The sequence below is a fragment of the Populus trichocarpa genome, chromosome 6 (assembly GCF_000002775.5).
Source record: "Populus trichocarpa isolate Nisqually-1 chromosome 6, P.trichocarpa_v4.1, whole genome shotgun sequence".
In the NCBI taxonomy this organism is placed as follows: domain Eukaryota; kingdom Viridiplantae; phylum Streptophyta; class Magnoliopsida; order Malpighiales; family Salicaceae; genus Populus; species Populus trichocarpa.
The window spans coordinates 26,166,421-26,626,190 of record NC_037290.2 but is presented as its reverse complement, the minus strand read 5'-3'; the positions used below and the strand labels follow the sequence as shown (position 1 = coordinate 26,626,190).

Sequence of the window (459,770 nt, the reverse complement as noted above, 5' to 3'; positions counted from 1 at the left end):
TGACACACAAAAATAGAGAAAAACAGAGAGAGAAAGAGCTAGAAAGAGTTAAGTTGAGTAGAGAGGAATTTTATTTTCCTTCTTGTTTTGTTGTTTGTATTATTTCTAAGCTTAATTAATACAAATCAGTAGCTCCGTGGAGTAGGTAAGTTACTGAACCATATAAACTGTATGTGTTTGATTTTTGGAATTTCCTAACATTAATTAGACTAAATCAAGTACTTAATCTCCTCCTCATTGTATAAGTTTGACACAACATTCTAGTTTCTTCCCCCAGTTATCCAAGAATATTAGTGAAGATGGACTAATCAAAGAATTCTAGTTTATGTTTGCTCTTGATTCCTTTGTTTACAACTCCTTCTGTCTCTTCTTGGGAGTCTATTAGATCACTTGAAGACGAAGGTTCGCTTCCTCTACAATTGAATGAATTTCACAAGCCTGATGATGTTTATATATGGTCTTCAGGAATATCACCTGGGCTATAATTAGCTGGTTTCCGCAACTCCTATACGATGAATGCTGTTGCTGATGATTTTTCGTTTTATCTGGGTTTCAACAAAACATCTTGCAGAATTTATTGTCTCTGATTTTGGAAGACATTAATTAAAGTGGAAGCATCTGAACTTGAGTACTTCTCTGTAATTATTGTCATGACATAGATCAATTCACTTTGTATGTCTGAAAACATATGCGCTCTCCATTCTTTATTAATTTTATTTTCACTCACTCAAAATTGAACATATTGGAAATCTGAATACATTTTCGGCAATTTCTGTTCCTGTTCTCTGCATTCCATTCCAAAGCATCCCATAAATAGTATCCCTAAATTTGCAAAACATGCCTATAAATTTAATCAACTTGACCGATTCATGGCATTGCCAAGCATGTGATAGTGAACTTAATTTGCTAGCTAGCTAGACCGTTCCATTAAAGTCATCTTAATTTACAGAACTTTGAGAAAGGCTCTCGATTGCTTAATTTTCCATAAGCTGAAACTAACGATCAAGAAGATTAAGCAATCTCTCTCAACCTCACCTCCCCCTTTATGTACCGGCATCAAGAATTTCCTATATTAATCCTTTCCTTTTGTCTGCATGTATTGATCCTTTCCTATTGTCTACAGCTAGGAAATCTAGCTATGAGATCATTGCATTGATGAATTTCCCTATAAAGAAATTAATGTGTCGGTTTTATAAAGGAAAGCATCAGCATCTCTTTTGATGACATTGTGGGTCCGTATTAACAATCAATGGCCTACCCGATGACTGATCTCGGTGAAAGAAAATAAAGCATCCTATGACAAAGGGAAGGTATCCATCGTTGTTTCACCATAATTGAAGCTCTATGAATAAAGTAAAGAAAAAAGATTATGCTTTGAAAGGTTTTCTAAACCAAAGCAAGGAACTACTAGTTGAGTGCAGACGAGTTAAGGGATTCAGAGATCATGAGAGTACATGTAGAAGAATCTCTAATATCTTGAGAGTTTGGGAAATTTTGGAATCTGTTTCTCTATTATAAATACATGATTTTACTTTCGATCTTCACAACCACGCAAGCCTTTTAGCATTCAATCCAAACCTCAGTCACTTTCAAACCAACAAAATCAAACACCATTCGTTTCATTTTTCTTGTCTTTTGTTCCCTCTTTGTTCTTTCCCACACACACCCTTTCAACTCACCGAGAACAAAAAATGGCTGAACGTGTACTCTTCAATATTGCGGAGGAAATAGTAAAGAAACTGGGTCCACTAGCTACCCAGGAGATTGCACTGTGGTGGGGTGTCAAGGATCAGCTAAGCAAGGTCAAGAGCACGGTTACCAGAATTAAGGGTGTCCTCCACGATGCTGAGGAGCAGGTGCAGAAACCACCCGCTCAACTTGAAGACTGGCTCGGGAAGCTGCAAGAAGCGGTCTATGATGCTGAAGATTTGCTCGATGATTTTTCAACAGAAGTTCAGCGAAAAAGATTGATGTCCCGAAATAAAATATCGAGGGAGGTACGTACATTCTTCTCAGGGTCAAACCAACTTGTGTATGGTTGGCAGATGGGTCATAAAGTTAAGGAACTTAGGCAGAGGCTAGATGAGATTGTTTCTGAGAGTGAAAAATTTCACTTTGAGGTTCGTTATGAGGAGAAAGCTTCTTTGACTATGATTAATAGAGAGGCAACTACCTCTTCTGAACCTGAGATATTTTTCGGGAGAGAGTATGAAAAAAAGAAAGTTATGAGCTTTCTGTTGAATCCCAACGATGAGATTGAGAGGGTTTCTGTCATCTCAATAGTTGGAATGGGCGGGTTGGGAAAGACCACATTTGCTCAGAGTATTTTCAATGATGAACAAGTTAATTTGCATTTTGGTCTGAAACTCTGGGTCAGTGTCTCGGGTGGTTTTGATGTCAAAAAGATACTCAAAGATGTATCTGATCAGTTAGAGAGTCTTGAAAAGAAACGTAAGGAAAAAATAGAAGAGAAAAAAATAGAAAATAGAAAATACCTGCTTGTATTAGATGACGTGTGGGATAGTAAGGATGGTGGAGATGGTGAAAAGTGGGATAGTTTGAGGCAGTCCTTACCACATGAGGAGGCTAGAGGAAACAAGATGATAATAACTACACGTTCAAATGCAATTGCAAAATTAACAAGCAATATACCACCTTTAGAGTTAAAAGGCCTTTCTGAAAAGGACTCCTGGTCTCTTTTCTCAAACAAGGCTTTTGGTCAAGGTCAAGAGTCAAATTACATAGACGAAAATATAAAAAAAGAGATTGTAGAGAGGTGTCAGGGAGTTGCTTTGGTCATAAAGGCAATTGCGAGGTTAATGTCTTTGAAAGATAGAGCCCAGTGGTTGTCCTTCATCAAACAAGAACTTCCAAATAGGGTCAAAGATGATAACATCATACATACCCTTAAGTTAAGCTACGATCCTCTTCCATCATATATGAAGCATTGCTTTGCATACTGTAGCTTATTCCCGAAAGGTCATGAGATAGATGTAAAATCATTGATTCGACTTTGGGTTGCACAAGGGTTTGTTAGCTCTTCGAATTTGGGTGAGTGCTTAGAAATTGTTGGTCTTAGGTGCTTTGAGAATTTATTGTGGAGGTCCTTCTTCCACGAAGTGAAAAAGGATAGATTGGGGAACATAGAAAGTTGCAAAATGCATGATTTTATGCATGATCTTGCAACCCATGTCGCTGGTTTTCAGAGCATCAAAGTGGAGCGTCTAGGAAATAGGATTAGTGAATTGACTCGGCACGTGTCATTTGACACGGAATTAGATTTGTCTTTGCCTTGTGCAAAACGTGTAAGAACACTTGTATTATTGGAAGGTGGCACATGGGATGAGGGGGCATGGGAGTCTATTTGTCGAGACTTTAGGCGTTTACGTGTGCTTGTTTTGAGTGATTTTGGAATGAAGGAAGTGTCACCTCTCATTGAAAAGATCAAGCACCTTAAATATCTTGATCTTTCGAATAATGAGATGGAGGCACTTCCTAATTCTATCACCAATCTGGTAAATTTGCAAGTGCTCAAGCTCAATGGTTGTGATAACCTTGAGGAACTACCTAGGGATATTGGCAAGCTGATCAATCTGAGGCATCTTGATGTTGGTTGCTCTCTTGATCATGATTTATGTGATAATTTTGAGTATATGCCTCGTGGGATTGGGAAATTAACTAGTCTACAGACATTGTCATGTTTTGTGGTTGCAAGAAATAGGAGTCCTAAATCTAATATGATAGGTGGATTGGATGAGTTGAGAATGTTAAATGAATTGAGAGGTAGGCTAGAAATAATAGTCAAAGGATATGAGGGTTCTTGTATATCAGAATTTGAAGGAGCTAAATTGATCGATAAAGAATATCTTCAGTCGTTGACCGTACAGTGGGACCCAGACTTGGATAGTGATTCAAATATTGATACACATGATAAAATATTGCAAAGCCTCCGGCCTAACTCGAATCTTCAAGAGTTGATAGTTAAAGGCTATGGAGGTATGAGGTTTCCAAGTTGGGTTTCAAATCTCTCAAATCTTGTAAGGATTCGTCTAGATGGTTGTAGAAGACTTGAGCATATCCCTCCGTTAGATGGAATCCTTTCTCTTGAAGAATTAGGTATTTGGGATTTGGATGATTTGGAGTACATAGATAGTGAGGGGGTTGGAGGAAAAGGAGTGTCGACGTTTTTCCAATCCTTAAAGATACTTGATATCTCTTTTTGTCCTAGACTGAAGGGATGGTGGAAGAGATGGAGTAGAGATGAGATGAATGATGATAGTGATGAGTCAACAATAGAAGAAGGGTTGAGAATGCTCTGTTTTCCACGTCTTTCTTCCTTGGGCATTCGATCTTGTCCAAATCTGACTTCAATGCCGTTGTTTCCAACTCTCGATAAAGGTCTTTATTTGTGGGAAACCAGTTCAATGCCATTACAGCAGACAATGAAGATGACATCACCAGTCTCTTCTTCTTCTTCTTCTTCATTTATCCGTCCTCTCTCCAAATTGAAGAATCTAGAGATGTATGCAATTGATGACATGGAATCTGTTCCAGAAGTAGGGCTGCAAAATCTCTCTTCTCTTCAATCGCTATCGATTAGGGGATGCTCAAGATTGAAGTCTCTGCCACTGCCTGATCAGGGGATGCATTCTCTTCAGAAATTAGATATCGCTGACTGCAGAGAATTGAAGTCGCTATCTGAATCTGAATCTCAAGGGATGATACCCTACCTTCCCTCTTTGCAAGAATTAAGAATCGATTACTGCAGCGAAGAGCTGAGGGGAAGAACAAGAGGATGAGGAAAGGAGAGCGAGGAGGAGTGGCCTAACATTAAACACATTCCAGATATTGTAATTGATAGGAATTACATTCAAAAGGAGGGTCGCTATGTAAAGGGTGAAGGATTGACATATCGTTGGTATGAAAGGTATTCAAAAGGAGTATTTTCACCGAACATACATAGAAACACTTACACGTGTGTGTATGAAAGGTATTTAAGCTCTCCTTTCCTTCCTTTATTTATTTTCTTTTATTTTTATTATTCCATACTCTCTCTCTTTAAGTCTTTATTAGGTGTATGAAAGGTAACGTTGTTCAGACACTAAACAAAATCACCTTTCACCAAAAATATATACATACGAAGATATTTAATCTCTTACTTCCTTCCTTCCTTAGTTTAATTTCTTTTATTTTTATTATTATTACTATCATTTTATAAAACTATGTATTGTTTATTTATTTAATTTGATGGTTAGAGCATTTTCACCGTGAGGCTACTATTCTTAAATATAAAGGTTTTTAACAGCTTCCTTCCTTCATTTAATTTCTCTGATTATTATTATTAATCCCTGCTCTTTCTCTATATTTATTTATTTATTTTATTATACACAAATCTCATCTGATAAAATTATTATATTTTTTCTATAAATATTGGTAATATTTTTTAATTAATTTAAGTTCCATTTGTTTTTTTTTTTTGTGTTTTTAAATATCAATATTAAAAATAAATTTTTAAAAATAAAAAAATATTATCTTAATATATTCTTAAATAAAAATTTGTTTTTAAAAAATAAAGCTCTTACATTGAAAGGGGTTCAGCCCTCGACAAAACGACAGATTACCCCATCTCTCTTCCCTACCTGCACAAAGTAAAGCCTTCTCCAATCACCTAATCTATCCTAATGTTTTTTTTTTAAGAAAAAACTGAAGGTTCTGCTTGTCTGAAACCAAAATTTCATGCTACTTTGGTTTCTGTTGAGACTAATGCAGCTTCTGTTTAACCTTTTGTTTTCGGCCCCCTTTTGACATCTTCTTTGTGCAGGTATGGTGGTTGGACTGGGTTTGATAAATCCGAAAAGGTAATCAATGCTGGGATCGTCATAGAGGATGGAACAAGCTGGATCGGGTACAGTACTGAAGCTATCTCTTACTGCCTTTTTGTTCTTGCTTTATGGAGTTTAGTCGATGAACATGTGTGTACAGAAACTAAATTCTATGCCTAAATAATAAATCTTGATCCTTCCTTCGTTTACTCTCTCTCTCTCTCTCTATTTATTTTGTATTAGACTAAGTCGACTTACGTTATTTCAAATCTTTAATTTTCTAAACAAGTAAAGGCCTCACTTTTTAAAATAATATCTTTAAATGAAATTATCTTAATTCAAAAACGTCAAGTGAAATAATTTAATGTTCTGCTATCTAAACAAGCAAAGGCTTCTCTTTTTTAAATAATTTATCCTTCTATCTACATGGTTGGAAAATCAAACAAATCGAGGGAGAATTGGAAAACATGACATTAATGTTATTTTATTTTTTATACTGGTAGTGAAGAAATGGTACTGTAGTTTTCAAGAGGGCCAATGAGCATTCTGACATGGTGAGATCTAACTTGTTGATTATACAATGGGGATGGAATCTATATTCTTCTTGATGGGCACTAGATCATCATTCAAGAAAGGAAGCGCTTAGTTTTCTCTCTAAGGTATGGTTTTCATGAATTTTGTATGTATATGAAGGTGTTCTTTTGCAGAGATTTCTTATTTAAGTTGGCAAGTTTTTGAGATATGGCTTGTTGTCAAACATTTGTGTGCAGGTTTCTCTTATTAGAAACAGACACAGAGCATCTTCTGACACTGTGGATTTGTTGTATTTTCCAGGGCAGCGACAAGCTTCGACGAGATCGCTTTTTTTTTTTTCTACAGGTCATGCGCTTCCATTTTCAGAATTCCAAAGTGCAGGTATTTTGATCTTAGGGGTGGTTAAGTATGTGCTACTGATAAGCATGTTTAAATTTATTGAACATAGATAAGTATAATAGTTTTCTACTTTTCCAAAGACCTTGTTGCTGCATGCATTTGACTTTCTGGTTTTCTTTCCAATTTCTATGAGCAATTTAGGGTCGAAGCATGTGAGTTTTATATGCATTAAGAGTTATCTTTCTGGTTTTCTTTCCAATTTCTATGAGCAATTTAGAGTCGAAGCATGTGAGTTTTATATGCATTAAGAGTATCCAATTACCCAAGTATTTTCTCTCTTTGAATTGAGTTTGATTTCATAATATAAAAATATGTTTGGTTACAATAGGCAAGTGATTTTCTGTTTTCACATGCTTCTGTCAAGTTGTCATTGACCTTTCTAGTGGTGTCCATTTTTTACTGAACTTTTAGAATTGAATCTTGGTTGCAGGAAATAGGTCAGAGGATATTGGATGCCGCTACAGATATTAGTTATATATTCACAGGGTGTAGTTCCGGTAACATTGAAGCAGTAAGCCGAGCTTCAAATCCTGAAGATGAAAAAACTGTTTGGAGAGTTGATGATATAATTAATCTTAAATTCTTGTTGTAGATGAATCAGGTTCTGCTCCTCTAAAACAGAATTTTCCTGCTCCTTTGGTCTCTTAAATTCTTTTTGGCCCCTTTTTGACATCTTTTTGGTGTAGATACAATGATTGGACTGGGGTTTGATAGAGTTAAAAAGGTAATCAATGATGATTTCATTATAGATGATGGAATAGGCTGGATCAGGTATAGTACAGAAGTTATCTTTCAATGCCTTTATGCTTTTGCTTAATGGGGTTTACTGAATGAACATGTGTACAGAAACTGAATTTTATGCTTAAAAAATAAATGTTGATCTTATTCAAATTTGCAAAAGTTCTTCATATGATACTTGTATTTACAGGGCTTTACAGGCCTGTGACAAACTTGACAGAAATCTGTTCACACTCCATACGTTGCATATACATTTCATTTGCAGAACCAAATTGCAGGTATTGATCTTACAGCTGGTAAATCTTGAAATATTGATAAGATGTCTGAAGTTGATGACCGATAACCATTATGTACATATGTTGTGTTTCCCTGTTTGTTGATCATGTGTATTTTCTCTGGTTGAAGCTGCAAAGTAAAACTTTGATTCAGTCTCAGATGGTAGAATCATCTGTGCACTCTTGTGTGGTATGGATCAACCAGACACCAGACACCAGACATCCACATCAAACCAGGTATTAGACTAAATCAACTTAAAGTTTTTCATATCTTCTACTTGTATTTGTTTGGAATAACTTCTAGTTTTCTTTCCCCAGTTCTCCAATCAATTGGTCCTTGACTGATTCCAACAATGCTCAAGCTTGCTGGTTGCATCAAACTTTACCCTTTAGCTCATGCACTTTCCCTCTCTTTCAAGTTTCATGTTGAGCAGGAGGAGTATTACCCTACAAGGTGTGAATTGTACCAAGTTTATGTTTGCTCTTAATGTCTCCCCTAAAGGTCAATAGATTATTAACTCTTGTATTTATGTTCTCTTTTGTATCTTGCAGGGAGTCTGCCAGATCCCTTGAAGATGAAGGTTTGAGATGCTCGACCGTTTTGATGAATTTCAGTCCAACCAAGCTTGACCATGATGTCTACAGTCTCAAGGGAGGTCTCCAGGGCTTTAACTGGCTTTTTGCAACTCGTTACATGGTGAAAGCAATTGGAAATTATTATTTTCTTTTTGTTTGTGTCTCAACAGAACATCTTGTAGGAATTAGGACTGAATATTCAGTGTTTCAATTATATTCACCATCATAATTTCCTCAAGATTGAGTAATTCTCATTTCTCAGATATGATATTCTCACCTTCCTCTTGTTTGCTGATGGAAAAGGAAAGAAATTTAACTGGGAGTTTCCCAATTTTATCCATTGGATGACCAAAACTAAGCCCCCCTTTGCCAGACATTTCAGTGTCACTCCTAGTCTGATGTACACATTCTTTTCTATGTTAAAAATCTGTCTCATCAGACCTGTAACCAAAAGAATGTCTCGGCCATTTCTTCTGTTGACAGACTAAAGCATACAGAAATTGTTTGGGCATCAGACCTGTAACCACTCAAGTCTAACAATATAGAAATATAAAAGAACAAAATTAGCTAACAAAAATGTTAACAGCAACCAGATTGATAACAGGGTCAGACTCTATAATTAGCAACCCCAAATGGTAGAATCATCAATGAACACTCCTGTGCGAAATTAATTGGTCAAATGGATATCAGACATCCACATCAGACCTAGTATAGGACTGCTTCAAGTGAAGTTCTTTTCAATGTCCTTGTCGCCGCTTGTGTTTGGCGTAACATTCTAGCTTTCTTTACCTCAGTTGTCCAAGCAATTTACTATTGATGAGCTGAATAGTTGGTACTTTACCGTCTGGAACAGTCTTCAAGCATCTGAGTTGTACTCTAAGCAGCTTCTTTCTCCTTGAAATTTCATTTTCTATTGTTTCCTTTCCCTTTATTAGGAGGGTAGGACTCAGTAGAAGTGCTACCCTAGTATCTTTGATTATAAAGAATAAACCAACCAGCTCAGGTAAGCATAATATATAAAGAAACTTGAAGATTGACTTCTCTGGAGTCCAATCATGTAAAAATCAATGATTGCTGCAACAAGAAGAGTTCATATAATAATAGATTACTCTATAGATCAAGGGGAAAATGCAACAATATTCAATCTCTTTAGTTAAGCTTGATTTTCGGCTAGCCTAAAAGCAGTAAGATTTATCATCACAATTGCCACTGTTCTTCATATAGGATCGCATTTTAAATAGTTGTCAACCATGACTTGGAACCTGAACCGGGTTTCACATCGAAAACATCCTCAATGTCGAGTAGGGCTTCCCCGTTGTCCAATTGTGTCAAGTTCTGAATTTGATTGCTTGGTGTGCGAGTTCCTTGTGTCAGAAACAGATTTGTTGCGTCTTATGATATTTTGAGTTTTATGCTGTTTTACAGGATTTTAATGAGCATTCTGATGAGATTTCTTGACACTATAGATTGCATACATTCCCTCAGACGAACTCCAAATCGCAGGTATTGATCTTAGAGCTGATAAATCTTGTGCTTCAAATTACATGTCTACAGTTGATGGAAGATAGGCGTTCTGTGCATATTTTTTGTTCTGATGTTGGTTGATTGTGTTTATTTTCCCAAGTTGAAGCTCAAAGAAATGTTTTTTTTTTCAGCATCAACTGGTAGAATCATGGGTGTCCTGTTACGTGTGGATACTAAGAGATTGTTTGAAAGTGTAATAATAACTGTTTTTTAAAGTATAATTTTTTTAGAAATGTATTAAAATAATATTTTTTTAATTTTTAAAAATCATTTTTAATATTAAATCATCAAAATAATCTAAAAAAAAATATATAATTAAATTTTTTTTTTTAAAGAAATTCCATTTAAAAAACCATGTCAGATATGACTTCATGGTGAAAACAAGATTGATTGCAATTAGAAAACGATTGCAAGAATATATTAAAAAGTAATATAAATTATATATTGATTTATAGATTTAATTTTTGAGTTGAGATGAATATTAAGAATATAAATAATAATAATAATTAATTACAAAGACCAACACTTGAATCTCATATCATTGAAAGAACTACAATTCAAGTTTTCTCCTGCATCCCAACAAATGGAAACAAGAAATTAACATCATTTTCTCACAACAAAAATTTATTAATATATTGGCATTCTCTTCAGTAATCCCTACCAAAACTATTCCCTCTGTAATACCTCAGCTGCAAAGAAACCTGCCTTTCGATTAACAGTTGCTGTCGAAAATTATTAATAAAAATCTCAGCCCTCTTATCAATATCTTCATCTGACGAGCCATAACTTCTAACCCTTTCAAATGTTCGAACTGGCTTGTACTTTTGATGATCTGATTCAACATCTTCAATTGCCCCATGCAATCCAATTCTATCATTAAAGCTCAACCTCCCTGTCCTTCTAGAGGAAGAAGAAGACGCAATGCTAAGAATAGAAGCCAATCGCCACTTTCTGAAATTGAAGCTAAGTAGAAAGTTTATTTTCTTGACTGCCCTCTTCAAAGGGCCGAAAGCTGACCACCTCTGCTTCCCCATTTTGAGTTCTGATTTCTTTTGTTGCTTAGAACTTATGAGTGAAGGAATTTATAGGAGGGTTCGGAAAGGAAGAAGATTGTGACGTAAGATACACGGTTATTACAAGGAAGCGTGTCTGTCAGTATGATTATGACTTTTGTTTGCTGCTACCACCGTGAGGAATTTCATGAGTTGGGTGACAGATAAATCACAGACGCACTATTTGCCTCGTTTGACCTAGATTTCTGAGAAAATTCTTTTTTCTCATTGGAGTGTCATTTCGGGATGTGAAAATGCTGTTAAAATGTCACCGGCGATTATGGTGGTTAATAATATAATTGTTTCTATTTTTTTTTTTATCTTCTTATAACATCTGTTATCTTATTCTTGCTAGCCAGGACACTTGCCATTATGGTGGTGGTTATACCCGGTTTATCCCGGTTACCCAACTTCAACTTGAATGAATTTCAGGTAAATTATACAAAATATTAACTCAATTATTTTTTAATTAAAAATAAAATAATATTATTTTAATTAAATCAATTTAAATGATTTAACTCAATGATTTATAAAGTGATCATTTTTTTCCGGTTCAAAAGAATAGATCTAACTTCTTGTATGGAATATAGTTGATATTTTCAAGGAAAATAAAATAAAAATCAACTTTTTTTTAAGTTCGTTGAGAGTATGATGATAATTGTTTTTTAAAATATTTTTTATTTTAAAATATATTAAAATAATATTTTTATGTTTTACAATTTATTTTTTATATCAGTATATCAAAATAAAAAAATATAAAAAAATTAATTTTAAACTAAAAAAAATTCAAAACTTTTAGAAACACATTCCGAACAAATTCTAACCCACCAAGTAAAAGAAAAAGGCCGAACTAATTACCTTGCAAGCAAACTACCCGAACCCATTCAATTGCAAAATTCCTTCCCTTATTCAGACAACTAAATAAATAAATTAATATTAATATATTATGTGCTCATGACGAGAATAATGATGGTGTTGGTGGAGGACAATCTGGATTTGGTGTCAGAAGTGATGAAGAGTGTGTTTGGTATTGTGGTAGCTGTTGTGGTTGTGGTTTGAAAAAAATTGTTTTATAAAAAGTACTTTTAATTGAAGTTAGTTTGAAAAAATAGGTGTTTGGTTAAACTGTGGTTGAAATTGAGGTCGAACAAAAAGTAGTTTAATATGTTTAATTAAGAATGCTTTTGAAATTGAGGTTATAAAATAATTTTAAAAAATATATATTAATATTGATGATTTTTAATTTAAATATTGTGAATTTAACTATTGTTATTACATCATGAAATAAATCATATTTAATATAAAATATTTTTTATTATTCCATAAAACCATCTACAATTCCATTACGTACAAAATACATCCGACTAGAACTACAGTTTCCATAATTTTTTTAGCGTATAATAAAATTAGATAAAATATTATCAGGTATAAAATTCACTCTAAACTAATTTTAAAAAAAATATTAAAAAACTTACAAAAAAAAAAAAACCGCAGTGCATGTGAACAGTGTACTAATGCACGCTGTTCATGTTAATTGCACTGTTTATTGAACAGTGCAATTACATGAACAATGCAAGAAAAGCAGCCTTCAGCTGCTTCTTTTAATCTCGCGTTTCAAACACAAAAATTGATGGGGCCCATGAACAGTAATCAATGATTTTTCCTTTACTAAACACTTAGCTCCTGTGTTTTACTTTAAACATAACTTTTAACGCGTAAACAAACGGTCTCGAAATGTAGGTGGTGGTGGAGATGGAAATATTGGATAGAAAAAGGCTGAATTATACCCTCCAATAATTAGAAATCCGAGACTTCTTTAATCAAAGAAAATGAGAGGAATTCAGTCGAGTAACAAATACAATTATGTATCAAAATTCTCACACCATCTTCTACCAAGAGTTCTTTCTTGCTCCAATGGCCGTTGTATAGGCACAACAAGTTTAAACAATTGTTCAGCTGTAAAAACTCCAACAGTTTTAGAGCCTGAGCTGTTAGTAGAACTGTTTAAATTACTATATTTTACAACAACAACCATTCTATACATCTTTTCTAAAATTAGATCAACCACATGGCCGATAGACGTCGTGGTTGTAACACAAGGTGGAGGGCTTCTCATCATTGTCATCAGGGGGGCATTCAACTGCAAAATATTTAAAACACCATCATCATGCATCCAAATAAGCATCAAGTGAGACTTGATAATGGTGGAATTTAACTAGGTGAGTCAACAAAGTTATAATCTGAAGTCACTGAGAAGGAAGAACGGTAAAGTACCTCGGTGCAGTCTTCACGATGCAATAGTCCCACACAGCTGCCCCAGTCATCTACAATAGGCACAACTTGATCCCAAAAGAAGCGCATAACCACTTTCTTCAAGTGGAGGGTACCAAGTAAAGGCTTAGCTGCTTTTAGTGGCATCATGATGCTCTCGATTGGTTCACTTGGTGATACCTGAACAGAGAGGTTGAACTCAAGATTGTCAGAGAGGTTCACGTGGTGATCTGTAGCTTGTAGATTGTCAAACATGACCTTAAGTTATCACAGGTGGAAAACTCTCAGTCGCATACTGGCATCTATCATCCATAAACGAGTTTATTAAAGAGTCCAACAAGAACCAAATATTTGCTACTAAGGGTATTCAATTGGGTCGCGTTCTTGGCAAGAGCCATTCATGTAAAAGAATCACCCGTGGTGGATCCAGTCTCAACATGTATCCATCTTGTGTTTTTTTCATTATCAGTCAATAGGAGATCCATACATGCTTCAAGAACATGGAATGCTGATAAATAAACTCACGTACCTGAGGAAGCAGATAAGGACTGAATATGGAATTGGTGAATCCCAACAAGACCTCTATGCGCATAGCAACCAACATTCCACAGGTAAATTGAGGGTTGGGAACAACTTTTGTAAGAAATAACAGCCATTACTTAAAAAGTCACATGTAACATTGCATAATTTCAAAATCCAAAATTCTAGGCTAAGTTGACAAAGCACTGAATAAGTTATGGAAATTCAGGTTCAATCAAGAAATGTCTGAAAGATGTTCTTAACACTGGTTTCCAAAAAGTCAACGTATCCACCAAACACTTGTAATGCTCTTAGCCAGTTGACAAGCAGTAAGAAATAACATTTCAGCTGACTCCAACATTGCATAATACAGAGCATCCAGTTAAACAGATTACTTGATATGAAACCTACATCAGGGGCGGCGCATAGTCGCTCTTCATTTCATTTAGTCATGAAAAGTAAATTGCAATTACATACCATGCCTCCTCGACTTGTCCATGGTATCCGTTTACATACACAAATCTTTCAGAGCCACATTAACCTGACAAAAGGATAACACATAAACATTGTAATGTTCAGTAATTTCCCAATCACATCCTAATCACAGAGAGTAGTACTACTTGGAAACAAGAGTAGCTTTATCATTTAAAGAAAATAAAAACACAAAGCAAGTACAATAGCACAGTTGTTTGTAGTACCTGGCCATCATTTAAAGCCGCCTCCATGAGAAGATGATCTGCTTCTTCTTGAAGAGCTAGAGAGATGGCTCCAGATGAATCTGGCCACAATCTCTTGTGCAGATTTTTTTACCATATTGTAATCTCCATTACAGCAGACAATGAAGATGACATCACCGGTCTCTTCTACTTCTTCTTCTTCAATTACCCGTCCTCTCTCCAAATTGAAGAGACTATATAGGTATTCAATTGATGACATGGAATCTCTTCCGGAAGTAGGGCTGCAAAATCTCTCTTCTCTTCAACAACTATGATGCGGAAGATTGAAGTCTCTGCCACTGCCTGATCAGGGGATGCATTCTCTTCAGAAATTACATATCAGTAACTGCAGAGTATTGAAGTCGCTATCTGAATCTGAATCTCAAGGGATGATACCCTACCTTCCCTCTTTGCAATTCTTAATAATCGGGAACTGCAGTGAAGAGGTGAGCGAAAGAACAAGAGGATGGGGAAAGGAGAGCGAGGAGGGGTGGCCTAACATTAAACACATTCCAGATATTGTAATTGATAGGAATTACATTCAGAAGGAGGGTCGCTATGTAAAGGGTGAAGGATTGAGATACTAACGAGTATAAGAGCACTTTCACCGAACATACATACTTTTTTTTTTTTTTTCATACATACATATATGAAAGGTATTTAACCTCTCCTTTTCTTTCTTTATTTTTATTTTTATTATTATTATTCCATACTCTCTCTTTATTTATTTATTTATTTATTAGATGGATGAACGTGTTTAATCTCTTCCTTCCTTCCTTCCTTCCTTCCTTAATTTAATTTCTTTTATTTTTATTATTATAACTATCATTCCATAAAACTATGTATTATTTATTTATTTAATTTATCATATTTGATGATTAGAGCTTTTTCACCATGCAGCTACTATTCTTAAATATAAAGGTTTTTAAACACGTCTTTCCTTCCTTTCTTTGTTATTATTATTATTCCCTACTCTTTCTCTTTGTTTAATTAAAGTCCTTTGTTTTTGTGGTTGGAAAGGGTTTATGTAAAAAGTTAATTTTTTTATTTTAAATTATTTTTTTTATTTTTAGATGTTAATATCAAAAATAAATCTTTAAAAATAAAAAAAATATTATTTCAATACATTTCAAAAAAAAAATAAAACTGTGGTTTTTGTTGAGAATAATGCAGCTTCTGTTTAACCTTTTGTTTTCGCCCCCTTTTGACATCTTTTTTGTGCAGGTATGGTGGCTGGACTGGGTTTGATAAATCCGAAAAGGTAATCAATGCTGGGATCGTCATAGGGGATGTTAAGAATCGGTTTCATCCTCTTCAACTTGGTAACAGGGCCCCATTGTCCATAGCAAAATGAAAACTTGAATGTTTATTTGATGTCTTTACGGATAGGCATGTAATACATATTCGCGTTAGCAGACACCTGAGCGTTGTCCAGGACTTAAAGCAGCTAGTTGCTTTCTTTGCAAGGCATGGAAAGTGTTGCAGAAAATGCCAATGGGAGCAACACTCTTTATGAATCTTAGCTACATGAATGTGACTCTGGGTTATGTTCTGTCATTCTCTCTGACAAGACCCAACTATATCCTACTCTTCGACCACTCTTACATGCAACTGAGACTAGTATAAACCTGAAGATTAGAGCAAAGACAGAAAGCTAAGATGGTAAGTTTTACAATCTCAGCATTTGTATGCAGAGTTCCAAACCAATCCATTGTGGCTGACATTGACTAACATTATGATAAAGAATGTGCTTGAGAAATAATTGATTTAAAAGCTCCTAAAACAGGCAATGCCACAATGTGTTACAATGGACTACAGACATGTTTCCACTTAATTAAGAAGACTATGCGTGTGTGTTCTAACTTGTTCTAAGATCCTTACAAGAAATTAACTCTACTGACCTGTTGGACAGCGACTGTCAGGAAATAATGTGAAAGGGGAGATTCTACCAGAGATTAATATCTTAGTTGCAAGTGATATTACATTTCAGATGACAGCCAGTTAATTATCTTTGATTACCATCAGGTTTAATCCCAAATAAACACATTATTAAAAAAACACATTATTAAAAGAAGAAATTGAAAAGAATTAAAATGAAGGGATAATAAAAACAAAGGGCCAAAAAGACTAGTTTTTTTTATTATATATAAAAAAACTGTGAAACACTATTACACTCCATAATGTTTTCTCCCTCGTGCTACGGTACCTTTGCCATACACTTTAGTTTTTTTTTAGAAACAGTAATAGTAATTGTAATGTAATTTGTAATATTAGTTTCAGAAAGAAACACGAAAACGAAACTTGCAAGGGTCATGGCCATAAGAAACCAAAGTTTCTAAAGGCAGGCACCTACGATGGGGTAGACCAGACTCGTACCACCGTCAAGTAAAGGGGAAATGGAGGATGCCACAAAGGTTAAGCATATGCATATGGCATGAACTACAAAAGCCACACAACACTGAAGTGCAGAGTGTATGCAATGCAGAAGAGCAGCGGCGCTGAACCAAAATTTGGGGAATGGATATTTCTTCAAATGACAGCCACCTTTAAAGCAACTGACTAGTCCATTGCCTGTTTTTTCAATGCATCTGGAGAACAACAAACTGAGTGGTCCATTACCAAAGTGCCTGACTGCCTTGCCGAAACTTACAGAATTGTAAGAAGCACTCTTCACCTGCTTAACTTTCTCTATACGCCATCTTTGATTACTTCTCCAGACTTTTGATTGCAATATGAAGTGAAATCAATCTGCTTTCATCCAATGAAGTCAGTAACTGTAAAAGGCCTTTGTGGAAGGTTCATACAGAATTACAACTCCTTTAGTGGGGAAATTAATACCTTAAGCATTGAGCTGCAAGGTAAGGCTTTAAGATTCAGCCTCAGATTGTTAAAATCATGAGAGTACATCAAACCTCTACATCACAACTGGTGTTAATTAGACTAAATCAAGTACTTAATCTCCTCCTCATTGTATAAGTTCGACACAGCATTCTAGTTTCTTCCCCCAGTTATACAAGAATTTTAGTGAAGATGGGCCAGATAAACAATCTTGATTCCTTTGTTTACCCCTTCTGTCTCTTCCAGGGAGTCTATTAGATTACTCGAAGATGAAGGTTTGCATCCTCTACAATTGAATGAATTTCACAAGCCTGATGATGTCTATATATGGTCTTCATGAGGAATTTCACCTGGGCTAGCTATAATTGGTTTCCATTGCAGATGTTTATTGTCTCTGATTTTAGAAGATATTAAAGTGGAAGGATCTGAACTTGAGCAATGCTCTGTAATTATTGCCATGACACAGACAAAAATATAATAATAACAATAATAAAATAAAATAACTTTGTGAATATTTTTGTATGTCTGAAAAGATTTGCGCTCTCCATTCTTTATTAATTTTATTTTCACTCATTCAAAATTGAACACACTGAAACGCCGAATACATTTTTGGCAATTTATGTTCCTGTTCTCTGCATTCCTTTCCAAATCATCCCATAAATTTACAAAACATGCACGTAAATTGAATTAATCTGACCGATTCATGCCATTGCCTAGCTTAAATGGAATACTAGTATTCCTTCCCCAAATTAATGAGTTTGGCTATTCATTTTGTTACGATTGTTGTTGCTGGTTATTTTGTTCCTTTTATTTCTATTTAAATTGTTGCGGAAAAAGCCCTAGAATCTCAAATCAATTGGCAAGTAAATAAATATAAAAAAAATAAACACAATCAATCATATAAAAACACACAAGAAACTTATGTGGTTTGGTAACTTAAGCCCACCCCACAAGTTAGATGATTAAGGAAATTCACTATGAGAAAGTATGAGATTACAAGATGTCATCCATAATTGCTCTCTTATCCAAGATCCTAAAGTAACTCAAAACTCACATTGTTATCTCTTTTCTCTAGCCACCAAAGTGTTGAGAATGAAGACAATATAAATAACCCTTAACCCTAAAATATGACTACCTTAGATTTTTATATATGGATTAAGTACAATCTAATGCTGAATCTCCACATTTTTATCTCCATAAATTTTTATATGTGTATTATTTTTCTCACTTGGGGGCTATAATTTAAGACAAACCCAACAAATCTCCATATTGGCTTAAATTAAGTCAACTTACAAAACTAGAACTCCTTTTTAATCTTCCCCACCAAGCATCTTTCAAGTACTACATGAGCCAATCAAGTTCAAGCAATGCTTGAATTTGATTGCAGAGATAGGCTTTCTCAACATATTTGCAGGGTTCTCCACTATATCAATATTCTTGACTAATACAACATCCTTGGACATAATATCTAGAATTAAGTGATACATGCCATTAATATGTTTGGTCCTTTCATGGTATATCTGATTTTTTGCTAGATGAATAGCACCATGACTATCACAATGTATAATAATTAACTCATGTGACAAACCAAGATTACCAACTAAATCTCTTAGCTATAAAGTTGCTTTTACTACCTTTGTCAATGCTATATACCTAGCCTCAGTTATAGACAAGGCAATAATGGATTGTAAAATTAATTTTCAACTAATGGCACACCTTGAGAAAGTGAAAACATAATATGTTAGTGATCTCTTCATGTTTAAATTTGTAGCATAATTTAAAACTATATAATCCTCAACAATATTTCTAGTGCCAATACTCTATCATATACCAAGCCAACATATATAGTACCCCTAAGATAATGGAGTACCCATTTCATGGCCTACTAGTGAATTTTATCAGGATTTCTCATAAACCTGTTGACCACACTAATAACATGTGAAATGTCTGGACAAGTGCAAACCATAACATACATAATGCTTTCAACTGCACCAACATATGAAACATCTGATATGTGCTCCTTCTTCTCCTTACTTTTAGATGATAAACTCGAAGATAACCTAAAATGGATTGTAAGTAAAGTACTCCCTAACTTCTAGTCTTGCATGTCAAAACACTTAAGTACCTTCTTAAGATACTTTCTTTGTGACAAGTATAACTTGCCAATGCTTCAATCTATATGTATTTTCATATCTAAAATCATTATGGTTGCACCGAAATCCTTCATCTCATACTCACCACTCAACCGATCCTTTAAACTGTTGATCTCAAATATGTTTTTAGATATTATAAACATGTCATCAACAGACAACAACAAGTACACAAATGAAATTTACGAGTGCTTTATGAAACACACACAAATGATCTATGGCTGGTGCATATAAATCCTCTCCTCCAGCTCACCATGTAGAAAGCTATTTTGACATCCAGCTGCTTAAGCTTTAAGTTAAACAATGTAATCATACTTGAACTTTTATTATTTGTTTCTACCTCTCACAATCAAGCCATATGCATGATCATTATTATTATGACTCTCTAACACTTTTTTTTCAACTTCCTAGAGTTTATGAAAGCTTTGTCATCTTTTGAATTAAGACTATCTCTTCTATACAACAAGGTATCAACAAAGTGATCATAAGATAAAGGTGATAACACAATAAAATCAAAGTTAGATCCTTAATTGAACCTTAACATCAACATTCTGCAAATTGATCGGTTATTGGAAACTTCAAAATATAATTCTGACTTTATTATCACAAACAAAATAAATTTATAATATGATTATGAAAACTAGGTCAAACCCAAGAGAAATTTTGTTTAATCTTCCTATAATATATTGAATTAAAAAAGAACAGGGGATTTGAAATACTCTGGCGGCTAGAACTCCAAAACAGCAAAGATTCCTTGAGTGTGATATCGATTGGTTTTCTTAAAATCAAAGCAAGGAACTATTGGTTGAGGGCGCAGATCAATTAATGGATCGATTTGGAGATCCAGAGAGACCACGTAGGTCCTTGATAGCTTGAGTGTTTGCAGAGTTTGGAATTTGTTCTAATTAACTACGAAATAATAAAAAGGAAAGCATCAGCATCTCTTTTGATGACATTGTTGGTCCGCATTAACAATCAATGGCCTACCCCATGACTGATCTCGGTGAAAGAAAATAAAGCATCCTATGACAAAGGGAAGGTATCCATCGTTGTTTCACCATAATTGAAGCTCTATGTATAAAGTAAAGAACAAAGATTATGCTTTGAACGGTTTTCTAAACCAAAGCAAGGAACTACTAGTTGAGTGCAGACGAGTTAAGGGATTCAGAGATCATGAGAGTACATGTAGAATCTCTAATATCTTTAGTGTTTTGGAAATTTTGGAATCTGTTGCTCTATTATAAATACATGATTTTACTTTTGATCTTCACAACAACGCAAGCCTTTTAGCATTCAATCGAAACCTCAATCACTTTCAAACCAACAAAATCAAACACCATTCGTTTCATTTTTCTTGTCTTTTGTTCCCTCTTTGTTCTTTCCCACACACACCCTTTCAACTCACCGAGAACTAAAAATGGCTGAACTTGTACTCTTCAATATTGCGGAGGAAATAGTAAAGAAACTGGGTCCACTAGCTACCCAGGAGATTGCACTGTGGTGGGGTGTCAAAGATCAGCTAAGCAAGCTCATGAGCACGGTTACCAGAATTAAGGGTGTCCTTCACGATGCTGAGGAGCAGGTGCAGAAACCACCCGCTCAACTTGAAGACTGGCTCGGGAAGCTGCAAGAAGCGGTCTATGATGCTGAAGATTTGCTGGATGATTTTTCAACAGAAGTGCAGCGAAAAAGATTGATGTCCCGAAATAAAATACCGAGGGAGGTACGTACATTCTTCTCAGGGTCAAACCAACTTGTGTATGGTTGGCAGATGGGTCATAAAGTTAAGGAACTTAGGCAGAGGCTAGATGAGATTGTTTCTGAGAGTGAAAAATTTCACTTTGAGGTTCGTTATGAGGAGAAAGCTTCTTTGACTATGATTAGAGAGGCAACTACCTCTTCTGAACCTGAGATATTTTTCGGGAGAGAAGATGAAAAAAAGAAAGTTATGAGCTTTCTGTTGAATCCCAACGATAAGATTGAGAGTGTTTCTGTCATCTCAATAGTTGGAATGGGCGGGTTGGGAAAGACCACATTTGCTCAGAGTATTTTCAATGATGAACAAGTTAATTTGCATTTTGGTCTGAAACTCTGGGTCAGTGTCTCGGGTGGTTTTGATGTCAAAAAGATACTCAAAGATGTATCAGAGGCTGCAGGTATTAGTCAAGTTTCTGATCAGTTAGAGAGTCTGAAAAATGAACTTAAGAAAAAAATAGAAAATAGAAAATACCTGCTTGTATTAGATGATGTGTGGGATAATAAGGATGGTCGAGATGGTGAAAAGTGGGATAGTTTGAAGCAGTCCTTACCACATGAGACTGATAGAGGAAACAAGATGATAATAACTACACGTTCTGATACAATTGCAAATTTAACAAGCAAAATACCACTTGCGTTAAAAGGCCTTTCTGAAAAGGACTCGTGGTCTCTTTTCTCGAACAAGGCTTTTGGTCCAGGTCAAGAGTCAAATTACATAGACGAAAAAATAAAAAAAGAGATTGTAGTGAGGTGTCAGGGAGTTCCTTTGGTCATAAAGGCAATTGCAAGGTTAATGTATTATAAAGATAGAGTCCAGTGGTTGTCCTTCATCAAACAAGAACTTCCAAATAGGGTCAAAGATGATAACATCATACATACCCTTAAGTTAAGCTACGATCCTCTTCCATCATATATGAAGCATTGCTTTGCATACTGTAGCTTATTCCCGAAAGGTCATGAAATAGATGTAAAATCATTGATTCGACTTTGGGTTGCACAAGGGTTTGTTAGCTCTTCGAATTTGGGTGAGTGCTTAGAAATTGTTGGTCTTAGGTGCTTTGAGAATTTATTGTGGAGGTCCTTCTTCCACGAAGTGAAAAAGGATAGATTGGGGAACATAGAAAGTTGCAAAATGCATGATTTTATGCATGATCTTGCAACCCATGTCGCTGGTTTTCAGAGCATCAAAGTGGAGCGTCTAGGAAATAGGATTAGTGAATTGACTCGGCACGTGTCATTTGACACGGAATTAGATTTGTCTTTGCCTAGTGCACAACGTCTAAGAACACTTGTATTATTGCAAGGTGGAAAATGGGATGAGGGGTCATGGGAGTCTATTTGTCGAGAGTTTAGGTGTTTACGTGTGCTTGTTTTGAGTGATTTTGTAATGAAGGAAGTGTCACCTCTCATTCAAAAGCTCAAGCATCTGAAATATCTTGATCTTTCGAATAATGAGATGGAGGCGCTTTCTAATTCTGTCACCAGTCTGGTAAATTTGCAAGTGCTCAAACTCAGTGGTTGTAGGAAACTTAAGAAACTACCTAGGGATATTGGCAAGCTGATCAATCTGAGGCATCTTGATGTTGGTTGCTATCTTGATCGTGATTTATGTGAGGATTTAGAGTATATGCCTCGTGGGATTGGGAAAATAACTAGTCTACAGACGTTGTCATGTTTTGTGGTTGCAAAAAAAAAGAGTGCTAAATCTGAGATGATAGGTGGATTGGATGAGTTGAAAATGTTAAATGAATTGAGAGGGAGCCTAGAAATAAGAGTAAAGGGATATGAGGGTGGTTCTTGTGTATCAGAATTTGAAGGAGCTAAATTGATCGATAAAGACTATCTCCAGTCGTTGACCGTATGGTGGGACCCAGAGCTGGATAGTGACTCAGATATTGATTTGTATGATAAAATGTTGCAAAGCCGCCAGCCAAACTCGAGTCTTCAAGAGTTGAGAGTTGAAGGCTATGGAGGTATGAGGTTTCCTAGTTGGGTTTCAAATCTCTCAAATCTTGTAAGGATTTTTGTAGACCGTTGTAGAAGACTTAAGCATATCCCTTCCTTAGATGGAATCCCTTCTCTTGAAGAATTAAGGATTGAGGGATTGGATGATTTGGAGTACATAGATAGTGAGGGGGTTGGAGGAAAAGGAGCGTCGATGTTTTTCCCATCCTTAAAGAGACTTGATATCTTTGATTGTGGTAGACTGAAGGGATGGTGGAAGAGATGGAGTAGAGATGAGATGAATGATGATAGTGATGAGTCAACAATAGAAGAAGGGTTGAGAATGCTCTGTTTTCCACGTCTTTCTTCCTTGGGCATTTCTTATTGTCCAAATCTGACTTCAATGCCGTTGTTTCCAACTCTCGATGAAGATCTTTATTTGGTCAACACTAGTTCAATGCCATTACAGCAGACAATGAAGATGACATCACCAGTCTCTTCTTCTTCTTCTTCTTCTTCATTTACCCGTCCTCTCTCCAAATTGAAGAGTCTATATATGCATTCAATTGATGACATGGAATCTCTTCCGGAAGTAGGGCTGCAAAATCTCTCTTCTCTTCAACAGCTATGGATTTGGGGATGCGGAAGATTGAAGTCTCTGCCACTGCCTGATCAGGGGATGCATTCTCTTCAGAAATTAGAAGTCATTTTATGCAGAGAATTGAAGTCGCTATCCGAATCTGAATCTCAAGGGATGATACCCTACCTTCCCTCTTTGCAATTCTTAAGAATCGATGGCTGCAGTGAAGAGCTGAGGGGAAGAACAAGAGGATGGGGAAAGGAGAGCGAGGAGGAGTGGCCTATCATTAAACACATTCCAGATATTGTAATTGATTGGAACTACATTCAAAAGGAGGGTCGCTATGTAAAGGGTGAAGGATTGGAATACAATCCTTTCTAAGGAGTATTTTCACAGAACATACAAACACTTACAGACGTGTGTGTATGAAAGGTATTTAAGCTCTCCTTTCCTTCCTTTATTTATTTTCTTTTATTTTTATTATTCCATACTCTCTCTCTTTAGGTCTTTATTAGGTGTATGAAAGGTAACGTTTTTCAGACACTAAACAAAATCACCTTTCACCAAAAATACATAAATAAACGAAGATATTTAATCTCTTACTTCCTTCCTTCCTTAGTTTAATTTCTTTTATTTTTATTATTATTACTATCATTTTATAAAACTATGTATTGTTTATTTATTTAATTTGATGGTTAGAGCATTTTCACCGTGAGGCTACTATTCTTAAATATAAAGGTTTTTAACAGCTTCCTTCCTTCATTTAATTTCTCTGATTATTATTATTAATCCCTGCTCTTTCTCTATATTTATTTATTTATTTTATTATACACAAATCTCATCTGATAAAATTATTAAATTATTTCTATAAATAGTGGTAATATTTTTTAATTAATTAAAGTTCCATTTGTTTTTTTTTGAGTTTTTAAATATTAATATTAAAAATAAATTTTTAAAAATAAAAAAAAATATTATGTTAATATATTCTTAAATAAAAATTGTTTTTAAAAAATAAAGCTAAAGGGGTTCAGCCCTCAACAAAACGACAGATTACCCCATCTCTCTTCCCTACCTGCACAAAGTAAAGCCTTCTCCAATCACCTAATCTATCCTAATGTTTTTAATAAAGCTAAAGGGGTTCTGCTTGTCTGAAACCAAAATTGCATGCTACTTTGGTTTCTGTTGAGACTAATGCAGCTTCTGTTTAACCTTTTCTTTTCGGCCCCCTTTTGACATCTTTTTTGTGCAGGTATGATGGTTGGACTGGGTTTGGTAAATCCGAAAACGTAATCAATGCTGGGATCGTCATAGAGGATGGAACAAGCTGGATCGGGTACAGTACTGAAGCTATCTCTTAATGCCTTTATGTTCTTGCTTTATGGAGTTTAGTCGATGAACATGTGTGTACAGAAACTAAATTTTATTCCTAAATAATAACACCTTGTTGCTGCATGCATTTGACATTCTGGTTTTCTTTCCAATTTCTATTTTGCTTTATGGAATTTAGTCGATGAACATGTGTGTACAGAAACTAAAGTCTATGCCTAAATAATAAATCTTGATCCTTCCTTTGTTTACTCTCTCTCTTTCTCTCTCTCTATTTGTTTTGTATTAGACTAAGTCGACTTCCATTATTTCAAATCTTTAATTTTCTAAACAGGTAAAGGCCTCACTTTTTAAAATAATATCTTTAAATGAAATTATCTTAATTCAAAAACGTCTAGTGAAATAATTTAATGTTCTGCTATCTAAACAAGCAAAGACTTCTCTTTTTCAAATAATTTATCCTTCTATCTTCATGGTTGGAAAATCAAACAAATCAAGGGAGAATTGGAAAACATGACATTTATGTTATTTTATTTTTTATACTAGTAGTGAAGAAATGGTACTGAAGTTTTTAAGAGGGCCAATGAGCATTCTGACATGGTGAAATCTAACTTGTTGATTATACAATGGGGATGGAATGTATGTTCTTCTTGATGGGCACTAGATCATCATTCAAGAAAGGAAGCGCTTAGTTTTCTCTCTAAGGTATGGTTTTCATGAGCTTTGTATACATATGAAGTTGTTCTTTTGAAGAGATTTCTTATTTAAGTTGGCAAGTTTTTGAGATATGGCTTGTTGTCAAACATTTGTGTGCAGGTTTTTCTTATTAGAAACAGATACAGAGCATCTTCTGATACTGTGGATTTGTTGTATTTTCCAGGGCAGTGACAAGCTTCGACGAGATCGTTTTTTTTTTTTTTTTACAGGTCACGCGTTTCCATTTTCAGAATTCCAAAGTGCGGGTATTTTGATCTTATGGGTGGTTAAGTATGTGCTACTGATAAGCATGTTTAAATTTATTGAACATAGATAAGTATAATAGTTTTCTACTTTTCCAAAGACCTTGTTGCTGCATGCATTTGACTTTCTGGTTTTCTTTTCAATTTCTATGAGCAATTTAGTGTCGAAGCATGTGAGTTTTATATGCATTAAGAGTATCCAATTACCCAAGTATTTTCTCTCTTTGAATTGAGTTTGATTTCATAATATAAAAATATGTTTGGTTACAATAGGCAAGTGATTTTCTGTTTTCACATGCTTCTGTCAAGTTGTCATTGACCTTTCTATTGGTGTCCATTTTTTACTGAACTTTTAGAATTGAATCTTGGTTGCAGGAAATAGGTCAGAGGATATTGGATGCCGCTACAGATATTAGTTATATATTCACAGGGTGTAGTTCCGGTAACATTGAAGCAGTAAGCCAAGCTTCAAATCCTGAAGATGAAAAAACTGTTTGGAGAGTTGATGATATAATTAATCTTAAATTCTTGTTGTAAATGAATCAGGTTCTGCTCCTCTAAAACAGAATTTTCCTGCTCCTTTGGTCTCTTAAATTCTTTTTGGCCCCTTTTTGACATCTTTTTGGTGTAGATACAATGATTGGACTGGGGTTTGATAGAGTTAAAAAGGTAATCAATGATGATTTCATTATAGATGATGGAATAGGCTGGATCAGGTATAGTACAGAAGTTATCTTTCAATGCCTTTATGCTTTTGCTTAATGGGGTTTACTGAATGAACATGTGTACAGAAACTGAATTTTATGCTTAAAAAATAAATGTTGATCTTATTCAAATTTGCAAAAGTTCTTCATATGATACTTGTATTTACAGGGCTTTACAGGCCTGTGACAAACTTGACAGAAATCTGTTCACACTCCATACGTTGCATATACATTTCATTTGCAGAACCAAATTGCAGGTATTGATCTTACAGCTGGTAAATCTTGAAATATTGATAAGATGTCTGAAGTTGATGACCGATAAACATTATGTACATATGTTGTGTTTCCCTGTTTGTTGATCATGTGTATTTTCTCTGGTTGAAGCTGCAAAGTAAAACTTTGATTCAGTCTCAGATGGTAGAATCATCTGTGCACTCTTGTGTGGTATGGATCAACCAGACACCAGACATCCACATCAAACCAGGTATTAGACTAAATCAACTTAAAGTTTTTCATATCTTCTACTTGTATTTGTTTGGAATAACTTCTAGTTTTCTTTCCCCAGTTCTCCAATCAATTGGTCCTTGACTGATTCCAACAATGCTCAAGCTTGCTGGTTGCATCAAACTTTACCCTTTAGCTCATGCACTTTCCCTCTCTTTCAAGTTTCATGTTGAGCAGGAGGAGTATTACCCTACAAGGTGTGAATTGTACCAAGTTTATGTTTGCTCTTAATGTCTCCCCTAAAGGTCAATAGATTATTAACTCTTGTATTTATGTTCTCGTTTGTATCTTGCAGGGAGCCTGCCAGATCCCTTGAAGATGAAGGTTTGAGATGCTCGACCGTTTTGATGAATTCCAGTCCAACCAAGCTTGACCATGATGTCTACAGTCTCAAGGGAGGTCTCCAGGGCTTTAACTGGCTTTTTGCAACTCGTTACATGGTGAAAGCAATTGGAAATTATTATTTTCTTTTTGTTTGTGTCTCAACAGAACATCTTGTAGGAATTAGGACTGAATATTCAGTGTTTCAATTATATTCACCATCATAATTTCCTCAAGATTGAGTAATTCTCATTTCTCAGATCTGATATTCTCACCTTCCTCTTGTTTGGACTGGGAGTTTCCCAATTTTATCCATTGGATGACCAAAACTAAGCCCCCCTTTGCCAGACATTTCAGTGTCACTCCTAGTCTGATGTACACATTCTTTTCTATGTTAAAAATCTGTCTCATCAGACCTGTAACCAAAAGAATGTCTCGGCCATTTCTTCTGTTAACAGACTAAAGCATACAGAAGTTGTTTGGGCATCAGACCTATAACCACTCAAGTCTAACAGTATAGAAATATAAAAGAACAAAATTAGCTAACAAAAATGTGAACAGCAACCAGATTGATAACAGGGCCAGACTCTATAATTAGCAACCCCAAATGGTAGAATCATCGATGAACACTCCTGTGCGAAATTAATTGGTCAAATGGATATCAGACATCCACATCAGACCTAGTATAGGACTGCTTCAAGTGAAGTTCTTTTCCATGTCCTTGTCGCCGCTTGTGTTTGGCGTAACATTCTATCTTTCTTTACCTCAGTTGTCCAAGCAATTTACTATTGATGAGCTGAATAGTTGGTACTTTACCGTCTGGAACAGTCTTCAAGCATCTGAGTTGTACTCTAAGCAGCTTCTTTCTCCTTGAAATTTCATTCTTTCTATTGTTTCCTTTCCCTTTATTAGGAGGGTAGGACTCAGTAGAAGTGCTACCCTAGTATCTTTGATTATAAAGAATAAACCAACCAGCTCAGGTAAGCATAATATATAAAGAAACTTGAAGATTGACTTCTCTGGAGTCCAATCATGTAAAAATCAATGATTGCTGCAACAAGAAGAGTTCATATAATAATAGATTACTCTATAGATCAAGGGGAAAATGCAACAATATTCAATCTCTTTAGTTAAGCTTGATTTTCGGCTAGCCTAAAAGCAGTAAGATTTATCATCACAATTGCCACTGTTCTTCATATAGGATCGCATTTTAAATAGTTGTCAACCATGACTTGGAACCTGAACCGGGTTTCACATCGATAACATCCTCAATGTCGAGTAGGGCTTCCCCGTTGTCCAATTGTGTCAAGTTCTGAATTTGATTGCTTGCCATGGACTTTGGTGTGCGAGTTCCTTGTGTCAGAAACAGATTTGTTGCGTCTTATGATATTTTGAGTTTTATGCTGTTTTACAGGCTTTTAATGAGCATTCTGATGAGATTTCTTGACACTATAGATTGCATACATTCCCTCAGACGAACTCCAAATCGCAGGTATTGATCTTAGAGCTGATAAATCTTGTGCCTCAAATAACATGTCTGCAGTTGATGGAAGATAGGCGTTCTATACATATTTTTTGTTCTGATTTTGGTTGATTGTGTTTATTGTTACCTAATCAATTAAATTTTTGAGTTGAGATGAATATTAAGGATATAAATTATAATAAAAATAATTATAAAGACCAGCACTTGAATCTCATATCATTGAAAGAACTACAATTCAAGTTTTCTCCTGCGTCCCAACAAATGGAAACAAGAAATTAATATCATTTTCTCACAACAAAAATTTATTAATATATTGGCATTCTCTTCAGTAATCCCTTCCAAAACTATTCCCTCTGTAATACCTCAGCTGCAAAGAAACCTGCCTTTCGATTAACAGTTGCTGTCGAAAATTATTAATAAAAATCTCAGCCCTCTTATCAATATCTTCATCTGACGAGCCATAACTTCTAACCCTTTCAAATGTTCGAACTGGCTTGTACTTTTGATGATCTGATTCAACATCTTCAATTGCCCCATGCAATCCAATTCTATCATTAAAGCTCAACCTCCCTGTCCTTCTAGAGGAAGAAGAAGACGCAATGCTAAGAATAGAAGCCAATCGCCACTTTCTGAAATTGAAGCTAAGTAGAAAGTTTATTTTCTTGACTGCCCTCTTCAAAGGGCCGAAAGCTGACCACCTCTGCTTCCCCATTTTGAGTTCTGATTTCTTTTGTTGCTTAGAACTTATGAGTGAAGGAATTTATAGGAGGGTCAGGACAAGTAGAAGATTGTGACGTAGGATACACGGTTATTACAAGGAAGCGTGTCTGTCAGTATACTTTGCTGCTACCACCGTGAGGAATTTCATGTCTTGGTGGGTGACAGGGGGGTTAGACTTGATAAATCACAGATGCACTATTTGCATCGTTTGACCTAGATTTCTGAGAAAATTCTTTTTTCTCATTGGAGTGTCATTTCGGGATGTGAAAATGCTGTTAAAATGTCACTGGCCACTTAATAATATAATTGTTTCTATTTTTTTTTTTATCTTCTTATAACATCTGTTATCTTATTCTTGCTAACTAAGTTTCAGGACACTTGCGATTATGGTGGTTAAACCCGGTTAAGCCCCGTCACCAACTTGAATGAATTTTAGTTAAGTTATACAAATTATTAACTCAATTAATTTTTTTAATTAAAAATTAAATAATATTATTTTAATTAAATCAATTTAAATAATTTAACTTAATGATTTATAAATTGATCATAACCTATTAAACCAAATATTTTTTTTTTCAGTTCAAAGGAATAGATCTAACTTCTTATATGGACTGTTTGGAATCGATTCTAACCCACCAAGTAAAAGAAAAAGACTGAACTAATTACCTTGCAAGCAAACTACCCGAACCCATTCACTTGCAAAATTCCTTCCCTTATTCAGACAACAATCAATTACTAAATAAATAAATTAATATTAATTTATTATAAGGTAGTAGTGTTCATGACGAGTATAATGATGGCGTTGGTGGAGGACAATGAGGTTTTGTGATGAAATGTAGGTGGTGGTGGTGATGGAAATATTGGATAGAAAAAGGCTGAATTATACCCTCCAATAATTAGAAATCCGAGACTTCTTTAATAAAAGAAAATGAGAAGAATCTTCTTGAATAGGATAATGCACAGGAATTCAGTCGAGTAACAAATACAATTATGTATCAAAATTCTCAAATACAATTATGTATCAAAATTCGCACACCATCTTCTACCAAGAGTTCTTTCTTGCTCCAATGGCCGTTGTACAGGCACAACAAGTTTAAACAATTGTTCAGTTGTAAAAACTCCAACAGTTTTAGAACCTGAGCTGTTAGTAGAGCTATTTAAATTACTATATTTTACAACAACAACCATTCTATACATCTTTTCTAAAATTAGATCAACCACATGGCCGATAGACGTCGTGGTTGTAACACAAGGTGGAGGGCTTCTCATCATTGTCATCAGGGGGGCATTCAACTGCAAAATATTTAAAACACCATCATCATGCATCCAAATAAGCATCATGTGAGACTTGATAATGGTGGAATTGAACTAGGTGAGTCAACAAAGTTATAATCTGAAGTCACTGAGAAGGAAGAACGGTACAGTACCTCGGTGCAGTCTTCACGATGCAATAGTCCCACACAGCTGCCCCAGTCATCTACAATAGGCACAACTTGATCCCAAAAGAAGCGCATAACCACTTTCTTCAAGTGGAGGGTACCAAGTAAAGGCTTAGCTGCTTTTAGTGGCATCATGATGCTCTCGATTGGTTCACTTGGTGATACCTGAACAGAGAGGTTGAACTCAAGTTTGTCAGAGAGGTTCACGTGGTGATCTGTAGCTTGTAGATTGTCAAACATGACCTTAAGTTATCACAGGTGGAAAACTCTCAGTCGCATACTGGCATCTATCATCCATAAACGAGTTTATTAAAGAGTCCAACAAGAACCAAATATTTGCTACTAAGGGTATTCAATTGGGTCGCGTACTTGGCAAGAGCCATTTATGTAGAAGAATCACCCGTGGTGGATCCAGTCTCAACATGTATCCATCTTGTGTTTTTTTCATTATCAGTCAATAGGAGATCCATACATGCTTCAAGAACATGGAATGCTGATAAATAAACTCACGTACCTGAGGAAGCAGATAAGGACTGAATATGGAATTGGTGAATCCCAACAAGGCCTCTATGCGCATAGCAACCTACATTCCACAGGTAAATTGAGGGTTGGGAACAACTTTTGTAAGAAATAACAGCCATTACTTAAAACGTCACATGTAACATTGCATAATTTCAAAATCCGAAATTCTAGGCTAAGTTGACAAAGCACTAAATAAGTTATGGAAATTTAGGTTCAATCAAGAAATGTCTGAAAGATGTTCTTAACACTGGTTTCCCAAAAAGTCAACGTATCCACCAAACACTTGTAATGCTCTGAGCCAGTTGACAAGCAGTAAGAAATAACATTTCAGCTGACTCCAACATTGCATAATACAGAGCATCCAGTTAAACAGATTACTTGATATGAAACCTAAATCAGGGGTGCATAGTCGCTCTTCATTTCATTTAGTCTTGAAAAGTAAATTGCAATTACATACCATGCCTCCTCGACTTGTCCATGGTATCCGTTTCCATTTTAGTACAACATTTGTGAGATTTTCCAAAGCCACATTAACCTGACAAAAGGATAACACACAAACATTGTAATGTTCAGTAATTTCTCAATCACATCAGCTAATCACAGAGAGTAGTGCTATTTGGAAACAAGAATAGCTTTATCATTTAAAGAAAATAAAAACACAAAGCAACTACAATAGCACAGTTGTTTGTAGTACCTGGCCATCATTTAAAGCTGCCTCCATGAGAAGATGATCTGCTTCTTCTTGAAGAGCTAGAGAGATGGCTCCAGATGAATCTGGCCACAATCGCTTGTGCAGATTTTTTACCATATTGTAATCTCCTTGACTGGCAAAAGCACGCATAAGGGAAAGATAGAGGTGAGGCTTTGGTCGAAGCTTTGGGTTCACACCAGCACGTTTTATTATTTCTCCAAATACACAGACGGCACCTAGATGTATCACAGCAAATATCTCATGAGTGCTTATAAGACTTTTGCTCTATTTATATATCAAGAATAATTTAGAACCATTGCTGGTGTAACACCCCTAAATTTGCATTGGCTATAATTGGTGATTTCTTTAGAATAATGCAAGATTAGAGAAAATTAGGGGACAAAAGTCAAAGAACTAAAGAAAAGAAGGTTCAAAATGCAATTACTAACTTAAGTAGGTGAAGTAGGATAAATTTTGCATGATTAAGTAGGTGAAGGAAGACATGTGTTAGCATTTCGTGCTTATCAGGTGTCAGTAGAGATGTGCTTTCCTTCAAAATTTTCAGAACCAACTACATCCTTTTCTTGAACTTAAGAGAGAGCTAAACACCATCCTATAAACTAAACACTACCAAACCATATATTCCAAGAACAAATTGTAAGGTATTAGGGCTTAAATTCATTAGAATTGTTAGAAAGAAAACCAAAGATAGATTGTGAGGTTATAAATGAAAGGAAAGTAAAGGAAAAAGTAGGGGGTAAAGGGCTAAAGCTTATGGTGAGTGATTAAATTAATAAGTATGCATAAATCCTATCGTTTTTGGATGCTTTTATGTATGAAGAATTTCTTTAAATGCTTGCTGGATTTTCAGAATATATATGTATAACCTTAGTTTTCAATGGAAACTTCATATGATGATTGCTAAATAAGAGTATGACCGTGAAAGATTGAAAGCATTATGTGTTTTTTAAAGTAAAAGATATGTTTTAGCCCAAATATTGTGTTGATATAATTGCACATGATATATGAAAAGAAGAAAGCTTGCTTTACATGAAATAGTGGCCACCTATATGCTACATATGCTACCATTGAGTAGTATATGGATATGAGATATGGACATTCAATTGTCATACATGTTTCCTTGTGCAAATATTATGTCGATATGATGTTAGGCATATATGTTGAAAACTTAGAAGTTTCCCATGCTTATTTCTTTAATAATTCACTGGGTTATCTCATTAGTAGTTGACAAATTATTTTCATAGAATCAAGATGAGGTTGAAAGAGGGCTCAAGAGATAGGCTACCAACCGAAGAGTCTTTGGAGTCCTAGCTTGAAGTTTAACTTAGTGATGCTATTGTATCTTTCATAGGTTAGCTTTTGAGTATGGGTCATTACACATGTAAATGCACGTGTAAACGTATCATGCATGGACTCTTTTAGTGTGTAATTGATCAATAGGATAGCTATGTGCAAAGATGTAAGATATAAGTGAATGATCAAGACAAGACAACAAGATGTCATATAAGTTTGTTTAATGGACAGCAGGTTGTGTATGCTTATAAATACATGTCTGGTAGGTAAATTTAATTGATTAGGTAGGTAACAATAAGAAGCAATTAGAGAGGTTGGTTTACTTAACTAACTTAAAGCACAATTCTAAAGTGAATATAATCAAAGATACTAAGATGCATTACCAAAGTAATTCGGAGAGGGGTGTGACAGCTAGCGTCAGAAGTGAAAGATGTAGAAGTTCAACTACACTTTGTGTAGCCTTCACCCATTAAAATGAATCAGATGGTACTATTCAGCATGAAAAAAAAAAACAGAAAGCACTTTTTTTAAAGAATACATGCATGCATATATGGTTAAATGCTTAAATATTACAAAATGCTGATATTAATTCAAATTTCAATTCCAATGCAGCTTATAACCTAAATTGATAAGCACTGCAGAACCCTGAGTAAAAATCCAAATGTGGCATACCATTCATGGAACCACAGTTTAGCAATGCATCAACCATTGCTGTGAATGCAGTTCGATCAATAACTAAATTCCGATGCATTTTCATTTCATAGACAATCTTCAGAACTGACAGGAGATCCTTGGCACCACCAAAGCCCTGCAGAGGAAAGGAAAGCAATAGAACAGCTAAACACAAATTTTTTAACTGCAATCTCTGACTCACACACAAGAAGATCAAGAGGCCACTTCAGCAGTAAAATAAGCACGCCATTTTGTTAAATGGTTTTTGAACACTTTGGTAAATATTCTAAATTCTCAAATTCGAATTTCCACAAACTCCTCATCACAAAATAAAGTATATATGCACAATTCACTGACCTGAAGTAATGTTGTGTAAGTGACAACATCCGGATAAAGCTTGTCACGACTAAAGTTTTGTGCTTTGTCCTGAAAAAGGTCAAGGGTTTAATAATTTAAGTAAACTAACGTAACTTCTTGTGCAACAACCTAATTTCTTGTATACAGAGGCTCTAAACTGGCCTTTCAAATGCATGCTTGTGACCTTCATTTCGTCAAAGAATTGCATTGCAGCATCCAATTTCCCAGCCTTCACACATGCAGATATCAGAGTATTATAGGTGAGCCTGTCAGGGGTTAATCCTAACTCCAATATTTCATCATGCACAGGCAAGGCATCTTGAGGACAGCCAGCACTTATATATCCCTGAAAGGTCAAAGAGAAAGATGTTTAAAATGATAACAAATACTAGATATTTGTTTATCAATGGAATGCCATAAAACCCAAAAGTACAGATCAGTGCTCAACCTTCATTAATAAGTTATATACCAAGATGGAAGGATTGCAGCTTTCATGAAGCAAATAACCATAGCGGGCTAGAAGACCCTTAGCTCGGCGTATATCTCCTGCACTACAGCAGTGCAAATGCAGCAATATAAATAAGCTCATGATTTTCAAAATATCAATAAATAAAAAAACCCCATGCTTGTAGTGAGACCACAATAAGTAAATAGATTTACTAAAACAAGCAACGAAAAGGCAATTTGTCCAAGATATTTCAAATTTGGGCTCGATGTCTTATCATGAAATGGTAATCCTAATCAAGCACAATCCAATCTATCCAGTTTATCAAGAAAAGCTCTTAACAGTTTCAAGTGCTGCCACTAAAGAACCTGGAAACAAAACAAAGCCCATAACTTCATCTCTTATTTTACAAACCTGCTGAAATTAGAGCATTTAAGAGACCAAATATCATCGGAGCCGACAACTTTGGACTTCCAACAGCTGTACCCATTTCCACTGATTCCAATATCTGAAATGCTTCATCAATTCTTCTAGCCACACCCAAACCCTATCGAACAATAATTAAAGTAATAGTCAAACTAATATGAAATCAAAAACAAAAGTTGCGAAAACAGAACACCCCATTTCAAATTCAAGTACCTTCAACAGAGTCCCATAAGAGACACCATCAACCCCACAACTTTCTGACTTGCACATTTCATCAAACACCTTAAGAGCAGACTCGGTATCCCCGCAATGCACACAAGCTTCCATCACCGCATTCATAACTATCGTATTTAACTTCCCATACCTTCTCTTAGCACTCTCGACTTCCTCAAAAATCTGTTCCAATTGTCTTCGTCTAGTGAGCTGAACTATACGAAAGGTAAGGCGTTTGAGACTATGATGAGGCTTGTGAAACCTACGACGAGTGGGTGTAGAGGAATAAGAGAAGGTGATTTTGAAAGTGGGTAATGGGTTTGATGATGGGAACTTAGTAGAATAGAGGGAGAGAAGATGATTTTGCATGGCATTGCTGGTGATGGTAGTAGTGAAAAAACCCATTAATGATCAGCCATGGAAATGAAGGTGGAGCTTAGAGAGGGAGAGGAGAGGGAAACAAGGATAACGGATAATGTGTGGGCAAAGATGGAAATTAATGGCGGGTAAATAAGTGGAAGACGCTAAAGTTGGTTAGGTTTGGAGATGGACTATTCATCTTGTAGTTACCCGGCCCGTGACCTGGGTTTTGGGCCGATACAGGGTCATGGACCGGGTCAGGTCTATGAACTTCAGTTACCAAAAATACCATAACCAACTTCAAAAAATTACACTCGAAATCCTTCTCCTCTTCCTCTATTATCTTCCTTCACTTATAAAGAACACAAGGGCTGGATCTGTTCGGGTCAGTCAAATACTCTCTCTCTATCTCTCACTGAATTCCACACGCTCTCTCTCTTTCTTCTAGTTGGATCTCACCTCATCGTTATACGGTTCGTTTTGCCTCTCGAATTCTTTCTCGATCTGTTTGGATTCCGAGAAAGTGATTCCATTTTCTCAGTACCCAAAGTTATTGCTCTTTTATCTGTTTTGAATTATCATTACTATCATCTATGGCTCTAATTGATTGATTTTTAGGTTTCGATGTGCTCACAATATAAGACGACGACTTTTTTATTGATTATTGCTTTGTATTTAGGATTCTGATCTGAGTTTAGACTGAGCAGATCTGAAATGCGTTTTTTTTTTAATTAATTTCTAGATCTAATTTTGATTATTTTTGAGTAATTTAGTTGATTAGCTGTTATTGTTTAATGTTTTTGGTTTTGGTTTTGGTTTTGGTTTTGGTTTTGGTACTAATTACAGATTTAGTTACATTTATGTGTTAATCGTGCTGGATCTGTAATTTAGGTAAAAATTTGGTTAGTGATTTGTGTGTGAATTTTGATGGAAAGTTGTAAGAATGTGGTGATTTGGGAACACTAGTGGAAATAGTTGGGAGTTTGTGAGAATTCGGTGGTGCTGAATTGTTTGAAGAGAAGGTTGAATTTGTTTTGTTTTGTTAAATTAGTGATCACATTGATTAGTGTTTACGATTTGAAGAATTTAAAATGAGAATGCTGTTAAATTTTAATGCCTAGTGCTGATTTGATTTTGCATCTAGTTGCAAATTTGGTGTCCTTCAAATCGGCATTATTATGTGAATGGAATGTGTTAAATCATGTGGTATCTGTAATGTAGGTAGAATAAGTTTGGTCACTGTGGTAATTCTAACTGAATTCGATGGAAATGGTAGGATGTTGTTAAGAATTTGAGTTGTGTCTGTTGGCTTAATATTATAAAATAGAGAGGCTAAATGTATATATCATGATATTTGTGGTATTTTTTTTTTAATCTTGTGCTTTGCTGAATAGAGATGAATTATTTATTTATTTAGTTGTTCTTACATTTTGTTTTTCACAGTCGGTGCTCTTTTTGCCTTTTCTTGCCTGTTTATCTTATATTGATTTCAGTTAACATGACTTTTTTGTATTACCAGGTATAAAAAAGAGATGGAGAAGTCTTGTACATTTCTTGTGCACTTTGATAAAGGGACCCCAGCTATAGCTACGGAGATCAAAGAGGCGCTTGAAGGCAGTGATGTGTCGGCTAAGATCGATGCCATGAAGAAGGCAATTAGTCTTCTATTAAATGGGGAAACCTTACCACAACTGTTTATCACCATAGTCAGATATGTCCTGCCGTCGGAAGACCACACAGTCCAGAAACTTTTGCTTCTGTATCTGGAGATTATTGACAAGAAGGATGCCAAGGGGACGGTGTTACCAGAGATGATTCTCATATGCCAAAATCTGAGGAACAATCTTCAGCACCCCAATGAATACATTCGTGGGGTGACATTGAGGTTTCTCTGTAGATTGAATGAGACAGAAATAATTGAACCACTTATCCCTTCAGTCCTTCAGAATCTAGAGCACCGACATCCATTCATTAGGAGGAATGCTATCTCAGCTGTGATGGCCATTTATAAGCTTCCTCATGGTGAGCAGCTTTTGGTTGATGCTCCAGAAATGATTGAGAAGGTTCTGTCAACAGAGCTAGATCAGTCAGCTAAGAGGAATGCTTTTCTCATGCTCTTTAATTGTGATCAAGATCGGGCCACTAATTACCTCTTGACCAATGTTGATAAGGTCTCTGAATGGGGTGAACTGCTGCAGATGGTTGTCTTAGAGTTGATTCGGAAGGTGTGCAGAACAAATCGAGGAGAGAAGGGAAAATACATTAAGATCATTATATCATTGCTGAACGCCCCTTCTAATGCAGTTATTTATGAGTGTGCTAGTACACTTGTTTCTTTGTCATCTGCACCTACTGCTATTAGAGCTGCTGCCAGCACCTATTGCCAGCTTCTAATTTCTCAGAGTGACAATAATGTGAAGCTTATAGTTCTTGATCGTCTGAATGAGCTCAAGTCTTCTCATAGAGAGATCATGGTTGACAGGATTATGGATGTGCTTAGGGCACTATCCAGCCCGAATCTAGACATTCAGAAAAAGACTCTAGATATTGCCCTTGATTTGATCACCCCAAGGAACATCACCGAGGTTGTTCTCATGTTGAAGAAGGAAGTTATGAAGACTCAAAATGGAGAGCTTGAGAAGAATGGTGAGTACAGGCAAATGCTCATCCAAGCCATCCATTCTTGTGCCATCAAGTTCCCAGAGGTGGCAAGCACAGTGGTTCATTTGTTGATGGATTTCCTGGGAGACAGTAATGTTGCTTCAGCTATTGATGTTGCCATATTTGTCCGGGAGATAATTGAGACAAATCCAAAACTTAGGGTTTCTATTATAACAAGACTGTTGGATACTTTCTACCAGATACGAGCTGCAAGGGTTTGCTCCTGTGCTCTTTGGATAATCGGCGAATATTGCCTGTCCCTTTCTGAAGTTGAAAGTGGCATTGCAACCATCAAGCAATGCCTGGGAGAATTACCATTTTATTCAGTTTCAGAAGAAGGGGAAGCACCTACCGATGCTTCTAAGAACTCTCAACAACCAAGTTCTGTTACAGTTTCTTCTAGAAGGCCTGCTATTCTTTCTGATGGGACTTACGCAACACAGAGTGCTGCTTCTGAAACTGCCTTTTCCCCGCCTACCATTGTTCAGGGGTCATTGGCTGCTGGGAACTTGAGATCCCTTCTTCTCACTGGTGATTTTTTCCTGGGAGCAGTTGTAGCATGCACTTTGACAAAGCTTGTTCTGAGATTGGAAGAGGTGCAGCCTTCTAAGGTTGAAGTAAACAAAGCATCCGCCCAGGCATTGTTGATCATGGTCTCTATGATACAACTTGGGCAGTCACCAGTTCTATCACACCCAATTGACGGCGACTCTTATGATAGGATTCTCTTGTGCATAAGATTACTATGCAGTACAGGTGATGAGGTCAGGAAGATATGGTTGCAGTCTTGCCGTCAGAGTTTTGTCAAAATGCTTTCAGAGAAACAGCTGAGGGAAACTGAGGAACTAAAGGCAAAGGCTCAGGTTTCTTATGCACAACCAGATGACCTTATTGATTTCTACCATTTGAAGAGCAGGAAGGTAAGAAAGATTTGCATTTTTTAGTTTTTGACTTGGGAGTTTGCTAAGAGCCGCTGCTAGTTTTGGTTATTAGTATTTGTTACTATCATTGATACATTCCTTGATAGTTGCTTATGGAAAAGTGATATTAATATTTGTTTTTGAGCTATGCTTCATTTCCCCCTTAAAACTCATGTAGCTGCATATTTTACATGATTTTTCTGATGCTGTGAACCAAGTCTCTTAAAAGTTGCTTGTTTACCCTTTCATTCTTTGAGAGTTGGATCTGCTTGATATTATTTAAGCGTCATTTTTTATTAGACTGATTCAGTTTTAGGCATTGGTATCATTTGCTAGCAAAGATTCAATGCCAGTGACCATTTCATGCTATGATGTTTTGTACTTCCAAGTTGATGTTTTCCGCATGTTTCAATGGTCAGGTCTCTTCATTTCATTTTTTTTGTTGAATATATAGGCAGTGCTTGATTTCAGATGCTGTTAATTGATATCACAGTGATTTTCAGTTGATTAGTAAAATTTTCACATTAAGTGTTCCTGGCTTCATCTAAATTACAGGGTATGAGTCAGCTGGAGTTGGAGGATGAAGTTCAAGATGATTTGAAAAGAGCAACAGGAGAGTTCATCAAGGATGGGGATGATGCAAATAAGCTTAACCGCATTCTTCAGCTCACAGGATTCAGCGACCCTGTTTATGCTGAAGCTTATGTGACAGTTCATCACTATGACATTGTACTTGATGTCACAGTGATCAACAGGACAAAAGACACTCTCCAGAATTTGTGCTTGGAACTTGCCACAATGGGTGACCTGAAACTGGTGGAGCGGCCCCAGAACTACATCCTAGCTCCCGAGTCTAGTAAGCAGATAAAGGCCAACATCAAGGTGTCCTCAACCGAGACTGGAGTGATTTTTGGAAATATTGTGTATGAGACATCCAACGTACTTGAGCGGACAGTTGTTGTCCTTAACGACATCCACATTGATATCATGGATTATATTTCTCCTGCAGTTTGTACAGATGCTGCTTTCAGAACAATGTGGGCAGAGTTTGAATGGGAAAACAAGGTACCATTGGCATTCCCTTTGACTTATTTATTTCTGTGATCTGTGTTGCATGCCTGCTGCAATGATGTAAGACTATTCAAATTTCATTTGACATGATCATGCAAGGATACAACCCTCACTTTTTTGAGTTACTGGGACATGAGTAACAATTTGCACAATAATATCCGAACTGCATCATTCCATTTATATATAATGATAGCCACTTGAATTGTGGTATGATGTAAAGCCATCATTCTTATCTGCACAAGCACTTGCATTTATGCAAAAGCTTTAGTTATTTGGATGTTTAATTCTCTGCTCTTATTTTTGTGGTGAGAAAATGGTTTCTTTGCTGGCCTCAATCTAAACTATCATCCCTTGCAAATTCCGTTGGTGCCTGGCAGTACTAGCCATTTCTTTGTTATTGACTTTGATGTCATCACCTGCCTGAATCCTGCTTAAGGGATTGTCTCTAGACTGGATGTTTCTGAATTCAATCTCCATTCTTCTACTCTGTTGTTAAATGGTTTCCTTATTCTTATTTCGGTTTCTGCACACTTCTCTTCTACATCAATTACTGGTGCATTTCGATATATAATAAATTCTAAAAATATTCTTGCTGATATCTTGTGTTTCAGGTCGCTGTGAACACAATAATTCAAAGTGAGAAGGATTTTCTGGATCATGTCATCAAGTCTACCAATATGAAGTGTCTTACAGCACCGTGAGTTATTTTGGTCTACGCACTCCACACATAACAATAATATAACAAACTCTTTGACTGGTCTGATGTCCTTCCATTGGTATTTGACACAAGTGCTTTTTTGGTCGTTGAATTTCAGGTCTGCACTAGACGGGGACTGCGGTTTCTTGGCTGCAAATTTATATGCAAAAAGCATTTTTGGTGAGGATGCGTTGGTTAATATCAGCATAGAAAAACAAGCTGATGGGAAGCTTAGTGGGTACATCCGGATACGGAGCAAGACCCAGGGAATTGCCCTCAGCCTAGGGGATAAGATCACTCTCAAGCAGAAGGGAGGCAGTTGATGTAGAAACTCAGCAACGTAGCCATCACAAGATTAGCCATACCCCACTTTGAACTGCAATTTTATATGTTTTGAGAATCAAATTACGAGGGTTGTTAATATTTTTATTTACAAATTCTTAAGAATTGATTTAGGTACTCTACATATTGGTCCTTGAATTTTGTTACTTGTACCTAGAAGTAGTCTTATTCTGGAAGTCGCATTTGTTGTGTTTGGAGGGCCATATTTCTAGGGTTGGACGTTGTTGGCAGTGGCAGAATCGAGGCCTTTTCATTTGCTTAAAGAGCATTCTTTCGTTTTGGTTATTAAGCTTGGTAATGTAGAATAGGCATCCTGCTTGGCGCTGCTTCATATTTTTGGCTTCAACATTTGGTGTTTAGGTCATGTTGAGCGAGCAGGAAGAAGACTTGTATTAGACATGGTGATGAACAATGATATTTGGAACCAAAATTTCCATTTCAGCAAAGAACTTTTCTGCGTTGGGTTTATGATCGGTATGATTATGTTTAAGTAAAATTTACTTGTTCATACTATATTATATTTTCTTATTTAACATGGTTTTATTGTCTGACCACTTGTAGCTTGTAAATTATCGAGAGAAAAAGTCCCCCACTCTCAAGCATGAGATGGATGGCACGTTGATTTGCTTCTCTTCTTAGGTTAAAGTAATGACTCGAAGACAATTATAAATTGGGGATTTCACCATTCTCAATTACAAGCTCTTTCTGCAAAGCAGTAGCTCTCTTAATCTTCACCTTTTTGAGGCCTTCATTAACCTCCTCTTCCTCTCTATCGCTTTCCATTGAATCCTATGACCAAAGTAACTTTCATTACCTGTGATTGTTTTCTCATCTTTTTATATTGTCTGCCTCTTCTCTGGTTATTCCACAATCTTCTCAAACCTATCAGGTGCTCTTCACTTTAATCAACTCCTTCGTAGTCTCTTTCTATGTTTCTTACCTCTTCTTTTCTTTCTAAATTGATTTTATGTTAATGTGTTTGTATATGCATGCAGAGCCTCCTTTATACAAAGAGAGTTGACAAACCAGCTTACTTTAATTAATTTTACAGAGACCAATTTACTATTAACTCGTTTTCAAAGTGAAATTGCACCCTTTCTTCTTGTCGAACTCTAGAGAAACACCTTCAAATGTGAAACATGGTACATCAATAGCAGATCAAACCTCCTTGCAGTGAACAAGTCAAGAACAATACAACAATGATTTCATGTGGAAGGAGCTTGGCTTTTAGAATTGAAAAAACTGCAGCAGAAAAACAGTGATGAGTACTTGTTAAAAGGGGATTAAGCTTAAATCCATTGCAGATATAATCTTATTTCAAGTTGGAAGAATTTTGGTGGGTTAATGTTACTATTACCGATCAATATTATTTCTAACTTTCTGTCAATCCTTGCATACGACTCTGATGGTCATTTATCAGGTTCCGCAACTCCCTGCGCCGAAATGCTGACAATTAGCATGAAGTTTTGCAGTTTTAAATATTTAAAACCACTGAATATTATCTCTTAACTATAAGTAATAAGTACATCCAGTTGGTTGGTTTGTTCATCAGAAACTACAATGAATGATTGATATATACCTTGCCTCGGAGTACTTTTGTATGAACTTGTTCAAGCTCCTTCCATGAAGTATCAAATCAACTTCATCCAATTTGATCTGCTTCAACTTTGGTGTGCTTTGGTTTTCATCTGAATCCACGATAGCAGCAAAGGTTTCCATTTTAGGACACTGACGAACCTCTACTTTTTCCAAGGATGGCCATTTGAAAGGCAAGCTATCCAAGCAAAAAGCAGCAAGGTTAGGAAGGTAGAGTAGTGAAAGCTCTACTAATTGAGGGAGCACCACAATATCAACCGTCACTCTGCCATCTTGTCGTTGCGGTTCCTTTGCAACAACTGTTTCCAGCTCATCACAACCTTTTACGAGCAGTTTTTTCAATTGGCAAAGACTTTGAGCAACAGAAGCATCGAAGAGAACTTTAAGTTTCTTGCAGTTTTGAATGTCTGCAATTTGAAGATTATGCAGGCGCAGTAGTCTAGTAGGGCCGTCCCATATGCACTTCATTGCTGGCAAATCACAAAGTGCAAGTTCTCTTAAATGGGACAGCATCTTTTTCTCCTCAAACGCAGGCTTTTCGATTTTGAGGTTGAATACATACTCCAGTGCTTCACATGAATCTACTGAAAGCTCTTCAAGTTCATCGAACCGTTGCAGCAGTTCAAGTGAAGCAAAGACACTAGACAGTTTCACGCACTTGAAAAACCTCATACTCTTGAGCTTCTGCAAAGACATGGACAATTCAGCAGGTAGTGCACCATGGCATAACCCTTTAAAGGATCCCAAACACTGAAGGTCTAGCTTTTCCAGGTGCATCAAACAAGTGTGTTGATGCTGCTCTATTACGGGTGGCATCTTCCATTCTTCACTGTCAATCAAGTACTCAAGGTCAACACAATCAGATACTTCCAGAGTTTTCAAGACAGCTAAGCCATCTCTATCTGCCAACTGGTAAGGGAAAATAGTCCTTAGCCCCTCAAAGGACGATAGTTTAAGATACTGCGTTCTCTTCAGTAATGGCTTGACACAGCCTAGTGAAGGAATCGCGAAAATTTCTTGGCATTGACCCAACCACAAACCTCAAGATAATTTGATTGCTTGTGATGGACAGAGCCGCGTATGGCTATTTTGAAAACCTCCAATTCAGGAAAACTGAAACCTTCAGGTATACATCCAAAATCAGGGACCTCCATCATTAAGGTGGTTAAGTGGGACAGTGATTTCAGCTCAGCTATGTGCTCTCTGGTGTATTTCATGAAAGAACTTGAGTACAGCTCTTCTAATCTGGACCACCTTGAGATGACATTTGGAGGAAATATGGCATTGAGTTTTTTTCTGCTATGATGGCAGTCTTCCAAATCAAGCAACCTTATATTTGTCAACTCCCCTATTTCCTGTGGTAGGTCTAGGAGCTTGCAATTTGCCAAGCTTAGAACCTCAAGCATTTTCATATTCCCAATAGCAGCTGGGGCAGCAATCCTGCAATTTTTAATGATTAATGTCCGAAGACTTGTTAGATAAGAAAATCCTGGTTCCAATTTCCTCGAAAAGTAAGGATCGCCTTTCGAGATAATATCACTCTGATCAAAAACTTTAAGGGCTGTCATCCCTTTGAAGACTCCATCTGGCATAGGCTGTTCAATACAATTGCCTTGCATCAACAATATCTGGAGGTCTGAGCAGTCCCAGGAAGCAGGGTATCCATTTATCTGATTGTACATTACTGATATCCCAGTGTAATGCTTCAAAGTTTCCGCATTTGGCCACTCCATCAACTTCACCCCAGCTTTCACGAAGTAAATATCAGATGCAATTGTTTTTGCTACATCACGGACAACATTGTTCATTTTGATGCATCCTGTTTCATTGCCTGCTAACAACAGACATGAATCTTTGAGATTTTTTGTGATAGAATGTGCTCGCCTCCTTGCCTCCTGTATAGTCAGAACATCTTTAAACATTTCCAGTCCAATCCCGTATCTCACTAGAACCTCTATACAGATGTTGTAATCCTCCGGAAATAAACAGCAAAGCAAGAACATTGACTTTGCTTCCCGATTTTTCAGGTGGTCATAGCTTAGCTTAAGGCACTTATACACGATTTCGTCCGTGCCCTCAATGTTGGAAGGCATTGGTTTCTGAAGTGCTAGAGCAGCTTCTTCCCATTCTTCCAGGGCTTTGTCTCTCATTGCCCTTCCCACATTAACAAGGGCTATGGGCAAACCCCCGCATTCTCCGCAGACCTTCTTTGCCACGGAATTCAATTCGGGAGAGTCGATAACCTCACCAGTATTCATCTTAAGCAAGCCCCATGATTCATTTTCAGATAAAGCATTTAGATGGATGATCTTCGAAGTCTCAATTCCTGTGGTCATAGAATTGCATACTAGTCTGCATCGTGTTGTGACCACAATCTTACGAACTTTACAATTCACATTTTCAGGATCTTGATGATCATCATCCCCAAATGGAATGCCTATGGCAGCAAGATCAAGGGCGTCCCAAATATCATCCAAGATAATAAGGATCTTATCCACATTCTTCAATCTAGCATGCAACCGACCGGCTCTTCCTTGTTCTCTTTTCTCGTCGAACTTGAAGCCCAACATATCTGCTATCTGCTGCTGGATGTTTTTCACTTCAACAGTACGTGACACTACAGCCATCACAACAGCATCGAAAAGCATATCTTCTTTAGCCCTTCTTTCAATTTCTTTGACTAAAGTCGTTTTACCGACACCAGCCATCCCATATATCCCGATAAAATTGATTATATTGCCCTCCAATGCCTCCATGATTTCCATTATAGCCAATCTAGTGCTCTCAAAAATAACAAAATCTTGAGACACTATTTCTGGGGGAGCTGCAGGCATGGAAACATTATCGAACTGCCCATCTACTTTTATCTTTGCGATTGCTGTTATTTTGTTTTCTGATTCTCTGCTTAGGCGACAGCGTGAAGCCAAATCAAGAAACCACCTCTTGTTTGGAACGGCATCATCTTCCAAAATTTTCCTAGCCTCCAAGATGACTCCATCAACTCTCGACATCCAGTTTCTAACCTCATTTTTTATTGTTTCACCCTTCGCTATTGCTGCGTCAACTGATCCCTGGACATCTTTTCTCACTTCCTCTAGTAGTTGAACTTGATCTTTGAGAGTCTCCATGTTGCTGTTGTAGTGAATTAAATATTCAAATTTTCGTCCGATTGGCTCAACCATGAACTCTCCAATCTTCCCAATGACGGAAATCACAATATCAACAGCCATCTCAGTATACGTATAGCGTCTGAGGTAAGATGATGAAGAAAAGTATAGTTAATGCCTGCACAATGCATGTCTCTGGATATCCTTACAGCAATGGCCTAGGTACAATTACTTATGCATCCAAAATAATGATAGCAATGACACAAATACAAATAGTAAAGATTTTGACGTGAAAATTGTTATGGATACATTGGAACAAATAGATAACCAAAGCCTATAAAAGAAAAATTACCGTCAAGACGTATCAAATACATAGCTTGACAAGAACAGTCATAATTTTAGATATTATAATTAGATCGGCTCAAATTTTACCGAATAATTCTACAAGCTCAGTTATGTAAGGAGTCAGCTGAAGACCTTTAAATTAGATCTAAAAAATGTTGTTTGTACTGTTTTTATTATTTCTCTAGTTAATTTTTGGTTTTTAATTACTTTTCCAACTTAGATTTGGATTTCTTTTGGTTAAGTCAGTTTTAACCTATATATAAATTGGTGTGTTATTTTTATCATTATTAGGTTCTTGAATTACAAACTTTTTAGAAAATATAGAGTTTTCTCTTTATTTTTATGCAAATTCATACTGTAATTTCAGAGCTTGAGAAACCTTGATTTTATCTACGCTATAAACTTCATATCGAATTTTTCAAAACATAATATGAAGATGATCACAACTGGAAATTGCAAAAAGAGCTCATCATCTTTCAAAGCTAACATCATATTTATCAACCTCCACTACTATAAGATGGAACTTCCTAGTAGCAAAAACGCTTGCCAGTTACAAAAAAGAATTTTAGACATGGAAATAAGAATTCATACTATTCATAACTTAGCAAAATCAAGCAAATTATGCAAATAACTACTAGATGGTGTGAATCAAGAACATACCTCTCTTTCTTTGAATAGCTTGCAATCAAAGGTGAAAGATGACTGAAACAGAAAATGCAGAAAAGAAAACAGTAGTAGTGAAATCACCATGTTGATCAGATGGAAGGGGAAAGTTATTCATTTCTTGTTTGATTTGCCTTGCACAATCTATAATACTTTTCTTCATTGAGGAAGTCGCAATATATTTCCCTTTTCCTCTAGCTATCAATTCTTTTTATTTCTTTATAGCATTTTATCAAAAAGTATCAGGATTGCTTAAAGTTTATGCTAACAGGCCCTTCAAACTATTCCTTGTCAGAAATGGTTATCGGAATGCTACTCACAGACGGTTTTGAAGGTAAGTAAAACTACTCCTTGTCAAAAACACATTAATTTTCACACTCCACGGCCTGTCAATATGGAGTTGCTTTTCCTACCCAACCAGTTGATATATTACAGCTGATGGGTCAGGAAACACGCAGAACTAGTTGGAATTTTTTGTCTGCTGAAATCTCAAGTGTTGATCACAGTGCCAAAAATTCCCATTTCAGTGATTAAAAGATACAAAGATATTACAAGAAGAAATGGAAAAAAAATGACAAAAAGTCTGGATTAGCGAGCAAAATAAGTCACCGGAAGCAACCCGTTAAAAACAACAGAGAACCTTATGTTTTATCAGATGAAACACGTTTATGCTCACCATATTAATGCAGTAATATCCTGATTGCCGATAATATAGAACAAATAGGAAAAACATAACATTAAATCATTTGAAGTATTCTATGCAGGGGGTTCTGAACAGTAGGATGCGGGTCCATTGCAATCGTACCATGTGTAAAGCCAAGCAAACACATTTATGGACCAAGTGTCAAATGACCAATCTGATAGAAAAACCCGTAACTTATTGATAGAGAAATCCATAACTTTCAATCCAACAATTAAATCATGCTCAAATTGTCTTGTTCAATAGTGGTGGCTATGGCAGCTTCACTGGCTCACATAAAAAAAAGTCTTCAAAAAATCCAAGAAGATAATGTTTGATTCAGTTTTATTATTTTCTTGTTTAATTTTCAGTCTAAATTTTGAATTTTATTTTTATATCTCCTATCTGCTTAGAAATTCTAATTTTCCTTCCATGTAAGGTCAGTTTGTTTAGAGATTATGATTTTCCTTCAATGTAAGGTCGGTTTTAAACCTTGTAAATTGTAATCCTTTCGGGAAAGATAGACAATTAGAGAAGAAATTATTCAATAATAAAACATTATTAGGGTTCTTGTTTATGCCCTTTTCAGAAATTGTCTTCCTTGATCTTTGAATCCTGATCAGACTAGGGTCGGCTGTGTTATATTCAAAGCACCAAAAGTAATGCCAGATGATATAAACACCTTAAAATCCGAAACGCAGTACATGGCGGTCTCCTTGCAGTGAAGAAGTAGAGGAACATAATAGTGATGTCTTGAGAGGATGAAGCTTGGCTTTAAGAATCGAAAGAACACTGCAGTACTAGAAAAATAATAATAATAACATCAATCATCAGCTCGCACTTACAAGGGGTTAAATCCAATGAAAATAATAGCAGAAAATATCAGTTCAAGATGCGAGATACCATGTCACACAAGTATGAATGAAGCAATCTAAATAATTAAAACTTCTTGTACACACTGTGTTTAAGGCCATGGAAAATCATGGATTCTTAAAATTGCAGAATACAATTAGGTAAATTAGCATGATATTGATTGTTGTCATGATTATGAAAAGGTAAAATGACAGGAACCTTGAGTACCCTTCTACGACTGCATTCATCAACTCCCTACTGTTAAGCATTATGTCAACACCATCCAGTTTGATCGGCTTAAGCATTGGGCTGCTCTGGATTCCACCTGAAATCACAGTAGCAGCAAAGTTCTTCACTTTGGGATAGGAAAGCCTGTAAGGTTGGGAAGTTAGAATGCTGAAATCTCTTTTAATTGAGGGAACACCAGATTATCAATGCCCCCTTCTCCTTCTTATCCTTGCAAGTCCTCTGTAACAACTCTGTGCATGTGTGATAGTTCAGTACTAGGACTTTTCCATATGTGCAGTTCTGGTAAATTACGTAGTACAACTTTTCTTAAGCGGGGAAGCATCTCATTCTCACGAACAGCATACTTTTCGGCTCTGAGGTTAGCGCTTCACATGATTTTACATCGAGTTCTTCAAGCTCATCGAACCTTTGCAGCAAGTTGAATGAATCAAAAACATTTGACAGTTTCTGACACTTGTAAATCATCAAATATTTGAGATTCTATAAAGGCAATGACATTTCAAGAGGCAGTGCACGATGGCATAAGCTAGCCTTTGAAGGTTTCCAAACTCTGAATTTCTAGTTTTTCCAGGTGCAACAAGCAATTTGCCCAGCTCAACGACGGGTTTCCAGTACTCTCCTCGAGAGATCTAGACCACCTCTATCTAACAATTAAGTTCAGAAGAACAATCCTTAAGCCCTTGAATGATGTAAAAGATGCATCATCCGTTCTCTTCAGCAATGGCTTGAAATAAGCTAGCGAGGGAATTGCGAGCATATTTTTTCACCGTTCAGATAATTTGTTCCTCCAAAAAAACGAACCCTACATATATTTTGAAACATTAATATATATCATATACGAGGTCTCATCTAACAAATAATTTTTTTCTTGGACGGTTCTTTGACTGTACCAGAGCCTTATTACTTATTAGTGACTATCCACTCTCTCGTTCTCTCTTATGATTAAAATTGATGGGCAAGCAAAATATGCTAAACCCAAGACCCACTGAAGACTAGCCGGGGAGAAGAAGGGATAGCCCAGCCGAAGCTCCCAGCCAAAGGCTAGACGGGGACAAGAAGCGGTAGCCCAGCCAAAGCCCCTTTACCCTAACCTAACCCAAGGCCACTCTAGTCTGTTGTAGCCCAGTCAATTCTCTCCCATGCACTTGAATTCTTATGAAAACATGTGCATCCTTTTCCCTGTTGTAGGCGCCACTCTAGTCTGTTGTAGGCGTTGTCTTACCCCCTCGATATGCATATCATTATTTGCGCATAGTAGGATAATTGTGCTGTGAAAAGTCATTCTTTAAAGTAGGTTTGTAGCCTCTATCATTGCTATGCTTTTGCAACCATATCCCCTTACTATCAAAAGTCTATCAATTTTGAGGATCACTAGGTCAAAAGGATACAACTTGGAACCAAAATAACAATCAAAAACACATATATATATCCCCCTTCTCTTTGTTATATATTATTTCCCTACTTTGATTTACTAAATTAGACATGAATGGTCACTTATTCCAATAGATCGTCGACCTCAAGCCTAGCACAAAGCCTAAAAAAAATAAAGTCTTTAAGGCTATATGCAACAAACAAAACAAAAAAACTCAAATCCAACCTTCAGTTCTTACAACTCTATCAAAAATGAACTTTACTTTTTTTTTTTCTAGGTTCAGATGATTTTCTTACACTGCCAGACAAAACACATGTAGCCTTAAAGTATTCATTCTAAATTTGCTTACATACATTTTTAAAGCAGTTAGACGGCACAGAGATTTCAAGTAAACTATGTTTTATATAGACCATTTGAAGATATCCAATGAGGAGGACATGTAAGAATAAAAGACATGTAAGAAAATATTTATGACTCCCTTCTTCTCTCTGACATCTATTTTTTTTTTAAAAAAAAATATATATATATATATATATATATATATATATATATATACACACACAATAGATTAGCGGATCAATAAGATAATCATTATTGATAATCATTCAAATTAAAATGTAAATTCAAATTAAACGCAAACAAAACCTGGATATGGCATTCAGTGGAAACGACTATTCTTTTGCCACTCACTTCGGATGTTTCTTCCACATTCTCCGCAAACCTCCTCTGCCACGGGTTTCAACGTGGGAGACTCGATGAGGTCACCAGCATTCGTTTTGAGCAAATCCCACTACTCATGTTCAAATAGGGCATCAAGTGGGATGATCGATCTTTGAAATCTCACCTCTGATAACCATGGCTTTGTCATGTTGTGAGGCTACAGTTTAGTCAAAACATCATCCAAGTTAATAAGGATCTTATCCACATTCGTCAATCTAGCATGCAACCGACCTGCTCTTCCTTGTTCACTGGCCTCTTGAGTTTGAAGCGCAGCACGCCTGCTATCTTCTGCTGAACACTTTATTGTTCTTCAATGCTTCTGTGAGTGCTTTCATGATACCCACTTTGGTACTTTCGAAAAGAACAAAGATCTTGAGATCACAGCACTATTCCTGGAGGATCAGGTGCAGGCTTGGAAACATTTTCAAACTTGCCGTCCTCTTTTAGTTTTGCAATTGCTACAAGTTTTCTATAAATTATCTTAATTATCAGATAATCGTCACTTTAATTAAAGGAAATAATTGTTCTACAGGTACATCACCCACATTCTATTCACCTGCAAAAGTTGCAATTGCTAACTTTTTAGCTATTAAAATTAAAATCTTATTTCACATTATATAAAAACAAAATTCATAAGTCTTTTCAATTCGGACTTCAATAATCTATTTTTAGATTTATTAAAAATAACCTTGATTTTAATGTGTAAAAACTAACTTAAGAATATAAAAAAGAAGTCCATGAAGAGTGGCATCATTTTTTATTTTATTTTTCAATGCATCATAAGAACACAATTATTATTCTTGAAGCACAACCAACGCACCTAACTAAACAAATGCTTTATTGGCATTAATTACCACTCTTCTTTAACATTATCCTTAATTTGAATTCTCAAAAAGAGTTTCCCTTGGGAACAATTTTCTCAAGGAATGTGATTGATATAATTAGGAATTATGACATGCATCATCCATACAACACGTGCTCCATTAAGAGATTCCACGAGGTTCAACTCTAACAGGTTATGTAAAATAATTATTTTAATTTAATTCAATTGATAAATAAATCAAATTCATATATTTGTATGAGATTAAATTTAATTTATTTTGTTTTTTATATTACTTTTATTATTTTCATTTTATTTCTTCAAAGATCTCTAAAAATAAGTATTATGAATAAGTTAGTTTTAACTCTAAATTTCTCTTTTTTGTGATTTTTTTTGTAGTATTTTTAAATATTAAATTCCATTTAAAATTCAATTCTTAACCCTCAAAATATTCCAAACATAAAATTTTATTAAAATATCTTAATTAAATTTAATTAAAAAGGTTCCAAGCATGCTCTTAAAGATGAGCTTGGAAGATGTAGTCTACGGGAGAGACATATGCAGCATTGAAAGCCTTAAAAAAGACATGCAAACAGGGGAATGGTTGTGAGCCTAATAGGTTTGCGTATCTTAGGTGAAAGGTCTATTTTTGAACCAGAAAATAACATATAGAGTATGATTCGGGATAAGACTTAGGCCTGTTCAGTGATGTATATAACTACACCAACCTGAATTTTTATCTTGACTATTATGCAATTTGTAGTTTGAACCCACCATCAACCGATAAGAACAGGGTTTTTTTTAATTTAATTTACCTTTTTTTCGTGTTCTTGCCAGACAGGATAAGAGCTTTGATTCTATCAAAGGTCTTGTGCTATGTGTGCAGGCAGTGGACAAGAGGTGGGGGAGGACAACGAAAAGCATACGAAGCACAATTTGTTTGACTTTGGTGCTCAATAATAACAGCATAGTGATAGATATTTTCATTTCTTGTAATCTTGTAATAGTTCGGCTCTGATAATAATAAGAACAAAAAAAGAAAAAAAAGGTGTAAGCTTTGTCGATTGGGTGAGCCCAAACAGGACAGTGGTTGTCCATTAATTTAGGACAACCTAACTACCATATGGATGAGGTCTGAACGAACTATCTTATCCTTTAGACCCTCACCAACAAACCATATTTTAGATCTTGTCCCGAAACCGAATTTCAATCTTGTGCACATTCTCATAAAGCTCAGCGACTAGGACACACCATTGTTCAAGGTCACGACCTTCCTTCAAGAAAGCTAATAAAACTCCACTCTCTCCTGTACTTCCACACAAATTATCAATGTCGATAGCTATATCTTTTGTGAACTTGTCTCTTTAAAAAATATCAATTTTTCTTGCCAATCATCTGCGTTGTCAATAGCACAATGAGACAAAATAATCAATAACTTATTTTACAGGTAACTTATATTGCAAAGGAAATTATTTTCCACAATTATTCCAAGCAACTCCATGTTTTTTTAGGCAAGCTCATGAGATCAAGGTGTATAAATACCTCAAATCACCAGGTAAATAAAAAAAAAAGGAATAGAACAATACAAGATCATAAACCACTAATAACAACTTACAATCCTTACACTCTTTATTCTCCTTCTCATTCATGTATATTATTTTTCTTTTACTAACCTCTATTCTGATAAAGAACTTGTTTTTGCATAAAATATCAAGTCCAAAGATAAATGTCATATTCACGCCTAGATACTTCAACCCAAGACACATCCATCGAAGATCAAATCTAATCTAAAGTTTTTATAATTTTATTAGTTGCAATGTCTATGAGAAATTATACAGAAGCTAGTTCATTCTCCTCATTCAAAACAAAAATCATGGCTGGAGACTTAAAAACATAAGTTCATTGGAGGGAAACTAACCTTCTTGTCGTAGGTACAACAGCTCATCAGGTCTCCAATAAATTACTCATAGTTAGTGTCCAACGATGTTGTTCTAGTTATATAGCAATTGTTTCACATTATCAATGGGAAACACAACACATTATCATCGATCTCCTAGCAGCCCTAGAGAATCCAAAAGGAACATTAAGGGATCCAGTCGTAGTCAGCTAACATTCGTTAAACTCATAACCACACCTGATTACCATGTGTATTGAGGCTTTTCCTTCCATCAAGCGAAAAGAATTCATGTAATATCAACCACTCTATGAAGAGTGGCTCAAACATACAAAACCCCGATAGATGTTTTTCTTTTCATAACAATAATGACCACAATACCAAGATCTATCATGCCCTAAAAAAGAGATAGATAGATTGATCGTTAGAGGTTACCTCCAATAATTTGTAATGAAGGAAATGGAACTCAAACAAAAAGTGAAGGAGGTTGATGTGTCCTATAATGAGTTACCTGAGATCATATGGGTTTCAGGGATCGTATTTCCACTTACATAAAAATAAATTTTAACTTTTCAATAACAAAATCAATATCGCCTCTCCAAGTTGTCTCCATATGTTTTTCTCCATGGTATTGCTCATATTCATATCTCCAACAAAAACCTTCATATCTCCAACAAAATCTTTATATCCCAAACAAAATATTCATGTCTTAAATGAAATCTCTATGTCTCCCAATAATTATCTCTATAAACATTAATCATGATAATTTCGTTATTGATCCTTCATTGTCATTGGCATAATTCTTATTTTGACACTATTTTCATGATCATAAAACATTTTTCATCTTAAGTGAAAATGGTCTTCATCCTAGAAGGAATAAACAAGTCAATTTCTTAGCATGCCAAAACTCTCATCTCTTATGCATGGCATGTTACCAAAAAGAGTCAGGGTATGCAAATAGAGAAACAAAATCTATGTGAAGGCAACATGATATATATAAGACAATAAGTGTTTTTCTTCTCTCCTTCTATTAGTTAAGTCTTTCAAACATAATTTTTTGAAAGACTTGAGGGGCAAATGAAAGTATAGTTAATAAAAAATGTGACAGCCTTGTTGTTTGGTTGTTCGTTTAAGACAGCCTTCCATCTGGACCATGCCTAAAAAGGCAATCATGTCTTTTAGGCCCTCAATAACAAACGGTATTATGAGCCTCATCCCAACCACCCTAGAAATGAATCTCAACCCCATGCAAATTCTCAGGAAGCTTAGCTACTAGCTGACACCACGATGTAAAGTTACGACCTCTAAGAAAGTTAATACAACACCACACTCTTATACTTACTTATGATCTATCAGTGTGGTGTCTATCTTACTCGTCAATAGCTATATCTCACTAACTTGTCTTCCTAATGGGAACCAACATTTCTCGCCAATCATCCGCGAGCACCAACCTTTCTCGTTAATGGTACAACGAGGCACAACAACCAACAACTTATTTTAGTGGTAATCTGCATTGTAAAGGAAATTATTCTCCATAATTACTTGTTGAAACTCCATGCTCTCTCAGATAAAATCATGTGACAAATGTATATAAATACCTCATGTGACTATATAAACAAATAAGTCGACAAAACAACACAAGATCACAAACCACAAATAACAATCACGACATACACTCCTTACACTTTCATTCTCTTTCTCTTTATGATACACTATTTTTCTCCTACACTTTACTAACTTAAATATTGGAGGGTCTTCTATTTTGATAGGAGACTTGTTTTGCAAAGAAAATCACTCGTGGCTTTACTTCGTCTTCCATGTTATCCCTTGTAAAAAACAATTTTTGTTGTAAGGCATGCCTTATACGACATATAGAAGAGAGAATTAAATCAAATTAAAAAATTAATTTAACATTACTAAATTGTGGGATGAAATTCCAAATAGTCAAGTTTTTGCCTCTATGATTAAATTAATGATGATTTTTCTTCTTTCAATTTTGCTTTATAGTTTCTTTAATCTCATATTGGAAGTTGAAGAGTTTGATTTAAATTGGAATCATTTTAAGTGTTAATTCTGATCAATCAAGTTCTTAATTGTCAACATTCATTATCTTCCTTTGTATTGATCAATTGTCTTTTAATTCAATTTGGTTCTAAATCTTTAAAATAAAAATAAAAAGTTAATTTGGTTGTTTTTAGCACAAAACCAAACCAAAAATAATCATATCATTTTTCTTCATTAAAACACTAACCAAATACAATTTAGTAATTCTTGAACCCATGAATTATGTTTTGAGGACACACGTATTTCACTCTGCAAAACCTTTTTCAACGATCCTTCCCACTAGAAGTTCAAAATTGGCTTACCAAATTACTTATCCATGGGAATACCATTTAAGGCACGTTCCTTTTATACAGGAGAACCTTCCAAATCTTGGTTAAGACAGGGACATTTCGAGCATGATACCCTCTTGCAATGAGTGCCCAAATAGCCCTACACGTCCACACGTATCAAGGCCTCATTGTAAGGCAATAAAAGAGTTGAATATCCCCACATGAATACTTGCCTGCGATAAGATCAACAACTTTGAAAAGATAAAGAAGATAAGATCATTCTATGATTTTTCTTTTCTTCTCCCATTTATTAACTCATGGCAGTTGTCACGCACACTTCATTAATTCATTTATTTAACAGCTTAATACAGAAAAATCCCCATAAAATGTTTTTTTAAGAGAATCAATTTGGACAGATCCTTCCTCTCCTACCATGCCATAAAGCTGGATGGATAAAGATAAAGTTGGCTACCTACAGGTCATCCAAATGGGTGAAAAGTCACTGTTATCCTTATCCAAAGGGCTCAAAATCCCAGTAGTGCAAGGTTAATTATGTCTTTAACAAGTCAAGCATCCAAGGGTGTCCATGACAAAAATTTATCCATCTTGCATTATCTTCTCCTATCGAAAAAATTAAAAAAAAAAATGCATTGAAGATATAGTTTTTTTATTAAAAACTTTGTAAATCGGAGAAGAAAACAAAATAAAGCTAAACTAAATTAAGGTAAAAATAAAATAAATTGTTGTTGGGGGTTATGCATCATCATCTTCTTCATCTTCTTGCAGATCTGAAAGGGAGAAGCAACTTTGAGACTTCATACCAAACTTAGCAAACCTCCTCTCGTGCAATTTTCTTGCTATGATGCCTTGTGTAAGTGCTTCACCAGATGGATTTTCCTTGTTTTCTTGATCTTGTGCTTGTGCTTGTGCTGCTCCTAATCTTGGGTCGTCGTCGTCATCATCATCATCATCTTCATGCAGAGCGAGGAGAGGCATGGATTTTGGATTTGACCAACTGTAAAAAGATTTCCTTGACCATTTATTTACCATTAAAATTCTCCTCCTTTTGTTAAATGGATTCTCTGGCTTCTCCAATTCCTTCACTGTGTTTACTGTATTCACTTCTGATAAATTTGTGAATGACTTTGATTTCCCTGAAAAATGATTCGATAATCCCCTCCTAAAATCAAGAAAAAAGAAAAATACCAAAATCAACTAAAATACCTCTAGAAAAATTACTATAAGCTGTAGCTAAATCAAGTTTTCTTGAAAATAAATAAAAAGAAAAATAAACCAAGAGATGGAGAATTATTAATTACTTATAGGAAAAAAAAAAAACACCAAAATCAACTAAAAAACCCCCAAAAATTACTTACTTGATAGGAAGAGCATCTTCTAAAGAATTCAAAGAGCCCAAAACGTTGTTCTTTTTCGAAGAAACGACACCATCTTCTTCGTCGTCGTCGTCGTCATCTTCTTCTTCACTGTCATCCGGAGCTCCGATTGACGAAGAACTCTCAGATAAATCATCCGTGTGTATACCCGACCCGCCCCGGCTCGAGATCGGACTCTCATCACCATCACCATCTTCCTCTTTCAAGAACAAGAACGGCGGGGCCACTCCCACCTGGTGCTTCTCCTGCGGTGGTGGAGGTACAACGAACGACGACCCATTTGAGGAAACATCGCCGCCGATGCTAAAAGTGGGTCCCACCAAAACCTCCATGAACTTTGTCGCTCTCACAGCTAATCACAAACTGTAAATGGCTAATGGATGGTGAAAGAAATGGGAAAGTGGGGATCTTTTTTTACCGTTTTAGCCTTCACCTCTCCTCCGTCGTCTTCTTCTCTAGTATTTGGTTTCAAGATGGGGTTTGCTACCATGAAAAGGTTAGCACAAGGTAAGAGATCGAGTGCAGGATAAGGTCGATAGGGTGAAGGTTAAGGAGAGAAAGAAAGATCACAAATTTATAAAAACAAGAGTGTTTCTAGAGATGGAAAGAGAGAGAGACAGATAAGGAGGAAGAGTGAGTGGATATATATGCACTCAAAATGTATGGATTTATGTCTATGTCTGTCAGGGAGTTAATATGTTTTTATTTGGTCCCTCTATTGTCAGTCTTGTTTCACTTTGATCATTAAACTAGTTTTTATTTTGATATTATTTATTCTTCAACTTTATTTTTGTAACTATTGTCTGCGTAGTTTTTTAACTCAGTCTAGCTCAATAACACAGGTCGATTTAGAAAATTCATGATACTAAATAAGACCTAGTCCAAGATTTAAGTTGAATTAAAAAAAAATATTTGATCTAATAAAACATGAATGATTTAATTAAGTTTTTAGTGTCCTGATTAATCTTATTAAAACTTAACCAGATTAATATTAAAAAGATTAAAAATACAAAATAATATCATTTAAATAAAAATAATTAATTTATTGATCTAGGTTATTTTTCAAGTTAGTCCACAAACTCATCTAACAACTATTATAATCGTATGTATACTTATATCAATTATTAATAGATAATTTTTGTAATTTTCACTTAACTTCAATGGCTACTCTTTTAGGATTTCATTTTATTTAAATTCTATAAAAGTTTTAATTGTTATTATACTTGAAATTTTCATTGGTTTTTTTTTTTTAGGATTGTTTATTTATTTTGGAGGATTGGATATAATCTAAAGAAAATGTAAAATATAACATAATATCAAAATACGGACTGGGTAGGATAGCAGGAGGATGCTATAAAGATAAAAAAAAATAATAATAATAATAATAAGATGAGGACCAAAGTGAGATGAAATTTAAGAATAGATGGATGGACGATGGACATTGGTATTCTATATATATGCGTATTTATATACGTACATACGGTGAAATATGTACGAACTACGAAGTATATGGTAGAGAAAGTAGGGATAGAAATGATAACATCCGCCGGCGTGGGCTTAGGTTCGACACGTTCTTGATGACGTGGCAAAGAGGACATGAAGGGAGACTGATCATAAATGACATCCATAAACCGCCATCTATTGTACCATAAGTTATTTTCTCTCTTTTTTATTTTGTATTTATTTTTGCTAGAAAGTAAGGAGTATCGACGTGGTCCTAAATTTGTTTCTTGAACAATCTTAATAATATATTTCGATATCATTCTAATATATTTCAAAAGTAACATTTTTCAGGATTAATTGTTATATTTGAAATTGAAAATTTTAAATAAAGAGCAAATCTCGTTTATTATTAAGACTATTTTTTAAGTAGTGTTTTAATATTATCTTGAGACAAAATAAATAAAAACAATAAAGAATGAAAAGTATTTAGTTATAGAGATAAAAATAAAAATAAAAATAAAAATTAATTTTTTATAATATTTTGGATTGGGTAACATTTTATTATTATCTTGAAAAAGAAAGTATTAGGTTGAATAGATAAAAATATAAATATAAACTAATTTTTTTTATAATAATTTTAAAGTAAATTTTTATATTTTTAAAACATAAAATATATAAGAGACATGTTCTTTGTATTTTTATTATTATTATCTTTTTTATCTTGATAGAATAATTAAACGCTACTTTAAAACACAAATATGGCATTCAAATTATCCATATCAATACGTTATGCATGGTAAAGAAAACTATATCTTGATAAATGATTCACCATACCTACAAAAAGTTATATTTTAAGAGAAGGATTAAGTTAGTAATCTTATATAGAGAAAAAATAATAAATATGCTAAAGAGTATTAAATTTTAAAAAGAAGATTATGTGTTCTTATTTTGGATATATGTGTCTTTGAACGTAAATTGTCAACTTTTTACCTAAATATTTCAAAGGGTATTTATAACTCATGAACCTTATCTTTTGCTTGAGTCACTGGGTTAGAGAGTTATTTTATCCTGATAACATCAATAAGTGACAAATGTCACTTATACAACTATTAATAAATGATAAATATATTTTATAGGCGTAGAGGAACCACACCAATCCATCCCGAACTTGGTGTGCATTAATAAGAAACAAATATTCATTACACAAATACTAATAAGGAAAAATAAGATTTGACTTAGGACACTCGTTTAGCCCATGAACATTTAGCCATGTTATTGGGTTCAAAATCGAGGACTAAGCCACTAGGGTTGGGCACATGCCTAATTGCTGAGCTCGAGTATGATACCCGAGCTAAAAAAGTTGTGTTGGACAAGAGTTCAACATTTAGGTTCAAACGCGTTTTCCAAACTCATAAAGCGCTTGATATGACCCAATAATTGCATCCATGATTATGTCCAAAACATGTTCTCAAAACCCATTATGAATTTGTGCCAAAAATAAATATCTTTTTAATAAGTATTAAAAATATCAATAAATCTTATTCCGTCATTAATATTTGACAAGCTTAATAAATCGACAAATAAATATGTGTATTGATTTGGGAAATATGCATGAGTACATTTAGTGTTTATAATAAATAAAATATAATAGCTTGGGCTTTCCACGATAAAATTTGCTCTCTCCTCCCATCATAGTCATCACATCTCTCATGACAACAAGATTTGAGTGGCTTTTTGTTTACGCGGTGCGATTACTTTTAAAATAAACTGCAACTTTTAAATGTTTGGTAACAAAGAACCATAATATACTATACATGTGGGGCCATTTAAAATTGCTTAAAACTGCAGGTTTGTGGAAAGCAGCTCTCTGCTTCTTTCCACAAACCTGCGAACACAGTGGAGAGTTTTCACTCTCCACTGTTCACTTAAGTGAACAGTGAAGTTCAACTCCACTGTTCACATGAACAGTGGAGTCATCCTCCACTGTTTCGGTTACTATTCCGTCGGAACAGGGTCCGGTCCAAAGCTAAAAATGCATTGAACCGAGTCTGACTCGGTAAAAAAAATTATTTTTTATTTTTATTTTTAATTGTATTTTATTCGAAAAATTAGAAGGAGATCATTTGATGACATAGCATTTGCAGAATTTGATCGCAATCCCAATTTTGTTCTTGCCGGGTCCGACCCAGTTAAAAAAAAAATCAGTTTTTATTTTTATTTTTAATTATGTTTTATTTGAAAAATTAGAAGGAGATCGTTTGATGACGTAGCATTTGCATAATTTGATCGCAATCCCAATTTTGTTCTTGTCGGGTCCGACCTAGTTAAAAAAATTCACTTTTTATTTTTATTTTTAATTGTGTTTTATTTGAAAAATTAGAAGGAGATCGTTTGATGACGTAGCATTTGGAGAATTTGATTGCAATCTCAATTTTGTTCTTGATGATATTTTTACCTGATATTGTTGCGCGCTTAAGAAACCATGGAAAATATAGTCCTTGTTGGATAGATTTCGTACGTGATGAAATTGCACATAGTTTAATGAAATAATAAAAAATATTTGATATCAATATTATTTATTTCATGATGTAATAATAGTAGTTAAATCTACAATATTTAAATTAAAAATCATCAATATATATATATATATATATATATATATATATATATATATATATATATATATTATTTATTTTATAACCTCAATTTAAAAAGCATTCTTTTAACCAAACACATTAAACTACTTTTTGTTCGACCTCAATTTCAATCACAGTTTTAACCAAACATATATTTTCCCAAACCAACCTCAACTAAAAGTACTTTTTATAAAAATAATTTTTTTCAAATCACAACCACAACAGCTACCACAATACCAAACACACTCATGTAGTAGCCATTTAACCCGTAATTTGCCATGGTAATGTTTTTTTTTTTTTTAAATATATTGGACATGCAAAGTGCTTCAATGTATTTTTTAATATTAAAAATTTTAAAGTATAAATTGAAAAGCATATACAAGCATTTAATAAAATAAATTGATAATTATTTATGTAAATAAATAAATAAAATCATTAACAATGACCAAAAGAAAAAATAAAAAAAATTAAGAGATGAATACATATTAAGATATTCAATCATACAAAATAAGACATTCACCACATTATATTCACTAAACTTATTTATTTAAATCAATAAAAGATAAATCTAAACTCTAAAAAACTCATGATCTAAAAGATAAACACAATAAAATTGACTGAATAAACTCACGCCGTAAAACAATTGCGCAAAGCCGAACACATTAGCAATATTATTTCAAAATAAATATTTTTATTTTGAAAGATAAACTTCATTTGTATAAAACAAAAACATAACTATAAATGAATTAGACTAATATCTTGAAAAAATCAAATACAGACAAAACAATTCTTAAAAAATGGCATGCAAAACTCGTGATTTGGATCGTGAGATCAGAATAAATTCATAAAAAAAATCAAAGATAATCACAAAATAAATATTTAAAAAACAAATACAGAATGAAAAGATTGTACAAAGCCGAATCCCCCAACAAGTCAAATGTCAAAAGATGAAATCATAAAAAATAAATTACAGAAAAACATCAAAAAAAATGAGGGCAAAAAAACAATTCATTAAAGGGAAAATAAAAATTTGATTTGGCTCATACTCTGCAGCAGGCTATAAATTTTTTTCTTAAGAAAAACAACTTGAGTATAAAAGCTATTTCAGTATTTGTTTTTACATAATAAAAATTATAAGTATAAATAAAAAATTCTATCTAAACATCTAATAATCATCTATGTAAATAAAAACAAATCATTAATAAAAGAGAAAGTAGAAAAATTGAGAGATGGACGTCGATCAAAATATTTTTTCTCGTAAAATAAGATATTTACCTGCTTGTGTCAACTGAATTTATTTATTAAAATCAATAAAAGATAATAGAAATAAAAACACATATGAAACCGGATGAATAAAATAAAAAACAATGCAAAACAAAATAAATAGCAATTAAAACAATTAGAATTAAATTCGACATAAAAATTAATTGATGTTTAGGGAAAATGAAATGAAATTATTTTTTTAGGGATGGAATTGAAAAGGACAAATCAATTAAGAAAGTAAATAAAAAAATAGCAATTAAAAGAATTATTAGGGATGGAATGGAAAAAAAAAACAAATCAATCAAGAAAATGAATCAAAACAAAACAAATAGCTATTAAAAGAATGAGGACCAAATTTGATTAAAAAAAATTAAAGAAATCAAATGACCATGGATGAAACCGAAAATAAAATAAAATTATAAATAATAAATGTAATTAAAACAATTTCAATTAAGATAATAGTGACCGAATCAAAAGAAAAAGGAAATTGAAGGGTTAATATAACTTTTTGCATGGCCAACTTGCAACCCGAAGAAGAAAGAGAAGTGAAAAAAAGGAAGAAAAGAAGAAAAGAAAAGCAAATTGACACCAAACCCGATCAAACTATCATACACACGCCACTTAGAAAGGAAGAGGATGCCAAGACGAATCAAATAATGCGGTGGAAGCACGATTAACACCATCGGAGTTAGCCGCAAGCGCCGCCCGAAGTCAACAGAGCGGTTGACGAGTGCGAGGCACTCGTCTGCAGCTTTATCTTTTTTATATATATAAAAAATGCTTTTAGGACTAAACAATAATAACAAAAAAACCATTATGAATTTACAACCAAACCCGTAAAATCAAGGCTAAAAAAATTAAACATTAAGGATAATAAGGTGGTTATATTATTGAACGAGAAATAAAATAACCATAAGATCCCTAGACCAAAGATTATGACTATTTATTTTTTAAAGTCAATGTCGTAATTGCATTATTAAAATCAATATAAAATTACTATAACGCTTTTATAACCATTAAAAATAACAAATAAATCAATAGAAAAAGATAATAATATCTCTATCCCAAGCTTTCAGAGCTATGAAATTCTAGTGTGCAACTTTACAGTAAAAGATGTCTTGGTTATATATATATATATATATATATATATATATATATATATATATATGTTAGAAATCTTACATGTAGGATGAAAGATAATCTTATCAATTAAACTAAATGTACGAGTATATAAGCTGACGCATGCACATATCTATTTCAACAAAAATAAAATTTGGGATATCCATGACATTATTTCTTTGTTAATTACAATAACAAGAAGTCCCTCGTAAAAATAAATTTACAATAAGTATAAACTTATGCACATCTTGGAGTATATTTTGTTTGCCTCGAAGTCACAATCACATATGGATTATGAAAACGAATGTAAGTATAAACTTAGAATATAAATTATATAATCACGTACATAGTCTTCGATGTAATTTTCAAGTTAAATTACTTCAAGATGTGTTTAATTTATTTTAAATTTTTTTGGTAGATAGTTTTTAGGACAAAGAGTTAAAGACATGAAAAGGTATCTAACATATCTACTCTTACGATGTTCAAGTTGGATCTAGTTTATGGCAATTTAAGGAAAATGATGTTTCTTTGTTAATTACAATTTCTTGTAGCTAGCAAGTTGACAATTAAAGCATTTGATATTATAAACGGTTTCATTTCTTCCCTTGAGAGGTGACAACAGTATAATAGCTAGCTAGCGATTGCTCTGTAAAAAATGCTTTAATTTTAATTGCTTAGCTGTGAAATTTAACTGTTAAATTGCATTAAATTTGAATTCTTTACAAGAAAGAATTGAGTCCTATGAAAATATATGTCAATTAATTGAAAGGTGTATTTTATTTGTATATTTTTATGTATGTGATTTAGCTCTTTTTACATAATAAATTACATGTTTTTTTATTTTTAATTAATGAAATTGAATATATACAAAATATTTAAAACTCATTCAGAATATAATTATTTGATTCCCATTGCTTAATAATGTTCTTCAGTATAAATTATTATTGCAATAAATGTTAATATTTTCTAAAAATTAATTATGTTTATAGTTTGTAAAAATCAAATCAATTCTCAAGACCCTCCTCCGGGTTCTAATAATATATATCAAGTAATTGAGGGAGGAGAGGAGCCAAAACTAACATATAATCTCATTTGATACGAATACCTCTTATCATTACGAAAATCTTTAATCAAATTAATGAATAAAAAAGAAAAAAAATCTTAAAAAAACAAGAAGAAGAAAGGTAAGTGGAAGAATCAAATTTCAAACTCAAGGCACAGTCAAAACGAGAACACCAATAATAGCAATCTTAATTAAAGGATTAGCCAACTCACAAATTGACTAATCCCCTTTGAAGTTTGAACGGAATCAAACAGTGAAAAAAGGGTAAGAACTATATAAAAACTGAATCATTGATGCGTGGGTTGCACCCATAATTTGTACGGCTCGAATATTCTTTAATGGATGATCCAGTTGTTAATACAAAATCATTTTGCTTATATTTTATGATAATGAAATGCCAATTTGCGCACAAAGAGAACTTAAGAAAGCATATTAGGTTCTACCTAGATTACTATATTTGTTTAAGCTTTAGGATCCTCACATGCCAATGAGCACCATTGGACAAGAAATGCCAATCAGGTTTTTGCTTATACATGGTGAACTTTTCTTCATGGTCTGACAGATATTCTAATATTAAAATCTTAACCCCATTCTTGTATTTGCTATGGAGTTATTAAATTAAATCTGATTTAAAATTTATATCATGAGTTAAGAGGGTTGATTTAGATAATCCAAAACGAGATTGTTTTAATATTTATTTTTAAGTTAAACTAGTATTGTTTTGATTTTTTTTAATTGTCAAATTGGATTTTAAATAGACTCATCATAACAATTATGTTTGACCTAATTAACTCTTATCTAATTTAATTTTAAACGTGATTATAAAGGCTAAGTTTTAGGTCAACAAATCATTAATTTTAATTATTAAAATAAAAATGCATTCATAATTATCATATGAAAATCAAATTTTAGAAAGAACGGAAAGAAATTTATCACGAATACATAATTGGAATATAGAAGATTCAGGTAAAACCCAATAACAAAGAAGATTTAGTGTAAAGATGTGGGATTGGCATAATGATCATAACCTTATGATTAAAAATTAGTAGTATGAATTATTTAATTAATCTTATTGGGGGAAATTAGGTCAATGCCAAGGATGACCAATGGGTTGCTCTACTCTTACTCCTAGCCATTTGAATACCTACCTTATCTCTTAAGATAATCTAATTAAAGAAAACTAGCTAGGCTATATCTCCGGTGCTCGAAAAAAACAATAGGGATCCATTGATTAAAAAACAATAATCAAAGGTGGGACCGGACAACTAAACCACTAAGCCATGTCTCTTTTTTCCACATCTTTTCTCTGTGGAAGATTATGTGTAGATTTCTGATTCCTTTTGTTGCGACTTAAATTTGATCATGTATGATGATTCTTTGTTTTTCTTTTTTAAAGTGGGCAGTGATGATTCAAAGTGCAAAGAGAAAATAAATTGGTGTAAATTTGACTTGGTAATGCCATCATGACCATCAAAGCTAAGATTTAATTTGCGTTGTTGTTGGGATTACTGATGGGATCGATGGGGTTCGAGCATGGCTATCTCCCGCTTGAAATCAATTCAGCAGCATTTCCGTCTACATGCATGAACACGATTTTGTTTCATTTCATCAGTTAATAAATATCAAGATCTTTATAGCTACTTATTTCATCAATTATCGTGCATATCACATCTAGGGTTTTTTTTTCCTTCCCTGAGAAGTGCCATACGTTCAAGTGATTTGTGCGACAGAGAGCACTGCCCTTTTCTCATGTTTACAAGTAGAGAAATATTCTTGGATCAACCTTTACTCCATGGGACCGGATTATGTCTAACCTTTGATCTGTTCTGAGGGACAAACTTCTTAAATTCACTAACAATCCACGCGAAAGACAGAGAAGAGCTTTCCAAGGATGAGAATCGAACCCTAACCTGATGCGTCAGATACAATCTTCTTATGACTTTGATACCGTTTAGTATTAATAAGCTTGCGTCAGAGCCAATCTTCTTATCTCTTTGATGCCGTTTAGGATTGTATTAGCTTTTTTTGTTTTTTATTCGTTTAGTTAATTAAATAGATTCTGCTTTTTACAATATATTTTATATATAATTGCATTTCAAATCTGGATTTTACAAAAATTAAAATAATTTATTTTTCATTCATGAAAACCTATTATCACTTACGAGGTTAGAACGTTCTATGAGATATATTAGTTAGGTTAGATCACATAAAGGTAATTAATGTAAGATAAAAAAAAAATATTATCACTGTAGGAATTGAGTTGACTATTACTATAAAATCAAACAATTATTATTTTCTCTTCATACAATAGTTTTCTTCTTCTGCGGCTGCTGTTTTTTGCGAGGAGCTAGCTCATCGTGATTATGAGACTTATTGGTATTTATCAAAGAAAACTCATCCATCATTCATCATTATTCAATTGGAAGAGAGTACTATAGTATATTTTTGCTTTTCACATCCGCAATGGCCAAACTCATAAGGTAGTGTGTGTGAGAAGAATTATCCAAATCTTCCATCCTTCTACGTGATTTAAATTCGAGAATAATTATCAAAACCGGATGGGACCAATAATTATCAAAATAATTTCCACCCTTGTATCCTTGTTACCAATAAAAATTAGGGTTCTTGAATGCTTAATAAAGATTAAACAAAAGTTTGGAATTACGGTGCATGGTACTTTTCAAAATAAATTTTTATTTGAAAATAATTTTTTTAATTTTTTTTAATTTTAATATTAGAGTATCACAACCATTAGAAAAAACTTTAAAAAATATTAATTTAATATTTTTTCAAGTAAAAGATACTTTTAAAAAACAATTAAAAGCATAAGCAAAAATAATTTTAAACACCCCATAAATCATGGATTTATGCAGCAGTTCCATACCAATGAATCAAATTTTAGAAAAGAAAAAAAAAAGTTGAAGGTTGGTGTATAAATGATGCTTATAATCCTACCTCATTTTTCCCTAGACTCAAAAAATCAAAACTCACACGTCTGCTTACAGGAAACTTGTGAAATCCAAACATGTGAACATTCCATTATCAATATTGCCATTATCGTGATTGACATCATTGTTTTTCATGCAAATTTCAACTTTTAAAGAAACAATAAAGTAGGGAAGGCAATATTTTTGTGGTTTGACATTTTTAAGTTAGGTGATTGACTTTTTGCTAGTACATAGAAAAATCTCATAAATAGAAGAACATTCTAGAAAATTTTCTACCCCGAGAAATTGCTGAACTTTCTACAAGAACATCATGCAAATACATACTTGGTAATATATATAGTATGAACTTGGAGAAAATTCGTTTGTTTTAGTTGATATATATCCAAGTTTGCTTTCTCTATTGACATTCGATTTGTATGAAAACCCAACATCCACGCAAGTCAACCAATATATCTTGCTCTGTTCATGAAAATATTTTTGGTGTCATAGCCTATGTAATCTTACTACGGTAGTAATTTCTTACAAGACAAGAAGAGATCAATCTTACTACGGTAGTAATTTCTTACAAGACAATGAACCAAAGATTTAAAATATTAAGATATTTTCAGATAAGGTGTTCGCTATCCATACATGAATGTGTATGCATGCTTGTAAGAAAAAAAAAAACTTTTGCTTGATTTTCTCTTTAAATATAAAATGATAACGTGAAAACAAAATCCAATTCTCAACGTAGTAAAGTTACAAAGTTGAATAAAAAACTTCTATATCTAAGTTATAAAACATTATCTAGCTTAACGATTTAACTAGAAGATTCATCAATTCAGGATTTAATTTAAATTTTATCATTAAAAAAATTGATTTTTTTTAAATAATGTCTTTTGAAGGGTTATTTTTTAAAAATGGAATTAATCTTGATAACTGATCACTCGACTTGTGGTCAGCTCTTGGATCGTCAAATCAACCACAAGTCGGGTCTCTTATAATTGTGCTTCAATAAATAGTAGCAGGCCGTTGACCTGCGCAAGGATACTAGCCCAGTTTAGATTTGTATACTTAATTATAATTAAGTTCACCTCAATATAAAGAGTAGATCTTTTAGATTTGTGAAAAAAACATGATGACGGGCTGAACAAATCCAACTCCCAATTCATGTTATGAACAAGTTACATAAAGGTATGTACTCATTCTACATATACATATACAATAGTTCAATTATAATTATCAATATCATTATAAATTATATTATAACTATAATTATAAACAAACTAAAAGATTTGGGTTTATTACTATTGATTTACTATGCTATACTGTACTCATATTTCATTGTTTTGACATGTGACAAACATATAAAATAAAAAAGCTGCGATAACAAGTGATTCTAAACAATTATGTATGGATATGTTCTAATTAGATGAGGATTTATCTTAAATAGATTACATAAATAACATAATTAATATATTTATAATCTATTTAAGATTTTATAAACCTTATAAGTGGACTTTATTATCATTACTTTTAAAAAAAATAAACTAATGAATTTAGAGTTAATTTCTATAATTCATTTTGCTCATAAAATTTCCATGTTCTTTGTATGTAGCTGTTTTTAGTCTGCGTCTGCATCACAATTCATCAACAAAGTATATATATTGAGAATGGATAAAATGATTGGTTTGATTTATAAGCACCGAGATCCAATAAAAAAATAAATTAAAATAGACTATTAGCCTCAACAACACATTCTATATTCGATGTCATCTAATCAAATTTATCTTTCGTTTTTTTAACTCAAAAGATTTAATGAAGTTTTGCATGACGAAGACGAACCTTTCCTAGAAACATGCTGCATGTGAACATCTTGTTTTATAACTGCATAAATGCTGGACCAGTTGATATCAGATTCCAATTTCAGAATACCTAAAGAAAGTGCACATCACGCTGTTCATATATGTTCAAGAAATAATTGTATAGGCTAAGCATTAAGGTGAGCTAAGCAAGTTTGAAATTGAAGATTAGAAGAGGTCATGGTCATGTTAACGTGTTTGAGTGAACTTCAATCCTTCTATTTCTGCATTAATTAAACACGCATTCTTTCATTATCACAAGCCTACCTTCACTGAGAAACTCCACCCTGCGTCCCTGCCGGCCCGCGAACGCACAAGGCGACACCAAGTGTCGTGACATAATTGTTGTCTTTCAAAAAACAGTGACCAATTTAGTTGAAAAAAATATGTGCTTAGACCAAATAAACGGAAATGTGAGGTCCCTTGTCACCTCAAAAGTCTTCCATTTCATAAAACATTGAAAAACGTTGGTGTGGAAGGACATAAAGAAACGGTTTCCTAAGAATTTATATACCTGAAAGAAGTCCTGATGATCACTTCACCTACCCCTTAAAAATCCTGATTCTTGAACCAAAACATCAGCGTGAAATTTTGATTTTCCTGATGAGATCAAGATTTGGTGTTCATCATGCAATCATTCTCCTCTTTAGCATTAATGGCTTTGTTAATGGAGGAGAGAATGAAGCAGACCAAGAAGCCTTGCTTGAATTCAAGACCAAGATCACCAGTGACCCTCTTGGCATCATGAACTTATGGAATACATCAGCTCAGTTTTGCCAGTGGTATGGTGTCAAATGTAGCCCTAAGCACCAAAGGGTTACTGTTTTGGACCTTAACTCACAGCTCCTTTAGGGGTCCATATCACCGCACCTTGGAAATCTCAGCTTTCTACAAGTCTTACATCTCTATAACAACAGCTTCAGCAGTGAAATTCCCCCGGATTTAGGCCGGTTGCGCAGGCTAAAGATGCTGCGGTTGCATAATAATTTGCTCAGTGGAGAAATTCCTCCCAATATTTCAAGTTGCTTGAACCTTATCAGCATCACACTTGGTCGCAACAACTTGATAGGCAGGATTCCATTGGAATTCAGTTCTTTATTGAACCTTCAATTACTGAATGTCGAGTTCAATGATCTGACAGGAGGAATCCCTTCATTTTTTGGCAACTATTCATCTCTGCAAGTGCTGAGCACAACCTTCAACAATTTTGGTGGAACACTCCCTGATACTCTTGGTCAACTAAAGAACTTGTATTACATTTCAATGGGTGCAAACTTCTTGACCGGTACCATCCCTTCATCACTATACAATCTTTCTTTTTTGAGTATTTTTTGCTTCCCACAAAACCAGCTTCAAGGGACTCTCCCCTCAGACTTGGGCAACGAATTTCCTTACCTTGTTGAGCTTAATGTTGGTGACAACCAAATTACTGGAAGCATTCCAATTTCGTTGTCCAATTCTTCATACCTGGAGAGACTTACTATCGCCATAAATGGATTTACCGGAAACGTGCCTTCGTTGGAGAAGATGCATAAACTTTGGTGGCTAAGCATCTCCACAAATCATCTTGGAACTGGGGAAGCTCGTGATTTGGATTTCTTGTCTACCGTTAGCAACGCAACTAGTTTGCAACTTATGGCTATAAACGTCAACAATTTTGGTGGGATGTTGCCTAGTGCCATCACCAACTTTACCAGCCTTAGCATAATGACCCTGGATTCTAATCGGATATTTGGGAGCATCCCAGCTGGTTTGGGAAATTTGGTTAACTTGGAGATGCTATATATGGGGAAAAACCAATTCACAGGTGATATTCCTGAAGAAATTGGAAAACTTCAGCAACTAAAGAAGTTGGGTCTTCAAGGAAACAAATTATCAGGTAACATTCCATCTTCTTTCGGAAACTTAACCCTGTTGACCCATCTCTACATGTATCAAAGCAGTTTAAAGGGTAGCATCCCACCAGAACTAGGCAAATGCCTAAACTTGTTGTTATTGAATCTCAGTCAAAACAACCTTACTGGTGCAATCCCAAAAGAAGTTTTGAGCATCCCATCCTTGACAATCTATATGGACCTATCACGAAACAACTTGATTGGTTCCCTTCCTACAGAAGTAGGAACTTTGACAAATCTTGGAATATTGGATATTTCGCATAACATGTTGTCTGGAGAAATTCCAGGCACTCTTGGCAGTTGTGTAAGATTGGAATCTTTGTTCATGCAAAACAACTTCTTTCAGGGTACTATCCCCTCATCTTTTATTTCATTGAGAGGTCTACAAGTTTTAAATCTGTCACACAACAACTTGACTGGAAGCATTCCAGATTTTTTCTTGGATTTTCGCGCGTTGGCTACCTTGAATCTTTCTTTCAATAATTTTGAGGGTTTGGTACCGACAGATGGAGTGTTTCGGAATTCGAGTGCAGTTTCAGTGGTTGGAAACAGTAAGCTATGTGGCGGCATTGCTGAGTTCCAGCTACTCGAATGCAATTTCAAAGGGACTAAAAAGGGGAGATTGACACTTGCAATGAAACTAGTCATTGCTGCTTCTGCACTTCTGTGTGCAGCATTGGTCCTAACTTCTCTGTTTCTCTTGTTCGTTAAAGAGGAAAAAAGTAGAACCCACTCCAACCTCTCCCGAGAACTCAGTTTTCCAAATGTCTTACCGTAGTCTCCTCAAAGCCACTGATGGGTTCTCCTTGACTAATTTGCTTGGTGTGGGTGGTTTTGGGTCTGTCTACAAAGGCATACTTGATAATGATGAAAAGCTTGTTGCAGTGAAGGTGCTAAACCTTCTAAACCCTAGAGCTTCCAAGAGCTTTAAAGCCGAATGTGAGGTCTTGAGGAATGTCAGGCATCGAAATCTTGTCAAGCTACTGACTGCATGCTCTGGCAGTGACTATCAAGGAAATGATTTCAAGGCTTTGGTTTATGAATTCATGGTTAATGGGAGCCTTGAGGAGTGGCTGCATCCGATAACTCCTGGAATCGATGAGGCACGTGAATCATCAAGGAGCTTGAACTTTGTTCAGAGACTTAACATTGCCATTGATATTTCTTGTGCTCTAGAGTATCTTCACCGTGGTTGCAGAACACCAATCGTTCACTGTGATCTCAAGCCAAGCAATGTTCTCCTCGACGATGAAATGATAGGACATGTAGGAGATTTTGGGCTGGCAAGGTTCTTTCCTGAAGCCACTAATAACCTATCCTTTAATCGGTCAAGCACCAATGGAGTAAGAGGAACTATTGGCTACACTGCTCCAGGTATATGCAACATCCTGCTCCTCTAGCAGCAGACCGTTTTACTTGTTTTAAACTATTGTGAGTTGTGACAAGTTATGCTATGTGCAATTGCAGAATATGGTATGGGAAATGAAGTGTCGACATCTGGTGATGTATTCAGTTATGGAATCCTGTTATTGGAGATGTTCTCAGGGAAGAGACCGACTGACGTAATCTTTGAAGACAGCTTGAACCTTCATACCTACATGAAAGCTGCTTTGCCGGGAAAAGTGGAAGAAATTTTGGATCCAATTCTTGTTCAGGAAATAAAAGGAGAAAGAAGCAGCAGTTATATGTGGAATAGCAAAGTGCAGGACTGCGTCGTTTCAGTATTTGAAGTAGGAATTGCTTGCTCTGCTGAATTGCCTAGCGAACGGATGGATATCAGTGAGGTTACTGCTGAGCTACAGGCGATTAAAGAAAAACTTCTTAGAAGTGAAGACATGGGGACACACGAAGTACAGGTAGTATTGCAGTCATGAAAATCATATCAGCAAGATATTATCATCGGTGGAAAATTATTTGTTTTTTTTATTATTATTTTATTTAGTTTAGGAGTTTGGTTAAAACTATAATTATTGATTGTATTTGTCTGTTGAGAGTCCGCCACAATGCCAAATATTTGGTTAGGTTTTTTCTGAGTTTTGTTTTGGTGAGTCCCATAAAAAATTGTACCAGAACGGGGGTTCAACAAAAGCACAAAAATAATGCTTTTCCCAAGCAGCAGCAGCTTTGAACCTCAATTTCTTCCACCACTGACCACAAATAATAAGACAAAAAAAAAAAGCTGTTGGAGGAAAATCAAACTTCCCCACCTCCCTGATTCCTCTAACAAAGCAGAGCACAAAGAGTCAGTTGCACAAGTGTCTGTTATTGATATCCGTACAATTTTTTTGTGGTTTAGAGTGTTGGACTGGGTTTGATAAAAATGAGGTTGTGAGTTTGGTTTGGTTTCTATGCTCACTAAACTTGACTGGATGATCCATTTTCTTGATGGGTTTCTCTTTTCTCGAATGGTTACTATAAGATTCGCATTGAAAATGAAGTGAGAGTATATAATGAAGGATGGGGGTGTAAAAATATTAGAAAGACTTAAAAGAAGAGAGAGAGATTCTTTTGAGACTGGGCACGAGGAGAACAAAGAGATTGAGAGGTAGGAGGTGATGTAATAATAAAAAATATTATTTATAAAATATTATTTATTTTATAATATAATAATAGGAGTTAAATTAATATTAATATTTATTTTTTATAATTATTTTATGATAAGATTATAGTATTGGTTTAAAGTGTTTTCGCTTAGAAATATAGTAAAATAATATTTTTTTATTTTATAAAAGTTATTTTTATATTAACACATAAAAACGATCCAAAAACATAAAATAAAAAAATAAATTTTTAAAAAAACAAAAATTTTCAAAATTTTTAGAAACGTAATTTTCACCGCATCCCCAAATGATTATCAAATATATTAAATAATTTTTTCTTCAACCTCAATTTTAACCAAACATATATATTATCAAACCAACCTTAACTAAAAATAATTTTTTTAAAATTATAATCATAAAAATTACCAAAAATACCAAATGCACTTAGTTTCCTTCCACGGTTCACCTAGCACTAACATCACCAGTTTTGTCACTCAGAGGCCTTCTAGCATAGGATTCTCCTGGCTGCCAGCTACAACAGCATTTTGTCCTTGTTGATTTGTTATTTCACTATAAATAAATAAATAAAGGGAAAAAAATGAAGATTTTGACAGGCGAAGTTACCAAAGGTGGAGGCAAGTTATCAGTAGCTCTCAACCACCAAAGCAGAAAGAACTTTAAAACATATTCCATCTGCCCCCAAGCACATATTGATAAAGGGAATCAAAGTGCTTTTTTGAGAATCAAACTCCATCCCGATCCCAAACCTTTGGTGATGTTGGTGCATCCAAAATTCAATGATTCAGATCTGATTCCTTCATTGTTTTCAAGTGCATCCTAAATACTTTTTGGTAAAGCAACAGAGACGAAAATCAACCTCCTGATGTTAAATTCCAGATTCTGGCCACCATTACCTAGCTTTCATTCTTTTCCTGTTTTAGGAAATATCTGTTCATCACACATCTGTGGCTTCAAGTCCATCATTCAAGACAGTTTACAAATCTTGATGAAGTTTTTTATTCAAGAAGTGCAGTTATAAGACGAACATAATAAGTTTCGATGATTCTACAGTGAGGATAGGAGATGGATACACAACGATAAAGAATGCTCAAACTTACCCTATAAGAAAGAAAAAGACACAAAAATGAAAGAAACATGAGAAAGTGAATTGAAAAAATATACTTTACAAAAAAAGAAGAGAGAGATCTTCTCTTTGCTCATTGTGTCTATCTCTCTTCTATGTTATAACTATTAGTAGTTATAGCTTGAGCATTATATAATTTTTCAAACATCAGTCCGTAGAAAATCTAGAAGAGCATGATGTGGAGACAAGAGGTGCAGGAAACGATGGCAAGCAGCTCACATGGTGGGAGCAACTTGATAGAAGAATCACAAGTTGTAAGTCATGAATCATGAATGTCTAAGGATAACTGTAATATAAATGCTTTCAAAGAGTCATTCATGAAAATCCGCGCATCAGCCTAAAAGGCAAGCCTACAAGGAGTGCACTTCCGAGTCAACCAATTCCTATGCTAGCATTGTCCAAATGAGATGGAACAACAAAAATTAACGGTAATAGTACTCAAAGCTAAAGCATCTTGGTAAGAGTACTCAAAGCTAAAGCATCTTGGTAATAGTACTCAAAGCTAAAGCATCTTCTCCTATTAAAATGGATCGAGGAAAGCATGAATCATATATTGACAAGATATTTAACAATGAAGAATTCTCTTACATTAGAAAATAAGACAAGCTAAATGAGCCAACATCTTATCGCTGTCAATATTTCTAGTACACTCAAAGGCAATGTTAACTTCTAAAACCAGCAATAAAAGACATTATCATCCATTAATCCCCCCACACAAACATCTATGCCATTTTCAGAATACAAGTGAATAATTTAATTCCTGCCAGACCTCTAATTGCTCTTCATATCAAAGAATTGTACACATATCTAGCAAATACATGGTTTCTACAGCCCACTAACTGAATAAATGAGAGTGAAAATGAATATAATATGACAATGTATACCTCAAAGTATTATCTACGATTTCAATAAGGAAGGCCCATCTTCGCTTTCATCGTAGTGTCTGGGGCTCCTCAAGATTGCTTTGCATTCAAACAGCTTATGAAAATTCGATCTCATTGAGAAAATTCAGACAATGTCTGAAAAAGTTTTGAAGAAGTTCCTTTGCTCATAAAAAATTCCTGAAATAGTCTCAGGTCCCTGTGGATACAAATATGTACAGTGCAAGAGCTGGCCGGTAACCAAAGGCGGGGCGATGCTTGAATTAATTACCTTTCAGCTTAACCAACATAAAGTAAATTAGATCAGGAAAATCACACTACTGCAGAGGTTGTCCGTCGAAGATCAGCAACACCATTGTTGAATTTGTCACTAAGCTGCCTGCCTTTGAAACTTGCATATCTTCCTGGCTTTGGCAGAAATAGCGAGCTCAACATTTGCTCCAAAGCCTGCACAGAGTATTTTGCATATTTATTTGAGCTTCCATCTTGCTCAACCAAAGGACCATAGTTCTGCATATAGCTCCGATAAATAGGCACAACTGCCTGCACAATCTGCTGGCATATCTTCTCCCTGAGATCTCTATCTGGCACAACCCAGCTAGACTGCTTCTTATACATTTCATCGAAAGCTTCGTTGAAAGTTTTCAGCCTTTTCTTGACAAGATCACGGGCAGTGGCACGCCCACCTGAGAACAGAATTAGGCCTTCCCGACTTAAATGACCTGGAAGCTTCCCCCAACTATCTCTCAAGAAGATTGTAGCGTAGTAGTCCTTGCACTGTTCATGCTCTTTGAACCAAGAATCTCCTAAGAGATCCCCAACTTTTGTTCCCTTCAAGTGCTTGTATAAATGGTAGTGATTGTTCATGGCAAAAAGGTTAGCTAGGATTGTGTCTTCGTAAGCCTTTGTCCATGTCTCCAGGTTGAGCTCAATGGCTTTAATTATGTTCAGAACCTCACCAACAAGAATCCTTTCCTGAAACTTCTCATGCTTCCAACTTCGATGAATGACCAGAACCTGGCTCAGGATAGGTTTATAATTATCCCCAAGCAGTTTATTACAGTACTCAGTAATGATGCTAACCAGTATCGGAACATTCCCATCTGGAGGAGGTGGAATCTGCCTCTGCAACTCCACCTGAACAAGAAGTTCCCAGAAAATCTCAGCTGCCCCATCAATCACCCTCCTAATGAGATCCCTTGTAAGGTTTTGGATTTCAATGCAGGCTGCTCCGCCAAAAAGCCTGTTAAAATCCAACCTTAATTTGTTCAGAGATGCAAATATATCCAACAATTTCAGAAGCTTTATTGGATCTTTCTTACTTTCTGTAACAGTCTTCCCAAATTGAAGGAAAGCGAGAATGCCAGCCTGAGCAGCTATTTTGGAAAAGCATCCCATCCAAACATCCAAGCCAAGCCTCTCAAAAACATCATTACAAAGTTTGTACTCCGCTTCAAACAGGTGCTTCACAGCAAACTCCAAATGCTTGCCCCACTGGGCTATATAACCTTCTATGCTCTGCACATCATTGAATTCAGCTATTGAGATCTCAAGGTAATCCAAATCCAGTGCCTGCAAACTAGCTCTAACATTCGAACTGCGAACTTCTACATATATTGATATGCACTTTTCAAGTCTATTATTAGTTCTCAACCTCCCAAGAATGGCTTGCAACTTGTGAATAACAGACACAGGTAATTGTGATGGTGCAATGACTGCCTGTTCACCAAGTGTTGAAGATGATGGCATTGGCAGCGGCACACTATGTTCTGTCAACAGCCGCCAAAACTCACCTTCCAATTTATCCAAAGCAGCATTTAAAAGCCCACCATCAAGATGAGCTCTTTCATCATCACTTTGCAATTCCCTAAGACCTTTCAATGACTTCTTCAAATTCAACAGATGCCGCTCATCTGCCATAACATTATCCTCCAAATACTCCACTATATCCTCCAACCACTGAATTGCCAATCCACAATTATCCCCCAGAAATCTCAAAGCCTCCTCAAGTCGCTTTATCACTGACAAATACCCAGGAAGATCATTCCTCGGATCTGATAGCAACGACTTCTCCAATCCATGAACAGCATCAAAAACCTTAAGCACAGCAGCTGCAGGGCCAATAGCACGGTTAATGTGGCCCCCAGCAGCTACAAGTGCTTCCTTGTCTGCACGAATGGGGCGCACTGCTGCCTCTAGAGAAGGCAATCTTTGTTTCATCTCATCTAAAATAGGTCCAGCTTTCTTAAGAGCAAGCCCTAAAGATTTCGACTTCTCTAAACTTAACTTCAATGACTTCCTTGCAGCAATCAAATTCTCAATCCTATCATCGCCTTTACCGTCACTCTTCACCGATTCAGCCATTACAACCCTAAACTCTCTAATCACACAACAAACCCCCCAAAAACCAAAGATTTTAGCTTCTGGCTCTCACAAATTAAGCTGAAAAGGCTATATTAAATCAAAGTTTTGAGCTTTTGGGTCTCCCTGCTTAAAAAAGCTAAAATCAGCGATCAAGATTTGATCTTTTTTGATCTTGTGATACTGGGTTCCTCAGATAATTAATTATTACTAACCAGGACTCATATAACAACAAATCTTCATGTCTACAATCTTTAACCAAACCTCACCAAATTCAGACCAAACTAAAAACTAACAAAGCAATCATCACAAGTAACTAACCAACCCTACTGAAGTTTTTTTTTTAAGGTAGATAGGAGAACGTAAGAGTGCAAGAAACTCACTTGATGAGATTTGCTTGGTTTTTTAAGCTTTGGAAGAGCGAGTTGACCCGGTGAGTCAGTGAATCTGATGAACTGGAGGGATTTTGGATTCAAAGAGAAAAGAAAACCCTAAATCTGAAGAGAGAGAGACGGGGTGAGAGAGAGACTTTACAGCTCCCTTTTTTGCAAGGTCTAGTAATGCCAAAGTGGTAGACAGTAAGGCAAAAAAAGCTTCTCTGTACTTTCTCACCCTCCCTCTCCCCTTCTCTGTTTGGACGACCTGTCGGTTACAGCCTGGCCGGCAAGGTCACATGTTTCTTTTTTTATGGGCATAGTAAGGTACTAACGTTAGGATTTTCATGTCGATGGCGTTTCATTATTGCGTTGCCGTATTTTAGTGGAGACAGAGAAGGATTATTTTTATATATTTTTTATTTCAAAGTATAAAAATATATATACTTTAAAAGGATTTTAGAGATAAATTTATTTATATTTAAATTTTTAATTAAAAATATTTTTGTCTTACTATACCTTTTATTTTAAAGTATAAAAACTCATTCCATAATTATTTTAAAAATACATTTACTTTATGTTTTCATTTTTTTCTTTAAACACTACTTTTATCTAAAATAATATATTTATTTTGTGTTTTTTAAGTTTTTTGAAGTTCAGAGAACTTAAATTATGATTTGCTAGGTAAAATCACTTTCCTTGAAAAAAAAAATTTTAAAAAAAAGTGTAATAAGTTAATATTTGATACTGTATAGGTTTTGAAATACAATTTTACTAAGTATGTAGAATTAATTGATGAAATAAAGCTCAATTATTTTAATTTCATGAATTATAATGCAAAGAATTACAACTACCATGATAATGTGGTGCTATTAAACAATAATCATTTTTATTTTTATATTTTATTTACCAGCCATAGTCAACTAAGCACAATTTCCAAAGGCGCTATGATTCACGTCGCCACATGATTTGATTTGACATGGAAATGGGTGCATGAATTTCTTGATAAAGATTATAGAATATTATACTTTCTAATTAATTGGCACAAATGGTGAGGTCGAGCTTGACTTTGCGAGACCGTTTGTCATTGTATTTGTAACTGTGTTTCATCAAATTTTAAATTTTTTTTTTTTACTAAAATTGAGTGCGGTTTGTACTTTTTGAATCGTTTTAATGTGCTGATATCAAAAATAATTTTTAAAAAATGAAAAAACATCATTGACATGTATTTCGGCACGAAAAGCTATTTGAAAAGCAACCGCTACCACACTGCCAAACACACTCTGCATCTGCGTGGTACTCTTGCTTGGAACTTTAGTTTAGGAAAGAAATTTCTTAGAGGGAACCAAATTAGATATGACTTTCGATCCATTATAAATGGTTTTAGCACTAGATGAAGTTTTTGTGCTATGGTGGGAGTTTAATCAAAAATTAATTCAAGCATTAAAAAAAATATATGTGAGCATTGTTAAATTCTTTGATAACAATGAAAAATCTAAAATAAGCTTATAAATGTGTTTAATAAAACTAATAGATTACCATATTTGTTAATAAATACTAAATAAATCATTAACGAGAAATAAAGATGGAATTTGAATGTTAAGTGATTGATGCAGATAAAGAAACATGATATCGCGACAATCATGCTATTTATTTTAATTATAAGTCAATATATTTTTAAAAAAATTAAAACAAAACAATATATTAACATAGTTCATTTGTTTTTTATTTATCTAGCTTTGCTTTGTGTCTTGGCCCTTTGCATAGGTTTCAAATCCAACCGTGTTGGAGTTGACTTAACGCGGCTCGTTTAACTAAGCAGATTTAAACACGACTCAGTTATCTCATTCAAACTATCACAGGAAAAAATCGAGAAAAAAAAAATTTATGGAGTGAAATGAAAAGACGACCTCATATTGGACAGACCTCAATCAACTTGGTTAACTTGTTCAATTCACAACCATAGGTTATGAACACGGTCACAATGGGCTAATCCAGTTTGGCCTTTCATCTTTTTCGTTTCCCTTCCCTTCCTTTACCACTGGTTGGGCCTTCATTGGACTCGGGTGAGATAAAATATGGGAATAAATTGAAGAGATATCAAATATTCAGGACTAAGTAAAAACATTGTTTGATAAGGCCTAAATAAAAAAAAATGATTGGGACGTGTAATGCAACGCCCACGTGCAAGGAAGCGCATCGTAGTTGAGCAGCACATTTTGGCTCTCAAGAATGGCGTGGCTTGAACAACCATTCTTCTTCATTTTCTTTTCTTTCCACATTTCTCTTTTCTCTCTTTCTTTTCGTGCTTGACTTGAAAGAAAAAAAAACCATTTTTTTGTCTTTTATAGTGTTCTTTGAGATAGCACACAATAAATCCTCCATACCATTTAATTTTTTCTTGTTAATTGTTAATATCCAAATAGTTTAAATATGTATTTAGTAGTGAGATGGCTGGTGTAATAAGGTTGAAAAATCATATTTGCCCAGCCTGATTTAGAAATTAATTCTAAAAAGGGTTTGAATCATAAGAGATTTTAGAATGACAAGGAAGTAACTACACATGTATTTTTTGAGCACCATAATTTTTTTTCTAGATCCCTGGGGTAATCATTTATATTAAAAAGATAAATTTTTTTTATATCGATACAAATAAAATTAAATAAGACTAAATAACTAAAAATCTAAATAAATTAAATAAGTATCATCATGTTTGATTCAACTAAAACCCCAACTAAGTTATTATCATATTTTATTCAACTAAAACCCCAACACCGTTCGTCAAATGAGACTAGGTTTAATAACTACATGAAAAACCATCAAATTAACTCTCTTTTTTTCATTCCAATTATAATTCCAATAATCATATTTGACTGCAATACCAGACAAATCGAGGTGCTATTGGTAGAGGATGAGAGACCCATGTACGAGCTGGCCCGTACAAACTCAAGTTTAGTCACAAGCCCTATTTCTAGGCCCACAAATAAAGTCCTTCCCTACTAAGCAATCCATTTGAGGGGCTGAGACTATATATATATATATATATATATATATAATTTTTTCACCGTCTTTGCCAGATCTTATGAGGTGCTGGCCGGTGACAAGCGTACTTGATTATTGTTATTAAAAATAAAAAAAATCAAAACAAATCAAAATTGAAAAAAGTTAAATGAAAAGATTAATATTGTTTTTGTCTAACAGAAACTTAATCATGATAATTTCTTAACATTGTTTTTTAAATTCTCGCATCTTTTTACAACTTAACCATTTTAAAAAAAATAATGAAAGATATTCGAGATATGAAAAATAATTTCTATTAAAATTTTGAACCATAACTATAATTTTACTTTAAAAAATTAGAGTTTATTATTGTCTCAAGTCAAAATAAATAGAGACAATTGGGACAGATATAATATATTTCTTTATCTTTTCTATTTGAAAAAAACACAAATCTATTCCATAATTATACAAACAAAATTATTTGAATTGACCAATGTGACATTGCACAAGTCGTTGGAGAATTTGTGTTCTCTTCATGTCTCTCTGTGAAGAAACTAACTTATAAGATGAGGAATTGCCTGATACTATAGATTATAGTAGGTTCAAAGCCCTTTTGGAGAAATTGGAGGATGCGCAGGCTGAGAGGCTACAGCTTCAGTCTGCAAACAATAAACTTAATTCTGAGCTGATTGAGTCAGATAAAAGATGTTGAGTAACTGAATAGAAGATGCCTTGATTCAAGTTCCATTCAAAGGCTAATTGAAGATGTCGAGGGTGAAGTGAAACTTGAAGATGTTGGGACGGACGCTGAGACAACACCCATTTCACGCCTGGAGTCATTGGTGTCTTTCCTTGTGCGCAATGCAAGATGTGAATCTTGATGATAGCAGCGTGGCGCATGAGCACAAGGAATTGCCCCAGAAGAAGATTACTAATGTTTTGCCTAAATTGTAGAACGTACAGGAGGTGGCTCAAAGCAGGGACACATTATTGGAGATAGAAAGGAATAAAGTAGAGGAGTTAACACGTCGAGTAGAAACTCTTGAGAGCGCTTTACGTGGAAAGAATCCCACTTAAATATGCTTGAAGGAGTTGAAGGTTTGGGACGTCCAAGTAACCCAGCCTCTGAAATTGTGGAAGTTAAACCTGTGGGGAGTCTTCCAATCTATCCTCTCACATGATGAAACTTAGTTGCTTAGTGATTCCAAGATGTTTGGTAACAAATCCTGACAAAGCAGAACTACGTTTTTCCATTTTTCCCCTGCTGTGTAATTAAGATTTTCTATCTAGTTGAAACAAGTAGAGCAATCTTAAAGGCTGCATCTTAAGATTTGCTTGCTTCTATGCTGGTAATAGTGTCAGGATAAGTTTGTCGAAAGTTTTGAGTTTGACACCTGCCAGTAATTTCTGTGTGTGTTTTGCAGTTCTAGATGAGCAAACTACTTATCCTAATTGCAATTCAAATTTGGAGTCAATAATGATCAAGTTGCTATTGTTATAGATGAGGATGCTGTTGGCCATAATAGGTTAGAGGATGAAGATGATGATAAAGGTAGTCCTTCAAGATGTTTTACACTTTGATTTTTTTTTTGTTTTAAAGCAGTTTGATTCTTATTTCGTTTTCCTCTTCTACCTCGGATCCTGGTTTCAAGTCGCTTACTACATCGAGAATTGTCCCAAAGTTTACAAGACCAGTGTCTGACATGATTGATGGTCTATGGTAGGATTATCTGCTTTATTCTCTGTTTTGATGCAAGCTTCTGGAACAAATCTTATATTTGCAATATTCCAGGGTTTCTTGTGACCGAGCACTACTGCATCGGTCTGCCTTGCGTCTTTGTATAATTTTCTTTTGGGCTATCTTGCATGCTGTTCTTGCAACTTTTGCTTCTTAAAGAAATGAAATCTACAAGGATTAGGTTTTTCCTTAATCTGACCAAGTAAACTTCTCTGGTTAGAAAGCTGGAAAGTGCTACTCATGCCTGTCATTTTCCTGACGTGCAGGTTCTGGTTTGGTTTAAAGGCTAGATGAACGCAAGCTCCTTCCAGGATTGTATCTCTGTCAGGTCTTCCAGCCTGCCTGTAGCGTAGATAATACTCTCTATATGTGGCCAGATTGATTCATTATTTAGCTCAACCAAGAAGCTGCGATTGCCATTTTACTTTTACAAATCGCAGATTCAGTCGATTGCATCTAACGAGAAGAAATTACCTTTACACAGAATATAGTTTTAGAATTCCCTTATCTGAACCCAACAACACCATCATCAGCACAGTGTTTCTCTATGAGTTCAAACTTCGTTCCTCTTTTTGAAAACTATACAAAAGCAGCAAAATTCTCTGTATGTTATCTGTAGTTTGTATATATTGGATCTCTTGACTCCATTTTTTTGCTAGCAAATGAGATGTATACATGTCTTCATATAATTTCAGTTGTCAACCCATTTTTGTTGCTGAGCAAGTTTCTTCTCAAGTAATTTTTTTCTATGCCGAACCTAATTTTTTTTCTGTGATTATTTGGTATCGTTTTTTTTATAAGCAAAATTTTCAAGAATCCAAATACAGTTAAATCTCTATAAATTAATACCCTTAAGACCATATTTAATCGAAATATTTTTAAAACTTTAGATTTAAATTGTATAAAAATAGAGGTTATTAATTTATTAAAATTATGCTGAAGTTTAGATCTAGCTTCGTGGATGTGGATGCATAATTTAGGGTTAGAAGATAGATTCGGAGAATCACTATATATATTTATTTGACAATAAAATATTAGATTACTAGAAAGTGATAAATATAGTACTAAAGATAAGATACCAACCAAATTAGCCATGGCCACAAAAAGCCCTCGATTTCTTTCCCATTGACATGCATGGACAAGAAAATAGGCTAGCTGCTGCTCATTTACTTGTGATTTGAAAAGGAGTTGACCCTGATCTTCATAATCCCTTCACATTCCCTTTAGGATTATCCTGAAACCTTTGAGCCCTAAAGTACTTCATTTCCACGCCCTTCGCCTCCCCACTAAGCAAAAGGTCAGCCAAAACCCTGCCCACAACTGGAGCCATCTTGAACCCATGACCCGAAAACCCACCACCAATCACCACATCCTTCCCAAACTCCCCGCCGAGAAAATCAAGCACAAAATCCTCATCTGGGGTCATTGAGTACATACATGACTGAGTAGCAACCGGTCCGCCATAATCAACCAAGCCTGAGAATCTCCCCTTGATCCATTCCTTCAGAGAATCCAATGAAATCCCAGCTGGATCCCATGGCCTCTTATCAGGGTCACAAGGGTACCCTCCGTTCACAGAAATCTTGATCAATCCTGGAAACTCCAACGACGGTGTGCCGAAAACGTAGGGCTCCCCGTAGCTTACAAACGTAGGAAAATCACTTCCAATGGCAAACTTCGCCTCATGCCCCTCCTTGATCCTCCAATAACACACTGTGGTCTCCAAGGCTTGTATAGGCAATTCAAGCCCACCAACCGTTTTAACTAACTTTCTTACCCAAGCCCCAGCAGTAATCACACATTTTTTACCCCAAAACTTTTCACCATCGGCAGTCTCCACATTTACCCCTCCTTTTACCTCGTCTTTCACAACGTTTTTCACCTCCATGTTGTCTCTCAAAACTGCACCCCTCTGGAATGCCAATGCTTGGAACATGGACACTGCCTTGGTGGGCTTTATAACCCCGCCAACATCAGTTAACACGCCAAACCAATCCTCCGGTAGGTTAATCAAGCCTGAGAATCGGTCGGACACTTGTTGCCGGTCTAAGACCCGATATGGGATGGACTTTTTTTCGCAGCTAGAGATAATCGAGAGAAGGCTCTTGTTATCCGAGGGGCTCATATCGAATTGCTGTGCTTTGAAATAAACCTTGTAGCCAATCTCTGATTGAGCCTGCTCCCAAATTTGTGAGGATTCCTTAACCATGTCGCAGTAGTAGTCTTCAGTGTAAGCTGCACGTAAAGTTCGTGACTCGCCATGTGAGGATCCACGGTGGTGCAAGAAATCAAATTGCTCTAGCAACAGAGTTTTTTGGCCTCTTTTTGCTAGTTGATAGGCAGTGGAACTGCCCATAATGCCGGCACCGACAACGATAACATCAAATTGGTGGCTGGAACATTCCATCTCTAGCTACTTCTCTTGTGGCAAGAACCAAGATTTTCAGAGGAGAGGTTTCCCTTGGTTAGGTAGGATCCGAGGAGGAAGTACTCCACCCAACTTGTTAGTTGTATTTATGCATAAAATTTCATGATATAATATATATATATATATATATATATATATATATTGCTAAACACAGCAGAGGCTGCATCACTGCTGACAATACTATCGCAAATTCTTGTGGTCTTCATTTTTTTTTAAAAAAAATCTAGTCGTTTCAATTTAATGAAGGAATCTTAAAGATTCTATCTCTAGTAAATCTTGTACTATTTGAAACTTTGTGATATAAATAAAGAATTTGTCAAAATCAATTCCTTCAGTAAATTGAAAAGACAAATTTTTTTTTTTAAAACAAATCAAGACCACAAGAATTTGCGATAGTGTTGTCAGCAATGATGCACTCTGCTGTCTTTAGCAATATATATATAGACATATATTTTTGGATGATCACATCATTAAAGATCCTATTAAATAATAACCTAAAAGGTATGGGGAATTCACTGTTCAACCACACTTAATGCACTGTGGATTACAACAGTAATCTACAGTGCATTTCTTTTTTTTTGTTTGCACTTTTCTTTTTTTTTCCCCTTGTTTTCTTTTTTTTTCTTTTTTTTGTGTTTTTTTTACTTTATTTTTTTGCACCTTTTTTTTCTTTTTTTGTCGTTTTTTTTTCCAAAATTATTTTTATTAATTTTACTTTTTTAATATTGAGCTGGTTAAAATTCGCTTTGTAATTTTTTTTCTTTAAAATAATGTGGATTGCTACGGTGTTTTTTCACATGGTTTTTCTATTTTTTTTTAATTTTCCAAAATTATAGTTGTTAATTTTATTTTTTTAATATTAAGCTAATTGAGAATTTAGTTTTGTAATTTTTTTTCTTTAAAACATTGTTGATTGCTACAATGTTTCTCCACATGATTTTTTTTTTGTTTTTGTTTTTTTATGATTTTATCCAAAATTATCTTTTTCGATTTTATTTTTTAATATTGAGGTGGTTAAAAATTACAGTTACAATATGTGAGGGAAGCACTGTAGCTTTCCTCACAAATTATTTTGGATTGTTACAGTGTTTTTTTCCGCATAGTTTTTTTTTTGTTTTTTTATGTTTTTTTTCTCAAATTGTCTTTGTCAATTTTATTTTTTAAATATAAAACTGGTTAAGAATTACAATTACAAGTAAATACAAGTAAGGCTAAATCATGTGTGGAAAACACTGTAACTTTCCTTACAAAACACTATGGATTGATACAATTTTTCCTCACATGGTTTTTTTCCAGTTTCTTTTTTGTTTTCTTTTTTTTTTGTAATGTTTTTTTCCAAAATTATCTTTGTCGATGTTATTTTTTTAATATTGAGCTGGTTAGAATTTAACTTTGTAATGAAGCTTAATCATGCGGGGAAAACACTGTAGCTTTCCTCACAAAACACTGTGGATTGCTATAATGTCTGTCCACATGGTTTTTTTTCTTATAATTTTTTTAAAATTATCTTTGTTAATTTTATTTTTTGCATATTGAGCTGGTTGAGAATTACAATTATAAGTCATTACAAATAAGGCTAAATCATATGGGGAAACACTGTAGTTTTCATCACAAAACATTGTGAATTGCTACAGTATTTTCCAACATGGTTTTTTTCCCTTGTTTTTTTGTGTTTTTTTGTGTTAAATTTTTTTTCTAAAATTATCTCTGTTAATTTTATTTTTTTAATATTGAGCTGATTGAGAATTTAGCTTTGTAATTTTTTTTCTTTAAAACACTGTGAATTGTTGCAGTGTTTTCCCACATGATTTTTTTATGATTTTTTCCAAAATTATCTTTGTCGATTTTTTTTAAATATTGAGTTGGTTAAGAATTATAATTACAATAAAACTAAATCATATGGGGAAAGCGTTGTTGCTTTCCTCACAAAACACTGTAGATTGCTACAATATTTTTCTAAATGGTTTTTTTATGATTTTTTCTAAAATTATCTTTGTCGATGTTATTGGGAAAAGCACTGTAGTTTTTCTCACAAAACATTGTCAATTGCTACAACGTTTTTCCTCATGAGTTTTTTTCCTTCCAAAATTAAAGTTGGTAGAGAATTTAGTTTTGTAAGTTTTTTTGCTTTTTATTAACAGAAAAGCTAAATCATGTAGCGAAAGCACTATATCTTTTCTTACAAAACACTGTGGATTGCTACAAATTATTTTGTTTAGTCTCTAAGTTTTTTATCACCAACATAATTTTTTTTCCGTCATGAAATATTGACTCTATTATACCTTTAGTTTCTATTACTTATCTAGCTCTGATTCACAATTATAAAACTATCAAGTAGATTTGTTTTATAAGTCTGCGGCAGCATGCGGGCATTTCATCTCGTATCTAATAAATCTTGTACTATTTGGAACTTTGTGATATAAATAAAGAATTTGTCAAAATCAATTCCTTCAAAAAATTGAAACGACAAGATTTTTTTTATGAAAAAAATAAAAACCACAAGAATTTGCAGTAGTGTAGTCAGCAGTGATGCAACCTCTGCTGTGTTTAGCAAGGTGATTGGTTAAGAGATGTAAATTATAGTTCGGTCCCTATCAATAAACAAATGTCTCACTTCAGCATCTACACGTCAAGTAGCTGATAAAATATAAATGATTTTTGATAAAAAAAAAAAAAAACAAAACTTATACCCCAAAGTTACTTGATAGTGGTGCAGCATTAAAATTTTAATTTATTATTTAATTTTTATATTATGTTATAATTTATGAAAGCATCTCAATCACTGTAGCTTTGATTGAATAAGTTAACAATACTTTATTGAGTGACGATAATAAAAAAACATAGCATATAATAATTGAGATTTGAATACCAAGTACTCCTGCAACAATGCGTGGATGCCTATTGTTCTTTAAAATTTAATGTTCGGTTACTTTTTTTATATAATAAAAAAATATATTTGTGTTTGGTTTTAAAAAATAAAAATAAAAATTTCTTTAAAATAATTTGGTAATAAATTTCTATACTCTTAAAACAAAAAATATAAAAATATATATCTTTTTTTTTTTCAGAGTAACTAAATACAATCTAAATATATTATTTCATCTTAAATTATTTTCACTTGTTTTCTATACTTAAGAAGGGAGACCACCTGCACAATTAACAGGGGATTTTTTTGAAATATGACTCAAACAAAACTAAAGAAAAATGAATTAAATAAATAAACAAGCGAAGCCAAGAACCTTTCCCAAAAACATCAAAGCCAGAAACACGCAGCAGCAGCAAAACAAAGGAGATTGAATAGCTAGGAATGAGTGAGCAATGAACTCTAAAGCCAAACATGGAAAAGACCACAGATTCTCGCAAGCAGCAGACACATCCATAGCCATAGCGATAGCCAAGAACACTGAAGGAAATTTGCTGGCAAGTATATATATATATATAGAAAAAAGAATAAGTGGAAATTGTTCAAATATAAATTATTGCTTATACTTCTATTAAACAGGCTATCACTGTGGATGAATAAGTTTATAGCCCTATCCCTCTAAATATCTTAACTCCTTCAATGTTCATAAAATCTTATTTTAACTAGTTAGTTTAGCTAAATTGAGTAGGAGTATGGATTCGTAACTCGATGGTACTTTTGCAAAAATAAGAGAGTTGAGGTCTTGTTCGAAACTCAGAGATATCACTACTTGTCTAATACTACTACTCTTCCCATCCCCTTCATCTGTGGAATTTGTTCACGAAAAGAAATTCCCGCATGTTTTTTTAGTTAATCATCATGCACCAGATAAGCTAAGATCATGCACCAGCTGCAATCAAAAGCTTGAATGGCTTGATTCTGTCACCGTCAATTAGCACCACTAATCTCTTTTGATAATGTCATGCAATCACACAAATGAGCTCGTTCAAATGTGCTTGGGATTTTGATATCTTCTGCGGTTTTGGTTTGGGAAAAAAAATAAATGTTACCATAATTTGAGATGGATTCCATGAATATTTTCCGAGTAAAAACATCTCTATCTACGAAGACAATCAGAGCCTAATCAGACAAAGAAAATGCTGAAACGCACCTTTTCCATATCACGCTATGTTATAAAGTCGAAGAAAATTAATCAAATGAAAATGACTCGATCTATTCACTAAGAAGCGGTAAAACTTTTTAGCAAGGCTTGCTCTTACTTTTCTGGAATGTAAAGAGGTAGTAAATTGATTCCTCTAGCATAATTCTGTCCAGATTCTTTGTACTTCCATCTTCACAAAACGTGAATCTTTGAAGTCCCTGTCTCTCTAAATTTTGGAACCAATAGGCTGCTCAGTGGATGCAAAGCAGCACTGACTCATCTTCCATCAAGGGATTATGACATGAAGGAATTGGGAGTGGTGTGACAAAGCCGTGCCAGGGTTCAAATATTGGCAGCCCATTAAAACATGTGGCCTTGGAACATGCTCAGAAGAGTTAGCTTTTCGATAAGGAGAAATTATTGCATTAACCGACCAAACCTTATCACTGCGAAGTGGCTAAATCGACCAAACCTTATCACTCTACATGAATTTGATCCGTGACAATAACAAACTTTATTATGTTATTAATTCAGAAAAGATTATGAAACAGGGGAGAATTGCAGGTTACAACAGCTTTAATGTTTCAAGTCTTCTTGTTGGGCTTGAATACATACTCAAGTATTGATTCTTTAATTGATAACGTTTCAGGGAATTCATTCTTCAGCTTTGTACCATCCAGCTCATTGTTGCTCCTTGGTGCTACTATCACCTTGGCCTGCTCTTCTAGATCAAAATTCATCCATTTGAATTCAGGGTCGATGTAGTCTCGGTACATTTCTAAGATCTCGTTGTGGCTTACCACTCCTGGATTGGTGAAGTTCCATATTCCTCTGCAATTTCTTTTTGCCATCTCGATTGAGATTGGCAGGAGCTCATCTAGCACTGTCATGCTATTTGGTATGTTTACCACTTTGTCGTAACGAGTGATCTTCGTTATGAAATTTCTTGGGTTGCTGAGATCGGATGATATTGGCATCCGGACTCGCAGCGTGCAAACGTTCTCATATTCTCTCAGCAGCTCCTCCACCTGCACATTTAACATTGCAAATGTTTAGAAAATTACCTGATATTTAAGCTTACATGGAAGAAGGGTTGTGTATTTGTTACCATGGCCTTGGTTTTGGAGTAGAAAGATCCTGTGAAATTCGGTTTATCCTCCTCTTTGAATCCAATTCCTGATCCTTCTTGATGATCTTGATCATATTCAAATATGCAGCCAGTTGCAAAATTCATCATCAAGAGATTATGCTCCTTGCAAACATCTGCTAAAGTCAATGTACCTACCACATTAGTCCTAATTGTTTCTACCTTGTGCGATTCGCACCAATCAACATTAGGCCTTCCAGTAACCCCAGCAGCATTGAACACATGGGTTGGATTTATGTTCTTTATATCCTTGAGAATTGACTTTCTATCTTCCAATCTTCCCTGACCATACTCAAATGCAATGCCCCCATCCTTACAAAGCTTCCCTAGCAACCCCCCTATCCAACCTGTCTTGCCATATATCAAGAACTTTAGTCCTGAACTGCCATCACTTTTACCAGCTTCCTTTGCATCACTTATGAGTCCCTTCTGAGAGAACCATGAATCATCATTGGATTGAGCAATCATACTCAAGCGTGGATGTGGGTGAAGAGCAGCAGATACATCATCCCACCAATCAGGATTCTTCGTGTACCATTCCATTGTCATCTTTAGCCCTTCCTCCCAAGGAGTACTTTCCTGCCACCCAAGCTTCTTGAGCTTTTGATCATCCAAGAAATATCGATGATCGTTGAAAGGCCTATCTTGAACATAGTTGATAGATTTTTCAGGATCCAATCCATACAGCTTACAGATATCCTCTGCCACATCGAGGACTCGCCTCTCCTTCTTGGTCCCTATATTATAAACATGTCCAATAGCTCCCTTGTGAAGTATCACATCAAATGCCTCTGCCACATCCTCGCAGTATAAAAAGCTTCTAACATTCGATCCATCACCATGAATCGGCAACTGCTCTCCTTTGAGAGCCAGGAGAATAAATTTGGGGATAAGCTTTTCAGGATACTGGTTAGGGCCATACACATTGTTGCCTCTAGTGGTAATGATAGGAAGGCCATAAGATCTATGATAAGCCATGACCAACATTTCAGCCCCTGCTTTCGTCGCAGAGTAAGGATTTGTAGGAAGAAGCTGAGAAGCCTCAGGATTGCCAATGTCTGTCTCCATATCAGTTTCACCATAAACTTCATCGGTACTAACATGAATGAACCTCTTGATTTTCTTTGTGACCTTACAGGCTTCAAGAAGCACATGAGTGCCATATATATTGTTGGTTGTGAATTCAAATGAATTCCCAAATGAATTATCCACATGAGTTTGAGCAGCAAAATGCATGATCGTATCAATATCCTCAGCAATCAACAGGTGATTTACAAGATCAGCACAAGCAATATCACCCTTAACAAACTTGAAATTCGGCGAGCCGCGACATGTAGCAAGGTTCTTGAGGTTGGAGCAGTAGTCTAGCTTGTCAAGGGCAACAATCTTGTAATCAGGATAGTCCTTGATCAATCTACGAATCACATGAGAGGCTATAAATCCGGCAGCACCGGTAATGAGGATCTTTCTCGGCGCATATGGAGCAGGATCAGAAGACATCCTTCTTGTCTCACTGCATCAATTTTTTCAGCACAGGACTTGAGAAATCTTGACAGAGTCACAAAACTAATTAGCTCAGCACAAGCATGGAATATTTTGCTTTCCTAAGCTCTTAAATCTGTCAGATCCATCACTTAAAAACACAATATTATCTTAAATGCATTGCTTTAAGACATCATGAAACGCACAATGCCATAAATTCAGAGGCAATTCAATCACCAAGGCGTGACCAAAACTGTCTACACGTTAAAGGAGTGCATTAATCAAGCCAGTACATCAGTATATTAATGTGACAGTTTCTTGCATCATACAGGATAATAACAATGGGAAAAGAACAATAATAAGAGAGGACACTTACAAGAGAAGTAGAAAGAGTTGCAGAGATGGTGTTCATGGAAGGGAAAGAAGAAGAAGATAGAAGCAGTAGTTAAAACGTAGGATTATTTTGAAGTAAAGTGGGGATCAAGGTGATGGGGTTGTTAGAGATTAAGTAGGTCTCTGACTCTATATTGGCCTTTAAAACACATTTCACGTGTTAATTTCTCCTTGCATTTAGTACTAGTAGTTGGGCCATATTTAGCAGCTTTCTAATCTTTTTTTTTTTTGTTAGATTAAACACTCTCAAGTTCGTGGCACTGCAACCTGTTGCACTCCTCCATCTCCATGCATACAAATGTATATGCTAACACACCTTCTCCTCTTAATGGATCTTAAAGTTACTCTTTAATGCTTTAGATTTAAGATTTCTATCGGGGGAGGTTTCAAGATTAAACTTTGACACAAAAATGGCCATTTAAAAAAATTTAAATACAAAAAAAATAAGTTTTTAGTCCATCTTCCTGTTTGGGCTGTAATCCCAGTTTAAAACCTGTTTGTTTTTGTGTTTTAAAAATATTTTAAAAAAATAAAAAAAAATATCTTTACTTCAAATTAATATTGTTTTAGTATTTTTAAATTATGTTGATGTGATGATGTTAAAAATAATTTTTAAAAATAAAAAATTATTATTTTAATATATTTTTTAAAAAAAATATTTTAAAAAATAATTGTAACCAAACTTTTAAAATAAAATTACGGATTGTTTATGGCTTGTCAGGATAAGATTTGCCTCTATTGAAGATCCTAATTCAAGAATTGTTAGCAGCAGTAAGTGTAATTACCCTAATATTAGTAAGTTAAAAAACTCAAAACTGTTAGTCTTTGTGAAGGTGATTTTGCATTTATCAAGAGTTTATAAATCCCATTAGTTCTTAATGATGTTGTAAATGACCTATTTTTTTACTTGGATTAAAAAGATAAAATTAGCTTCTTCTTTTTTAGGCCCAATTGCCCAAATGAGTTTGCTCTCTTGGATAGGCTCTACAGCAACAGGGCCCATAGATTTTCTGGGCTAAGTTTTACCTGAGCTTGATTTTTTTTTTAAAAAAATAAAAAATTAGGTTGGTAGCAGTGTTATAAGACCTGCAAGTAAAATTAGGTTAATGAGAAAATTTGATTCAGCATGCAGCATATAGCTGGTGGTTAAAAAGGAGTGGAGGTTCACTCTTGTCTTTCGAGCTTAAATGGTATTATGAATCTTTAACTATTCACATGGAATAATTAAGACCTTCGTTTGGTCCCTTTGATAGAGTACTTGTGTTTTTGTCTCTTAACCAACAGTCAGATGTATAGATTAAGACTATTTAAAAAATATATTTTATTTGCTTCAAATTATTTTTTTTAGTATTTTTAGATTATTTTAAAATGTTGATATTAAAAATAAGTTTTAAAATAAAAAATATTATATTGATGCATTCTCAAACAAAAAAACACTTTGAAAAATAATTGTTACTACACTCTCAATCCCTAATATGTTAAATCCAAACTTTATATTTAATAATGAGGTTGAAATAGTTAAATATAAGTTATCTAACCTTTGTTTAATAATTGGATAATTTTTTTCCAAAAAACAAATACAAGTTTTTCAAATGCATATTTTTTTAAAAAAAATCTTAATTATAAAGGAAAAGAAAACCTATTGATATATTTAACTAAATAAATCCAGAATTTTTTTTTAATAAATGCCAAAATTACCCCTAGGATTTCTAAATTGTCATTTCCACCGCTAGCCACTGCTCTTTCTCTTTTCCTTTCCCTTCTCCTTCTACTTCGTCTTCTGCATTCTCCACTGTTCGAAGAAGAAGAAGAATATCTCTGTGTGCATACTAACACATGTATTTCTCCATGAATTTTTTTTGTAAAAGATTCATCGTTACAATATCTGGATATAGAAATTCTTTGTTCTTACACCTCTTGTATAGACATATAATAATGTCTTCATTAGTATTTCTCGGATTAGATAGTGTATAATTGAACCTCATTACAATAATTTATCATCAGCAACCCTTAGAGTGAATCTTGATACATCAATGAATGAACATCCATTACTTATATCAAATCTATTTAAATAATGATGACAACATGTATTAATTAACTACATTAAAAATAAAATTGCAGAAATATTGGTTTAGCTCAAACATATTCAATACATCTTAATAGCACTCTTAATTCATTATCAATTATCTACATAAATTTAAATTTTTATTTATTTACCGAAAGTTTCAACTTGTAAATAAAATTGATAAGAAAATAAAATGGAACCATTAAATAAGTTATTATTTATTTTATCACAAAACATCTAAGTCAAAAATTCGACATAAGTTTCATCAATAAAAAAAAAATACAATTTTATAAAATCTAAAACAAACGCTAACATGTACATATCATAAATTCATATAACAAATTTGTACGAGAAAAAAACTATAAAATAAGTAAACAAATATTTTTATTAAAAAAACATCAAAATAGACTCCAATTATAATTATGAATAATTTTAATAACAATCATAGTAAATTGGATAAGATATTTAACTATCACTAATGATATCGATATTTAGAGATGACATTGCTTATTAATATTCATTTATGTTTCGAGTAAGACTGATAAAATCAAGGGATTAAACAGATATTTTCATAAGACTATCTTGACAACGACAAGGAGCTAGAAACACAAATTTAAAATCTTTTCGAAGCAACCAAAGAAGGAATAAGCATGTGCATGTGCACAAGGTTAAACACTAGTCTTCTAGGCGACAAAACCCAGCATTGGTGTTTAGATCTTGGTCGTATGTTCTCTTTGCCACGCCGGATTTTGATTTGTCGATTTGGGATGCAAAATCTCAATTGGCATATCATTACACGACTTGGAATATTGAGAAGTTAATATAAAAATGATTGCACATCAATACCAAGTACGTAAATGGTTTTGAATTATTGATTTAGATAATAAACATTTCAATATCTATGTTATTATTTTGAATTCAAATATATAAAAATGATAAATGTTCGGAAAGAATTTAAGGTTTAATGACCCTTCTAAAGAGGTGATTCTTTGATTTCATTCATTGAATGTTACCTTGTGCCTTCCTCGACTTCATCATGCATGCTTGTCTTTAACGATGAATGGAGGCTCCTTAATCTTGTTTGATCAACATCTTGTTGGTCAATGCCTATCTTTACTGTTTATACTGTATAAGGCTCCTTAATCTTGTTTGATCAACATCTTGTTGGTCAATGCCTATCTTTACTGTTTATACTGTATAACAAAACACAATTACTATGTTAATCAGATAATTAACGTGGGAGGTCAATGAGGTTAAAGAAGCAGCTTGCGTTCTTAAGTAATATTCATGTGAATTAATTATTTGTTTGTCTCATTGTATAACTAGATGTTAATAACAGTTTAAGAGTCATCAATTTAGTGGTTGTGACGCGTAAAAGTTATAGCCACTTGGTGTAAGAGGCTCTAATGAGGTTTTTGTTTCAAGGCAAGCTATAAGTGAAGGTGTGAACGAGTTGATGGCAGGAGAAAAGGGAAGGAGTGCAAGGGAGAGAGCAGAGAAGCCCTAGGCAGGGTGGCTAGGAGGGCGCGCGGTGCAAAATTGTGGGTCGTCTCATGATGCCCTAAGCAAGCTCATTGACAAACTCCGTGCATATTAGTTAGGAGATGCATGCTAAAGGGGACAAATTTGTGGTTGTTAGCTTCCCTTGCCGTTTGCCTTGCGTTTCCTTTACTTTCTCATAAGTTGTGCAAGTAAACTTACCTATCGTTTGTATGGACCTGATTTTAGGTTGTTGCCAAAAGTGCATGGAAAGCTCGGGGTAAAATATGAAGTCAAGCTAGCATAAATGCATGTTCATATAACCATTTCTAGAAAATTCTATGTAGTACATACTTTGGTGGGGCATTAGCCCTTTTAATGAAATCCAATCTTGAGATGTGAATAGTTGACATATATTGTTTTCTAGAAACAAAAATCGTCTCACGCACACTGAATCACATACACTAAATCGGCGTTTATTGCTTTCTATTTGTTTATTTGAAATTGCTTTCTAAATGGGTGGGTCATGAGAAGGTTAAAACTTGTCATCTCTCCATTTAGCCGAGCGTTAAGCTTAGATTTTACAAGTTGTCAAGCTCATTATTTTTTTAATTTAGCTAAGTAATGAGTCTAGATATTTATTAATGAATCAAATATATTTTATTTTAATAGAAAAAATATCAAAAAATATTTTATCAGTTGAAATAGAAAAACATTTTTTTAAAATGCATTTAAAATTCTTGTTTAACCATTTAATTAAAATCTGTATTAAACCAATATTTAGAACCAATTATAATAGTTTGAGAGCGTAATCTCCTATATATATAATAGCTTTAAAGATTGAATATTTGTCTTTTAGTACTAGGAAAAAGAGAAGAAAAGTCTTAGATCAATCTCGAAGACAGCAGGTCAACATGGCATTTCTCTGATTTGATGAGTTCTGAGTTGTTATTTAAAGGTTTTTTTTTTAAGTGTTTTAATATATTTTTTTTAAAAGAAAAAACGTTATTACAGTACAAAACCGACACCGACATAGTAATTAAAAATCGGGTTATAGCAAGTACGGGCTAATAATTTCAAGACAAGATCACATGAACTCTACAGTCTACACGGCCTTCCCAACTACCGAGGATAATAAAGAAGGCTTCTGATGGCATGGTCGTGGTACACTAAGAGATAAAAGGGGTATTTATAAAACGGTAAAAAAAATTATTTTTTTGTTTAAAAATATATAAAAATAATTTTTTTTATTTTTTAAAATTTATTTTTAATATAAATATATAAAAAATATAAAAAACTTTAAAACAAACAAAATTCAAAATTTCATGAAACAATGGTTGTATCACCTAGTCAAACACCTTAAAAATACATAAATAAATAAATGACCAATATAAACGTCAAGTTAGGCAATCTTAATTTATTCATCTAAAGAAAACCAAAATTATTGAGTTTGTTAACGCATCCAATATATACACGTCCCAGGAGGAAGAGTAGCCATTATATTTTTTTATTTATTTTATTGAACCTCAAATTTTATTATTTTGAAAGCAGCAATAGCAAAAATAATTAAGTCTGCTCATTGTGTACATTTATATATATAGGGAGGAATCACTTCGCAATTTATAGCATTAGAGGTGTAATTACCAATGTTTACTTAATTGATTTTTCTTAAGAATAAAGAGAGAAAAACATATTTAAATTTATAGTGCTTATTATGTTTTATTCATTTATTTATTTAAAATTACCCATTGAATCTAAATATACATGAGTCTAATAAATTATTAGACATGTTATTTCTGGACTGAGTCAAATATTGAGCATAAACCTTCCTTAATAAATTAGAGATATTTTATTATGTTTTTAAATATTTTTTAAAATTATATTAAATTAATATTTAGAACTAATTATTTTAAAACTAGGTAAAGGAGAAGAAAAGTCTGAGAACAACCTTGAAGACAGCGAATCAACATGGTATTTTTCTAGCTCGATGAGTTCTGGAGACTTTTTATAAGTATTTTTAAAAGATAAAAAATTATTTTTTATTTTTATATTGTTTTGATATGTTAATATAAAAATATATTACAAAAAAAATATAAAAAAATTTATTTCAGTATATTTTTAAATAAAAATATTTAAAAAAAAACAAATATTATACAATACTATCAACGTGAATAGGATTGGGTAATGTTTGTAGCAAGAATAGGTTAATAATTGCAAGACAAGATCACATGAACTCTACACAGCCTTCCCAACTACCGAGGACAATAAAGAAGCTTCTGATGGCATTATACAGCCTTCCCAACTACCGAGGACAATAAAGAAGCTTCTGATGGCATTACACTTGTGAGCATGTTTGGAAACACTCTCTAATATGAATTTTTAATTTTTTTTATTTAAAATTAATATTTTTTTTAATGATTTTATATTGTTTTGATAGGTTAACATTAAAAATATTTTTTAAAAAATAAAAAAATATTATTTTAATATTTTTATTTATGAAATTTCTGGTATTGATGCATGTTAGTCGTATTCCCATTTTTTCCCTCCACGTTGTTTATGCGTTCGTTTCCTATTTATGCGAGTACGTTAGCTATCGCGATCCAATATTGGACCTAGCAAATTTTATTTGTTTTAATCAAGAGAGTGGCAGCTTGTGTATCAATCGAGAGCAACCTTAAGAATGTCGACCAGATATTTATTCATAAAAATCTAATATTTTTCTAGTTTCTAAATCAAAGCTTTACCATAAAAAATAAAAAATATTACTTCTAATAAAAAATATACAGTGTCTCCGAGATTCTATGTACGCGGTAATATTTTTAAGAAAACAAGGACTTAATTAGTGATCAGGGAAGGTCCTGGGTTTTTAGAGATTATGCTGGATTTAATTATTAAATCAATTCATTAAACAATAAAAAATAACAAGAGACAAAGATCACGGCAACATTGCTCGATCGTGAACCTTTTTAATTAAAATATATAAAAATGACAAATGTTTGTAAAGAATTAATTAAAGAGGGACAGCGTGAAAAATCTTATACAAACGTCATTGATGAAGTAATTCTAATTAAGAAAATGATATAAATGGCATACCAAGAAATTAAAGGTAAGTACTCAAGCCTATTGGATTGGCTTGTATTCTATATTTAAGGTTCAATGACCCATCTAATGAGGTGATTCTTCGATTTCATTCATTGAATGTTACCTCAACTTCATCATGCGTGCTTGTCGGTCTTTAACAATTAATTAATGGAGGCTCCTTAATTAATCTTGTTTGATCAGCATCTTGGTGGTCAATGCTTGTTTAGATTGTCTAACAAAACACAATTACTATGTTAATCAGATAATTAAAAAAGCTTACATTCTTAACTATTCATGTGAATTATTTGTTTGTATCGTTAACTAGATGTTAGTAACAGTTTAAGACCCATTAAATTTAGTGGCTGCGACCTGTCAGGGTTAATATATATCAGTGTTATTTTTAAGAGTTATAATTAATTTGTAAAACCATAGTTTTTCTAAAAAGATCCTGAATATACCATTAATCAATCAATTAAGGTGTTGGCTTAAAATTAATGGGAAAAAAGCCGCACGAAGACCGAATTATGTTTTGATCCCTAAATTCTTGTGATTGTGTGATTAGGTCCTGATTAAGCCAACCAAAAATAAAACTCTCCTTTTAATACACTTTTGCCCTTAAAGTCCTAAGATAGGGATAATGAGGATCAAATATAATTCAGTCTTCTTCTTATTAATTTTGAGTCAACGGAAATGTTTGAGATTGTGATAATAATAATGGTTTAAAATGTTTTTTAATTAATAAATGCATTAAAATAAATGTTTTTTTATTTAAAAAAAATTATTTTTGACATCAGCACATCAAAATGATCTGAGAATATATATATAAAATTCATTTTAAGCAAAAAAAAAAATTTAAATTTAAAAAAAGGCCGTTTGCATTATATCCAGACACACCTTTAATCTATTGGATAATTATACATTCGATCGTCGGCTAATAATTCAATCAAGTGTATAAAATAGAGGTCTTGCATGGCACATTAATTAACTGATTAACATCGATCGTCATGGTGTTTTGTTATACAATGTAAACAAGCGTTGACCAACAAGATTAAGGAACCTCCAATATTCATTGTTAAAGACAAGCCTGCATGATGAAATTGAGGAAGCACATGGTAACATTTAATGAATAAAATCAAAGAATCTTACTTTTATGATCATGATGAAAAGACAAATATTTTGATGAAAAAGATGCCAAAAAAATACAACTAAAAAGATTTTATTATTTTAAACCACTGTTTCATCAAATTTTGTTTCTATTTTAAATTATTATATTTTCTTTATGTTTTTGAATTTTTTTTATTTATTGAAGTTAAAAATAAATTTAAAAAAAAAATTAATAATGCTACTGTATATTTTGAAAAACATTTTTAAATCATAACATTTTAAATCGTAACCATAATTATTTTTTAAAAAACCTGATCACCATTCCCTTTCAAATTAGTCACATTTATAAAATTATAATATATTTTAAATAAAAAACATTTTAAATCACAATCATAATTATTATTTAAAAAGGACTGATCAGTACCATTTCCTTTTAAATTAGTCACATAGATGAAATTACCAAAACCTTTGCCTTAAAACCAGTGTCATTACTTAAAAATCATATTAGTATAAGTATTAAATGTGTTTGACATTGCTGTCTCCCTAAAGAACCCTAAACACCATTCCCTTTCAAATTAGTCGCGTTGATGAAATTATCAAACCTTTGCCTTAAAACACCACAGTCGTTACTTAAAAATCATATATGAGCAGCCCACCTCCTCTGCCTTCTTGTGGACACTAATTTTTAATGAAGGCACTCTGGTAGTATATAATAATTCTTCTGTATCATGTCTTGTTCTACACGTATGTATGAACATTTTGTTTTTCCTATTCCGTGTAGCCAATATTAAACTATTTGTCTCGCTCAATATTAAATATAATTTTTTAATGTAAATTATTAAGATAACATGCTACTCAAATTTTTGGTGAATAAAAATAAATTAAAGGGAACGTGAAAAAACTTGTCTAGTTTATTTTTGTATTTTAAAAATATTTTTTAAAAAATTATTTTTTTAAAAAATTAATTTATTTTAATATTTTCATATCATTTTCATGTGCTAATATTAGAAATAATAACATAAAAAAATTTATCTAGGTGTTGTGATGTGGGAAAAAACCGTATACAGTAGACTTACAGTAGGCATATGCCGACAATTGCTAAACCCCCCTGTTTATTTTTTCCTTTATTATTATTAATATAGGTAATTGAACAGCTTATATATACATGAATGAATTAATTGTATAGAATTTAAAGTTAATAATTATGTAAAATTTTAGTAATCATAAAAAAAAAAAATTAAACTCGTGATTATTAAGGAATAAATTCAAGATCTGACCAGTTAAGCTACTTCTCTAATTTTTTTCTATTCATAAAAAATATTATTTATTTATCTGCCGTGATGATAATGGTAGAAAAATGAAGAGGAGGAGAAGGGTTTAAAGAACCTGTGAGAATCTAGAACATGTATATATATATATGCTGTGATGAACTCGTGTAATGTCATTCTCTTACTTTTTGAACAACATGAAACACACAACCATGTCTAATCTAGTGTTTCTTTTATGATGCAATGCACGATGTTTTTAAAAGTGTTTTATAGGTGAGAATATATTAAAATTATACATTTTTTTTTTAATTTTTTGTACTAGTACATTACAAATATAACAATATAATATTTTTTAAGTAGATAATAATTTCAAAAGCATTTGTAATTCAACAAGGACAGCGGAAAAACTATGTGAAGTGGTGGTCTTTTCTGAAATGATCAAAACTATGGATTGGTGTAAATAATATTTTTTTGTTGATTTTTTTTTTTAAAAAAATTATATTAAATTAATTTTTTTTTAATGTTTTTGAATTGTTTTGAATTTTAATATTGCTGTAAATTAATTTAATTCATCTTGTTCGAGATTGTCTTTACAGTTTACTAAACCTTGATAAATTAGCATGATTGACGCCTTGACGGATTAAGTGGCATAAATCCTTAACAATGTATTTAGAAGACCCTTATTTTGTTCTTAGTAATTCACGCTCTGATTGACTTTGCTTGGCAGTGGCCATTACTGAAATTGAATGTGACATGGTTCACGCATGGTTGTTAAACGTAACGTACGGTTTAGTTGTTTCTGACTTTTAAAAATTTTATATTTTTTTTTATTTTAAATTAATATTTTTTTATTTTAAAATTATTTTAATATGTTAACATAAAAATAATTTTTTAAAAATAAAAAAATATTATTTTAATATATTTTCATAATAAAAACACTTTAAAATTAATTTTTATCACACTCCTGAACACTTGATAGATTATCTAGAAAAAAATTAGGATGATATAAGTAAATTTTTTTGTTCAATTAAAAAATTATCAACTTAAAAAACTTTATTTGAAATTTTAATTTATATAAATTGATTTCTCTTCTAAACTCATCAATGCCAAAAAAAAAAATTACTGTTTTAATAAAAATAATTCACTTAGATAAATATGAATACAACATCAAGAAATTATCATGATTACATTATTTTATAATTAATAAACTGCTTCAAGTTGAGAAAATTAAAAAAAGAAGAGAAAAACTATTAGTAAAACCATTTTAGTTCAAAGATCAGACTTGGGTAAAAGTGTCCATCGAGATTGTTTCTTATATTATATTATTTTTCCATTACAATTGAGAGATTCAAATTCACGACTTGTGAGGCATTGCCTTCTCGAATCTATATATAAGCAACAATATTTTGCACCATCGAGGAACACACACAAGTTCGTTGATAAAGCAAATCAAGCCCCTAGAAACGCTAGAGAGAGCAAGGGTACTGATACCATGCCTTCCCCTTCGGCATCCCATGTTGTCATCTTCCCTTTCATGTCTCAAGGCCATACTCTTCCATTGCTAGACCTATCAAAAGCTCTTTCACTTCAACAAATCAAAGTGACCATCATCACCACCCCTTCAAATGCTAAATCAATAGCCAAGTGTGTTCCTAATCACCCTGACATCCATCTCAATGAAATTCCATTCCCCACTATTGAAGGCCTCCCTGAAGGTTGTGAAAACACATCTCAACTACCTTCAATGGAGTTCTTGCTTCCTTTTCTCCACGCCACCAAACAACTCCAAAAGCCCTTTGAAGAGGTACTGGAAACCATGATAAAATCCAACACCCCTCCTTTGTGTGTTATTTCGGATTTCTTTCTAGGCTTTACACTTGCTTCATGCCAAGCATTAGGTGTTCCTAGGCTAGTCTTTCATGGCATGAGTGCCTTATCAATGGCCATTATCAAATCATCTTGGGTAAATGCATCACAGATAAACTCACTATCTATGCTTGATCCTGTTGACCTGCCTGGAATGAAGCTTCCTTTCACTTTAACTAAAGCAGACTTGCCCGAAGAAACACTGAAATCATCAAACCATGATGACCCCATGTCTCAATTCATAGGTGAGGTGGGTTGGGCTGAAGTAAACAGTTGGGGAATCATTATTAATAGCTTTGAGGAGCTAGAAAAGGATCATATCCCCTTTTTTGAGTCATTTTACATGAATGGGGCTAAGGCTTGGTGTTTAGGCCCTTTATTTCTGTATGACAAGATCGAGGGTCTTGAAAAATCCATTAACCAAAATCAAAATCCCTCCATGTCAACACAATGGCTTGATGAGCAAAGCACACCAGATTCTGTGATCTATGTTTCATTTGGTACACAAGCTGACGTATCAGATTCTCAGCTTGATGAGGTGGCCTTTGGCTTGGAGGAGTCAGGATTTCCCTTCGTATGGGTGGTACGTTCAAAGGCATGGTCTTTACCTAGTGGCATGGAGGAGAAAATTAAGGACAGAGGTTTGATTGTAAGCGAATGGGTTGATCAACGCCAAATACTATCTCATCGTGCCATAGGTGGATTCTTGAGTCACTGTGGTTGGAACTCGGTGCTAGAAAGTGTAGTTGCTGGTGTGCCAATTTTGGCTTGGCCCATGATAGCTGAACAATCTTTGAATGCGAAGCTTATAGTGGATGGACTTGGAGCCGGGCTTAGCGTCAAGAGGGTACAAAATCAAGGCTCTGAAATCCTTGTTTCAAGGCAAGCTATTAGTGAAGGTGTGAAGGAGTTGATGGGAGGACAAAAGGGAAGGAGTGCACGGGAGAGAGCAGAGGCCTTAGGCAGGGTGGCTAGGAGGGCGATGCAAAAAGATGGGTCGTCGCATGATACCCTGAGCAAGCTAATTGACCATCTTCGTGCATATTAATTAGTATATGTATGCTAGAAGGAGCAAAGATTGTGCTTGCTAGCTTTCCCTGCCGTTTGCCTTTCTTTTCCTTCACTTTCTCCCTAAATTGTGCAAGTAAACTTGTCTATCGTTTGTACTTTGTTGGGTCGTTGCCAAAGCGCGTGGGAAGCAGCTTGGTAAAATATAATTATAATGTCAAGCTAGCATACATGTTAGCCCTTTCAATGAAATCCAATGTTTTGCTAAATAAAAAAAAGGAAAACATAGTTAACTTGATTGGTTAATTCAATTAGTTCATTTACGTTGTTTGAAAGATATAATCTGGCGCGGATACCGAGGGTAGTAAAAGCTGTGTCGGCTATTTAGCATGTCATGCAGTTAATTAAAGAAGATGCCTGCGTTTTGCTTTTATTTAGCATGTGGAAGACAAGACCACATGAACTCTACACAGCCTCCCCCAACTACCCAGTACCCTTCTATGCTAGTGTCTGGCAAGGCTGCTGGCGGCACCTTTAATTGTTTTTATTTCATTTTTTTTTTAATTTTTTTAAACCATTTTAATATCATGTTAAAATAAAATTTTAAAAATAAAAATTATTTTAATATTTTTTTACTAAAAAAAAACAACTACTACAATAATAAACACTGTCGGTGATAACCTAATCGATATATATTCAAGTCATAGTGAAGTCAGGCAAACTTGATTTATTCATCTAAAAAAAAGATAAGGTCGACTTTAGGGGAGGAGTTATTGAAGTATTATTTTATTCGGTATAGTATTAGTAGGAAGAGTGGCCATGGTTTTTTGTTTTTTTCCTTCCTTAAACCTCAAATTTGATTCTATTGAAAGATGCCACATTTTTCGAAGAAGTTTTGACATACTAAAAATAATTAAGTCTATTCATATATATATATCGGTGGTAGTTACATGATAAATTTACAGTATTTATAAAGTAATTACTAATACTTTTATTTTATTAATCCACTTTTTGAAAGAAAAACGGGTAAAAAAATCACATTAAGTGATAAAAATATTTTCATTCCAACTTAAGTTTTATTTTTTATTTTTCCTTTTCTTTTTACTTATGTTTTTTTTTTGTATGAAGTGTATGTTCAGTATTGTCATCGTTTTTGTAATTACAATCTAAAAAAACAAATTTAAGAAAAATTATAAATTGTAATTTTTTAACCAATGTTTTAAAATTGAGTTTTAATATAATATTGTATGTGCTCCATGAATACCATAAAATTTCCCTTGTCAACCACCCAATTTCTTATCCCATGTTTTTAGACTCTTTTCTTGTAATTGAATTCATGTATTTTAGGATTTAAAATTCTTTATTTGTAATAGATTCCATGCCATTCAGTAAGCAAAATTTAGGTAAAAAAATAAAGAAAAAAAATAATCCTAACATTACCCTTATAAAACATAGTTTTAAGGGAAACAATTGCATGCTTATAATATTACCCATTTAGCCAAAGTTTTAAGACCCGGCCCGGTCCAAGGCCTAGGTTCCGGGTTTTGGCCGGGTCACCGGGTTTGACCGGGTCGGCCGGGTCAATTCTTAAAAAAAAAATCAAAACGACGTCGTTTTAGTAAAAAAAAAAAAACAAAAGTCAACGGGTTTGTCACCGGGTCTTGCCGGGTCGACCCCGTCGGGTCAGCCGGGTCACACCGGGTTTTTCCTTCCCCCGTTTTTTCATCAACTCGGCCCGGTTCTGGCCCCGGGTCGGCCGGGTCCCGGGTCGACCCGCCGGGCCGGGCGGAGTTTCAAAACTATGCATTTAGCCATTAAGTTACAATTTATTAAAATTTTAAGAATACATTTTTGTTAAATATTTTGAAAGAGTTTGTGCTTTTATATTTAGTTAAAAAATAGGTGTGAACTCAAAACAACTCAACCCAAATATTTTAGTTTCGGGCGGATAATACTGGACCCACGACCCATTATTTAAGATGGGTCAAATAGGCCCAACTTAACAAAATTCAAAAATCAGCTCATCCCTCTTGTATAGACATATAATACTGTCTCCACTAGTATTTCTCGGATTAAATATTGTATAATTAACAAAACCTTGAACCTCATTACAATAATTTATCATCCACAACCTTTAGGGTGAATCTTGATACATCAATGAATGAACATCCATTACTTATATCAAATCTATTTAAATAATAATGACAACATGTATTAATTAACTACGTTAATAAAATAAATTTATAGAAATATTGGTTTAGCTCAAACATATTCAATATATCTTAATAGTACTTTTAATTCATTATCAATTATCTACGTAAATTTAAATTTCTATATATTTATCAAAAGTTTCAACTCGACAATAAAATTGATAAGAAAATAAAACGAAACCATTAAATAAGTCATTATTTATTTTATCACAAAACACCTAAATAAAAAATTTGACATAAGTTTCATCAATTTACAAAAAAAAATACAATTTAACAAAATTTAAAACAAACGCTAACATGTACAAATCATAAATTAATACAACAAATTTGTACGAGAAAAAACTATAAAATAAGTAAACTCCAAAATAAAATACATATACTATAAAAATATGCAATCCCTTCGGTATATAATAATGAAATATTTTTGTCAGTGTTTGCTAAAAAATATAATAATAAAAAAATTTGATGATAAAATTCAGTGCAATCTATCTATAGTGCTTTCATTGTATTTATTAAATTTTTGATAGTGGTGCATGTTAATCACATTCCCATTCTTTCCTCCATGTTGTTTATTCGTTTCCTATTTATTAAATTATCTATTTTTTGTAAGTATGTGAAGCTATCGCGATCCAATATTGGACCGACTTATTCATGCTGTTATTACTGCTTTGAATTTTATTTGTTTTAATCAAGAGAGTAGCAGCTTGTGTATCAATCGGAGAGCAATCTTGAGAATATCCACCTGATATGTATTCAGAAAAATCTAATATTTTTTAAGTTTCTAAATCAAAGCTTTAACATAAAAAAAAATAAAAATATTACTTCTAATAATAAAAAAATACAGTGTCTCCGAGATTTTATGTACGTGGTAATATTTTTAAGAAAACAAAGACTTAATTAGTGATCAGGGAAGGTCCTGGGTTTTTAGAGATTATGCTGGATTTAATTATTAAATCAATTCATTAAACAATAAACGAGAACAACAGACAAAGATCACGGCAACATTACTCGTTGCTCGATCGTGAACCTTTTGTGTTTTAAATAAATTGAGGATTTATTTTATAGAAAAGCAGTTTAATAGGTCAAGGGAACACATTAATTAATCCTATTGTTATAATTAAACAACTCATTAAAACGGAGCTCTAGATGAACATAAAACCATCTCACTTCAAGGTAAGCTGTGGGTGTTTTGACAGGGTGAAGTGTATAAACTAATATTTCTATTAAAAAAACATCAAAATAGACTCCAATTATAATTATGAATAATTTTAAAAACATCATGGTAAATTGTATAAGATATTTGACGATATTTAGAGATGACATATTGCATATTAATTTTCATTTATGTTCCGAGTAAGACTGATAAAATCAAGGTTTAATAGGCTATGACATCAGGGATCAAACTGATATTTTCATAAGACTATCTTGACAACGACAAGGAGAAACATAAATTTAAATCTTTTCGAAGACATCGAAAAAGGAAAAAAAAAAAACACTTTTGAGAAGAAGCCTGTGCATGTGGTGGGCAAGGGAATTAAACACTAGTCTTCTTGTTGCTACTAGGCGACATAACCCAGCATTAGTGTTTTTATTTTGGTCTTGTGTCCTCCTTCTCCCGCTTGATTTTTTTCCTATTAACTCTAAAGTAGGTTGTGCGTAACTCAATTAATTTTATAGATCTTAAAATTAACAATTATATAAGCTTTCAACAATGCTGAGAGAACTCGAACTCGTGATCATTAAGAAGCAAACCCAATATCTGACCAGTTAAGCTACCCCTCAAGATTGTCATGCTAGATTTTGATTTGTTGATTTGCGATGCAAAATCTCAAGTGGATTTCTTTACGAGACTTGGATCGAGAAGTTAATAGAAAAAGGATTGCACATCAATAATACCAAGAAAATGGATTTGAATTATTGATTTGGATATAAACATGGCAATATCTATGTTATTATTTTGAATTAAAATATATAAAAATGACAAATGTTTGTAAAGAATTAATTAAAGAGGGACAGCGTGAAAAATCTTATACAAACGTAATTGATGAAGTAATTCTAATTAAGAAAATGATATAAATGGCATACCAAGAAATTAAAGGTAAGTACTCAAGCCTATTGGATTGGCTTGTATTGTGTTATTTAAGGTTCAATGACCCATCTAATGAGGTGATTCTTTGATTTCATTCATTGAATGTTACCTCAACTTCATCATGCGTGCTTGTCGGTCTTTAACAATTAATTAATGGAGGCTCCTTAATTAATCTTGTTTGATCAGCATCTTGGTGGTCAATGCTTGTTTAGATTGTCTAACAAAACACAATTACTATGTTAATCAGATAATTAAAGAAGCTTACGTTCTTAATTAACTATTCATGTGAATTATTTGTCTGTCTCGTTAACTAGATGTTAATAACAGTTTAAGAGCCATCAAATTTAGTGGTTGCGACCTGTCAGGGTTAATATATATCAGTGTTATTTTTAAAAGTTATAATTAATTTGTAGCTTTTCAAAAACCATAGTTTTTCTAAACAGATCCTGATTATACCATTAATCAATCAATTAAGGCGTTGGCTTAAAATTAATGGGAAAAAAGCCGTACGAAGACCGAATTATGTTTTGATCCCTAAATTCATGCGAATTATTTGTTTGTCTCGTTAACTAGATGTTAATAACAGTTTTGATCTGTAAGAGTTAATATCGGTGTTATTTTTAAGAGTTACAATTGATTTGTAGCTTTTAAAAAATCATAGTTTTTTCTAAACACACCCTGAATATACCATTAACCAATCAATTAAGGTGTCGGCTTAAAATTAATGGGAAAAAAGCCACACTAAGCCCAAATTATGTTTTGATCCCTAAATTCTTGTGATTGTGTGATGAGGTCTTGATTAAACCAACCAAAATAGAACTCTCCTTTTAATACCCTTTTGCCCTTAAAGTCCTTAGATATGGATAATAATTAAGTACCTGATCACAAATTAAGGGATCAAAATATAATTCAGCCTTCTTCCCGTTAATTTTGAGTCAACGGTTTTAAGAGTGTGGTTACTTTTCAAAGTGCTTTTCATTTGGTAATGTATCAAAATAATATTTTTTTTATTTTTTAAAAATTATTTTTAACATCAGTGCATCAAAATGATCTAAAAACATCAAAAAAATTAATTTGAAGTAAAGAAAAAAATAAAAAAATTCAAATTTTTTCAAAAGCGTTTTTAAAACGTAAAAACAAATAGAATCAATTTAAATAATGATACATTCGATCCTCAGCTAATATATAATTCAATCAAGTGTATAACATAGAGGTTTTGCATGGCACATTAATTAACTGATTAACATCGTCATTGTGTTCTGTTGTGCAATGTAATTAACAAGCGTTGACTGACCAAGATGATGTTGATTATACAAGATTAAGGAACCTCCAATATTCATTGTTAAAGACAAGCATGCACATGAAATTGAGGGAGCACATGGTAACATTCAATGAATGAAATCAAAGAATCACCTCTTTATTTGGGCCATTGAACCTTCAATAACATAGCTAAAATCTTTTTTTTTTTATCATCATGATGAAAAGACAAGTATTTTGATGAAAAAAATACCAAAAAAAGATATAACTTAAAAGATGCTTTTTTAATTATTATTTCAAATCACCATTTCATAAAAAATTATTTTTATTTTAAATTATTTATTTTTTGATGTTTTTTGATTTTTTAGATTTATTAAATATCAATAATAAATTTTAAAAATAAAAAATATATTATTACAATACATTACAAATGAAAAATACTGTGAATCACAGTCACAATTTTACTCCAGAAATGCCCTAATCAGTCATTACATAAAAATCATATATGAGCAGCCCACCCGTGCCAAGTGAGATCGGACAAGATAATATAACTCCTGTATTATGTCTTGTTCTACACTTATGTATGGACAATTTTGTTTTTCCTATTCCGTGCAGCCATTATTAAACTATTTGTCTAGTTCAATTTTGTTTCTTATCATGATCAGAAAAGACTATATTTTTATTCTAGAAAATTAATAATTAATAATTTTTTATTTTTTTCTATGATATGAACTATCAAGTTGGGAATTTTTTTCTGTTCTTTAAAATTCAATAATAGCACCTGGACATCATTTTTAAAATTGTACTAAGATTTTGAGGTGGATATAAATTTAGATCGATAGTCCTTGATGCTATTCTAAGATTCGAAGTAAGAAAATAAAAAAAATATAATATAATTTTTTAAAATCTAGAAAAATAGCAATCAAATGGTTTGTGAATACTACGTGGAGAAGTGGAAGCAAACATGACAGCAAATAGAAAAACATATCTAGGTGTTGTGACGTGGGAAAAAACCCTACTTGCGGGCGAAGGGAAACAGTAGACCTACAGGAGGCATATGGCATCAATTGCTGCAAACGCCCCTAGTTTTTCCATCAAAGAGAAGTTACATACTTAATTACTAGGAGATTTGAAAAATATTATTCATCCAAAAATATTATTTATTTATCTGTAGTGATGATAATAGCAGAAAATGGAAGAGGAGGAGAAGGGTTTAAAGAACCTGTGAGAATCTAGAACATGCATGTTTATGCTTATCTCGTGTAGCTTGTGTCGTTTTACTTTTTGAACAACATGAAACACACACAACCTCTAAACCAAAATTAATATTGCAAGAAGACATGGTTCAAGCATGGTTCTTACACGTAACCGGTTTAGTAACGGTTGGCTTTTAAAAAGATTTGAAAATTTTGTATTTTTTTAATTTTAAATTAATATTTTTTTAATATTTTAAAATTATTTTAATATAAAAATAATTATTTTAATATCTTTTCAAGATAAATATATTTTAAAAAACAATTTCCATCACACTCCTAGACACTCCCTTGAATTTAATAAATTATCTAAAAAAAATGGGATGTAGAATATAATCCAAGCGAAGTTTTTAGTTAAATTAAATAAAATATATATGAACTTAAAAACTTTGATTGAATTTTTAGTTTATATAAATTGATTTCTCGTCTAAACTCAATTTAGTTCATAAAAAAAAACAACAATACTTCTTTAATAAAAATAATTCACTTAGATAGCTATTAGATAAATATGAATACAACATCAAGAAATTATCAGGATTACATTATTTTATAATTAATAAACCGCTTCAAGTTTAGAAAATTATAAAAAAAGAAGAGAAAAACACTATTTTAGTTCAAAGATCAGACTTGGGTAAAAGTCTTCATCGAGATTATTTCTTATATTATATTATTTTTCCATTACAATTGAGAGATTCAAATAATTCACGACTTGTGATGTATTAATTGCCTTCTCGAATCTATATAAGCAACAATATTTTGCACCATAAGGAACACACGCAAGTTTGTTGAGAAAGCAAATCAAGCCCCCTGAAACGCTAGAGAGAGCAAGGGTGATACCATGCCTTCCCCTTCGGCATCCCATGTTGTCATCTTCCCTTTCATGGCTCAAGGCCATACTCTTCCATTGCTAGACCTGTCGAAAGCTCTTTCACGTCAACAAATCAAAGTGACCATCATCACCACCCCTTCAAATGCTAAATCAATAGCCAAGTGTGTTCCTAATCACCCTGATATCCATCTCAATGAAATCCCATTCCCCACTATTGACGGCCTCCCAAAAGGTTGTGAAAACACATCTCAACTCCCTTCAATGGAGTTCTTGCTTCCTTTTCTCCACGCCACAAAACAACTCCAAAAGCCCTTTGAAGAGGTACTGGAAACCATGATAAAATCCAACACCCCTCCTTTGTGTGTTATTTCGGATTTCTTTCTAGGCTTTACACTTGCTTCATGCCAAGCATTAGGTGTTCCTAGGCTAGTATTTCATGGCACGAGTGCTTTATCAATGGCCATTATGAAATCATCTTGGGTAAATGCATCACAGATAAACTCACTGTCTATGCTTGATCGTGTTGACCTGCCTGGAATGAAGCTTCCTTTCACTTTAACTAAAGCAGACTTGCCTGCAGAAACACTGAACGCATCAAACCATGATGACCCCATGTCTCAATTCATAGATGAGGTGGGTTGGGCTGATGCAAACAGTTGTGGAATCATTATTAATAGCTTTGAGGAGCTAGAAAAGGATCATATCTCCTTTTTTGAGTCATTTTACATGAATGGGGCTAAGGCTTGGTGTTTAGGCCCTTTATTTCTGTATGACAAGATCGAGGGTCTTGAAAAATCCATTAACCAAAATCAAAATCCCTCCATGTCAACACAATGGCTTGATGAGCAAAGCACACCAGATTCTGTGATCTATGTTTCATTTGGTACACAAGCTGACGTATCAGATTCTCAGCTTGATGAGGTGGCCTTTGGCTTGGAGGAGTCAGGATTTCCCTTCGTATGGGTGGTACGTTCAAATGCTTGGTCTTTACCTAGTGGCATGGAGGAGAAAATTAAGGACAGAGGTTTGATTGTAAGCGAATGGGTTGATCAACGCCAAATACTATCTCATCGTGCCATAGGTGGATTCTTGAGTCACTGTGGTTGGAACTCGGTGCTAGAAAGTGCAGTTGCTGGTGTGCCAATTTTGGCTTGGCCCATGATGGCTGAACAATCTTTGAATGCGAAGCTTGTAGTGGATGGATTCGGAGCCGGGCTTAGCGTCAAGAGGGTACAAAATCAAGGCCCTGAAATCCTTGTTTCAAGGCAAGCTATTAGTGAAGGTGTGAAGGAGTTGATGGGAGGACAAAAGGGAAGGAGTGCACGGGAGAGAGCAGAGGCCTTAGGCAGGGTGGCTCGGAGGGCGGTGCAAAAAGATGGGTCGTCGCATGATACCTTGAGCAAGCTCATTGACCAACTTCGTGCATATTAATTAGTATATCTGTAACTTAAGTTTTATTTTTTATTTTTATTTTTACCCTTTTCTTCTATTTATGTTCCTTTTTTGTATGAAATGTATGCTTAGTATTGTCATAGTTTTCGTAATTGCAATTCAAAAAAATAAATTAAATAAAAATTATAAATTGTAATTTTTTAACCAATGTTTTAAAATTGATTTTTAAATTTGTGGTTAAGATAAAAAAAAAATCTCACTATACCGCATCACAATAACGGAATTTGTTATTGTGTATTAAAGTTTGTTTTCTACGATAGAACCAAATTTGGAAGAAAACGTCTTTAGCCCTTTTTGTTCTTTCATAAAATAAAATAAAAAGTAATTCGTATTAATAGTTCCAGATAAGTTTTTTTGCAATAGATTTCATGTCATTTAGTGAGCAAATTAAATTTAGATAATTAAAGGGTTTGCTTCTTCTATAATCTCAGGTTCGAGTCCTATAGTTGCTAATATGATGGTCACTAGAAGTTTACATGATCATTAACTTCAGGGCACATGAGATTAGTCGAGATGCGGGCAAGCTGGCTCGGACTTCCACGTTAATAATAATAAAAAAAAATAGATAAAAAATAAAGAAAAAAAAGTACTCCTAACATTACCCTTATAAAACATAGTTGTAAGGGAAACAATTGCATGCTTATAATATTACCCATTTAGCCATTAAGTTACATATTATTAAAATTTTAAGAATACATTTTTGTTAAATATTTTGAAAGAGTTCGTGCTTTTATATTTAGTTAAAAAATGCGTATTAACTCAAAACAACTAAACCCAAATATTTCGGTTTCGGGTGGATAGTAGTGGACCCATGACCCATTTTTGAAGGTGGGTCAAATAGGCCCAACTTAACAAAATTTAAAAATCAGCCCATCTTTGTTTTCCTATTTCAGGCCCAAATTGCATATTAAAATCTTAAACGTATGGACTAACGTATAAGAAACTACAAAATCGAAGGACTTTAGAAATCTAATTTGTTACTCGTTATAAAAATATCTCTCAAAGCCATAAAATAAACCAAAAACAGTAAAGGAGAAACACGGCTAGCGCCTAGGGTTTATTGTTCTCTGGTTCTCCCTACAAGCTTCTCCTGGTACATTCTCAGATCTCTCTCTCTTTCACTTATTTATCTAATTTTTTATGAAAAAATATTTATTGCTTACGGCCCATGAAGTCTTTTTCGTCTATTTTATAAGAATCCGGCATGCAATTTTTTGTTGTTGTTTCTTGCTGTTCTTGATTCTTGGAAGTTTTTATCTTGTGTGCTTGAGACTCAAAGAGAGAAAAAGATCAGGTTTTCGAACTGGTTTTTTGTTTATTTTGACAGATATAAAGAAACAATGTCTCGTGTATATGTCGGTAACTTGGATCCAAGAGTCTCTGAACGTGATCTCGAAGATGAGTTTCGCCGATTTGGTGTGATAAGAAGGTTGACTTCTTGATCTTTTTTTCCTGTTTTATGGAATCTTGAATAGGGGTTGTTTTGATATCTTGAATACGGGTTGTTTTGATAATGATGATTGACTATTTGGTTAATGAGCTATGTGTAGTGTCTGGGTTGCAAGGAGGCCACCAGGTTATGCGTTTATTGATTTCGATGATAAAAGGGATGCGCAGGATGCTATTCATGAATTGGATGGTATGTGTTTTTTTCCCTAAGTTTAGTTTTATAATTGTAAGTTTTTTGTTTGAATCTTTGGTTATTTAACTGCAAGACATGGTAAAGGCGTAGAAAACATTTCACGTTTTCTACTTGCCTTTTCTTTTGAGTAGGTTGAAGATCCACCCCTGTTGTGTATCAATTTTATTCATCTCTATCTTTCTGCAAATTGCTTGTATATTTTGTATTACACAAGCTATTTGGTTTATTTTGCTGAGTTTCATTTTAGCTGTTAATCAATTGTTTCTGGAGCAGGAAAAAATGGCTGGAGAGTTGAGCTTTCTCACAACTCTAGAGGAGGAGGAGGTGGTGGTGGTGGTGGACGAGGAGGGGGTCGTGGTCGTTCTGGTGGTTCTGACTTGAAGTGCTATGAGTGTGGGGAACCTGGTCATTTTGCTCGTGAGTGTCGCTTGCGTGTTGGTTCAGGAGGAGGAGGTAGACGACGCAGCCGCAGCCCTAGATATCGCAGGAGCCCAAGCTATGGTCGAAGGTGAATTTTTGAAACTTATATTGCCTTCAATATATATGTATCTATGATGTGTATGCGTGCTTGTAAATTTCCCTTTGTTTTGATAAAGAGGAATTATCTTTGGTGTTTTTGCACCTGTTTAATTATTCTTTTGCACGCGTTGCTCTGGAGCAGGAGCTACAGCCCTCGAGGACGATCCCCCAAGCGCCGCAGTCTGTCACCTCGTGGGCGCAGCTATAGCAGGTCACCACAATACCGTGGACGTGAAGAGCTCCCATATGCCAACGGGTGAATTTTTTTAGTGAACCTCCTATCATTTCCATTTGTCATTGTTAGGACCTTGTCCTCAACCATGTTGCTTATTTATGTTGATTTACAAGTGGTTGGTGGTTCCGTGTTTTGTGCAGAAATGGCATCAGGGATCGGCGCCGAAGCAGGAGTTAAGAGTTGCTGCCTAGGCGACTTGGTTTTGCTTGGAGAATACTGAAATTAGTGTGTTTATTATGTTTGGACTTCAGTACGACTATGTTTTAAACGGGCAACGCCCTCAGCCTCTTGGATTTGGTTAAGTTTTCTTCATACTTATTACTATGTTAATCTTCTTTAAGCTATGCAGGATAGTTGTAGGCTTATCAAGAAGAAGGCTCTGTAGGTAGTTTTTATGAATTTATTGAGACAGGTTGCTTCTGAGAGTGGTGCTAAAACTTTATGCTTTTCTTTTTGTGTTGAGGTTTCTTCTGGGTCTGCTTCATTGGTTTTGTGCTTCTCTACACTTGAGGTTTCATTCTTGGCCACCCTGCATTGGGGTCTTCAATTTTGATTGTTTGGGGGTCCCTGCTAAACTGCTTGTCTACATTCTTCTGTTTGATTGCACTTCGGCTGTGATGCGCCTCCCACAAACTCTAGTGGCATTTCTTTTAGTTAACTTAAAAGGATAGAGAGCGGCTTCAAATCTTCAATATTGAATGTTTGGGCTCCCTGCTAAACTAAGTGCCTACATGCTTCTGTTTGATTGCACTCCAGCTGTGATGCTCGTTCCTCAAACTCTAATGGCATCCCATTTAGTTACCTTAAAAGGATAGAGAGCTGCTTCAAACACTTCTGGCAGGTATATCTGTTCCACAGAAGTTGGGATTTTAAGGAATCTTAAATGTGGTTGCCATATTCTTAAAAAATAAATTTCAAAATTGGTTGAGTTTTGGGGTTCTCATGGTCAAACAAGGGACTCTTGTTTTTCAGTTGATGCGTATAATGGTTTTACTTCTTTTTTAGTACTCTATTTAACCATTGAAATAATGGAGAAAAATGAATTGGATGTTCTAATTATTCTGGTGCAGGTAAAAATTCTTAAACCCTTCCCATCTCCTTTTGTTTTTATTCTTTCATGTCATCAGCTTTCAAATGGAGCAAAATTAAAGGATTTTTTCCCCTTGATTGAGTTGGTTATCGTAAAGTTCCAAAGTTTCATCAACATTATAAAAAGTTCATGTTTTCCCTTTTTTGCATTGGTCAATTCTTTCTTGTTCTATCTTCTCTTATCAATATTTGTTCTCCTACTCCTATAATATGGATACTGGTCTGTAATCTCATGTGGCTGGTCTTTTATGGCTATAACAAAGTGGATAATTTTTTGATATGCCGGAAGTGCTAGTATCTTCAAGATGTGAGATAATTCAAGCCCATAGCTGTGCACTTTGCCTTGTGACAACTAACCACATCACCCAACAAGCTCAGAGAGGTAACTTGAACTATTGTAGAAGTTGCCTGGCACTGTTTGGATGATTTAGCTGGAACATTCGTTTTGAACCAATTCAGCCGGAGGATTTCCCTGCAAATTTGATGGCCTTGGGGTTTGCCCTTTCGGACCTTGTGTTTCTTCATCTCCTGGATCATAAGTAGGCCATGTTTCCACACCTACAAACGTAATTTGCACAAAACTTGACTGAAAACTGCAAAGATGAGCATAGAGGATTTTTTACAAGGCCTCTCCTTACCAGTTACCTACATCAATCGAGTTTCTTGGTACAGTTTCTTCGTTCATTTTCTCATCTGTTGTATAGTCCCTGTTTTTTCTTATTTGGCACAAGTTTTTTATTGAACGGTCTTCTAAATATTTCTTGTGAATGAATGTTCTATTTCTTAATTTCATCTATTTTGTGCAAACTTCGTTTAATTGTACTGTCACAGCAATGGAATTCTTACTGTTATCAACCAGTAAGATGAGATAATGTAATGATATCGATGCACTAATGCGATGTAAACTTTCTTCTATTATGCTGCTCTGCATTTGGGTGCTGCGTGCATCAAAAAGCAATAAGAGTGGGATGCAAGAGGATCTAAATTGTGTTCAAACTTTTCTAAAAGGTCGGTTAAGCTGTCAAAATAATCCTCAGACTTTATTCCTCATTTGAAAAAAATTAAACAGCACGACTAGGATTTGTCTCACCCTTTTATTTGGTGTCTTGACTATTTTTTTTAAAAAATTAATCTATGTCAGGATGTTGTTTTAAACTATATTTACAAAATGTAGTAGCAACTATATTAAACTTTTTGACAAGCTCCAGCATACATTCAAGCCAGGAGGGTATATAGCAATGGAAATTGAATGCAGGGATGAATGAGTCGTTTGAGTTGAGTTTGAAAATATTTATATTATATTCATTACTCATTGAATTATTCATAAAAAAACTCATTTATTAAATTTGAATTAATATCAAATTATCATCCTATGATTGTAAGCATGAATTAAGAGGGTTTTTGTTTTTGTATTTCAAATGTTTTGTTGAAAAAAATTGAATTTCTTTTTATTTTAAATTAATATTTTTTTAATGTTTTGAAATTGTTTTGATGTGATGATATTAATGTTTTGAATTTTTTTATTTTAAATTAATATTTTTTAGTGTTTTCAGTTCCTTTTGATATATTAATATCAAAAATAATTTTTAAAAAATAAAAAAAAATTTATATCAATATACTTTTAAATAAAAAAATATTTTAAAAAACATCCATTACATCAATCATACCCCAAAAGATTACCAACCGTCCATAAATTTCGGCACTCTTTCAACCTCTGAGTGACCGTCCCACGTGCTTTATTTGTGAGTCCCCAAATTCATCACTGTCGTGTCTCTCGACTGTATCTATTCTTTGTTTATGGAGTGTGCTTTGTCCTGCTAGTTCTATGCTCTGTTTTGTCTAAATACCATAGTTATTAAACCCGGCCCGGGGGTTGACCCGGCCAAGGGGCCAGGTCCCGGGTTTCAGGGGTCAACCCGGGTCAACTCGAGTCAACCCGGATTAACCCGGAAAAATTAAAAAAAAATAAAGTTTTAATATTTCATATGAAAAAATCCATGTAAATATAGATTATACATATTATGAAGTTTAAAAGAATATTTTAAAAAGTTTTTTATCCCCCATTAAAAAGATATTATGTTAAGCTTTTAAGTTAAAGTATTTAAACTAAAAAAGTTTTTTATCCCACATTGAAAAAACATAACTTTTTCCTTGGAAACATAGAGTATATACTAATGGGTTTCGAATCCCACATTGAAAAAACATAACTTTTTTCATGGGAACATGGAGTATATATATGAAAGGGCTTCAAATCCCACATTGAAAAGATACTATGTTATCCTTTTAAGTTGAAGTATTTAAACCAAAAGGTTTTTTATCCTACATTGAAAAAACATAACTTTTTTCATGGGAACATGGAGTATATATATGAAATGGCTTCAAATCCCACATTGAAAAGATACTATGTTATCCTTTTAAGTTGAAGTATTTAAACCAAAAGGTTTTTTATCCCACATTGAAAAAACATGGTTTTTTTCATGGGAACATAGTGTATATATATGAAAGGGCTTCAAATCCCACATTGAAAAGATACTATGTTATCCTTTTAAGTTGAAGTATTTAAACCAAAATGTTTTTTATCCCACATTGAAAAGACATGGTTTTTTTCATGGGAATATAGTGTATATATATATGAAAGGGCTTCAAACCCCACATTGAAAAAATACTATGTTATCTTTTTAAGTTGAAGTATTTAAACCAAAAGGTTTTTTATCCCACATTGAAAAAACATGACTTTTTTCTTGGGAACATAGAGTATATATACTAATGTGTTTCAAATCCCACATTTGAAAAAAAAAAAAAAAAAAAAAAAAACCAAAACCGGGTCTCGTCCGGGTTCGCCCGGGTCCCGGGTCAACCCACCGGGTCGCCCGGGTTTGGCCGGGCTGTTGCCACAACCGGTCTTTTGTTAAACCCGGACCGGTCCAGCCACCGGGTCGACCGGGTCCCGGGTCGACCCGCCGGGCCGGGCCGGGTTTAATAACAGTGCTAAATACTTTTAGTTTAAAATTGATTAAGCTACACTTTGGCTCGTTGGACAATGTTGGAATCTGCTTCACCGTATAATACAGGAGTGATAATTTTTTATTTGGTATGGTTTTTATATAAAAAAAGTAACGAAACTGATTTTTTTTTTTAAAAAAACTGAAAGCGATCTGAAACCGGTTCAAACAGGTTTGACTCGGTTTTTTTTTCCAGTTTTTTTACGCTTTGGATTCGGTTCGGTTCGGTTCGGTTTTTTCAGTTTTAGGCTTATAAAACCGAAACAGAACCGAACCGGTCGGTTTTTTTTCAAAATTTTAATCGGTTTAATCAGTTTCTTTTTTAGGTTTGGTTTTTTTGGTTATTTTTTTTCCGGTTTTCTCGGTTTAATCAGTTTTTCGGTTTTTTTGCTCACCCCTAGTATAATGCATACAAACCGACTCCATATTCATTCCTCTTCCTTTTCTCCATTGCATTTGTCTTTCGTTTCCTTCTACCCTCTCGTTTGAAAAAAAAATGGCTGAAGGTTTCCTTTTCAATACTGCAGGGGAATAATGAGACCACTCGTGAAATCCTTCATCACGCAGATCACTTAGAAGAATAATAAGACCTCTTGTGAAATTCTTCGTTAGGCAGGTTGCCTGGAACAATGAGACCATTCGAGAAATCCTTCGCGTTTCTTCTTCCTATCAGGCAAGTCGCATGGAACAATTAGACCACTCACGAAATCCTTTTCGCGTTTTATTTTTCATCGGGCAGGTCATTTGGAACAATGAGACCTGGTGAAATCCTTCGCGTTTCTTCTTCCTATCGGGCAGGTCGCCTGAAACAATTAGACTACTCGAGAAATCTTTTTCGCATTTTATTCTTTCCATCGAGCAGGTCGCCTGGAACAATTAGACCACTAGCGAAAATCCTTTTCGTGTTTTATTCTTCCTATCGGACAGGTCGCTTGAAATAATTAGACTACTCGCGAAATCTGTAACACCCCCACAATCGGGATAAAATAACAATATCATGCAACTAGAAAACAAAGTGCGTGTGTGTGTGTGTGTGTGTGTATATATATATATATATATATATATATATATATATAGTATTCATATGAAAGACTACCAAAATTTGAATTGTAACTGTCTAAGTCTTGAACCGTTACTGTCTTACGATTCCTGTCTAACATATCTCACCTTTGATGTATCACTCTTAAAGTTATATCATCAAAGTAATAGCTATTATATAAATCAAATTTCCTATAAAAATTCGGCAGAGTTTTTTTTGTTTTTTGATGTTACCAAGTTATCGACTAGACTTCATTCAATCACAATACTCAATCTTCCACTTCGATCCAACCATCCTGGATCATATCCCATCTCATCATACAATATTTCACATAGCAATATTTCGTTGTGCTTTCTCAACCTTACATCATCAACAAGTAAAACATAGCGATTATATTCTCTTATAATAAAACATTAAATACATACAAATAAAAACTCAAGGATTCATTTTGAACTAATTATTACTTTAACATGCATCCATCTTTTAAACATGTGTAATTATAATTACTAAGTTTCATTTCGAATAGTTTACTAATATTACTTATACTTTTTAAATATGTACAAAAAGCAATTATCTTTATGATGCATTTATTAAAATCTACATATGATACAAATTACATATAAAGTAAAAGATATTACATAAAAAAAGATTTAAACACAAAGCCCATATTTAATGCTCCGTATCACCTCGTGAAATACATGTATACATAATATTAATAAGGAATATAACACATTAAAAATGATAAAACTATTATGTTCAGTATTCTTCAAAATGTATCAAATTGTCTTTCATCACTAATTTACTACATATCAATATCAATAACCCATTTATAATTTATCAATCCTATACTTATAGGACCTTGGCAACCAACACTCATTGCTTAATTTTCAATTTAGTAATTCACAATTTACCTCAAATCCGACTAACCTTCCTCGATTGCCAACAAATATCCTGTAATTCCATATGAATTACTCCACATCTGGCTATTCTCTTTTAATAGCCAATCAAACAGGTAATTCCATACGAATTACCCAACATCCCTATTATAATACAAACAAGTTTCTTCTACTACTTTTTTCATATCATTGTTGCATGTGTGCGGTGTTGCGACGATCGTCCTCTACACTCAATGTGTGTGTATCTGGAAAATATGGAGAGACAAAGAATTCTTGTCTCTTATTAGTGGAAAAATGGAATGGGAGTCGCCACCTAATATTTTGGTCACTAGGAACCCTAACTGGTCTTAGAGATCATGTACGGAGACTGGTTGCATAAAGGGAAGATGTTAACACCCCAAATACGCCCTACCTAAGGTAAGCTGCATTGTTTTATTGTCTGATAAAAATCTAAGGTCTCATCATGTTTTTTAACTGTTGGTCCGTCTATGGTTCAAGAAAAGCCCTCCTTAGTAAGGAGGTTCTTATCTTATGAGGCAAAGCCTAACCGTTCTTATGTGTATAAAAGAAAACTATCTTTTTAATATCAGGAGTACGTTTTACGTATAAATTCATAATCCCTGATATTAAGAGAAAAAAATATTTTTTTTGAAATTTTTGAAATATTGGCCAAGTTCTCATGACTTTAATACACTGGTTATTAAAGCCAAAATGCATGCTAAAACATTTTTTTTTGAAGTTTTCTTTGTTGTATGAAAATATAATGTAATTTTTTCTTTGAGAGACTTGGCCGTGTGCATGAAAACAAAAACATGTTTTTTTTATTTTTCATGTTTTGACGAAAACCGGGTATTTTAATACCGGATGTGTATTTTTACGATGTAAAAATACAAACCAATATTAAGCAAAATTTAGTAAAAAATACGCGGGGAAATCACAAATTTTCTTAAAATATTTTTTGAGAATTTTTTTGGACCAGGCCGGACCCGGCCCACTCATTTTGGACTGGGCCGGACTTGTCGGGCCCAGTGAACAGTGGAGTACTCTACACTTTTCACATGCAACGTGAACAGTGAAGAGCGATTGAAGAAGAAGCAAGAGAAGGAAACTGACCGGGCAGCGCTGGTGGCTCGCTGTGCTGGCTGATGTCGCGGTGGCAAACGGTGGTTCTTCTTCCTCTCTCTTATGCTTCGCTGCTTCTTCTTCTTCTATTTCTGTTTTTTTTGTGTTTTCTCTTTTGTTTCTCACGGTGCAGGGCTGCTTCAATAACGGGGAGGACGGTGGCAGCTGTTGTTGGTGGCGCTGCTTCCAACGGCGAAGAGAGAGAGAGGCTGGAGAGAGAGATTACTATTCTTCTCCTCTCCTCTGTTATCTGTTTTTTTTGCCCCCTGTATTCTGTGATGGCCGGGGAAGAAGGAGATGCTGAGGGGGGAAAGGGAGAGTGGCTCTCTTGTTGTGTGGTCTTGGCCGAGAACTAGAGGAAGACAGCGGTGGCCGGGAAAGGTGGCAGCTGCTGTGATGGTGGTTCTGCGGCGGTTCTTCTTCTCTGTTATGTGTTCCTCCCTCTGTATGTTTCTGTTCTCCTGTTGCTCTCGCTTCTGCTGCTCCTTCTTCGGTCTCTGACGATGGTGGAGCTGCTGTCGTTAGCGGTGCTGCTGGGGACAAAGCAGAATGACGGTGGCACAGCTTCCAACGGTGGGGGGAGAGAAACCAGAGAGAGAGAGATGAGTTACTGTTCTTCTCCCCTGTTCTTTTGTTTTTCTGTTCTTTCCTTCTATTCTCTCGTCAGTTCAAGTCTTCCCCTCTCCGTTTGTCTCTCAAACAATCCCCTGCTTCGTTCTCTCTATTCGGTTCTCTTCTTCAAGTTCATTTCCCATAAATTTTGCCCCTCTGGTTTCCTTTTTTTCTTTTCCTCCCCTCTCACATTCGTCCTCTGTTCCTTCTCCAAAATTTTGCCCCCCCTTTTTGGTTTCCTCCCCTCTGGTTTTTATAGGCAAGCGGAGAGAGAGTCCTCACTGCCTTGTTCCATCATGCATGGCGCATGAGGGAAACAGGGTTACCTTACCTCTGCAGGGTAAGGTGGCCGGCTGTTTACAGGGCATGGTGCCCTTTTCTTAGCAGGGTATGGTTGTGTGGGTATGAGTTTTGGCAGGGTTTTATGCAAGTGGGAGGGAGAGAAAGTGAGCGGGAAAAAGATTTTTAAAAATACTCTTCTCCCCTGTCTTTGCATTTGCAGGGGAGAAGAAGCTGCACAATGCCGTTCAAAACAGCACCGTGCAGTTTGTTTTTTTTTTTTTTTGTTGAAGAAAAGGAAAATGAATTTGGGAGTGACCCAAAAATGGGTTATGACAATCATTATGTCATAAAATAATTCATAACTACTAATGAAACTTTGAATTAAAAAAAAATGATGAATCACCTACCGTCTGCTCGTGATGGCCCAACTTTTCTTGCCTGATGCCCTACTCCCGAAACAACTCCTGAATCAATCAAATTGCACTACATTATTAATCCATTAATATTTCTTCTACGTGCCTAAATTTGAAGCACGTAATATCTTTTATTTAATTGGGTTTTGCACCAAAATTTTCATTTATTTGTCATCTCATTTTCAACATATAGTTTTAATCAATTTTCTTCTTTTAATTCACTTAAAGAATTTTTCCATGAACTATTCCTACCATTTATTTATTCATTCTTTTCACATTCTTATGATGTTTCTTCACTTGTTTATACTTTGAATACTTCAAATAAGACAAGGAACATCTTTTCTCAAACACAAAACAATCAAAACCTCATCCCTTTATTTCCTCATCCTTAGTTACAAGTTGATTTCTTTAAACTTATCCAATTTCTTTCTTAATTACTACTTACATTCACTATTTATATAATATTCTACCTTAATTCCATCATGTTTACTACTTTTCTCAAAATCCCCAAAATTCTCATAAGAACCCTAATTTAAAGAGTCAAGAATGTAAGAAATTAAATCAAATTTAATTGTCATTGTTTGATAACTTACTCAAATAAACTCAAAAACACTTCATTCAAGTAAGAATCTTAATTTTTCATGCTTACGAATCTAAGTTCTCCCAACTTCTCTTCTCTTCCTACTGTGGCCGACCCTCCTCTCCTTTTCTTCTATGTTCCTTCACTTGATTCTTCCTTAATGTAATGTTCTAAGATTATAAATCTTACAAGTTTCAAAGCTCTCTCTCACTTTTTCTTGTTTTTCTCTTGTTTTTTTTCCCCCTTTTCCCTTTCTTTCTCTCTTATGGCCCGCCACTTCCCTTGTTAATAACTTATAAATTGTAACAATTTAATTAATTCCATTCATGTCCCTTAATAGTAAATTTTCATGTTTTTGGCATAAAATTCTTAAGTACCGATTCAGGTTAGACCACCTTTTTACCCGAGTTATTTTGATTTTCATTAATTTACATCCCAATAAATTTATTTCATCATAATCCATTTCCATCTGGTCTTTATTCACGTTTCTGTATTTTTTATTTTTCAGCTATTTTTGCAATGTTATTTATTTTTATTTTTATTCATTTATTTCCATTAAAGTAATCATTCAAGATAGCTACTTATCTTAACATTTATTTTAGTGTCCTATAAAATTTTATTTTATCTAGGGCTCACAAAATCCTTTTTGCGTTTCATCTTCATCATTGGGTAGGTCGCCGAAAACAACTTGACTATTTATCAAAAAAAAAAAAATCAACAACAAAGACAAAATCAAAAGAAAGGAAGAGGAAGGGTTTTCACACTTATTCTTCTTTACAAAACTTACTATACAAAGTCAAAAGAAAATGAATTTTCCAATGCCTTTGCACCGTAAGCATTGTAAAAAGGGGGCAACTGTTATAACTCAATTTTGGCCCGTTGGCTTTTAATTTAATTTTATGGGGATTAAAATATAAGATTAAAAGATCAGAGATTTATTTCGATGAAAAATATAATTTGTCAGCTTACACGAAAACTAGGGACTACAATGTGCTTTTGTCATTCTATCCCTATCTTCAAGATAATGATATTTATCCGCTTTTGAATTTGATTCTTAATCAAATTCAAACTTGAAAGAAGAGAATGAATTTGATTGAAACTTTGTTTCTCACACGCGATGAGACTCTTGTACTATAAATACAGATTTCAATGTATGCACGAAGAGGGAGGCAATTACAAGAAACCCTAGGAGGCCGCTACACGAAACCCTAGAGGGCCTATGATAAGAAACCCTAGGAGGCCAACATTACAAAAAAATAAGAAAAAAGACATCACAAGAAAAAAAAAAAAGCATGTTACTAAAAAAGAAAAAAGAAACATAGAAAAAAAAGGGTGGGGCGGCGAAACCTATACTAGCCGCTAGATCTTCCCCTGCCTCTAGATCTTCACGGAGGAAGGGCTCCCTCATATTCACCATTTTTTTCTTGGCTTGAAATTGTAGAAGGCAGGCCTCCCTCACTCTCCCTTCTCGCTGGCCATTTCATTTTCTTCTTCTCGATAGCCGAATGGGTGCAACCTTCTTCCCCAGACCAGAACCCAGATAGGAGCAGAAGCCCCATCTCCTCTGTTCAGACCTTTACACACTGCCTCTATGGCCTCTCCTTCTTCTCTTCCCCCATAGTCTAGCAACTTATCTTAAGACCAACGAAACCGGCAACAACAACAAGCTTCCTCTCTTTGGACCGACACTCCTTCTCCACAAACCAAACTCAAAGACAGTAGCCCTTTTCAGTAGCAGCAGCAGGGTTTGGTTACTCACTGCAACAACGAAGTCTTCATCATCCCAGTCGAAATCAGCGGCTCCTTTACTATCACGACGCCATCAACAGCTCTAGCAACCAAGAGCAAACACAAGCTGGCAGCAACACCAGAGAGAACCCTTCTAGCTAGCCTTTCCTCCTCTCCTAAAACAGCAGCCACCGGTATTAGCTACACCACGCATGTCCAGCAACAGCCTTTTTCTCTTCGGTCCAGTAGAGAGAGGACGAACACACAGAAACGCAAAGGAGAATAGGGGGTGGCAGATGATGAGAAGAAACAGAGGAGAGAGTTCCTTTTCGGCCAGTAGCCTCATGCCTGGATCACCATCGCCCTCGGCTTACAGCGACCAGGTAACTTCTTTTTCTTTCTGGTTTGCTAGATTAATTTGCTTGTTACTGTTACATGCATGCGTGAAATACTCACATATGCATGGAACAATGTTTTTTTTTCTTTTTTTTTTAGACTGGACTACAAAAATAAAAAAGTAACAAATATATATATATATAAATAATTTCCTTTTATTTTAATATAAATTTTACGGATTTATTCACTGGCGTCAGAGTTATGAATATTGTATTTTATGGATTATGCAATATCTACTAACACCAGAGTTGGAAATATTCATAGGTGAATATTTACTGACACCAGAGTTGGAAATATTATAAAATGACCATAAGAATGGAACACAAACAAACCTTTAGCAATTTTAGACAAAACCAGCAATGCAGCCTGTCTCAAGTAGGACACTTAACGGGTGATAACATCTTCCATTTCGTGTAACTAGTCCCGGATTATAGAATCTCTGTTGACTAACTAGGGTTTTTAATGACCATAATACTAGGTGACGACTCCTTAAACAAGACCTTTTTTTCTCTGAAAAATAAGATGTCAGATAACTGTTTTTTTTTTAAATTAATAATTTTTAATTGGTCATCGCGATGTACGTATAAGATAATAACCAGTAAATTTGCAAGTGCTCCAGCTCAATGGTTGTTTGAGCCTTAAAAGAACTACCAAGGGTATTGATAAGCTAATCAATCTGAGGCGTCTTGGTTACCTACTCCACGTAACGTAATTGCTTGCGAAATTATATCGTCTAATCTAATGAATACTGCTTCCAAACCAACTATTTCAGGTCTGGGACCGATTCAATTAGCCTGGTCTGCAACCAATCAATTTTTCCATGCATAGCCTTGATCTCTTCCCGGACATTAGTACAGGAAAGTATGCATCTTCTGAAGACTGAAGCGGTCTATTTTCTGGTCCTGCATCTTCTACTCTGCAGCATCTACATCTTGGTTACCTCCTCCATCTAACGTAATTGCTTGCGAAATTATGTCGTCTAATCTAATGAATACTGCTTCCAAACCAACTATTCCAGGTCGGTGACCGATTCAATTGGCCTGGTCTGCAACCAATCAATTTTTCCATGCATAGCTTTGATCTCTTCCCGGACATTTCCCATATTAATGATTCTTGTCTCTCTTATAGCATTCCAAGCAATATCAGTGCTAACCAAGTCATAACTGGCTGGCTTGACTTAGACTTCGACAGATTCCACTTGCCCCTTAATCTTTGTTCTTGGGACCTACAATTAATACAAGTGTGGTCCTAGGCTACTAGGTTTTTTTTTTTTGGTCGCCAACCCCAGTATACGGGTTGCCCCGACTAATCTGGTGGTCGCCCCGCATGCCTGGCAGTGGCAGGTGAGGCTACTAGTTAATTATTAAGTATAACTATTAAGACTAAATCATTCTGTAGTCCCTTGGCTTTGAATGTGATTATAATATAGTCATTTACATTTGGAAGGCTATATATTTACAGCTTAATTCTTCAACACCCGGAGGTCATTTTCTTAATAAGTCCCAGAGATTAAGTTATAGATTTTTAAACAAAAAAGATTTAATTTATAATTTAGCTCAAAACCTAAGGATTAAGGGATATTTATTGGTAGCTTAGACAGTATCCACACATTGCTTTGACTGTTTGGACTTTGGATAACGTCGGAATCTACTTCACTATATAAAACCCATTTAGCATACTAAACGATCACCATCGCAAACCAACTCCATATTCTTTCTTCTTCTCCTTTGAGTTTGTCTTCTACCCCCTCCTTTTTCAACCTACAAAGAAAATATGGCTGAAGGTGTGCTCTTCAATATTGCGGAGGAAATAATAAAGACATTAGGTTCCCTAACTGCTCAGGAGGTTGCACTATGGTGGGGGATCAAAGATCAATTGTGGAAGCTCAATAACACAGTTACTAGGATTAAGGCTGTGATTCAAGACGCTGAGGAGCAGGCACAAAAACAGAACCATCAAATCGAAGACTGGCTCATGAAGCTGCGGGAAGCTGCATATGATGCAGAGGATTTGCTGGACGATTTCTCAATACAAGTTCTGCGGAAACAGTTGATGTCCGGGAAAAGAGTATCCAGGGAGGTACGCCTTTTTTTCTCAAGATCAAACCAATTTGTGTATGGTTTACGGATGGGTCATAGAGTTAAAGCACTTAGAGAGAGACTAGATGACATTGAAACTGACAGTAAAAAATTCAACTTTGATGTTCGTGGTGAGGAGAGAGCTTCTTTGACCACTGTCAGGGAGCAAACCACCTCATCTGAACCTGAAATAATAGTTGGGAGAGAGAGTGACAAAGAGGCAGTTAAAACTTTTCTGATGAATTCCAACTATGAACATAATGTTTCTGTCATCTCCGTAGTTGGAATGGGAGGGTTGGGGAAGACCACACTAGCTCAACATGTTTTCAATGATGAGCAAGTTAAGGCGCATTTTGGTGCGAGACTCTGGGTAAGTGTCTCAGGCAGCTTAGATGTTAGAAAGATTATCAAAGGGGCTGTAGGTAGAGATTCTGATGATCAGTTAGAGAGTCTGAAAAACGAGTTCGAAGAGAAAATAGGAAAAAAGAAGTATCTTCTTGTATTAGATGATGTGTGGGATGGTGAGGAAGGTCTGGATGGTGAAAAATGGGATAGGTTGAAGGAGTTGTTACCACGTGATGCAGTAGGAAGTAAGATAGTGGTAACTACACGTTCTCATGTAATTGCAAATTTCACAAGCACAATAGCACCACATGTTTTAGAAGGTCTATCTGTAGGTGAGTCATGGGATCTGTTTAGAAGAAAGGCATTTCCTCAAGGGCAAGGGTCGGGTCATGTAGATGAGAGAATTAGAAAAGAGATTGTAAAGAGGTGTTGTGGAGTTCCTTTGGTCATAAAGGCAATTGCGAGGTTAATGTCTTTGAAAGATAGAGCCCAGTGGTTGCCCTTTATCCAACAAGAACTTCCAAATAGGGTCCAAGATGATAACATCATTCATACCCTAAAGTTAAGCTATGATCCTCTCCCATCATTTATGAAGCATTGTTTTGCTTACTGTAGCTTATTTCCCAAAGGTCGTAGGATTGATGTGAAATCATTGATTCAATTTTGGATTGCACAAGGGTTCATTAGCTCTTCATGTTCAGGTGGTGGGTGTCTTGATATTGTTGGTCTTAGGTGCTTTGAGCATTTACTGTGGAGGTCATTCTTTCACGAAGTGGAAAAGGATAGACTCGGGAACATAAAAAGTTGCAAAATGCATGATTTTATGCATGATCTTGCAACCAAAGTTGCTGGTTTTCAGAGCATCAAAGTGGAGCGTGGAGGAAATAGGATTTGTGATTTGACTCGGCACGTGTCATTTGACACGAAATTGGATTTGTCACAACAAATTCCAATTCCTTTGCCTTATGCAAGAAGTCTAAGAACAGTTATATTATTTCAAGGCCGCAAACGGGGTAAGGGGGCATGGGAGTCTATTTGTCGAGACTTTAGGCGTTTACGTGTGCTTGTTTTGAGTCCTTCGGTAATTGAGGAAGGGTCACCTCTCATTCAAAAGCTAAAGCATCTGAAATATCTTGATCTTTCGAATAATTATGAGATGGAGGCGCTTCCTAATTCTGTCACCAATCTGATAAATTTGCAAGTGCTCAAGCTCAATGGTTGCAGTAAGCTTAAGGAACTACCAAGAGGTATTAGTAAGCTGATCAATCTGAGGCATCTTGATGTTGGTTGCATTCTTGATGGTGATTTATGTGAGGATTTAGAGTATATGCCTCGTGGGATTGGGAAATTAACTAGTCTACAGACGTTGTCATGTTTTGTGGTTGCAAAAAAAAGGAGTCCTAAATCTGAGATGATAGGTGGATTGGATGAGTTGAGGAGGTTAAATGAATTGAGAGGGAGGCTAGAAATAAGAGTCAAGGGATATGAGGGTGGTTCTTGTATATCAGAATTTGAAGGAGCTAAATTGATAGATAAACAATATCTTCAGTCGTTGACCATATGGCGGAACCCGAAGCTGGATAGTGACTCAGATATTGATTTGTATGATAAAATGATGCAAAGCCTCCAGCCAAACTCAAGTCTTCAAGAGTGGAGAGTTGAAGGCTATGGAGGTATGAGTTTTCCTAGTTGGGTTTTAGATCTCTCAAATCTTGTAAGGATTCGTCTAGAAAGCTGTAGAAGACTTAAGCATATCCCTCCCTTACATGGAATCCCTTCTCTTGAAGAATTAAGTATTGTGGGATTGGATGATTTGGAGTATATAGATAGTGAGGGGGTTGGAGGAAAAGGAGGGTCGATGTTTTTCCCATCTTTAAAGAGACTTGGTATCCTTGCTTGTCCTAGAGTGAAGGGATGGTGGAAGAGATGGAGTAGAGATGAGATGAAAGATGATAGTGATGAGTCAACAATAGAAGAAGGGTTGAGAATGTTCTGTTTTCCATGTCTTTCTTCCTTGAGCATTGAATTTTGTCCAAATCTGACTTCAATGCCGTTGTTTCCAACTCTCGATGAAGGTCTTGATTTGCGGAGGACTAGTTCAATGCCATTACAGCAGACAATGGAGATGACATCACCAGTCTCTTCTTCTTCTTCTTCTTCTTCATTTACCCGTCCTCTCTCCAAATTGAAGAGTCTATATGTGTGGTCAATTGATGACATGGAATCTCTTCCGGAAGTAGGGCTGCAAAATCTCTCTTCTCTTCAATCGCTATCGATTTCGAGATGCTCAAGATTGAAGTCTCTGCCACTGCCTGATAAGGGGATGCCTTCTCTTCAGAAATTACTTATCAGGCATTGCAGAGGATTGAAGTCGCTATCTGAATCTGAATCTCAAGGGAGGATAGCTCACCTTCCCTCTTTGCAACTGTTAATAATCAAGGACTGCAGTGAAGAGCTGAGGGGAAGAACAAGAGGATGGGGTAAGGAGAGCGAGGAGGAGTGGCCTAACATTAAACACATTCTAGATATTGTAATTGATAGGAATTACATTCAAAAGGAGGGTCGCTATGTAAAGGGTGAAGGAATATTGATATTCCCTTAACGGGTAAAAGAGCATTTAAACCGAACATACATAATTACTTACATATATGAAAGGTATTTAACCTCTCCCTTCCTTCCTTCATTTATTTTATTTTATTTTATTTTATTTTTATTATTCCATACTCTTTCCTTTGTAATGAGTATTAGAGCATTTTTACCGAACATACATGAAAGGTATTTAACCTCTTCCTTCCTGAATTTAATTTCCTGAACATACCGAACATACTCTCTCTCGCTATCTATTTATTTTGTTACCCACAAATCTCATCTTGGCATTTTCACCGTACGGATATTATTCTTAAATACAAAGGTTTTTAACCTCTTCCTTCCTTCCTTCCTTCCTGAATTTAATTTAATTTAATTTATCATATTCTCCCTATCTATTTATTCTATCATCCACAGCCCTCATCTGATCAAATTATTATTGTTTTTCTTTGAATATTCGCAACTTTTTTCAATTAACTGGGAAAACAAATTACCCAACCTCTCTGCCTAATCCCAGATATACATTGCAAGAGATGTCAATGGAGTTCAGAGGTGGAAGCTATCGTAAATCCCAGATATGATGCTCTTTGCAAGGCCTGGAACTTTCAGTAGCTTGCTCTCGATCCGTAGCGTTTGATAAATCTTGAAATATCAATAAGATGTCTGGAGTTGATGGCCGATAAGCATTATGCGCACATGTTGCATTTCCCTGTTGGTGGGTAAAAGCTCCTCTTTTTTAAATATATAATATCCGTAAATGAATTTATCTTAATTCAATAACGTCACGTGAATTAATTTAATATTCCGCTAACTAAACAAGCAAAGGCTTCTCTTATTAAAATAATTTATCCCTCTAGCTACGTGATTGGTCGCCCAGAAAGTGTAGGAAAATCAAACAAATCAAGTGAGAAATGTAAAACATGACATTTTTATTATTTTATTTCTTATACTGGTAGTGAAGAAATGGTGCTGTAGTTTTAAGAGGGCGAATGAGCATATTATGATATAGTTAAGAGAGGAAATTTGATGATTTATGATGGTGCTTGTCTCTTCGTCAAAAATCTGCCTTCAAAGCTAATATCAGTGCCTCGATGTTAAAGTTTGATCATATTCAATTTATAAGTTTTAAATATACGTGGCATTCAAAATTTTAATCTACTGTGTTTTATAAAGTTTGATAATATCCAGTTTGTGTTCCCTTGGGAGTTTGGTATAGCTTCAGAGCATCTTTGTTTGGACTATTGATATGTTGAGAGCAGGAAGAGTGCAGTAGGATTTTTGGAGCTACAGCTTGTCTCTTCGATTCTAGGAGCTGCTTTTTTGCAAGGTGGCCATTTAATTTCAGTGGAAAATCTCTTGTTTAGTTGTGAACACTCTATTTCCATGTAAATGTTGCCCTCTCCCCACGTCTCTCATATATTTTTTCAAACAATTCTGTCTGTAACTCCTCCAGCATCCAGTTCGGAACCTCCTCTGCTGCCTGTGGTGATGGATTCATACCTCTCAGTCAACTCAGCTTACCACAAAAGACCACTCCTCTTCTAAAAGTAAGGCCTCTCATCTCTCCATCTCAAATCCCCTCCTTTTCTGTTAATCATTACTACCTCTTTTAGACCATTTGTTGTAGCTTTCTTGAAAAAGCTGTCTTATTACTCTGCTTTCATATTTCTATTCTAGGAACTGAAATTTATTGATCTTGTCGGATTCAGTTGAAATAAACACAGTAATTGTTTAGCTTATTTTTCTAACAAGTTTTGACATCTTGTTGATGTAAGTTGTGGTAAAGCTGAAAAGGTTGTTGATGTTGCTCTCATTGTAGACGATGGAACAGGCTGGATCAGTTGCAGAAAATGGTTCTGTGTTTTATCTGCAAGGTATGGATGTCATAAGCTTCCTATATATATATATATATATATATGAAGTTCCTTTTCATGGATTTCTTATTTGGCTAATTTTCTGTGTCAGTCTATCTATACCAGGCTTTCATGTTAGCATGCATATGGCGCCAGATACAATAGTCAGTATGGAAAACTGAAGGCAGAATCATATTACAAGAGGCTATCATTGTTTTCATGGAGGTCATAGGCTTTCCTGACCAGTCTCAGATTATTTACTGCTCATCCTGTTGTTACAACAGCTGATTTTGGAATCCTTAGTTTATAGAGTGTGCTTTGTCCTCCTAGTAGTGCTCCGTTTGTCTAAATACTTTAATTTGATTTACTTTAAAAAAATATTATTCTTATATAATCTTAGTTAAAAATACTCTACATTGTATTCCGACGCACCACCAAACGTAATGCTCTCGTCCGATAATAATGAATAAATACAAAAAATATATAAATATATCTGATTAAAAAATAAAGATAAATATATAAAATAATGATAATAAGTTATGTGACTTATGCTTCGCTGTAAGTACAATACTCACATGATAATAATGAATAAATTCAAAAAATATATAAATATATTTGATTAAAAAATAAAGATGAATGTATAAAATAATGGTAAAGAGTTATGTGACTCGTGCTTCGCCGTAAGTTAGATATTTTTATTTTCTATAAAAAAAAATTATATAAGCATGTTTTTCAACACATTTATGTAGTTAAAAATATTTAAGTACAAAACAAAAAGTTTATGTATACTTGTAATCAAATAAATCGAAAACTATGCATGTTAATAGATAAATAAAAAGTTATTAACAATATCTAAAACTAAAACTTGAGAAATCGAGAGACATATATAGATCAAGATATTTAATCTCGCAAGACATGATATTTACCCGTTTATATTTGCTATATTTTGTTTATTAAAATATTTTTTAAAAAAGAAATGCTGAAAAAAAGGTATCAATAAAAAAACAAAATTAGAAGAAAACAAATAATAGCCAAGGAGTTTGATTTAACTTATCAAACTTGTGATCCAGATCATGGACTCAACTGAGATAATTCTTTTATCTTAAACTTATACTTAACCGACATGCGCGCGCGCACACACACACAAAGAGGGCCAAAAAAGAGACCAGGCACTCCAGTCTATGGCCTAGCACACCTAGGCTATTAAGAAAAATCTTGAGAATGTGAGTGAGCATTCAAACCCAGGCCCGTGTGTCTAGGATTGACTTTAGTTTTAAAAGGGAGGATGTTCGCCCTTATTTTTCTTGGAAAAAAAATATGCACGTGACATGTCACATGCCAAGGCTGACAATGTGTCGCCTGCAAGCCCAGATTTTGGCCATCATTATGGTAGCTGGAAAATAAGGGCAAAACTTTTTTTTTTTCAAAATCCCCAATTTTTTAGTCATTCAACCCAAAAACATCTCAATAACATCATTGGAACACTTAGAGACCAATTCGTCAACTCAAAATACCCAAAAACATTCAAAAAACTAAAATCAAACCGAGTTAGATTCTCCTCATTTTACATCTATTTTTCAGATAACATTGAAGCTCTAAAAAACTGTAAAATCAGAGAAAGAAAAGATTTGTCAGCTCAATTAAATTTCATTGAATCTGTCGCAGCAGCTATATACAAAAATATTTTCCTATAATTGTACTAAGCTATTTTTGGAATAAAAGTTACAATAGGAATAGATGTCCTTGTCAGCATATGTTTCCTAATACATTACGTAAACGTGAGATATTGTTGATCCTTTCTTAACACTCCCCCTCAAGTTAGAGAGTGAATGTTAAGAACTCCCAATGGTTTAGTGAATACATCTGCAAGTTGTTCTGCTGAAGTAACAAATTTAGTCATGATTGAACCATCCTGTATTTTGTCCCGAATGAAGTGACAATCCATTTCTTTATGTCTAGTTCTCTCATGGAAAATTGGATTAGTTGCTATATGTAAAACTGCTTTGTCATCACAGTGTAGTAATGTTGGTTTCAGATGCAATATCTGTAGGTGTTTCAACAATGATTGTAACCAAGATACCTCGCACCATGTGCCTGTCATAGCTCTGTATTCGGCTTCTACCGAGGAGAGTGACACTATTTTCTGTCTTTTTTTTCGCCAAGAAACAAACGAAGAACCCAAAAAAACACAATAACCCATAGTGGATCTCCGAGTCATTAGGCAACCAGCCTAATTTGAATCACAAAAAGCTCGTAGAGACATATCATTTTGAGAAGAGAAAAACGAACCCTGACCTGGAGCACCTTTCAGGTAACGCAACACATGCAAGACAGCCTCTATGTGCGGTTTGCATGGTGCATGCATAAACCAACTTAGCATATATATAGAATACATGATATCCGGTCGTGTAATAGTCAAGTAGATTAGGCGCCCCACAAGTCTTCTATACTGAGATGGATCTTTAAGCAAGTCACCTGCATCAGAGAGTTTTGTGTTTTGTTTCATAGAAAAATTCACAGGTTTAGCACCCAAAATCCCACTATCCTTCAGAATGTATAATATGCCGCAACTGTCATTTGAGCTTGAGAAACACAAGCGATGTCCCTCTCAATTTGAAAGATACGAGGAGCGTTGCTTTGAGAAAAACGATCTCGAAGGTCCTCCCAAACTTCTTTTGTTGTAGTCGAATATATAACACTGTTGGCAAGTTCTGGTGTAATCGAGATGAAAATCCATTATAAAATCATGTCGTTGCATCTTTTCCATGAAGCATGATCTTTTGGTTGGCTGTTGGTTGACGACATCTGTATTGTACTATCTATAAATCCCAATTTATTTTTAGCGTTTAAGGAGATTGTCATAGATCTGCACCAGGTAGAGTAATTATCACCATTGAGAGGTTTGGAAACAAGCACCAATCCCGGATGATCAGAATGGTAGAGAAAATGAGGATCAAAGGCATTATTCTTGTCTTCCTTGGAAAATTGCTCGCGTTCCATGGTAGTGAACAATTGGCAGAAAAAATTGAGGCAAGAATTTGAGGCAAAGGCAGAGTTAGAGATAAAGAGCTAGGTTAACCCTGCTCTGATACCATGTAAAATCAGAGAAAGAAAAGATTTGCCAACTCAATTAAATTTCATTGAATCCGTCGCATCAGCTATATACAAAAATATTTTTCTATAATTGTGCTAAGCTATTTTTAAAATAAGAGTTACAATAAGAATACATGTCCTTGTCAGCATATGTTTCCTAATACATTACGTAAAAGTAAAATATTTTTGATCCTTTCTTAACAAAAACATCATTAAGACTCTCATTTCATAGAACCCATGGATAAAACAATATCTATTTTATGAAATAAAAAATAATATAAATAAACTCTTGTACTAAATTGATATTTTAAAAAATTTAAAGAAATCTAAATTATATAATTTGTGTTATTTTTAAAGTTTGAGAAGGTAAATATATTTTTTAAAAAAATCTTCAACATTCTACCGAACGTTTTTCCGTTCTGTTTCTCTTTTATTCAAGAATTATATATATATATATATATATATATATATATATATATATATATATATATATATATATATATATATATATATCACAAAGTGATATTTTCAAATCAATTTATATATTAATTACGATTAAAACTTTTCTCCAAAAGATTTTAAAGGTATATCTTTCGACTCCAAGAAATTAATAAAAAGAGCAAACCTCATTATCAACTCGACATGTCAAGACTTTCATGGTGACTTTATAAAGAGAAAAATGTAAAAGAGTTGCCGGCATTTATAAGAAGCTATGGTTTGTCAAGAGGCAATGGCTCCACACGTTTGCAGAGGTCACCATGACGACGACGACGACGACTATACCACCTTGTAAACATAAACCAAAATTAAAACACAAATACAAAAACTATCCACAAAAAAATACACAAAATAAAATATTCTAGTTATGTAATCGTGATTTGCTGCATGTTAGATACTTTTACTTTTTATAAAAAATTATATATGTAAGTTTTTTTAATACATTTTTATAATTTAAAAAAATTAAGTTAAAATAAAATTTTTTATGCATATATGTAATCAAATAAATCGAGAACTATGTTTGCAAATAAATAAATAAAAAATAATTAACAATACATAAAAATAAAACTTGAAAAATAAAGAGATAGGTGTAGATCAAGATATTTAATTTTAAAAGATAGGGCATTTACCTGATTATATTTGCTAAATTTATTTATTAAAATAATCTTTTTATTCAAGCAAATAATAATATAAATATAGACACAAATGAAATTGTTTGGATAAAATAAAAGAGAAAAAAACACCTTGTAATGCTGCACATATTAGAAATATTATCTGAAAATAATTTGTTTTATTATCAAAACTAAAGTTCATCAATAAAAAAAAATATAGATTAATCAGAAAAACTCTTCAAATTTAAATGTATAAATAAAAAAAATAATTATCATTTAAAAGAGGCACTCCAAATAAAATGAAAAAGAGAAGAGTTACTAATTTAAATATAAATTAAAAACATTTACATAAAACATCATTAATTAAAAAAAAAATTAGAAAAAAATAAAGTAAAGGTCAGGCGCTGCTAAGTTTGGCCAACTCGCTTGATCCATTTTTATTAGGGCCCGCGCTTGGGCCCTTAATTATTTTTTTTGTAATTGGGGTGGGCGGCATGTTGTCCGCACTAAATCTTTTGTTAAAAAAATTTCGACAACCTATATTTTATTTGTCCAGATTCCAACTATTATTAGTCCAGATTCTAACTACTATGGTAATCGAAAAATCTCAGGCTTAAGTTTCTGAAATGATTTGAGAGCATATTGTGTTTTCTGTTGGTTGGTGTTGGGTTGGTTGCCATTAATGTGCAACAACCATTGACAATTGCAGCAGCTGCAGCTGGAGTTGCACCAACCATGTGCACCTATCCAAGATGTCAAAGGTTGGCAGCCACCATTGTTGAAGAAGAGCTGGAGTTGGCAGCCACCTTTGTTGAAGAAGAGCTGGAGCTGGTGGCACCATTCTTGCCTATAAATAGGCAGCAAGAGAGTAGAGCAAACAGAGAGAGAGAGCTGTGAGAATGTGAAGAGAGTAGAGTGAAAGTGAAGGGCTGCAATGGCAGCAGCTGCAAGTGCAGCAAGAGAGCTGCGAGTTGAGTTTGAGTGAAGTGATCCTCCTCCTTCATGTATTGTGTTGTAATCCTTTCTCTATCTCTAAATAATATGGACTCTCTCCCGTGGATGTAGGCGGTTTTGCCGAACCACGTAAAATATTGTGTCAGTGTGCTTAGCCTCCTTTGAGCAATTATCAGTACACCACCGGTCCGCGCATGGGGGAGTCGGAAATCCCCAACAATTGGTATCAGAGCTGATGGTTTAAAGTGGTGTTTGATTTTTGCTCAAAAATGAAAGTTGTCAAAATTGTGTTTTGACCATACCACTGTGTAGAGGAGGAAGAGACGAAGCCACTGGTGAAAACGGCGTCAAAATCGGACGTCGGACATGACCGCACTCTCCATCACTCTCCGGCAAGGCGTCTGCCCACGCGCGCAGACGCGCCCCACGCGTCTTCTTCGCCAGGATGGGCTGACCCGACCCGAATACCAGTTGACCCGACCCATGTGACTGACCCGGATATGGAAGACGTCAGCATGACATAATTGTGATGTCAGCATGCACAGTAGACATGCCAGGGATGACATCAGCCTGATGTAAGTGTGATGTCACCATGCACAGTAGGCATGCCATGTCAGCAGCCACATCATCGACCAGTCATCAGACACGTCAGCAACGTAGGACCCACCTGCCACATCATCCGCCGCGAGCCGAGCCGTTTTGAAGCCGAGCCGAGCCGCGAGCCGAGGGACAGGATCCAGTGTAGTTGATCCTACGTGCAACCGGATCTGAGATTGAATCTGAGCCGTTGATCAGGCCAGAATTGTTTTGATCAAATCTTAGCCGTCTGAAGTGCGATTTGGATGATTTCAGACTTGTTTCCAGCTAATTTGATCGTTCCGGATGCAATGATACGGTCCGATCGTTGAGATTTGAGACCAAAAATGGTGGTGGTTAATTAACAAAAGAGATTGCCCGATCAGGAGGCATCTGATGGTCATCATGGTGGTCGATGGAGATGAAGAAGAACATGTCACACATGTTTACCCAATTACATGTGTTGAACTGCTAAGTGGAGAGAATTTTAGCTGCCTTGAAGGAAGGCAAAATTGGGACACTCTGGACACCCGATCAAGTGGACAATTAGAGGTGTAGAGTGAAAACTGATGAAGACCAATCTTGACGAATCTAAGAACTGGTAGTCTCGCCAGATGTTGAGAAATCATGTATTAAACCAGTATATTCCAGATCACTTGTAAAGGAAAGCCGCAACAAAGCTAGCAAATGGTTGTATATACGGAAAGACAGTACGATGGATAGATATGGCCTAAGAAGTTCTGTCTAGGAGGTTGGGTTTTAAGCGGGACCAGTGTGACCCCTCCAATCTTTCCTGGGAACTTGCTTAGTGGAAGGATTATCCATACGGTACTATTTTCGTATATACAACAGTTTGTAATGAAACGGTTGAAGACTAGCAGGATGACGACACAAGGGAACAGTTGGGTTCCGAATGTTCAAGGATCTGATGGAGTGATGATTTCTCCAAAGAAGTTAGATTCGGTGACTGTGATTTCTCGAGGGGAGAATTGATGAAGACCCTGATAATGGAAGAGAAATACAGCAAGAGGATAAAGATTGACACCCTATTTTGACTTGGATAGATGTGGTGACAGGATGAGCTGCTGTCAAACATAAGCAAGGAATAGGGGAAAAATCTGGAGAACAGAAATTGCACGAGGGCACACGGAGATTGTGCATGAGTACCCGTAAGATCCAACGAGGTACTGTAATGAGACAACAGGTGCAAGGAGAAGAAGAGTTCCCAGATGAAGCTCAGAGCAGAGACTGTTAAAGTTTGTACAACAAGAAGTCTCTTGTGCTCTTGATGAAGACAACAAGCGAAGACCTTTCCAATGCATGCAAGGATGGAAAGAGAGCTGTTGCAGAGGCACCTAATTGAGGGGGTGCAAACGCCTGTGAGAAAAGGCGACCGCCTATGATGAAAGGCGAAGACACCAAAGAGAGTTGGTGTAGGTGGAGCTGTCAAGCAGAAAGACACAGAAGCTCCAAACATAGAAATCGAGGTGGAGGATTGCGAGGAGTATACCGTAAGTTTCTCTTTCTATGTAATCAGTGGCAGTAATCTCTCCCATAGTGCACATGATGGTAGAGAATTTTTGGAGCCACTTTGAAGCATCTCAGCTGAAGGAGGATGCGACCGCCTATGAAAGGCGAAGACACCTTAGAGAAGGTGTGAGGGCCATGAAAGGAGCCCCAAATCAGACCGCCCCATGACAACGGGCGAAGACACCTTAGAGAAGGTGTGAGGGCCATGAAAGGAGCCCCAAATCAGACCGCCCCATGACAACGGGCGAAGACACCTTGGAGAAGGTGTGAGGGCCATGATAGGAGCCCAGTTCAGACCGCCCTACGACAACGGGCGAAGACACCTTAGAGAAGGTGTATGGGCCACGATAGGAGCCCAAGTTCAGAACAACCCCAAAGCCGATGTGATGGCTAAATATAAGTGGACAAGTGTATGGATAGCCAATGAAGTGGCTATGATGAGTATGAAGACAAATGCAGGATTGACTTTCATGGATATTGCCCCCATGCTAAAGATCAATGAGCTAGAAGACATTTGCCTTGGACAATAAGTGTGTGACTTGTGGAGCATTAAGACGCGGCTGCTATGAAGGAGCAGAGGGCATGCGCAGGTTCCTGGAACAAGTTGACTCTTATCAAGGTGGTGAGCTCAGTAAAGGCATTGTAATACTCAGTATCAAGACATATATGGATCAACCTTTAATGGGCTGCCCCCATAGGTAAAGGTGGAGAGCTACCTGGACTCTTGAGACTAAGAGCGAGAGACTCAAGGAGAAATAAGGCGTGGTTCCTAGGGTGGAACAGAGGGCATGCGCAACTCCTGGATGAGTAGACTCTTGGAAGAGTGGTGAGCTCATGATCATATTGAGATACTCAGATAATGACTGTTGCACTTGGAAATGGTAATTTCCGTTTGAGGGGGTGTTGTAAGCCTTGGTGTAAGGCTTGATGATTCATTCCGGACCGAGCATGGTTGATACGCTCGAAGGGGAATGTTGTGTCCCAGAGACAAGCGTTAACACTCTTCAGATGTGATGTGGCAGACCATCTGGTTGTAGTGATCCTTTTGTGTGAGAAAAAGGTGTGCTTTGGTGACTCTGGTGATTGAAAGGTTTGGCGAGTACCTGTAAACTTGGCCACAGACGCTCTCGGAATGGTAAGCTTGGAAGCTGCAGGATGCAAGCCTGTGCTGAAGAAGCAAGAGGACAGTTGCCCCACATGAATGGCAAAGGGGGTGATTGTTGGGTTGGTTGCCATTAATGTGCAACAACCATTGACAATTGCAGCAGCTGCAGCTGGAGTTGCACCAACCATGTGCACCTATCCAAGATGTCAAAGGTTGGCAGCCACCATTGTTGAAGAAGAGCTGGAGTTGGCAGCCACCTTTGTTGAAGAAGAGCTGGAGCTGGTGGCACCATTCTTGCCTATAAATAGGCAGCAAGAGAGTAGAGCAAACAGAGAGAGAGAGCTGTGAGAATGTGAAGAGAGTAGAGTGAAAGTGAAGGGCTGCAATGGCAGCAGCTGCAAGTGCAGCAAGAGAGCTGCGAGTTGAGTTTGAGTGAAGTGATCCTCCTCCTTCATGTATTGTGTTGTAATCCTTTCTCTATCTCTAAATAATATGGACTCTCTCCCGTGGATGTAGGCGGTTTTGCCGAACCACGTAAAATATTGTGTCAGTGTGCTTAGCCTCCTTTGAGCAATTATCAGTACACCACCGGTCCGCGCATGGGGGAGTCGGAAATCCCCAACAGTTGGTTGTGTGAATTTGTTTCAACTGAAGTTGCAGGGTGGAGCTTCAACTCAGCTTCGTATGGTTGAATCATCAATGAACACTCCTGTGCGGATCAATGGTCAGACATTCACATCAAACCTGGTATGGGACAGCTTCAAATATAAACTTTTTTTCAATGTCCAAGCAATTTGATGTTAATGGGCTAAAGGATTGTGATCAATTGGTCCTTGAGCGTCTGCAACAGTCTTCAAGCATGTGAGTGGAACATTTAAACTCTTTACTCCACGCAGCTTCTTTCTCCTTGAAATCTGATGGTGTCTGTGGTTGCCTTGCCCTTTCTTAGTGCCTCCGTAGTACCTTTGATTGCGTTCTATATGGTTCTCACTCTCTTCTGTCCTCCAGCTGTAGGCTGCTAATTTGGAATTGTTCCTTATTTCATTGGAGTTCTATTTGTTTAAAACATCACTCTGTCCCATGTCATGGAAAGATGTTCTTTTTAGTTGTCACTCTATCCCATCCATTAATTTTTTTCTTTTGGTTTCTTTTTTTAACAAACACATGCAGTTTGTCCTGACTGCTATGGACAATTAAGTTTTGCAGCGTTGCTTGGAATAGTTAGCCATGTTTTGCAAACACTATTCTGACTGCTATTAAATTTTAATCTGCTAATACTGAACTTACGTTTAGTTCCTTTACGAATGTTGAGAAGGGTTCTTGGTTGCAGTGGGCAGGAAAAAGGGATGCCCATGGATGAACTTTGCCAACAGCTGAAACTTCCCATGGAGAAGATCAAGTAACCTCTCTCTCCCCTTCTCACTCTACATTATCAAGTAAGTCCTTCAATTGGCCTTTTCTTTTGTCTTGGTCAGGGAATCTATCAGATCACTTGAGGATGAAGGTTTAATATACTCTACAATTGACGAGTTTCACTACAAAGCAACCTGATGAAATTCACAGTATTTTTGAATGCTACCCAGTCTGCAATGCTGTAGCGAGTTATTTTGTTCCTTCTTTTGAATATTAACAGAACAGCCTGTAGATATTTATTTGTTTCCATGTTAACATCTTAAGTGCAGGGATCTGGACATGTGTGTTATCGCTAAATCATATATAGAATTTCACAACATTTTGATGTTTTGTTTAGATTCCTAAATGACACGCTGCTTAGAACTCTAAAAGAACAAAGATTATGGTCTGATTGATTTTTTAAAGCAAAGAAAGTTCTAGTTGAGTGCAGTCGAATCAAAGGATTGATTTGGAGTTTTCGATACCTGGAGTGTTTGGGACAGTTTGGAATTTATTTTACCTGAGTAAAGCGCATCGAAATCTCTTTTGATCATATAGTTAAGGGGGGGTTCCATATTCACTACTACTAGGCATTTTGCTTCTTTTGATTTGTTTCAGTGAACAGATAATGAAGCACCATGCCGAAGCCCCCATGAAAAAGAGAAGCCATGATTTATAGCTTTGGTGGCCTATCCTTTAACTAAAGGCATTAGCGTACTAAACATCTAAATTTTATCCTAAACATAATTGAAAGTTAATTATGGCTGGATATAATAGCAATGTACGTTTTCAAAGATTATGGCTTCCCTACATGAAACATCTTGATTCCAGTATTTGAACCTAGAAAATGATTAATCTTCATTAACCACCCCTTTAAAGCTCTTATGCCTTTAATATGTTGCTATTGAACTTGTTTCTAGCTACAGCTTTATGATTTCTGAGCAGTCCATGAAATGAGGAGTAGCTCTGAACTCCAAAAGAACAAATGAAGTTTCTTGTAATGATTGATTTTTTAAAACAGTCCAGGAGGTTGCACTATGGCGGGGGCTCAAGATCAATTGCGGAAGCTCAATGAGACAGTTACCAGGATTAAGGTTGTGATTCAAGACGCTGAGGAGCAGGCACAAAAACAGAACCATCAAATCGAAGACTGGCTCATGAAGCTGTATATGATGCAGAGGATTTGCTGGACGATTTCTCAACACAAGTTGTGCGGAAACAGTTGATGCCTGGGAAAAGAGTATCGAGGGAGGTACGCCTTTTGTTCTCAAGATCAAACCAATTTGTGTATGGTTTACGGATGGGTCATAGAGTAAAAGCACTCAGAGAGAGACTAGATGACTAGAAAATAGGAAAAAAGAAGTATCTTCTTGTATTAGATGATGTGTGGGATGGTGAGGATGGTCTGGATGGTGAAAAATGGGATAGGTTGAAGGAGTTTTTATCACGTGATGCAGTAGGAAGTAAGATAGTGGTAACTACACGTTCTCATTTAAGTGATTCAGATATTAATTTGTATGATAAAATGTTGCAAAGCCTCCAACCAAACTTGAATCTTCAAGAGTTGGAAGTGGTAGGCTATAGAGGTATGAGGTTTCCAAGTTGGCTTTCAAATCTCTCAAATCTGGTAAGGATTCATCTAGAAAATTGTACAAGACCTGAGCATATCCCTCCCTTAGATGGAATCCCTTCTCTTGAAGATTTGTTGCTGACAGATATGGAAAGTTTGGAGTACATAGATAGTGAGGGGGTTGGAGGGAGAGGAGTGTTTTTCCCATCTTTAAGGGAACTTCGTATCTTTTATTGTCCTAGACTGAAGGGATGGTGGAAGAAGAGTAGAGATGAGTCAACAGTAGAAGAAGGGTTGAGAATGCTCTGTTTTCCACGTCTTTCTTCCTTAAAAATAAGACGGGAAAATTGAAGGAACTAGGTATTTATTTCATTGATGATATGGAATCTCTTCCAGAAGTGGGGCTGCAAAATCTCTCCTCTCTTGGACAGCTATCTGAGTCTCAAGGGATGATACCCTACCTTCCCTCTTTGCAATTCTTAAGAATCGACGGCTGCAGTGAAGAGGTGAGCGGAAGAACAGGAGGATGGGAAAGGAGAGCGAGTTGGAATGGCCTATCATTAAACATATTGTAATTGATGGGCACTACATTCAAATGGAGGGTCGCTATGTAAAGGGTGGAGGATACCAAGGAATATTAGAGCATTTTCAACGAACATATATGAAAGGTATTTAACCTCTCCCTTCATTTATTATTATTATTTTTTTTTATTATTATTATTCCATACTCTTTCCTTTGTAATGAGTATTAGAGCATTTTCACCGAACATACATATATAAAAGGTATTTAACCTCTTCCTTCCTGAATTTAATTTCTTTTATTATTATTATTATTATTACTACTCCATACTCTCTCTCTCTCTATCTATCTATCTATCTATCTATTTTGTTACCCACAAGTCTCATCTTTTCATATTTGATGGTTAGAGCATTTTCACCGTGCAGCATTTAACCGTACGGATATTATTTAACCGAGCATTTTCATCTTTAATCTTAAATAATAAATACAAAGGTTTTTAACCTCTCCCTTCCTTCCTTCCTTAATTTAATTTCTTTTATTATTACTCCACACACCCGCTCTCACTCTGTATTTATTTATTTTATTATCCACAAATCTCATATGATAAAATTATTATTTTTACTTTAAAAGTTGGTAACATTTCTCAATTAACTGGGAGAGGGGTTCAGCCCCCAAGAAAATAACAAATTTCCCAAAATTTCTCAATTAAATGATAGTAACTACAAAAAGGAAAGCCTTCTCAATTAAACAAAAAGGAAAGCCGTTACTGGCATAGGTTATTGTCATAGGGTCTCACTGTAGATGATCGATAAGGCCGATCTACAGAAGAAGACAGTTCTGCATATTGATAGTAAAACAAGTATAAGTTGTTTCATTTTGATCTATGGACAATATCAAGTAATCTCTCACCCCACTACCCTCTCTCTGCAGGAATCAAGTAATTCCATTATTTATCTTCTCTACTTTTGTCTCTGGCAGGGAATCAATTAGATCACTTGATGACGACTGTCTGATATACATTGCAAGAGATGATTTTCACTATAAAGCCACCTGGTGAAGTTTAAATCTGCAGGAATGTTCCTAGGCTCTGATTTGGTTCCATGACGAATGCAGTTAGTTTCGACTATTTTTCTTATACAAATCTTAACAAACTTGTACCTACTCACTCATCAAATGAAGTGCAAGGATCTGTACTTTTGTACTGATACATTCTGATGTGATCTCTGAGAATGTTAATGGAAAGCTGCTATTCATAACTTGTTCCTCATTTGCTGTGAGTGAATCGATAAGACAAGCAACATCAATCTCATGGATTTCACCAACTGTGTTTATGTTTGTCACCTTTTCGGCTGTGTTTTCTGCAAGTGCTTAATAATTTCTGTTTCTTCACCTTATGTTTGGAAATGAGAACATTGTGTTGCTATTTTCATTTTAGTTTTAACCAATTATCTTTATGTTCTTTGATTTTCTTTAACTAATTCTTCAGATTTAATTTGGTGTGATTGATTTCTTACAAGCAAACCGAGGAACTACTAACATAGTTGAGTGCAGTCCAATTAACTTGGTTTCGTGTGCGTCCATCATTGTTTAAATAATTGAGATTCCCTTGGTGCCTGACTCTTTCATTAATTCTTTAACACATCAATTAGTTTTCATAATGTAAAGATTTTGTGTAGACAGACAATTTATAGTCCTATAATTCGAAATTTAAGATGCTCTGTACAGAAAGCAACTGACTTCAGAAAGCAATGTGTCTTAATAGTGTTAGGATTCAGGATTTGCTCTCTCTTCTGACTGCTGAGAAAGCAACAGAAATACAGAATGTGAAACCTAGCCTGTGATATTTCATTATTAGGCGTAAGATTCTAGAAATGCAAAACTCGTTTTCTTTCATCTGTGAAACAGTTCTGTCTGCAGAATCCCCATTTCTAGAGCTTCAAAAATGTTTTCCAGCAGCTACTTCGCTTGATGGAGGCAAGTCTATGGAAATGATGGAAAATCAATGTGTTATTAGTGATGTTTCTCCGTTTCGTTCCCATTTAGCCTTGATCCTTGATATCCAGGCTCTTATTCGATCCTAGAGATTCCACATGCCCTCCACCGTGAAACCAATACTCGTCCTGTCTGATGACGGATCTGGTGTTTCTCAACTTGGATCTTTTGGAAAGGAATACCTGGCCAAATATAATTCTGACAATTCTTTTGGTTTTTTTGCATGTGAATATCTTTCAGTATACTATATATGTCAACATCCTGACCCACGGGATCTGCATTATTTTTATCCGCCATTATTGGATTTTGATCCTGTTTTTGAAGGACAGGAGACCCCGTGCCGTTTCCTATTTCCAGTCCCACCCATCCACAATATAGAAGAAAGTAGAGAGGCAGGGAAAGAAGAGAAAATGATGGAATGCAATTATAGTGGTAGCTGGACTCGATAAAACAATCCTACTTTATCTTTTTCATAGCTATCATACGCGTAGGTGATTGAAGATCGCACAAATAAATTTATTTTTTTGAAGACAAGTTTAGAAGTGTACAGCCGCCGGTAAGATATTATTTTCCGGAAGACTCAATTACTCATTAAATAATAAATTTAGGCAGAAGGAGATGAGACTGTCATGTATGTTTGCTCTGATACCATGTTTGAATAGAAAAAGCTCACTGAATAATGTATCATATATAAATGCAGCCTGACGATGTCACTAGTGTGCTGCTTCACTTTACAATATGGACTGTGTTTTGTAATTTTAAAAAAAATTTGTTTGAAATTAATTTGTTTTTGGTGTTTTTGAATGTTTTGATATGCTAATATCAAAAATAATTTTTAAAAATAAAAAATATTATTTTTATATATTTTTAAATAAAAATACTTTGATAAATAATTATTACTATACTTAAAAAAACAATAATAAAGTTTTAGCTTTAGACATGTCCTGCACTCCACTGCCATTTTTTCTTAAGATATGTAAAGGTTGCTAATGCTTTAACTACTTTTTCCTAAAATAAAACTTTAGCTTTAGAAATATATTTACCTTTTTCTTTTTAATATATAAAGGTTGCCAGTGCTTTAACTACTTTTATCTAAAATAAACTTTTAGCTCTTGATGTGCTTGCTTTATAAATAATTTTTATTTTTTTAAAATTATTTTTTTATATATATTTTTAAATTATTTTGATATGTTAATATTAAAATAAAAATTTAAAAATAAAAATTTATTATTTTAATAAATTTTTAATTAAAAATTATTTTAAAAAATAATTATTACCAAAATCTTAAATAATCACAATCCATAAATTTCAGCACTATGTTAACCTCTGATTGGTCCCGCGTGCTTTGTTTGTTAGTCCCGCAATTCATCATTGTTGTGTGACTCGTGTATCTCGACGTGTACCTATTTATTTATCTAGCTTTAAGATTTGTTTGAGATTATACGGGTTTTGACGGTTTAAAATATTTTTATTTAAAAATATATTAAAATAAATTATTTTTATTTTTTAAAAATTATTTTTCATATAGCACATTAAAAAGATTTGAAAACATAATTTTTTTATTTTAAATAAAAAAAATCAAATTTTAAAAAAACACGGTGCAAACACACCTTTATAGAGAGTGTTTTTTTCCTCCTAGTTTTATGCTCCGTTTTTATAAATGTTTTTATTCTAAAATTGATTTTTTTAATTAATAAAAAAACCTTTAGGTTTTCGAATATATTTTAATAAAACCCCGAATATATTCTAACGCATGAGGTATTAAGATTTACTTGATATTAAAAATGCTTGCTTTATTCTTAACCTTTGGAATTTTAATCTCAAAACCACTAATAATAAGATTTATTAAAAAAAATTGAATGTATTATATCGATAAGAAGAATTGACCCTTAAAGAAGAATCTTTTTTAAATTGTGGTTCAAATCAACTTGAAGATGCATTTTACCGTATAATAAAAAACCAAAAGAAAAGATATCAGAAAAAGAAAAGAAAATTCAAATTGGTCTGATCAACATTAATTTTGATCATATGGACGTAGGATGATTACACGATTCCAATAATGTCCAACCAATATTTGTATTATAATCTATTAATGTATCTATATAGAAAATATTTTAGCCATACTATATAGAAAAATATTGTAGTCATGCTCTTGTTTTGTAACCTTACCATTACTATTGTATATTGCTTTACACATATACATTGACAAGGTTGGCTAACCAATAGGTTAAACCTCCCAATTATTCTCAACTTGGTATCAGAGCCTTCTGCCGTGAGAACTCTTCTCTCCCTCTCTTTCCTATAGCCGACCTCCTCTCTCCCTCTCCTAAATGGACTTTGCTGTCGCCGCCGCTTTCTCCCCTAACCAAACCGGTGGTGCAGCCCGGCCAACCAACCACTCATAAGCTGCTGCTGCTAGTTCCTTCTCCCACCATTAGTAGCCCCAACCAGCAGAGCAGAACCATAGTTCCTTCTCCCATGTTTCTGTCGTCCCTCTTCACATCATAGGGACAACAACTCCTTCTATCGTTGCGTTGTCCAACACTCATCAAGTGGTCTTATTAAAGCTTATGACCACCAACTATCTCTATTGGTGAATTTAGATGAAGCCATATCTTCTTGGTCAAGATGTTTTCCACTTTGTCGATGGCTCAGTATCGTGTCCTCGCTGTCATGTTTTCTGACTGTTTTGATGGTTCTTCTTTGGTAATCAACCCCTCTTTTCTTCGTTGGAAGCAATAGAATCAGCTTATTTTAAGCGCGTTACTCTCCTCTCTCTCTATGGACGTCCTGCATCTTATGGTAGATTGTCAGACTTCTTCTTGATTTCGCCTCTCAACGTATATATGTCTCTCGTTATGTTCTTTTTCATGAAAATGTGTTTCCTTTTACAAACTCTGAACACCTAGCTTAACCCCCAACCACTCCCTTACAACCCACACACTTGCTCACTTTGATCACCTCCCACGACTTTCTCTCGGCTGACCCGCCAAACACCTCACACAGCCGCTGTGCCACACCTTCAGCCCCACCGTTCCACATCCCTGTCTGCCGCCATACCACCGCCACCTAGCCCTACCCCCATGTCACCATCTGTATGTTTCTCTAATGATCATTATGCAGGAACATGTTCACCTCCTTTAGGGTCGTATATTTCCAAGTCTGTCATTGTAGCCTCCTCTGATTCTGCAGCAAGTTCTCCTGCATCTGCTGATGTGAGCTCCGATTCTTCCTCTGATTCTCCTGCAGGTCTGCAACTTTTTGTTGATCTCTCATCTTATCCTCTTCAGCATCTCCCCAGTTCAGATCATTCTGCCCCTCGGTCTGCTGCTCATCAACATCCGATGGTTCTTCATCCTCGGCTGCCGAAGACTGCTATTCTAACAGCGTTTACAGCAGCCTTTGTTGCACCCAACTGTTGGGTATTGTCTTCTCCTGCTTGTGAGCCCCTTACATTCTCTGATGCTGACAGGTATGAGGCATGGCATGGTGCTATGCATGATAAAATTCAGGCTTTACGCTCTAATAACACCTGGTCCTTGGTTCATTTTATTCCTTCGATGAATGTTATTGGTTGCCGATGGGTGTACAAGATAAAACACCATGTGGATGGCAGTGTTGGGCGCTATAAGGCATGTTTGATGGCTAGAGGCTTTACTCAACATGAAGGCATTGATTATTCTGAAACCTTCAGTCCAGTTGTTAAGCACGCGACAATCATATTAGTGTTCTCCATTGCGGTCTCGTGTAATTGAAATATTCATCAACTTGATATTCATAATGCCTTCCTCAATGGTGTTCTTGCCGGAGAGGTCTACATGAGACAACCTCCAGGTTTTGTTGACTTTACTCTTCCCTCTCATGTGTGCCAGTTGCATAATCTTTATATGGTTTAAAACAGGCTTCACGGACATGGTACACTCGTTTGAGTGATTTTCTAATTTCAAATGGCTTTCATGCTTCCAAGGTTGACACCTTCTTATTTATCTTGTCTATTAGTGCTGATATCTTTTATCTTCAAGTTTATGTTGATGATATTTTGCTTACGGGTAGCAACTCAGCTATGTTTCACCACCTAATATAGTTACTGAGTTAAGAGTTCAAGCTTCGTGACTTAGGCGTCGTTCACTATTTTTTGGGCATTGAGGTTCAGCCCACTGCTATGGGTCTAATGTTATACCAGCATAAGTATATTCTTGACATCTTCACTCGGGCGGGTATGACCTCTTGCAAACCAGTTGATACTCCTATCTCTACTTCTAAAGTCACCATGCTGCCAAATCCTTTATTTTCTGACCCTACACGGTTTCGCCACAAAAGAAGCAAGTGGTACAAGGCAATAAAAAGGAATCTCATGCTGCATACAATGATGTGATCGAAGAGACTAAGAATAAGCTACTTGAGGAGAGAAAGAACAAGGTAAAGGCGTTGGTTAGGGCATTTGAGACTGATAGACTATGAATCTAAATGAACTTGATTGATGAGAACATACAGACAATTCTCGATCGAATTGGAGTAACTGAAGCTTAATTTTCAGGTTGTTGATGTGTTTGCTCGATTTCCTTTACAGCTCGTGTGGATATTGTTTCCTTTAGAAAGGCATTGATGATAATGTGCTAGAATACATAACTCCTGGTTGTTTTCTCTTTTCCATGATACATGGCCAAGATGATATGTATATGTATATCAAAATAAATCAACTTGCAAACTATTAATATATAAAATGCATATTAAATGTTATCCCCTCACTGAGTTGGTTGAACTCGCCATTCATTCTTAATATTATTTCAAGTTCTTAGTTTCTGTTAGCAGGTGAACTTTGTTGAGTGTTTCTGCTTCTTCAGTTTTGGTTGGTATGTTTTACTTATTTTGCGAGGCTTTCCTTTTAGTTTTGATTCGATGTCTTAGACGCTCAACTATTACCTTATTTGAATTAAGTTTGGATTTTGACAATGTAATGAATATTATAGATTATTTTTTTTGTTTTAATTACTAGTGAGAAATTTTGAACTATCATTTGGTTTTATTAGTTTTGAATAATATAATATTTTTGAAAATTATAAAATACTATGTATTTTTAAATAATTTATTCTTCTAATATGTTTGTTTTGAGACTTATCATAGATAAAATATTCTTTCAATGCTACTCCTGCGTTTCTGATTATAGATTTGAAATTCGGTTCGTGACATTTTTCCTGATGATATTTTCAAAGATTATTCTATTGAATCTAAATGAGTCTACAGGGACAGTATTCACGTGAACCGGTCACCGAATTTTGCAAAATAGTGATTCTGTCTAAATTAATGGAATATTAGTACAGGAAAAGGATGCATCCTCTGAAGACTGAAGCGGTCTATTTTCTGGTCCTTCTGCATCTTGTGCTCTGCAGCATCTACATAATTGCTTGCGAAATTATTGCTTGCGAACCAACTATTCCAGGTCTGTCTAAATTATTGCTTTCAATCAGTGCTAACCAAGTCATAACTGGCTGGCTTGACTTAGACTTCGACAGATTCCACTGGCCGCTTAATCTTTGTTCTTGGGACCTACAATTAATACAAGTGTGGTCGCCTAGGCTACTAGTTAATTATTAAGTATAAATATTAAGACTAAATCATTCTGTAGTCCCTTGGATTTGAATGTGATTATAATATAGTCATTTACATTTGAAAGGCTTAATTCTTCAACACTCGGAGGCCATTTTCTTAATAAGTCCCAGAGATTAAGTTATAGATTTTTAAACCAAAAAGAGTTAAGTTATAATTTAGCTCAAAAACCTAAGGATTAAGGGATATTTATTGGTAGCTTAGACAGTATCCACACATTGCTTTGAGTACTGTTTGGATAACGTCGGAATCTACTTCACTATATAAAACCCTTTTAGCATACTAAACGATCACCAATCCAAACCAACTACATATTCTTTCTTCTTCTCCTTTGAGTTTGTCTTCTACCCACTCCTTTCTGAACCTACAAAGAAAAAATGGCTGAAGGTGTGCTCTTCACTATTGCGGAGGAAATAATAAAGACATTAGGTTCCCTAACTGCTCAGGAGGTTGCACTATGGTGGGGGCTCAAAGATCAATTGCGGAAGCTCAATGACACAGTTACCAGGATTAAGGCTGTGATTCAAGACGCTGAGGAGCAGGCACAAAAACAGAACTATCAAATCGAAGACTGGCTCATGAAGCTGCAGGAAGCTGTATACGATGCAGAGGATTTGCTGGACGATTTCTCAACACAAGTTCTGCGGAAACAGTTGATGCCTGGGAAAAGAGTATCGAGGGAGGTACGCCTTTTTTTCTCAAGATCAAACCAATTTGTGTATGGTTTACGGATGGGTCATAGAGTGAAAGCACTTAGAGAGAGACTAGATGACATTGGAACTGACAGTAAAAAATTCAAATTTGATGTTCGTGGTGAGGAGAGAGCTTCTTCGACCACTGTGAGGGAGCAAACTACCTCATCTGAACCTGAAATAACAGTTGGGAGAGTGAGAGACAAAGAGGCAGTTAAAAGTTTTCTGATGAATTCCAACTATGAACATAATGTTTCTGTCATCTCCGTAGTTGGAATGGGAGGGTTGGGGAAGACCACACTAGCTCAACATGTTTTCAATGATGAGCAAGTTAAGGCGCACTTTGGTGTGAGACTCTGGGTAAGTGTCTCAGGCAGCTTAGATGTTAGAAAGATTATCACAGGGGCTGTAGGTACTGGAGATTCTGATGATCAGTTAGAGAGTCTGAAAAAAAAGCTTGAAGGGAAAATAGAAAAAAAGAAGTATCTTCTTGTATTGGATGATGTGTGGGATGGTGAGGTTGGTAAGGATGATGGTGAAAATTGGGATAGGTTGAAGGAGTTGTTACCACGTGATGCAGTAGGAAGTAAGATAGTGGTAACTACACGTTCTCATGTAATTGCCAATTTCACAAGGCCAATAGAACCACATGTTTTAAAAGGTCTGTCTGAAGATGAGTCATGGGAACTGTTTAGAAGAAAGGCATTTCCTCAAGGCCAGGAGTCGGGTCATGTCGATGAGAGGAATATTAAAGAAGAGATTGTAGGGAGGTGTGGTGGAGTTCCTTTGGTCATAAAGGCAATTGCGAGGTTAATGTCTTTGAAAGATAGAGCCCAGTGGTTGTCCTTTATACTAGATGAACTTCCGGATAGCATTAGAGATGATAACATCATACAGACCCTTAAGTTAAGCTATGATGCTCTCCCATCATTTTTGAAGCATTGTTTTGCTTATTGTAGCTTATTTCCCAAAGGTCATAAGATAGATATAAAATATTTGATTCGACTTTGGATTGCACAAGGGTTTGTTAGCTCTTCAAATTCAGGTCGGAGGTGTATTGAGATTGTTGGTCTCAAGTGCTTTGAGAGTTTACTATGGAGGTCCTTCTTTCACGAAGTGGAAAAGGATAGATTTGGAAACATAAAAAGTTGCAAAATGCATGATTTTATGCATGATCTTGCAACCCATGTCGCTGGTTTTCAGAGCATCAAAGTGGAGCGTCTAGGAAATAGGATTAGTGAATTGACTCGGCACGTGTCATTTGACACGGAATTAGATTTGTCTTTGCCTTGTGCACAACGTCTAAGAACACTTGTGTTGTTGCAAGGTGGAAAATGGGATGAGGGGTCATGGGAGTCTATTTGTCGAGAGTTTAGGTGTTTACGTGTGCTTGTTTTGAGTGATTTTGGAATGAAGGAAGCGTCACCTCTCATTGAAAAGATCAAGCACCTTAAATATCTTGATCTTTCGAATAATGAGATGGAGGCGCTTTCTAATTCTGTCACCAGTCTGGTAAATTTGCAAGTGCTCAAGCTCAATGGTTGTAGGAAACTTAAGGAACTACCTAGGGATATTGGTAAGCTAATTAATCTGAGGCATCTTGATGTTGGTTGCTATCGTGATGGTGATTTATGTCAGAATTTAGAGTATATGCCTCGTGGGATTGGGAAATTAACTAGTCTACAGACGTTGTCATGTTTTGTGGTTGCAAAAAAAAGGAGTCCTAAATATGAGATGATAGGTGGATTGGATGAGTTGAGTAGGTTAAATGAATTGAGAGGGAGGCTAGAAATAAGAGCAAAGGGATATGAGGGTGGTTCTTGTATATCAGAATTTGAAGGAGCTAAATTGATCGATAAAAAATATCTTCAGTCGTTGACCGTACGGTGGGACCCAGACCTGGATAGTGATTCAGATATTGATTTGTATGATAAAATGTTGCAAAGCCTCCGGCCAAACTCGAGTCTTCAAGAGTTGATAGTTGAAGGCTATGGAGGTATGAGGTTTCCTAGTTGGGTTTCAAATCTCTCAAATCTTGTAAGGATTCATCTAGAACGCTGTAGAAGACTTACGCATATCCCTCCCTTGCATGGAATCCCTTCTCTTGAAGAATTAAATATTGTGGGATTGGATGATTTGGAGTACATAGATAGTGAGGGGGTTGGAGGAATAGGAGGGTCGACGTTTTTCCCATCTTTAAAGACACTTGTTATCAAGCATTGTCGTAGACTGAAGGGATGGTGGAAGAGATGGAGTAGAGATGAGATGAATGATGATAGAGATGAGTCAACAATAGAAGAAGGGTTGATAATGCTCTTTTTTCCATGTCTTTCTTCTTTGAGCATTGTTGTGTGTCCAAATCTGACTTCAATGCCGTTGTTTCCAACTCTCGATGAAGATCTTAATTTGATCAACACTAGTTCAATGCCATTACAGCAGACAATGAAGATGACATCACCAGTCTCTTCTTCTTCATTTACCCGTCCTCTCTCCAAATTGAAGATACTATTTATGTATTCAATTTATGACATGGAATCTCTTCCGGAAGTAGGGCTGCAAAATCTCTCTTCTCTTCAATCGCTATCGATCTGTGAATGCTCAAGATTGAAGTCTCTGCCACTGCCTGATCAGGGGATGCATTCTCTTCAGAAATTACTTATCTTTGACTGCAGAGAATTGAAGTCGCTATCTGAATCTGAATCTCAAGGGATGATACCCTACCTTCCCTCTTTGCAACGGTTAAGAATCGAGGACTGCAGTGAAGAGCTGAGCAGAAGAACGAGAGGATGGGGAAAGGAGAGGGAGGAGGAGTGGCCTCCTAACATTAAACACATTCCAGATATTGGAATTGATGGCTACTACATTCAAAAGGAGGGTCGCTATGTAAAGGGTGAAGGATTGAGATGGCACTACTAAGGAGTATTTTCACCGAACATACATACAAACACTTACACGTGTGTGTATGAAAGGTATTTAATCTCTCCTTTCCTTCCTTTATTTATTTTCTTTTATTTTTATTATTCCATACTCTTTCATTTGTAATGAGTATTAGAGCACTTTCACCGAACATATACGAAAGGTATTTAACCTCTCTATTTATTTTGTTACCCATAAATCTCATCTTTTCATATTTGATGGTTAGAGCATTTTCACCGTACGGATATTATTTAGCCAAGCATTTTAATCTTTATTCTTAAATACAAAGGTTTTTAACCTCTCCCTTCCTTCCTTAATTTAATTTCTTTTATTATTACTCCATACTCTCTCTCTTTCTGTATTTATTTAATTTATTATTCACAATTCTCATATGATAAAATTATTATTGTTTTTCTTTGAATATTCGCAACATTTTTCAATTAACTGGGAATGGGGTTCAGCTCCCCCCTCAACAAAATGACAAATTACCCAAGCATTTAACCGAGCATTTTATGTTTATTCTTAAATACTAAGGTTTTTAATCTCGCATTCCGTTTGAATGTGTTGTTACAGTTATTTTTTAAAATATTTTTTATTTAAAAATATATTAAAATAATATTTTTTTATTTTTAAAAAATTATTTTTGATATTAACACGTTAAAATGATCTAAAACACCAAAAAATATTAATTTAAAAAAAAATTAAAAAATTTCAAATTTCTATTATTATTACTCCATATTCCATACCCTTTCTCTCTCTCCGTTTATTTATTTATTTTATTATCAACAAATCTATCTTTTTATATTTGACGGTTAGAGCATTTTCACCGGAAGGATATTATTCTTAAATACAAAGGTTTTTAACCTCTTCCTTCCTTCCTGAATTTAATTTAATTTAATTTATCATATTCTCTCTATCTATTTATTCCATCATCCACAGCCCTCATCTGATCAAATTATTATTGTTTTTCTTTGAATATTCGCAACATTTTCTCAATTAATTGGGAAAACAAATTACCCAACATTAATGATGGTATTGGAGCTACCTAGAGACTAACATTGTTTTCATGTAATACCATATTCTGATCGATACTTTGCATTCATGGTGTTTTCCAGGCCATTATCAAGCTAGAGATGAATGTCCGATATACATTGCAAGTGATGCCAATGGAGTTGAGAGGTGGAAGCTATCGTAAATCCCAGATATGATGCTCTTTGCAAGACCTGGAACTTTCAGTAGCTTGCTCTTGATCCGTAGCGTTTGATAAATCTTGAAATATCAATAAGATGTCTGGAGTTGATGACCGATAAGCATTATGCGCACATGTTGCATTTCCCTGTTGGTTGATCATACCTGGAGTTGAGTATTTTCTCTGGTTGAAACTGCATAGTAATACTTTGATTCAGACTCAGATGGTAGACTCATCACAGTGCACTCCTGTGTGGCATGGATCAAGCAAACATCAGACACCCACATCAAACCAGGTATTAGACTAATTCAACTTAAGTTACTTCATATCTTTAATTTTCTAAACAAAGTAAACGGTTCTCTTTTATAAATAATATCCGTAAATGAAATTATCTTTCAATAACATCAAGTGAAATAATTTAATATTCCGCTAATTAAACAAGCAAAGGCTTCTCTTTTTTAAATAAGTTATCCCTCTAGCTACGTGATTGGTTTCCCAGAAAGTGTAGGAAAATCCAACAAATCAAGTGAGAAATGTAGAACATAACATTTTTATTATTTTATTTCTTATAGTGGCAGTGAAGAAATGGTGTTGTAGTTTTAAGAGGGCGAATGAGCATTATGATATAGTTGAGAGAGGAAATTTGATGATTTATGATGGTGCTTGTCTTTTCGTCAAAAATCTGCCTTCAAAGCTAATATCAGTGCCTCGATGTTAAAGTTTGATCATATTCAATTTATAAATTTTAAATATATGTGGCATTCAAAATTTTAATCTACTGTGTTTTCTAAAGTTTGATAATATCCAGTTCATGTTCCATTAGGAGTTTGATATTGCTTCAGAGCATCTTTGTTTGGACTATTGATATGGTAAGAGTGCAGTAGGATTTTTGGAGCTACAGTTTGTCTCTCTGATTCTAGGAGCTGCTTTTTGGCAAGGTGGCCATTTAATTTCAGTGGAAAATCTCTTGTTTAGTTGTGAACACTCTATTTCCATGTAAATGTTGCCCTCTCCCCACGTCTCTCATATATTTTTTCAAAAAATTCTGTCTCTAACTCCTCCGGCATCCAGTTCGGAACCTCCTCCGCTGCCTATGGTGATGGATTCATACCTCTCAGTCAGCTTACCACAAAAGACCACTCCTCTTCTAAAAGTAAGGCCTCTCATCTCTCCATCTCAAATCCCCTCCTTTTCTGTTATTCATTACTACCTCTTATTACTGTGCTTTCATATTTCTATTCGAGGAACTGAAAATTATTGATCTTGTCGGTTTCAGTTGAAATAAACACAGTAATTGTTTAGCTTATTTTTCTAACAAGTTTTGACATCTTGTTGATGTAGGTTATGGTAAAGCTGAAAAGGTTCTTGATGTTGCTCTCATTGTAGACGATGGAACTGGCCGGATCAGTTGCAGGAAATGGTTCTGTGTATTGACAGAAAAATTCAGTGCAAGTCTTTTAATTTTGATCTTCAGTTTTACCTTCTCCTCTTGCTTTATGGAGTTTAAGTCAGAGAAAGTTTTGTGCTCCAGAAATCAAATCATGAACTTAAAACTTGTTGATATGCTAAATCAAATTTGGGGTTTTTTCTTTGTTGTAGAAACTAGTTTTGACTTGTGTTTAACCTTAGGAGGGTGAATGAGCACTTTGACATTGGAAATGTAGACAGCAGAGTAAGTTACCTGTCCTCTTCATTTCCCCTGCTAATGCACTGTGGTATGATTTCTTTAACATTTTAAATCTTCTGATTATACAATAGGGACAGACTATCATTGTTTTCATGGAGGTCATAGGCTTTCCTGACCAGTCTGAGATTATTTACTGCTCATCCTGTTATAACAGCTGATTTTGGAATCCTTAGTTTATAGAGTGTTCTTTGTCCTCCTCGTTCTATGCTCCGTTTGTCTTAATACTTTAATTTGATTTACTTTAAAAAATATTATTCTTATATATTTTTAATTAAAAATACTCTACATTGTATTACGACACACCACCAAACGTAATGCTCTCCCGTTAATAATGAATAAAAAAAAAATATATAAATATATCTGATTAAAAATAAAAATAAATATATAAAATAATGATAATGAGTTATGTGACTCGTCCTACATTGTAAGTTCAATACTCGTCCGATAATAATTAATAAATGCAAAAGATATATAAATATATCTGATTAAAAAATAAAGATGAATATATAAAATAATGGTAAAGAGTTATGTGACTCGTGATTTACCGTAAGTCAGATATTTTTATTTTTTATAAAACAAAATTATATAAGCATGTTTTTCGGTACATTTATAGTTTAAAAAATTTAAGCACAAAACAAAAGGTTTATGAGTACTTGTAATTAAATAAATTGAAAACTATGCATGTTAATAGATATGTGTACTTGTAATTAAATAAATTGAAAACTATGCATGTTAATAGATAAATAAAAAGTCATTAACAATATCTAAACATATATAAATTAAGATATTTAATCTTGTAAGACATGATATTTACTCGTTTATATTTGCTATATTTTATTTATTAAAATAATTTTTTAAAAAAGAAATGCTGAAAAAAAGGTATCAATAAAAAAAACAAAATTAGAAGAAAATAAATAATAGCCCAGGAGTTTGATTTAACTTATCAAATTTATGATCTAGATCATGGACTCAACTAAGATAATTTTTTTATCTTAAACTTATACTTAACCGACATGCGCTCATGTGCGCGCGCACACACAAAGAGGGCAAAAAAAAAAAAAAAAACCAGACACTCCAATCTATGGCCTAGCACACCTAGGCTATTAAGGAAAATCTTGAGCGTGTGAGTGACCATTTAAACCCAGGCCGCGTGTCTAGGATTTACTTTATTTTTAAAAGGGAGAATGTTTGCCCCTATTTTTCTTGGAAAAAAAAAACGCGTGAGACTTTTTTACATTTAAACCAAGGTTGACAACGTATCACTTGTAAGTCTAGATTTTATGGTAGCTGAAAAATAAAAGCAAAACTTTTGTTTTTCAAAATCTCTAATTTTTAAGTCATTCAACCCAAAAACATCTCAATAACATTATTGGAACACTTAGAGACCAATTCATCAATTCAAAATACCCAAAAACATTCAAAAAACTAAAATCAAACTGGATTAGATTCTCCTCATTTTATATCTATTTTTCAGATAACATTGGAGCTCTAAAAAAATTGTAAAATCAGGAAAAAAAAAGATTTGCCAACTTAATTAAATTTCATTAAATCTGTCGTAACAGCAATATACAAAAATATTTTTCTATAATTATTCTAAGCTATTTTTGGAATAAGAGTTACAATATAAATAGATGTCCTTGTCAGCATATGTTTCCTAATATATTACGTAAATGTGAGATATTGTTGATCCTTTCTTAATACTCCTCTTTAAGTTGGAGAGTGAATGTCAAGAATTTTCAATTTGCAAATCATGGTGGAGAATCTCTTTTTTTCTAATGGTTTAGTGAATATATCCCCAAGTTGTTCTGCTAAAATAACAAATTTAGTCATGATTGAACCATTTTGTATTTTGGGAGCGTTTGGCTCTGCTGTTCAACCTGCTTTTCAGCGAATTTCAAATTTTTTTTTTTTTTTTTTGCTAAAATTGAGTGCGGTTTGTATCTTTTGGATCGTTTTGATGTGCTGATATCAAAAATGATTTTTAAAAAATAAAAAAACATCATTGGCATGTATTTCGGCACGAAAAGCTATTTGAAAAGCAACCACTACCACACTCCAAACACCCTCTTTATCCCAAATAAAGTGACAATTCATTTTTATATGTCTGGTTCTCTCCTCAAAAATTAAACATTGTTGGTATCTAAAAGAATTATATATATATATATCACAAAGTGATATTTTCAAATCAATTTATATATTAATTACGATTAAAACTTTTCTCCAAAAGATTTTAAATGTATATCTCTCATATCGATTCCGAATACTGATTCCACGTTTCGAATCCAAAAAATTAATAAAAAGAGCAAACCTCATTATCAACTCGACATGTCAAGACTTTCATGGTGACTTTATAAAGAGAAAAATGTAAAAGAGGCTTTCCCACGCCTTTCACTTATTAATATATTATATTATTATAATTATTATATTATAATTATTATTATATTATATTATATTATAGAACTGTTTTTTTTTCTTTTTTTTTCTTTTTTTAATGAATTTTTTTTGTTTGATTTAGTTTATTACTGTTAAATTTTTTTATTTAGTTATTAGATTTTCATGATACGGATCCCGAATTTGATGAGTTAACCTGGTTTGACGAGTTAACTCAGATTTTTTTTCTTTTTAATTAATTCTTTTCATTTAGTTTAGTTTGTTAATGTTAAATTTCTTTCTATTTAATTATCAGACTTTCATGACACGTATCCTGGACTTGACGGGCTAACCCAGTTAATTCTGGGTAAACCCGTCAATTGTTTTTTCTATTTAGTTATCAAACTTTCATGACGCAAATCCCAGATTTTATGGGTTAACCTGGTTTGAAGGGTTAACCCAATTAATTCAAATTTTTTTCTTTTTCTTCATTAGTTTCTTTTTTCCTGTTGGTTTTTTTTCTTTGTTTTTTTCTTTTTAATTAATCTATTGAATTATCACACTTTTATGACACGATCTTATAGCCAGACCCACATTCAATATTCTTGGGTCCGATGTTGTAGCAAACTTGGACCATGCAAGTTTAATGTTATTATTAATATTATAAATATTACTCTTAGGTCAGGTGTTGCAGTCAAACCCAAGACTCTTGGGTATAGCTTTGCAGAAAAACCTAACACTTTTAAATCTTAGTTTTTTAATATATTTTCTATGTAAAAAAAAAAAATAACCCGCAGCATCGTGCGGGTCATGTAACTAGTAAGAAGCTATGGTTTGTCAAGAGGCAATGACTCCACACGTTTACAAAGGTCACCATGATGATGATAATGACAACGACGATGAGGATATGGCTATACCACCTTGTAACACTTGTAAAAAACATAAACCAAAATCAAAAGTCTATCCATACACAAAATAAAATATTTTAGTTATGTAATCCATGCTTTGCTGCATGTTAGATACTTTTATTTTCTATAAAAAATTATAGATGCAAGTTTTTTCAATACATTTCTATAGTTTAAAAAACTTAAGTTAAAATAAATTTTTTTTATGCATACATGTAATTAAATAAATCGAGAATTATGTGTGCAAATAAATAAATAAAAAGTCATTAACAATACTTAAAAATAAAACTTGAAAAATAAAGAGATAGGTGTAGATCAAGATATTTAATCTTAAAAGACGGGATATTTACCTGATTGTATTTGCTAAATTTATTAATTAAAATAATCTTTTTATTCAAGCAAATAATAATATAAATATAGACACAAATTAAATTGATTGGATAAAATAAAAGAGAAAAAAAACACCTTGTAAGGCTGTACATATTATAAATATTATTTGAAAATATTTTTTTTTATTATCAAAACTAAAGTTCATCAATAAAAAAAATATAGATTAATCAATAAAAAATATTTAATTAAAAAAAACAATTAGAAAAAAAAAGAAGTAAAGGTCAGGTGCTGCTAGGCCTCGCCAACTCGACCCATTTTTATTAGGGCCCGTGCTTAGGCCCTTAATATATTTTTTTTGTAACTGGAGTAGGCAGCATGTCGTCTACTTTTAATTTTTTGTTAAAAAAATTTGGACAACCCGCATTTTATTTGTCCAGATTCCAACTATTATAGTGCTTGAAAAATCAGGACTTATATTTTCGAAATGATTTGAGAGCATATTGTGTTTTCTGTTGGTTGGTTGTGTGAATTTGTTTCAACTGAAGTTGCAGGGTGGAGCTTCAACTCAGCCTCGTATGGTTGAATCATCAATGAACACTCCTGTGCGGATCAATGGTCAGACATTCACATCAAACCTGGTATGGGACAGCTTCAAATATAAACTTTTTTTCAATGTCCAAGCAATTTGATGTTTATGGGCTAAAGGATTGTGATCAATTGGTCCTTGACCGTCCGCAACAGTCTTCAAGCATGTGAGTGGAACATTTAAACTCTTTACACCACGCAGCTTCTTTCTCCTAGAAATCTCATGGTGTCTGCGGTTGCCTTGCCCTTTCTTAGTGCCACCGTAGTATCTTTGATTGCGTTTAATATATCAAGTCCTATATGGTTCTCACTCTCTTTTGTCCTCCAGCTGTAGGCTGCTAATATGGAATAGTTCCTAGACTGAAGGGATGGTGGAAGAAGAGTAGAGATGAGTCAACAATAGAAGAATGGTTGAGAATGCTCTGTTTTCCACGTCTTTCTTCCTTAAAAATAAGACGGTGTCCAAATCTAACTTCAATGCCGTTGTTTCCAACACTCAATGAAGGTCTTCATTTGTGGAGGACTAGTTCAATGCCATTACAGGAGACAATGAAGATGAAATCACCAGTCTCTTCTTCTTCTTCTTCTTCATTTATCCGTCCTCTCTCCAAATTGAAGGAACTAGGTATTTATTTCATAGATGATATGGAATCTCTTCCAGAAGTGGGGCTGCAAAATCTCTCTTCTCTTGGACAGCTATCTGAGTCTCAAGGGATGATACCCTACCTTCCCTCTTTGCAATTCTTAAGAATCGACGGCTGCAGTGAAGAGGTGAGCGGAAGAACAGGAGGATGGGAAAGGAGAGCGAGTAGGAATGGCCTATCATTAAACATATTGTAATTGATGGGCACTACATTCAAATGGAGGGTCGCTATGTAAAGGGTGGAGGATACCAAGGAATATTAGAGCATTTTCAACGAACATATATGAAAGGTATTTAACCTCTCCCTTCATTTATTTTTTATTTTTTATTTTTTTTTATTATTATTCCATACTCTTTCCTTTGTAATGAGTATTAGAGCATTTTCACCGAACATACATATATGAAAGGTATTTAACTTCTTCCTTCCTGAATTTAATTTCTTTTATTATTATTATTATTATTACTACTCCATACTCTCTCTCTCTATCTATCTATTTTGTTACCCACAAATCTCATCTTTTCATATTTGATGGCTAGAGCATTTTCACCATGCAGCATTTAACCGTACGGATATTATTTAACCAAGCATTTTAATCTTTATTCTTAAATACAAAGGTTTTTAACCTCTCCCTTCCTTCCTTCCTTCCTTAATTTAATTTCTTTTATTATTACTCCACACACTCTCTCTCTAACTCTGTATTATTTATTTTATTATCCACAAATCTCATATGATAAAATTATTATTTTTTCTTTAAAAGTTGGTAACATTTCTCAATTAACTGGGATTGGGGTTCAGCCCCCAACAAAATAACAAATTTCCCAAATTTTCTACCATGCGTGTATAGATGTCCCTATTTGACTCTTTATGAATGATGCCTCATAATGTTTCACGAATCTTCGTTTATCATAGCTTGAAATCTGATTACTGTTTCAACATTGAAAATCTGATGCTCTGGTCTGGTATGTAAGATAATGATGGTCTTTTTGTCAAAATTGTCTTCGAACATAATAACATCCAGCATCCAGTTCGGCTCTGCCTCTGCAGTCTATTGTAGTGGATTCATGCCTCCCGGTCAACCCTGCATGTCACTGAATACCAGTCTTGCAAAAGTAAGCTTCATATCGCTCCCATTTCCCCTGTTTTTTTTTTTTTAATGTTATTACTTATTTTAGACCCTTTGTTTGATTTCCTAGAAAGTTAGAAATTTAACAAATGCAATTGAGAAAGTCAATTGAAAAGCTCTCTGTCTTAGTAGCCTCAGGGTTTCAAATTTATCGCTCCTTTTCCTTGTTGAAGTTATGGCACCAAAGCTGAAATTAATGTCTCAGCCATATGTTATCTTTCATTAATGTTTATCTATTAGTAACATCATTATCTTAATGTTGTTTAATGAGTTTTTACTTCTTTAGATATGAAACTTATTTAGGATAAGCTCCATAAATGAAGGAGTTTATGTTAGTTATGTTTCTTAATTGTGTTGTGATTGATTTCATCTATAAATAAAAGCTAAGGGATGGCAGTAACCAATAGGAAAAACATTCTGCTCTTTGTTCTTTGTTGCAAGTTCTTTGTTCTTTGTTTTTCTGGTTATCATCAACATTCAGTTCTTTATATACCTATTATCAACAATTGGTATCAGAGCATTCTTTGATCTTTGAAGGGATTGTGAGTGAAACACGAGAGATTAGTGAGGTTAAATCAAAGCATTTTTCTTTGAAGGGATTGTGAGTGAAACACGAGAGATTAAGTGATTTTTTTTAAGAAATGGATTCTGCAAATTTTCCGGCAAAAACACCAGTGTTCATAGGGCAAAATTTTGGTGTGTGGGCTGTGAAAATGGAAATTTATCTCAAAGCTTTTGACTTGTGGGAGATAGTTGAGAGCGATAAGCAACCAACTCCACTAGGAAATAATCCTACGATCGCATAGATGAAGTTTTTTAATGAAGAAAAGGCAAAGCGATTCAAAGCTCTTACCTGTCTTCATAATGCTGTTAGTGAAGACATTTTCACAAGGATCATGGCGTGTAAATCTGCCAAAGAAACATGGGATAAATTAAAAGCAGAATTTCATGGTGATGAAAAGTCAAGGAAGATGCAGATTTTAAATCTTAGAAGACAATTTGAAGGTTTGAAGATGAAAGAAAATGAAACCATCAAAGACTTCTCTTCTTAAATTTCAAAACTTGTGAATCAAGTGAGACTCTTGGGAGAAGATTTTCCAGATTCAAGAATAGTAGAGAAAGTTCTGGTAAGTCTACCAGAAAAAATTGAACATAAAATTTGCTCTTTAGAAGATTCTAAAGATTTCTCTGAAATGAGCCTGCAAGAACTGGTAAATGCATTGCAAGCTGTGGAGCAAAGGCAAGCTTATAGACAAGAAGGATCAAGTGAAGGAGCTCTTGTTGCAGTTTACAAGGAGAAGAGTCGGGCTAAGAATTTTTACAAAAACAATCAAGAAGGAAAAAGAGAAAAAGGGAAAGGCTGGCAATCCAATAACTGGCAACAGAACAACAACAACAACTTCACTAGAGGGAAAGAGAAGAAAGAACATTTTCCTGCTTGCAAATTCTGTCAGAAAACAAATCATCTTGAAGCTTGGTGTTGGCTCAAGAATGCACAATGCCAAAACTGCAAGCAATTTGGTCACATTCAAAGATTCTGCAAAAATAAAGCAGAAATAGTAAAACAAGCTCAAGTAGCCAATTGTTCAGAAGTCAAGGAAGATTTTTTATTCATGGCTACAATACAGGAGATGTGTAACACAACAAAGGCAAACGACTCATCATGACTCATTGATAGTGGCTGCACTAACCACATGACAACAGATTTGAGCTTATTCAGAGACTTGGATAAAAGCTATCTATCTAGAGTCAGAATTGGCAATGGAGACTATGTGAAGGTTGAAGGAAAAGGAGCAATTGAAGTAGAAACATTGTCAGGTACAAAATCTCTTAAAAATGTTCTTTATGTACCTAAGATCAATCAGAATCTAGTTAGTGTGGGACAATTAATTGAATCTGGTTACTCAATAATCTTTAATGATGGAGTATGTGATATTAAAGATAAAAATGGAGTGCTACTGCTTTCTGCAAAAATGATGAACAGAAGTTTTAATGTTGATTGGAGAGAAGTATGTTTGAGTGCTAACACTTATGAGAACAATGAATCTGTTCTTTGGCACAAACGGTTGGGGCACTTCAATTATGCAACTTTAAAGAGAATGGCTGACCTGCAGATGACTCACGGTTTACCAGATATACAGGAACAAAAGAGTATTTGTGAAGCCTGTCAGTTAGGAAAACAAACTAGAGTTGTTTTTCCTGACAATGCTTATAGAGCACTGTCAAAACTCCAGCTTGTACACACAGATGTGTGTGGCCGATGCATAATGAATCATTGAATGGTTCAAAGTATTTTCTTCTGTTTGTTGATAATTATAGTAGGTACTGTTGGGTTTACTTTCTGAAATCAAAATCTGATGTGTTTGCTGAGTTTGTTAAGTTCAAAACAGCAGTTGAACTAGAAATAGGAAACAAATTGAAGATATTGAGATCTGACAATGGAGGAGAGTATACATCTCGACAATTTGAGGCATACTTGGCAAAAGAAGGGATCAAACACCAACTGACAGTTCCCTACACTCCACAACAGAATGGAGTCAGTGAGAGGAGAAACCGAACATTGATGGAAATAGCAAGATGTTTGCTATATGAGAAGAAAATGCCATTAAATTTTTGGGCAGAAGCAGTAAACACAGCATCTTACCTTCTAAATCGTATGACCACAAAAGTGTTAGGAGATAAGACTCCTTATGAAATCTGGTATGGCTTTAAACCCAATGTTGATCATTTAAAAGTGTTTGGCAGCCCTTGCTATGTCTTGTAACCTGAAGTTAAGAGAAGAAAACTTGATCAAAAAGCTGATATGGGAATTTTTATAGGCTATAGCACAAAATCTAAGGCTTATAAAATCTATGATATGAAATCTAATAAAGTTGTGATTGCTAGAGATGTAAAAGTTGCAGAGAATGGTACATGGAACTGGGAAGCTGCATCAATTGAAGAGACAAAACAAGAGTATCAAATTAAACTGGATGCTACAGAGGATGATGATACTGTCGATGACAAACCAGTAAGGGGGACAAGGTCCTTAGCTGACATTTACAGCAGGTGCAATGTTGCTGAAGCAGAACCAATAGATTTTGAAGAAGCTATCAACTCACAAGTATGGATAGCTGCAATGAAGGAGGAGCTCACGATGATAGAAAAGAATGAAACATGGATGTTGGTTGACAGACCCGTTCACAAGAAGGTAATTAATGTGAAATGGATTTTCAAAACCAAACTGAATGCAGATGGGAGTATCAACAAGCACAAAGCAAGACTTGTAGTGAATGGTTATTCACAAGAGCCAGGTATTGACTTCACTGAGACATTTGCTCTAATATCTAGGCTTGATACAATAAAGCTCTTGCTTGCTCTAGCAGCACAAAATGGTTGGCATATTTTTCAGTTGGATGTTAAGTCTGCATTTCTGAATGGTGTTCTAAATGAAGAAATATATATTGAACAACCTGATGGCTTTGAAAAGGAGATCACATCAAACAAAGTATATTTGCTAAAGAAGGCTTTGTATGGACTTAAACAGGCTCCTAGAGCCTGGTACAGCAGATTGGATGGGTATCTTTTGAGTTTAGGCTTTGAAAGAAGCATGAATGAAGTAACTTTGTATGTGAAAAATGTTGACAAACATACTCTGATCGTATCAGTGTATGTAGATGATTTATTGATTGCAGGAGACAAGGAGCAGCTGGTAGAGGAGTTTAAAACCAACATGAAGGATAAGTTTGAGATGAATGAACTTGGTTTGCTGTCATACTTCTTAGGCATGGAAGTAACTCAGTCGGAGCAAGGTTATTTCCTATGTCAAAAGAGGTTTACAACGAAGCTACTAAACAAATTTGCAATGGAAAATTGCAAACCAGTCAGTACACCTATGATACTGGGACAAAAGCTAATGAAGGAGGATGGAGCTCCCAAAACTGATGGAAAAGCCTACAGAAGTTTAGTTGGCAGCTTGTTGTATTTAACTGCTACACGTCCAGACATTGTTTTTGCTGTCAATTACCTTTCTAGGTTCATGCAAAGTCCAAGTCAAATCCATTTTGTTGCAGCCAAGAGAGTTCTAAGATATCTTAAAGGGACCTTAGAGTTCGGCATGCATTTTGTGAAATCAAGTTCTGTTAAACTTGTTGGTTTTTCTGATAGTGATTGGGCTGGAAGTGATGAAGAAATGATGAGCACCTCAGGTTATTGCTTTGCTATTGGAGGAAGCATTTTCTGTTGGAACTCAAAGAAGCAATCAGTGGTTGCACATTCCACTGCAGAGGCAGAATACATAGCAGTATATGTGGCAGCAAAGCAATTGATATGACTAAGGAAAATGCTGAATGATCTAGACTTTGATCAACGAAGTCCCACAGAATTGTTCTGTGACAATACATCAACAATAGCTATTTCAAAGAATTCTATTTTTCATAACAAGACCAAGCATATGAAGATCAAGTTCCATGCTATCAGGCAATTCCAGCAAGAAGGGGAACTAGAGATGATATACTGCACTTCAAAAGAGCAATTAGCAGACCTGTTCACCAAGCCTTTAGCTAAAGATAGATTTCAAGATCTAAGGGAGATGATAGGAATGTGCAGCTTTGGAACCAAGGAGGAGTGTTGAAGTTATGGCACCAAAGCTGAAATTAATGTCTCAGTCATATGTTATCTTTCATTAATGTTTATCTATTAGTAACATCATTATCTTAATGTTGTTTAATGAGTTTTTACTTCTTTAGATATGAAACTTATTTAGGATAAGCTCCATAAATGAAGGAGTTTATGTTAGTTATGTTTCTTAATTGTGTTGTGATTGATTTCATCTATAAATAAAAGCTAAGGGATGGCAGTAACCAATAGGAAAAACATTCTGCTCTTTGTTCTTTGTTGCAAGTTCTTTGTTCTTTGTTTTTCTGGTTATCATCAACATTCAGTTCTTTATATACCTATTATCAACATTCCTTACTGTCGAAATATACAAAGTAACTGTTTAGCCCTTTTTTTTACTTCTAAGGAGGAGTTTTTACAAGTTGCTGGCATAGGTTATTGTCACGACTAGAACCAAAGAAGATGAGGGCTAGCGCAGAAGAAGAAGGATTTAATTCAAATCAAGCATAAAACGACAGCGTGGGAAGGAAGCGGTAAAGAATTTAAAACATTAGTTAAACGGTTGCGTTTCATGCAGCCCAGATAGTTTAAATGAAATAATCAAGCCACGTGTAATGGCTAGGGGAAATATAGAATTAAGGGAACAATTTGGTTTAGGATAAATACCCAAAGATGTAACAGAAACAGGGCAACTTTTGATATAACAGAATTCAGTATCTTTTCTTAAAATCTCTCCCTCTCAATCAGTGTGTAGGAAAAAACCCATGCTGAACGTATGACATGTTCTTCCTCACTCCTTCAAAACTTCTTCTCCCCTCCCATGGTAGTTTGATCATCCTCTAGAAAACTAACTTGCAGCAAAGTGGTATCAGAGCTTCATCTTTGGATCTCCTCAAAATGCCTCCAGAGACCAGGTCCCAAGATGTGAGAAGGTGTGACGGTTCCTTGGAAGCTGCTAACCAAAGAATTGATGGAATAGAAATCAAACTGAACACACAGTCGGATGATCTTGGCCAACTCAAGGCTATGATGAAAGAAATAGCTACTCAGCAGATTGCGATAAAACACACCCTACAAACTCTCACTGGAGAGACTAGCTCCTCCCAAAGGCCCCATGCTCCTCAACCGCCTACAACAACCTGCAGTCAAGGGTGGGTTGGAGAAGGTTCACAAGGGTCTTACAGGTTTCACAAGCCCAAGAGGAATTTTCCAACATTTGAAGGCGAAGATGTGCATAAGTGGTTGTATAAATGCAATCAATATTTCGACCTTGAAGAGATAGCAGAGCCAGACAAATTGAAACTAGCCTCCTACTACTTGGATGGGTTGGCACTGTATTGGCACCAGAACTTCATCAGAAACTTGGAAGGACAGGACACGACTTGGGCAGATTATGTTGAAGCCCTGTGCTGCCGGTTTGGAGGACAAAAGGACCCCTTGGAGGAGTTAACAGAATACAAACAAGCTGGGAATCTTGAAGACTATATCAGGGAGTTTGACATGCTCTGGAATAGAGCTCAGGTATCTGAAAAGCAAGCCTTAGTATTTTTCTTGGGAGGGTTAGAGACTGAGATTAAGAACTTAGTAAAAATGTTTGAACCCAAATCTCTCAAACAAGCATATAACCTAGCTAGGCTCCATGATAACACACTCACGTATAGAAGAAACACTCCCCATCACACTAAACTTCCAGCTCAAACAAACACTTACCAACACAACCAAAAGCCAGCTTACCCCACTCCCTCCAGCAGTTCAACTTCCAACTCCACCTTCACTACGTTTAAATCTCCCCAGCCTGCCTTACTACCTACCCCTAACAGGCCACCATTCAACAACGCAACTGTCAACTCCAACCCCAGACCCTCCAGACCTATTAGAACCAGGGAGATGGATGAGCGTAGAGCCAAGGGATTATGCTTTTGGTGTGATGAAAAATTTGTACCAGGACATAGATGCAAAAACCGAAAGCTATACTCACTATGCATCATCGAAGACGAAGAAGAAAACTCTAAAGAGGAGGAAACCATTGAAACCATGAATGTAGAAGCCCTTACCCCTCATCTGTCATTACATGTATTGCAGGGCACCACGGGGTGCCACACCATCAAGGTATGGGGCAAACTAGACAAATGCCCTATATTCATTTTGATTGACTCAGGCAGCACCCACAACTTCCTTAATGCCAACCTCGCCAGTAAACAGAATTGTCTCCTGACACCCATCAAACCTATGCTAGTAGAAGCAGCAAATGGGGGTACCATGTCTTGTACTAAGCTCTGCAAGAACCTGCAGTGGAAAATGCAAGGCGTCCAGTTCCAGGCGGATGTTTTTGTAATGCCTTTACAAAGCTATGATATGGTCCTAGGCATACAGTGGTTGAAGTTACTGGGAAATGTATTAGCAAATTACGAAGACAAATGGATGAATTTTTGGTGGGAAGGAAATGAAGTGACACTAAAAGGGGACAATCCTATACTCACCCAGTCCATCGACTGGAAGAGTTAAGTGGACTACTTGCACGTAAAACACTGTTGGCAGAGGTGAATATTTGTAGTCTAAGAGTGCTGGAGGTGGAGGGCACAACACTCAGTTATCAGGAAGGGTACCTTCCTGCCCAACATGCAGAGGAGTTTCCAATTCAGGCACTATTGGATACTTATTCCCATATTTTCAGAGAACCAGTGGAACTACCTCCTGCCAGAGGACATGATCATAGGATACCTCTGAAGGATGAAAACCTGACAGTCAACCTAAGGCCATACAGATACTCAGGGTTGCAAAAGGATACCTTGGAGAAACTAGTGGCTGAAATGCTAGACGCTGGAATTGTTCAACCAAGCCACAGTCTGTTTGCTTCTCCAGTAGTTCTAGTCAAGAAAAAAGACCATACATGGCGATTTTGTGTGGACTTTCGCGCTCTCAACAAGCTGACTGTAAAAGATAAGTATCCCATCCCTATTATTGATGAATTATTAGAAGAATTGGAAGGAGCAACCATTTTCTCTAAAATTGACTTAAGGGCAGGCTACCATCAGATTCGAATGGACCCTAAAGATGTGTATAAAACTGCATTTCACACTCACAATGGCCATTTTGAATTCCTTGTCATGCCCTTTGGGCTCTCTAATGCCCCAGCAACCTTCTAGAGTTTAATGAATGACATCTTTAGGCAACATTTGAGGAAGTTCATTTTAGTTTTTTTTTGACGATATATTGATCTACAGCAAGAGCCGGACAGACCACTTGCATCACCTTACTGTTGTGTTTGACCTATTATGTGCCAACCAGCTGGTTGCGAAGAAGGAGAAGTGTGTATTTGGTAGCAATCAGATGGAGTATTTGGGCCACATTATCACCAAAGAAGGAGTGGCCACCGACCCTAACAAAGTGGTAGCAATGATGAATTGGCCTATTCCTACTAATATCAAACAACTGCGGGGATTTTTGGGGTTGACTGGATACTATAGGAAGTTTGTGAAAGGGTATGGGGAACTCTGCAGACCCCTTACTCAGCTGTTGAAGAAGGGCTCCTTCAACTGGACTAGTTCGGCCACTATGGCCTTCAATCAATTAAAGGACGCCATGGCTAATCCCCCTGTTCTGGCGTTGCCAAACTTCGACAAGACTTTTGTCGTAGAGACAGATGCATCAGGAGTGGGTATGGGAGCAGTTTTGATGCAAGAAGGGCATCCACTCGCTTTTATCAGCAAAGCTCTGGGACCTCGACAACTAAATCTATCAGCATATGAACGGGAGCTATTGGCCATTGTCTATGCTGTCACTAAATGGAAGCATTACCTAAGAGGAAGACGCTTCCTAATCAGAACCGACCACTCAAGTCTCAAATTCCTACTCGATCACAAGGCAACTCATGAGGCACAACAGGTTTGGTTAACTAAACTCTTAGGCTTTGATTATGATATAGAGTACAGGAAGGGCAAAGACAACTTGGCAGCAGATGCTCTTTCCAGGATCTCAAGCACAGAATTGAGTGCCTTAACCCTATCCTCAATCTCCACCAATATCATGGAGGAAATCAGACAGACCTGGGCAGCTGATCCAAACTTACAGAGAGTCATTAGGGAAGTGAGAAAGGATGCCAACTCGCATCCTGCCTATGCATGGGTCAATAACACTCTCCTTCGGAAAGGGAAGGTAGTGGTGGGTCGAGACTCACAACTACAAACTAAGCTCACCAGTTTTTACCATGACTCTGCAGCTGGAGGACATTCAGGAGCCACGGTCACTACAAAGAGACTGGGGCAGGTATTCTACTGGAGAAAGTTACAGAAATTGGTAAGGCAATATGTCCGCGAATGCTCCATTTGCCAACAAAACAAGACCGAGAATGTGAAGCTTCTAGGACTTCTACAACCTCTACCCATTCCTATTGCCCCCTTCATTGACATCAGCATGGACTTCATTGAAGGCCTACCCAAATCTGAAGGGAAGGAAGTCATCCTGGTAGTAGTCGATCGGTTTAGCAAATATGCCCATCTCATGGCTCTCTCCCACCCCTACTCTGCCCCCACTGTAGCTAAGGTCTTCATGGAGCATGTCTACAAACTCCATGGAATGCCAGCCACCATAGTAAGCGACAGAGACAACATTTTTCTCAGCCAATTTTGGAAGGAATTGTTCAAACACCAGGGCGTCAATCTGCACTACTCCACCGCCTATCATCCCCAATCAGATGGCCAGACAGAGGTGGTTAACAAGTGTATCGAAGGGTACCTCCGATGCATGACAGGGAATGCCCCAACCTTATGGGGAAAATGGTTGAGTGCTTGCGAGTGGTGGTACAACACCAATTACCACACTTCGACAAAGAAGACACCTTATGAGATACTCTATGGCATGGTACCACCAATTCACATTCCCTACACTCATAAGGACTCCCCAGTTGAGGCTGTGGATCACTACCTCACACAACGAGAAGAAATGTTCAAAGAAATCAGAAGTAATCTCCTACAATCTCAACACAGAATGACCCAACAAGCCAACAAGAAAAGAAGCGAACGAAGTTTTTCGGTGGGGGATTCAGTGTATGTCAAACTACAACCTTACAGACAACACTCCGTTCACAAGAGAGTTTCCCACAAGTTATCAGCCAAATATTATGGTCCCTATACAGTTATTAAGAAAATTGGCACCGTAGCATATGAATTACAGTTACCTGCTACATCGGCGGTTCACCCCGTCTTCCACGTCTCCCAGCTCAAGAAACACGTGGGCCATCATGCCATCCACTCCGATCTTCCCAATCCTCAGCATCGATCCCTGTTGCAGCCTCTACAAATCATCAAGAGAAGAATGATTAAACAAAGCAATACAGCGATTACTCAATTTTTAGTAATATGGAAGGACATACCTTTGACAGAAGCCACCTGGAAAAATGTTGATGAGTTCTGCTTCCGATTTCCTGAGTTTCACCTTGAGGACAAGGTGGTGGTCATGGAGGGGGCATTGTCACGACTGGAACCAAAGAAGATGAGGGCTAGCGCAGAAGAAGAAGGATTTAATTCAAATCAAGCATAAAACGACAGCGTGGGAAGGAAGCGGTAAAGAATTTAAAACATTAGTTAAACGGTTGCGTTTCATGCAGCCCGGATAGTTTAAATGAAATAATCAAGCCACGTGTAATGGCTAGGGGAAATATAGAATTAAGGGAACAATTTGGTTTAGGATAAATACCCAAAGATGTAACAGAAACAGGGCAACTTTTGATATAACAGAATTCAGTATCTTTTCCTAAAATCTCTCCCTCTCAATCAGTGTGTAGGAAAAACCCCATGCTGAACGTATGACATGTTCTTCCTCACTCCTTCAAAACTTCTTCTCCCCTCCCATGGTAGTTTGATCATCCTCTAGAAAACTAACTTGCAGCATTGGTCTCACTGTAGATGATCGAAAAGGCCGATCTACAGAATAAGACAGTTCTGCATATTGATAGTAAAACAAGTACAAGTTGTTTCATTTTGATCTATGGACAATATCAAGTAATCTCTCACCCCACTACCCTCTCTCTGCAGGAATCAAGTAATTCCATTATTTATCTTCTCTTCTTTTATCTCTGGCAGGGAATCAATTAGATCACTTGATGACGACTGTCTGATATACATTGCAAGAGATGATTTTCACTATAAAGCCACCTGGTGAAGTTTAAATCTGCAGAACTGTTCCTAGGCTCTGATTTGGTTCCGCGACTCACTCATCAAATGACGAATGCAGTTAGTTTCGACTATTTTTCTTCTTATACAAATCTTAACAAACTTGTACCTACTCACTCATCAAATGAAGTGCAAGGATCTGTACTTTTGTACTGATACATTCTGATGTGATCTCTGAGAATGTTAATGGAAAGCTGCTATTCATAACTTGTTCCTCATTTGCTGTGAGTGAATCGATAAGACAAGCAACATCAATCTCATGGATTTCACCAACTCTGTTTATGTTTTTCACCTTTTCGGCTGTGTTTTCTGCAAGTGCTTAATAATTTCTGTTTCTTCACCTTATGTTTGGAAATGAGAACATTGTGTTGCTATTTTCATTTTAGTTTTAACTAATTCTCCTTATGTTCTTTGATTTTCTTTAACTAATTCTTCAGATTTAATTTGGTGTGATTGATTTCTTACAAGCAAACCGAGGAACTACTAACATAGTTGAGTGCAGTCCAATTAACAATTCTGTCTCTCATATATTTTTTCAAACATATATTTTTTCAAACACTCTATTTCCATGTAAATGTTGCCCTCTCCCCACGTCTCTCATATATTTTTTCAAACAATTCTGTCTCTAACTCCTCTGGCATCCAGTTCGGAACCTCCTCCGCTGCCTATGGTGATGGATTCATACCTCTCAGTCAGCTTACCACAAAAGACCACTCCTCTTCTAAAAGTAAGGCCTCTCATCTCTCCATCTCAAATCCCCTCCTTTTCTGTTAATCATTACTACCTCTTTTAGACCATTTGTTGTAGTTTTCTTGAAAAAGCTCTCTTATTACTCTGCTTTCATATTTACATTCTAGGAACTGAATTTTATTGATCTTGTCGGATTCAGTTGAAATAAACACGGTAATTGTTTAGCTTATTTTTCTAACAAGTTTTGACATCTTGTTGATGTAGGTTATGGTAAAGCTGAAAAGGTTGTTGATGTTGCTCTCATTGTAGACGATGGAACAGGCTGGACCGGTTGCAGAAAATGGTTCTGTGTTTTATCTGCAAGGTATGGATGTCATAAGCTTCCTATATATATATATATATGAAGTTCCTTTTCATGGATTTCTTATTTGGCAAATTTTCTGTGTCAGTCTATCTATACATGTTAGCATGCATATGGCACCTTAAGCCATAGCATTGCTCGGTTTATTTGGCGCCAGGTACAATAGTCAGTACGGAAAACTGAAGGCAGAATCATATTACAAGAGACTATCATTGTTTTCATGGAGGTCATAGGCTTTCCTGACCAGTCTGAGATTATTTACTGCTCATCCTGTTGTTACAACAGCTGATTTTGGAATCCTTAGTTTATAGAGTGTGCTTTGTCCTCCTAGTTCTATCCTCCGTGTGTCTAAATACTTTAATTTGATTTACTTTAAAAAAATATTATTCTTATATATTTTTAATTAAAAATACTCTACATTGTATTCCGACGCACCACCAAACGTAATGCTCTCGTCGGATAATAATGAATAAATACAAAAAATATATAAATATATCCGATTAAAAAATAAAGATGAATATATAAAATAATGATAATGAGTTATGTGACTCGTGCTTTGCCATAAGATTCCAACTACTATGGTGCTCGAAAAATCAGGGCTTAAGTTTCCAAAATGATTTGAGAGCATATTGTGTTTTCTGTTGGTTGGTTGTGTGAATTTGTTTCAACTGAAGTTGCAGGTTGGAGCTTCAGCTCAGCTTCGTATGGTTGAATCATCAATGAACACTCCTGTGCGGATCAATGGTCAGACATTCACATCAAACCTGGTATGAGACAGCTTCAAATATAAACTTTTTTTCAATGTCCTAGCAATTTGATGTTGATGGGCTAAAGGATTGTGATCAATTGGTCCTTGACCGTCCGCAACAGTCTTCAAGCATGTGAGTGGAACATTTAAACTCTCTACTCCACGCAGCTTCTTTCTCCTAGAAATCTCATGGTGTCTGTGGTTGCCTTGCCCTTTCTTAGTGCCACCGTAGTACCTTTGATTGCGTTTAATAAATCAAGTTCTATATGGTTCTCGATCTCTTTTGTCCTCCGGCTGTAGGCTGCTAATTTGGAATAGTTCCTTGTTTCACTGGAGTTCTATTTGTTTAAAACATCACTCTGCCCCATGCCATGGAGAGATGTTCCTTTTCTGTTTTAATCTGTTGCTACTGAACTTGTTTTTAGTTTTTTGAGCAGTCCAATAATTTTTTTCTTTTGGTTTCTTTTCTTCACAAACACATGCCGTTTGCCCTGACTGCTATGGACAATTAAGTTTTGCAGCGTTGCTTGGAATAGTTAGCCATGTTTTGCAAACACTATGCTGACTGCTATTAAATTTTAATCTGCTAACACTGAACTTACGTTTAGTTCCTTTACGGATGTTGAGAAGGGTTCTTGGTTGCAGTGGACAGGAAAAAAGGGATGAACTTTGCCAATAGCTGAAACTTCCCATGGAGAAGATCAAGTAACCTCTCTCTCTATATCCCCTTCTCACTCTACATTATCAAGTAATTCCTTCAATTGGCCTTTTCTTTTGTCTTGGTCAGGGAATCTATTAGATCACTTGAGGATGAAGGTTTAATTTACTCTACAATTGACGAGTTTCACTACAAAGCAACCTGATGAAGTTCACAGTATTTTGGAATGCTACCCAGTCTCCAATGCTGTTGCGAGTTATTTTGTTCCTTCTTTTGAATATTAACAGAACAGCCTGTAGATATTTATTTGTTTCCATGTTAACATCTTAAGTGCAGGGATCTGGACATGCGTGTTATCGCCAAATCATATATAGAATTTCACAACATTTTGATGTTTTGTTTAGATTCCTAAATGACGTGCTCAAGGTTGTTAAAATCGCGAGTTGATTCGTAAATCGTACGATTTTACGAGTCAATACATGCTTAACGTGCCAAATCGCTTTAAAAACTCGAAAAGAGGTAAAATCGGGTTAAAATCGGGTAAAATCAATAAAATTGGGTAAAATCGGATGAAATCACGAGTTTACAACTGTTTTTACGATTTTAACCAAAAAACCATCATATACTGCAGTATTCCTGAAATTTCTTGTTTATATGTCATTTCATCATTTATTTTATGCTAACCGCCCAATTTATCCTTCCAAGCGACCGTTCAGGCAAAACATTGTTGGCCACACGAAGCAACTCCAAGCACAGACCACTGGATCTATGTCAGTGGTTAGTTTTGTCGAAGGAAAAGTAAGAATCTTACAGAGGACCCATTTTCTGCTGCCAGAAAGTCACATTCAAGATTAGTTTTTGACATAAAAATGAACACTTTGACATGACAATACCAAAATAAGTAGCCCAGCTTTCTCTTTTAAATTGCGTGGAACTGTAATAATAATAATTTTTTAAAATAATTTAAAAAAATATTAAAAAATATTTTTTATTTTTAAAATTCAATATTAAGATATTAAAATAATTTAAAAATATTAAATTTTTTTAACTTAAAATAAAAAAATCAAATTACAAAAAAATTGGAACTCACTTATAAATTCCTGTATATATATTGAATTCTAAACCAACATCTATAGCACTTAATAATTTTTTGAACCCTATTTATTTTTGTGTTTTAAAAATATTTATAAAAAAATTTGAAATGATATAATATTTACAGTGTACTGATATGCAATTTGATATAGTCATAATTTTATTGATTATTTATTGATGATGTTTCCAAAATAAAATATGTTTATAGAATATCTAAGTTGTATTTGTATTGATCACAATTTGGTTTTAATAATCATGTTTGAATTGATTACAAGGTTGATTTAAATTGATTCTTGAATTATTGAACACATGGCATCTAGAAACAATTCCTCTGGTAATAGGTTTGATGTAAGATGACAACATGATATAGATATTGATAAGAATTCAAAAAAAATTCAGTGCAAGTATTGTCAAAAAATTTCCTTACGATTTTACGATTTTACGATCTGTTTTTACGATCCGAGTTTGTTTTGTATTTTTCGTGCTGTGTTAAAATCACAATTTTAACAACCTTGGACGTGCTGCTTAGAACTCTAAAATAACAAAGATTATGGTCTGATTGATTTTTTAAAGCAAAGAAAGTTCTAGTTGAGTGCAGTCGAATCAAAGGATTGATTTGGAGTTTTCGATACCTGGAGTGTTTGGGACAGTTTGGAATTTATTTTACCTGAGGAAAGCGCATCGAAATCTCTTTCGATCGTATAGTTAGTGCCACCGTAGTACCTTTGATTGCGTTTAATAAATCAAGTTCTATATGGTTCTCAATCTCCTTTGTCCTCCGGCTGTAGGCTGCTAATTTGGAATAGTTCCTTGTTTCATTGGAGTTCTATTTGTTTAAAACATCACTCTGCCCCATGCCATGGAGAGATGTTCCTTTTCTGTTTTAATCTGTTGCTACTGAACTTGTTTTTAGTTTTTTGAGCAGTCCAATAATTTTGTTCTTTTGGTGTCTTTTCTTCACAAACACATGCAGTTTGTCCTAACTGCTATGGACAATTAAGTTTTGCAGCGTTGCTTGGAATAGTTAGCCATGTTTTTCAAACACTATTCTGACTGCTATTAAATTTTAATCTGCTAACACTGAACTTACATTTAGTTCCTTTACGGATGTTGAGAAGGGTTCTTGGTTGCAGTGGACAGGAAAAAGGGATGCACATGGATGAACTTTGCCAACAGCTGAAACTTCCCATGGAGAAGATCAAGTAACCTCTCTCTCCCCTTCTCACGCTACATTATCAAGTAATTCCTTCAATTGGCCTTTTCTTTTGTCTTGGTCAGGGAATCTATTAGATCACTTGAGGATGAAGGTTTAATATACTCTACAATTGACGAGTTTCACTACAAAGCAACCTGATGAAGTTCACAGTATTTTGGAATGCTACCCAGTCTACAATGCTGTTCCGAGTTATTTTGTTAAATTCCTTCTTTTGAATATTAACAGAACAGCCTGTAGATATTTATTTGTTTCCATGTTAACATCTTAAGTGCAGGGATCTGGACATGTGTGTTATCGCTAAATCATATATAGAATTTCACAACATTTTGATGTTTTGTTTAGATTCCTAAATGACATGCTGCTTAGAACTCTAAAAGAACAAAGATTATGGTCTGATTGATTTTTTAAAGCAAAGAAAGTTCTAGTTGAGTGCAGTCGAATCAAAGGATTGATTTGGAGTTTTTGATACCTGGAGTGTTTGGGACAGTTTGGAATTTATTTTACCTGAGTAAAGCGCATCGAAATCTCTTTTGATCATATAGTTAGGGGGGGTCCATATTCACTACTACTAGGCATTTTGCTTCTTTTGATTTGTTTCAGTGAACAGATAATGAAGCACCCGATGCATGGCGAAGACGAAGCCCCCATGAAAAAGAGAAGCCATGATTTATAGCTTTGGTGGCCTATCCATTAACTAAAGGCATTAGCGTACTAAACATCTTAATATTATCCTAAACATAATTGAAATCTTATGTTAACAAGTTATTAATTATGGCTGGATATAATGGCAATGTACGTTTTGAAAGATTGTGGCTTCCCTACGTGAAACATCTTGATTCCAATATTTGAACCTAGAAAATGATTAAACTTCATTAACCAACCCTTTAAAGCTCATATGCCATTAATATGTAGCTATTGAACTTGTTTCTAGCTACAGCTTTATGATTTCTGAGGAGTCCATGAAATGACGAGCAGCTCTGAACTCCAAAAGAACAAATGAAGGTTCTTGTAATGATTGATTTTTTAAAGCAAAGAAAGGAGCTCGTAGCCAATGAAGAGATTGATTTGGAGTTTTTGATAGCTTTGAGTGTTTTGGGATCGTTTGGAATTTCCTTTACCTACGAATAAAGCACCAAGAAGAAGTCTTTACATTCACCACTACTAGCCAGGAACATACCCTCCATTAAAGGCACTTGCTTCTTCTGATTGGTTTCAGTGACCGATACTGTAGGATCCCAAGTACGCATAAGCCCTTGAAAAAGGGAAGGCATCTTCCATTATTGCTTCCAATCTCCATTTAACAAGTTAATTTGGCCCTCATCTTTCCTTCATCAGTACTGTATATATAGCTATAACCCGGGTTTGATGTCATTTTTTGAATAAAGTGTGAGGAACAAGGTTTCTGCCCCGAATGATTCATTAAAGCAAAGCAGTAGAAGCAGTACTACCAGTTGAGGGATTTGGAGATCGAGAGAGTGCATGCAGGCCTTCTTATAGCTTTAGTCTTATCTTTACGTAAATGAAAGCATCAGCATCTCCTTGGGAAGTGATCGTTTTTTCATTACGTAAGGCATACCCATTACTAAAGACATTCGCATCGTACGTAAATCTCATTTTGAAAGGTAAAACATAATTGAAATCTCATGTCAAAAAATAATTTGGCTTTGCTACTTGAAACATCCCTTGGATTTGTCTTTCCCTTTTTAGCAAGGCTAAGTCATACAAGTCTATTGGTGTGATATTTAAAATGAAGCAAGGAATAGAGATTGATTTTTAAAAGCAAAGAAAAGAAATACCTGCTTGTTGAGTGCAGATTGGTTAAAGGATTTCGAGATCATGAGAGTACTTGTAGAATCTCTAATAGCTTTGAGTGTTTTGGAGATTTTCGAATCTTATTATCTCTATAAATGAAGCCCGGAAGCCTGTGGTTTTCCGCACGCTCTTAACAGCAACATAAACATTCTTCTAGCATTCAAAGCGATCATCACCGCTCAAACCAAGAAACACCTCAACCACCACCCAGTCACACCTTTTCTTTTAATTTTTTTCCCTTTCTTTTTTCGTGTTTCCCTCCTCCATCGACTTCTTTTTGAACCTGCAAAGAAAAAATGGCTGAAGGTGTGCTCTTCAATATTGCGGAGGAAATAATAAAGACATTAGGTTCCCTAACTGCTCGGGAGGTTGCACTATGGTGGGGGCTCAAAGATCAATTACGGAAGCTCAATGACACAGTTACCAGTATTAAGGCTGTGATTCAAGACGCTGAGGAGCAGGCACAAAAACAGAACCATCAAATCGAAGACTGGCTCATGAAGCTGCGGGAAGCTGTATATGATGCCGAGGATTTGCTGGACGATTTCTCAACACAAGCTCTGCGGAAAACGTTGATGCCTGGGAAAAGAGTATCGAGGGAGGTACGCCTTTTTTTCTCAAGATCAAACCAATTTGTGTATGGTTTACGGATGGGTCATAGAGTTAAAGCACTTAGAGAGAGACTAGATGACATTGAAACTGACAGTGAAAGATTCAAGTTTGTGCCTCGTCAAGAGGAGGGAGCTTCAATGACTCCTGTCAGGGAGCAAACAACCTCATCTGAACCTGAAGTGATAGTTGGGAGAGAGAGTGACAAAAAGGCAGTTAAAACGTTTATGATGAATTCCAACTATGAACATAATGTTTCTGTCATCTCCGTAGTTGGAATGGGAGGGTTGGGGAAGACCACACTAGCTCAACATGTTTACAATGATGAGCAAGTTAAGGCGCACTTTGGTGTGAGACTCTGGGTAAGTGTCTCAGGCAGCTTAGATGTTAGAAAGATTATCAAAGGGGCTGTAGGTAGAGATTCAGATGATCAGTTAGAGAGTCTGAAAAAAGAGCTTGAAGGGAAAATAGAAAAAAAGAAGTATCTTCTTGTATTGGATGATGTGTGGGATGGTCACGATGATGGTGAAAAATGGGATAGTTTGAAGGAGTTGTTACCACGTGATGCAGTAGGAAGTAAGATAGTGGTTACTACACGTTCTCATGTAATTGCCAAATTCACAAGCACAATAGCACCACATGTTTTAAAAGGTCTGTCTGTAGATGAGTCATGGGAACTGTTTAGAAGAAAGGCATTTCCTCAAGGCCAGGAGTCGGGTCATGTAGATGAGATAATTAGAAAAGAGATTGTAGGGAGGTGTGGTGGAGTTCCTTTGGTTGTAAAGGCAATTGCGAGGTTAATGTCTTTGAAAGAGAGAGCCCAGTGGTTGTCCTTTATACTAGATGAACTTCCGAATAGCATTAGAGATGATAACATCATACAGACCCTTAAGTTAAGCTATGATGCTCTTCCATCATTTATGAAGCATTGTTTTGCTTACTGTAGCTTATTTCCCAAAGGTTATAAGATAGATGTAAAATATTTGATTCAACTTTGGATTGCACAAGGGTTTGTTAGCACTTCAAATTCAGGTCGTAGGTGTATTGAGATTGTTGGTCTCAAGTGCTTTGAGAGTTTACTATGGAGGTCATTCTTTCACGAAGTGGAAAAGGATAGATTTGGGAACATAAAAAGTTGCAAAATGCATGATTTTATGCATGATCTTGCAACCCATGTCGCTGGTTTTCAGAGCATCAAAGTGGAGCGCCTAGGAAATAGGATTAGTGAATTGACTCGGCACGTGTCATTTGACACGGAATTAGATTTGTCTTTGCCTAGTGCACAACGTCTAAGAACACTTGTATTATTGCAAGGTGGAAAATGGGATGAGGGGTCATGGGAGTCTATTTTTCGAGACTTTTAGGTGTTTGCGTGTGCTTGTTTTGAGTCATTTGAAAATGAAGGAAGTGTCACCTCTCATTCAAAAGCTCAAGCATCTGAAATATCTTGATCTTTCGGATAATTGGATGATCAAGGCGCTTCCTAATTCTGTCACCAATCTGGTAAATTTGCAAGTGCTCAAGCTCAATGGTTGCTATAGACTTGAAGAACTACCTAGGGATGTTGGTAAGCTAATTAATCTGAGGCATCTTGATTTATGTATGAATTTAGAGTATATGCCTCGTGGGATTGGGAAATTAACTAGTCTACAGACGTTGTCATGTTTTGTGGTTGCAAAAAAAAAGAGTTCTAAATCTGAGATGATAGGTGGATTGGATGAGTTGAGAATGTTAAATGAATTGAGAGGGAGCCTAGAAATAAGAGTAAAGGGATATGAGGGTGGTTCTTGTGTATCAGAATTTGAAGGAGCTAAATTGATCGATAAAGACTATCTCCAGTCGTTGACCGTACGGTGGGACCCAGAGCTGGATAGTGACTCAGATATTGATTTGTATGATAAAATGTTGCAAAGCCTCCGGCCAAATTCGAATCTTCAAGAGTTGAGAGTTGAAGGCTATGGAGGTATGAGGTTTCCTAGTTGGGTTTTAGAGCTCTCAAATCTTTTAAGGATTCGTGTAGAACGCTGTAGAAGACTTAAGCATATCCCTCCCTTGGATGGAATCCCTTCTCTTGAAGAATTAAGTATTGAGGGATTGGATGATTTGGAGTACATAGATAGTGAGGGGGTTGGAGGAAAAGGAGTGTCGACGTTTTTCCCATCCTTGAAGAGACTTGAGATGTGGGATTGTGGTGGACTGAAGGGATGGTGGAAGAGATGGAGTAGAGATGAGATGAATGATGATAGAGATGAGTCAACAATAGAAGAAGGGTTGAGAATGCTCTGTTTTCCACGTCTTTCTTCCTTAAAAATAAGATATTGTCCAAATCTGACTTCAATGCCGTTGTTTCCAACTCTCGATGAAGATCTTTATTTGTGGGGGACTAGTTCAATGCCATTACAGCAGACAATGAAGATGACATCACCAGTCTCTTCTTCTTCATTTATCCGTCCTCTCTCCAAATTGAAGAGACTATATATTGGTTCAATTGATGACATGGAATCTGTTCCAGAAGTATGGCTGCAAAATCTCTCTTCTCTTCAACAGCTATCGATCTATGAATGTCCAAGATTGAAGTCTCTGCCACTGCCTGATCAGGGGATGCATTCTCTTCAGAAATTACATATCGCTGACTGCAGAGAATTGAAGTCGCTATCTGAATCTGAATCTCAAGGGATGATACCCTACCTTCCCTCCTTGCAACAGTTAATAATCGAGGACTGCAGTGAAGAGGTGAGCGGAAGAGCAAGAGGATGGGGAAAGGAGAGGGAGGAGGAGTGGCCTAACATTAAACACATTCCAGATATTGGAATTGATGGCGACTACATTCAAAAGGAGGGTCGCTATGTAAAGGGTGAAGGATTGAAATACCCTTAAGCAGTATTTTCACCGAACATACAAACACGTAACACGTGTGTGTATGAAAGGTATTTAAGCTCTCCTTTCCTTCCTTTATTTATTTTCTTTTATTTTTATTATTCCATACTCTCTCTCTTTATTATTAGGTGTATGAAAGGTAAAGTTTTTCAATTAATTGGGTTCACACACCAAACAAAATTACCTTTCACCAAAAATATATACATACATAAATAAATGAAGATACTTAATCTCTTCCTTCCTTCCTTAGTTTAATTTCTTTTATTTTTATTATTATCACTATCATTTTATAAAACTATGTATTATTTATTTATTTATTTAGTCATGGAGTTCAAGAAAGAGAAGCTAGTAAGGTTAGTCTCTTTGCTTGTATTTTCTCTCTTTTATGATTCCCATTTGCCTTTTTTTGATGATTTGTTTAAAGGATGTTCTCAAAATTTACAGGTTTAATGGTAGACAAAACCTGGAGAAGACATTGCCTGTACATAAAACATCAGCTCCATTGTTTAAAACTGAAGGAGGTGGTATTAATAGTGACAGCAACACAGGTAACAAGGTTCCTAGATTTGGAAGGTTTAAGGTATTTCCAGAGAATCATCATGAGCCATATTGGAGAGAGAGAATTCTTGATCCAGGAAGTGATGTTATCTTGAATTGGAACAGGATATTCCTCTTCTCATGCTTGACAGCACTCTCTGTTGATCCATTGTTTTTTTACCTTCCATCAGTAACCAACAAGGAAAAGTCATCTTGTATGGATACTGATTTGAATTTAGGAATTACTGTGACATGTTTTAGAACAGTTGCTGATGTATTTTACATAGATCATATTGTAATAAAGTTTAGGACAGCTTATGTCTCACCTAGTTAAAGAGTTTTTGGGAGAGGTGAACTTGTTATGGATCCTAAGTTGATCGCAAAGAGATATTTGAGATCAGATTTCTTCATAGATCTTGTTGCAGCATTACCTCTTCCTCAGGTACATACATTCCTATCTTCGTTTCTGCTTTTGTTTATTTGATTTGAATGTAGAATTTTAGCCTGTGATTTCATTTTTTTTTCTTTTTTGCATAGAAATCACAGCTACTTGTAAAAAATGAGAACGAACTTGAAATTTTCATTTAGTTGATGAGGTTGAAGTTGCTACTGCAATTTTCAGCTTCCCTTTTGCCACAAAATTCCAGGAATTTCTTTCACTTCTTGAGGTTGAGCTGAAGTTACAAATCCGCGTTTCGCCCAGTGGCGTTCACCTCTGCAGAGAGGGGGAAAGGTCTCGAGTTTGATTCTTAACTTTGTGACTAAGAATATGCGATTGTGCCTGCTCTTTTGGATTGAAATATGACACATATGGCAGTGTATTTGATTTTTTAAGCACCCATTACTTGCAAATGAAAGTTTTCATATTTCTTTGATTTTTAGTGCCTTTTCGTTATTGCAATCTGTCCTTTGAAGCTAAAGAAGAAATGACATCAAATTGTTCCCTTTGGCAGATTGTGATATGGTTTATTATACCAACAATTAGAAGCTCGCGTGCTGATCATACCAATAATGCCCTAGTACTGATTGTTCTGCTCCAATAAATTCCCAGATTGTATTTGATTTTTCCATTAAGTTCTGAGATCATTAAAGCCACTGGAGTAGTTACAAAGACTGCCTGGGCAGGGGCTGCGTATAATCTCCTGCTATACATGCTGGCTAGTCATGTACGTAATGCCTCCTTGAATCAGAAAATACTTGCATTTATAGGCTATACTACTTGCTGCTCTCACAAAACAATAGCTATTGCTGTTGTGTCGGTCATTTAGTGCGGCTTTACACTGATTAGGCCTGTGATCTTGTAGGTGTTGGGGGCATCATGGTATTTGCTGTCGATTGAGCGTCATGCAACATGCTGGAAATCTGCTTGCAAACATGAATTAAGCCCTATACCATGCAACCCCCGTTACTTGGATTGCGAAACTTTGGAATTTCCTGATCGCAAGTCCTGGGAAAACACTACTGTTTTGTTTGCCAGATGTAATCCAGACGACACTTCCTTTTTTGATTATGACATATTCGCAAATGCATTGCAGCAGAAAGTACTTTCCTCTGAGTTTCTTGAAAAGTACTTGTATTGTTTATGGTGGGGCATGACTTCATTGAAATTCACCATAGATATTCATTCAAGATAATGATAGAATCTGATTGCATTTTATCAGTTTCACTAGCTGTTTGAATCGATGCATGATGTTGAAGGAGAAAATTTTCTTTCTTCTGCATGCAGTTTCTGTGGTATTATTATCCACAGATACATAGATTCCATCTAATTGTCTCCATAACTCAAAGAGGTTTTTATAGGAACTTCTAACATATCTTTTCTGCTTATTGTATTTTTCAGTTCCTATGGCCAGTCTTTGTCTACAAGCACATTCATTGGGGAAACTGCATTTGCCATACTCATTGCCATCTTGGGCCTGGTTTTATTTGCTCATTTGATTGGGAATATGCAGGTAATGTGGACACATGACATAACCTTAGGCTGTTTTTGGCCTCTGTTGCAATTGAAACTGTGATGTTTTGCAAATAAATTAGTAGGAAAGGGCAACCAAGCCCTTGGAGGCTTAGAAGTAAGTATAATTAAATGAGGGGTATTGTGGTAATTGAACAATAGTTGATAAATATAAATAAAAGAAAGAAGAAGAAAGAAAGAGGGATCTGAAAATGGAAGGAGCAAACCGTGAGAGAGAAGGGAGGAGGAAGAAGAAGAAGAGAAAAGAGGGGAAGAGAAGGGAAAAGGGAGAGAAGTAGAGGAAAATAAGTTTAAAGGTAAGATTATGTATAAATGTGTGTTCTTTAAGCTTTAAGTTCTGTTTTGATAAATGTTAGGGTTTTGAATATTGTGTTTTGAGTTTGATTGATGAATTAATTGGAAGGTTATGGGTTGATTGTTGTGGGTAATTGGTTAATTAGTTGATTGTGAGAGATTGGAGGTAAAGATGATGATTTTGAGTTATGATTTTATTTGAATGGTGAAATTGTGTTAGAAATCAGGTGATGACAGTAGGTAATCTGTGAAATTCTGGGTTTGAGGTTGAAGATGACGAAAATTCAATTTGGTCCCTCAATTTGTGAAATTACAGTTTAGTCCCTAAACTTTGGGAAAAATTATAATTTGACCCCTAATTGTATTTTGAGATTCTGGACAGTGTTATTATGAGGTTAAGGATGATGAATCTGAGTTTGACAATTGATTTGGAATATTTTCAGTTTGGTCCCTCAATTTTGGAAATTTACAGTTTAGTCCCTGAACTTTATGAAAATTACAGTTCGGTCCATGGTTCGTTCTAGACAGAATTAAGGATGGTTTATGGGTGAAAATTCAGTATAGTTATGTATTTTCCAGATTGGTCCAGTTTTGGTAAAATTACGTTTTGGTCCCTGTTTTGGAAAATTGTCGTTTTAGTCCATAAACGTAGGAGACTAAAGCTGATTTTATTTTATGCATTGGGATCTTTTGTTTGAGTTATTTTTGAGTATATTTCATATATTGTTGTAGGTTCTCCTAATGATCCTCAATAGGATTTTCGGGTCTTTCGTCTGACATTCCTTTTAGTTCTATATTTTCCGGGTGAGTGGAATAATCTTTAATATGCATATATGATAAGTAAATATGTATGTTGATTATACAATGAGTACAACTCGTTAATTTCTTGAATAATTATATATGTTGCTTATTTTCCGAGTACTCATTTATTCTTGAATTTGCACTCGCAATCTGTCAAAGTAAATCCTATTTGATATGATATACGTTTCTTTGATGATTATGTGAATATCTATTATGCCTTGATATGGGACTTGTCAGTAACTCCATGCTAACGGAGAGTAGTTAGCCTGTGTGCACATAGTATTATGTATGTATACCTAGCTGGTGAGAGAGGCATCAGCCTGTGGCGACTGATCATCCCACAGTGGTCACCTTCGGGTGTCATCTGGTCTGGTCACCTTCGGGTGTCATCTGGTCACCTTCGGGTGTCATCTGATCTCTGACATATAGTCCACTACGTTATGATGATACGTTTAGTATGTATATGATATGATATGTATATGATAAGTTTAGTATGTATATGTATATGTATATCAAGATAAATGATCTTGCGAACTATAAATATCAAGAATATCTAAAATGTATATTAATTATTATTCCCTCACTGAGTTGGTTGAACTCACCCCTCATTCTTAATATTATTTCAGGTTCTTAGTTTCTGATAGCAGGTGAACCTTGTTGAGTGTTCCTGCTTCTTCAGTTTTGGGTCAGTATGCCTTGCTTATCTTTCAAGGTTGTTTGATTCGATGTCTTAGGCGCTCCACTATTACCTTGTTTTAAGTCTGAATTTTGACAATGTAATGAGTATTATGGATTATTGTTTTTGTTTTAATTACTGATGAGGAGTTTTAAACTATTTTTTGGTTTCATCAGTTTTGAGTAATATAAGATTTCTGAAGATTATGAAATGCTGCGTATTTTGAAATAAATTATTCTTTTGATATGTCCGTTTTGAGGCTTAGCGCGGGCGGGGTGTCCTTCCGGCACCGCTCCTGCGTTGCCGGTCATGGACCCGGGATTCGGGTCGTGACAGAAACCTTCCCCTGCTACAAAAATATTGAAGTCTGTTTTCTTGGAAAAAACTTGGAAGTGTTCTCATTCTCAAGAGAGTATTTCCCTTATAGTTTTCATGATAATTTTCTTCTGAGATACAAAACTCTGCAGTATTTAACATACTCTCTCTTGAATAGACCTACATGCAATCTATCACTGTGAGGCTTGAGGAGTGGAGGCTCAAGCGACGAGACACAGAAGAGTGGATGAGACATCGTCAACTGCCCCAAAGTTTGCGTGAACATGTCAGAAGATTTGTTCAATACAAGTGGCTTGCAACTAGAGGGGTTGATGAAGAATCAATTCTGCGTGCATTACCTATGGATCTTCGTCGAGACATCCAGCGTCACCTATGCTTGGACCTTGTTAGACGAGTAAGGGACTCCCTAGTGTTACTTTCAAGCATTTTAAAATCTCATGCAGCTTTAGCTAATGTTTTTCCTATTTGTAGGTTCCTTTTTTCTCGCAGATGGATGATCAGCTACTGGATGCCATATGTGAGCGCTTAGTGTCCTGTTTGAGTACTCAAGGAAACTACATAGTTCGAGAAAGTGATCCGGTTACGGAGATGCTTTTTATTATCAGGGGAAAGCTAGAGAGCTCAACTACAAATGGAGGGCGAACAGGTTTCTTCAATTCAATTACTTTGAGACCTGGTGACTTCTGCGGTGAAGAGCTGCTTGCCTGGTCATTGCTTCCAAAATCTACTCTCAACTTACCTTCTTCCACAAGGACAGTGAGAGCACTAGAAGAAGTGGAAGCATTTGCATTGCGAGCAGAAGACCTCAAGTTCGTTGCCAATCAGTTTAGACGTCTCCATAGCAAGAAACTACAGCATACCTTCCGTTTCTACTCTTACCATTGGAGAAGCTGGGCTGCCTGCTTTATTCAGGCTGCTTGGCGTCGACACAAGAAGAGGATGATGGCAAAGAGCCTGAGCATGTCAGAGTCCTTCTCAGTTTCTGTTGATGAGCAAACAGTTTGTGATGAAACAACACTAGAGGAGGATGAACCAAGTTTTGCACCTTCAAATTCTCAAGCAAAACAGCACCTTGGTGTTACAATACTAGCTTCAAGATTTGCTGCAAACACAAGGAGAGGGGCACAGAAAGTCAAGAATGTTGAAATGCTCAAGTTGCAAAAACCTGAAGAGCCAGACTTCTCTACAGAACCAGATGATGACTAGCTCGACCCCTGTTCTCACCCAACAGCCAACTACCAATGGGAGAAAGCTAATATGGAAGGCAAATGATCCAATCCTGAAGGGATATTAATTAAAATCCTCCACGCCATTACTAGTGCTATAAGCACCCATGGATGACTCCATTACTTTTTAGGTTGCTGGAAGCCAAGTGGATGTAAAAGGTGCGAGTTGCTTGTGATTTATCTCATGTAGGCAGTCTTGATTAGAGTTTTGTCACAGTCAATCAGGTGAGATTAACACATTATTGCCTTGGATTTTCTTGCTGAAATGGCCCTGAGCTCCGTGATAAATTTCAGCAAGATAATCTTATTCAAGAGGATGAATGGCCTTGATGCAGTTGCGACTAGTGAGGCTGTATTTCGTAAAGCGCTTTAAATTGTAATATTATTAAATTAGTCTTTTTTGATATTTTAAGATAATTTTAATATGCTTGGATCGAAATTTGGAAAAACATTAAATTATTCCAAATATATTTTTAAACAAATACATGTCATGTGTACTCAAATATAATTTTACAGAAACAAATGTTGATTTTTGTTATTATATTATTAAATAAAAAGTAATATTTTGTTTTACAAAGAATAAACACAATAAAAAGTTCATGATCTAGGTTCTATGAACGATGAAATAATTCATAAAGCCCGAGTTCATTCATTATTTTATTATTAATAAAAATTTATTTTTAATTTTTTTAAAATCAAATTATATTTATATCGGTAAATATATTTTGACTAAATTAAAAATCATTTTAATGTTGGATTTTTTTTTATATCATAATAATTATATATAAAATAAATAAATAAAAATTATAAAGTATTAAAAGATGAATTAAACAAATTACTGATTAAATTAGAAAACAATTAAAAGGATAAAAGAAGGTGAATTATTTCAACCTATAATGCTTGCCTCGTGGTTAAATAGATAATGTTTTAATTAAAAAAAAGTTCGACGAATCACTTTCTTTTTCTTTTTGTTTTCTCCTTTTTCACCATTCAATAAAGTTACCAAGCAAAATAAAACATATAAGCACTGAGATGGGAAATGATATGTATAGTGAAATCACTAATATTTTTAATTTGCTATAAATATTTAATTTTGTATATATATTATTAATTAATAATTTATGAATTATCATATTATTTACAGTAAAATTAACAAAAATAACAAAAAAAAAAAAACTAAACATGCGGCTGAATCACTGTAACCACACTCAAAATAATATTAATCTGAATGGCGTTTATGAGTTTTTTTTTTAATTTACTTAATTTTACATTTTAATTACTCAATCTTAATGTTTTTAATTTTATTATTTCATATAAAATTGTTTTAAAAATTAAATTTTATAATATTTTTGATTTTTTCAATTAAATTATATATCAATCTTATGAATTTAGTTTTTTTTCTTCTCAATTTCAACATTTAATATTAGATTTGTTGAAAATAGAATTTTATAATATTTTTTCATTTATATTTTATGAATTTTAACTGATTTCATGATTTAGAAACTAGGTTTAACAAATTAATCTACGGTGATAAGAGTTTTTTTTATTAGTTTTTCTAGTTGATTTGTTTTTTTAACTATTTTTTGAGTTTTTTTAATTTCATTTTATAACAACTTGTTTTTTTTCTTAGTTTTTATTTTTAATTTTAGTAATTATGCTTTGTATTTTTTTCTCTTGGGTTATATATCATTATGATAAATTTAATTTTTTTTTCTCCACTTCAAAATATTATATTTATTAAAAATCATGCTTATTTTTTAAATTTACTTTTTATTAATTGATGTCAGTCAAATAGCTAGTTTAACCGCATAAACTGGATTAATTCTGATTTATTTTTTTCCATACGGATTGAATTTTGTTGTTTTTTTTTTAAAAATGTGTATGATTTGCTTTCTAAACCGTTCATTCCCAACTAATTTACTTCCCCAAACTTCTGCATTCCTTGTCAGAGAGAGAGAGGGGGGGTCCTGCTTCCGCAAATCCCTTTCTTCAATCTTCCGGATTTGTTACAAAGTGTCTCTGTCATTTGGGTCAATAAAAAAACAGACCACAGGGAGAAGGAAAAACACCTAGGAAGGTCGACGATGATGGCGGCGGCGGCAGTGAGACGAGGAGGTTCAGAAGCCTTTTTCACTGGGTCCCATTTTCAGCGATGCCAAATGAAAATGACGGGTATGATTCTTCCATCTCCAACCACTTCATCAATGTTGTCTATCAACCACTCCAACTCCATTTCTTCTTCTAGCAGTAGCTGTAGCAGTACATATCAACACAAAAATGACGCTTCTTCTTCTTTTAGAAACATTGATGATGCCCTTGCTTCTTTCAATCACATGCTTCATAGGAAACCCCTGCCTTGTATTATCCAATTCGCCAAATTATTGTCTGCAATTGTCAAAATGGGACAGTATTACGATGTTGTGATTTCTCTTTCCAAACAAATGGAATTAGTTGGGCTCTCTCCTAATATTTATACGCTTAGTATCTTTATGAATTGCTTCTGCCAGTTGCAACGTGTTGATCTTGGGTTCTCTGTCTTGGCCAAAGTCATTAAACTTGGTCTTCAACCCACTATTGTCACATTTACCACCTTAATCAATGGGCTCTGTAAAGTGGGTGAATTTGCCCAAGCCGTGGAATTATTTGATGACATGGTGGCAAAAGGGTGTCAACCTGATGTCTACACATATAATACGATTATCAATGGCTTATGTAAGATTGGGGAAACTGCTGCGGCTGCTGGATTGCTTAAGAAAATGGAAGAGGCAGGCTGCCAGCCGAACATGGTGACATACAGTACACTCATTGACAGTCTTTGCAGAGATAGGCTGGTGAATGAGGCTTTAGATATCTTCTCTTATATGAAGGCTAAAGGCATTTCCCCAGATATTTTCACTTACACCTCTTTGATCCAGGGCTTATGTAAATTCAGCCGATGGAAGGAGGCTTCGGCTTTGCTAAATGAAATGACGAGTTTGAATATCATGCCAGATATTGTCACCTTCAACGTGCTAGTTGATACTTTTTGTAAAGAAGGCAAGGTTTCAGAGGCTCTAGGTGTGTTAAAAACAATGACTGAAATGGGTGTGGAGCCTAACGTTGTTACTTACAGTTCGTTGATGTATGGATATTCCTTGTGGACGGATGTTGTTGAAGCTAGAAAGCTGTTTCATGTCATGATAACCAAGGGTTGTAAACCAAATATTTTTAGTTATAACATCTTAATTAATGGATATTGTAAGGCCAAAAGGATAGACGAGGCCATGCAGCTTTTTAATGAAATGATTCATCAAGGCTTAACTCCGAACAATGTTAGTTACAACACTCTTATTCATGGCTTTTGCCAATTAGGCAAGCTCAGGGAAGCACAAGATCTTTTCAGGAATATGTGCACTAATGGCAACCTCCCAGATTTATTTACTTACTCAATATTGCTTGATGGCTTTTGCAAACAAGGGTATCTTGGTAAGGCATTCAGACTGTTTCGAGCAATGCAAAGTACTTACTTGAAGCCTAATCTGGTGATGTATACCATCCTGGTTCATGCCATGTGCAAATCTGGGAATCATAAAGATGCTAGGAAACTGTTTTCAGAACTCTTTGTCCAAGGGCTGCAGCCTCATGTTCAGCTATACACTACAATAATAAATGGACTTTGTAAAGAAGGATTGTTAGATGAAGCATTGGAAGCTTTCCGAAATATGGAAGCGGATGGCTGCCCTCCAGATGAAATTTCTTATAATGTTATTATTCGAGGACTTCTCCAGCATAAGGATGAATCAAGGGCGTTGCTACTTGTTGGAGAAATGAGAGACAGAGGTTTCATTGCAGATGTGAGACCATGCTTAAGTGAAGTTTGCCAAGGTAAAAAGGTGATGTAAACTTTTATTTCTCCATGCTGCAAATTCTTGTGGCAAATATTAAGTAATTTTTCCGCAACATGTAAGTTAATTTTAGTTCAATCTTGTCAACATCTGAACAATGACACTAGTAAAAACACTATACATCAAAAAGAAACACAAAATAGAATATATTTTGCCCGAGAGATCTGCTAATAAAACTTCTTGGTCTCTGATATACATGTACTGTTTTTTCAATTTTTTATTTTTGGCATGCTCTTCAAGTCCACTTTCTTACAAGTTAGTGTTGTAAAACATATATAAAAGTACCTGAATTTTTTTATGTTTAGCCTGCAGGTTTACTCTCTGTGTTATTCTTCACGGTTCCAATCCAAAATAATATGAAAATGAAATTTTTCATGAATACAATAATTCAAATGTGAAAGATAATGTTTAAGATCTTATCGGAAAAAGATTAACTTCTATATAAAAGCTGGTCCGAATATATTAGAGAATAATATAAATCATATATTGGAACTTTATTTAACATTTTTTTTTTAATTAAATTGTTTCTTTGACATGATATCATAGTTCTAAGTGACCAAACTATCATATATTCAAAATCCTGTAAATGTAAATATAAATTGTATAGTAAAAACCTCACCTTAACTTGGTTTTTTGACATAGAATAATCATTATAAAGAATAAATTAAAGAAGAAAGCAAATGAATATCTGAGCTGTGTTTATTTTTTTCTTTCACTATTAGTTTTCTGTTGGGCTTTTAATGGAAGTCAACCACATTGAACACCTCACTTTGCCTTTTCACCACCTAAAGCCTCTCTTTTCCTCTTTCTGCAAAATCTCCTTTCATTTTATTCAGCTTGGAACTCAAGGTCCATTTCTTGAAAGAAAGATTTACTTTCAAATCAGAAATGAAAAATTCAGTGAAACTTTTTGAAGACAATCCTCTTTTGTATCCCTTTCTTGGATACATAGTATATTATAGGATTACTTACAGTCATGGAGTTCAAGAAAGAGAAGCTAGTAAGGTTAGTCTCTTTGCTTGTATTTTCTCTCTTTTATGATTCACATTTGCTTTCTTTGATGATTTGGTTAAAGGGTGTTCTCAAAATTTACAGCTTTAATGCTAGTCAAAACCTGGAGAAGACATTGCCTGTACATAAAACATCAGAGCCATTGCTTAAAACTAAGGAGGTGGTATTAATAGTGACAGAAACACAAGTAACAAGGTTCCTAGATTTGGAAGGTTTATGGTATTTCCAGAGAATCATCATGAGCCATATTGGAGAGAGAGAATTCTTGATCCAGGAAGTGATGTTATCTTGAAATGGAACAGGATTTTCCTCTTCTCATGCTTGACAGCACTCTTTGTTGATCCATTGTTTTTTTTTCCTTTCATCAGCAAGCAACAAGGAAAAGTCATCTTGTATGGATACTGATTTGAATTTAGGAATTACTGTGACATGTTTTAGAACATTTGCTGATGTATTTTACATAGATCATATTGTAATAAAGTTTAGGACAGCTTATGACTCACCTAGTTCAAGAGTTTTTGGGAGAGGTGAACTTGTTATGGATCCTAAGTTGATCGGAAGGAGATATTTGAGATCAGATTTCTTCATAGATCTTGTTGCAGCATTACCTCTTCCTCAGGTACATACATTCCTATCTTTGTTTCTGCTTCTGTTTATTTGATTTGAATGTAGAATTTTAGCCTGTGATTTCAATTTTTGTTTTTCATTTTTTGAATAGAAATCACAGCTACTTGTAAAAAATGAGAACGAACTTGAAATTTTCATTTAGTTGATGAGGTTGAAGTTGCTACTGCAGTTTTCAGCTTCCCTTTTGCCTCAAAAATTCCAGGAATTTCTTTCACTTCTTGAGGTTGAGCTGAAGTTACAAATCCGCGTTTCACCCAGTGGCATTCACCTCCTCAAAGCGGGGGATAAGGTCTCGAGTTTGAGTCTTAACTTTGTGACTAAAAATATGCAATTATGTTTTTGGTAGACTGATATGGTTTGTTATACCAGTAATTAGAAGCTCACATGCTGATCATACCAACAATGCCCCAGTGCTGACTGTTCTGCTCCATATTCCCAGATTATATTTGATTTTTCCATTAAGTTCTGAGATCATTAAGGCCACTGGAGTAGTCACAAAGACCGCATGGCTGGAGCTTCATATAATCTCCTGCTATACATGCTGGCTAGTCATGTGAGCAATGCCTCCTTGGATGGGAAAATACGTGTCGTTTTAGGTGATACTACTTGCTGTTCTCTCAAAATGCTATTGTTGTTGTTGTTGTTGGTCATTTAGTGCTGTTTTATACTGTTTAGGCCTCTGATCTTGTAGGTCCTGGGGGCATCATGGTATTTGTTGTCGATCGAGCATCATTGAACATGCTGGAAATCTGCTTGCAAACATGAATTGAGCCCTATACCATGCAACCCCCGTTACTTGGATTGCGATACTTTGGAATTTCCTGATCGCAAGTCCTGGGAATACACTACTGTTTTGTTTGCCAGATGTAATCCGGATGACACTTCCTTTTTCGATTATGGCATATTCACAAATGCATTGCAGCAGAAAGTACTTTCCTCTGAGTTTCTTGAAAAGTACTTATATGTTTTATGGTGTGGCTTGCAGAGCTTGAGGTATGACTTCATTGAAATTCACCACAAATGTTGGGAGACACAATTTCGATCATCCAAAATTAGATAAGCATATACGTACAAATATTTCATTTTATTAAAATATATGATTTGGTACAATTTTTATTTAAAATATTCTTACAAAAAGAATAAATAATCCTTTTATTCTTTCCTTGGATTTGATATGTGGTGACTTGATTTATTTGTGAAAATAAGTCAAGATTTGTACTTTACAAGAACGCAAATTTGAGTGTGTATTGCAAAGTGAGATTTGGTGATTTGATGCTTTGAAAGAGGACATTTGATTTGTCTTTTAAATGTTGTCGAAGAATTCTTATGGGACGTTTAGACTTAATCCAATAGAGTTTTGTTTTTTATAAATTCTAAGTGTAGATGAAAGAGGATTGATAGCTTTTGAGAGAACTTATTTGCTTGAAGTGCTTTTCTTGAAGAAAATTCTATATCTCAAAGAATACTAAGGTTTATTTATTTTCCATGTTATTTATTTTATTCTTAAAAAATAAAATAAAAAAATGACACAAGGTGAAATTTGATTGTAGATTTTTTTTGTTTATATCCTTCAAGACAAGTTTGATTTATTATCTATTTTTTTGGATGAACTCATAACTCTTGCTAAATTTATTGCGGATAGATCAATGGGATACAATAATTTAGCTATACCATCACTTTTAAACGACAGTCCAGATTGAACAATGTGGGCGTTCGAATCCTTCATCTGTCTGGTCATATTATAGCACCATGGCACCGCTGTACAAGGGAGGAGCAAAACTCTAATTTCCAGGATGATGAAGATGAAAACAGACGTTGACGTTATCAATGAACTGAGCTTCATTGGACTTCGTAGTTGTCATCAAACAAGGCTAAAAATAAACTCTCCGCTTGAATTGCGCTGCAAAAGAAGCGATGAAAATAGGCAGAAAATCCTTTGATTAAATCATACTCTCTCCCTATCTTTATCGTCCCTCTTGTATTTTGGATAAAGGAATATGTTCACGAGAAGAAACAGACCGCAACCTCTCCCTGTATTGATTTCATGAGATAGACGAAAGGATTGAGAGCTCATGTAAGATGCAGACAGCAGCCTTACATTTGGGAATGAAGTGGATGAATCTTCCTGGCAAGTTGAGACATTCTGCAGTACAACCTCTCTATCAAGCTGACGTTGTCTCTATGTTCGCCTTATTATTGTCCATTTCATTTGATTTTTAGCAATCAAAACTAATTCATTGGGAGGAGCAGCATCGAGCTTCAAGTTCATTGTAAGGACAGTGCTTGAACTACTCCTCGCCACCAGCCATAATTCTCCTCTATACTCCCAGCTCCCATGCTTCCATAGGATGTTAAGAGGAAAGAACTTTAAGCGGGGTAGCTGTTTAGAATATTTAATAAAGTGGGCAACATGAAAAGTACTATTTTACCACGATAACCAAAAGGTGAAACTAGCCTTGTTGAAGAAGATAAAGGTATTTGGCGTTCTGCAACATAATGATCTGAGTTAAACCTTGAGTTTATTAATAAAATTTCAAGTGTTACAATTCTATATATTTAATGTTCTGTAACACACAAAGATCTGAGTTAAACTCTAAATTTATTAATAAGATTTTAAGTATTGCAACCCTGAACCATCGGTCTCCATTTGATTTAAACCTAACTCCTGCTATGGGAGGTTATAGACACCTTATCCATAAAACATACAGCAGGAAAACAACATTGAATAGAGCTTTTTCTTTCCTGTGAAGGTTATTATCTATCGTGGGATTTCTTAATTGCCATTACTTAAAGATTGATGAATCCCTCCAGCATAACCAGAGATAGACATGAGTTTAACTTTAAAGGTGATCATAATCGTGGTGTACTCTTTTTGTGTAGGGAAACTGCTGATTTTTTTTTCAAAAAACAAATTCAGTGTATTTTACAATAATGTAATCATTTGAAATGTAAAATTGCTTTATAAGATTTCGTTCCGTTACAGTTTCCATGATAAATTTCTTCTGAATTCTAGAACTCTGCAGTGTTTAACATGCTCTCTCTTGAAGAGACATGCTTGTAATCTATCACTATGAGGCTTGGGGAGTGGAGGCTCAAGCGATGAGAAACAAAAGAGTGGATGACACATCTTCAACTCCCCTACAGTTTGCGAGAACTTGTCAGAAGATTTGTTCAATACAAGTGGCTTGCAACTAGTGGGGTTGATGAGGAATCAATCTTGCGTTCATACCTCCGTACAGATCTTTGTCGAGACATCCAGCGTCACCTATGCCTGGAGCTTGTTAGACAAGTAAAACACTCACGATCAAGCATTTTAAAATCTATCTTCTTCTGTCATGCAACTCTAGCTAATGTTTTTCCTATTTGCAGGTTCCTTTTTTTCTCGCAGATGGATGATAAGCTACTTGATCCCATATGTGGGCGCTTAGAGTCCTGTTTGAGTGCTCAAGGAAACTATATATAGTTGGAGAAGGAGATCCGGTTACGGAGATGCTTTTTATTATCAGGGTAAAGCAAGAGAGCTCAACTCCAAATGGAGGGCGAACAGGTTTCTTCATGTCAATTACTTTGAGACCTGGTGACTTTTGCGGTGAAGAGCTGCTTGCTTGGGCATTGCTTCCAAAATCTACTCTCAACTTACCTTCTTCCACAAGGACAGGGAGAGCACTAGAAGAAGTGGAAGCATTTGCATTGCGAGCAGAAGACCTCAAGTTCGTTGCCAATCAGTTTAGACGTCTCCATAGCAAGAAACGACAGCATACCTTCCGTTTCTACTCTTACCATTGGAGAAGCTGGGCTGCCTGTTTTATTCGGGCTGCTTGGCGTCGACACAAGAAGAGGATGATGGCAAAGAGCCTGAGCATGTCAGAGTCCTTCTCAGTTTCTGTTGATGAGCAAACAGACTAGTTTCAGCAAGATTTTGTAAAAAAAATATTTTTTTTTATTTTAAAATATTTTTTTAATTTATTTTGATATGTTAATATTAAAAATAAATTTTAAAAAATAAAATAATATTATTTAAATATATTTTTACATAAAAAAATACTTTAAAAAATAATTGTTATTACAATATATGCTACCATAGCAATTGCATTATGTTTAAAAGTATTTTTTTAAATATATTTAAATTATGTATTTTTTATATATATTTTAAGATAATTTTAATATTTTTATATACTAAGTAGGATTTTTTATTATTTAGATAATTTTGATAATTTTCATGTTTCGTATGAAAATTATAAAAAAATATCAAAAAAATATTTTAAATTATTTTAAATATAAAAACACATCTAAAACACTTTATAAATCTAAATAAAATGATTTATTGTCTAAAACCATCTAAAAAATTAGTTTAAAAACAAAAAATAATTAAAAAAACTTCTCCAACTTTATTTTATTTTTTCGGGTAATATAAGAATTAAAAAAACTTAGTGGATTTTCTTTTATCAAAAAAAATTGTTTATAATAAGATTAATTTAACTTTTTTAGTTACTGTAATCAATGTAATAATTTTTTTTATATGAACATGTAATCTAGTAAATTTTTTCTTTTTTCTCTTAATTTTAAGGACTAGAATATATTAAAAATGAAGTTTGGGATAAAATATTAACTTATTAAACTAAAAAAACTAAAAATAATTTTGCCCTTGTTCCCCAAAAAATATTTCTTGCTAGCATTTAAACTATTTTTTTTATATAAAATCAAATGATATTATCTTGACATCATTATATCACTATAAAAAGCAAAATCAGACAAATCATTCCAATTAAATGCAATGTCAAGAACAAATTTGAAAAAAAAGAGAAAAAGAAAAATAATTAACTGTTTAAACAGTAATCACAAAAGAGAAACCTTGCATTCCTTGTGTATGTGAGAGAGACGGTCCTGCTTCCCCAAATCACTTTCTTCAATCTTCCAGATTTGTACAAAGTGTCTCTGTCGTTTTGGTCAATAAAGAAACAAGACCACGAGGAGAAGGAATAACACAGAGGAAGGCTGATGATGGTGGCGGCGGCGGCAGTGAGACGAGGAGCTTCAGAAGCCTTTTTCATTGGGTCCCAAGTTCAGCGATGCCTAATGAAAATAACGGGTATGATTCTTCCATCACTTTTGTCTAGCAAACACTCCAACTCCATTTCTTCTTCTAGCAGGAGCAGTAGCGGTAGTAGTAGCAGTAGATACAAACACAAAAATGATGCTTCTTCTTCTTCGTTTAGAAACATTGATGATGCCCTTGCTTCTTTTAATCACATGATTCATAGGAAACCCCTGCCATGTATTATCCAATTCACCAAATTATTGTCTGCAATTGTCAAAATGGGACAGTATTACGATGTTGTGATTTCTCTTTCCAAACAAATGGGTTTAGCTGGGCTCTCTTCTAATACTTATACCCTTCATATCTTGATGAATTGCTTCTGCCAGTTGCAACGTGTTGATCTTGGGTTCTCTGTCTTGGCCAAAGTCATTAAACTTGGTCTTCAACCCACTATTGTCACATTTAACACCTTAATCAATGGGCTCTGTAAAGTGGGTGAATTTGCCCAAGCCGTGGAATTATTTGATGACATGGTGGCAAGAGGGTGTCAACCTAATGTCTACACTTATACTACGATTATCAATGGCTTATGTAAGACTGGGGAAGCTGCTGAGGCTGCTGGATTGTTTAAGAAAATGGAAGAGGCAGGCTGCCAGCCGGACGTGGTGACATACAGCACACTCATTGACAGTCTTTGCAAAGATAGGCTGGTGAATGAGGCTTTAGATATCTTCTCTTACATGAAGGCTAAAGGCATTTCCCCAGATATTTTCACTTACACCTCTTTGATCCAGGGCTTATGCAATTTCAGCCGATGGAAGGAGGCTTCGGCATTGCTAAATGAAATGACGAGTTTGAATATCATGCCAGATATTGTCACCTTCAACGTGCTAGTTGATACTTTTTGTAAAGAAGGCAAGGTTTTAGAGGCTCTAGGTGTGTTAAAAACAATGACTGAAATGGGTGTGGAGCCTAACGTTGTTACTTACAATTCGTTGATGTATGGATATTCCTCGTGTACACAAGTTGTTGAAGCTAGAAAGCTTTTTGATGTCATGATAACCAAGGGTTTTAAACCTGTTGTTTTTAGCTATAACATCTTAATTAACGGATATTGCAAGGCCAAAAGGATAGATGAAGCCAAGCAGCTTTTTAATGAAATGATTCATCAAGGCTTAACTCCGAACAAAGTTACTTACAACACTCTTATTCATGGCTTGTGCCAATTAGGCAGAGTTAGGGAAGCACAAGATCTTTTTAGGAATATGCGCACTAATGGAAACCTCCCAAATTTACGTACTTACTCAATATTGCTTGATGGCTTTTGCAAACAAGGGTATCTTGGTAAGGCATTCAGACTGTTTCGAGCAATGCAAAGTACTCACTTGAAGCCTAATCCGGTGATGTATACCATCCTGGTTCATGCCATGTGCAAATCTGGGAATCTTAAAGATGCAAGGAAACTGTTTTCAGAACTCTTTGTCCAAGGGTTGCAGCCTAATGTTCAGATATACACTACTATAATATTTGGACTTTGTAAAGAAGGATTGTTAGATGAAGCATTGGAAGCTTTCCGAAATATGGAAGAGGATGGCTGCCCTCCAGATGAAATTTGTTATCGTGTTATTATTCGAGGATTTCTCCAGCACAAGGATGAATCAAGGGCAGTGCAACTTATTGGAGAAATGAGAGACAGAGGTTTTGTTGCAGATGCAAGGACCAGGTTAAGTGAAGTTGGTTAAGGTGAAAAGGTGATGTAAATTTCTCCATGCCGCAAATTCATGTGGCAAATGTTATGTAATTTTTCCTCAACTTGTAAGTTAATTTTTAGTTCAATCTTGTCAACATCTGAACAATGACACTAGTACAAAAACTATACATAAAAAAGAAACACAAAACCGAATATATTTTGCCCGAGAGATCTGCTAATAAAACTTCTTGGTCTCTGATACACACGTACTGTTTGTTCAATTTTTTTTTGTCATGCTATTCATGTCCCCTATCTCTCTAAAATTCAGGTCCATTTTCTTACAAGTTATTGCGATAAATCATATATAAAGGTACCTGAATTTTTGGATGTCTAGCCTGCAGGTTTACTCTCTATGTTATTCTTCATAGTTCCAATCCAAAAACATACGAAAATGAAATTTTTCATGAATACAATAATTCAAATGTGAATGATAATGTTCAAGATCTTATCAGAGAAAGATTAACTTCAATATAAAAGTTGGTACGAGGATATTAGAGAATAATCAATATACAGTATAAATAAAAGAAGAAAGCAAATGAATATCTGAGCTGTGTTTTTTTTTTTTCCATTCACTGTTAGTTTTCTGTTGGGCTTATGGAAGTCAACCATACTGAACACCCCACTTTGCCTTTTCACCACCGAAAGCCTCTCTTTTCCTCTTTCTGCAAAATCTTCTTTTATTTTATTCAACTTGGAACTCAAGGTCCATTTCTTGAAAGAAAGATTTACTTTCAAATCAGAAATGAAAAATTCAGTGAAACTTTTTGAAGACAAAATCCTCTTCCGTATCCCTTTCTTGGATGCATAGTATGTTATAGGATTACCTAATGCCATGGAGTTCAAGAAAGAGAAGCTGGTAAGGTTAGTCTGTTTGCCTGTATTTCCTCTCTTTTATGATTCCCATATACTTTCTTTGATGATTTGGTTAAATGGTGTTCTCAAAATTTACAGGTTTAATGGTAGACAAAACCTGGAGAAGACATTGCCTGTACATAAAACATCAGCTCCATTGTTTAAAACTGAAGGAGGTGGTATTAATAGTGACAGAAGCACAAGTAACAAGGCTCCTAAATTATGAAGGTTTAAGGTGTTTCCAGAGAATAATCATTTGGAGAGAGAAAATTCTTGATCCAGGAAGTGATGTTATATTGAATTGGAACAGGATTTTCCTCTTCTCATGATTGACAGCACTCTTTGTTGATCGATTGTTCTTTTACCTTCCATCAGCAAGCAACAAGGAAAAGTCATCTTGTATGGATACTGATTAGAATTTAGGAATTACTGTAACATGTTTTAGAACATTTGCTGATCTATTTTACATAGTTCATATTCTAATAAAGTTTAGGACAGCTTATGTCTCACCTAGTTCAAGAGTTTTTGGGAGAGGTGAACTTGTTATGGATCCTAAGTTGATCACAAGGAGATATTTGAGATCAGATTTCTTCATAGATCTTGTTGCAGCATTACCTCTTCCTCAGGTACATACATTCCTATCTTTGTTTCTGCTTTTGTTTGTTTGATTTGAATGTAGAATTTTAGCCTGTGATTTCATTTTTTTCTCTTTTTTGCATAGAAATTACAGCTACTTGTAAAAAATGAGAATGAACTTGAAATTTTCATTTAGTTGATGAAGTTGAAGTTGCTACTGCAATTTTCAGCTTCTCTTTTGCCTCAAAATTCCAGGCATTTCTTTCACTTCTTGAGGTTGAGCTGAAGTTACAAATCCGTGTTTCGCCCAGTGGCATTCACCTCTGCAAAGAGGGGGAAAGGTCTCGAGTTTAAGTCTTAACTTTGTGACTAAGAATATGCTATTATGCCTGCTCTTTTGGATTGAAATATGGCACATATGGCAGTGTGTTTGATTTTTTAAGCAACCATTACTTGCAAATGAAATTTTTCTTATTTCTTTGACTTTTAGTGCCTTTTCGCTATTGCAATCTGTCCTTTGAAGCTAAAGAAGATGACATCAAATTGTTCCCTTTGGCAGATTGTGATGTAGTTTATTATAACAGCAATTAGAAGCTCGCTTGCTGATCATACCCTAATGCCCTAGTACTGATTGTTCTGCTCCAATATATTCCCAGATTATATTTGATTTTTCCATTAAGTTCTGAGATCATTAAAGCCACTGGAGTAGTCACAAAGACTGCCTGGGCGGGGGCTGCGTATAATCGCCTGCTATACATGCTGGCTAGTCATGTACGTAATGCCTCCTTGAATCAGAAAATACTTGCCTTTTTTAGGCTATACTACTTGCTGCTCTCACAAAACGCTAGCTATTGCTGTTGTGTTGGTCATTTTGCTGCTTTACACTGATTAGGCATCTGATCTTGTAGGTGTTGGGGGCATCATTGTATTTGTTGTCGATCCAGCGTCAAGGCAACATGCTGGAAATCTTCTTTCAAACATGAATTAAGCCCTATACCATGCAACCCCTGTTACTTGGATTGTGATACTTCGGAATTTCCTGATCGCAAGTCCTGGGAAAATACTACTGTTTTGCCTGCCAGATGTAATCCAGATGACACTTCCATTTTCAATTATGGCATATTCGCAAATGCATTGCAGCAGAAAGTACTTTCCTCTGAGTTTCTTGAAAAGTACTTGTATTGTTTATGGTGGGGCTTGCAGAACTTGAGGTATGACTTCATTGAAATTCACCATAAATATTCATTCGAGATAAAATCTCATGCAGCTTTAGCTAATGTTTTTCCTATTTGGAGGTTCCTTTTTTCTCGCAGATGGATGATCAGCTACTTGATGCAATATGTAAGCGCTTAGTGTCCTGTTTGAGTACTAAAGGAAACTATATAGTTCGAGAAGGTGATCCGGTTATGGAGATGCTTTTTATTATCAGGGTAAAGCAAGAGAGCTCAACTCCAAACGGAGGGCGAACAGGTTTCTTCATGTCAATTACTTTGAGACCTGGTGACTTTTGCAGTGAAAAGCTGCTTGCCTGAGCATTGCTTCGAAAATCTACTCTCAACTTACCTTCTTCCACAAGGACAGTGAGAGCACTAGAAGAAGTGGAAGCACTGCATTGCGAGCAGAAGACCTCAAGTTCGTCGCCAATCAGTTTAGACCTCCAGATTTGCTGCAAACACAAGGAGAGGGGCGCCAAGGATGTTGAAATGCTCAAGGTGCAAAACCTGAAGAGCCAGACTTCTGTACAGAACTAGATGATGACTAGTTTGACCCCGGTTCTCATCCAACAGCCAACTACCAATGTGGAAAAGCTTTAATGGAAGCCAAATGATCCAATCCTGAAAGGATATTAATTAAAATCCCCCACGCCATTGCTGGTGCTTTAAGAACCCAGGGATGATTCCATTAATTTTTAGGTAGCTGGAAGCAAGTGGATGTGAAAGGGGCAAGCTGCTTGTGATTTCTCTAATATCCATTAGTTTATAGGTATATATACATGTAGCAAGTCTTGATTAAAGTTGAGTTTTGTTACAGTCAATCGGGTGAGATTAACACATTATTGCTTTGGATTTTCTTCTTGAAATGGCACTGAGCTCCATGATAATTAACAGAAGCTCTAAACCACGTAGCATCTGTGTACACACATTGAATTTACTATTCATTGCTATACTTCAATGACTATCATGCCCTTCCAATAAAAAATTAGAGGCCTATAAGTTGGGTGTTAGTTTGGTCTTTTTGTATGCTTCCTTTTCCATTAATTATTTGACTAGGGTTACATGTGATTTTTTCAAATTTCATAAACACTCAAATGATTTTATTATCCTTCACGTTAAAATCTTTAAAACTATCATTTATGGGGTATTTAGATCTTTTTAATTTTTAATATATGGTTAAAAAATAAATTTTGCCCTTTAAATAAAAAAAATAATATATAAGTGTTTTTTGGTCTTTTTACCTAATTTTTCTCTCCATAAATCTTATAATCATCGGAGGTAATTTTGTCTTTTCAAGTTATTTAATTAATATTAAAATCTGTAGTTGTTGGCACGTGTTATATGTGTACTAGCGCTAACAGATAAAATATATTTGTGTTTTCAAAGTTGTGCATGTAGAGCCTTCCGGTGTTTAAATCTTCTCTTTTGTCATATTATTGGAAGCATTGTCGAGTTTTTTTCCTTATAGGGTGGCACCTGTCACCACTGGTGGGGCGGTTTGCCGTCAGTAAGTCTTTTCCCCCCCTCCTTTTATCTCTCTTCCCGTAAAACAAAGCAGCTTTGTCATCTTTGTTTTTGATATTTTAATTTTAGTGCTTATTTTTTATTTTTTATTTTTTATTTTTTATTCTTGATCCTTTTGTAAAAGTTTTATTTATTTTGGATTTAGTTATTCAATTCCAATCTATCATGTATTGTTTTTCTCAATTTTGTCTTTATTTTTTTTATTTCTAGTTTTTTTTTTTGTTCTTTTATAAAAGTTTTATTGGTTTTCAATCCTTAAATCAAGTTTATGGTATTTTTTTTCTTTCTCATTTGTTCCTCATTCTTTCGATATTTTTTCTTTTGTTAAGTTAGTTTTCTTTTTACTTTAACCTTCTAACAAATAAAACTTGGTTTGACCTCTAATTTATTTTATATTTTGATTTTCACCCTCATTATTTTAATTGCTAATTTTTTTTTTATCTTGTATGCTTTTGTGTAATTAATTCCCCTATGATTTCATCTTTTAGAGTTTGATTTGTTGGGGATTGAGTTTCGTAATTTCTACATGTTTGGTGCTTCTAGTTTAATGACTTGGGTCATGAGTTTAAAAAATTAATGCTAGTTGACATCTTTTTTATTTTGTTTATTTTCTTTTCATATTTCATTGTTTGACATTATTTTTATATTAAAAAAATGGTTTTTTGGTTTTCTTTAATTTCTTTTCTATCAGATTATCCTGATATTATGACATAAGCCATGTGTTTTACAGGTTAACTCGGGTTGGTTCACCCTTTATTACCCAAGTTATTTGTCTATCACGTTATCTCGAGTTGACTAGGACTGATTGTTTTGTCTGTTTTTTTTTGTTGTTGATCAAAATCCATACTTCAAAAGGTTTTTTTTCCAAGTTATCATGATTTTTTTAACAAAAAAAATTTGTTTGTGTTACTATCGTTGTTTACTTTTTTTATCATCTAATTAAAATAAAACTAATTTATTAAAACTGATCGGGGCTATCACCTGATTCGTTTGTCTTTCTTATTTCTTTTAAAGTGTTTATGACACCTAGATTCTCGTATCCTTTTTTTATTATTCTAATTGTTGTTTCTTTTTAATTGATTCCTCTTGTTTTTCCTTTTCTTTTTAAAATAGTTTTTTAATTTGTGTTTCAATTATTATCACTCCTCTATGATTTTTTTTTATTTTTTTATTTAGCCTTTTTAAATAGAGGCTTTTGTCAAATTATTTTGTATATGTTTAATTTTTGAAGATATTATTCTGATTTATCTATAATTTTTTAATGTTTTATATAAATAAACTTTGTTTTTAGAAATAAAAAATATTTATTTTTAGATAATATTTCTAATATGTGTAACCTTGCAAACTACTTTTTCTTTTTATTTTATTTAATCAATTTCATGTGTGTTTATTTCTATTATTTTTTGATTAAATAAAAAATTAATTTCAATAAACAATAATAGAAATTGCTTCTTTTTTTCAATTTTGTTTTTAGTTATCGTAAATGACTTCTTTTTTTTCTTATTTATTTACACAGATTGTTCTAGATGTTTTTAGTTAGATGAGTGTATAAATTTTTTGATTTACACTAAAAATATTTTTATGAAAAAAATATAATAGAAAAGCCTGCATGTTTAATTTTTTATTAGAAAAAATTATTCGACGGATAACCAAGCACAGGAGGTCAAATAGCTAGTCTTATACAAGAGGATGAACGGCTTTGATATAGTTGAGAGTGGAGACTAGTTAGGATGTATTTGGTAATGTGTTTGAAAATATTTTTTAAAATATATTTAGATTGGAGAAAAAACATATGATATATTTTTAATATTTTTGGATAGTTTTGATATGATAATGTGAAAAATATATAAAGAAATCTAAAAAACAAACATTAAATAAGTCCAAATGCACTTTTACAAAACACCTCCAACTTATGAACAAACACACTTAATAATCTCATGCTAAAGACTAAAGATTGCTACAGGACTAAATTTTATCATGATGTTCAACACAAAATCTCCAACAATTGGGCATAAGCAGAAGCATTTTCAAACTGAAAAACAAAAACCATTAACCAGTTACTTGAGTTTTGAAGTCCTGGCATCCTTCAACTGCTGGCAGACATGGCCTAGTCGATTGGACTTGTTCATATCCAAAACATGCTGGGTCAAGCAGAGAACTTTACCTGCCTAAGTGTTACTAAAACCAAGCCCACTTGTAACCCAGCATTGCCAGCTACAGATGAGATATATAAAAAAGAAAGCTAAATGCCATGAAACAGGTAGGTAGTCAAATCAAGATTTTTTCTTGATTGGTTTCCCATGACAAATTTTTTAATGGGGTGGACCAGAGAAACTAGTGAGTTTGTCCTAGCTATGCTTCTCACCAAGAGCATCATATACAAAATCCAGAATCAGTATTTGCCCAGGAAAGATCACTTGGCCCCCCAACATTTTGGACACTCCATGATGTGTAATGAGTGATGTGAATGTGAATCAAAACCTCACTACCTTAGCCATCTCAAACCTGCTACAAAACTCAACTTGTTTAGTCATTTTTGCCTGCCGACACTTTCTTTTGACCTTCTCTTGTTAAAATATGAGATCAAGCCGTACATGTGCATGCATGTGCACATGCAAGCACATTCAGAGGAGCAAATAGCAGAAGAACAAAAAGAATGTGGAGAGAGGGATTACTTGTTACCTTGGATAAAACAGAACATGTGAAAATGTACATATAGTAGTTCTTTTACATGTTACACATTATAAGGATAAAATCTGGAAACCAGACAGCATTAAGCAAGCTTATGCTTTGACTTCACTCAAACTTTTTGGACTTTACAAGAGGAAATATGGCTTGAACCTTGAATGCTGCTAAATCACACACCCAAACATGAATATAAGTCAACTGTAAAAAAATTGAAACCTAATATCCTACCCATGACAACCAGCAACAATTCAATGCCCGAGGAAAACTAACGATGATCCGATATCCTATGTGAAAAAAATAACAATAATAAGAGGAAGTATGACCACAGTATGGAGAGGGATTTCTGAATAGAGAAAATTCTAGAGCTTTCAAATCACAGGTTGAAAATGACTTCGTTTTATTGAATTGAAGGCTATTCTTCACCACCATTTGCAAAGGAAAGAAAGGACCGAACTTCCTTTTAAGTGCAAGTCGATCCAGATAGGGTGGATATTTGCAGGTTACCTGAACTTGATTGGAAGTGTATTGTACTCTATCTTGCTTTAGTTTACGCTTAGCTTATTTGCTCTCCAATCAGATCAAGACCAACGACAAGGAAAGTCACACCTTGGAAGAGAAGGAAGTAAAAGTGGACTCCCTGGGCCGATAACAAGCTCCTGACAGAAGCTGTGAGTAGGAGGAATGCTAGAGCGAGCTCCTTCCTGTATATCTTATTCACTTTCTTAACAGGTGTAGGATTTGCTTCTTTTTGTTCCTTTAATTGGTTTAACAGTTCAAGCTCGGTCTCAGAAGCTCCTCTGCATATCTGGGCTTGGTTCATTGTCTTTGAGTCCCTCTCAGCAGCAGCCAGTAAGTCAGATTCTGATGACCTACCAGCCTTCTTGGTGACAACCCACTCGTATGAGCTACCCAACTGGAATAAACCAGATACCATGGCGTTGAATTTGGTAACTGACATGGTGTTTTCAAAGAGAAGGTAAGGAACAATAAAAGGGATGGATTTTGGGGTAGGAAGAATGTTGAGGAATGACATCAAGACAGGCACATAGCAAATAACCCACATAGGAAGCTCAGCCTCAGGGACAAACATTGTTAAAGGAAGAATTATGCAGAACAGTGTGAAGGAATAGAAAGGAAGGATAAGTTTTCTCAATAGAAAGAATAGGAATATTAAGTTTGCTTTCTTCCAAAATGCCATCTGCAAGATCGAAAACATGGAAAGCCCTTAGAAAAGTAAATCAGTGGAAGTTAAATTACAGGAAGCACAAACGGGTATCAAAGGCACCTTAGAGGTTATAATTGCTGGCAGACACAAGCGGAAAAGTTGCATTGGACCGGAATGCCAACGATGTTGCTGCTTCCTGTAAGCTTCATAGGACTCGGGAACTTCACAGAGGACCTAAATGGTTACACATGAAATTCATGTTGTCAGGGCTTGTTCCAAATTTGTGAGAAAGGAAAGTATGCACCTGTTTTCTTGTTGTCTGCTAAAATTCTAGAATGCTTCAAATGAAATGGAATGATCCTGAAAACAACTCTCTATTTGTTCATCTTGATCCTACCAAACTACATATACTGATGCAATGGAAGTGATGGATTTAGACTGATGAGAGCAAAAGAGTACCTTCACATCATTAAGGAAGATGAATTTCCAACCATTCAGATGTGCACGGACAGCTATGTCCATGTCCTCTACAGTTGTCCTTTCAAGCCATCCACCAGACTCTTCAAGGGCTTTGATTCTCCAAACACCAGCAGTTCCATTGAAACCAAAGAAATTTAGGAATGTTCCATTAACTTGCTGTTCCACCTCAAAGTGAAAACACAAATTAATGTTTTGGAGACGAGTCAACAAATTCTCATCCTTGTTCACAAATGCCCATCTTGCCTGAACCAACCCCAGTTCAGGATTTCCCTGCAACATAAGGTATGAGAGGCATGGATTAAACCCCAAAAACATTTTTGACAGAAAATTATTGAACTGAGATTCTTTTGTTTTTATCTACCTTGAAATGCGGCACTGTCAGCTTAAGGAAGTCTGGATTAGGCTGGAAATCAGCATCAAAAATTGTAACAAACTCATAATCCTTTACATAATCGCAGCCCATTGCAGACTTGAGATTTCCAGCCTTGTAACCAGTTCTAATCAAACGATGCCTATAGATTATGTTGACACCCTTTTGGTTCCACTTAGCAACCTCTGCCTTGATTAACCATTGGATGCTCTCATCATTAGAATCATCAAGAACTTGAATCAGTATTCGATCCTTTGGCCAATCCATTTGGCAAACTGCAGAGATAGACTGCTCATACACCTGCATACAAAGAAAATATCAACATGAAGGATTCTGTACAAAACTTGACAATGCAATCCAAAAATCATGACATAATTTTTTTTCTGAATAAGTGCTAAATACAATCCAAAAATTATTATTTAATGGCACCTAACTTAATCATATAATTCATTAATCTCTCAAAATTTCGCGATCTGTCATTTCAACTGCTTGAATTAAACAACTGTCCTCTAAATCTTTGTCACAGATTTAGCCACAAGTGAGTAGCAACACACATCAATGTAAGGCAAGCACAAGAATGTAAAAAAAAAGAAAAAAAAAAGGAGATAAAGTTCAGTGCATTACCTCTCTTTCATTACACATTGGGATTTGAACAAGAACCATGGGATACTCGTAGCCTGATGCCTCAACATCATCTGACTTGAATGGATCCACTTCAATCCTTGGCTTAATCTTCTTGTATTTAATCCAAAAGCAACCCAAACAAAGTATCAAACGATCTACAGATTGAATAAGGAACAAAACAACACAGAATTGAGAGAGAGCTTGAATTAAGGGCGCAATGTAATCAGCCCTGAATGTTAACCAAGCAACATAAACCACATGAAGCCAGCCTTGCAAATCCAAGGTCCTTGGGATATGCAAATTAGCACTCTCAAAATAACGCCAACCTTTCAGATAGGCAACCACTTCAAAAGCCAAAATTGCCAAAGAAGCAACCAAAAATACTCTAATGATTTTAAGTACCATTTTCCCTTTGCCTAACTTCTCAGTAGCCACAGCAACACCTTGTCTAAAGATCAACCTCTTCTTTATAGTCCCTAGCAAGGCCCAAAAGACAGTAGCTAACCAAGCAACACAACCAACAGCTCTATGAGCCTTGAGGAGCAAAACCCATGTGACTTGCTTTGCATTCTTGCCTCTACTCTTCTCAACTGGCCTAAATGCAGAATCTGGACCATTGATTTCCACGACAGAATAGTTAGGATTCTCCATTTTCACTACAACAGGTGTTCCCTCCTTGCTATCTTTTCCCCACCAATCTGAAAAATCCAATCTTGGAGCCATTTTTCTTCTCTATCTTTAACACAACTTTACAAACAACATAAAAAAACAAAAAACCCAAGAAACCAAAATACTCAAAGCTCCAATCTTTTCAACAAAAAATCAAAACCCAGATCCCAAAACCAAGAAACAAGAGACCCCCATTTTAGAACCAACCATATTAAACCTAGAAATCTAGATCCCTCCCCTCCCTCAATCAAAGAACACAACTTTAAGGCTACCCACTCATGCTAAAGTACAATGTGGCGAGAAAAAGCAAAAGAAGAGAAGTGAAAGAGATGTTCTTTGTACTCTTTTCACTCAAAGACACTACCAAGAGATCCAACATGGCAAAGAAATACTATGAGGTAAGGTATCTGTTGTTGCAGCTGTAAGAACCCTTACACCATGTGAATTTGTCTAATATTCCAAAACACAGCCTATAATAAACCTTACTCTTTACCTGCCCAAATATTTTTACTCCCATATGTATTAGTGTTTCAAAACTGTATGTGAAACATGGATTAAAGACATGGCAACATGGACTAAGAAGTAAACATCAGTTGACTTGGAAGTAAACAGTTCTGAATGTGAACATCTAGGTAATGGTCTCATGTTCTTGTGACGTTGTGTTGACTAAATTATGAGGTAACCACATGGAAATTCGTTCACTAATCTCAGACATTTGTTTCAATAGGAAGTTTCTTTTTATTTTAATTTAATTGTTATACTGGATGGAGACATGTTATTTAAATTTAATTGCTACTTGTTTGAATAGTTGGATCACTTGGTATTAAATTAGTAATTAAATAAAATAAAATGAGGTTATGTTACGATTATCCAATGGTTAAAAAGGTTTAATTTTTTCTTTAAATTTTCAAGTTTTAATTTTAAAACCAACTTTTAAAAGAGTTTTTTTTTTAAAAAATAAATTCCATTTGATATAAAAATTAATGTAAAAATATTTAATGCATTAAAAATTCACATGCATCATATGAGTGGGTTTAAAAAAAAAACTTTCGATTGACAGATTATCAAAACTTTCGATTTTTTTACCAAAGCTCATTAAACTAAGTTGAGTTGATCATAGTTACCCAAGAATGATAGTAAGAACATGTCGGTTATGTGAGAAATGGGAGAGAAGAATATTCTTCTTCTGTTCTAACATTTTGTTCGGTCCCCGAACTATTTTGTTTTTTAAAAATACAAGTAATTAAAGTGAATAAAATCAAAAGAGAAGACACAAGTGGATTGGAACACCAGTAAGATATCAATATTACCCTTCACGACAACCTAAAAGCTAACTCTTAAGGGGCAGGAATGTCTTTTCAGCACCACTCCAGTTTCCAGCTCCAAGAAACGAGGTCATCCACCCCTTCTGCCCATATTTATTTCTGGAGAATTCTTCTCGTTTTAGGGAATTTTAAATTACAGAGATTAGATGAAATAATAGTGTATTAAAACATGATTATGCTAATTAAAGTGGGTTATTTTTATTTATTTATTTGGGTCTTGGTTGAGATTAAATAATGCAATAAGTGCAAGAATTAATGGAGAATTAACAATAGAAACACAAACATAATAAAATGAAAAGCAAGGCAGCCAATGTGAGGAATCTTGGGAGATTAATTTTTTATTTATCTCTTGGAGAGCCATGATTGGCATTTATTTTTATTAATTAATAATCATTAATTGCATGGGTCCTTTTTACTATCAGTTTCTTTATTGGCAAATGTTATGATGAAGTGCCTTTTAGGTGTGGCAGATGACATCTTTGAAGACTGCTGATCATGATACCTTACAAGGAGTATACTTACTTATTGTTCAAAAAATAAATATACTATAAACTTATTATATGCATGGATAATTTGATTTGGAAAATGCTTAGTTAATTTAGTTGCGTAGCTAAAGTAAAGTTATTAAACTTAGCTCCACATGTTATTTGATTCAAAGTTTGGGTAACAAATTGAACATGTTGTTCAAGATTAATTAAAAAAATATTATTTTAATATATTTTAAAAAAATTCAAAAGAAAATCATTTTAATTTTTTTGAAAAATATAAACTAGATTTTAACTAGATAAATCAGGTTAATTTATATTTAGTTTTTTTTATATAAAAAATTCAATTTAGCCAAGTCTTTGATCAACTTATTAAGCCAGATTTAATAATAATTACTTAAATGATAATAAAAAAAGTATGTGTTTTTTTTTGTGAGGAGAAAATTAACTTAGATTTAGAATTGATCTAATTAATTAATCAAATTTGTAGGTCAAGTAGATTTTATAAGATTTTCATACCGGTCTACAAAATTAATAAATCACAGTACTTGATGCTAAACTTGCCAAATGGACAAATGATTAGGGGTAAAACAAATACATATCAACCTTGCTTATAGAGAAGGTTGTGGAATTATTCTATTTTTGACGCTTCTTCCTGATTTTTTTTATAATTTTTAAAAAAACTTAAAACAATATCATTTAATTTTTTTAAAATTAACTCAGGTTTAATTTATAGATAAACCAAATTATTTATTTAATTACATCACCTTCTACCTGATTTTTTTTAAAATCCAACTTGAACTAGGTGGCAAGCTGAAGTCGTATTCAATAACAATAACCTAAATAGTAAAATGAAAAAGATATATATTATTTTTATCATGAAAAATCTGAAGGGTTCAATTTATAAGATCTTCATGCTGGTCTAAAAAATTAATAATAAATCACAGTATTTAATTTATGCTAAACTTGGCAAGTGGACAAATGTTCAGGGGTAAAACAACTATAATACATCAACTTTGCTTATAGAGAAGGTTATGGACTTATGCTAATTTCGACACTTCTTCCTCTCCTTTTCACAGTTTTTTTTTTTTTTTTTGAAGAACTGTGGCCTTTAGGAGATTCACTGATATATACTGCCCTTTCTTGCTTGTGGCTTCTATGCCAATAAAAGAACAAAATGCCATTTGTTCCAGTACTCTTTTAATATATATATATTTTTTTTTTTGCCTTTAGTGCATCTATGATCCAAAATGCCATCATCATTTTGCCCTACTTTCGTGGCACATTGATGAGCAATTGGACATTAGCTTATATGTGTACTTTATATATATAGTCTTCTTTATTGAAATTTGATAAAGTATATATAATGAGAATTAATTATGTCTTCTTTTTTCTTAATGGTAAAGGTATTTTAAACTAGCTTTTTAAAATTATTTATTGAGCACAGTACTGAGCTGGAGAAGTAAAGCTGGAGGAGGGTCCTCTCTCTTTCTAAAACGCACAAACACACACTCACTACTGTAACCTCTTCTATATATATATAGTGTATAAAAACTATAAATATTGACTAATGTAATAAATTATATTTAATTATTATGTTTATTTGTTTATTTTACTCTTAAGGGTTAGCTTACTGGTCAAGGTTATATTTTTTTTATTTTTCAGGTTTACACTTTTAAGACTATCTGAGAGAACATTGATCTTAATTAAATTGATGTTCTTATGGTTAATTTTTATTTTTATTTTAGACCGAACGCTATCTGATTGGCACCAGGGCATGTTCCTATGCATTAGTTTTCATGCAAAATTCTTTGTTTTTCTATTGCCAGGTTGCCATGCACCCACTGCATGCCCAAGGAAATTAATGAAGCAAAGACTGGCTCTGTCGATCGAGCAGCGTTACATTAGGATCACAGAATAAAGAGACCACTGGATGAGCATGGATCATATTATTATTAATACATATTGTTTTTTTATTATTATTATTATTTTCATGGGAGATACCAATATTATTACAGTTAATATTTTATATATACATATATATTATTATCATTGTCAGAGTTCGGATATCTGAAAGTGCTATGTTTGAAACTCTCTCCATCGATCGATCTTCAACTCCTTCAAAATTACGCGCGCACAAACACGTATTGGTTGTATAATTGAATGTTATTTTGAACTAGTTTCAGTGAAAAAAAAATTAAATTTATTTTTATAATCAAGCAAAAAATAACCATTTATATTGAGATTTGAAGATTCATGAAATTTTTTATACCTTGATTAAAAGTTGGAATTTAGATAACATTTTATTATTGTAAGAGAACATGTCCCTTTAAAATTTCTATTTTAAAAAGAAAAGATTTACTTTAAAACAATTATATAATTAAATAAATTTATTTTATATTTCTATCTCTTGAGATACTTTTATATATCTATAGTATCTAAAGAGTTTAAAGATGCAAATGATTATTGAACTATAACAACTCATTTCAAGGCTAAAAGTAGCATTTATGTGGACTAAAGTGGGCAAGTTTTCTGAACTATATGCAAACAATTAAAATGTTGCCTCCTTCACCCTAATTATATACATATACGGAGAACCCTACTTCTTTTTCTTTTTTTTCCAATTGTGTAATTAATAACATGTGATTGATTATTGGATTTCTGCAATCCAAGATCTCAAATCTTAATCATGGAAAGCAAATCTAAGGACAAGGGTGGCCATCATGAAGGAACCATCACAACACATAAACACGTGAATGCATGGCGACTTGATACAATTATATGCAACCACAAAGATGTGACAACTACAAGGTTGAAGATCTGGAGCCATTGCTATTAATTGCGATCTCATTCCAATACTAGAGTAAACTAAAATTAAAAAAAAAAAAAAATCCCTCTTGTCTTTGACTTTGGGATCTTGTAAATGAAAAATCCATTGATTTTTAATTTCAAGGCTATCTGGAATCAATTTTCACACATTTTTTTATATCATTACGGATTTTTAGCTAGGCATATAGGGGGTTGTATAGCTAGTATCATCATTAGATATTTAAGTTGGTTAATGATAAAGTTAAAAAAATATATTCAAATTAGATCATGTCTTTTTAGGATCAGCGTGATGGGCTTTTGGAATTTGTTTTTATTAAATTGTACTGTTGATGAACTCATGTAATTAAAACAAGTTTTTTATTGAAATAAAAGGATTTTTCTTCTGATATTTACAAGTTAATAAATCATAAGAGAAAAATAGTGTATAATAAAGAGAGCGAGAATGAATAGTGTAGAGGGTATATATTATTATTGTTGTGTGTTGTGATTTGTTGTATTGTATTACCTGATGGCTTTCATACAAGATATATAACCTCATGAAATATACATAGATGATAACTATTAACAAGACAAGTAGAAGTGTGATAGCCATTGAGAAGATAGGCTATTACATATATAATGTGCTGGGGATATATTGCTTTTTAACCCTATTTTTTATGTTACAAATCAGAAAAGTAATACTTTTTTTTTTTTTCTATTGTCATGGTGGCTTTTTTCCATTTTGACAACGAATCTAACCCTTTCAAGACTTTCTTTAGACAGATCGAATCATTGTCTTTCGAAAGAAACGTCTTGATCTCATCAACAGTATCATCCTAAATTTACAACATAAACAACTCTTTGTTTAGATTTTTGGGTGACCAAAAACAGTATTACATTTATGATAAAGTTAAAGGCAGAGTACTATCCATGGAAAGACCACAGGATTTCTGTGAATTGATTACACTTGTAAAAAGACAACCTCCATTGTGTGGATGGAGGACAAAGTAAAGGAGAAAGTGGCATTGGGGTCTATATCTGGTTACAACGATTTGGTTTATGAAACCCAAGTGCTTCGAGTAGTTGATGATTCACATTTTGCTACTACTAATAAGGATGGTAATAGATCGGGTCAATGCCGGGTTTTTTATCAACCCCTGTTCTCCATTCGAAATACATCTCTTGTCCTATCTCAATTTAATCGAATCAAGTTGAGTAGAAAGTTTTATCTGCTTTGATGGTATCTAATATAATCCGGGTTTTTTTTATAAAAAAAAATAGTTTTTCAAAAATAAAACTTAATTTTTAAAATAATATAATCTTCATCTTTGAATCATAAATTATAAAATAGAGGGTAAACTTAAAATCCATATATAAAACCATAAGAATTCTATACTAATCATAAGATAAAAAAAAAAAAGGTGATAATGAGTGAATCCTTCGCTCTTTTCCACTCTCGGTTTAATTGGAAAAAATCAAATCCAATATTAAATAGGATGGAATTGCCATTCTTAACTACTAGCTAGTAATCATCATCACTGAATCACAGTTTTGAAACCCATGAATTTCAAGAAGAGAGAGATTCGGAACCCTAGAAGTGATCAGGGGACAAACAACACACAGCAATTGCCCCACAAGGCCAAATTGTTCGTCGGCCAAAATTGACATTTAAATGTGAATCATGAACCAATCTACTTCAGGCCTCTCATTGAATTAATTCATCTCAACTGATTTCCAGTACGTGGGATTGTTGGTAATGAGACATCAGGTCCTCTCTATAATATTATGCATCTCAGCATGCAGGACTAAGACATATTGGTTTCATCCAAGACAAAGGAGCAATACCATGTGCTTATACTTTAGTAGAATCATTATCTAGTAGGGATACGAGGGAGTTGCTCTCATATGAGATGCTTCCTTTTTGTCTCCTAGGTTTAAGTTGTGAAAAGTATAATATTTTTGAATTTCTTTTAGTTTCAATGTGCATAATTTGTCTTGAATTGAACTAGAGGCATGAACTTTGTTTTTTTGCATAAAAAATAAGAGTGTAGATACTAATTAGTTATAAAATGAAAAGAAAAATTTCAAGAAACTACTTGAAATTATTTTTTTAATTAAAAATATAAATTATATTTTGTTACGAGCAAATCTGGTGATAGACAATTGTTTTAACTTGTTAAAGATTGTTGTAGCAACTATAGTATGCTTGTGAACCAATTTACAATGTCTTCGTCGTTGATGCTCGTCTAGCAATACTCTTGCTTACACTAGTTAAGCAGTCCTTTACTTAATTATTTAAATTTTTAAATTGAAATATATTTTTGTTTCTTACATACAAGGAATAATTTTCTAGATTTCAATATTTTTCTCCTCCCACGCCTAAAGAAAATGGAATTCACTTCTTTTCCTTTTTCGATATTTTGGGATGGTGGATTTAAACTAATGAACTCTCATAAAATTAAGATCCTTTCTTCAAGCCATAAGAAGAGAAGGGATTCATGGTCATAAATTACTTGAGATTTTAGGAGCAATGATTTTCTTGATTTCAATATTTAAGCCTGAAAAAGAAAAGGAATTCATTGTCATTATTCAATGTAAATCAACCAAAAAGACAAGAAAAGAAAATGGGCAGTAATAGCAAGACATTTTGAAGCACAAGTTTTAAAATCATGTTTGGTAAGCTATTCAATGTTGAGGAACCTCCAAAAACAGAAGGGCCACTTCTTCTTCTCTAAACCATCCATGAAATATTATGCTATTGGTTATCAGCAAGCTATGGCCAGCTTTCATTGTCAACATAACTACAAGCAAGCATTAGGCAGAAGAGTTAAGACCAAACCATGTTTGTCCTTCGATGGTCTGTGGCCATTGTATGTCCCACCCACATTCCATTGCATATATATCTTGTATTTTTCAGATGATGATGCAATATCAAATTAATAATAATAATAATAATAATAATAATAATAATAATAACTACTTTTTTAACAATTAGGGTTGGTTTGCGTTTGTTTAATGTTTTAGGACAAAAATAATATTTGATTGAAGTGAAACCAAATAGTTTTGAAGTGAAATCATGTCCTTTTAAAATAGAGAGGAAGAGAGGCATTTCCCTTCTATTTCTATTATTTTTGTTTTCTTTTCATCTCGAGACAATAATTAAACAATGATGTTATTTGCAGTTTTTATTTTTAAAAACTTGATTATTTTAAACTTTTATGTTAAAAAAAAAGAAGCAAAATCATCCATGTGTTTGGTTGACCATAAATAGAAATATAAAATAAATATGTTTATAGAATAATTTGAAAGTGAAATTGTCATTTCAAAAAATAAGATACAAAAGTATATGTATTTTCTGTTTTTCATTATCTTTCTCTCTCTTTTATTTAGAGATAATATTATTTGCGATTTTTATTTTTAAAAACTTGATTATTTTGAATTTTCATGTTAAAAAAACAAAAAGCAAAATTATCCATTGTCATAATTTTTAAAACCAATTTGTTTGATTTTGAAATTTTTTGACAACTAGTTATTGGTTTTTTATATTTTTGTAATAAACAACAAAAAAAATAAAGTTTTTTGTTTATATTTTTAAATTTAGTTTTAAAAAATGGAAAACATTAATGATATCAGTCCTTAAATTCTTGTGAATCCTAATTTGAATGATATGCTTTAAGCTAGCTGGGGTATCGCAGTACCCCCCCGTGCTGGAAGAAAATGAAAACAACTTTAGACTTGAAAGATTAATTATCCATGAAAGAGACAATTGAGAGTGGAGACAGCTTATAGTCTTGTACCAACGAGCAATGCATCAACTAGTTAAGAGAAAACTGGTATGAACAATGATTCACACTTGATTTGACTAATGATAGGATGTTTTCTTGAACTTGAGAGGATTCATCTTGCCTATTGCAGCAGTTAAACTCTTACTTTCTGTCATGATCATTCACCTAATTTCCCATTTATTGTGCCTTTCTAAGGGGTGGTGGTAAGAGGGGAGATCATTCTAGTTAAGTGGATAGATCTTTAGCATGGGATGCGTGTTGAGGATTTCAGGAGTCCCAGTTTAACTCTAGGGTTTACATTATCAGAACTAATCTTGTCTCCAAACAAGCACAGAAGTGGATAGATCAATCATTTTCACCGACTCTGACGAGAACCATCACAGCTGAGAATCATATGCATGATGCAATCATAAAGTAGAAAGAAAATGAGCTAAGAGAAGCTTTTGATTTCACAGGATTAAAACGTTTTGAACAACATTCTGTGGCTTAAGCATCAGTTTCAAGCACAAATCCAATCTAAATCAGCGGACAACATTAACCATCTAGACTCGACATCTTCTCCGAACGAAATCAAGAGTGTTCCAAGCAAGGATATGCTATAGAGTTGAATATTCTTTAAGAACAAAAAGTTATCGCTATACTTTATTTGCCACCCCTTTTGGTTGTTACTATGAGATCATTGTGAATTATACAGTGTAGGCAAATTGACAAGAAATCAGATAAGGAACCGGCTGAAGCAGCAACTCATCACCAGTAGTGATCCTCAAAAGCAGACTTATTTGCTACGAGCCTCTACATCTGATATTCTCTTTGGAGGTTTACTCGTCTTTTGCTGGTATTTGGCATATGAGTACCACAAACCACCCGCTGTGTTGATAACCAATCCAGTCACGTTCAAAGCATGCACTTCCACACCACCCAGGAGGACAAAACCAAGGGTCTGAGCAGAAAAGGAAAAGGAAAAGGAAACTTAAACTTCATGCACTTGAACATTTAGCAAAACATGACTAATGGTCTGAAAAAGATGAGGGTAACTGAAAAAACCCACAAACAATTTGGTTTAATTGATAAAACTCCAAGTTCTTTGTTTTCTTCTTATAGATTCTCTATAATAGACTAGAAGGGTTATATGCACATACCGTGGACCCAACACCTTTGAGGACTCCCACAATGGTTGTTGTTAGAGCTGAGTTGACTATGGTACATAAGAACATTGTGAAGTTGAGAACTATGCCCATTATTAATGAAATAACAAGGATCACCAAAAATGATAAGGAATTACTCTGCAATAAAAAACAGATTTCAAGTTAGAAATCACGAAGAGCAAAATGCAGCACTTTGTAGAGGAAAAATGAAGTTTGAATCATCACTGCACTTTATGGAAATCTTTTTGATTGCCACAATTTTTTCAAAACAAATTACATGATCTGGTTAAAAAGATTGACCAAGACCAATACCATATGAAGAGGCAAGACAATAATTCAGACTTAAAACAAGGCACATGCATGTGGAGGCATTGAGTTTTATGGATACACCAGAAAACATCAACTTGAAGCATTGAGAAAAGTCTAATGATAGAATAGTCCAGGATGGACCAGACAGTATCAAAGTTGCAACAACTGTGCAGTTTTCCGAGGCATCTGCTTGCTGGGACTGCATTCGTGATAGAACAGCAATTGATATTCAACATAATAAGGTCAGTAGCCTGATACTGTTCATCATGATAACTTTTGAAGGTCTTAAATTGTGAGGGAATATAAATGATAATATGACAACTAAAACTGTCACTTAAATTTATCACAAGTTGGAGAGGTCAAGGTCTCAAGAGGGTGTCTATAGCATGAATCAAACTTTGCATTCCAATACGCTATCAACACCCTCACCCCACCCCTCTACAGAAATCAGACCTAGTTTCCCTAATACATAATCGATACCCTTGCCCTGCCCTAGAAAAAAACGAGGTTTTAGATGTTCAAGATGTTAAGATCATTCTGAAATGGCCAAGTAGTGCACTTTCTTGGTTTCAGGAACCAGACTATTCCAAAAGGCATCAATCAACAATCCCAAAAGGAAAAACATGAAATGCAGGATACCAATATAACATGACCTCAACCTATTTAATACTTTTCAGTTGGGATACCAATTAAAAGGAAAATAATAAAAACTCAAATAACTGACTGCACACTGAAACATATTTGACCAATGGTGTTCTACCATTGACATGAAAATCTGATAGATGTTGAAGTGGAATACAAGATTCTCCTGGTAAGGTATAAGCTCCTACAGCAACATAAATTAGACTGAACTTCAATGATGTTAACTGCCTAACTGTAAAATCCAGACTCTGATAGAAAACTTTGAAGTCATAGAAAAGGTTTTTGGTGCTACATAAAAAGGTTTTGACCATCAATTATTAATTCAAAGTTCCATTTGTAAACAATAATGACAAGAGCCTACATAAGTAAACAAGAATAGCATTCTAGCTTGCTCTGAACAGGCTTCAGAACTTCAGCATGCCATTTGTTTCTAGCACAATCAATAATTTGAGTCTAAATATGAGGGGTTAAGATTCTGACCTTTGCAAACAATAATGCTAAAGAGTTTGGAAATTCCCCTGTAATTATGATGAGAAATATCAAGAATGGAAGAGACAAAAAGCTGTTGTAGAACATTATCTCAACTGAAGAGAGGCCATCCTCAGCACCAGATCTTTCAACTAAAACAAGGTACATCGTCTGCACTTTCAAAGCACAACTACTGTTAGTAAATAAGCAAGCATCATCACGCTGTATTATTCACATCCATTGGAAATTATGGAATTAATAGCCAACCTGAAAGAAAACAGAAGTAAGGGCCATGCCGTATCCCCAAAGGTCAAAAGAAAAATCTCCAAGTGCTGCTATAATAACTCCAGCAGCAATCAATAGCACGGAAAGAGTAACCTGAAATACGATGCTAAAGTGTCATAGTTTGAAGGAGCATCCTATACTCAAGATACTAGTCAAGGAGATGCCTTCTCAAGGATTCAAAGGGTTGATAACTAGATTATGGGCATATAAATAAAAATTGGTCTTTTAGTAACATATATCTGTTAATTGAACAGCAAGCTTCTCCTTCATTTATGAAATCTCAAAATTCAAGAATCGGGAATGTGAATTATTGATCATTCTGTCAATAATATTAATTTTACCAGTTCAAGTACACACACACTAAATGTAAAATAAAACACTAGCAAAGCAGAGTCCAATGTATATCTTATATATGTTACAAACAAAAAGGGTAAGCATTCAGTGAAAACTAGCTCAATAAGTGGCAGCACAGACCTGTGTTGTAGGCTTTCCCTTTCCTGAGAAAATTCCAGCTATAAGTACTGCAAGCGGTGTGAGTCTCTTTATTGCAATATACATAGGAATATTAACTCCTCTCAAGCTAGCCAAAGCAAAAGCTACATTAGCATTGTAGAACAACGAAACTGGGAGAAGTCTTTTAGCTGTTTGCATATCGACTCCCCTCGCTCTCGTATACCCTGTTCGTCTACCAAAATGTATAAGCAATGCCGTCGCCAATTGCTAATCCAACCAACCAACCAACAAGAATCAAACAATAACAACGTCCTTTATCAGTAATCATAATCACCGAAAACACACATATTAGAGCAACAAGTCTAAAAATCTTCAAAACTCATCATCAAGTGGGATTGACAACACAGCATGAATATTTTTCCAAATAACAATACAATTAAACAAGAAAAGGGTTTAATTTGTTTTCAAATTCAAAAAATTCAATACCTGCAAAGTGAGAAGGGTCATTGAGTGACCATATTGCATCAAAATGGCCTTATTGATAAAAACCATAGCCATTGAAGCAATTCCATATGACACGGCCGCAACCAAACTACATTCATTCATTCACATACAATCATCAAATTCATTAAAATGCCTTCAAACAAATCAATCAGATAATGAAATGTGAATAAGTATTACATGCATGCATTAATAGGTTTTGGATTAAGAACTCAATAATATAACACAAGTACCTCTTATAAGGACTTGCTTCTGCTTCACTGCGATTTTCCATTGCTGTCAATTGAGTCAAACAAATCCCCACAATTTCCCAAAATCAGAAACAAAACAAAGCCCTGCAAACTAATCAGATAAAAAACATCGAACTTTAGAAGCAAAAATAAATAGAAAACATAACTGGAATCTGGGACATCATTAAAAATCAATAACCTTGCTAAAAACAAACTCCCTTTACATTATAGTAACAAAAAAGAATCCTTTTTTTATGGGTTCTTGGATCAAGTGAAAGAGGTTTTTGTGAGTGGTTTTGCTGTAGTAAAAAATATAGAAGCGAAAAAAAAGGAGGAAGATAGAGCGAGAAATAATAATAATAATACAGCAAGGGTAAAGACAAACAGCTGGCAACACCACGAGAGAAATCGCCATCAGATGAAAAATGGCTTCGCTTGCTTGCTGGTTCCTGTGTCTCCACTTTTGGCTCTACTATTTTCAAGATTAACGGTCTAAGATGTTAACCACTTCACATGATTATTGGTTCTACTCTAAATAATCCCTTTACCGTTATCACGATTACTATTTAGTAATTTTGGACCAACTTTCTTGGATTGGGAGTAAAATGTCTTTTTTTAATCCAGTGAAAAAAAGGTTCATACTTGTATTGTAAGACTTCGAAATTTTAGGATTATGGCGTTAATGAAGAAAATAAAAAAATATTTTTTATATTTTATATATATATATTAGAAATTTTTAACCAAGCTATCCTATTAATTATTAAACTTAGTACATCCTTATGAATATAAAATATAGTTATTAAACTTGATTTTATCGAGTTAAATTCTAGAATTTTTATTTTTATTTTTATTTAAATTACATTGTTTTTTAAAAAAAATATTTAAAACAACATCATTTTATTTAAAAATAAATAAAACAATATTATTTTAAATTTAATTTAAGTTTACCAAACAAATTAACAACACAGACCTTTAAATTTGATTTAGGCTAACCCAATAAACTCAAGAACTGACTTTTGAGTCGGGTCATATCTCAGATAAATTCTAATAACTATGATATAAATCACTTACTTAGGATTGATCAGATGCAATTAGAAATTAAAAAAAAAAACTATTTCTCACACTTTTTAACCCCCCTAGACGCGAGGAGATTGGAACACTACTGGTCTATGGGATAACCTTAATAGATGTAAGAATCTCGCAATAACAAGTAGCAAAGCCCCATCAATTTTGGCGGTAAAAAGCCCCATCAATCAATCAATCAATGTAAGAATCTCCACTGTTCACATTCCAGCATTCTCTGCAGCTCCAGACCAGTTCAAGTTCTATACATGCACAAGTTATCAATCAATCACAGTGACCCTTTTGGCTTGTTCTTGACACAGCCAGAAAATTTATATTCCTAGAGTAGGATGTTATGCTGTAGTGGTACACTAACAAATTAATCAACCTATCACTTGCTTTCCTTGGACTAGAATTTCTTGGCAGCTTACATTATGGAGTAGACTATAAACGAAACATTCCTGCTCATGAAGCAATGACATCCTCGTACTGTGTCATTTGAAGGAAGGTGAGGCTTCTTCTCATCTAGAACCGTTACAAATAGAATCTGAGATTTCTGCAAATAATGAAACCCAGGATAAAAATGCCCAACTCAAATTTTCCTTTGATGATTGGGGATTGTTTAAAAAATATGAACGATTAATTAGAGATTGATAAAGCATCATTATCATCAATAACTATCTACTATTGCTCTTTAGCTTCAGTTGCGCCGTGTCCTGCTGTCCAAATCGTGGAATGGTGGTTGACGTTTCAAATTTTTAGGTTATGTTGAAATCTCTTCACTCGAGAATGAATAAATACTGCCATTTACTTGGATATCCTTCGCAACGGCAGAATCTGATTCAGACATGACTGTATCTGTATAGTCCAAGGAGTGCTCTATCACAACAGCTTCTGAATCAAGTGCAGCAGCGGAATCCTTCTTGAGGCCAGAAACCTCCACTGGAATGGATAAACTTGAGCAGTAATCAACTCCAATCATATCGTCATGATCTTCATTACCAGTCCCTGACTCGGGATGTTCACTTCCAACTTCAGAATTTACATTTTCAGGTGCTGGGAACCCAGAATTTGTGGCATCCATCGACTCTATTGGTGAAAGGTGTTCAACTGGGTTCTCTGTGCAAGAATCTAGTTCTACTTTCACGATTGATTGCTGCTCCTTTGAAGGCTCAATGGTTCTGAGACATGATGGTCGAACAGAAACCCTGCCCAACATCAGGCAAATATAATCTTCAGAGCAGAGCCAGAAAGAACTTAATATATATATACACACACACTGCAGTTGAACAGACGATGCTTGTATGCCCCAATTCAGATAAACAAATTCAAAGTCTCATTCTGCTGTACAAGTGTTCTGACACGTGCATCCTGCTTATATAAATGTTTCTAAGGAAACCAGAAATTTCAACATTGCTTAAACATAAAATAAGAAAATAAAATCCACCATTTTATGCTTATATTTTCCTCAAGTTCTCATACCATCAAGTTTTTATGCCATCCTATCGAAATGTATGCAATGAATGTTCCAAGTATCTAATTTGCCTGCAACTTGGTTATAGCATGCTAAATACTGTAACTGTATATAAGCAAAGCAAATGTTGTGAAGGTCATAGATAAAATTGAGATTGGATGGTAGTCAATATCCACCATCAGGCATTAGTCTGTATACCTGCTGTACACAAGCATATATGCGCCCTGAGAAAGTACCTCGTCTAATTCAACACTAGAAACCTGGGAGAAGGCAGAACTGCAGTTAGAGAAAAATGAGTCCATGTAGATTGAGCGTGACAATTGAGCTGTTTTCATTTGATGTAATAATGATGGGACATAGGATTCTGGCATAGCAATTTTCCAAAGCAGAAAATCATTTCTTACACTAGATTTAAATTAAAAAAACCAAGTTTCACATTATGAGTTTAAAAAAGATAAGGCCACCAATCCTCACAAGCTGTAGATGGTAGATCTGTTTAGAAGTGCACACGGATTTTTTTTTTTTTTTTTTTTGGGGGGGGGGGGGGGGGGGTTCCTACCTTGCAGTCATCAATTCTGTGCCAGTTTCCATGGAAATCCTTGGTGTAGCAGATGTAATGACCAAAAAATGATGCATTTAGCATATCCACATGGACAACAACTGCATAAAGCTTGTACACATCAGTGCCATCTCCTCCTTCACTCATGTAGGGGCTCAGATCTAACATCTCAGGAAAAGTTACCCTTTTGTTAAGTTTACCAAACCTCCCACTCTGAAAAGTTATGTCCACATGATTTCATAAGTTATAAAAACCTCTAGAACTAGAATATAGCAAGATAATTGATTTTCACAGAAAAGGTCGTTTAGATTCAGAAAGGTAATACAGCAGCAGAGATATCCATAGCATGTAAACAAATCGGACCTGGAATCTCTTTAAAGCGATTGTAAGAACATTTGGAGCTCGTTGAATGGTAAGACGCTTCCATGCCTTGACATAGTCATTGCACCTATACAAAGTTTAAAATTGTACCTTAAATCAGAACAGATGCAGACATCAAAAGATATTAAATGCAGACTTGTGATCCATTTTATTGGTAGCCTTGTTCTATTAGAACCTGCTGGGCACCAATTATATTGACAAACTAGTATGAAAAAAAGATAAATTTCATGGCAAGGCATATTTCACTTTCAAGTATTAAACCATCAAGGCATCATGCCAAACTAGTTGGAGTTGGCAGGACAAATCATCATTTTATTTTGTCTGATCTGGGGCCATATTTTAAGGAGATATTTAGAGACCACATACTTAGAACTAGAAGTAATTTTCAGTCCACAAGTTCATGGAAGCCATATTTGGCCACAGCGAATAGAATATGTTGTCTATTCAGTGAGGCAATTATAATGTTCATGTTAAATATGCTAGAGTAAAAATGAAAATTAAATAACCAATAAGCACACATTTTTTCCTCTTTAAGAGAATATTCCAAGTCCCGGACCAAGGAATGACTAGAGAAGGAAGAATTGGACACTAAATAATGCACCACTAGTCCGTATTCAACATCTACCATCCATCTGCCTATCTTAGCTCAAAATGCAAGAGGAGAAAGATTTGCTGAAACCAACAAACCCCAGTCACCATCCAGGGAAAAAAATAAAACCAACTCAAGATTCATATCCCAAACTAGCTGGAGCAAGATACATGTATCTGCTTCCTTCATTCAGTTCTAAAGCATATCAATATTTCAATTTAAAATGCAACTACCTCCATCATAATTTAAAATTGCTCATACAGTCATAGCAAGGGTGGAAGAATCGAGAGGATTGAATTTCTAGTAGTTACTTAAAATAAAAGGTTGAAGATTAAAAAATAAATATTAAAATTAAAGATTGTGTGCATAATGAAACAAAAGAGATGAAGAAATGGAATCAATAAAGTAAATGATTTAAGCTTTTGGGATTCAGAAATCACAGGATTAAGCAGCCATACCTGTCACATTTGTACATATTTTCTCCATGAAGCCACTCTTTGTCTGTGAATTGATCGAGGCATTCCTCCAAGGATGCAGCATCACCATGAATCTCAACAGTTAAATCCATCATGTTCTCAAACTGATTTGAAATCTTATTGCATTTTGTGCATATCACCTAACGAAGATAAAGCATGTCAGGACAGCATCCCAAACTAGAGATAGGACTCCTCTAATCAATTGAGAGATTATTTGGGGTTTGGGAACAGGTTTGATAAGGCTTTGGTGCATCATCCAGGGATTTTTTACGTTTCCAATAAGATTGGTAACATGGCATCCAGCACCAGATATCAGACTTCTCAGAAACAGCTCAGTCCAAGAGTCCATCAAATTCTATTTTTTCCCTATTTGTAATGACTAATAACAGAGAAAAGGATGAGAAGCTCTGGATAATGGCATAAAAGTGGAATTCAATACAGTTAATGCATGCTGAGAAAAGAAGCTTTCACAAACAAGAACAAAATCAAACAGCTTCAGTATAACAGGATGCATGACCTGAGATTGGAGGCGACCCCCAAATATGTGTTGAATTATTGTAGTCTCTTGAGAGGCAGGTTCAACAGCCTTTTCTCCACCAAATTCATCAAGGCATACTGATTGCATAGTATCAATAGCAAGCCTACAGAAAAGACACGAAAGGTTTATGGTATTGAACTGGGCATAGCATAAGACAACCAAAATTTCTTCTCTAGTCAATCACTTTCTTCAACTGATTCTTCTATTTTATTATATTTGGTGTGTGTCGTGTCTTTTCTTCTGATGGGGGATGTTTATCTCAGAATATGCAAACCAGATAAGGCCACTAATAAGAACCTCATGAACTCATGAGCATCCTCCTGTCTTCCATAGCCAAGATTACCACCAATATTAGGTAACCGAGAAATAATATTTATTGGTGAAAAGGGAAGCGTGCTTTGGCTTGCTCTTTCAACATGGGATTGGAATTCACAAAGAAAACACCAATCATTATGTCTACCTGAAACAATTATGAAAAGTTGTGAGGGAAGAATTGTCCAAACTACCCCAAAAAAGCAGAACAAAAAGGCTACATAAAATTCCAATTTCCGAACTTACATTCTGTTTGATGACCTTTCTTCAACAAATATGCAACAAGTGGCCTTGTGTATGTGAGGCATTGTAAAACCACGTTGGCAAAGCAACTGTGAAGGAAAAAAAAAGAGAGGGTATAATTGAATAAAAAATGGCACATGCTCAAATGAAAAACATAACACAACTAGCAAATGTTTGTGTCTGCCCATCATAGTTTATGCTCAAATGAACAAATAAAGGTGTACGGGGGTTGCAAACATTTACCTGTTTCCACAATTTAAGAGCCCACAGGGAGAGAATTCGGGCTTGTCTGAGTTGTAAAGTTTAATGAACTCATCATACGGGAAAAGAACCTGAGATTTAAGTGTGTTGAAGTTTTCACTATGCAGAACAAGAATTCACTAAATAATCTAAATGAACAACAAAATGAGAAAAGGCTAAAACATATACCTTTCCTGGCTTCTTTATAGGCTTGGAGTTAGAAACCCCATTGGCAGGAACAAGTGCAGCGTTAGAAAAGCTTCTACTCCCACCACCTGAAGGTTTAAAACCAAAGTTTGATCTTACTGTTTGTGAAGAATTTAATTTGAAATCCTTGCATTTTAACTTATGGCCAGCCTTCCAGTCTGCTTCTTGGCATCTCTGTGAGCTGGGGAAAAGAAAACAAGAACAACCATATGATTTATGCTAAAAAAAGAAACTTAAGAAATCTGCACCTAAAACCCACATATTAAACTCAATTAAAAGGATAGGTAAAGCCAAAAAAAAACTTCCAAATTAGACTAAAAAACCCCTCATCTGAAAAATAAAAACATGAAACAGATAATAAACCTTCATCATAAAATCAATAAAAACTAATAGCACATTATATCATAGTCTATTCTTATAGCATTGCAATGCTATCTCTACCCTACAATCGCTACTTAAGCTTGAACAACCAATTAAACCACGCATAACTAAGCCAACCAATGAGGATGAGCCCAGTGATTTATAAGATTAAGAAACCACCTTAAATACAAAAGAGCACATTTTTAACCAAACCCACCCCACCCATCCACCCACAAATATATATGTGTGTGTTTGTGAACCGCCAATAGCACTCTTAACACAATCAGTTACCTGCAAAATCAATTAAGCTATTTAACCAAAAAAACCATAAAAAATAAGCTCACAAAACCAAAAGAGCATAAACCCAGAATTCCCAAGTTTAACAAGCCACCTTCAACACAAAAAGACTGCACTTTTATCAACAAACCATCTGTCACTAGTTAGTTCATTACCCCATTAACCACTAATTAAGCTAAATCATGCATAATTATGCCAAACCATATATCACTAGGGAGTTCATTACCCTACGAATCACTAATATAAACAAAAACTCAATTCATTCTAATACAATTAACTACCCTTAAAATTACTAATTTAGCTAAAAGGAACCGTAACTACAATTAAGCTACGCAAAAACATAAAAGAAATTACCCCACAAATCACTAACTTAGCTACAAAACCAAGAAAACACAAAACCTCAAAAACCACCAAAAGGAGCCGTAACTACAATTAAGCTACACAAAAACACATTGAAATTACCTTCCAAATCACTAATTTAGCTGCAAAACCAAAAAAATAACAAAAACCCATTGATTCCCAACATCAAAAGAACCCAAAAAAGATTGCATTTTGACCAGAACCCAATAATCAACAACCCAAAGAAATCACCAAAAACTTACCAATATCTCACGGATTTGCAACGAGAACACTTTTTAGTCCCGAAACCGCCACAATTTCCACAGATACTAGAGTCCTCTTCAGCTTCCACGGCTTGATTAATAATATTTGGATCAATAGCAGTGTGGCTACTCTCAGCTGCTTCGAAATTAGCGCCGACTTCGAAATACTTGGACGCCGTATTCTTAACGAGGTGTAACAACCCCAAACCAATTACAAAAACAGTGAATATAAATTGTAGTAACCAATTCAGATCCACTGTTATTCCACCGACATGCATCTACACTTGTTGTTGTTTGCATGCATTAATCAAAGGATTTTTTGCGTGTTTTTCTCCTTTCTTTTTACATGTAAATTAGGGATTTTGAGAGGAGAGTTTGTGAATAGTGTTTTGTTAGGGTTTTTATTTTTTTTTGGTGTGTGGGAATTGGGATTGTGATTTGGGGAAAGATTTATTTATTTTATTTATTTATTGTATGGAAATAGGGTGGGGTTGATTAGTAGGGTAATTAAGATTAGTGGTTAATTGTTATTATTATTAATATGATTACCAACCATAATAATTTAATGATGAGAAAGTGTTTATGTACTTACTTTTTTTTTTTCTCTTGTTCCTTTTTAGATATATTAAAATGGTTATTGATATTGAAATGGATTCTATAGATAATTTTTATTTATTTAATTGAAAAGTCGAATTTGTTCTTGATGTGTAAAAAACGACTTAAAAAATCCCTAATCATAAAATAAAAAAGAATAATATCATTGTAAAATATAAGAATTAATAAATGTATAGTAAGAATATCACAAAGTTAAATAAATCCTGCAATATAATTATCATTATTTATAAAATAATTTTAGATAAATATTATCTCTCTTATATCTTCGTCTGTAGCTAGAAGTTTCTTAGCTGGAAATAAGAAAATTAGTATTGATTTTTTTGCTCTTTTTTTTTTTCCCTTCTTCTACTTCCATCCATGTTTTCAATTGCTTTGTTCTACCTGGGACCGTGACTGGTCACGTGCTGCCTCTTGAGAGGAGGAGGAGGTGCTGGGAAAGCATCCTTGCCTGGCAAGTATGAGGAATTATTCCATTATCCTTTTCGGAGTCGTGCTTCTTCGTTTCACTTCCATATTTGTTTGGAATTGCTAATTACGTGTGATAGAGAGGTTGATTAGCTGGTTTTTTTATGTTATAGTTTAATCATTAATAGAAAACTATCGTTCGTAGTTGAGTTTGTGCTTCCTATAGCAATTTAATGTGTTTTTTAACTTGTGATGGGTTATAATTTCTCAAATCAAACTTATTTAAAAGATAAAATGTGAAAGTTATGATCCGAGATAAAATTATGTCTTTTACGGTGTCCAACTCAAAGTTATGGGGAGGGGGACTGACTGTGCCTAGCTCCATGTTGGACTCGGACGCAACCGCGTCCAACTCAACGTTAGACCCGGACGCATCCACGCCTAACCACGTGTTGGACCTGGACGTATCCGCGCCTCCTGGGCTTCGGGCGTGAATTGAGTCCAACTCTTAGGTTGAATGTATGGCTGAAAGGTAATTCCACACCGAACCTCTCATACTCTAAGTCTGAGTTAATAATTATGATACTCATCACATCTTGTTAAATATGAGCAAGCAATTCATGCTTATATTAATTAGATGTGATGGTACAAGTAATAAAATATTATTATTTTATTATTGTGAGATTACATCTCTACCCCTCCTATGTTGTATGAAGCAAGTCAAGCCAGATAATATAAAAGAGAAGTAGAATATATAGAAAAGGGGTTCGAAACCTTATACTCAGAGACAAAAAAACACATTCTCTGCTTCTTCTTTCTAAATTCTACATCTTCTTCCCCTTCATTTTCTCTATCTTCATAAAAGCTTGTTAATATTTTCATTAATGTCTTTTGTTACATAAAAAAGCCTGGTACTGACTTGACCTCCGAAGGGTCCCCCACCAACACTCCTAGGGGACTTTGTGCATGTATTTATTTAGAAAGAGATCAATTAAAGAAGAATTCAGTATAGTCTTGAAGTGAAGGTCATAGAACACATTGTGAATGATGTGTAAGGATCTCTGGGAATAATTCATCCTAGAATATTCCCAGTAATTTTTGTAACCTCATCAACTTGAAAAACCCCATCTCAATGCTTTTTAATCTTGAAAACACCTTACAAAATTTCATAGTTATTAAATTGTGTTGGTTTGGCACGTTGATCTATTGATCTCACATCCTAAGCATTATTCAAGTCAAATATTTTTGAAAAAAATTAAAATAGATAATGAATTGATTAAACTTGGATAACTCAATGAGTTAATATGTCATCTAATTGATCATATCAAATCTAGATTTGATTTGATTTTATTAACTTTAAATATATTTTTATCTGAAATGATATCATTTAATTATTTTTTAAAAAATAATAATTTTTTTTTTATAAATCTAAATTGACTTAGGATTAACCCAACAAAACCACAATTCTTGTTTCAAAGCAAATTTCTATAAAAACTTTCAATTTGTAGTTTAGCTATATACTAAGATAACAATCAATTAAAATTGAATGAGATAAGATTTGCTGATCAATTTTGCTAAGTGTGCCAAGATTAGTTGTTAAGATTATTCAATTAAAGCAAATGAATAATAAAAATTGAAAAACCCGATTTTCTCTTAAGAAAAAAATATATTAAAAAACAAACCTTTTAAATTAAATATTTATATAAATTGAAATATCAACATAAATTTCAAGCAATTGACTTTTCATAAAATACATTGTTCGTGCAATATAACTTCTCTAAGAGACGACGCTTCAATTTTTTCCAAAGTAAAAGTGGGAAAACCACATCTTGAATTTATTTTTAAGGGATTTCATGCATGTAATGTGAACATAAACAAGATGATTTCGTGCATTAAAGAACAGGCATGCATGTGGTTGACTTATTAGGTTGTCTGAATAATCATGTTTGGTTGATATTAATGTAATGAAAAGATAGATTGTGATATATTTCTTCCACTTTGCAAATTTATGAGCTACTGGTTCCAGCTGAGACGGGGCAACAAAATTGATTGATTGATTGATTGATCTGTTGGTTTGGATATATTTTCTGTGCAAATTACATAAATATTTTCTTAAAAATTCAAAAAAAATCAAGATAATTTCATTTTCTTGTATGTATTAAATATTAATACATATTCTTTCATATATATATATATATATAGTCGTCAATAAAGAATATATATTATTGTCTTGTGATAAGATAAATAAAGATAGTTGGAATAAAAAAAAAGACATGTTTTCTTGTGTTTTTATGTTTTAAAAATATAAAAAATTACTTTAAATTTATTTTAAAGGGAAGAAGAAAGGGTAGAAAATAAAGAGTTTTGGGGATAGAAACTGTGAAAAGACGAATTATAAAAAAAATAAAACCGAAGAAATATGTTATTGTTTAAAATGAACAGTAACCCTTCCATAAAAACATGTCGTTTTCACAAGAGTATAGCAAAATACTCTCATAAAATTGGGAAAACTAAAATCTGGTTGATGGGTTTTTGTTTTTTTTTATATATATATTTTTGATGCATTAGTCGATGGACTCAAGAGGGTGAGAGGTCAATGTATTGATGGATTAGGTGAAGAAATTTGGAGAAGAAAAATGTAGCCAGTCAAGGCAGAATAGACATGGCTCGGGCTTCAGCCATGTGATAAATTGCTAGGCTAGAATTGAGAAAGAAATTCTGGGCCATCCATAGTTGCATCTCCACTCAAAATATGCAAGTAGACAATGCAAGGTCTATTCGAATACTTTATGCACATCACAAGATCAATCAAATCAATAGCCTTCAGCGAGTCAAAGCTTTTATAAAACCTGGTCTAAAAATACGGATTGACTCAAGTTAATACAATATTGTTATTTCTAGATTTTTTTAAGTTAAAATAATGTTATTTTTTAAAAAAAATTAAGAAGTCAAATAAAAAATCAATTTGATTTTGACTAGATTAAAAGGATTGTGTTTGAACCATGTCAACTTTGACCCAAATAACCTAGTTTGAGTTAAGTTACAAGTGGACATTATTACTAAGTCGCATGTCAAACAAATTATTCTTAAGAAAATAATTTTGAAATTGAAAAACTATTTTACTAAATCTCAGATTAAATGCCCTACATTTTTGGTTTAAAGTTGTCTAAGATTTCCCATACAAAACACCTTTTGATTTGAAATTTTATAAATTTCTCCAACTTACAATATATAATAATTTTGGTAAAACAGGCTAAAACATAAAATGAAATATTAGTACATGCATTTATATATCAGGGACAATGACAAGCAGAAAAGGGATAACAAGGAAAAGACTTAATCTGCTGGGCTTCCAAACATGAATTAGAGGCTTTGAGGCCCGATAGGCCCCCAACCAATGAAGTCACTCTCAAGGCCCATATCGAATCTGCACGCACTTGGCACCATTGCCATCTAGAAATATATAGAAGATATCATGATCACAATTCACACTTACATATTAAGGTAATAGGTAATGTTATTCACAACATCAAAAGAGTATCATAGTTGAATTGTTGGATTACTAAAGTTAATTTACGGTTGATCGGATCAATCCCTACAATTTTCTAGATCAATTTTTTTTTGTTCTTTGTTTTTTATTTTTAAAAAATTAATTGATATTCACTAATCGAGTTTTGTCAGGTTAAAATCTTATCTAACTCAACTCAAAACCCGACTCGAATTATGCTTCAAACCTCGAGTTTCTATATGAACCCATCAAACCAAACTAAATTCACCAGCTATGCTCTTGCTCTTGATAGGTCAAAAGGTCGGTTGCCCATGAGATATTGGGTGGATGCAAGGAACAGGCAAATTAACCGACCAATTTGACATCTACATTTGCTTAATAATTTCTAGTACACTTCTCAAGTTTCTTAAGTACTTGCTCCATTTATAAGACAGCCTGTGTATATTTATTCTTCATTCTATCTTAATTAGAGCACAACATGTGGTTGACACTATAATGTTTTTGAATATTTTAATCAAAAAATATATATAAATATATAAGTATGTATGTATGTAAATTTATTTATTTATTTTTTAAATAAACCCAGCATTGTTTCTTAGGAAGGGGGGAAGCAATCAAGCTATTGTAGCATGTTCGAAGACCGGCACTGGGCTCTCTCTCTCTCTCTCTCTCTAACACTTTTTTTCATTGCCTTAGATCGCATTCTATTATATATTCTTTACGATTTGTGTACGTGTGAAGACAATGAGTTGCTTGAAGCCAAATGGGCTTTTGCTAGCATAGTCTATAAAAATGGTGACATCCATTCTTAATTAGGGTAATATTTAATTTGATATTCCTTGTTCCATTCATAATAATTTTGCCAGTGAAGGTTAGTTTCTTGGGATGAAAAACACATAAACAAAAAAAAAAAAATGTGTTTGATTAGAAAAATAAAAATATTAATATAAAACAAATCTATTTATAGAACAACTTTAGAGTGAATTTTTGTTATTTCAAAATATAAAGAATAATGGAACATATCCCTTTTATTTCAATTGTTCAAATGATATCTTATTTTTACACAAAATTGCTAGTTTTTTTAATCTAACTTTTTTAAAAAAGTTTATATGTTCTTCTAAATACATCAAATCATATACAATGTATGTCATTAAAATTATTTAGAAAAAAAAAACTTCATGTCAATTGATGTACAAACATGTATAAAATATCCTAATAAAGAACAAAAACAATAATAATAAACATTGAAGTGTGTGTTGGGTGAGAAAGGAGGAAAAGGGCTTAACAAGCTTTGATAGATTTGAGGAAAGTGAGATGTAAAGAGAGATATGTGGTGCTTCTATGATTAGGCAATCTTTTGTCTAATCTAACATGTTGGTTCGAGTAGGTGCAGAAAGATGGCTAGCTACATACAACTTAGGATAGTGATATGATACTGCTTTTATCAGTAAGCAATCTTCTTGTCCTGAGCTCCTAGTTTTACCTGGTAAGAACCAAGACAAGACCTCCTCTATCTATAGTGAAAGTGATTTGCATGCAATATATATATACTTAATTATCATGCTAGAAAGGGGACCCTACTACAGAGCTAGGCAAGAAATCCCGGAGTGGTGCTGTCCACTACCCATGTTATGTGCCCTAAAATGCTAAACATCATGCTCAGGAGCCTTCTAGCTCCTCTTGTTCAGTTGGGTCTTCAATGGTGTGCTTGAGTGGCATGAAGATACTATATATCTCACGACTCCTTCATGAATCACTGGTAGAATTTAAATCCATGACCAATATATATTATCATTGATTTAAATTCTAAATTAAATTTTATTTTGAATTACTTTTTATATAGATCTTGTTAAGTTCAACTAAGTCGAAACTAATGATTTTTTTTTTTAAAATATCATTTTAGATTAAAAAAATAAATCTAAGTTGATATCCCGACTTAAATACATGAACATTAGAAAGGATCAATTCCAAACTATAGTTTTAAAAATTCCATCACTCTAAAAACTAATACCTATGTCACCTCAAATATTAATCTTCATGGAAAACACACACTAAATACATATAAACGTGAGAGAATCAAGCGTTGTTACTTGTTGGATACGAAAAATAGTCCTTTGGAAACCATAAAAAAAAAAAAAAAACTATGAATCAACCCTTCAATGGCGCGAAGGGGTTCTTGGGAGATCTTATATTGACACGAAATGTCACTAGCCATAGCTACAAACACCAGATGACAAGAAGACAACGTCGAGAAAAGCCATATCAAATCAACATGCCCTACAAAGAATGAAGTGCAAATGTAGGATTCATGGGAAAGGCCTTTTTTCCTTTGTCATGGAGTTGTCAAAATGACAAAATCACAATCTTAGGTGGTATGGTGCTTCCAGGGTTTGGGGGATCGATTGGCATCAAGTACTTGTAATTTCATTTAGAAAGTGCCCCGCATCTTCTGTTTTTTTTTTTATTTTAATAGTAGAAAAGATATCCACGATGCATTTTTTTTTTAAATTTAAAATTATTATCACTACCTCAATATCTAAAAATATTAAAAAATAATGAAAAAAATTCAAGCCAAACCTAGTAAATATGTTGAATCCATGATTCAAGACTAGATATCAGGATAACTTAATAGAAAAATAAATAAATAAACAAAGAATACTAATTTTCAAAAAAATAATTAAAAAACCAAATTTCTTCAAGTATTGTGTCAAATTAAATGCCAAAGATGCAATCAATAAATTTAATTTAATATAAAACTATAATAGGGCCAATAATTTTTTTTATCATAGAAAAGATATCAAGACGATGCGAACCTTGTAAATCCGGGTTAAACTCTCAAACCCGCAATTCATTAAATTCTTGATCCAAGCTCAATCCAAGAACTCAATACCTAAAAAATTAAATGTTGGAGGATGAAATCAATTTAAAAACAATCCCTACAATTTAATTTCTTCAATATTATTCCTCATTAGAAAAAGCTTCAATCTTATCTCTAATTGCCATTAAATACTTAACAAAAACCTAATGAAGTCTGGATTTCTTACTCTCTCTCTTTTCTTTTTTCTATTTTCATGCTTTCTCTCTTCTTTCTTTCCGGATTTCTATATGTATCATAATGTCTCATAAAAATTCTTCACAATTAAAAAACATAAAACATAAAAATTAGGTTCTTATTTTGTAATAAATTTTCATTATCCATTTAACATTTAAAACGTATACCTTTTTTTTTTTGTCAAATATAAGATCAGCATCAAAAAGTTTTAAACTATAAGGATAAGATCAAAATATCACTCAATCTATAGGAGACAAAACATGGTTTCATTTATTTTTTAAACCCAGCCTGAATTCTAGGGTTTATAAAAAATTTTAACATATGTATAAAAATTTTGCATAAGCAAGCAGTTTGTATACTATTATTGAGAGATTCTGGTGGAGAGTTTGCTGTCCACGATTATTAAAAGAGTGTTTACTACTTACTACAAGGAAGCATTTGGCCCAACATCCACATACAAACACACCTGTTGGCTGCTGATGAGTTGAGTGTTTTTGTGCCTCCTCGTGATCACTATTTCCTTAATTTTTAATTTTATTTTTTTATTTACTCCACCGAAAAAATTAAAGGCTCCAATCCCAAATGATGAATGTGAGCAAAAAGAATAGTCTTTGTTTGGACTTGCACAATAGTCCAAGCAGATGTCTACTGGGGTTTTAGCACACCCATTTGAAATTGGCCACGTACTGCACAAGATTTTGAGACCCAACATGAATCTTGTCAGAACTCACAAAACCCTTGATGATTTCCATGCAATTATCTACAATATTTTCGAGTTTTCTTTTTATTAAATGATTAGTGATTTTTATTCCTCATTGCATTCTTCCTTTAATTAGGTAAACAATGCATTTTAGGCTTTAGCTATATATTGTTATATATTTGCCAATAAGTGATGTAGAATATCTAGTAATAATGCATAATACTTATCCATTCACCAACTAATTATAAATCAACTCATGTTACAAATAAAAAAATCATAAACCATTCACGAATAGATATAATGACAATCATACTAAAAGTGTTTATTTTTGTGGTACAATTTGCTTTTTAAATTCTTTTTAAATTGTTTTTTATGAAAAATATTAAATTGATGCGTTTTAGGTATTTTTTAATGATTTTGATGTGTTCCTATTAAAAATATATATATTTTTTAAAATATTTTTGATACATTATTAATTGAAAAGTTATTTTATAAAAGTACCGTCCATCACATTACTAAATATACACTAAATTGGTTACATAAGATTTAAACTATGCATCTTTATCTATTTTAATCTCTTATGAATTTCGTGTAATAGTTTTTTTTTTAACAAAAACTAATATATAAAGTTTTAGTTTTTCAATGTTGTGTTTAGTTAGTATTTTATTATAAAAAAGACAAAAACATGTTTGGTTGCATAGATAAAGGTTGAGATATATATAAAAATAAATCTATCTTTCAAATAATTTTATAATAAATTTATATCATTTCAAATACAGAAAGGACAATAAGACATGTTCCATCTATATCAACTGTTTGTGATTTTTTAATTTTAAAAAATAACCAAATGCTCTTAAAAGTAATTCCTAAAGTGGAATAAGGAATTATGATATGCAGAATGCATGAGTGTAAACGAATTTCCATATGATAATTTTTATGAAAACTTAAGCTGTTATAATTAATATTAATTGTGCGTTGGGATCTTAATTAATTTGCAAAGCCATGTTACCAATTATTAATATCTTAAACAGTCAACTAAGGGTACGTAACATGATGCCGACCATGAGAAGAAAAATCAAGAGAACATGTGCTTTCCTCCTCTACCCTAAAAATAAAAATAAAAATAAAATTATGACATGTGATAAAATTAAGCACACAACTCTTGATTGATTATGCAAATGTTTATTTGTTTGTCTGTGATCACGCATGAAAACCAAATTTATGAAGATAATTATTGTTAATGATTATATATATATATAAGAGTTGTATATTGCGGGTTTATTTTTATTGTCGTAATTAGTTATATTTTTTTTTTAAAATTCCATATTAGGTAATATATAAAAATTTAAAATTCATTAACGATTTAACACACATAAATCCTTAGAAAACCAAGTTTTAACCACTTGAATAGGTTAGCTTACACCATTTTTTTAATATATAAAACCCAACAAAAAAAGGCCAAAGAGATGCCAAAATGAACTTAGGAAAAACATCACAAATCCTTAATTACATGATTTTTTTAAAATAAATCTTCAACGTTGGCAAGTATATATATGAACCAATCACATTGCTTTATTTCTGTGGTTAATTTTCTGTAGTCATCAATACCATTATTTATTAATTTAAACAAAACCCTTAAGAATTAATTAAATAATTATTGCCATCTTTGGTAAACCTAGTGAAAGGGACTGAATCACACTTACCAAAATTTTTTAGCAGTTAACTAATCCGTGTATTGAGGATGCTGTCTCACCCAATCATCTTTCTCTTCCATGTAATTATTTTTTTCTTAAAAGTGATTAATTAATTAAGCTATCAGTGTGACTCTCTCTTCCACCAAAGGTTCTTATGGCCAGTAAAGGGTTTTGTTTAATTTATTCCTTCAAAAAGGGGTTTAATTATTAAATAATTAGGAAGTTGGCTAGCTAGCAACTTGATTAAAATATTGTTAAGCAAAGTGGTTTCACTTAATTCTATTTATTAATTTATTTGGAAATTTTTAATTAACCTTATATGCTATGGTAACTACGAATACGCAAGCTGTTGACATTCATTAGTAAAATCAAAGTACAATATAATGAGTCACTAATTTTTAACTAAATTTTTATAAATTAAAAAGGACAATATGGTCTCGTAAATGTACTTAATCTAAAGCATTTGAGTTTTATTAATAACTAAACTCAAGATAATATGAGCTTAGAAAATATGTCAGATCCAAGATAATATAGGTCTAGCAAACGTGTAAGACTTAAGACACTTGAGTTTGAAAATCTACTAAACTCAAGGTAATATAGATCTGACAAATATGTCAAACCCAAGATATTTGGATTTGACAATCATCCAAATCCAAGACAATATGAGTCTGATGAAAGTGTGAAACCCAAAGCACTTGTATTTAAAGACTATCGGGTTCTACAACCATGTGTCGAACTATAGATGATCTCCTAGATTAAAAGTATTTTAGGTATGATAAACCATCATGCCTCTTCATCTAGAATAATTATACGAGTCATTCATATTTAAGATAATGATTCCCTTACACTTATAGGTGTACAAAAGATCTCTTAAAAGACTTACTATACTTATTATCTCATTAATGATATATATGTAATGGATATTTATCTCTTATTAATGCTACCGAAAGCAAATGACTTTTTAATTTTTAATTTTTTTTTTGAAAATGACAAGGTTCAAGGAATACACCTGGCCATGACCAAAACCTTGAACCGAGCTGATTTCAATAACTTTGTTTTTTATGTTTCTTTTTATTTATTAAAAAACCTTCTTTTTTAATAGACACTCTTACATTTTTTGTTATAATAATCAGGAAAAATGCAACTTGGTGTGTGGTCTATATATATATATATATTGATGAACAAGTATTCCTACGGTTATATAGGAATTAAAGGAGCCAGTGATGGCATGCTAACATGCCATGGTCATGGTATATAAACACTTGCCATGGGGTCGTGATTCATATGCACCTATGTGATATAATTTTTTTTATATTATTACCTAACGTTTGCATTTGGTAATTAAATCATTTCCCCCAACTCATTAAATATATGATCTTTGCATTACAATTAGTACATTTATGAAAAAATTATTTTTTGAAACCTGATTTTGAACACCAAGTTAGAATTAAGAAAGAAACATACCTAACAGAAGTAAAATGTAAAATGTGCCAAGGCTCCTTAAAGATTAATCCTTGTATTAAACGAACTTAGGTTTCTGTCCAAATTGGAGTTAATATTAAACGCACCTCGCATGTAAACTCTCATTACATATATAGCCCTAAACACACGTGTTTCTCTTGTGATTTTTATATCACATGCTAATCACTTGATAAATACTAATCCTAACTTGATGGAAAAGTAACATAACCTAACAGGAGGACTAATTATTACTCTTAATCTTCTTCAAGGACAATATACTTTTAATAAAATGAATATATATAACTATTTACGCTTTGATCAATAGTTTAATAGCTATGACATATTTTATTTTCTCTGCCTTTATCGACAAAGGAGGATCAATTAATGAGGAATTGCGATGGAGGCTAGCCAGGTCCAAATGCCGAAGGAAGAGACGAGGATGTGGCTTAGTTGTTATGGTTGCATAAACTATATATATAGGCATTGCCTTTTTATAGACTAAACCAACTTATCACCATATCCTCCCAACTAATCGAATTTAATGTGCTGTTGTTCATATAAATTAATATTCAAACTTTCTTTTAAGTTAATGTATATTCTAGTGTTCCTTTCACTCGGGCACTACAATGCCGTATCCAGCTAATTATGTGTTTGAGAGTATGATAATAGTTGTTTTTTTTTAAAAAATTTGTTTAAAAATACATTAAAATAATATTTTTTTTAATTTTTTAAAAATTATTTTTGACAACAATATATCAAAACGATCTGAAAATATAAAAAAATCAAATTTAAATAATTTTTTTTAAATTTTGATGAAACATGGTTTAAATCAAATTCCTAAACATGGTCTAATTGTATTCAATGTGCTCCCTTACTTATATCATTACCACAAAATTTTTAAAAATAAAATAATAAAATTGTTCACGGAGGAATATTTTGTAGGTGTTTTCTAATTTTCTGATAATATAAATCGGTCGGACTTCTTTACGTATTTCCCCATATAAATGTATACTTATTACTTAGGAAATAACATGCTCAAGGCTTGTAAGAAAAGAGGAATAACATAAATCAACCACCCCCGTCAACATGGGATATGTGAAAATAAAAAGATCCATTATGAAAATACATCATCATTAGGTTGTAAAAGAGACGAAAAAGAAAAGACTACAAGTTCTGAAATCTCGAGTTCAAATCTTTTTTTTTTTAAGAAAAAACAAAATAAAAAAATATTTTTTTACACATATTATGTAAGTGTTGTAACGAGAGGTTATACTACTGATTTGTTTTTATTTAACTATAAATATATATTTGAATCAATTTACTTCAGTTTTATTCAGTCATGTCATACCATCGAACACAAAAATTTTAGCATTGAAGAGAACATAATCTTAAGCATGACCCAAATTTAAATGTATTAGCTAAACTGATCTATGTTTAAAACTTAATTAATCTTAATCAAGACTTTTCACCTGCTTTCCTACACCAATTACAGTGTAAATTCTCAACACACAAATTAAAACTCCCATCTTGCTGCCTCATCCATTGTTTTAAAACCCTAATCGTTCGGACTCACTTGTCAAGTTAATTCAAAACATGAGGTTTAGATTGAAAATAAAAATTGAAAAAGAGAAAATCTCGCCTCACTAACATGTTGACTTTTTTTATTGATTTTTTTGTCAAAATAATTTTGTTTTATTATTATTTTTAATTTTTTTTGGGATCGATCTTCCCAACTCGTGATCGAGACCTTACTCTAAGTTAATTCCGTATCGGGTTTTAAAACTATGACTCATCATCCCAACATATCTCCTAGGTAGCATTTAGTTACTGCATTGGAACATAAATATGTTTAGTTGATGAGACAAAGATAGAGACCTAAAAATAAATTTATCTCTAAATTTCTGTACTTTCAAAACATGAGGTACAAAGAAGATATGTTTTCAAAGACAATATTTTTTATTCTTAAAATATCCTTGTAAAAAACTCTTAATTTTAAAATTGTCCAATTAAGACATGTAAAGATAAAAATGATTATTATCACAGTTTTTAAACACAACTTGGGGATCGATTCAGGGCAAAGCTTGGGTCACTGGTCGATGCTTGAGTCATGGGTCGGGTTGACCCAGGTCAACATAAGAATAAAAATGGTTATTATCATAATTTGAAACCCGATTTGGGAGTCGACTCGGGGCAAAGCCCGAGTCATGAGTGTGGTTGACCATTGACCCTTGTCAACATAATAATAAAAATAGTTATTATCATAGTTTTAAAATTGATTTAGGGGTCGACTCAAGGTAAGACTCGAGTCATGTGTCGGGAGGGTCAATTCGGATTGAGTCGGGTCATCATAAAATAAAAGTGGTTATTATCAAAGTTTCAAAACTTGATTCAAAGGTCAACCAGAGGCAAGACCCGGATCACGGATCAAGAAGATCAATTTGGGTTGACCCGGGTCAATATAATAATAAAAGTTGTTATTATCATATTCTTAAACCTGACTTGGAGGTTAACTAGGGCACGACCTAGATCACGAGTTGAGAGGGTTAGCACAGGTTGACCCGAGTCAACACATGGATAAAAATGATTATTATTATAATTTTAAAACTCGACTCGAGAGTCAACCCTATGCAAGGTTCAAGTCACTGGTAGGGAGGGTCAATCCGATTGACCCAAATAAAAATAAAAATAATCAAAGCGACCTTGTTTTAACCAATTTTTTTTTTCCAAAAAAGTCAATGATTTTTTTGTCCGGGTTTTATCCTGGCTTGGCTTGGGTTTTTGATTGGGTTAAGTCGAGTCAATCATTCATCTTTTTCTTAAACCCGAACCAGTTCAGGTCCCGGGTCAACCAATCAAGTCAGTCTTGATTTTATAACTATGGTTATTATAATATTATTAATTTCAATACTTAATATAAACTAAATTAAAAAAAATATCTAATTATTTTTTAAAATCTATAAGTTTGAAAACAATATATATTAAGAATAAAATAATTTTTTTATATTTTATTTTATTTTATTCACCGTAACTAAACAAAATAAAAAAATAATTATTTTATCTTATACATCACTACAAAATACAATTATATCTCTCTATCGTTTTTTATCTCCATCTATTCTGTGTATAACCATTAATCAAACACTTCCCTAAAAATAATAAAAGGCGGGCAAATCAGGAGAACTCCCTTCCCATTTAAAAAATACTAAAAAAAAAACCTCTCTTTCTCTGTAGTAAAAGCATGAAGACAGAGAAAACACAAGTATAAGAGACCAAAGTGGTGATTTCCAATCTTTTTTTTTGGTTGCAGAGAAGAGACTATGAATGTCACTTTAAAAACACAGAAAGAGAGAAAAAGATTTATAGAATATTATATAAATTAAAAAGAGTGAAATTCTAATACTTTTGACCTCCAAATGCACATGGCTTCTTGGTGTTAGTAGCTAGCTGCCTAGCTATAGTATTAGTATTATACCTTCTGTTCTCTCACGTTTTGTTTTTGTTTTTTGCCTTTCACATGCCCTCCTTGCTCTCTCTCTCCCCCTCTCTCTGTTAGTGGCTAATTATCCATTGAAAAGAATTGACTCAGTAGTTAAAACCAGGATCCAGATTCCTCATCATTAGATCTACAGTGAAAAAGTTTTCCCCCCTTAAAGTTTCATTTTCTTGTCTGCCCATGTTACTTTCTTGATCTTCTTTGCTTCTTGGTTGCATGAGCTTTGATTCAATCACCATTCACCAAGGTTAGTTGTTTCTTTGTGTTTCTTGAATTCAATGTTTTGGGTTTGAGTGGAAGTGTTTCTTGAATTGTTTTGTTTGATGGATCCTTTGCTTTGTACGTGAAAAGTTTTTGACAATGGCATGAGTTTGCGCTTCCTGTCCTTCAATGTTGTTTGAGGTGGAAAATGATGCAGCACAAGAAGCCCTTTATGTTCTTATAAATGAGAAAATGTAGACCAAATTCTTTTGCTTTGGTTAACTGATTTAACTCAAAGAATCCCCCTTTCTCTGTAGAAATTTTTGTTGCCATTTGGTCTTGTATAGGCTGTTCTGGCTTTTGTGTGTCAGCTTTTCAGTTCTATACTTTGTTTGGTTTCCTGGAAAGTGGTATTCTTCTCTCTTATTCCTTGCATAATTCAGCAAATTAAGCGATTATCAGAAGTTGTTGAAAAAATTCTGAATTGGGCCATACTATTTGCATTTTTTGATTATTTTTACTTTAATTTTAATAATTTGTTTTCTTTAATTTCAAGTTTGTTGTGAATGTCAAAGTGAAATAGCCTAAGTGCTGTTTCAAGTCTTGAATCAATTGGTTCAATATTTATCAGAGAATTTTGTTTAATAGATAAAACTACTATAGCCAATCAACTCTGCTTTTATTGTATAGCAATCCAATTTTGCTGTTATTTGTTGCTCTTGCTGCTGCTTCTGCTCCCTTATGTTCAAGATTTTGATGCATGATATGCTTGTAAATGTATATGTGATTCTCCATTTCTGAAGTGTAAGATGTGAGTTTTCTCCAGTAATTCATTTTTGCTCTGTTGGTTCCAATAGGAATTCACAATTTTCCTGTCAAAATAAAGTGCATCAGATTTCATGGTTTTGGATTTTCTACCACTGCCGTTTGAAGATTTTCTTATGCAAGTAACGGGTTTAAGAAGGTTGAAGTTTTTCATTGTTTCTGGTGAGTAGAGTGGCGCGAGTACAGTGGTTCAGTAGCCTTTGAATGATGGACGCATAAATTTGATGTAATTAGTTTAATGGTCTGCGAAATGGAGAATGATCAAATGGAGGACATGGACATTGAAGCCCTCTCTTCAATGTGGCCTGAAGATATTGATAGCTCAAAGCCATATGTAGAGAAGCCGGTAGGGGATCAAGACATGTTAGAGGAGGTTACCATAGTTGAGGGGCCAACTATAGTTGATTTCCATCATCTTGTCGAGCTGACGAATTACACTGATAGGGGCTCTTCTCAGTTGGCACATCTTGTACAACACTGGGAGTATAAACAGGCAAATGCAGTCCGCCTTCTCAGAGAAGAGCTTGACATCTTAAACAAACAAAGAGAGGAAGTTGAGCTCAAGAAATTGGAGATATTGGAGGATTTTCGGTTTGAGGAAGAAAGATACAGTGGTGATAAACGACAGATTTCTATTTTGGATGAAATATTTGATATATATCAAGATATTCCTCGGAGAAAAAGTGATATCATTGTTCAAAGCAAGAGAGTAGACATAGATGCCGAATTCGACACTGTCGCATACTGGAAACAGCGAGTAGTGCATTTAGAGAAATTGTTGGAGGCCAGTGTACACAGAGAGGAGTTACTGACAGAGAAGTTACAAGAAAGCATACAGAACTTGGAAAAGCAATCCTCCCCAGTTGAAGAGTTGACACAGATTCTGAAAAGGGCTGATAATTTCTTACATTTTGTACTTCAAAATGCTCCTGTTGTTATAGGCCATCAGGTATTATGAGTAAAGCAGACATAATCCTATTCTTTCTGCCTGCCTGCGCCCAATTTCTAGCTAAAAGGTCTGATTTGTTGATTATTTCTTTCAGGATAAAGATTTAAGATATCGCTTTATCTATAATCATTTTCCGCGTTTGCAAGAGGAGGTAAGAAATTGTGATCGAGGCAGGATTTCTTTTTCATTTTCATTGTTCCTCTTCAAAGGATTGCTAGCTAGCTCGAGTCACTGAATTACCTATCTATAATTCTATATTGTCCATTCCATTTTCAGGAAATTATAGGAAAAACAGATGTCGAAATTTTTTCAGGCGCAGGAGTTAAGGAATCTCAAGATTTCAAGAAAGAAGTTTTGGATAAAGGATTGCCTGCAAAGAGGGAAATCACATTTGAGACAGAATTATTTGGTTCAAAGACATTTTTGATCTATGTGGAACCTGTTTTTAGCAAGTCCGGGGAGACAATCGGTATAAACTATATGGGAATGGATGTAACTGATCAGGTAAATCATTCTTTTTCGTGGTTATTTAGAATCTTCTTGATCTTGCAAAAGAATAGACATTTATGTTCCTGGTTGCAAAACAGGTAAGGAAAAGAGAGAAAATGGCAAGGCTTCGAGAAGAGATAGCAGTACAGAAAGCTAAGGAAACAGAACTTAACAAAACAATCCATATAACAGGTTTGTTTTTTCGTCGACAATTTCTGTGGTGGTGACTTAAGAAGTTCAATCTGACTTTGTACCTCTGTACTTTTGCAGAGGAAACAATGCGTGCAAAACAAATGCTAGCAACCATGTCTCATGAAATAAGATCACCTCTCTCTGGAGTTGTTAGCATGGCTGAGATTCTCTCCACCACAAACCTTGATCGCGAGCAAAGACAACTATTGAATGTCATGATATCTTCAGGAGATTTGGTTCTTCAACTTATAAATGACATACTCGACCTTTCCAAGGTTGAATCAGGTGTTATGAAGTTGGAGGCTACGAAATTCCGACCACGAGAGGTAGTAAAACATGTGCTGCAGACTGCTGCGGCATCATTGCAAAAGATTCTGACCTTGGAAGGACGTGTAGCCGATGATGTTCCCATTGAGGTAAAAGTTTCATAACACAGTCGATAGAATAACTTTTAAGAATAACTTTAGATGCAGCATTGCTCATGAATATTGTTTTTATATAAATTGAATCTGCAATATCAATATTTTTGTGCCATTTAGCTCTGTCTGAAGGTAACATCTGTTACGATTTTAAATTAAAATACTAATCATGCTTTAGTTTTAGGTCATTGGAGATGTTCTTAGGATCCGGCAAATCCTCACCAACTTGATAAGCAATGCAATCAAGTTTACTCATGAAGGGAAAGTAGGGATAAAACTTTATGTCGTATCGGATCCATGTTATGGAAAAGCTGAAAGAAAACATCAGAAGTCATCTGCAGATCAGTCAACCACAAATGAGCCAAAGGAAGGCAAGCCTACATCCTCGTCTCAAAGTAGCAGCGATCGAAAAAGTTTCCACAGTACAAAATACAGTGAAGGTCCATATCCTAATCATTTGCCTAGCAATGAACCTCAAACACCGGTTAAGAATGGAAACACAATGGACGGAGATAAAGGGGAGGAACCTGAAGTACCTGGAACAACAGTGTGGCTTTGCTGTGATGTTTATGACACCGGCATTGGAATCCCAGGTACATTATCAATATGCTTAACTCTATTCTAAAATCATCTGCCTAGTCGAAGAATTGAGTATTTTCTTTCCTTCTTTTTTCTGTTTATCAATACTCTAGCTGTCTATTACATTCCAAGTTAATTTCTATTGTAGAAGCACTCATTACATTTCTTTTTGATGTCAGATAATGCTTTACCTACTCTATTCAAAAAATACATGCAAGTTAGTGCGGATCATGCTCGAAAATATGGCGGGACAGGGCTAGGCCTTGCGATATGCAAACAGCTGGTGAGTTTTCTGACCACCCAAGCCATTTGTGATTTGTACTTTGTCTGTAATAAACTGAAATTTGTATTCTGAAACTTTGATACAAACATGCTTTGATAGCTTAAATTGATGGGAAACAGAACATCGTGTGAATACAGATTTTGAGACAGCCTTCTTACATTTCTATGCATTTGGATTAGGTTGAGCTGATGGGAGGCCGTCTCACTGTGTCTAGCAAAGTGAAATGTGGATCTACGTTTACGTTTGTGCTCCCGTATAAGGTATCATCAACCTGTGATTCTTCCGATGATCCTGATGATCTTTCAGAGATGGCTGATCATGATGCTCCACTAGAGGATGAAACTGCTGGCTTCTTTCAGTTCCAACCACGTACTTTGGGCTCTCTATTCTCTTCTAATGGATCCACCAGGACTCAAAAACTGTTGCCACATAGTATTGGTTTCAGTAATTCCCCTATACTCAATGGATTCTCTGAGGATTCTTGCTCATTCCCTTCTGGTAACGTTAGATTGAAAGAGACAACTTCTGTTGAGGATGCCTGTTCTATGGTTGAAGTTGCCGAGACATTATCTGAACCTGAAAGCTCATTTAGTCATAGTCCAGACCGTGACAACGAGAATGTAGTTTGTAGAAGAAAACGATGTCCAGATGAAACAAAGAGTAAAATCCCTAATGGTACTAAAAACTGCAATAATCACAAAGAAGTGTCAGGTGACCCACCAGGGTCGTGTCAGGCACAAGAGAAATCTGCCACAAGTTCTCAGTGCACTTCTAGCAGCATTCCACAAGAACCAGAATCAAAACCAAAGCCTAAGATCCTTCTAGTAGAAGATAACAAGATCAACGTAATGGTGACGAAATCAATGATGAAGCAGTTAGGCCACACCATGGATGTCGTAAATAACGGAGTTGAAGCAGTGCGTGCAGTTCAGTCCTATTCTTATGATCTCATTTTGATGGTAATTTCTAGATTCAAATAATTTCCACCACCTCCTTTTCTTTGTTCATGCTTCTTCTGATGAGTTTAGGTGTGAATGCAATTTCGATTAAGCTGAATACTTTGATTCTTAAGTTTCAGTAACCATGAATACAAATTTTGCAGGATGTCTGCATGCCTGTTATGAATGGTCTTCAAGCTACACAATTGATTCGTTCTTTCGAAGAAACTGGCAATTGGGATGCTGCTATTAAGGCTGGAATAGAGCCATGTGCACCATCTTCAGCTTCAGTACTAGATGGTCAGAGTTCAATTCATGATCACAAGCGGATTCCTATAATTGCAGTAAGCACTTCACTATCAATAACCCTTAAAATCTTGATACCCCATTTCCTCTCCTGATTCACTTGTAATCTTACTATCCTGAATATTATTAGCCACTTGTTAAATATTATTATCAATCAAAACACAGCAATGTGTCTTGGTTTCTATACTAGCCGATTTACGCCAGAACCACCGAAAGATGTCCTATTTTCTTCTGTCCGCGTACGCTAACAGATTCTGCTGGTGAATGTGCAGATGACAGCAAATGCATTATCAGAGAGTGCAGAGGAATGCTATGCAAATGGCATGGACTCATTTGTTTCAAAGCCCGTGACTTTTCAAAAAATAAAAGAGTGCTTGGAACAATATCTACCATGATTTCTGCTGTAAATTTGTGTACAAAAAATGCTAGGAAAGTTTTGTAACCAATGTAACATGTTCTTTGCAGCCATTAGTATATCTCAGTAGAAGTTGTATAGATCCATGTCATTACTTTTTCCCTTCTCCAAGATTATTTTAACATTTTTCCTCAAAGACTAGGTGATGATTTTAAAAGGAAGAAAAGAAAAGAAAACACGAGAGAATTTTATTATAATAGTCTGCTATTGTTGTCCAGACTTCAGTTACTATTTTATTCATTAAAACTTCATTACATTTATAGTAAAAACAAACAACCGCAAATCAGCAAATAAAATCTTAACCAACTAATTTGTTCCTACATACTAGCTCAACATTTATTTGATGATAACAAAATAGAAAAAAATAGGACTCCAGAAGGAGTCTTCAACACTCCTTGCTTCAGGAATTAAAAATTCCAATTTTCTGTCTTAGGAATTCGAATTTGCTTGTTGGAAGTGCCTTGGTGAACATATCTGTTAACGGATCTTCAGTTTTACAGTGAATTAACATAACCTCATCATTTTTCTACATCTCTTGTAAAAAAAATAGAGTTTCATATTAAAATATTTGGTTTTTCCATGAAACACTGGATTGTGAGAAGTTGTTATGGCTGCTTGATTACCCACTGAGATCTATGTAATTTCCTTCTAGTCCATGTAAAAATCACATAGAATCTTCTTGAGCTATAATGCTTGATTCACTACTGCTGTTGTTACTATCATTTCAGCTTCTGCAGTAGATTATGCCACAATGTCTTTGATGACTATGAGAACATTCCTAATCCTAGGCTGAAAGAAAAAACAGGACTCATGGATTCCTGAAGCAATCTTCAACACTAGGCAAATCTCTGGGTTCTTGTTAAGTTAGGACTTGTAAGAAAAGGCAAGAAGTATATCACAAATATGAAGGTACAGAAGGTAATGGCAGATGCTCCTCAGTAACACAACTCAAAGAGATAAACAGAAGGCAAGAAATATAAAGTAACTCAATTTCTGAAACCCAGTTTAATCCTACCTAAATCTTAGTAAAATAATCACACTTACATGTATTTTTAATACAGTAATTCCATTTCTTTACAATGCTAATGACTACTGGTGTCAGAAGTGTCAAATGATAACCTACAAGTCAATTATTTTCATGGTCTATTTCCAAAGCTGCCGGTCTCTCCTGATTTCGGTTGGTAAGCTGATCGATATCTATTGCTACCTCGTGAGGTGGTTCCCTATTTGGACTAGAATCATAGCTTGCAGAAGATCGATTGGCTGGATATTCCGTGTCGACTGAATAGGCTGATGGGCTTGGCGCACACATAGTAGGCAGACTGATGCCATTTCTATCATTCAGATCACTTTGTCTGAAAGTACTGGATGTCGAGTCCCTTTGAATGAAAATTCTAAAGAAGTTTTCAATTCTACTCCATATTGAAGCTGTGGAATCAGAGGACCTCAAGACGTTTCTTTCTCGGTAAACAAACATGACTACGAAGATAATGAGAGCTAACAATGCAGCTAGTCCTGCAATTAAAAATAACCCCCAGAAACTCTTCAGACTAAGGCTATTAGATGAAATTGAGGAGCTGGATTCTGGACAAGTGCTTTTTTTGCCAAACCATGCACCCTCTATTTGCTTCATTTCATCTCCCTCGGTCACATTTAAAATTGCCCTCGATATATCAGGCACTAGAGGAGAACCTTTAGGGAAGACCTGAAGTTACAAAAAGAAAGGATACATGAGAAACTATGCACTTATTAGCCACAGAGTAAATGGAAATAACAAGATAGGAAAGTGAGCTTACAAAGCCAAAACCGCCGGTTTTAAATTTAGGATCAATCATGGTATATTTGGAGCAATATCTTGACAGAATGAGCTTTATATATGCAAGTTCGTCGAAAGCAGCAGCAATACCACCATTTCCACTTCCTTTGGAGAAAAGATGGTGGCATTCTTCTGGAGAACTATACACCATGAGCTTGGACTTGTCGAACCCCAAGTCTAACAAGATGCCTAGAATAAAAGAACCCTTCTGGTAGCCCACATACTCCCCTTTCTTAATGAGCTCACGCACATCAGTAACTGTAGGCTTCAGCTGCTCGACGGTAAGTAGGCTTGTTAAACTGGCGGTGTAACTCTGCGTGAGGATCAACACAACGAAACACCAGATGATTATCACCGCCCTAGACAAGTTGCTAACCACTCTCTCCCCTGTAAATATAAACATAAAGTCAATTTGGTGTTTATATATATGGAGTCCTAGTACAACAGTAGAGGTAAAATTCACAAGGGAAGGGAGATTACGTTGTGCAAAAACCATAGTTGAGAAGGAAAACCAGAAACTAGTGCCAGCTTGATCTGAAGCTGACCCTCGAAAATCTTCATTTATTCTGTGCTCAAGAACCCAGACCACAAATCCAATGAAAACAAAGAACAGAAAACTGCTCACCCAAAGGTCCCATGTCAAAGGTTTCATGAAGACCCATGCATTTTTTCTGTTGTTGTCTGCAATCGGAACAATCATGGAGACACCACTTTCTGTGAAAGGCAAGGTATAGTCGATGTACAAAGACCTGTTGTAGACAATAGTTATGTCTCCAACCACGGCATCATAATTCTGTTGGCAATAAACAAAATACATCAATGTGAATGATATTCAATGTGATATAGTTACAAGAACAGAAAAGGAGAGAGCAAGTCTTACCTTCAAGTACACTTGATAGGCCAGATCGTTGTAAGTTCCAGCAGGTTCGCCATCAGGCTTGGCAAAGGGGATGTACTCATAAGGCAAAGCATAAGGCAATGCTTTGACTACAGCATCAAAGACATCTATGCAGAATCCGGTGAATGTTGCGGTGTTCGAACCAGGATCTTTTGTTACTGCTACAAACTCACTGAAGCCAGACTTCACAGGCACTCCTATTTTCAACTTCTTCTCATTTGTGGGAATCTCCCAACCCTTGGGAACCACAGTTGTATCCCCAGGAAAAATTACAGTGGAAAGTCTGGAAGTAGAAGTTGAATTCATACGTTTATTTATTCTCGGATTCAGTGTTTTCACAAGTCCTTCTGTTGGTGTCCAAAATCCAATCCGTCTTCCTCCATTTCCGTTCACATTAATTATCTGAAAAGCTGGTGATTGCAACTGCCCATCAACAAAAAAGTAATCTCCTGTGAGGCCTTTGAAACTAGTGGTCGATAAAGCTCGAAGAATGTTTGGACCATTTAAAGAGATGCTAAGAGTTGCAAGATCTGTTGATGAATTTCTAGAAACATTTGCCTTTTGGAAGCCAAAATTTGTAGTGCCGGCTTTCTCAACTGCCAAGGCCAATGCTGTAGCAGCATCATAGGCCAGTAGTCCATAAATGTTCAACTCAGCATCAAATTTATTTGGATTATCTCGTAGGAATTGCCTTTTCCACCGAGCTCGAAAATATTCAAGCTGTTTTGTTCTTGGAACATAAGGTTTAATACCCAATACTCCTTGGATAGTATCGGTGACAGAATGATTCGGTGAACTCAAGAAATCAACACTCAGACCGTCTGTCATGATCCAAACATAGCCTCCACTCATCATTCCAATCTCTTTTGCTTTGGTGAAAAGCCGAGTGCCTAGAGAGCGATACATATGCACAATGAAAACTCTAGTTTGCATTGTCATCAACTTATAAAGCTCCTCAACAATTTGATCATCAGTGGCCGATGGAGAAATGACACTCCGGTAGGGCACACGAGCATCAACTTCTTGCAGAGCATCAGTTAAATAAGGTATGATTCCTTCTCCATATTCGTTGTCAATGTAGATGGGCACCGCTTCTCTCCATCCAAAGGCTTGAACTATAGCACTTATGGCATTCACTTGAGCTGAATCATTTTGTGTTGCTCGCAAGAAATATGAACTCCTGATGGAAGTAAGAGAAGGACTTGTTGCAGAAAAAGATATAATTGGCACCTGAGCTTTTTCTCCAAGGTCAATAACAAAATTGGCTTGCATTGATGTTGTTGGCCCTAAGATTGCTTGCACTTCCATATTTTTTATCAAGTCCAGGGCTGCATTTCGAAAGGAGATTAGAAAAATTAAAGACTTCTGCAGCAGAGAACGATCAAGCAAAGGATCACAGTTTCTTATAGGATGATCATTCTGCAGTCACGTTTTATGATCTGTGAGCTCCTCTCTTTTAATTGCTCTACACCTTATATTGGATTTGGTTAGTGTTCTAGTACGACTTATACATAAAATAAACGTGTGTCTTGAATAATTTTATAATGAATTTTTATCATTTTAAAATAAAAAAAACAAAAAAAAAATTTTAAATTATTAAATAAAATTCTAAAATAAAATTTTAAAATAGACAGAAGAAAAAATAAGATTCAAACTCGTGTTTTTTTAATTATTAAAATTTTTATATCATATTAAAAAATTATTTTAACCTAATAATTTAAATTGTTAAATAAGATTCTAAAATATAATTTATATTATTTTTTAATAAAAAATAATGTTTTTATTTCAACAAAAATAATTTATAGAATATGATTATCAAAATTGAATGATGATTCAAGTATAATGCAATGATCGGCGTCGCAGTCCTAAACAATTAAAATAGGCAGTGCCAAACTTATCATATTCATATTTTATTTTAAAAAGTACATCTCAGGCTGTTAATTACATATAAAAAGGTCGCTGATAAGACAGTGACAAGTTAAACAAATTATTCAATGACATTAATTGTAAATTATTAATAATTCAAAAGTGATTTAAAAAAAAGTTTGACCGCGCATCATAGGTTAGCATTTTAAAAATGAAATAATCAGAGATCTAATTGTTAGCTAGAGTTAAAAAAAATTCAATGTTATCTTAAGAATAAGATAACTGCGTTATTTATTGGACTGTTGGGTCTTCCATTATTAGATTTGAATTTATTATTTTTTTATAATTTTTTTTTGTTCTTTTAGGATTATGTTTTAATTTCTTGATGTTTTTAGATTTTAAGTTATTTTCTAGTAGATCTATTTACTATTTAAAGTTTATATTTTTAGTTTTTTTTTAACTCAATAAAATCTTTTATGTTTATTATGTTATTGCTATTATATTCAAGGTTGTCAATTCCGTTTCGGTAGGTGTTTTGTTTTTTCAATTGGAATGGAATGTTTCAGTTTCGGAGTGTTTCAGCGTGCCGTTTCGGGGTTGTACTGTTCATATATATATATATATATATATATATATATATATATTCAACAAACATAATTCAAATTCAAGATAAATTAATTATAAATTATGCAATACAAACACAATGCCAAACAAATATAATTTTAAAATTTAAAATATTCCTAAATAGTCAAGATTAAATAGGTTTTTAACTTAAAGTAATTCAACTTAAACAAAATATCAAAATATTATGAAAATAAAATGTTTTAATACAAATATTTTAAATATAAAGTTAGGTCAATGTTATCAAGGCTAATAAAATCTAAAACACTCCTTGTTTTGCTCAAATTCCTACAAAGTATAAACATGAAAAAAACAACATGAATATAAACCATATATATTAGTGATAAATCTAATTTTAAAAAATTAATATTATTGTTAATGAAAATAATAATAATAACTTTCAATATTATTATCAATATCATTGTTATTGAAAATAGTAATAAAAAAGAGCTTTTTATAATTGGGTGGTTTAATTAATTAAATTGAACAAGGTTTAATTTGATTCAATAACTTTTCAAGAGCGGAACAGAACATGTGGAATGAAACCGGAACGTTTCGGGCGGAATTTGGCCGAAAAATATGAAACGGACTGAGATTTAAAATGAGATGAAATTTGTTCCGTTTTGTTTTATTTTTTGAATTGGTATGAAATATTTCGGTTATTCCGGATGAAACAGAACAGAATTGACAACCTTATTATATTAGCCTAGAAGACCTCCTCCAGTATTAGGGGGGGGGCATGAAGACTTTTGTGTGATTTGACCCCCCTTATCGTTGCTAGCAGAAAGTTAGACTTTTGTGTGTTATTGCTTCATTATCACAGTAAGGCTTAGATAAAACGTGTCCTTCTTGGTCTTAATTAAGGTGTTGATTGCCGATAATTAAGCTTCCCAAGACGTTGTCATTTTGGGTTACAATGAAAGGTTGAGGAAGAAATTCCTCAATCAACACCGGTTCTTAGAATGATTATATAAACCGGTTCGAGCGTGGATGGCTTACGTAAACACGCTCAGAAAGAGAGTTTGTCTAGATATGTGCAGGTTTTTCTGAGAATACCCTTAGCTTGAAAAGAAAAATATAACAAGCATGCAACGGTATATATATTCTCATATCATGTCAATGGACCTGCATTTCTATGAACAAACTAGAGATTTGCAGGCCGAGAACCTCATCAGATAATTAATACAGAATGTAAAAATCTCTACTGTTAAAATGTTGCACGAGGAGGTTAATAATTAGCAGTAAGAAATGGTGAGCAATGATTCATAATTGGAGAAAAGAGATGAGAACCAAGAGAAGGGGCAGAGAGGGAACCTGCAGCAGCTGCACCAATAACATCTTTCTTTGAGTCCCTGGTGTTGAGGACCAGTCTAGTTTTGTAGTCACCATGAGAGGCATAGAAGTCTGAAAGGGCCATGTTGATGCAGCTCAAAGCAATATTGGCCTCCAAAGAAGCCAAGTCAAGAACCACTCCTACATTCACTGGGATTGTAGATGTTGTGTTCTGGGCCACCCCCATTTCTAAGAACAAAATCATCAAAGAAAGGAAGAAAAAGAAAGATAGAACAGGATTTAAAGAGTATTCTTTCATGATCATCTTGTTGTCCACCTATGGCTGAGCTGATTCTAGCTGGTTTTCTTGGTTTAAGCTTGGAAGGAAGGAAGTGTTATTTATAAGGTGAAACTAAAGCCTTGAAGGAGAAGAGCTTGGACCAGTTCTCGAGGAGGGGCCTAACTGTATTAGTTTGAAGAGAGGAGAAGATTAGTGATCGTAATTACTAGGAAATTGCATGATTTGATTGTTTGAATCAAACCATATTAATGAATTGGAGATGGTTACATGGACGTGGGTCCTGCAGGGGCTACAATTTTACGATAGCGATTTACATTTACATTGAAGAAGAATTGATTGAATTCTTTCAAATAGAAGGTATTAAGAGGAATTAGCTAAATTCTTCTTAATATATATATGAAGTAAATGTTAGATATGTATTTTTAATATTGTCCAAAAAAGATTTAATTTCAATTAATGTATAAACTAATTTAAAATACCTTTATCATATACAAAAAATAATAAGTCACCAAGTGTGCACCACTGTCTTATAAGATATGTATGTAAACTTGATGGAAATAAAATCAAATATGTGTTTAGTATGTATTATGATGTATAATATTTTTTAATTAAAATTATATTAAAATAATTTTTTAAATTTTTTTAACATCGATCATGATGTTAATTACAATCATATAAAAACACATAAAACTATTAATTTAACACTTTTTCATAAAAAAAAATTAAAAAATACTTTGAAAAGAATATTCTAACACAAAAACAAACACTTACCGGATGGTTACACTATTAAAACTAAATACTATATCCAAGCAGATTACTCCTATCCCTAATTTCCTTTTTTAGAAATTATGTCTCCCATTGTAAAAATAATAATAATAAAAAAAGTCCAAAGCACAAATGAGGAGTGGGTATTTTGGTCAAATATTAAAATTATTTAAGAAAGTGTTATTCCGAAAAGTTGGAAGAGTAGAATGGCAAGAGATTTGCATTTACACTGTATACCTGGACGTATTGGTCACAGATGACAAATTAATTACTTGCCCTCAAATCTGTCGGAATTCGCCTTGTTGTTCTGATCAACGATAAATATCCCTTGTCTCTCTTGGTGGTTTATTTCACCATCGTTTATCTTTGACTAAATCAAAGTATTTGTGATTAGTTATTGAATATTCAAGCTTAGATCCCCTAAACTTTTGAGGTGGCGGCGGCAAAGGGCTTCGTTCCGACATCGTCTTCTCGAGTTTGAGTTTAATAAGATATTGTTTCATCGTTTTTAGGTTTTGCTAACAGAAAGCACGGGCCGGCCTTTTCTTGCTTGTTTGAGAAATCATACAAGGATTTCCTCGACAAGCTGAAGCTAAAAAAACCAGTGTACCTTACGTAATCATTATGATAAAATATAAATCTCGCATATTTTAATCATCATAAAATATAAATCAGTTAACAGAAAGTCAAGTCTAAGACCATCACTAAACAGTGCGTGCGTAATTGTCTATTGTTTAGGACAAGGATCGAATTTGCCAATCATTTATTTTAGTTGTGGCTTTCTTCGAGGAAGCATCCTTTGTTATGTCACAGGATTTTGTTTATTTTCATGACACATCGTTATCTCGAGTAATTCAATCGCGTTTTACACTGCTGCAAGCCTTTTCCTAGCTACTACTTCTTAATTCTACTTCCAACCCCCCCAAAATAAATAAATAAACAAAATCACCATAGATTTTTCTGTAGCTTAATTAAGAGATTGAGGTGTTTCTCAACAGTTTACCCAAATGCATAACGATGACAAAAAATGAGGTCAGGATGGATTCATATATAATAAAATAATTTAGAGTCTTGAATTGAAAATAATATTATTTATGTTCGTAGATTTTTAAGAAGAAGTGGAGGCTCTCCTCCGGTTCAGATTTCTCCAACACCTAGTGCCTTGGAACACCAGGTGCCTTGGATGTTAGGTAGCCTTTATTCTTCTGACCTGGTGACCAACGTCATTGTTTTAAAATTCATATCCGCTTGATTTGGAGCCTAAATTGGTTTTGATTCAAATAAAAATAAAAATAAAAAACTCAACTTGTTAATTTTTTTAAAAATAAATTGTCAAAACATCATCATTTTAATTCTTTTTTCTTTTTAATTTTGTTTTGAGGTCGACCCTCTTGCCCCTAACTTGTCCCTTGGCCCTGGTGAACCCTGACATAGTTTAAAAATTATGACTAACACAACAAGTTTCAAGAAAAGAATCCAAATGATGGTGGTGTGTCTATATATATATATAAAACTGTTTTCTAAATCATTAATTCTTTCAATTTTAATCAAGGGTTTCATTTGGTTTGATGATGTATGCCTATCACAAGAGGACTATTTTCTTCCATTTATTGTGATTGCTAGGAGGATAAATTAATAGCTACAAAAAGAAAAATATCAACTTGGATTTTAAATTCTATTGCTTGCTTGTATACCTAATGCGTGATGCAGAAAATCAGCTTGGATTGATTAAAGTAATTGATTTACGATTAAGTCCATCAATTCCAGTTTTAGTGTTCAATGATTAAGAAATCAGTCCCGTCTATTGACTGTTAAGGAAATTTAATTTTAATTTTTATTGTAAATTTTTATAATATATATATTTTGTTTGGATGTATATTTATTTTAGAGCTTTTTGGTATAAAAATTTATTGTATGAATGTATAATTTATACATACAAGAGTTTATTTGAGAATTTATAAAATTATATTTGTACCTTCTTAAAAAAAGGAGATTCTTAAAAAAATAATTTAACTTTAAGGATTTTTATTATGAGACCTACATAAACTCTTTTGATCATGAGACATGCAGGGTATGAGGTGGTTCTTATCATGTATTTTTATTTCATCAGATATGTTAATGGAACCTTTTTGTGAGTCTCCAGTGCACAAAATGCTTCGAGGCCAACTCCAAGAGCTAACATTTTGAGAACTTGCAGAGAAGAAGAAAACAGATGAAATCTTTATATTGATGATGGACTCTATATTGGTGAAGAAAACAAATGAACTCTCGATATCAACAAATCTATGTTGCTCTTTGTTGCTGGCTATAACGCAGTATTCCATAAACATCCACGATGCTGGGAGGGAAAACTGGATCAGTTGCTGCCCTTACTGCAACTTTCACCACGACAGTAACATTGACAGGGGGAGTGAACAAGGGTCCAAAGAGGGGAAGCTGTTTAAGTGGTTTTGCATGTTGGAGAACCTGCAGTGGGATTGCCATTAATAAATTACAATGAACCTCCAAATACAGGATTAAATATGATATGAGTGAATCCTCCTCGTCGCATTTCAAGCATTTCTCCCATATAAATGATGACACGACAACAGAACACTCCTTAAAACTAGATTTCTGGTGAGCAGAATCATAACATGCTCCTAAAAGACAATTGCGCTCCATTTATCCCCTAGACTACTCAAGCGCTGAAGGACTAAAACTATGAATGAATTGCAAGGTGCACAAAGGAGGACCACAGATATTGAGAAATTCAAAAGTCATTACAGGGGGGGATTGCAAAGGCAATGGCTTTGATTGGCTAACCTAAATCTGCCAAAAGCTTCAGGCTTGGATGTACATCATTCAAGTGTTGTTTGGGATAACCTAGTAATCTAGATAAATATTCAAGGGTGCACAAGAACTTACCATCTTCAACGGAGAACCGATTACACCAAGAGGTAACTTTACACTTCCAACATTGCGAGTTCCATAAATAAACCTAGGCCGGAGAACCACTCATAAACAAGGAAACAAAACATATTTCATCAGATTTACTGTTACTATAATCCATAATATAAGATAGCAATACACTGTCAACTACAAAAAAACACATTCATCCACGATACTAACCAATGCATACACTAGCATTCTAAACTGCAAGATTTTGACGATTAAATGCAATGAGAAGAGTACTAAGATATAGAGGATGAAACCAACATATCATAATAGCATTTTACATGAAGTAAATTTAATAGTTTTCCAAATTCAAAAGTTTTAGAACAGCTTTCTCAGATTTCAGTTGCTAAAAGAGTAAAACGAATGACAGATATATAAAAGGTACAAATTACAATAATGGAAAGAAAAAAATTACCTCCATATGCAAACTTGGTCACACAACTCTGTTTCAGCAACCTTTTACTTCAAACAGACCACAAGTAAAAAAATTACATGAGGTAAGAATGATAAGAAAGGGGAAAAGTAAATATCAAGGCATACTTGAAAGTGTTGATTCTTCTTGTGATATAACTATTTCATATCAAACAACGTATTATAAAAATCAAACTGTATCTACGTATAATACAAACTTGTTTTATAAAGCTTTAGAAAACAGTCCTTGTTTCCAGAAAAATGAAGATGAAGTTGTGCCATGCCAGCCATCAACATTATCGTGACATGATTCTAGATACAACACTTGAAATAAGCAGTAATGAAAATTGGTACCTTTCCCTCATAATAACCTTGCAGCAAGTAATGGACCAAGCCAAAGTCAGCAACAGAGATGTAAACAAATCTTTTTACACCTACAACAAATGAGCAGCCAACTATCAAATCCAATCGATTATAATAAGTTCAACCCCTAACCAAAAAGGGAAAAAAATGTAGAACTGGAACCACCTACTCTCTAACAGGCAACTTGTTTTGCAACAGTTCCTTTTCCCTTTGCTGCTATATAATCACCATTCCCAATTCAAACCTTTGAAATTCTTGTAGGTTGTAATGTACTGAAAAGACTCTTATCAAAAGTCATGTGCAATCACTGTCAATAAGCTAATGATATGAGGAGTCTCTAGTTGAAAAACAAGTAGCCACGTCTTGGACAACAACTTTAGCATTTACCTCCTGTTTTTGAGGTTTTGTTTTGGAAATGACAACTTCATGCCCAAGTTATTGCACTTGTTGCACCTTACATTGGGTCTTTTCCAGCACTTGAATGGTGGATGATCTGTCTTGCCATAGTGTTGACATGGTGGATAACCCCTTTTCAAAGATCTTTCCTTGTTTTAAAACTGATTAGCATTAATTTTACTGCTTGAAGCGTAATTTTTCTTGAAGAATTTCTTCTTATCCTTTTCAGAATCTTGATGCTTGGTTGGTAGAGCTCTTTTTACAAAACAATCTTGCCTCATAAGCCTTTGTTGTTCCTGAGCTTCCAGCAGGGGCGGAGCCTTTTAGAAGGCTTAGGTGGGCTGTAGTGCAGGACAAAAATTAATTAAAAAAAATCCAATAACCCATTTATCCTTTATCTTTTATAAAAAAACCTAACACAAATAAGTAATTGGTTGTTTTCCTTTGTCAACCTAACACAAATAATTAATTGGTTGTTTTCCTTTGTCTTTTACGAAACCTAAACACAAATAATTAATTGGTATGAGAATAAGATTTACATGCCTGGGGTTTAGCTTTTTTTCTTCTCAACAGTATACAGAGAGCTACAAAAGTGCAAAATCACAGGTAAGAATTTATGTCACAACCCGAATCTCGGGTTCATGACTGGTAACGCAGGAGCGGTGTCGAAAGGACACCTCACCTACGCTAAGCCTCAAAACGAACATATCAAAAGAACAAGTTATTTAAAAAAACATAACATTTCATAATTTTCAGAAATATTATATTATTCAAAACTAATGAAACCAAATGATAATTCAAAACTTCTCATCAGTAATTAAAACAAAAACAATAATCCATAATACTTATAACATTGTAAAAAATCCAAACTTAATTAAAATAAGGTAATAGTGGAGCGTCTAAGACATCAAATCAAAACTAAAAAGAAAGCCTCGCAAAACAAGCAAGGCATACCGACCAAAATTGAAAGAGCAGGAACACTCAACAAGTCCACATGCTAACAGAAACTAAGAACCTGAAATAATATCAAGAATGAAGGGTGAGTTCAACCAACTCAGTGAGGGAATAACATTTAATATACATTTTAGATATTTTAGATATTAATAGTTTGTAAGTTGATTTATCTTGATATACATATATATACTAAACATCTTATCATAAAGTAGTGGAATACATGTCAAAGATTAGATGACACCCGAAGGTTACCACTATGAGATGATTAGTCGCCACAGGCTGATGCCTCTTTCACCAGCTAGGTATACAGAATACTATGTGCACATAGGCTAACTACTCTCGTTTAGCATGGAGTTATTGACAAGTCCTGTATCAAGGCATAATAGATATTCACAAAATCATCAAAGAAATATATATTATATCAAATAGAATTTAGTTCGACAAAATGCAAATGCAAATTCAAGAATAGATAAGTACTCGGAAAATAAAAAAAACATATATAAATATTCAAGAGATTAAGTAGTCGTACTCATCATATAATCAACATACATATTTATTTATATTATATGCATATTAAAGATTATCCCACTCACCCGGAAAAATATAGATTAAAAGGAATATCAAATGAAAGACCCGAAAAACTTATTGATGATTGTTAGGAGAACCTACAACAAATATACAAAATATACTCAAAAGCAACTCAAAACAACACAAATAAAAGATTCCAATGCATAAAAGAAAACTAGGTTTAGAGACTAAAACGACAATTATCCAAAACAGGGACCCAAATGTAATTTTACCAAAACTGGACCAAACTGTAAATACATAACCATACTGAAATTTCACCCATAAACCATCCTCAATTCTGTCCAGAACGACATAGGGACCAAACTGTATTTTTTTTAAAGTTCAAGGACTAAAATGTAAATTCCCAAAATTGAGGGACCAAACTGAAAATGTTCCAAATCACTTATCAAAATGAGATTCATCATCCTTAACCTCATAATAACACTGTCCAGAATCTCAAAAGACATCAGGGGTCAAATTATAATTTTCCAAAGTTTAGGGACTAAACTGTAATTTTCATAATTCAAGGACCAAAATAAATTTTTGCCATCTTCAACCTCAAGACCATTTTGTCCAGATTTTCCAGCAAGGTTAAAATGGATTTCTTAACCCATAAAAAAATTATTTTAAACAAATCAAGTCATAAATCCTTATTTTTAACAACATACTAAAAATCAATCACTTAACATTAAACCCTTAATAATCAGGAATTAATCTTAACTAAACAAACTTCAAATCCTTATAAACCCTAATCTCTTCTTTAATCTTTACATAAACAAACCATAATCGAAAGTAATATGAGAGAAACCCACTTGCTACTTCCACTTTTCTTGAACCCAAAACTCAATATCAAAAACTGAAATTCTCGGTTTGATGATGGGAGGGTCACGGCGGCCACAAGACTTAGAAGAGAGAAAAGTAATTCTCTTACAACTTTTCTTTATATACCTAGGTTAACTTAGATTGGGTTTAGGCTGACTTGGGCTTGGGTTTGGACTAAAAGTTTGGGTCTTACAATTTATAAGCCCTAACTTTTCATTTTGAATTCAATATTTCACATTCATTGCAGTAAACTGTACCATAAAAATATAATAATTTGAATACGTTAACTTTTTTTAATACTTCAATGGGTCTCAATTCATAGATCATGATTCGCTAAATACCTTGTTAAGTGCGTTGTGTTAATTTGTTATTTCAAAGTTAAGTTCCCCAAATCTCCCAGTAGTCTGCATCACTATTTTATCCTTGTATATTCTGCATTTCATGAATATTCTATTGTGACATTAATATCTTTTTATCTTGATATATTTAACTTAACAATAGATTTTTAGTTGGAAGAATTAAATTCTAGATTCAGTGATGGGACAATGGAACTCCTTGTACTTAGTTCTGCTTTAGAACCTAAGGACAACTTCAAATCATTTAAAGCAAATGCTATTTACAAGCTTGCTGAGAAATATTATCCTGAAGATTTCAATGAACAAGAGATGTATTATTTGAGATCTCAGCTAGAGCATTATCAGATTGATGTGATTCATTATAAGAGCTTTCAGAATATGTCTACCATTTCTGAATTATGTCGAGGATTAGCTGAAACAAATAAGTCACAACACTGTCATTTGATTGACAGGTTGATTCGTTTTGTTTTGACTTTGCTTGTTTCCACTGCCACTACAGAGCGGACATTTTCAACTATGAAACATGTTAAAACTATGCTTCGAATAAAATGAAAGAGGAGTTCTTAGCGGATTCTATGATGATTTACATTGAACGATAGCTTGTTGAAGATATTGATTCAGATTTAATCATAAATGAATTATATTCTACAAAATATCGAAGGGTACAACTTTGATAGTGTAATTTATTTTTATTTTTATTTTTGTGTACTTTAGATTTTATTTTATTTTTTATATTTTGTCTTATGTATTTGGATTGAAACTTCATTGTTAACTTGATAAATTTATATATACAAGTCAATGATTGAACTTAAAAAATAATTTATGTGTATTTGTATTGTAGCTCAGGGCAGAAAAAATTCCTCGCTCTGTCCTTTGCTTGCAGGGCATTCAAAAGTTCTGTCACTATAATTTTGGATAGATCTTTTATGTTCTCCAAAATTGTGATTGATTCTTCATATCTTTCAGGCACTGTAACTAGTATTTTCTCAACAATTCTGGAGTCTGTGGATATAGTACCAAGTAATTTAACCTTGTTAACTATAGCAAGTAATTTATTTGAGTGCTCCTTGATAGTCTCATATTTCTACATTCTTCGTAGCTCAAATTCTCTTATTAAATTCAATATTTGCATATCATGTATCCTTTCATCTCCTACATATTCTTTCTTAAGATAGTCCACTACGCCATTATACAGTTTTACCAACAGATTAATTCCGTCGGTATAAGGAACACAAACCGTCGGTAAAATTATTACCGACGGTATCTCCGACGAAACAAATTCGTCGAAGTCATGAGCGTCGGTAATTCTAATTTCATCGCCATTTTTGTCGGTAATAAAAAAACAAAAATACCGATGGAATTTCCGACGGACATACAGACGTATAAGCGTGCCAAAAAATAAATAAATTCCCGCCACTAAGTTACCGACGGAATATTCCATCTGTAAAATTCAACGGTAATTTCGTCGATAATGGTGGCACAGGCCCGTAATTTTTTTCCAACTCTCTGTGAAATACCGACGGAACTATTCCGTCGGTGATTCCGTCGGCAATTGTGGCACGACCGTAAATATTGTAAACGATACTACAATACTTTCGGTGTAAATTTAAAATATTTTAAAAAAAATTATTTATTAACAATTAAAAAACTTATAACCAAATAAATTTTCATTAGACATTAAAAATGTAAAATTAATGTTAAATAATATTCATCGAAATATTCATTACAAATTTAATGTTTTAAAAAAACAAAATTAAACTAATTAAAATAGCGGCGGAGGAGGAGGAGGAGGAGGAGGAGGCTGGTTGTTGCTGGGACCGTACGACCAAAAAGAAGCAGCACATGGATCATCACCCATCTTTGATCTAATCTCCATGACCATTTGATGGAGCTGAGCATAATCCGTCGAGAGGCGTTCATATTGTTTTTTCAAGGTTAAAAACTCCTCTGACTGGGTGCTCGATACTGATGGAGAGCTCCCAACGGTTGAGACACTACGGGCCGACCGTAATTTATCAGCCGTCGTGGTGGAGAGCCCGTAGACCTGATTTTTATCGGGTCCATCAGAAGATCCGACCTCCATCCACAAATCCGGATCGAAATCTGGTTGGGTCAAAGGATCGTCCCCATATCTCTCTCTCAACTGGCTATTATAGGTCTCCTGAATTTTTTTTTTAAATCATCATATTCAATTCAAGAAAATAATAACTTACAAAATAATTTGATTGATCGAACATACCATAAAATGCTGAGCACGATTGTCCACGTACTACTGCACCCCCTTTTGGCGGTCTTGACTCCGCACGTGCGTCTCTATAAATAGCTCCATTGGACTCGGCTCACGTCCAAGAGACGTAGCCTGTAAGGAAAAAAAAGATTGCAAGTGAAATATATTTATAAGCAACAACAAATGAATTAACGATATATTTCATTTAAAATAATCTTACCATCCGCTTCGCATGTGCGCTGAACGGGACGGAGCCGCCGGTGTGCGTGGTCACCGAACCATGAATTTCCCGGTTCCGGTTGACGGCTCCGGATTGTGAGCGCCGTGAGAACCGCTCAGACATCACGTGCTCAATATATGCCGCCCATATATCTCCCGAGATGAATGGCGGTTTAAATTCCCGCCAAACTGCCACCTCATTCCAGCCTTCAAGACCGTTGTCCCTCGCATATCTTTTCGCCTTTTTTTAAGTGTCGTACCAAAAATCACGCAACCTACATCCATAGTAACTAATTAGAATTTAGAACATAAAATTATAAATAAAAAATAAATATTATTTTCGATTTTACCTAGTTGCCGCGTGATTCTCCCATACTCTCCTGACAACATTGTTGTCTGCGCTATCCCACTCAAATTTATTCTGTATATATAAATAATTCATTGAAAATAAAAAGAGTACAAGATATAAAATTACAAAAATTATTTATTAAAAATAAACTGAAAATTAAAAATTAACACCTACCTGAAATCGCCGAAACCAGACATCGATATTAGGTCTCCACTCAGGATGTCTGGAGACCTGAATCCATTGAAACAATGGAATCTCCATCGATGATTTCATCGCCAATGTAATTGTCCTGGGAGCCTCAATGTTTGTGAACCTGAAATTAAATAAAAAAATTAATTATTTGTTCATAAATTATGTTATAAGTATTAAAAAAAACTAAAACCTAAACAAACTTACATTGAGAAGTCATCCTTCCATTGTGCCTGGTACTTGCGGGTGAATTGACCCCGCTTTGAAGGCACGCCACTCCTGCGCTGTGAAACTGCAGTAGAAGATGAAGCATCACACGGTGGCGCAGATGCATCGCCGTGATCAGCACCTAAGGAGATGTCCTCCTCGCTGCTAGAAGAACTATGTGCAGCCGTCTGCTGACGACGTGCTGTAGATTTCATTCGACGCATCTACACAAATGTATATGAATTATTACATAAATTAACTTTAATTATTTAAAAAAAAAAATTCAGCAGCACCTCCTTTATACTAGAGACTACCCACAGTTTTCAAACCTGCAATATTTACAATAACCACAATCCATATAATCTCCATCAACATCATATATACAACCTAATATCATTAGGAATTTAATCATTAATAAAAATTCGGCAGCACCTCCCCTATATTGAAGACTACCCACAGTTTTCAAACATGCAATCTTTACAATAACCACAATCCATATAATCTCCATCAACATCATATATACAACCTAATATCTATACCAATTCAACAATAACAATTATTCAAATAAAAACAATAATATCCTAAAATTAATATAAACTAATTAAATTTAATTCTATATTTCAATTCACATTTATAACATAAATTCAACAATAACAATTATTCCAATACAAACAATAATATCCTAAAATTAATATAAACTAATTAAATTTAATTCTATATTTCAATTCACATTTATAACATAAATTCAACAATAACAATTATTTCAATACAAACAATAATATCCTAAAATTAATATAAACTAATTAAATTTAATTCTATATTTCAATTCACATTTATAACATAAATTCAACAATAACAATTATTCCAATACAAACAATAATATCCTAAAATTAATATAAACTAATTAAATTTAATTCTATATTTCAATTCACATTTATAACATAAATTCAACAATAACAATTATTCAAATAAAAACAATAATATCCTAAAATTAATATAAACTAATTAAATTTAATTCTATATTTTAATAACACTAAACAAAACATCCTAAATACAAAACAAAGAATACACAAAACTAAAAAAACAATACATTAATTCAAAATAAATTTTGGAATAAAAAATGCTTACCTTAATAGTGTTGATTTTTAGATTTTATCTATAAAAATACACAAAACAAAGAACACCAAAAAAATAATGATAATTAAAATAAAAAAAATACAAAGATAAAGAAAAACCATTACATACCTTTTAATATATTGAAAACTACCACCAAAACAATCAAATCTCTTCCAAAACTTAAACTAAAAACTGAGAGGAGAAGAAATAGAGATGAGAGCCAAGAGAAAAAATGAACCAAATAGGGGGGAGGGGGGGTTTTTATATGCCAATATTTCCGTCGAAATTACCGACGGAACATTAATTATTGTCGGTGGCATTTATTTCCGTCGATAATTCCGACGAGAAATAAATTGAAATGCGCACCAAAATTTTCGAAACTGCCGCCTTTTGTTTTTATCCATCGGTAATGCCGTTGGTGATTACCGACGGCCTACAATTCCTTCGGTAATAGCGCGCCTCTGACAGGCGTGCGCTTTGGGACGTGTGATTTCTGTCACCATTCCGTCGGTGATTCCATCGGTAATTGTGGCAGAAGCCCGTAATTGTTTTCCAACTCTCTGTGAAATACCGACGGCATTATTCCGTCGGTGTTACCGTTGGTAAACCAGTCAATATTTACATGAATTTTCTTCTAACCTCCTGCACACTTAGATCACACACAACACAATAACAGGAGCTGACAATTAAAAAGGAATAAATATTTCATGTTTCAAAATATTACGTTATAAAAATAAGGTTTTACAGCATGTTTAGTCAGAATTTTCATCTTCGTCCTCAATTGAATTGTTATCATCCGCTTCATCGCGCTCTTCAATGTGGTTATCATCTTCTTCATCAACATTCTGTACTACACTAGTAGAGCTCAAAATGGCATTCATCTCCTCTGTGTCAACATCAACAAGACTATCATCGAAAACATGAAAATTCGAATTTTCTTCTAAGTCAATCGAAGGAGCAACTCGGTATGGTTCAACCAACTCACTAGCTTGAAAGACTTCATCTATCACACTTGTGTCTTCGTTCTCATCCTGAACAACCTCGACACGACCCCTTGGTTTTGTTTTTAAAACGGATAACCAATCAACTCTTGATCGGTCCCTTCTAAAGGAAGGGGTGTATGTGTAATAAACTTGTTGGCATTGCTTTGCGAAAACAAAGACGTCGTTTACGTTGCGGTGTCTAGCTTTTGAGTTGATTTCAACGAGACCATAGTGAGGATCTATTCTGATTCCTCTGTCAGTTGTGTCATACCAATAGCATTTGAATAAAAACACTCTATTCTGCTCGCTATGATAGTGCAGTTCCATAACCTCTTCCAATCTACCGTAGTAGTCAACTTCAAACTCACTAGAAGTCGATCCCTTAATACGAACACCGCTATTGTATGTCTTTCTTCCATGCCCATATTCTTCAGTATGAAAGATATATCCATTGACAAAATACCCGTTATAGCACTTGACTTTTCTTTCAGGGCCCAGGCTTAGTAAAGACAGTGAAATAGTAGCACTAACTCCCATTTGATAAACCTTGTATAATAAATACAACAATAATCAATAAACAGATATTATGTAATATATATTTACGTACAGTGAATTACATTGCAAGAGATTATGAGTTTGTGATAGGACTTACATGTGTTCTAAACCATGTGGCAAATTGTTCATCTTGTAATTGAAAGATCTGGGATTCGGTCAGCTGTGAGTTATTGGACAGTAAGTATCGTCGATGTTGCCTGCAAGGTTGTTTCAAATTATATGAGTTTATGGTATCACAAAACATAAATAATACACTCTTGACAAAGTTTATGTCGAACATCTACTTACTTAATAAAAGGTCTCAGCTCATCACAGTTAAATAGGATATAATTGTGTGCTTGTCTGAACTCTATTTCAGACAAATATCTTCCCCTCACAACATTTTTAGGTGTGGATCGTCCAGGGTTAGAGAATATTGACAAGTTCCCACTTAAAGGCACTTCACCACCATTATCATGTCGTGGAACACAGTTGATCCTCGTTCTTAAATGAGGTTCGAAATAGTATGAGATAAATGTTGAGATCTCCTCAACAATATAGGCCTCACATATTGACGCCTCAACATGCGTCTTGTTCTTAACCTTTTTTTTTTTTAAGATTGAACAAGTACCTGCATATATATATATATATATATATATATATATATATATATATATATATATATATAGAATTAATCAAAAATTATAAAAAAAAACAAAAAAAACATTTAATTATGAATTACATAGCAACTATAATATCTAACCTCTCGAATGGATATATCCATCTGTACTGGACCGGTCCTCCAACTTTTACCTCAAACGGTAAATGTACGGGTAGATGCTCCATTGAGTCAAAAAATAATGGAGGGAATATCATCTCAAGTTTGCATATTGTCTCCACGATATTCATTTCAAGCCTCTCAATGTGATCAACATTCAACTTGCTGGAGCATATATCTCTGAAGAAATGACTGATCTCCGTTAGTGCATCCCATATCCCCTTTGGCAACAAATCACGAAAAGCTAATGGGATGAGTGTTTGCATAAACACATGGCAGTCATGACTCTTCATTCCATATAATCTGCATTCCTCGGTATTAACCAACCTTGATATGTTCGAGGCATGTCCATCGGGAAAATGCAGACTCTTAAGCCATTTGTAGACTAGTAGTTGTGCGTTTTTCATTAACACGAAGCTTGCTCTTGGTTTTGCGACCCGTGACCCATCACAAACCAACTCCATATTTTTACAGTTACAGAACAACGCTACATCCAATCTAGCCTTGATGTTGTCCTTTGTCTTCCCCTTCACATCCAAGACGGTATTGAAAATGTTCTCAAACACGTTCTTTTCAATGTGCATGACGTCAAGGTTATGACAGAGAAGATTGGTCTTCCAATAAGGAAGCTCCCAAAATATACTTCATTTCACCCAGTTATGGGTCAAACCAAAACCAGGAAACTTCTGCTTCCCTGATTGGAGACCAAACACAATGTCACCATACTCTGAAACAACATCAAGCAATTCTTCACCGGAAAGACGCGGGGGTGCAACATCCTTTTCAACTCTGCCAACAAAGAAATCCTTTCTGTTCTTTCTGTACCTGTGATTCGGCGGCAAGAAGCGACGGTGACAGTCAAAAAAAGAAGCTTTACCCCCGTTTGTTAGCGTGAATGCCTTGTTGTTCTCCATACAATATGGACATGCTAGCTTTCCATGTGTGCTCCAACCAGAAACCATTCCATAAGCTGGGAAATCATTGATAGTCCACATCAAAGCTGCTCTCATAACAAAATTATGTTTCCTCGAGATGTCATAAGTTAAAGCTCCAGAGGACCACAATTGCGTCAACTCATCAATCAACGGACGAAGACAAACATCTATATTCCGACCCCGACTGCTTGGACCTGGTATGACCATAGATAGAAACATGAACTCCGGCCTCATACACATCCCCAGTGGCAAGTTATAAACCATCAGTATGACCGGCCAACAAGAATAAGGAGTAGCAAATGACCCGAATGGGTTGAATCCGTCTGTACACAACCCAAGATGCACGTTCCTTGATTCAGTTGAAAAGTGAGGATGCACACTGTTAAAGTGTTTCCAGGCTTCACCGTCAGAAGGATGCACCATCACTCCATCAACCGCATGATGTGATTGGTGCCATGTCATGTGCTCAGCAGTCCTTGGTGACATGAATAACCTCTGCAATCTAGGTGTGATTGGGAAGTATCTAAGTTTTTTATATGCCACGAGAGTCTTTACTCTTCCAGTTCTGGGTTTGTAACGGGAATGCCCACATGTCATGCACTCGGTCAGCTCAGCATTTTCAAGGTAGTATAACATGCAGAAGTTAGGACACATGTCAATTTTCTGGTATCCTAAACCGAGGGGTTTCATCATGGACTTGGCAGCATAGAAGTTCTCTTTCAGCTTGTTCCCCTCAGATAAAATGCTTCTCGGCCATTCGATAATCTTGTCATAACCGGCCTCACTCAACCCGTGATCTGACTTGATGGTGAACACCTGTGCTACAACCGATAATTTACTGTGGTTCGTGCAGCCATCCCATAATGGCTCGTCAGAATCTTTCAACAGATCAAAAAACCTTGCTGCATCTGCATTAGGTTCTTCTTCTATGTTTGGAAATTCACTGGCATTACCTTCACTCATTCTCATTGCATCCATAACCATATTCCTGTAACGATTATTGTTCTCATTTCCAACTTCATGCATGTTGCTAGCACTAGAAGTTGACCCGACCACCCTTTCAACCATGCTCTCATTAGGAACAAATAGTTCTCCGTGTGCATACCAACACAAGTAGTCCTGCATGAACCCTTTGGTTAGAAGATGCATCGTTACAACATCTTGATGTAGAAACTTTAAATTTTTACACTTCCTGCATGGACACCTAATACCGCCATCAGTAAAATTCCTCGGGATAGATGTTGCAAAATTAATAAAACCCTGAACACCGTTACAATAATCCATCCTCCGCAATCCTTGGGGTGAGTCCCAATACATCCATGAACGATCATCCATGACTTCTGTTGAATCTCTATAAAACATAAAAAAAAATTGGTTTCTTATGTTAAATATTCACTATCAATTATCCAACAAACTAAAAAAACACTTATGTTAAATATTCATTATCAACTATCAACTATCAACGTTCATACATATAAATTTATACATATATAAATTTACAAAAATCACAACTTCGCAGTAGAATTGATAACAATTAAAACATTCCCGACGTCAAACAAGCTATAATATAATTCGGTGTAATTCAAACAAAATTTCAACAATTTACAAACAAATATAATTTGATAAAATATTCTAAAACAAACTATAACAACTACAATATTATACATTCATACAAGAAGTTTCTTTAACAAAATACATATACTAAAAAAACAATAAAATTCACATTTAAAAGTTAAAACTAAAAATGATAAATTTACTTACAAAAAATGATAAAATCCACAAGAATTAACGGATGTTGTGACCACGTACAAAAGTATAAGAAACTTGAGTGCTGGCTTGTGTTGAGAAGAGGGGAGAGTTAAGATGGGTGGTTGGCTGCAGTTTGGGAGGGGAGAGGTGGGATGTGGAAGAAGAAGGGGAAGAAGAAGGAGAAACAGAGGAAGAGAGGAAGAGAGAGTGTCGGCAAAGGCAGTATATACTGACGTTTACCGACGGACTCACCGACGGAATATTCCGTTGGTAAATCTATCGTTGATTTCGCTGGTGGTAGCGACACATCCCTGCTTGGCTGTCCGGGTTTGAATCCCTCGGTATTTCCGCCGGTAAATTCATCTGAATAAAATCCACGTCATCCCGCCGTTGCAATTTTCAAAAAAAATTCACGCCGTCGGCAATGCCGCCGGTATATACCGACGAAATTATTCCATCGGTATATACCGGCGGAATCGCCGATGAAATTTTTCCGTCGGCTAATTCCGACAGCATTTGAGATGAAATTTCAACAAGTTTCCGTCGGTAAGTCCGTTGGTGTTATCTGATTTTCTAGTAGTGGTCTTAGACATTTTTTGCTGATTTGAGAGACATGATTTTTGTGAAAATGGTTGTTGAAACAATAACAAATAAGCATGCTTTTGCTTTTGATTTATTTTATTTCTTTCTAGATTTATGTTGAACAACCAGCTAGATTTGTGTTTTAGGGAGAAGAAGATAAAGTTTATATGCTGAAGAAAACTTTTTATGGTTTAAAGCAGACACCTAGAGCCCAATATATATATTAGGGTTGATGATTATCTTATAAGCTTTGGTTTTTCTTTCTTGGTGGCTTTTGATCCAAGTCATGGTTGGGTTATTTGGTAATGGAAGAACATCATAATCTTCTTCGATAACTTTTCAAAGATCTAATGTCTCAAAATAAATTTTTATTTTCGCAGCTCAAAGTCTTGTCAAAGACAAGAGGGGTTATATGAGAGAAGCTTGCTTTAGCTTTCATTGTAGGTCCCCTAATACAAATTGCTTTGATATTAATTAATGATTTTAAAAGGAAGAAAAGAAAAGAGGAGAGAATTTTATGATAATAGTCTGCTATTGTTGTACAGACTTGAGTTTCTATTTTATTCATTAAAACTTCATTACATTTATAGGAAGAACAATCAACCGAAATGCTCTAATAAAGCATCAGATCAGCAACTGATATCTTAACTAACTAATTTGTTCTTATAGACTAGCTCAACATTTATTTAATGATAATAGAATAGAAAAAACAGGACTCACGGATTCCTGAAGCAGTCTTCAACAGTAGGCAAATATCTGGGTTCTTGTTAAGTTAGGACTTGTAAGAAAAGGCAAGAAGTATATCACAAATATGAAGGTACAGAAGGTAATGGCAGATGCTCCTCAGTAACACAACTCAAAGAGAAAAACAGAAGGCAAGAAATATAACTCAATTTCTGAAACCCAGTTTAATCCTACTTAAATCTTAGTAAAATCATCTCACTTACATGTATTTTTAGTACAGTAATTGCATTTCTTTACATTGCTAATGGCTACTGGTGTCAGAAGTGTCAAATGATAACCTACAAGTCAATTACTTTCATGGTCTATTTCCAAAGCTGCCGGTCTCTCCTGATTTCGGTTGGTAAGCTGATCGATATCTATTACTACCTCTTGAGGTGCTTCCCTATTTGGACTAGAATCATAGCTTGCAGAAGATCGATTGGCAGGATATTCCGTGTCGACTGAATAGTCTGATGGGCTTGGCGCCCCCATAGCAGGCAGACTGATGCCATTTCTATCATTCAGATCACTTTGTCTGAAAGTACTGGATGTCGAGTCCCTTTGAATGAAAATTCTAAAGAAGTTTTCAATTCTACTCCATATTGAAGCTGTGGAATCAGAGGACCTCAAGACGTTTCTTTCCCGGTAAACAAACATGACTACGAAGATAATGAGAGCTAACAATGCAGCTAGTCCTGCAATTAAAAATAACCCCCAGAAACTCTTGAGACTAAGGCTATTAGATGAAATTGAGGAGCTGGATTCTGGACAAGTGCTTTTTTTGCCAAACCATGCACCCTCTATTTGCTTCATTTCATCTCCCTCGGTCACATTTAAAATTGCCCTCGATATATCAGGCACTAGAGGAGAACCTTTAGGGAAGACCTGAAGTTACAAAAAGAAAGGATACATGAGAAACTATATATGCACTTATTAGCCACAGAGTAAATGGAAATAACAAGATAGGAAAGTGGGCTTACAAAGCCAAAACCGCCGGTTTTAAATTTAGGATCAATCATGGTATATTTGGAGCAATATCTTGACAGAATGAGCTTTATATATGCAAGTTCGTCGAAAGCAGCAGCAATACCACCATTTCCACTTCCTTTGGAGAAAAGATGGTGGCATTCTTCTGGAGAACTATACACCACGAGCTTGGACTTGTCGAACCCCAAGTCTAACAAGATTCCTAGAATAAAAGAACCCTTCTGGTAGCCCACATACTCCCCTTTCTTAATGAGCTCACGCACATCAGTAACTGTAGGCTGCAGCTGCTCGACGGTAAGTAGGCTTGCTAAACTGGCGGTGTAACTCTGCGTGAGGATCAACACAACAAAACACCAGATGATTATCACCGCCCTAGACAAGTTGCTAACCACTCTCTCCCCTGTAAATATAAACATAAAGTCAATTTGGTTTTTATATATATGGAGTGCTAGTACAACAGTAGAAGGAAGATTCACAAGGGAAGGGAGATTACGTTGTGCAAAAACCATAGTTGAGAAGGAAAACCAGAAACTAGTGCCAGCTTGATCTGAAGCTGACCCTCGAAAATCTTCATTTATTCTGTGCTCAAGAACCCAGACCACAAATCCAATGAGAACAAAGAACAGAAAACTGCTCACCCAAAGGTCCCATGTCAAAGGTTTCATGAAGACCCATGCATTTTTGCTGTTGTTGTCTGCAATCGGAACAATCATGGAGACACCACTTTCTGTGAAAGGCAAGGTATAGTCGATGTACAAGGACCTGTTGTAGACAATAGTTATGTCTCCAACCACGGCATCATAATTCTGTTGGCAATAAACAAAAAATACATCAATGTGAATGATATTCAATGTGATATAGTTTCAAGAACAGAGAAGGAGAGAGCAAGTCTTACCTTCAAGTACACTTGATAGGCCAGATCGTTGTAAGTTCCAGCAGGTTCGCCATCAGGCTTGGCAAAGGGGATGTACTCATAAGGCAAAGCATAAGGCAATGCTTTGACTACAGCATCAAAAACATCTATGCAGAATCCGGTGAATGTTGCGGTGTTGGAACCAGGATCTTTTGTTACTGCTACAAACTCACTGAAGCCAGACTTCACAGGCACTCCTATTTTCAACTTCTTCTCATTTGTGGGAATCTCCCAACCCTTGGGAACCACAGTTGTATCCCCAGGAAAAATTACAGTGGAAAGTCTGGAAGTAGAAGTTGAATTCATACGTTTATTTATTCTCGGATTCAGTGTTTTCACAAGTCCTTCTGGTGGCGTCCAAAATCCAATCCGTCTTCCTCCATTTCCGTTCACATTAACTATCTGAAAAGCTGGTGATTGAAACTGCCCATCAACAAAAAGGTAATCTCCTGTAAGGCCTTTGAAACTAGTGGTCGATAAAGCTCGAAGAATGTTCGGACCATTTAAAGAGACGCCAAGAGTTGCAAGATCTGTTGATGTGTTGCTAGAAACATTTGCCTTTTGGAAGCCAAAATTTGTAGTGCCGGCTTTCTCAACTGCCAAGGCCAATGCTGTAGTGGCATCATAGGTGTTAATAATTATGTTGTTGTGTTTTGTGCAGGTGAAGGGATGCACAATCAAGAGCAACAATGCTGAGTATTGAAGAACACGAACTACACACAAGGTGTTTGATAAAATGTCTCAGTGAGTATTTCCTTAACTTCATGTCTTTAAATACATGAGAAAACTTAACAAACTTTCCTAGTTATCTGCCACTAACTCTGTAGTGGACAATGTGCTACCACCAACTCTGTAGTGGACAATGTGCTGCCACTAACTCAGCAACAACTTCAGAAAAACAAGGGATTTACTTTGACCAAATCAAAACAGAAATGAAAGAAAAGAAAATAGACAATACTTGATTGAATAACAATTAGACAAACTGAAACACTAGAGTTAAAATGTCAATTGTCTAACACTCCTCCTTGACATTTTGACGACAAATTCCAATCATTTGTCTTAATGTCTCAAATCTCTCTTTAGGTAGTGGTTTGGTAAATATATCTGCAAGTTGTTCTTCGGAAGAACAATGAATCAGCATCACTTCATTAGATTGTTGAACTTCTCTAATAAAATGAAACTTGATTTTGATATGCTTTGTACGTCCATGAAAGACTGGATTCTTTGAAATTGATACTGCAGAACTGTTGTCACACATGATTTTAGTAGCTTCAATCTGTTCATGTCCCAAATCCTTTAACATTTTCCTCAACCAAATTGCTTGGTTGACAGCAGAGGCAGCAACAATGTACTCTGCTTCTGCAGTGGACTGAGCTGTTGTCTCTTGCTTCTTTGAACTCCAGGTGAAGACACCTGAATTGAGTGAGAATAAATACCCTGAAGTGCTTCTTGAATCATCAACACAGCCTCCCCAGTCACTGTCAGTATAGCCTTTTAGTTCCACAACTCCTTCTGATGATCTTGGACAGAAAAATACCAAGATCAATGGTACCTTTAATGTATCTAAGTATCCTTTTTGCTGCAATAAAATGAGTCTCCTTTGGGGAATGCATGAACCTTGAAAGAATGCTCACAGCAAACAATATGTCAGGTCTGCTTGCTGTAAGATATTGAAGGCTGCCAATTAAGCCTCTATACAAACTTTCATCCACTTTTTCAGATTCATCATCCTTGCTAAGCTTGATACTTGTTGTCATAGGAGTCCCCACTGGTTTACAATCCTGCATTTTGAATCTTTTTAGGATGTCTGAAGCATACTTCTTTTGGCATGTAAAAATGCCATGGCTGGATTGCATCACTTCCATTCCAAGGAAGTAGTTCATCATTCCAAGGTCAGACATCTCAAACATCTTCTTCATTTCATCTTTGAACTCTTGGATCATCCCAAGTTCACTTCCTGTGATGAGCATATCATCTACGTAAATAGATACAATTAGAAAATGGTTACCACAGGATTTCACATACAAAGTTGCTTCATTTTGGCTTCTGCTGAACCCAAGTTGAAGCAGATGTGTGTCCATTCTGTCATACCAAGCTCGGGGAGCTTGTTTCAACCCATACAAGGCCTTCTTAAGTAGATACACATAATCTTCTTTATCTTTAACAACATACCCATCAGGTTGTTCTACAAAGATTTCTTCAGCAAGAAATCCATTCAAGAAGGCAGACTTGACATCAAGTTGGTGAATCTGCCAAGAGTTATGTGCTGCAAGTGTAATGAGAAGTCTAATAGTATCATGCCTTGCTACTGGAGCAAAGGTCTCTAGGTAGTCCACACCATATTGCTGAGCATAACCCTTTACCACCAATCTAGCCTTGTATTTGCATATTGACCCATCTGGATTGAGTTTTGTTTTAAAAACCCATCTTACACCTATCACCTTGCGATGCTTAGGCCTTTCAATCAGCTGCCATGTTGCATTTTTGTTGATCATTTCCATTTCTGCCTCCATTGCTCTCCTCCATGCTGGAAATTCTTGAGCTTCAGTATAGCTGGTTGGTTCTAGAATTGCCATGTTGCATCTTAGGTGAATATCTTCCAATGATCTTGTGCCTCTAACTGGAAAATCATCCACTGATTCATCAGCTACCAGTTGAGGTTGAATGGTGGATGGTTGATCAGAAATCATATTTTTCTGATGTTCCCAATCCTATGTGATTGCTTCATCAACCTTCACATCTCTGCTGAGAATTACCTTCTCTGTTTGTAAGCAAAGGATTCTGTATCCTTTGGTAGTTATTCCATAGCCCACAAGAACTCCCTTCTGAGCTTTGTTGTCAAGTTTGCTCCTCTTTGGCTCAGCTATATGATAATAGCATATGCTGCCAAATATTCGAAGATGATCTACAGCAGGTTTGACACCATTCCAGCCTTCATATGGTGTCTTGTCCTCCAGTGCTTTGGTTGGAAGTCGGTTCAGCAAGTAAACAGAGGTATTGACTGCCTCTGCCCATAATTTGTTTGGCATTTTCTTTTCAAGTAAGAGACATCTAGCCATCTCCATTACTGTTCTGTTCTTCCTCTCACACACACCATTTTGTTGCGGTGTGTATGGTGTAGTGTGCTGGTGCACAATGCCTCTGCTGTTGCAAAACTCAAGAAACTGATTTGAGGTATATTCAGTACCATTGTCAGATCTTAAACATTTAATTAGCATGTCACTTTGATTCTCAACTAAAGCTTTGAATGTTTTAAAGATTGTAAATACTTCACTCTTAAATTTGATGAAATACACCCAACACATCCTAGTATAATCATCAATAAAGAGAATGAAATACTTGTTACCATATAATGAGGCTGTCTTCATAGGTCCACACACGTCAGTGTGGATGAGCTGAAGCTTTTGGCTGGCTCTCCATGCTTGCCCTTTAGGAAATGGTGGCCTGGATTGCTTGCCAAGTTGACATGTTTCACACAATTGAATCTCACCATTCAATGTAGGCAATGCTTCAACCATTTCCTTTTGTTTCAGAATTGACAAGCCCTTTTGATTGAAATGGCCAAATCTTTTATGCCAAAGATTTGAAATATCCTGAGTAGCACTCACATATGCATGATTAGATACTTTATCCCAGTCAACAACAAAGCTTCTGTTTTTCATCTTTACACAGAACACTTGTTCTCCAGAAGGATCAAAGATAGTGCATTTATGATCCTTAAACTGAAGAGAATAGTTTTTCTCCATCATTTGTCCAACACTCAACAAATTTTGACTGATTTCAGGTATGAATAACACATCAGGAATGATTTTGATACCTGAACTTGTTTGAACATTTACTGACCCTCTGCCTTTGACCTCCAGAAATTCTCCATTGCCAACCTTTACTCTGGATTTGTAAGATTCATCAAGGGTTTTGAACATTCCAGCATCATTGCACAAATGGTGTGTGCATCCACTATCGATAAGCCAAGTATCAGCTGAATCATTTGTTGAGAAACAAGTGACAGCAAAGAATTGCTCCTCCTGTGTATCAACTTCATCCGCAAGGTGAGCTTGTTGAGGTTTTGGGTCTGATTTTTTAAACTTGCAGACCTTTGTGATGTGCCCTGATTGCTTGCAATTTCCACAAATTGCATCTGGCCTCCACCAGCAATATTTTTCTGAATGTGTGTTTCTTTTGCAGTGAGTGCAGGGAGGAAACTTCTTCTGTTTTGAACCTTCACTGGTGCTGCCCCCTTCATTTTTGCCTTTACTTCTCAGATTAAGCAACTTCTTTCCTTTTCCAGCTTGTTGTTTTTGCACATAAAAGGCTCCTTCAGTCAATCTGTCTTGCCTGATTGTTCTTCGTTGCTCTTGTGCTTGAAGAGCACTCATTAGTTCACCTAATGAGATTTTACTGAGGTCCTTTGATTCTTCCAGAGAGGAGATTTTGGATTCAAACCTCTCAGGAAGAGTCACAAGAACCTTCTCCACAATCCTGCTGTCAGGAAAGTCTTCTCCAAGTAATCTGATGTTGTTGATAATTAGTGAAATTCTATCAGAATACTTGGAGATTGTTTCATCTTCTTGCATGTTAAGTGCCTCAAAATCTCTCTTCAAATTCAGCACTTGCATTTGCCTTGTTCTGTCACTGCCTTGGTATTCTTCTTTTAGTTTGTTCCAAGCCTCTTTGGCTGAATTGCATGCCATAATTCTGTAGAAAATGCTTTCTGCCACAGAATTCTGGATGATTGATTTTGCTTTGGATTTCTTTGCCTTTTCCTCACTGCTGAACTTGATTTGAGCCATAGTGGGATTTGTTGGTAAGGGAGCTACTGGTTTGTCTTCGGAAACAATTTCCCAAAGATCATAAGCTTCAAGAAAAGCTTGCATCTTCACTGACCAAATGTGGTAGTTTTCGCCAGTGAATATAACGGGGGAGTTTAAAAGTAGGTTGTTGGATGTCATTTTTGAGATTTTGAAAAAAGGTGTTTTGGTCCTGTAAGATCTAAGAGAGCTCTGATACCACTGTTAATAATTATGTTGCTGTGTTTTGTGCAGGTGAAGGGATGCACAATCAAGAGCAACAATGCTGAGTATTGAAGAACACGAACTACACACAAGGTGTTTGATAAAATGTCTCAGTGAGTATTTCCTTAACTTCATGTCTTTAAATACATGAGAAAACTTAACAAACTTTCCTAGTTATCTGCCACTAACTCTGTAGTGGACAATGTGCTACCACCAACTCTGTAGTGGACAATGTGCTGCCACTAACTCAGCAACAACTTCAGAAAAACAAGGGATTTACTTTGACCAAATCAAAACAGAAATGAAAGAAAAGAAAATAGACAATACTTGATTGAATAACAATTAGACAAACTGAAACACTAGAGTTAAAATGTCAATTGTCTAACAATAGGCCAGTAGTCCATAAATGTTCAACTCAGCATCAATTTTATTTGGATTATCTCGTAGGAATTGCCTTTTCCACCGAGCTCGAAAATATTCAAGCTGTTTTGTTCTTGGAACATAAGGTTTAATACCCAATACTCCTTGGATAGTATCGGTGACAGAATGATTCGGTGAACTCAAGAAATCAACACTCAGACCGTCTGTCATGATCCAAACATAGCCTCCACTCATCATTCCAATCTCTTTTGCTTTGGTGAAAAGCCGAGTGCCTAGAGAGCGATACATATGCACAATGAAAACTCTAGTTTGCATTGTCATCAACTTATAAAGCTCCTCAACAATTTGATCATCAGTGGCCGATGGAGAAATGACACTCCGGTAGGGCACACGAGCATCAACTTCTTGCAGAGCATCAGTTAAATAAGGTATGATTCCCTCTCCATATTCATTGTCAATGTAGATGGGCACCGCTTCTCTCCACCCAAAGGCTTGAACTATAGCACTTATGGCATTCACTTGAGCTGAATCATTTTGTGTTGCTCGCAAGAAATATGAACTCCTGATGGAAGTAAGAGAAGGACTTGTTGCAGAAAAAGATATAATTGGCACCTGAGCTTTTTCTCCAAGGTCAATAACAAAATTGGCTTGCATTGATGTTGTTGGCCCTAAGATTGCTTGCACTTCCACATTTTTTATCAAGTCCAGGGCTGCATTTCGAAAGGAGAGTAGAAAAATTAAAGACTTCTGCAGCAGAGAACGATCAAGCAAAGGATCACAGTTTCTTATAGGATGATCATTCTGCAGTCACATTTTATGATCTGTGAGCTCCTCTCTTTTGCTCTACACCTTATGTTGGATTTGGTTAGTGTTCTAGTACGACTTATTCATAAAATAAACACTATCTTATAAATCAAAGAAACATGTTCTTTTTTCTTTACTTCCTTTTATTTTCTGTTATGTTACGAGACAGTAATTAAACACTATCTTATAAATCAAGAAATGACATGACAGCAGAAAATTAACATGCTTTTGTCTAGCAATCCATGCTGATCGAGCTATATATTTCTTTCACTATCAATCCCAACTTTTAAGCAGAGCATGAACTTTTGTTTTAACTTGAGGGAAAAGTGGCTAATTAACTGGTGAGTGTACATGTATAATGCAAGAACTAGTGCTTCTATATCAACAAAAATAATTCATAATTGAATGACGATTCAAGTATAATGCAATGATCGGCGTAGCCGTCCTAATTAAACAATTAAAGTAGGCAGTGCCAAACTTCTCATGTTCATATTTTATTATAAGAAATACATCTCAGGCTGTTAATTACATATAAGAAGGTGGCTGATGAGGCAGTGACAAGTTAAACAAATTATTAAATGAGTTCAATTCTAAATTATTAATAATCCAAAAGTGATTAGGCATGAATTGCTGATAAGCTACTTATGACATACACATGTTGATGCGAGCTTATATAGCAAGTGAATGTTGCAAGCATTTAGACAAGGATTTGATATTATTAGAGGAGAATATTATCTAGATAAGACTGTAAATTATTAATAATTCAAAAATGGGATAGGTTTAGATTTGAGAGGAAGTTTGGTAATATCATATTAGATTAATATCTTAAAATTAAGATAACGAGAAATCTAATCATTTGATCGAGTTTAAATTTTTTCCATGTTATCTTAAAAATAAAATAACTACGTCGCTTATCGGACTATTTGATCTTCCAGAACTATGCTTGGAAGTTGTTGATTGGATAAATTTTTTTATTTTCTTAGGATTTTTTTATCTTTTTAGGATTTTGTTTTAATTTCTTTGATGTATTTGGATTTTAAATTGTTTTGTAGGGGATGTAGTTTTCCTGACTTATTTAAATATTTTATAAATCTCTTGAAAAAACAACTATTATATACTTAATTTTATAATTTAAAGTTCACTCTTTTTGCTCATTAAAATTTTTATGTTTCGTATGTTATCGCTATTATATTAGCTTCCACCTACAGGGGGGTGTACAGCTCACGATAGATGACTGGGGGGGCCGCAAATTTGGAAAGTAAGAAAGCCACAATTTATACGGCTGGAGGTGGGGGGCGCAAATTTGGAAAGTAAGATAGCCACAATTTATGATGACTTTTGTGTGTTTTGACCCACCTTTGTCATTTTGTGTTCAATACAATGAAAGGTTGAGGAAGAAATTCCTAGTAAATATCACGGTTTGAGCGTGAATGGCTTACGTAAACACGATCAGAAAGAGAGTTTGTCTAGATATGTGCAGGTTTTTCTGAGAATACCCTTAGCTTGAAATGAAGAATATAACAAGCATGCAACGGTATATATGTTCTCATATCATGTCGATGGACCTGCGCGCATTTCTATGAACAAACTAGAGATTTGCAGGCCGAGAACCTCATCAGATAATTAATACAGAATGTAAAAATCTCTACTGTTAAAATGTTGCATGAGGAGGTTAATAATTAGCAGTAAGAAATGGTGAGCAATAATTCATAATTGGAGAAAAGAGATGATAATCAAGAGAAGGGGCAGAGAGGGAACCTGCAGCAGCTGCACCAATAACATCTTTCTTTGAGTCCCTGGTGTTGAGGACCAGTCTAGTTTTGTAGTCACCATGAGAGGCATAGAAGTCTGAAAGGGCCATGTTGATGCAGCTCAAAGCAATATTTGCATCCAAATAAGCCAAGTCAAGAACCACTCCTACATTCACTGGGATTGTAGATGTCGTGTTCTGGGCCACTCCCATTTCTAAGAACAAAATCATCAAAGAAAGGAAGAAAAAGAAAGATAGAACAGGATTTAAAGAGTATTCTTTCATGATCATCTTGTTGTCCACCTATGGTTGAGCTGATTCTAGCTAGTTTTCTTGGTTTAAGCTTGGAAGGAAGGAAGAAAGGAAAGAAGTGTTATTTATAAGGGGAAACTAAAGTTCTTGAGGAGGGGCCTAACCGTGTTTTGGAGAGAGGAGAAGAATAGTGATTGTAATTACTAGGAAATTGCATGATTTGATTGTTTGAATCAAATCATATTAATAAATTGGAGATGGTTACATGGACGTGGGTCCTGCAGGGGCTACAATTTTACGATAGCCATTTACATTTACATTGAAGAAAAATTTATTGAATTCTTTCAAATAGAAGGTATTAAGAGGAATTAGCAAAATTCTTCTTAATATATATATGAAGTAAAAAAAATTAATTTCAATTAATGTATAAACTAATTTAAAATACCTTTATCATAAATAAATAAAAAATAAGTTACCAAGTATACACCAATATCTTATAAGATGTGTATGTGAACTTGATGGAAATAAAACCAAATGTGTGTTTAGTATTGTGATGTGTAATATATATATGTTTTTTTTAATATCAGAACTTTAATTAAAATCACATAAAAACCATTAATTTAAAACTTTAATTTTCATAAGAAAAAATTGAAAAATACTTTAAAAAGAATGTTATAACAAAAACAAACACTTAGTAATTAAATGGTTACACTATTGAAACTAAATACTATATCCTAGAAGATTACTCCTTTCCCTAATTCCCTTTTTTAATTAGAAATCATGTCTCCCTTTGTAAGAATAAATAAAAGATGTCCAAAACACAAATGGGGAGTGGGTATTTTGGTTAAATATTAAAATTATTTAAGAAAGAGTTATTCCGAAAAAGTTGGAAGAGTAGAATGGCAAGAGATTTACATTTACACTGTACAGTACCCCCACCATAGTCAATGATGCCGGCACATGTTAATGTTTCTTGTAAAACAGAGGCACTTGGACGTTTTGGTCACATATGACAAAAATCTGTCGGAATTCGCCTTGTACTGATCAATGATATCCCTTGTCTTGGTGGTTATTTCCCCCATCGTTTACCCTTTGACTAAATCAAAGTATTTGTGATTATTATTGAATATTCAAGCTTAGATCCCTCAACTTTTGCGGCGATGGTGGCAAAGAGCTTCGTTCCGACATCATCTTCTCGAGTTTGAGTTTAATAAGATATTGTCTCATTGTTTTTAGGTTTTACTAAGAGAAAGCACCGGGCTTTTTCTTGATTGTTTGAGAAATCATACAAGGCTTTCCTCAACAAGCTGTAGCTAAAAAAACCAGTGTACCTTACTTAATTAATCACTATTATAAAATATAAATCAGTTAACAGAAAGTCAAGTCTTAGACGTCCATCACTAAACAGTGCGTATGTAATTGTCTATTGTTTAGGACAATGATCGAATTTGCCAATCATTTATTTTAGTTGTGGCTTTCTTCAAGGAAGCATCCTTTGTTATGTCACAGGATTTTGTTTTCAAGACCCATCGTTTTATCGAAAGTACTCTTTAGAAATGTGGTTTAACTTGTATTTTTAAAAACTTTAAATTTTTTTTTATTAAAATTTAATATAGTTTATACGTTTTAAATCGTTTTGATGTGCTGATGTCAAAAATAATTTTTAAAAAATAAAAAAACATTATTGACATGCATTTTGATACGAAAAGTTATTTGAAAAGCACCCGCAACCATACTGCCAAACACGCTTTTCAATCGCGTTTTACACTGCTGCAAGCTTTTTCCTAGCTGCTACTACTTAATTCTATTTCAAAATAAATAAAATCACCATAGATTTTTAAGAAGAATTAAGTGGGGGCTCTCCTCCGGTTCGGATATCTTCAACACCTAGTGCCTTGGAACACCAGGTGCCTTGGATGTTAGGTAGCCTTTATTCTTCTGACCTGGTGACCAACGCCTTGGAGCCTAAATTGGTTTTGATTGAAAAAATAAAAAAATGAAAAACTCAACTTGTTAATTTAATTTTTTTTTTGTCAAAAACATCATCATCTTAATTCTTTTTTCTTTTTAATTTTGTTTTGAGGTCGACCCTCTTGCCCCTAACTTGTCCCTTGCCCCTGGTGAACCTTGACATAGTTTAAAAATCATGACTAACACAACAAGTTTCAAGAAAAGAATCTAGGTGGTGACCCAGTGGTAACAGTTTGGGACTAAGGGGTTTGCTCCCTCTTAGGTCTCAGGTTCGAACCCTGTAGTCGCTCATATGATGGTCACTGGAGGTTTACATGGTCGTTAACTTCAGGGCCCGTGGGATTAGTCGAGGTGCGCGCAAGCTGGCCCGGACACCCACGATAATCAAAAAAAAAAAAAAAAGAATCCAAATGATTCTTGTGATTGCTAGGAGGATAAATTAATAGCTGTAGAAAGAAAGATGTATAAAAATATCAACTGGGATTTTAAATTCTATTGCTTGCTTGTATACCTAATGCGGGATGCAGAAAGTCAGCTTGGATTTGATTAAAGTAATTAATTTACGATTAAGTCCATCAATTCCAGTTTTAGTGTTCAATGATTAAGAAATCAGTCCCGTCTATTGGCTGTTGCAAAGGGAATTTATATATTAACTGCATGTTGTCAGAGATAAGCCATTATTTTAGTTCTTTCTTGAGATTCTGAAAGTCTCTATCCTTGAAAGAAATTAAGAACCAAGCTTAAAACCTTGAACTAGCAACTCTAAATTATCAAATTTCTATTCAAAATTTACCCGAAAGCAGGAACTAGATCAATTTACATATGCATATAATATAGAGTTGCAATTAATATCATTACAAATTGTTATTACTTTCATTCCTAGAAAACTGTAAATACAAACAGAAACACTTACATAATTTTTTAATTAGTAGATTACAATAAATTTTATTGATATACTATTCTCTCATTGTATACATGATAAACTTAGACAAAAATAAATTATAGCGGGAAAAGAAGTTAAAAAAATCAAAAAATACAATAATATGTTATTTTTATAGATAAAATTACAGACAGAAAAATTCCATCAATAAATGTTGTTAATAAATCTATCTGTAATATTTAATTTATGATTTGAGGAGGAATTCTTCTCTCCCCCTCCCTTATTTCTTCTTCTTCCTCTTTCATTTTTCACTGCAACAAACAGCACGACCCCGTAATTTTTATCACAAATCAACCTCTCACTACAAATTTAACCAACCCAACACTTAATTTGTCAACATACTTGTTTTAATTCAAATTTTATTAAGAATTCTCCACTTCAAACTTAATTTTTTAACTCAATTTTTTAATGTTAATTTTTATTATATATATATATATATTATTTAGATGTTTACTTATTTTATAGCCTTTTCGTTTAGAAATTTGTTGTATAATTTATACATATAAGGGTTTATTTGAGATTTTATAAAATTATATTTGTACCTTCAAAAAAGTCATTCTTCAAAAAATAATTTAGCTTTAAGGATTTTTATTATGAGACCTACATAAACTCTTTTGATCATGAGACATGTAGGGTATGAGTTGGTTCTTATCATTTATTTTTATTTCATCAGATATGTTAATGGAACCTTTTTGTGAGTCTCCAGTTCACAAAATGCTGCGAGTTCAACTCCAACAGCTAACATTTTGAGAACTTACAAAGAAGAAGAAAACAGATGAAATCTTGATATTGATGATGAACTCTATATTGGTGAAGAAAACAAATGAACTCTCGATATCAACAAATCTATGTTGCTCTTTGTTGCTGGCTATAACGCAGTATTCCATAGACATCCATAATGCCGGGAGGGAAAATTGGATCAGTTGCTGCCCTTACTGCAACTTTCATCACGGTAGTAACATTGACAGGGGGAGTGAACAAGGGTCCAACAAGGGGAAATTGTTTAAGTGGTTTTGCATGTTGGAGAACCTGCAGTGAGATTGCCATTAATAAATTACAATGAACCTCCAAATTACAAGATTACAATATGATATGAGTGAATCCTCCTCGTCGCATTTCAAGCATTTCTCCCATGTAAATGATTACATGGCAACAGAACACTCCTCAAAACTAGATTTCTGGTGAGTAGAATCATAGCATGCTCCTAAAAGACAAGATGCGATCTCCACTTATCCCCTTAAAGTGTTAAACTAGACTCCTCAAGCGCTGAAGGGCTAAAACTATTAATGAATTGCAAGGTGCATAGATGAGGACCATAAATATTGAGAAATTAAGAAGTCATCACAGGGTGGGGGGGATTGCAAAGGCAATGACTTTGATTGGCTAACCTAAATTTGCCAAAAGCTTCAAGCTTGGATGTACGACATTCAAGTGTTGTTTGGGATAACCTAGTAATCTAGGTAAATATACAAGGATGCACAACTTACCATCTCCAACGGAGAACCGATTACACCAAGAGGTAACTTCACACTTCCAACATTGCGAGTTTCATAAATAAACCCAGTCCGGAGAACCACTCCTAAACAAGGAAACAAAACATATATATTTCATCAGATTTACGGTTACTATAATCCATAATATAAGATAGCAATACACTGTCAGCTACGAAAAAACACATTTACCCACGATACTAACAAATACATACACTAGCACTCTAAACTGCAAGATTTTGATGATTAAATGCAATGAAAAGAGTACTAAGATATAAAGGATGAAACCAATATATCATAATAGCATTTTACATTAAGGAAATTTTACAGTTTTCCAAATTCAAAAGTTTTAGGACAGCTTTCTCATATTTCAGTTGCTAAGAAGAGTAAAATGAATGACAAATATATAAAAGGTATAAATTACAATAATGGAAAGAAAAAAATTACCTCCATATGCAAACTTGGTCAACAACTATCACGACCCGAATCCCGGATCCATGACCTGCACATAGGCAAGATTCCCCTCCAAGATTCTATACCTATGCGAACCCAAACTTACATACAAACTTATCCTTTAAACAACTCAATCAGAGTTCAACACATCATTAATAACAAAATTAACTTCATAATATAATTCGATTGTCTTAATACAAGAGTTAATACAAATTCATAGTTCTGGAGCACTAACTAGACATAAAGAAAAAGTACTAATTTCAACAAAAGAGCAGGTTCTGAAGGTTCAACAAAAGTAACCCGCTAACAAGCTATAAGCCTGAAAAGATAAATAATGAGAGGGTGAGTTCAACAACTCAGTGAGTAGATAACGTTCAATATACACACACGAGGTAATACAACAATGAGAATATATATACAATTATGGCTCTAGGTTCTTATAGGAAGGTTTCTCAAATAGACCATAACAAGAATATCATAAGGTAAAGCTCGTCAGAAAGTCAAAATGCAATGAGCATGAGGCTCCGTACTGTGGGATGATCAGTCCACACAGGTTGGTGACTCCCTCGACCAACTAGGGTTCAGATACGATGTGCACAAAGACTAACACTACCCTGTTAGCATGAGTATTCTAACTAGCATACCTTAGGTTCATAATCATAATCAAACAAACATATTCATATCTCAAGGCACAACTCATGACATCAATCAAATGAGGAGTTGTCAATTCAGAAGTCAATTCAAAATACATATTGGTTCATATCAAGAATTCAGATTCAACATTTGATCATGCTTTATCGTAACAAGAATAATAATCAACATATATATTATCAAAAAGCATGATCCAATTCATATTAACAAATCAAATATTTTTAATATTTCTCATGCATATGGAAAATTATCCACTCACCTGACTCGAAAGAAAACAGAACTTGAAAGCAGATACCGAAGTAAATCCTACTAATGTTCCGCCGGTAGAATATCAGGATTATCTGAATAAAAAGGAGTCATATTCAAAAATAACTCAAAAGAACATACAACCTATTTAATACACTTAACTAAAGGTTTATTCCATAACCCTATATGTTTTTAAACCAAACTAGTAATTTTTCCTAAAAACCCAAAATTAAACGGTTTTCCTGAAATCTAATCCATAATAAAACAAATAATAAAATTGATAATAATTCATTAAATAACCCTCATTTATTCATCAAACCAATATGCAAAAGCTAATATTACAGCTAGGGACCAATCTGGAATTTATCATATTTTTAAGGTTCAAATTGAAACTTTTGTCAAATTGAAAGACCAAACTAAAAATGTCATAAATTCATGACTATACTATAATTTTGCCCATAATTCATCCTCATTTCTGTCCAGAATCTCTAATTATGCTCCAGGGACCATAAATTCATGACTATACTATAATTTTGCCCATAATTCATCCTCATTTTTGTCCAGAATCTCTAATTATGCTCCAGGGACCATTCTGGAATTTTTCCAAATTTTTAGGGTCAAATTATAAGTTTTGTCAAATGGGAGGACCAAATTGAAAGTGTTATAAAATCATAACTATACTGGAATTCTGCCCATAATTCATCCTCATTTCTATCCAGAATCTCTAATCATGCTCCAGGGACCATTCTGGAATGTTTCCAAATTTTTAGGGTCAAATTGTAATTTTTGTCAAATGGGAGGACCAAATTGAAAGTGTTATAAATCCATAACTATACTGGAATTATGCCCATAATTCATCTTTAATTCTGTCCAGAATCTCGGATTATGTTCCAGGGACCAATCTATAATTTTTCCAAAGTGAGGGACCAAATTGTAATTTTCACAAATTGAGGGACCAAAGTGAAATTTCATCATCTTCAACCTCAAACCCAGAATTTCCATAGAAAACCTACTATTATCTCCTGATTTCTAACTCAAAATTCACCATTTACACAAATCATAACTCAAAATCATCATCTTTACCTAAAATCTTCCAAAATCAACTAAACAACTCATTACCCATAACAATCAACCTATAACATTCAAATCAATTCATCAATAAACCCAAAACACAATCTTCAAAACCCTAACATTTATCAAAATAGAAATTTAAAGCTTAAAGAACACACATTTATACATAATTTTACCTTTAAACTTATTTTCTCCAACTCTCTTCTCCTTCCCTTATCTTTCCTTCTTTTCTTTCTTCTTCTTCCCCTTTTCTTCTCTTCTCCCGTCAGTTTTTCACTCTTAGAACACACCTCTCTTCTTTTTCTTTTTTTTTCTATTTATATTTATCAACTCTTTGTTTAATTACTACAATACCCTTTATTCATTTATATCCATTTTTAAGCCTTCAAGGGCTTTATTGCCTTTTCCTACTCATTTTATTTCAAAACATCACAACAACTCTGTTTCAGCAACCTTCTACTTCAAACAAACCACAAGTAAAAAATTTACATAAGGTAAGAATGATAAGAAAAGGGAAAAGTAAATATCAAGGCACACTTGAAAGTGTTGATTCTTCTTGTGATATAACTATTTCATATCAAACAATGTATTATAAAAATCAAACTGTATCTACGTATAATACAAACTGGTTTTTATAAAGCTTTAGAAAACAGTCCTTGTTTCCAGAAAAATGAAGATGAAGATGTGTTATGCCAGCCATCAGCATTAACGTGACATGATTCTAGATACAACACTCGAAATAAGCAGTAATGAAAATTAGTAAATTTCCCTCATAATAACCTTGCAGCAAGTAATTGACCAAGCCAAAGTCAGTAGCAGAGATGTAAACAAATCTTTTTACACCTACAACAAATGAGCAGCCAACTATCAAATCCAATCCATTAGAACTGGAACCACCTACTCTCTAACATGCAACTTATTTTGCAATGGCTCTTTTTCCCTTTGTTGCTATATAATCACCATTCCCAATTCAAACCTTTGAAATTCTTGTAGGTTGCAATGTACTGAAAAGACTCTTGTCAAAGTCATGTAATTTGTGCAAGCACTGTCAATGAGCTAATGATTTGAGGAGTCTCTAGTTGAAAAACAAGTAACCACAAACATTTGATCTTCATCACCTTGGTCAACAACTTGAGCATTGGCCTCCTATTTTTGAGGTTTTGTTTTGGAAATGACAACTTCATGCCCAAGTTGATTGCACTTGTTGCACCTTGCATCTGGTCTTTTCCAGCACTTGAATGTGGATGATCTGTCTTGCCATATTGTTGACATGGTGGATAACCATTTTTCAAAGATTTTTCCTTATTTTGCATCTGGTCTTTTCCAGCACTTGAATGTGGATGATATGTCTTGCCACATTGTTGACATGGTGGATAACCCTTTTTCAAAGATTTTTCCTTATTTTGAAACTGGTTAGTATTAATTTTACTGCTTGAAGCCTGATTTTTCTTGAAGAATTTCTTCTAATCCTTTTCAGAATCTTGATGCTTGATTGGTAGAGCTCCTTTTACAAAACGATCTTGCCTCATAAGCCTTCGTTGTTCTTGAGCTTACAGGGCATTCAAAAGTTGTATCATTATTATTTTGGATAGATCTTTTATGTTCTCCAAAGTTGTGATTGATTCTTCATATCTTTCAGGCACTGTAACCAATATTTTCTCAATAATTCTAGAGTATGTGGATGTAGTACCAAGTAATTTAACCTTGTTAACAATAACAAGTAATTTATTTGAGTGCTCTTTGATAGTCTCAAATTCTTTCATTCTTTGCGGCTCAAATTCTCTTATTAAATTCAGTATTTGCATTAGGGGTGATCATTTTCGGTTCGGTTTTTACCCATAAAAATCAACCAAACCGAAAAAAAAAACAGACCCGAAACCGAACCGAAACCGGCCCAAACCGACCGGTTTCGGTTCGGTTTCGGTTCGGTTTTTGATGCCCAAAACCGAAAAAACCTATATGCATTTTTTTGGGCTTCGTAATGGGCTTTATGATGGGCTTTTAATGGATTTTTGATGGGCTTGCAATTAATGTTGATATTGTCTCATTTTCTTTGAAGATCCAAAAGTATATTTAATTTTTTTACCTCTAAATATTCATTTGTATTAAATTGTTAGTCACTCTTATGTTTATAAGTTTTTTGGCCACTGAATATTCATTTATATGAAATTATCAATGTTAATCTTGTATTCAATTTATTTTTTACCTTCCTAATATTTTTCTGCTTTCAAAAAATTTAAATAACACACTCACAATCACACACTAATAGTTAAAATTCAAATTACAAACCATTGCCTTCAAAGGGCTTAAAGAAAAAAACAACAAATACCATTATTATAAAACACAAAAGATATCTAATAAACCTTTGCTATCATACTATCAGTTGTTCCCAACAAGTTGTATATTAGTACACCAAGAAAACCCAATAGCAAGCTGTCCTTTGAATAGAGCATTCTGCACAAGCATGCGAGTGAATTCCTAACAGAATTAATGCATCATCATCTAACACCAAAAAAGAAGAAACTAAACATAAGGCATGAAATATAAAATAGCAAGAGTGTTTTAACTAGTGAGTGACACCAGTCATAGCTTAACATGCAGTCATTATCATTGCAATAAAATCACCTCTTCCGTATATAAACTTCACCCAACTCACCATTGCCCAAGTAACAACATAATCAATACAATTATATGATAGATCTGCATTTTGATAGCAAGGAAAGGAACACAGAACAGCTTGAAATCATAGTGGCTGGATGCATGATTTTGGTAAAAACAAGGAGAGTTTTATGAGTAAACCTTAAGAACGATCTCAGATTTGAAGGTACCATAGTTCACTCACCTCGGATACTCTTCTTTCAGTAGCTGCTTCAAGACATTGTATAATCCTTTGTCTCTCAGCCTCTGATTTTACAGGGGACTCATCAATATGCTTGATATAATATTCCTACAAAATAATCCATGAGCCAAAAAATCAATTGCAAAAGCGGTCATCCCTAAACACATTTTGTTAGCACTATCAACTTCAAGAAGTATTCCATGTTTGTTAGCACTATCAACCTGTAACACAATGAAATATTTAGTACCCAAAAAACAACAAGAATGATGGTCAAGACTGAAGAGCACACACCCACCAAAAAAGGACACCAAAACTCTTACCCTTATGACAGTAGCATTCTTGCAAGCTTCATTATCAATCACAACCTTGACATAAAAAAAAGAGAAAAAGAACTGAACAAAATGGATGTAAATCTGTTTTCACTTCAAAATATAACATGTTGAAACTTTAGCATTGAATGAAACCTCAGCTTTGCCATAATACTCAGATTATGGTTGCAATATATCATCACATTTACGAATTCTTTCAATAAGCCAAAATAAGTGGCAATATGCATGCATGCTGGTAAGAGCTGCTATGAACATACTTACAAAACATTAACACTTATATATGGCTCAAAATCAGGGCTAGACAAGTTAACAGTAAGGTCCTGCATCAATAACAAAACCTGCAAGACACCAAAAGGAATTATATACAGAGCACATCGGGATAATCAAGAAAATTAGAATGTGCACGCACCAAAGTTATTTTAACTAACACCTTGATGGGAAAAATTTAAGGTCACTTTCACTTAGAAAATTAAAAAATGAAGATGACGAATCTGCATAATACATACCTGGGTGGATTCAATCTCCTAAAGAGTTTCTCATATTCATCATCCATGTCATTTGAAAAGCTCATGTTGACCTCTGTAGAAATTAAAAATTTTGAAGAGGAAAAGGAAAAAAAAAACTATGAGAACAAAACCAGCCAATAAAACCAGAAGTTGGTTTCTTGAAGAAGAACCATGACCAATGACAAGGTAAATAAGAAACAAACAGATCCCACATCAAAAATCCTTGAAAACTAAAATAAAACACGACTAATCACCTCATCAACAAAAACCCATCACCCAAAAACAAAAGGAGAGGAGAGGAAATTGATGTTTACCCATTGATGCTTCTGTGGTGTACTCGTACTAAACGAAAGAACTAGTCGGAGTTCTCTCAAGAACTTGTCCGATAGGCTAAAATATTTTGAAGAGGCGAGAGGGAGAGCCTCTAGTACTGGGGTGGGTGCTCTGGTTAGGGTTAGCAGAGAGGGAGAGGGAAAGGGACGGCGGGTGCTCTGGTTAGGGTTAGCAGAGAGGGAGAGGGAGAGGGACGGCGGGTGCTCTGGTTAGGGTTAGCAGAGAGGGAGAGGGAGAGGGAGAGGGGGTGGGACGGCGGGTGCTCTTTAGTTTGTTAGGGTTAGGCAAGAGGGGAAAAGTTTCTATTTATACTAGTGGTGGTTAGGGACCTTTTTTTGAACCGGTTCGGTTCGGTCCGGGTTAACCGGTTTCTGCATTACAAAACCGAAAACCGAACCGAACCGGAATTTTTTCTAAATATTCTAATCGGTTTAATCGGTTTTTTTTCTCGGTTCGGTTTTTTCGGTTAATTTTTTGTCGGTTTTCTCGGTTTATTCGGTTTATCGGTTTTTTTGCACACCCCTAATTTGCATATTATGTATCCTTTCATCTCTTACATATTCTTCCTTCAGATAGTCTCAGACATCCTTTGCTGATATGAGAGACATGATTCTTGTGAAAATGGTTGTTGAAACAACAACAAACAAGCATTCTTTTGCTTTTGCTTTTGATTTTTTTATTTTTCTTTCTAGATTGATGTTGAACAACTAGCTAGATTTATGGTTTAGGGAGAAAAAAATAGATTTTGATTTTTTTTATTTTTCTTTCTAGATTTATGTTGAACAACCAGCTAGATTTGTGGTTTAGGGAGAAAAAAATAAAGTTTATTTGCTGAAGAAAGCTTTTATGATTTAAAGCTGACACCTAGAACCTAGTATAATAGGGTTGGGTTATTTGATAAGCTTTGGTTTTTCTTTCTTTCATTGTAGGTCCCCTCATACAAATTGTTGTGATATCAATTAATGATTTTAAAAGGAAGAAAAGAAAAGAAAACAGGAGAGAATCTTATGATAATAGTCTGCTATTGTTGTACAGACTTGAGTTTCTATTTTATTCATTAACACTTCATTACATTTATAGGAAGAACAATCAACCGAAATGCTCTAATAAAGCATCAAATCAGCAAATAATATCTTAACTAACTAATTTGCTCCTATAGACTAGCTCAACATTTATTTGATGATAATAGAATAGAAAAAACAGGACTTACGGATTCCTGAAGCAGTCTTCAACACTAGGCAAATCTCTAGGTTCTTATTAAGTTAGGACCAAGGTTGTCAATTTCGTTCCGTTTCGCCCGGAATGGCCGAAACATTCCATACCAATTCAAAAAACAGAATAAATTTCATCTCATTTTAAATCTCGGTCCGTTCCGGATTTTTCAGCTAAATTCCGCCCGGAATGTTCCGGTTTCATTCCACATGTTCCGTTCCACTGTTGAAAAAATATTGAATCAAATTGAACCTTGTTCAATTTAATTAATTAAATCACCCAATTATAAAAAGCTCTTTTTCATTACTATTTTTAATAACAATGATATTAATAATAATATTGAAAATTATCATTACTATTTTCATTAACAATGATATTAATTTTTTAAAATTAGATTTATCACTAATATATATGGTTTATATTCATGTTGTTTTTTTTTCATGTTTATACTTTGTAGGAATTTGAGCAAAACAAGGGATGCTTTAAATTCCATTAGCCTTGATAACATTGACCTAAATTTTTATTTAAAATATTTGTGTTAAAATATTTTACTTTCATAATATTTTGATATTTTTTTTAAGTTAAATTACTTTAAGTTAAAGATCTATTTAATCTTGACTATTTAGAAATATTTTAAATTTTGAAATTATATTTGTTTGGCATTGTGTTTGTATTGCATAATTTATAATTAATTTATCTTGAATTTGAATTATGTTTATTGAATTTATATATATGGAAGTACAACCCCGAAACGATACTCCAAAACTGAAACATTCCATTCCAATTGAAAAAACAAAACACTTAACAAAACGGAATTGATAACCTTGGTTAGGACTTGTAAAAAAAGGCAAGAAGTCTATCACAAATATGAGGGGAAAGAAGGTAATGCCAGATGCTCCTCAGTAATACAGTAACACAACTCAAAGAGAAAAATTTCTAGCTTTTAATAAAACAAGAAAAATCATTACCTTCAAATTCTCTTAGTAAAATCATCTCACTTACATGTATTTTTAATACAGTAAAATCATCTCTCATAGTCAAATGATAACCTACAAGTCAATTATTTTCATGGTCTATTTCCAAAGCTGTCAGTCTCTATTGATTTCTGTTAGCAAGTTGATCGGTATGTTGGAAAAGAAGGATGGAAGGTATGATAATTAATTTATAATAACAAACATAAAAATAAAGCTAAAAAACAAGAAGATAAAATTAATGATATTTTATTAAGAGTTTTCTTAAAAGATACACATTTCTATCTCTTCTTTATATCTCTCTCAACTTGTGTATATAATGTTTAAGATTACAAGCTTATTTATAGGTCTCAAGCTTATTTATAGCTAATTAAAGAATTAAACTATTAAAAAGAAATTCTAATCTAATAAGGAATCTAACATTTTAATTAAACAAGGATTATAATAAACTAGTTTTTTACAAATCCATCTTCATTAAAGATTTTTTTATTAACTAGCTAGGATTAATTTTTCTTTTAACTAATATTAAAACTTTTATAAGCTCTAAATTCTATTAAACTAAGTTAGTTCATATTGAATTTCAACACGGTATCTATTACTACCTCTAGAGGTACTTCCCTATTTGGACTAGAATCATAGCTTGCAGAAGATCGATTGGCAGGATATTCCGCGTCAACTGAATCGGCTGATGGGCTTGGCGCGCGCATAGGAGGCAGACTGCTGCTATTTCTATCATTCGGATCACTTTGTGTGAAAGTACTGGATGTGGAGTCCCTTTGAATGAAAATTCTAAAGAAGTTTTCAATTCTACTCCATATTGAAGCTGTGGAATCATAGGACCTCAAGACGTTTCTTTCTCGGTAAACAAACATGACTATGAAGATAATGAGAGCTAACAATGCAGCTAGTCCTGCAAGTAAAAATAACCCCCAGAAACTCTTGAGACTAAGGCTATTAGATGAAATTGAGGAGCTGGATTCTGGACAAGTGCTTTTTTTGCCAAACCATGCACCCTCTATTTGCTTCATTTCATCTCCCTCGGTTACATTTAAAATTGCCCTAGATATATCAGGCACTAGAGGAGAACCTTTAGGGAAGACCTGCAGTTAAAAAAAGAAAGGATACATGAGAAACTATGCACTTATTAGCCACCGAGTAAATGTAAATAACAAGATAGGAAAGTGAGCTTACAAAGCCAAAACCGCCGGTTTTAAATTTAGGATCAATCATGGTATATCTGGAGCAATATCCTGACATAATGAGCTTTAAAAAAGCCAGTTCGTCGAAAGCAGCAGCAATACCACCATTTCCACTTCCTTTGGAGAAAAGATGGTGGCATTCTTCTGCAGAACTATAAGCCATGAGCTTGGACTTGTCGAACCCCAAGTCTAACAAGAGTCCTAGAACAAAAGAACCCTCCTGGTAGCCCACATACTCCCCTTTCTTAATGAGCTCACGCACATCAGTAACTGTAGGCTGCAGCTGCTCGACGGTAAGTAGGCTTGTTAAACTGGCGGTGTAACTCTGCGTGAGGATCAACACAACAAAACACCAGATGATTATCACCGCCCTAGACAAGTTGCTAACCATTCTCTCCCCTGTAAATATAAACATAAAGTCAATTTGGTGTTTATATATATGGAGTGCTAGTACAACAGCAGAAGTAGAATTCACAAGGGAAGGGAGATTACGTTGTGCAAAAACCATAGTTGAGAAGGAAAACCAGAAACTAGTGCCAGCTTGATCTGAAGCTGACCCTCGAAAATCTTCATTTATTCTGTGCTCAAGAACCCAGACCACAAATCCAATGAAAACAAAGAACAAAAAACTGGTCACCCAAAGGTCCCATGTCAAAGGTTTCATGAAGACCCATGCGTTTTTGCTGTTGTTGTCTGCAATCGGAACAATCATGGAGACACCACTTTCTGTGAAAGGCAAGGTATAGTCGATGTACAAGGACCTGTTGTAGACAATAGTTACGTCTCCAACCACGGCATCATAATTCTGTTGGCAATAAACAAAAATACATCAATCTGAATGATATTCAATGTGATATAGTTACAAGAACAGAAAAGGAGAGAGCAAGTCTTACCTTCAAGTACACTTGATAGGCCAGATCGTTGTAGGTTCCAGCAGGTTCGCCATCAGGCTTGGCAAAGGGGATGTACTCATAAGGCAAAGCATAAGGCAGTGCTTTGACTACAGCATCAAAAACATCTATGCAGAATCCGGTGAATGTTGTGGAGTTGGAACCAGGATCTTTTGTTACTGCTACAAACTCACTGAAGCCATACTTCACAGGCACTCCTATTTTCATCTTCTTCTCGTTTGTGGGAATCTCCCAACCCTTAGGAACCGCAGTTGTATCCCCAGGAAAAATTACAGTTGAAACTCTGGAAGTAGAAGTTGAATTCATACGTTTATTTATTCTCGGATTCAGTGTTTTCACAAGTCCTTCTGTTGGCGTCCAAAATCCAATCCGTCTTCCTCCATTTCCGTTCACATTAACTATCTGAAAAGCTGGTGATTGCAACTGCCCATCAACAAGAAGGTAATCTCCTGTAAGGCCTTTGAAACTAGTGGTCAATAAAGCTTGAAGAATGTTGGGACCATTTAAAGAGATGCCAAGAGTAGCAAGATCTGTTGATGAGTTGCTAGAGACATTTGCCTTTTGGAAGCCAAAATTTGTAGTGCCGGCTTTCTCAACTGCCAAGGCCAATGCTGTAGTGGCATCATAGGCCAGTAGTCCATAAATGTTCAACTCCGCATCAATTTTATCTGGATTATCTCGGAGGAATTTCCTTTTCCACCGAGCTCGAAAATATTCAAGCTCTTTTGTTCTTGGAACGTAAGGTTTAATACCCAATACTCCTTGGATAGTATCGGTGACAGAATGATTTGGTGAACTCAAGAAATCAACACTCAGACCATCAGTCATGATCCAAACATAGCCTTCACTCATCATTCCAATCTCTTTTGCTTTGGTGAAAAGCCGAGTGCCTAGAGAGGGATACATATGCACAATGAAAACTCTAGTTTGCATTGTCATCAACTTATAAAGCTCCTCAACAATTTGATCATCAGTGGCCGATGGAGAAATGACACTACGGTAGGGCACACGAGCATCAACTTCTTGCAGAGCATCAGTTAAATAAGGTATGATTCCCTCTCCATATTCGTTGTCAATGTAGATGGGCACCGCTTCTCTCCATCCAAAGGCTTGAACTATAGCACTTATGGCATTCACTTGAGCTGAATCATTTTGTGTTGCTCGCAAGAAATATGAACTCCTGATGGAAGTAAGAGAAGGACTTGTTGCAGAAAAAGATATAATTGGTACCTGAGCTTTTTCTCCAAGGTCAATAACAAAATTGGCTTGCATTGATGTATTTGGCCCTAAGATTGCTTGCACTTCCACATTTTTTATCAAGTCCAGGGCTGCATTTCAGAAGGAGAGTAGAAAAATTAATGACTTCTGCAGCAGAGAACGATCAAGCAAGGAATCACAGTTTCTTATAGGATGATCATTCTGCAGTCACATTTTATGATCTGTGAGCTCTTCTCTTTTAATTGCTCTACACCTTATGTTGGATTTGGTCAGTGTTCCAATACAGAAGGGACTTATGCTTAAAATAAAATGTTTTGGGATAATTTTATAGTTAATTTTTATTATTTTAAAATAAAAAAAAACAAGGAAATATGTTCTTTTTGTCTTTACGTCGTTGTTTTTTTTTTTTTTTCTATTTTAAGATAGTAACTAAACATTATCTTAAAAATTAAGTAAGTGGTCTAGTATTAAGAATTTGATATTAAGGGGTTTGCTTCCCCTGTGGTCTCATGATTGAGCTCTATGGTTACTAATTTTGATGGTCATTGGAGGCTTATATGGTCATTAACTTCAGGGTCCGTGGGATTAGTCGAGGTGCGCGCAAACTGATCCGAACACTCACGTTAATAAAAAAAAAAATAACATGACAGCAGAAAATTAACATGCTTTTGTCTAGCAATCCATGCTGATCGAGCTATATATTTCTTTCACTATCAACCCAAACTTTTTAAGCAGAGCATGAATTTTTGTTTTAACTTGAGGGAAAACTGGCTAATTAACTGGTGAGTGTACATGTATATTGCAATAACTAGTGCTTCTATATCAACAAAAATAATTTATAGATTGATATGGTAACCACATGATTATCATAATTGAATGATGATTAAAGTATAATGCAATGATCGGCGTAGCAGTTCTAAACAATTAAAATAGACTGTGCCAAATCATGTTCATATTTTATTTTAAGAAGTACATCTCAGGCTGTTAATTACATATAAGAAGGTGGCTGATAAGGCAGTGACAAGTTAAACAAATTATTCAATGAGTTCAATTCTAAATTATTAATAATCCAAAAGTGATTTGGCATGAACCACTGATAAGCTACTTATGACATACACATAATGATGTGAGCTTATAGAAAGTGAAAGTTATGAACATTTAGGTAAGGATATGATATTATTAAATGAGGATATGATCACGTAAACTATGTGAATTATCTATAAAATGTTTTTATGGAGTGGTTTTATATATTTAGGCTTAAAAAAATTTGGTCATGTAAAACTATGTTAGCGTGGTAAAACTGAGATAATAAAAAATTTAACTATTAAATTGAGTTTAAATTTTTCTCATGTCATCTTAGAAATGCATCATTTATTGGATTGTTGGGTCTTCAATAAGTAGAAGAATTAGACCTGGAAGTTGATGTTTGGATCAATTTTGTTATTTTCCTATGATTTTTTTTAAAGATTTTGTTTTAATTTCCTTAATGTTTTTTAATTTTAAGTTGTTTTATAGTAAATATAGGTTTTTTCTATAATTTAAATATTTTATAAATCTTTTGTGAAGACAATCATTATATACTAATTTTTAAATAATGAGATTATAAATTTAAAGTTAATATCTATAATTTTTATGTATATATCCCGGGGGGGGGTGTGGGTTGGTGTGGTTTGGAAAGTAAGATAGCCACAATTTATGAAGACTTTTGTGTGTTTAGACCCACCTTATCGTTGCTAGCAGAAAGTAAAACCAGCTAGTCCTTCATTATCACAGTAAGGCTTATATAAAACGTGTCCTTCTTGGTCTTAATTAAGGTGTTGATTGCCGATAATTAAGCTTCCCAAGACGTTGTCATTTTGGGTTCAATACAATGAAAGGTTGAGGAAGAAATTCCTAGTAAATATCAAATAATCATCTAAAAGTTTAAGTTACTGAATGAGTTACTAGAATGGTTATATAAACCGGTTCGAGTGTGAATGGCTTACGTAGACACGATCAGAAAGAGAGTTTGTCTAGATCTGTGCAGGTTTTTCTGAGAATACCCTTAGCTTGAAAAGAAAAATATAACAAGCATGCAAGGGTATATATATATATTCTCATATCATGTCAATGGACCTGCATTTCTATGATCAAAAACTAGAGATTTGCCGGCCGAGAACCTCATCAGATAATTAATACAGAATGTAAAAATCTCCACTGTTAAAATGTTGCATGAGGAGGTTAATAATTAGCAGTAAGAAATGGTGAGCAATGATTCATAATTGGAGAAAAGAGATGATAATCAAGAGAAGGGACAGAGAGGGAACCTGCAGCAGCTGCACCAATAACATCTTTCTTCGAGTCCCTGGTGTTGAGGACCAGTCTAGTGTTGTAGTCACCATGAGAGGCATAGAAGTCTGAAAGGGCCATGTTGATGCAGCTCAAAGCAATATTGGCATCCAAAGAAGCCAAGTCAAGAACCACTCCTATATTCACTGGGATTGTAGATGTTGTGTTCTGGGCCACCCCCATTTCTAAGAACAAAATCATCAAAGAAAGGAAGAAAAAGAAAGATAGAACAGGATTTAAAGAGTATTTTTTCATGATCATCTTGTTGTCCACCTATGGTTGAGCTGATTCTAGCTACTTTTCTTGGTTTAAGCTTGGAAGGAAGAAAGTGTTATTTATAAGGTGAAACTAAAGCCTTGAAGGAGAAGAGCTTGGACCAGTTCTCGAGGAGAAGATTAATGATTGTAATTACTAGGAAATTGCATGATTTGATTGTTTCAATCAAATCATATTAATAAATTTGAGATGGTTATATGGACGTCGGTCCTGCAGGGGCTACAATTTTACGATAGCGATTTACATTTACATTGAAGAAGAATTTATTGAATTCTTTCAAATAGAAGGTATTAAGAGGAATTAGCTAAATTCTTCTGAATATATATATCAAGTAAATGTGAGATACGTATTTTTAATATTGTTCAAAAAAGATTTAATTTCAATTAATGTATAAACTAATTTAAAATACCTTTATCATAAAAAAAAAAACAAATTAGTTGTGATTAGTTATTGAATATTCAATTAACATATGACAAATTAGTTGCCCTCAAATCTGTCGGAATTCACCATCGTTTACCTTTGACTAAATCAAAGTATTTGTGATTAGTTATTGAATATTCAAGCTTAGATCCCTAAGCTTTTGAGGGGTTGGTGGCAAAGGGCTTCGTTCCGACATCATCTATCTTCCCGAGTTCGAGTTTAATAAGAATAAATCAGTTAACCTAAAGTCAAGTCTTAGACCCAAAATAATTGAAGATCACCAGTCAGTTTCTTTTTAATATTTTTCTTGGCAGGCAGTCATTAAACAGTGCATGCGTAATTGTCTATTGTTTAGGACAAGGTTCGAATATGCCAATTATTTATTTTAGTTGTGGCTTCCTTCGAGGAAGCATCCTTTGTTATATGTCACAAGATTTTGTTTTCGAGACACATCGTTGTCTCGAGTAATTCAACCGTGTTTTACACTGCTGCAAGCTTTTTCCTAGCTACTACTTGCTAATTCTAGTTCCAACCCTTGCAACATTTGAATAAAATGTTGCCAGGGTTGAGGTGTTTCTCAACAGTTTACCCAAATACATAACGATGACAAAAAAAAAATTTTGGTCAAGATGGATTCATATATAATCAAATAATTTAGAGTTTTGAATTGAAAATAGTATATATTATTTATGTACTATATTCTTATGTTCGTAGATTTTAAAAAAGAAGTGTAGGCTCTCCCCCGGTTCAGATCTCCCCAGCACCTAGTGCCTTAGATGTTAGGGAGCTTGATTTGAAGCCTAAATTGGTTTTAATTGAAAAAACAAAAAATAAAAAACAGATTTTAAAAAAAAAGTCAAAACATCATTATTTTAATTCTTTTTTCTTCTTAATTTTGTTTTGAGGTCGACCCTCTTGCCCCTAACTTGTCCTTTGCCTCTGGTGAACCCTGGCAGTTTAAAAATTACGATTAACCTAAGATGTTTCAGCTCTGTTTCTTTTTGCGTTTTAAAAATTTAAAAAAAAAAATTAAAAAAAGATATTTTTTCTTGGCTTTAAATTAATATTTTTTTAGTGTTTTAAGATTATTTTGATCCGCTGATATCAAAAATAATTTTTTAAAAATAAAAATATTATTTTGATATATTTATAAATAAAAAACATTTTGAAAAGCAACCGCAATCTCACTTTTAGATAGGTCATTCAAGAAAAGAATCCAAATAATGGTGGGGTGTGTGTATAAATATAAAACTGTTTTCTAAATCATTCTTTCAATTTTAATCAAGGGTTTCATTTGTTTTCATGATGTATGCCAATCACAAGAGGATTATTTTCTTCCATTTTATTGTGATTACTAGGAGGATAAATTAATAGCTGCAGAAAGGAAAATGTATAAAAATATCAACTTGGAATTTAAATTCTATATTGCTTGCTTGTCTACCTAACGCGTGATGCAGAAAGTCAACTTGGATTGATTAAGTCCATCAATTCCAGTTGTAGTGTTCAACGATTAAGAAATCAGTCCCGTCTATTGACTGTTACAAAGGAAATTTATATATTAACTGCATGTTGTCAGAGATAAGCCATTCTTTTAGTTTTTTATTTCTTGAGATTCTGAAAGTCTCTATCCTTGAAAGAAATAGAACCAAAGTACTTAAAATGGCTGATATCCCCAATCACCATCCACCACAGAAGTGCCATAAACTTATGGGAAAAAACCTTGAACTAGCAACTATAAATGAAGGTTAGAAGAGTCCAAAATATTGTAGCCTTCCATTTTAATAATGCAACTCAGTTTAATCCTACTTACGCCCAAATAAAATTATCAAATTTCTATTCAAAATTTACCCGAAAGCAGGAACTAGATCAATATACATATGCATATGATGTAGAGTTGCAATTAAGATCATTACAAATTGTTATTCCTTTCTCTACTAGAAAACTGATAAACACAAACAAAAACATTGACATAATTTTTTTAAATGTAGATTGCGGTGAATTTTATTGATAGTTATATTCATCGGTAAACATAGACAAAAATACATTACAATGAAAAAAGAAGTTAAAAAAAAACCAAAAAAATACAATGATGTGTTATTTTAATATATAGAATTACAGATGGGAAATTAAATTCAATCGATGAATGTCGTCAATAAATCCGTCTATAATTTTTAATTTATGATCTGATGAGCAACCCACCTCTCCTTCTCCCTCATTTCTTCTTCTTTCTCCTCTATTTTTCTCTGCAATAAACAATACACCCCTCTAATTTTTATAACAAATTAACCTCCCACTACAAATCTGACCACCCCAACACTTAGTTTGTCAACATCTCTATTCTAATTCAAATTTTATTAAGAATTCTCCACTTCAAATAAGCAAAACTATCAATTTTTTAATGTTAATTTTTATTGTATATTTTTGCAGTATATGTATTTTATTTGGATATTTACTTGTTTTATAACTTTTTCGCTTAGAAATTTATTGTATAAATATATAAATTGTACATATGAGGATTTATTTGAGATTTTGTAAAATTATATTTATACCTTCAAAAAAGAGATTCTTCAAAAAATAATTTAGCTTTAAGGATTTTTATTATGAGACCTATGTCATAACCCAATTTTTGAATAAATAATACAAAATGAATTGATAAAAATATATTTGGGAATGGGGTTAAAACAACACAAATTCAAAGTTCATGGATGAAATTATCAGATTTGAGAGTAAATTAGTCAGAAATTGAAGAATTAATAAGTTTGGAAATTTAGTTAAAATTTGGATTAGTTTAATTAATGAAATTAGAAGAATTAATAAGTTTGTGGATTTAATTAAACTTTGATTTAATTAATTAAATAAATTCAGGGATTTAATTGAAATTAATCCAAGGGGAAAAATTAAAATTTATTGATTAAGGGACCTAATTGATACATTTCAAAACATCAGGGACCAATCTATAGTCTGTCATTTTCCATGCCAAATGACGCCGTTTTAGGATCCTTCTGTTCATCATCTGCTTGTCGAAGACCGGTTCAACAGGGAAGCGGGAAAATCGGCAACAAAGTCGAACCCATCGTGACCATGTCTTCTGCCACGATCCCGGTCGTGGAGGAGACGGTTTTTGAAGCTCTCTGACCTTATAAAAGGCAGGGGGAGAAACAGAACAGATGGGGGGGGGGGGGGGAAGGCCAGGAACCAGAGAAGAAAACAGGGGGGATTGGACCGAAAACCAGGGGTGAAACTCAAGTAAAACCCAGAGGAAAAACCCAGAAAACAGAGAGGGACGAACAGGCCAAGAACCGGGGAAGAAAACAGAAGCAGGAAGAGAGGAACGCAAGCAAAAACAAGGAAGAAAAACCCAGAAAAACAGAGGAAAACCAGAGCAAAAACAGAGGCAGAACCAGAGCAAAAACAAAGCAAAGAACCCGAGAAAGCTTGGGTCCAGCCAACCCCCGGTTCCAGGACCCTTACCATCATAGTATTTGTCCAGAGCAGGGGAATTCGAAAGCACAGACCAAAAGCTTTCTTCCCGAACACAGAGCAAATAAAAAAAGGCAAAGAGACAGAGCTGAGAAGGAAAGAAAAACGGAGGGGCAACCATTTCGTGCCTACAGAAAAAGAACAACCCAAAAGACAGTGGAGCCACACCGGGAAACAAAAGAAAACAGCCACCGCGCCATCGTCTTCGGCGCCGTCCTCCGCTGCACAGGTAAGTTTCCATTCTCTGCATTCAATAAAACTTTCAAATGCAGTGTGAAGGTAATTTAATTACCTTCACACTATTCATGCACGCGTGAATTTACTTCACGCGTGCTTCTTCTTCTTTTGCCCAGCCGGGCCACTGGCTTGGGCCAGTGGCCGGGCTGGGCTGCCTGGGTCTAGCCCAGCCCATGTGGGCTGAGCTGGGCCCAGCCCCAAAAAAATAGAAAAATAAAATAAAAAAAAAAGGTAGAAAAAAATAAAATAAATAAAAAATGTGTATGCCAGAAATTGCTCCTCTCTTATAGGATGATCATTCTGCTGTCACGTTTTATGATCTGTGAGCTCCTCTCTTTTAATTGCTCTACACCTTATGTTGGATTTGGTTAGTGTTCTAATGCATAAGGGACTTATGAATAAAATAAACATGTATCTTTATAATGAATTTCTATCATTTTAAAATAAAAAAAAACAAGAAAATATGTTTTTTTTATGTTTATTTCCTTGTCTTTTCTATTTTAAAACAATAACTAAACCCTATCTTATAAATTAAGAAATGGCATGACTGCAGAAAATTAACATGCTTTTGTCTAACAATCCATGCTGTTCGAGCTATATATTTCTTTCACTATCAATCCAAACTTTTTAAGCAGAGCATGAACTTTGTTTTAACTTGAGGGAAAACTAGCTAATTAACTGGTGAGTGTACATGCATAATGCAATAACTGTCAAACAACCATTTTTATTTAATAATTTAAGTTTTTAAATAAGATTTTAAAATATAATTTATATTATTTTTTTACACATCCTCTCAAATGAAAAATCTTTAAATTTAAAATTTATACAAGTTTACATTAAACTTATGCTTAATTTTTATCAAATAAATAAGAATGATAAGATTCGAACTCGTGATCATTTAGTCATCAAGATTTTGATATCATGTCAAAAAATAATCTTAACCTAATAATTTAAATTATTAAATAAAATTATAGGATATAACAAAAACTAATATTTCTATATCAACAAAAATAATTTATAGATTGAAATGGTAACCACATGATTATTGAATTGGTAACCACAAAAATAATGCAATGATCGGTGTAGCAGTCCTACACAATTAAAATAGGCAGTGCCAAACTTATCATGTTCATATTTTATTTTAAGAAGTACATCTCAGGCTGTTAATTACATATAAAAAGGTAGCTGATACGACAGTGACAAGTTAAACAAATTATTCAATGAGTTCAATTCTAAATTATTAATAATCCAAAAGTGATTTAAAAAAAAGTTTGACCGCGCATCATAGGTTAGCATATTAAAAATGAAATAATCAGAGATCTAATTGTTAGCCAGAGTTAAAAAAATTTCTATGTTATCTTAAGAATAAGATAACTGCGTTATTTATTGGACTGATGGGTCTTCCATTATTAGATTTAAGTTGCTGTTTGAATTAATTTTATTATTTTTCTATAATTTTTTTTGTTCTTTTAGGATTATGTTTTAATTTTCTTGATGTTTTTAGATTTTAAGTTATTTTCTAGTAGATCTATTTACTATTTTAAAGTTTATATTTTTAGTTTTTTTTAACTCATTAAAATCTTTATGTTTATTATGTTATTGCTATTATATTAGCTTAGGAGACCACCTCCAATATTACAGGGGGGGGGGGGGGGGGTAGCCACAATTTATGAAGACTTTTGTGTGTTTTGATTTGACCCTCCTTATCATTGCTAGCAGAAAGTTAGACTTTTGTGTGTTATTGCTTCATTATCACAGTAAGGCTTAGATAAAACGTGTCCTTCTTGGTCTTAATTAAGGTGTTGATTGCCGATAATTAAGCTTCCCAAGACGTTGTCATTTTGGGTTACAATGAAAGGTTGAGGAAGAAATTCCTCAATCAACACCGGTTCTTAGAATGATTATATAAACCGGTTCGAGCGTGAATGGCTTACGTAAACACGATCAGAAAGAGAGTTTGTCTAGATATGTGCAGGTTTTTCTGAGAATACCCTTAGCTTGAAAAGAAAAATATAACAAGCATGCAACGGTATATATATTCTCATATCATGTCCATGGACCTGCATTTCTATGAACAAACTAGAGATTTGCAGGCCGAGAACCTCATCAGATAATTAATACAGAATGTAAAAATCTCTACTGTTAAAATGTTGCATGAGGAAGTTAATAATTAGCAGTAAGAAATGGTGAGCAATGGTTCATAATTGGAGAAAAGAGATGAGAACCAAGAGAAGGGACAGAGAGGGAACCTGCAGCAGCTGCACCAATAACATCTTTCTTTGAGTCCCTGGTGTTGAGGACCAGTCTAGTTTTGTAGTCACCATGAGAGGCATAGAAGTCTGAAAGGGCCATGTTGATGCAGCTCAAAGCAATATTGGCATCCAAATAAGCCAAGTCAAGAACCACTCCTACATTCACTGGGATTGTAGATGTCGTGTTCTGGGCCACCCCCATTTCTAAGAACAAAATCATCGAAGAAAGGAAGAAAAAGAAAGATAGAACAGGATTTAAAGAGTATTCTTTCATGATCATCTTGTTGTCCACCTATGGTTGAGCTGATTCTAGCTAGTTTTCTTGGTTTAAGCTTGGAAGGAAGGAAGGAAAGAAGTGTTATTTATAAGGTGAAACTAAAGTTCTTGAGGAGGGGCCTAACCGTATTAGTTTGAAGAGAGGAGAAGAATAGTGATTGTAATTACTAGGAAATTGCATGATTTGATTGTTTGAATCAAATCATATTAATAAATTGGAGATGGCCGGTTACATGGACGTGGGTCCTGCAGGGGCTACAATTTTACGATAGCGATTTACATTTACATTGAAGAAGAATTTATTGAATTCTTTCAAATAGAAGGTATTAAGAGGAATTAGCTAAATTCTTCTTAATATATATATATATATGAAGTAAAAAAAATTTAATTTCAATTAATGTATAAACTAATTTAAAATACCTTTATCATAAATAAATAAAAAATAAGTTACCAAGTATACACCAATATCTTATAAGATGTGTATATATGTGAACTTGATGAAAATAAAACCAAATGTGTGTTTAGTATTGTGATGTGTAATATTTTTTTTATTTTTAATATCAGAACTTTAATTAAAATCACATAAAAACCATTAATTTAACACTTTAATTTTCATAAGAAAAAAATTGAAAAATGCTTTAAAAAGAATGTTCTAACAAAAACAAACACTTAGTAATTAAATGGTTACACTATTGAAACTAAATACTATATCCTAGCAGATTACTCCTTTCCCTAATTCCCTTTTTTAGAAATTATGTCTCCCATTGTAAAAAAAAAAAAAAAAAAGATGTCCAAAACACAAATGGGGAGTGGGTATTTTGGTTAAATATTAAAATTATTTAAGAAAGTGTTATTCCGAAAAAGTTGGAAGAGTAGAATGGCAAGAGATTTACATTTACACTGTACAGTACCCCCACCATAGTCAATGTTGCCGGCAAATGTTAATGTTGCTTGTAAAACAGAGGCACTTGGACGTTTTGGTCACATATGACAAAAATCCGTCGGAATTCGCCTTGTACTGATCAATGATATCCCCTTGTCTTGGTGGTTATTTCACCATCGTTTACCCTTGACTAAATCAAAGTATTTGTGATTATTATTGAATATTCTGTTGGCATGAGCTGTACAAACCGAGAGACAATAGAAAATTATAGCTGTAATAGTAATGTTTATCTTCTATTTATGTAAATCCCGATTGTCATGGGATCGTAATTGTTTCCTTTCCAAATACAACTAGGAAGGCTGTACATTGTGATGTATAAATCCCCTGTTTCTGCAATAAGAAAATATGATTGAATTCTGCAGAAACCCTACTCAAATTAACATGGTATCAGAGCATAGATCCTTATATTGATCTATTGCTACAACGAAAGTTGCTGGAACCAATAGCAACATACGATAATGGAGGGAATAGAAGGAATAGAAGGAGCACCAGCAGAACTAGAGCAACCAAATATGGCTGCAAATCTTGAAGACCTTATGGCAAGAATGACTCAAGCCATAAACCAGAATCAAACACAGACTCCAACAGTAATGCATGATATTACTGCAACACAGATTGGTATCAAACTCGATGGTACCAATTATGCTTTATGGTCCCAAATTGTTGAGATGTTCATCTCAGGAAAAGACAAGTTGGGATATATAAATGGTGATCTTCCACAACCAGAACCGAATGACCCTTCGTTTAGGAGGTGGAGGACAGAAAACTCAGTGGTAAAAGGATGGTTAATTGGCTCAATGAACCCATCCTTGGTCAGCAACTTCATTCGATTCCCTACAGCTAAACAGGTATGGGATTCAATTGCTGTAACTTACTTTGATGGGACTGATACATCTCAGGTGTATGATCTAAAGAGGCGAGTAAATAAGATGAAACAATCGGGAGAACCAATTGAAAAATACTACAATGATCTCCAAGGCTTATGGAGGGAGATTGACTTTCGTCGTCCAAACCCGATGAATTGTGTTCATGATATACAAAAATACAATACTCTCTTGCAAGAGGATCGGGTGTACACCTTTCTTGATGGATTAGATGACAGGCTTGATAAAATCAGGAGTGATGTGTTGCAACTGAAACCATTTCCAACTGTAGAACAGGCGTATGCCCATGTCCGGAGGGAAGACATAAGGCAGGCTGTGATGCTGTCCAACAGAGGAAATATTCCAGATGCTGCTGCAATGATCTCTAGAGGTATGAGAACTGGTTCACAAAACAAATTTACATTGCAGGTAGCCAAGACTGGAAACTCCTCTTCACATGGGGGGAAATTTAATCCTGCAAAAACTAAGGGCCATGTGGAAGGAGGAAACGATGGATGCTCTCACTGTGGGAACTTGAAACACACCCGTGAGACATGTTTTAAAATACATGGCTACCCCGAATGGTGGACAGAACTCAAGGCACGAAAACAAAAAGAAGCTGCTGGTGGAACTGGAAGAGCAGCCATGGTTAATTCAGCCCCTATAAATCCAGAAGCCACCTTTTCACTCGTCCCACTTGTTGAATCAAAGGAGGACACGACAGCCTCTCTCGGTAATCCAGGTAACAATTCCAGTAATGCCAGCAGTGCCTTACTTGTGTCTAACGCAGGTAAGAATGAAGACTGGATAGTGGATTCAGGAGCTACTGATCATATGACGTTTTGTCAAGATGATTTTGTGGAAATTACAGAGCCAAGGCGAAATAATATATTCAATGCCAATGGGGTTATGTATCCGGTTACAGGAGCTGGAACTGTAGATATATCATCTTCAATCTCATTGGCTAACACTCTTTTAGTACCCTCTCTTTCCAGTAAATTATTATCAGTGGGACAAGTCACCGAAGAACTCAATTGCTTAGTGCTAATGTATCCAACATTTTGTCTTTTTCAGGATATTCTCACGAAGGAGATCATTGGGCGTGGTACTAAAAGAGAGGGGTTATACTACATGGACGACTTCAGTTTCGGCAAAGTCAATACCATGAGTCGCACATCTAGCGCACGCGAAGAACAGATTTGGTTATGGCACGCTCGGTTGGGGCACCCTTCATTTAGCTACATGAAACATTTATTTCCGCAGTTATTTTCAACTTTGAGTTACTCAAATTTCAGATGTGAAACATGCATATTGGCCAAAAGTCACCGTGTACCTTTTCCAACTAGCATGAATAAAAGTGATATTCCATTTACTCTAATTCACTCTGATGTTTGGGGACCTTCCCCTATTACAACTATTTCGGGTATACGATGGTTTGTGACTTTTGTAGATGATTGTACGCGGATGACGTGGCTATACTTGTTGAAACGCAAGGATGAAGTATTTGGTGTATTTCAAGCATTTCATGCTATGATTCAGAACCAATATTCAGCAAAGGTCCGTATTCTTCGGACAGACAATGGGGGAGAGTATATGAATCGCGATTTTCATGAATATTTCCAAAGAACTGGTCTCCTCCATGAGTCATCGTGTAGTCAGACGCCACAACAAAATGGAGTAGCCGAAAGGAAGAATCGACACATCTTAGAAACTGCACGAGCCTTGTTGATTGGATCAAATACACCCGGCCGTCATTGGGATGACGCTGTTGCTTCGGCTGTGTATCTAATGAACCGTATGCCCTCTAAGGTTTTGGATTTCAACACCCCATTACAGGTTTTGTCAAAACATGTCACTCTACCATCCTTACTACTCATTAAACCACGTATATTTGGATGTGTTGCCTTTGTTCATTTGCATAAAAATCAAAGGACCAAGCTGGAACCGTGTGTCGTTCGGTGCATATTTTTGGGGTATGGTACCAACAAGAAAGGGTATCGCTGCTATGACCCGAATAAAAAGCGGGTGTATATAACAATGGATGTCACATTTGTAGAATCAGACAAGTTTTATACATCACATATATCAGCTTCTTCTCTTCAGAGGGAGACTTGGGATGAAGAGCAGAAGTGGTGGACAGGACAAATTGAAGAAACAGTGGTGACAGCAGCTCCTCCATCACAAGAGGAGGAAACCATGGTGACAGCAGCCCCTACCGTGGTGACAGTGGCGCCATCACAGGAGGAGACAGAAGCAGCTGTTACACAAATGGATGAAAATATGGTGACAGCAGCTCCTCCATCACAGGAGGAGGAAACCATGGTGACAGCAGCCCCTACCGTGGTGACAGTGGCGCCATCACAGGAGGAGACAGAAGCAGTTGTTACACAAATGGATGAAAATATGGTGACAGCGGATGCTGCTAGACATATAGAGGAAGAAGCAGTAACGGGAACACCAACAGGAACACCATCACCAGTTGCAGATAATGGCCTGTATGAAGACATCATGGTTATTGACTCTGACGATGAATCTCCTAGTAGAAGAACCCCTCTTTTGGAAGTACCCGACAATGACAATCCTTCTCCTAAGAATATTCCTGAGGTAAGACCTTCTGCATCACCTTCCAGCAATGTTTTGGATATTGCAACTAGTTATCACTTACCTTTCAGGAGTAACCGTGGCAAAGCTCCAGCTCGCTACTCTCCTGGAGAAGCAGGGAAGAAATCCAAGTACCCAATTTCTAATCATATGACAACAAAAGGCTGGTCTGATCCTCTTATAAAATTTGCACAAAAGCTGTCTTCATATCACATTCCTTGCGGAGTCCATGAAGCCTTAGCAGATCATAAATGGTCAGTAGCAATACAAGAGGAAATGGAAGCTTTGAATCGGAATAGAACTTGGGATCTTGTCCCACTGCCGGCTGGAAAAAAAACAGTGGGGTGTAAGTGGGTATTCTCAATTAAACACAAAGCAGATGGATCCATTGAACGATACAAGGCAAGGTTAGTGGCTAAGGGATATACTCAGACATACGGCATAGACTATCAAGAGACATTTTCCCCTGTAGCGAAGCTAAACACCGTGAGGGTGCTGTTATCCGTGGCTGCAAATCTAGATTGGCCCCTACGCCAATTCGACGTGAAGAACGCCTTTCTTCACGGAGATCTTAAGGAAGAAGTATATATGGATATCCCACCAGGCTATATGTCATCCTCCACAGGAATTGTCTGCAGGTTACAAAGGGCATTGTATGGACTGAAACAATCACCGCGTGCATGGTTTGGTCGCTTTAGCATGGCTATGAGAAAGTATGGTTTTCAACAAAGCAACTCAGATCATACTCTCTTCCTAAAACGACGACAAGGGAAAATAACTGCCTTGATAATCTATGTCGATGACATGATAATCACAGGAGATGATTCAGAAGAAATCTATAGACTGGAGAAACATTTGGCCATGGAATTTGAAATGAAGAACTTGGGTGGACTCAAATATTTTCTTGGAATAGAAGTGGCTAGATCAAAACAAGGCATCTTTCTATCACAACGAAAGTATGTACTTGATCTACTGGCCGAAGTTGGAATGCTCGACTGCAAGCCGGCGAACACTCCAACAATTCAGAATCAGAAACTTGGGGAGTATCCTGATCAAACCCCAACTGATAAAGAGAGGTATCAACGACTGGTGGGTAAGCTAATTTATTTATCTCATACTCGTCCAGATATTTCATACGCGGTGAGCGTGGTCAGTCAATTTATGCATTGCCCTAGTAAAGATCACATGGATGCGGTTGTTCGAATTCTTCGATACTTGAAATCAGCTCCGGGAAAGGGGATTATGTTCTCTAAGAATGATCACTTAGATGTTGAAGGCTATACAGATGCAGACTGGGCAGGAAACTTGGCCGACAGAAAATCCACATCAGGATACTTCACATTCGTCGGAGGCAACTTGGTTACGTGGAGGAGTAAGAAACAAAAGGTGGTAGCTCTATCAAGTGCGGAAGCCGAGTTTAGAGGTATGGCAAAGGGGCTCTGCGAGCTTTTGTGGCTCAGACGCCTGCTCTCAGAAATTGGCTTTGCACCCAATTCAGAAATGAATTTATATTGCGATAATAAAGCCGCGATAGAAATATCTCAGAACCCAATCCAACATGACAGAACGAAGCATATTGAGATAGACCGGCATTTTATTAAACAGAATCTTGAAGAAAAGGTAATTCGCTTTCCGTTCGTCAGATCAGAGGACCAACTTGCGGACATGCTTACAAAGGCCGTCTCAAACAAAAACTTTCACAGCTCACTTGACAAGCTGGGTATCAAAGACATTTCTACACCAACTTGAGGAGGAGTGTTGGCATGAGCTGTACAAACCGAGAGACAATAGGAAATTATAGCTGTAATAGTAACGTTTATCTTCTATTTATGTAAATCCCGATTGTCATGGGATCGTAATTGTTTCCTTTCCAAATACAACTAGGAAGGCTGTACATTGTGATGTATAAATCCCCTGTTTCTGCAATAAGAAAATATGATTGAATTCTGCAGAAACCCTACTCAAATTAACATATTCAAGCTTAGATCCCTCAACTTTTGCGGTGATGGTGGCAAAGAGCTTCGTTCCGACATCATCTTCTCGAGTTCAAGTTTAATAAGATATTGTCTCATTGTTTTTAGGTTTTACTAACAGGAAGCACCAGGCTTTTTCTTGATTGTTTGAGAGAAACAAGGCTTTCCTGAACAAGCTGTAGCTAAAAAAACCAGTGTACCTTACGTAATTAATCACTATTATAAAATATAAATCTTGCATAATTTAATCATCATAAAATATAAATCAGTTAACAGAAAGTCAAGTCTTAGACGTCCATCACTAAACAGTGCGTGCGTAATTGTCTATTGTTTAGGACAAGGATCGAATTTGCCAATCATTTATTTTAGTTGTGGCTTTCTTCGAGGAAGCATCCTTTGTGACGTCACAGGATTTTGTTTATTTTCAAGACACATCGTTATCTCTAGTAATTCAATCGCGTTCTGCAAGCCTTTTCCTAGCTACTACTTCTTAATTCTACTTCAAAATAAATAAATAAATAAATAAAATCACCATAGATTTTTAAGAAGAATTAAGTGGGGGCTCTCCTCCGGTTCAGATATCTCCAACACCTAGTGCCTTGGAACACCAGGTGCCTTGGATGACGTTAGGTAGCCTTTATTCTTCTGACCTGGTGACCAACGCCTTGGAGCCTAAATTGGTTTTGATTGAAAAAAATAAAAAAATGAAAAACTCAACTTGTTAATTTAAAAAAAAAATTGTCAAAAACATCATCATTTTAATTCTTTTTTCCTTTTAATTTTGTTTTGAGGTCGATCCTCTTGCCCCTAACTTGTCCCTTGCCCCTGGTGAACCCTGACATAGTTTAAAAATCATGACTAACACAACAAGTTTCAAGAAAAGAATCCAAATGATTCTTGTGATTGCTAGGAGGATAAATTAATAGCTGTAGAAAGAAAAATGTATAAAAATATCAACTTGGTTTTTAAATTCTATTGCTTGCTTGTATACCTAATGCGGGATGCAGAAAGTCAGCTTGGATTGATTAAAGTAATTGATTTACGATTAAGTCCATCAATTCCAGTTTTAGTGTTCAACGATTAAGAAATCAGTCCCGTCTATTGACTGTTACAAAGGAAATTTATATATTAACTGCATGTTGTCAGAGATAAGCCATTATTTTAGTTCTTTCTTGAGATTCTGAAAGTCTCTATCCTTGAAAGAAATTAAGAACCAAACTTGAAACCTTGAACTAGCAACTATAAATGAAGGTTAGAAATTGCTATGGCAAGAAAGAACCCACCAGTTTTTCACAGGCGCTGTTCAACATCCTCAAATGGGTATACAAAATCAAGTTGAATGCCGATGGGACAGTGAAATGATATAAGACACGACTGGTGGCTAAGAGCTACAACCAAGTTGAAGTTGAAGGCATTGATTATCAGGAGTTGATCAACTAGCTACCAAGAGTCCAAAATATTGTAGCCTTCCATTTTAATAATGCAACTCAGTTTTAATCCTCCTTACGCCCTAATAAAATTATCAAATTTCTATTCAAAATTTACCCCAAACAGGAACACGATCAATATACATATGCATATGATGTAGTGTTGAAATTAACATCATTACAAATTGTTATTACTTTCTAGAAAACTGATAAATATAAATAGAAACACCAATATAATTTTTTTTGTAAGTAGATTGCGGTAAATTTTATTAATATATTATTCTCTTATTATATACATCAATAAATATAGATAAAAATGAATTACAGTGGGAAAAGAAGTTTAAAAAGCTAAAAAATATAGTAATATGTTATTTTTATAGATAAAATTACAGACAGGAAAATTTCATCGAAGAATGTCGTCAATAAATTTGTCTATAATATTTAATTTATGATTAGACGAGCAACCCTTCCCTCCCCCTCCCTCATTTCTTCTTCGTCCTCCTTTATTTTTCACTGCAACAAACAATACAGCCCCTTAATTTTTATCGCAAATCAACATCCCACTATAAATCTAACCACCCTAACACTTAGTTTGTCAACATTCCTATTCTAATTCAAATTTTATTGAGAATTCTTCACTTCAAATAATCAAAACTACCTATTTTTTTAACTCAATTTTTTAATGTTAATTTTTATTGTGTGTGTGTGTGTGTGTGTGTGTATATATATTGTTTGGATTTTTACTTATTTTATAGCTTTTTCGTATAAAAATTTGTTGTATGAATGTATAATTTGTTCAAAATTTATAAAATTATATTAATTTGTACCTTTAAAAAAAGATTCTTCAAAATATAATTTAGCTTTAAAGATTTTTATTATGAGACCTACATAAACTCTTTTGATCAGGAGACATACAGGGTATGAGCTGGTTCTTATCATGTATTTTTATTTCATCAGACATGTTAATGGAACCTTTTTGTGAGTCTCCAGTTCACAAAATGCTGCGAGTCCAACTCTAACAGCTAACATTTTGAGAACTTACAAAGAAGAAGAAAACAGATGAAATCTTGATATTGATAATGAACTCTATATTGGTGAAGAAAACAAATGAACTCTCGATATCAACAAATCTATGTTGCTCCTTGCTGCTGGCTATAACGCAGAATTCCATAAACATCCACGATGCCGGGAGGGAAAACTAGATCAGTTGCTGCCTCAAGTCATTCTTTCTAACCAATTTTGGGGTGACACTATTCTTGCTTCCGCTTATCTCATAAATCAAACACCAACCCCCATTCTCCATGGAAAAACACCATATGAAAAACTATTCAACATAGTTCCCAATTACTCGCACTTACGGGTATTTGGTTGCTTATGTTTTGTTTCCACCTATGCACAAAGTTGCTCCAAATTTGATCCTCAAGCATTTTGGTGTATTTTTCTTGGATATCCTTATGGGAAAAAGGGGTATAGAGTTTTTGATCTAGCTACACAAAGAATAATAGTCTCCAGGGATGTCGTTTTCTTTGAATCCATATTTCCCTTTCTTACATTTGCATCACATACTAATACCCCACCATTTTCGCATCCCACCCCCACTCACACTCCATCCTTACCTTTCAACATACATTTTGAACCCCCTCCTCTGCTTCCCTGTCCTGCACTTACCAGCTCACCCAATTCCCAGACACGTCCTTCCACTAGCTCGTCTACTCCTCCGGCTCCCCTCACAGAGTCCCCATCTCCAGCCAGTCCTGTCGAAAGTCAACTACCCGATTTATCTCCTATACAGAACCCCTCCTCCCCTGTGCACATTCCTACCCTTCGTCGTGACAGTCATTCTATCACCACTCTTTACTTACAGGATTTTCATCTCGCCACGACTCTCCCTTCAAGGCCTGACCCGACATCCTCCACGAACATGGTTCACACTTCAGGTACTACTTATCCCCTCTCTACCTATATATCTTACACTCACCTTTCTCCCCATCACAAGGCTTATACTGCTCAACTCACTCTCCTCAAAGAACCCACCAGTTTTTCACAGGCTGTTCAACATCCTCAGTGGCGTGAGGCCATGCACCATGAGGTAGCTGCTTTACAGGCCACTGGGACTTAGAGTTTGGTACCTTTACCATCCCATAAATGGCCAATCGGCTGCAAATGGGTATACAAAATCAAGTTGAATGCCGATGGGACAGTGGAACGATATAAGGCACGACTGGTGGCTAAGGGCTACAACCAAGTTAAAGGCGTTGATTATCAGGAAACTTTTGCTTCCATAGCCAAGATGGTCACTGTTCGCCTCTTACTTAGTGTGGCAGCTTTGCATGGTTGACATTTACATCAAATAGATGTCAACAATGCATTCTTACATGGTGACTTGGATGAGGACGTGTACATAACTTTGCCTCCTGGCTTCGAGCTTTGGGCGAAAGGGGGAGACACATGTTTGCAAACTTCACAAATCCCTGTATGGCTTAAAACAAGCCTCTAGACAATGGTTTATCAAGTTGAAGGCATTGATTATCAGGAAACTTTTGCTCCCGTAGCCAAGATGGTCACTGTCCGCCTCTTACTTAGTGTGGCAGCTTTGCATGGTTGGCATTTACATCAAATAGATGTCAACAATGCATTCTTGCATGGTGACTTGGATGAGGACGTGTACATGACTTTGCCTCCTGGCTTCGGGCGAAAGGGGGAGACACATGTTTGCAAACTTCACAAATCCCTGTATGGCTTAAAACAAGCCTCTAGACAGTGGTTTATCAAGTTGTTCGGTGCACTCAAGGCTGCAAGATTCCATCAGTCCTTATCTGATTATTCGTTGTTCGCTCGAAGCCATCATGGTAACTTTCTAGCATTACTGATATATATTGATGATGTGATATTAGCTGGGAATAATTTGCAAGACATAGAGAACACCAAACTTTTCTTGTCCAATCAATTCAAACTTAAGGACTTGAGGCAACTTAAATACTTTATTGGCATTGAGGTTGCCAGATCATGACATAGCATCAGTTTGTCACAGAGAAAATATGCATTTGACATTCTGGATGATGCGGGGGTTTTGAGTGTCAAGCCATCTCAGTTTTCTTTGGAGCAAAATGTGTCCCTAACACAATCCGATGGAAAGCTTTTGGAGGATGGATCAACATACAGGAGGTTAGTTGGCAAGTTACTCTACCTTACTATAACTAGACTAGACTTGACTTGACTTGACTTATGTTGTGCATATCCTAAATCAGTTCATGGACAAGCCCCGTCAACCACATCTGGATGCAACTTATAAAGTGCTCAAATATATCAAACAAACACTTGGACGAGGCATCTTGTTGCCGTCCACAGGTGCACTTTAGTTACGAGCATTTTGTGATGCTGATTGGGCTCGTTGTAAGGACACGAGAAGATCAGTTACTGGTTACTGCATTTTACTTGGAGAAGCACTAGTTTCATGGAGGACCAAGAAATAGACAACAATATCACGTTTAAGTTCAGAGGCAGAATATCGCTCCATGGCTACTACATGCTGCGAAATTACATGGCTGAAAAACATTTTGAAGGACTTACAAATAAATCACACAAAGCCAGTAACCTTATTCTGCGATAATCAAGCAACAATGCACATAGCATCGAATCTCGTCTTTCATGAGCGAACCAAGCACATAGAAATAGACTGTCATTTGATACGTGAGAAAATTCAAGCAGGAATGATTCAGACAGCCTACATTCGAACTACACACCAACCAGCAGACTTGTTTACCAAGCCATTAAGCTCCACACAGTTTGAGACTTTTCTTAGCAAGTTGGTTGTAATTAACATACACTCCAACTTGAGGGGGAGTGTTAAAGGAAACCAAGCACAACATAGGAAATCAAGTTTAGTCAAATACTGTAATTGAATCTTTCCTTATTTGTTTCCTTATTCATAGATAATTAGGTTTGATCATAGGCAATAATATAGGCTCTTTGTATTAAACCATCATTATAAATTGTAACCTTTGCTTACTCTGTAATACAATAAGAAAATATCATTCTCTTCAACAGTAATTCCATTTCATTACAATGCTAATGACTACTGGTGTCAAAAGTGTCAAATGATAACCTACAAGTCAATTATTTTCATGGTCTATTTCCAAAGCTGCCAGTCTCTCCTGATTTCGGTTGGTAAGCTGATCGATATCTATTACTACTTCTTGAGGTGCTTCCCTATTTGGACTAGAATCATAGCTTGAAGAAGATCGATTGGCAGGATATTCCGTGTCAACTGAATAGTCAGATGGGCTTGGCGCACTCATAGTAGGCAGACTGATGCCATTTCTATCATTCAGATCACTTTGTCTGTAAGTACTGGATGTCGAGTCCCTTTGAATGAAAATTCTAAAGAAGTTTTCGATTCTACTCCATATTGAAGCTGTGGAATCAGAGGACCTCAAGACGTTTCTTTCTCGGTAAACAAACATGACTATGAAGATAATGAGAGCTAACAATGCAGCTAGTCCTGCAATTAAAAATAACCCCCAGAAACTCTTGAGACTAAGGCTATTAGATGTAATTGAGGAGCTGGATTCTGGACATGTGCCTTTTTTGCCAAACCATGAATCCTCTATTCGCTTCATTTTATCTCCCTCGGTCACATTTAAAATTGCCCTCGATATATCAGGCATTAGAGGAGAACCTTTAGGGAAGACCTGAGGTTACAAAAAGAAAGGATACATGAGAAACTATGCACTTATTAGCCACAGAGTAAATGGAAATAACAAGATAGGAAAGTGAGCTTACAAAGCCTAAACCGCCTGTTTTAAATTTAGGATCAATCATGGTATATTTGGAGCAATATCTTGACAGAATGAGCTTTATATATGCAAGTTCGTCGAAAGCAGCAGCAATACCACCATTTCCACTTCCTTTAGAGAAAAGACGGTGGCATTCTTCTGGAGAACCATACACCTTGAGCTTGGACTTGTCGAACCCCAAGTCTAACAAGAGTCCTAGAACAAAAGAACCATTCTGGTATCCCACATACTCCCCTTTCTTAATGAGCTCACGTACATCAGTAACTGTAGGCTGCAGCTGCTCGACGGTAAGTAGGCTTGCTAAACTGGCGGTGTAACTCTGCGTGAGGATCAACACAACAAAACACCAGATGATTATCACCGCCCTAGACAAGTTGCTAACCACTCTCTCCCCTGTAAATATAAACATAAAGTCAATTTGGTGATTATATATGGAGTGCTAGTACAACAGGAGAAGGAAAATTCACAAGTGAAGGGAGATTACGTTGTGCAAAAACCATAGTTGAGAAGGAAAACCAGAAGCTAGTGCCAGCTTGATCTGAAGCTGACCCTCGAAAATCTTCATTTATTCTGTGCTCAAGAACCCAGACCACAAATGCAATGAAAACAAAGAACAAAAAACTGCTCACCCAAAGGTCCCATGTCAAAGGTTGCATGAAGACCCATGCATTTTTGCTGTTGTTGTCTGCAATCGGAACAATCATGGAGACACCACTTTCTGTGAAAGGCAGGGTATAGTCGATGTACAAGGACCTGTTGTAGACAATAGTTATGTCTCCAACCACAGCATCATAATTCTGTTGGCAATAAACAAAAATACATCAATGTGAATGATATTCAATGTGATATAGTTACAAGAACAGAAAAGGCGAGAGCAAGTCTTACCTTCAAGTACACTTGATAGGCCAGATCGTTGTAAGTTCCAGCAGGTTCGCCATCAGAGTTGGCAAAGGGGGTGTACTCATAAGGCAAAGCATAAGGCAATGCTTTGACTACAGCATCAAAAACATCTATGCAGAATCCGGTGAATGTTGCGGTGTTGGAACCAGGATCTTTTGTTACTGCTACAAACTCACTGAAGCCAGACTTCACAGGCACTCCTATTTTCAACTTCTTCTCATTTGTGGGAATCTCCCAACCCTTGGGAACCACAGTTGTATCCCCAGGAAAAATTACAGTTGAAACTCTGGAAGTAGAAGTTGAATTCATACGTTTATTTATTCTCGGATTCAGTGTTTTCACAAGTCCTTCTGTTGTTGGCGTCCAAAATCCAATCCGTCTTCCTGCATTCCCATTCACATTAACTATCTGAAAAGCTGGTGATTGCAACTGCCCATCAACAAAAAGGTAATCTCCTGTAAGGCCTTTGAAACTAGTGGTCGATAAAGCTTGAAGAATGTTTGGACCATTTAAAGAGATGCCAAGAGTTGCAAGATCAGTTGATGAATTGCTAGGAACATTTGCCTTTTGGAAGTCAAAATTTGTAGTGCCGGCTTTCTCAACTGCCAAGGCCAATGCTGTAGCAGCATCATAGGCCAGGAGTCCATAAATGTTCAACTCAGCATCAATATTATTTGGATTATCTCGTAGGAATTTCCTTTTCCACCGAGCTCGCAAATATTCAAGCCCTTTTGTTTTTGGAACATAAGGTTTAATACCCAATACTCCTTGGATAGTATCGGTGACAGAATGATTTGGTGAACTCAAGAAATCAACACTCAGACCGTCAGTCATGATCCAAACATAGCCTTCACTCATCATTCCAATCTCTTTTGCCTTGGTGAAAAGCCGAGTGCCTAGAGAGGGATACATATGCACAATGAAAACTCTAGTTTGCATTGTCTGTTGGGGATTCCGGCACCCCCATGCGCGGACCGGGGGTGTACTGATAGTTGCTCATCGGAGGGTAAAGCACACTGACACAATATTTTACGTGGTTCGGCAAATTGCCTACATCCACGGGAGAGAGTCTATATTATTAGAGATTAGAGAAAGGATACAAAAATACATGTAGAGGAGGAGGATTACATCCACTCTACTCAACTCATCAACTCTCTTGCTGCACTTGCAGCTGCTGCAATGGCAGCAAGGCTGCTGCCATTGCAGCTCACTTTCTCTCCACTCTCTTGCACACACTCACGTTCTCTCTCTCTATTTTGCTCTCAAATAATTGCCTCTTTTATAGGCAAACATGGCAACCTTCTCCAGCACTCTTGTCAAATAAGGTGGGACAAGCAAGCCTTAAAGTATGCCACCATTTGTGGCATTAATGGAGCAACCACTTGCTTAGTGGTGGGGTATTGCCACTAAATGGCAATATCCTAACATTGTCATCAACTTATTAAGCTCCTCAACAATTTGAACATCAGTGGCCGATGGAGAAATGACACTCCGGTAGGGCACTCGAGCATCAACTACGTGCAGAGCATCAGTTAAATAAGGTATGATTCCCTCTCCATATTCATTGTCAATGTAGATGGGCACCGCTTCTTTCCATCCAAAGGCTTGAACTATAGCACTTATGGCATTCACTTGAGCTGAATCATTTTGTGTTGCTCGCAAGAAATATGAACTCCCGATGGAAGTAAGAGAGGGACTGGTTGCAGAAAAAGATATAATTGGCACATGAGCTTTTTCTCCAAGGTCAATAACAAAATTGGCTTGCATTGATGTTGTTGGCCCTAAGATTGCTTGCACTTCCACATTTTTTATCAAGTCCAGGGCTGCATTTCGAAAGGAGATTAGAAAAATTAAAGACTTCTGCAGCAGAGAACGATCAAGCAAAGGATCACAGTTTCTTATAGGATGATCATTCTGCAGTCACGTTTTATGATCTGTGAGCTCTTCTCTTTTGCTCTACACCTTATGTTGGATTTGGTTAGTGTTCTAGTACGACTTATTCATAAAATAAACACTATCTTATAAATCAAAGAAACATGTTCTTTTTTTCTTTACTTCCTTTTATTTTCTGTTATGTTACGAGACAGTAATTAAACACTATCTTATAAATCAAGAAATGACATGACAGCAGAAAATTAACATGCTTTTGTCTAGCAATCCATGCTGATCGAGCTATATATTTCTTTCACTATCAATCCAAACTTTTTAAGCAGAGCATGAACTTTTGTTTTAAGTAGAGGGAAAACTGGCTAATTAACTGGTGAGTGCTTCTAATCAACAAAATTAATTTATAGATTGACATGCTAACCACATGATTATCATAGTTGAATGATGATAAATTGAAAGTGTTTTAATAGTAAAATGTTTTGGTGAAGAAATGAAGAGAAGAGACAGCAAAGATTGTATTTGATTTATTTGCAGAACGAATGAAAACAGATTGCTAACGGTTTATTGCAATCTTTACAGATACATAGTAAACTAAGCAAAACAGAATTGCAAACTTATAGCAATAAATCATGCTATGATCTGTTAACATACTAACAGATTAACTAACTCCTAGAGACAAGGACAACAGTTTATTATTTGCTTGAAACTGAGAACAACAAAGGAGAAATAAAATCTTTGACAGCTCATGAAGCAATCTTCAACAACATGCTAACCACATGATTATCATAGTTGAATGATGATGTCATAAGCTTATTATGTTCATGTTTTATTTTAAGAAGTACATCTTAGGCTGTTAATTACATAAAAAAAAAAGGTGGCTGATAAGGCAGTGACAAGTTAAACAAATTATTCAGTGAGTTCAATTCTAAATTATTAAATTATTAATAATCCAAAAGTGATTATGCATGAAGTCCTGATAAACTTATGACATCCACAAATTTATGCGATCTTATAGCAAGTATGAGTATTTAGGTAAATATCATATACTATTAGATGAGGATATGATTCAAATAAACTATATAAATTACCTACAAAAATATTTTTATAAATTAGTGGGATATATCTAGACTCAAGAGAAAGTCTAATCATGTCAAATTAGGTTAAGATCTTAAAACTAAGATAACGAGAGATTCAATTATTAAATCAAGTTTAAATTTTTCTCATGTTACTTAAGATTAATTAACATAGTTGTGTTGCTTATCAGATGATTGTTGAATCTTCTAGAATTAGACTCGAAAGTTGTGGTTTTGATCAATTTTATTATTTTCCTAAGATTTTTTTGTTGTTTTAAAATTCAGTTTTAATTTCCTTTATGTTTTGAATTTTAAGTTGTTTCCTAGTAAATGTAGATTTTATTAACCTATTTAAATATTTTATAAACCTCTTGGAAAGACAATCATTATATACTAATTTTGAGATAATAAAATTATAAATTTAAAGTTCCTAACTGCATTTGTTTTACTTATTAATATTGCTATTATATTCCGGGGGGGGGCGGGGGGGGGGGGGGGGGTGTCTCCTGGTCTCCAATGTTACAGCTCACGATAGACGACTGGGGGGGCCGCAAATTTGGAAAGTAAGATAGCCACAATTTATGAAGACTTTAGTGTGTTTTGACCGACCTTATCGTCGCTAGCAGAAAGTTAAACCAGCTTGTCCTTCATTATCACAGTAAGGCCTAGATAAAAAGTGTCCTTCTTGGTCTTAAGGTGTTGATTGCGGATAAGCTTCCCACGTGCGTTGTTATTTTGGGTTCAATACAATGAAAGGTTGAGGAAGAAATTCCATTAAATATCAAATAATCATCTCACTCTAAAAGTTTAAGTTATTAAATGAGTAATATAAACCTGTTCGAGCGTGAATGCCTTACGTAAACACGATCAGAAAGAGAGTTTTGTAAACACGATCAGAAAGAGAGTTTTGTCTAGATATGTGCAGGTTTTTCTGAGAATACCCTTAGCTTGAAAAGAAAAATATAACAAGCATGGAACGGTATATATATTCTCATATCATGTCCATGGACCTGCATTCTTTGAACAAACTAGAGATTTGCAGGTCGAGAACCTCATCAGATAATTAATACAGAATGTAAAAATCTCTACTGTTAAAATGTTGCATGAGCTGGAGGTTAATAATTAGAAGTAAGAAATGGTGAGCAATGATTCATAATTGGAGAAAAGAGATGAGAACCAAGAGAAGGGGCAGAGATGGAACCTGCAGCAGCTGCACCAATAACATCTTTCTTTGAGTCCCTGGTGTTGAGGACCAGTCTAGTTTTGTAGTCACCATGAGAGGCATAGAAGTCTGAAAGGGCCATGTTGATGCAGCTCAAAGCAATATTGGCCTCCAAAGAAGCCAAGTCAAGAACCACTCCTACATTCACTGGGATTGTAGATGTTGTGTTCTGGGCCACCCCCATTTCTGAGAACAAAATCATCAAAGAAAGGAAGAAAAATGAAGATAGAACAGGATTTAAAGAGTATTTTTTCATGATCATCTCGTTGTCCACCTATGGTTGAGCTGATTCTAGCTAGTTTTCTTGGTTTAAGCTTGGAAGGCAGGAAGTGTTATTTATAAGGTGAAACTAAAGCCTTGAAGGAGAAGAGCTTGGACCAGTTCTTGAGGAGGGGCCTCACCGTATTGGTTTGAAGAGAGGAGAGGAATAGTGATTGTAATTACTAGGAAATTGCATGTTTTGATTGTTTGAATCAAATCATATTAATAAATTGGAGACGTGGTCCTGCGTGGGCTACAATTTTACGATAGCGATTTTCAATTACATTGAAGAAGAATTTATTGAATTCTTTCAAATAGAAGGTGTGTACAATTTTCTAGGGAAATATCAAAACTTGAAAAAAAATTTATATAGAAGATACACATATAAAATATGTGTACAATCCTAAAAAGGTTTAATTTTTTTGGTAGAGGCTCGAGCCCCTACTTGCTCCCTATCTCCACCCCTGATCATAATTATTAAGATTATTATAAAAGAAGATTTTTTTTTTATTATTGAAATAAGTTACAATGGCAAGAGTTGGAAGAGGAGAATGGCAAGAGATTTGCATTTACACTGTACTGTACACCCCCATCAAAGTCAATGTCGCCGGCACATGTTAATGTTCGCATGTAAAACAGAGGCACTTGGACGTATTGGTCACATATGACAAATTAGTTGCCCTCAGATCTGTCGGAATTCGCCTTGTTCTGGTCACTGATAAATATCCCTTGTCTTATTGGTTATTTCACCATCGTTTACCCTTGACTAAATCAAAGTATTTGTGATTAGTTAGTGAATATTCAAGCTTGTAGCATAGATCCCCTAAACTCTTGAGGTGTTGGTGGCAAAGGGCTTCGTTCCGACATCATCTTCTCCAGTTTGAGTTTAATAAGATAATATGTTTCATTGTTTTTAGGTTTTACTAACAGAAAGCACCGGGCTTTTTCTTGCTTGTTTGAGAAATCATACAAGGCCGGCTTTCCTCAACAAGCTGAAGCTGAGAAAACCAGTGTGCCTTACGTAATCATAATAAAATATAAATCAGTTAGCATAAAGTGAAGTCTTAGACCCAAATATATAATTGAAGATCACAAATCAGTTCCTTTTTTAATATTTTTATTGGCAGGAAATCATTAAACAGTGCGTGCCTAATTGTCTATTGTTTAGGACAAGGTTCGAATATGCCAATCATTTATTTTAGTTGTGGCTTCGTTCGAGGAAGCATCCTTTGTTATGTCACATCGTTGTCTCCCGTAATTCAGTCGTGTTTTACACTGCTGCAAGCTTTTTCCTGGGTACTACTTCTTAATTATAGTTCCAAAATCACCATAAATTTTTATTCAGCTTAAGAGGCCGGATTAAGATAATAATGGTAAATTAAAGTGTTTTTTATTTAAAAATATATTAAAATAATATTTTTTTTATTTTTAATATCAGTATATTAAAATGATAAAAAAAATTTAAATTTTAAATAAAAAAAAATTTAAATTTTTAAAAAACTCGGGTTAGACCGCGTTTCTAATCGATACTTAAAAGATTGAGGTGTTTCTCAACAGTTTACCCAAGATGACAAAAAATAAGGTCAAGATGGATTCATATATAATCAAATAATTTAGAGTTTTGAATTGAAAATAATTCTTATTATTTATGTTCGTAGATTTTTAAGAAGAAGTGTAGGACCCAGTGCCTTTGGATGTTGGGTAGCCTTTATTCTTCTGACTGGTGACCAACGCAACTGTTTTAAAATTCAGATCCGCTTGATTTGGAGCTTTAATTGGTTTTAATTGGAAAAAAAATAGAAAAATCAACTTGTTAATTTAAAAAAAAAATTAACAAAACATCATCATTTTAATTCTTTTTTCTTTTTAATTTTGTTTTGAGGTCGATCCTCTTGCCCCTAACTTGTCCCTTGCCCTTGATGAACCCTCACATAGTTTAAAAATTATGACCAACACAACAAGTTTCAAGAAAAGAATCCAAATAAACCATCTAGGTGGTGGCCCAGTGGTAAGAGCTTGGGACTAAGAGGCTGTAGTCTCAAGTTCGAGTCTTATGGTTACTCATATGATGGGCACTGGAGGTTTACATGGTCGTTAACTTCAGGGCCCGTGGGATTAGTCGAGGTGCGCGCAAGCTGGCCCGGACACCCACGTTCAACTAAAAAAAAAAACAAAAAAGAATCCAAATATATATATAAATATAAAACAGTTTTCTAAATCATTCTTTCAATTTTAACCAAGGGTTTCATTTGGTTTCATGATGTATGCCTATCACAAGAGGACTATTTTCTTCCATTTTATTGTGATTGCTAGGAGGATAAATTAATAGCTGCAGAAAGGAAAATGTATAAAAATATCAACGTGAATTTTAAATTCTATTGCTTGCTTATATACCTATTGCGTGATGCAGAAAGTCAGCTTGGATTGATTAAAGTAATTAATTCACGATTAAGTCCATCAATTCCAGTTTTAGTGTTCAATGATTAAGAAATCAGTCCCCTCTATTGACTGTTACAAAGGAAATTTATATATTAACTGCATGTTGTCAGAGATAAGCCATTATTTTAGTTCTTTCCTGAGATTCTGAAAGTCTCTATCCTTGAAAGAAATTAAAAGAACCAAACTTAAAATGGTTGATCCCTAATCACCATCCACCACAGAAGTGCCATAAACTTATGGGAAAAAACCTTGAACTAGCAACTATAAATGAAGGTTAGAAATTGCTATAGCAAGAAGGAAAAAAAAAGGAAAGAAGAAGAAGTAGAAATTGCTGTCAACAAATCTATATTGCTCTTTGCTGCTGACTATAACAAAGTATTCCATAAACATCCACGATGCCTGGAGGGAAAACTGGATCAGTTGTCGCCCTTACTACAACTTTCACCACGACAGTAATATTGACAGGGGGAGTGAACTGTTAGAATTATGAGATTATGCCTTGAGTAAGATAGAGTTAAGTGCAGTTATGTTATTTGAATTTTATATTATTGTTTTTGATTCTTCAGGATTTGCAGCAGTAACATTCTGCTACAGTTTGTTATTTTCAATTCCAATAATCTCTCAAGTTTGTTGAGAGTTTCAATCCATTCCAAGTTCCATGTAAGCCTATATATAGGCATTCGAAATTAATGAATATTATTGATCTTTCTACTCAACTCTGCTATCTTGAATCTGTTTCTCCTATACTTAACTTCAGTTTCCAGAACTAAATATTTCTAACAGTGGTATCAGAGCAATATATCATACGGGTTGTGAGGCAAGTATTGTGAGTGACAAACACAAAGAGGGTGAGGCAAGTATTGTGAGTGCTAAACACAGAGAGGGTGAGCATAAATACTAGTGAGTTATTTTCCTTCTATTTCAATGTCTACTTCAAGTAATATAGCATATGCAATTCTAATGTTTAGTGGTGAACTCTATCATATTTGGGCTGTCAAAATGAGATTTTATCTAAGATCTCAAGGCTTGTGGAATGTTGTGGTGACCGATTCTGATCCACCACCATTGAATGCAAATCCCACAATCGCTCAAATGAAAGCACATGAAGAAAAAAAACTCAAGAAGGACAAAGCCATTACCTGCCTACATTCTGGACTTGCAGATCATATTTTCACCAAAATAATGAATCTGGAGACACCAAAACAAGTATGGGATAAGCTCCAAATTGAATTTGAATGGAGCAACAGAGTTAAAGCAGTTAAGCTTCTTGCATTTAAAAGGGAATTTGAGTTGATGAAGATGAAAGACAATGAATCTGTCAATGATTACTCTGGCAGATTAATGGATGTTGTAAACCAAATGAGACTTCTTGGAAATACATTTGAAGATCATAAGGTAGTAGAAAAACTTATGATGTCAGTCCCGTAAAAGTTTGAAGCCAAGATCTCTGCAATAGAAGAATCTTGCGATTTGCAAAATCTTACTATTGCAGAGTTAATTAGCAAACTTCATGTTCAGGAGCAAAGGGTTCATATGAGAGATGATGAGACTGTTGAAGGGGCTTTCCAAGCAAACAATAAGGGAAGGAGTGTTGGTAACCTGCCAAGAAACAAACATGTCAAGTTTTCTAAAAGGAAAACAAGTACATCTTCAAAAAGACAGATTTTCTTACCATGCCCTTATTGCAGAAGAACTAACCATACTGAGAAAGATTGTTGGTTTAAGGCTAAACCTTCTCTCCAGTGTATGTTCTGCAATAATCTGGGTCATAGTGAGAAATTTTACAGAATCAAGAAGAAACAATCACAGCAGCAACAAATACAACAACAAGCAAATGTTTCTGAAGAAGGCAAAGATGATGAAGAGCATTTGTTTATGGCATCACAAGCTAGCAATACTTCTAAACTAAATACATGGCTTATAGATAGTGGCTGCACAAGTCACATGTCTAAGTTTCTGTCAATCTTTTCTTCTATTGACAGATTAGTTCAACCGAAGATCAAGTTGGGAAATGGAGATATTGTGCAGGCTAAAGGGAAAGGCACTGTTGCGGTCAGCATAAATAAAGGTATTAGAACCATCACAAATGTTCTTTACATTCCAGAACTAGATCAAAATCTCCTTAGTGTTGCACAGATGCTCAGGAATGGTTATGAAGTCTCTTTTAAAGAGAAATTTTGCTTTATCATTGATACACATAATTCAGAGATAGCAAAAATCAAAATGGATGGTAATAGCTTCTATTTGAAGCTTGATGTTGTTAAAGGACATGTGTTTAGTGCTAAGATTGATGAAAGCATTCTTTGGCACAAAAGATTTGGTCATTACAATCTCAATTCATTAAAGTTGCTATATGATACTGGAATGGTAGAAAACATGTCTGAAATTCATGTTACTGCTCATACATGTGGAAGCTGTGAACTGGGAAAGCAACACCGACAACCATTTCCTAAAGGTATATCTAAAAGAGCAACTCACAAGCTGGAGTTAGTCCACTCAGACATATGTGGATCAAAGCACAGCCTTCTTGAGCAATAATATGTACTTTATATTGTTCATTGATGACTTCAGTAGAATGACTTGGGTTTATTTTCTGAAAACCAAGTCACAAGCACTATTAATGTTCAAAAACTTCAAGAGCATGGCTGAAACTCAAAGTGGACAGAAGATCAAGGTGTTGAGAACTGATAATGGAGGAGAGTATATTTCGAAGGAGTTCAATGCCTTTTGTTTAGAAGCTGGGATTGTACACCAGCTGACAATTCCATACTCTCCACAGCAGAATGGAGTTTCTGAAAGGAAGAACAGAACTGTGATGGAGATGTCTAGATGTATCTTATTTGAAAAGAAGTTGCCAAGGTTTCTTTGGGCTGAAGCAGTAAATACTTCAGTATATTTGCTTAATAGACTTCCAACTAAGTATGTTCAAAGCAAAACACCATTGGAAGCATGGTCTGGTGTCCGGCCTACTGTCAAACATCTCAAAGTGTTTGGATCATTGTGCTACTTCCTTGTACCATCTGCCAAAAGAGGGAAACTGGATGAAAGAGCAGAGAAAGGAATTCTGGTGGGATATGCGACAGAATCAAAAGGTTACAGAATTTTCAATCTGAATGCAGCTAAAATTCAGGTCAGCAGAGATGTGCATTTTGATGAGAATTCCTGCTGGAATTGGGACTTAAAAGGAGTTGATCAGAATATCACAGCTGCACTTGAACCAATAGTAAGAAGTATTGGTGTTCAACAAGACATTGAAGCAACTTCAGATACAGCAGTACTTAAGGTTAGGCCATTGTCTGATGTGTACGAAAAATGTAATCTTGTACATGCTGAGCCTACAAACTATACTGAAGCTGCAGGAGTTCCAGTTTGGATTGAAGCAATGAAATCAGAAATTGATTCCATTGAAAGAAATGGGACTTGGAGATTGATTGATCTTCCTGAAGATAAAAAGGAAATTGGAGTGAAGTGGGTCTTCAGAACCAAATTCAATCCAGATGGTTCAATCTTCGAACACAAGGCTAGATTGGTTGTTAAAGGCTTTGCTCAAGTTGCTGGAGTGGATTATGGAGATACTTTTGCACCAGTAGCTAGGCATGACACTATAAGACTCTTACTTGCTCTTGCGGGACAAAAAGGATGGAGAGTATATCATTTAGATGTTAAGTCTGCTTTTCTAAATGGAATACTTCTTGAAGAAATTTATGTTCAGCAACCAGAAAGCTTTGTAGTTGCTGGTAATGAACACAAAGTATACAAGCTACACAAGGCTCTTTATGGATTGAAGCAAGCACCAAAGGCCTGGTACAGCAGAATTGACACTTATTTGATTCAACTGGGATTCAAGAGAAGTGAAAATAAAGCTACTTTGTATCTGAAACAAGATGAAGATGGTTTGCAGCTGGTGATATCACTCTATGTAGACGACATGCTAGTTACTGGAAGCAATGCAAAGTTGCTGGAAGAGTTCAAAACAGAAATGCAAGATGTTTTTGAAATGTCTGATCTTGGCATTATGAACTACTTTCTTGGAATGGAGATACATCAATGTAGTTCGGGTATTTTTGTTTCACAAAGAAAATATGTTGTTGATATACTCAAGAAGTTCAAACTTGAGTCATGCAAAGAAGTAGCAACTCCTTTGGCACAAAATGAGAAGATTTCAAAGAATGATGGTGAGAAACTTGAAGATCCCTTTGGATTTAGAAGTTTAGTGGGCAGTTTACTATACTTGACAGCAACTAGACCTGGTGTTTCCAGCTGGTTTGCTGTCACGGTTCATGAGCTCACCTAGCAATATTCACATGGGAATTGCTAAAAGGGTGTTGAAGTACATTAGAGGAACAACTAATCTTGGCATTTGGTACTTGAAGACAGGAGGAGTAAAACTAATTGGTTATGCAAATAGTGACTGGGCAGGGAGTGTTGATGACATGAAAAGCACCTCTGGGTATTTTTTAACATTGGTTCAGGTGCAATCTGTTAGAATGCAAAGAAGCAAGAGGTGGTGGCACAATCAACTGCAGAAGCAGAGTATATCTCCATGGCAGCTGCTGTAAATCAAGCAATTTGGTTGAACAAGTTGCTTGGTGATTTGGGTCAAGAACAAAGCTCACCAGCTGAGCTTTATTATGACAACAAATCTGCTATTGATATTGCTCTAAATCTGGTTCAACACGGCAGAACCAAGCACATCAATGTGAAATTTCATTCTATAAGAGAAGTTGAGAAGAATCTACTTATAAAGCTACACTATTGTCCAACAGATGTTCAACTTGCTGATTTAATGACTAAAGCTCTTCCTAGATCAAGACTGGAATTTTTAAGGATGAAACTTGGTTTGTCCAAGGCAAGTCTCAAGGAGGAGTGTTAGAATTATAAGATTATGCCTTGAGTAAGATAGAGTTAAGTGCAATTATGTTATTTGAATTTTATATTATTGTTTTTGATTCTTCAGGATTTGCAGCAGTAACATTCTGCTGTAGTTTGTTATTTTCAATTCCAATAATCTCTCAAGTTTGTTGAGAGTTTCAATCCATTCCAAGTTCCATGTAAGCCTTATATAGGCATTCGAAATTAATGAATATTATTGATCTTTCTACTCAACTCTGCTATCTTGAATCTGTTTCTCCTATACTTAACTTTAGTTTCCAGAACTAAATATTTCTAACATGAACAAGGGTCCAACGAGGGGAAGCTGTTTAAGTGGTTTTGCATGTTGGAGAACCTGCAGTGGGATTGCCATTAATAAATTACAATGAACCTCCAAATTACTAGATTAAATATGATATGAGTGAATCCTCCTCGTCGCATTTCAAGCATTTCTCCCATGTAAATGATGACACGGCAACAGAACACTCCTCAAAACTTGATTTCTGGTGAGCAGAATCATAGCATGGTCCTAAAAGACAAGTTGTGATCTCCATTTACCCCCTTAAAGAGTTAAACTAGACTGCTCAAGCGCTGAAGGACTAAAACTATGAATGAATTGCAAGGACCACAAATATTGAGAAATTGAAAAGTCATCACGGGGGGGGATTGCAGAGGCAATGGCTTTGATTGGCTAACCTAAATCTGCCAAAAGCTTCAGGATTGGATGTACGTCATTCAAGTGTTGTTTGGGATAACCTAGTAATCTAGGTAAATGTACAAGGATGCACAAGAACTTACCATCTCCAACGGAGAACCCATTACACCAAGAGGTAACTTCACACTTCTAACATTGCGAGTTCCATAAATAAACTCAGGCTGGAGAACCACTCATAAACAAGGAAACAAAACATATTTCATCAGATTTATTGTTACTATAATCCATAATTAAAATAAGATAGCAATACGTTGTCAGCTACAAAAAAAAAAACACATTTATGATCCATGATACTAACCAATACATGCACTAGCATTCTAAACTGCAAGATTTGACGATTAAATGCAGTGAAAAGAGTACTAAGAAATAAAGGATGAAACTAATATATCATAATAGCTTTTTACATGAAGGAAATTTTACAGTTTTCCAAATTCAAAAGTTTTAGGACAGCTTTCTCAGATTTCAGTTGCTAAAAAAATAAAATGAATGACAGATATATAAAAGGTACAGATTACAATAATGGAAAGAAAAAAATTACCTCCATATGCAAACTTGGTCAACAACTCTGTTTCAGCAGCCTTCTACTTCAAACAAACCACAAGTAAAAAATTTACATGAGGTAAGAATGATAAGAAAAGGGAAAAGTAAATATAAAGGCACACTTGAAAGTGTTGATTCTTCTTGTGATATAACTATTTCATATCAAACAACGTATTATAAAAATCAAATTGTATCTACATATAATACAAACTAGTTTTTATAAAGCTTTAGAAAACAGTCCTTGTTTCCAGAAAAATGAAGATGAAGATGACGATGTGCCATGCCAGCCATTAGCAATATTGTGACATGATTCTAGATACAACACTTGAAATAAACAGTAATGAAAATTAGTACCTTTCCCTCATAATAACCTTGTAGCAAGTAATTGACCAAGCCAAAGTCAGCAGCAGAGATGTAAACAAATCTTTTTACACCTACAACAAATGAGCAGCCAACTATCAAATCAAATCCATTAAAATCAGTTCAACCCTCCAAATAAAAACATGTAGAACTGGAACCACCTACTCTCTAACAGGCAACTTATTTTGCAATGGTTCTTTTTCCCTTTGTTGCTATATAATCACCATTCCCAATTCAAACCTTTGAAATTCTTGTAGGTTGCAGTGTACGAAAAAGGTTCTTATCAAAAGTCACGTGATTTGTGCAATCATGTCAATGAGCTAATAATTTGAGGAATCTCTAGTTGAAAAACAAGTAGCTAAAAACATTTAAACTTCATCATCTTGGTCAACAACTTCAGTATTTGCCTCTTGTTTTTTAGGTTTAGTTTTGGAAATGACAACTACATGCACAAGTTGATTGCACTTGTTGCACCTTGCATCTAGTCTTTTCCAGCACTTGAATGGTGAATGATCTGTCTTATCACAATATTGACATGGTGAATAACCCTTTTTCAAAGATCTTCCATTGTTTTGAAACTGATTAGCATTAATTTTATTGCTTGAAGCCTGATTTTTCTTGAAGAATTTGTTCTTATCCTTTTCAGAATCTTGATGCGTGGTTGGTAAAGCTCCTTCTACATAACGATCTGGCCTCATAAGCCTCCGTTGTTCTTGAGCTTGCAGGACATTCAAAACATTTAAAAGTTCTGTCATTGTAATTTTAAATAGATCTTTTATATTCTCCAAAGTTGTGATTGATTCTTCATATCTTTCAGGCACTAAAACCAGTATTTTCTCAACAATTTTGGAGTCTATGGATGTAGTACCAAGTAATTTAACCTTGTTAACTATAGTAAGCAATTTATTTGAGTACTCCTTGATAGTCTTAGATTCTTTCATTCTTTGTAGCTCAAATTCTCTTATTAAATTCAGCATTTGCATGTCATGTATCCTTTCATCTCATACATATTTGTCCTTCAGATAGTCCCAGACATCCTTTGCTGATTTGAGAGACATGATTTTTGTGAAAATGGTTGTTGAAACACCAACAAACAAGCACACTTTTGCTTTTGATCTTTTTATTTTTCTTTCTAGATTTATGTTCAACAACCAGCTAGATTTGTGGTTTAGGGAGAAGAAGATTATTTGCTGAAGAAAGCTCTTTATGGTTTAAAGCAAACACCTAAAGCCTGGTATAATAGAGTTGATGATTATATGATAAGCTTTGGTTCTTCTTTCTTTGTGGCTTTTGATCTAAGTCATGGTTGGGTTATTCGGTAATGGAGTAACATCAAAATCTTCTTCAACACTTCTCATAGATCTAATGCCTCCAAATAAGTTTTCATTTTCACTGCTAAAAGTAGATAATTCTCCTCATAAAAAACAAGAGGGGTTATATGAGAGAAGCTTGCTTCAGTTTTTAATGTAGGCCCAAAGAAAAACACTGAACAGGGGAACGCAGTAGATGAAGAATATGGATTTACTGCAATTACTGTGTCGAGAATACAAACGTGAGCACTGTCTTAAATTTGTACAGGATGTTCTCTATTTATAGAGTAGTAATTAACTATTGCCTTTTTATCACATATTTCTTTCTATGAATACAGTATTCCTTTTTTATATATATTGATTTGTTTCTGATATGAGGTAGCTGTAGTTTCCTTCTAAGAGGTCTGCCATAGCTGTAGTTTCCTTCTAAGAGAAGTAGCCGTTGGTTGAGGTAGCTGTTGATTCCTTATTATTTATCTTTGATCTGCCACAGCTATGATTTCCATGTATGGTTAATTACCATTCTGAATAGTAGCCGTTGGAGGTGTTAATTCAGATTGGTTGCTAACGAGGGTGAGTATCATGTGCTGCTGCAGTTGCTGTCTCCTGCTGCTGCTGCAGTTGTTGATGAGGGTAAGGATCCTGTGTTGGTGCTGCTGCTATCTCCTCCTGCTACTGCAGAGGTGTTTTGTTGCAGTTAATATGCCCCTGAATACAAATTGCTCTAACATCAATTAATGATTATAGAAGGAAGAAAAGAAAAGAAAACAGGAGAGAATTTTATGATAATAATCTGCTATTGTAGTACAGACTTGAGTTGCTATTTTATTCATTAAAACTTCATTACATTTATAGGAAGAACAATCAACCGAAATGCTCTAATAAAGCATCAAATCAGAAAATAATATCTTAACTAACTAATTTGTTCCTATAGACTAGCTCAATATTTATTTGATGATAATAGAATAAAAAAAACAGGACTCCTGGATTCCTGAAGCAGTCTTCAACACTACGCAAATCTCTGGGTTCTTGTTAAGTTAGGACTTGTAAGAAAAGGCAAGAAGTCTATCACAAATATGAAGGTACAGAAGGTAATGCCAAATGCTCCTCAGTAACACAACTCAGAGAGAAAAACAGAAGGCAAGAAATATAAAGTAACTCAATTTCTGAAACCCAGTTTAATCCTACTTAAATCTTAGTAAAATAATCTCACTTACATGTATTTTTAATACAGTAATTCCATTTCTTTACAATGCTAATGACTACTGGTGTCAGAAGTGTCAAATAATAACCTAAAAGTCAATTATTTTCATGGTCTATTTCCAAAGCTGTCGGTCTCTCCTGATTTCGGTTGGTAAGCTGATCGATATCTATACTACCTCTTGAGGTGCTTCCCTATTTGGACTAGAATCATAGCTTGCAGAAGATCGATTGGCAGGATATTCCGTGTGGACTGAATAATCTGATGGGCTTGGCGCACACATAGGTGGCAGACTGATGCCATTTCTATCTTTCAGATCACTTTGTCTGAAAGTACTGGATGTCGAGTCCCTTTGAATGAAAATTCTAAAGAAGTTTTCAATTCTACTCCATATTGAAGCTGTGGAATCAGAGGACCTCAAGACGTTTCTTTCTCGGTAAACAAACATGACTACGAAGATAATGAGAGCTAACAATGCAGCTAGTCCTGCAATTAAAAATAACCCCCAGAAACTCTTGAGACTAAGGCTATTAGATGAAATTGAGGGGCTGGAATCTGGACAAGTGCTTTTTTTGCCAAACCATGCACCCTCTATTTGCTTCATTTTATCTCCCTCGGTCACATTTAAAATTGCCCTCGATATATCAGCCACTAGAGGAGAACCTTTAGGGAAGACCTGAAGTTACAAAAAGAAAGGATACATGAGAAACTATGCACTTATTAGCCACAGAGTAAATGGAAATAACAAGATAGGAAAGTGAGCTTACAAAGCCAAAACCGCCGGTTTTAAATTTAGGATCAATCATGGTATATTTGGAGCAATATCTTGACAAAATGAGCTTTATAAATGCCAGTTCGTCGAAAGCTGCGGCAATACCACCATTTCCACTTCCTTTGGAGAAAAGATGGTGGCATTCTTCTGCAGAACTATACACCATGAGCTTGGACTTGTCGAACCCCAAGTCTAACAAGAGTCCTAGAACAAAAGAACCCTTCTGGTAGCCCACATACTCCCCTTTCTTAATGAGCTCCCTCACATCAGTAACTGTAGGCTGCAGCTGCTCGACGGTAAGTAGGCTTGCTAAACTGGCGGTGTAACTCTGCGTGAGGATCAACACAACAAAACACCAGATGATTATCACCGCCCTAGACAAGTTGCTAACCACTTTCTCCCCTGTAAATATAAACATAAAGTCAATTTGGTGTTTATATATATGGAGTGCTAGTACAACAGTAGAGGTAAAATTCACAAGGGAAGGGAGATTACGTTGTGCAAAAACCATAGTTGAGAAGGAAAACCAGAAACTAGTGCCAGCTTGATCTGAAGCTGACCCTCGAAAATCATCATTTATTCTGTGCTCAAGAACCCAGACCACAAATCCAATGAAAACAAAGAACAAAAAACTGGTCACCCAAAGGTCCCATGTTAAAGGTTTCATGAAGACCCAAGCATTTTTGCTGTTGTTGTCTACAATCGGAACAATCATGGAGACACCACTTTCTGTGAAAGGCAGGGTATAGTCGATGTACAAGGACCTGTTGTAGACAATAGTTATGTCTCCAACCACGGCATCATAATTCTGTTGGCAATAAACAAAAAATACTTCAATGTGAATGATATTCAAACTGATATAGTTACAAGAACAGAAAAGGAGAGAGCAAGTCTTACCTTCAAGTACACTTGATAGGCCAGATCGTTGTAAGTTCCAGCAGGTTCGCCATCAGAGTTGGCAAAGGGGGTGTACTCATAAGGCAAAGCATAAGGCAATGCTTTGACTACAGCATCAAAAACATCTATGCAGAATCCGGTGAATGTTGTGGTGTTGGAACCAGGATCTTTTGTGACAGCTACTAACTCACTGAAGCCAGCCTTCAGAGGCACTCCTATTTTCAACTTCTTCTCGTTTGTGGGAATCTCCCAACCCTTGGGAACCGCAGTTGTATCCCCAGGAAAAATTACAGTTGAAACTCTGGAAGTAGAAGTTGAATTCATACGTTTGTTTATTCTCGGATTCATTTTCTTCACAAGTCCTTCTGTTGGCGTCCAAAATCCAATCCCTCTTCCTCCATTTCCGTTCACATTAACTATCTGAAAAGCTGGTGATTGCAACTGCCCATCAACAAAAAGGTAATCTCCTGTAAGGCCTTTGAAACTAGTGGTCGATAAAGCTTGCAGAATGTTTGGACCATTTAAAGAGATGCCAAGAGTTGCAAGATCTGTTGATGAGTTGCTAGAAACATTTGCCTTTTGGAAGCCAAAATTTGTAGTGCCGGCTTTCTCAACTGCCAAGGCCAATGCTGTAGCGGCATCATAGGCCAGTAGTCCATAAATGTTCAACTCAGCATCAATTTTATTTGGATTATCTCGTAGGAATTTCCTTTTCCACTGAGCTCGAAAATATTCAAGCTCTTTTGTTCTTGGAACATAAGGTTTAATACCCAATACTCCTTGGATAGTATCGGTGACAGAATGATTTGGTGAACTCAAGAAATCAACACTCAGACCGTCAGTCATGATCCAGACATAGCCTTCACTCATCATTCCAATCTCTTTTGCTTTGGTGAAAAGCCGAGTGCCTAGAGAGGGATACATATGCACAATGAAAACTCTAGTTTGCATTGTCATCAACCTATAAAGCTCCTCAACAATTTGATCATCAGTGGCCGATGGAGAAATGACACTCCGGTAGGGTACTCGAGCATCAACTTCTTGCAGAGCATCAATTAAATAAGGTATGATTCCCTCTCCATATTCATTGTCAATGTAGATGGGCACCGCTTCTCTCCATCCAAAGGCTTGAACTATAGCACTTATGGCATTCACTTGAGCTGAATCATTTTGTGTTGCTCGCAAGAAATATGAACTCCTGATGGAAGTAAGAGAAGGACTTGTTGCAGAAAAAGATATAATTGGCACCTGAGCTTTTTCTCCAAGGTCAATAACAAAATTGGCTTGCATTGATGTTGTTGGCCCTAAGATTGCTTGCACTTCCACATTTTTTATCAAGTCCAGGGCTGCATTTCGAAAGGAGAAAAGAAAAATTAAAGACTTCTGCAGCAGAGAACGATCAAGCAAAGGATCACAGTTTCTTATAGGATGATCATTCTGCAGTCACGTTTTATGATCTGTGAGCTCCTCTCTTTTAATTGCTCTACACCTTATGTTGGATTTGGTTAATGCTCTAATACTGAAGGGACTTATGCATGAAATAAATACGTCTTTAATTTTGAACAATTTTATAGTGAATTTTTATTATTTAAAAAAAATAAGAAAAAATGTTCTTTTTATCTTTACTTGTCTTTTCTGTTTTCCAACAGTAACTAAACACTACCTTATAAATTAAGAAACGGCATGACAGCAGAAAATTAACATGCTTTTGTCTAGCAATCCATGCTCTGTATTTCTTTCACTATCAATCCAAACTTTTTAAGCAGAGCATGAACTTTTGTTTTAACTTGAGGGAAAACTAGCTAATTAACTGGTGAGTGTACATGTATTATGCAAGAACTAGTGCTTCTATATCAACAAAAATAATTTATAGATTGACATGGTAACCACATGATTATCATAATTGAATGATGATTCAAGTATAATGCAATGATCGGCGTAGCCGTCCTAAACAATTAAAATAGGCAGTGCCAAACTTATCATGTTCATATTTTATTTTAAGAAGTACATCTCAGGCTGTTAATTACATATAAGAAGGTGGCTGAGAAGCCATCAAGTACTCAATGAGCTCAATTCTAAATTATTAATAATTCAAAAGTGATTAGGCATCAAGTACAGATAAGCTACTAAGAGCATGCACATGTTGATGCAACCTTTTAATCAAGTTTAAATTGTTCTCATGTCTTGCTTATTGGACTATTAGATATTCCCAAACAATTTTGTTTTTAAGATTATATTTTAATTTTCTTAATGTTTTTAGATTTTAAATTGTTTTACAGGGGATTTAGGTTTTCTTAACTTTTTAAAATATTTTATAAATCTTTTGAAAAAATAACTATTATATACAATTTAATGTTCACTCTTTTTGCTCATTAAAATTTTTATGTTTCGTATGTTATTGATACAGGGGGGGTGTCCAGCTCACGATAGATGACAGGGAGGCCGCAAATTTGGAAAGTAAGAACGCGCAAATTTATACGCGGGGGGGGGGGGGGGGGGGGGGGGGCGCAAATTTGGAAAGGAAGATGGCCACAGTTTATAATGACTTTTGTGTGTTTTGACCCACCTTTGTCATTTTGGGTTCAGTACAATGAGAGGTTGAGGAAGAAATTCCTAGTAAATATCAAATAATCATCTTAATTAAAAAATTTAAGTTACTAGAATGGTTATATAAACCGGTTGGAGCGTGAATGGCTTAAGTAAACACGATCAGAAAGAGAGTTTGTCTAGATATGTGCAGGTTTTTCTGAGAATACCCTTAGCTTGAAAAGAAAAATATAGCAAGCATGGAACGGTATATATATTCTCATATCATGTCGATGGACCTGCGCGCATTTCTATGAACAAACTAGAGATTTGCAGGCCGAGAACCTCATCAGATAATTAATACAGAATGTAAAAATCTCTACTGTTAAAATGTTGCATGAGGAGGTTAATAATTAGCAGTAAGAAATGGTGAGCAATGATTCATAATTGGAGAAAAGAGATGAGAACCAAGAGAAGGGGCAGAGAGGGAACCTGCAGCAGCTGCACCAATAACATCTTTCTTTGAGTCCCTGGTGTTGAGGACCAGTCTAGTTTTGTAGTCACCATGAGAGGCATAGAAGTCTGAAAGGGCCATGTTGATGCAGCTCAAAGCAATATTGGCCTCCAAAGAAGCCAAGTCAAGAACCACTCCTACATTCACTGGGATTGAAGATGTTGTGTTCTGGGCCACCCCCATTTCTGAGAACAAAATCATCAAAGAAAGGAAGAAAAAGAAAGATAGAACAGGATTTAAAGAGTATTTTTTCATGATCATCTTGTTGTCCACCTATGGTTGAGCTGATTCTAGCTAGTTTTCTTGGTTTAAGCTTGGAAGGAAGAATGTGTTATTTATAAGGTGAAACTAAAGCCTTGAAGGAGAAGAGCTTGGACCAGTTCTCGAGGAGAAGATTAGTGATTGTAATTACTAGGAAATTGCATGATTTTATCGTTTCAATCAAATCATATTAATAAATTGGAGACATTTAACATTGATGGTTAAGAAAAATTGTTCCATTTAACATTGATTTTCTGAATTTAAACATTGGGCTAACATTAAGAGGAATTGGCTAAATTCTTATGAATATATCAAGTAAATGTGAGATGTGTATTTTGAATATTGTCCAAAAAAAATTTAATTTCAATTAATGCATAAACTAATTTAAAATACCTTTATCCAAAAAAAAAAAAAAACAATTCACCAAGTGTACACCAGTATCTTATAAGATGTGTATATAAACTTAAAGGAAGTAGAAGTAAGTGTAGATTTAATATTGTGATGGATGATATTTTTCAATTTAAAATATATCAAAATGATATTTTTTTTATTTTTAACATTGGCATATTAAAAACACCTAAAAACCATTAATTTAACACTTTTTCAAAAGAAAAACAAAAATTAAAAAATACTTTGAAAGGAATGTTCTAGCACAAAAACAAACAGTACTTACTAAATGGTTACACAATTGAAACTAAATACTTTATCCTAGCAGATTACTCCTTTCACTAATTCCCCTTTTTAGAAATCATGTCTCCCTTTTTAAGAATAAATAAAAGATGTCCAAAACACAAATGGGGAGTACTAAAATTAGGGAAAGAGCTGGAAGAATTATTTAAGAAGGTGTCAGTCCAAATTAAGAGCTGGAAGAAGAGAATGGCAAGAGCTTTGCATCACAGTCAATGTCGCCGGCACATGTTCACGTTGCATGTAAGACAGAGGCACTTGGACGTATTGGTCACGTATGACACATTAGTTGCCCTCAGATCTGTCGGAATTCGCCTTGTTCTGGTCAGCGATAAATATCCCTTGTCTTATTGGTTATTTCGCCATCGTCTACCCTTGACTAAATCAAAGTATTTGTGATTATTATTGAATATTCAAGCTTGTAGCATAGATCCCCTAAACTCTTGAGGGCTTCGTTCCGACATCATCTAGAAAAATCATTTGAACTATTTGACGTCAATTGCTCAGCTAGAAAAATCAGTCAATAAGGTAATATTGTTTCATTAATGTTTTTAGGTTTTACTAACAGAAAGCACCGGGCTTTTTGTTGACAGGCAATCATTAGGTTCGAATTTGCCAATCATTTATTTTAGTTGCGGCTTCCTTCACAAGATTTTGTTTTCAAGACACATCGTCATCTGAGTAATTCAAAACATACATATATATATATATATATATATATATATATATATATATATATATATATATATATTGAATGTTCACTTATTTTATAGCTTTTACATATGGAAATTTATTGTATGAATATATAAGTTATACATATAAAGGTTTATTTGAGAATTTGTAAAATTATATTTATACCTTCAAAAAAAATAATTTAGCTTTAAAGATTTAAATTATGAGACCTCCATAAACTCTTTTGATCAGGAGACATACAGGGTATGAGCTGGTTCTTATCATGTATTTTTATTTCATCAAACATGTTAATGGAACTTTTTTGTGAGTCTCCAGTTCACAAAATGCTTCGAGTCCAACTCCAACAGCTAACATTTTGAGAACTTATAGAGAAGAAGAAAACAGATGAAATCTTGATATTGATGATGAACTCTATATCGGTGAAGAAAACAAATGAACTCTATATTGGTGAAGAAACAAATGAACTCTCGATATCAACAAATCTATGTTGCTCTTTGCTGCTGGTTATAACACAGTATTTCATAAACATCCACGATGCCGAGAGGGAAAACTGGATCAGTTGCTGCCCTTACTGCAACTTTCACCACGGCAGTAACATTGACAGAGGGAGTGAATAAGGGTCCAACAAGGGGAAGCTGTTTAAGTGGTTTTGCATGTTGGAGAACCTGCAGTGGGATTGCCATTAATAAATTACAATGAACCTCCAAATTATAAGATTACAATATGATATGAGTGAATCCTCCTCGTCGCATTTCAAGCATTTCTCCCATGTAAATGATGACATGGCAACAGAACACTCCTCAAAACTTGATTTCTAGTGAGCAGAATCATAGCATGTTCCTAAAAGACAAGTTGTAATCTCCATTTATCCCTTTAAAGAGTTAAACTAGACTGCTCAAGCGCTGAAGGACTAAGACTATGAATGAATTGCAAGGTGCATAGATGAGGACCACAAATATTGAGAAATTAAGAAGTCATCACAGGGTGGGGGGGATTGCAGAGGCAATGGCTTTGATTGGCTAACCTAAATCTGCCAAAAGCTTCAGGCTTCGATGTACGACATTCAAGTGTTGTTTGGGATAACCTAGTAATCTAGGTAAATATACAAGGATTCACAACTTACCATCTCCAACGGAGAACCGATTACACCAAGAGGTAACTTCACACTTCCAACATTGCGTGTTCCATAAATAAACCCAATCCGGAGAACCACTCCTAAACAAGGAAACAAAACATATATATTTCATCATATTTACGGTTACTATAATCCATAATATAAGATAGCAATACATTGTCAGCTACAAAAAAACACATTTATCCACGATACTAACCAATACATACACTAGCACTCTAAACTGCAAGATTTTGACGATTAAATACAATGAAAAGAGTACTAAGATATAAAGGATGAAACCAATATATCATAATAGCATTTTACATGAAGGAAATTTTACGGTTTTCCAGATTCAAAAGTTTTAGGATAGCTTTCTCATATTTCAGTTGCTTAGAAAAGTAAAACGAATGACATATATATAAAAGGTACAAATTAAAATAATGGAAAGAAAAAAATTACCTCCATATGCAAACTTGGTCAGCAACTGTCACGACCCGAAACTCGGATCCATAACTAGCACCTAGGCAAGATTCCACTCCAAGATTCCATACCCATGCAAATCCAAACTTACATACAAACTTATCCTTTAAACAACTCAATCAGAGTTCAACGCAGCATTAATAATAAAATTAACTTCATAATATAATTTGATTGTCTTAATACAAGAGTTAATACAAATTCATAGTTGTGGAGCACTAACTAGACATCAAGAAAAAGTACTAATTTCAACAAAAAAGCAGGTTCTGAAGGTTCAACAAAAGTAACCCGCTAACAAGCTATAAGCCTGAAAAGATAAATAATGAGAGGGTGAGTTCAACAACTCAATGAGTAGAGAATGTTCAATATACACACACAAGGTAATACAACAATAAGAATATATATACAATTATGGCTCTAGGTTCTTATAGAAAGGTTTCTCAAATAGACCATAACAAGAATATCATAAGGTAAAACTCATCAGAAAATCAAAATGCAATGAGCATGAGGCTCCATACTATGGGATGATCAGTCCACACAGGTTGGTGACTCCCCCGACCAACTAGGGTTCAGATACGATGTGCACAAAGACTAACACTACCTTGTTAGCATGGGTATTTTGACTAGCATACCATAGGTTTATAATCATAATCAAACAGACATATTCATATCTCAAGGCTCAACTCATGACATCAATCAAATGAGGAGTTGTCAATTCAGAAGTCAATTCAAAATACATATTGGTTCATATCAAGAATTTAGATTCAACAATTGATCAAGCTTTATCGTAACAAGAATAATAATTGTCACGACCCGAATCACAGGTCCATGACTGGCAACGCAGGAGCGGTGTCGAAAGGACACCCCACCTACGCTAAGCCTCAAAACAGACATATCAAAAGAACAATTTATTCAAAAATACGCAGCATTTCATAATCTTCAGAAATATTATATTATTCAAAACTGATGAAACCAAAAGATAGTTTAAAACTCCTCATCAGTAATTAAAACAAAAACAATAATCCATAATACTCATTATACTGTCAAAATCCAAACTTAATTAAAACAAGGTAATAGTGGAGCGTCTAAGACATCAAATCAAAACTAAAAGGAAAGCCTCGCAAAACAAGCAAGGCATACCGACCAAAATTGAAGAAGCAGGAACACTCTACAAAGTCCAACTGCTATCAGAAACTAAGAACCTGAAATAATATTAAGAATGAGGGGTGAGTTCAACTAACTCGGTGAGGGAATAATATTTAATATACATTTTAGATATTTATAATATTAATAGTTTGCAAGATGATTTATCTTGATATACATATACATATACATACTAAACATATTATCATAACGTAGTGGAATACATGTCAGAGATCAGATGACGCCCGAAGGTGACCAGATGACACCCAAAGGTGACCAGATGACACTCAAAAGTGACCAGATGACACCCGAAGGTGACCACTGTGGGATGATCAGTCGCCACAGGCTGATGCCTCCCTCACCAGCTAGGTATACAGAATACTATGTGCATATAGGCTAACTACTCTTCGTTAGCATGGAGTTACTGACAAGTCCCATATCAAGGCATAATAGATATTCACAGAATCATCAAAGAAACGTATATAATATCAAATAGAATTTAGTTTGACAGATTGCGAGTGCAAATTCAAGAATAAATGAGTACTCGGAAAATAAAGCAACATATATAAGTATTCAAGAAATTAACTAGTACTCATTGTATAATCAACATACATATTTATGTATAATATATGCATATTAAAGATTATCCCACTCACCCGGAAGAATATAGAGTAAAAGGAATATCAGATGAAAGACCCGAAAAACTTATTGAGGATCGTTAGGGGAACCTACAATAAATATATGAAATATACTCAAAAGCAACTCAAAACAACACAAATAAAAGATTCCAATGCATAAAAGAAAACCAGGTTTAGTCTCCTAGGTTTAGGGACTAAAACAACAATTATCCAAAACAGGGACCAAAACGTAATTTTACCAAAATTGGAGGACAAATCTAGAAATACATAACCATACTGAATATTCACCCATAAACCATCCTAAATTCTGTCTAGAACGTACCAGGGACCTAATTGTAATTTTCATAAAGTTCAGGGACTAAAATGTAAATTCCTAAAATTGAGGGACCAAAATGAAAATATTCCAAATCAATTATCAAACTGAGATTCATCATCCTTAATCTCATAATAACACTGTCTAGAATCTCAAAATATATTTAGGGGTCAAATTGTAATTTTTCCAAAGTTTAGGGACTAAACTGAAATTTTCATAAATCAAGGACCAAAATAAAATTTGGTCATCTTCAACCTCAAGACCATTCTGTCCAGATTTTCCAGCAAGGTTAAAATGAATTTCTTAACCCATAAAAATTAATTTAAACAAATCAACTCATAAATCCTTATTTCTAACAACATATTAATTAATCACCTAACATTAAACCCTTAATAATCATAAATCAATCTTAACAACATAAACTTCTAATCCTTATAAACCCTAATCTCTCTCTCTCTCTCTCTCTCTCTCTCTCTCTCTTTCCTTCCATAAACAAATCATAATTAAAAGTAACATGAGAGAGAATCACTTACTTGCTACTTCCACTTTTCTTAAACCCAAAACTCAAGATCAAAAGGTGAAATCCTTGGTTTGATGAAGAGAGGGTCACGGCGGCCACAAGACTTAGAAGAGAGAATAGTAATTCTCTTGCAACTTTTCCTTAAATACCTAGGTTAACTTAGGTTGGGTTTGGGCTGACTTGGACTTAGGTTGGGTTTGGGCTGACTTGGACTTAGGTTTTGGTCTTACAATAATCAACATATATATTATCAAGAAGCATGATCCAATTCATATTAACAAATCAAATATTTTTAATATTTCTCATGCATATGAAAAATTATCCAACTCACCTGACTCGAAAGAAAACAACACTTGGAAGCAGATACCGAAGGAAATCCTACTAATGTCCCGCCGGTAGAATATCAGGATTATCTGAATAAAAATGAGACATATTCAAAAATGACTCGAAACAACATACAACCTATTTAATACACTTAACTAAGGGTCTATTCCACAACTCTATATGTTTTTAAACTAAACTAGTAAATTTTCCTAAAAACCTAAAATTAAACGGTTTTCCCAAAATCTAATCCATAATAAAATTAATAATAAAATTGATAATAATTCATTAAATAACCCTCATTTATTCATCAAACCAATCTATAAAAGCTAATATTACAGCTAGGGACCAATCTGGAATTTATCATATTTTTAAGGGTCAAATTGTAACTTTTGTCAAATTGAAAGACCAAACTAAAAATATCATAAATTCATGACTATATTGGAATTTTTTCCATAATTCATCCTTATTTTTGTCCAGAATCTCTAATTATGCTCCAGGGACCATTTTGGAATTTTTTTCAAATTTTTAGGGTCAAATTGTAATTTTTGTCAAATGGGAGGATGAAATTGAAAGTGTTATAAATTCATAACTATACTAGAATTCTGCCCATAATTCATCCTCATTTCTATCCAAAATCTCTAATCATGCTCCAGGGACCATTCTAGAATTTTTCCAAATTTTTAGGGTCAAATTGTAATTTTTGTCAAATGAAAGGACCAAATTGAAAGTGTTATAAATTCATAACTATACTGGAATTCTGCCCATAATTGATCTTTTATTCTATCTAGAATCTCGTATTATGTTCCAACGACCAATCTATAATTTTTCCAAAGTGAGGGACCAAACTGTAATTTTCCTAAATTGAGGGACCAAACTGTAATTTCATCATCTTCAACCTCAGACCTAGAATTTCCACAAAAAAACCTACTATTATCTCCTGATTTCCAACTCAAAATTCACCATTTACATAAATCATAACTCAAAATCATCATCTTTACCTAAAATCTTCCAAAATCAACTAAACAACTCATTACCCATAACAATCAACCCATAACATTCAAATCAATTCATCAATAAACCCAAAACACAATCTTCAAAACCCTAACATTTATCAAAACAGAAATTTAAAGCTTAAAGAACACACATTTATACATAATCTTACCTTTAAACTTATTTTCTCCAACTCTCTTCTCTTTCCCTTATCTTTCCTTCTTTTCTCTTTTTCTTCTTCCCCTTTTCTTCTCTTCTCCCGTCAGTTTTTCACTCTTAAAACACAACTCTTTTCTTCTTCTTTTTTTCTATTTATATGTATCAACTCTTTGTTCAATTACTACAATGCCCTTTATTCATTTATACCTATTTTTAAGCTTTCAAGGGCTTTATTGCCTTTTCCTACTCATTTTATTTCAAAGTATCACAACTCTGTTTCAGCAGCCTTCTACTTCAAACAAACCACAAGTAAAAAATTTACATGAGGTAAGAATGATAAGAAAAGGGAAAAGTAAATATCAAGGCACACTTGAAAGTGTTGATTCTTCTTGTGATATAACTATTTCATATCAAACAATATATTATAAAAATCAAACTGTATCTACGTAAAATACAAACTGGTTTTTATAAAGCTTTAGAAAACAGTCCTTGTTTCCAGAAAAATGAAGATGAAGATGTGTCATGCCAACCATCAGTATTAATGTGGCATGACTCTAGATACAACACTTGAAATAAGCAGTAATGAAAATTAGTACCTTTCTCTCATAATAACCTTGCAGCAAGTAATTGACCAAGCCAAAGTCAGCAGCAGAGATGTAAAAAAATCTTTTTACACCTACAACAAATGAGCAGCCAACTATCAAATCCAATCCATTAGAACTAGAACCACCTACTCTCTAACAGACAACTTATTTTGCAATGGTTCTTTTTCCCTTTGCTGCTATATAATCACCATTTTCAATTCAAACCTTTGAAATTCTTGTAGGTTGCAATGTACTGAAAAGACTCTTGTCAAAGTCATGTAATTTGAGCAAGCATTGTCAATGAGCTAATAATCTGAGGAGTCTCTAGTTGAAAAACAAGTAACCACAAACATTTGATCTTTATCATATTGGTCAACAACTTGAGCATTTGCCTTCTATTTTAGAGGTTTGGTTTTGGAAATGACAACTTCATACCCAAGTTGAATGCACTTGTTGCACCTTGCATCTGGTCTTTTCCAGCACTTGAATGTGGATGATCTGTCTTGCCACATTGTTGACATGGTGGATAACCCTTTTTCAAAGATTTTTTCTTATTTTAAAACTGATTAGCATTAATTTTACAGCTTAAAGCCTGATTTTTCTTGAAGAATTTCTTCTAATCCTTTTCAGAATCTTGATGCTTGCTTGGTAGAGCTCCTTTTACAAAACGATCTTGCCTCATAAGCCTTCGTTGTTCTTGAGCTTACAGGGCATTCAAAAGTTCTATCACTATAATTTTGGATAGATCTTTTATGTTCTCTAAAGTTATGATTGATTCTTCAAATCTTTCAGGCACTGTAACCAGTATTTTCTCAACAATTCTAGAGTATGTGGATGTAGTACCAAGTAATTTAACCTAGTTAACAATAACAAGTAATTTATTTGAGTGCTCTTTGATAGTCTCAAATTCTTTTATTCTTTGTAGCTCAAATTCTCTTATTAAATTCAGTATTTGCATGTCATGTATCCTTTCATCTCCTACATATTCTTTCTTCAGATAGTCCCAGACATCCTTTGCTGATTTGAGAGACATGATTCTTATGAAAATAGTTGTTGAAACAATAATAAACAAGCATGCTTTTGCTTTTGCTTTTTTTTATTTTTTTTTTCTAGATTTAAGTTGAACAACTAGCTAGATTTGTGGTTTAGGGACAAAAAGATAGAGTTTATTTGCTGAAAAAAGCTCTTTATGATTTAAAGCTGACACCTAGAACCTAGTATGGTAGGGTTGGGTTATCTGATAAACTTTGGTTTTTCTTTCTTTCATTGCAGGTCCCCTAATACAAATATTTGTTGTGATATCAATTAATGATTTTAAAAGGAAGAAAAGAAAAGAGGAGAGAATTTTATGATAATAATCTGCTATTGTAGTACAGACTTGAGTTTCTATTTTATTCATTAAAACTTCATTACATTTATACGAAGAACAATCAACCGAAATGCTCCAATAAAGCATCAAATCAGCAAATAATATCTTAACTAACTAATTTGTTCCTATAGACTAGCTCAACATTTATTTGATGATAATAGAATAGAAAAAATAGGACTTACGGATTCCTGAAGCAGTCTTCAACACTATGCAAATCTCTGGGTTCTTGTTAAGTTAGGACTTGTAAGAAAAGGCAAGAAGTCTATCACAAATATGAAGGTACAGAAGGTAATGCCAAATGCTCCTCAGTAACACAACTCAGAGAGAAAAACAGAAGGCAAGAAATATAAAGTAACTCAATTTCTGAAACCCAGTTTAATCCTACTTAAATCTTAGTAAAATCATCTCACTTACATGTATTTTTAATACAGTAATTCCATTTCTTTACAATGCTAATGACAACTGGTGTCAGAAGTGTCAAATAATAACCTAAAAGTCAATTATTTTCATGGTCTATTTCCAAAGCTGTCGGTCTCTCCTGATTTCGGTTGGTAAGCTGATCGATATCTATACTACCTCTTGAGGTGCTTCCCTATTTGGACTAGAATCATAGCTTGCAGAAGATCGATTGGCAGGATATTCCGTGTGGACTGAATAGTCTGATGGGCTTGGCGCACACATAGGTGGCAGACTGATGCCATTTCTATCTTTCAGATCACTTTGTCTGAAAGTACTGGATGTCGAGTCCCTTTGAATGAAAATTCTAAAGAAGTTTTCAATTCTACTCCATATTGAAGCTGTGGAATCAGAGGACCTCAAGACGTTTCTTTCTCGGTAAACAAACATGACTACGAAGATAATGAGAGCTAACAATGCAGCCAGTCCTGCAATTAAAAATAACCCCCAGAAACTCTTGAGACTAAGGCTATTAGATGAAATTGAGGGGCTGGAATCTGGACAAGTGCTTTTTTTGCCAAACCATGCACCCTCTATTTGCTTCATTTGATCTCCCTCGGTCACATTTAAAATTGCCCTCGATATATCAGGCACTAGAGGAGAACCTTTAGGGAAGACCTGAAGTTACAAATAGAAAGGATACATGAGAAACTATGTACTTATTAGCCACAGAGTAAATGGAAATAACAAGATAGGAAAGTGAGCTTACAAAGCCAAAACCGCCGGTTTTAAATTTAGGATCAATCATGGTATATTTGGAGCAATATCTTGACAGAATGAGCTTTATAAATGCCAGTTCGTCGAAAGCTGCGGCAATACCACCATTTCCACTTCCTTTGGAGAAAAGATGGTGGCATTCTTCTGCAGAACTATACACCATGAGCGTGGACTTGTCGAACCCCAAGTCTAACAAGAGTCCTAGAACAAAAGAACCCTTCTGGTAGCCCACATACTCCCCTTTCTTAATGAGCTCCCTCACATCAGTAACTGTAGGCTGCAGCTGCTCGACGGTAAGTAGGCTTGCTAAACTGGCGGTGTAACTCTGCGTGAGGATCAACACAACAAAACACCAGATGATTATCACCGCCCTAGACAAGTTGCTAACCACTCTCTCCCCTGTAAATATAAACATAAAGTCAATTTGGTGTTTATATATATGGAGTGCTAGTACAACAGTAGAGGTAAAATTCACAAGGGAAGGGAGATTACGTTGTGCAAAAACCATAGTTGAGAAGGAAAACCAGAAACTAGTGCCAGCTTGATCTGAAGCTGACCCTCGAAAATCATCATTTATTCTGTGCTCAATAACCCAGACCGCAAATCCAATGAAAACAAAGAACAAAAAACTGGTCACCCAAAGGTCCCATGTCAAAGGTTTCATGAAGACCCATGCGTTTTTGCTGTTGTTGTCTGCAATCGGAACAATCATGGAGACACCACTTTCTGTGAAAGGCAAGGTATAGTCGATGTACAAGGACCTGTTGTAGACAATAGTTATGTCTCCAACCACGGCATCATAATTCTGTTGGCAATAAACAAAAAATACATCACTGTGAAAGATATTCAATGTGATATAGTTACAAGAACGGAAAAGGAGAGAGCAAGTCTTACCTTCAAGTACACTTGATAGGCCAGATCGTTGTAAGTTCCAGCAGGTTCGCCATCAGAGTTGGCAAAGGGGATATACTCATAAGGCAAAGCATAAGGCAATGCTTTGACTACAGCATCAAAAACATCTATGCAGAATCCGGTGAATGTTGTGGTGTTGGAACCAGGATCTTTTGTTACTGCTACTAACTCACTGAAGCCATCCTTCACAGGCACTCCTATTTTCAACTTCTTCTCGTTTGTGGGAATCTCCCAACCCTTGGGAACCGCAGTTGTATCCCCAGGAAAAATTACAGTTGAAACTCTGGAAGTAGCAGTTGAATTCATACGTTTATTTATTCTCGGATTCAGTGTTTTCACAAGTCCTTCTGTTGGCGTCCAAAATCCAATCCGTCTTCCTCCATTTCCGTTCACATTAACTATCTGAAAAGCTGGTGATTGCAACTGCCCATCAACAAAAAGGTAATCTCCTGTAAGGCCTTTGAAACTAGTGGTCGATAAAGCTCGCAGAATGTTCGGACCATTTAAAGAGATGCCAAGAGTTGCAAGATCTGTTGATGAGTTGCTAGAAACATTTGCCTTTTGGAAGCCAAAATTTGTAGTGCCGGCTTTCTCAACTGCCAAGGCCAATGCTGTAGTGGCATCATAGGCCAGTAGTCCATAAATGTTCAACTCAGCATCAATTTTATTTGGCTTATCTCGTAGGAATTTCCTCTTCCACCGAGCTCGAAAATATTCAAGCTCTTTTGTTCTTGGAACATAAGGTTTTATACCCAATACTCCTTGGATAGTATCGGTGACAGAATGATTTGGTGAACTCAAGAAATCAACACTCAGACCATCAGTCATGATCCAAACATAGCCTTCACTCATCATTCCAATCTCTTTTGCTTTGGTGAAAAGCCGAGTGCCTAGAGAGCGATACATATGCACAATGAAAACTCTAGTTTGCATTGTCTTCAACTTATAAAGCTCCTCAACAATTTGATCATCAGTGGCCGATGGAGAAATGACACTCCGGTAGGGCACTCGAGCATCGACTTCTTGCAGAGCATCAGTTAAATAAGGTATGATTCCCTCTCCATATTCGTTGTCAATGTAGATGGGCACCGCTTCTCTCCATCCAAAGGCTTGAACTATAGCACTTATGGCATTCACTTGAGCTGAATCATTTTGTGTTGCTCGCAAGAAATATGAACTCCTGATGGAAGTAAGAGAAGGACTTGTTGCAGAAAAAGATATAATTGGCACCTGAGCTTTTTCTCCAAGGTCAATAACAAAATTGGCTTGCATTGATGTTGTTGGCCCTAAGATTGCTTGCACTTCCACATTTTTTATCAGGTCCAGGGCTGCATTTCAAAATGAGATTAGAAAAATTAAAGACTTCTGCAGCAGAGAACGATCAAGCAAAGGATCACAGTTTCTTATAGGATGATCATTCTGCAGTCACGTTTTATTCTCTGTGAGCTCTTCTCTTTTGCTCTACACCTTATGTTGGATTTGGTTAGTATTCTAGTACGACTTATACATAAAATAAACATGTCTGTTGACAGTTTTATAGTGAATTTCTATCATTTTAAAACAAGAAAAACAAAGAAACATGTTCTTTTTGTCTTTACTTCCTTTTCTTTTTTGTTTTGAGCCAGTAACTTTATAAATCAAGAAATGACATGACAGCAGAAAATTAACATGCTTTTGTCTAGCAATCCATGCTAATCGAGCTATATATTTCTTTGTAATATATATTCAATGAGTTCAATTCTAAATTATTAATAATCCAAAAGTGGTTAGGCATGAAGTACTGATAAGCTACTTATGACATACAAAAATTTATGCGATCTTATAACAAATGAAAATTATGAGTATATTTAGATAAGGATATGATATTATTAGATAAGGTTATGATTTAGATAAATTATGTAAATTGTGATGTTTTGAAAGTAAATGAGTAGGAAAAGGCAATAAAGCCCTAGAAGGCTTAAAAGTGGGTATAAATAAATAAAGGGCATTATAGTAATTAAACAAAGATTTGATAAATATAAATAGGAAGAAAAAAATAAAAGAAAGTTGTGTTCTTGAGAGAAAACCGTGAGAGGGAAAGAAGAAGAAGAGAAAAGAGAGAGAGATAAAGGAAGGAGAATAAAGTTAAAGAAATAAGCTTAAAAGGTAAGATTTATGTTTTGATGTGTATAAATGTGTTTTCTTTAGCTTTAAATTTCTTTTTTTTTTTAATATTAGGGTTTTGAAGATTTTGTTTTGGGTTGATTGATAAATTAATTTGAATGTTATAAGTTGATTGTTGTGGGTAATGAGTTAATTAGTTGATTTTGGAAGATTGTAGGTAAAGATGATGATTTTGAGTTATGATTTGTGTAAATGGTGAATTTTAAGTTAGAAATCTTTAAATAATAGTAGATTTTCTGTGGAAATTCTGGGTTTGAGGTTGAAGATGATGAAAATTTCAGTTTGGTCCCTCAATTTGTGAAAATTACAGTTTGGTCCCTCAATTTATGAAAATTACATATTGGTCCTTGGAACATAATTCAAGATTCTGGACAGAATAAAAGATGAATTATGGGCAGAATTCCAGTATAGTAATGAATTTATGACACTTTCAATTTGGTCCTCCCATTTGACAAAATTACAATTTGACCCTAAAAATTTAATAAAATTCCAGAATGATCCTTGGAGCATAATTTGAGATTCTGGACAGAAATGAGGATGAATTATGGACATAATTCCACTATAGTCATGAATCTATGATATTTTTAGTTTGGTCCTCTAATTTGATAAAGTTACAATTTGATCCTAAAAGTATGATGAAATTCCAGATTAGTCCCTAGCTATAATATTATCTTTTTCATATTTGGTTTGTTGAATAATTAAGGGTTATTTGGTGAACTATTATTTGTTTTATTATGGATTACATTTCAAGAAAACCGTTTAATTTTTGGGTTTTTTAGAAAATTGACTAGTTAGTTCAAAAACATATAGAGTTATGGAATACACCCTTAGTTAAGTGTATTAAATAGGTTATATGCTCTTTCAAGTCGTTCTTGAATATGTCTCCTTTGTATTCAGATAATTCTGATGTTCAACCGGCGGGACATCAGTAGGATTTTCTTTGGTATCTGCTTTTGAGTGTTGTTTGCTTTCGAGTCAGGTGAGTGGATAATTTTTCATATGCATAAGAAATATTATAAATATTTGATTTGTTAATATAAGTTGGATCATGCTTCTTGATAATATATATATATATATATATATATATATATATATATATATATATATATATATATATATTATTATCCTTATTACGATAAAACATGATCAATTGTTGAATCTGAATTCTTGATATAAACCAATATATATTTTTTAATTGACTTCTGAATTGATAGCTTGATGTCATGAGTTGAACCTTGAGATATAAATATGTTTGTTTGATCATGATTATGAACCTATGGTATGCCAGTCAGAATATTCATGCTAACAGGGTAGTGTTAGTCTTTGTGCACATAGTATCTAAACCCTAGTTGGTCGGGGGAATCATCAACCTGTGTAGACTGATCATCCCACAGTACGGAACCTCATGCTTAGTGCATTTTGATTTTCTAACGAGCTTTATCTTATGATATTCTTGTTATGACTTATTTGAGAAACCTTCCTATAAGAACCTAGAGCCATAATTGTGTATATATTCATCATTGTTATATTACCTCGTGTGTGTGTATTAAACATTATCTACTCACTAAGTTGTTGAACTCACCCTCTCATTATTTATCTTTTCAGGCTTATAGTTTGTTAGCATGTCACTTTGTTGGACCTTCAGAACCTACTCTTTTGTTGAAATTGTTTATAAAATATTTTTATGAAATGGTGGGACATATCTAGACTCAAGAAAAAATATGGTTGCGTCAAACTAAGTTAACATCTTAAAACTAAAATAACGAGAGATCCAACTATTAGATCGAGCTCAAATTTTTCTGATGTTATCTTAAGATTAAGATAACTGCGTCGCTTATTAGAGGACTATTGGATCTTCTAGAATTATGCCTAGAAGTTACTGTTTGGGCCAATTTTATTGTTTTTTTAGGATTTTTTTGTTTTTTTTATTAAGTTTTAATTTCCTTGATGTTTTTGTATTTTAAGTTGTTTCCTAGTAAATACAGGTTTTATTAACCTATTTAAATGTGTTTATAAAGCTTTTGAGAAGATAATTATTATATACTAATTTTTAGATAATAAAATTATAAATTTAAAGTTCCATTGTTTTTTACTCCTCATGTTTGGGGGAAATTGGGGGGCATTTGGAAAGTAAGATAGCCACAATTTATGATGACTTTTGTGTGTTTTAACCCACCTTTATCATTTTGGGTTCAATACAATGAAAGGTTGAGAAGAAATTCCTAGTAAATGTCAAATAAAAATAGTTATTAAATTTAATCTTAATTTAAAAATTTAAGTTATTAAATTAGTTCTTATAATATAGTTATATAAACCGTTCAAGCGTGAATGGCTTACGTAAACACGATCAGAAAGAGAGTTTGTCTAGATATGTGCAGGTTTTTCTGAGAATACCCTTAGCTTGAAAAGAAAAATATAACAAGCATGCAACGGTATATATGTTCTCATATCATGTCGATGGACCTGCGCGCATTTCTATGAACAAACTAGAGATTTGCAGGCCGAGAACCTCATCAGATAATTAATACAGAATGTAAAAATCTCTACTGTTAAAATGTTGCATGAGGAGGTTAATAATTAGCAGTAAGAAATGGTGAGCAATGATTCATAATTGGAGAAAAGAGATGATAATCAAGAGAAGGGGCAGAGAGGGAACCTGCACCAGCTGCACCAATAACATCTTTCTTCGAGTCCCTGGTGTTGAGGACCAGTCTAGTTTTGTAGTCACCATGAGAGGCATAGAAGTCTGAAAGGGCCATGTTGATGCAGCTCAAAGCAATATTGGCATCCAATGAAGCCAAGTCAAGAACCACTCCTACATTCACTGGGATTGTAGATGTCGTGTTCTGGGCCACCGCCATTTCTAAGAACAAAATCATCAAAGAAAGGAAGAAAAAGATAGATAGAACAGGATTTAAAGAGTATTCTTTCATGATCATCTTGTTGTCCACCTATGGCTGAGCTGATTCTAGCTGGTTTTCTTGGTTTAAGCTTGGAAGGAAGGAAGTGTTATTTATAAGGTGAAACTAAAACCTTGAAGGAGAAGAGCTTGGACCAGTTCTCGAGGAGGGGCCTAACTGTACTAGTTTGAAGAGAGGAGAAGAATAGTGATTGTAATTACTAGGAAATTGCATGATTTGATTGTTTGAATCAAATAATATTAATAAATTGGAGACGTGGTCCTGCGTGGGCTACAATTATACGTTAGCGATTAACATCTACATTGAAGAAGAATTTATTGAATTCTTTCAAATACAAGGAGTTAATTTGATGGTTAAGAAAAATTGTTCCATTTAACATTGATTTTCTGAATTTAAACATTGGGCTAACATTAAGAGGAATTAGCTAAATTCTTATGAATATATCAAGTAAATGTGAGATGTGTATTTTTAATATTGTCCAAGAAAGATTTAATTTCAATTAATGCATAAACTAATTTAAAATACCTTTATCCAAAAAAAAAGTCACCAAGTGCGCACCAGTGTCTTATAAGATGTGTATATGAACTTGAAAGAAGTAAAACTAAGTGTGGATTTGGTATTATGATGGATGATATTTTTTTTTATTTTTAATATTGGCATATTAAAAACACCTAGAACCTATTATTTTAACATTTTTTCAAAAGAAAAATAAAAATTAAAAAATAGTTTGAAAAGAATATTTTAGCACAAAAACAAACACTTACTAAATGTTTACACTATTGAAACTAATTAATACTTTATCCTAGCAGATTACTCCACTCCCTAAGTCCCGTTTTTAGAAATCATGTCTCCCTTTGTAAAAAAAAAAAAAAAATGTCCAAAACACAAATGGGGAGTGGGTATTTTGGTTAAATACTAAAATTATTTAAGAAGGTGTTAGTCCAAATTAAGAGCTGGAAGAAGAGAATGGCAAGAGCTTTGCATTTACACTGTACACCCCTGTCATAGTCAATGTCGCCGGCACATGTTAATGCTGCACGTAAGACAGAGGCACTTGGACGTATTGGTCACATATGACAAATTAGTTGCCCTCAAATCTGTCGGAATTCGCCTTGTTCTGGTCATCGATAAATATCCCTTGTCTTATTGGTTATTTCGCCATCGTCTACCCTTGACTAAATCAAAGTATTTGTGATTATTGTTGAATATTCAAGCTTGTAGCCTAGATCCCCTAAACTCTTGAGGGCTTCGTTCCGACATCATCTAGAAAAATCATTTGAAATATTTGACGTGAATTGCTCATCTAGAAAAATCAGTCAATAAGATAATATTGTTTCATTAATGTTTTTAGGTTTTACTACCAGAAAACAGCACCGGGCTTTTTCTTGCTTGTTCGAGAAATCATACAAGGCTTTCCTCAACAAGCTGAAGCTAAAAAAACCAGTGTACCTTACGTAATCACTGTCATAAAATATAAATCAGTTAACATAAAGTCAAGTCCTAGACAATCATTAAACAGTGCATGCGTAATTGTCTATTGTTTAGGGCAAGGTTCGAATTTGCCAATCATTTATTTTAGTTTTGGCTTCCTTCGAGGAAGCATCCTTCTAAAGATTTTGTTTTCAAGACACATCATTATCTCGAGGATTAAGATTGTGTTTGGTATTATGATAGCTTTTATAGTTGTAATTTAAAAAAAAATATTTTATAAAAAGTACTTTTAGTTGAGTTTGGTTTGATATTTATATATATTTAGTTAAAACTGTGGTTGAAATTGATGTTGAACAAAAAGTAGTTTAATATATTTGGTTAAGAATGCTTTTCGAATTGAGGTTATAAAATAATTTTAAAAAATATATATTAATATTGATGATTTTTAATTTAAATATTGTAAATTTAACTATTGTTATTACATCATGAAATAAATAATACTTTATATAAAATATTTTTTATTTTTTTGGTGAAATCGAGAATAGATATATAATAAAAAGAGAAAACATGAGCAGTATGAGCAAAGCTTTAGTTACATAGATTGTAGCCTAAGCATCAGCCTAATTATAAAAAAGATTGTTTTATTAAATTATCTACAATTTCATCATGTATAAAATACATCCGACAAGAACTATAGTTTTCTTGGTTTTTTAAGCACACAACAACATTAGGTAAAATATCATCAGAAACAAAATTAAAATCACAATCAAATTTAATATATTTAGCTTTAAACCAGACCCAGTCCGGCCAGAAGAGTGGAGAGCGATTCACTCTTCACGGCAGAAAAAGAAACAGCGAAGAGCTGTTTTGTGTCCCTCTACGTTTCAAACACAAATAAGAGTTGGGCTCATGAACAGTAAATATCGTTTTATTCCTTACCAAACAATTGTTTGCAACTACGGAATCAGAGAGAGTGAATTAATTCAATCGTGTTTTACAATGCTGCAAGCTTTTTCCTTGCTGCTGGTACTTAATTCTACTTCCAAGGCACACCTAGCTAGTGCCTTGGAACACCAGATGTTATGTAGCCTTTATTCTTCTGACCTGGTGACCAACGCCATTTTAAAAAATTCAGATCCGCTTGCTTTGGAGCCTAAATTGGTTTTTATCATAGTTATTAAATTTAATCTGAACTGATTAAAAAATTAAATTTTGGATTTTATGGATTAACTCGGGTTAATTTTAAAAAATTAAAAAAAAATTAAAATTTAAATATTTTATATAAAAAAATCCATATAAATATAGGTTATATATATTATAAACAATGAAATTTAAAAAAATATTTTAAAAAGTTTTTTATCCCACGTTAAAAAGATGTAAAGTTTTTAAACTGAAGTATTTAAACCAAAAAAGTTTTTTATCCCACATTGAAAAAACATAATTTTTTTCTTAGAAGCATAGAGTATATATACTAATAGGTTTCAAATCCCACATTGAAAAAACATAACTTCTTTCATAGGAACATAGAGTATATATGCAAAAAGACTTCAAATCCCACATTGAAAAGATATTATGTTATCCTTTTAAGTTGAATTATTTAAACCAAAAAGTTTTTTATCCCATGTTGAAAAAATATGATTTTTTTCTTGGGAACATAGAGTATATATATACGAAAGGGCTTCAAATCTCACATTGAAAAGTTACTATGTTATCCTTTTAAGTTGAAGTATTTAAACCAAAAGGTTTTTTATCCCACGTTGAAAAAATATGATTTTTTTTTGGGAACATAGAGTATATATATACGAAAGAGCGTCAAATCTCACATTGAAAAATTACTATGTTATCTTTTTAAGTTGAAGTATTTAAACCAAAAGGTTTTTTTATCCCACATTGAAAAAACATGATTTTTTTCTTGGGAACATAGAGTATATATACTAATGGGTTTCAAATACCACATTTGAAAGAAAAAACAACAAAAACAAAACCGGGTCTCGTCCGGGTTCGCTAGGGTGTGGCCGGGTTGTTGCCTCAGCCGGTCTTTTATTAAACCCGGACCGGTTCAACCACCGCATCGACCCGCCGGGCCAGACCGAGTTTAATAATACTGGTTTTGATTGAAAAATAAATAAAAATAAAAAACTCAACTTGTTAATTTAAAAAAAAAATTGTCAAAACATCATCATTTTAATTCTTTTTTCTTTTTAATTTTATTTTGAGGTCGACCCTCTTACCCCTAACTTGTCCCTTGCCTCTGGTGAACGCTGACATAGTTTAAAAATTATGACTAACACAACAAGTTTCAAGAAAAGAATCCAAATGATGGTGGTGGTGTATAACTGTCTCGAAATCATAAATATCATTAGTAAATTCATTTCTCTCCCCCTCATTCATTTCTTCTTTCTCCTCCCCTCTTTCATTTTTCATTGCAACAAACATCATAAAACTCTAATTTTATCACAAATCAACCTCCAATTATAAATCTAACCAACACTCTAATTTTATCACAAATCAACATCTCACTATAAATCTAACCACGTCAACATCAATGTTCTAATTTTATTAAGAATTTCCACTTCAAATAAACAAAACTACCTATTTTTTTAACTTAATTTTTTAATGTTAATTTTTATAATATATATATAGGATGTTGACTTATTTTATAATTTTTTCATATAAAAATTTATTATATGAATGTATAATTTGTACATATAAAGGTTTATTTGAAAATTTAAAAAATTATATTTGTACCTTTAAAAAGAAGATTCTTCAAAAAATAATTTAGCTTTAAGGATTTTTATTATGAGACCTACATAAACTCTTTTAATCATGGGACATGCAGGGTATGAGTTGGTTCTTATCATGTATTTTTACATCATCAGATATGTTAATGGAACCTTTTTGTGAGTCTCTAGTTCACAAAATGTTGCGAGTCCAACTCCAACAGCTAACATTTGGAGAACTCACAGAGAAGAAGAAAACAGATGAAATCTTGATATTGATGATGAGCTCTATATTGGTGAAGAAAACAAATGAACTCTCGAAATCAACAAATCTATGTTGCTCTTTGCTGTTGGCTATAACGCAGGATTCCATAAACATCCACGATGCCGGGAGGGAAAACTGGATCAGTTGCTGCCCTTACTGCAACCTTCACCACGGCAGTAACACTGACAGGGGGAGTGAACAAGGGTCCAACCAGGGGAAGCTGTTTAAGTGGTTTTGCATGTTGGAGAACCTGCAGTGGGATTGCCATTAATAAATTACAATAAACCTCCAAATTACAGGATTACAATATGATATGAGTGAATCCTCCTCATCGCATTTCAAGCATTTCTCCCATGTTAATGATGACACGGCAACAGAACACTCCTCAAAACTAGATTTCTGGTGAGCAGAATCATAGCATGCTCCTAGAAGACAAGTTGTGATCTCCACTTATCCCCTTAGAGAGTTAAACTAGACTGCTCAAGCGCTGAAGGGCTAAAACTATTAATGAATTGCAAGGTGCATAGATGAGGACCACAAATATTGAGAAATTGAGAAGTCATCACGCGGGGGGGGGGGGGGGGATTGCAGAGGCAATGGTTTTGATTGCTAACCTAAATCTGACAAAAGCTTCAGGTTTGGATGTACGTCATTCAAGTGTTGTTTGGGATAATCTAGTAATCTAGATAAATATACAAGGAAGCACAAGAACTTACCATCTCTAGTGGAGAACCGATTACACCAAGAGGTAACTTCACACTTCCAACATTGCGAGTTCCATAAATAAACCCAGGCCGGAGAACCACTCCTAATAAACAAGGAAACAAAACATATTTCATCAGATTTACGTTTACTATAATCCATAATATAAGATAGCAATACGCTGTCAGCTACAAAAAAACACATTTATCCACGATACTAACCAATACATACACTAGCACTCTAAACTGCAAGATTTTGATGATTAAATGCAATGAAAAGAGTACTAAGATATAAAGGATGAAACCAATATATCATAATAGCATTTTACATAAGGAAATTTTACAGTTTTCCAAATTCAAAAGTTTTTGGACAGCTTTCTCAGATTTCAGTTGCTAAGAAGAGTAAAACGAATGACAGATATATAAAAGGTACAAATTACAATAATGGAAAGAAAAAAATTACCTCCATATGCAAACTTGGTCAACAACTCTGTTTCAGCAGCCTTCTACTTCAAACAAACCACAAGTAAAAAATTTCCATGAGGTAAGAATGATAAGAAAAGGGAAAATTAAATATCAAGGCACACTTGTGTTGATTCTTCTTGTGATATAACTATTTCATATCAAACAATGTATTATAAAAATCAAATTGTATCTACGTATAATACAAACTGGTTTTTATAAAGCTTTAGAAAACAGTCCTTGTTTCCAGAAAAATGAAGATGAAGATGTGCCATGCCAGCCATCAGCATTAACGTGACATGATTCTAGATACAACACTTGTTATAAGCAGTAATGAAAATTAGTACCTTTCCCTCATAATAACCTTGCAGCAAGTAATTGACCAAGCCAAAGTCAGCAGCAGAGATATAAACAAATCTTTTTACACCTGCAACAAATGAGCAGCCAACTATCAAATCCAATCCATTAAAATAAGTTTAACCCCCCAACCAAAAACGGGAAAAAAAACGTAGAACTGGAACCACCTACTCTCTAACAGGCAACTTATTTTGCGGGAAAATACATTTAAAAGGATATAAAAAGTCACAAAATTTTAAAAAGTTCGCTTGTGTAATCAGTATAACACAGCCTGCTGTAAGATTGCAGACATGCTATGAAACCAAGAATAGAAGTAAAGTGAATGTAGCAGCAAAAACCAAAAACATGCTAAGACGAAATGCCTTCTAGAATTTGCTTCCTTAGAGGATGATTGAAGAAATAGGTAACAAGGAAAAGAATTAAGAAAGAAACACGGAGCCTAATAGTCTCTCCTTCACTTACAAAAATCCACACATCTACAGCTTAGCATGACAACTACGACCATTCAAATACTTAATTCACTCATAACTCCAAAATATGTAATCATCTTTTTCGCATGAGAAGATCCATCATTAAAGATACATTATCAGAGAAAATTCTAACAATGGATGGAGCAACTTCAAGTAAACTAGGATTCCCTCTTACAACCATGAACCAGACTTGTGCTTCCGAGGGCTTTTATTTGGAACAGCTTTCCAACACTTATGCACAACTCATCAGTTATCAATCACCACAAGGCCACAAAAACTAACTAAATAAATAAACAGTGAAAAAAAACTTGGCTTCCTCTACATATACCTTTTTCTGAAGCAGCTCTAATTGCATTTATATTTGCAGTTCCATTAATCTTATACATATAAGATTGCGAGCCAAAACCACCAACACAAGAAATCTAGAAAGCATGCACAAATTAGCAGAAAGACCAATCTCTCGTTTCAAAAAGAAGAGAAGCATAATCACATCCTGTGTAGCAAAACAACCATTGCACAAACACGCGCACGCAAAAACAAAATGTTATTTAGGTGAATAGTGAGGAGATCACATACAACAGAGGTGACCCCATTTAAGGCTTGCATCCACGAATCAGATGATAGTAGGTTTCCTACACAAGAAGACAGTTAGAAACAAAAGTTCAGAGACATCATGACATCAAAAGCACAGTCAAAAAGAAAGCACCACAGCACAATGTAAACCTTGATGCCAAATCACGTTGTTAACCCATGATTCCTGTATCGATGGCCTACCAGACCTGAAAGGAAAAGCCAATAATTTTAACAGAAACAAGAAAGAATCTATATATAATGAGAGGCCAAAAACTGCACAAAAACACAAGAAATCACTCCATAAACCAGCAATGCACATGATCCAGAATTTCAAAGGTTGGGACACTCCTAAAAAGTGAGAAAAATCCTTCTAACAGACACTGATAGCATTATTACAGAATAGAGAAAGAAAAGGGAAAAGAAAATTTGGTCAGTGTAAAAGAGAATAAAGCTTCCGCAAAGCAAAAGCTACCGAGAACAACAAACACCACTAATATAAAATGCAATACAATCACATTTTTGAAGAAAAAAAATACATGAGTCAGGTAAGACACCATATTCCCTATATAAACCCCGGAGACTATGATTGCTATATGTTTTGATTAACCAACAATCATTCAAAAACTCTTTAGCATCAAAGGGTACATGAATAAGCAGACATCAAACGAGAATCACCAACTATCAAAGACCAAATTTACAACTTTGAAGGGTCACCATACCTGCTGAGGCTAGCAACTGTTAAGCCACGGTCTACAGCTTCTTTGCAGATGTGAGAGCCAACAAATCCATTTCCACCCAATACAAGCAACTGCATCGACTAGTATATCAATCAAAATGTAAAAAAAACTCAAGATATCTAAAGCACCAATTACGGTTCACTGTCCAGCATACCTTCTCTGTTGGTGGTGGAGGTACATTCAATGTCTCAGCCTCCTCAACTTTAAAGGGTTCATCAACCTTATTCGAATCAGTAGATAAATATCTCCCATTACTTGATACAGCCATTGTACTATCTCAAAAATTAAACAAGCTCATCAGAAAATGCAACATCCTTCACATGTGGTAACACCATAGAATCATACATTAAGTTGTCATTGCTGTTCTATTCACAAAACATCTGCAAGCAACTAAAAACAAGAAACCCCACCAATCTCTATCGTCACATAAGCAAGGATCATTGCCAATTCCCAAAAAAAATCTTCTCTTTAACCTTTTTTTGGCATTTTCCAGTAAATAAAGAGAAGCCCTTAAACACTCACATCAAGAAACAAGAAAAAAGCACAATGTGATCTTACAAGAAATCAATGCCACACAATATTAAACAAAAAAACCATTTTTTCCCACTTTTAAAAAAATTCTTAACAAAATTATTTCACCTTCTTATCAATACAAATAACTCTATAAAGAATGCCACTACAATTCTTGAAAAAGCAAGCAAAAAACTCGAAAAAAAAAAAAGGTAAAGGAACGTACTATAATTTGGAGAGTGAAGTTCTTGAATGGATCAAACGTGAAGTAAGAGAAGTCATTTTGGTGATTTGATCTTAAAGGGTTTTGGGTTCTTGAATGGTCGGCTTCAGTTTTTCTAGTTCTTTCTTCACTGCTAGAAAAGTCTGGTTGAAGAAGAAAGAGAACACGTGGAGGGCAATGGAGGTGACAGGTATTTAGTGCATATGTGGCTTGCTGTCAACCTAGAAAAACTGTGAAGAGGAAATTTATGGTGTTGCTACGGTATAAAATATAAATGCTTGGGCATTTCTGTATTTTTGTAACAATAAAAATATTGTGTCTGAAGCAGAATTATTAAATCCGGGCAGGCCACTTATCAGGTAAAAGACTTCAAGATTTATTTAAAAAAATATTAAAATATATTATTTTAAAAATAAATAGATAAGTAAAAAATTAAACTGAATTTTAATGGGGTCTTTCACCTAGTGTGATTTCAAACACAATTTTAATTAAATTTAATAACATTGGCTAAAAAAACTTGCCAAGGACAAGCCTCTCAAACATTAGAAGTGTTTTTTTTAATTAAATTAATATGGTGTGAATATTATATCTACCTTCATATTATTAAATATTATTTTTACATTTAAATTATTTTGATATATTTTTAAAATAGAAAAGGTAGACTTGAGGAGGGTGTGCTAACTTAGTTGTCATGACTATATAATGGGCCCAAGTCCATACATAAAATCAAAGGCCCAAAAACACTTGAGGATCTGTTTTACTAAAATTGGCCCTTTCTAATCTCTCTTTTTCCTGGCAAGTTATACCTCCCTCGTACCCCCTTTTTTATATCAATTGGGCTAGGGTTGGGGGAGAAACCCCTCTAAATTTGTTTTCATTATTTTGTATTTATTTTTCCTATATTAGTACTGTTTGAATTTTAAAAAAGACGAGTGAATTTTATTTTTATTTTTTGTAATGTATCTATTTAATTAGATCTAGATAATTAGTTTAAGATTGAATGAGAGAGCTATTTAAATTTAAAGATATCCTTGGATTATAAGACTTTACAAGTAGCTAAATAAAATTCATTTCAAGTGAGAATAAAAATCCCAAGAATTTACCTTAACTATCCCAAGACTTTATTATTCATCTATATGAGTTATAAAACTAGAGGGAGAGACATGGATTGATCAACAATTCTGTTGTGTTAGGGTGTGTTTTGGATTGTGGTAACGGTGGTAGTTCAAAGAGTTTTTCGCTTAGAAATACATCAAAATAATTTTTTATTTTTTAAAAATTATTTTTAACATTAGCATATCAAAACGATCTGAAAACACAAAAAAATCATTTTAAACAAAAAAAATCAAATTTTAAAAGAACATAGTTTGCACTACGTTCTCAATCACACTTTTAATATCATTTCTCACTCCCCGGGGAATTCTTTCCAAAAAAAACTTACAATAAAAAATAAAAAGAAAAGAAAAGGAGAGTGCTCTAAACACGGCATCCACTATTAAGAGCTCAATTCAATATTGTTTGATATTATATATATGATATGAACAACAATTCCTATATATCATGATGGCAAATGATATTATTCTCTCCTTTAGTGACTTCATTGATCATAATAATTGTTGCGATATAAACAAATGGAATTAGAGCTATCAACTTGATTAACTTGTAATCATGGAGGGCCCGACATGAAAAAATGTCACCTTACCTCCACTCCTGCAAGCACATCCAATATGTGCTTAGTGAATGATTATTAGGCTAAACAAACAAGGGGAAATATCTTAATCAACTAGTAGACTAAGACATTGATCATGATTAAGAGAAGAATAAGTACTTGTGGAATCTGATCACCTCTAGAGATTGTACTTTTAGCAGATCCCAGAAAAGTGATATAAACACTGTTTTAATTAATTGAAGAATAGCTTGGATCAATCTCAACTCAGGGCAGTGGAAGAGAAAGAATATCATTAAACATAAAAACTGAGATTTAGAACAACAAATCTCAGTTTTGGTCAGAATTCCACAATTTTTTAATTATGAAGAAGATGTTTGAACTCAAAATTTCTTGAAGATAGAAAACATTGATATGAGTAACTACACCAATTTTAAGAGAAAGCTTAAAATAAAATTATGATGTATATTGATTAATTAAACACTTAATACGTATTTAAAACGGAACCTAAGCAATATTTACGTACAACATGAACTTAACTATACGAAGTTGCCACGATAAATATATTTAAAAATAATGAGATTTTTTTAAAAAAAATACCAATAGCCAGAATGTTGGGGGCTTTAATTGTGCGAGTGTATGAAGTTCTCTTTCTTTCTTTCTTCAATCAAAGCGAATATATGTTAATTAGTTGGTAGAGTCTGTTTTATGTAAGAGAATTAAAAGAATCAATTAATAGCATATCAAGAACACGAAATCAAGATAAAGTGGATGGAAAATAAAGTGTGTGTGTGCGAGAGAGTTGACAAATGAACACAATGGATATTCCCAAGTTGTTGTCCACGACATGTATATATGAAAAGCATGCATTATATTATTATTAGCTACAAGTAATTAGCTAGATTCTGTAATCTAATCTCAAATTAATTAGAACTTCATATATAGAAGCATATGATATGGAGATGGAAAAAAAAACCTTTAATAGGTTGGTTCAGGTGATATGAAGAAGAGTATTCATCTATATATTATCTATGTATTAAATCTTGTATCAATTTTTTCTAATTTATAATATAAAAATTGAAAGATTAAAAACATATTGTATCAAATTCTTCTAATTTATAAAAGCTTGGCCTCTCAAATAATAATTTTCCCATTGGCTACCTGGCTAGGCCCTTAAAACATTATCTATATATTCACTCTCTAAATGCGGAAAAACTACCGAGAGTTTCTCGATCCCCTTTGTGCACTAGGCTTTTAAAAATATTATAGGATTTTAGCAATTATGCATTTGCCATGAAGCTACTTTAGTCCTTGCAAGTGTACGTTTAGGATGGTGGGAAGTGATGAAACATGGGACACCCACGAACAAAAATCCATTAAATACTTAGCACAATGAGAGATCGATGTGGGAGCTATACCTTGTGGAAAATGGATAATACTTTGATCATTCAAGCCCCCACCACATAGTAGTAGTAAGTGCTTGCCCCTTCACTCTTTGTACGATCCTTGCATGATTTGTTACTTCGACATAAAAAAATTCTCAAAGCACAGAGAGAGGCCAAGGAGCAAGAGCCAAATTAGGAGAACCGAGGCAATGGCCATGGCCCATAAGGAAGGGTGGCGAGCATAGTATAAAGTAATGGTGCTTGAGAAGACAAGCTTGATATCCCAGCAATTTCCCAAAGTCTTTGGGTCCCAAGATCACTCATCCACCCACCTGATTTGTTTCCTGCTTGCCTTGCTCTTTTCTAGACTCGGGTGTTTTTCTTCTTAAATTAAATACAGATTGCTCTTCTGTAATTCACAACAGCCAACAAAGATTGCTTCAAACAAGTGCAGGATCTAGATCATAAAGATTGTAAGACTATAATTAGGACCAACAATGGATTAAACCCTATGTACTTCAGCTAAAAGTCTAAAGATTGTGTGCGTATTCCCACTCTTGATTATTTCCTTTTCCTTCTTGAAAAAAACCCGTCCAGCAATTGGGGTGTGCATAGATTTTCGTGAGAGTATCCTGCTTCTTTCGATCCAATTTCAACGAAGTTAGAATCTGATTCCATTCAGAATGAACAAGAAACGTATATACGGGTGTCTGTACTGGTACCTCCATAGCTGGAGATACGCCAAAACTCCAGCCAGCCTAAGGACTTTTTACACAAAATTCATCAACTTTGTCCAGCCTTTTAAACTGTTTCACATGTTCACAAACAACAGTGAACCTTGTTGGACTTTCTCTGTGTGTAAACACCCCAAGATTAAAAGCAACAGGCAGGGACAGAGCCTACCACATGATCAGATATGTGTGTGACTTTCGATGCCTGTCATCAATCAGTATCTCATGGCTATCTATCTCTTTCTAATTTGGGGACCATGAAAGACTATATATAAAGAAGGACCCGTGCTGCATATAACTATAGCTTGCTGATGTAATTGTGTTGTTGCAATATTTCACTTGGAGATTCTGGAGTCCTTTCCTGTTTTCCTCTTGTTAATTTGTGAGATTTAAACTATATAATGCATTGCGCATCATAACAACTATACAAAGCATAGGATAGATTTCCTCTCAATCACTTCATAAAAAAGGTCCAAGACAAAACCAAACCCTAGCCAATCAAGGGTTTATCTTCCTTACAAATCAACAGTTAAAAAAAAAGGAAGTACAATCAGTGCATCTTTTCTATGTGCGAATGGAGAGGATCGATGGGGCATGCAGATTTCTTAGAACATGGCCAAATGGATCAAATCATTCACAAAGCAAATAATAAAACGAAAGAAAGGGACAATGGATTGTTGCTACTTTACACACAAAGCTTATTCCATTTTATCTCTACTTAATCATTATGGTCTCCCTCTTGATCCACACATCTTATCTCACCAAAACAAAAGTTCAGTGCGTTTTACTGTGCCCTAAAGATATATATGGACCCCAAGCAGCTTGATTTTTCAGTTTTAAAATCACATAAAATCATATTAAAATTTTCCTAAAAATATATTTATTTTATGTCATAATCTTGTGATTATTTTATCTTGTTTTTTGAGGGAAACATTCTATGAACAAATCATAGATTAAAAACCGAAATAATTATCAATAAGGATTATGTCAATACACACAGATGCTACTACACGCAGCAGAAAAATATTTTGAGCATAATACAAAACGTTCAATGCATGAGAATATTATTTCATCCTGAAGAGAATTGTTGCCTTTGTAAGTGGAACAGGAAATGTGTGAAATCCACGATGGAATAATGTCAAATCAATTATTTTCTTAGTGAAAACCTATATATGGAATGACAATGCTGGATTCTCTGTTTGATCCTATAGATGTCAATGGTAGTTGGATTTTGATTTGAAGTTACATTCGTTGACACAAAAATATTGTTCGAAGAAGATGAATTGTAGATTCTAGAGTTTAGTTGGTAAAAAGAATCATGATTTGAATATAAATTAATTTCATATATTAATTAAACATGAAGGATTTAAAAGAAAAATTACAACTCCATTTCTAATCAAGTGGCCATTATATTGCAAGATAGGAAAAAAAATTATAATTTATTATTTAATTTAGGGAAAAAAATATTTTTCATTACTAATCATAGATCTTTTATTTTATAAGATTCGAACAAATAATTTTATTTTTTATTTAAAAAAAATTATAATTTTCTTATTATTTTCTGTAACCACCACTTATTTTATAACCCAAAGTATCATGTCATGTAACTCAAAATCTAATAAACTCTTTAATAATCATTTTTATATATTAAGTTTAATTTAGTCTGCTCAAGTATCAATAGAGGCAAAACCTATTATTTTTTTAATTTATTTTTTCTTCAAAGTGATGTTGTTTTATTTTAAAAAAATCAATTTAATTTATTTAACTCATGACTCAAACCTTGCATTAAGTCAACCTAAGTAATATTAAATAACAATGTTAATAATAAAAAAAAATTAACTCCATTAAACCATTATTTCTGCGATTTAAAGTTCTAATATACAAGTATTGAAGTGTAGAAAGATCAAATCAAGCTTTGCTTGTATTGATCTCAATGCACATTTTAAATTAAATCTCTAATGAAGAAAAAGTAATAAGATGTGCCTAAACCTTGAGGATTCGAGTACAATGTTTATCTTATATGATGACTAGACATGGGTTTTAGAACCAACCATTTTACTAGAAAGAAAGGAACCTAATTAAGTAATAAATCACTACATTTCTAATCAAATCAAAGATGATCATGTAGGCAGCAGCCCTGCCCTCTCCTGTCATTTCCAGTTGGATCTGTAGGGTCCACTCTAAAATACACAGGGCCCCACCAAAGCACCCATCAGAAACAACCACCATCCTGCTATACAGGATCATGTTTCAAGGGACTCTCTTCATACATAACATGCATCACATACACACATGAAAAAGTGTCGCCATAGCGTGCCAAATCCGTGACACCCAAATATAAAAGCATAAGAGCCACCAAACATATTTTAGGCCCTGTAAATGTAGAAATGTTCCATCTTAGTCTTTTGAGTTATACTGAGAAAATTACTCTGATCATTCTATAATTTAATTGTTTTTATATTTATTTTTCGTGTTTTCAAAACCACAGTGCATATCTTTAATCAGTATAAAATAAGCTAAATTATAAAATGGTTTTAGAATGTAAATTATTATGCAAGCAGTAAAGTTTATAAAATAAATTATAATTTTTAAAAATACGGATGGTAAGTATGAAAATGACTAAAGGTAATTTTTCCTATTATTAATTAGCTTCCTAGCTGTTAAATATCCAACAAAACCTGGTAGAATTTCCATTTTCTTTAATTTCTTAATGTTTTTCTTTATCTTTTTCTTTTAAATTCATGTGTGAGAAAATATTGATAATATCCCACAAAATTTCTATAAAATTCAAAAAATGGGTTTTCACCATTCATTTTCAGTAACTATCTAATTTTCAAGGAACCATATTAAAACTCTCTTTTTTTAATTCAATAGGAGATTTGGGAGACTTTGAATTATATAATATATGGGTAGTGCTATCCCATTAAATTTTGCCGTTAATTTTCATTTACTGTATAATTTTAGGAACTGTATTAAAATCAGTAAGAAATTTGAGAGACTCTCAATTTTATAGTAGAGAGTAGTCCTCTTCCATTAAATAATTGTAGTTTTCTTCTATATTAAAACTTATTCAATAAATACAAGATTAGTATCAAAAGAAATTAAATTATATAAACCAAAATGAAATGTTTGTATATATATAGGGATTAAAATGTAGTTTACCCAAAGCACAACCCCCTAACTCCCCCCTTATAAATTCCACCGCCCTACTTCTCCGTTTCTCAAACCTCACACACTTTCTTCTCAACCTTCTTACCAAAACCTCTGAAAGGTTATAAAAACATCAAAAAAAAAAATATGAGACCCGTAAGCCACCTGGGCACCACCATGAGCTCATCAAAGGCAGCAGCCACTCCACCAGCAATAGCCCAACCTCGCTCACCATGGCACTCTCCTGTGCCTTACCTCTTTGGAGGTCTAGCAGCTATGCTGGGCTTGATTGCTTTTGCTTTATTAATCTTGGCTTGCTCTTATTGGAGATTGTCTAGTCGTTTAGACAGTGAAAATGAAGGTAACGATCAAAGAGATCTTGAAAGTGGAAATGAAAAGGAAGGAAGTAACCCTGGGAAGGCAGAGAAAAGGGTTTATGAAGAGAAGTTCTTGGTTATTATGGCTGGGAATCAGAAGCCAACATTTTTAGCCACTCCTGTTTGTAGTAAAGTTTCTTCCTCTGGAGCCCAGATTGATAACCAAGAAGAAGAGAAGACAGAGAGCACCGGTGATCATTACAAGCTGAAAAATGAAGAAATGATAGGGGACAGCCATGATCAAGCAAGAACAACAGCTGAAGAAAACATAGAGACACAAGAGAATCAACAAGAAGAACAAAATTAAGCTGCAATGAGCAGGAAATAAATCAATTTTGGAGATGAAAGGAGAGTGTTTAATTTTTTTCTTTTTTTCTGGTACTTTTCCTGGTTTTTTGGTGTTTTGGGTGCTGTTCTTGTAGTACTTCGGGAGGTGTAAAAAATTTGCAGAGATGAGGCAATTCTTGAAGTAGAAGAAAAGGTTTTCTTCTTTACAGCAAATTACAGCCAAATTTTGCTTAGTAATTAATCATATTTTTCTTCATAATTACTTTTCCCAATATCTTTGATCCGTTTTTACAGCCAGCAATTACCAGCCTTCATTGATGACAACAAATTACAGCCAAATTTATTAACCCAACCCAGGCAATGACTTGAGTTATTAATCTAGTTCAGTCAAAACAAAAAAAGTTATTTCAATTTCATATAAAAAAATCAAAATAATATTATTTTAATTTATTTTAAAAAAATTATATTGAATTTTAACTAAGTGATTTTACTGATTAAACGAGTTAAATTAAATCAATCTCGAGTTAATTTTTTTAAAATCCAACATATATTGGATATTGTTTACTATTAATTGAGCTTGAAATTAAAGAATTTTTAATGGTTTGAAGTGGGTTTTGGTGCTTTAAAATTTTTAAAAGGTAATTATATATATATATATATATATATATATATATATATATATATATATATATATATATAATGAATATGATACTTCAAGAATCATCTTTTGTAGAAGGGATTGTTAATTCAGTTGTAAAAGATCGAAGAAAAGAAAAATTAATGGAGAATAAAGTGAAAAAAAATGGAGTCGAAGGGTCATATACTCTTTAAATGTATTTTCTCTTAATTCGGCTGCCGGAAGATTCCAAGGAACAAATTACTTGTTAATTCAGTTGTAAAAAAAGAAAAGAAAAACTAATGGAGAATAAAGTGAAAAAAATGGAGTCGAAGGGTCATATACTCTTTAAATGTATCTTCTCTTAATTTGGCTGCCGGAAAATTCCAAGGAACAAATTACCCGTAAAGCACAGTGACAAGAACTCTAGTAGTCCAACGTAGTAAATCCGTCGACTGTGCATGAAATTTGTGCTGCCTGAATGTCAGTGCAAGAGGAGATGGGTGATAAATAAGTAATTATGATAAATAATCTCTGTATTTTTTATGATTTAGTTGATATTTTCAGATCCATTTAAGTGAAGAAATTAATTTCATAATTTAGCTTTCAATCTGTTTTTTTTTATGTTGTAATTGATTAGTTGATACAGCACATTTATATACTATTTTAATGCTTTTGTATGAAAAGGCTGATATTTTTTATGAATTTGATATGCTAATATCAAGAATTTTAAAAATATTATTTTAATTTATTTTTAATTAAAAAAATATTATTTACTGCATTACTAAACACCTACTAAATCTTTATCATTCATGGGTACTATTAATCCAACACATCTGATGAATTTATATAGAATTTATTTCACATTTAGGTTTTTTCATCTCAAATTAAGAAATAATTTTAGAAACATTTCTCATTTGAGCAACAAATTAAGAAATGATCCATTGGTTTTGGTTTGTTCAGGTGAATCATTGATTTTCCTTTGGGAGGCTTTATAGGTGGCATTGAAGTGGAAAAAGAGAGATTTTTAGGTCTATTTGGAAACGTGGTTAAAATTGTATTTTCTTAAATTTTTTTAAAAAAATTGTTTTAAATGAATTTTTTTATGTTTTTATATCGTTTTGATGTGCTGATATTAAAAATGATTTTTTAAAAATAAAAAATTTTATTTTAATGTATTTATAAGTGAAAATAACTTTAAAACGTTGCCGTTATCACAATTTCAAACGGTCCCTTAGAATAGTATTTTGAAATTGTGTTACGGATGTTTTTCAAAGAGTTTTTTTAAAATATATTAAAATAATATTTTTTTTATTTTTAAAATTTTATTTTTAATATCAATATATTCAAAATTATATAAAAATATAAATTAAAATTAAAAAATCAATAAATTTAAAAAACGCGTTTTTAAATGCAAAAGTAAAGACAGCCGATGAATACACGAGAAAGCAGGCTTTTGCCTTGGACTACTTTCTTGGGATGCAAATAGGAGACACGTGGTGATCTATCGTTGGACTGTGAGCAATGGAAAGCAACGTGCTAGCTTTAGCAGCTGGGTTGTCTGCGCGCGGCGATGCGAAGACGCGTTTGTTGATAAATAAATGATTAATTAACAGCCTTGATTTTTTTAACGGACAGCTGTTTTTCCCTTATTAATAATAATCCCCTGTGAACAGCCGAGAATCTTGCTAATCTCTATACAAGCCAAGGTCAAGCCATCTCTTGGAGATCAAGTATTTTATATATTATTTTTTCTATTTTAAAATGATAAAAAAATCATTCTATAATTATTTTAGAAATATTTTTATTGAAACGTGTTTTCGTATCTATTTCTGTGGTTAAATATATTTTATGTCTTCTATATTTATCTTTTCTATCTATATCTATCTTTTCAGTAATGAAACATTAACTAAATATAATATTTATAATATATAAGGATTGCGCCAACTCAAATATGAGCAATGTCCAAGCTATTTTCATTCTTTGTATCATATGGTCATTATTACATATTTGAAAAAAAAATCCCATCACAATTATATACTAAAAAAGGAATCTTTATGGATACTATGGTTGAACAAAAAAACCAAAAAACTGATTAAACCGAGAAAATCAGATAAAAAAATTGAAAAAACCGAACCGTGAAAAAAAACCGATTAAAATTTTGAAAAAACCGATCTGTTCAGTTTGGTTTCAGTTTTATAAGCCTGAAACCGAAAAAATCAAACCGAACCGGAAAAAACCGGAAAAAAACAGAGTCAAACCGAAAAAACCGAACCAAAACCGAGCCAAACCGGAAAAAAACGAGCCAAACCGGTTTGAACCGGTTTTTGTTCAAAAAAACCGAACCAAACCGAAACCGGTCGATTTGAACCGGTTTCAGTTTTTTTTGTCAAAAAAAAATTCAACTTGGTTACTTTTTTTGATAAAAACCGAACCGAACAAAAAATAATCACCCATAATAAATACTAAATAGAACTTACTAGATGCAAATTCAATAGTCAAAACCACATTGTTGTGTATTGATAAAAAAGGCAAGCATGGGTAATTATAGTTTGTATAATATGCATACAAGGAATGAGAGCATCTACTAAGTTCATGTTAGATTTTTATTTTATTTATTTTTTACTTTAAAAGATATTAAATCAATCCTTTTTAAATATATTTTTTTAATAATTTTAATATGCTAATATAAACATATATAATTTTAATGTATTTTCAACTAAAAAAATATTTTTTAAAAAAACTTTACACTACATTAACAAATAAACACTGAAAATACATTTGAGTTCGCGGTTAAAACTCCATTTCATATCATAAAAATCATTAAATTATTGTTTTTCACCTATACAAACCAAGTCTAAATCCCATATATACATAGAAGAGAATCATTGCAATTTAAACAAATAATCACTTCGATATCCATCTTTGTTTTATTTTATTTTAAGCGATCATTTGGCATTGAAGAAAAGCAAAAGGGAAACTCAAGATTCTAAATCCATTTTAGCCTCGCATCAAAGTTGGTTTAGAGAACGAAATGCTTCCTCTACAAATTATCACATACCCTAACTCATCATATAAAAATTGAATTTAAGCCTAATTATTATTATTATTATTATTATTATTATTATTATTATTATTATTATTATCAGTCCCATCTCATGCTATAAATATTTCACTATATCTGCTGATAGCAACTCGTGATTCGATAGATATTTTGATTAATTAGAAAGGACATGCCTTGCCCTTGCAGCATGGTTTCTGTCATGTTATTGGACCAAACAATCTTACTTTTCCGACAAATAAGGCCACACGATGCAACTCTGAACACATAGTGTTAAATATAGCTATTTGGAATCAAACTACTATAGCTTATACATGGTTTTAAAAAAATAAAATTAAGACATGGTATACTTATAGTATTTTTGGACCGGCTCATGCTTTTTAAAACTATATCGAGACATATCGTTCATGTTAGCCTCGTATATTTAGAGAAATTTAATAAATTCTATGATTTGAAAACAAAAAATTAAATAAAAATCTTCTTAATCACTAAACCAACTTTTAAGATTAAAAAAATATAGTTTTGATCACAATTGTTAAACCCGAGTTGATCGAGTTAATTGATCTAAAAATCTCACAACCTAGAATCTGAATCGAGTTGTGTTCAAGTTGAAACAATTTTAATATCAACTCAACAAAAATCAATTAACTTAATCAAATCTAGTTCATACATGATTAAATCAATCAACACATGAAAATAAAGATAAAAATATTATTTTGAATAAAAATAATAAGCAAAGATGACATATTAACTCACAAATTGATCCAATAACCGAAAGTGTGACAAATATAGTTTTTGTGCATCAAAGTTGAACCAATTTTTTTTTTATTTATTTAAAAAATCCATGTATGTATTCGTATTAGGGCTGACACTCAAGGAACAATACCTGTTCACAAGCCCATCTGCCCTGCTCGGAACCACATCTTCATAGCCCACAACACTCTCGACACTTCACTGGCTTGAACAGAAGATTCTTGGAAATTGCTTGCTTGTTTAAAGTAAAGAGAGAGAGCTTCAGTACTTGGTATGAACAAAAACCTGCGAAACCGATCGAGTTCGTGACATGCACTTAGAAATTTTCGAAGTGTGAAAAACAGAAACAAAAAGAAAAAAATGGGTCTTTTGTTTAGTAGAATGTTCTCTTCTTTATTTGGTAATAAAGAAGCTCGAATACTTGTCCTCGGCCTCGACAATGCTGGCAAAACCACCATTCTCTGTAACTCCCCCACTTTCTTTCTGTTATTTATTTTCTGGGTTTTTCTAGTTTTACATATTTGTGATGTTTTGGTGTGTTTTCTTGTGATTTAGATCGGCTTCAAATGGGAGAGGTAGTCTCCACGATCCCAAGTGAGTTTCTTTTTTTAAAAAAGGAAGAAAATTTGAGTTGGGAATTTATGTTACCGTATGATTTTTTTCTGAATTTTTGCTAATCTGATGCTTTTTTTTTACGTGGTGTAGCGATTGGATTCAATGTAGAAACTGTACAGTACAACAACATTAAGTTTCAAGTCTGGGATTTAGGTAAGTAATTGGTTTTAATCTATGAATTAATGGAGTTTTAGTCTGTTAGATTGATTTTATTACGCAATGAAGAGGATACTGAGAGCTAGTATGCAGTAGAGTGATCAAGGGGTCCAGTCAAGTGGGCTTGATTTTGATGTACTTGTTAAGCACATGAGATATTTAGGGTTTATTTTTAGTTTCTTAATGTGTGGATTCTGAACTGTAAGGGTGTGCGAATTCACTGTTTGGTGTTCTAGTTTAGTTGCCTTGGGGTTAATGAAACCAAAGGAGGTTTTTAACAGTGATCTTCTAGTGAATTTGTTATGCTGTTTAAGTTCATGTAGCAATTCATTTTGTAAATTAATCTGGTTTATGGTTTGGTGCTACAGGTGGACAAACAAGTATCAGGTAACTTTTCTCCCTTCTTCTCTGAAGAAAATGTAGTTTACATTCTGTAGAAATTGTTTGCCATTATTGCTGTTGACCGGTGTTCTTAGTAGGAACATATGTGCTTTTGGTTTCTGTATTGTGTAGAGAATGCTATATGTGTTGTTGAGAAGTACAGTTACAGCGATGCAATCAATTAAATTTCGATGCTCTTAAAATCCTTCATGGATTTATGCTCAGTCCTCCCTCGAGTTTTTTGTTTGTGTCTATGCTGATTCCTTGGTAGTGGATATTTGGCATGCAATAGTCTGTTTTTCCTTCATGCCTTCCCTGTGAATAAGTTTGTATGTTTCTTTCAGGCCATATTGGAGGTGTTATTTCCCGAATACTCAAGCTGTAATTTATGTGGTAGATTCAAGTGACACGGAGAGAATTGGAATAGCCAAAGAAGAATTTCATTCAATTTTGGAGGTACTTCAGGAGTATCTGTTTTATTATCAGTTTGTAGAGTACCAGGATGCTGCTTAGTGGGTAATGTTCGTTCACATTCTATCAGATGTAGTCGTTGGTCTAGGTTGTCCTCTTCAATCTCAACATATTTATTTACTTTGATTGCTTGGGGAAATGGAAAAGGATAGCAGCAAAACACAGCAGATTTAGTCTCTTAATTTGTGACTTATATTTATTTCATAAAATTGGTGATTATCATTGTAATATACCAAAAGCAAGAATTATTAGTACGAGGTCATGGAGTTAAGTGGGTTACATTTTTTATAATTTGCAACATATCTGGACAATAAAAAACTTCCAGTTTCATATTGTCTGCAGTGTGACAGGGGGACTGCATTTTATGGGATTGTGAGTTGTTGGGATCATTGTTGCTAAGCTATGTAATCATTTTTTCCTCTGATATTTTACCATAAAAAATGTAGCTATCTATCAGGTTTAGTAATTTCTTCACAAAATTAAAGCAAGAGAATCAAAGGAAAAAATTTATCTTTTGTTGATTGTCAAAAAACTTATCCTTTGTTAATTGTCAGCTCTGCTATATTCTGAACTGCAATCTTGTTTTTCTTATGTAGATAGGAACTCGTTTTTCATGCTTACATCTATTGGAAAACAGACCAATTTTCATTAGCTCTAATGGCATCTAAGAACTCTGATATGAAATTGGACCTTTGTGCAGGAGGAAGAATTGAAAGGTGCAGTTGTCCTCATTTTTGCAAACAAGCAGGTGAAGACTATTTTCTCTAACATCCACAATTTGGATAAACTTTGTCAGCTCCTACAGTTATATAGGGGTCAATAATTGATTAGTTTGATCGTCTGAAAATGGGCTTCCTTGTACTCTCAACATTGTGTATAAAATACAAGCCAGTATTGGGAAAAAGAAAAAATCTGTCACCAACCACTGGAGTTTCTGATAACATGTTGCAACTATTGCTTTATATGAGCAGGATCTCCCTGGTGCACTTGATGCTGCTGCTGTGACTGAGGCATTGGAGTTGCACAAAATAAAAAGTCGCCAATGGGCCATCTTCAAAGCTTGTGCTACTAAGGGTGACGGCCTCTTTGAGGGCTTGGACTGGTAAGCATTCTTCATCGCAAAATACTAGACACGCATGTATCCTTAAATTCAAAGTATTATGAATCGGTTTATCATATATGGTATCACCTAGATGTCATGGGAAAAAAGTGTAACTGTGGTTTATATCTGGTGTTGCAAAGATTAAGTGGCAAACATTTTTGTTTCTGATCCTTAAAAGAAAACTCCATTTTGCTGAGGTTATATTTCCTTTTCAACCTACTCAAGTCTAATAGATTCTTCATATTTTGATTGATTTTTCAGTGATTGGTTTTGAAGAAAGAAAACAAAAGATTGATTTGGTACCTAGAATTTTCACTTATGGTAGATAGCAATTTTTTGTCACATATTCTGTCACTTGTGCATTGTGAATCACATGGGAATTTCATTTGGTAGGAGCATATTTTATCTTGAGTGAAAGTTAGGACCATAGCCAGTTTATCCTCCCTGGGACCTGCATAAGTGGGACCAACATCATTTATTGTCCTTGACTTCTCGAAATCTTTCAGATTTTCGTTTCAATAAAAAATGCTAGTGTGGATTAACAATTTTTTCTCTTCTGGCTTCATGGGGTCGTAAGTACCAATTTACTCGTCTTCACACGGTAGCCATACGCAGTTGCTTTCTCTATGGTACTGAAGTTTGGTGCCCCGCAATTACTTGACATAAATGCCTAAGTGGGAAATCAACTTTTGCAGGTTGAGTAACACTCTCAAATCAGGAGGTGGCTAACTTTGTTCAAGCAAGTTCCAGAACGAGCATAATCTCATGCACACGAATGCTGGAGCGATAAGTGTTATTACCCTCGATTCAAGCTTGGCATAATCTCAGGAGGTGACTTCGCAATTTCTTATTTCCATATGCTGAGATTAAAATACTGACTTGCAGGATTATTTTGGGGAAAACTGAAGCAAAAATACATATTTTTCTTGTAAGACTGCTTTAACACAATACATAATTAGCTGCTGCCCTTTTTGTTGTTCCCTCAAATTAGTGTGTCAAATTCATATTTTCATCTTTAGTACCATGGTTGTGGAAGGTATGGAGGAGGGCCTACTTTGATTCTTCATTAGCAATACACTGGCTTTAGCTGCCTGTGAAGAGGATGCTCCAAACAAATGAGCCAGGCCTATTTCCTGAGAAGCTTGTGAGTTGCTACCCAAGCTGTCGACCAGGGCTAGCCAATCTGACAAACACAGACTGCACCCTGATTTAATTTTCAGAAGAAATGAGTCAAGCCCGTGAGCTCAAAGTTGATTAAGAATTAATGAGGCTGAAGTTTAAGCATCAAATCTAATAATAGCCTCCAAGGGGCTGTGATGGGCTTTTCACTGCCAATGCCGAACAGCAGCTTTCCCCTCCTCTTTGGCTCGTATTTTTTCTTCTTTGATAGATACCTGTATCAGAGCAGAGGAACCTGCCAATGAAGTCTACTGCAGGGCAAAATTTGGCAGTAGAAAGATAATGTAAAGTTGGTACTTACTGAGTTTCGCAAACAGGCAGGTTGTGGTACTAAACAGTACACCAGGACAGTGCTTGTCTAGATTCTGTACTCGTCGTTTTCCTTGTGCCATCTGAATCCACTCTGAGGCCTGAGCAAGCAAATTGACACTCGAGAGGCTGTAGGATACTGTGGTTGCAAGCTGTATGTATTACTCTACGCCGCGCAACTTCATCAGCTTAGATTCTCTTAAGCTTCGATTTCAATGCAAGTGTTGCGAAAGTCTCTTTTAGTGTATGCAGAAGCGTTAGTGTCATTTCAAGAATTTGGGGCGGTTTACATCACAGAAACACACCCGGATCTGGGTCGGATAAAAAACGATGTCATGCGATTTTTAATGGTTTTTTTTTAAAAAAAACGTTTCTATCTTCTTTTTTTCCTTTAACATGAAACAATGTTATCTCCTTAAAAAAATATATATAAAAAAATGGATTCCACTTGAGAATTCCCTTTGAGGCCATATCTTAAGATAGGAAAGGAAAGCAGCTAACCCTAGAGTCATTCTCTACATATCCCTCTCGAACAGTAACTTGCCCATGCCGGCATGCCCCCTCTGGGTCCTCCACGCCCGCATTATTCAAACCTCCCTCGCCCCTTTCCCTCTCTCTCCCTTTCATACTCACCTACAAAAAGCTGAAAACATCACCTTTCTCTCGGTGGCCCCTCCCTCCAACTATACACAATTGACCCCTTTACTAAAACATCAAAATTAATATTAAATTAATATTTTTTTCAGACCCGTAGATTAGTCGACGTGTATACAAATTAACCCGATTATCCACGTTAATAATATAAAAAAATATATCAAAGTCCCCAATTTCCTAAAAAGAATATAAAAATGAAATTTTCCCATTAATTTCCCTTTGTTCGATGAAATCTCAGGTAACAATTCTGAGAAATTAATTGTATAAAATACAAGTTGTATACGGTTACGCAATGTAATTAAAAATAATATATTTTTTATTTTTTTATATTAACATATTATAACCATTAAAAAAAACACACGAAAAAACATTATTTTCAAAGAACTATTTAAAAAATGCAAATTTAAACACGACCAAATCAAACACACCCCTTAATAACATTGTTAAAACAAAATAAAAAACCAAAACCCTTTATATCTGGCTAGGACACCATCCACGTGTCAACCTCCCATTGGACAACACTTAGATCTCCGTGGTCCCCCTAGATAGATCCATACAGCAACACCGAACACTTAAACAACAGTAAACCACTCAACCAACCCCATAAAACTACGCTTCAACCTAAAGAACCCCATCGAGACAGAAAACAGCTCAACAGAAGCTTCAAGTCTTGAACCTCTTCGCCTTCATCTTCCTTAATGGCATCAAAGCTTTGTGACTCATGCAAATCAGCAACAGCAACGTTGTTTTGTCGAGCTGACTCAGCTTTCCTCTGCGTCAGTTGCGACTCCAAAATCCACGCGGCCAACAAGCTTGCTTCTCGCCACGCGCGTGTCTGGGTCTGTGAAGTCTGTGAACAAGCCCCAGCTCATGTCACCTGCAAGGCTGACGCTGCCGCTCTATGTGTCACCTGTGACCGTGACATCCACTCGGCAAACCCTCTTGCCCAACGCCACGAACGTGTCCCTGTCACTCCCTTCTTTGACTCTTCCTCCGCTGCGCACGGCGGTGGAGCTGCCGTTAACTTCTTGGAGTATCGTTACCTTGATGACGTGAATGGTGGGGATGATGTTAGTAGGGAGGAGGCAGAGGCGGAGTCGTGGCTGTTACCGAACCCTGGTGGGGGGAATACTAAAGGGGTGGACAGTTTGGATCTGAATACGGGTCAATATGTGTTTGGGGCGGAAATGCACCCGTATTTGGATTTGGATCGGTATGTGGATCAGAAAGTGGAAGTGGAAGTGCAAGAGCAGAACAGTTCAGGTACTACTGATGGGGTGGTGCCTGTGCAAAGTAACAAATTAGGGTTTCAAGCTCCTGCTTTGGTGAATGACAATTGCTGCTTTGAGTTGGATTTCTCTGCTGGATCTAAAACTTTTGCTGGTGGCTATGGCTATAACTCCTTGAGCCACAGTGTAAGTTCTCTAAATTGGATCTTTTGTTTGTAAAAATTGTAATAAATCTCTAGTCTTCGATTGGATAGCTTGACTTTGAACGGACGGAGAAGTGGACCGACCTAGTTTCGGTGCCTGAAAGTTGGCCTGAGATAATAAAACCTAAAAAACAAGTTATGAATTGAAAATGTTTAGTGCTATTAGGCACGTATAGTGAAGTTGTGGGTGGTGTTAGAAGTTCTGAGAGTTAATTAAGCTGCTAGGGTTTTCAACTTCTTACTAAAACTTTGTTTATGTTAGTAGAGACTATAATTTTGCTAGATTCAAGTTACCTATAGTAGAGATTTTCAGTTTAATAGTGTCTATAATTTTGTCAAATTTAAGTTGTTTAATTAATTTAAAGATTTAGATAGCAAATAGCTGTGTCTTCAATTGATGGGGATTTTAAATTTAAAGTGTATTTGATTTTGCTGTGAAAAATTCTCATTTTAAATCTTGAAAATATACCTAAATAATTTTATTTTTATTCTTTTAATATCAACATATTAAAACTATTGAAAAACACACTTACAAAATATATCAAAATTATTAATTTGATGCTTTTATAAAATATATTTTAAAAAAAAAATAAAAAAAATAATAGACACTACACTTTCAAACACTCAATTTAGAAATGAATCCAATCTCAACAAAATTTCAATCTCCAAAACTAGTCAACCAATGAATGTTGAGTTCAAGTTTAAAAGTGTTTGTAATCTGTTTTCTCATTTTTGAAAATTGTCATGCTAGCTTGTTACAGATTTCTAAGTAGCATTTGTGATTTCATGAATCTATCATCGTTTTAGTCCATCTGTTGTTACAAGGGATTTATCTGTAGTTCCAAAGTCCTGATCTTGTGGGCTTTTACTGCAGGTTTCTTCTTCATCTCTTGATGTTGGAGTCGTACCAGATGGCAGTACCTTGACAGACATATCGAACCCTTACAGTAGATCAGTGAGCAATGGAATGGAGTCGGCAAACCAGACAGTGCAACTATCAGCAGTTGACCGCGAAGCAAGGGTGTTAAGGTATAGAGAGAAGAGAAAGAATCGAAAATTCGAGAAGACAATTAGATATGCATCGCGAAAAGCCTATGCCGAAACAAGGCCTCGAATCAAAGGAAGGTTCGCTAAACGTACTGATTCCGGAGTCGAGGTTGATCGGAGTAGTATTTATGGATTCGGCGTTGTTCCATCATTCTAAGTTCACTTGTCTTTCCCTGATTTTGATGTTGGATTGACAATGTTGGAATGCCAACTTGTTTCCTCATTCGTCGAATCTTCTTCACTCCTGATGAGTTACGGGCTCTCAGTGGTAATAACTCCCTCTATGCTGCAACGAAAAACCCCAAGTTATCCCTCTCCTCTCGCAGAGGAGATTGTTGTATTTTTGCTGTAATCCTTCTTGCAGTTCAATGTTGTTGTATATAATTAAGGTGGAAGCCTTGAATTTGTACACGTTTTTATGCAGTAATGAGTTTTGTTTTGTGACAAGAATCAGCTTCACTGTTCTGGTATTTCAATCCTGGGAGGAACAGGGAGCTAGCTCGTTTTTAGGCGTAGGCAAAGTGTCGAGAATGATAAGATATTAACTCGTAATTATACTTTAAGATATTATATTGTTATCTAAAACAAAGATCAAAATCAGTGATGCCATTGGAGGATTGAGCAGCTTTATGTGCTTAAAAGTAATTACGGGGAAGTACAGGTTTTTTGTTGTTGCTTTCATAGAAGACGAAGATCAAAATCACCGATATCATAGGTGGGCGTCAATTATTTTATTGGTAAGAAATCACATCATGGGGAAGAAGAAAGATTATTATATTTATTAACTTTTTATTTATTTATTTATTTAAGAAAAGTAGATACAATGACTGGGGACTGTCTTTGTGATAAGATCAGTCAGTCAATGGGTAGATTCCTTCTGTACTTGATTAGGACATTGTATCAATCCCTTCTTTTTTTTATTTTATTTTATTTTAATTTTTTTTTTTATCGGTTTGTCTTCATTGGTAACTCGAATTTCAAATAATGCTCCTGTGGATGAATGATTGCATCATGCCATGCCCACAATTTACCACCGGCTCCTGGCATGGCCAGTTCCATGAGCTGGTGTTGTTGTTTTAGCAGCGTTGTTTTATAATTTATTTTTTAAATATATTAAAATATTATTTTTTAAAAAAATTATTTTTGATATTATTACATCAAAATAATATAAAAATATATAAAAATTAATTTAATATATAGATTTTTTAATTTTTTAAAATATTTTCCAAACACAAAAACAAGTAAATTCTAAATTATGGTATAATATCTGTGGTGGCCTCGTAATAAAGTGGAGATTGTGCATGCAACAATTATATATGCTTCCTAAGGAGGATTTAAAAAAAAAATATTTTTAATTTCATTTAAAAAATTAAATAATATGTTTAATAATTTTATTTATTCTAAATTATGGTATAATATCTGTGGTGACCTCGTAATAAAGTTGAGATAGGATTTAAAAAAATAATTTTTTTTCAATTTTATTTAAAAAATTAAATAATTTGTTTAATAATTTTATTTATTCTAATTGGTTTATGGTTTTAGTTATTTTTTCTTTATATTTAGGTTTTATAATTTGCTTAGTTTGGTTTTTGAGTTTGTTTAAAAAGTTATAAATCTATTAAAGAAACATACTACTTGAAAATAAATAGTTAATAATAAAATTTTGAATTAAATTTTTTTAAATGGTGATTCTAATTGACAAAATATCATGTTGCTTGTGTTGTTTTCATTTGTTTCAATTACTATCAGAGCCAACGATTCAGAATCTAATCTAGATTGAATTTTAACTTGAATTTTAAAAGATGGACCTAGTCATATTTAATTAATTTGATGGGTTAATTTATGACATAATAAAACTCAATAATGTCAACACCAAAGGTTTTTTCTAAATAAAAATCAAAGTTATTTTTAAAAAAATAATAATTGAGCTAAATTAATTCATCAATCCAGTGATATAAGCCCTTTTTCCGAGCATATCTCGTGTCAGCTCTAGCATTTGCTAAATATTTAAGCTAACTCTCTCATTACTATTGGGCTCCAAACTCTGGGCTTGCAACTGCAAAAACCTAATACTATCGAGAAACTAATTAAGGCCCATTAACAGACATAAGGGCCCCATTCCCATTTCAACCCCACAAAAAGAAGAGCAAAATCAGAATCATGTCAGTACCCTTACATTGTCAACTTGCCTTTTAATATCGTCATGGGAAGACTATTATTTTAAAAAAAAATTAAATTTATTTTGATTTAAAATTATTTTTTATTTTTTTAAATCATCTTGATGTGTTGATGTCAAAAATAAATTTTAAAAAATAAAAAAATAATATTATTTTAATATATTTCAAGCAAAAATATATTTAAAAAAACAATCACCACCACCATAATAACAACAATCACACTCAACCTTGACCATATCTTTTTATACATCGGATGATATATTATGCATCATGACACATCATTCTTTGTTTCACGAAGATATTCAAAAGCAAATGTTTTTCCCAATTTATCAAAATTTAGATAATATTTAATTTGAAATATAAAAAAAATAAAGATAGTGAAAACAAGAGAAATATATTGTTAATGTTTTGAAAGAATATAAATTCACTCCAAAAAAATATTAAAAATAAATTTATTTTATATTTTTATCATGTCTAAACACGATTTTGTTTCTTCTATATTTGTTTTTATTTTTACAGAAAAAAACACTAATCAAATAAAATATTTAAAATGTATTTGATTCTCATGTTATTATTTTTTGTTTGAATTTTAATGAAGATTGCAAGAAAGAGAATTTCTGATAATTACACCATGTGACATTAAGAAATAGCATGTTAAATATTAAATAAAAAATAGTTTTAATGTATGAAAAGATGACCCAAGAATACTCTAATCATTGAAAAAAAGGAATAAAATGGTGAACAACAACTAATAGGTAAAAGCTTCTTCTTCTTCTTTGATATATTTTCAAATTATTCAGAAGCACTTGAGTGCTTGTAAACTTTCTATCAAGTTATTCTTACCCTTGGAAAGCAAGGCAAGAAAAATTCATAATGGCAAAGCAGCAGCTGATTTGTTGGTGTATTTTATTTCACGGGGGGAAGTTTCTCTCCAATTCTTCGACTTTTACATTTATAGTTGTTAGTATTTAAAAGAGGACGATGATAATATTCGCTCGCTGATCATAATGGCAAATCCTTGCAAGCTTGTCGAGCTTGCTTTTATTCGTATTACGAGTCCTCTCACTATATATTCATAAATTGACCCCGTAAATTGACTTAGATTGGTTGTCAGATCCAATCCAGAAATTAATCCTGGAAAAGACTTAAATTGCTAGGTCATTAAGTTAATTCGTGGGTTAACATGAATTAATTATTTATATTAAAACAATAATATTTTATTTTTTAACAAGATATTCAGATCAACTTGGTGGCTAGAAACTTGACCGGATCAACTAAGTTTGTCCAAATTAATATCTTCTGGTCCTGACATCCAGGATCAACCTTCAACTATGCATAAAAAATGCAGCATATCTTAATTTTCTTCCCATAAAGCGTTGGGATTCATGCCACCATGTGTTTTGCCCCCAAAATAGGGATTAATAAGTTGCTTAACTATGCATTCCCTAATTAAGTACATTAACAAGTCATTTTTCACTTTCCTTTCCGGTCGAGATCCAAACATGGTAAAGGTAGAGGCTAAGTAAGGGTGGAGGCAATAGAGGCAGCGGCGTGATTGAAATTCAGAGCTCGCAAGTTCACTGCCACTGCCTTATTTGGTCGTGGCATAGATGGATGGTAACCAAGCCAAAGTTTATTCCCATCCCCATCAGAGGAGATCCAATCTATTTTCTCCTCTGAAGGGCTTTCATTGCCTGATTACACGGACTTCTTGGGGCATGGGGGAAGAAGCATCTTCTTGCCAAGAGCTTTTCAGCAGCAGAAACTCTGAATGGTTCACGATGGTGATCTAACCGAGAAAAATCGAGAGGCTTCAGACAGGCAGCCGAACAAAACTGAAACACTACAAAGAGCTCAGGTAAAGGAGATGCAATTAGCAAGAAAGAAACCTAAGTATGGAAAACCACATTTACAACAGACGGATGAAATGGATAAAACAGTCTCCAGACTCTTTACAGACTCACAAGCTCACAGTTCCAGCTACCTCGAGACCCAAGCACGTATGCTAAACTTGGATAGTTCTATTCTAGAAGCTGAAACATGTAAAATACACGTTGGCAGCCTGTCGACTTCCTTCGTCTTTCTATCCTTACAAAACATATGATGCTATTATCATGTTTCCCTGATCAGCTTCGCACCACAGGATTCAATGCTGGTCCTTTTTTTTATCCTTGGGTAAGAATAAAAACCTAGCACAGTACCTGTTCAGCATGCTCACACAGAGCCACCACCAGATGCACCACCTTGATTTCCCAAGAAACGGACTACTACACAGGTGATGTTATCTGCACTGCCTCGCTGGTATGCTTCCTGCATCAACCTCTTTGCTGCCTGCTCGGGGTCCAGAATTGGCTGGATCATTTCAACAGCTTCCTAAGGAATGGATGGAGCATCAGATGGTGATGACAAAAAAATAAAAAATAAAAAACAAGACCATCAACTGTTTTTATTCTGACGAGGAAAAAACTTCACTAAAAAGCACCAGTATGCCAATTTCCACCAGATCATTTGCATAGTGGTGGAAAATGAATCATCAACCTCCATAACATGAAAGCATAAAAGAAGCTAAAAGGACAAACCTCGTTTGTGACAACATCCCATAACCCATCACTTGCAAGGATAAGAAACTCAAGGGAGCTGTCAACCTTTTCCTCCTACAATTTCCATGAGAATATTGGTCACCAAAACATGCTCAAAAGAAAAGACGCAGAAGAAAAAAATCACAAGGCCCATAGTCATGTTGGAGCGTATTTTTATTTTAAGGACAACTGTAAGTAATTGAAAAGCAATACATTGCTCAAGAATTATGAAATGAAACGCTTGAGCAATGTTCATGAATATTCATGCATTTAGCAGTTAAAAGTCTATCTCCAAAAGGCATCCCTGAATGCACCTGAGTGAGTGCAAGTGTGCATGTGCTCATGAGTAATGACATATAAATTTTGGAAGATTTATCATTTTAAGGTATCTTAAATTGAAAAATGTCAACCATTTGTTGAATAGATTAAGAATCAGACCTGGATTTCTGGGTCAGCAACAACATACTGCTTCAAGAGCCTATCACCAAATGCACGAGAGACAGCTAGGACACCACCAACTCTCCAAGTACCTGTCATTATTTCCAGTCATCACGAGATACATATGGCCCAAGAAAATTTTAATCAAAAAATAGAAAGAATGAGGTCCTTACCAGCCCACATGACAAATCCTCCAGCATCTTCAATCCGTTGCCGCTCATCAGTCTGGTCTGGCTTGTGATCTCGGGAAACAGCAATAGCTAAAGAAAATGGCAAGACAATTTAATGACTTAATTATGTGATAAACTAAACAGATACAACCACAGTACTCAGAAAAATGCTCTCATACTCTTTCCCAAAGCATCTGCTTTTCTTTCTGTATTTTGGTCCGTTGTCATTATCCTGATTTAACAGGCCAATAATAGATTTCTTTACCTTTCCAAATTACATATTACCATGAGATGCACTTTCCTAAGTGAAAAATCACAAAAAAATTAACACAAGCACTGGAACTTTATTATTGGAAATCAAAATCAAAATCAAAATGACAAGTCTTTTGCATCGACTGTTCCCACTTAGAAAAAGAAAAAGAAACGCTCTAGGACATTAACTATAGCTAACAGATTTGGCTCTCCAAATTTCAAATGACGATTTTGTATTGAAGTTACACATTGATTTCTCTTAATGCTTCAAAATTATGAATGAAGTGATACCAAGTCATATAACTAAAATTTTGTTTCAGTCACGGTCTCCACTCTTGTATTGTATTATTATTTACAATTCTTAACAGCAGCAGCAGCAGCAGCATTGCCTTATTCTATATGATTTCTTCAACAGTACCGGATGACTATGAATTGAATCTTTAGTTTGGAATTCTAGGCAACAGCCAACTTAAACAAAAAAATTAAAACACTGGCAGTACTGTTTTCATAAAATGCATCACATGTTGGAAAAATGAAAAGGATTCTAGAAGTTGCAAATGGTTTTACAATCATTCTGAGTCTCACCATTGCCACCCCGGCATATGACAGCTCTGGAATCTCCAACATTAGCGACAAGCAAACGATCACCAACAAGAATAGCTGTAGAGGCAGTTGATCCAGCATCCCGGTTCTGATTATTTTCTGATTTCAGAAATTCAGAGTCTGTGTGATTGTATGCATCAGCTGCAGAGAGAGGGAGCAATTCAAAATTAAACATCAAGTTCCTTGAACGAGAAATTTGAAGATTAGATAAAAAGAAACATTGGCACTAAGGAAATGAGATACATATAGCTGATTTGGTGTCGGAAATAAACTTTGGGTGCTTGATCAGATTGCTAAAAAGGTTATGCTTCACATATTCAGCTGCTCGTGCACCTCCATGACCTGAAAAACCATGCCAGGAAAATTTGCTACATTATCTGCTCATAAGATTGAAAAGGAAAATTATTGCAAAAGATATGATATGATTATATTTCTCTTCAACTAGCTAGCAACACTACAAACAAAAAAAAAGTGATTATCTATTAAACCAAATAAATAACAGTACAACAGACTGGTATAGGCCGTCTCAACGTAAAATTTGTGATTAAACATGCTAGATCTGCCATTCCCAGCCAACAATGGCATTGGCATATGGCTTCAAGTACTGCAACCACACTGGAGCAAACAATTGTCTACCAAAATATCCAAATCTGCATACAATCAGTTCAACCACGTTCCTCCTCCACAAGAATAAATCACAGATTGAGCACACGGGCTAATCTATGATAGTTTAATTTCCCCTATGGACCACATCAGTTGAGAATACAACATGCTGGTGACAGAAAATAATGTGATATCAGGCATAAAAAGGAGAAAATTACCCAAGAAATTGCAAAGGGCACATGTGGAGAATTACAAGAATATTCATCAGACAGCACACTTGCATATTAATAGCCATCACAAACCAACAGTTACTTAGATTGGTGCCAAGTGGGATGCACACATAGTAATTAATGAAACTAATGTTGCTGCATTACGCATTTAATAGAAAGTACCCCCTCATCATATCTCTATTGCATTCACTATCCTGCTAAATTAATTTTGCTATATACATCTACAAGTAGAAACAAAGAGTAAAATGAGAGAAAGAGATACCATCAAAAACTCCAAAAAGACCAACTATCTCTCCATCAACACCATCAATTCTTGTCTCGTAAAAATCTTCCATGGAAGATCTTTTCCCTGGAGAGCTTGCATATCCATAACTGAATTTCCCATTCTGACTGTTGCAGGAAAAATTTCAAATTCGGAGCCAAACAAATATTGTGAACTAAATAATATTGGAGGCAGAGGAAGAAAATAAGAAATAGTGATCTTTGAGAGAGATGTAATCCGGCAATCTAAGAATTACACAGCATGTCACACATAGCTTACATGAATGTCACATTACTTGGTTAATGTTAAATAGAAACTACATTGGAGAGTAACAAGAAATGTTGCTTACAGAATTTCAGTAATACTCGAGTTAAAATTTCCATTTCTTGGTAATCATTTCAAAACTTTAAGTATTATGTTTCCATCCACTCAGAGTATTAAGTCACATGTTCAAGACCAAGTAGTCAAATCCATGCAAATTTCAGTCCATGCGACACAATAATTACTTTGGATGATTCATAAAAACATTTCTTGTTGGATTCAAGAATTAGGTCCAAGAGTGAGCAAGAAAATAACAACTCATTCCACAAAGAAAGACACCTCAACATGACAAATCTATAATATGTCAGATCCGTCAAAGAGGGAATCAAGACTTTCTAGCATTATTTTTTCAACGCAAAAAGGAATCTTGAATGCGACAAAAATGAGATTTAGGTCACATTTCTCTCATTTTGCACGTTATCAAGACATATAAGACGACATGCAAAAGAATTACAGGTAATAAGCGAGCAGCTGTGAAATTAACAAAAGAACAGAATATCGACAGAAAATATGTTAAAGCTTTCCGAATTCACGGAGCTTTAAATTTATAGATTACAAGTTCAAACAAAAAAGATTATGATTTAACAAAATCTTCATGATTGGACATGAATCAATGATCATAAACAAGCATTTAATAGCAAGAACAGACAACATACTCGCCATAGACAATCAATATTAATCAACAAGTAAACAAAATCAAAAACCCATGTCATAAACAACAACATACTGGCCAAACACAACATTGACTGCATCAAACCAACAATTGACATATAAAAAACAACTTAACCCAAATATTTACACCATAGTAGATCTAACAAAGACATTAAAGAGCTAATTAATAGAAACCTGAGACCACCGCCGCTTACAGGTGCATCATCAGCATAAACTTGGCTTGAAGATGATAAAACGGAATTCAAATACCCCATCCCTAAAATAAGAATTACTACACAATTCTCCTTCTTTTGCTCTCTCTTTATTCACAATTACACAAACAACAACAATGACAGTGAAGAAATTAATAATTTTCCTTTATATTACACTTTGCTATAATTTGATCTCTCACCAATCTTTTCATTTACTGAATCATTTCCAATTCAGTAACTTAACCTGCACAGCAACCAAATAACAAAGATTACAAATCTTAAAACTCAAGCAAAATTAAACCCTAAATTACATTTGTTAACCTTACACTACAATCTCATAGATTAAACTCGCAAATTACATTTTCAAAAATATAATTTTTTAAAAATATAATTTCATTTACAATTACATTTATTAATTCAATAAAATCTAAAATAGTCCTCATGAATTACATATTAAAAAATGGAAACTTAAGAAAAAAACATCTACTTAATTAATCAATGACATTAAATCTTAAAAACAAAAAAAGACTCAAAATCCTCGCAAATTACATTCCAAAAATTGCATTGATCAATAATTAAATCTAAGAAAAAAAGAGCAAGATAATATTTACATGATAAAAAATAGAAACAACAACAAATTTTTTTTTTTAAATAAAACTGGAGAGAAAGAAGAGAGAGAACCTGAGAGAAAGAAGAGACACAAGATGCCATGAGGAGAAACGGAAACGCTTAAAAGGCGTTAAAGCACAAAACGACGCCACAGAGAGAGTAGATCGATCAAGATTTTGAAAAAGAAAATTAAAAAAGGAAATAATTTAGTTAGCGTGAAAAGAGGAAGGGTCGTTTTGTTTGTTTTACGAAAAAAGAGGGATTCATGCGCGTAGCCGTTGCGTGAGGAGGTTATTAGACTAGGTCAATGCCAAAATTGCTATTAGCTACTTTATTGTTGACTTGACACGTGTTATCCATGCATGTGATGATGTGTGTTTTTCTATCTTGGGCTGCGTTACACCTGACTTTTATTCTTCTTCTTCTGTTTTTTGTGTGTTTTTTGTTTGGGTGGGTAAAGTCTTATTTTTTTTTAATTATTTTTAATACAATACTTGTTTATTTAAAGGGCCGGTGGGTGTTTTAATGAAAGTTGACTTTGTTGTAGATATAATCTAATGACTGTGAGATGAGAAAATGAGTCATTCAGGTGACAGAGAAAACTATTATTTAGCTCGAGAGTATCATGTTTGAATTATGCTATTGATTATTTTTCCTTTCAGTATAAACTATAAAAATGATAAATATATAAAAAATAAAAACATGATGTTAAAGATAAATATATAAAATATGTTTTTTTTCAATATGGTCTTGAAGTGAATTTTTTTATTTAATAATTAATATTTTAAAATAAATTTCTATATTTTTAAAATAAAATTATAAAAAAACATGTCTATTATCATTATTTTTTTTGTTCTCGGTTATCTTAGATTGTATCTGGTTAATTTACTAAGATTTAACTCATTCAAGACATATTGAAGCTATTTTTTGTATTAACGTGGGTGTTCGGGTCAGCTTACACGCTCCTCGACTAATCCTACATGTCCTAATATTAATGATCATGTAAGCCTTCAATGACTATTATATTAGCAATCACATAACTCGAACTTGAGAATACAGGGAAGCAAACCTCCTGATCCCAAGTTCTTATTACTAGATCATCTACCAAATGGTTTATATTAATAATATTAGATGTGGAAGTGGTGATATATATATATATATATATATATATATATATATATATATATATATATATATATATATATATATATATGGATTAATTATGTTCTTTCTAAATAAATTTAAGCTCTAATTGGATTACTAGTTGCTTGAAAATGATGTTGTCGCACAAGATTTAGTTCATTTCGAAAGGTATCCTAAGCTACTTTGACTTTTACGGAATGTTTATTAAATTTATGGTCAACTTGTGCGAACAAGTTAGACAAACCTATCAAATTACCTTTTATTTATTCTAGCTCAGGCAATAATTAAAATTAAACCTTAGACGTTTTTTTTATTCTAGCTGAGGCAATAATTAAAATTAAATCCCATTTATTTGTTAACTAACGATGTTAATGACTGCGTAATTCTTGTATACATATCCAAGCTATAAAAGCAAAATAAAACAAAACAAACCTTCTTACCGACAAACACATAATATGTCCTTGTGTCCGATAACTAGTTTAATATTATATTAGTAGTTATTTTTTAAAATATTTTTATTTAAAAATATATTGAAATTTTCTTGTTAAATATATTTTTAATATCAACATATTAAATTGATTTAAATATATAAGAAACAAAAGAAAAGGTCTTCACACAACCATGTTGACGTACATTGCCACTTCGAATTATTTATTTATCTACAATTTGATTAATAACTTGAGACCAAACTTGTGCATGAATGATGAGATAGAGACAAATAAAGCTATGATCCCGCAGTATCATGATTTTCCAATGAGCTTATATATACAAGTAGACTTTTATCATTATAATTCCTACCACCACTTGTCAGCACAAAATATCAACAAACTAAACCATCTAGGTGGTGGCCCAGTGGTAAGAGCTTGGGACTAAGAGGTTTGCTCCCTCTTAGGTCTCAGGTTCGAACCCTGTGGACGCTCATATGATGGCCACTGGAGGCTTACATGGTCGTTAACTTCAGGGCCCGTGGGATTAGTCGAGGTGCGCGCAAGCTGGCCCGGACACCCACGATAATCAAAAAAAAAAAAAAATATCAACAAACTAACCATCTAGGTGGTGGTTCAATGGTTTACCACTTGGGACTAAGAGGTTTGCTCCCTCTATGGTCTCAGGTTCGAGCCCTGTGATTGCTCATATGATAGTCACTGGAGACTTACATGGTCATTAACTTCAAGGCCCATGAAATTAGTCGAGGTGCGCGTAAGCTAACCCAGACACCCAAGTTAAACTAAAAACAAATGTCAACAAACTTGTTGAACCCTGCCAGATGGCAACATAATTAGCATACCCTAATCTAGTAGGGTTACCGTTAGGGTTCTTAAAGCTCCATAGCATCAAGGAAAATGGGCTGTGAGAGGGAGACATATCACGTGGAAATAAATTAGGGCCTGATAGATGTAGAAGAGAATACTTGAATGATTTTGCCACGTGACAACTGATCCATTCCCTTCGTCAACACTCATCAGCAGTACCTCTCTCTCTTGACCGACCTCACCGACAGCAGCAAACATGTCTGTTCACCGTCAAAACTAGTGAGCTGTGAGAGGGTGCATGGAGGGTTCATTCTTACATTGCATGCACAGAGCTTGTATTAATTTCTTCTCAACCAAAGTGTGTGCACTCTGAGAAACATGTATGGAGGCATAATGATCATACAGGAACTGCTAGAATATTGGTTGAATGAGATGTTATAGGTCGGGACGACCAAAGTTTTTATCTAACATTAAAAGAGAATGTTTAGGCACCGCTAATGTGTTTTTTCATGACTCGATCCATCGACTAGTCTAATAAAGTAATTTATTTAAATGTATGATAAAATGTAACAATAGTAAATGGATTAAATTAAAAAAAAAAGTGATCATTGACCCGCACAAAAAAAAAAGCCCCGCAAAAAAAAAAATTACGAAGTTCAATTCTTAGCCAACCTAAAGTTGAAGGATAAAATTAAAAAAAAAATATAAAAAAAAGTACAAAGAAGCAACTTAAATCAACCACAGTTAGCATATCGAACCAAAATCTCGGCTCGTAAGACAAGGATAATATCATAGAAAGTAAATCAGAAAAAAAATGATGTCTAATTCACAACAAATCCAATGTGAAATGATGAAATAAAAAAAATTCAATAAAAAAAAGTCCTAGAAAAAAAGAAAAACTAGCAAAACCAGGTAGGTCCATAAAACTTCATTATCTAAATTATACAAACAAGATAACCTAATAAAAGAAAATCAGGAAAATCATGAAACTTAATTTACAACCCAACCTAATCTTCAAAGACAAAACTAAAAAATATTCAATTCAAAAAAAGACTCGAGTTATCCTAGACTAACTCACCAAACCCGCAACCTAGGATATCAGACCGGGATAACCCTTTATAAAGAAAAGCATAGAAAATCACAAGCCCAACTTCAAACAAAACCACTATGAAAGTATGATTTTGAAAAATAAAATTAGTCTAAAGAAGGACCTAAAAAAAGACTGTTGTCAACCCAGGTTAACCTTTCAAACCCGTGACCTGAGTCTTGAGAATGAGTTCACCTCATAAAAAAATCATGAAACTCAACTTTCAATAAATTCACTGTCGAAAAATAAAATAGAAAAATAAAATTAGTATAAAAAAATGTAAAAAAAAAATTGGATCAGCCCGACTTAACCTTTCAAACCTTTGATCTAGGACATGATAACAAGATCACCCAATCAAAAAAAAATAATGAAGTTAATTCCTAACCAACCCTACATTGAAGGATCAAATTGAGAAATTTTTTTTTTAAAAAAAAACCCAAAACCAAAAATAGTAATAAAAATAATGAAGACTAAATTTAACATAAAAATAAAATGTTAAGACACCTTTCAATTTTGGCATGCTTGCATGAATATCGAGGAGAGGAGAGATAAAAAAGAAAATGAAAGAAAGAAAAGGTTGTTGGAGCCTTTCCGTTGCTCTTCCATTGACACACACCACACCATGGACAAGAGCTCGTAGCGACGCTTCCAATGCAATCATGATGATGATGTTTCGCTATTGGAGGAAGTTGCATGCTCTGCTAGAGCGAGGTGGCTTCACCCCACACGAGCCAACCAAGTTGTCTTACCCATCCTTTTCAATCATTGAATTTTTTTTTGTTTCAAATTTAATCTCTTAAGCTTTAATTGTTTTAGATCAATAAAATTAAATTTATTTTACAAAATCAAGCATAAAATGTGTGTCATAGTTTTTCCTCGACATCACAAAATCTCCATTTCTAGGCAACAAAATAAAAACTGTCACTCTAACAAAAAAAACTCAATGTGAAAGGATCAATTTTTTTTTAAAAAAAATTGAGGGAACAAAAAAGAGAGTTGAATCTCTCCATGAAAGTGCAATTCTATCCCTTATGTTTGCAAGAAAAGTGGCTTAATAGTTGTTTAGTGTTCAAATTCAGTACTTATAGCTTTAATTATTTTAATTCAATTCAATTTCATTTAATATTTTCAAATGAAGCACCAACCAAAAGTCAGTTTTGTTTCTTGACACTGCTAATAGCCAATGCCAAGCCAAACGAAACAAATAACAAACCCAAATATTCCAAATTAATCTAATACAAAAGGATTAAATAAAAAAAAATTGAGTGACAAAAAAAAAAAAAAAAAACTGAAAACAAAGAGAAACATCGTGCGAATCCAAGATGTTTCCTCTCATAATATACATAAAATGTATGATGACTTTCAGTTTTTTTCTTAATATCTGTGTTTTTTCACCGACTCGTGGAGGAGCCTAGACTTGCAAATCCAAGAAGTTTCAGGAAGTTTATGGTTGAATTGCATAATTAGTGCTGAAATAATCTCAAAAGAAAACCTATGAACCTCAGGCCTCAATGCCAAGCGTAATAAGCATTGCGATCCACAACTCCGAGGCCAGCTTTCCTGCTTGACGCAGATAGAGAAGCCCCTTGGCCACCCTCGTGGGCGTCGCATGTCCCTGCAAAGTTAAGGTTAATGCAAATAATATACCATCAGCAACCTCTCTAAACGTGAACACTCAGTGATAGCTACTTTCTTTATTAAACTTTTTAAAATCTTCATGTTTATCTTTCTCAAAATATTTTTTCCTCTAATGTTTTTGGCACTGCTGTTGGATTATGATGAGAACCAAGGAGACCAGAAATCAACAGCAAGAGTAGAAGCGGAAATCCTAGCGAAAGCAGATGCAGCAGCAAAGTCGGCAGAACAGTCCTAGCGTGACGAGGATTTCTGGCAGCTGTAAGTCGACCACAAGAGGTAGATTCCTTGCTCAAACTGGAGTGGCTGATAAAGGAAGTTTCTAAAATGGAAAAAGAGAAGAAGATTCTAGATTTAAGAGGCTTTATATACGGCAGGGACAACATTGAAGCCGGCAACTCAACCTGGCAGAACTAGGTCTCTAAGTTGAGGAGTTCTGACTTCTCACTCGAGTTCTGAGTTCAAATTCGTTACGATTAGGGTTATCATTATTAGTTATTTTCCAGCGTGTAAAAAAACACCAGTAGGCAGTAACTCTTTCAAATTAAGACCAAGATGATTTTTCACATTAACATGTTGAGCCTGCGGTGTGGAGGTCTCTGCTGTATGCTTCAGCGATAGAAGAATATCTCTAATGAAGTTCGGTAGACATCAAGAACTTTCTTGGAACCATAAGAAATTATCCAGCACTGACTCTGAATCAAAATGGTAAACTTTGAAGGTTAGCCTAATTAAGAAGTGAACATTACAAATTAACTAGGTACTGACCTAGAGCTTGCAGGATAAACCATCAGGTTTTTTCATGTAAAGGTTACTTCTGACAATGCTAAGTGAAATGATTAAAATGATGATATGCTAAAAGCATGGTCTTATAAACAAAATAAGATAGAAGCAGAATGGAAATGGGAAACTGAAGTACTAATAACTAACAAAATTGAGTATATCCAACAGGCTAGTTCCGTAATGAGAAGCATTTTAAAAATTAGGGATACCCTTATCAGGACTAACAGGATTCTAGAAAAAAAAATACAGATAATAACTCTACCAGAAAGATTAAAGGAACTCGGAACTTAAAGGTTGACCTGGAAGCCAAGCTTTTTTTCAGTATCTGCAAGGTTGCTTGAAGTAGAAAACAGGCTGAATAGGGGCGGAGATTTGAATATATGAATACTGATCACTCCTGTCCGTATTCAAAAGAAAGAATTTCCTCAGAAACATCTAGCAATTCTTCAACTTCAACTTCTTTTGCCTCGTACTCTTCCTCTTCATCACTAGCTTCTCCATCCCTTAGAACCTGCCTCTGCAATCTTTCCTCTTCATGCAACAGCTTCCACTCATTGACCCACTTGTACCATTCATCCTTCATCATCCTCCTCTTCTCACGGTCCTGTTCACTCAATTGTAAAGAAACATCCTGGTCCTCTGCCTCGTACTTCTTGCTATACTTCTTCAAGTTCTTAGCAATCTCTTCCTCCTTTTCAGGACTCAAGAGAGATAGTGGCCTTGGGCGCCACAAGAACTGTCACAAGTGGTGGAAAATCAACAAGTAATCGAATAAGAATGATGCAAATCAAAGTTGCTACTAACAAGAGATTAGCAGTGGCCAAAAGAATGGTCCAAAGTTCAAAGACAAACGAAGATTATCCATTTTAGCAAGGGCATTGTAACATAATGTTTCACATTCTCAATCAATCAGGTGGCCCTAACATATCATTGATACTAGTTATTGGAATAAAGACACCATCAAGGTGACGCTAAGATAGTGGTGGTATTTTACGTGTCAATACCTCCAACCAATTAAAGTTGATTAAGGCCAATATTTCCACGATTGATCTTACCTGGAAGAAATGATCCTTCAGTGTCCGATAAAGTAGCTTTCCATTGAAAGACCAGATGTTGAAGCCATTTTCCATATCATGATGAACTGAAGTCACCGAAGTTGCAACATACCTGCAAACAAGGACAAATATCATAGCCATAGAACAAGTTTAGTAACAATGGATCAGCTTGATTCAGGCTGTCAAGAAGGAAACTTATCTACCATTACAAATATGGATTAGTCCAATTTCATTTGCTTAAAAACAACAACATCATGGTACCCAAATAGCCACATGATTGATGCTATCAAGCAATTTCTCAAAATTTACCTTCCAGTGGGATCCCATTCAATATCTGTTGCCATAAAATGCTCAGCTGTTGCCATTGTCTCAAGCTCATCAACATTGTAGAATTCCAACTGACCATTGAAACCTTTAAGTCCTGCAAGAATTAGGTAACGACCAGATGGGGACCAGAAAAGAGCATTTGCTTGTTTGCCCTTAAGAGTAGTTAGCTTTGAAACCCGGCCAGTGTTATGAGCAGTCCTCATTGAGTAAAAGCTTACATCTGGCCTAGGGCTGTCACCATGAATGACAGCAAACCTATGGCCCTTAGGCTCCCAAGCGAAGGCAATTATCTTATCGTTCTTATTGTCTAGCTCCAACACCTCAATTGGTATGTCCCGCTCTTTTATACGGAAAAGCTCAAATCCTGTGTACGTGCTTTTCTTGGTCTTTGTATACCTATCAACCTTTACAGCAAGGTAGTCACCGTTACTCTGCCAGTACATCTTACAGTCACTGACACTGAAAAGGTTCTTTTGCCGCAACTCCTCTTTACCGGGAATTTGAATGAGGCTCACCTATGAATTCATACAGAACATAAGTAGATTTTTTTTATTTTATTTGCAAAATAAAATGACCCATCCATTTCACACCTAATTACTCACCCTGGCAGGTTGATTCCCGCCACCAAGTTCAGGAACAAAGAGAGCAAAAATAGGATCTGTTGGTGACCAAATGAAGTCCATCACATTTTCAGCCTTCAAGGACTTTTTGTCTACAAGGCTGAATGACTCTGTTTCATACACAGAGATCATGTTCTTCCCAATTTTGGCAAAATATTTGTCGTCTTTCCCGCCACCCCATCTGGAAAAAATTAAATATTAAATCAGACCTCGTGATCAATGATGAAAATGGACGAATTAATCATTAAAAAGAAAAGGGGAGAAGTTTTATCAGGATTGCAGATATCATGGGAAAAAAAACCCACCTGAAAACAGGCCAAGAGACTCCTGCAACACCACCAGCTCCTCCAATAGAAAATTCATCAGCACTTCCCTTAAAGTCTCTCATTACTTTACCAGTTCTCACATCAAAAATATTTATCACAACCCTCTAAACACCAAGAACACATTAATCCCAGCGCCACAAAAAAGTAAACAGACAACACCACAAGGAGCAGAGAAATAGAAAAAAAAAAAAAACTCACATTAGCATCACGAGGATTACTTGGTTCATGGCTGCTGTAGGTTACCAAATATTTCTCACCGGGGGAAAAATCAATGAATTTAACCTACAGATGATATCAAGGTTGGAGATTGTTAAACAGGAAATCAAAATTCCATGTCAAATTGCAAGGAGAGATGGCAAAAAAAACACCTGAGGATGAGCATAACGCATTAGCCGATTAAAGGTACTGTCGCCACCCCAAACTGCAGCACCCTGCCTATGAACTGTTGCCAGGTAAGTCCCAAGCGGAGACCACTGCACAAAACTCTCAGTCCAATACTGTAAAGGCAAATGTGTAAAGTCATTTGCCATAGTCAGTGCAATTTCTAAGAGATGAGAAAAAAGAAACTAGCCATTTTGGAAAGGAAAAAAAAAACTCACAGCACGCTTGTAAACAGGATCAGGCTTCAAATGTCTTGCATCATTCCAGAAAACCTCAGTGTCTGAGCCAGTGCGAATCACAAACTGATCTCGAGCTTTTTCATCAGTGAGCCAATGTTGAAGATTTTCCTGTTTATGACACACGAATTACAGAATATTTTATACAAAGTAAATTCCAGAAAGTTCAAAAGCACAATGTTTTTATGGCCTTAGTTATTACATTTTTCTCTCTTTTGTTATTTTTATTTTGATGGGAACATAAGTTGATAAACTTTGCAGAGTATAGAAATCAGATCTTCCAACAATGAAGCTAGCAGAAAAAAAGATGGGTAAGGATGAGAAAAATGATTGAACTAATTACCCCGGGAACATATGGCCTGATCTCTGGAGGTGCCCACTCATCAGGAACTTTCATAAATCTATTGAAATCTTCAATCATGTTGACAGCAAAAATATGAGCTCTATCCAACTTGTACCCATTTGTCTTTTCCTTAGCTAGCTCAGCTTCCTGCAATCATAACAAAATGAATTGGTAACGAGTAAAAAAACAAAACAAAAATGACCATGGACCTCAGACTGGCTACTCACAAACCTAAAGGCTGTTTCATCAGCAAATAACATTTAAAGAAAAAAATAAAAAACTAGTTTTACTTATGACCATAGCCAGCCCTTTCATTAGTCCAAGCAAAAGCCAACTGCTTGACAAAGATGCCCTAAGTATTCTTTATATGGTATGCCATGCACACTACTTGCTACCTATCCAAGCATTCAACAGCCACAGGCCAAAACCAACTCTTACAATTAACATAGATGCCCAAAGTGTGCTCTATATAATATGCCAGGTACAATACTCGCCACCTATACTACTTATATATTACACATTTCTACTGCAACATTATCACTAGATATTTTGGGGAAGGAAGGCAATGCACAAAGCCACGTTTAACCATATGGATGCAAGAAAAGTAGAGTGTATAACAATCATCAAAAAATTCAAAGAAATGAAAGCAAATGGATGCATTAATACATATACACCATGGGAAAAATGATTACCTGAGGGGTATTGTACTCGATGAAACAGTAACCCAAAGTTTTCTGAGTCCCAGGATCAACAGGCATCCAAAGGCCATCCTCCTTAATAACACCAATCTGACTATAAATCTTGTTGACAACTCCTTCAAGCTTATCAAACTTTTCTTTCGGAACAACCGGAAGATTATCAACTACAATAGTGTTCCCTAACCCATAGTCAAAATCCATCTGTTCTTCTTGATAGACATCCTCATCATCACTACCCAAAAAAAAGTAAATTAAAGAGTCAGAATCAAAGCAAAAGTACATAGCGGTAATTTACTTTAAAAACATATATAATCTATTTTCCTTTATTATTATTTCTAATAAATCTAACAAATGTGGCAAGCATTTTTGAATATTTACCCAAACAGCGTTTCATTTCACTAATAATTAATATTTCTTTCTGGTTTTGCCTCTTAAACTATAAATTTATTATAAATTTAACCTTCTCTTTCAAATATTAACCAGAAAAATTAAAACACAGCACACAGATTTTACAAGATCAATTATACATATAATTACTGTATTTTCACAAAAAAAATATTATAAATAAACAAAACACTCACAAATAATTCAGAAATTATATAAAAACAAGCTACATAAAATATTAATAATCTAATTTCCCTATATTTTCTAAGCAACCAAACAAAACTTAACAAGACACAAAAAAAAGGTAAAATAACTTATCCTTTAAAAACTGACCTAATAACGCCAAAATCATCTCCAGGAGGAAGTTTAATTGAATCAATATCGATTAGCGAGAGATCTATGCCAGCCGCAGCGGCTCTCTCTTCTAGTTCAGTCAATGATATTTCTCCCATAGCTAAAAATCGTTTATTGAGTTTTCTCTCTCTAGAAACTAGAGAGAGAAACAATGAGGAGGTTTTGGAGGGAGAGAAACGGTAGGTTCGCACAGCTTGCTGGAGAAGAAGGGGAAAAGAGTGAGATACGAGTCAGTCTGTAATTTAGGGTTTTTGCTTGATGAGATGAATGAGTGGAATCACGAATGTGCCATTAGAGATTTATTTATGTTGGGCTTCGGTGATTGGGCCTAGATGGATTGGGCCGACTTGGAAGAGAAGGAGAGCGGGAAAGCGGGAGAGGAGGCAATGTATCAAAACCGACCTTGAGTTTGACCAATTCTGTCGTTTTAGTCCTTTGGGTCATAAATATTTGTCGTTTTGGTATCTTTTAATTACTTAAATTGATCATGGAGATTCTTAAATATTATGGAATATATGAGTGATAATTGAGGTATTTGGCTCAGATGGTAAATATTTTTTTTTTAACTGGTGTTGTTATTTTGAATACAAGTCTTTAAATTCTTGAAAAAATATCAGTGTAAATATGATAAGACTTTAGCTGAAACAACCTTGAGAATTTTCTAAAATGGATGTTATTTTCACTCAATTATTTTCTTTTTATTTATACTGTTCAATTCACTGTAGTCCGGTAGCCGAAAGGTGTTTCATATCTCCTGATCCTGACTGACACCAATATTTCAGATCTGCAGGTTCTTTTGCTGGTAATAGTGAAGAAATTCCTATTGATGATGTGGATGAATTAGAAGAACTCGAAGAAGCTCATGATGGGATGCTGGAAATGAGTGTAATTCAGAAAGTCACACATTGGTAATGTCTTGTATTACCATTCATCTTTTCTTCAGCAAAGCTTTATGATATATATTTACTTGGATGAATCATGCCTTATCCATGCCCATGGTGGTTTTTTCCGGTGATGCATGTACTTGATTTACTCCGGTGCATTCATTGATCCCATTTTATGAATATGAGGTAGGTACAGCTATTGTTCTTCACTGATGAAGCATCCAAAGAACGTGACTCAATTATTTACCTCATGATGATGGAAAATGCATATGAAATGATCTATAGAACTGTGGCTAAACCTTTTCTAAAAGACTCTCCCTCTTCATGGTGGCTAGGCTTGGACTGGAATTGTGCAGAGAGCAAAAATGTGGCCAACCATTGCCTGTAAACCCAAGTTTTGGCCGCAGAGAGTTGGCATGTCAGCCATCACTGGAAACAATGGCCAGCTGTTATCAAGAAGTCAGTCATGAAGTCAACTGCCAGAGTGAATCAGGTTAACTTGTAATTGATCCATAAAGGACAAAGGCAATAGTTTTGTTGTTTCGTAATTCGATACTGCATGGGGGAGAGGGAGAATATAGATAGCCCCCATCGTGTCCCCCTTGCAAGAGGGTGGCGGTTTACAGACAGCCAGCCTTCCACTGTAAGCTAGTCAAGATGGAAGGAGCCGCCCGAGCAAGGGTCCCTGTCCAGCGCAGAGTTTATGGCTGGGCGAAGAGGGGAATTACACAAGTAGCCTAGTAGCCCGCAGCCCTTGTCAGGGGCAATACCAATACTACTTGTGCAATGCTTGTTAGTTATGGCTGTTTGCACTCTAAATGAATCTCGATCTTTGTTTAATAAAAGATGAAAAAACTGCCCCTAGTGTGAGTTATGCTTTGTCCTGCTTCACCGATGCTGGTTTATAATTGTTTATGGACCACAATTAGGTGCTTAAAAGGGAAAAACGAGCAGAAACAGAGCCCATATTTAACCGAACTAGCAAAAATGGAAAATTGCTGGTTAGGATTATAGATATAAAACCTAACACAAGGGTTGACAGTTGAGCGGGTTAATCATGGATCATCTCGAACTTTTTTCTTAAAAATTGGATTTTTTTTCATTGACCTGGTTCGGAAGAGAAAAAAGGGCAAACCTCAAAAAAAAAAAAATCCAACTTATAAGAGATCTCAATTATATTTCTAACTTCTAACATATGATAATAAATTCTATATCATCAAAACAAGCCAGGTTTTGTAATTTTGGGAGATTGCTCTTAAAGGTCGGGGACTATCACGAGGTTCGCCAACAAGAAGACTCCGGTCAGTCACTAGCAAGTATGGCGTGGAAGGTTTCTATAGTTGTGTGATAGGGTAGATGATTCTAATAAATTCTTGAGTAGTAAGTGAGCTAAAATGTGATAGGTGATAAAAAACTGATGTATATTATTCTTTCACACAGGATGCTTAGAATAATACAATAAATTGATCAAATGAGACTAAGGCTTAAATAGCCAGAACAAGAAACAACAGAAACAGCTAAAAATAAGTTCACGTCTTCAACACCCTGAAGATGTGGATCCTTGCTTAAGAATAGGTAAAACTAAAACAGAATATCAAATGCTAACAACACTGTCCTAATAACTAGGACACTTATTAAAATTATTAAGACTAAGTCTAACAATTGCTCCCCTAAACTGAACATGCTTGAAGCAGTTTAGTTTATTTCTTCAGCTGAATTCACCCCAAGTGCAGCTCTGAATTTCTCGAACAGTTCCAGCCTTAGAGGCTTGGTCATAATATCAGCCAGCTGCTCATTTGTACCACAATGCTCTATGTCAATTACTTCATCCTTTGTAAGATTCCTCAGAAAATGGAATCTTACGTCAATATGCTTACTCCTACCATGAAGAACTGGATTCTTGGCAAGTTTTATTGTAGAAGAATTATCACACAGAACTTTGACACACTTCCTTTCAGTACCTCCAATCTGTTTAAGTATCTGTTGCAGCCAAATACATTGACATGCACAAGATGCAGCTGCCACAAACTCTGCTTCTGTAGTTGAGAGTGTCACCACTGGCTGTTTCTTTGATGACCAAGCCACTGCTCCTCCACTTAGCATGAAAACATATCCAGAAGTGCTTTTTCGATCATCCAAGTCCCCTGCATAGTCACTATCTGTATAAGCTAGCATCTCATCTTCACATCCCTTTCTGTAGAATACACCAAGATCAGTAGTGGCTCTAATATATCTGAGAATTCTTTTGGCTGCCATCATGTGAGATTCCATAGGATTGGCCATGAAACGGCTTATCAGACACACACTATAAGCCAAGTCAGGCCTTGTGACTGTTATATACATTAAACTCCCCACTATTTGTTTGAACAAGGTTGCATCTGCCTTCTTGCCATCTTCTTATTTTGTCAGTCTATTGCTTCCTGGAACCATGGGATTCTTAACACCATTACAATTTTCCAGCCCAAATCTTTTCAAGATTTCTTCTGCATACTTTTTCTGACCAATATGAATGCCTTTGGAACTTTGCCGAATTTCAACTCCCAGAAAATACTTCATTTCACCGAGATCAGTCATTTCGAATTCCTTTTTCATTGACTCTTTGAACTTGCTCACCATAATTGAATCATTGCTAGTAAAAATGAGATCATCGACGTATAAACTTACAATTAGAATTCTGTTCTTCTCTTCCTTCTTTATGAACAATGTGTGTTCATAGCTACTTCTCTCAAATCCCTCCTTAGCAAAATAACCTTCAATTCTGCTAAACCATGCTCTTGGCGCCTGTTTTAAGCCATAAAGTGCTTTCTTCAATTTATAAACTTTCTTCTCTTCCCCGTTAATCTCATAGCCTGGAGGTTGTGCAATGTATACATCTTCATTCAACTCGCCATAAAGAAAAGCACTTTTGACATCAAGTTGAAAAAGTGTCCATCCATTCCTTGCTGCCAAAGCTATCACTGTGCGAATTGTGTCCCACCTAGCAACTGGGGCAAAAACTTCATTGTAGTCTACCCCCTTCTCTTGTGCATATCCTTTTGCCACAAGCCGAGCCTTGCATTTGTCCACCTCTCCATTTTCATTTAACTTGGTTTTATAAACCCACTTTACTCCAATTATTTTTGCTTGCTTTGGTGCATCAACAAGCTCCCAGGTCTCATTCTTTAAGATTGCACCAATCTCCATATCCATTGCATCCCTCCATTGTTTCATTTTTGCAGCTTCTTCATAATAAATAGGATCAGCAGAAACCATAAACAATGAAAAACTTTGTACCTCTTCTTCTGCTTCAAAGTTTTCCCCTCTTATGTAGTCTTGAAGATAGGCTGGAGCTCGAGTGACTCTTCTCTCGGGCAGAGCAGGTGCTGCAGCATTACTGGGGATGCTACCGTGAGATATTGCAGCATCATTGGATTGACTGGATTCTCCTTCTTCTAGTGATTCTTCAGTTTCATTTTCTTCATCACTGGAGGCATATATGTCTGCATCAACTTCTCCCCAATCAAGCATATCATTCTTGTCTTCTTCTGTTTTTCTCCAATCCCAGCTTTGCTCTTCTTCGAACACAACATCTTTACTAACTATCACCTTTTTTGTTATGGGATCAACCATCTTGTATCCTTTGGACTCTTCACTATACCCCAGCATCACACACTTTTGACTCCTGGCGTCCAATTTCAGCTTCTGTGGATTTGATACATGCACATTTCCTATGCATCCGAACACTCGAAAATAATCAACATTAGGCTTGACTCCACTCCAGCATTCTTCTGGTGTTTTATTCTTTACAGCAGAGGTTGGACTTCGGTTGAGGATATGACATGTCCATTTCACAGCATCTGGCCAAAAACGAGCAGGCATCTGTTTCTCTTCTAGCAGACATCGTACCATGTTTAGAATAGTACGATTTTTGCGCTCCGCAACTCCGTTTTGTTGAGGAGTGTAAGCTGTTGTCAATTGTCTTTTAATGCCTTCAATTCTGCAAAATTCTGTGAATTCTTTGGAGGTGAACTCCCCTCCTCTATCTGTTCTTAACCCAGCAATAGATAGACCAGATTCTTTTTCCACAGCATTTTTAAAACTTTTGAATGTCATGAAAGTTTCACTTTTCTCATGCAGGAAATACACCCAAAGTTTTCTACTCATGTCATCAATGAAGGTCAACACATACCTTTTGTTGCCATGTGATTCCGGAGTGATAGGTCCGCAAAGGTCTGAGTGTATGAGCTGCAGCTGCTGTGTTGCTCTCCAATTGCTTTTCTTTGGAATAATTTCTCGGTGTTGTTTTCCTTTCATGCAGCTTGTACACATAGAGGTTGGCACTTGAAACTTTGGAAGTCCTTGGACAAGTTCCTTTTGTTGCAGTAAATTCAGACTTGTGAAGCTTAGGTGGCCATATCTTTTATGCCATAAATCACCGAGATGATTGCTGCTCACATTTAAACAGGTAGATGATGCATGCAACACAATATTTGCCAATACTACGAACATCCTATTTGATGTCATCTGTGTATGCATAATTAAACCCCTTCTAGGATGATAAACTCTACACTCTCCATTTTGCATCAAAATAGCCAAATTTTTCTCTTGCAACTGGCCAATGCTCAACAGATTATTTTTTAATTCAGGAACATAGTAAACTTCTGATATTACTTGAGTTATACCTTCTATTTCAAGTCTGATGTTGCCCTTCCCTTCCACTGGCATTCTGAGGTTGTTTCCAAGTTTCACCGAGTGACTGAATTCTTCATCTAGTTCCACAAACCATTGTTTGTTTCCTGTCATATGGTTAGAGCAACCAGAATCAAGAAACCATACGACCTCTCTCTTCGAATTGTGAAGTTCAACGTAAGACATCAAAAGGAGTTCTTCTTCTTCATCCAACTCAGCGTAATTAGCCCTTTTTTCCCAATCAGGACACTCATATTGAAAGTGTCCCAATTTATGGCATTTGAAACATTCAACCAGAGCCTTGTTGGATGTTTGTCTGCCTCGTCCTCTACCTCGTCCTCCTCTATACATGTTTCTGCCTCTTCCTCTGGTTGATCTCTCATCATATGCGACTTTCAACACCTGTTCCTCTATTTGTTGTCCTTGCATCCTTTGTTCATGGACAAGCAGGCTTCCATGTAATTCATCAATACTCAGGACACTTAGATCATTTGACTCCTCTATTGAACAAACAACATAGTTAAATTTTGGAGTCAATGATCTAAGTATCTTACCCACCACTGTGCTTTGTTCCATCGCCTCACCATTTGTTTTCATTTTGTTAACCAAGGCTAGAGTTCGACCCAAGAGGCTGTCAATTTTCTCTCCTTCTTTCATGGCTAGTAACTCGAATTCCTTCCTCAAAGCTTGAAGTTGTGCTCTTCTAACCTTTGTGGACCCTTGATATTTCTGCTTCATTGAGTCCCAAATAGCTTTTGATGTTCTCTTGTCGAGAATTGTCTCCAAAATCTCCCTGTCAATTGCTTGAAACAAGAAATTTTTAACTTTCAAGTCTTTGAGTTTGATCTCCTCTACACTCTTCCTCTGTGCCTCACTTGCTGCTGCATTTCCAACAGCCAGTGTTGGAATCCCTTCGTCCACAAGATTCCACATCTCCTTGCTCCTAAGGAAATTCTCCATTGTCATTGCCCAGAAATCGTAATGGCCATCAAATCTCGGAATGGAAGGCTGCACGAATTTGTCTGTGGTTGACATCCCGATTTTCTGTGTTGATTTTCACTCTCACACACTTTCACTCACATTCGTGTTTGCTCTTACTGTCACACACACTCTCACACACTTTCACTCACACTCGTGTTTGATCTCACTGTCACACACTCTATACTTGCTCACACCCCCACACAATCAGGTCCCCTTTTTTAGGCTCTGATACCAAATGATAAAAAACTGATGTATATTATTCTTTCACACAGGATGCTTAGAATAATACAATAAATTGATCAAATGAGACTAAGGCTTAAATAGCCAGAACAAGAAACAACAGAAACAGCTAAAAATAAGTTCACGTCTTCAACACCCTGAAGATGTGGATCCTTGCTTAAGAATAGGTAAAACTAAAACAGAATATCAAATGCTAACAACACTGTCCTAATAACTAGGACACTTATTAAAATTATTAAGACTAAGTCTAACAATAGGGAGATTGCTCTTAAAGATCTGCATAGACACAGACACCAATAAGCATGAGGGCATGTGAGAACTTAAATAGACAAGGAAGTTGAAAGTTATCTTCCACTTCACTTTCTCTAATGCTGTAAGAGTGCCTTAAAGTCTAATGTCCCATCTACCTCCTGGCATCACCCAACAAAGTAAATGAAGCATTAAATGCAGGATACAATATCAATCTCTCATGGAAGTATCATTATCAAGAGCAAAACATAAGCATAACCGATGAGTGATGGCTGTGTGTGTGTGCAGTTTGCCCAAAAAAGCACTAAAAAATCTCCTCATGGAGACAACCTCTGTGCCCTTTTCTGCAAGACCTCATTTGTGTAGCTTTCTGGCTCTTGTTCTCTTATATGTCGTTTCTTCTCCTTGTTTTGCTAGTCTCTTTTTCAACTTTTATGGAGCTTCATGCCCAGCTGCTGAACTTATTGTTTCAAACAAAGTGAGATCAGCTTCCTCTTCTGACCCTACTATACCAGGGAAGCTAGTTCGTTTGGTTTTCCATGACTGCTTTGTAGAGGTGAGTCTTTCTCACCTGATGGGTGCTTAGTGTGTTATCTGAATTTGCTTCATGTGTGCCAGAAAACAGCATTTTGGATATGGCATTTCACTAATATATCCCCGCATGGGAAAGAATATATGATTGAAAACTGACACTGCTTGATGATTTAAAGCAAAAAAAAAAAAAAAAACTTGTTTTAGAGTAGTTATGGAGATTGAGCTATTGCAGAATACATCTGTCATGTGAACATCAGCTTCCTGTGAAGAGGCCTAATAGTCTCGCCACCGCACTCGTTGAGTGTTTTGTGATTTGTATGCTTTAGCTGCTTGTTTTAAATCATCAAGGGCTCCTTCATAGGATTCTCCTTTTGCGATCTGATAGTATTAATTGATTTATCAGCACCCCAGAATAACTGGAATCATATTCTTATACCATGTAATTGGTGGCTACTCCTCAATTCTAGTTAGTTTTTGTTATGTTTACAGGGTTGTGATGCATCTGTGCTGCTGCAAGGAAATGGGACAGAGAGAAGCGATCCAGGGAACAGGTCTCTAGGAGGGTTTCAAGTTATTGATTCAGCTAAAAGAAATCTTGAAATCTTCTGTCCAGGAACTGTTTCTTGTGCTGATGTTGTTGCTTTAGCTGCTAGAGATGCTGTTGCAATTGTAATATCTCTTATTGCCTTATTGGAACTATTATTCCTTGTCCATTTCTATGCTTCTTGTGATTGGTTATTGATTAATGAAGAATATGAAAACAGAGTGGTGGACCTCAGCTTCAGATTCCAACTGGTAGGAGGGATGGGAGGGTATCTGCAGCTGCAAATGTGAGACCTAATATCATAGACACAACTTTTACAATGAATGAGATGATTAGCATCTTCACAGCTAAAGGATTATCCCTTGAAGACCTTGTTGTGCTATCAGGTATGTGACAATGAGTCCAAAACTTTGTTAGAACACTTCAATGCTAGAATGGTAGTTTCTGACATCAACCTAACAACTAACCGAGTAGAGGATGATCGGAGATTGCGTTTGAAAACGTGCTGTCCCGAGCTCATGAACATTGGATATTGACTGTTTGTTGTCACATCCAGAAGACCTGTTGATGAAAAAAACTATAATGAATGGCTAATCTATCAAGCATAATGCTTTTGCTTTGCAGGAGCTCACACTATAGGATCAGCTCATTGCAGCGCGTTCAGAGATAGGTTCCAAGAGAACTCCAAGGGGAAGCTGACACTCATCGACTCATCTCTCGACAAGAATTATGCGAATGAGCTAACGCAAAGATGTCCAGTGGATGCAAGCGATTCAATAACAGTTGTTAATGATCCTGAAACATCCTTATCATTTGATAACCAGTACTACAGAAACCTTGTAGCCCACAAAGGCCTTTTCCAATCAGATTCTGTTCTTTTAGATGACAACAGGACAAGGAATCTAGTAGAAGATTTAGCAAATGATCAAGGAAGGTTCTTTGAGAGTTGGAGCCAGTCATTTCTTAAGCTAACCAGCATTGGAGTAAAAACAGGTGAGGAAGGGGAAATTCGACAATCTTGTTCAATGACTAATGGATGACGGAGGATTTTGCTGGCAAGCTTCATGTCAGCCCTCTCATGGTTATGGTGGAATCTACATGTCAAGGATGAATCAAAGTACATATGCATAACATATTTTAATTTATTTCTTTTAAAAAAAAAAATATTTTCATTCAATTCAAGAGATTATATATATATAAAAAATTGAATTTTTTTTCTTATTTAAAAATTATATTGTTTAAATATACCCCATGACCTGTAACAGATACGGGAGTGGGTCTTTGATGGTAACTCCATGCGAGTTTATAACACTTGAATTTAAAAGGTGATGGATTAAGATATGTTGTTTTTAGCACAAAACATGTAATGGTTATGGGCCTATTTCCATGCACATTTGATTAGCTTAGATAGAACACCTGAGTCTGGATATTGAGTTGGGCTTGGGCTGATGCTCGAACCCGGGTGTTTGGCGTCTGCACAGCACCTTTCTTGGTGGGCTTGATTAAGGTTTCAGGTGCATCACTTTGAATCTAGTCCTAAAACGATGAATCTTTTTAGATTTTGACACCCCCATCCAAAGGGAAAACCTCTAACAGTCCTCTAATCATTATCAAGAATGTTTTATCTAGTCTCCAATTAATTTCTTTTTATCTCAATTGAATCCTCAAGATACAAGAGTGAGAAAATTCTCAATGAACTCCCCTTTACGGAAGTTCATGGTATAAGAGGCTTTAAATTTGTGCATAGGAAATCCATAGTTTCCTATTAAAAATTTGTGAGGAATTTAGATGGAGAATTCAATTGAGAATTTCTATAAGCACTTAGAGGATCCAATTGAAATAAAAAAAATTCTTTGTAGACTCAATCTGAGTTATAGTTTTTCCAAAGAAACTGCTCAGTTTAACTGTCGCTATGATGCCTACCGTTGAGTACTGTCTGATAACATTGTGTGGTAAGGATTGGTGCAAGCATCTCGCAAGCAACTTCCTGTCTTTCAGTTTGACACTCATCAATTCTTCTTCTCCCTTCTCCGCATGACTCCATTTTCTCTACTTTGTTCTACACCTCTCTCACTGTCTCTTCCCCTAGAGTAACAGAACCACCTGCATGCATCATGGCTTCACCAATCCTTAAATTCCCATTTCTTTCTCACACCACTTCCCTCTCGAAGCCTCTCGCCTTTTATCCCCTCTCCCTCACTCCTAAACCAAGAAAAACCTCGAGGCCAATACATGTAAAGCAGCAGCAGCAAGGGTCTATTAAGTGCCATGCAGTTACAGATCTTACAAGTGGTAATACTGTACCTTCATCAATTGAGGATCAGAGTAAAGGAGAGGATAATGATGATCACTTAGTGCTTGTGGGTCCTTCTAGTGAGGAGGAAAGGAGGGGAGAAAGAGAGGTGGCAGACTATGATTGGACAGAAGAGTGGTACCCACTTTATCTTACCAAGGATGTACCAGATGATGCTCCTTTAGGCCTAACTGTGTTTGATAAGCAGGTAGTGTTGTATAAAGATGGGCAGGGTGAACTTCGCTGTTTTGAAGATAGATGTCCCCACAGGTAATAAATCTTATCACATGTATGTTTCAAGTTTTCTTGTCTTGTGTTGAGTACTAGAAGTTGGATCTTGCTTTGATTTCACATCCAAGAAAAGGGCATTCGGGTTCTTTTCTTAGTTTCTTGTTTTGATGTTCTTGTTGTGATTTCTCTTGTTTGGTTTTAGGATTTTGCTGGATATATAGTGAAATTAGCCGTGGTTTAGGTTTGGGATTAGATTGTATGCATGATTAAAAGAAATTTTTGATTAATTAAACAAACTGCTGCACATTTGAATATGTATAAACCGTGAACTAAGTGTTTCGTGTATGGTCTATTGAAATTGAATATATGGGGATGCTGTATTGCTAATGGTAATGAACAGAAATTCTTGAACTTTGATGGATCATCTGCATTTGATGGCAAAGATTTCCCTGCTCTATGGCGTTAGTCGTACTCAAAATTTCCGTGGGAACACTGGCGAAATGATAGAGATCTTAAGATGTGGGCTGTGTAAGTGACAAAACCTTGAACTTGGCTCTACTTGATTTAGGTTAGCTAAACTATCAGAAGGTCAGTTGATAGATGGAAGACTCGAATGCCTATATCATGGTTGGCAATTTGAGGGGGAGGGCAACTGTGTCAAGATACCTCAGGTCTGTTTTCATTAAATGTGCTGAGTTTCCATTGCATGATATGCCCACCTTGTCTTTCCTCATGTCCTAGCTAATGATGGCAGTGAATTTCTTCGCTACAGCTTCCTGCAAATGCTAAAATTCCTCAGTCAGCTTGTGTCAAAACCTATGAGGTGAGGGAATCCCAAGGAGTTGTGTGGGTGTGGATGTCCTCGAAATCACAACCAAACATAAATAAACTACCCTGGTTCGAGAACTTTGCCAGGCCAGGTTTCAAAGATTCTTCCGCCGTCCATGAGCTTCCCTACGATCACTCCATACTTCTTGAAAACCTGATGGATCCAGCACATATTCCAATCTCACACGATAGGACAGACCTGTCAGCAAAAAGGGAAAATGCCCAGCCACTACGTTTTGAGGTGACTGAACGTACTGACCGGGGATTTGCAGGCTGGTGGGGTGGGGGAGATGCTCAAACATTGCCAAACTTCTTACGGTTTGAAGCCCCTTGTGTCCTATCCAATAACCGAGAATTCATTGATGAGAAGGGGGTGAAACAGTACTTCTCGGGCCTCTTCCTATGCAGACCAACTGGACAAGGAAAATCCATGCTTATTGTGAGGTTTGGAGGAACAGCGATGCCTCAAATAGCAAATTGGATCCCCGAATGGTTCTTTCATCAGAGGGGATGCACAGTCTTCGAACAAGATATGGGATTTCTGTCATCCCAGAATGAAGTTTTAATGAAAGAAAAGGTCCCAACAAAGAAATTGTATCTCAATTTAAGGTCTTCAGATACATGGGTAGCAGAATACAGGAAATGGATGGACAAAACTGGACATGGAATGCCTTACCATTTCGGGCACAACACCATTTCTTTACCTGAATTACCAGCTGTTGTAGAACATGCACCAGCTGGTCTGGTTGCTGGAGTTTCAGCTTCTTTCCCAGCTAAGGGTGGCACTGGGACGATGCATGCTCCCAATTTGGCCAATCGATATTTTCGCCATGTAATTCATTGCAAAGGATGCAGTGGTGCTCTCAAAGCTTTCAATACTTGGAAAAAAGCTCTCTCTGCCATTTCTCTTGCATTGACTGCATTAGCTATTCTAGTGTCTGGAAGGCAGTGGAAAGCCGCCCTCTTAGTTTCAACAAGCTTATGCTTGGCCGGAGTTTACGCATGCTCAACTCTTATCCAAATGAGCACAACAAACTTCATAAGAACACATAGGAGATTCTGAGCCAGCAAACCGTAAACATCTAGTATGTTTCTGTAGTTTTGGCACAGGAAGATTATAGAACTACATTTACAACCTTGTATAGTTCTATCTAGTAAATTATAGGTGTTTTGCCCTGTTTTCTTGTCATTAAGTTACTGTATTTTCACCTTTTTTGATTGTTTTTCTAAAACTCTAGTACATTCAGTGCATATAAATTCTCACAAGAAACAAAAATGAAGAACAAAATGAGAGTTGTTATCAGGTTTCTCAACTCCAAAGCATCCAGTAGACTCTTAACCTGAACATGTCTCTGTGAAGTCAAATGTAAAGCTACGTGAGAGGAAGATGTGTGGTCAGAAAAAACTGATAAAACCAGGAAAACCAGGAAAAACCAAATGATGGGATATTAATGGGATGGATGTTAAACAAAAGAACACTTGACAAGCCTTTCAGTTATTGGCACAATCAATGATTTCATACCCAGCGGTTTCGCTTAGGAAATTCAAATCCAGACTGAAATCAAGAGAATCATGAAGGCTTTTACATAATATAATAGGTTTAAGAACATCGGCTTACAATAACTTAGCAATAAAAATCTGCTTTGATCCCAGCTTAGAGGCATCGCTATCATCAGCAACAGCAGGCAGGGAGCGTTTCACAGTCCAATAACTTACCAATATCAGTCAGCACACAAATAATGTCAATCAATCCATTTAACAACAGAGAGAATCTTTGTAGAATTACTCTACCACACCAAGCTCAACCAATGGTTCATGTGCGGCACTTGATTAACCTAAAAATCAGCACGCACAACGCAAATAGAAAAGGTAACAAACACATATTTATTGGATTCTGTTGATTCTTCCGAGTATAAAGATACTCCATGGTGGAGTAAAAGCATTGCCAGACAGCAGCTGCTAGTCCAAAATACTCCAGGAGACCACCAAAGGTTCATATTTCACTTTAGATTGGTTCTGAGCTTGCAATATAATTTTCTCTGGTGGCTTAATTTTTACTTCACCTTGGTTCTGAACCTCTAATGCAATTTTATCAAATGACACATGAGGAGTACTGTTGTTCTAGGTGTGCTTGGCTACCCTCCTCTGCAAGGACTCAAAACAATACGTTGTTTGAAAATTAGAATTGCAAAAACACAATTGAGATGGTGATGAAATAAAAAGTAAATGGGAGTTGTAGAATTTATATCGCCCCGACTCTCTCTCAACTTTCTCTTCATATTGGATCTGAATCTCCAATGCAATTTCATCGGATACCACATGAGAAGTCATGCGGTCCTGGAGAACAAACTCAATACTCTTCCATTAATCCCTTGTGGTTGTTGAACTGCACATTTGCGAAGTTTGGAGGTAGAGATTATAATATTTCCTCTATTCTTGGGTTTTGTCTGATTATCCATTCCGTTAGCTTGTGTCTGGGATCTGAGGTTTAAAATCTGTCAGCCTACGCCCCGAATAAAGAAGGGGTCGCTGCCAGATCAGGCATGCAACAAGTTACTGAAAGAAAGCTAACACGGTAAAATGCAGAAGCCACATATAGACGACTGGAAACGAAGAAAATACCAAGAAAAGAGGAGAAGAAAAGGATCAGAGAGCATAAAAATAACACCTCGGTGCGTGCTTTGAGAGAGAAGATGTTAACGCAGCCTGGAGAGTGGAGACTGACCTGCAGTGCAGATAGAGGGAGGGAGATGATAGTCACCCGTGATCTTGGCTTCTTTATCAGCCTCCCGCTAGGGTTTAAGAGAGAAAGAAAACCAAATTTCTATAGTAAAAAGCTTACACATTGTTCAAAGAGCTCAGCTTTTGTAATTCACAATTTTCTGTATCAGACGCGCTTAAGAGTAATATAATATTTTTCATAGATATATCTTAAAGGATAAATGGGTTTTTTAAACTTTAATTAGGATAATGTAATTTCAATAATACCCTGCTCCTTGGCTGCATGGCAGGGGTGTTTTTGGTTTTTCCACTTTAGAAATTAAGTGGAGTTACTTAAGTGCTATTTGACTCAAATAATCTTTAGGTTTTTTTTTTATTATTATTCCTTTTCTTATGTTTTTTTGTTAATATTGCATGGGATGGGACCCAGAGCAATTTGGGATTTGCAGGTTGACATGGAATATAGTTGGCAGTTGGTCAGGAGCAAGCTACAAGAAAGAGGGACCAAACCATTTGAATTTACGGAGACTGCTCCACCTTTTTGATCCCACTCAATCTAGCTCAAGTGGTTCCTTTTCTGGTAATCAAATCTTAAAAACGGACCCAGTAGAGCAATAAAATTTCGTGACCAAGTATTGCATGGGACCATATCAATCAGTAAAGTATCGTTTCACATGACTAGATTTGAAAAATAAATTGAAGTTGAGGCCTTTTCCTTTGTATGGTTCTATCAAGTAAATTATAGGTGTTTTGCCCTATTTTCTTGTCACAAAGTTACTGTATTTCACCTTTTTTTATTGTCTTTCTAAAACTCAAGCACTTTCAGCGCATATAAATTCTCACAAGAAACAAAAATGAAGAACAAAATGAGAGTTGTTATCAGATTTCTCAACTCCAAAGCATCCGGTAGACTCTTAACCTGAACATGTCTCTGTGAAGTCAAATGTAAAGCTACGTGAGAGAAAGATGTGTGGGAAGGAAAAACTGATAAAATCAAGAAAACCACGAAAACCCAAATGATGGGATATTGAAGGGACGGATGTTAAACAAAAGAACACTTGATAATGATTTCATACCCAGCGGTTTCGCTTAGGAAATACAAATCCAGACTGAAATCAAGAGAATCATGAAGGCTTTTACACAATATAATAGGTTTAAGAACTTAACAATAAAAATCTACTTTGATCTTTGCTTAGAGGCATCGCTAACATCAGCAACAGCAGGCAGGGCTTATCAGTATCAGTTAGCACACAAATAATGCTAATCAATCCATTTAAAAACAGAGAAAATCTTCGTAGAATTACTCTACTACACCAAGCTCAACCAATGGTTCATGTGCGACACTTGATTAACCTAAAAATCAGCACGCACAACGCAAATATAAAAGGTAACAAACACATCTTTATTGGATTCTGTTGATTCTTTCGAGTATAAAGATACTCTATGGTGGAGTAAAAGCATTGCCAGACAGCAGCTGCTAGTCCAAAATACTGCAGGAGACCACCAAAGGGTTGGCTCCTCTGAACTCCTTCCTTTCGTGCCTTACAAATGAGATCAAGGCTGGAAAGAAACAAAGCGAGGAATGATATCACCATGCCCATCAACGCGTACCCCACCTGATCAAAAACTGCAGACATGGCCTCTAGAAGTACGCTGGTGATTAACAAAGCCCACTCTCTTGTTTTCTGCACCAAAAAAATTAAAACCAGTATAATTATAAAATTTTAGATGCATTTTTATTTTTTTGTAAATTAAAAGAATGGATCAATGTAACATCACATTACCCAAGGTCATTAGCTCTGTATATTAAAGAAGGGAACAAAGGAGTAAATGGAAGTTGTAGAATTTAACCTCATTGATTTGATCTTGAGCAGATAGCTGCAACTTGGACTCAATTTTCACTTCAAATTGGTTTTGAGGCTCCAATGCAATTTCATCGGGTGGCACACGAGGAGTTTTATGGTCTGAGGTGTGTCTGGGTGGCCAACCCTGCAAGGACCCAAAACATATTGTTTGAAAATTAGAATTGCAAAAATTTGATCCACAAACACAATTGAGATGGTGATGAAACAAGGAGTAAATGGGAGTTGTAGAATCACACCACACTACATATATATGGCCCCAACTTTGGCTCAACTTTCACTTCAGATTGGTTCTGAACCTGCAATGCAATTTTTTCTAGTGGCTCAACTTTCACTTCACATCGGTTCAGAGCCTCCAAGTCAATTTCATCGGGTGACATATGAGGAGCCCTATGGTTCGAGGTGTGCCTCGGTGGTACCCCCATCTACAAGGACCCAAAACAACATGTTGTTTGAAACTTAGAATTGCAAAAATTTGATCCATAAAGATGGTGATGAAACAAGGAGTAAATGAGAGTTGTAGAATCCAACATCACTATCTTTATATCGCCCCGACTTTAGCTCAACTTTCATTTGAGATCGATTTTGAGGCTCCAATGCAATTTCATCGGGTGGGACATGAGGAGTCCTATGGTCCGAGGTGTGCCTGGGTGGCCAACTCTGCAAGGATCCAAAACAACATGTCATTTGAAAATTAGAATTGCAAAAATTTGATCCATATGCACAATTGAGATGGTGGTAAAACAAGGAGTAAATGGAAGTTGTAGAATCCAACCGCACTGTATTTATATAGCCCCGATTTTGGCTTAACTTTCATTTCAAATCGGTTCTGAGTCTCCAAGCCAATTTCATCGGGTGACACATGAGGAGCCTTGTGGTCCGAGGTGTGCCTAGATGGTGCCCCCTTCTGCAAAGACACAAAACAACATGTTGTTTGAAACTTACAATTGCAAAAATTTGATCCACAAACACAATTGAGATGGTGATGAAACGAGGAGTAAATGGGAGTTATAGAATCCAACATCACTATATCTATATCGCCCCGATTTTGGCTCATCTTTCACTTCAGATTGGTTTTGAGCCTCCAAGCCAATTTTATCGGGTGGTATATGAGGAGCCCTGTGGTCCGAGGTTTGCTTGGGTGGTGCCCCCCTCTGCAAGGACCCAAAACAACATGTTGTTTGAAACTTAAAATTGCAAAAATTTGATCCATAAACACAATTAAGATGGTGATGAAACAAGGAGTAAATTGGAGTTATAAAATCCAACCGCACTATATTTATATCGCCTAGACTTTGGCTCAGCTTTCCCTTCAAATCGATTCTGAGCCTCCAAGCCAATTTCTTCGGATAGCACATGAGGAGCCCTATGGTTCGAGGTCTGCCTGGATGGTGGCCCCTTCTACAAGGACCCAAAATAAGATGATGTTTGAAACTTAGAATTGCAAAAATTTGATCCATAAACACAATTGAAATGGTGATGAAATGAGGAGTAAATGTGAGTTATAGAATCCAACATCACTGTATTTATATCGCCCCGACTTTGGCTCATCTTTCACTTTAGATTGGTTTTGAGCCTCCAAGCCAATTTTATCGGGTGGCACATGAGGAGCCTTGTGGTCCGAGGTTTGCATACATGGTACCCCCCCTCTGCAAGGACCCAAAACGACATGTTTGAAACTTAGAATTGTAAAATTTTTATCCATAAACATAATTGAGATGGTGTTGAAACAATGAGTAAATGAGAGTTATAGAATCCAACCGTATTATGTTTATATCGCCTCGACTTTGGCTGAATTTTCTCTTCAGATCGGTTCTGAGCCTCTAAGCCAATTTCATCGGGTGGCACATGAGAAGCCTTGTGGTTCGAGGTGTGCCTAGGTGGTGCCCCCCTCTGCAAGGACCCAAAACAACATGTTTGAAACTTAGAATTGCAAAAATTTGATCCATAAACACAATTGAGATGGTAATGAGATGAGGAGTAAATGGCAGTTATAGAATCCAACATCACTATATTTATATCGCCCCGTTTTTGGCTCAATTTTCATTTCAGATTGGTTTTGAGCCTCCAAGCCAATTTCATCGGGTGGCACATGAGGAGCCCTGTGGTCCGAGGTGTGCCTGGGTGGTGCCCCCCTCTACAAGGACACAAAACGACATGTTGTTTGAAATTTAATATTGTAAGAATTTGATCTATAAACACAATTGAGATGCTGATAAAACAAGGAGTAAATGAAAGTTGTAGAATCCAACCGTACTACATTTATGCAGCCCTGAATTTGGCTCAACTTTTCCTTCAGATTGATTATGAGCCTGCATTGGAATTTTTTCTGGTAGCTCAACGTTCACTTCAGATCGATAATGAGCCTCTAATGCAATTTCATCTTTTGGCACAGGAGGAGGCGGGGGTAACAAACTCTCAACCAATACGTTTCTCCGAAATGCACGTCTGCGAAGTTCGGAGGTAGAGATCATTATACTTCCGCTACTATTGGGTCTTGTCTGATTGTCCATTCCTCTAGCTCGTGACCAGGATATCTAACTGATAGCTTGTGTCCGGGATGAGAGGTTTAAAATCTGTCTGCCTATGGCACGAAAAAATAAGGGGTTGCTGCCAGATCAGGCATGCAGCTTACAATTAGAAATCAGAGGAAGAACTGAAAACGTAAAAAGAGATGGTAACAAAGGAACATTTAGAGGATAGAATATTAAGGTTCTCTGGCAATATTTGATCCATATCTCAAGCTCCAATATTAAGGTTCTCTGGCAATATTAAGGTTATCTGCTTGAAAAAGCCATTCAACAAGGAAAACATGAAATTGTTCTTCTATTTGATATCAGTTTCAAACTCCTAAACAAATAGTACAGCATCAAGTTTAGTTATCTTGAAACTTGAATGCCCAAAAATCTGTCGATAACAAGTGACGTGCTCATACAATAACATGTATTCCATATCTCAAGCTCCAATGCTAGGCCTATTTGAAAACCACATAACCACATGTAATAGAAACAGAACGTGAAACTGACGGAGAAAACATGGTGATGCAGCAAGCACTTAAGCCGTAGAAAGGAGAATGAAAGCCCACACATTAAACAATAAACACACACACGAGTAAACATTATGCCCTTGTTTTTGAAAGTTCAGACACTTGAAAGAAACACAGACGGGAAAGCAAACATACGCCCTTATTTGTGGAGGTTCGCGCGATAATGACTAAACACTACATGCGTAAACATGCAGAAATACCTCATAAACAATTTTGTCCAATACCCCACGAATTGATTGACAGAGACAAATTACTGGCATCATGCAGAAATATTCCTTCAAATAATTCAGGCGAGACTAACTCATCTCTGATAAAATGCAACATCTAATGACGCAATATATATGTCTCAGTTTGACTTGACTCCACCCGGAAAAACACCCCCCTCCCCCTCTCTTTACTGCTTCAAGAACAAATCCAGATGGTTTGTTTTTTTTATAATAATCAAATTTTATTGATGATTACAGAACTCCATTAAATATATGAAGTTTTGCGTGGAAAGCGTTGAAGGGATCAGACATACAAGAAAGAAAACGATATATATACATGATAGAAAAGATAAACAGTTCGCAAAAGAAAATAACTAACACGGAAAAATGCAGAAGCCACATATAGATGACTGGAAACGAAGAAAACACCATATAAATGCAAGAAATAAGAAGAAAAAAAGGATCATAGAGCATAACGATGATACCTCGATCGGTGCGTGCTTTGAGAGAGACGATGTTAGCGCAGCCTGGAGAGTGGAGAGTACTGTCCTGCAGTGCAAAGAGAGGGAGGGAGATGGTATTTACCCGTGATCTTCACTTCATTAATCAGCCTCCGTCCAGGGTTTAAGAGAGAAAGAAAACCAAATTTCTATAGCCAAAGAACCGCTTCGTGGAGCAACTGAACTGGGAGTAAGAAAGCCTGGTGACATGAAAATAAATAAGCACGCGGTTTTGCTTCTGCTTGGCAATGCCAAGGAAATTTCTTAGAAATTCAGGGATCAAAAGCAATCGTGCTCTTCATTATTTAACAGCGCTATTTGATAAAAATGGCTAATTCAAATGGTTACGTGCAAGTTTTGTTAGATCACCTCAGATGGTAAAGAACTACTGTCATTCTCGGCGGTTTAACAGAGAAGGTTGCTTTATCTTTTGTTGGCACCATTTTATTAGTTTATTTTATTTTTTTGTTGGCTCTATTTTATTGGTTTATTTTTTTGTTGGCCCATGTAAAAGATATAAAGGAATAATTTTTACTAAAGAGAAAAGATATTTTAATATTTTTTTTAGCATTCCAGCATATAAACAAGCATAAAACAGATAAAATAATATTTCTTTCAGTTTTGGCATTCCATTTAGCATACCCTTTGAAGTTCTATAAGAGGTATACGTACAACTTGTTTCAAAGCAGCAACCATTATACTATGTTCTCCGATTTCGCTACTCCTTCGTTTGTTGACTTGACAGTCCTCTGCTTTCTCCTTTTCTGTGGATTCCACTGAAAAGAGGTTTGCCTTGCCCTTAAAGGCTGAGAGTGGAGAATGTAAACAAGAACTGTGCATATATTGGTATTCGTGTTCGTATTCTTAAGATATATAGATCATGGAAAGATTAATAGCTGTATGAAGTCAAGATTAAGAACATTAACAAGTTTATTTAGTAGGGCTAGCATAAACTAAAGGTTCTTGAGCGGTCAATGAGTATCTGTCATATCTAAATGGAGATAAGTTTCAAACAAGGGTGGTGTAGCAAATATTTTTATAGAATAATGGGACAAAGTTGGGCTAAATAAAAAAGGAGTGATCATGTCAAACAAGTATAGTAGTTAAAATATATCATAACTTTTGATTTGATAATTAAATTTGATTTAAATTCTTATAAGAGAGTTTTGAAATCCAGTTCTAAAAAGTAGCCTTTTAGCAGCTAATTCACTATACAGATTTCTCAAAATTAAACTCTGAATATCTTGTTTTGTCAAATTTCCTTGATTTCCTTGTATTTCTTATGTTATTTTGGATTTTATATTATTGTCCTTCATGTTTTAGAATTCTGATACTGTTACCTAGAGGTTGGTTTTTCTAGGCTATGAAAGACATTATAAACCTTTTTAAGTGGAGACATCACTTAGACTTTATTTCAGAACAATAAATTGGTAATTTAGGATGCAAGCTTGCATCCCTTTTCGCTCACCAAATCTATATTTTCTGTGACTGTTTTACTATCTTTGTGCTTCATCCTGCATCAAATGCCTTGTCATTTCGGACACAGCATGATTTCTTTGCCCCAAGTACCTGCTGTTGTAGAACATTCACTAGCTGGTCTTGTTGCTGGAGCTTTAGCTTCTTCACAGGCGAAAGGTAGGATATGTTGGAACAATGCATGCACCCTATGTGATTAACCGATATTTCAGACACGTAATTCATCGCAAGGGATGCACTATTGTAGTCAAGAGTTTCTAGGCTTGGAAAAAATCCCTCTCTGCAATTTCTCTTGCATTGACTGCAGTGACCAATGTAGCATCAGGAAGGCAATGGAAGACCTTTCTCTTAGTATCAGCAAGTTCGTGCTTAGCTGGAGCTTATGCATGCTCAGCTGCTATTGCAAATAATGAACACAACAAACTTCATAAGCACGCACATGAGGTTAATTGTAAGTAGCACAAGATTGCACTTCTTGCAAGTTTCTATAATTTCAAGTCAGGAAAATACATGAAAGTGTTTTCCGTTGACCGGAAAGTGTTTTTCTTTGACTGAAAGTGTTTTTCGTTGACTGAAAAATATTTTCTGTTGACCACCTTTTTTAATGACAAACAAACACAGGAAAGTTTGGAAACTACTTTCCGAGAAACAAACATGGCCTACTACTCGAGTCGTATTTATTTGTCTTCCTTCTTTAAAACGTTTTTATGTCAACTGAACATCAAAATCTGATCGATTTATAAAATTGATTTTGCATTATAGACCCGCTTTTTTTTTGTATTTACTGGAAAATCGTACACTGTATTCTGGTGCACAATTCGAAATGCATACATCCAAATGCCTGAGTTCTAAATTCAGAACGAACTATAGATTGGAATTTCAAAACCAAGGAGCATAACAGAGTCGAGATTTCAAACTTGATTGGAACTCCTACAGATTGGTTACCATGAAACAGGATTCTTTTAGATTCAAATAAGCACACATTTGATGATTTTCAACTAAAAGCACACAACATTATGGCCTCAAAACTTATGCCAACGATCCTCCTTTTCCCTACTGGCAACAGCAGCACGATGCTTGAGCAACCTCAACTTCTGTCAAAGCTTAGCAACCTCTGTCAAGCTTCCTCGCAGCAGCCGCGTGCTTCCACTGAAGCAAAGGTGCGCCTTGAAGGTACGAGTCTATTCCTTCCTCCCGGTTGATTCGTCAACGAGCCCACGAGCAGATGTTCTCGAATAGGCAGGCTGTGAGGCAACCATGGAAGCCGCCTTCCCTGATTCCGATCCTGTTGATGTTTTGCAGTGAAGCAAGCAGATACACCTTCCTACTTCCGTTCCTAAAAGCTCATCTTTTCGGCTTCTTGGCTGTCGAAGCTTCGAACTTCGTTGTGCACAGCAAGTTCATTATTGATGAGAGCTAAAACATAAGGATTTTTTTCGTAATTGGGCAGCCCCTTTAGCAAACTTGAAGAGACCTCTATTTCGCTTCTTCCCCTGATTCTCTTTGATCCTTTCCTTTTGAGGATCCAAGGCACGATCAACTGATTGCTGGATGGAGGAGCTTCGTGGAAATGGACTAACATTCTCCACCAGCTACACCTAATCCGACATGATAACCCATATTTTCCATCATCTTAGAAGCTATGTCTCACCTCTTTGTAGGTTGTGCTCTCAAGAAATCCTAAACAGTGCGCACTCTCGTTAAAGCATATGCCATAGCTTTACTACCAAGCTTCGCAGAGCTTCCATCATCACCAAGTGAAAATAAAAGTGCCCTACTCTTTTTTCATCATCCCATGATTCAAGTACAGCTTCCCTCCGCAGCTAACATTACCATATGAAATTGGGCACGGAGTTATATTTATGACGGCAATAGAAACACAGGCCCTCAATTATTTTAAATTAAAATGCAGAGAACATAAATAGAAGAGAAGGAAACATAAGGAAATTAGAAGAGATGCAAGGAATAAAGGCCTCGTTCAAGCTAGGAAGCTAGCGAGTATTTCTGTTCTTCATTCACCATTGATGCAATGCTTCATCAAGATCACTGTGAGCAAGGACACTCCGAACAAGCAAAAGCATTCAGAGAGTCTCTGCCTGTAACATCCAAAAGGGTACTCTACATCACACCTCAAGCATGTGCAATTGTGCATTGCCTAATAATCAAAACAAAACCTCAGCCTATGATATTCAACACAGTCGCATAACCATCCTACTGATGATGAAAAGTTCAGGAGGATCATACATCTGGAGCGCGCACTCACCGACGCAATCATTTTGTAAGTGTTGAAGCAGCAGTATGATGAGAAAATCTATATTTTTATTCACTTTCTCCATGAAATCATTATGTGAATTGCTAAATAGATTCAGAATGAAGAAATCCGTGCAAATGGCAGCAACGCATGCCCTCCAGCATTTGTATATCTGAGAAATCATAAAGCACCTCAAAAGAATCGAGATGGTACCCAATTGCAGTTCCAAACACAGAGGTTTTATACACATTCTTCTTTTAATATAGAGCTTGAGTTGTAAAATTTGTGGAATATTGAGGTTTGAATCACAGGTTTTAAGTTAATTAGAAACTAATTCAAAAGCTCATGCCATGAGGTTCTATGAACAATTTATGCACACACATACAACTTGGCAAAACGCTAAATGACTACAAGATTCAACATAAGAAAATGAACCAGATTTCTATTACAATAACCAAAGAACATCATTGGGCAAACATCAAAATGAAAATTTGCAGATGAAGATACTAATAGCTATGAAATAACACCAGCAAAAGCTCTTGCTACCCTTGCGAAAAGAGTAGGTAAAGACATTACTAATAGAATGGGGGGAAAAAACTTGCTTTATTTATTAACCTTCTTTTGGCCTAATCTCAATCCCCTCGACAGTCAGCCCACCTTTCCAATCACCACTCTTCACCTCTTGAACTCTCATTTCCAGTTCTCCATCTTCCCCTTCCTTGCAAAAGAACTCACCCAACTCAATCTCCAGCCACCCATCTCCCCTTTCCTTTGGATGCTGTCCATTGTTTTCACTAGCAGGCACAGGTTCTTGCATCCCCACAATTCGGCTGCGGTTGTGCAACCCAATGCGCCTTCTTACAAGATGATATCGATGTGCTCGACCTCTCTGTGAGTCCAAATACACATTTCGCTTACCATTTTCACTACCAACAAGCCCCACCCCAACCTCCACTGGCTGGTAATCCAGCCCATAAGCTCCTTCTTTTGGCTTGAACACAAGATATGCTGCGTACAATGTTGCTGGAGATAGCATAGTTGCATTAATTTTGCCACAGATTTCAAGCCAACATACACCAATCAGCTCTGCCACTTCCCCAAACCTGTCAGAATCCAACAAAAAAGTCATAAAAATTTTCCAATCACAAAATAAATGAGAAGAACTACACCATTAGACAAAGAAAAAGAAACCAACCTGGAAGAAGAATCAGAATTCCATCTCCAATAAGTAGGAGTGTCACCCCATACAATCATCAGGTCTCTTGCAGACAGCATGTAGCATTTCTTCCCGCTCTTTTTTACCAATGAAAAGCTCTGTTCCAAGCCATAAAAATAAAAGGTTAAACACAACTAGATATTCACCCTAATAAAATAATAATAATAATAAAACATGCACCGCTTGAGGATGCCACTTGTCACACCTACAAGATCCTCGAAGAACACTTGTTCTTGCCTTGTCTAGTTCTACGTACTCGATTTAATTTTATAAGGAAAAAAAAAGGAAGAGATTGACATGAGAGTCACCTTTTTGCCATCGTCGATAATTATGGGCTTCTCACAAAGCCTGAGATAGAGCTCTTTCTTGGAAGAAAGAGAAGACAACAGAACATAACTATCGGATGTAAATATGATAGATTGATAATCACGAGGAAGGAACCTTTCCCACACAGCATCAGATTCTCCCGCCGACTTAAACAAGGAAGAAACAATGGACAGCCTACAAGCATCCCTCGGGCCGGTGAACGCCAAAACGTTTGCTATGCATCCTTCAGGCAGCACGTTCAACGACATACCTTCTTCTCCAAGGTTCTTTCTTGCCGTTTGAGTTGCATGTTTTTGAGGTGGCATACTGTGCAATTTATAGAGAATGCAGTATGGGTCGTGGGGAAGCTTAGCAGTTAAGTATATGTGATTTTTATTGGTGGCCATTCAATAAATGGGATAAAGTAGAAGCTTCTTTTTTTTTTTTTCTTTTTTATCTGGTTGAACTCTTTATTATTGCTTTAGAAAAGACTGAATCTGTTTTTCAAAATTTTCACATGGGATGAGTATATTTTTTATATTTGTTGATTAATTGGATTAAGCTAATAATTATATAGGATAATTAATATTTTGGTTTTATTAGGTGGGGTATTTTTGGGTTTCTTGTCTTATTAATTTGAGGTAATCTCTTAATTTTTTTTAATTTTGGATATAGTTTAATTTAGAATTTTAATTGTTCTCAGTTTTTAAAATATATTTATTTTTATATTTTAAATCATCCTATAATTTATTTTTTTATGAGTTTTTTTTTTTACAAATTAATAAAAATATCTCGCATGATAAAGTCAAATTAAGCCAACCTAATTTATTTTAATTAAATTTGGCATGTAGTGTTGACAATTTTTTTCATATTTATTTTTTATATATAAATCAAATTGGATTTAAGTTTGTAACATGGCATTTTCGAACTAGAGAGTAGTTATCTTGTATTAGTTATTTTTTTATGGCACATCTTAAAGAAAGAAAGAAATACAAAGAGAAAAAATTAAATTAAATTAATAAACCAAATATTAGAATATCTTCATATAAGATTTCACCTTTCTTATTGTATCTACTTTTTTCTATTTCTTGAGCATTATAAAATTTCTCTATTTTTATTAATTTAATTAAAAATATATAATATTTTTATTAAACATAAATCGACATGAGAGGTTGATTCACGGTCTAAACTAGTTTGGGTTTAAAAAAATAAAAGAAAACGTTAGCCTAGTGTAACTCGGTCAAAAATTTAAGTTGATAAGCGATAATCCATTTAAACCTAATAAAAATCTATTAATTAAAAAAAGACATTGTTATTTTGCATTTATTAAAAGAAATCTATTAACTTATAGTTTGGTTTTACTATGAGGTTTAATAACTATTATATATTATATATAATAAAAAGGATAAATCAAAAGGTGAACGAAAATATAAGAATAAATTATACTTATTCTCATAAAATTTGAATATAAAATGATAAGAAAAAAAAAAGCAAAAAGTGGTTTCCCATTCAAATAACGAATATTTAATACTTAAAAGCAACATTAATTTATTTAATTACTTGGGATTAGCAAATGATTAATGATAGAAAAATGAGATCCGAGTCAGAGGCGGTAACTTTGTAACTTTTAGCTGTGGAGTATCTAAAATGTACGACGCGGCAGAGCCGCCGTGGCCACCCATTACACGGTTCACTTCTTGGATTGTAGCTGTGTGCCATGTGGTCTTCGTAATCGCCATGTGCTAGCTAGTGTCCAAGGTGGAGGATCTCTGTAACCACTCAGAGAATGGGCAGTGCACTGACAAATATGTTGTCTGAACCCGTACTAATAGAAACAAAAGTCATCACACTAAACTATTTAGGTGATGGTCCAGTGATAAGAGTTTGGGGCTAAGAGATTTGTTTTCTCTGTGGTCTCAGGTTCGAACCCTGTAGTTGCTCATATGATGGCCACTAGAGGCTTACATGGTCGTTAACTTCAGGGCCCGTGGGATTAGTCGAGGTACGCGCAAGCTGGCCCGGACACCCATGTTAAACTAAAAAAAAAAAAAGTCAGAACACTCTTAAAAGTAGATATGTAATAACTCACTCACCATTGCTTGACAAAATGCAAAGCTTGTTCCTGAGAAGTGAAAAACGAGCACTGGCAAGAGCTTTGAAAAATATATCAGCAATTTGATATTTGCTAGAGATGTACTGTACTCTAATGCTTCCATTTGCTACCTCTTCTCTAACAAAATGAAAATTAATTTCTATATGTTTAGTCCCGGCTTTAAGAACTGGATTCCAAGATAAGTGAGTTCCACCAACATTATCATAGCAAGGAATATTAGGGTTGTATCAAGTTCTCGCAGTAATTAAGAGGGTGTTTGAAAGAATAAATAACGGTAATTTTTTAAAATATTTTTTACTTGAAAATACATTAAAATAATATTTTTTTATTTTAAAAAAAATTATTTTTGATATCAGTATATCAAAATTATCTAAAAATACTAAAAAAATATTAATTTAAAATAACAAAAAAAATAAAAAAATAATAATTTTTTTAAAAAATATTTTTAAAATGTAAAAATAAACTAGCATTTGAGACAATTTTATTTGAAAGCACTAAATTGCCATCTATGAAACCCTAGCTTGATACAAACGAATCCTGCAAACAAGCGGGAGTCGGGATTAAATTTTAGGGTGCAAGACTAGCATGGTTTTTCTAGGAGGGTCAAAATCTATGCTCTTTTTCTAGGGATATAATATTAATAATTTTTTCTTTCAGGCTCGGCCCCTACCAGCCTCCCTGTCTGAAAATCAATGGCCGACACAGCAAAACAAACTTCTCTACAAGCCCTACAAAATTATCTCCTCGTCTACGCATCGAAAAGCATCGAAAGACACTAATTTGCTCGTGTAGTTACCCTCTTTCGGTCTAATCTCAATGCCTTCAACAACCAACCCTTGTTTCCAAATACCAATATTGTCTAGAACTCCAATAAGATTGATCAAATCTTGATTAGGTGGAGGATCTCTGCTATTACCTTGGAAGTTAAGGTTGTACATGTGCCGACCCTGATTAGGGAATCTTATTAGCTGTACCAAGATTGATCAAATCCAGTCAATGCTTGAAAAATAGAAATAAAAATCAATTATATAATAATTAGACTTTGAAATGATAAAATATGGGAAACGCCGTATGAATGCTTTCATGCATATTGAAGCATAGTTTGATCAAATTGAGTCTAACTAAACTCTCAAAGCTTCATAGATTTCTTGGATGGTTCATGAGTTGAGACCATGTTAAGCAAATCAGGCAGCAAAAGTTCAAAAGCATTCAAAAATGATACAGGTACAAATCCTATGAAGCTCTTTCTAGTTTCCGAGCATCTTTCTTTCCCTAGAAGTGATCCAATAAACCTGTCATGTCAAGTTATTCAGGTTTGATCTCATTAAGCAGTTACCGGTTAAGGTTATACAGCACTTGAGCAAGTACAATTCCAATATGAGTTGCGACCATTTTGATCAACAAAATCAGGCATCGGAGCATTTGAAAATGTGGCAGGTACAGATGCTACAAAATTCTTCAGGGCCAGAAATATTACCAGGCTATGAAGAGTCAACAGGCAAAATAGATAGCATAAGTATATAGTAACTTCTTTTTATTTGAATTCACTAGATTGCGTTCTGTGAAAAAAAGATTGTGTTTGAAACCTCAGCTAGACTACAAAGATCCCAGCAAAGCAATGCCCCATTCGATTTAATACCTTTTGGATTTAAACTACATACACACTGGATAGTTTTGAATACAGACAACAGATAACATTGTTTCAACAATACAATTTTGCTCCCTTTGTGTTCTAGTTTCAGCATCAACAGTATGGTTGGAAACTTTGTCGGCTTCTGGTATTAAACATGCCACTTCAGATGAAGAAGTCCATTTCCTGTGCATCTTTAACTGCTTGGACTAGCTCCTCTTGCACCTGAGACAGAAACAAATGACATCAAGCAATTTGTTGAAAGATGATAATTTAAAGTGAAGTGAACATCATAAACATGAGATCCAACTTCTATGATCACTAAAAATTTACATATTAAGTAGATAAAAGATAAAAGTTACTGAAACGCTATCTGCATCCTCATACATAGCTGTGTGCGCACTAGACCAGCTGCAAAGGCTCTTGATAGTGATGCAATCAAGATACCAACCTTAATCTACGCACTACAGATGTGAAAAAAGTAGACATGATTACTAGAATATGAAAACAGTTGCTCATCTAGTTACCCTGTTTTGGTCTAATCTCGATCCCTTCAACAATCAGCCCACGTTTCCAATGAGTAGTGCCATCAAAAACTCTAATTCCCAGCTCTCCATCTTTCCCTTCCTTGGTAAAGAACTCACCTAATTCAATCTCCAACCACCCATCTCCTCTTTCCTGTGGATAATGTCCATCACTTTCTCCAGTGGATACAGATCTACTGCGGCTAAAGCTAAATAAAGAAAACGACCGTCTTACATTACGGGGTACCTGCCCCCGCCTTCTTTCTGCACTCCAGCTAACAGTCCGTGTATAACTTTCTTCTCCATCCAGTTTCATTGCAACCGCAACTGGCTGGTCATCCAATCCATAATTGTGAATGTCTATGGAAAGCTTTAACACAAGGTATGCTGTGTACAACGTTGCGGGTGATAGCATGCTAGTATTGATTTTGCCACTGATTTCAAGCCAGCACACCGAAATAAGCTCAGCTACTTCTGGAAATCTGTGGGTGAACCATCAACATTTACATATCCCAATCACAAAAACAGAAAACTAAGAAGAAAAAACTTTAAAAAAAAAGAAAAGAAAAACCTAGATGTGGGGTCAGAATTCCATGTCCAATACTCAGGAGAATCACCCCATGTAATCAAGAGGTCCCTTGCAGAAAGCCTGTAACATTTCTTCCCACTCTTTTTTTCCAATGAAAAGCTCTATTCAATACAAAAGGCAGGATACTTTAGACAAATTATTATTCCTAATAAAACCATAAAGATCCACTGCTTAAGAAAATCAAATCAGTCACATAGGTTTTGGGACATGGGACTGGACAAGAGGCAAAACTACTTTTTCTCCAATGTAACAGCCTTTTTCCCATCATCTCTAACCAGGATAAGAGATTATATTTACAGAAAATCCAATTCCCTTTCCATTACTATCAAACAAAATACTCTTGATGGGTCCAACAAAGACTTCAGCAAACTTTATCAATGAAAATCAACAAGTCAACTGGTCATTTGATAAAAAGAATAAGACATTTTGATCAAATAAAAAGCAATCCAGTCAATCCAATGATATTTAAAACAAGAAAACACAAAAGGGTCAATAAAAAAATTCAAAGGAAAGGAAGTTAATTAGAAAAGAAGAAAAATTTACCTTTCTCCCATTACCAACAAGCACTGGATTCTCACAGAGGCTAAAATACAGTTCCTTTTTGGAAGCCGCAGATGCCATCAGGCGAGAACCATCAGGGGAGGTGGATAGAATAGATTCAAGATCTCTAGGAAGGAACCTCTCCCAAACAACATCGGATACGGCGGCCAACATGAACATGGGAGAGACAACCGAGAGCCGGCCAACGTCCTGAGGAGTTGTAAACGACAGTGCAGTAGCTATGCACCCTTCTGGTAGCTCATTCAAAGACATTTCTTCTGATATTTCCATTTTTTTTGGTGCGAGAATCAAATCCTTTCTGCCGACGGAGTCTATATTAAAGGAGAGAGAGGAGAATGGACGAGGGAGGGGGAAATCACAGCAGCTGAGCCCGTTTGTTGGCGATGATTATTTTTTAATTTTTTTTTTTATTTAAAAAAATATTAAAAATATATTTTTAAGTGCCAATAACAAGTGTCAAGTGGAAAGAATCTCATTCCGCTTGAATATCCAACCTGGCTTAAACCCTATTCATTTTTATATTTTAAAAGTTTTAAAAAAAAAAATTTAATTTTTATTTTGCTTTCAATTAATTTTTTTAATATTTTTAGATCATTTTGATGCGTGCTGATATCAAAAGTAATTTTTTTAAAAAAAAAAACATCATTTTGATCCATTTTCAAATGAAAAACACTTTAAAAAACAACCGTAACCACACTCCCAAACTAGGCATGGTTTTATTTTTTTTATTTTTAAATTTTTTTTAATTAATATCTTTTTATATGTTTTTTAAAATAATTTAAAATTTTTTTTTTTAATTAATACCCTTCTATGTGATTATTTTGATTTATTTAGCCTTTTTTAATAGTGTTTAACTTTTTTTATTATATTAGATGTGTTTAATTTTTTAAAAGGTTAGTATGATTTATATGTAATGTTTTTATATTTTTTATAGATTAAATATTTTTTTATAATACTTTTTATATATACAGTCTTACGTAGTATTTATTATTTTTATTTTTTTTAATAAATTTTATGTGCATTGATTTCTATTACAAGTTGATTTTAATAAAAAAAAATTATATTAAACACAATCACGTAAATGACTCATGTTGTGATATTAAATATCTTGATCTATATTTATTTTTTAATTTTTTTAATTATATTTTTATTTATCATTAATGATTTTATTTATTTATTTACACAATGGTTCATGATTTATTTAATTCAATGTATGCATAAGTTTTTCAACTTACATTTAAAATTTTTTTATATAAAAAAACATGTTGAGAAATTCTACATGTTTAATTTCTTTATCATGAATTGGTGTTTTCAATTTTATCCTTATTTTTATGATTTGTTTTTGTTTTTCTTAACCCTTTTTGTAAAAGTTTTATTGTTTTAATTTCACCCTTCAATCCAAGTTGACAGTGTATTATTTTTTTTATTTTGATTTTTATTCTTTTGATTTTTTTTATTAATTTTTTTCTTCTTTTCAATTTATCTCTCAAAGTGAAAATTTATTTTTTTTCCTTTAATTTATTTTTTATTTTGATTTTAACCCTTATTCTTTTAATCATTATTTTTTTATTTTTGTGATTTATTTTGTAATTTTTTTTTCAATTTCAACCTTAAACGTTTCATTTTCTAGAGATTGGGCTTCATGATTTTTTCATGTATAGTATTTCCGATCTAATGACCTGAGTCACAGGGTTGAGAAGTTAATAAGGGTTGACATCTTTTTTTGTCTTATTTTCTTTTTTGATATCATCATTCGACATTGTTTTTTTTTTTTAAATTAGCTTTGTATTTTTCTTTAATTTTTTTCTATCGAAATATCCCTATTTTATGACCCAGAACATTAGTTTATCAAGTTAATTCAAACTAGCCCATCCTTTAATGTTTAAATTACATGTCTACTATGCTGACTTGAGTTGGCTCACACTAGTTTTTTATCTTTTTTTACTATATTTTATTTTCAATGTTTAATTGATTAAAAAATAAACAACATTGTCTTTTTGATCTTGAATAAATGTTTTTTTCTCGTGTTATCGTATATATATGTATTTTTGTTTATTATAGTTGCTTTTTTTTATATTATTTATATAAAATTATTTTATTTAATTGGTCAAGAGCATAATTTTTACATTTTAAAAAAAAAATTATGCTTCCAATACCTAAATATTTTTGGAAAAAGTTAATATAATATCACGGCATAGCAGGATAACAATCTATTGTACCCTGAAACCCAACTAGTTAAACTCGACAAGATCCAAACTTTTCAAAAGGGTACACATCAACAATGAAACAAAAGCTTTTACGCAAAAAACAAGCATAACATAAACGAATCCAGCTTGAAAAACGCGAAGAATCCCGCTCAAGCTAAGAATTTGTGATCCCAAGAAAGATCGATTTGGGATCACTATTGGACAGAAAAAGATTACTTGACTCGTTCAAATTTTCCTGTTATTGCTAAAAACAAGTTTAATTTTGAATTAGCACCGGGTATCTGGCCGAGACCCGACTAATGCCGTGGGTATACCGACCCTCGGCAAGGCAATCTTATTATGTCTTTGATCTCTACCTTCTTTCAGATTATCGATGAGTGGACGACTCGGGTCAGAACAAGAACAGGTAAGAATCTGCAGAAGAACTGGATTTTGCTGAAATATTTACTGGAGAAGGCATAATGCTTGCTTACATAAAATGCTTGTTTCGTCAATGGTGATGGAGAAAGTTAAATTTCAAAGAGTAAGGAAAATTGGTGTTCATGACATGCATATCAACCTGGAACCATTTCCATTTGCAAATTGTTATCTCCGTAGTAACATTTAGTGGACCATTCTGCCTCCAAAACATGGTTGTGTTGGGCTGTGATGAGTACAGTTTCTTTAGCTTAGTACTGTCAGTTTAGGAATCTAGGGGCAGATTTCTGTCTGCTGCCATATGTAATACAGTTGAAATTTTGCATGGAATGCCTTCAGGTTTCTGTTTGCTGATAATGTGGCATTGAAGGTTTCTCAACTCGAGCCACTACCAAAGATGACAATATGTTCTTCACTTTGTGTTTGTAAAAACAGCTTGTTTGTATCAAAACGCTCCTCTGTAAAAACTGCATGGCTGTATCAACATATTGCAGCTCAAATCTCAAGTTTATTCTCCTTCACACTTGATTTATGCATAAGTTTTCGATGTTAGATAACCTAGCAGGCATTTACATGATCACTGAACTGATATTTTCTTCATAAACCCTAGATGGATAAGTTGGTCCGAATGAGCTTGGGATTATAAACCTAACCTTCAACATCATTTCCACGTTTCTTTCTAGGCTTGGATGCATGTTTAAACAAAGAAGCAGGATCTTGGGTTGAAAAGAGAGTGCCTTAACTCCTACTGTGGACGTTATGCTTCTTAGAACTTCAGTGGACTTGATTTTTATTTGCTCAAGCTCCATTGGACTTCAGCATCAGGCACTGCCTAGACAATGATTGTCAGGTTCGTTATGGGGGTGCATAATTCAACACGTCGACAGCATAGTGTTGGAATGGACATCAGGTTTAATGCTTTCCATTTCCCTCGAAGAAATGACAAAGACAAGGCTTACCAAGCAACAGCAATATAGAAGAGAACAGCTACAATGCCTAATAGTGCATACTGTCCCTAACGTAGACACAAATTCAAAGCGTTTTCAGGGAATCAGACATGTTTAAACTAAGATAGTATAACATTTTTGGCACCACCTGATGCAACCTGCATAACATCTTGTGAATCAATGATGATATCTCAAATCGAAAAAAGTTAGATATTTACTTCCTTAGAATTTAATCCAATACATGGACTGATTTGTTGAATAATCATGACAAATACAGGTATGAGTTGTACTATGAAGTTAATGTAATCACTTGTATAAATTCCAAAACAGAAAAGGAGAATAAATCAGAACATGAATAAGAAGAAGCCTTGCAATATTTCCTGCACCTGTTCGGTAGCTTTAACTTCCTGACAACTGCATTACAATGCTGTTACTTGGAGATCAGAGGCTCCCCCAACCACTTGGCACGAAAGCCAGTTCCTTTACAATCAGAGCAGCGCATTGACCCCTGAAAAAGAATCAAAGTTACAAAATTTACAAAATGCATATAATGTTAACTTGTAGTTCTACTTTATCATTAAGAATTAAGTCCTCATGATACTTGAACATCCATAAATTTGCCAACATTTTAACATACCTTTCCAGCACAAATAACACAAGTGGTATTTCTGGAAGGAACTTGGCAGAGCATGTTATCGCCAAGAATGAAGAACCCTGTACCCCTACACCACTGGCATTCAACATGCCCATTTGAATCGCAGGAAGTACACGAAACTGGCCTTGGTTGCTGTAACCATCACGAACATTTGATATGTAAAACTTGTCAGAAACAGAAATGATCGCATCAAACATTCTGTTGGTCTTTAATCTATATCCCAGTAAACAATCCTTGCCCTTTTCTAAAACAGTTAAACATCATTAAATTCTACTCTTCTGGTTAGTAGCATAGAACCATATGGTACTATTCCAGATCATAAAACCCTAAAAATACCTCAATTTTTTAAGCCCTAAATCCAATCATAACATCCCATTGAAGATATTCCATTTTCAAAGACACAAAGTTGTCAATTGTTTTTCATTTCTCACTCAATTTTCACCGACCCAAAACAATTAAATAAAACTTAATCTCTATCACCATATTTCATGCAAAGCAAGTAAGATTAAATTTCCAAAATTGAGAAATCCCAATCTATAATTCATAAAAAGAAAGAAAGAAAACCCAATTAAAAAAAATGAGAACGATTTAAACTTTACCTGAGAGATTAACCAAGCTTGTTCCATTCTCTTAGCAATATCAGAAGAACTCTCATAAGAATCCAACATTGAAGCTCTAACAACTCCACAGACCCTCCTTGAGCTACTGTTGCTTGTACCATGAGGTACTATTACAACTCCTCTTCTTAAGCAGCTCATGTTAATATCCATGGATTTAGCTGCTGCAATCATGGGCCTGCTACAAGAACACACAGAATTCATCGTTTAATTCTACAGGGAGAGAGAGAGAGGGAGAGAGAGGGAGAGACGTATGTAATATTTTGGGATTTTTTTTTCTTTATCAGGTGGCGGAAACCAAACGGAATTCCTTTCTCTTCCTTTTTCCGTGCGTGTTAAAACAACGATCACTGGGGGAGATTTTGGGCCCGCTCCTTGTTTGGACCGCGAGAAAAATCGGATATCTCCAGGAATTTGGATTAGGTGATGGCGGCTACTGTTTTTTCCAGTTGGGTTAGAACTTGGGCTTTAAAATTGTATACAGAATTTCTATTTTGTTTCGACTAAAAAGCCCAATTTCTTAAATGGAAACCAAAAGTGGGTTTTGACATTTTAAATTCTAAAATTTTTGAATTCTAGTAATAGGGTATTTTTGGTTGGCATCACCTATAATAACAACAACAAAAAAATATTAATTTTGATATCAAAAATTTTTATTTAATTAGACAAGTTTCACCTAAATGTTTTTTTATCTTTCTCCTTGTCTAAAATAATAGATTTGACCTTGATTTTATTTTGAGTTGATTTTGAATTTTTTGACGGAATTCTTTTTTATTTTAGGTTGTATATGAATTTATCAAGATATCTTAAGTGTTTTTAGATGTTTTTAATTAAAATAGATTGAAAATAAATTACTTAAATATAAACCTCAAGATTTGATTTTTTAGTCACCTTTTAATCATCAAAAACTAGGTTAATGGATGACATGCTATCCATGTCTTTTTTTAAGAAAAAACAACTATAGTTCGGATGACGAGTAATGTAATAAAAAAAATGTTTATATTGAGTTTTTTTAATTTAATAGGATTATTTTGTTCGTGATATCCTATTATATTAGAGCTAATAGAGCCACTAATTGTCACCGGATATGATATTAAAATATAAATATTAAAATTATTATTCACTGCTAGTCTCAACGATTATTTTTCCAAACAATAAGTTTATAATTTCTCTTGGTGTCTATGCTACCAAACTAGTATTGTGTCCATGTTTTGTTAGCTAAATTAGTTGCCTATGGTGAAAAAAAAACGAAATGTTTCCCTCCAAGCAAGCAAGAAAAGATTGGGGACTAAAATGTATTATTTTAGTTTTATATTAATTTTTTTATTTAATTACTATAAATTTTATTTTTAAAGTAGCGAGTTGAAACTAGATTTTGTTTCTAAATGATCAAAGAAAAAAAAATTATCATGTTAGTAAGTTTCCTAAGCTATTGTACATACCGAACCAGCCATGATTGTATTTTTTGCTCATACCATACTATAAAAGGAAAATATTTAAAAAGAGAATCAACTATGATCCTTAAAAAGGAAAAATCAGTCCATACAAATGTACAAAATTAATAAATAAGATAGCCACCTCCACACTTCTCCCCTAAGAAACTCTCTAAATATATTCATTGACTCCTTAATCAACAGCTCACGTAACCCATTAACCTCCCTCTCTCTCCCTCTCCCTCCCTCCCTCTCTCTCTCTCTCTCTCTCTCTCTCTCTCTCAAGAATTCACCTAATATTTATAGCAATCCAATTAGTCCCTCTGCTCCTTTGCCAACGAAAATTGAAAGGCATAATCACATCATGAACACTAATACTTCCTCTTCTTCTTCTTCTTCACCTCTAACATCACCCACGACCTTTGTTCAGGCGGACATAAACACCTTCAGGGACCTTGTCCAAAAACTAACCGGTTTAGCCAGTGACACGCAAAGACTCCCGGTGACAAGAGCACTCTCCTCCGCGAAACCATCACGTAATCCCGTTGACTTAACTGGTCCTCGCCGGTCACCTTTCAAGCTCCAAGAGCGAAGACATACCTTAAGAAAGCTTGAGATCAAACTTGGCTTGACCTCTCTTAGTAACTCATCATCATCACCAACCCGCCAAACACACCGACTGGACTCACCAGTGACTCCACTTTGTTCAGGATTTTTGTTCTTCCCGAGCCCAGGAACCGAGTCACCATCGTCGCCAGCAGTTTTAGAGGAGGAGAAGGCTATAGCTGAAAAGGGTTTTTACTTTCATCCTTCACCTTTGAACACACCAAGAGGGAGCGAGCCACCGGAGCTACTGACTCTGTTTCCATTGAGTTCACCGAGCCAAAGTAATCAAGATTAGGTGTTGAAAGAATGTTTAAGGAAGCACTGAACGTATCTGCTGTATCTTGCAGTTCTTGTTCTGGGTTTTAAAGAATGTCTAAAGCTTGGAATTTCAGGTTAAATATTATCAAGCATAGAGAAAAATTTGCCATGTTTTAGGTTTCTTTTTCCAATCTTCTTCCCTATCTTGCAAATGTTCAGAGATGATGATGATGCCTGTGGAATTTCAATGGGACGAATCTGTTAATTAATCAAAACCCCATTGAAGATATTATAATCTCAAAGACACAAAGTTCTCAACCTTCTCCCTTTCTCACTCAATTTTCACCAACCCAAATCCCAATCTATAATTATAAAGGAAAACCCAATTCAAAAAAATGAGACCCAGTTCAGAAAAATGAGAAAGACTTGAACTTTATCTGAGAGATTAACCACGCTCGTTCCATTCTCTTAACAAGATCAGAAGAACTCTCATAAGAATCCACCATTGAAGCTCTAGCAACTCCACAAACGTTCCTTGAACTACTGCTGCTTTCCCCACGAGGTACAACTACAACTCCTCTTCTTGAGCAGCACATGTTATTATCCATGGATTTACTTGCTGCAATAACGGGCCCATCACAAGAACACACAGAATTCATCATTTAATTCTCCAGAGAGAAACGAATATGATTTTTTGGGTTTTTCTTTCTTTATCAGGTGGCGGAAACCAAACGGATTCCTTTTATCTTCCTTTTTTCTCTCAAGCTTATGATTCATAGCTTTTAAACTCGGTCGGAAGATGATCCGATACAAATCTTGGATTAGAAATTATGTGGATTAATCGGGTAAATTCAAATCAGCACAATTTTATTTTTATTTTACTGTTTAACCCGTAAAATCTGGTCAGATTTTAAAAAAATAATTATAATAATAATTAACTAGGGATAATTTTAAAAATTATTTATAGTATTCTTTATGTAACTAGCACTTTTCTATAAGTTATGCTTGAGTTATTTTAACTAATAAACTATGCCATCAATCCATGGTAACAAATTCAAGAAATCATCAATTATGTCTACAAATCCAAAAAATCATAAACTATGTCCAAATTTTTATTTAAAACAATTATAATGCAAAAAATTAAATGGAAACAATCACCTTTTTGGAAAGCCGAATTATTTTTTTTATTTTTTTTGTAAGGATTAACATTGATACTTGTAGCAAATGATATTTGTTTTAATTTTTTTTATGCAAGTTTCAAAACCTAAAATATAATTATTCTAACATGTTGCATAGAGATATAGTCTCCTTATAAAGAAGGTATATCAAAATAGTTTCATTTAGAAAAGTAAAAGGCTAGCAATATAAGTAGAGATGATACCTTTTACCTTTTATTTCTCTTTCTATAGTGATAATCAAGTTATCATGATGATTAATTTTATTTTAGAAAATAATATTTATGCTTACATAATTCAGTTACATAAACTAAAATAAAATTAATATGAAAAAATTAATCACTTTAAAGTCATTGAAAAAAAAAACCTTATAATCAAACTCAAAGTCTTTTTTAGTACTCTATTATTTCCACAACTCAAAAAGTTTCTTCAAATCTTTTTCATGTTGTTAATGCATTAACTATTAAATAAACAAAGTAACGTGCCCCAGTGAAGTTATAAATGACTTCAAAATACAACTCATAATAATTATATTAATATATTTGGCTATTTAGAAAAGAAAAGCGATTGCTTCCATTTAATTTTTCAATATACTTAATAATTTTTTAAATTTGCTGATATGGGATGATGGCATGACATATTAATTAATTAATGACTTAAGTAATAACTAGAATTTATAAGAAATTACTGGTTACAGTTTGAGCATTATAAATTTTCTTATAATTCTAGCTAGGTCACTTCTTGTTTGGACCCCGAGAAAAATCAGATTTTTACAGGAATCTGGACATGGGTTATCTGATGGCGGATACTGAAATTTTCAATTGAATTGGAGCTTGGGTTTTAGAATTGAGTAAGATGTGTGCAAATTTTCATTTTGTTTTGAGTAAAAAGCTCAATTTTTCAAATGAAAACTAAAGGTTTACGTGGACATTTTAAATTCTAAAATATTTGATTTGATATAAATTGTGGATTTGAACATAAAAAATATCTTTTTATATTTTTGGTTATCTTTGTTAAATATAATATATCCAAAATTCAAAATTAATAAGTAAAATTAATATCAAATCACGTAAAAAATTGATAAAGTTTAGCTATTTTTTTCATATATTTTTTTCTAATCCACCCCCGTATCATTCCCTAGAAAATATATTTAATTTAAATGACAAGTAAATTTTCCGAATATGGATAGTTTGTTTATGACATGATTTAGAAGAAAATTAGTTTCATCGTGAAAAACTGACCATAAATACATGTTTTTACCATTAAAATATAAAACAATTAAACTTAAAATAAATAATAAAATTCTTAAAAATAACTTGTTATATTTCTTATTTAATGTAAAAAGGTTTGAGCGATCTACTCTTGTATCATCTAGTTTACCAATTAATCTAATGATAGATTAGGTTAATAGTTAAGACATTCTTTCCTTCTTAGCTACTACGAATAGGAAGTGAGATTATTACAAATCCACTAGTCCTAACATGTCTATAACTACTCAACACAAGAGGTGAAATTAGTTTTGATTGGCTATGCAAATATCAAATTAAAGTTGATAAATTTTATGAGTGTTGTGTTTATGTAGTAAAAAATTACAAACCCTTTTTTTTAAAAAAAGAAAAACCCTTAAAACTTGACCTTTTTAATTAGTTGGTGGTGATTGTGCTCTAATCAGCGAATTTTTTTTTATTCATTATCTTATATATATTACCAAAATATCATATTAACAAGTTTTCTGATTTACAACAATACCAAACTAAATATGATTGCATTTTTTGCTCATATAATACCATAAAAGAAAAAATATATTTTTAAAAATCAAATATAATCCTCAAAATAGAAACATTAGATCCATATAAGTTTACAAAATCCATGCTCAAACTAGAACAAAATTAATAAATAAGATAACAACCTGTGCACCCCCAAAAGAATTCTCTAAATATAGTCATTGGCTCCTTAATCTACAATAATTCACACAACCCACTAACTTTTCCTTTCGATTCGATTGCATTTCTTGCTCATACCATAGCATAAAAAGAAAAATATTTCAAAAAAAATCAACTATATAATCCTTAAAATGGAAAAATCAGTCCATACAAATGTACAAAATCTATGCTCAAACTAGAACAAAATTAATAAATAAGATAACAACCTCTATAGTTCTATCCCCCGAAAAACTAACTCTCTAAATATAGTCATTGGTTCCTTAATCAACAATTCACACAACCCACTAACCTTTCCTTTACCTCTCAAAAACTTCTCTCTTCTCTCTCAAGCTTACCAAAACTTGTATTTGACTCCCCTAGTCAGACCTGATCTCCCCTTATAAACAAAGCAATTACCATGAAAATCACCTCATCCCATTTAGTATCCTCTAGGCCTCTCTCTCCCTCTATAATATTTCTAGCGATCCAATTAGCCCCTCTGCCCCTTTGCCAATGAAAATTGAAAGGCATAATCACATCATGAACACTCATACTTCCTCTTCTTCTTCTTCTTCACCTCTAACATCACCCACGACCTTTGTTCAGGCAGACATAAACACCTTCAGGGACCTTGTCCAAAAACTAACCGGTTTAGCCAGTGACACGCAAAGACTCCCGGTGACAAGAACGCTCTCCTCCCCGAAACCATCACGTAACCCCGTTGACTTTACTGCTCCTCGCCGGTCACCTTTCAAGCTCCAAGAGCGAAGACATACCTTAAGAAAGCTTGAGATCGAACTTGGCTTGATCTCTCTTAGTACCTCATCATCATCATCAACCCTCCAAACACACCGACTGGACTCACCAGTGACTCCACTATGTTCAGGATTTTTGTTCTTCCCGAGCCCAGGAACTGAGTCACCATCGTCGCCAGCAGTTTCAGAGGAGGAGAAGGCTATAGCTGAAAAGGGTTTTTACTTTCATCCTTCGCCTTTGAACACACCAAGAGGGAGCGAGCCACCTGAACTCCTAACTCTGTTTCCATTGATTTCATCGAGCCAAAGTAATCAAGACTAGGTGTTGAAAGAATGGTTACAGAAGTACTGAACGTACCTTCTGTATCTTGCATGAAGTTCTTGTTCTAGGTTTTAAAGAATGTTTAAAGCTTGGGATTTCAGGTTAAATATTATCAAGCATAGAGAAAAATTATCATGTTTTAGGTTTTCTGTTATTAAATTTTGTGTTTCATTCCCTGTCTTGCAAATGTTTTTGCATTAACACAGATGGTGGTGTTGGTGGTTGTCGAATTTCAATGGGATGAATATGTTAATTAATTAATGGACCTAATTAATTAGCAATTAATCTTTAATTAATTAAAGTGACTATGATTGATTATTTTTTCTTCTTCTTCGTTTTATATATTGTCTTGTGACATTAATTTTTATTTTGTTTTATTGGCTGGCATAGTTCATGTACAATAATTATTTTGATATACAAATACTTCCAAGTTTAAGTGATTATTAAATATTACGGGCCAAAAATATGTACAATATTACTATCTAATGTTGGTTGATTGGTTAATGCAATGTGACACATCCAACATAAGAATGATTATAAGAGAAAAATTCTATGTTTATATATATATATATATATATATATATATATATATATATATATATATATATATATTGAGAATTTAAATATTTTTAATATGTGCTAATTTGGTTAGAATAACCTATCACCGTAAATTAATGAAAGAATTAATTGGATTACCAATAATTTTTTAGATTCGAGCACCCATGAATCAGCCATAAATTCTCAAAGAAATTCTAAAATGAAAAAATAAATATTTTTAAATGGTTTTAATATAATGATATAAAAATATATAAAAATAAATATTATTTTAATATATTTTTAATTAAAAAATATCTCTCATCATAATATCAAATATATATCAATTTAAAAATCAAAACAGGGTTAATAAGAAAATAATTTTTAAATTTTGATAATATAATATGAAATGCCACATTTGAAATCTCCAAAACAAAACATTAGTTGCCCCATGAAGTGATACATTCATGCAAATCAGCAATATTTTCCAATAGACTAGGTTATTAATTGTAAAATATATATAAAAAACAAAGTTCAACAACTTCCTATTGGCAAAACCCTAATTAACATAAACAAAATATGTCTATACGTCACCGTCCTGCACAAAATTATACATATTATATAGTCTTCGCGAGACCCCATCAAAACCCATATTTTTCTATGGTAAAGAAATAGTCTTTGATGTGACATTGTGGTCATTTTCTAAAGACTATATCCTTGTTAATTATGGACCATTGGATTGAAAATACCAATGGCTGTGATTTATTGTTGAGATCGAAATGGGAGGTGGATAGGTACACGGCATAGACTGTCTTTCTTTTCTTCTTCTTATAGTTGAGTCATGAAGGAAGTTGTCTTCGGTGGCCCCAAGTCACAAATTATTTGCCATTGATGCTGATCGAGAGAAAGCATTTGGTGTTTTGGTCTAACAAGGTGATCTTGTGTTCTTCAGGAAACTCAAGGTTTTGACTTGTGGGTCTTGCCATGTAGCTAGGTTAATTGATGATCATATTGCTTATTTAATTAGTAAGGCGGTTCATCTTATTTTGTAAACTGTTTTTTTTTATTTTAAAAAATATTAAATTAATTATTTTCATGTTTCTAATATATAGTTTTAATATACTAATATTAAAAATAATTTTTTTAATAAAAAATATTTTTTTAATATGTTTTCAACTAAATTGAAAAACACAATATATTGTATTACTAAACACACACCAACCAATTGAGAAGATGAGAATTAGGGTTTTTTATTTTATTTTTGATAATAGATAATGCACCATTTAGTTTATTGACGTTATGATGATGAGAAGTTCCCAAAGTTTTGACATCAAATTATTTAATTCGTTGATCATAATCCGATTATAGATCAATATTATATACATGAATGCTCGGATAACCATGTTAATGTTCAAAGCACGATGACGCTACTTTTTCTTTGTCAACACGCACAATTTCTTCTTCTTCTTCCCCTTTCTTGAAACAAGATGGATCAGTGATCTCTCGTTTTCACGACCCTTGTAGTTTCTTGTCAACCACTACAACACCATGGCACCAAACTTGGTGAACAAAAATGGCTCCATCCATTACTTTCCAGCTCAAAAAGAGCATGAAACGAGTCTTCATGCCCTCGTGATCATCCAATATTGTCCCATGCATTTTTCAAAGACAACGCGGTTTGGAGATGTCCGAATGAATTTCACAAGACTACGTCGACGTCATGATCGTAGTACCCACGTTTTGGCCTTAGCCTAACACTACTGTTTATGGTTTACTTCTTGTAATGGAATTCTCTTTTGTTTTCTTCACTCTCACTCTTGTATGAATTAAGAATTAATTAATTAGGTATCAATGATATTGGCTTTCATATTTCCCGTTTTCCCTCTTTCAGTTTAGCTAGCTAGCTAGGTTGAGTCCTTCATTATGACTATTTTTCGCACACCCAACTTTTCTTTAGATTAGATCAAAAGCAAGCCAATATTTGTTGAAATTAATTCATTAAAATTTTGTTTATTTTTTTTGGGACGTCAAATATCTATTAATAAAACTAGTAAAAAGGAAAAAAAATAAACAGAACCCATGATATACATACGTACATATATATAATGCTAAACGTTAAAAAAAATTAAACAAAATGATATATACATTCATCTAATATCTAAATTGAATAATACTAAACATTAAACAAAAAACTTTGGAACTTCACATGAGCCATTGAATCATGATAATATAATTATAAGATCTAATGACTCGTGTATATTCTTGATGTTTTTTTTTTAGTATTATTCATCTGGGTAGGCATTGTTTGTTTTTTAATTCAAAATTGTGTTTGAGTATATTTTAAAATTGCATTTAGCTTGAAAAAAATATCAAATTGATTTTTTTTAGTATTTTTTGATAGTTT

At 34.7% G+C, this 459,770-nt stretch overlaps 42 protein-coding genes, 4 long non-coding RNA genes and 2 pseudogenes across 122 annotated transcripts; 24 read left to right on the top strand and 24 right to left on the bottom strand.

Annotated features, from left to right (window-relative positions):
• Positions 1–1,347: 1,347 nt before the first annotated feature.
• LOC18100740 (disease resistance protein RGA2) lies at positions 1,348–27,746 on the top strand. 50 transcript variants are annotated; one of them, XM_052453988.1, is made up of 9 exons: positions 20,498–24,128; positions 24,946–25,029; positions 25,569–25,727; positions 25,903–26,437; positions 26,528–26,650; positions 26,855–26,942; positions 27,070–27,169; positions 27,251–27,386; positions 27,485–27,746. In XM_052453988.1, exon 1 carries the CDS (start codon positions 20,832–20,834, stop codon positions 24,075–24,077), a length of 3,246 nt encoding a protein of 1,081 aa, XP_052309948.1. In that variant the 5' UTR covers positions 20,498–20,831; the 3' UTR covers positions 24,078–24,128; positions 24,946–25,029; positions 25,569–25,727; positions 25,903–26,437; positions 26,528–26,650; positions 26,855–26,942; positions 27,070–27,169; positions 27,251–27,386; positions 27,485–27,746. The 50 variants fall into 50 exon arrangements, 30 of the variants coding, with proteins under 30 accessions (XP_052309969.1, XP_052309968.1, XP_052309951.1 ...); XM_052453989.1 differs by having other exon boundaries at positions 24,946–25,727; positions 25,839–26,009; positions 26,357–26,437; XM_052454003.1 differs by having other exon boundaries at positions 24,946–25,727; positions 25,839–25,984; positions 26,357–26,437; positions 26,613–26,942.
• Positions 12,715–36,302, bottom strand: LOC18100738 (pentatricopeptide repeat-containing protein At5g10690). 3 transcript variants are annotated; one of them, XM_052454011.1, is made up of 12 exons: positions 35,793–36,299; positions 35,568–35,700; positions 35,157–35,254; positions 34,893–35,054; positions 34,709–34,777; positions 34,352–34,487; positions 32,369–32,601; positions 32,132–32,209; positions 31,667–31,735; positions 31,141–31,317; positions 30,850–31,006; positions 12,715–12,903 (listed from the first exon to the last, which is right to left on the bottom strand). In XM_052454011.1, the coding sequence occupies exons 1-12, from the start codon at positions 36,195–36,197 to the stop codon at positions 12,782–12,784; spliced, it is 1,839 nt and encodes a 612-aa protein (XP_052309971.1). In that variant the 5' UTR covers positions 36,198–36,299; the 3' UTR covers positions 12,715–12,781. The 3 variants fall into 3 exon arrangements, with proteins under 3 accessions (XP_052309971.1, XP_024458291.2, XP_052309970.1); XM_024602523.2 differs by lacking the exon at positions 30,850–31,006 and having other exon boundaries at positions 12,715–13,060; positions 35,793–36,302; XM_052454010.1 differs by lacking the exons at positions 30,850–31,006; positions 31,141–31,317 and adding an exon at positions 13,195–13,371 and having other exon boundaries at positions 12,715–13,060.
• A 156-nt stretch (positions 36,303–36,458) lies between these two features.
• LOC18100737 (coatomer subunit beta-2) lies at positions 36,459–42,311 on the top strand. The gene is made up of 5 exons (XM_006382081.3): positions 36,459–36,625; positions 37,672–39,733; positions 40,289–40,798; positions 41,416–41,501; positions 41,620–42,311. Exons 2-5 carry the CDS (start codon positions 37,685–37,687, stop codon positions 41,822–41,824), a joined length of 2,850 nt encoding a protein of 949 aa, XP_006382143.1. The 5' UTR covers positions 36,459–36,625; positions 37,672–37,684; the 3' UTR covers positions 41,825–42,311.
• Positions 42,312–42,483: 172 nt separating this feature from the next.
• On the bottom strand, positions 42,484–47,150 carry LOC18100736 (disease resistance protein At4g27190). Its single transcript, XM_024602507.2, has 3 exons — positions 43,423–47,150; positions 43,201–43,276; positions 42,484–43,085 (listed from the first exon to the last, which is right to left on the bottom strand). The coding sequence occupies exon 1, from the start codon at positions 46,667–46,669 to the stop codon at positions 44,432–44,434; it is 2,238 nt and encodes a 745-aa protein (XP_024458275.2). The 5' UTR covers positions 46,670–47,150; the 3' UTR covers positions 42,484–43,085; positions 43,201–43,276; positions 43,423–44,431.
• A 9,969-nt stretch (positions 47,151–57,119) lies between these two features.
• LOC18100735 (protein OXIDATIVE STRESS 3 LIKE 4) lies at positions 57,120–58,504 on the bottom strand. Its single transcript, XM_006382079.3, has 2 exons — positions 57,850–58,504; positions 57,120–57,653 (listed from the first exon to the last, which is right to left on the bottom strand). Exons 1-2 carry the CDS (start codon positions 58,197–58,199, stop codon positions 57,227–57,229), a joined length of 777 nt encoding a protein of 258 aa, XP_006382141.2. The 5' UTR covers positions 58,200–58,504; the 3' UTR covers positions 57,120–57,226.
• A 12,279-nt stretch (positions 58,505–70,783) lies between these two features.
• Positions 70,784–72,786, top strand: LOC18100734 (putative receptor-like protein kinase At3g47110). Its single transcript, XM_052453776.1, has 3 exons — positions 70,784–70,962; positions 71,098–72,651; positions 72,750–72,786. Exons 1-3 carry the CDS (start codon positions 70,784–70,786, stop codon positions 72,784–72,786), a joined length of 1,770 nt encoding a protein of 589 aa, XP_052309736.1.
• A 51-nt stretch (positions 72,787–72,837) lies between these two features.
• LOC127905475 (probable LRR receptor-like serine/threonine-protein kinase At3g47570) lies at positions 72,838–74,106 on the top strand. The gene is made up of 2 exons (XM_052453985.1): positions 72,838–73,449; positions 73,543–74,106. The coding sequence occupies exons 1-2, from the start codon at positions 72,840–72,842 to the stop codon at positions 73,947–73,949; spliced, it is 1,017 nt and encodes a 338-aa protein (XP_052309945.1). The 5' UTR covers positions 72,838–72,839; the 3' UTR covers positions 73,950–74,106.
• A 2,217-nt stretch (positions 74,107–76,323) lies between these two features.
• LOC18100733 (exocyst complex component EXO70A1) lies at positions 76,324–79,695 on the bottom strand. The gene has a single exon (XM_024603888.2). It carries the CDS (start codon positions 79,002–79,004, stop codon positions 76,953–76,955), a length of 2,052 nt encoding a protein of 683 aa, XP_024459656.1. The 5' UTR covers positions 79,005–79,695; the 3' UTR covers positions 76,324–76,952.
• A 5,412-nt stretch (positions 79,696–85,107) lies between these two features.
• Positions 85,108–86,636, bottom strand: LOC18100732 (probable sarcosine oxidase). Its single transcript, XM_006382076.3, has one exon. The coding sequence runs from the start codon at positions 86,518–86,520 to the stop codon at positions 85,315–85,317; it is 1,206 nt and encodes a 401-aa protein (XP_006382138.1). The 5' UTR covers positions 86,521–86,636; the 3' UTR covers positions 85,108–85,314.
• Positions 86,637–91,104: 4,468 nt separating this feature from the next.
• LOC18100731 (trifunctional UDP-glucose 4,6-dehydratase/UDP-4-keto-6-deoxy-D-glucose 3,5-epimerase/UDP-4-keto-L-rhamnose-reductase RHM1) lies at positions 91,105–93,734 on the bottom strand. The gene is made up of 3 exons (XM_006382075.3): positions 93,611–93,734; positions 91,714–93,265; positions 91,105–91,633 (listed from the first exon to the last, which is right to left on the bottom strand). Exons 2-3 carry the CDS (start codon positions 93,250–93,252, stop codon positions 91,190–91,192), a joined length of 1,983 nt encoding a protein of 660 aa, XP_006382137.1. The 5' UTR covers positions 93,253–93,265; positions 93,611–93,734; the 3' UTR covers positions 91,105–91,189.
• Positions 93,735–103,906: 10,172 nt separating this feature from the next.
• Positions 103,907–113,803, bottom strand: LOC127905474 (uncharacterized). Its single transcript, XR_008059510.1, has 2 exons — positions 113,665–113,803; positions 103,907–104,635 (listed from the first exon to the last, which is right to left on the bottom strand). It is a non-coding gene; the product is annotated as an uncharacterized LOC127905474 (long non-coding RNA).
• LOC18100730 (UDP-glycosyltransferase 73B4) lies at positions 104,117–114,736 on the top strand. Its single transcript, XM_006382074.3, has 2 exons — positions 104,117–105,389; positions 114,419–114,736. Exons 1-2 carry the CDS (start codon positions 104,117–104,119, stop codon positions 114,565–114,567), a joined length of 1,422 nt encoding a protein of 473 aa, XP_006382136.2. The 3' UTR covers positions 114,568–114,736.
• Positions 114,737–115,633: 897 nt separating this feature from the next.
• On the top strand, positions 115,634–117,438 carry LOC18100727 (serine/arginine-rich splicing factor RSZ22A). The gene is made up of 6 exons (XM_006382071.3): positions 115,634–115,681; positions 115,916–116,017; positions 116,139–116,227; positions 116,504–116,738; positions 116,892–117,005; positions 117,125–117,438. Exons 2-6 carry the CDS (start codon positions 115,929–115,931, stop codon positions 117,159–117,161), a joined length of 564 nt encoding a protein of 187 aa, XP_006382133.1. The 5' UTR covers positions 115,634–115,681; positions 115,916–115,928; the 3' UTR covers positions 117,162–117,438.
• Positions 117,439–129,916: 12,478 nt separating this feature from the next.
• LOC7459912 (putative disease resistance protein RGA4) lies at positions 129,917–160,315 on the top strand. Its single transcript, XM_052453775.1, has 4 exons — positions 129,917–133,221; positions 133,670–133,704; positions 159,241–159,545; positions 160,074–160,315. Exon 1 carries the CDS (start codon positions 129,917–129,919, stop codon positions 133,166–133,168), a length of 3,252 nt encoding a protein of 1,083 aa, XP_052309735.1. The 3' UTR covers positions 133,169–133,221; positions 133,670–133,704; positions 159,241–159,545; positions 160,074–160,315.
• LOC18100726 (replication protein A 32 kDa subunit A) lies at positions 143,983–145,121 on the top strand. Its single transcript, XM_024602899.2, has 3 exons — positions 143,983–144,233; positions 144,703–144,771; positions 144,848–145,121. Exons 1-3 carry the CDS (start codon positions 144,094–144,096, stop codon positions 144,921–144,923), a joined length of 285 nt encoding a protein of 94 aa, XP_024458667.1. The 5' UTR covers positions 143,983–144,093; the 3' UTR covers positions 144,924–145,121.
• On the top strand, positions 145,436–186,698 carry LOC7459910 (putative disease resistance protein RGA3). Of its 5 annotated transcripts, none has more exons than XM_052453984.1 (2): positions 145,436–146,016; positions 184,840–186,698. In XM_052453984.1, the coding sequence occupies exons 1-2, from the start codon at positions 145,990–145,992 to the stop codon at positions 186,208–186,210; spliced, it is 1,398 nt and encodes a 465-aa protein (XP_052309944.1). In that variant the 5' UTR covers positions 145,436–145,989; the 3' UTR covers positions 186,211–186,698. The 5 variants fall into 5 exon arrangements, with proteins under 5 accessions (XP_052309944.1, XP_052309943.1, XP_052309940.1 ...); XM_052453983.1 differs by lacking the exon at positions 145,436–146,016 and adding an exon at positions 154,649–155,136 and having other exon boundaries at positions 184,840–186,225; XM_052453980.1 differs by lacking the exon at positions 145,436–146,016 and adding an exon at positions 154,649–155,954 and having other exon boundaries at positions 185,643–186,225.
• Positions 177,229–177,878, top strand: LOC127905473 (uncharacterized). Its single transcript, XR_008059509.1, has 2 exons — positions 177,229–177,489; positions 177,571–177,878. It is a non-coding gene; the product is annotated as an uncharacterized LOC127905473 (long non-coding RNA).
• LOC7459909 (putative disease resistance protein RGA4) lies at positions 186,245–187,723 on the top strand. Its single transcript, XM_052453774.1, has one exon. The coding sequence runs from the start codon at positions 186,245–186,247 to the stop codon at positions 187,721–187,723; it is 1,479 nt and encodes a 492-aa protein (XP_052309734.1).
• Positions 187,724–187,792: 69 nt separating this feature from the next.
• On the top strand, positions 187,793–194,047 carry LOC18100723 (probable cyclic nucleotide-gated ion channel 14; annotated as a pseudogene).
• Positions 192,865–209,463, bottom strand: LOC127905472 (uncharacterized). The gene is made up of 3 exons (XR_008059508.1): positions 208,867–209,463; positions 202,662–202,727; positions 192,865–193,012 (listed from the first exon to the last, which is right to left on the bottom strand). It is a non-coding gene; the product is annotated as an uncharacterized LOC127905472 (long non-coding RNA).
• LOC7459907 (putative pentatricopeptide repeat-containing protein At1g12700, mitochondrial) lies at positions 195,465–198,448 on the top strand. Its single transcript, XM_052453978.1, has 2 exons — positions 195,465–197,429; positions 198,286–198,448. Exons 1-2 carry the CDS (start codon positions 195,650–195,652, stop codon positions 198,309–198,311), a joined length of 1,806 nt encoding a protein of 601 aa, XP_052309938.1. The 5' UTR covers positions 195,465–195,649; the 3' UTR covers positions 198,312–198,448.
• On the top strand, positions 198,426–199,670 carry LOC18100721 (probable cyclic nucleotide-gated ion channel 14; annotated as a pseudogene).
• On the top strand, positions 203,843–209,439 carry LOC18100718 (pentatricopeptide repeat-containing protein At1g62930, chloroplastic). 4 transcript variants are annotated; one of them, XM_052453979.1, is made up of 5 exons: positions 203,843–204,176; positions 204,512–205,876; positions 207,863–208,074; positions 208,212–208,514; positions 208,617–209,439. In XM_052453979.1, exon 2 carries the CDS (start codon positions 204,656–204,658, stop codon positions 205,865–205,867), a length of 1,212 nt encoding a protein of 403 aa, XP_052309939.1. In that variant the 5' UTR covers positions 203,843–204,176; positions 204,512–204,655; the 3' UTR covers positions 205,868–205,876; positions 207,863–208,074; positions 208,212–208,514; positions 208,617–209,439. The 4 variants fall into 4 exon arrangements, with proteins under 4 accessions (XP_052309939.1, XP_024459842.1, XP_024459841.1 ...); XM_024604074.2 differs by having other exon boundaries at positions 203,891–205,876; positions 207,960–208,074; positions 208,617–209,383; XM_024604073.2 differs by having other exon boundaries at positions 203,891–205,876; positions 208,617–209,383.
• A 3,237-nt stretch (positions 209,464–212,700) lies between the features above and the next one.
• LOC7489177 (probable xyloglucan glycosyltransferase 5) lies at positions 212,701–216,639 on the bottom strand. Its single transcript, XM_002308694.4, has 5 exons — positions 215,369–216,639; positions 214,736–215,044; positions 214,354–214,644; positions 214,015–214,128; positions 212,701–213,927 (listed from the first exon to the last, which is right to left on the bottom strand). The coding sequence occupies exons 1-5, from the start codon at positions 216,089–216,091 to the stop codon at positions 213,283–213,285; spliced, it is 2,082 nt and encodes a 693-aa protein (XP_002308730.1). The 5' UTR covers positions 216,092–216,639; the 3' UTR covers positions 212,701–213,282.
• Positions 216,640–224,866: 8,227 nt separating this feature from the next.
• LOC7489176 (UDP-galactose/UDP-glucose transporter 7) lies at positions 224,867–229,001 on the bottom strand. 6 transcript variants are annotated; one of them, XM_024602651.2, is made up of 8 exons: positions 228,859–229,001; positions 228,477–228,585; positions 228,229–228,334; positions 227,764–228,009; positions 227,272–227,382; positions 227,017–227,175; positions 225,580–225,723; positions 224,867–225,380 (listed from the first exon to the last, which is right to left on the bottom strand). In XM_024602651.2, the coding sequence occupies exons 2-8, from the start codon at positions 228,515–228,517 to the stop codon at positions 225,216–225,218; spliced, it is 972 nt and encodes a 323-aa protein (XP_024458419.1). In that variant the 5' UTR covers positions 228,518–228,585; positions 228,859–229,001; the 3' UTR covers positions 224,867–225,215. The 6 variants fall into 6 exon arrangements, with proteins under 6 accessions (XP_024458419.1, XP_024458417.1, XP_024458421.1 ...); XM_024602649.2 differs by having other exon boundaries at positions 228,477–228,519; positions 228,840–228,942; XM_024602653.2 differs by lacking the exon at positions 228,859–229,001 and adding an exon at positions 228,641–228,848 and having other exon boundaries at positions 228,477–228,519.
• A 913-nt stretch (positions 229,002–229,914) lies between these two features.
• On the bottom strand, positions 229,915–236,260 carry LOC7459906 (ubiquitin carboxyl-terminal hydrolase 18). The gene is made up of 11 exons (XM_024604440.2): positions 235,814–236,260; positions 234,537–234,735; positions 234,351–234,439; positions 234,111–234,196; positions 233,850–234,012; positions 233,532–233,655; positions 232,997–233,154; positions 231,932–232,016; positions 231,569–231,781; positions 231,208–231,269; positions 229,915–230,743 (listed from the first exon to the last, which is right to left on the bottom strand). The coding sequence occupies exons 1-11, from the start codon at positions 236,089–236,091 to the stop codon at positions 230,299–230,301; spliced, it is 1,902 nt and encodes a 633-aa protein (XP_024460208.1). The 5' UTR covers positions 236,092–236,260; the 3' UTR covers positions 229,915–230,298.
• Positions 236,261–250,654: 14,394 nt separating this feature from the next.
• On the top strand, positions 250,655–256,554 carry LOC7489175 (histidine kinase 5). Of its 2 annotated transcripts, none has more exons than XM_052453516.1 (11): positions 250,655–250,988; positions 251,938–252,716; positions 252,811–252,867; positions 252,993–253,220; positions 253,304–253,397; positions 253,476–253,813; positions 254,001–254,409; positions 254,575–254,678; positions 254,858–255,637; positions 255,781–255,960; positions 256,195–256,554. In XM_052453516.1, exons 2-11 carry the CDS (start codon positions 252,006–252,008, stop codon positions 256,315–256,317), a joined length of 3,024 nt encoding a protein of 1,007 aa, XP_052309476.1. In that variant the 5' UTR covers positions 250,655–250,988; positions 251,938–252,005; the 3' UTR covers positions 256,318–256,554. The 2 variants fall into 2 exon arrangements, with proteins under 2 accessions (XP_052309476.1, XP_024459024.2); XM_024603256.2 differs by having other exon boundaries at positions 250,656–250,988; positions 251,800–252,716.
• Positions 256,555–257,452: 898 nt separating this feature from the next.
• Positions 257,453–317,040, bottom strand: LOC18100710 (glutamate receptor 2.8-like). 3 transcript variants are annotated; one of them, XM_052453498.1, is made up of 6 exons: positions 316,995–317,040; positions 262,853–263,147; positions 259,034–260,379; positions 258,634–258,946; positions 258,134–258,540; positions 257,453–258,042 (listed from the first exon to the last, which is right to left on the bottom strand). In XM_052453498.1, exons 2-6 carry the CDS (start codon positions 263,133–263,135, stop codon positions 257,464–257,466), a joined length of 2,928 nt encoding a protein of 975 aa, XP_052309458.1. In that variant the 5' UTR covers positions 263,136–263,147; positions 316,995–317,040; the 3' UTR covers positions 257,453–257,463. The 3 variants fall into 3 exon arrangements, with proteins under 3 accessions (XP_052309458.1, XP_052309457.1, XP_052309456.1); XM_052453497.1 differs by lacking the exon at positions 316,995–317,040 and adding an exon at positions 291,421–291,469; XM_052453496.1 differs by lacking the exon at positions 316,995–317,040 and having other exon boundaries at positions 262,853–263,289.
• On the bottom strand, positions 281,441–317,103 carry LOC7489173 (glutamate receptor 2.8-like). Of its 2 annotated transcripts, none has more exons than XM_052453495.1 (6): positions 316,700–317,103; positions 288,574–289,273; positions 283,153–283,798; positions 282,751–283,063; positions 282,251–282,657; positions 281,441–282,155 (listed from the first exon to the last, which is right to left on the bottom strand). In XM_052453495.1, the coding sequence occupies exons 1-6, from the start codon at positions 316,980–316,982 to the stop codon at positions 281,577–281,579; spliced, it is 2,928 nt and encodes a 975-aa protein (XP_052309455.1). In that variant the 5' UTR covers positions 316,983–317,103; the 3' UTR covers positions 281,441–281,576. The 2 variants fall into 2 exon arrangements, with proteins under 2 accessions (XP_052309455.1, XP_052309454.1); XM_052453494.1 differs by lacking the exon at positions 316,700–317,103 and adding an exon at positions 291,126–291,421.
• On the top strand, positions 283,861–288,565 carry LOC127905409 (uncharacterized). 3 transcript variants are annotated; one of them, XR_008059388.1, is made up of 4 exons: positions 283,861–283,914; positions 286,843–286,954; positions 287,034–287,219; positions 287,356–288,565. It is a non-coding gene; the product is annotated as an uncharacterized LOC127905409 (long non-coding RNA). The 3 variants fall into 3 exon arrangements; XR_008059389.1 differs by lacking the exon at positions 283,861–283,914 and adding an exon at positions 286,290–286,344; XR_008059387.1 differs by lacking the exon at positions 283,861–283,914 and having other exon boundaries at positions 286,531–286,954.
• On the bottom strand, positions 294,928–376,196 carry LOC7459903 (uncharacterized protein At1g32220, chloroplastic). Of its 3 annotated transcripts, none has more exons than XR_008059386.1 (11): positions 375,964–376,196; positions 375,382–375,499; positions 375,210–375,298; positions 374,641–374,696; positions 374,494–374,549; positions 374,246–374,339; positions 373,438–373,517; positions 373,092–373,134; positions 353,835–353,926; positions 353,009–353,376; positions 294,928–294,968 (listed from the first exon to the last, which is right to left on the bottom strand). XR_008059386.1 is itself a non-coding variant. In XM_002308685.4 (10 exons), exons 1-10 carry the CDS (start codon positions 376,017–376,019, stop codon positions 371,995–371,997), a joined length of 867 nt encoding a protein of 288 aa, XP_002308721.1. In that variant the 5' UTR covers positions 376,020–376,186; the 3' UTR covers positions 371,705–371,994. The 3 variants fall into 3 exon arrangements, 1 of the variants encoding a protein (XP_002308721.1); XR_008059385.1 differs by lacking the exon at positions 353,835–353,926 and adding an exon at positions 372,644–372,735 and having other exon boundaries at positions 375,964–376,193; XM_002308685.4 differs by lacking the exons at positions 294,928–294,968; positions 353,009–353,376; positions 353,835–353,926 and adding exons at positions 371,705–372,177; positions 372,644–372,735 and having other exon boundaries at positions 375,964–376,186.
• On the bottom strand, positions 328,735–335,120 carry LOC18100711 (glutamate receptor 2.8-like). The gene is made up of 6 exons (XM_052453500.1): positions 334,643–335,120; positions 331,889–332,304; positions 330,467–331,423; positions 330,066–330,378; positions 329,568–329,974; positions 328,735–329,476 (listed from the first exon to the last, which is right to left on the bottom strand). The coding sequence occupies exons 1-6, from the start codon at positions 334,923–334,925 to the stop codon at positions 328,898–328,900; spliced, it is 2,955 nt and encodes a 984-aa protein (XP_052309460.1). The 5' UTR covers positions 334,926–335,120; the 3' UTR covers positions 328,735–328,897.
• Positions 346,338–351,403, bottom strand: LOC7489170 (glutamate receptor 2.8). The gene is made up of 5 exons (XM_002308687.4): positions 351,049–351,403; positions 348,031–349,376; positions 347,629–347,941; positions 347,129–347,535; positions 346,338–347,037 (listed from the first exon to the last, which is right to left on the bottom strand). Exons 1-5 carry the CDS (start codon positions 351,329–351,331, stop codon positions 346,531–346,533), a joined length of 2,856 nt encoding a protein of 951 aa, XP_002308723.4. The 5' UTR covers positions 351,332–351,403; the 3' UTR covers positions 346,338–346,530.
• LOC127903951 (glutamate receptor 2.8-like) lies at positions 360,834–367,552 on the bottom strand. Its single transcript, XM_052453499.1, has 5 exons — positions 367,247–367,552; positions 362,410–363,755; positions 362,008–362,320; positions 361,508–361,914; positions 360,834–361,416 (listed from the first exon to the last, which is right to left on the bottom strand). The coding sequence occupies exons 1-5, from the start codon at positions 367,527–367,529 to the stop codon at positions 360,910–360,912; spliced, it is 2,856 nt and encodes a 951-aa protein (XP_052309459.1). The 5' UTR covers positions 367,530–367,552; the 3' UTR covers positions 360,834–360,909.
• A 6,775-nt stretch (positions 376,197–382,971) lies between the features above and the next one.
• On the top strand, positions 382,972–383,816 carry LOC7459902 (protein GLUTAMINE DUMPER 5). Its single transcript, XM_002309661.4, has one exon. The coding sequence runs from the start codon at positions 383,040–383,042 to the stop codon at positions 383,574–383,576; it is 537 nt and encodes a 178-aa protein (XP_002309697.4). The 5' UTR covers positions 382,972–383,039; the 3' UTR covers positions 383,577–383,816.
• A 4,369-nt stretch (positions 383,817–388,185) lies between these two features.
• On the top strand, positions 388,186–391,699 carry LOC7459901 (ADP-ribosylation factor 1). The gene is made up of 8 exons (XM_002309660.4): positions 388,186–388,450; positions 388,543–388,581; positions 388,693–388,755; positions 389,127–389,145; positions 389,484–389,595; positions 390,311–390,358; positions 390,582–390,712; positions 391,408–391,699. Exons 1-8 carry the CDS (start codon positions 388,348–388,350, stop codon positions 391,439–391,441), a joined length of 549 nt encoding a protein of 182 aa, XP_002309696.1. The 5' UTR covers positions 388,186–388,347; the 3' UTR covers positions 391,442–391,699.
• Positions 391,700–393,444: 1,745 nt separating this feature from the next.
• On the top strand, positions 393,445–395,783 carry LOC7489168 (zinc finger protein CONSTANS-LIKE 4). The gene is made up of 2 exons (XM_002309659.4): positions 393,445–394,269; positions 395,161–395,783. The coding sequence occupies exons 1-2, from the start codon at positions 393,553–393,555 to the stop codon at positions 395,488–395,490; spliced, it is 1,047 nt and encodes a 348-aa protein (XP_002309695.1). The 5' UTR covers positions 393,445–393,552; the 3' UTR covers positions 395,491–395,783.
• Positions 395,784–399,364: 3,581 nt separating this feature from the next.
• On the bottom strand, positions 399,365–404,683 carry LOC7489167 (probable protein phosphatase 2C 59). The gene is made up of 9 exons (XM_002308684.4): positions 404,513–404,683; positions 403,815–404,075; positions 402,648–402,775; positions 401,796–401,894; positions 401,535–401,693; positions 400,701–400,787; positions 400,528–400,619; positions 400,090–400,164; positions 399,365–399,883 (listed from the first exon to the last, which is right to left on the bottom strand). Exons 2-9 carry the CDS (start codon positions 403,892–403,894, stop codon positions 399,725–399,727), a joined length of 879 nt encoding a protein of 292 aa, XP_002308720.1. The 5' UTR covers positions 403,895–404,075; positions 404,513–404,683; the 3' UTR covers positions 399,365–399,724.
• A 5,772-nt stretch (positions 404,684–410,455) lies between these two features.
• LOC7459900 (eukaryotic translation initiation factor 3 subunit B) lies at positions 410,456–415,343 on the bottom strand. Its single transcript, XM_002308683.4, has 11 exons — positions 415,045–415,343; positions 414,322–414,559; positions 413,630–413,776; positions 413,269–413,397; positions 413,038–413,166; positions 412,868–412,951; positions 412,649–412,773; positions 412,326–412,524; positions 411,706–412,238; positions 411,397–411,508; positions 410,456–411,077 (listed from the first exon to the last, which is right to left on the bottom strand). Exons 1-11 carry the CDS (start codon positions 415,161–415,163, stop codon positions 410,733–410,735), a joined length of 2,160 nt encoding a protein of 719 aa, XP_002308719.1. The 5' UTR covers positions 415,164–415,343; the 3' UTR covers positions 410,456–410,732.
• A 6,792-nt stretch (positions 415,344–422,135) lies between these two features.
• Positions 422,136–424,316, top strand: LOC7459899 (peroxidase 46). The gene is made up of 4 exons (XM_002309658.4): positions 422,136–422,643; positions 423,111–423,290; positions 423,386–423,551; positions 423,790–424,316. Exons 1-4 carry the CDS (start codon positions 422,356–422,358, stop codon positions 424,203–424,205), a joined length of 1,050 nt encoding a protein of 349 aa, XP_002309694.2. The 5' UTR covers positions 422,136–422,355; the 3' UTR covers positions 424,206–424,316.
• A 229-nt stretch (positions 424,317–424,545) lies between these two features.
• Positions 424,546–427,693, top strand: LOC7489166 (protein TIC 55, chloroplastic). Its single transcript, XM_002309657.4, has 3 exons — positions 424,546–425,728; positions 426,258–426,360; positions 426,462–427,693. The coding sequence occupies exons 1-3, from the start codon at positions 425,280–425,282 to the stop codon at positions 427,578–427,580; spliced, it is 1,671 nt and encodes a 556-aa protein (XP_002309693.1). The 5' UTR covers positions 424,546–425,279; the 3' UTR covers positions 427,581–427,693.
• A 244-nt stretch (positions 427,694–427,937) lies between these two features.
• LOC7471349 (uncharacterized) lies at positions 427,938–432,747 on the bottom strand. 4 transcript variants are annotated; one of them, XM_024603938.2, is made up of 8 exons: positions 432,617–432,742; positions 432,370–432,501; positions 432,123–432,254; positions 431,876–432,007; positions 431,632–431,760; positions 431,340–431,525; positions 431,090–431,227; positions 430,281–430,923 (listed from the first exon to the last, which is right to left on the bottom strand). In XM_024603938.2, exons 1-8 carry the CDS (start codon positions 432,731–432,733, stop codon positions 430,570–430,572), a joined length of 1,320 nt encoding a protein of 439 aa, XP_024459706.2. In that variant the 5' UTR covers positions 432,734–432,742; the 3' UTR covers positions 430,281–430,569. The 4 variants fall into 4 exon arrangements, with proteins under 4 accessions (XP_052309814.1, XP_024459706.2, XP_052309815.1 ...); XM_052453854.1 differs by adding an exon at positions 427,938–428,508 and having other exon boundaries at positions 430,748–430,923; positions 432,123–432,741; XM_052453855.1 differs by having other exon boundaries at positions 432,123–432,501; positions 432,617–432,747.
• Positions 432,748–432,780: 33 nt separating this feature from the next.
• LOC127905456 (uncharacterized) lies at positions 432,781–435,240 on the bottom strand. The gene is made up of 4 exons (XM_052453772.1): positions 434,838–435,240; positions 433,353–433,756; positions 433,106–433,237; positions 432,781–432,993 (listed from the first exon to the last, which is right to left on the bottom strand). The coding sequence occupies exons 2-4, from the start codon at positions 433,611–433,613 to the stop codon at positions 432,781–432,783; spliced, it is 606 nt and encodes a 201-aa protein (XP_052309732.1). The 5' UTR covers positions 433,614–433,756; positions 434,838–435,240.
• A 3,761-nt stretch (positions 435,241–439,001) lies between these two features.
• LOC7489164 (putative F-box protein PP2-B12) lies at positions 439,002–440,442 on the bottom strand. Its single transcript, XM_002308681.4, has 3 exons — positions 440,104–440,442; positions 439,775–439,893; positions 439,002–439,682 (listed from the first exon to the last, which is right to left on the bottom strand). The coding sequence occupies exons 1-3, from the start codon at positions 440,425–440,427 to the stop codon at positions 439,190–439,192; spliced, it is 936 nt and encodes a 311-aa protein (XP_002308717.2). The 5' UTR covers positions 440,428–440,442; the 3' UTR covers positions 439,002–439,189.
• A 3,280-nt stretch (positions 440,443–443,722) lies between these two features.
• On the bottom strand, positions 443,723–445,906 carry LOC7489163 (putative F-box protein PP2-B12). Of its 3 annotated transcripts, XM_024604711.2 has the most exons (5): positions 445,501–445,905; positions 444,940–445,058; positions 444,604–444,850; positions 444,372–444,522; positions 443,723–444,069 (listed from the first exon to the last, which is right to left on the bottom strand). In XM_024604711.2, the coding sequence occupies exons 1-5, from the start codon at positions 445,786–445,788 to the stop codon at positions 444,041–444,043; spliced, it is 834 nt and encodes a 277-aa protein (XP_024460479.1). In that variant the 5' UTR covers positions 445,789–445,905; the 3' UTR covers positions 443,723–444,040. The 3 variants fall into 3 exon arrangements, 2 of the variants coding, with proteins under 2 accessions (XP_024460479.1, XP_024460478.1); XR_008059477.1 differs by having other exon boundaries at positions 444,232–444,850; positions 445,501–445,906; XM_024604710.2 differs by having other exon boundaries at positions 444,372–444,850; positions 445,501–445,902.
• Positions 445,907–449,285: 3,379 nt separating this feature from the next.
• On the bottom strand, positions 449,286–450,725 carry LOC7468705 (uncharacterized). The gene is made up of 3 exons (XM_002308679.4): positions 450,344–450,725; positions 449,727–449,876; positions 449,286–449,597 (listed from the first exon to the last, which is right to left on the bottom strand). Exons 1-3 carry the CDS (start codon positions 450,563–450,565, stop codon positions 449,520–449,522), a joined length of 450 nt encoding a protein of 149 aa, XP_002308715.2. The 5' UTR covers positions 450,566–450,725; the 3' UTR covers positions 449,286–449,519.
• Positions 450,726–452,016: 1,291 nt separating this feature from the next.
• LOC7468704 (VQ motif-containing protein 31) lies at positions 452,017–452,827 on the top strand. Its single transcript, XM_002309655.4, has one exon. The coding sequence runs from the start codon at positions 452,159–452,161 to the stop codon at positions 452,693–452,695; it is 537 nt and encodes a 178-aa protein (XP_002309691.4). The 5' UTR covers positions 452,017–452,158; the 3' UTR covers positions 452,696–452,827.
• A 3,233-nt stretch (positions 452,828–456,060) lies between these two features.
• LOC7468703 (VQ motif-containing protein 31) lies at positions 456,061–457,150 on the top strand. Its single transcript, XM_002309654.4, has one exon. The coding sequence runs from the start codon at positions 456,269–456,271 to the stop codon at positions 456,830–456,832; it is 564 nt and encodes a 187-aa protein (XP_002309690.3). The 5' UTR covers positions 456,061–456,268; the 3' UTR covers positions 456,833–457,150.
• The last annotated feature ends 2,620 nt before the right edge of the window (positions 457,151–459,770 follow it).

Excerpts from the sequence above, each read along its gene's own strand:
- LOC18100740 (XM_052453991.1), top strand. The coding sequence starts at position 1,692 with ATGGCTGAACGTGTACTCTTCAATATTGCGGAGGAAATAGTAAAGAAA. Across the intron at positions 1,803-20,942 it reads TCAAGGATCAGCTAAGCAAG|CTCATGAGCACGGTTACCAG; the intron begins GTCAAGAGCACG and ends CAGCTAAGCAAG.
- LOC18100738 (XM_024602523.2), bottom strand. The coding sequence starts at position 36,197 with ATGGGTTTTTTCACTACTACCATCACCAGCAATGCCATGCAAAATCAT. Across the intron at positions 35,701-35,792 it reads CTTATGGGACTCTGTTGAAG|GGTTTGGGTGTGGCTAGAAG; the intron begins GTACTTGAATTT and ends ATTGTTCGATAG. Across the intron at positions 31,318-31,666 it reads GTCCTTATCTGCTTCCTCAG|GTATCACCAAGTGAACCAAT; the intron begins GTACGTGAGTTT and ends CTCTCTGTTCAG.
- LOC18100737 (XM_006382081.3), top strand. The coding sequence starts at position 37,685 with ATGGAGAAGTCTTGTACATTTCTTGTGCACTTTGATAAAGGGACCCCA. Across the intron at positions 39,734-40,288 it reads ACCATTTGAAGAGCAGGAAG|GGTATGAGTCAGCTGGAGTT; the intron begins GTAAGAAAGATT and ends TCTAAATTACAG. Across the intron at positions 40,799-41,415 it reads AGTTTGAATGGGAAAACAAG|GTCGCTGTGAACACAATAAT; the intron begins GTACCATTGGCA and ends CTTGTGTTTCAG.
- LOC18100736 (XM_024602507.2), bottom strand. The coding sequence starts at position 46,669 with ATGGCTGTTGATATTGTGATTTCCGTCATTGGGAAGATTGGAGAGTTC.
- LOC18100735 (XM_006382079.3), bottom strand. The coding sequence starts at position 58,199 with ATGGAGGTTTTGGTGGGACCCACTTTTAGCATCGGCGGCGATGTTTCC. Across the intron at positions 57,654-57,849 it reads GAAGATGCTCTTCCTATCAA|GAGGGGATTATCGAATCATT; the intron begins GTAAGTAATTTT and ends TCTTGATTTTAG.
- LOC18100734 (XM_052453776.1), top strand. The coding sequence starts at position 70,784 with ATGAGATCAAGATTTGGTGTTCATCATGCAATCATTCTCCTCTTTAGC. Across the intron at positions 70,963-71,097 it reads TCAGCTCAGTTTTGCCAGTG|CTTCAGCAGTGAAATTCCCC; the intron begins GTATGGTGTCAA and ends CTATAACAACAG. Across the intron at positions 72,652-72,749 it reads CTATGTGGCGGCATTGCTGA|CATTGGTCCTAACTTCTCTG; the intron begins GTTCCAGCTACT and ends TTCTGTGTGCAG.
- LOC127905475 (XM_052453985.1), top strand. The coding sequence starts at position 72,840 with ATGTCTTACCGTAGTCTCCTCAAAGCCACTGATGGGTTCTCCTTGACT. Across the intron at positions 73,450-73,542 it reads TATTGGCTACACTGCTCCAG|AATATGGTATGGGAAATGAA; the intron begins GTATATGCAACA and ends GTGCAATTGCAG.
- LOC18100733 (XM_024603888.2), bottom strand. The coding sequence starts at position 79,004 with ATGGCTGAATCGGTGAAGAGTGACGGTAAAGGCGATGATAGGATTGAG.
- LOC18100732 (XM_006382076.3), bottom strand. The coding sequence starts at position 86,520 with ATGGAATGTTCCAGCCACCAATTTGATGTTATCGTTGTCGGTGCCGGC.
- LOC18100731 (XM_006382075.3), bottom strand. The coding sequence starts at position 93,252 with ATGTCTTCTGATCCTGCTCCATATGCGCCGAGAAAGATCCTCATTACC. Across the intron at positions 91,634-91,713 it reads ACTCCAAAACCAAGGCCATG|GTGGAGGAGCTGCTGAGAGA; the intron begins GTAACAAATACA and ends TTAAATGTGCAG.
- LOC18100730 (XM_006382074.3), top strand. The coding sequence starts at position 104,117 with ATGCCTTCCCCTTCGGCATCCCATGTTGTCATCTTCCCTTTCATGTCT. Across the intron at positions 105,390-114,418 it reads AAGGCAAGCTATTAGTGAAG|GTGTGAAGGAGTTGATGGGA; the intron begins GTGTGAAGGAGT and ends CTATTAGTGAAG.
- LOC18100727 (XM_006382071.3), top strand. The coding sequence starts at position 115,929 with ATGTCTCGTGTATATGTCGGTAACTTGGATCCAAGAGTCTCTGAACGT. Across the intron at positions 116,018-116,138 it reads CGATTTGGTGTGATAAGAAG|TGTCTGGGTTGCAAGGAGGC; the intron begins GTTGACTTCTTG and ends AGCTATGTGTAG. Across the intron at positions 116,228-116,503 it reads TGCTATTCATGAATTGGATG|GAAAAAATGGCTGGAGAGTT; the intron begins GTATGTGTTTTT and ends TTTCTGGAGCAG.
- LOC7459912 (XM_052453775.1), top strand. The coding sequence starts at position 129,917 with ATGGCTGAAGGTGTGCTCTTCAATATTGCGGAGGAAATAATAAAGACA.
- LOC18100726 (XM_024602899.2), top strand. The coding sequence starts at position 144,094 with ATGGTCAGACATTCACATCAAACCTGGTATGGGACAGCTTCAAATATA. Across the intron at positions 144,234-144,702 it reads CTGCAACAGTCTTCAAGCAT|TGGGCAGGAAAAAGGGATGC; the intron begins GTGAGTGGAACA and ends TCTTGGTTGCAG. Across the intron at positions 144,772-144,847 it reads CTTCCCATGGAGAAGATCAA|GGAATCTATCAGATCACTTG; the intron begins GTAACCTCTCTC and ends TGTCTTGGTCAG.
- LOC7459910 (XM_052453980.1), top strand. The coding sequence starts at position 154,831 with ATGGCTGAAGGTGTGCTCTTCACTATTGCGGAGGAAATAATAAAGACA. Across the intron at positions 155,955-185,642 it reads GTCATAAAGGCAATTGCGAG|GTTAATGTCTTTGAAAGAGA; the intron begins GTTAATGTCTTT and ends GGCAATTGCGAG.
- LOC7459909 (XM_052453774.1), top strand. The coding sequence starts at position 186,245 with ATGAAGGAAGTGTCACCTCTCATTCAAAAGCTCAAGCATCTGAAATAT.
- LOC7459907 (XM_052453978.1), top strand. The coding sequence starts at position 195,650 with ATGATGGCGGCGGCGGCAGTGAGACGAGGAGGTTCAGAAGCCTTTTTC. Across the intron at positions 197,430-198,285 it reads CTTAAGTGAAGTTTGCCAAG|CTTGGAACTCAAGGTCCATT; the intron begins GTAAAAAGGTGA and ends CATTTTATTCAG.
- LOC18100718 (XM_006382061.3), top strand. The coding sequence starts at position 204,086 with ATGATGGTGGCGGCGGCGGCAGTGAGACGAGGAGCTTCAGAAGCCTTT.
- LOC7489177 (XM_002308694.4), bottom strand. The coding sequence starts at position 216,091 with ATGGCTCCAAGATTGGATTTTTCAGATTGGTGGGGAAAAGATAGCAAG. Across the intron at positions 214,645-214,735 it reads TGACAGTGCCGCATTTCAAG|GGAAATCCTGAACTGGGGTT; the intron begins GTAGATAAAAAC and ends CTTATGTTGCAG. Across the intron at positions 214,129-214,353 it reads TCTTCCTTAATGATGTGAAG|GTCCTCTGTGAAGTTCCCGA; the intron begins GTACTCTTTTGC and ends GTAACCATTTAG.
- LOC7489176 (XM_024602649.2), bottom strand. The coding sequence starts at position 228,888 with ATGGCGATTTCTCTCGTGGTGTTGCCAGCTGTTTGTCTTTACCCTTGC. Across the intron at positions 227,176-227,271 it reads TTACTTCTGTTTTCTTTCAG|ACGATGTACCTTGTTTTAGT; the intron begins GTTGGCTATTAA and ends TTGAAAGTGCAG. Across the intron at positions 225,381-225,579 it reads TCAAAGGTGTTGGGTCCACG|ACCCTTGGTTTTGTCCTCCT; the intron begins GTATGTGCATAT and ends TTTTCTGCTCAG.
- LOC7459906 (XM_024604440.2), bottom strand. The coding sequence starts at position 236,091 with ATGCATGTCGGTGGAATAACAGTGGATCTGAATTGGTTACTACAATTT. Across the intron at positions 234,013-234,110 it reads GAAAGGTCATCAAACAGAAT|GTAGACATAATGATTGGTGT; the intron begins GTAAGTTCGGAA and ends TAATTGTTTCAG. Across the intron at positions 232,017-232,996 it reads AATATGTACAAATGTGACAG|GTGCAATGACTATGTCAAGG; the intron begins GTATGGCTGCTT and ends AACTTTGTATAG.
- LOC7489175 (XM_052453516.1), top strand. The coding sequence starts at position 252,006 with ATGGTCTGCGAAATGGAGAATGATCAAATGGAGGACATGGACATTGAA. Across the intron at positions 253,221-253,303 it reads GAATGGATGTAACTGATCAG|GTAAGGAAAAGAGAGAAAAT; the intron begins GTAAATCATTCT and ends GTTGCAAAACAG. Across the intron at positions 253,398-253,475 it reads CAAAACAATCCATATAACAG|AGGAAACAATGCGTGCAAAA; the intron begins GTTTGTTTTTTC and ends GTACTTTTGCAG.
- LOC18100710 (XM_052453498.1), bottom strand. The coding sequence starts at position 263,135 with ATGATCATGAAAGAATACTCTTTAAATCCTGTTCTATCTTTCTTTTTC. Across the intron at positions 258,947-259,033 it reads CCTATCAAGTGTACTTGAAG|AATTATGATGCCGTGGTTGG; the intron begins GTAAGACTTGCT and ends TATTGCCAACAG. Across the intron at positions 258,541-258,633 it reads AACTATGGTTTTTGCACAAC|GGGAGAGAGTGGTTAGCAAC; the intron begins GTAATCTCCCTT and ends TTATATTTACAG.
- LOC7489173 (XM_052453495.1), bottom strand. The coding sequence starts at position 316,982 with ATGATCATGAAAGAATACTCTTTAAATCCTGTTCTATCTTTCTTTTTC. Across the intron at positions 283,064-283,152 it reads CCTATCAAGTGTACTTGAAG|AATTATGATGCCGTGGTTGG; the intron begins GTAAGACTTGCT and ends TATTGCCAACAG. Across the intron at positions 282,156-282,250 it reads AAACCGGCGGTTTTGGCTTT|GTCTTCCCTAAAGGTTCTCC; the intron begins GTAAGCCCACTT and ends TTGTAACTTCAG.
- LOC18100711 (XM_052453500.1), bottom strand. The coding sequence starts at position 334,925 with ATGATCATGAAAAAATACTCTTTAAATCCTGTTCTATCTTCATTTTTC. Across the intron at positions 331,424-331,888 it reads TGTTAGGATATTGCCATTTA|ACAATGCAAACTAGAGTTTT; the intron begins GTGGCAATACCC and ends AATCCCCAACAG. Across the intron at positions 329,975-330,065 it reads AACTATGGTTTTTGCACAAC|GGGAGAGAGTGGTTAGCAAC; the intron begins GTAATCTCCCTT and ends TTATATTTACAG.
- LOC7489170 (XM_002308687.4), bottom strand. The coding sequence starts at position 351,331 with ATGATCATGAAAAAATACTCTTTAAATCCTGTTCTATCTTTCTTTTTC. Across the intron at positions 349,377-351,048 it reads TATTGGTGCAGCTGCTGCAG|CCCTGGACTTGATAAAAAAT; the intron begins GTTCCCTCTCTG and ends TTCGAAATGCAG. Across the intron at positions 347,942-348,030 it reads CCTATCAAGTGTACTTGAAG|AATTATGATGCCGTGGTTGG; the intron begins GTAAGACTTGCT and ends TATTGCCAACAG.
- LOC127903951 (XM_052453499.1), bottom strand. The coding sequence starts at position 367,529 with ATGATCATGAAAGAATACTCTTTAAATCCTGTTCTATCTATCTTTTTC. Across the intron at positions 361,915-362,007 it reads AACTATGGTTTTTGCACAAC|GGGAGAGAGTGGTTAGCAAC; the intron begins GTAATCTCCCTT and ends TTATATTTACAG. Across the intron at positions 361,417-361,507 it reads AAACCGGCGGTTTTGGCTTT|GTCTTCCCTAAAGGTTCTCC; the intron begins GTAAGCTCACTT and ends TTGTAACTTCAG.
- LOC7459903 (XM_002308685.4), bottom strand. The coding sequence starts at position 376,019 with ATGACTTCTCTTACTTCACGTTTGATCCATTCAAGAACTTCACTCTCC. Across the intron at positions 375,500-375,963 it reads ACTTCACTCTCCAAATTATA|TACAATGGCTGTATCAAGTA; the intron begins GTACGTTCCTTT and ends TTTTTGAGATAG. Across the intron at positions 374,697-375,209 it reads ACAGTTGCTAGCCTCAGCAG|GTCTGGTAGGCCATCGATAC; the intron begins GTATGGTGACCC and ends TTTTCCTTTCAG.
- LOC7459902 (XM_002309661.4), top strand. The coding sequence starts at position 383,040 with ATGAGACCCGTAAGCCACCTGGGCACCACCATGAGCTCATCAAAGGCA.
- LOC7459901 (XM_002309660.4), top strand. The coding sequence starts at position 388,348 with ATGGGTCTTTTGTTTAGTAGAATGTTCTCTTCTTTATTTGGTAATAAA. Across the intron at positions 388,582-388,692 it reads GGTAGTCTCCACGATCCCAA|CGATTGGATTCAATGTAGAA; the intron begins GTGAGTTTCTTT and ends TACGTGGTGTAG. Across the intron at positions 390,359-390,581 it reads TCATTTTTGCAAACAAGCAG|GATCTCCCTGGTGCACTTGA; the intron begins GTGAAGACTATT and ends TTATATGAGCAG.
- LOC7489168 (XM_002309659.4), top strand. The coding sequence starts at position 393,553 with ATGGCATCAAAGCTTTGTGACTCATGCAAATCAGCAACAGCAACGTTG. Across the intron at positions 394,270-395,160 it reads ATAACTCCTTGAGCCACAGT|GTTTCTTCTTCATCTCTTGA; the intron begins GTAAGTTCTCTA and ends CTTTTACTGCAG.
- LOC7489167 (XM_002308684.4), bottom strand. The coding sequence starts at position 403,894 with ATGGGGTATTTGAATTCCGTTTTATCATCTTCAAGCCAAGTTTATGCT. Across the intron at positions 400,165-400,527 it reads TTGCTGACCCAGAAATCCAG|GAGGAAAAGGTTGACAGCTC; the intron begins GTCTGATTCTTA and ends TGGAAATTGTAG. Across the intron at positions 399,884-400,089 it reads GGGATGTTGTCACAAACGAG|GAAGCTGTTGAAATGATCCA; the intron begins GTTTGTCCTTTT and ends TCCATTCCTTAG.
- LOC7459900 (XM_002308683.4), bottom strand. The coding sequence starts at position 415,163 with ATGGGAGAAATATCATTGACTGAACTAGAAGAGAGAGCCGCTGCGGCT. Across the intron at positions 413,398-413,629 it reads TCAGGCCATATGTTCCCGGG|GAAAATCTTCAACATTGGCT; the intron begins GTAATTAGTTCA and ends TGTCATAAACAG. Across the intron at positions 413,167-413,268 it reads ATCCTGTTTACAAGCGTGCT|TATTGGACTGAGAGTTTTGT; the intron begins GTGAGTTTTTTT and ends TTGCCTTTACAG.
- LOC7459899 (XM_002309658.4), top strand. The coding sequence starts at position 422,356 with ATGGCTGTGTGTGTGTGCAGTTTGCCCAAAAAAGCACTAAAAAATCTC. Across the intron at positions 423,291-423,385 it reads CTAGAGATGCTGTTGCAATT|AGTGGTGGACCTCAGCTTCA; the intron begins GTAATATCTCTT and ends ATATGAAAACAG. Across the intron at positions 423,552-423,789 it reads AGACCTTGTTGTGCTATCAG|GAGCTCACACTATAGGATCA; the intron begins GTATGTGACAAT and ends TTTGCTTTGCAG.
- LOC7489166 (XM_002309657.4), top strand. The coding sequence starts at position 425,280 with ATGGCTTCACCAATCCTTAAATTCCCATTTCTTTCTCACACCACTTCC. Across the intron at positions 425,729-426,257 it reads GAAGATAGATGTCCCCACAG|GTTAGCTAAACTATCAGAAG; the intron begins GTAATAAATCTT and ends TACTTGATTTAG. Across the intron at positions 426,361-426,461 it reads ACTGTGTCAAGATACCTCAG|CTTCCTGCAAATGCTAAAAT; the intron begins GTCTGTTTTCAT and ends TCTTCGCTACAG.
- LOC7471349 (XM_052453854.1), bottom strand. The coding sequence starts at position 432,560 with ATGGATCAAATTTTTGCAATTCTAAGTTTCAAACATCATCTTATTTTG. Across the intron at positions 431,526-431,631 it reads GGCGATATAAAGATAGTGAT|ATGGGGGTACCACCGAGGCA; the intron begins GTTGGATTCTAC and ends GGGTCCTTGTAG. Across the intron at positions 431,228-431,339 it reads GGCCATATATATGTAGTGTG|GGTTGGCCACCCAGACACAC; the intron begins GTGTGATTCTAC and ends GGGTCCTTGCAG.
- LOC127905456 (XM_052453772.1), bottom strand. The coding sequence starts at position 433,613 with ATGGACAATCAGACAAGACCCAATAGTAGCGGAAGTATAATGATCTCT. Across the intron at positions 433,238-433,352 it reads GGCTGCATAAATGTAGTACG|AGGGGGGCACCACCCAGGCA; the intron begins GTTGGATTCTAC and ends GTGTCCTTGTAG. Across the intron at positions 432,994-433,105 it reads GGCGATATAAATATAGTGAT|AGGGGGGCACCACCTAGGCA; the intron begins GTTGGATTCTAT and ends GGGTCCTTGCAG.
- LOC7489164 (XM_002308681.4), bottom strand. The coding sequence starts at position 440,427 with ATGCCACCTCAAAAACATGCAACTCAAACGGCAAGAAAGAACCTTGGA. Across the intron at positions 439,894-440,103 it reads TTATCGACGATGGCAAAAAG|AGCTTTTCATTGGTAAAAAA; the intron begins GTGACTCTCATG and ends GGCTTGGAACAG. Across the intron at positions 439,683-439,774 it reads AATTCTGATTCTTCTTCCAG|GTTTGGGGAAGTGGCAGAGC; the intron begins GTTGGTTTCTTT and ends GGATTCTGACAG.
- LOC7489163 (XM_024604710.2), bottom strand. The coding sequence starts at position 445,788 with ATGGAAATATCAGAAGAAATGTCTTTGAATGAGCTACCAGAAGGGTGC. Across the intron at positions 445,059-445,500 it reads TTGTTGGTAATGGGAGAAAG|AGCTTTTCATTGGAAAAAAA; the intron begins GTAAATTTTTCT and ends TGTATTGAATAG. Across the intron at positions 444,851-444,939 it reads AATTCTGACCCCACATCTAG|ATTTCCAGAAGTAGCTGAGC; the intron begins GTTTTTCTTTTC and ends GTTCACCCACAG.
- LOC7468705 (XM_002308679.4), bottom strand. The coding sequence starts at position 450,565 with ATGAATTCTGTGTGTTCTTGTAGCAGGCCCATGATTGCAGCAGCTAAA. Across the intron at positions 449,877-450,343 it reads AAGCTTGGTTAATCTCTCAG|CAACCAAGGCCAGTTTCGTG; the intron begins GTAAAGTTTAAA and ends TGATGGTTACAG. Across the intron at positions 449,598-449,726 it reads GTGTTATTTGTGCTGGAAAG|GGGTCAATGCGCTGCTCTGA; the intron begins GTATGTTAAAAT and ends ATTCTTTTTCAG.
- LOC7468704 (XM_002309655.4), top strand. The coding sequence starts at position 452,159 with ATGAACACTAATACTTCCTCTTCTTCTTCTTCTTCACCTCTAACATCA.
- LOC7468703 (XM_002309654.4), top strand. The coding sequence starts at position 456,269 with ATGAAAATTGAAAGGCATAATCACATCATGAACACTCATACTTCCTCT.